This window comes from Vulpes vulpes, chromosome 1 (assembly GCF_048418805.1).
Source record: "Vulpes vulpes isolate BD-2025 chromosome 1, VulVul3, whole genome shotgun sequence".
NCBI lineage: Eukaryota > Metazoa > Chordata > Mammalia > Carnivora > Canidae > Vulpes > Vulpes vulpes.
In genome coordinates this window covers 32971399-33548114 of record NC_132780.1, presented here as the reverse complement: position 1 = coordinate 33548114, position 576716 = coordinate 32971399, and the positions used below count along the sequence as shown (strand labels likewise).

Genomic DNA, 576716 nt, shown 5'->3' with positions numbered 1-576716 from the left:
TTCAGCCCAGGGTGTGATCCTTATCGACCCGGGATCGAGTCCCACGTCGGGCTCCCTGCGTGGAGCCTGCTTCTCCCTCTGCCTGTGTCTCTGCCTCTCTCTCTGTGTGTCTCTGAGATTAATATGAATTTAAAAAAGAAACTATGACACAGTGCTGTAGTTTTCTGTCCTTATTTTTTTAGATTTTGCTTCTTTATTCATGAGAGACAGAGAGAGGCAGAGACACAGGCAGAGGGAGAAGCAGGCTCCCTGCAGAAGCAGGCTCCCTGCAGGGAGCCCGATGCGGGACTCGATCCCGAGACCCCAGGATCACGCCCTGAGCCAAAGGCAGACGCTCAACCACTGAGCCACACAGGTGTCCCCTGTCCTTATTTTGTACCTGAGAAGGAGGCCTAAACAGCTGAGTAACCTGCCCGAAGGTGCCTGCTAATAACTGACAAAACTGGGGGTTGATGTAAAAGTGCTTTGATTAGAACCTGAGCTTATATAAGCTCTAAGGGCTGCCTTTGCAGATCTCTATCTACCTGCGCCTACTCTGCAGATCTTGGAGGTACTCATCCTATGAGCCAATTCTAAGAACGAAAAAAGGGAGGGAAGTTAGGGCCGAAAATAGATCGATCTCTCCTGTTGGCTCTGTTTCTCAAGAGAACCCTTCTAATGTCTCCCCGAGCCCATCTTTTTTTTTTTTAAGATTTTATTTATTTATTCATGAGAGACAGGCAGAGACAGAGGCAGAGGCAAAGGGAGAAGCAGGCTCACGCAGGGAGCCCGAGGCGGGACTCGATCCCGGGGCGCCAGGACCACGCCCTGGGCTGAAGGCGGCGCTGAGCCGCTGAGCCACCCGGGGATCCCCTCCCCCAGCCCATCCTAAAACACTACAGAAAACCTCTCTCGGCCTGGAGGCCTCGGTAGACTCACAGCCCATTCATCATCCTGACGCGCTGTCGGGTTTCCTGGGCCCCGGCGCCTCGCTCTGCGGGGTGCTCCAGCCTTTCAGCAGCCAGGCTCTCCCTGCACGCGTGCCTCTGCTTGGGAAACGAGGGTGATGACGTGCAACGCACGCAAGCACGCACGCACGCGCACACGTCACGCGCACACGCACACGCACGTAGCGGCCGGCCCTCAAACAACCGAGGCCCGTGGCGGAGCCGGTGGCCCAGCGCCCCCGCCGCCTGCGTGGGAGGACCGGGAGGCACGTGTGGGGACACCGTTTGACGGCGGTTCTTGCCGCGGCCAACCACTGCGGAGCTACCTTGTACTCGCTCCCCGCGCACTTTGCGCCCAGCGCTTGGTGCTGCTGCTGCTACCCGAATGAAGGCTTCCCCCGGGGCCCCCTCCCCCGCTCCGTTCCTGCTGTTCCTGACGCAAAACCGTGGTTGACAGAACCAGGGAGGAAGCTCGGGGATGGGTGGGGCGGTGGGGAGCACAGCCGTGACTGGCAGAGCCTGAGCACGCTGCCCGGGGAGCAGCACCGCGTGGAGGACGCGGGCGGCTCGCAGCGGCCTGGAGGCGGGAGGCCGCGCACGTGCGAGGCGCCGCGGTTCGGTAAGTACCGCGTCTTGTGCTACGACCTGGTGTTGAGGTCTGCATTGCGCTGCAGGATCCGCCCTGTTTTCAGGTGCCTTCTCCAGATTTTTTTTGAGGGGCCTGGCTGGCTCAGTTGGTGGAGCGTGTGCCTCTTGATCTGGGGTCGTGAGTTCAAGCCCCACCGTGGGTATAGCGAATACTTAAAATCTTTAAAAAAAGAAAAAAGAAAGAAAAAAGGGGCACCTGGGTGGCTCAGTGGGTTAAGCGTCTCCTTTCCGCTCAGGTCCTGATCCCAGAATCCTGCATCTGGGCTCCCTGCTCAGCGGGGAGTCTGCTTCTCCTTCCCCCTCTGCCCCTCCCCCCTGCTCAGGCGCACTTGGTCACTCTCTGTCTAAATCAATCAAATCTTGAAACAAAAGAAAAAGAAAGAAACAGATCTTCAAAGTCACCCTTGCAGGCAAGTGGCTATGGCTGTGTGACACAGTGTAAAAAAGAGGGGAAGTAGAGAATTCCAGAACAATTTCCCTAACGCCCTACAGACATTTTGAATCAAATCAGGTACCAGTCATCTTGTGCCCTATTCTGGCCTCTGGAAAGCAGAGGAGGCCAGACAATGTGTATTGTGAACACTACCCTCCCTCCTGGCTGTGCCTTTCCTATTCTGGTATTCTTCTTCCTTCTTTCCTTATTTGCCTAGCGCCCCCCCCCCCCTTTTTTTTTCTTAATTATAACCCACATATGTTGCAGATGGCCGTAAATCCTTCCCAGAACAAAGACTATTAATGAAAAATGAGTGGGACAGGCACTAGTGGTCCATCGGGCATACTGGAGGAATGCACAGAGGGGAACAGAGGTCCTGCTGGGCTGCACCACTTAATGTACCCACAAAAAAAGGGCAGAGCGCCATGACAGCCCAGATCCTGATGCAAAGCCTCCTTTCTCCTCCTTAGCTTTGCAGAAAGGCTAATTCAGATAGCTAAGGGACACAAGCAAACTAAATCATCATATACAACCAGGGTATCTTTCTCCATCCAACAAAGGTGACTTTTATTTACCAAACACACAGATTTGAGTCCATGTCTTCACAACCGGTCAGAAATTCATGTCACTGCTCTAAGTGGCTTATGAATTCCAGCACCCAGGTTGATAGACACACAATCAAGGATATATTTCTAATACAACTCTGTTTTGAGTAAGCTGATTTCTAACTCAGCTTAAAGCTAAACACCTTTGTGGCAATTCAGATTATAAAAGACTCTTACAGGAACCAAGACTCTTCTCCTTTCCTAAATTCAGTCTATTTTTGATTCATACAAGCCTAAATTTCTAGGCTGTCTTGTTTAACTTCTAAACATATTTCAGCCTTTAAAGAGTGAATGAGGGAGTATAAATTGATGTAACTTTTCTAGGAAGCAATTTGGCAGTAAACATTAAGAGCCTTACGTTCCTTTATGGTTTTGCTCAGTAATTCCACTTCTGAGAAACAACCTGCAGATAAGGATTAAAATGTTGATCTTTGATGTACGGAAATGGATTATATGTGAAGGTGCATTTCATGTAAAAGAGGTAAAAAACTGGAAACAATCCAAATGACCTGAGATAGCAGAATTGTCTAGTTATGAAGTCATAGAATATACTATTCTGCAGTTCCTAGCAATGATGCATACTTGAGTTTTACTCCCTGTGGGAAATGTTCATAATAGAAAAAGTAGTGGTACCTGGGTACCTCGGTTGGTTGGGCGTCTGCCTTTGGCTCAGGTCATGATATCAGGGTCCTGGGATTGAGCCCTACAGCATGCCCTCTGCTCAGCAGGGAGTCTGCTTCTCCCTTTCCCTCTGCCCCTCCCCCTGTTCTCCCTCTCTTTTTCAAATGAATAAATAAAAAACATATTTTTTTTTTTAAGTAAAAAATGGGCACCTTGGTGACTCGGTTGAGCACCTGTCTATGGATTCTGGCTCAGGTTGTTATCTCAGGGTGTGGGATCAGCCCACGTGGGGCTCTGTGCTCAGCTAGAAGTCTGCTTGTCCCACTCCCCACCTCCCAGCCATGCTTGCCCTCTCTCTAATGAATAAAATCCTTAAAAAAAAAAAAAAAATAGAAAACAGAACTGCAAATACAGTACACCCCTAATTATAACACACACAGACATCCACAAATATGTATTCCAAGGAAATGCATTAAAAGTATCTGAAAGATGAGATGATTGGTAAGTTTCATTTTCTTTTCCACATGGGTCTCCCATTTTCATGTTCAGCAAGGAGTATGTTTCTCCAAGGAGTATGATCATTTCATGATCACTAATTGAAATAAAAGTTGCATTTAGGAATAGGAATTAGTGTAGAAATCTACCAGAAAGCAAATTATTGATTTCAATATCCTTTTTATTAAATTATAAAACTGTTGTCAATACACACACTTTTGGAAATACAGCTTTTCCAAGTATCTGCTTTTCTGGAGCACATGGTTTAAACAAAAATTTCTATACCAATTTCTTGGTCATCAAGCTATTTAGCACTGGTAGCTGAACTACCACATGTAGCTACTATATATACAGAGTTTATGGAAAATATTACAAAGACAAATGCCTTGAAAAGATGACACAGTGCAGAGAAAACCATAGTTATTAAGCTGGTATAAAACTTTAGTCAAAATAGTCTTAGTCCATTATGGCTTTGCATAAAGCTTCAAAGGAAGAATATTTAAGACACTTCTCATCAAAGGCACTTAGAGTTGTAATAAAATATTTCTTTGAATTTAGTTGGAGTCCAACAGCATTTTAATTCCTTTTTCACATTCCATCTCTCATTGAAACAGTCCTCAAAGGTAGATATTAATGAGGGAAAATAGTTATCACTTCTTAATATACATGTTAAAAATACGCAAACAGAATTAATACAAATTTTGGTCCACTGAAGCAGGTAACAGTATCAGACTGTAGTGTTTCTCTTAATTCTGAGCAAAAAGCCATCAACTCTCAAGACCCAGTTCCACAAACAGAGCCCTCAGTTTTTATTTGCATTGGCTGCCCCCGGGGCTCCCCTTGAGGAAATGGGAGTTCAGGTCCCACATCTCCGCAGTGCACTTTCCCTAGAAAGAACCATCGCATGCTCAGTGGGAGCGCTGCTCCGAGGTGGTGGCAGTGGGGAGACGGGACGCGCCGACTCACAGGCATCTATAATTCCGTGTCCCGGTACCGGGAAGGCTGGCTGTAATAGCCACGCTTCGAGTGTTCGGACAGCTGCTGGCGGTATTCTTCCTCTTCAGCATCACTGCCATAACTTCCTCTGGGATCCTGGTAGAGCCTGGAAGGGCCTTTCTGGGGCTCGGGTGGCCTGGAACTAATTAAGTCAGAGTGTTAAATGCCTCCCAAAGCTCATCCAGGGCTTCTGACTGCCCGCGGAAGGGCGGCCACATGCCCCAGACAAATCGCAGACCTCGGAGACACACGCCACACTCTGCTGGCAGGGCAGGGCTACCTTGGGCCCCGCTCCAGTTTCACTGTGGGGATTAACAGGTTAAGGCCATTGTCATGTGGGCAGTGAGTGAGGAAGTCAGCCCTGTGTTCCCTGACCTAAGAATTCCCCTGCTGGACTGAAGGTGCCTTCCCCATCCCTGAGTCTTTGGCTATAAGCTCACCCAGCAGAGTGACTTCTAGTTTCAGTCAACTAGGGACTACCTGGTTGGCTGTACCACTGCTCAATTGTTAAAGAAGAAATTTGCCTTTCGTGTTCTATTGCTGTAAAACTAGACTCTAGCTTCCAGTCAGCACAGCCAAAAGAAACTGTGACTTTTTCTGTTCTCGGAAGCAGGAAACAATCCAGTATAAAAACCTCAACAGGAAGACACTGCCATAATTCCTAATGCTTATATGGCATTTTAAATATGAAGCATCTTACCAACACTGGCCCATTGATCGTCACCTTCCCTTCAGACCACAGTTCAGCACAAGTGGCCTGACTTTGCTATGTGATGCAAAGGAATTAAGGAGCTTGGCTAAGAGCCAGAATATATTAGTGACAAAACAGTTAATGTCTAAGCCCCCAGGAATTCTGCTCATGTGCTCTCCCAATACAGTTTAATGTATCTGTGCTTCAGTGTGTTAAAAGGGTCTAATTTGAAATGTCAGTGATTAAGCTCTTGGTTTTAGCACACAAGCAAAATTACTATGAAATTTTGACTCTATAATCTTTACGATTAAATTTGAATAAGGGGGTAATTAGGTGGTGCAGCTGGTTAAGCATCCAACTCTTGGTTTCAGCTTAGGTCGTGATTTCAGGGTCATGGGATTGAGCCCTGTGCTGGGTACAGCACTCAGTGTGGAGTCTGCCTGAGATTCTCTCTGCCCCTCCTGCTTTTATTCTCTCTCTAAAATTAAAAAAAAAAAAAAAAACTAAAAGAAAAAAAATTTTTTTTGACTGGATAAGGTAAATGATTGGCCGGGGGGGCGGGGGGGGGGGGCGTGCGGGGTCTTCTTGTTACATTGATATGTAGGTGAAGAAATTTTTTTCTTAGGAGTCCTAGACAAGCCCTCTTTTTAGACCTAATACTGCTGAGCAGCCCTTACCTTATGTGCTGGGACAGGCCAGGGTCTGGCTTGTGTGTTTTGATTGGAACTGCATAGATGTCAGGATGCTTCTGAGCAATTTCAATCTGTGGTAATTAAGGGAAACAAAGAGGAACAAAAGGGAAAGAATGAATGATTGCTGTGTGGCTTGCTGGTTTCTTGCTGGTCCCATTTTCCAATCCAAACTATTTTAAGTAGAGGAGGAAAAATAGAAACAACTCTCTAGTTTTCATGGTTGTGTATGATTACCTAGTATTTCATGTCAAAATAGGTAAAATGTTTAAAAGCAATGAAAATCTGCCATATGCTATAGTAAGGACAAATACTATATGATTCCATTTAAATGGGGTTCCTAAGTAATCCAGTTCACAGAGACAGAAAGTAGTACGGTGATTACCAGGGCTTCAGTGAGGAGATATGACAAAGTCTCAGGATGGATGGTAGTGATGACTGCAGAACCCTGTGAATGTACTTAATGCCACTAACCACTTAAGAAATAGTTAAAATGGGGTGCTCGCTTCGGCAGCACATATACTAAAATTGGAACGATACAGAGAAGATTAGCATGGCCCCTGCGCAAGGATGACACGCAAATTCGTGAAGCGTTCCATATTTTTTAAAAAAAAGAAATAGTTAAAATGGGGAAAATTTGTTAAAATGGTAAATGTATATTTTACTGCCAAAACAAAACCGAAAAAGAAAAATGCTCAGAAGCACTGCTGCTGTTGTGACAGACTTAAATGAGGAAAACTCCCATATTCACTGGACAGGATATGATCAATGAGCCTTCATTTAAATTCTTGACTGTTAAAAGGTTAGATGTGCATATGGCACAAAAATTCAAACTGTATCGAAAACTACAATCTATGGGCCTTTCATTTTAGCACACAAGGTTTGCTTGTTTTCTTTTTTTTTTTCTTTTTTCTTTTTATTTTGCTTGTTTTCTATGGCAAATCTGGGAGCAAATTTAAATTCAGTTACCAAACGAATACAAAGGATGTTTTAATGAAAAATAACTTCTGAGAGGCACTGATTCTCTTGTCATACTTCCCCATTCCAGAACCTGATATAAAGTTCTAAGTATGAAAAGCAGAATCTTATTCACCTATATTTGTCAGACTTTCTTGATTATAAGAAAAAGGGACACAGTGATAGCTGATAATCTGGAAATGACATACACATAGCATGTGCCTGTGGTATCATTGCATGTGAACATCCTTTTCAGGTCTGTATGAAAAAAAGACTGCAAATCATTATATTAAATGAAACTTAACATTTTTACTGTTGACATGCTAAGGTAATCTAGTGGTTTAAAAATAATTACCCTTGCATTCTGTGCTTCTTGAAGCTCCTGCATTCTCTGTAATCTTGCCTTGTGATCCATCTTCTCAAATATTTTAACTTTGCCCAGGACAGACTTGGGAGCGCCTTCTTGCTCTTCACTGCCCTCTCCCACCTCCTCACTCTCTGGGGAAGGGACAGGAGTGGAGGGCTTCAGTATAGACCTTCCAAAGGAAGGTTTTGCTGCAACAGGAGGAGGACAGCCTCTGGTAGATGCCCCAGAAACTTCATTACCAGCAACGGCTGAGGGGTTTGACTTATAGTCATGGGATCTGGAGATGTCAAAGGATTCTTCTCTGTTCTGAGTTTTGGCCTGCAGAGAACAATGAACATATATTTACCTTGGGCTTTCGGTTTATTTTCAAATCTGTATTAGTGATTTAATACACTCCCATTTCCTGATCAGTTTCCAGAAGTGGTCAACAAATACCATTCTGACAAGGAATCAAATACTACAGGACAAACAGCCACTGGTTGGGCATCCTGAGCCCTACCCTGCTTCCTACAAAAAAGTACTAAGAACTCTAGGGAACCAAGAGGGTGTTGGGGAAGTGTTGGGGGCCTACAAGTTCAGAGGTAGTTCAGACCTACTTTTGTACTAGAGGATATTAAGATTAATACCTTGGAAAAAGACCTCAGAACAAGTCGGGGGTGTTCAAGATCAAAGAGTGGGATCCTGAGTTCACATACCAAGGGTGCATGCCCTAGCTCAGAGGGAAGGCCTCTGTCCAGCCATGAATGAGACTAGAGCAGGAAGGGCAGCATATAATGCCAATGGCCACTTTTCCTTCATACTTTGATCCTAGGTCTGGTTGTATATTTTCAGTGATATATTTTATGAGGTCCCTATTTCTGACAGTTCATACAACCAGTGATTGCTTTCTTCCTATCTAAGGTATTGAGCTAAATGGAGAAATCTTACTAGGTTATAAGGAAAAGCCTATACTTACAGATTTGGTTCATATGACATATACCATGTGTTCTTATATTGATTCTGTTCTGAGTAATGATTTAATTTAAAAATAAATTAAGCTGTCCTCATAATGAGAGGGATCATAAACAGTGGTGGTCATTGTTTTCTTTAGTCAATCATCAGTAGGGATTTTCTGGTATATCTAAATCAGATTGTGGGCAGAAAACTCTAACTGAAAAAGAAAAACAGATTCTGAGATCAATGTTTCTGGGCATTTAGTATTTGTCAAACTTTTATTCTTGCTACAAAAAAATTTTAATGAAAAATAAAATAATAAGTGAATGAATAAGTGAATAAATAAATACCAACAGTTCTAAACCTGTATGCTCTTCCTAAAACTGCCTTTCCTTCTTTTCACTCTTCCCTAATTTTAGGGTTCACCCAACAAACCAAAAGATGCGTTTTAATAACAAAGAAGTGAGCCAAAAACATAAATTCAACACCATTCATTGTGTGTGCTCTTCCTGGCTATGCAGGAAACTGGGTGTCTGCTTCCTCTTCCTCCCCATCATGGGCTTCCCAGCCACGTACCTTGGGCGGCTCTGGCTTGAATGCGGGGGGTGGACTACTGTCCCTAAGTTGATCTCTGCTAGCAGCCCTCCTCATCTGAGCTCGTGGCTCTGGGCTGGGCTTCCTTATGCTCTACAAAACATAAAGGTTCATTCACAAGAAGATCCCAGCAAAGAGAAGAGAACACTCATCTGCTTTGCTGGAGTTCTGCCAAGTTGCAAAAAGTTCAGAAGTTGAGGTTCATAACTTGTATAAATGGAGATACCCCAGTGCTTCTTTACTAAAAAGGCAGGTATGAGCAAATACCCATTGGCTAATGCTTTATACTTTTTTTAATTAGCTGCAGTCCATATTAATTAATAGTCTCTTCCTTTAAAATAATTCCTCCCCACACACAAAATCCTCCCAAAGTCTAAAATCTCTTTTGTTACTTACAGCTATTAATATTTTTAAGCATTAGCTCATCTACACCTGTAGACATGAGGGAGTTAATTTATTCTTTATAACTTGTCCACTAGTATATACTAATTTTTTGGCCTTGGTGGGTTTTATCTTCCCTTCACCTTATTTTTTTGGGGGGGTACTTTTATTTCATAAAGAATAAAATCATTCACCAAAATGAGCTGACTTGCTAAAGAGAAGTCCACAAGAATAACAACTATTCAAATATACGGATAACCTCATTTACACTGTTCCAGTGTTCTCTGAGGTACAACTAATAATTGGTCCTAACTTAGTGCCTGTTGACACAATCTCTAGGATCACAGAAGCTATTCACCAATGGATGCATAGTAATGACCAGATGTATATCTGATCATAAACTCAATTAAAAAATTGAAGTACAAGAGAGAAGGAAACTGATGGGGAAACACTCAGGAGTTCCAGCAAGATTAGAAAGGTTAAAGGGAGGATGGATAAGAAAAAGCAAGGATACCTAAAAGTACAGAGAGACCTAATCAAAGGTTACAAGTAAATACAACAAAATTGTATTTAAAAATAATGTTCCACTTGTAATTTGGACAGCTGGCACATAAAGCTGTTCAGTGTATCCATCATGCTCTAGATCATCAGTGTGATGAGTGCTGATCACTCAATCTCTCCCAGCACTTAGTTCCTGTCTGGCTTTCCCATGGACCACAAATGCTATCATATAGGCATTGACTTGGGATCATAAGCCCCCTAGAAGTCATCTGTTCCAACTCAGGAATACCTTCCAAAGCACCCTGAATAAACAGTTGTCCAGAAGAATTCAAGTGAAACACCAGAACGTCCTTTTCCTGCTCATGGCCTCACAGCCTGTGGTCTGCCTCGCCTCACCTCCTCATGCTGCACCGGCTCCGAGGAGCGGGTGATGGAAGACACCAGTGGCTCCTCAGCTGGCTCATCCAGCTCATTGTCAGTGTAGGCACCTCCTTCACCGTCGGTGTCTTCAAAGTCACTGATGAGGCGGCTGTCGCAACTCAGATAGTCTGCGCCCATGGCAGTTAAGTAGGACATGCGGTCTTCAGGGTCATCATCCATCCCTTCCATCTAGAGGAATTTGTTTCGGAGGGTCAGTGGGGTCGACTTGGCTCCTGGGAGTGGGGACTCAAGAAAATTCCCAAGGGCACAGCCAAGTGACTGAAACTTTGACATGCCCTAGAAAGGGAAGTCATCTTTATTTTCCTGAAATCACTTGGCTTGAGACGACTATTCATTTTTTGTGCAGGGATTCAAATTCGGAACCCTCCACCCTATCCTTACTACCATCCTGTATCCCACTACTGAGCCATGCTTCCTCAGATTATTGTGCTTCTCTTCCAGAATTTGGGCTCCTTTTCAGCTTTCTCTGCTAACACTTGTCCCCAGTAATAAATTCACGCTGCCTGGTGCCTGCACACCTCTCCACTCTTCCACAAAATTCTCAAATCCCCAAGGAAGGAAGCTATGTCCTGTTCAACCTATTCTCACAAAGGAGGCTATTACAGAACCTCAGCAGGCTGTAAGCACTTAGAAGATGCTAGACATCTTGACTACACATGCAGTTTCCAAAGGGCAAGACTAGGACTCAACAATCTAATTAGTAATTGAGTCACTTTCACAACAAAATCATCCTCTGACATCTCACAAACTAGTTCAGTTCAGATGGACTACAGAATACTAGCACCAAAGCCTCCTTAGAACCACAGGAACTTGTATGATCTCTTTGCTTCCTCCATTCAGTAGAACTGTGGGTAAACTACCTGCATGGATGAGAAGCTAGCCAATTTTAGAGGCCTACACAAGCTTCCAAGCACTCTCTTACCAACCTATTCAAATTCCTAGGACACATTTTCCTCCAATCTTCTAAACAAATGATTCCAACTCTGCTTGCTAGCTTTTCCTTTTTTAAAAAATTCATTTTTAATCATATTCTCCATGACTCTCATCCTCACCTCTCCCCTCCATGCTGACTTTCCTGTATCCTTAGTAAGCTGTGGAGCTCAGCACAAGATCTTGTAAGCTCTGATTAGTGTGCTTGGAATACAACACTAGTTACTACGTTAAAAGTAAAAGGGAAGTGAATGTAGGGTCACATACATCACATTCTACTTTTGTTTGAAAAGTCCCTTCATTTTATTTTTCAGAGAATTTATAAAATTTCCAACTTAATTAGCACATATGTTGAAATCACTTCAAATGGGCATAGTTTGACTACATTCACTACCCTCCTGAGAAAAGATTCAGAACACGGACTCTCACCTCATAGCAGAGTATCTATGCCACATACCTTTCCTTCAGAGACCCAAACTGCTTCTCCTTGCTGATGCTGAATTGTGTCCTTCAAGCTGCCAAACCAGCTATCATTGGCTGAATTTAGGTTGATAGTAGCTATAGAAATGTAAACAAAAGGTTTGCATCAATTTCCAGAGCAATGTTTATTAAAAATGCTACTTCAAATATAATTTTCCTCATTTCTGTCATATCTGAATTAATACTTTGGCAAATGCAAGAAAAAGTATGCACATATTTGAACAATAAATCCCTTTAGTTGCATGTAATTAAAACCCTTACCCATCTAGCAATTGGGAGTTTACATTACAGATGAATGTTATAAAGCTAAAAATGAATTACGTTCTTTTCAGAATGTCTACTTTTCAGAAAAGCTACCTTTAAAAAATATGTTTTTAACAACCATGTGTTTAGGAGCAAAGAAAACATATCTAAAACAAATATAAAAGTACTATATTTTAAAGATTGTTACATAGGCATGTATGTGAGAAATAAAAATATATACAAATTTACTGTTAGATATCTCAAAAAAATAGTAAAGGTAACATTTAAGTGTATATAACTTTGATGGACTTAAATATTTTAGAATATACATACAGATTAACCGATCTCTACAGATGTATATTCAAGGAATATAAATTTTCTATTCCAAACAAAATATACCTTAGATAGCAGTACTATGGATCGACCAAGCACTTTTCCGAATACCTTACACAGGTGAGCTCATTTCTTGTTTATTCAAACCTTTCATAGTAGGTATTGCCATTTTACAGAAGAGAAATTGAGAGACAGTAGTTAAGAGTAACTATCTGGTCTAAGATCTGACACGAAACAAGTGAAGAGTGAAGAAACCTAGATGCAAGCTCAGTTTGCTTTTAGAACCTATGGCCCTAGCCACCCACCGTACAACACAGTTCATCTAAAAATGAGTACAAAATAACCAAATAAAACATATGCAGTTGTCCTACAGCAGTATGTATTTATGGACCTAACAGAGATAAGCCGATCAAGCAAATTGCTCAGTTGGGCTTAAAATGATCAGACTGAAGGTAAATTAGGATTTTTTTTTTTAACTATGTCATAGCTTTTTATTTATTTATTTAAAAAATTTTTATTTATTCATGAGAGACACACACAGGCAGAGACACAGGCAGAGGGAGAAGCAGGCTCCTTGCAGGGAGCCCGATGTGGGACCCGATCCCAGGACTCTAGGATCACACCCTGAGCTGAAGGCAGGTGCCAAACTGCTGAGCCACCCAGGGATCCCCATGTCATAGCCTTTTATTAAAGGGTATGGCATTATGTGTAGCACCCAAAGGAAAACCAGGGCTTGTGGGTAAGAGTTGTTAGGCCCCCTGGTCTATCTGTCCTGAAGTCTGTGTAATTATGTAAGTGCGTGTGTATGTGTGGCCAAAAAAGAACCATTAAGCAATTTGTAAGCAACTGTGTTTCAAGTTTTCTTCCTAGTAATCTATGCCATTCTTCCATTTCATCTAACCTTGACCTTGGAAAATCCTGAATGAGCTTACAATTTCCTTCGTTATCAATTATTTATAGTATTAGAATAAACTGATACATTGAACAACTCAAGGAAAATTAACCTTGATTCCTTGGACTTTTGTATCTTTATCATGGTACTTTGCAAAGATTATTGTTCTCCTAGGTAAAATATGATGCCATGGTATTTAAATATGGAAATGAGATTGTATACCCTAGAAACAAAAAATAAATGGTTTGCAGGAAATGTATACTGTAAAGCTCTTTTTGAGCCTTATATTGGAGTTATTTGAGATGAATACAGTTTGTATCATGAGGAAGACCTAAAGTTAAAAGGGCCATTTATGAAATGGAGAGAATATGTTCGTTCATGCCTCCTGATAAAATGAAAAAGTCATAAGACCGATGATTAAATTTACATTGAATCAAGTATATTAAAAAAAAATCAGAGTAGTTCATTTCTTAAGCTTCCTATAAAGGTAACACAGACTAAGTTGCTCCATCCAACTCATGCCCTTGACCTCCTTTTAAGAAGTGGGTGGCACAACTGTGATATTGCCTTCCCTTGCAATCAAGTACCTTTGATTTACTGTTGGGTTTTGCTCATTAGGTTTTTACATATTCTTTGACTTTGAGCATTATTATACGCTATATATATCAGTTAATTCCTGTTGCTCCCAACCTCTGGACTAGGCCTATATCTCCTTGGACAGACTTAATGCATCTCTGAAACTCCAGACAATGAAATATATAAAGAATCTGCAGTTAACCTCTGTCTTAGCTGGAAATCCTGGAACTTTGAGGCCATCCATTCCCAGCCGTTGAACAAGTATGGTCATTACTCCCTCCCCAGCCAAGGAGGATGTTGGGAAGTGCCAAGTGCAACAGCAGATGGTGACATGTAAGGCTGGACAGGTGGGGAGAAACTGGAAATGACTGCTAAAAGATACTGGGTTTCTTTTTGGAATAATGAAAACATCCTAAAGTTGATTGTGGTGATGGCTGTACAGTTCTGAATATACTAAAACTCACTGAATTGTACACTTTAAATGGGTGAATTATAGGTTATGTAAATTAAATCTCAACCTATTCATGTGACAGGGACCCTCCTATAAATGAGCAACCATCAACCAAGGTATCTAACCAGAGACCTCCATCTTATTCCGCTGGTTACCAGTCTCTACATTCCCATGGGAAACCAAGAATTGGCTACTACAGTTTGGGTTCTTTCAGCTGGTACAAGTTTCACTTTTTCCCTCAAGCATTTTCAAAGACTGTATAATGACATGGAACTATTTTTTTTTTACATGTAATATTGAAAGGTAGTAAAATAGATATAAAGTAATATCACTAATAATAACAGTGGCCTTTGTTGAGTACTTGGAAAATTCTAGGACTGAACTGTAAAAATTTCACATTACTGAAACCTGGAGAAGCTAATAGAAGTGCTAGAATATCCTGTGGTACTTTAAAAATCCCACAATTTCACATTTATAAATGGTGGCCCTGCTGGGGTCTCTCAGTACAGTTCCATTTCATTGGTCTTCAAACCATGAAATGAGTGCTTCAGGAATTTCAAAAAAACATGTAATTCAAATATTGTTTGAAAAATAATTTTGTGACAAATACACATAAATGCATTCTATAATAAAATTTTTTAAACTGAGAAGGAAAGGTAGCTTAACATTTTAACTTACACTGAGAATTAACTTGCTTTGGGGCAGATCTCAGAATAAAGCTTCCCTTGTCATCTCCACTTAACTGAGGAGTACCTTGAGTTTGCGAGGGGAGTCATTTTAATATTGTCATTATTAAATATTCATCTGCCGCAAAAAGGACTTTCTCCTTACTGTGCATAAAGGGAAAAGAAGGATTTTTGAGCCTGGGGAGACCACCTACAACATTACCCTGGATTTGGATTTTGAATTACGGTGTTCATCAGAGAAGTTCTATTATTCCTACTTATTAATTCAAAAAAATGCCATAAACTTATTTTCCTTCCTGGTATCTCTTATCCTCAAATGAACCCCAACTTCAGCTCTGAGACATGCCCCTAGTCATTTAGTGGACTTAACCAGAGGTGGAGGGAGGGTGTGAGGTGGGATTTAATATCAGTCACAATCTTGCAGGTTTTGGTTAAATGGATGACTTACCTATTAAAGGGAGGAATTACACTGTATGACCCTTTCCAGCATTAAAAAATACATCTGTGTTCTATAGAATACTGGACACATAGTCCATTTCACCTGAGCTCAGCCATACACTAGATGTGTGACCTTGCAGAAGTTGCTGACCTTTCTTATGGGCTAATAAGCAGACATGAAAGGCTGTACCTCTATTAGCTACTGCTATAATAAAAATAGTAATTATTATTATTACCATAAGTAGTAGCAGTAGTAAAAACAACAGAGGAAATATATATGAATGTATCAAAAGCACAAGCTCTTAAGACTCTACATTCATAAAAACCCAGTTTATTATAGACCACTCTTTCCTATACATGTGGCTAAATTACCTGTCAGTTTCAGCATTTTACCATAGTGGTAAAAAGTGTGTTTCTTTACCAAGAAAAGCCAGTGACAATAAAACAAGAGTCTGATGTAGAGATATATTCATCAACTCCCTCCTTTCCCAATGTCAGATATGCTAAAAATGACACAGGTAACGGTGAGCAGCCCTGAACTCGAAAGAGCTCTCATTACCCTCAAGTATATTCTATCCACACAGTCCCTCCCACAAAACTGCATGACCAAAAACTTCATATAACCCTTTTAAACCTGAATTGTACCACATTCACAGAACTAGTGACATATGTAGGTACTGCATATATTCAGTTACTCAACACACTACATTCTTACATTATTTTACTTTTATAAGGAATAGATGTGGGTCTTCATTTCAGGAACTTAAAACTATTATGTAAAACTTAAAACATACACAAAGTAGAGAGAACATGAACTTCCTTGTCTACATATATTACCCAGCTTCCACAACTGTCAACTCTTGGCTAGTTTTCTCTATATCCGCCACCCACTCTCCTCACCAAAGATTATTTAAGCAAATGCTAGGCATATTAGGTCATCCATAAATATATATTAGGTCCATCCATTAATATTTTATTTAGCACAGAGTCCTATAAGATAAAGACTTTTTATTTAAAACATAATCACAGTATGATTTATTATCCTAAAAAGGAGTAATAAATCCTTAATATCATCCAATACACAGAGTGTTCAAGTTTCTATTTTGGGGACCTTTTTAAATAATGAAACCAAGTTCCTAGCACCCTGTTGGTGCACATATGCATGGTAAGTAGGGCACAATGATACAATCTATATAGAGATGTGGGTGCTAGATGGTGCACTGGGCTCAATCACTAGCTTGCAGTCCCACACAAAAATTTGAACCCGTCAAAATGACCAATTTTTGCATGTCATGGATCTTTATGATAATTTTCAGCCAAAATTAAATATATAAACACCATGAAACTAATATACTGATAGGATTCATTTGTCTTCAAGGAGTCATGAATAGGATTCCAGACCACTCTTCTTTGTTCAAATTATTTTCTTAATTCTTTCATTCTTCATTCTCTATTTCCCATTGTGGAGCAAGGACAATTTTAAATTTCACTTACCTGTAAAAAGATGTGCACACGTTTTCTTAAGCTTGTTGGCTTGATCATACAACTTCCGAGAACTTTTGTTGGATGTTGGATTCAACCTCTGTCTCATGGTTTTGACACCTTGTCTAGAGTCTGGGTTGAAAAAAATCACAATCGGGAACCACTGAGTATAATTCAACAGGTCCACAGCTTTAGGAGTCACATCCAATAGTGCATGCTTATCCTGTTAGAAATGGGCAAAAGTTATGTAAATGTATATATAAAGTCATACAGCAACAGAGTTTGTCTTACGGCTGCATCAGATAAAACTTATCAGTTTAAATCAAAAAGCAGAAAATGTTCTCCTCCACATTATGCCCACTGCTAAGAAAATGAATTAACATGCTATTTGGTACAGTGCTGAGAACTCTGAAAAAAACAGTACATCCCTGCGACTGAACATCAGCTGAATTCCACACAATGCAATAGTTTACATTTATGTTCAGTATTTATCATTAACATTTAATGATTATTAAAAATACAGATTTTGTTCCAAAAAGGATTGCAGCAAACTATGACCCAATTCTTTCTGACAACATGGCCTTTGGATGAATTTCCTCACCTGTTCAATAATTTGCCTCACAGTATTTAACCGGACCACCCCACTGGATTTCTCGGATCCTGCATCTTTTGGTTCCGTTTCTGTAAAAGCAAAAACAAAGGGCTAATTAATTTTTTTTATTAATTTTTTTTAGAAACTGGGACCAAAGACTTCATCCCAGCATCAGCAATGGTGAGACATCTGATGTCAGGAGCTGCCCTGAAGAGAGACCATGAGAAGGACCCATCACACCTCTTTAACTGAAGTCTAATCATGAGGGAGCAGGTAGTCCAACAACTGAAGATAAAGGGCTTGGACTCTGCAAGATATCAAGTCAGAAAAAAAAGAAAAAAGGAGAATCTAGAAAGACGTAAATAGACTATATACTAAATAGTATTACCCTATTAGTGTTAAATCTCTTGGCTGTGACTATGTAGTATAGGAGAAGAATGTCCTTGTGAAGAGATTTCATTGGTAAAAACAATTTCAAATGGTTCACAAGAAGTTTTTCAAGTGTGTAAGTGTCTATGTCTATGGCAGGGGATGTATATGGCAAACTTTTTTTTTTTTTTTTTTTATGGCAAACTTTTTGATCAGTGACAGTAACTACATATGAAAGGTATGTGGGTATTCATTATTTTTTCATTTTTCTTGTATGTTATTAGATATTTTTCAAAATAATAACTGGGAGAGAAAAGAATCATCAGCAGACTTACTAGCAGTTTGGAACAGGTCCGGTAACTCATTTGCCAACTTTTCCAAGGCTATATCTGCTATAGGGCCAAATAAGACCACAGGTCTCTTGAAACCAGCTGAAATGAGACAAGAAAGGCCACGTAAACACATTTCGTCAGCTACTAAGATAAGCAAAAATATTTTGGAGCACCTGGGTGATTCATTTGGTTAAGTGTCTGCCTTCAGCTCAGGTCATGATCCCAGGGTCCTGGGATCGAGTCCCGTATTGGGCTCCCTGCTTAACAGGGAGCCTTGCTTCTCCCTCTCCCTGCTACTCCCCCTGCTTGTGCTTGCTCTCATTCTCTCTCTCAAATAAAATCTTTTTTAAAAAAGTATTTTATAGGCTAGTGATAACATGATTAAATGAAAAAAATTATGTTCTCTCTCCCCCAGTTTAGATGTGCTCTTTTCTGAAGAATATGCCTTCACTCCCCTCCCCAGGATCAAATATAAACTTTGCTAGAAGTAACATATATAAACTTGCGAATGGTGGTATTAAAAAAAATAACTGAAGGACTCCTGAGTGGCTCAGTGATTGAGCATCTACCTTCGGCTCAGGTTGTGATTCCAGGGTCCTGGATCGAGTCCCACATCAGGTTCCTCATGGGGAGCCTGCTTCTCCCTCTGCCTGTGTCTCTGCTTCTCTGTGTGTGTGTCTCATGACTAAATAAATAAAAATCTTTAAAAAAAAAAAAAAATAACTGAAATTTGGAAATACACTTCCATGTAGGAGTTTGCATAACTCACTTTTTTGGAAGTCTTATTTCATGTTTGAATATGATTGCAACTCTATAGCCTGGCTTGGGTTTAAATGGTAAGTTTGAAACTGCTTATTACAGTCTGAAAATGAAGAAAAATAGGCTCAGAGCCCAGTCAGATCATTTCCTGGCCCCACTTGGCTTCCTCACCTTCTCGTAGCAAAACCCTTTCGTAAGCTGGGAACTTGGTGCTAACTGACACAGCAGCTGTTAGATCTTCCCGACTTTTCCTTAAGTTCTTCTTCATGCCAGATCTCTGGCCACGCATTCTCCAGAAATCTGCTCTGTCCCCAGCATTGTCTCTCTGGGCATTCTGAACACTGGCCATTTGTTCAGCTCTAAGAGAAGAAACCACAGGTAGTAAAAGCTTATTAGATAATGCACAAATGAAGTTAAAATGAACCAAAACCCATCAATGTTGCTTATGAACTTGGATTAGAGAAGATGCAGCTTGACAGTGAAGAGGTTTCAGAGTGGGAAATGTGGGGACTTTCTTTACCCAGTGAAAGCAGAGAAGGGCTGGGTGCACATAAAACCTACCAGAAATAGCTCAGTAACAAACACACTGAACTTGGCTACCCTGGTAGGCTGGTGTATAGTAAACATAACCCAAATTCCTGCCAAAGTACAATTATCTTTCTTATTTTCTCCAGTCAGCTACCCAACATGTTAACTGGGGTGCATAAGCCTCTCCCAAGGATGAGGGCCACACAGTGGAAAAGGGCAACCTGTTCCTGAGGATCGTGTTGACATGCTCCAGCCACTCTGGTATCTGCTCGTGTGCTATGCAAGGCAGCAGACACTCCAGAGGAAACGGTTTAAACACCAGCCAGGTGCAACAACGAACCACATGATACTAACTAAATACAGCAAATTAGGGGATCTCACAGTCCCAGGCCATACCTCATGAACCAGAAGCAGGTGATAGAAGAGGACATAAAGACAAATTATGAAATCATATGGGGCTTCCTCTTTGAGCAGGGAAGGGACTGTAATTGATTTGTAGGGAGAAGGCTTAAGAGAGATGTAGGAGAGTGTATGATCTCAGATACCTGCTTTTGTTGGGGATTAAGCCCTTCTCCAATTCGTTTCCAATCCTCACAGCCAGCCAGTGGCCCAGCTTGCCATCATACAGTGTATCTACAACTCGGAAGACCTCCCCCCTGCTGAAGGCCAGGCTCTGTGGAGTTTCCTTCTCACATTCAAAGTGGCTTCTTATAAAAAATGAGTCCCCTCTGCCACAAGCCAGGATGTCTCTATACACTGAAAAACAAAAGCATTCTTGTATGTTGCATTCTGCTTAGCTAGAGGTTTTTTTTCTTGAAGAGTTACCAGCTTCTCCTATCTCTGATCACCCTTTTTACTTCTTTTTATTTAGTAAACTCAGTGGACAGGCCCTATGGGAATCAGGACTCAAACAGGAAGAAGGACAAAAAACTAACTTCATGAGTCACTGTGATGGTTAATTTTATTTGTCAACTTGACTGGGCCATAGGGTGCATTTGGTCAAACATTATTGTGTGTGTAACTGAGGCTCTTATGGAAGGAAATTCACATTTAAATTAGTAGACTGAATAAAGCAGATGTGCTCCTTGAGTGGTGGGCCTCATCCAGTCAGTTGAAGGCTTGAATAAAACAGAAAGGTGAACCCTTCCAAGTAAGAAAAAAACAAACTCTTCCCTGCTTTAGAACTAGGACATCAGCTTTTTCCTGCCTTCAGACTCAAGTGGAAACATTACGTATTCCTGGGTTGTGAGCTTGCCAGCCTTCAAACTTTGACTACACTATTAGCTCTTTCAATTGTCAGGCCTCCAGACTTGGACTGGAACCAAGTTATTGGCTCTCCTAGGTTTCCAACTTGCCAAACTCACCCTGCAGTCCTTGGGACTTGCCAGCCTCCACAATCATGTGAGCCAATTCCTTATAATATACCTCTGTCTACACAAACACAGACACACACACACACACACCCCTATGGATTCCATTCCTTTAGAGAACCCTAATACACTTGCCAATCAACCTCCGAAGCAAACTGGGAAGATACTGTGAACCCCTATTTTACTGATGAGAACAATGAGGTCTGGAAGGGTGCAGCAACTTGTCAGACTGGTAAGCCTTAATGTGGAAGCTGCCCCAGAGACATGGCCCTTTGCATCTTTCATATGAAAAATCCAGTAAACTTCAGGCAGTACTTAAAGACAGATCACTATTCAGGGCAGCCCGGGTGGCTCAGCGGTTTAGTGCCGCCTTCAGCCCAGGGCCTGATCCTGGAGACCTGGGATCGAGTCCCGTGTCGGACTCCCTGCATGGAGCCTGCTTCTTCCTCTGCCTGTGTCTCTGCTTCTCTCTCTGTCTTTCATGAATAAATAAATAAAATCTTAAAAAAAAAAAAAAAATCACTATTCAGAAAAGCGATTTTATTCCAAATTGACACAACTGGTAAAATTATTTCAGTTGGTGCACAGAAAATATTTCTATAGAACATTAAATGGTACTCAAATTTTCTTCACATACCTGTGACCCAAAAATTGAGTGAAGATACACTTCAATTGTTTAATACCCAGACTTACCTATCCTGGTCCCAAATACCTCTCTCATCCTTGTCCCACTTCCCCCACTCCCCACATTAAACTAATGATCAGACTTGCTCACCATCAGCTCGGCTCTGAGCTAAAATGGTCACCATTTCACCTTTAGGGATTTCTAGCAGGTAGAGAACGGCATCTTCCCGAACTAGCCCTCTGAAATCCTGTGTGTTCACCTAATAGGAAGGAGAAAAACAAGACAAAAAAAAAAAAAAAAAAAAAAAAGTAAAGAAAAGAAAAGAAAAAAAACAAAAAGGAAAAAGTCATTTTTTAAAAAGATGCCACCTAAGTTTTTTATGTTTGTTTTCATCAGGGCCTGGATGTAAAAAAAAAAAAAAAAAAAGCCCTTAGTGTCTCAACTCAAGCCCTCCCAGTACCTGCTATGGGCCTGGGCTGTATGGGCATCACACATTCCTGTCTCCCCACACTGCCAACTGTCCCTTAGAAATATGCCATTCCATCAAGGATTTGTCACTGGATCAGATTAAAATTTCTTGTTATGCTAGTGTGTCTGTTTCTTGTTGAGTTTCCCATAGAAGTGGTCAGGGAGGTAATACACAATTATGAATCTTAACTATAATGCTATATAGGGAGTGGTGGACTCTTATGGTAAACAGGCATGCTGGCTCAGCTTAAGGTATTAAAAACACTTCAAAGTGATTTTAATAAAAGCCTGAAAATAAAAATCTAATTCCACCTTTCTCCTATAGCTTCTCTCACCTAAAAGGTTTTTAATATGTGTTTATGAAATTGAAGAGCATTACCCTTATAATGGCAGGCCATTAGCCTAATACATAGGCTTATATATTTACGCTTCTGGCACACTTATTTCTGGGAAGGAGCCACAACACTTATCCCCCAATGACCAAAGAGGGGACACAGTACATAGCTTTTGAAACGTAAGTCAGAAAGCAAGTAAAACTGAAATGTGGCACAAAGAAAAAGGCATTTTGGAATCTTTATTCAGTACCTTTAAGACCATTTTAAAACAGAATAGTTAAGTATGACATTTACTTAGGTAAATTATCATTAACTTTTCCCTTTGAAACAATATTTAGCATTTAAGATATCTGTCATTCCCATCTCTCTATCCCCCAATTAGGGATCATCACACTTTAGAATCTAATCCTTTCTTGTGCCATTTATATATATACACCTGTAGCTGTATATGGCCACATTTTCATATGCACTGTATATGCTTTTATTTAAGTAAGACAAGGCCATAGGGCTTTAGGGAAGACCTTGAGGGTCCCTCTGTCCATCCTATGGCCATGTGAGGCTAATCTTGCATCAAGCCAAAAATAAAACAGTGAAAATTAAATCACACATGGTAATTATGTTTAAAAACTTAGGCGTTTCTTTCTCTTTTCCATCCCATAAAGTTTCTGAAAGAGAAGTAAGAACCATACCAGATAAATAATATAATAAACAAAGAGACAGTCAAGCCAAGCATGAAAACGCACAGACTTCTGATATTCATAAGACCACAGCACACTAGTGTGTTTGTTCTATGTTAGGCTGCCACCTTTACAAAGGGAAGAGCCACACTTAACCCTCAACAGAAAAAGAATGATTAGTAAATGTAGAGAGAGTTCACCACATACATTCAATTTGGCCATGAAAAGGAACATCGAAACAAATTACTGTTAAAGAGGCCATGACAGCACTTTGATACTGGAAGGTTAGGCTCTACAGTCCTCTCCAAGAAATACCCTCTTTCATTATCTATTTAGTAGTCTATGGGGGCTAGCCGTGTCTGCTGTGATCCTGAAAAGGATTCGCTATCAGCTACAGCTTTTGATTGTACAGCAGCTTCTCTGCCCCAGTAGGCAAACTCAATCTTTTTTACTCCTTTGCAGAACTAAAGGTTCCTTTAACAAAATTTATTCACGCCCAAGAATGAGGACTATCTATTGTCTGACTTTCAGATGAGATTACTGGAAAACAAAACAAAACAAAACAAAACAAAAACAAGAAAAAACAGTTCCCACAGCTTTTTCCTTGTCTTTCACCAAGGTGATAACAGGAAACAAGACACTTTCTTACGTGTAAGCATTGCATACCATGACGTTTACCTATGGACATGACGCTCCCCATCTTTAACAACTTACAGAGAGGTGTGTTAAACCCATAGGTGAATTCACTGTTTTTTTCATGGAAATTCAGAAAAATCTCTCTTCCCCCAGCATACAAAAATATTTTATCCTTGAACCTTCATAAGCAAAGGCTTCCAAATTCCTGACTTCCTAATGGCTCCACTCTAGTTAAGAAATGTTTTTTTTTCCTTTGGCATCAGCTCAAGAGTAAATTGGTATGAGCTGGCACTCTGATGGGATTCTTATCAGTAGCACTTAGTAGTATTTCCTAGGATCATGTGCTACCACGAGGTTCACTCAGGTATACTTAGTCTTCCAGGACCCTGAGCAGAGCCAAAGAGGGTCTAGAATATCACTGTAAATCTTAGCAAAGCTCATGATCAAGGTTTGCCCTTCATCTGCTCCATAAATGAAATCTGAACTGCAATGAGGCCAAGAGCCAAAAAGGAAGAGGACTACCTATTTTTGTGCTCTGTTGCCTGCTTCCTTGGGAATTCAACTTTTTTCCTCCCCTCGCCTTTGAACCAAGATGCTTTTTTACCAGACCCTCTAGTGACTCATAAGAAATCCAAGTTTACAGAAGCAGAAATTCAGTGAAGACAACCCCCTAGGATTCTATATTTTTGTATAGTCACAAGGTACTTGACATTCTCAACGTTTGTAAGTCAGCGGACAATATATGTATCTCATGAAATGTCAAAGCTGAGTTGTTTATTTTTTTTTAAAGCCCGCAGATTATATAAACATATATAGTAACCTTAAAAGGATCAACATTTGATTAACCATTCTTGGACAATTTTAGATATAAACAACATATTAAGTGACAGCAACTTGTTATTTTCCAATGGGGAGAAAAACAGACATTGACCTTCCTGTCTTATGCCAGGAACTCTGTTAAATCCTTGTAGTGTTATCCATTCTACCTTCCCAGGGCCTCTACAAGGCAGGTATTCTCATCCCCACTGGAGAGATACAGAAACCTGAGTCTCAGGATTGAATGAGGCTCACAGAACTAATGAGAGGCTAGGACAGAATTTAAGTTTAAAGATCTAAGCCAGTATCCTCCTTTGTTCAAATACAGCACATGGTCTTAAAAGTGACAATCAGGCAGGGAATCAACAAAAAAACAAACATTAGCAAGATCTCTTGAGAGATCTTCCTCCCAGGCCTGAAGTTAGAATCTTAATTTTTTTGTTAAGCAAACTAATAAAAATCCCTGCAAGGGTCTTGAACACTATGAGCTTCCACTGACATAGGGATGTTTTGGGTTCAGAGCTGAGAAGACAGGGCCCATTCGAGGGAAAGAGACTTTATACTTGGCATCAACAAAGCTGCAACTGGTCTATTTTCACAAGCTGGACCACCTCCCCTTCCCTTACATAAGACCCCAGAAACCCCACTCTTTCCTAGTAACATGTAGAAACAGGGATGGGCTTTCCTACCTTCAGAATCTGGTCCCCCTCTTGAAGGCCTTCTTGTTCTGCCGAGGTACCCTCTTGAATACCAGCCACAAATATCCCAACGTCATTGCCACCAGCCAACCGGAGTCCCACGCTGTCTCCCTTCTTAAACCTCACCATTTTGGTATTGGGACTGCAATGAGTTCAGTTTTAGAAAAGAAATATGGGAGATTTTTCTTTGTAAAGGGGAACCAACATTAGCAGTGAAAGATTTTCTTGTATCTATAAAGAGATTTACATGTTACAAAGCTCCCATTTTTATCATTTTATCTTTTTGGGGATTGCGAGATCAGTAGGCCCACTTAACTGGTTACTAAGTAGAAATACAGATGTTTAAGTAAATTCATTTAAGATTAGAAAGCAAATAAAAGGCAAGGTTAGGCCATCTGACTCCCAGTTCAGGATTCTTCCAAAGGACAGCCCGGTGCCACCACAGCCTGGGGGGCTTGTCAAGGCCAGGTCCTACTCCAGGAGCTGCTGCTCTTGACCACCACCGAATCAGTGGTCCTCATTATCCAGAACAGAGCGGTGTGTCATTCCTCCTCTCTCTCCACACACTAGGAACATCAGGATACTGTGGCCCCTACAGAGGCCCTGTGGCTAAGCAATACTTCACCTCTCTAGGAGTTACTGATCTGGTAAACTCAAATACTCAGAACCACATTCTGGAAAAGTAGCCAGATGAGTATACAAGCATTCAAAGTTTACATCACAAAGTTCACCCAATTCCACATTTTACTTTCCTACAAGTTATTTCTCATAAACACCAGCAACAGAGGTTGGTTAGAGGTGGCTAATTATCTGCAAAATCACCATCTGTGGTTAAAAGAAAAAAAAAATTCTTCTGGATTTCAGTTAAGGAGACAGGTATGTGGAAGGACAAAAGAAAAGAGACTGAAATACATACCCATATATTGCTTCATCTTCAGGACTCGGGCGAAGAAAAGTTCTTGGGGCTGCTTTAGGTTGAGGAGCTATGGATTAAAAAAAAAAAAAGCCATCATTATCAACCTGGACTAACAGGAGTGAGTTTGTCTCTATAAAAAGCACAAAATCCACAAAAATTCAAGTCTGAACCTTATGTTACATATTAGCCATCACATCAAACAACAAAAATAAGTCTTTAAAGTGAAGTTTAATTCTGAGGCATTAGCAGATGCCAATGGTTTCTCAAAATAAGTGGGGTAAGAAATGAAACTTCCAATATGCAAGGTGCACAATCATATGCAAAAGATAATATTTTTATAACTTAAAAACCACATAAATCTTCTCCATCAATAAATATTTATGCATGTAAAATCATGATAGCTTTAGGGTGGTGGGGGCAGGGCTAAGAGATGGGTTGAGAGCAGAGGCAGGAGACAACAGGATTTCAGCTAATCAAATAAAACAGAATGTGACTGCGACAGGACTGGAAACAGATATATTTGGTCTCTGCCCCCGGTTCCTGATACAGAGCTCCTAAAGTCCCTATTAATTTCCAGAGTGACAGTGGTGCCAAGAGCTTCTTCAGCTCTTTGCTTCCAATTCCTGACAGAACTCCTATATCCCTTGGAATTTCACGGGTGGCAGAGAATCTTTTGTTCTAAAGAGGTAACTCCTAGATAGCCTTGGGTGGGGGCTGGTCACCAGAAAGAGCAAGCCATGATTAGAAACTTAGAACTTTCAGCCACCTCCCCATCATTTTGGAGGGAACAGGGGTTGAAGACTGAGGTAATAACTGGTCACACACATGACAGACTTCCATAAAACCCATAAACATACTATGGACTTTGGCGTGCCTCAGCGTTGTTGAACACATCGAGATACTGGGAAGGGTGGTACCTCTACAGAAGACATGACAGCTCTGCACCCCTTGCCCTTTACCCTGCTTCCATTTGGCCATTCTCCAGTTGTATCCTTTATAAGTAAAGGGCTTCCCTGAGTTCTGTGAGGCAATCTAGCAAATTCTCAAACCTGAGTGAGGAGGGGGTTGGTCAGAAGTTATGTATCACCTGGAACTAGTGAGTGGTGTGTGAAGTGGATACACCTTGCTGGACTGAGTCCTTAACCTGCAGGGTCTGCACTAACCCTGGGCAGTCAGCACCAGAACTGGATTGTCGGGACAACCAGCTACTGTCTGGAGAGTCTGAGAACTGGTAGGTGAGTAGGAAAAGAAACGCACACATTTGCTATCAGAAATGTTAAGAGCAGAACAAATTACTCAGGTTGGGATCAGGGAAGGGAAACACCAGGACCATAACTAATCAAATATTAACAAAATGTGACCAATCGGTGGTATATAGAAAGGGCTGTTTTTCTTTATGTTTGTTTGTTCCTTTCTTTCTTTTTAAAGACTAGTTTTTCTGTTGTTTTTAATTTAACTGAGAAAGAGAGCACAAACAGAGGGAGCAGCAGAAAGAGAGGGATAAGTTCACTCCTTGCTGAGCAAGGAGCCCGATGAAGGGCTCCATCCCTGGGCCCCAGGATCACGACCTGAACTGAAGGCAGCTACTTCACAGACTGAGCCACCCAGGCACCCCCTGTTTTTTCAATATTAAAAGAGAGAGAGACTGGAGTCCCTCTTCCATATGTAAGAATGATTTTTAAAAATTTCTCTCCATCTGGCCATCCTCTGGAATTACCAACCACATACTTTTGAACACATTTAAAAGGAGTCTCACCTGGTGGTTCCTCTTGGTATCTGGGTTCCTTGCTGTTCTCTGTGCCAACCACAGATGCAATATCCCCCATGGACTTAAAGGGAGTGGGTGTGGCGCCCATCCTGGACCATCTGTTCTGCATGTCCTCTCTTGAACTTAAGCACACATCACGTTAATGTCTCATAATGTAATAGATCCACAAATATGTATGTGTGTATGCTCAGTGTCGCGTGAGGGGAAGGATACATCATCTTACTTTGGCCTTTCCTTCAGTTTTTCATTTGAGGAATGATAATCATAGTCGGAATACTGCTGCCGTCTCTCCTCTGGAGAAAATGATCGGTTTGAATCTATTTCTGAGATATCTGGTTTCAAAAATAAGAAAAGACTTTTTATTAAAATATTTAAGACCTGTACCAGAAATGATACTGAGGTAAGGCAACATGGGAAATGGAAAAGAGACAGGCAATAACTGTGCTATTAGTCTAGCAGTCTTCCCTTGAAGAAAATCTGAACCTCTCAAAAGAAGGGCATTAATTAATAAAGAGAAAGCCAAATTCAGAATTTTACATACCCCTTACATTATACTTTCCTTCAAAGCTGCTACTAAGGAATCAAAATTCAATTACTGGATCATATATGTATACACTCATTTTTAACCACACAAAGCAGTGCTTCCCAAACTTTAATGTGCATATGAATCACCTGAGATCTTGTTAGAATATAGCTCTTCTGGGACAGAGCCTAAGACTCTGTGATTTTAGCAAGTTCCAGGATGCTCATGCAACTGGACCACACTTGGAATAGCAAGGAAGTAACCTATAAACACCTAGCACGTGGGGATTATTTCTTATGCTCTGTTTTCCTGCACTGCACTCACAGCAGTAACCAAATGATTACACTTTTGATATAATGGAAGCTAAACTAAGTCTTGAAATTTTACAAAGTAATTCTTTAAAAAAAAATCAATACATCTGTCTTCAAACTTGAGAACTTAATCTTTTCTAAACTCTTCTGCACGAAGGAAGTATTAGATGATTAATTAGGAAGTATCATGCCTACTTTTTTTTTAATGTATACGTTATACATGTATAATCACAATATTCAAGAAATGAACATTGCTTCCTAAGACAGAAGAGTGACACAGATTGCCAATCAATGAATACCACAAAATTCAGCCATTCTGACTGTTTCTTTACTATAGTGTCTACCTGTTTTAGCTATGATCTTCTCTTTGTTAGAAATATTATCTATTCGGATGCCTGGGTGGCTCAGTGGTTGAGCGCCTGTCTGCCTTCCACCCAGGGCGTGATCCTGGAGTCTGTGAATCGAGTCCCACATTGGGCTCCCTGCATGGAACCTGCTTCTCTCTCTGCCTGTGTCTCTGTCTCTCTCTCTGTCTCTCATGAATAAATGAATTTTAAAAATCTTAAAAAAAAAAAAAAAGAGAGAAATCTCTATCTTTTAAAAACATCTTAAAATATAAGAATGAGCAATTTACAAATGGATGCGGTTAGGTCTTTAAACCACTCATACATGTATTTTTTACTAATTTTACTGAAATTTGGTTTCAGTGGCCTAAATTAGAGTCCACTGGGGAGTTCATGAGGGCAACTGAATTTCATATTGGAAAACTATCTTCAACAGACACTTAAATAAGAAAATAACCACCATTTACTGGAATTAAAGTTTAAAAGAGAAGCTTTTGTTGGAAATATAACTTCCAACTAGATGGCTATGCTAAATTAGTTGACAATATGAAACCCAACAGCCTTCCATGCTTCCAGCTGAGCTCACAGCCTCCCCCTTCTTTACCTTCTATTTCAGAGTCGCTGTCATTTAATGATGGGATGTTGATGAGCGTTTGCTTGCTGTCTCTCAACACCACTAGTTGGAGTTTTCCTCTTGACTTTTCTATCAGTTTTCGAGCATCAGTTAAAGACATGTTCTCAGTTACAGTTCCATTTATCTGTGTTTACGGGGTAACGGTCATGTTACATGCAATACAGTAACTCACAGTGAAACAAAGTGTGTATTTTTCCCTTCTAAAAGCATAAGGGCTTTTGCTCAGCTATTCAAACAGACATGGGCTTTAGGATGACTGACTTACTCAAAATGAATTATCCTTTAAATTCAATATAACCCTGCATGACTGGACCCCAAATACAGGCTTGAGAGAGCTGTGGTATACTTATGTTACTCTGCTAATTTATTTAACTTCCAAGCTCAAGACATTGGTTTGGTTTACTAATGGAACATGTTTCCTGACTGGAGAGGTTTATAAAAACTATTAAACATTCAGCATTCATAAACTAACAACTCAAAATAAATAAATAAATAAATAAACTAACAACTCTCTGTCTCATCTTTTCTTAGTTTAGGGAATAGTAGCTTAAACTTTAAATAAGCAAAGAAGAATAAAGTATTCACTTTTAACTGATACTACACTATTATAAATCTCCATGTCTGTTTTCTGTGATAAAACTCTCACCCTGCTGGCCCCCCAGCTTTTTTTTCTTACTATTGACTCCCATCTCAACAAAGTTTCACTGTATCAGCACTCAAATGGGAAATTTGGACTAGAAAGCCAAACATGACTTCAGCTATTCTCTCTCCTGGTCCACCTACCTTAAGAATTATGTCTCCTTCGTGCAGGTTGCCATCTTTAGTTGCCAGACCCGTTCTGGTCATTTCCTTTATGAAGATCTGACTCCCAAGCCGGAGACCGTACTCTAGGGGACAAACACACGCACACACACATATATATATTTTATCCACTTGTAGTGAACACTTAGTCTGCTTTTTAGATCAATTTAAAAACCTACAAAAAATGGGGATCCCTGGGTGGCTCAGTGGTTTGGCGCCTGCCTTTGGCCCAGGCTGTGATCCTGGAGTCCCGGGATTGAATCTCGCATCGGTCTCCCTGCATGGAGCCTGCTTCTCCCTCTGCCTGTGTCTCTGCCTCTCAATCTCTCTCTCTCTCTCTCTCTGTCTATCATGAATGAATGAGTGAATGAATGAATGAGTGAATGAATGAATAGATAAATCTTTTTAAAAAATCTACGAAAAATCAATTTTGCCCGTGGGACATTCTGTAGGACAACTAGCCTGGACTCAATGAAAAAGTGACATGTAAAAAACAAGAGACAGAGGGACAGTTCAAGGTTAAAAGCGACATAAAAACCAAATGTGATGCATGAGCCTTCACTAAATTCTTGTTCCAGTATGAGAAGTGGGGGTGGGAGTGGATTACATTATTTCAAAGCAACTTCAAAATGAACCATACTACATTATATGGAAAGGGGTATTAATGTTAATTTTCTTAAGAACCAGTAATGGCATTATGGTTATGTGGGAGAATGTGCTTATCCTCTGGAGGTACCTGCTAAAATATTTAGGGGTAAAGGGCCACCCTTGCAACTTACTTTCAAGTGGTTCCAAAAAACCACTAAGAAATAAAAGTGTGGGAAAGGAAAAGAGGAGGAAAGAAAGGGGTAAAAAGGAGAAAGAAAACAAATGTCTCAAAATGTGAACAAATGGAGAAACTAGTTGAAGGCTAAAATGAGTATCTCCTCTAAAACTAACACTTTACATTGGGAACAACAACAACAAAAAACAATTCAGTACATCTCAGTAAATATGTTATGCTGACCGCCCTGTTTCCTACAGGAAGGCACTGCAAATAGTATTCCCTTTATGTGTAATGATTCAGACATGTGGGGTTTGGCATTGAAAAAGTTTCAGTGTGCAAAGAAACAGGGTCAGTAAGCCAGGCAAAGCAATATTTAACTAAAACCAACATATTCTGGTTTTATGAACATATGAACTTTGAATTGCTCTCAAAAGAAAATACACTGTATTTTACTAAATATGCATATTTAAAAGTATTTTACTACTATTCAGATTCCTCTGATTTTACTTAGTAAACTTGTAAAAATATCTAATTTAAGGATAAATTTTGGTCATTTTAGGAAGCTACCACAACCTAGAAAGTTTTAAAAGAGGCACATTCAAATTTTACTATTATTGTTCTGGACTCAAAATCTTGTAATTCCAAAACAATTTTTTACCATTTAGAAAAGTTATGAAGTAGACTTATTAAAGATATATTTTTATCCAAGTATAATTAATATACAATGTTATATTAGCTTAAGGTATACAGTATAATGCATTTTTTTTTTTAAGATTTTATTTGCAGGAGAGAGAGGGAAAGAGAGAGAGAATGAGCACAAGTCAGGGGAGGCAGAGGTAGATGCAGACTCCTTACTAAGCAGGGAGCCTGATGTGGGGCTCACACACAGGACCCTGGGATCATGACCTAAGCCAAAGGCATACACTTAGCTGACTGAGCCACCAGTGCCCCAGTGACACAACAATTTAAAGATTTTATCTTTATTTATTTGAGAGAGAGAGAGAGTGAGCAGGAGGGAGAGGGAGAGAGAATCTGAAGCAGACTGCGCTGAGCAGAGACCAACATGGAGCTCAATCTCACAACCATGAAAAATCATGACCTGGGCCAAAACCAAGAGTTGGAAGTTCAACCGAGTGAGCCACCCTGGTGCCCCTGATGCAACAATTTAATACATTACTCAGTGCTCATCACAATAAGTGATTCTCTTCACTTATTTCACCCATCCCCTCAGTCACCTCCCTTCTGGCAATCACCAGTTTGTTCTCTAAAATAAATTTCAAGTGCTTTAATAAGTGCTTTTAATAAGTTATCATCAGATCTTACCACAAATGAAAATGTTGAAGTCCACCCCTTCCCTTTTAGGAAGTTGACAGGAAAGAATAAGGAAGGGTAAGATAGTATCTTCTTTCATGGATGACAATTCCTTACTGGTTAAACAGCCTCACAGCCCAAAACAGAGGATGAGACAGCTTAAGTGATGATTTCTTTCTCATAAATCAACAATTCCTCTATCATCTTAAAAGCTGCAGTCTTGGGGATCCCTGGGTGGCTCAGCGGTTTAGCGCCTGCCTTCGACCCAGGGCATGATCCTGGAGTCCCGGGATTGAATCCCACATCAGGCTCCCTGCATGGAGCCTGCTTCTCCCTCTGCCTGTGTCTCTGCCTCTCTTTCTCTCTCTCTCTCTCTCTCTCTCTCTCTGTCTCTCATGAATAAAAAAAAAAAAAAAAGCTGCAGTCTTACTGAACAGTTGCAAATAGGCTGTTATTGGTATATTCTAGGCATCTCTCTCTCTTTTTTAAAAAGATTTTATTTATTTATTCATGAGAGACACAGAAAGAGAGGCAGAGACACAGGCAGAGGGAGGAGCGCAGGCTCCATGCAAGGAGCCTGATGTGGGACTCGATCCTAGGAATTCGGGATCATGCCCTGAGCCAAAGGCACGTGCTCAACCACTGAGCCACCCAGGCATCCCTATTTTAGGCATCTCTTAAATGGAGAAAAAACAATTTGACCAGTTTCTAAGACATTTACCAGCCAAGCTATCTGGTGCCCATGAAATGTAATAGCAGGCCATATAAGTGGATATTTTTCTTATGTCAGATATTGGTCTTGCCTACTGCTAGATTTCTTTAAAGATTAATTTCTAGGCAACCCTCACCAGTGATAACTAAATTATTATGTAATCCTAGCAAACAGTGGTAAAATATCTTTTTTAAAAATGGAACTTTTTTCTCCCCATGAATTCCAAGTTTAAGTAACAAAATGGCCCAGGAGGAGTAAAATGCTATCTTAGCAAAGGGACATAAGCACTTTTTATCCTTGATAGTATTACTAAGACCAGGGATGACTTGAGCAATCTTTTATGACAGATAAGATCTTTTCAAATTGTGGGTTACAACTCATTAATGAGTCCTGAAATTAATTTAGTAAGTTATAAACAGCATTTTAAATTTAATGTAATGGAATCTCTCAGAATGCATCACACAGAGTAAGTACTGTTCCATGAAAGACTTATGCAAGTTTTTGATATGGAGGTGTGCATCCATGATTGTTTGTAAGATGTGGGGCTTTCTGTGGTGGAAGGAGAGGAGAAGGGGAGAGGAGGGGAAAGGAGAGGAGGCAAGGAAGAGAAAGGGGAGGAGGAAAAGTATGAAAAGCACTGCTTTGGTAACTCAAAAACATGGGGTACAAGCCCTACAGAATGTGCATCAGGCCTCTCTGAAGGAGGTCTCATGCTGAGTCATTCTCAAAATTTCTCTATGTCCACATTTCAGTCTTGGAGCAGAGCTGTTTTTAAGTGTACAATTCTTGGGAGTTGATGAATTAATATGTCATTATCAGTGGTTATAAATAAAGTATAGAATCCTTAAACCTCCTAAAATGTACATTCCTTATAGATAGTGCAATTTCTTTTTCTCCTTTGTTTTCTGGAACTGGACTCTGCATAGCCCATTATTCATATTCCTGTGTATTGTAATGGGCACCTAGTTCTATAACAACTTTGTGTTCTACTAGAAGAAATAAAAACAAAACAAACCCTTTCCTCAGACAGGCCACTGAAATGCAAATTGCCAATGTAAAGGGCCAGAAGTTCCCTTTGCATTTTGGGGTGCTCTTCATCTCTTTTCCTCTTGGAAGGAGAATTAGAGAACAAAAGGAGACAAATGATATGTTACAAGTAATTTAAAAAGTCTTAACCAAGAACTGATGCAAGGAATATCTCCGTACCTACTCTAAAGCCCTGTTTACTCACCTACTTTTATCTACTTCTAGGAGATGGAGTTTGAGTTCTGGTTCTACCACTTACTTAACTGGCTTCAAGATGTGGGCAAGTCACTTCCCTTCTTGGAGTTTCAGATCCTCATTTAAATTACAGGTACTACTGGCTTCTCTAGCTGCCACATGAGGCTTTACTGAATTTTGGATGAAATGAAGGGTTTGCTGGGGCACTTGGGTGGCTCAGCGGTTGAGCGTCTTCCTTTGGCTCAGGTTGTGGTCCTGGGTTCCTGGGATTGAGTCCCACATGGGGCTTCTCACAGGAAGCCTAGTTCTCCCTCTGCCTATATCTCTGCCTCTTTCTGTATCTCTCATGAATAAATAAAGTCTTTAGAAAAAAATGAAGGGTATACAAGTGCTCCAAGGAATACAGTGTGGGACAGGGCAGCCTGGGCCAGGGTCCACCTCATCTGTGGGCATGCCAAAACCTCTCTGCACCATGGTCCCCCCAACTGTACAACGGGAATGAAGTCTCCTACCTACCACACGGGGTTCTGGTGAGGATTAAGAGAGTATTTATTCAGCACAGGCCTGGCATAGAGCAAAAACCCAAGATTAGCTGGAGTCCTGTCCTCTCTCATGGTTTCACCACATAAGCTGCACCAGCCTCACCAGGAGAGCTTGTTAACAAAAACACAGACTCCGAGGGCTCTTCCCAGTGTTTCTGATTCAGTGGGGCTGAGCTGGGGCCTGAAAATCTGCATTTACAGCAAGGTGGTGCTTATGCTGCTTTGAGAAACCCAGGCCTAAGAGTTTCAAGCCACATTTTTGCCGCCTGCCTCTGTCTTGATGACATGTCTTTGTGCAAGTTCATGAACTTTCTGTGCCTCACTTTCCTTATGTATGTAATGTAGATATAAGAAACTCCCACATGAGGTGGTTAGGAGGAAGCAATGAGCCAGTCAGTGCTTGGCACACATTAAGTGCCATGTAGGAGTTAGCTGTTGTAACTGTGCTTTTCTTCAAGGAGCATGCCTACCTTCATTTGCTTTGCTTTTCATCAGAAGGACCCCGATGGGCCTGTCCGAGTCAGGCTGGCCTGCATGGTCCGGCCGCCCCCTCAGCTCAGGGCTGGGGCTGCGGGAGTGCAAGTGCTCGCGGCTGCGGCTCCGGGACCCTGCGTGCCGGTCATCGGGCTGGGCCCTGCGGCCATACTCGGCCTCTGGGCTATAGGTGCGGTCATAGCCACGGTCGTAGCCACGGCCGTAGCCCCTGTCAGTGCTCACGCCGTGGCTGCGCTCTCCGGGCCGCCCGTAGTCATCGTCATGGTCCAGGCCCCGCTCCAGGCTCCGGCCCCGGCTGCGCTCTCGAGGCCGCCGGTAGTCATCGTCATGGTCCAAACCCCGCTCCAGGCTCCGGCCACGGCTGCGCTCGCGCTCCTGGCTCCATGCCCGCTCGTGGGGACGCCCCCTCTCCGGGCTGTCCTCCCAGCTGCGGCTGCGCCCACCGTGGCTGCTGCGCCGGCTCCTCTCGCTGTACCCGCTGCGGGCACTTCTGCCATCGAACTCATCCATCACCTCAAAAGCACGGTCATCCTCATCGACGGGTAGGCTGCCCTGGGGCGGGGCCAGCTGGACCTTCCGGGGCCTCTTGACCACCTGTCACCCAAACAAACACAGTGGGAATGCAGGGCAGTGACAATTAAATATAGACAATGCAGTGGTTAAGAGCCCAGCCCCAGTTCTCTTGTCAGTAAAACTCTGTCCCTGACAAGAGTTTCACTAAGCCTCCAGTCCCTTGGGTAAAAAAAAAAAAAAAAAAAAATCATAGAATCAAGTATAAGACAAGGAGTATAACTCAGTACCTCCAAAATCTGCTTCTACTCAGACTGTGAATAGCATCAAAGAACTTTAAATCACTAAGTTTTAAAAATCCAAAAATTGAGACATTTTACATTCAACTGCCTAGATTCATCTAAAAGTCAATGTCATGGGGGGGGGGGGGGCAGGGAGAAAGAAAGGCCCTTCTAGATTAAAAGGCACTGAAGAGATAAGGACCCAGTGTAGTGATTGAGCTCTAATTGGATGCTGGGTGGGGGAAGAAAAATCTTTCAAGATGTCTTGGGATTTGGACTGGATATTAGATGATACTTTAAAGTCACTATTAATTTCCTTAGATAGGATGACAGTGTTATAGTTATGTAGAAGAATGCCCTTATTGAGAAGATGCATGCTGAACTAAGTAGGATGGACACGGTCATTATCTGCGATTTTGTTTCAAATAGTTCACTAAATGTATGCTTTTGTATACATAGGAAAATCAAGTGAAGATGGTAGGATATTAACACTGAACAAGTTATATTAAGTGTTTATAGTTCAAATCTTTGAACTTTTTTTTTGTTTGAAAATTTCATAATATAAAGTTGGGGGAAAAAAAAAACCCACATACCCAGTACATCCCCCTAGCACTGCGCTTAAACATAATGTGCTCCAACTCTGGCTTCATGTGTCCCATTTGCCTGGCTGGAGTAGGTACTCTGTGCTGCGGGCTCAGGAGGCATCTGGCTCATAGCTGATTCTCAACCAGTGTTTGCTGAATGAATGAGTGAGCAAATAAATGAATGAATGCTACAGACTGCCAATATCTCCTAAGACAGTCTAGTTTATTAAGATATGGCAGATCTTGTTTGGGCCTTTACAAATGGGTTTTTGAGCTGAAATTTATTTTCTATATTAACGCCGTTTTACAAGTGTTTTCAGTCTAGTTAATTGTTTTAGGATTGTGTAGCCTGGTTCCTGAGATAAGAGAACTACTGAAAGTTAGGAGAAGGATAAGGAAAAGGCAGGAAGAGATTACTTACATCTTTACATCATCATCTTTACAATGTCACCCCAAAGTAGAGGAAACAAAAACTTAGCAGCCGCTAAATTATGTAATTCTGTCAAGTGCTTAGAAGCAAGTGGTAATTTTCTTCTTAGCATATAAACAAGATGCTATTGAGGCAAGCTGAAAGCAAACACAGAGCTTACAATGGCAGCGATCTTCCCACTTTTTCTCAGCTGCTGGACAGCAAATGAATGGAGCACATCCTCCATGGGGGTGCCGTTAACCATGACCACCCTGTCATTTTCTCTGCAAACAAAAAATAAAAATAAGACATGAAAAACTCCCATCTAGTCACTGTAAATCGTTTATTTAGGAACATGCAGAAGCAGCAAATTGACCCCAAATGCTTAAAAGGCTCGGTGTCTGACAACTCCTGAGGCCTAATCAGTCAACTCAATGTGAGTCCTTACTAGGAGGAAACCCACGAGCAGCTCTGTCTACTGGAAACCAGCGGGAATGACTCACACTCAAGGGTGCCTCCAGGAGGGACTCAGCAGTGGCAAGATCTAGGCACAAAAAGAACTTCTGCACCAAGCCCTCCCCTCCCTGAAGTGCATGGTGGGCTGCAGAAAGTCTACAAACAGGGACACCTGGGTGGCTCAGCAGTTGAGCGCCTGCCTTCGGCCCAGGGCATGATCCTGGAGTCCCAGGATTGGGTCCCACATCGGGCTCCCTGCATGGAGTCTGCTTCTCTCTCTGCCTAGGTATCTGCCTCTCTCTCTCTCGAATAAATAAATAAAATCTTAGAAAAGAAAAGAAAAGAAAAGAAAAGAAAAGAAAAGAAAAGAAAAGAAAAGAAAAGAAAAGGAAAGAAAAGGAAAGGAAAGGAAAGGAAAGGAAAGGAAAGGAAAGGAAAGGAAAGGAAAGGAAAGGAAAGGAAAGGAAAGGAAAGGAAAGGAAAGGAGAAAAGAAAAGAAAAGAAAAGAAAAGAAAAGAAAAGAAAAGAAAAGAAAAGAAAAGAAAAGAAAAGAAAAGAAAAGAAAAAAGAAAATAGCCCCCAGAGCAGGTTTAGATCCACCTGTGTTTTTAAGGGGAGGGGAAGAGATTAGTAGTTTGCCTCAGATTAATAAAGAAATTTTGAGGTCATTAAAAACCTTCTTAAATATCTCATCCCTAAAATTATTCTTTAATCCTACACTGCTCTCTGTATTAAAGATTGCTGACTTAGATATGACCATACAGACTTCAAAAGCCAACAGAACCTAAACTTTTGAGCTCTCTCTCTGGCCAAGGCAGCCATATAAGTAATTTTAGATTCTGCCCTAAGAAATGATCCTGAGGAAACTAACTCAGATAGGCATCTTTTAAAATGGCATCATCTCTTCAGACCAGAAGGCTGGCTGTGTTTTCATGTACTAAATTTTCCCAATTTCCACATTCCTCTTACAAATCAGATCATTAAACCAAAGTATCCTCATTAAATTTTTAATGAAATAAATAAATAAATAAATAAATAAATAAATAAATAAATAAATAAAATTTTTGATGAATATAAGGTAAAATAAATATAAAGTGTTGGAGGTAGACAGGAAAGCATGCTGATTTTGTACTCCACACTCAGCAATGATTCTTAAGCCTAGGAATGATAGTTGTGATAGTTATAACTATTTCCCTGTGTGGAAATGACTGCTCTCCTCCCTCCAAAGAATATTGGATATTTGGATATTTGGAAATTTCCAAATGTTTGGAGCTTATTAAAACATTGTATGTTACATTCTCAATTCTTACTTTAAAACTTTTCTTTTTTTTATGATTTTTAAAATTTAAATTCAATTAATTAACATATAGTGTATTATTAGTTTCACAGTAGAGATCAGTGATTCATCGGTCTTGTATAACGCCTAGTGCTCATGACATCACGTGCCCTCCTTAATGCCTGTCACCCAGTTACCCAGTCCCCCACCCCTTAAAACTCTTCAGTATATATAAAAGTTCTTTATTTTAAGTGCACACCCACTGCCCAAAGCACCCTGTCAAGAACCAACCAATGGGGCTGGCAGGGGCTGGGGCTAGGGCAAAAGACACTCACTGAAGCAGCCCATCAGCAGGCCCACCCGGTAGCACGTCAGAAATGACGATTGACGTTTCTCCATTTTCAAAGTGGGGGTTGTCTCTGCCTCCGGACACTGCAATTCCAAATCCTCTTTTGGAATCCTGTTCATTGGAGTGAAGAGAAAAATAAAAAAATAGAAATCCCTCCATAAGTGGCTTTCAGGATTTATCAAGCACTTGGTAAAATAAAGGTCAAACCAATAACGAGAGACAGCTCAGGAACAAAGGGCTTACAGATACAAATGAGAAACAAAATAAAGCACCATCATGGTTAGCTGACAGGTTTATAAAGGGAAATTCCTTATCTAAAAGAAACAGTCTTGTGAAAGCTGTAAAAGACTGACAGAACAGAGTTATCAGTAGAAGCTGGCAGGGGGTGGGAAATTACATCTTCTGTCCAAACAGGGATGTGCTATTCAAATCACTAGTCATACCTGTTCTCATAGTCTCACCTGAGCTGGAACAGCTTCAGTCACAACTGAATCTGTATAAAACACTATTTTTCAAGTATACCTTTAACTTTAAAGTTAGGTGAACTGGTGGTTTCATTTTAATATAGGGTGGGGGAAAAAAGTAAATGGATTTTAAAAATTTAAATATGAAGATAAACTTAGTTTTAAGACTTTGTGAGAAAGCAAAGCATTAAACTCCTTCCTACATGTGTATAAGACAGAAAATACAGATTAATTATATCATGATTGGTCTAGAAATGTAAAACAGTGAACCCAGAAAAAATACATACCCCTAATTCATTTCAGTGTGTATAGAAGCTAAGCTCCCAGAGCATTTAGCTAGCTCAATCGGTGGGGCATGTGACTCTTGATCTGGGGGTTGTGAGTTTGAGCCCCATGTTGGGTATAGGGATTACTTAAAAACAAAACCTTAAAAAGCTAAGCTCCTAAGGTTTCATCCAAATGATATGGCTATATGTGATTATAACTATAAATCAGGGTCTGCTTATGTAGAAGTGTACTCAGAGAATAAAATGAAGTCTCCTCCCACCCATGGAAGATTTCCCACATGGGACCCACTGTACCAACTGGAGACAAACAATTAGCAACATAATGCAGGCTAGACAATTATCCCTAATTATGTGGCTTTGGATGGGGCAGCACCATCACCTGGGTGGCTAGTTTATACAGAGGTAGCTCCATCCTCTAGACCTTAAACGTCTCTCACTTTTGCCACTTGGGAGCCACAACTCAAGGGGTATGTGAAATGCTGGTGGCAGGGTGCAGAGAAGAGTCAGAAGAGGACTAGAGTTGAAAACTAAGACCCTAGGGGGAAACCACTCACCAGGAGAAATCATGTTATGTGACTGCTCCAGAAGGTTTGGCACCTAAGCACTGCATCTGGGTTTTTTTCTACCAGGATTAATTTAATTCATTTATACAGGAACTAACTTTTACCAAAGTTAGGGTTTGAAAAGTTCACAGTTCTAAGGGTCAAAAGAAAACTCTCCTAAGGAACTTATAATCCTTCTAGGAACTTTACAGTCCAGAGCCTGGAGGGACTCAGAGCAGGACTAAGACCCCAGCGGAGCCCACAAAAGTCACAGAGATGCTGAGCAGGGCAGCTGATGGAATAAGGTCAGCCCAGCCACCCACAAGATGACATACAGACTCTGGGTGGCTGTGCTTGTTTCAAGCGGGTCTAACACCTATCACACCTACCTCAAACTCTGCTGTTAGAAGAATAAAAAGGAAGAGAGCTAACATTTACTAAGCAACCATTATGTGCTGGAGTCCATGTACTAGAAGCTATTTGTAGTACCTCATTTAATCAAGAAGAGCAGTACCTGTGAATGACTACATATTAAGTGAAATATATTCATAGCTTCTGTCAATCCCATGGGCAAAAGAGGAGGATTTTTAAAAATCTGATTAACTCAGCACCTCTTAATAGAATCATGAGTAGGACAAGGAATACAACCCATGTCTCCTGATTGTTAAACCAACATTTCAAAATTTAGTTTGGACTTAATATATTACAGTTACTATCATAAAAGTTGGGGGGCTCAGGTTAAACATCTGCCTCCAGCTCAGATCATGATCCCAGTGTCCTGAGATTGAGCCCCGCATCCTGGCATCAGTCTCCCTACTCAGCAGAGCGTCTCCTTCTCCCTCTTACTCTGCCTGATGCTCCCCCTGCTTCCTGCTTGTTCTATCAAATAAATAAAAATCTTAAAAAAAAAAAATTATAACAGTTTTAGTAGCTACCTCAACATCCTTAAATAGTATAGGTTATTTCATTTTCCCCTCCTTTTCTTTTTTCATAACCCATTCTATCTAGAGATAAGTAAATACATTGAATAACTTCTATACTTTTCTATTATACAAACCTCAACCAAAAAATATATTAGCATGCAAATCTTTGATAATATAATAACTACTGCCTGCTACAATGCATCATCCACTTTAAGGGAGGAAAAACCATGTTTGGGCAAAAATGACTAAGATTTATGACCTATAAACTCAAGGACAGGGGATACCTGGGTAGTTCAGCAGTTGAGGATCTGCCTTTGGCTCAGGGTATGATCCCGGGGCCCTGGCATCGAGTCCCACATCAGGCTCCTCGCAGGAAGCCTGCTTCTCCTCTCCCTTATGTCTCTGCCTCTCTCTGTGTCTCTCATGAATAAATAAACTCCAAAAAAAAAAAAAAAAGAAAAGAAAAGAAACAGGATTGCAGCAAGGATGAACTGCATAGCACTCACCTTTTGTAGGGTCACAGTGTACTGCTCCCATATCAGTTCTTCCATGCCTGGGGCCTATTTTAAAGCAACAAAACCAGTTGGATTAGAACCACAAACATTTCAGTGCTAGAAATAAAGCATTATAAAATTGAAAATGTCTCAAGAGAAAGTCCAGCTCACACATTCTACAAACCCTAAAAAGTTGGTATTTTTGAGGAACATTACATTACCTATTTTTAAACACCCCTTCAATCAAATGGCAGTCTTAACAATACTGGAAAATTAGTGAAATATGTAGTAATAGATACGTAAATGTTAAGTGTTGAGTTTTTTTTATCACCACTCCAAAACATCATTACAAAATCCCTCGAAAAAGAAATCTAAAGTTGTTTGTTTTAAGATTTATTTATTTATTTGTGAGAGTGAGCCAGCATATAGAGCAGGAGGGGAGAGGGAAAGAGAATCCCAAGCAGACTCTGCTGAGCATGGAGCCCAACTCGGGGCTCAGACTCATGACTTTGAGATCACAACCTGAGCCAAAACAAAGAGCTAGATGCTTAACCCACTATGCCACCTAGGTGCCCCAAAATCTAGAGTTTCAAAGAGGTATTTTTTATTCATTTTTTTAATCACCCCCCTTCCCCATCAAAGGTGATCTCTTAGGCAAGCTTGATGCCTTTTTATGTCTAAAGGAATCCTTGGCCTTCTCAGAGAGTGCCCAATTGGGTAGCCTCTTCTCCATCAGTACTGCTAGGCATGAAAGATGAAAATGCCTGCATAAATTGATGGAGGCTTCAGTTTCTGACAATATACCAAAACAGATGTCCAGAAAAGCCTGAAACTGGCAGCTAGCAATTTAAAAATACTAATAATTATACAGGCTGTCTTTGAAGAGAAATCCTTAAAGACTAGAAATACCAAGAAGGCTCAAAGCCAGAGAGATAAACCAGTACTGAAAACAAACAAACAAGAATCCATGTAGGGTGGAGATTAGATTGGATGGATATAGTAGGGGCAGAAGGAGATGGCAGGGACACATGCTTTGTTCATCCTCAACTCTGAATAGAGTGGAAATAACTAAAAATACCTCCCTGGACAATTCCTATCAACAGACCCATATTTACACAAGCCTGGGACTAAATTTATTACAGATCAAGCACACCTCCCCACAACACACTCAAAGTGGTTCTGCATGGTAGTGCCACACAGGTACACAGGGGCAAATGGAGATTCTCTCCCAGGTAAGTACCTGAAGAACAGGAGTTCACAATTTGAATGCACACACACAAAACAAGTCACCACTGTATGTTGGCAAATTGAACACCAATAAAAAATAAATGTATTATTTAAAACAAAACAAAACAAGTCACCATGAGTGAGAGTTCAAAGAAACAGAAAACTAGAGTCAAAGACTCAATCCTGGAAATATCAGTCACAGGCTCAGGGAAGTAGGTACAACATGAAGTTTATCATAAGAAATTAAAAGGAGAAACTGAAAGTATACTACTGAAAGAACAAAAGAACATCAAAAATGACCATGCAAATCTGGAAGAAAAAAAAAGCAAACAAAGCTTTTAGAAATAAAAATATGTCACTGAAATGGGATCAACAATGAAGTGAATCACATACTACACACAACTGAAGACAATAATTAATTGGAAGACAGATGTGAAGAAGTGACCCAGAATGCAGCAAAAAGCACTTAACAAGTGGGACATGCTAAAGATAAGACCAAGGAAGTCTTACAATGTAATGTGTCTGTGTCTAGTTAGATTTCCTGAAGGAGATGCTAAGAGGGTACCAGAGAAATACAATACTCAAAGAGATAACGGGTCTTACAGAATTGAAGATTTTTCAGGTTCAGGAAGCGCTGCATATCACAGGCAGGGTAAACAGGGGACGAGGAGAGACAGGGAGGAAAACACCTTTAAAAACGTGGTATTCAAAAATAATAATAATGAAAAATATAATATAAATAAATAAAAATAAATAAATACGTGGTATTCAGGAGCAGAGTTAAATTGCTAATTAATTTTAAACTTCACTGATTTAAAACTACATGTTAAATTTTCTGGGGGTAACCACTATAGGAATACTGATGGTACATAATTCCAACAATGGAGAGGAAAATAAAACAAAAACCAAAAGCCAATCCAAAGAAAGGCAAAAGGGGAAATTTAGAAAAAAACAGCACAAATATAACATATTCTAGGATACAAAATACAGAAAAGTTATCACAACAAATATAGGCAGGATAAATTAAAAACCCAGCTATGTTGTTTTTTTTTTTTTAAGACAGTGAGAGTGAGTGAGGTGGGGGACACAGAGGGACAGTGATAGAATCTGTGCCCAATGTGGGGCTCAATCCCATAACCCTGAGATCATGACCTGAACTAAAATCAAGAGTCAGATGCTTAATGGACTGAGCCACCCAGGTGCCCCCAGTATGTTTTTTAATAGAGAGTTTCTAAAACACAAGGACACAAAAATATAATTATATGAATAAAAGGCCTTACTATACTTATATACAAATTAAGATAATTAAAACAAAACTAGTTGTTTTACATTAGAATTTTTTCAAATCAAATTTGGCATTCCTACACTAATATTAATATGAGAGCGAGAAAAGAATCGGAAAATGTTCAGATGATGTGTGCCCCCCCCCCCCACTCCACCCCAGTTTAACAAACTCTCTGAACTGGGGGAAACACAGCTTAACACAAAAGGCTATTCTATCAACTGGTCTATTGGAACAGATCATTTGTTCCCTTTGGCAAAGGGGTTTGGTAGGAAGAAGCAATTTTGTTTTATACAGAAGGTAAACCAGCCTGGTCTTAAGTAGCTACTAACTGATGATTCGATGTGTGAGGAAGTCATGATCCTTTAGTTCACCCTCTGTATTCTCACTTTTAGGACATTTCCATGGCTAATACCATCTGGCTCCAAGAGATCAGAATTCATAGATCAAAAACTAGAACAGGGCCACCTGGGTAGCTCAGGATGTGATCCTGGGTCCAAGGACCAAGTCCCACATTGGGCTCCCTGTGAGGAGCCAGCTTCTCCTTCTATGTCTCTGCCTCTGTGTCTCTCATGAATAAATAAATAAAATCTTTAAAAAAAAAAAAACTAGAATTAAAAAAAAAATCACCTCGAGGGTTAAAAAGAAAATACAAATTGTCTGAGGAACAGGCAAGAACTAGGAGCCATGCTATCAGCACCCCTGGGACCAGGTGCTATGGGATAGGGGTGGGATGGATGGGATCAGCATCCCAAAAGGAGCGATGTTTAGGTTCAATGAAGGCACATCAAAGCAATTAAACAGGTAAACATTCTGGACGCCTGTGTGGCTCAGTGGTTGAGCCTTTGGCTCAGATTGTGATCCCTGATCCTGGGGCTCCTGGGATGAGTCCCGCATGAGGCTCCCCACAGGGAGCCTGCTTCTCCCTCTGCCTGTGTCTCTGCCTGCCTCTCTCTGTCTCTCACTCTCTCATGAATAAATAAAAAAATCTTAAAGAAAAAAGAGGTAAACATTCAAAAAGATAATTATCTAAATTATGTAAATCTCCCCATTTAGATTTGTTCACCAAGACCTCTGTTTTTCTTTTTTTTTTTTTTTTTAAATTTTTATTTATTTATGATAGTCACAGAGAGATAGAGAGAGAGGCAGAGACACAGGCAGAGGGAGAAGCAGGCTCCATGCACCGGGAGCCCGACGTGGGATTCGATCCCGGGTCTCCAGGATCACGCCCTGGGCCAAAGGCAGGCGCCAAACCGCTGCACCACCCAGGGATCCCAAGACCTCTGTTTTTCAATTGAGAGAAAATTAAACTGGATTTTCAGGTTAAGATTTTTCTATCTCGCTCACTCCCTTTTGTCCCTATCTCCTAGTACAGTAGTTGGTGCAGAGAAGAGGCACTCAAAAAGGTTTTCTTTTCAGTGAACCAAGGAGTGGATACACTGTCCATTCATCAGTTGTTAATACGATTAAGGCACTGACTTCCACTACTTACAAGTTTTCTTAAAATCTGCTACAGTCACTGGCCCTCTGATTCTCTGACAGCACCCCTGAGGTGATTAGGCTGGGAACTCAAGTGCCTATTCGGTCTGGTGTTATAGGTGTGCTTTATCACCATTCCTCTCTGGAATGCTGTGGTCTATGTCTAACATGTGCCAGTATAACACAAATTTTCCAAATTTTAAAACTACTTAAAAAAAGCTTTTGTAAAAGGAAACAGTAGGCAGAAACCTAGTTGATCAGAACTGATGATTTCTTTCCATTTCACAGAATACCTCCTAACTCTTTGGCCCCTTCAGGTTTCAATGTGGCTTTAACCAGCCACATACCAACTAGCATGCATGCTCCCCAAGTTCATCTTCTCAGTACTTGACTCTACCTTAAAGCTGGCAAATTTCAACAAAGTGAATTAATGTGGAAGTTGTGTAAAATAAATAGAGATGCCAGCTCTTTAAATATAGCAATATCCCTACACGTTAAGAAAAAACATCATGCAGCACCCTCTCCAAAATATTCATCTAAAAATCATCAGGAAAGAACTAACCAGTACCATGACAATCACCCCTAGAATTGGGGTGGGAGGAGTGGTGCTAAGGGGTGCTAAGGGGTGGGAGGGAGCACAGTGTCCAAAAAGGGTGTGATATTTGGGTTAAATGAATCAATAAAATGAAATGTACAGGCACTAAAAATAATTACTTAATTCTCATGATTACTGTATTTTTAATTAAAGAGAGAAAGAGCAAGTTGGTTTTATATTATTAGGTCTGTCTGCTCTTGGTGGAAGGAGTAGAAATAAAAATTGGCTATAAACTTTATATAAGCATATAAACAAGAGATGGGAAGAATACCAAAAAAAGGTTAAACCTCCTCAGGAGCTGTGATATGGCAGAGAATTGTTTTTATATAAGCACATTACTCTTTATTTTTAAAACAAAAATGTATTCTAAAACAGCAAATTCTCTTTTTAAAGTTTTGGATTTAGGGATCCCTGGGTGGCTCAGCGGTTTAGCGCCTGCCTTTGGCCCGGGGTGCAATCCTGGAGTCCCGGGATCGAGTCCCGCATCGGGCTCTGGGCATGAAGCCTGCTTCTCCCTCTGCCTGTGTCTCTGCCTCTCTCTCTCTCTCTGTCTATCATAAATAAATAAACTTAAAAATAATAATAAAATAAAATAAAATTTGTTATCATTTAGCCAATTGTGAGTGAGTTGCTACAAAACTTTATTTTTTAAATGTTGCCCAAGTAGAATGGCTTTTGAAATTCACTATTCTTCCATAATGCGATTATACTACCTAAGTATTCCCGAGCTATGCACAGGGGTAATTTAAATCAGATTTATCCAGAAAGAGAATTAAACCCCTATTCCTACCACTACCACCCCAATAGAATTGAATTAAATTTTTAATCAATCAAACCTTGCCAGGTGCCCAAAGATCTCCCCAACTTGTATGAACTGATCAGATTGTAAGTGGCTTCTTCTTTACCTAGGGTTAGTGGGTTGTGACATAAACTATTAACTACTTAAACATAATATTAAAAGAATATATTTCTGTTATAGTAGGTGATGAATTTTACTTTACTTTATTTTATTATTATTTTTTTTTTATTCAGAGGCGGGGAGAGAGAGAGGCAGGCAGAGAGGCAGAGACACAGGCAGAGGGAGAAGCAGGCTCCATGCAGGGAGCCCGATGCAGGACTCGATCCTGGGTCTCCAGGATCACACCCCAGGCTGCAGGAGGCGCTAAACTGCTGTGCCACCGGGGCTGCCCAGGTGATGAATTTTAAATCTTATTTTTTAAAGATGAGGAAACTGAAGTAAATACATTTTAATAGCTCTTTTGAAAGCTATTAAAATATATCATAACTGTGTAGCCTACAGCACTATGACTTTTTATGAAGGTCTCAGACCCTTCATTCACTCACTCCCTTATTCATTCATTCAGAAATACTAAGTACTCACTATGTGCCAAGCATGTGATTTACGACCCTTTTGATACATTGGCAAATAAAAATCACCAAAGCCCATGGAGTTTTTTACCAAATACAGTGTGCCCAAAAAGAAAATCACTGAGTGTCTTCTCTGCCTCATCAATATAAATACCTTTTGGGAAACAAAGAACTCCCCACACAGTCACACATTCCTCAGAACATCACCTCCCTGGGACAGTCTGCCAGCAAACAGCAGCTTAGCTGAGGGCTTCAGCTCATGCCTTTCAAACTGGGCCACTGGGCTTGGGCCCCACCCAACCTGGCAGGGCTGTGCAGAGATCCTAGAATTGCTATCAGTATTCAGACTCTGCATGAATGCCAACGGGCTGTTGCTTAGCTTTGAGGAGCTTTGCATACAGGGCCACAGAAAGAGCTCACATGTATTAGAGCCAAAGACACACATATTGCATGATGCAGTGATTTCTCTCCCGGGCTAGGAATGTATGAGTAAGTGACAAGGATACACACAAAGAGTATTCATAGCAGCAATATTCTCAACAGCCCAAACCTGGAAACAACCCAAATATCTATCAAGAACAGAATGGACAAATACATCATAATATATTATTCAAATGCAATATTATAATGTAATAAAAACAAATTAGAGCCACATGTACCACAACAGATGCTACTCAAACAGAATGTTGAGTGAAAAACATCCTAGAAGAATGTGCAAAGCCTGATACAATTTTTATATAGTTTAGAAAGCAAACCATGTTTCACAACAATGTGAACATGTTTACTATGCAGTAAAGAAACTAAGCTTTATGTTCTCTGGTGTTCTTTACTGCAATAAAGAAAGAGCCAGCAAAAGTAATTTTTTCTTTAGGGATGTTCTGTTTAGGATTATGTATGTGTATGTGTGTGGTAAATCTAGGAAAGAAAGGGGCACCTAGGTGGCTCAGCGGCTGAGCGTCTGCCTTTGGCTCAGGTCTTGATCCTGGGATAGAGTCCCCTGTCTGGCTCCCCCACAGGGGGCCTGCTTCTCCCTCCACCTCGTCTCTGCCTCTCTCTGTCTCTCATGAATAAATAAATAAAATCTTTAAAAAAAAAAAAAAAAAAAAGACTAGAAGGAAAAAAAAAGCAAGGTAATGAAAACCACAGACCTCAGGATGAAGTGAGCTGGGCAAGAGGCAGAGAGAGAAAGGACTTTGAATCCATCTTGGTGAGGCTCTATGCTATTTGTTTTATAAGTAGGCTTTATGATTTAGATTCATAATTTCTTTATGTGCACCAAACATTTCATTAAGTTCAAAAACGGGGGACATATAAGTGGATATCAAGGTGTACCTGATTCCTAAACAGGGACCTTATATCAAATTTTTTTAACCCCCGACTTTGCAAAATAAAAGAGCAAAATAAGTGTTACCACTTGACCTGAGGAGAGAAAGACAGGGTGGTGGCAATAACTTGAGAGATGCATAGAAGGCAGGTGAGGGAGAGACCGTTTAGCTGTGGGGGAGCAGTGGGGTGAAGAACTCCCCAGATTCCTTCCCCCCCCCCCCCCCACCCCAAGTCAACACCCCAAGCGCCAGGAAGGAGCATCTTCAGGGTACTTCACACCAATCCCTCAGCCCTTTTATTTTTCATGTAAATTGTTTTCATTATAACTCTTTTGATATTATAATGAGTCATTCCTAGACAACACAGAAAGTTAAAGGGAGCTAATCCTCTACCATAAATAAAAAACTGTTTAACAGTAAGGTATTTACATGAAGAATGAAGGGAAAGGGGCAAGGACAAATAGTTACTTGACCTGTCTTTTTAAAATACCCCCTAGTTGTTGTTTTCCCTTTGAAATACCTTGGCCAGGGATCCCTGGGTGGCGCAGCGGTTTGGCGCCTGCCTTTGGCCCAGGGCACGATCCTGGAGACCCAGGATCGAATCCCACGTCAGGCTCCCGGTGCATGGAGCCTGCTTCTCCCTCTGCCTATGTCTCTGCCTCTCTCTCTCTCTCTCTCTCTCTCTCTGTATGACTACATAAATAAATAATAAAAAAAAAAATTAAATACCTTGGCCAAACAGGTAAAATCCTCCATTTTGCATAAATATGTTAAAAACTAACAAGGATGCCTTGGTGGTTCAGGGGTTGAGCATCTGCCTAGGCTCAGGATCCTGGAATCCAAGACCAAATCCAAGATCGAGTACCATTATCGGGCTCCATGCAGGAAGCCTGCTTCTCCCTCTGCCTGTGTCTCTGGCCCCCCTCTCTCTCTATGTCTCTCATGAATAAATAAATAAAATATTTCAAAAAATAAAAATAAAAAATAAAACCAAAAAGAAAAATGTCTTCTAAAAAAAAACAACAACCAGAAGGCAGATAACCAAAAGTCTGCACTATCTCTACTCCCCCAACAGGCAACTTTTAGGCTTTTTGTCCACAGACTGCTAGTTCAGACAGATGGAGGCCATAGCTAAAGTTAAAGATTATTCAAACTCGGTCATAATGGAGCTGCCTGATAAAGAACCCCACCTAAAAAAGTAAACACTCATACATGTTACAGTAGTACTTACCGTTCAAACTTTAAGAGGAAAAAAAGAACATGTGAAAAACTGTTTCCTGTGATTTAGGAACCCAGATATTAGAATAAAGATGGCTATAGAATAAGGAAACAAAAAGTTTTACCACAAAATAAGAAATTTCCGAACACAAACAAACATCTTCCACGAGGCAGTATATTAAGTCATTCTCAGGAAGCAAAACAGCACTTGCAGACTCCCAACACATGGAAAACAGCAGCCTTTGATTCATAAGCCTCATAAGAGGCTATCAGTTTCACACATCTGCTAAAAATAAGCCAAGTATTTTTAAAACCCACCATTGACTACACGCTGCATGTCACAATTTGTTACTGAAAGCTGCCAGAAGCGCAAATAAATCCAAAGAGAAAGGAGTCACTATGAGAAAGCTTTTGCTCCCCAACCACTACCCGCAAAGAAAGGCTGGGAAAGAAAAGGGGGAGAGCCTGCAGGGGGACTCACATGGCCTTTCAATCTCCCCAACTTTTTAACAGCCTGGATCCACATCCTCTGGAGGACCTGAGCAGTCTTCATGGCCTCCGGAGATTAATCAGTAGGCCACTGCCTACACCCCAGGCTGCTCACCCATTGCCATCACTCCACGTGGTTACATAAGGCGGATACAATAGTGGCCCACATTCCCAGCAAATCCTGTTGTCATCTCTCACAGTGACACATCCATACAGCAGGGACGCTGGAACGCTTTGAAAAGCACCACTTGCGAGGAAAAAAAGAAAGCAGTCTGGATTTACACCACTTGAACGGTTTTCTTTCCCCTCCCTCTCTCCCATGCAAGGGAAGGAGAGGATCAGAGCAGATATTCTTGTCAGCCATATAGAGTGACTCAGAATCGAAGTAGAAATCATGAAGCAAATAGGACATTTTGGAGCAAAACTCTGGAAAGGAACATTTAGAGAAGTGTTTGTTTATACAGACCCTCCCATACACACACAAAAGGCACAAGCTGGCTGGAAATGAACTGGTGATGTTTCAGGTGAATGGAATTGCCAATGTTACACAGAAATTAAAGGCTTGAAGATAAGATGTTTCACATCCTTGGAGATAAGAGGTCTGTAGGCGAAAGGGAGCTTGAAGCCAACTGGGGGACAGAGTGCTCACTCAGCAAAGTTTTCTCTTCTCTCTAACCTTTCTGTAAATTTAGCAGATAAAAGAATAACAAAGAGTCGTACCATCTGTTTCTGTTTTTACCAGTGGTGGGGGTTGGGGGAGAGTGGAAAAGTACATTTTAGGTTTTTGAACGTCTAGAAAAGACTTTATGGGATGCCTGGGGTTTCACAGTTGGGTTTGGGATTTCAGAAGCATGGTCTTCAGGATCCAGTCCTCATTCTTGCTATGATATATGCTATGATATATGCTACACCAAGGGGTCAAAGTAAGCCGTTTGCAAATGTGGCGAGTGCACCATCCAAAGTGTTTGAGGTTAAGGTGTTTGATAAATATGGATCATGAGATGGAGACCATACAGGAAGCAACTTGAAGTAGAGGCAAGAACATAAGCTGTAAAGGCAGAAGATCTGGAGTGCAGTCTGTTCTGTCACTTAGCTTGGATACTGTGTCTCCTTCTTTATAAAATGGGGATAACAGCACCTACACCTCAGAGGGCCACTGTCAGTCTGAAATGAAATAACCTCTATAAAGGGCACATGCTGAAGAGGCACTCAGAAATGTTCATGTCTTGGGGTGCCTGGGTGGCTCAGTTGGTTAAGTGTCTGCCTTCAGCTTGGGTCATGATCCCAGGGTCTTGGATGGAGTCCTGCGTCGAGCCCTGTGTCGAGCCCGGCGTCGAGCCTGGCGTAGAGCCCGGCATCGGGCTCCCTGCTCAGTGGGGAATCTGTTTGTCCCTCCCCCTCCCTGCACTCTCTCTCAAATAAATTAAAAAAATAAAATCTTAAAAAAAAAAAAGTTCATCTCTTTCCGTTAAGTTCCTCATAAGCATTAGAACAGCAAAATAGGGTAAGAAAGTAGTAAAAGTTCGCTTCAAATCTTACAAAGAGAAAGGCAGGAAATACAACACCCAGGACTCAGCTGGGCTGTGCAGATGGAGGCAAGCTCCCTACACACCAGCCAGGCTCTTCCCCGAGCTCACGGGCTCCCTAGACTCCAGGAGCAGAGAAGCACAAGAACCTAGGCAAGGAGGGAAAGCACAAAGCAGATCCCTCTTGGACTCTGACAATCCTTCGGAAAATACTTGAGTTTCCCTCGTGAGGAAATAAATACTTCTTTCCCTCATTTATTTATGCATACTGCCCAGAAGTCAAAGGCATCCTACCCCTTAAGAATTTCAGATTCAGGGCAGCCCAGGTGGCTCAGCAGTTTAGTGCCGCCTTCAGCCCGGGGCATGATCCTGGAGACCAGAGACTGAGTCCCACGTCAGACTCCCTGCATGGAGCCTACTTCTCCCTCTGCCTGTGTCTCTGCCTCTCTCTCTCTCTCAAGAATAAATAAATAAAATCTTAAAAAAAAAAAAAAAAAGAATTTCAGATTTGTATACAGTGATTTCCAGAAGTCAGTTTTTGCCCTAATTCTTTTAATTGTGCTTTAAAAAAAATACATAACAAAATTACCATCTTGGGCAGACCCAGTGGCTCAGGGGTTTAGCACCGCCTTCAGCCCAGGGTGTGATCCTGGAGACCTGGCATCGAGTCCTATGTCAGGCTCCCAGCATGGAGCCTGCTTCTCTCTCTCTCTCTCTCTCTCTCTCTGTATCTCTAGTAAATAAATAAAAAAATCTTTAAAAAAAAATTGCAAAATTACCATCTTAATCATTTCTAAGTGTACAGTTCAGTACTAAGTACTCCACATTGTTGTGTTCGAGTCTCTAAGACTCATCTTGCAAACCAGAAACTCTACACCATAAACGACTCCCTGTTGCCCCCTCCTCCCACCCCTGGTAACTACCATCATACTTTCTGCTCCTATGAATCTGACTGTTCTAGATATTGCACATAAGTAAAAGTCTTACAAGTGTTTGTCTTTTTCTGTGGGACGTACTTCACTTACTGTAATGTTCTGTGTTCATTCTTGTAGCATACATCAGGATTTCCTTCCTTTTTAAGACCGAATAATATTCCATTGTCTGTGTATGCCAAATTCTGTATATCCAGTCATCCATAGATGGACACTTGGGTTACTCTCACCTCTTTGCTATGGTGAACAGTGCTGCTGTGGAACATGGGTTTGCACATACACTATCACCAATTCTTTACTCATTCACTCAGCAAATGTTTACTAAGTACAGCCTGCTAGACTCTGAGGATCAGATGTCAGTTAAAACATACAGCACTGGGGGCACCTGGCTGGCTTTGTTGGAAGAGCATGTGACTCTTGATCTCAGGGTCATGAGTTCGAGCCCCACGGTAGGCATTGAGATTACTGAATGAATGAATGAAGTGAATGAATAGATAAATATAAAGCATGGCACTTAGAGATACTGCACTGACTGCCCTCAGGAAGCTTGGCAAGAGCCAGCACCTGATGGGAGGGTGGGGGATTTCCCCTAAGCAAGTGACCCTGAGATGAAGTTTGAAAAATGAATGGTATAGGGGTGGGGGTGGGTTGTGCAGGATGCAAAGACTAGCACAGAGCAAAGACCCTAAGAAAGGGGGAACCTAGAAAGTAGCCATGGGAACCACTGCAGCCTCTCCCTAGCAGTTTTTATACCAGGGGCATCAAAAGGGCATTTTGTGGTAGAACAGCTGCCTCAATAAGATGATCTCCCGTTTAGCAATTTACCTCCCCCAAAGACTCCTAAACTCCATATTCATATATTCGAGAAACATCTCCTGAACAGCAGCCTGTGGACTGAAAGACAAATTACCTGAAGTCACTGCAAAAGGCAGTCACGGTCCAATAAGGAGGAGAGTACACAGTAACAACTCAGTACTACTGATGGCCATAGCAAAGGAAGATAAAGGCCCACTGTCCATGCTGATGGGAGATAAGCCAAGTCCTTCCCTCACAAGAAGGATTTTAATGGGAAAGAGTAATAAATAACATATATTATAATGGCAGGAGGATTAAGTGCCATGGGCTGTGACACTGGAAAGCACCAATCCTAAAAAAATCAGAACTGCTCTCCAAGGTGGGAGAACAGTAAGTGCAAATGCCCTGAGATGAGAAAGAATCTCATTGTGTTCAAGGAAGAAAAAAGACCATGTGGGGCTGGAGCAAGGTGAGTGATGAGGGAATGGCAGTTACAAAGAGCATACCGCTCAAGCACACCTTGAAACTGGTCTTATTTTAATGGTTGAGGATTTAGTAAAAATTCCAATCGCTGAGGACAATTTCAAAACATCTATCAAAGAAGTAAGCAGGAACTGCTTTTTCCCAGGAAAAGCAGAAAAGGAGGTCCAGTCTCTCTTCCTAAAATGAGTAATTTTTTTAAAAGATTTTATTTATTTGAGAAAGAGAATGAGTGATAAAGAGAGCACAGGCAAGGAAGGGGAGAGGGAGAGGGAGAAGCAGGCTCCCCACTGACCACGGAGCCCAGTACGGGGCTCGATCCCAGGACCCTGAGATCATGACCTGAACCGAAGGCAGATGCTTAACCAAATGTGCCACCCAGGTGCCCCCAAAATGAGTAATTTTAAAATTATAAACCAAGTCCTTGGCCTTGGGCCACTTGCCTGTGGTCTCTCAAAGTAAACCCTTCCTTAGAGCAGTAGACTCGTCTGCAGGAAACTAAATAAGTCTTTATGTGATTTTGGTTTACCAATAAATCATCCATAGCTTATTCCACAAGTATTTTCATTTTCCGATGGGATGATAACAAAGAGATCACCAGCTCCTTACCCTCCCCTTTATGGCTCCAGAAGGTAAGGTGTGCTCACAGCCACACCTTACAATATGTACGGTTAAGAAAAAAGTAACATACACAAATTTTAAGAGGGGTTCCTGATAGGTCATCAGAATTCACAGGATTAGATTCCAGGCCCACTGCTGAAAGGTACAAGTTACCAAGTTACCAGAGGTTTCTTCAACTCCATCACCCTTTATTTACCTAAGGGAAAACTTCAGTCTGCACTACAGTGAAGACAGAATTGGGAGACAATGAAGGTGTGCCTGGGAATCCTACTATTGTTTAAAAAGCAGGTCTGCTGAAATGCAAAGAGCAATGAAACTAGACTCCAAGAAGACACTTCCAGCCAAGATTCTGACCCTCCAACCCAATCATGACCTTGGGCACACACACAATACAGTTGCCACTTGATACAAATAAGAGTATCAACGTCTATTCCATAGGGTGAAAGGAAGCAAACTTCTATGGAAAGCACTCTGTAAAATCCAGGCCAACAAACCTCCAAGTGGGAGGCAGAGTCTTCATTAATATATCCCTGGAAATGTGGAAATGGCAGCCATCTGATTTTGAAGAGCTTTGTAGGCCATCACACACACCTGGGTCCGAGCTCAGCTCCCTACACATCCTACAAGCTCTGTGACCTTGAGCAGTTTACTTGGTGAGGCTCAGTTGCCTTACCTGTAAAATAAGGCTCACAACGTCTATTATAAATGCTGTAAGGACTGAATGAAGTTCTTCATATTTGTAAAAGCCTTGCTGAGTGCTCATCACACAAGTCTCAATAAAGGTACCCACCAAAAACACTGCAACAATAGTATAACGAGATCACTCCCAAATAAGAATTGCCTGCTTTCTGTCTCCCAGAAGAGCATAGTATAGTAGTTAAGAACACATCATGGAATCCAAGAGAATGGGAAGTATATGTCTACACAAAAACTTGTACACAAATGTTCACAGCAGTATCATTTATGATAGCAGAAAAGTGGAAAAAATTTGGATGACTGACAATCAATAAATGGGTAAACAAAATGTGGTCCATCCACGCAACGGACCATTATTTGGCCATAATAAGGAATGAAGTACTAGTATATGCTGTGACACTGATGAATCTTATAAACAGTTTAAGAAGCCAGATAGTTAAAAAAAAAAAAAAGGAAGAAGCCAGATAGTTGTAAAAAGACAAATACTGTGTATGATTCCATTTATGTAAAATGTCCAAAAGAGGCAAAATCAGAGGCCAAAAGTAGATCAGTGGTTGCTTAGGAGTAGGATTTTAGGGAGAAATGGGATGATTTAACTAATGGGTGTGTGAATTATTTTCTGTGGTGATAAAGATGTTCTATAATTGATGTGGTGGTTGCACAACTCTGTGAACATATGAAAAACTACTGAACTGTACACCTTCATTGTAATGTATATAAACTATATCTCAAAAAAAAAAAGCCTTTTTTTTCTTTAAGGGACACATCATGGATTGCATAATCAGAAAGTGGGGATTCTGGCCTCTGCTTCACCACTTAACTTAGGCAAATTACATTAATTTGTCCTTGCTTCGGTTTCCCCAACTGTTAACCTCTCTAGGGTTGTTAGGAGACTTTAATAAGACCATGCATGGGGATCCCTGGGTGGCGCAGCGGTTTAGCGCCTGCCTTTGGCCCAGGGCGCGATCCTGGAGACCCGGGATCGAATCCCACATCAGGCTCCCGGTGCATGGAGCCTGCTTCTCCCTCCGCCTGTGTCTCTGCCTCTCTCTCTCTCTCTGTGACTATCATAAATAAATAAAAAATTAAAAAAAAAATAATAATAAGACCATGCATGTAGAGAACTCGGGGTAGTGCCTGACATGTAGTAATTGTTCTATCATTTTTAGCTATCACCAATTAGACTCATCCTACAGAAAAGAAGACAGAAGTCAGAAGTAAAGTAACCTGTTCAAGTTCATATAAGTAAAAGGTGACAGAGGACACATCCTAACTCAGGTCAGTGCGGCTGCAAAGCCTGTATCCTTTCCACTGAAGAACACTGCCTCTTTCCCTGTACCTGGATAGAGTCTTTCAGAAACTACCTGTGATCACTTCCTGGCCTTTAAACCAAAAAACAAACAAACAAAAACACAAAACAAAACAAAACACAAAAAAATCCCCACCATGGTTGTTGGTGCTTGGACACCTCTGACAAGCTTGAGGGTCATTCCCAAGTAGTTGGTCTGCATTCAGTCAACCCAGCTCAGCAACTCTTCTGAGTGACTGCAGCCTAGTGACTTGAGAAGGAGAGGGTGCAGGAAGGGAACCAGGTCAGACTTTATTTCTGGCTCTTGCAATAGCCTGCTAAGTATAAGTTCCCTAGGGCTGCTCCTCTGTGAACACATGTGTGAATCAGGGGACCCAAAACATATCATCACTGACTGAACATTACAAAGCACCAAGACACTGTGCTAAGTATTTAATGGCTATTAACCGTTAACCCTTCCAAAAACCCAATTCCTCCTTTTTTTATTTATGAAAATATAAGGTGTGATGAGCCATGAAACAAAGAATTGATAAGCTGGACTTCATTAAGTTTACAAACTTCTGTGAGTGACAATGTCAAGAGAATAAAAAGACTAAATAAAAACTAGGAGAAAACACTTGCAAAGATGTCTAATAAAGAACTATTATCAGGACACCTACATGACTTAGTGGGTTAAACTTCTGCCTTTGTCTCAGGTCATGATCCTGGGGTCCTGGGATAGATATGTCCTGCATTGGGCTCCCTGCTCAGCGGGAAGCCTGCTGATCTCTCTACCCCTGCCCCTCCCCGCCATTCATTCTCCCCGCCCCCCATCAAATAAATTAAAAAGAAATAAAAACTATTATCAGACAAATATATACAAAAAAACTCCAAAAACTCAAAATAAGAAAACTACTTGGTTAAAAAAACAGGCCAAAGACCTTAATAGACACCCTACAAAGATTTACAGATGACAAATAAGCATATGAAAAGCTGTTTAGGGGCAGCCCGGGTGGCTCAGTGGTTTAGTGCTGCCTGCAGCCGAGGGTGTGATCCTAGAGACCCCGGATTGTGATCCTGGAGACCCCAGATCAAGTCCCATGTCGGGCTCCCTGCATGGAGCCTGTGTCTCTGCCTCACTCTGTGTGTGTGTGTGTGTGTGTGTGTGTGTGTGTGTGTGTGTGTGTGTATCTCATGAATAAATAAAATAAAAATTTTAAAAAAAAAGAAGAAAAGAAAAGATGTTTAACATCATATGTCACCAAGGATATGCAAATTAAAACAGAGATAGGACTACACATATTAGAAGGGCCAAAATCTGGAGTAAAGACACCACCAAATGTGGTGAGGATATGGAGCAGTAGGAGCTGGTGAGAATGCAAAATGGTATAGCCACTCTGGAAGAGAGTTTGGTGATTTCCTTAAAACCAAACATACTCGGGGTGCCTGGGTGGCTCAGTCGGTTGAGCATTTGCCTTTGGCTCAGGTCATGATCTCAGGGTCCTGGGGTCAAGCCTGGCTTCCTGTTCAATGGGGAGCCTGCTTCTCCCTCTGCCTCTTCCCATCCCTCCGGTTCATGCTCTCTCTCAAAAAAATAAAATCTTAAAAAATAAAAATTGGGGTTTTGAGTTTGAGCCCCATGTTGGTTGTAGAGATTACTTAAAATAAAATCTTTAACAAAACAAGAAAAAAACAAACAAAAACATACTCCTATCACACAATCTAGCAATCATGTTCCCTGGTATTTACCCAAAGAAGTTATAAACTTATGTCCAAACAAAAACAGATGTTTTTTTTTTTTATTTTTTTTTTATTTTTTTTTAAAACAGATGTTTATAGCACCTTTATTGAGAACTGCCAAAACTTAGAAGCAACCACAATGTCCTTCAGTAGGTGAATGGATGAATAAATGTGATGCATCTCAATGGAATATTATTTTGGGGGGATCCCTGGGTAGCTCAGTGGTTTAGCGCCTGTCTTCGGCCCAGGGTGTGATCCTGGAGTCCCAGGATTGAGTCCCAGGATCGAGTCCCACATTGGGCTCCCTGCGTGGAGCCTGCTTCTCCCTTGCCTGTGTCTCTGCCTCTCTCTCTCTCTCTGTGTCTCATGAATGAATAAATAAAATCTTTAAAAGATATATATATATAATTTTTAAAAATATATTTTAGTTATTTATCTGAGAGAGACTAAGAGAGATCACAAAGGCAGAGGAGAGGGAGCAGGAGACTTGCTACTGAGTGGGGAGCCCGATGTGGGGCTCAATCCCAGGATCCTGGGATCATGACCAGAGCTGAAGGCAGACGCTTAACCAACTGAGCCACCCAGGTGCCCAACAATGGAATATTTTGAGCACTAAAAAGAACTGAGCTTTCAAGCCATGAAAAGACATGGAAGAAACTTAATGCATATTCCTAAGTGAAAGCCAATCTGACAAGGCTACATCCCATTTGATTCAAACTATATGGCATTCTGGAAAAGGCAAAACTATGAAAATAATAAAATGATCAGTGGCTGTCAGGGTTAGAAGGAAGGGGAGAAAATAGGCAGAGCACAGAGGATTTTTTTGGGCAGTAAAAATACTCTGAATTATACCATAATGATGTATACACGTCATATACCTTTGTCCAAATCCACAGAAGGTACAACACCAACAGTGAATTGTAATGTAAACCATGGACTCTGGGTGGTAATGATGTGTCAGTGTTGGTTTATCAACGATAACAAACATACCACTCTGACGGGTAATACTTATGATGTAAGGCTTTACCCAGTGTAAAGGGTAGAGGGTATATGGGAAATCTCTGTACCTTCCACTCAATTTTACTGTGAATCTTAAACTGCTCTAAAAATTAACCTGAAATATTAAGGAACCTGCACATGGTTCCAAACTAATAGGTGGCTGGTCACAATCTGAGTCCAGATATGCATGAGTCCAATTTTAATAAGATATGAAGAGGGGGAAAAAAATCAGCTGATAATTACATTTAAGACCTCTATGTTCACATTTCTGATACAGTGAGCTATAAAGTATAATTTGTAATTTAAACAGACCATTCTTAATTATAATTACATAGAAACCATCAATAAGCCAAAAAGGAAGGTGCTAATTTGGCAACAGGGACACAGCCCTGTCTACTCTATGATTTTGAATCTGACTAAGCCCATACAGCATTAAAAAACAGCTTCACTTAAAAAAAAAAAAAACATACAAACTACCACCCCGTGACAAGTACCAAGATAAATAAAATTATAAACTGCTTTGTCAAAAGGCAGGTTAGAAAACCAGTCATTAGAGTGCTCAGCTAAATCCTGCTAGCAGGGTTGGCCCTAATGAAGCACAAAATAAACTGTCCCTCCTAGACCCTAGGCATCATCAGAGGATGGTTCACAGATGCTCCCACCAAATATCAGTATCCCTGGTTAATCCCCAGAAAGCCAGTAAGCCTGGAGTCTGAAGCCTCAAAGACAAGCCTTTTCTATCAGAATTGGGAAATAAACGCAGAATTTAAAGGACCTCATGTATAGATACTCTATTGCCGTATAGATACTATATTGCCAACACTTAGGAGTTCCTTGGAAATGCTGAATCCCAAAGCCCTACCTTGGACCTGTTGAAAAGAACACGTATTTTACCAAGAGCCCCTATGTGATTAAGGCACAAACTGAAGTTAGAGGCATTGGTCTGGGGCTATCTCCTATCTCCAACAGAACTCTGAGCTGTAACCGCAATGTTCTGTAGCTATACTGCCCAATATGGTAGCCACTAACCACATGTGGCTGTTGAGCATTTAAAATGCAGCTACTGCAATTAAGAAACTAAATGTTTAACTTAAATTTATAAATAGCCACATTTAGTTTATAATCTGTTAACCATATCCCTAGTAGTCATTTAAAGTTTCTATCTTTCTTTGGTTACTATAACTAATACTATGGCAAAATTGTAGTGCATGGAGCCTTTTCGATATTTTGTATTTCTAAATTGAACACCACCAACATTTCCAAACATCTTCATTATGTCCGAACCCATTATTCCAGCAATTCACAGTGCTGGATCAAGATGAGTCAAATGCCATGGTTTTTAAATGCCATTTTGAGGAGAAAAAAGAAAAAAAAAAATATTACTTATTTACAGTACTTGCTTTCATACTTTAAGGACCCTTTTGGTAATATTTAAAAATTTTCCTACAAGGGAAGTCTGGGTGCCTTAATCAGTCAAGTTTCCGACTCTTGGTTTCAGCTCAGGTCATGACCTGACAGTCGTGAGATGGAGCCCTGAATTGGGCTCTGTGCTGAGCATGGAGCCTGCTTAAGATTCTCTTTCTTCTGGGCAGCCCAGGTGGTGGCTCAGCGATTTAGTGCTGCCTTCAGTCCAGGGCGTGATCCTGGAGACCTGGGATCGAGTCCCAGTCAGGCTCCCTGCATGGAGCCTGCTTCTCCCTCTGCCTGTGTCTCTGCCTGTGTCTCTGCCTGTGTGTGTGTGTGTGTGTGTGTGATGAATAAATAAATAAAATCTTAAGAAAAAAAAAAATATTCAGGGATCCCTGGGTGGTTCAGCAGTTTAGCGCCTGCCTTTGGCCCAGGGTGCGATCCTGGAGACCCGGGATCGAGTCCCACGTCGGGTTCCCTGCATGGAGCCTGCTTCTCCCTCTGCCTGTGTCTCTGCCTCTCTCTCTGTGTGTCTATGAATAAATAAATAAAATCTTAAAAAAAAAAAAAAAAAGGGAAACAACAGAGAAAAACAAAGAATTCTCAGTTTCACCAGAATACACTCCATTAAGAGGAGGGGGCAGTAAAGACCAGAGACAGGAAGGGGAAAGGTGAGGTTTCCTGCATCCACCTCCCACACCAGGGCAAAGTGGGAGACCTAGCCAAGCTATTAAAAATACTGAAAATGCAAACCAGCAAGCCTTACTAATGACTTTGACTTAATAATAAAACACTGTAAATGTAACTGAATCAAATTATACAAAAAGAGCAGGCATCTAATGTTTTCTTCTTATGACAAAACTTATTAAATAAAAGGTTAAGATGTTTGAAACAGTCTTATTCCTAAACTTAGAAAAAGATCTCATTCTTTGGTCTAATATCTTGTATGTCATTATTCTATAACCTGAGGTAATCAGAGTCCATAAAATAGTGTGCAGATGCCCCCTCCCCTACTATGCACTGTCCTTTTATTAGTGACATGGGAAATTTCAGATACAGGTCAACATTTTTTAAAATTCTGAATTCAGCAATGTTGATCTTCTCTCAGAAGAATCCATCTTTGCCTAGTAACAGAAATTGTTGGTAGAAACCATACGCAATCTTAAAACATAAAAAGGCACCCAACATTTCCCTTCTGTGGAAAGGGCAGGTCAGGAAGGAAATCAGAACAGGCAATGGGTAGTAACAAACATAATCCACCAGGTGGCGCAAAAATGCAGAAATAAAAAGAATGTTCTTTCCCTTCAAATTTAAAATTTCAAAATAAATGCCATCTAGAGGAAATTAGAAATGAACTTTAATAATTACAATAAAATCATACCACTATAGCTTTTATAAGAGGCAAGACAAATTTGCAAATGGGGAGGACTAAAAGTAGAAAATAAACACTTTTACTTGTCATTCATTAACATAAAGCTTATTACAATTACATCATCACCCTACAAAGTTGCTAGCCTGGCTCTGGCTGTTGTGGGGATATTCAAAGGAATTTAAGCCATCTGGGAAGCAGAAGATAGCACTTTCTAATTATTAATCACTGGACCTAATTAGTACAGAGGAACATAATTTCCAGAAGACAGACCTACAGGAGTTAAAAGTTTCCGTGTAGCAGGTGGGATCCAATTGTTGGTTCATTACACACATTTTATCAAGCACCTCTTTCCTTCCAGCTCTGTACTGAGCACTTGAGATTAAACAATGATGATAACAAACACAGCCCTGCCTTCAGTGAGCTCTCAGGCACAGGAGGGTCAATGTAAATCATGGCAGAACTAAAATAAAGCTGACAAATGCTATGAAGGGAAAGCACACAAAGGTCTAGAACAGAAAGGACTGGCTTCTTCCAGAGATCAAGGAAGCCTTTCCTTCTTTGGGACCTCATGGAAGTAGGGTATGGAGCTCCCTGAGGAAGGCTGACCAACAGGCCACCACACTAGAGGCACAGAGAGGGTGGTGGCTGGGGGGACCTCCCCGAGACTCAGGAGCGATCTTGGTGTCATCTATGAGCAAGTCTGAGGCAGGTCAATGTCGCAGACAGATTTGTATTTTTATATATTTGAGTCTAAATTCCTTATCTTTACAGAGAGCCAGAAAAGAAATGTAAGCCTAGGTCGACAGCCCCAGATGGTTACTGGACACAAGAGGTGGGGAGGGGGTGGACAGAGGGGCCTGACACTGATTCCATGGGCATTTAATGGCTTCTCAGGGCAGCTGAAGCCAAGGGGTCCATCCAAGGCTCCAGCAAAAATCCCCCTTCTACTGTGAGGAAAAACTATAAAGTGAACTATAATTTCCAAGCCAGGTTCCAAAGACACAGTTGCAGTATTGTTACTGAGGAGTGGGCAAGAAACAGGGTCAGGGAAACACACAATAACACAACACACGAAGCTCTCTAGCTGTTCTGCTCTGTAAGTTTGTCACTAACCAGCTGGTCCATGAGCATCTTGGATGATAACACCCATCACTCAAGGGTTTTTGTCAAGATGGACTGAGAATTTTACATGGGAGCTTTTATAAACTCTGAAGTGCCACGTGAGAGGGGTGTTTCCTATGTTAAGTAAGTGGCACCCTAAACAAAAAAGTCAATGTGGTATAAATTGAGTAAGATTTTTAAAATAGCCTGTATTTTTCAAATGCAAAACAGACCTAACAACACAGGACATAGTCCCTCCCCACCCTCAAGGGATGCTTGTTTTTAGGATGTAGGAAGGCCTGGAATAGTAAAGAGAAAATGACAGTCAATTGGCTCAAGGGCTGGGGTATCAGCCACTGATGTCACCCCAAAGCTTTTCTAGATCTCCTAAGCTGGAGGAACATCAACTCCTTTTCTGCACTACATTTTTGTCAAGACTTTGAACCCATGACGTCATTTTATTATAATGTTGAAGGTTTCCCTGACAGAAAAGAATCAACCGCTTGGAACTGAAATAGTCAACAATGTAGAAACACAATCAACAGTGCTGTCCCGAGGCTGGAATCCAGGAAAATAAGAACATCCAAAACCCAGACAGAGGTGTTTCAAACTCCTACAGGGACATTTCAGTTTCATGGCCTTTCTACACCCTGCAAACAAAATGTATTTTAAAATATATTTTCTCCACAGTTTCCTGTGCTTATGTTACTGCTTAAGTTGGAGGGAGTCTACATTCAACTTCTCAACTGGTCCCTGTTATCTGTCACCTTCCTGGACTGAAACCAGAAAGCAATCGAACCCAGCCCCGTCTCTGTTTCGCTTTCCCACAGCCAAGAAGGACGTCAGACAAGAGTGTCCTCAAGAAGTGAGACTCTTCCACAAGTCAGTATCCTGCCATTCGCATTTCCAGATAGTAGAACGGGTCAGGTCGGGCAAGATACCCAAGCTTCCTGCTTCTGGGAGTTTTAAACCATGGCCCAGCAAATGTTCTCTTTAAAAGGCCACATAGTGGGATCCCTGGGTGGCGCAGCGGTTTAGCGCCTGCCTTTGGCCCAGGGCGCGATCCTAGAGACCCGGGATTGAATCCCACATCGGGCTCCCGGTGCATGGAGCCTGCTTCTCCCTCTGCCTGTGTCTCTGCCTCTCTCTCTTTCTCTCTGTGTGACTATCATAAATAAAAAAAATAAAAAAATAAATTTATAAAATGTACCCATTTAAAAAGGTAAGAACAATTATTTGCTAATAAGCAGGGAAAAATAAAAACAAAAAAACAACCAACCAAACAGGCGGTTGATTAGTCTAGTCTAAACTCATGCAAAAAAAAAAATAAAAAAAAATAAAAAAAAATAAACTCATGCAAAATTTAGTAATGGCCTACTGATGTGGCAGGTGTCTATTGACCAAGACACTGTCTTTACCTGGAAGTTGCTCACACCAGTACCGAAGGAAGTGCACACACTTCTTGATTTGTGCTTTTCCTTCACTTTGGTTTTCACTATAATCCTCAATAAACTTTAGAACTGCTCTTAGGATCCAGTCACTGTTTGGGGATAATCCTGTTCTGTTTGCTCGTTTACTTTTTTACTTTTTTTTGTTTTTTAAATAATAAGGAGTAAGTTCTGAGTGCGAACATAACCCAAAAGTTAGGTCAATTGAAAATGAACTACACTTGGTTTTGGTAGCAACAGAACTTACTGGTTATAATTTACCTAAGCTAAATTCTGAACTTGTTCACAATTTCCAATCACACACCACACAGGAAGCTGGCCTGAGATCAAAATCTTGCTTCAGATAATCCTCAAAGTAGATCATTAACTATATGTGTTAGTATTATCCACATTGGGCAAGACACTTTGTGAAGAACTGTGTTAGACAATGAGAAATAAAAACCTTGGTTCCTGATTTCAAGCCGGAATGTTCTCTGTGCACCCTCACAGAGAGATTAGGATATGGCACCCACAACACCAAATGGTGCTTTAAGAGTAATGTTTTAAAAAGAGAGATATAGGGATGCTGGGTGGCTCAGCAGTTGAGCGTCTGCCTTTGGCTCAGGGCATGATCCCGGAGTCCCAAGATGGAGTCTCACATCAGGCTCCCTGCATAGAGCCTGCTTCTCCTGTCTCTGCCTCTCTGTGTCTCTCATGAATAAGTAAATAAAATCTTTAAAAAAAAAAAAAAAAAAAGAGAGAGAGAGAGAGAGAAAGAGGGGTATAAACACTGGAAGTTTCCATTGTCCACCCTGAAGTTTGGTTCGACTTACAATCTGGTCAGAACTATATAGCCAGCATTTGTTGTGGCTGAGCCTAGGACCAAGAACCAACATTTATTTTTTTTTAAAGATTTTATTTATTCATGAAAGAGCCAGAGAGAGGCAGAGACATAGGCAGAGGGAGAAGCAGGCTCCACGCAGGGAATCCAATGTGGGACTCAATCCCAGGACCCCAGGATCACACCCAGAGCCAGTTAGATGCTCAACCACTGGGCCACCCAAGCATCCCTAAGAATCAACATTTCAAATAATGTCAGCTTTAACAGACTGCCCACGCATGCTCATCTAACTCATCAGTTCTGGGTCCTGGGGAAGACAGCTGTGTAGTGAGGAAGAGAAAAGGCACCCTTAACAGGATTCCAGGGGGAAACTGTAAAGAAACAATGTCTGTATTTGGAGCTTTCCCAGCTCTTTCTACCCTTAACAGGCACCCTTAACAGGATTCCAGGGGGAAACTGTAAAGAAACAATGTCTGTATTTGGAGCTTTCCCAGCTCTTTCTACCCCTTGGGCTGTTTGCTGTTTTCAACATCCTCCTATCCCAACCTGCCCAAGGGTGAACACATGGCACTCCATATCATCTGCTCCATCAACAAAATGCTCTAACTCCAAAATTCCAACTCTATCTTGATCCTCAATCAAAACTTTCACTATATCTATCATATGGTCTTGACTATATAATAAAAGAAGGCTTACTTTCCATTTCACACAAAAGTGTGAGTATCTGGTAGCCTAAACTTCTTGGGAGTTTGTTTTAAAAGATGTACTTTGATCCTCAGGCAACTTGTGATGGAATTCTGACCCTTTAAACAGCCAATTTCCCAAACACAGCAAGTCTAAGATGTTGATTCCACAACCCATGTGCTTTTTAGCCACAAGTTTTTCTTCACATTAACAACAATTGTGGGGGAGTTGGGCAGGGGGATGATTGGGGAGGGGTTGACGGGATAACAGTCATTTCTAACCAGAGGCTGTGTGGACCTGAAGAAAGACTCTCATGGACAAGACATATTCTTAGTATTTCTATAATAAATTGTGATTTAGCTAGTTGTTTATATAATCTACTTCCCCATAAATCTGAGTCTTACTCATCTTAGAGTCTTTGAGGTCCTATACAGTAATAAAGACAAATAAGTCATTGAAAAATGAAAATACCTCTTAAAAACATTAATATATTATTGTGGAGCACCTTGGTGGCTCAGTTGGTTAAGCATCCGACTCTTCATTCCAGCTCAGGTCATGATCTCAGGGTGGAAGGATCAAGCCCTGCATTGAGCCCAGTGTTGGGCTTGAGATTATTTCCCATCCTCTCCCTCAGCCTGCCTCCCCCCTTCACCCATACAGACGCTCTCTCTAAAATAATCATAATAATAACAACAATAATAATTTATATAATATTGCTACTAATTATTTCCTGGAGAGAAAAACTTGTATACACTTTCAGTGATAATGTTTAAATTCCTAAAAATCAACAGAGAGCCTTCTCCTATTATATCTTTGCCCATCTGATTCTGAAAAGCAAAGGCCAGTGGAGTTCGAAGAACCTACCAGTTACGAATTAGTCAGGTGGACCTTGGCTCAGAAGCCCTGCCTACCACACAAGCTGTGTGACATGGGGCAAATTACTTAACATTTCTGAGCCAGTTTCCTCACTCTATTAAATCCAGTTTTAACACCTACACCCAAGTGGTAGGCATTAGTCAGTGAGATCTGCACCAAGGGTCTAACACTCCATCTGTAAATGCCTCCTTCTTTCACTTCGCTACAGGAAAGTTAGAAGTCCCACAGTACAGAGTAAAACCCACAGCATCTCGCTCGGTGTCCTGGGCTTCCTCACGACTAGGCATTTTTCACAAACAGTGGGAGTTCTGCTGCACACCTGGCCACTGAGCAGGGTGAGCCTGCCCCCAGCACACCTAAGTGGTAGAAATCAAGGACACAGTCTCAGAGCTGCTCTACAAGCTTTACGAATGCATATTTTAGATTTGTTCCTCCAATGATGGAATGTTGCTGTTTCCACCAGTCTCCAAACTTTTTTGCTGGACTGGGAATATAGTAAGAAAAGGGAGAAAACACACACCCATGCAGATCCCACTTCAGTCCTTTGTGACTTACCTGCCCTTCGGTCTTCCTTTCACCTTCTTCCACTGCCTGAACAACTATGCTATGTCTGGACTAGGAAAGCAAAGATCTAAGACCTGCTCTCAAGAACTCATAACCATCCCCCAACACTGAAACTGACAGCCCTCCCAACACTCAGCTGAACACAGGCCCCCATGAAAACACCCTGCTCTTCTGAAAAGATAAACATATGCACCTTAGTTTAGATTAGATCTAATGGAGGACCTTTCCTGCAGTTCATCGTTTCCAAGCATTCATTCTGATTAAGCTCATCGCAATCAAAAAGCTTGTTACTTACTTTCTGTGAAGATCATGGACTATCCATGTAGCAGACTATACAAATAGAGCCAATTTAGCCAAGGTGAAACAGATGAAGGATAGACAGAAATGACAGCACCCCAGTTTCTACAGTACTTCACTGCATAAATCATTATCCCAAATATAAAGCCAAGAGAACAAGTCTGGTAACTGTCCGAAGTGATAGGTTACTGCAGTTTTTTCAGGACAGTTCACAGCTGGGATATAATCCAATCAGGTCAACATTTATATTTAATCATCCAGTCATACTCAAAGACCACTTAGAACAACAATGCAATTGTTACTTGAAACTTAAAAGTAAGCCCAATGAACTTTTTTACCCCATAGTGACGTGTGTGCTCTCCTTTGCTCCTGTTCTATTAATAGGTGAGATATTCTTTGAAGCAGTACATACTGGCTGCAAATATTTCATGGTAATAAATGGTAAAAGCATTGGCAATTTACGTTTTCTGAACAAAATAAATCATAAATACGATACTCAGAAATTTAGCAATGCCTGAACTAAATTTTTAACTCAGTTCTGTTTCTCCACATTTTATGGAAAAAGGCTCACAGAAAAGTTTATCTTTAAAAAGTACATGACTAAAATTCCTGAATGTCAGGATTGACGAGGGTGACATGTGATTGCAGCTGCCTTTCTTAATTCCCTAACTTTTGTGGAATATCAGCTCATTCCAGAACTTGACTCATTAAAAAAAAAATCTAAAGGCCACTGGCAAATAAAAATAAAGGCTGTACTTAACAAAATATACAAAGCACCACACGGCCCTTCCTGAAGCTGTAATACTACTAGCTGAAATATTTATAGATACCTTATATATATAGAAATATATAAATACATATATATTTAAATCATTTTTGTTGAAGGAGTGAATTAGGTCAGTGCCCTTAAGAAGCTCCCCATCAGCTCTCTTTTCCACTCTCCAAACAGTGAAACCCTTTGTCCATTGTATTAACCACTGTAAACTGTTTGGACATCCATTGTTAGCCCTGGCCGACTGGGTAAGTCTGGCTAAAAAGAGATAAAATGGGATTCTGTCAATATATTTCTAGCACAATAAAATTTAAGCAGCTTTGCAAAGAACCAGCTCACTCTAACTACTACACCAGTGGCTGAAATGAAGTTTCACTGGTCACGCTTATCTTGGCACTTAGAATATTTGCATTCCTATTGCTTCAGATTTTTCTGCAAAGAGCCTTCCGGAGTAGCACTAGAGATAGAAGCTTAAAATAAAATGTTAATCAATAAATCACTTGGTCAACTCACCTCAAAACAATAATAGTAAGGTCCCTAGGAAGTAAAAAATTGATTCAATTGATTCAAGATGTTTAAATGTCTCAAGAGCAATACAGTGTAGCCCACATTTCATAATAGAAGCTAGAAATAGGGCAGTCACTATTGTCCAGTGTTTTGGTAGTGTGCTGTAAGCATGAGATTCTAGGCAACAAATAGGATAAAAATGTAGTTTCTTTCCATTTCATTTGTCAAAAGACAAAGGCAGTTAAAGACCCAAAAAGGGAATATCCTTTTTAGCCTATCTATCAACAGGATTTTTTTTTTTAAGATTTTATTTATTTATCCATGACAGACAGAGAGAGAGGCAAAGACATAGGCAGAGGGAGAAGCAGGCTCCATGCAGGGAGCCCTATGCGGGACTCAATCATTGGACCCCGAGATCACGCCCCAAGCCAAAGGCAGACACTCAACCACTGAGCCACCCAGGTGTCCCTATCAACAAGATTTATACATCATCTTTTACTTTATTAAAAACTAACAAGTCAGAAAGAATTCAAAAAGAAAACACTCAAGTTTCATAAAGTATACATCAAAACAGCTGTTCTTAGAATTAAGTCACCTTTCAGTTTCTACATTAATTGGTAAGCTTGCAAATTATAATTTCTCAAGCTTATTCATAAAGAAAAGTACCTAGAATCACAGATTAGTTGCCAAAGAAGCTGAGGCCCTTCAGAGAAATAATTAATGTGACAGGTAGGTCTTAGAGCAGCATCCATCCTCCAGCAGGTGACTATAAAGTCAAAGGACAGATTCTGAATGTGTGTGACAGAAAGCGGTCTTAGGACTCCTTGGACATCATGTTCTTCTGTAATAATGAGAACGCTAATAAGTTACAACCACTGCCATTTAGGTTGCCAGTGCAACCCTCAGAGGCATCTATTCCATTTCTGGTTGGCTGGCACCCATCTTCCTGTACTCCCAGCAGCCAGAAACCCCCCAACCTTTGGCCAACACAGTGCACTTGTTTAAGATCTAGAAGGAGGCAGGAAAGCAGATGCCATTGTTTCCTTTTTTCCTATAGCAGCAGTCTCGGGGCAAAAGTAGATTTGCCAGACCTGAGCTCTGCAGCTGTCACTAAATTCCCTATCATTTCAGCCACCTCTGAGCTGCACAGGCTGAGAAGGTGGAAGAGGGTTTGCAAGGTCCTGGCTCTGGGCCACAGCAGCTTTCTGACTTTCTGGGGGGCAAGTACAAAAGCCAGTGGCATTTAATGCTCTTAACGTAGGCACTTAATGCTCTCCTCTAAATGCATTTCTCCTTAAAAGAACTAAAATGTTGTCTCTCCTCTTCACTGCCCCTTGACTAGTCAGGTACACAGAGCCTATTTCACAGCTGAGAAAAACTGAACATGAAAAAAGTAAACTGCCTGAGGTAGACCAAGCAAGTGGCAGGACAAAGGAATTCACACCCAGGTCTGCCTGACTTCAGAGTTACAGAATGAAAGTTAAACATATCCCCAGCATATGATCCAGCATTTCTACTCCTAGGAATTGAGATAAAAGAAATGAGTGCATAAGTCCACAAAGCAAAGTGTAGGTGGTTTCCCTAGCAGCTTTAATCATGATAGGAGAAAACACAAACAAACCTTGACAACGATGTAAATATCCATCAGAAGAAGAATGGATAAACAAACTGTGGTGAACTCACATAAATGGAATACTACTCGGCAACAAACAAGAACTACTGAATCACATAACAATATGGATGAATCTCATAGAAGTTATGTTGAGCAAAAGAAGCCAGACACAAAATGTTGACTTCATTTATATAGATTCTCTCCAAGTCAAGAAAACTATCCCATGGTGAGAGAAGTCAGAAGAGAGTTTCCCTCCAGGGTAAGGTAGTAACAGTCGGAAAAAGTGGCGAGAAGCTTCTAGAGTGATGGAAAGTCCTGTTTTTTTATCTAGGTGGTAATCACACAGGTGAATACATTCATGTAAGCATTCATCCAGCTCTGGAACCAGATAGTGGTATCTGCACGATACTGTGAATGTACTAAATGCCACTGAACTGTGTACTTTAAAATGGTTAAGCTGGTGGCTCTTATGTGCTTTACCACAACAAATTTATCAAGCTGTCCCCTTGAGATCTATGCATGTTACTGTATGTAAATTATACTTCAACAAAACACCAGGAAAACAACAATATTAAAAAAGCTTCATTATGAATAAACAAGGTTACAAGGATAGACCCTGGATACCACTGTTTCTATGGGAAAATTTTTCTGTTTTCCTGCACATTTTTTTAACCTCAGTTCTTTGGTAAATTCAATACACCTTTCCTGCCTCTTCCTGATTTGGGTAAAAACATCTTCAAACTGTGCACTTAAGCAGTATGAGAAATATTCCTCCCAGAACTTTAATTAAAATTCAAATTCAGGTCTGTTAGAAAGAAGGCCACCGGTATTCAAGATGAACCCCGTGCCTCTTCACTTCAGTGTGTTGCCGCTTGCCTGTTTTTAGACTCCAATAATAACACCAGTAGGAAAAGCACAAATGTTTCCAGTTCCCTTTCTGGAAAATCTCAATGAGTGTTGAAGATGCCACAAATCTCTCTCCCCTCTTAAAACTCATGCAGACACTAAACAGACCAGCCCAGGGTAGGCAAAGTGTTCTGCCTCAAGTTATGCTGAAAACCTCAGAAGTGCCTAAAGTGATGCCTAAACTCGAGCAACAGTGAGTGATTTTGTGTTATCTGGTGAACAACGAGAGCCTACAGCAGTAACCAGGTAGCTCATCTTCAGCGCATTTGTGAAGAACAAACCAGAATAGGCTCCCAACTCCAGGCCTGCCTTACCTTGCTCCTGCTAGAGGCAATGTGGCCCCTGTAAGAGAAGCCCACAGAAAAAGAAGGGGTAATTGGAGACTCCCAGTATGCAGCTCTTAATGGGAAGAGTGGAGGGGAAGAAGAAAGAAAAAGAATGATCCTCAAGAAGCAATGCAGGATAACTGCAGATATTGGCTTGGGCTGCAGAGCAAGGAAGAGAATACAGCACATGGTGTGGTGGTACATTATTTAAGCTGCAACTGAATAATAGATCTTTCTAGCACTTCATGAGCTAAACTACTGCCATTCTTGGGTTCTCAGTTCGTCCTTCAGAAAAATATCTTTCAGAGAAAATCCACTGGACCTTTTCTTAAAAGAAAAAAACAGAAAGAAAACAACACAAGTTTTTTAAGGAGCATGAAAGTACTTTAAGATAACAAGAACCATGAGAAATTATTTAGAATGTTCTCCAGGCTTCATACCCACTTAGAACCTTAAGCACTGGAGAAGACTTCAGAGACCTTTAAATACAACTACTCATTTCCCTATAAAGAAACTTAGATTTACACACCGTAGCCGAAGTCACCCAGCTCATTAGTACAGCTTATATACCACTAAAGAGAAGGTCCAGACGTATATAATCTACAGTTTTTTTCTTACTCACAGACCAGACAATCCATCCACTCACTATATAAATGTCAGGAATCCACTCTTCTGAGTTCCCACTGAGTCTTCAATTCTTACTGGTTTATGCAACAAAAGCCTTCCCCAGATCCAGTCAGTTCAGTGTGGCAAATTTGGTGGATATGTTTGGTGTCCTATAAGCTGCTGGGGTTACCCAGATGACTCAGACCAAGGAGGGGCTCAGGCAGACGGGAAGTGACTGGCATGGAGCAGACATGATAAGGGCTCTAATAAATACTGGCATGTGCACACCAGCCAATCACAGGCAAGAAGGAAATTGATTCAGCTGAGTGAAGAAGGGTAAGGGAGGAACCAGGCTTCTAAAAATGAGCTCCCAGGGACGTTCCTTCTAAACAAGTCATTCTTTTTCAAAAACAGAAATTGTTAATTTTACTAATAAATTCCCTAAAATAATTTCATTCTGCTTTTGCCAAATAATATTTGCAAGCAGTTTCTCATGGACTGAGAATGAGCTGGCTGCCTCTCAGAGCATACACTATCCTCCTTCCCACACAGACTTAGGGTCTCAGGTGTGCTTGACTGCATAAGGCAAAAAAGAACCTCACAACCTAGAACTTGGAACATTTCCTTTATTGCTGTGACAATAAATGGCTCTCAAAAAATAGTTCTCAAGGAGCCTTGGTGGCTTAGTAGGTTAAGTATCTGCCTTTGGGCTTGGGTCATGATCTCAGGGTCCTGGGATCAGCCCCCCGGTGGGCTCCCTGCTCAGTGGGGAGTCTGCTTCTCCCTCTCTCTATGCCTCTGCCCCACCCCCACACTCTCTTAAAAAAAAAGGTGGTTCTCAAGAAAGCCGTATCAGACCATACATCCTCCTCAGAGGAACAAACATCTTAGAAGCTACCGTCCTAAGAAAAGTTCATTTATGGGGATCCCTGGGTGGCTCAGCGGTTTAGCACCTGCCTTTGGCCCAGAGCGCGATCCTGGAGTCCCGGGATCGAGTCCTGCGTCGGGCTCCCGGCATGGAGCCTGCTTCTCCCTCTGCTTGTGTCTCTGCCTCTCTCTCTCTCTCTATGTCTATCATAAATAAATAAAAATAAATCCTTAAAAAAAGAAAAAAAGAAAAGTTCATTTATTCCTACTGATGATCAGAAAGCATATTTCCCCCTGTTCACCTTCAACTAGAATGACAAGAGTATCTGCAGTGTTCTCTCATCTCTACCAAAGCTTTTCTTTAATACAATGGCAAAGATATAACTGGACTTTAATCATTATCTGCTAATTACAGTCTAATAACTGTTACCTACCAGGAAGACTATCCTAATAACTGTCTCAAAATATATTATTTATATCCCCCTCCCAATGCCTCTGGCTTGTCACTAACTATAAATATATAACTATATATTTAGTCTCATAGAGAGTGTTTATCAGATGAGGCATACTGTAATTAAGGTTTCAAAAGATGATGCCACTTTTTTCTTGTGAACATAATGTATATATTCATGTAGCTGATTAAAATCTACAACAGAAAATAATAATCTCCCTATTAATTAATTAATTCTGAAGTCCATCTTTATATATGCATATAGGTAAAATTTAGAAAACATTTGTATTCAAGGACAGGACATGAGATCTTCGCCATGATTAATGGTTTCATTTAAATTTTTATTTTGGTCAGTCCAGCTTCTTAAGTACAAATATTTTATTCACAAAAGATTTTTTTTAAAGATTTTATTTATTCATGAGAGACACAGAGAGAGACAGAGACATAGGCAGAGAGAGAAGCAGGCTCCATGCAGGGAGCCAGATGCAGGACTCGATCCCAGGACCCCAAGATCATGCCTTGAGCCAAAGGCAGAAGCTCAACCAATGAGCCACCCAGGTGTCCCTCACAAAAGATTTCTGAAGTGTATGCTTTCACCACTCCTAACTCCTAACATTCCAACCACCCCCTAAATCTCTCTCTCTCTCTCTCTCTCTCTCTCTCTCACACACACACACACACACACACACGTGTGCAATGTTGGGAAAGGACAAACAGAAGCAAACTATAAGTCGTGAATATAATTAGGAAATATTAGTCTGAAAGTTAAAATAAACATTATCACAAACATGCATATTGCTTTGGTCTAAAAATAAAAATGTAAAAGATATGGGAGCACCCAGTTAGCTCAGGGGGTAGGCATCTAACTATTGATCTTGGGGTCGTGAGCTCGAGCCCCACCTTGTGAGATAGAGTTCGCTTAATAAAAAGAAAAAAGGGTAAGATGGATAAGTGATTAAGAAAGAATGCGTTATGTTTTTAAGATTAAAGACCTGATTTAACTGTAACTATCTGGCAGAGGCACTAAACAAATATCTGCGTAGATTTAAAATGACTAAAGTACAAGTTCCTAATTGAAAGCTAAGTAGTTCACGTAAAAGGTGTGTTTTGGTGACTGAAACAAAGTGTTTTCTATTCTGGTTTTATTTACCTACCATGACCATGAACTTCAATTGCTCATTTTTTTCTAGGTCAAGGCAGTGTTACTTTTTTTTTTTTTTTAGGATTACTTTTTTTTTAACCTCAAGACTTTCAATTCCTACTACCATCCTTGTTAGAGCCTACTTCACAGACCAACATAAGGTACGTTTCTAAAAAATTAAATCCATTTTGGGGTGCCTGGCTTGCTCAGTTGCTGAAGTGTGCAACTCTTGATCTCGGGGTTTTGAGGGGTTTCTTTTTTTAAGATTTTATTTATTTATTCATGAGAGACACAGAGAGAGAGAGGCAGACACGGGCAGAAGGAGAAGCAGGCTTCATGCAGGGAGCCTGACGTGGGACTTGATCCCAGGTCTCCAGAATCATGCCCCAGGCTGAAGTGGCACTAAACCACTGAGCCACCCAGGCTGCCCAGGGTTTTGAGTTTAAGACCCATGTTGGTTGTAGAGATAACTTAAACAATTAAACCTTTAAAAAATAAAAAATTAAATGCATTTACACATGAGGCTATTTGGTTCTCTGTTGCCTTTGGCATTGCTGGATCAGGAAAGCAAGTTGCGCTCCAGAGCACAGCAATGTCCCTGTTGCAGAGCCCAAGTATTTCCTCCATTTTCAGTCCATCCTATCTGTTGTCACACCAAGACTTCAAAATTGCAGAGTCGGGGGATCCCTGGGTGGCGCAGCGGTTTGGCACCTGCCTTTGGCCCAGGGCGCGATCCTGGAGATCCGGGATCGAGTCCTACGTCGGGCTCCCTGCATGGAGCCTGCTTCTCCCTCTGCCTGTGTCTCTGCCTCTCTCTCTCTCACTGTGTGCCTATCATAAATAAATAAAAATTTTTTTTAAAAATTGCAGAGTCGGGGCATCAGAGTGGCTCAGTGGTTGAGGGTCTGCCTTTGGCTCAGGTCGTGATCCCAGGGCCCTGAGATCCAGGTCCTCGGGCTCCCTGCAGGGAGCCTGCTTCTCCCTCTGCTGTGTTTCTGCCTTTCTCTGTGTGTCTCTCATGAATAAATAAATAAAATATTTTAAAAATAAAATAAATAAAATAAAATCTACAGAGTGGCTTGTGGGAAGCAGAGAAAGGAATAAGAATTAAGCAAGGTATCAAATTGCTTCACAAATACACTGTCTCCAATAAAAGATAAGACAGCTGGATAGACAAGAGCAAAGTATACATGTTAAGACGCAAAGTCTGTCAAATTCAACTTTACTGGCTTCTCAGGGCCATTCCTGAAGGTGTGGTCAAGACAGACACAGCCCTCTGTAACTAAAACATCACATTCATATTTTAAACAGTGTTACCAAGTCTCAAATTTCAAGGGCCACATTTACAGTTTTTGCCTTATTCTCATACCACTCATCCCCATAATTTATTATTCTTACATCAGACTTGTTTTACTTAATAGTTCTTGTACTTCACTCTAAGCAACCGAAATAAGTGAATTTGGTAGCCAGCTTTCTATTTTTTATCCTTGGAAGTACAATATTCATGCACAGTAACTGAAAAATAATGTGCCACCCCACCCATGAGTCTGTCTGTGTAGCACACTTTAGAAAACACTGTTTGGGGAAGAGCAAAAAAAAAAAGTGCCCAAAAAACACTGTTTGGGGCAGTGGCAGAAAAAAAAGCTTAATAACATATTAGGTATTTCTTCAATACAACAATCTTTAGTCTCTCTTCTGAGCTCACAGGTTATCAAGGCTGATGATGCTTTGTATAGAGTGGCTGGCTGGATGATAGAGGCTCTAGACCCCTTCAAAACAGAATGAAACTGTCACCGTCATAGGAAGGCTTCCCCAGGCCTGCCTGGGCTCTAGAAGTGAGAAGCCAAGTTAAGTGCCTTTCTTAACCAAGCTGAAAAAAATAACACTTTCCAACTCCAGGCTCTGCCTCGTGTGCAATAATGTAGGTGGTGTACGAGCTTAGCCAGCTGTATTTCCCAGGTACCCTTCAGACCTGGAACTAGCTATTGCCAGTACTTAATGTTACAACTGAATGCCTGAAAACATTTTTCCACTGCTGTTACATGACCTTTAAAAAATTTTTTTAATGGTAATACCACCTTAGACTCTCATAAATTTGGGAGCTACATGGGCTTCTGCTAACAAGAGTCATCATAAAAATTACTAAAAAAAAAAAAAAAAAAAAAAAAAAATTACTGAGGAGGTGAAGTAGGCCATAAATAGTTTTAGGGAAGACTTCTTTTTAAATCTTGAAAAGTTCACTTAACTCTAGAGTTTCTAACCCCCAAAATATGTGTTAAGTCTGACCTCTGAGTCTATGTTTTTGACTCCAACCCTTGGATTTAGGAGCAAGAAACTAACTCAGTAAAACACCTGAGATAATCATTCTGCGCCCCGCCAACCCTCCCCCTTCCACCTCACACATGTGCATCAATCACTCTCCTACATTACTACACCCCAAATCACCTTCAATGGTAAACACCTTTTAACACCAGGGCTGGCTAGTCCAAGGCCATCTGGCTACCAACTGTTGGCCACCTGATTACTGCTCAGAATCTAATCAATGAGGCATTTTATAGAGAGTCAGCTCTCAACCTAGATAAAGTAATCTGCAGCCACAGCTTCTTAATAGGATTTGCTTTAGGGATTAGGCAAGGAATTCCCTGATGGCTCATATTCTTGGTAAGAGTATGTTGAAAGTTTCAGCAGTGATTACTAACCCTTCCTCTTAACCTCACCCCTGCCACCCATACCTCCTGCCACTCCCAGACCCAATCTGCATGACTTTTTCAACTACAGAACACAGAACTAAAATGGCCCCGCCTGGTTTCAAGAACTCATCTGTCTCTTAATACCTTCAGAAGAGAAACCTTTCTAAACATAAGTCACTGCAGGGATTTTTACATCTCCCTTGAGTTCCCAGGCACTTTTGCAAAAGATAAATGGCTGGCTGTAACCTTTTGTCAATGTACAAAGAATTAGATCAAAAGTTAAACAAATGTAGGCAGAAGTCCTTGCAAATGGAATTCCCCAAGGGGGGGCGATGTTAAAATTCACTGGTTTTAGGCATTTCAGTGCCTCAAAAATAGTAATATTCCCTGTGTAGGGGGTGGGGTGAAATGTTTACAGGAAACCAGTTCACTTTTTCACAGGGAAAGTCAAGTCACTAATACATCAGGAATTTTAGGACCTTCCCCTCCATCCCAAGTTCTCTTACTGGCATTCAAGGCCTTTCAAGAGTGTGAAGAACTTTTTCTTTCCGTCGGCTCCTGCCTAGACACCTACCTGGTACCTCCTACCTGTACTTCTAGATCCTACCTCCCAGGACCCAGCATTGGGAGCTTTCAGTAGCTGTCTTGGTTCATATTACTAGCTACCATTTACCTAGCCCCCACGACATGCCCAGCACCCTGATGTCATTTCACGGAGTCTTCATTCAACCCTAGGAGGTGGGTGTGTTATTAGCTCCATCTTCTTTAACGGCTGACACTGTGAGGTATCTGTTCAAATGCAGTGGCTTTCTCCCTAAAAAGAACCCCTAATGGGAGCGCATGTAAGGCAGTCTGAATTTTTGCCTGAATTTCGGTACTGCAGACACCTCTGTATTGCACACCCCTGCCCCCTGGCCACAGGTATCCCAGCAGTCTGCAGTCTCAGTCTCAGTCTCAAATGTTCTGATCTAACCGACTCTTGATGGCAGAAACTGGGTCTTGCTCACCTTGTACTCCTCACAGAGACCATCATAGGTAGGTGCTTATTAGCAGGTGTGTGGTCATGAAAAAGTTGCAGCAGCCATTTTATGGAAAGAAATCCCCCCTTCATCAATCTCTGGTAGCAGCTCAGAAAAAGCTCAAGAAACACCACCCCAAAAGCCACTGTTGCTGGAGTGAAGCACACCTTCTCTCATCTCCCTGGAGAGGGGAAGCCACAGCATCCCATCCATATTTCTCATGGGAACTCATCATTCTCAATTATTTGCGTGCTTCCGCAACAAGACACTGTAACAGAGGCACACTCTTAAACGCTTGTATTGCCCACACTGAAGTGAACTTGTTCATGAAAATTTATTGAATAGTCAAATTTCATTCTTAGGCAGGATATTAACTGCCACAAATTCAATGACTCTTACTAACTCCTCACTTAAAACATCTCCTTCCCAGGTTGGGTGTAGATGTTCCCCCACCACCACCACCACCACCACCACCATCCCACACACACACACTGTCTCTCCAAGGAATGATTCTGACAAAGCAGGTCTGGTTCTCCCAAAATGATTGTCAGCAGGCACACCTGGCCACAGACCACCAAAACATCAAGTAAAGGGCCTCCTTCCCCCTCTGCTAGGATTCCCCAAGGCGAGGGAGGGTGTGTGGAATCACAGGGCAGTTTCTATGACGGGGTGAGACTCTGCTGGGAACTGCAGGGAAACCACAACCATTATTACTCAGCCTAGACAGCTGCCAGGGAAGCAGCGCTGCCTAAGAACTGAAGCTAAAATAGAGGTGGGAGGCTGTATTCCATTACTAAGCCCTGGAGTATTCACTCCCCCAGTTCATCCACATTTCAAGAATGTTTAAAACCCTGTAGTCAAAACCCTGATTATTTATAACTTAAACTACTGTGTAAAAGTGGAAACTTGACAAATAAAGACTTAAAGGGAATGGTGACAGGTAAGATAATACCAGAGAGGAAGCATTCATCACTCCCTTTTTGTGGCTTCTTCCAAAACCCCATCTCCAGTCCCTACTGAAAACAACTTGTATTACAGAAGTAGCTGATTCAAAGGGGAAATGAGTTTCCTGGTCTCCCAAGAGCTGTCAGTCTGTCTCATACACACATGCCTGTAACTTTGCATCAAGTAGTAGAATACGTGGTTTGAAGCAGAGAAGGAAAACACAAAGGCACGCAGCAGGCTGCACAACAGGCAGGACGAGATGCCTTCAAGGTAGCAGAGATCCAGGACAGAGTTCAGGGCAGGGTCCCCTACCGTCCCGGAGACTTCATCTGAAACCCAAGGGACTTCAGAGAGGAGAGAAAAGGATCCAGGGGCCCTGGAGGCCATGAGCCACGACCCGGTCGGGTGAAATCTACCCCCCCCCCCCCCGCCCTCGCCCCGCGTCCAGGTGGGGCAGCAGCAGCAACAGGAAGCCCACCACGCGCTCCCACGCTCATTCCCCGGGACCCGGGACCCGGGACCCGCGCCCCAGCCGCGCGGACTCGAGAGGGGACTTACACGGAGCCAGCCTGACAGCTCCCGCCGGGGTGGGAACCCGCGATCTCCTCGCACCGGCATCTCGGGCGCACGTCCCGCTCGGGCCCGCGCTCCGCCGCTCCGCCGCTCCGCTCCTCCGCGCCGCCGATCCGTCCTCGGACCCGACGCCGGGGCTGCGGGGCCGCGGGGCTGCCGGGCTGCGGGACGGCCCGGCCGCGGGGCCCACCCCTTTGTCCCGCCCCCCGCCTCCGCCTCTGCGCCGGCCGCGGGACCCGGGAAACTCTCAAATGGGCCGCTACCACCCCCGCGCGGCCGGGGGGAGGCGAGGGCCCGCCCAGGCCAATCCGCGGGGCCCCGGGCCGGCCGCCGCACCGGCGACTCCTAGCGGGGGGCGGGCGGGGGCGGCGGCGGCGGGGGCGGGGCCCCCGAGGTCGGAGCGCCCCGCGGCCCCCACGCCGTCCCCCCCCCCCGGGCGGCGCGATGGTTCGCTCCGCGGCGCGCACAGGCCGGCAGGTCCGGGTCCGGGCGCGCGGGCGGGGGGGGCGCAGGGAGCTCGCGGAGGGCGGCTGCGCGCGGGGCCGTCGGTCCCGGGCTCCCCTAGGAGCTCGCGTGCGCATCCGGCAGCGGCGCTGTCTGCGGAGGTTTGCGGCGCCCCTGCGGCTCTTCCGAAAGGGAGAGGAGGGGAAACCCCAAGTTCTGTGCGCTGCCTGGAGGCCTGCACGGCGTCGCGCCCCACGCCCCAGCCCGGCCTCCGAGGCTGCTGCAAGTTCGCCGTAAACAAACCGTGACTTCCGAGGAGCGTAAACTCCAGGTGTGTATCTCCTTGGCCCATTTCCAGCAACTCCAATAAAAAGATTCGAACGCCTCTCATCGCCCGCTTCCAGAGGGCGACCGGCAGGTCACACGTGCTAATGCAGCAGGATTTATTTAATTCAGCTCAGTACGGTTACTCCTTGCAGAGTTGTGTGTGCAAAGAACTGCACAAGAGAACTCCCCTTATTTTAGGGACACGGAAATGATTCCGAGACTCAAAACAGGTACGCGGACTAAAAATACAACTTTGGGTTTGAAACCTTAAGGGAACCAACCACGTAAGAGAGAAAAATCGCGGACCCCACCCTGCGCTTCCCTTAAAATTGCTTTCCCTTAAAGCAAAACTCGGCCTAGGCTCACAAGTAGAAGAAGGTAAAGGTGTAAAGGTCTGGCCTGACCCGCTGATGAGATGCAGATGCTGGGATGCTGGGCTCTCGCTCTCTCTCTCTCTCTGAAAAGTTGCTTCACTTCCTGCCTAATCAAAACAAGTTTGGCAGTTTATGTGGAAAAACAAGTCCAGCAGATGCCTCTCCGAAAGTGTTAGGCTTCTGGCCTCCTTTGGGGTAGCTAAGTGCATGCCTCTGGATAAAAAGCACTGTTGAGTAACATTTCCCACCCTGCCTCAAGTCTCCAGACCCTGGACGTTTAGGTTGTCTTCCGGATGTGAGGCATTTATCCTCCTGACCTAAGCACGATGTAAAAAATGTTTCCCAAATTAGGTAGTGCCAACATGACAATGATAGCCTTTGTGAACTGGTCGCACCTTAGTGATGTGAGCTTTCATTAGCATTTAAAAAAGAAGACAGGAATCTGGAATGTAGCACTCACATCCGATGAAGGATTTCCTTTTTCTCTCTAGAGATGCACTGTCCGATACAATAACTACATCCCACAGGTGGGTATTTAATACATTTTAAATTAACTAAAATGCAAAAAAATAAAAATAAAAATATATTAACTAAAACGCGAGGAAATTACAGTATCAGTTTCTTCATCATACTAGTCACATTTCCAGTGCTCAGTGGCCACACGCAGCTCATGGCTACCATACTAGACAGTGCAGATAAAGAATATTTCTACCATTGCAGAAAGTTCTATAGAACTACACTGCTCCAAATAATGAAATACTCTTATACTAGAAATACTATTCTTCTGACACAATGCCTGACACAGATTAACAATAAATAGTTGTTGAAAAAGATAACTCGATTAGTACACTAGCAGTGCTGGTAGAAGTTACAAACAAATACAACTTTTTTGGAAGAGCAATTAATAGTACATATTTTTCACATGTGGGTTGCACATTTGAACCCCACTCCTAGAATGTGTTTCTCCAAAGAACTTTTTTTTTTTTAAGATTTTTATTTATTTATTCATGAGAGACACGGAGACATAGGGAGAGGAGGAAGCAGGCTCCCTGCAGGGAGCCTGATATGGGACTCTATCCCAGGACCCGGGGATCAGGACCTAAGCCAAAGGCAGACTCTCAACCACTGATCCATCCAGGTGCCCTCCCCAAAGAACTTCTATCAAACAATTACTGAACCACTTGTATCAAGCCAGACCCTTTGATAAAAGACTTAGGCTCTCACATTGGGGAGCTCAGTCTATTACAGCAAACGCTCAGTAAAAAAAACTAAGTGCTGGGATTCCTGGAAAGCTCAGGGTACCTTGGGGGAGGGGTTCTTCACCCAGACTAGGGGAATGGGGTTTAGGGAAGGCTTTCCAAACATGAGGTTGCATACAGGAATGAATTTGTGAGACAAAAAGAGGGGGGAAATGTTTCCAGGTGAAGGGAATAAATACAAGTGGAGAAATAAGGAATGAAGAGACCACAGACTTGCCCTTCAGTGCCAGGAGGGGAGATTGCCCAGGCAGGCAGGGGCTGCCTTCTCCTGTGAACACAGCAGAAGTGGGATTAGATTGGCAAAGATGAATGTGCCAGGTGGGGGTGAGGGGAGGGGTGTCAGTAAGAATGACAAAACCAGCAAAAAAAATGCAATTTTTTGTGGGAAGGCAGGTGATAAATGACATGGCTATCAGGCAGTGTTAGACAAAAAGGAACCATTTCTAGAGAAATCAAGGGAGTGTAATCAGCAGCCTGGCTGACTGCCTGATTACAAATGACGTAAGGAAGAGGGAAGTGAGTCTAAGGTGACTCTCAGGTTTCTGGCTTAGCAGAGTAGATGACGGTATCTCTACCAGAGAATGCAGGAGTGGGAGCAGATCTTGGGAGGGGCTAGAGGAAAGATGGTGAGTTTAGTTAAGGACTGAGTTTCAAGGGCTATGGGTCATGCAGGTGGAGATGTTCAATTGTCTACTAGGCACTAGTCATTGATGAGTACTTGGGCAGCGAGCTCTCTGGGATGGAGGAAGAGATTTGAGAATTGTCAATGTATCAAGAAAGCCAAAGTCAGGGGAGGAAGTGAGACTATTCAGAGACACCATGTAGATTGAGGCAGCAGAGGATTAAAGATAGGACCCATCCAGCCTGTTTTCATAATAACCCTTATGTGACAGGCAAAAAAAAAAAAAAAGAAAAGGAAAGGAAAAAAAAAAAGATAGGACCCATCTCTGGAAATGCCAATATGTAGGGGGCAAGCTCAGATCCCCTGAGCAGAGACCAAAGAGGAACTGTCAGAAAGGGAAGAAAAACCTCTCTGGGGCAGCATCCACAAAGTCAAAGGAAGAATGAATTTCAGGCAGCGGAGAGTTGCCAACAACATGCACCAGCGAGGAGGTCAGTCAAGGTAAGAACAGGAGATGCTCACCAAGAAGACCAGTGCTCATCTTGGCCAGAGCTGTTTCCCTGGAAAGATGAGACTAGAGGCCAGACTTCCGTGGCTGACTGGTAGGTGAGGCACTTCATGCCAGGTTATAGTAACAAAGGATGGAAACTAACAATATCCAAAAATAGACAACTACTGAATTACAGCAGATCAACTGAATTGGCCTAGCAAGCTGTCATTTAAAGTTACAGGTCTATCCAGCAATGAGAATAATAATATAATAACCAATGAAAAAGAACACAAATTTTACCTACCCAATGATGGCAATGAAGAAATTATGAAAAAACATATGAATGAATTGGAAAGCAAATGGGAACATGATTTGGTGACAGGCTGGGGCTTCATGTATTTCTCTTTTCAAATCGTAGTTATTGTTTGTGCCATATTGTTTGTGTAATGGATAGGTTTTCAGTATTTTTCAGTATGCATTACAATGTACAAAATCTTCGTAACAAGTTGGTCAGAAGACCTCAAATTAATTGCGCTAAGCTAAATACTTTTCATCAGGGCAGCCCCGGTGGCACAGCGGTTGGGTGCCGCCTGCAGCCTGGGGTGTGATCTGGAGACCCGGGATCGAGTCCCGCGTCGGGCTCCCTGCATGGAGCCTGCTTCTCCCTCTGCCTGTGTCTCTGCCTCTCTCTCTCTGTGTCTGTGAGTAAATAAAATATTTAAAAATAAATAAATAAATACTTTTCATCAGATTTCCTCAAGAATGTTAAGATTTGGAGAGATATATATATATAAATACATACTCACATATAGACATACACACATACATATAGACAGACACGTATATGTGTATATGTACATATATATTTGCAGTATAGTTATAAAGTGTCATTAAATGGGAACAAAGGGATCTGACATTGAAAAGTTTACAGAAGGGGCACACCTGGGTGGCTCAGTCAGTTGAACATCTGCCTTTCGGTCAGGTCATGATCTCAGGGTCCTGGGACAGAGCCCCGAGTGGAGAACCTGCTTTTCCCTCTCCTCCCCACTCACATGCTCTCTCTCACTATCTCTGTTGCTATCTCTGAGTCTCTCGCAAAATATAGAAATAAAGTCTTAAAAAAAAAAAAAAGAGGGGAACCCGGGTGGCTCAGTGGTTGAGTGTCTGCCTTCGGCTCAGGTTGTGATCCCGGGGTCCTGGGATCGAGTCCCGCATCAGGCTCCCTGCATGGAGCCTGCTTCTCCCTCTGCTTGTGTCTCTGATTCTCTCTGTGTGTCTCTCATGAATAAATTAAATCTTTATTAAAAAAAAAAAAAAAAAAAAGCAAAATTTACAGGGTAACTGAGCAATGTAGTTGGCCGGTACATAGAATGGCTGACTGCAATCACAGAGACACTTTTCCACCACAAACATTTCCTGAACACCTCCCATGTACCCTGGGGCAGATACAAAAAAAACGACAAAGACGATATATACTGGGGAGGGGTGGAGTGGGTGGTGCTTGCTCACAGTGTGATGAAGACATAACCAAGTAACCAAAGATGGTAAGGCAGGAGACTTGCCCAAGTGGGGAATGATTAACATGCGGAGACCACGGTTAACACTCAGCCCGAGGGAGGGGCCCCTTTCAGGAGACAGGCCTGGCCTGCCCTCACCTCCCCTACGGTGGCTTCTTCTCTGCTGGCCTCTCCCACCCTTCTCAGTCCAAACAGGCATCCCAGAAGATGAGCATGTACAGTTAGAAGATTCTGTCCACAAGTACCCACCTGAACTAACATTCAGGAGAAAAGCATCGAAAGTTCTGTTCTGCCCTTCAGATATCTCCAAATCTTAACATTCTTAAGGAAATCTGATGAAAAGTATTTATTTATTTGTCTATTTATTTTTAAAGATTTTATTTATTTACTCACATCTTCACTTTTACTTACTTGGTATTACTCCTGCTTACTTTCATTTTTTTTTTAAAGATTTTATTTATTAATGAGAGATATATAGAGAGAGGCAGAGAAAGAAAAGCGGGCTTCATGCAGGGAGCCCAACGTGGGACTCAATCTTGGGACTCCAGGATCACGCCCTGGACCAAAGGCAGGTGCCAAACCGCTGAACCACCCAGGGATCCCTCCTGCTTACTTTCAAAGTGTGTTAAAGTACTCCTCTTTGGGGGGGGGGGGGGGGGGTAGGGGGTGACTAGCTACCCTAAGTATCCCAAATCCTTAGTTTCTAGTTAAAGCACTGAGACCTGTATATGAAACAGCTCCCAGTACCATATAATCCCATGTGACCCCCAAGCCCCCCAGAAAAACAGACTTCTCATTGAGATTCCTCATCCAGATCTATGATGGTCCTATAAATCCGATACAATGCAGCGAAGTTCACTTGAAGTGTAACAGTCATAGGTCTGTACACATTGCAGAGAAAGCAAATTATTTTTAAGCTAGCCTTCAGCACTTGAGAATTATGCAAAGGAACAGATGAGTGCATTTATAATCCACAAGAAAACCTCTCAGGTTCACCTCAGCCTTCTGGGCAACTCAAGACTCTTGCTTTACCTTTGGAAACACTGTGTTTCTAGTTCACCGACAAGCACTTTGCAGACTCCCTGGCTTCAGGATTGTTCCCATATCTCAGTATTATGCAGGAAGAGCAGAAAGCTGCCTCTAGTTTGCCACTTTACAAAACATCCAGATATCTACATGTTAGTGTCTCCAAGGACAATGCCAATTTTCACATAGCCATCCGTTCAGGGCACGGTAACTGAGGTGTTAACACTATTTATAGTGTTCCCTAGTTAAGACTGTTTTGTTCATTTTCTATTCCAGTGAGTTTTTTGGGGGGAGAAAAAAGATGCTCATTATAAAGCATTCGGAGCAGTTCAGAAAAGCACAAAGAAATGTAAAAATCATCTAAAATCCTAATAAACAGCTTCAATATAAGGTGAACATTCCAGACATATGCGCAAATACGGATAAAAGGCTAGCTACAAGAATACCCCAGGGACCGAAATAATTTAAACAAAAGTGAGATCTTATTACAGTGCTATTTTAATTTAAAAATAGTAAATAAGGGACGCCTGGGTGGCTCAGTGGTTGAGCGTCTTCCTTTGGCTCAGGTCATGATCCCGGAGTCCTGGAATCGAGTCCCGTTCGGGCTTCCCGCATGGAGCATGCTTCTCCCTCTGCCTGTGTCTCTGCCTCTCTCTCTCTGTGTCTCTCATGAATAAATAAATAAAATCTTTTAAAATAAATAAATAAAAAATATTAAATAAAATTCTGTTTGATATTGACAGAAAAAAATTGAACAAAAAAGTTCATGAACACAGGATATTTCTTCAACATGATAATTATCCCCAAAAGATCATCTAAAGAGTAAAGATTAACTTCTCCCTAAGAATCTTTGGTAGTGAATTTCCAAAGACATTTCTAAAACATTAAGAGATTCAGGGCACCTGGGTGGCTCAGTGGTTCAGGTCGTGATCCCGGGGTCCTGGGATCGAGCTCCCCATAGGAAGCCTGCTTCTCCCTCTGCCTGTGCCTCTGCCTCTCTCTCTCTCTGTCTCTCATGAATAAATGAATAAAATATTGAATAAATACATAAAACATTAAGAGATTAGTATTTTAATGTATTAAAAATTACATGTTTGGGGGCACCTGGCTGGCTCAGTCAGTTAAGTGTCCGATTCTTGATTTCGGCTCAGGTTATATCTCAGGGTCAAGATATCAAGCCCTGAGTCGGTCTCCATGCTTAGTGGGGAGTCTGCTTGAGATTCTCTCCCTCTCCCTCTGTTCCCCCACTCCCCACTCATATGCTCCCCCACAGGCTCGCTCTCTCTCAAATAAACGAACTTTTTTTTTAATTACATGTTTTAATTTTAGAAAGTTTCTCTTCCTCTAGGACTTGCCTCTTTGCTATCTCCCTCTATCCAACCTTGACTTTCCCAATCCATCCTCCCCAACAACCAGAGTGATCTTTTCATGAGGCAAATCAGATCTCCTAACTCTATCCTTTTAAGCCATCAAAATGTCACCAATCCAGACTTCTTGTCACAGCCTCTGTTACCGGCTAAATGTTTGTGTTTCCCCTAACCACCGCCCCCCACAAAGGGGTTGAAGTCCTAATCTGCTGGTAAGTGTTGGTATCTGGAGACGGGACTCTGGGAGAGAGATTTTTTTTTTTTAAGATTTTATTTATTTATCCATGAGAGACACAGAGAGAGAGAGGCAGAGACACAGGCAGAGGGAGAAGCAGAGGGAGAAGCAGGCTCCATGCAGGGAGCCCGATGTGGGACTCGATCCCGGGTCTCCAGGATCACACCCTGGGCCGAAGACAGCGCCAAACCGCTGAGCCACCCCGGCTGCCCGAGAGTCAGATTTAGATTAGGTCATAAGAGTTGAACCCTCATGATGAGATTTGTGGTCTTATACGAGAAAGAGAAAGAGAAAGGGGCATTGGGTGGCTCAATTGGTTGGGCATCTGACTCTTGGTTTTGGTTTACATGATGATCTCTGGGTGGTGGGATCAAGCCCCACATCTAGCTCCCCACTCAGTGGGGGGTCTGCATGAAGATTCTCTCCCTTTGCCCCTCCCCCTCCCTCTCTCTCAAATAAATAAATAAATCTTTAAAAGAAAAAAAAAAGAGTAAGAGCGAGATCTCTCTCCAGGCTCATGCTCCTAGGAAAGATCATGTGAGGACACGTGGAGAAGGCAGCTGCCAATAAGCCAGGAGGAGGGCCCCCACCAAAAGCCACATCTGTCAGCACCCTGATCTTCGTCTCTGTAGTCCCCAGAACTGTGAGAAACAAATGTCTGGTTGTTCAAACCACCTAGCCTATGGCATTTTGTCTTAGAGCACAAGCTGGGCTAAAAACAGCCTCCAAGTCGTACATGAATTGAACCTGCTGCCCTCTCCAAACTCAACTTCTCCTGCTCTCTTTCCAAGCTCACATCCTGGAGCCACACTGGCCTTTCTTTGTTGCTCCTGAGAGACCTCACCAAGCGCATTTCTGCTCTAGAGCCTTTGTTTGTGCTTCCTTGCCTACACCACAGAGCCAGCTTCTGCTTAGATTTCTCTTTCTATCTAAAGCAGGAAGCATCCCTTGAGGTGGCAACCAGGAAGTGATGGCCTCAGGAGAGAGTCAAGTTTAAGTGAAAGCTAGGACACCGAGTCCAGCTGAGCATTTTGCTTATCATGAGGCAGACGTTTCAGAGAGCAGAGTGCAGGGGTATGAAAAGGTAGGGGTGGTGGGTTGTGTGGTTGGGCTAAGGGAAGCTGAGAGAAGGAACATAGCTCAACACAGCAAAGGACCTTGTATCCACGGCTCTCTCTTTTTAACTTTATTATTATCATTACTATTGATAAGACGGCAGCAGGGATGTTGTTATTACTACAACGGAAAGATGTTGGCATGAGTGCCACAGTGAAAAAACATCACTGGGGGAGAAAGTTCTCAGTTCTCAGTGGATGGTGGCTTTCAGTTTACCCTCTCCTCTTTCCGCCATTGGCACAAATCCCAAACCCCAGCCTTTCCTCCCAATGTGAGAACCTGGCAATGTTTCTGGGCACGATGGGTTTAGCTGGCTACAAAACTGACAGAAGAATTGGCTCTGCACCTCAGAGTCAGCTGTGGGCCGGATGGATTATGTGTCTGAGGAGGCCCCGGCCTGGTGCTGGGGAGAGCGTGGGCTGACCTTGTGGTCCGGGCTCACAGGCAGGCTCCTAGGACGCCTACAGGGATGGTCTGAGTGCATCCAGGCTGGCAGGCAAGGTCAAGGCATACTCAGCCTGATGGGCAAGGGGTTGAGACAGGGCATAATCCAGCCCCCAGCCTGGAGATCCTAGAAGGACCTTTCGAAGCACAGTTTCCTCTAGACAGGCCCTGCCAGGAAGAGTGCTCTACACTGTGAAGGATCCTCCCCTCCTGGCAGGGTGCCCTAGGGCCTCAGAGGTGGGGTTTATTGAACTTCTGTTTACAATGCAGAGTATACAAAATCCACACTCTTTTCAGGGACAGATGCCACTTGTTAACCCTCTATTAAAAAACAGCACCAACAAGGGGCACCTTGGCTGGCTCAGTCAGTAGAGCAGGGGAGTGGCTCTTGATCTCGAGGACTCGAGTTCGTGCCTCAGGTTGGGTGTAGAGTTTACTTAAAAGTAAAATCTTGGAAAAAAAAAAAAAAAGTAAAATCTTGGGATGCCTGGGTGGCTCAGTAGTTGAGTGTCTGCCTTCGACTCAGGATGTGATCCCGCGGTTCAAGGATCAAGTCCCATATCGGGATCCCTGTGGGGAGCCTGCTTCTCCCTCTGCCTATGTCTCTGCCTCTCTCTATGTGTCTCTCATGAATAAATAAATAAAATATTTTTAAAAAATAAAATCTTTAGGGGGCAGGCCCAGTAGCACAGCGGTTTAGCGCCGCCTGCAGCCAGGGCCTGATCCTAGAGACCCGAAATCGAGTCCCATATTGGGTTCCCTGCATGGAGCCTGCTTCTCCCTCTGCCTGTGTCTCTGCCTCTCTCTCTCTCGCTCTGTATCTCTCATGAGTAAATAAAATAAAAATCTTAAAAAATAATAAAAATAAAAAAATAAAATCTTTAAAAGTAAACAAACAAAACCAGAAACCCTGATAAAGCAAAGACTGATTAAAAGCATATTATGTGTCAGAAATTTTTCAAACAGGATTTTAACTCATTTCATCTAAGTCCCCACAGAGCCCTCGCTCTATATTTGGTATATTTGGTATTATTGCCTTGCTTCAGTGATAAGGAAACTGTGCTTTGGAGGGGGGATCACAGCTATTGCCTGAGGTCCCCAATCCACTAGAAAGCAGAGGAGATTCCAGACACAGCTCTGTTGAATTGGAGCTCAGACTCATTAGTATTTCCCTGCCCCTGTGTTCACTGCCTCTACTGCAATGGATCAACTGCACAGAGTCAGAAGACAGGTGGGGTTTGGTTTCTACTGCTGTTTTCCTTATGGCTTCTTTTAACAGAACTCAGGAGGGCTTTGGTTGAACCAAATGTTAGGGAGTCATGTTAGTGAAGCTCTTTCTGAGCAGTATGAAAAAGGTAAATGCCATAGCTCTCTCTTCCAGCCATCCAAGATGCCAAAAGAAAAGAAGGCTAAAGGGAAGAAGGTGGCCCTGAACCCTACTGTCCTGAAGAAGCCATTAAAGTGTCAATCCTCTGTTTGAGAAAAAGTCCAAGTATTTTGGCCTCAGACAGGACAACCAATCCAAAAGGACATCACCCGCTTTGTCAGATGGCCCCACTACATCCAGCTGCAGCAGAAAAGGGCTATTCTGTATAAATGTCTAAAAGTGCCTCCCACAATTAACCAGTTCACGCAGGCCTTGGACCTCCAAACAGCTACATAGCTGCCTAAGCTGGCCCACAAATACAGACCAGAGACAAGGTGAGAGATGAAGCAGAGACTGTTGGCTGGGGCTGAGAAGAAAGCTGCCAGCCAAGGGGATGTCCCCACTAAGAGGTCGCCTGTCCTTCGAGCTGGAGTTAATACTGTCACTCCTTTAGTGGAAAACAAGAAGACTCAGCTGGTAGTGATCACACATGATGTAGATCCCACCGAGCTGGTTATCTTCCTGCCTGCCCTGCATCATAAGATGGGGGCTCCCTACTTACTGCATGGCTCTGGCATCTGGCTCACAGGAAGACCTGCACCACTGTTGTCTTCACACAGGTTAACTGGAAAGACAAAGGAGCTCTGGCTAAGCTGGTGGAAGCCATCAGGACCAATTACAACGACAGATATGGTAAGATCCACCGGGGACGCAACATCCCAGGTCCAGAGTTATCAGCTCACATTGCCAAGTTGGAAAAGGCAAAGGTTAAAGAACTGGTCACCAAACTGGGCTGAGTGTATGCTGTTGAATTCTCTGCACATAAAAGTCAGAAAAAGTTCTCTTTCCAGAAAAAAAGGAAATGCCACAAATGCCATCTGACTCCAGCTGTGGGCTAGCTAATGAGAATCCTTGATATAAATGTGATCTGATGTCTAACTGAACTCCGGAGCACCTTTTCCCTAAACCACTACTTTAAGAAAAAAACACTTTAATAGGTTAAAAATTGGACTAAGTAAAAACACTCTCATCTCACGTGCCAGGGAGGGAACCTGAGGTGACAGAGACCCAGGGGACTCTGGCAGGAGACATGGGTCCTCCAGGGAACCAGAGGGGCCTCTGGCACTGCGTGAATTGCTTTAAAAAATTATCACCAGAACCCTATAATCTGATTAATTCAGTATCCCTGATCAGCATAGATTAAAGTTGTTGAAGAGGCTCCTAGACTTTCAAAGAATCCTCAGACCTGAAAGGGCCCTTAGAAAAACATTGCAAGCAGATAGTTTTCCAGAGCGGTCATAAATTAGCGAAGGCTTTGTAAACAAAGGACACTGGGCCTGGGAAAGGCACTTCGAGGAGGTGCACAACCCAAGCTGAAGATGTGGCTGGCAACTCTTATGTTCCTATGGGACTTCTGCTAAATTTCTCTGATGACAAGAATTACCTGAGGCCCTCTCTGAGATGCTGGTTGGGGAGAGGTCTGAGAAGGGTCAGGGAGAGGATGTCTTGAGAACACACCTCCCTAAGTGAGGCTCATTACCAAGGAGGCCCGGGAAATTGTATGCTTCCTTCTTTATTTTCTTCTTTTTTAAAATATTTTATTTATTTTTTGAAAGAGAGAGAGAGCATAAGCAGGGGAAGCGTAGAGGGAAAGGGAAAAGCAAGCTCCCCACTGAGCAAGAAGCCCCATGCGGGGTCATGCTGGGCAGACGCTTAGCCTACTGAGTCACCCAGATGCCCCTTAGGGACATTTTTTCAGCTCTGACACAAGACAGAAAGATCACCATTTTGAAGGCAGGTTAAAACATTCAAAAGGTCAGAAAATAATTCTCTCCATTTGCACAATGTTGTCTTTGCTTTGCAAAAGAAAAGATCAGGTCCCATCATTCTCTTTCTTGTATTTATTTACATATATTTGCACATATACATATCATTTGTATTTAATTATTTTTATATACATGATAGTTGTTTATTTACCCAAACCATACAGGAGATCATAAAAAATTAACCAAAACACGGGGGTATCCCTGGGTGGCTCAGCGGTTTAGCACCTGCCTTCAGCCCAGGGCATGATCCTGGAGTCCCAAGATCGAGTCCCACATCGGGCTCCCTGCACGGTGCCTGCTTCTCCTCCGGCTTTTTGCTCTGCTTCTCCCTCTGCCTGTGTCTCTGCCTCTCTTTCTCTCTCTGTCTCTCATGAGTAAATAAATAAAAATCTTAAAAAAAAAAAAAAAAACACAGGGCACCTGAGTGGTTCAGTCATTAAGCATTAAGCGTCAGGCTCCTGATTTCAGCTCAGGTCATGATCTCAGCATGAGATTGAGCTCCACCTGAGCACAGAGGCTGCTTAAGATTCTCTCTCTCCCTCTCCTGGCTTGTGCATGCATGTGTGCACTCACATACTCTCTCTCAAAAAAATAAATTGGTAAAATACAATTAAATTGTCACCATCCAGAGTAAACTACTATTAGTAACTAGATGAGCATCCTTCCAGGTACTTCTATGCAGGTAAGCACGTAGATATCATATACAACTTTGCACACCTGGGGCCATACTAGGCATGCACTTTTGCGACCTTTATTTCTATGTGAGAATATTGCTTGACTTTTTTCATAGCAATATAGATCTATATCATCATGTTTCTAACTGCATGATATTCCATTTGTGTGAATATACTATAATTTGCTAAAAAAAAATACTTTTATTTAAAGTTCTTTTTTAAGAACTGGCATAGACGGGCACCTGGGTGGCTCAGTCAGTTAAGCAGCTGCCCTCAGCTCAGGTCATGATCTCTGGATCCTGAAATCCAGAGCCTCGTGTCTGGCTCCCCACTGAGCAGGCAGTCTGCTTCTCCCTCTCCCTCTGCCCCTCCCTCCCCACTCATGTGTGCGTGTGTACTCTCTCTCTGTCAAATAAGTAAAATCTTAAAAAAAAAAAAAAAACAACCTAGTATAGAGGCCAAGAAAAAAAATCAGATGGATGAAACTCCTAAGATTTATTTCACAAAGATGATGAGGAAGTAAGTTGCTTGTAAAACTCAAGCAGAATTTATAAGACGCGTAGAATGTAGATAGTAAGTTAGTAACCTGTAAGATATGTTAAACAGAATGAATGCACCACTTGCATGTTAAATATAGATGAAAAGATTTAAACAGATGAGTTAGGTGTTACTTAGAAAGGGATGGAAAGGGGCACGTGGGTAGCTGGATGGCTCAGTTGGTTAAGCATCTGAGTTCTATTCAGGTCATGATCCTAGAGTCTTGGGATGGAGCCCTACATCAGGCTCCCTGCTCAGGTCGGGAGTCTGCTTCTCCCTCTCCCTCTGCCCCTCCTCCTGCTCATGCTCTGTCTTATATAAATAAATAAAATCTTTTTAAAAAAGGGGGGATGGAAGGACAAAATAAATTTTGCATACTAATAATTTTTAATAAAACACTAGTAAATTTAATAGATACCTAGTTTATAATTGTATTTATTTACATATAATGTATATGTAATGTATGATATAAAATATTTTATAACTTACCATTTATATTGTTAAAAAGATTTCCCATTTAACAAAATATTAGTACTATATAATAAACTCTGGTTCATGTTCTCTCCAGATTGGCAGTTATATTACCACTAAATTGGCCACCCCATTGGTGACACTCCTTATGTCCAATTCTGGCCACTTAAAGTTATCATGGACTCATCCCATAATATGGGCTTAGAAAAAGCCAATTGAAGGTGAAAACTTAAAAACTTTTACTTCTGTGCACCTGGGAGCCCCTCTGCAGTCCTGTCTCCCCAGGCACTCCCCAGTCTGTCAGAATACTTACAGAGCTCACATCAGCAGCCAAACCTCCTCACACTGAATCTCATAGACTTACAGCAGTAGTGTTCACACTTTAGGGCATCAGAGACTCCTGGAGGGCTGGTTAAAGCAGATCTCTGGGTCTCACCCTTAAGAGTTTCTGCTTAGGTCAGTGTGAGTTGAGGCTCAGGAGTATGCCTATCATGTCTTTGTGTCTTCCTTCCTTCCTTCTTTCCTTCCTTCCTTCCTTCCTTCCGTCCTTCCTTCCTTCCTTCTTTTCCTTCCTTCCTTCCTTCCTTCCTTCCTTCCTTCCTTCCTTCCTTCCTTCCTTCCAGAAGGAGAGGGAGAGTGGGCAGGCTGGGCTGGGCAAGAAGGAGAGAGAGAATCTTAAGCAGGCTCCATGCCCAATGCAGAGAAGGACATGGGGTTTGATCTCATAACCCTAAGATTATGATCTGAGTCCAAACCAAGAGCCAGACACTTAACCAACTGGGCCACCCAGGTGCCCCGAGTATGCATTTCTATCAAGTTTCCAGCCAGGCCATACTTGGTTTCTCTGACTGATCTAGTTCTATCTACCATCTAGTTGCTAAAGTATTTTGATTCTTGTTCTAAATCTTGGGAAAGTACCTAGCTTTCTTGTCAAATTTGTTATGCTGAGCTAAAGCCATCAGAAGCACAAATTCAAGTTTAACATATTACGAAGATTCTACCAAAGTGTGTTGACAAGGGGAGGTGGGTGGGGGGATGGGATGACTGGGTGATGGGCACTGAGCAGGACACTTGACGAGATGAGCACTGGGTGTTATACTGTATGTTGGCAAATCGAACTCCAATAAAAAAAAATATATAACAAAATAAGGGATCCTTGGGTGGCTCAGCAGTTTAGCGCCTGCCTTTGGCCCAGGATGTGATCCTGGAGTCCCGGGATCAAGTCCCACATCGGGCTCCCTGCATGGAGCCTGCTTCTCCCTCTGCCTGTGTCTTTGCCTCTCTCTGTGTGTGCCTCTCATGAATAAATAAATAAAATCTTTTTAAAAATTGAACAAGAAAAAATATATGAAATAAAATTAAATTTTAAAAATGTGTTGACAGTTATTTTTGTTAACTAGACTTAAGCACTGAAATTGACTTTTTTGAATCTCAATAATTATATTTCAAATATCAATATCAAAAATTAGGAGTAATTATAATCAAATAATTATGCATATTATTAAAATCAATAATTTTAAAGATATCAATATAATTATGATTAAGTGAAGGAAATTCTGTCCAGGATGTTTTGTCTAATCTTGCTATACAACCATATTACTTCCAAACAAATCAAAATTTGGCTAAACTGGAAACTGCTGTCACCGACCACTCTGTTGATAAAAACGTGATGGGGGCACCTGAGTGGCTAAGGGGCTGAGCCTCTGGCTTAGGCTCAGGTCATGATCCCAAAGTCCTGGGATCGAGTCCTGCATCAGGCTCCCCACAGGGAGCCTGCTTCTCCCTCTGTCTATGTCTCTGCCTCTCTTTCTCTGTGAGATAAATGAATATGAATAGATAAAATCTTTTTTTTTTAAGTGATAAAAGACCAAAAAATAGAGCTCCAATGATGACACCCCTTCCAAACACAAGCTACTTGCAAATTCTCTATCTCAATCTTAGCAGGCTAATGCGAATCATAAAATAAGCTGTCTCTAGGTTTCCGCACACAGTCACAGCACCAGGCACCCAAATCAGGCAGCATGCATAGCAGCATAACTGCTGAGTATAATTAAGACCGAACTCCTAGCTGGGGAAGAGCACTGATCCATGTAGATTTTCTCAGGCAGTGCAGTGCTTAGCCTGTAGAGTACTTGGAACCATTACTGGACCGCAAGTGACTAGAATAGGTGAAGGAGGAAGTGTCAGAGAGATAAGCAGGTGGTGGTGAGGAAAAGGGATGGTAAGTACAGAGAATCCTTTTAAGCAACCTGGCTGTAAAAAGTAAGAGATAGGGATCTGGCTTGGAAAGTACCTAGTCATCTTCTTATTCCCAGGTTCTGGATTCTTTTAAACATGCAGGAGTATGATTAAATTTCTGTTTTAGAACCTAGCTTCAGGATTACTCATCTATGTGCTCTACTTAACAATGTCCAGACATCGCAAATTTCCAGAGATAAGCCAGATGGCCACCACTTTGTCTTGTTGATTTCACGAGTAAACCACGTGCTCTATATTTGCTTGGAAAACATGTCAGGCTATAGTTAATGCATTCAAAAGTTTGAATAAACCCTTCTTATTTTTTATTTTTCTTTCACTTAAGTGGTACACCAATTTGTCATGATGAAAGCTTGCTTGAATTGCTAAAATAACAAAGTCTTTGTAAATAAGTATTTGGAGTGATGGTCTTATATTTTAAATACTTAGGAAAATATGGAATTATTGTATGGATGCCAACAATACTATTTGTCTGAATCTTTATAGATAGACAGCCAAGGTGCTTGAATCCCTACATGCTAAAATAATTCCAAGTAAATATACTTGCATAAGTTTAAGGGCTAACAAACACATTATTTACATCTAGGCTGTTTGAGAAGGACATTAAGAGTAGAATAACTATACGAGATAAACTCTGTATTTATAGGTATTTAACATTTGTTTTAAAGATTTTATTTATTTATTTGAGAGAGAATGAGAGACCACAAGCAGGGGGAATGGCAGAGGGAGAAGGAGAAAGCTCCTTCCCCTCTGAGCAGGGAGCCCGACTCAGGGCTTGATTTCAGGACCCTGAACCATGACCTGAACTGAAGAAGTCAGACACTTAGCCACCCAGGCACCCCAGTATTTAACATCTTAACAGCAAAAATGGCACATTTTCTTAAAAAGACCTCATGAATTTTAAATATTTCATATGCTCTAATAACTTCCCATAGTCAAGCAGGTTAAGATATAAAACTGAAATGGAAGATTATCTTATCCAGAAACTCAGGAGCCAGAAACTGACAGGCTAGCAGCATGGCATCCTGGGTGCAGGCCACCGCGTTCCCAGGGAACCTTGAGGAAACATGGCAAAAACAAACACCAGAAGCCAGTGAAGCACTGGCTGACAGAGCACAGCTATGAAGTCAGACAGGCCTGTGTTTGAACAAGCCCCCGTTCTGCTACTTCTTAGGTTTAACCCATAACCATCAGCCAACTGTTCTTGACCTACGCAGCTGGCAAGTGTGACTTGAGCAGCTTCCCAAACCTCTCTGAGCCTCTGTTTCTTCATCTATGAAGTGATGGTATGTGTTCCCCACAACATTCACATGTTGAAGTCCTGTCCCTTGTTATCTCAGAATGTGATCTTATTTAAAGACAGGGTCTTTACAGAGTTAGTCAAGTTAAAGTGAGGTCTTCAGCATGGGCCCTAATCCAACATAATGGTGTCTTTATAAAAGGGGGAAATTTAGACACAAAGACAGACACACACACAGGCAAGACAGGCATCTACAAGTCAAGGAGTGATGCCCAGAACAGACCTTCCCCTCACAACCCTCAGAAGGAAACAGGTCTGCCCACAGCTGGACTTCACACTTCCAGCCTCCAGAACTGAGACAAGAAATTTCCATCATGGAAGCCAGCTGGTTTGAGGTACTTTGTTGTACGGCTCTAGGAAACCAACACATATCAGGAGTATAATTGGACCTGCACCTCGCAGGGTGGGACAATGCAGATAAAACACTCATCACTGTAGCAACTACATTAGAGTGAGAACTCAAATAAATAAAAAGCTTTCATCGTTGCCACTATAGCTTGATGCTTCACCTGTAATACTAGAATCACAGTGGGATTCTCACCACACACAAGAACTTTCCTCTAGCCTGGTGCAGCAGCTCCAGGGCCTACACTATACAGTCTCCACTCTGCAAGTTCCCTTCCCCACTTTGCTCATGTGGCCAGCATTTTTCATTCTCAGGTTGCTTCTCAAATATCACCTTCCCCAGGAGGCCCTCCTCACATAGTCACCACCTCAGGCCTTCTGCTCCCATCCACACAAGAGGTAGGTACAGCAGTGCACTGCTTCCACAGCAGTGCAGTTACTGATTCCAAATTAGACTCCCAGGCCCCCCAGGGATGAGCCTTTTATCCCTCTAAATTTCCCTTAGGTGTGCTGCTTGAGATGCTCATTAAATGTTTGAGGAAACAATCCCTTCACCACAGGTAAGGAAAGTGGCTACATATACCATCTATAAACAAGCCCAAGCTCTCAACTAGCTTTCTAGTTTAACGGTTCTCAAAAGTATGGTCTGGAAACTAAGTATGGCCTGGCTGGGAACTTGTTAGAAATGCATACTCCTGGGCCTTACCCCACACTGACTGAGGGGTGAGGCCCAGGGACCTGCTTGAATCAGTCCTCCAGGAGTTTCTGATGCCCTAAAGTATGAGCACTACTACTGTGGACCTATGCGATTCAGTGTGAGGAGGTCTGGCTGCTGGCATGAGCTCCCTAAGTGTTCTGACAGACTGGGGAGCCCCTGGGGAGACAGGATGACAGAGAGACTCTCAGGTGCACAGAAGTAAAAGTGTTTAAGTTTCCACCTTCAGCTGGCTTTCCTAAGCCTGTATTATGGGGTGAGTCCATGATAACTCTGAGATCCCTAAATCACCTAACAATGAGAAGCTATGTCTAAGAAGTGAAGCTCTGCTCAGATTCACATACTTCCAGAAGACTAATGATCAGAAACCTCAGGTCAAGAAACAGGAGGAGATACAGGAACCCTCCTCCACCCATGCTAGGTATTGGATGCTAACGGACCCTAACATTCTTGCGTGGACAGGACCTAAGAATCCTTAACTCCAGGCAGTCACCATCAATGGATCAGAACAAGCTCTTGATGGGGCAGCCCAGGTGGCTCAATGGTTTAGCGCCACCTTCGGCCCAGGGTGTGATCCTGGAGTCCCAGGATCGAGTCCCACATTGGGCTCCCTGCATGGAGCCTGCTTCTCCCTCTGCCTGTGTCTCTCCCTCCCTCTCTCTCTCTCTCTCTGTGTCTCTCATGAATAAATAAATAAAATCTTAAAAAAAAAAAAAAAAGGAACAAGCTCTTGAGAAACATCTACTACTATTCTGAGTTTAGGAGTTAAGTATCCAAGCTCTGTAGAGTTAGTATAACTCAGTATATACAGTCAGCTGTTACTAGAGGAATCTCACTGAAGTTGGGAGTCAGGGTCTGTGCAACCTTGGGAAAATCACTTAAAATCTGTGAATCTCAGAGTTTTTTATTTGTAAATAACACCTTTGCTTTCAGGGTTGTTTTGAGGTTAAACAATATGGGTAAAAGCACCTTGCCCAGTGCCTAGCAAATAAAAAGCTCTTAATAAATGCTTGCTGGATCTGAAACTAAGATGATGTGAGATGCTCTGGAAAAAATCCTTGCCAACCAAGTTCACCTGAGGCTAAGTCACCCCAGGAAACCAAGCTTAAGTTTTTACACAGTTAAGAGCTTTGGAGCAAGGCTCTGTCTTGGGCAAACTAACTGACATCAAAGGACCTGTGGTCAGTAGTACAGGGAGTCAGAACCAGAGAAGTGTTTATTAGAAGGGGCTTGTTTGAGTCACAAAGAGCCTTCCCCCCTCCTACAGACAATGAATGCCAGCACCATCCCCCTTTGCCACACCTCATACTGCTCCTCTAATTCATTTGACAAAATCAATAGATCCTACCCAGAAGTCTAGTTTCAGGAAAACTGCTGGACTCTTGGTAAGCATCTGTCTTCTTATGTTTGGAAACTTTAAGAGCTCCATAGAGAACATCTCAGCAAAAAGAACTCACTCCAAGCCCTGTCAGCTTAGTGGAAACCCAGGGCTTCCCCACAAGTGTCCCCATTTGGACAACTAGACTCCGAGAAAGAACTTGGCGTGTGCCTAGTTCTTGCTATATATACTTTAACTCATTTAGCGTCATATTGACCCTCTCTTTCACAGATGATGGATCTGAACTCAGAAACATTAAGGCATGTGCAGGAACACTGGGATTTGCTCTCTGCTACCCTGGCGTGTGCCATTCACACTCTATTAAACTCAAGCTCTGACAAAGAGCTAGAATCTACCCAGGCAGGGGTTTTAAGCTCAAATAGACAGGAATTATGAAACAAGCACATGAAAAAAAAAAATTCCAACCTCATTCCAGTGGACCACGTACTGGCCTATAATCAGGGGTTAAAGTATAACTAAGAGCAAATACATCCCAGCATCTGTCAAAATAAAATGTAATGCCTTGTAAATCTCATTTAATTCCTACTTAAAATTGAATCAGTAAATAGATAATACTCACTCTTAGTTCTTTCACTAAAAGCTTGTACATAATTAATCTTTGGAAGCCAGTGCAACCGATGTCTTTAATATTTTCAGCAAAGTGCTTACCACTGTTACATAATTCTGCTACCTCAAAGATAATGGAAAAAACAGGACTTGCTAGAATGACCTATAACCCCAGGCACTAAAATACCTTGCCAAGCATTTATTCTGAACCACAGGAGTTAGATTTATATGCTCTGGCCAGGAAGGAGCTCAAATTAATTCTCATCCAATCATGGCAAAGTTATACATGTCAATTCAGACCACAAATGCATGTATGATGTCTCTGCTCCTTGGTAAATACCATGTTACAAGGAAATTTTCTGATATTGAACAGTTCCTCTATCAGCAACATAGAAAAGGGTGCCCTTGACTACCTCTAAGATGCGAAATCAGTTACATCAAACTTTAGGTGGAGGAAAGCCAGTAACCAGGTTGATGAGAGAAAAAAGCAAGTACCTGGAAAAGCAGGCTGCCTGCCAGCACACGTCTGTGCTCTGTGGAATGCTCGTGCCAGGAGGTACAGCCGAAGGGCCAATCCCACTCGCAGGGAGACGATAATAACGTGGTACTCCGCACCCTGAAAAAGGCAGGGTGGTTAAAAATCCAACATACTTCCAGCACAGTGCACTGAAGTTCACATACTGTGTGATTCAGCCATTTATAACATGGCTTTTAATATATTTACAGAGTTAAGCAACCATCATCAAAATCCATTTTAGAGCATTCTCATTACTTCAAGAAAGAAATCATGGGCCACCTGGATGGTACCGTCAGCTAAGCCTCCGACTCTTGATTTTGGCTCGAGGGTCACGGAATGGCGCTCCACGTTGGGCTCCACGCTCAGTGGGAGTCTGCTTGAGATTCTTTCCCCCAACCCTGCACACTTCTCTTTCTTTCTCTCTCTCAAATAAATAAATATTTAAAATTTCAGGTGACAAGAATACTTAGCAGGTGGGAAAATATCTGGAGAAAACTTTTTAAATTACAATTAAATACGCTTAACATAAAATTTTCCATTTTAAAGTAAACAATAGCGGGCACCTGGACGGCTCAGTCAGTTAAGTGTCTGACTCTTGATTCAGCTCATGTCATGATCTCAGGGTCCTGGGATCAAGCCCTGCTTTGGGCTCAGTACTCAGCAGGGAGTTTGCTTGAGAGTCTCCCTTTCCCTCTGCCCCTCCTCCACTTGTGCATGTGCTCTCTCGCTCTCTCTCTCTCTCTCTCTCAAATAAATGGATAAATCTTTTTTAAAAAATAGAGAAAACAGGGTAGCCCGGGTGGCCTAGTGGTTTGGCGCTGCCTTCAGCCCAGGGAGTGATCCTGGAGACCTGGGATCGAGTCCCACGTTAGGCCCCCTGCATGGAGCCTGCTACTCCCTCTGCCTGTGTCTCTGCCTCTCTCTTCCCCTCTCTCTCTCTCTCACAAATAAATAAAATCTTAAAAAAATAAAAAATAAATAAACTGCACAAGGAGTTAAGCTCACTTCTGGGTGAGGCCTGGGCCCCAGGAGCTTCACACAGGGCAGTCATGTCCAGTGGGAGGAAGAATGTGGCTTCTCACCACTTCTGGGCATACTCTTCTGTTTGCTAGACAAAGTGATATTGTGGTATCTGTGCAAAACACTCCCTACACAATGAAATAGAAATAAGGGATAATGTCGATTTTATTTATACAGGCAGGGGACACATTTCCCTTCTCTTCCAAGCGTCAGCAGGAAATGTAGGCACTGGCTAAAGCAACGCCATCTGGACATCCTACAAAGCAAGCAACAGGATTACAGCCCAGCACAGGCATGGTTTCTATTATTACTTCCAAAGATAAATAAATGGCCAGCAAATCAAGATGGGCTTTCTTATGCTTTTGGCCTTACCATGAAATTTTTCTACAGGTATCAGCTCCAAAAAGTGCTTGTTTCTTGTATTGAAACAGGTTGCTTTTTAATTAAATCAGTCTTCCACATTTCTAAAACATCTTGGTTTTAACTTTCTTTGATAATATTCCCAAGGTTTTTGGAATATTTGGAACCACCAACAATAAACCATGTCTAAAATACACCAATATTGACTAGGGCTACTTTTAAATTGAGAAATAGCTTGAGAAAGAACTAAACTATATTCATATATAGAGAGTTTTCAATAGCATTAACAGATATGTAAAACTAATGTAAAGAAACATGAAAAACTTGACAAACTTTTAAAAGGGAAATCCAGGGCTGCCCGGGTGGCTCAGCGGTTTAGCACCACCTTTGGCCCAGAGTGTGATCCTGAAAACCCAGGATCGAGTCCCACGTTGGGCTCCCTGCATGGAGCCTGCTTCTCCCTCTGCCTGGGTCTCTGCCTCTCTCTCTGCCTCTCTGCCTCTCTCCCTCTCTCTCTCTCTCTCTGTCTCTCATGAATAAATAAATAAAATCTTTAAAATAAAAAATAAACAGTAGTTTATTTAAAAAGGGGGGGGGGGATCCCTGGGTGGCTCAGCGGTTTAGCGCCTGCCTTCAGCCCAGGGTATGATCCTAGAGTCCCAGGATCGAGTCCCACATCGGGCTCCCTGCATGGAGCCTGCTTCTCCCTCTGCCTGTATCTCTGCCTCTCTCTCTCTCTCTCTCTCTCTCATGAATAAATAAATAAAATCTTTTTTTTAAAAAAAGGAATAAAAGGGAAATCCATAGGTGGATCAGTATTTTTAAGTTTGAATGTCAATTCCTTTAAACATTTTTTGTGTGTGTGACTATACTGAAACTGAGTTAAGCACTGGCAAGTGTTTGCTGACCATCTATCATGTCTCAGGCATTGGGGTAAATGTGCACACGGAGAAGCCATTCATTTTTTTTTAAGATTTTATTAAAATGTACATGTGAATGAGAAATAAGACACCAAACTGCTCTGCAAGATTTAGAACTGATTAGTGAAATTAATCAGGAGGAGATAACCCCTGCTAGAATTCACAGAAGGGAGAGTTTGTTAAAAGCTTAATGAAGGATATTCCCATGTCCAAAGGAAGACTGTTAGGTGAAAAGGGAGTCAGCAAACAAAAGAATGAGAACCAGCAAAACAACATTTAGTCCATGTGTATTTAAAGAACTCAAAGTATTACAGATACAAGAAAGATCTCATTGTCCTGTGACATTGTGCTATTTCATCAGGTTTCAGGGAATGTCTCTTAAAAGAGAGAGAACGAGAAAGAGAGGAGGAAAGAGAGAGAGAGCACATTCAACTTTCTTTATTAAGAATCACTTTGGGGGGATCCCTGGGTGGCTCAGCGGTTTAGCGCCGCCTTCAGCCCAGGGTGTGATCCTGGAGACCCAGGATCGAGTCCCACATTGGGCTCCCTGCATGGAGCCTGCTTCTCACTCTGCCTGTGTCGCTGCCTCTCTCTCTCTCGTTAATAAATAAATAAAATCTTTTAAAAAAAATCACTTTGGAATGAATAGTTTGACTTCAATTTGGCTTGACTTGGGGAAATGAGGAGAAGCAGAGATGGTTTTACTTAGGTTACTTACTCATTCCAATGGCTAGAAAAGGTTATCTCCAAAAAGAAATTAATAATGTGGCAATCCATTTACACATCTGAATCCTGTGGGTCTGTTTAGGGAGAATCCCTTAAGGAATGATCTTGAGCCAGAAACCAAGAACATCCAGTTGCTGTCTGAGGGCCAAGCCCTCAATCATGGTGACTCAAATGGGTCTCGGTTTCACAGTTGTAAAAATCAAAGACCAAATTAGAATTAGGGAGTGATGAAGATATAGACACATGTTGCACCTCTCCAATTTTCCATATTAGTATGTCCCTAATCAATCACAATATTTCTTTTCTGATAAGCTCAGACTTGACCTGGGTACTCTCCCTCACTCAACACTCTCAGCAGCCCACACATCAACTGGCTTTGGTATGCCATAAGAAACCTGTCTGCTGTCTGTGACAAAAGGGCCTCCCAGCTCTTAACTTCCATCATTCTGGGACAAAAGTCCAAGCTACAGTATGCCCCATCTTTAGGGGCTACTTACAGAACCATATTTGGTCATTATGACATGTTTTCCATGGCCCTCACTAAACATTAACCCACATGGACTCTCCCAAGGTCACTATATACCCTTTGCCCTCTTGGCACATATATACGCTTTCTTTCCCTCTCAAGACAGAATAAAACAGTTAATAATGATGATGATGAGGTCTCGGGATTCCATTCGAAAGCATCCCTAAAATTTCTTAAAGAGATATCTAATGTATTTCTAATAAAAATTACCTTTTGCAGATTGGGAAAAAAATCTACTTAAATCAAATGTCTCAACAGCAGCACTCTTGACATTTTGGACTGGATAATTCTTTTGTCCATTTTAGGATGTTGGACAGCATCTCTGACTTCCACCCGCTAGATACCAGCAGCAACTCCCCAAGTTATTATAGCCAAAATTGTACCCAGATGTTGCCAAATGTCCCCCAGGGGGCAAATCTTGCCCCCTCCCTCCCTCCTTTGAAAACTTCTGACCTAAATGATTATAGTAATTCTCTTAGAGAAGTACAATTACGAATTATTTTCCCCCTTATTTTTTTTTTTTTGTATTTTTTAAATCTTGCTTAATGAATGTATATTGTTTATATGATAAAAATAATCTAATGACTTGGGACAGCTGGGTAGTTCAATTGGCTAAGTGTCCCACTGTTGATTTCAGCTCGGGTCATGATCTCAGTGTAGTGGGATGGAGCCCCACACTGGGCTCTGAGCTGGCCATGGAGGCTGCTTGGGATTCTCTCTCTCCCTGCCCCTCCCACTCGTGCTCAAGCCCTCTCTCTCTCCCACTCTCGCTCTCTAAATAAATAAACCTTTAAAAAAAAATAACTTGTGACTTTCTATTTTTTAAAAAGAAAGAGCATTAGCTATATAGATGCCTCTAGTTGGTCCTTGAGTGAGAACCGATATGTGGTTCATTCAATTTAAATACTCAGTTCAGGAGCAGCCCTGGTGGTGGCTCAGCGGTTTAGCGCCGCCTTCAGCCCAGGGTGCGATCCTGGAGACCCAAGATCGAGTCCCACATCGGGCTCCCTGCAGGAGCTTGCTTCTCGCTCTGCCTGTGTCTTTGCCTCTCTCTCTCTGTGTGTGTCTCTCATGAATAAATAAATAAAGTCTTTAAAAAAAAAAAATTAAGTTCAGGGGCTCAGTCGGTCAAGCGTCTAACTCTTGGTTTGGGTTTAGGTCGTGATCTCAAGGTCATGGGATCAAGCCCCATGCTGGGTTCCTGTTTGGTGGGGAGTCTGCTTGAGATTCTCTCTCTGTCTGCCCTTCCCCCATTCCCCCCCCCCCCATGCTCCTGAGCTCTCTCTCAAATAAATAAATAAATCTTTAAAAATTTTTAAAAATTGAGATGTCTGGGTGTCTCAGGAGTTGAGCATCTGCCTCTGGCTCAAGGCATGATCCTGGAGTCCCGGGATAGAGTCCCACATCAGGCTCCCTGCAGAAAGCCTGCTTCTCCCTCTGCCTATGTCTCTCCATCTCTGCCTGTATCTCTCTCTCTCTCTCTCTCTGTGTGTGTGTGTCTCATGAATAAATAAATAAAATCTTAAAAAAAAATTAAAATTAAGTTCAGTCCCTAAAAATACTATCTGCCACTTAACACCTTAAATTAAACTTCTCTTCAATGTGTAAAAGACACAAAAGGGACTTTAGAGAAGAAAATAGGGATCCAGGACTCTAACCATTCAGAATAAAACATCTAAACCTTTCTTCAGCATGGTTAATTAGTGGGGCATTAGAAAGAAACATAAAGCAAAATAACAAGTATTTATCCAAAACATTCCACATGTACACTTTAATCAGAACAATACTTGCATCGTAGGAAAAAAATAAGGCACACTGACTCATGAAGAACTGCTCTATGTATAGACCATGTAAAAAAGAAAAAGTCAAATCAGAAAATTAAAATATCCAAATGTAAAAAACACCCGTTACTTCATCTTCTTGGCTGCTAGACTAGAATTTTTCTTAGAGTTATTATTACCATGAATTGTATTACTATTTTAATTCTGCCTGTCAAGGCCCTATGTGCTAGGAAGAAACAAGTTCTCAGTGAAGAACTCCCCCACCTATTACCCTTAGGACAGGGATGACCCTTCCCCTCTGTCTAGAACCCCCCAAACACACACAAAGCATCTTCCACCCTCCTCTGCTTACCCGGGGTGCTGCCAGAGATTCACATGTCTTCTGCTCTCAGGAAGAAGCTCTCTTTTGTTAAGTGGGGTGATACCCACTGCGGCTTCCAGGATGGCCATGTACTTCTTGTACCTCATCTTGTCTCTCTCAGTAAAAGGTCATGTACATTTTGGGCACTGATCAGCTGAAGCAATTGAAGTAATCTTTGCGCTACCCAAAGCCCCAGTGCTTTTAGATGTTCTGTGTACCCCTAGCGTGTGGGGTGAGGGTGGTGGCAAGGCTGAGGCCAAGCCACAAATAAATTAAAAAAAAAAAAAAAGAAAAAGAAAAAGAAAAGGCTCATTCGGATTTCCCTGCAACGTCAGTATTATATAAGGCTAAAGAATTTTGAATAAAGCACTAATGAAAATGACTTGCAGGACAACCGTGGTTCTAAACACAGCAATCTAACATACACTCCCCAATTAATCCGCACATAAATCTTTGAGGCTGCTAATCCTTCAAGTACTAATGGCACAGGAGGTGATTTATTTCAAGGTCTGGAAATAATTGGTCCAAAAAGCCTGCATGCCTCTGGATGAACTAAAACCAGAAACTGATTTGCTCCTTCTACTTCTATCTGAAAAGCTGTGCTTTGACAAATAAGGAGTTCCAGTTGTCATTTTATAGCAAGGCATTTCTCAATGCTATAAACTGCCTGAAAAAAAATAAGTTAAAAAATTAAAAAAAAAAAAACTCCTTGCCTAAGTCAATAGCAAAGATTAATTAACTGAGACACAATTAAAAAAAATTTTGAGACACAATCCTGTTTGGGTTGGGTTTTTTTTTTCTTTTAAAATACTTGTATAATGCAACATAGGCAAGCTCCCATAGCACAAAAATATATCGTCTGGAGATGGTGAGACTACCAATTCCTTGTTGTTGTAAATGTCTCCCTTTAGCTTGGAGGACCTTTCTTGCCCTCTTTCTTTCTTTTTTTTTAAAGATTTTATTTATTTATTCACGAGAGACACACAGAGAGAGGCAGAGACACAGGCAGAGGGAGAAGCAGGCTCCCTGCAGGGAACCTGATGGGGGACTCGATCCCAGGACCCCAGGATCACAACCTGAGCTGAAGGCAGACGCTCAACCACTGAGCCACCAGGCACCCTAATTCTCTCTTTTCTCAATAGCAAGTTTCTTAATCTTTATCTTTTTTTTTTTTTAACCTGAATGACCTAAATCAGTGGTCTCCAAAGTGGGATGTACATGCCAAAAGTCCTTGGAGTATTGACAGAAAATGCTAAACCATCTATTTCCTATTCTCTCTCATCCATTAAAAATTTAACTTGAAAAAAAAAATTAACTTGAGTGTGTTTATACCCCGAGACTAACAATAAACCATATGTTAACTAACGTGAATTTAAATAAAAGCTAAAAAATAAAAATAATTTTAAATTTTTTAAATTTTTTTAAAGATTTTATTTATTTATTCATGAGAAAGGCAGAGACATAGGCAGAGGGAGAAGCAGGCTCCATGCAGGAAGGACTCTGGGATCAAGCCCTGAGTCAAAGGCAGACGCTCAACCGCTGAGCCACCCAGGCGTCCCTAAAAATTTTTTGATTTAAAAATAGATATGCCAGGGATCCCTGGGTGGCGCAGCGGTTTTGCGCCTGCCTTTGGCCCAGGGCGCGATCCTGGAGACCCGGGATCGAATCCCATGTCGGGCTCCCGGTGCATGGAGCCTGCTTCTCCCTCTGCCTATGTCTCTGCCTCTCTCTCTCTCTCTCTGTGTGACTATCATAAATAAATAAAAAAATTTTTTAAATAAAAAATAAATAAAAATAGATATGCCAGTTATAAATTACTATACTCATTAAAAAAATTACTATACTCATATATATTGCAGGGTGTGCTTAAAAATGTGATGGGGTGTCTGGGCAAACAAATTTGAAGGTCAGTGATTTAAATAACCCTTCGATCTTTTCAAGCCTCAATTTCCCATTTAGAAGACAAGAGGCCTGACCAGATGAATGCAGTCATATTTCAACAACAACGAAAGACTAAGAACTCCCACTTCACTTGGCCTGATTATACAATGAATATCATCTAACCACAGCAGAGTGGTGAAAACAAGGGGTAAACCACTTGGTCTCAGAATATTTCATTTCCATAGTATTCATGAATATTACTCCCACTGGTTGTTCCGTAAACAATTAGTACCAGTTAGTCACAGGAATTCTTTTATAGGCTGAACTTGGTTTGCTACAGCTGCCACCGCTGAAAAAAGCTACAATACAGCCTTCATTTAATCATACAGGAAGATGTAATTATACTTACACAACAGTCTTTGTTCTAACAAATTGTATTTCTAATGACGCGTGATAAAAATTACTATACAGCCCTCTCAAATAAGAGAGGAAGCCTGAGCTAGCAACAACAACAAAAAATCAAGTTAAACTCGTTATCCTTTGGCAGCTGTTTTACTTGGGTGAAAGCGACACAATACTTTATAAATGGCCTGTTTTAACGTTTCATTTTCTATAGGAATTTCGTATGCATTTAACACACATCTTAGGATGCCTGGGGAGCTCAGCAGTTGAGTGTCTGCCTTTGGCTCAGGGTGTGATCCCAGAGTCCTGCATCGGGCTCCGCATGGGGCTCCGCATGGAGCTCCCTGCATGGAACCTGCTTCTGCCTCGGCCTGTGTGTGTTTCTCTCTCACTGTGTCTCTCATGAATAAATAAAACCTGAAACAAACAAACAAACAAACACACACATACAACTTATGGAGTGATTCTTATCTATGATGACCTCATACAAAACTAAAATGGGGTCTTTGATGAGGAAAAGAACTCTGTCCTAGCAAATAATTAGGAAGATTTTGCTTTCTTCCATAAAGGGATTGTTCTGTTTTATAATGTATTTATCCATTTAAAAAACTGTCATCTTTGTGCGATCGCCTTCATAAGACAATGCAGGACAATAACATAGAAAACAAATATCTAGCCTAAATACCCCCGCTCAGATATGTACTTATATGACATTTTCTTTATAAGTCTAGAAACTCTTCAGAAATATGTATTTATTTAGTTAATTCCCTTCGAATTCTAGAAATTCTTTACAGCTGCAACTGTCTGATTTTATTTTTTTAAAGATTTTATTTACTTATTATGAGAGACAGAGAGAGAGAGAGAGAGGCAGAGACACAGAGGGAGAAGCAGGCTCCAAGCAGGGACCCCAGTGTGGGACTCGATCCTGGGACTCCAGGATCACGCCCTGAGCCGGAAGACAGACACTTAACCACTGGCCAGCCAGGTGTCCCCAACTATCTGATTTTTAAAATCACTTATCTGGGGGATCCCTGGGTGGCTCAGCGGTTTGGCGTCTGTCTTTGGCCCAGGACGTGAGCCTGGAGTTCCAGGATCGAGTCCCACATCGGGCTCCCTGCATGGAGCCTGCTTCTCCCTCTGCCTCTCTCTGTGTGTGTTTCTCATGAATAAATAAATAAAATCTTTTTAAAAAAATCACTTATCTGTTTTAAAAAAATGACTCTAGGTCTACATGATCCAAAAAAAAAGCTTCTGAGTCAGGATAAGATACTCAAGGATACTTTAGCCTACATGATTAAAATTGAACATAAATATTCACAGACCAGACTGGTGTTCCCTTTGAACTGATTATTTATACTTTACTTCTGCCGGAGGAAAACAGTGGACATCCTTCTTTCCTGGGTATTTTAACTGTTCTTGTGCTTTAGAAGTATAAAAATGGAAATGAACTAATGTCCTAAATGGGCTGTTTTATAGGGTGTGGTCTGCTTTTCAGGGAGCTGGAAAAAGCCCTAACTAAAAGTAGAAGAGTGCGGGAAACCGCTATTTTTTTTTTTTTAAGCTTTACTGCAAATAAACCATATGACTTTATGCATCCTGTTATATTATCTACCCACTTAATATCTTCATGTATGATATATTTTTACGTATTGGCTACTCAAGTGACCGATCAGAGTCACTGTAAGAAAAACAAGCTACACGATGTAAAACAATCACCAGAGTTCTTGAACGTTAGCTGTGGGTCTCCCAGATCCACCCGCCTCTGTCCAAACCCATCTGCTCTCTTCAGTCATCTTCAGAATAGACTCACTACTGGGTTTATTCAAACCATTCAAACTTCAACTAGATGCCACCAAATGCATCATTTTGATCCTATCCTTCCCAACCCAATACTTGTCTGAAATCACCCCCTGCCCAGCCCGCAGCCACCACCACGTCTTGCCTTTTTCTGTTTCTTGAATCCTTGTCCTGGTTCACCTGGCATGAGAGCTGGAAGCCATCCTCACCTGGCCCTGTGGTGCCCACTCATACCAGCCCCATGACACAGAGAGAGAGATGTGTTTACATGGGAAGACTGGATCTGAGTCCCACCTCTGCTGTTTAACACCAACAAGTGATCTCCAACAAGTTACTTGACCCTTCTGAGCCTGTTTTATCATCTGTAAAACTGGAATAAAACCACAACACAGGGGTGGTTTTAATAATTCATGAGGATGATGTATATGCCTTCAATGCCTGTCATCGCTTTCCTTCCTCCTTTCTTCCACCTCTGCCATCTGTCCTTTTTTCCACTCCCAAGACCTCTTCAAGAAACCTTTCCTCGGGATGACCAGGTGCCTCAGTGGCTTAGCACCGCCTTCAGCCCAGGGTGTGATCCTGGAGACCCGGGATCGAGTCCCACGTTGGGCTCCCTGTATGGAGCCTGCTTCTCCCTCTGCCTGTGTCTCTGCCTCCCTCTCTCTGTGTGTCTCTCATGAATAAATAAATAAAATCTTAAAAAAAAAAAAAAAAAAAAAACCTTTCCTCTCTTCTCTATAGGCTTACAAACTTCTGACCTGCCCATACACCCACAACTTCCTTTAGCACACAGTTGAAGAAGCAGAAAAGCCCAAGGTTGAATAGTTTTGTAGGAAAAAATAGAGACTGAAAAAAACAGGGTGGCTGAAGGGAACAAGGACCCAGGGGCTGGCGTGAGTGATGGAAACCCTGAAAAAGAGAACACTGGGTATTGCAGGCCCTGCTCAGGTGGTATCCACCAACCACAGGGGTTCTCCCTTAAAATAGTTCCCAGATTTTTAACCTCTGCTACTGAATAATTAATAGCCAACATTAATATCACTTAATTGTTCCTCCCAAATTATGTGCATACATAATAATTCATGGATTCCTCATTCCTAAGAAATAAAAAACTTTCCACCCCTCATGTGCAGGGAGATCGGCTCCCTGTTGCTTTTGGAAGAAACTGTGTTCGTGCTACATGTGTACTCTGAACCTAGAGCTGTAGGACTCTAGCACTTCTCTTGCTTAGGCACAGAAGAGCCAGAAGGCAATGCACAGAATTTAAAACACTGATGGGAGCTGGCTTCAGTCGAGAAGGGCTGAGCCATCACTTGGGTTAGGAGGATATTAGTCACTTCTGCTCTGCAATTTCAGGAAAGGGACAAAGTCTCTGGAACCTGTTGGGGACACCAGCTCTGAAGTGTTGAGCTATAACAGTCAGCTGCCAGCAGCTGGGAAGCGTAGTTCACACAATCCCACAGTCCCCCTGCTGACACACCCCTCTGTTCCTTAGCCTGAAGGGGGGCACCACACTGCCCAGGACTGAAATCCAGCTCCACCTCTAATGAGCTCTTATCCTGGTCAAGTCACTTAATGTCTCTTTGTCTCACTTTTTTTCATCTGTAAATGGGGTTAATAATAGCACTGATCTCATAATACTAAATCAGTCATTATGTGGAAAGTATTTAGCACATGTGCAGCATAGAGCATATACCATGTAAATGTGTTATTTTCTTTTCCTTGATAACTAATTACAGCTTCATTTTTTTCCAGAAAGCTCTCTTTGGTTGAACCCCACCACCCCCACATCCCCCAGACTGGGCTAGGTTACTCCTTCTTCTGCCCTCTCAAATACTTTCTGCTTCAATCTATCAAAACTGGAAACACAGTGAGTTTAAATTATGTGTTCAAGCACTTCCAGAGGATAGGGTGGGTCCTCTGGGCCATGGAAAGAGTTAATTAAAGGAAAGGAGTCCTGGCAGTTGAAGGTGTCGACTTCCACATGGATCCAGGCCTGACCCCTACCCTCTGCAGTAATGGCCTGCCTGGTTGTCAGAAACAGGTTTGATTCCAGGTAGAGCCCTGCTCAGGGATCAGTGTTGTGGCTGAGCTGGACACAGAGCCTCAGAGTGGAGCCCCATGGTGAGGAGCCTTATTCAGCCCTGAAACTATAATCCTGGTGAACCCAGAAGAGACTGTGGAGTTTAATCAAAAGAACCTGATTATGTGAGCCCCAGGCTCGCTCTCCTGGGATATCAGTGGGAGGAGGTGGCGTGAGCCGTGACAGATGCTGTATTAAGAGTTCACCTGGTTTCAGGCAGATTTTCTTATTCTGTCTGAATTAGTTTGCTAGGGCTGCCTTAACAACGTACTGCAGACTTAACTAACAGAAAACTTGCAACTTAATTATCTCATAGTTCTGAAGTCTGGAAGTGCAAGAACAAGGTGTTGGCAGGGCTGGTTCCTTCTGAGGGCCATGAGCAGCAGGGCTCTCTCCTTGGCTTATAGATGGCCCTCTCCATCCTGTGTCTTAACATCAATTTCCCTCTGTATGTGTCTGTGTCCAAACTTCTTCTTATAAGAACACTAGTCATATTGGATTAGGGCCCACCCTAATGATCTAATTTTAACTTGATTACCTCTGTAAAAACCCTATCTCCAAATGGGCCACATTCTGAAGTACTAGAACAGTACTTCATCCAGAAGAACAGAAATCCATCCCAACAGATGAACTTTAGGGGGTATTGGGGGAATACAATTCAACTCATAACACTGCCTGAAGTGACAAAAATGTAAAACTCTCATGAAGTTTTGCTTTGTGATGGAAAAAGACAGAAACCTAGAAGTACCTGATGGCCTGGACATGTCCAGCCTGGGATTTGGTCCAGCATAGGCTTCATAGCAAATCAACTAGTTAAAAAATCCTCCATGTTCAAGATGAGCCAATGCCTGATACTGTGAGAATGAGCTGGTCTCTGGTAGCAGAAGCTGAATCCATTAAAACAAGGATTCAAGAAGACTGCACTTAAAAGTATTCTGTACAGGGACACCTGGGTGGCTCAGTGGCTGAGCGTCTGCCTTCAGCTAGGGCGTGATCTCGGGGTTCCCAGGATCAAATCCCGCATCAGGTTCCCTGCATGGAGCCTGCTTCTCCCTCTGCCTGTGTCTCTGCCTCTCTCTCTCTCTGTGTTTCTCATGGATAAATAAATAAAATCTTTTTTAAAAAAGTATTATGTACAACTGAGAAAGACCAGTGATGTGCAGACAGCACTCTGCCCGTGTGTGGGGTCAGTGCAAGGGTCTGCTGGAACTCACTCATTCGAGATCAGCTTCTCTTGCAGGAAGAGAACAGGGTGGTAAGGTGGAATCAGGGGATGTAGTCTTTGTTCACAATAAGGCATGAAGATCGAGGAGGAAACTGACTCATTCTAAAATCAAGCATGTATCTCACCACCCACGATGGATAGAAAAATCAATCTACACCCACATTGTAGAAGAAGAGAACAGCAAAGCACACTTGACAGGTCACCCCAACAAAGCCAGATTGAGCAAGCCTGAATTGTAAGTGTGGTCCAGATCCCCCAGGAGAGGAAATGAAATGATGGGGCACTGTTGTGAAAAAAGAAATGGGGCTTAATGGGTTTATTACCCGTGGAGGCAGAGCCAGAGGAGGAAAGGTCTGAAGCAAATAACAAGATGAGCGGTGAATACAAAGAGCTGGAACTCTACAGAAAGAGATTCAAAGACCTTGAGAAGCTGGAGGGACCCTTTCGTCTCAGAACCAGATTCTGTCCCTTGGGAAAAGAGCTCATGATCCTCGGTTGAGAATAAGGGAGGCTGGACAAAAACTCACCCATTCAGGACGGGAAGCTGCAGACCTGAGACAAAGAATATCCAAAAGGGCAACAAAACTCCAGCCACACCAATACAGTGAGAAGGCAGCGTTACTGTCCCCCTTTTACAAGGAGGAAACTAAGGCTTAGGGTTGAGAAGACTGCCCTAGATCACAGAGCCCCCAAGTCGCAGGGTCAGTACTCTAGGCCAGGTCTGACTTGTCCCTACTCTGTTCTAGTGCCTTCTAGACTGGATCCTCCTGCATCCAATGATCTGAATGGAGCATCTGCCCCGTGGTCCCTGGATCCCTGGTGCTGCTTCCTCTGAGACAGGAGGGTCTCACCCTCCCCTCACACCCTCCTCCTGGCTACAGGCTTTCCTCTTCTCTCTCCTTCCTCTTTCCCAATCTGCTGTTTCCAGGGGATCCCAATGTGAGGTTTGTAGAAAGAAAACACCCTCTTCTCCTTCTCCTTTTCCGGTAGCTCCACCACCATCACCACCACCACCATGCTGGCTCCACTGTCCTTCTAATCCTCCTCTTAATGAGTTGGGTTTTCCCCTAAACATCTCAACCAGAAAACAGAAGACCTCCTGGGTTCACTGAGCTTCCATGTGCCCCCTAATAGTCAGGATCCTGAAACTCCACAAGATTCCTAAATCCTGGGCAGCCCAGGTGGCTCAGTAGTTTAGCACCACCTAAGGCCTAGGGCGTGGTCCTGGAGACCCGGGATCGAGTCCCACGTCAGGCTCCTTGCGCCGGTCTCTGTCTCTCTGTCTGTCTGTCTGTCTCTCTCTCTCTCTCTGTCTCTCATGAAAAAATAAATAAAATCTTTTTAAAAATTCAAAATCATTTCATTTAAAATTTTCCTATATTTTGATTTTTTTTTATTTTTTATTTTTTTAGTTTATTCATGAGAGACACACAGAGAAAGAGGCAGAGACACAGGCAGAGGGAGAAAGCAGGCTCCAAGCAGGAAGCCCAATGCAGGACTCAATCCCAAGACCCTGGAATTACGCTCTGAGCCAAAGGGACGCTCAACCACTGAGCCACCCAGGCATCCCAAGGGTGTTTTTACAGACCTGTCTCCCTGAGCATTCTATGATGGTCCAGAAGGTAGGTATGATATCCTACTCTATCTTTGTATCTCTTATACCTCTCCTTGCTCAGGAACCAGCACATGACAGATACCCAATACTGTTAGGTTTTACTTCCTCATTAAGAGGACAGCAAGGTATAATGATTAAGACCCTGAACTCTAGAACCAAACTGCCTGTGTTTGAATCACTTCACACTTGATTAGCCGAGTGGCCTTGGCAAGTCTTTTAAACTCTCTGGGCCTCAGTCTCCTCATCTGTAAAAGAGAATAATAATAGCACCCACCTGTTAAGATTGGGTGAGAATTAAATTTTACAAACATATGCAAAACTCTTAGGACCTGGACCAGATGAAGTGCTATCCAAGTACTAGCCAGAACCATTCTTTCCTCAGCAAATACTTATCGACTTAGGTTCTACGGAGTTCATAACAGCGAAGAGTATTGTCAGACCAGCAGAGTGAGCACCTTGGAGCCCAGGACTGGAGGGAGGCAGGCAGTAGAGTCTACGCCAACAAGCGTATGGAAGATGCTCTTCCCTCTGGCTAACACAGTCCTCCCCCTGCCCAGATGTCACTAAACCAGGATGTAGCAAACACATCCACCGTTCCAGTCACTGAGATAAGCATTCTACATGCATTACCTTGTTCGATTTTCACACCAGCTTAAGAAGTGGTTATAAAGTCTCCCTGTTTTCAGATGACACACAGGCACCATGTGACTAAGCAATTTGCCCCTGGCCATGCAGGTAATAAGTAGTGGAGGCGTGATTCCTACCCAGGTTGGTCTGATTATAAAATTCATGTCTTCTGACACCCACTAAGCCTGGGTAGGTGCCTTGGGGCCCTTGGTATGTCACCACCATAATGAAATGTAATTGCCACTTATTTGTCTCCCTCTAGAAGGTGGGTCTCACGAGAGCAGACTCTGCTCTGCTCACCATTCTATCCCTAGCACCTGGCATATTGCCTGGTAGAGTACGGGGATCAAGAGCATGTGTTTAAAAAAAAAAAAAAAAAGAGCATGTGTTAAGAATAAATAAGTGCATGGGAGAGCAACTCTTGATCTCAGAGTCATGAGTTGAACCCCACATTGGGAGTAGAGATTATTTCTTTTCTAAGATTTTATTTATTTATTTACTTATTAAGATTTTATTTATTTATTCATGAGAGACACAGAGGGAGAGAGAGAGAGAGAGGCAGAGACACAGGAAGACGGAGAAGCAGGCTCCATGCAGGGAGCTGGACGCAGGACTCAATCCTGCATCTCCAGGATCAGGCCCTGGGCTGAAGTGGCGCTAAAGCACTGAGCCACCCAGGCTGCCCTATTTATTTATTTTAGAGAGAAAATTGGGGGCAGAGGGGAGAATCTCAAGCAGACTCCCTGCTGAGTGAGGAGCTTGCTCTTACAACCCTGAGACCACAACCCCAGACAAAATCAAGAGTTGGATGCTCACCTGACTGAGCCACCCAGGCACCCCAGGACATTTTTTTTTTTAAGTTATAATGAAAAGAATGAATGAACAGGGCTTTCTTTTTTAATGTGTACTGCCACCCTTCTTTGTCCCTGCGGCGAAGGAATCCTAGCTGTCATCCTAAAATCAAGATCTGGGATGCCTGGGTGGCTCAGCGGTTGAGCGTCTGCCTTTGGCTCAGGTCATGATCCTGGGATCCAGGATTGAGTCCCGCATCAGGCTCCTTGCAGGGAGCCTGCTTCTCCCTTGGCCTGTGTCTCTCATGAATGAATGAATAAAATCTTTTAAAAATAAAATAAAGATTTGAGTACAAACCCCAAGTTCATTTCCACCCTCCTGTAATTTGGTCAGACAGAGCAAAGCTCCCATGGCACTGGACCCAAGCTGCATGGACAGACCTCTTCCTCAAGTGCAGGGCTCCTAGCACCATCCTCACCTTGCACCCATCAGTATGCAAAATAGTTTTAACACACTTTGAAAAGATGCTTATAAGATTGGCCCTTGGCTGGAGTCTGAAAACTTGATTTGGAGAAAATTCCCACCACTCCTAGAGCTGATAAGAGTGGCTCACTGCCCCTAAACTGTTTGCACAAACAATGTAATTTACCCTAATACCAGCTTCCCTTCTGGGAACCTGAACTTCTGGTACATGCTCTACAGGGAATGCTGACGTAGCCAAACCTAGACTTAGTTCCATGTGCCTTTTCCCTTTGCCAATTTTGCTCTGTGTCCATTACTGTAATGGATGCGTCACAGTACATGTACTAAGTCTTGTGAGTCCTCTTACAAATCACTGAAACTGGAGGTGGTCCTGGGGACTCCAAGACACCATCTCTGCAAAGGAGCCAAGTTGTAAAATGCTTCCTGTCCAATCCTGTCTGTGAAAGACAGGACTCACACACCCAGAGCCCACGGAACCAGGCAGGAACGTAAAGATGTGCAACTGGATGAGTGGGATCTGGAACAATAGATGAGTGTCAAATAGTCAGGGGCTAACTCAGCTCCTGGCCGACCATCAAGTGGCAGGCAGAGCCAACCAGCTAGTTCATAGCCACTGACAGTACATCCTCTCCTCTGCCAATGACAGGTACCGGCAAATGATAACACAGAACCCCCTGGGCAGGATTTGGCCTTCTTCCAAAACTCAAAAGAGAAATGCTCTGCATCCTCAGAAACAATGAAGACTCCTTTAAAATAAAATATAAAATAAAAGGGGATGTTTGTCTGGACTGCAAGAAACCAGCAGAAAAGGTGGAACACAGCTCAGCTTGAGAAGAGTAAATAGCGCTGGGTCACCACGTCCTTCTTGGGTTTCTCTTCTGCAGCAAAGCTGACCTTCATGACATGGACTGTCAGCACCCACGCTCTGAATCGGCTTATACCAAGTCACACTAAGGAGACTCGACAAGTGGTAGCACAGATCCTAAAGCTATTAAGCTGAGCAGCAAATACATGAAGGGAGGAAAAATAAAATTCAAGATCACTGCCTGCATAAAGGAGTCTTGCCTCTGGTTGACATAGCTCACCTTGGTTCTAGGCTGAGTCCGACTGGTAGTGACAGGCAAGAAGAGGGCGAGTGGTCAGTCATGACTCCAGGGCTATGGCTGAAGGACTAAAGGGGCCCCTGGTCTTATGAAGACAGTTCACACTGGACCCTGCAGTCCCCAAGCAGCATATCCCACACCCCAGTAATGTTGGGCTTCCCAAAAGGCGTAGAAAGGTCAGGACTGTAGAGCTACAGCACCCACTAGCCCACTAGCCGGTTACAGCCCGGTCCCTCCCACCTCTGCAACCAATGCCCCACACATGCCCTCACTCCCCTGTTTACATAGAGTTCATGGGCTCCAGCTGGCCTGGGTCTCCTCATAGCCTTCTGCCCCTTCTTCCCGTATCCCAGAGGCTTCTCTTCCTCCAGCATCCAGCCCCTACCCCATCCCTACATTTCAGTTCCCAGCACTTATGTCTGCCTCCCTCAGATGGTATCCACTTCCTAGGCCCCACCAAGCTCCTGTATGCACAGGGCACCCAGATGACCTCCAGCTCTGTCCCTTCCCCACTCTTGCTCCAGTCTGATGCCTCCAAATGCCTCCAGACCACTGGTTCTCAAAACACAAAGCCCCAGACCAGCAGCATCAGCATTGCCTGATGACTTGTTAGAGATGCAGATTCTCAAGCCCCACCCCAGGCCTACCTAATCCAAAGTTAAAAACTCAAATCTGGGGCTGCAGATCAGTGTTTTGACAAGCCCTCCAGGCAATTCAGATGCAGCTGACGTTTGAGAACCACCGCACTACACACTTCCACTTGCTTACCCAGTGGCTTTCTCAAACATTTCTCAAATGTTTCTAAATCCAGGTGAATTCCCTCTTTCTCTTACTGCTGCCTATATTTACCAGTAATACAAGATCAAAAGAGCACAACCCAAGTTCGATATGTAGGCCTCCAAAATACAAAAGGTATTTTTAAAATTCATAATTATTTTGTGACTGTAGAGCATGAAGGCAATTCTCCACATGACTACAGAGAAAAACACTGCCTTGCAGCTTGGGAAAGAAAAAACAAAATTAACTAAATCATGCAAAAATGTCTATCTGTGGGGCACCTGGGTGGCTCAGTGGTTGAATGTCTACCTTTGGCTCAGATTGTGATCCGGGGGTCCTGGGATCAAGTCCTACATTGGGCAGCCTCTTCTCCTTCTGCCTGTGTCTCTGCCTCTCTCTGTGTGTCTCTCATGAATAAATAAATAAAATCTTTAAAAAAAATTAAATCTGGGAATATACTAAAAACCAATGCATATAATTTTTTAATTTATTTTTAAATAAATCATTTAAAAAGTATATTTTAATAAGTAGAATGGACAAATATTAACCCACACAATATCAAACAATATTTTCATTCAAGTGTTTAAAATGTCCATCATTAGCACCAATGCATTTGTGCGTGTGTGTGTGTTTGACGTGCACACTTTTGGTGTATTACTAACATTTGAGAGGTGCATGATTCTTATTGTGCATTAAATCCGCAAATAGGATAATAGGTCCCTGCCTGCTTATCCCCCTTCATTTCAAAGAAACTATAATATTCATTAGTTCTTCACTCAAATCCTTTGGAACATCAGGTACCACATGCACGAAGCCCTATGGCAAATAAAAAGATGAGCCAAAACTGAAATAAATTTCAAAAAGAGCAAAAGGCTCAATTTACGTTTTCATTGTTCTAACCCATGGCAATTAGGGAATCTATTCAAAACTGATTTTCCTTTCTCTGTCTAGTTTACCTTTATTTTATTTATTTTAAGATTTTATTTATTCATGAGAGAGAGAGAGAGGCAGAGACACAGGCAGAGGGAGAAGCAGGCTCCATGCAGGGAGCCTGATGTGGGACTTGATCCCTCCCCTGACTCCAGGATCAGGCCCTGAGCTAAAGGCAGATGCTCAACCACTGAGTCACCCAGGCATCCCTAGTTTCCCTTTAAAAAAGAATAAAAGTAGGAATACCTGGGTGGCTCAGTGGTTGAGCATCTGCCTTCGACTCAGGGGGTGATCCTGGGATCTGGGGACCTGCACTGGGCTTCCAGCAGGGAGCCTGCTTCTTCCTCTGACTGTGTCTCTGCCTCTCTGTGTCTCTCATGAATAAATAAATAAAATCTTTAAAAAAAAAAAAAAAAGAAGAAAGAAAGAAAGAAAAGAAAAAAAGAAATGTCCTAAATAGGGAAAGAAAGAAAGAAAGAAAGAAAGAAAGAAAGAAAGAAAGAAAAGAAAAAAAGAAATGTCCTAAATAGGGAAAGAAAGAAAAGAAAGAAAGAAAGAAAGAAAGAAAGAAAGAAAGAAAGAAAGAAAGAAAGAAAGAAAAAAGAAATGTCCTAAGTAGGCAAATCTGTATCAGAAAGTAGATCCCGGCTGTTTAGCCTGGGGAAGGAAAGGGATTGGGAGATGCCAGCTAAGGGGTGGAAAGGGTTCATGGAGGAGTGGTATTCATTTTAGAATACCTGGCAATAAAAATGTCCTGAAATTGGGCAGCCCTGGTGGCGCAGCGATTTAGTGCCGCCTGCAGCCCCGGGGCGTGATCCTGGAGGTCCAGGATCGAGTCCCACGTCAGGATTCCTGCTTGGAGCTTGCTTCTCCCCCTGCCTGTGTCTTTGCCTCTCTCTCTCTGCGTGTGTCTCTATGAATAAATAAATAAATAAATCTTAAAAAAAAAAAAAGTCCTGAAATTGATTATGGTAATGGTTGCACAACTCTGGGAATAAAACCAATGCATTGCATACTTTAAATAGGTGAATTGTATGGCATGTGAATTATATCTCCATAAAATTATTATTTATTTTCTTGAGAAAAAGAGAGAGTTGGGGGTGAGGGGCAGATAGAGAGGGAGAGAGAGAATCTTTTTTTTTTTTTTTTTTTTTTGAGAGAAAGAATCTTAAACAGGCTCCACCCACAGTGCAGAGCCAGACACTGGGGCTGACCCTGAGATCATGACCTAAGCCAAAATCAAGCGGCAGACACTTAACCAACTGACCTACCCAGGAGTCCCAATAAAAGTATGTTTTTAATGGCCTAAAGCAAGAAAAGAATTACAGATTCAGTTATCTAAAAAGTATTAGATACCTCTAATATGTAGCTGCTTCTGTCTTTTTTGCATCACAAATTTCTCCCAAATGAAAATAAGAGATAGATTTCTACTCTCATTTTAAAATTCACAAGCACTTGGGATGCCTGGGTGTCTCAAAGGTTGAGCGTCTGCCTTTGGCTCAGGCATGATTCCGGGGTCCAGGGATTAAGTCCTGCATCGGGCTCCCTGTGAGGAGCCTGCTTCTCCCTCTGCCTGTGTCTCTGCCTCTCTCTGTGTGTGTCTCTCATGAATAAATAAATATCTTTTAAAAAAACTTTTTAATAAAATAAAATTCACAAGCACTTTTGCACATACAGTTCCTTAGAGTTCTTACTATTATCTCAAAGGGAGATATCATGCCCCTAATTTTATATTTCGGAATGTGCCACTCGGACTACATGAGGTTTATTAAACCCAGTTAGCTGTTGAGGGCAGATGTTCCTCCTGCACCTAAATCCTGCGCCCTTTTTTCCATACTCTTTAGCATCTAGGGGTGCCACATAGATACTGACTGGTCGATTTGCAGAGACGGTAAGGCTGACTCATCTCAGTAAGGAGAATGCATGCCCACGTCTTGATTTTTCCGGAAGCTGGACCAGCTACAATAATGCTACATTCAAGCCAAGTATAATCTGATTCATCACTCATCAGAGATCTTGTGGTCCCATGAAAAGAACCCTTTGCTTTTAAAAATCTTTGCTCTTTGGGAATTTATTTCAGTTTTGGTTCATCTTTTTATTTGCCTAAGGACCTAGTGCATGTAGTACCTGATGTTCCAAAAGATATTAATGAATTCATAGCTTCTTCATTTCGGCTATGTATTTCGGCTTTGAGGTGAAGGGGAATTTGTAGGCAGGGGCGATTCTACATGAAAGAGCAATGGAGAAGAACCATGGTCTAGAGTAGGAAGACCACCACTAGCTTCAGTTTTTTCATCTGTAAAATGAGGGGAAAAGAAATATTTCTCCCCAGATCATTATATAGATTTAATGAGAATGTATCTGAAAATACCTGATTTGCAATAGGCATGGACTCTAAATCGAGTAGTCTAATACCTTGATCTCTCCTATGGAGACCAGTAGGTTCTTCCAGACATTCAGGCTACTAAACCTCAGATCTTGAGAATGTTGACCAACATTACCCATTTTTACTAAACTCCCTAATGATTCTCCTGGCATCACTGAAAAAACGATTCACTGGACACGTTCTAAGGAATTTTTTTCTCATGTGTGGACTACAAAATAGCATTTGTTCACCAAATAAAACTCTGAACTATATTGCTATTTAAGAAGAAAACGCAGTGGAAGAAGGGAAACCTTTACTTACTGCAATTACAAGGAGACAAGAATCTGAATTTCTTCGAATACAACAATCTCCTCAAGAAGGAGAATTTATATCTAATCTTGCCCAGTTAAATTATTTTTCATTCAAAGGAAGCTGTAAGTTCCTTCCTACAAGTAGATAGCCTCGTTCCAATAAAAGCCAAAACACAGGAAAAGTATCTTAGTAAAAGAAAAAAGGATCTGGGAAGAATTTGAAGGATCTCCCACCACTCAGCTATTTAGTAAATCTTCCCAATATCCTTGATCACATATATATTCGAAACCACATTCTTTTCTCTCTCTTTTTTAAAGATTTTTTTTTAAATTTTATTTATGATAGTCAAAGAGAGAGAGAGAGAGGCAGAGACACAGGCAGAGGGAGAAGCAGGCTCCATGCACCGGGAGCCCGACATGGGATTCGATCCCGGGTCTCCAGGATCGCGCCCTGGGCCAAAGGCAGGCGCCAAACCGCTGCGCCACCCAGGGATCCCAAAGATTTTATTTTTAAGTAATGTCTACATGTGGGGCTCAAACTCATAACCCCAAGAGTAGTATGCTCTACCAACTGAGCCAGCCAGCCAGCCTGAAACCACATCATTGCTCCATAACAATGACTTTCTTAGCTCATGAATGAAAGCACTTTTATTAGTTTGCCAATTCATATTTGTGTTCTCACTTAAATGTATGTCTTCAAATTGCAAGCTGGACAATTTTAAGCAGATGCAGGTCAATGACTTTCATTATTATAAGACTTTCCTCAATTCTACAAACATTTTTACAACTAGAAATAATGTTGTTGGACCATTGGACTCATTTAACATGAAAGCAGAAAAAGGGGCACCTGGGTGGCTGTCAATTAAGCATCTGCCTTCAGCTCAGGTCCTGGGATTGAGCCCCACATCAGGCTTCCTGCTTGTCAGGCAGTCTCCATCTCCCTCTGCCCCTTCCTCTGAGCTCTCTCTCTCTCAAATAAATAAATAAAACCATTAAAAAAAAAAAGGGCAGAAACAAAATACATAGTTCGGGGTATTTGGGAAAATTATTTCAAATCTACTTTCTGAAGTTTTGCTGTGACCTTGTATTCCTGTATTTACCAAGCAGCAACTTTTTCCTTAAGGTTTATTCCAACTACTTTCAAAAAAGTACTTGAGTCACTGTTAAAAAAATAATAATAAACCCAGTATAAACAGGATACCTAAAATAAAGCTAGTTAAAGGAAGCGTAGAGATAAATGTCACCAAGCATCTAGATATTAATGTGCATCTAGTTAATCAGTGCTGTTTGAGCCTTGAGTAGCTTCATTCCTTTGCTGCCAAAACAGAAAGGAAACCCTCGTGGATTTCTGGTTGTCTCTATTAAAAGAAAGCATATGCACATTAAGTACCTGAAGCTACCATGCCATGGGCACAAAGACAGTGACCCAGAAATCTCTACATGTTTATACATATTCTGGGAACATGATTTTACTTTTACTTTACATTCCCATTCGACCTTTTCTCGACCCTACAAAAAAATACCATTTAGAGGATCCAGTAGTTCCAGGGCTGGAGAGAGAGGAGAATGGGGTATTGTTTAACAGGTAGAGTTTTTGGAACAATGAAAAAGTTCTGGAAATGGAGAGTAGTGATGGTTGCCTTGTCAGTGTACCTAATGGCACTGAACTCTACATGTAAAACTGTTAAAATGGTGAATTTCATGCTATGTATATTTTATAATAATAACAGTCAAGGAATAAAAGAATCCAGAAACAAAAAATTCACAGGTTAGTGTGCAAACCACATGTCCAAATCTCGTTGAGTAGCCTGACACTTAGCAGCTTAGGCGTGTTTTTCCTGCTTTGGCAAAATAAAGGCGTGTTTTTCCTGTTTTGGCAAAATTTTCATCAACTCCACTTCAAATGTAGGAGTTGATGAAAATGTATGGAAGTGAATTATAAATCCCTTCTCCACACTGGACAGTATGCTTCACCCCAAGATACCTTAGGTGGTGCTTTTCAAATGTTATTGCGCAAAAGATCCCCTGGGGATCTTGATTCGGCAGGTCTGGGCTCACTTTTAACAGGCCCCCAGGGGCGCCTGGCTGGCCTCAGTCAATTAAGCATCTCCTTGGGCTCAGGTCATGCAAGATTCCAGGGGAGGACTCCCTGCTCGGTGGAAAGTCTGCTTCTCCCTCTCCCTCTGCTGCTCCCCCTGCTTGTGCTCTCTCTCTCTCAAATAAATAAATAAAATATCAATAAAAAACAAAAACAGGCCCCCAGGTGAAGCAGCTAGTGCCTGGATCTCACCTGGACCCGCTGGGCCTCAGAGCACTTCGGAGTAAAAAGACTATCCCCCTATCAATCTAACCATCTAGAACCGCAGTCCCCTCACTAGGAAATGGGGAGGATTAGTCACACCTTTCAAGAGAATTAATTGAGGACGGAAATTAACCACCAACCACCGTTTGTAAAAATGCGCTGAGAAACTTCCACACAATGTCCGACGCCGACGCCGGGGGCTTCCCAAGTGTCCCCACCCACCCCTGGGACTAGGAAGGTCGATAAGGACGGGGACAGAGAGGCATTTTCGCAGAAAGCCTTCCCGCAAACTTCAAAAACAGTCCCGAGAATACCCTTCCCAAGCTCGAAGAATGCCTGGAATTCAGTGGCCTTTATCCAACATAAAGATCTCCAGCTCGGCTTCGCCTGCGTTCCCTATGGAAGAGCCCTGCAGCCTCGAATACGGACGACGCCCAGCCTGGTAACGGGAAGGCTCTGCGGCGCTGGGGGCCAGATCGAGGCTGCGCAGGTGGCTGTGGCCCGCGGGCCCCTTCGGGCTCTCGGCCGCGCGGGGTTCGCAAGCCCCGTAGCTGAGACCCGCCGGGGACCCGACCGGCCACCCCCACCTGCCTGCAACTCCCCAGCGCCTCCCTCGCCGCAGGGCACCAGCTCCTGCCCTCGCCACCGCTGCCAGCGCCGGCCGCGCCAACAGAAACCAGAGGCCCTTTTAAAGAGCTCAACAGAAAGTGAAAGAGCCCCCGTTCCTTGGGGGAGAAGGCGCCGGCCAGGTAGGAGAAGGACGGCGGCTCCCAAGGGCACCTGTAGCTGCCCCAGGTGCGTGCCCGAACCCACTTCCAGACGATCCCCCAAGAGACAGCCTGCGATGCGCTGCGGTCCCCCGCGGGGGGCTGCCAGGCAGAGAAGTCCGCCAAGCATCCCCAGGGAGGAAAGATACCAGAGCCCAACACAGGACACCCCGAAAGCACACGGAGATGGGGGCGGGGAGCTTCAACCCGCACGTCCTCTTGCTGCCCCCCGCCTCCGCCCCCGCCCGCGCGCAGACCCAGGCGCCAGCGCCCCGCCACACCCCGCACACCCTCGCTCGCAGGACCGGGAGCGGCGGGGGGCGTCCCGGCGACGGCTGAGCCCCGGCGGCCGCGGGGCGGGGGAGGGGAGGGGGAGGGGCGGGGGTACTCGCCTGCGGACGCGGCGCGAGGGCGGCTCCCGGGGGCGCGGGGGCGCGGGGGCGCGCTCGGACGCGGCGCGGCTGCTGGGCGGGTGCCCCTCGCGCGGCCCGCGCTGGTCGCTGGCGGCGCCTGGCCGGAGCCCGAGTGCGGGACGCTGCCCAGGGAATGGGCGGGCACCAGTGGCCTCGCTCGCTGCTCCTGTGTATTATTGTGGACTCAAGCTATTTCCTGTTTGGAGGTCTGGGAGAAAGGAAAAAAAAAAAAAAAAAAAAAAACAGGGTGGGGGCAGGGGGAGTGGGCGGCGGAGAGCCAGAGAGCCGCGGCCCGGACGGGAGGAGGGCGGGCGGCGGCTGTCACCTGCTCCCTCGAGACCCCAAGGGTGCCAGGTTCTAGTCTGGGGCAAGACACGCAGCTTATTGCAGCCTTACTTTGGGGTGTTGGCAGCGGCTGGGGGGGGGGCTCGCACGCGCCACCCAGCGGTGGGGCAAGGACCGTGGCCGCAGGGACCTCGGAGCCTCCAGCCGGGGCATCCAATCCGCGGCCGCTTCCCTGCTCCGGGGACCTGCCGCGGAGCTTGCTCTCCGCGCGGGGGCAGAGGGGATTCGACGTGCCGCCTTCCTGCCCGTCCTCGGCCCGGCTTCCCGACCCTCCAGGGCTGTGCGCTGGGGAGCACTTCGCTGCACTACCCCTCCAAGACCCCGGAGGGATGGTCGTGGGCCCTGACTGCAGGTGCTTGGCGCTGCTGGGATCTTGGTTTTTGCTTGGGGGTGGGTGGGATAAGAAGCGGGTTGGTGATTTTGGTGGCAAGTTAACTTCTATGATACGCTTCCGCGCCCCTCCCCCACGAACTTCACCCTTAGCCGGGATCACAGGGTCTGAGGCCCCAATCCGGAAATACCGGTTCCTCCCGCTGGGACAATAGGTGAGGGCGGGAGCCTTAACCCCAGGGCCTGCTTAGTCACCGCGGGAACCCCTGCTCGGCCGGGAAGGCAGCGGCGTCCTAGTGCGCAAGCCTGCAACTGGCCAGCAGGTGCGCCTTCCATGGAGTCACGTTAAAAATCCTGGGAAGGGAATAGGAAGTTATTGTTTAATGGGTGCAGAATTTCACTTTGGTATGATGACAAAGTTCTGGAGAGGGATAGTGGTGTGGGTTGCACAATAGTGTGAGTATACTTAATGCCACTGAACTGCATGCTTAAAAATGGTTAAAAAGGGAGCACCTGGGTGGCTCAGTGCTTAAGCGTCTGCCTTCGGTTCAAGTCATGGTCTCAGAGTCCTGGGATCCAGCCCCCACATCGGGCTTCCTGCTCAGCGGGCAGCCTGCTTCTTCCTCTGACCCCTACTCTCTTTCTCTTTATCAAATAAATAAGATCTTTTTTTTTAATGGTTAAAATGCCTAATTTCGTGTTATGTATATTTTACTGCACATGCAAAGAAAAACCTCCAAGAAAGTACATTGAAGACACCTTAGCATATGACTGCCAAACCCTCCTGCCTTCCTTCCCACCCAAACCTCTGCCAGAAGTAATGGAATGAATGACTGCTTCTAATAAAGCTCAAGTTCATTCAGTTTAGACTTCTGGGCTACCTATCAACAACTTATTTCAAAAAGTGAGTAGATTGAGCCTAGTAGACAGTACGATTTTTAAAAAGAGAACAGTAATTTCCCATGGAAGGGGAAAGTATGTCAGGTGAATTTAAAACAATTATTTAACTCCACACTCCTTAGGTATATACTCTAAGGATGGAAAACATGTTTTTTTTTAAATTTTATCTTATTTATTTGAGAGAGAGCGAGAGAGCATGCAAGAGCAGGGGGGAACGAGACACAGGCAGAGGGAGACGCAGGCTCCTTACAGGAAGCCCAATGCAAGACTCCATCCCATGACCCTGGGATCATGACCTGAGCTGAAGGCAGTTCACCAACTGAGTCACCCAGGTGCCCTGGAAAATGTTTAAAAAAAACTAAACAATGGGAAGCCTGGGTGGCTCAGCGGTTGGATGTCTGTCTGCCTTTGGCTCAGGGCATGATCCCAGAGTCCCAGGATCGAGTTCCACATCTGGCTCCTTGTGCAGAGCCTGCTTCTCCCTCTGCCTGTGTCTCTGCCTCTCTCTCTCAGTCTGTCATGAATAAATAAATAAAATCTTAAAAAATAAATAAATAAACTAAACTAAACTGCTTTTTGATAATAATAATAATAATAATAATGTCAGTAAGAAGAAATTATGTGAATGGCCTTAAGAATCAAGATTTTTTTTTTAAGATTTTATTTATTCATGAGACACAGAGAGAGAGAGAGAGAGAGAACGGCAGAGACCCAGGCAGAGGGAGAAGCAGGCCCCATGCAGGGAGCCCGATGCGGGACTCAGCCCCAGGACCCCAGGATCATGCCCTGAGCCAAAGGCAGATGCTCAACCACTGAGCCACCCAGGCGTCCTAGAATCAATATAAAACCAAAGCAGTTAAGCAATATTAAATTTGAGTTAGAATTATATAGAACTCATGGCATAACTTTTCTTAAAACATATATATATATTTCCAGGGTTGCATGAGTGGCTCAGTAGGTTAAGCATCAACTCTTGATTTAGGCTCAGGTCATGAGCTCAGGGTCATGAGATCCAGCCTCAGGTCATCCTCACACTCAGCATGGAGCTTGCTTAAGGTTCTGTCTCTCTTTCTCCCTCTGCCTCTCCCCTCATGCTCTCTTGCTCTCTCTTAAAAAAAAAAAAAAAGGGGGGGATCCCTGGGTGGCGCAGGGGTTTGGCGCCTGCCTTTGGCCCAGGGCGCGATCCTGGAGACCCGGGATCGAATCCCACATCGGGCTCCCGGTGCATGGAGCCTGCTTCTTCCTCCGCCTGTGTCTCTGCCTCTCTCTCTCTCTCTCTCTGTGACTATCATAAATAAATAAATAAATTTTTTTTTAAAAAGGCGTATTGTTTAAAAAAAAATCCAAGTGATGTGGGAATCATAGGCAGAAGAAAAATTATTAAATTTTCTTAACTACTTATAGCTCATTGACAAGTTCTTGAAATAGGCAGAATGACCTTCCTCTGGGAGTTCAGCTGCCTCATTGTTGACACTTTGCTATGACCAAAAGACAATATTAGGGCAGCCCAGGTGGCTCAGTGGTTTAGCTCCGTCTTCAGCCCAGGGCAGGATCCTGGAGACCCAGGGTTCGAGTCCCACATCAGACTCCCTGCATGGAGCCTGCTCTTCCCTCTGCCTGTGCCTCTGCCTTTCTCTCTCTCTCTCTCTCTCTCTCTCTCTCTCTCTCAAATAATTAATTAATTAATTAAATCTTTTTGTTTAAGATTTTATTTATTTATTCATGATAGACACAGAGAGAGAGAAAGGCAGAGGGAGAAGCAGGCTCTATGTAGGGAGCCTGACGTGGGACTTGATCCCGGGTCTCCAGGATCACGCCCTGGGCTGAAGGCGGTGCTAAACCGCTGAGCCACCCAGGCTGCCCAATAAATAAATCTTAAAAAAAAAAAAAAGGCAATCTTAGCCTGACCCTCCAGGATCCTGTGAGTCTACTCTAAACCTATAGAAATTCCTTTGGAAGCTCCCTTTTTCTCTACTTCCCCTCTCCCCCAAAGATACACGTTAAGAATCATCCTCCAAGCAGGATGCCTGGGTGGCTCAGTGGCTGAGCATCTGCCTTTGGCTCAGATTGTGATCCCAGGGCCCTAGGATTGAGTCCCACATTGGGCTCCTCACAGGGAGCCTGCTTCTCTGCCTCTCTCTGTGTGTCTCTGCCTCTCTCTGTGTGTCTCTCATGAATAAATAAATAAAATCTTAAAAAAGAAATCATCCTCCAAGCATATGGCTCACTGATATGCATCTGAAGGGTCTCATGACTGTATTTTTACTAACCAGTAATAAATTACCTTTCCTGGGCAGCCTGGGTGGCTCAGCAGTTTAGCGCTGCCTTCAGCCCAGGGTGTGATCCTGGGGCCCGGGGATCAAGTCCCACATTTGGCTCCCTGCGAGGAGCCAGCTTCTTCTTCTGCCTGTGTCTCTGCCTCTGTGTGTGTGTGTGTGTGTGTGTGTGTGTGTGTGTGTGTCTCATGAATAAATAAATAAAATCTTTAAAAAATAAAATAAAATAAATGACATTTTCTAACAATAGCCAGCCCCCTCAGGATCCTGGAAATCTTGTTTTCGAAATACCCAAGAGGCTTACATTATCCCTAACCCCGTCCCAACTTAAAGGTATATAATGGGTCACTGTTTATGACGAAATACAGCTCTTTTTGCCCATGGGTCTTATTCCTGTGCTTTAATAAAAATCACCTTTTTGCACCAAAGACATCTCAAGAATTTTTTCTTGGCCATTGGCTTTAAACCCTCCTGTTTTTCCTACATCATAAGGTCTATTTATTCAAAATGCTCACCTAACATTGACCAACCTGGTAGGAATAAGCATTCCGAGATTTCAGATTGTGGTCTCTCAATACTATATTTCCCTAAGAAGAACTGTATCTACTTGGAGAAGTGATTGATTTTCGATCACAGGCAAGAAATATTCAAAATATGCCTCGAATATCTTGTCAATTTAGGAAACAGGGAAGCTATCAAAAACTAAGGTTGACCTCAAATGCAATCTGGAGCTAACTTTTAGAAGCATCCACCAGCCAAACTGGAGTAAATTTTAAGGCTCAAGAAGAAAAATCACTGAAAATAAGGCTCATCTCCTTCCTCCCACCCCAGTGCTTCCCTGTCGTGCCATGATGGGGATGCCCATACATACACTGCCCTGAAGACTGGGTAAGTTAAGGTTTCATTGTCTAAGCTTCCACCAGTGAGGGATAAAAGCTAGTATGTGAATATTCCTTTCTTGTCTACAGCCATACCACCCTGAACACGCCCGATCTCATATGAATATTCCTTTCTTTTTCCCCACAAAATGAAATATCCTGAGACTCCGTATATATTGCTTCTCAGAAATCTAGTCACCCTCATCAAGCAATCAGGTGCCTGAAGCAGCAGCCTACTGAGTGAGTCTCCCTTCTATTGGCTTTCTCTGCTTCTGTCCCTCACTTTCTTTCTATAAGATCACTTTCCCCAATAAAGCCCCATAACTCAAGGCTCTGCTTCCTGGGAAATCCAGGCTAAGACAAGTACAAACCATGTCTCACGATAACTAAATAGTTGATGAAGAAACTCTTCCAGCCAACAAATGAGGATCGACAAAATTTGAATATCAGCATTTTCCAAAACCCTAATAAAAACAGTGGATCAAAGCAACAGTCATCAGTGGTCACTAACATTGTAGAAAAGATCACCAGACGTTATGTGCCATCTGCTGGAAATACACACCACCACAAATCACACACTCTGGCCAGAAAGAGCAAACCTGAGTCTGACCAAGGTTCTAGATCCAACTACCCATTTATAAGAATAACTAGAAGAAAGGAATATGTTGAACACCACTTGACAGGATACATCAACAAAATCCAGAATGTGGGAAACTCAAGAAGTCAAATGATCCAATTTCTTAACAGCCAGCAAGGCATTAGAGATGAAGGGGAAGAAACCTATAAATTAAAAGGCTTAAGTGACATTGAAGAAACACAACATGTATTTCTTTTTTGGGCCCCAGTGCAGAATAGCTAGACACTAAAAAAAGGTTAAGTTATTTGAGGGAAACTTGATATTCTCTAAGTCTTAATATGTTTTAATTATATGCCACTGATTTAATCTAGTATATGGGGTTGATGTTGCTATTACATGTGTTTGGGTGGCATATTATATATATACACACACACACTAAAATACATGTTTAATTTCTTTCTGTATCTGAACTGAAACAAATATTTCAAAGACTTGGATTTGGGATTTTCTTTGGATGTGTTCAGGTAGGAAGAAAGGGACTCTGGCTGGCATAGCTGGTAACTGACATTATCTCAGTTTTTACCACCCACTCTATTCATTCTGGGTACATGCTGTATGTATTCCTTTGTGCTTTCCTACAGTCTACAAAAGAGCATTTTCAGCAACTGCTAAGCATTTCCACTCTGAAGACTACACATTTCAAAATCTGCTCAGAGAAATAAAAAGAGAAGCCTCCATGGGCCCCAGGGGCAGTGGCATGAAAAATGGGGCAAGAACTCTGGGTTCTGACTTGGAGCTCAGCAGAGGTTCCCTCCCTGCCCTGGCCCCAAGGCAGCCCCATAGAAACCATCTTGCCTTTCTGGGAGACAAAGCCCTATTCTGCTGCCTCTCGGGACAGGGAGTTCTTGTGTTCTGCATCCTGTTGTTCTGAAACTGATCTGTGCTTCACCTGCAGGCTGGACTGACAGGATGGGGGAGAAGTCAAATCAGTCTGAAGTGGGGCACTTGCTTTGATAAGACAGGTGTTTTCATTACTGGCAACAGGTGCACCACAGAACCCAGAAAGAGCTTTGTTTCTTTTCCTTCTTTTTTTTTTTTTTTTTTTTTCATCAGGGATGCAGAGAGAGAGGCAGAGACACAGGCAGAGAGAGAAGCAGGCTCCATGCAGGGAGCCAAATGTGGGACTCAATCCTGGATCCCAGGATCACACCCTGGGCACCCAACCGCTGAGCCACCCAGGTGTCCCAAGAGCTTTGTTTCTAATCTTGACTTTGTTTCCTGCTGCCTGTGTATGTTTGACATTTTTTGTCCAGTTTTATTGTAAAATAATTGACTTATATCACTGTATAGACTTAAAGTGAACAGCAAGATTGTTTAATTTACATCTGTTGTGAAATGATTGCCACAATAGGATCAACTAACATCCATCACCCCATATAGATACAATACAAAGAGAAAAGGGAAGTGTCTGGCTGGCTTAGTTGGTGGAGGATGCATGAGTTCAAGCCCTATATGTGCTATAGAGTTAACTTAAAATTCAAAAAAAAATTTTTTTTAAGAGGAAAAGAAAAAAGAAAAAAAAGTATTCTCCTTGTGGGGAGAACTCTTAAAATTTACTCCCTTAACTTTCTTGTATATAACACGGTACTGTTAGCTATAGTCATCAGGACATCTCTTGTATTTATTTATAACTCAAATTTTGTACCTTTTGACCACCTGCTTCCAAGTCCCTCTTCCTGCACCTTGCCCCCCAGTCTTGCATTTAACTGCAGGGTTTTCACCCTTTGACCCAGCAATTCCATATCCAGGTATCTACCCCATCCTCACAAGTAAGGAAAGAATTATACTCAAGAATGCTTATTCCTGTGTACTAGAATGCCAAAAACTTAGAATTAAATGGCATTAAAAGAATGCAGTCCAGGGGGCTCAGTGGTTTGAGCCCCGCCTTCAGCCCAGGGCCTGATCCTGGAGACCCAGGATTGAGTCCCACATCAGGCTCCCTGCATGGAGCCCGCTTCTCCTTCTGCCTATGTCTCTGCCTCTGTGTGTGTGTGTGTGTGTGTGTGTGTGTGTGTCATGAATAAATAAATAAAAATCATAAATAAATAAATAAATAAATGCCATTAAAAGAATGGCTGTGTAAATAGTGCATAACTACATGTTTTATTATTCTATTTTGTAAGTCTATCCTTTATTTCCCCTTACACAACTTTATTATGTGATATTTGATACATATAAACAATGTACCATCTATATACCCTTGAAAGCATATAATAAAATGAATACATGAACACACAGTTAATCAATAGAACATTACCAGTGTTTTTGATGATGCCATGTGCTTTCAAGACCTAACCACACTCATCCATTTCAAGGGAATCACTATCCTAAATAATGAATTCATTAAGAAAACTTTTCTAGAGACTTTTGGGTGGCTCAGCAGTTGAGCGTCTGCCTTTGGCTCAGGATGTGATCCTGGAGTTCTGGGATCGAGTCCCTCATTGGGTTCCCTACATGGAGCCTGCTTCTCCCTCTGCCTGTGTCTCTGCCTCTCTCTCTCTCTCTTTGTCTCTCATGAATAAATAAATAAAATCTTAAAAAAAAAAAACTTTTTTAGATGTGTCTGGGTGGCACAGTCCGTTAAGCATCCAATTCTTGCTTTCGGCTCAGGTTAGGATCTCAGCATGGGGTCGACTTGAGACTCTCTCTCTCTCTCTCCCCTCTGCTCCCCCCACCACATGCACATGCTTTTTCTCTCTCTAAAATAAATAAATAAATATTTAAAGAACAATTTTCCCCCCAAACATCTACATCTTCCTAAGTAATATGTTGTTTGGATTTGCTTGTTTTGGGAGATTTATAAAAATCTAATCACACTTTTTATGTGGCCTGCAACTGACAATTTTTTTAGTATTTTATTTATTTATTCATAAAGACAGAGAGAGAGAGAGAGGCAGAGACACTGGCAGAGGGAGAAGCAGGCTCCATGCAGGGAGCCCGATGCAGGACTCGATCCCGGGTCTCCAGGATCACAATCCAGGCTGCAGGCAGCGCTAAACCGCTGCGCCACAGGGGCTGGCCTGCAACTAACAATTTTTACTACAAATTATATTTCTAGGATTTAATTGAGTTGTTGAATATAGCTGTATTTCATCCAATTTTCCTGCTGTATAATATTCCATTTCCATATTTGACTCCAAATTTTCCTTTGGAATCAAAAGATGTCCACTCTCTAGGCAGACAATTACTTTCTTGGTGATTTTTAGAGAAAAGATGTCAGATCATTGCAAGACCAGAATTTGTAGATGAGAATTGTTCTTCATTTCACCCACCAAGGAAAACACATATACCACCCTATGTCATTTGGGTTTTGCCTTCAAAGTATGTTTGATATTGCATAACTAACCAAAAAATGCATCAAGGTACAGCTCACTAAACTTTTTTTTTTACGATTTTATTTATTTATTCCTGAGAGACACAGAAAGAGAAGCAGAGACATAGGCAGAGGGAGAAGCAGGCTCTATGCAGGGAGCCCGATGTGGGACTCCATCCCGGTATGCTGGGAATCACACCCTGAGCCAAAGGAAGACACTCAACCGCTGATCCACTCAGGCATCCCTAAACTTCTTTATATTCACACCAATCACTCCCTAATTTCAAGAATGGATAGCTTTTTGCCCACATTCTTACATTACTAATTCTTCCTTCTATTCATAGAAATCTGCATCTTCTAGGTTAATCGGTTGGGTGGATTTTTTACTTTCCTTTGACTCTTTGGATTTATAAACATCTTTCCTTTGTAATTCTTAAGACCTGGGCCTTGATAAATCCTGCTTCTTTTTGTTTGCTTTTCATTTTACAACCATACAATTCTGTCATGGAATGAAATAACAGCCAACAAGAGTGGTAAGAATTGTTGAATCTAGTGGAGAGTATATGGGTGTTCACTGTACTAGTCTTTCCACTATTTTGTATTTTTGAAATTTTTCCTATGTAAAGGTAGGGAGGATAAATGATCGAATAAGCTGAATTCTGGATGTCTTTCTTGTCTGATTTGGGAGTCACATATTTTTATAGTATATCTACTGACTGATTTTGAGGAATGCTCTCTATCAGGTAAAAACAGGTAGTCTGTATGACTCAATATGCAAAGTTGTCCATGACACATTGCTAAGGAAGAAAGCAAGGTACAGAGCAATACATCTGGCATGAGCCTCTTTATGCAATTAATACACATATGTGTGTACATATATATACATTCAAAAGAATAGAAAAAGGGTTAGAAGGATGCTCATTATCTTCTGGCTAATTGAAAAGGTGATTTAGGGGAATAGGAAAATGTTAGAAAAGACAGTTCTGCTTTTTGGGGGTGCTGTTTTGAATTTAATTAAAAAGAAAGTAAGGGGCACCTGGGTGGCTCAGTTGATGAAGCATCTGCCTTTGGCTCAGGTCATGATCTGGGGTCCTGAGATTGAGCCCCACATCAGGCTCTGTGCTCAGTAGGGAGCCTGCTTGTCCCTCTCCCTCTGCCTGCTTCTCCCCCTGCTTATGCTCTCATGTACGTGCTCTCTCGCTTTCTCTCCCTGTCAAATAAAAAAATGAAATCTTAAAAAAGCAAGTAAAATTAAAGGGTGCCGGGGTGGCTCAGTCAGTTAAGTGTCTGCCTTCAGCTTAGGTCATGATCCTGGGGTCCTCGAATTAAGCACCACCACCCACCCACCCTCATTCCCACCCCGACCCATCAGGGGTTTATGCTTGGTGGGGGTTGGGGAGTCTGCTTCTACTTCTCCCTCTGCCCCTCACCACAGCCCCCACCCCAGGTCATGCACTCTCTCTCTCACACACACACACACACAAAAAAAAAATTAAGTCTTTTTAAAAAGGCAAAGTAAAATAAACACATGGGATGAACTAGAAGATGTGTCAGTATCTTCTGGCTGATAAAGTAATGATCCTAATGGGAAGGAAGATGTGTGTTTTGATGGGAATTTAGTGAGAGGTAGTGGTCATGGGGCCTGGTGCATAACTGCAGATTGAACAGGGCAGCTGCAGCTCTCATGCTGCAGGAACATGCTGGCCACAGTTGCACAGGTCACGTGGCTGCTGAGTGCTCCTCTAACACTCCTTATCCTGGCCTTGCCCCTAGTCACACCTGTCTGGCCTAAGAACAGGGTTGCTCCTGGGCCCTGGAGAAACCTCAGGTCCCTCCTCCATGGGGCAAGGGAGACAGCAGCTCCACCTTCTCCCCAAGCAGAGGCAGAAATGGGGCAGATAAATACCTCCCATGTAGCTACCCGTCAGAGTATTGAGAAGAAAGGCAAGAGGAGTAGCCAAAGGGATCCCTGGGTGGCGCAGCGGTTTGGCGCCTGCCTTTGGCCCAGGGCGCGATCCTGGAGACCCAGGATCGAATCCCACGTCAGGCTCCCGGTGCATGGAGCCTGCTTCTCCCTCTGCCTGTGTCTCTGCCTCTCTCTCGCTCTCTGTGTGACTATCATAAATGAATAAAAATTAAAAAAAAAATAAAAAAGAGGAGTAGCCAAAGATCATCCCTTCTCCATGCTCAGAAATCCCTGCATCAGTTATCTTGAGCCCCTTTAACACATGTTATAGTCCAGTCTGCTTTGGCATGATACTTTAAGTCCTTCCTAAACCTAAGATAGGTTCTGTGGCCAAAACTTTGGGAAGTTTTTCTAAGAAAACAGCAGTTTAAGTCATTGGCACACTGCCCGCTTTATGGCATTCAGTGATGGACTTTGATAAATGGCCCATAAAGAAATAATACTTTCTGTTGATCACTTTTTAACAGTCCAAAGATTACTATAGTTTTAGTGAAGTCTCTGGTGAATATTAGTTTTAAACACACATGAAAAGTATAGTTTTCCTGGAGCTGGGATTGCCTATGAATTTCCAGGGAGAAAGATGTCAATAGAAACATATGTGAATATAGAAATAAATTTCATTGAACAACTTTGTAGAAAACAAGAATATGAGTACTTGTAGGGTCTAATGTAAAAATCATCTTTTTTTATGTGATGCTCAAAATGTTCTAAACAACAAAAAGCTGTAAATAAAATTATAATATATAACTGCTATTTACATATGTAGGCCAATCATAGAAATTAAAGGTTAAGATACAACTGAATCGCACATGCGTTTTGATACATTGGGAAATAGTGGGAGTCTTAGGGACATGGCCAAAATCATGGGCTCACACTTTAATGAATACGTATTTGGCACACTATGCCTGGGATGCTACAGTGAGGTTATGTAAGCATGCTAATTGATTGAGGGCTTATCACACTGAAATCAATAGCAACAATTTAAAAACACAACACATGGGGATCCCTGGGTGGCTCAGCGGTTTAGCGCCTGCCTTTGGCCCAGGGTGCGATCCTGGAGTCCCGGAATCGAGTCCCGTGTCGGGCTCCCGGCATGGAGCCTGCTTCTCCCTCTGCCTGTGTCTCTGCCTCTCTCTCGCTCTCTCTCTCTCTCTCTGTCTGTCTATCATAAATAAATAAATCTTTAAAAATAAATAAATAAATAAAAACACAACACAAACTAGGGCAGGTGAGGGTGTGAAGAAACTGCTACATTGCCTTTGCCATTGTAAACTGCTCCCACACTTTCTGAAAGCACTTTCAAAAAGCATATCTAGACTCATAAAAACTATATTTTACCCTAGGCTCCTATGTTCAAATACAGAATAGACTATATGCACAGAACTTTTCAACAACACATTATTCATAAGAGCAAAAAATGGAAAGCAATGAAAATATCCAGTAATTATGGCATATTAAATAAACTAAGACATATCCATTGAAAGGTACATTATGTGGGCATATATATGTTAACTATGAAGAGTTTGTAGCAACATTTATTCAGTCAACAAATACTTATTGAACCAGCTTTACTATATCATGCTGAGCTCAGGCGATACAGTGACATACAATGACGCACAAAAAAAGGACGTTTTGCCCTAATGGAGCTTGTAGATAATACTTACAATGTAATATTCAGTGTAAATTAATATTACAGAATCCAAAATTCCCTACCATGATTACCACTATGCAAAGCTGAAACACAGGGGCAGAAGGACGGGAACAAGACACACCAAAATGTAAACTGTATTTGTCTTATTTGGGGTAGTGACACCACCGATAATTTCCCTCCCCATTTCAGCATTTTACAGATTGCATTTGGCATTTTTGTAATTTAAAATACTGTGGGATATATAAGAACATCAAGAAATACTATTAGTTGAGAGATGCAGAATAGTAAGTGGGACATACAGAATAGCTGTGGCTCTGCATTCTGATGAACAGGAATTGAAAACAATTGTGCCCAAAGGAAAAGTATGAAAAGCTGTAGGATCTGAGCTAACTCCTTTAATTTTTTAACAAGTGCATGTTAATGAGTTGGTTCAAGGCCTTGTAACAATGTGTGCTTCTGTAAAAGACTTGGACCAGTCGTCTCCTCTCCCTCCCCACCCCCCATCCCGCACCCTGCCTCTCTGCCAGTCCAAGAACTCTGGAGAATGGCCCCTGGTACAGGTGGAGAAAGAGCATGGGTTTGGGAGTCCCCAGACCTGGGCATCTGTCCCCATGTGTGCTCACTTTCTAGTTGTGTACTGAGGTAAGCTCCCTAGACCTACTTGAACCTGTTTTCTTTTCTTTTCTTTCTTTCTTTCAAGATTTTATTTATTTGAGAGAGAGAGAGAAGAGGGGCAGAGGGAGAAGTAGACTCTCCTGCTGAGCAGAGAGCTCGATATGGGTCTTGATCCCAGGACCCAGAGATCATGACCTGAGCAGGAATCAGAGGCTTAACCAACTGAGCCGCCCAGGTACCCGTTTCACCTTTTAAAACTGAGAATAATATTATTTGCCTCGTAGGTTGTTGTTAATGCTAGAAATTATATATATGCAGAGATAAAAACTCTAAGATAGTGTATTACAATTATGATCAGCTACAGAGAGTGGAATCTCAACCAAAGTGGCCAAACAAGATAGAGGTCTGTTTCATTGTTGTTGTTCTGTTTTTTACATCATAAATATCTGAAGGCAGACAGTCTCATTTTGGTACAGTAGCTCAGAGATTGAAACAGGGGACAAAGATTTTCTGGTCTTTCTGCCCTGCTGTGTTTGCCTATGTTTTGACCCTCATGGGTCTGAGGTGAGTCCTCCACCTTCAGTCATCTAGGGCATCATGTAGGCAAAAGCCCATGCCAGCTGAGTCTGCCAACAAGCTTTCCTGTAAGCTTTTCTGCTCACACTTTTCTGCTCACGTTAGTCAAAGCTCTAGGTGCCTGGGTGGCTCAGTTGGTTAAGCATCTGGCTTCAACTCAGGTCATTATCCGGGGGGTCCTGGGATAAGCCCCATGTTGGGTTCCCTACTCAGTGAGGAGCCTGCTTCTCTCTCTTCCTTTGCTGCTCCCCCCTGCTTGTGCTCTCTGTTAAATAAATAAATAAAATATTTTTAAAAAAATTAGTCAAAGTTGCTTCCTATGGCTATTCCTAATTACACATATATCCTACCAGGCTTACTGTAGCCTAGCATCTCCACTCTGCAGACAGGGGCTTATATCTGGCACAAAGATACAATAATATGTGTTGAGCTGAAACATTAAATTCGGTATAGGGAACCACACTCCTCATCAAAGTATGATTCCCTACAAAATAATAAATCAAAAGTAAAATAATAATTTTATGACTTGATATGACTAAATGCTCCTGTCCAGAAAATTCTGCGTGTTCCTTCTATACTGAATACTCACACTGAGGACAAAACAAAGCTACTCACCTGGCTCCCAAGCCATCCTATGAACCACATTATCCAGGTTGCTTTGCCTCACACTTGCCAGTTTGAAACCCAAGAGACAGAAACCAGAGGTAGTCCAATGTGTGGCCTGTTTGGAGAGCATGGTCCATGCTCTCTGTCCTGGATGGAACAGCCACAATTACACGTCAACTCTCCAGGAGAAATACATCCCAAATGCGGGTCTGGCAACTGTTAGGCAGCCATGTCTGTGAGAAATTGTATCAAGAGCCGAGGAGTCACTAAAATGAGGAGCTGGGTTAATTATCCTTACCTATGGTTCCCAAGACAACGGGCAACAACCCTCTTAGGATCCGGGGTAATAAGATCCTTTCAAATTCACTTGGGAGATATCGGTTGTCTGTGGCTTGCACCTGCCTGGATGGATATGATTCATAGGGTTTTGCCTTCTGCTGAGCCAGATGAAAGCACCCCGCAATGCATTGTAGTTCTTATTTGTCTATTTTCAGATCCCGCTAATCTGTGCTAAATAGCCCCCCAACAAAGGACCTCCTATTACAGACTTATCCACTTTGTGAGGAAGGAATTGATGCTGAGTAATTCATTCCTACCTAGATCCAGATTCTTGATTCATAGCATTATAGCCACTCATGAGATTGTATCAAGTGATGGCTTGCTTTTTGCAATCATACAGAGGAAGGTCATGCAGATCCATAATCCCTCAGCCTCAATTCTGAAATTTTAGAGTTTTGTCTCTGAAACCAAATTTTGGTGCTTAACAAAATTTTTAAAAGATTTTATTTATTTATTCATGAGAGACACAGAGAGATAGGCAGAGACATAGGCAGAGGAGAAGCAGCCTCCTTGCAGGGAACCTGATGCAGAACTCGATCCCAGGACCCAAGGATCACAATCTGAGCCAAAGGCAGATGCTTAACCACTGAGCCACCCAGGTTCCCCTGGTGCTAAGCAAATTTGGCAGCAAAATCTGACCTGAACTGATTTAAGTCTGTTTATGATCCGTATTTATTCTACTTAGTATAAGTAATCATACATTTCCCTGTGGATATATCCATGGGTTTAATTATGAAGTACTGCCCCAGACCGCTGGATGTATTTTGCAATGCTATGTAGTATATACTTGATAATCCTGAAGAGCTCTGCATTCCAAAACATTTGGCCCAAATATTTCAGATGAAGGATTATGGATAAGAAAAATAAACCTCCAGGAGATAAGCCATTATTGATGAGTTTTCAGCAGGTCATGGTGCACTTATTGCACCTTTATAAATTGTAGAGTCTCTGCTTTCCCGGCTTGGACATGTATTATTTAACCCTAACTATCATGTGCTTTCTGAGTCTTGTGGAAAATTTTGCAAACTCATACACACCTCAAAATTCTTACCTTATGAATTTTTAAAAGAGATTTTATTTATTTATTTATTTATTTATTTATTTATTTATTTATTTAATATATTTATTGATGAGAGACAGAGAAAGAGAGAGGCAGAGACACAGGCAGAGGGAAAATCAGGCTCCATGCAGGGAGCCCGATGTGGGACTCGATCCCGGGTCTCCAGGATCACTCGCTGGGCTGAAGGCGGCGCTAAACCGCGGAGCCATCTGGGCTGCCCTTACCTTATAAATTTGCACTGGCTCTGCCTATATTTACAAGGATTGCCCCTCCTCACATGAAAAACAACTCCATTTCCTTGTACTGCTTTTCATATCAATAAGAAAACAAGAGTCCACCTAGAGCAAATATGCTCATTTCTCTGCAAGTTTCCAGGGAAAGCAAATTAGAACAAGTCAAAGGAGAACATGTTCAGTTTTTAAGATGTATCCCACTAATTTGTGTGACTGTGGGGTAGGATTTGTTTTGTGACTTCCGCATGATATTATCATAGCGAGTTAATCTCAAATATCCAGATAAGTCAGAAATGATTTGGAATGAAGAGAAGCAGAATTTGCCACCCCAGAATATATCTCTTTGGCATATGGATTATTTTAGGATGATGATTTTTTTGAGAAACGTCAGGCAGGAAAGAAACCCTGAAAACCAAGTAGAAGTTACTTGGTTTTTTAAGAGCAATTTACATTTGTCTTCCTTTCTGCACCAAGAAGAGAAGGAGGTCTCTAAATCTCTAGAAATTCTTATAAATGAAGAAGACAAAGATTTTTTTTAAAAAAAATATTTTATTTATCTATTCATAGAAATGCAGAGAGAGAGAGAGAGAGAGAGAGAGAGAGGCAGAGACACAGGAGAAGCAGGCTCCATGCAGGGAACCTGACATGGGACTCAATCCAGGGTCTCCAGGATCACGCCCTGGGCTGCAGGCGGCGCTAAACCGCTGCGCCACCAGGGCTGCCTGACAAAGATTTTTTAAAGATTTTATTTATTTATTTATTCATGATAGACACACAGAGAGAGGCAAAGACACAGGCAGAGGGAGAAGCAGGCCCCCTGTGGGGAACCTGATGCAGAACTTGATCCCAGGACCTTAAGCCAAAGGCTTAAGCCAAAGGCAGATGCTCAACTACTGAGCCACCAGGTGTCCTGAAGACAAAGATTTAAATCTGCACAATAACCTTACCCTTGTTTACTGTGCTTTTCCTGGTGCCTCCTCCTCCTCAGCCCTTTCCCCCAACATCTTTTGTGTATAACTGGAGATTATTTAATGTCATGGCTTGGGCCATTTCAGAGCCCAGAAATGACCCACAATTATATGGTCAATTAATCTTTGACAAAGGAGACAAGAATATGCAATGGGGAAAAGACAGTCTATTCAACAAATGGTTTTGGGAAAACTGGACAGCTACATGCAAAAGAATGAAACTAGAACGCTTTCTTATACTATACAAAAATAAACTCAAAATGGGTACCTGGGTGGCTCAGTGGTTAAGCATCTGCCTTTGGCTCAGGTCATGATCCCATAGTTCCAGAATCAAGTCCGACATCGGGCTCCCTGCTCAATAGGGAATTTGCTTTTCCCTCTCCCTCAGCTCTTCCCCCCACTTGTACTCTCTCTCTCTCTCTCAAGAAAAAAAAAAAAAAAAAGTTTAAAAAATAAACTCAAAATGGATGAAAAATCTAATGTAAGACCTGAAGCCATAAAAATCCTAGCAGAGAGTACAGGCAATAATTTCTCTGACATGGGCTATAGCAACATTTTTCTAGCTATGTGTCCTGAAGCAAGGGAAACAATAAAAAATGAACTATTGGGACTATACCAAAACAAAAAGCTTCATACAATGAAGGATACAACCAACGAAACTAAAAGACAACCTCTGGGATGGGAAAAGATATTTGCAAATGATATGTCTGATAAAGAGTATCCAAAATATATAAAGAACTGATAGAACTCAACACCCGAAAAACAAATAATCCAATTTAAAAAAATGGACAAGGGGAGATCCCTGGGTGGCTCAGCAGTTTGGCGCCTGCCTTTGGCCCAGGGTGTGATCCTGGAGTCCCGGGATCCAGTCCCTTGTTGGGCTCCCTGCATGGAGCCTGCTTCTCTCTCTGCCTGTGTCTCTGCCTCTCTCTCTCTCTCTATGTCTATCATGAATAAAAAATAATAATAAAATAAATAAATTAATTTTAAAAAATTAAAAAATGGACAGAACACACGAACAGACATTTCTCCAAAGCAGACATACAGATAGTCAATAGACACATGAAAAGATGCTTATCATCACTCATCATCAGGAAAATGCAAATAAAAACCACAAGGAGATATCACCTCACACCTGCCAGAATGGCTAGAGTCAAAAACATAAGAAACAACAAGTGTTGGTGAGGATGTGGAGAAAAAGGAACTCTTGTGCACTGTTGGCGGAAATGCAAACTAGTGCAGCCACTTTGGAAAACAGTATGGAGGTTCCTCAAAAAATTAATTACCATATGATCCAGTAATGCCACCACTGACTACTTACCCAAAGGATATGAAAATATTAATTTGAAAAGATATATACACCCCTATGTTTATTTTAATATTATTTATTATAACCAAATGATGGAAGCAGCCCAAGTGTCCATCTATAGATGAATAAATAAAGAAGAGTGGGAAATATACATATATATATACACATATGCACATATACACATATATCTATGTATATAAGCTCTCTCTCTATATATATATATATAATGGAATATTACTCAGCCATAAGAAAGAATGAAATCTTGCTATTTGCAATAATAGGGATGCATCTAGAGCACCCCGGGTGGCTCACCGGTTTAGCACTGCCTTCAGCCCAGGGTGTGATCCTGGAGACCGGGGATTGAGTCCCACATGGGGCTCCTTTTATGGAGCCTGCTTCTCCCTCTGCCTGTGTCTCTGCCTCTCTCTCTCTCTCATGAATAAATAAATAAAATCTTTAAAAAAAATAGGGATGCATCTAGAGGGCATAATGCTAAGTAGATTAAGTCAGAGGCAGAAAAATACCATATGATTGATTTCACTCATATGTGGAATTTAAGAAACAAAAGAAACTAACAAAGAAAAAAAGAGACAAACTAAAAAACAGACTCTTAACTATAGAAAAGAAAGAAGAAAGTGGTGGTTGCCAGAGGGGAGGTAGATGGGGGATGGGTAAAATAGGTGATGGGGGAAAACAAACAAACATAGATCTGATCTTATCATTTCCATACCCCCAAATTCTCCTTGTTTAAAAGAAAAACAAACACTATTTTTTAAGAAGAGAAAAAACTAGTAAGTGCTAATTATAGAATGTTACATAGATCAATTCTGAGAAATAACATCGTAATTTCTCTGCATGCCAAAGTCTCATAAAAGACTTAATAAAGATATTAGGTCATAAGCAAAACTCTGCCACGAATAATAAAATTCCCTGAACTAGCTGTAGCTTTTTACTAACCATGGAGATTTAATAGATGACATGACATCTTCCTGTTTTTGATGCAGTGACTAATAAAGCCATATAGGTTTTTTTTAATTTTTAAAAAATTTATGCATTCATGAGAGACACAGAGGAGAGGCAGAGACACAGGCAGAGGGAGAGGCAGGCTCCATTCAGGGAGCCTGACGTGGGACTCGATCCCAGGATTCTAGGATCACACCCCGAGTCGAAGGCAGACACTCAACTGCTGAGCCACCCAGGTGTCCCAGCCATATAGTTTATAACCATGTCTTTTCCTTCCTCCAAATTCTTGCATGGAGCAAGAATACAGGAGCAGGAGCATACTCCAATCCCTTATCTACAGATTCATGGTCCCTAAATCTAGCCCCTTGTCCATCCCCTCTTCACTCATTCATTGCTCGCCAGGTTCCAGACTGCTTACTTTATCTGGATTCACATTCTTCCCACCTCTGCTCAAATCTCTCCCCTATCAGAAATGGCCCCATTTGTCCTTCCAGTTGACTCCTTGGCATGGAGTGCCTCCTCTCCTCTCCACTTGCTACAGTTTGTTCATCCTTCAAGGCCTTCTCCTCCAATCTTTCCCTAAATCAAAAACAATTGCCAATTTCCTTGAACTGACATGGTATGTTATATTAAGCCTCTCTTTGAATGCAATTTTGGGTTCTGGATCGAAGGCATTATGCTTCTGCCTTTCTTGCCGACCAGACTGTAGAGTATGAGAAGAGTGTGACAGTGCATACAATAGGTGCTCAAAGCAAGTTGGTCAGAACTGACTTCTTATTCTGGGTACCTCCAGGACATTATACTCTCCACATCTAGACCCTTTATTGAAGGTATTGTTTCTCAGCTTTAAGTGTGAGTGCTAGTGACTGTGCCATGCTAGAACACAATGGTGCCAAGTGTGACTTCACGGCAGCTGCCCATCAGCGGAGAGGAGATGGCCCTGTCTTTGTTTACCTAATTGAGCCCTTAGGTCTAGTGGAATTTCTGAGGGAGTTGGCAGGGCAGATGTTTACTGTGTGTCATCACCAGAAAAAAGGCGGCTTTCGATAAGTGAGTCCTGAAACTAAGGAAGGCAGAGTTTTGTTGGTATTTGCCTTTGTGTCATTGTGAAGGGAGAAATCAGTGCTGACCCATGGGAAACCCCACTGTCCAGTCCACGTCACACGGACGTCTGTCTCATTGAGAATCCTACTAATGCCCGTGGAAGATTAGGTGGATGGAAAGTGGAGACTCGCCTCAGTGTGCAAGCTGCATCTCATGCACAGCACTTGACTGATTTCTGGATTATGAAGGAGCAACTAAGAGAATAAACCTTTTTTAAAAAAAAAGTTAAAAGTTATTTGAGAATTATCATAGCAAAATAAAACAAAAACCAAACAAACCCGAAACCCGACAACCATCCCAAACAAATATACTTCTATTGCTCCAACTATTGCTGGGCTGTCTACAGTTGCTCTAGCAGAAAAGGGCAAAACCTGGAAGCTATTTTATTTATGCTTCGGATCTGGTGGGCTAAGCGCTGGGCTAGTGTATGATAAATCACTACTGATTTTCCATTATTGTGACGAATGCAATTTATTGTAAGGTTTCAAAATCCAGGTGAATAAATCCAAAGGGGGATGTTAAGCATTTGTACTTCTGTGATGGAGCGCTTAGAAAATTTAAGACCCAGGTGCCGGAGGTGGGTGGAGGGGCTCAGTCAGTTAAGCATCTGCCTTCAGCTCAGGTCATGATCCCGGGGTCTTGGGATGGAGCATAAATAAAGTAGCTTCCAGGTTTTGCCCTTTTCTGCTAGAGCAACTGTAGAGAAGTGCAAGAGGGTGAGTGAAATTTTCAGTAGATGGAGCACTGGCCTAGATGCCTCCCACTCCTAACCAGGCACCAAGCCCTGGACAGGCTGCCCAAATCCTCTTGCCCACTGCTTGCTTACGGCCATAGCATCTATTTAAAATGCACAACTACTAGGTAGACTATCCTTCAGGGCATATTGTACAGTAAAGAAGGAAAACAAAAAACCAAATCCGAGGGGCGCCTGAGCGTCCACCTTAGGCTCAGGTCGTGATCCTGGGTCCTGGGATCGAGTCCTGCATCGGGCTCCCCGCAGGGAGCCTGCTCTCCCTCTGCCTGTCTGTGTCTCTCATAAATAAATAAATAAAATCTTAAAAAAAAAAGGTGCAAAAAAAAAGGTGCAAAACAGTCTGTACAGTGTACCATTGACCCTTGCACAATGCAGGGGTGATGGGCGTCAACCCTTGCGCAGTTGAAAATCTGAGTACCACCGGTGATTCCCCCAAACTTGGCTACTAATACTCTGCTGTTGACTGGAAGCCTTACCAGTAACAGAAACAGTGGATTAACATGTATTTTGTATGTTGCATATGTTATACATTCTATTGGTACAATAAAGTGAGATAGACGAAAATGTTAGTAAGAAAATAATTTTTTTAAAGATTTTATTTATTTGTTCATGAGAGACACAGAGAGAGAGAGAAAGAGAGAGAGAGAGGCAGAGAGACATAGGCAGAGGGAGAAGCAGGCTCCATGTAGGGAGCCCGATATGGGACTCGGTGCCAGGACCCCAGGATCATGGCCTGAGCCGAAGGCAGATGCTTAACCACTGAGCCACCCAGGTGTCCCTAGTAAGAAAATCATAAGGAGGGGTAAGTATGTGGGGTGGGGAGGGGGGGGTGGCTCAGTGGTTAAGCATCTGCCTTCTGCTCAGGTCATGATCCCAGGGTCCTGGGATCAAGCCCTGCATGGAGCTCCCTGCTGTGGGGAAGTCTGCTTCCCTTTTCCCTCTATTCCTCCTCCCTGTTGTGTTTTTTTTCCTCTCTCTCTCACAAATAAATAAATAAAATTTAAAAAAAAAAAAAAGAAAAGAAAATCATTAGGAAGAGAAAATCCATGAAAGTACATTTACAGTATTGTGCTGTAAAAAACCCACCTGGGGCAGCCCAGGTGGCTCAGCAGTTTAGTGCTGCCTTCAACCCAGGGTGTGATCCTGGAGACCCAGGATCAGGTCCTGCATCAGGCTCCCTGCATGGAGCCTGCTTCTCCCTCTGCCTGTGTCTCTGCCTCTCTCTCTGTGTGTCTCTCATGAATAAATAAATAAAATCTTTAAAAAAAAAACCCACCTGTAAGTGGACCCCCACAGTTCAAAACTGTGTTGTTCAAGGGTCAACTGTACTACTCTTTATAATTTAAAAAGTATCATACATATGTCTCAATGAATATGAGGCAGTCTTGATTTACAATTTTCATTGATCAGAACTCTTCCCAATACATTTTATTTGTTTACTTTTCTGTTTGAGGGGAGAGAATGTGTTTGTTCACCTTGGTGTCCTAGCTCCTGGCTTGGACCAAGTGGGCAATCTATAAAGTCAGTTGAATAAATGAATCTTTGAATAAAGGCAAAAACACTGCTCTTAATAGCGTCCCCCTTCAGCATGTGTAGTGAGCCAGTTTGTTTGTTTTTTTAAGGTTTTATTTATTTATTCATGAGAGACACAGAGAGAGAGAGGCAGACACAGGCAGAGGGAGAAGCAGGCTCCATGCAGGGAGCCAGATGTGGGACTAGATCCCGGGTCTCCAGCATCAGGCCCTGGGCTGAAGGTGGCGCTAAACCGCTGAGCCACCTGGGCTGCCCCAGTATTTATTTTTTTAAACATAAACACAGATCCATCTGGTGTGTCATGTCCTACCTCTTTAAAGTTTTTTTTTAATCAGAAAGAGCCAGAGGCAAAAAAAAGTGATAAAACCACACACACACACACACACACACACACACAGAGGAAAAACATCTATTAGACCAAAACAAAACCAATTTACAAGCTCTGGCTCATCATCTTGATAGCTATGTGCACTAATCCTGTAATTTATGACTGAACACTATTATTTTCCTTCTCTGGGCATTAGGCAACTCAGGAAACCGTTCCAGAAAAATTTCAACACTGCTGACACTCTTGATTATTAATATTATTAATACTGTTTATTTTTTTTAATGGCCCATCTTCTAAGCCCATGTATCAGATCTTAGACAAGAATGTATTTATAGGGTTGCAGCCCCAAAGCAGCGCTGAATGCTTTCCACTGGGAATGTCCTGCCTTCCCAACAGTGACCTCACTTCCCAGAGCCCCTGGGAATCTCTCCTTCCTTTCAAGCTGCCCCAGGGACGCCTTTTTCTCTGCCATGGGGAGGGTGGGGTGTGAGGAAGGGATGGGGGAGAGACAGGGATGTTAGTAATGCCTCTAGAGTTCCAACTTCCTCCCTCCCTTCTCTGCCCCACCAACATCCCTCCACTAAAGGTGGCTCTGATTTTCCTAACAAGCCTGTTCATCATCTCTGTGGCCCCTGACTTCTCTCCTGCTCTACAGAGGAATTCCTCTGGGGAGTCGGGAGTTGGTCAAAGATTTCTGCTCTGCCCCTAGAGTTTGTCCAGTGGTTTGTATGGTGAGTGAATTCTCCTTGGGAGCCTGATGATTTTACCTTTATCTATGGCGTGTGCATTTTACCTCGGGCATGAGGTGGACCTGGCAAAATGTTCTTAAACACTGGTGAAAAATCCCAAGAAAAGGAAAAGCAGCCAGACCAGAGGCTGCAGTTTGTCGCTGAGTCACACAGTGGTCACAAACCACAAAGACTATCATCAGGATGATCAGGTCGGTTGTGAAAAGGAAACAGGCCCACTTATATCCCAGTGAGTGTCTGGAAGGATGTTCACCATGATGTTTTCATAGCTTCTTGCAATCTTTTTAACTTTCTGTTAGTTTTTTCTTTTCTTTTCTTTTGAATTTTTATTTATTTACTTTAGAGAAAGAGAGAGAAAGCACTTGAGCATGAGCAGGGGTAGGATCAGAGGGGTAGGGAAAGGCACAAGCCGACTGTGTGATGAGTGTGTGAAGCCAGACTCCAAGGTTGATTCCAAGACCCTAAGATCATGACTTGAGCCAAAACCAGGAGCTGGGAGCTTAATCTAATCGAGTGAGCCGTCCAGGTGCTCCTTGTTAGTTTTTTTTTTTTTTTTTCTAAAACCCCTGAAAGACCCCACCCTTTAGAGCTGGGATTTAAGGACAGTGAGCTTACCAAGGCAGGAAGCCCCTTCTGGAAGCAATGTCAGGGGAGCTAGACACTCCAGACACTGCCAAGTTGGAACAGGAGGTAGGATTCATTTTCTTGCTCCCTGCTTCTGCCTCCCAGAGTTGGGCACATACCTGGCTTAGGATAAAGTAGTCAGGTCCTTGTAAAGTTTCCATTATCTATGGATAGCTCCACCTGAGGACAGACCAATGTTCCCTCCTCCATCCCCTGTGCCTTTAGGTTTCAAGGGACTAGTACCAGATCTGGAAGCAGGTCTCAGCAGGTGATGCATAAAATTGAATCAAAGGGCCCTTAAAAGAAGGAAAAATGGGCCACATAGGAAGAAGGTATGCAATGACAGCATAGGGGATGCTGTCAGAGGCTCTTGGTGGTCTAGAATTGGTCTCATGTTAATTCTAGAAATTCAGAAAACCTAAGTGGGATTGTGGGATTACTATGAGGAAAGGATGGTGCAGTGGTTCCACAAAAAAAAAAACAAAAAAAAAACAAAAAAAAAAACCACACACAAAAACTCAGGACCCCTTTAGAGGCAGAACCCGGGCTTTTTAGGGCAGTGAAAATACTCTGTATGATGCTATTAAAAAGCAAAGTTCAGGGGATCCCTGGGTGGCGCAGCGGTTTGGCGCCTGCCTTCAGCCCAGGGCGTGATCCTGGAGACCCAGGATAGAATCCCACGTCGGGCTCCCTGCATGGAGCCTGCTTCTCCCTTCTGCCTGTGTCTCTGCCCCCCCCCCCCCCCCTCTGTGACTATCATAAATAAATAAAAATTAAAAAAAAAAAAGCAAAGTTCAACCGAGCATATTTGAAGATCTAATTGGCTTCATTAAGCATCGGGCGGCATCCCATATGGTAGCGGGGAGCTCCCAGGAGTTGTAGACATTGGAGGGTTTTTATAGTATAGGAAGGAGGGTAGGGCAAGAAAAAAAAAAAGGGACAGTTCCAGGCAAGGCCACTTTCCCCTGGAGGAGAAGTTGGGAGGGAGTGTCTTATCAGGCACCTGACCTCATCTTCCCCTGAGGAATGGGGAGGGCCCTTGTGGTAGATCACCTCACCCATGCAGAGCAGGATTCTTGACTGACCAGTTAAGACTGCAATTCTGGAAAAAGTTGAAACTACCATTACATTAGGTTATAACCGTGGTTGGTGATTTGGCCTGAGTGATGCCATATTGGGTCTGTGGTTTTCTCTTTAACAATAATATTGTAGGGGAGGAAGGCTTTCCCTCTGGTGTAATAGCTGGGTTTATGGGATAAACTGACAGCAGGTGGATTAACAGGAGAAAATGTATATAAACTTACTAATTGAGATTTGAGTTTATGTAAGATCTTCCTGGGGAAGAAGACAGGGGCTGTAGGTCCCTTAGGGGAAAGTAAATATTTATTAAAAATGATAGATGGGCTCTTGGGGTGCCTGGGTGGCTCGGTGGTTGAGCATCTATTTGCCTTGGGCCCAGGTCATGATTCCAGAGTCCTGGGATGGAGTCCCACATTGGGCTCCCCACAGGGAGCCTGCTTCTCCCCCTGCCTGTGTCTTTGCCTCTCTCTCTGTCTCTCATGAAAAATAAATTTAAAAAAAATTTTTTTGAAAAATAAAATCTTAAAAAAGAAAAAAAAAAAAGATGGGCCCTTAAGAAGAATAAATGGGAGATAGGTAGGATAGTGTGTGACAATGTCTGTCTGGGTGTCCTGTCAACATCTAGTCTCCTCTCCTAAGGTAAAGGTCAAACCTCCAGGATGATGAAATTCCTAGGGAGGGGATTTATGACAAGGGAGTTTCTTTTGCCTATGAAAGGAGGCAGATAAGGGGAGGTCAGAGAAAGTCTCTCCCTGTGCTTTCTGTTTTTCGAGTGCCTTCTGATCAAAATAGTATGCTGCAGCCGCATATTTTGAATTGTCCTCACCTCTTTCACTGTAATAATGGGTATGTGTCATTATGCATTTGTCTGAAACCATAGAAGGCATAACAGCAAGACTGAACTCTAAGGTAAACCATCTGTCAATGATTACCACCTGTCAGTGTCGGTCCATCCATCTTAATAAATGAACCACCCTGGTGCGGATTTGATAACAGGGGAGCCTGTCCATGAGCTGGGAGTAGGGGAGGCAAAGGGCATATGGGAAAACCCCTGTACTTTCTGCTCAGTTTTGCTGTGAACCTAAAACTGCTCTAAAAATAGTCTTTAAAAAAAAGCTATAGAGAACTCCACAGAGCTTTTGTTTGTGCGTAATCAGAGAGCAAGAGCTCCTGTCCCCTTCAAGGGTCCTTCTAGTTAAACTAAGAAGCAAATTGGGGGTGCCTGGGTGGCTTAGGGAAGCATCTGCCTTCAGCTCAGGTCCTGATCTCAGGGTCCTGGGATGGAGACCCACACTGGGCTCCCTGCTCGGCGAGGAGTCTGCTTTCCCCTCTCCCTCTGCCCCCTTCCTGCTCATACTATCTCTCAGTCTCTCCCTCTATCTCAGATAAAGAGATAAAGTCTTAAGGGAAAAAAAAAAGCAAACTGACAAGAGATAGGTGAACAGGAGACAATCAAATGTACTGGATATGTACAGGGACTCCATACAGACATGGAGATTACTTTGAAGAACCCCCCGCCCCTGAGTAGGACCAGCCCTAATCCAGAGGCAGCCCATCCCTGCGCCTTCCTGGAATTTAAGCAACAAAAAATATTCTGGTTGTCCGAGATAAGAAAACCATTCCCCCCCCACGCCCTGACTGAAATGTCCCTGAACAGGTTCATGTTGAGAAATCAATAACCTGGATGCTATGCTACTCCCCCGGTTTCTTTGCCTTTTTTTTGTTTGTTTGTTTGTTTGTTTGTTTGTTTTTTTGGTTTTTTGGTTTCTTTGCCTTTAAGCGGTCTTTTTGCCTTTAAAAGATGCCTGTAATTGCTAATCAGGGCTCTCTGACACCTCGGAGGTGGAGAGCCCGTTTGCGCAAACGTCCAATAAACCCTCTTGCTTGGTGCATCTGCCTGTCTGGAGTCTGAGTCTCTGCGGCTTCCACCGGTACACGTTGGCACCCGTGAGCCAGAGTCCAACAACTTTTTTTTTTTTTTTTTTAAGATTTTATTTATTTAGGGACGCCTGGGTGGTTCAGTGGTTGAGCACCTGCCTTCTGCCCAGGGTGTGATCCTGAGGTCCCGGGATCGAGTCCCACATCGGGCTCCCCGCACTGGGCCTGCTTCTCCGTCTGCCTGTGTCTCTGCCTCTCTCAATCTGTGTGTCTCTCATGTATAAATAAATAAAATCTTTATTAAAAAAAAGAGGCGGGGTCACCTGGGTGGCTCAGAGGTTCAGCGTCTGCCATCAACTGAGGTCGTGATCCGGGGTCCTGGGATCGAGTCCTACATCGGGCTCCCTGCGTGGAGACTGCTTCTCCCTCTGCCTATGTCTCTGTCTCTCATGAATAAATAAATAAAATCTTATAAAAAGAAAGAATGGCATTATTTTGTTGTTTTGTAAATCTCTAATGTTTGGCTTAAGTGAAAGGTACCAGAATGTACCACTTCAAAATATGCCTTTTTGGGGTATGAATTATTCTGGACTCAAGGCCAGGGAGAATCAGCCCTAAACAGGAAAAACTCTACAAACTAGATACTGTTTTCCTTTTGTAAAGGAGAATTTACATTTATTTTTATTTTTTATTTTTTGTAATTTACATTTCTAAAGGATGTTTCCAACTGTAAAAATACCTCCCTCCCCCTTACCCGGAAGATCTAAGGACTCTTATTGGTGGAGAGAACCTAAATTAAATCTGCATTACAAAGTTTACTAAACAAGTCTGTTTACCATATTTCTCAAGGTCACCGTTCTAAAACTTGCCTATCCTGACTAGAAGGCCAAAAACCTTTTGCCTTTTTTAACCCAAGATGGTACAGAAGCCCAAATTCCAACTACCCCTTTGGATTATTCATCCCTGGGTTCTCCCTTGTGTTCATGTGTTAATGCACATGTTAATAAACTTCCATTTGTCTTTCTTGTTAGTTTTTTTTTTTGTTAGTCTCTCTCTCTCTTTTATTTATTTATTTATTTATTTATTTATTTATTTATGATAGTCACAGAGAGAGAGAGGCAGAGACACAGGCGGAGGGAGAAGCAGGCTCCATGCACCGGGAGCCCGATGTGGGATTCGATCCCGGGTCTCCAGGATCGCGCCCTGGGCCAAAGGCAGGCGCCAAACCGCTGCGCCACCCAGGGATCCCTCTCTCTCTCTTTTTTAAAGATTTTATTTATTCATGAGAGACCGAGAGAGGCAGAGACACAGGCTGAGGGAGAAGGATGCTCCCTGCAGGGAGCCGGATGTAGGACTTGATCCCAGAACCCAGGGATAATGACCTGAGCCAAAGGCAGATACTCAACCACTGAGCCACCCAGGCGCCCCTCCTCTTAAAAGATTTTATTTTTAAGTAATCTATCTCTACACGTGGGGTTCAAACTTACAGCACCGAGATCAAGAGCCAGGTACTCCTGTCTTTTGTCAGTCTAATTGACAGGGCCCCAACTTGACGACCTAAGATGACTCCAGGAAAAGGATTTTTTCTCCTTCCCTACACCCCTCACTGACACCCCCACCCACCCCCACCAACCATTTTTTTTTTTTTAGGATTTTATTTATTTATTCACGAGAAACACAGGGAGAGAGAGAGAAGCAGAGGGAGAAGCAGGCTCCATGCAAGAAGCCCGATGTGGTTCTCCATCGGGGGACTCCAGGATCGCACCCTGGGCTGAAGGCAGGTGCTAAACCGCTGAGCCACCCAGGGATCCCCCCACCAAACATTTTTCTATAAAATTTAAATTTCTTATTATCACTTTTAGAACTACATTTATTTGGGCTACCCTGGGAAACCCATAATCATCACACATTCATTTAATATTTATGTGGACCAAAAAAAAAAATATTTATGTGGACCTTTCTGTGTGCAAGGAATTGTGTTCAGTGCTGGCACTACAGCAGTAAATTGGGGGTACCCGGTTCTGTCCTCATGGAGGGTATAATCCAGCAGAGGCGGCATGTTCTAGACTAGTTAATTCCTGTTGCCATCAGTGCTGGGAAAAAATACTGTGCGCTGAGAGATCATGGGACAATCAGGGGGTCCAGGGTGATGCAGTTTTGTAATGTTGTTGAGGTTTGGTGGAGCAAGGTCTGGAGCCGATGACAAAGAATTTTTTTTATTTTATTTTATTTAAGAATTCTTTTTAAAAAATATTTATTTATTCATGAGACACACACCTAGAGAGGCAGAGACCTAGGCAGAGATAGAGGCAGGCTCCCTGCAGGGAGCCCAACATGGTACTGGATCCCGAAACCCCGGGATCACACTCTGGGCCGAAGGCAGATACTCAACTACTGAGCCATCCAGGTGTCCCCAAGAAAGAATTCTTGAGACATCTTTGCTGCAAAGGAGTGGTTTTATTAAAGCACAGGGGGCAGGACCTGTGGGCAGGAAGAGCTGTTGCCCTGGGCTCATGAGAGGTGGTTGATTATATACTTAGGAGCTGGGGGAGGTTAAAAAAAAAAGAAAGTTTCAAAAGAATTTTGTATGCTAAAGAGGACCTACAAGATACTGGAGGCCTTTTCACTGTCAAGTGAAGGTGGTTTTTTCCCCTCCAGTAAAGCATTATCGTTAAGACAGTTGGGAATTTCCTTCTGGAAGTTAGGTTATTAATAAGAATGCTTTTTATCTTGTAAATCACTAAGACATTTTGTAAACTGAGGAAGACTCGGGTCTATAGGACTATAATCTCTATAAATTAACTGTTTGTTTTTCCTTTCCCTTAGCTTTAGGGCAGCCAGGAGTGCCTGAGGAATGTCACATGTGTCCCACCTGTGGAAGGAGAGGTCATTCATGGTGATGTCAGCTTGTGATGTGTCCTCAGTTAGCCTTCTGTTCCCTCATCACAGGTAGAGAGGCCCCATTGAAGGAAGGATCAACAAGGCTGAGCCAAGAACATTTTTCAGGCACAACAAATGCCCTGAGCAGAAAAGTGGGGAATAAAGGACCAGTGTGGGTTCAAAGCTGGCCAAGTCTCAGAGTCAGGAGAAGCAACCCCTTTAGGGAGCTGGGGATTTGGAACTGTCATAGCTGACATGCTGAGTGAGGGGAGGAAAATGCATCTTACAAAGGTAGGGGATCCCACTTACACTTTTGAAAGCTCACTCTGGGTGTGGCATGGAAGATGGGCTGAGAGAAAGGGAGGGAGGTAGAAGCAAGAAATCTCCTATAATAATGCAGGTGAGAAATGATGAGAACCTGATTGTGAGTAGGCACGAAGTATAGTTCTGGAGAGGTCCGGAGCCCAGGGCCAAGAAAGAATCCTTGAGACATCTTTGGTGCAAAAAGGTGATTTTATTGAAGCAGGGAGACAGGACCCCTGGGGAGAAAGCAGGGCTGCGCTGGGGTCATGAAGAATGGATGACTTATATACTCTGGGCTTGGGGGAGGTTAGGACCAAGGGAGGTGTCTCAAGGGACTTTCATATGCTAAAGAGGACCCTCAGGGTACTGGAGGCCTTGCTATTATCAAACTAAGGTTGTTTTTCCCCTCTAGCAAAGCATTAGCCATAAGATAGTTGGACCGTCCTGGAGGAAGGTCACACAAATCCCACCCAGGAGGCGGGGGAGCTGGTCGGGTGTCTGCTAGTGCTTTGTTCTCAGCTTGCCTTTTGCTCCCTCATCAGGTAGAAGGGGGGCAGATTTAAGGAATGTTTGGTGAAACATTTGAAGAGACTTGCTTATGGGCTGGCCAGATGAATTCCAGCACAATCAAGTGGATATGCTCTAAACATTTTGCACAGCTCTAGGTGGCACCATTCACATCACACTGTGATTATTGTCATCTCTGTGAATAGAGATGCCTAGATTTATGCAGTGCACAGCTTGGACAGCCTCACATGGCAACTTTGATTTTAAATTCATGTAATTCTATTACTTTTGAGCCTTGGAGATTTTTAAAGTTTACTTTCTCTTCTGGTTTTATTTAAGCCATTTTCTTTTCTTTCTTTTTCTTTCTTTCTTTCTTTCTTTCTTTCTTTCTTTCTTTCTTTCTTTCTTTCTTTCTTAATCAGTTAGCATTGAAGGGAGTAAAAGTAACTAGGGAATGGCATTGTCTTATTTTTCCAAATAATCTAGCCACCTTTTCCACTTAACATGGCAGAAATAAGGCTAAAAACTTTGAAGTTAAGATATGGCACTACTAATGCTCCCACAAATCACAGAAACAGAAGTGAAAAGTAGGGGCCTGCCTTGCACTGGTATTTATTTATACCTGGACTGAACCTCAAGAGGCCTGACTTGTGAGAGTAGAGGAAAGTCTTTGGGAGCCAATTTTCCTGCTGCTTGCAGGTGCTTTATTCCACAGTTTAATAAATCATCAATAAACAGCTCAATAAATATGTCGTGGTTTTATTGACTTAAGCCCTTTAGTTCTGTTTTATTATCTTTATAAGAATAGAAACAGTCTATTTCTTTTTTTTTGTTCCTTGGAAATTTGTAACCTTTTACCAACCTGGCCCTTTATTTCCCCCTAAACCTGGCAACCACTTTTCTACTGTTTTGACTTGAAAACAATGTTGATTGATCGATTGATTGATTGATTTACAGATTTCACATGTAAGTACCATGCAGTATTTGTTATCCTCTGTCTCATTTATTTCATTTAGCATGATGGCTTCCAGGATCATCCTTGTTGTAAATGACAGAATTTTCCTGTTTTTTTAAAGGCTAAATAATATTTCATTTTGTATGTGTGTCTGTATGATGAGTATATGTTTACACACATACACACACACATCCATATATACCACATTTTCTTTGTCCATTCCTCTATCAGCAGACACTTAGGTTGTTTCTATAACTTGGTCATTAGGAGTGATGTAATGAACATGGGATGCAGATGTTTCTTTGAGATAATGGATTTGTTTCCTTTGGATCTATACCCATAAATGGATCTATGGATCCTATGGTAGTTCTATTTTTCATTTCTTGAGGAGCCTCCACAGTGGTGGCACTAATTTACATTCCCACTGGCAGTACACAAGGGTTCCTTTCTCTCCATATCCTCCTGGACACTTGTTATCCTTTGTCTTTTTTTTTTTTTTTTTAAGATTTTATTTATTTATTCACAAGAAACACACACACACACACACACACACAGAGGGAGAGGGAGAGAGAGAGAGGCAGAGACACAGGCAGAGGGAGAAGCAGGTTCCCTGCAGGGGGCCTGATGTGGGACTTGATCCCAGGACCCCAGGATCACAACCTGAGCCAAAGGCAGACACTCAACCGCTGAGCCACCCAGGCATCCCTCCCTTTGCCCATTTTTTTTTAATTTTTTTAAATTTTATTTATTTATGATAGTCACACAGAGAGAGAGAGGCAGAGACACAGGCAGAGGGAGAAGCAGGCTCCATGCCCCGGGAGCCCGATGTGGGATTCGATCCCGGGTCTCCAGGATCGTGCCCTGGGCCAAAGACAGGCGCTAAACCGCTGTGCCACCCAGGGATCCCGCTTTGCCCATTTTTAATTGGGTTGTTTATTTTTTGCTATTGAAATTTATAAGTTTCTTGTGTATTTTGGTTATTAACCCCTTATCAGATATGTGGTTTGCAAATATTTCCTTCTATTCTCCAATAGAAGGAAATATTTAATTTCATTTTGTTGATGGTTTCCTTTGCTGTGCAAAAGTGTTTTTATTGTGATGTAGTTCCACTTGTTTACTTTTGCTTTTGTTGCCTTTACTTTTGGTGCCAAAACTGATGTCCAGGAGATAACCTCTGTATTTTTTTTTCTGGCAATTTTATAATTTCAGGTCTTAGGTTCAAGCTTTTAATCCATTTTGGGTTGATTTTTGGTTTTGGTGTAAATAGGGGTCCAACTTCACTCTTTTGCATGTGGTTGTCTAGTTTTTCCCCATCATTTATTAAGAGATATCCTTTTCCTATTGTATATTCTTAGCTCCTTTGCTGTAAATTAATTGGCTATATATGTATGAGTTTATTTCTGAGCTCTCTCAATTCTGTTTTTTTTTTTTAATTTTTTTTTTTAAATTTGTATTTATTTATTCATTTATGATAGTCACAGAGAGAGAGGCAGAGACACAGGCGGAGGGAGAAGCAGGCTCCATGCACCGGGAGCCTGATGTGGGATTCGATCCCGGGTCTCCAGGATCGCGCCCTGGGCCAAAGGCAGGCGCCAAACCGCTGCGCCACCCAGGGATCCCTCAATTCTGTGTTTGTTTTATGCCAGTACTATGCTGTTTGATTACTATAATTTTACAGCATAGTTTGAACTTATCAAGTGTGATACCTCCTGTTTTGTTCTTTTTTTTTTTAAGATTTTACTTATTTATTCATGAGAGACACACACAGAGAGAGGCAGAGACACAGGCAGAGGGAGAAGCAGGCTCCATGCAGGGAGCCCGTCGTGGGACTCGATGCCGGGTCTCCAGGATCACACCTTGGGCTGCAGACAGCGCCAAACCGCTGAGCCCCCCGGGCTGCCCTGTTTTGTTCTTTCTTAAGAATGCTTTGCCTGTTTGGGGTCTTTTGTGGCTCTATTAAAAATCTTAGGATTGTTTGTTCTGTTTCTGAGAAAAATTGCATTGAAATTTTGATAGGGATCTCACTGAATCTGTAGATCACTTTGTGTAGTTTGGACATTTTAACAATATTAATTCTTCTAATAGTTCTGTTTATATCTTCTTTAATTTCTTTAGTCAATGTCTTCTGGTTTTCAGTGTACAGATCTTCCATTTTTGGTTAAATATATTCCTAAGTAATTAAGGAATATATATATATTCCTTAAATATATATATAAATATATATATATTTATTTATTTTTATATTTTTTTAAGATTTTGTTTATTTGGGCAGCCCAGGTGGCTCAGTGGTTTAGCACCGCCTTCAGCCCAGGGTATGATCCTGGAGTCCCAGGATTGAGTCCCACGTCTGGCTCCCTGCACAGAGGCTGCTTCTCCCTCTGCCTGTGTCTCTGCCTCTCTCTCTCTGTGTCTGTCATGGATAAATAAAATCTTAAAAAAAAATGATTTATTTATCCATGACAGACACAGAGAGAAAGGGGCAGAGACACAGGCAGAAGGAGAAGATGCTCCTTATTAGAAGCCCAATGTGGGACTTGATCCCAAGACCTGGAATCAGGACCTGAGCCAAAGGCAGATGGTCAACCTCTGAGCCACCCAAGCGCCCCAAGTATTTAATCCTTTTGAGACTTCTGTAAATGGGACTGTTTTCTTGATTTGTCTTTCTGATACTTCATTGTTGGTATATGAAAATGCAACTGATTTTTGTACATTGATTTTGTATTCTGCAGGTTTACCAACACTATTTACGAGCTGTAACGGGTTTTTGTTGGAGTCTTTAAGGTTTTCATGTCATTTGCAAATAGTGACAGCTTTACTTCTTCCTTTCCCTTTTGGATGACTGAAGATAAATATATGCCAAGACTTCAACTGAACATGACCTAAAATTACTTTAATCTTAGAGTATACCTTGGAGGTGTGAAGCCAGCTTTCCTTGGCAGCCTTGCCTAGCCAATCCCGGCAAACTTTTCACATTTATGAACATGGGTCTTTCTTTAGAGGTAGCAATGGGGTTTATTAGAATATGGGGACAGGGGCAGCCTGGGTGGCTCGGCGGTTTAGTGCCACCTTCAGCCCAGGGTGTGATCCTGGAGTCCCGGGATCGAGTCCCACGACGGGCTCCCTGCATGGAGCCTGCTTCTCCCTCTGCCTGTGTCTCTGCCTCTCTCTCTCTCTGTGTCTCTCATGAATAAATAAATAAATAATCTTTTTTTTTTTTTTTTTTTTTTTAAGAAAAAGAATATGGGGGTAGGTATAGCTTAAGAAACACACTGTGAATTTACTGGTTAATACAAACTATCAAACTTAAAGTTGGCCAAATTATTTTCAGAACTATGAAGAAGACTGAATAAAATATAAACACTGGAGGTGGCAGGAAAAATTGTTCTGGGAAATCAGGATCTGTCACAAGACAACCAAGAGGAGCATTTGGAGTAAGTTTGCAGCTGAATAGAAAATGTTGCAAGTAATATTTTGGGGGAAAACTCCCAAATGTGAATATGAAATTGTGCTGTGCATGTGCTAATATTTGTCATGTACCTTTGCACAAGTGCTTTGCACATGGGCCCAGGAGCCATAGGTTAGATACCACCGTTTTACAGGTAAGAGAAGTGAGGCTAGTATCAGCAAATAAGTCGGTAGCAGAGTTTGGAGACATTTTAAAAATCCTGATTTAAAAAAAAATTTTAAATCTCAGGTTCTCTTTCACACACCCCAGTGCTTCTCTGTATCCTCAGAGTGAAGTAAATTAGTCCTTCTGGGTAGTTATATTTTCCAGTGGCCAGGGATCTATTCACTCAGGAAGCTAAACATAGTAGAAAGCTTTCTGAAATTATACTGTGTATTTTCTCGCCTCCTTTAACATTTAATACCGAACATTTTCAACGTTTTCCTGGAAACTCATCATTAATGTGGGTGATACCATAAATGTGATGATGCCCCTAGGTCTGGGGTGTGGGAGGCTCCTGGACCCACACTGTTGTGCTTTTCCAGTTTGCTAATCAGAGAATGATTTTCATTCCTCCCTTGGTGACTGTTCTTGTGGTCCTAGTTATTCTACTGTCTTAAGTGGGTATCTCCCAGGGCCGTAGAAAGGAAATAATTAAACCAGTTAGCATTGTATATAAAGTAAAAGTAGGCCTGAAAAGATGGTCCATAAGGGAAGCATTAAGAGCACAGATCCCCTAAGGTACGTTCTCGTCCTACAGAGACTGATTTTTTATGTTGTGTCCCAGATAGGTGAGTGCATCATTAGCTGAGTTCCAAGGAAGCAAGATAGTGAAACTTTCATTAGAAGAGATAGACACACATACATGCAGTTTTATTTTCTCACTGGTACTGACTTAACATACTTTAAAAAGTTCCACCCACACTAAAAAATAATTTTATTTTTGAAAAAAGGAAATTTTTTTTTTCTAAGAAAGGAAATATTTTAAATACCCATTTAGTGTTTGTTTCTATTGTTCTATTGTTAAGAGGTTTTTTCCATAATGCAATGTGCTTTTTGTTCACGGGTTGCAAAAGCGTTTGCTACACATTTGCATAGACTTGTCACTAATAAATCTTTCTTTAGTAGCAACAGAACCGTACAGGAACATAACTCTGGAGGGGTTAGCTGAGCCATGGTTTCTTCTTGTGTAAGATGCAAGTCTGTAGAGTTTAAAATGAGGTCTCAGGGTGTGGCAGGCTTAGTCCATTTGGGCTACTAGAACACAATACCATAGACTGGATAGCTTAGAAACAACAGAAATTTATTTCCCATAGTTCTGCAGGCTGGGAAGCCCAAGATCAAGGCCCCATCACCTTCCATGTCTCATGTGGTGGGAGGGGTGAGGAGCTCCCTGGGGTCTCTTATATGGGGGCACTAATTCCCTTCATGAGGCTCTGTGCTCATGACCTAATCCCGCCCCCCTTTGGGGGTCCCAAAGGTCCCACCTCTTAACTCCATCACACCAAGGTTGGGGGGGGGGGGCAGTTAGGATTCAACATAGGAATTTGGGAGGGACACAGACCACAACACTAGCTCAGCAAGGTAAAGACACCATAAGATAGGTATCATTTGAACATGAATTCAGCTGACATTCAAGTAGAACAATACCAATGACCATACGCTTCTGCTGTAGCTTAAGGAAATAATTCATTGTCATCCCTCATGTATCAGGAGGAATTAAGACCAGCCTGTTAAATTGGCCTGACAAGACCACTGAGTGTCTGGACTGGGAATTATCAACTATATTCTATGAAGTTCCACCTCTCATTTACCACGTGGGGGAAACAGGTCCAGGGAGCTTGTGACACTCACCCAGAGATAGGCAATGGAGATGCTGCATCTCTGCGTAGACTTGTCACTGAGAAATCCTTCTTCAGTAAGAAAAGGTTAAACTGAGCTAAGTGAAGGACCAGGGCTCTTTTCATTAACACGAATATCTTTTCATCTATATGGTCTTTCACAATTTGCAAAGCACCTCCTCAGCCCAGCCATCTAGTTTATTATACTTATATCCACTAGCTTGTGAAGATGGCCCTTCCCCCTTCTTGCCTTTGGGAGATTTTCTGCACTCTCAGACCTTTGTTGGAGCAGCTGATTCTATGCGGGCCTTTCACTTAAACACACAGACACACAGAACACACACATACCCCTGAAATGAAACATGCATGTATGGCCCTATACACGTGTCTGTGGAAGAAACAGCTTTGCGTCCCCGAGTCTCCCATGCAGGCTGCACCTTAGCAGACACGAAGTGTAAACAGAGAATGATCTTTAGTTTGAGAATTCCTGAATGTCACTGACACTTTCCTACTAATGGGCTTAGGAATGTTGACATTTTCAAGAGGCGTGGCAACATTTATAGGCAACTCTTTAATGAGTCTTTGGGGACTGAAGAGGGAGGTCGGGCCAGCCGCTCTTCACATGGTTTTAGGCAGTTAAATCCTTTAAAGTAGGAATAGTGAAATCAAGTCATTTTTCCTTCTTATTTTTCTTTGTTGTAAGGTTATATATAAATGTATGCATATATGGGCATGAGAAAAGAAGAGATATCCTGGGAAGAAAGAAACCAGACAACAAATCCTAAAAACAAAAAACAAAACAAAAAAACCACAAAGACCCCCTCCCCCTCAAAACTATGGAAATTAAAAATCTGAATTTGGGGGACAGTGGGAGGCAACACACTCTTTTCACAGAGCCGTCACATGCCACAACTGTCCTCAAAAGCAGGAATGGAAAAAAACCAGATACTCAGCTGCAGGATGAAGCTGGGGTCTTGGCTTTTTAGCTTTTAAGGTCTTTGGAACAAAGCTGGGCCTCAAGTGCCTTTTCCAGAATAGGCCAGAGAAGATAAGTCCAGTTTGATTTTGAAGGCTTTAGTTAGCTCTGTGGCCAGTAGCTCATGGAGGGATACACCATCATGGGAGTACACCCAGTTCTTCCCAGTCCAGTCGTAGCGCTTGGGCCCACTGCAAGACACAATAAATACATAGAAGGTCCATGAGAACAGCCCTTTGGAGGAAATGCTGCCATCCAGACACAGACTGGAAGAAAGCTCCAGAAAGTCCATTTCACAAAGCATCCATTTGACTTCTAGTCTCAGGGTCTTTCTATTTAAAAATAAATATACAATTTATCCCCTGCAACAATTCAACAGAACAATTCTTAAGACCTGAAAACATCTGAACCCTATCGATGAGTCTCTGTAAATCACATCCTGATCTTTTGCTTTTCCTAACTCACATATGATACCTCCTAGGTCAGAGCAGTGGTTTTTATGTTTGTTTGTTTTAAGATTTATTTATTTACTCATGAGAAACACAGAGAGAGAGAGGCAGAGACACAGGCAGAGGGAGAAGCAGGCTCCCTGCGGGGAGCCCAATGTGGGACTCGATCCCAGTACCCTGGGGTCACGACCTGAGCCAAAGGCAGATGCCCAACCACTGAGCCATCCGGGTACCCCCAGAGCAATGTTTTAAAATTATAGCCATTAGTGTACCACTGACAAACTGTCCCTTATCTATATTATTGTTATTATGATTTTAGTACATTTATAACATGTGTAACCACTACCTCTATCTACCAAAACACTCCTGCACCTCACCCTCTCCTCTCCCCAGCTCCTGGCGATCACCTATACTATTATATACACACACAATATACATATAATATATATAATATAGACATATGTGTAAAATATATATACACGTATATAATATATACATATATATATGGTATTATGGTGTTTTATTTATTTATTTATTTATTTATGATAGTCACAGAGAGAGAGAGAGAGGCAGAGACACAGGCGGAGGGAGAAGCAGGCTCCATGCACCGGGAGCCTGATATGGGATTCGATCCCGGGTCTCCAGGATCGCGCCCTGGGCCAAAGGCAGGCGCCAAACCACTGCGCCACCCAGGGATCCCGGTATTATGGTGTTTTTGTTCTTTTTTTTTTTTTAAGAGAGAGCATGAATGAGGCAAGGGAAGGGGCAGAAGGAGAAGGAGAAGTAGGCTCCCTTTTGAGCAGGGAGTCCAATCCAAGACCCTGAGATCATGGCCTGAACTGAAGACAGACACTTAACTGACTGAGCCACCCAGGCAACTCTCAAAAATATTTTTTTTTAATTTTTATTTATTTATGATAGTCACAGAGAGAGAGAGAGAGAGAAAGGCAGAGACACAGGCAGAGGGAGAAGCAGGCTCCATGCACCGGGAGCCCGACGTGGGATTTTATTTATTTTTTTTATAAGATTTTATTTATTTATTCATGAGAGACATGGAGAGAGAGAGGCAGAGACACAGGCAGAGGGAGAAGTAGGCTCCATGCAAGGAGCCTGATGTGGGACTTGATCCCAGGACTCCAGGATTACTCCCTGGGCCAAAGGCAGATGCTCAACCACTGAGCCACCAGGCGTTCCCCCCAAAATATATTTTAAATCCATGAAACTGAGAGTTTCTCCACCTCAAGCTGGTCCAATGAACAACAGTGTATATCCATTCTTGCTGGGAAGAGTTATTTGTGTGGACCTGGATGTAGTAGGGTTTTGACATGTCTGGTCATTCCAGATGTACACAACAGTGCCCATTAATTCTGCCTCTACTCAGACTAGTGGAGGGGTAGGCATGCCAGCAGACAGTGACGATGCACAGGCATGCCTTGATGGAGATGGAGCAGGGAGCCCTGGGAGCTCACAAGAAGGGGCGCCTGGTCCACCTGCATTCTCAGGGAGAGATTTCCCAAAGTCAAGACTGTAAGGAGTTTACCAGGGAAGAGGGAGACTTAGAAGGGAAGCATCTTGGCGGACTATACAAATGCATCAAAGATTTCTGTATTATCAACCAAATGCTTGGGTTTGACCATGTTCATAATCGTGGAGATAATAGGGACAAACCCAAAGGACTAGGGCCTTTGTTTAATACACACGACCGGTCAAATACAAATGATCCAGGCCATAGAGAAAGAACTGATAGTCCGGACCAAATCCAGAGAACATTCCTTGGGCCTTGGACTCAGATTTGCTGCCGAAATGCCAGGGAGAGGGTGAGAAACTTGCAGGTCCCTCCACTGCTCCCAACAAGGTGTCCACCCAGACCTCTGCTTTATCCCACCCTACAACCTCCTCAGGATGGCAGGCTAGCTGGGAGAGACCACTGTTTCCACAGGACCTGAAAAGCTGTCATTTAAAACAAAACAAAATAAAACAAAACCACCACCCAAAATATCAGAAATGCATTCCCATTTAAGATTATTTTGGACATAAAAAGTTGAGTGGAAAAATAATTCTTTTTTCTTAAGGAACACAGTATCTGTGATAGTAAATGGCTGCTTGACAGAATTTCTTTCCATATTTCCACTTTGAATTACAGATCAAACAAGCCTGGGGTAGGATCATATTGCTGGCAGGTGTGTCCAAACATGGTACAGACTTTTTTGGCCTCCAGATACAACACAGAGGGAATTCCTTTTGTGGAGCCATACAGATGGTTCCTGTGCCCTGCCCATATTTAAATAGCCACCAATCCCAAAGGTGACAGCTGGGTTTGAACACATCCACTCAGTTTCTCATATGGTTCCTCCAGACGTGAAGGGTAAGAATGTACAGTCCTCATGCATGGTTCTGGTTAAGATTGGGACAACTGTTTGAGGCCAAAGAGAACAGGCTAATTGTCTCACGTAGGATAAAACACCCAATTTCAAGTTAACTGGGTCTAAAAAGCAATATAGGGAGAAGTGGGTGGCTCAGTGGTTGAGCGTCTGCCTTTGGCTCAGGTTGTGATCCCGGGGTCCTGGGATCAAGTCCCACATCAGGCTCCCTGTAGGGAGTCTGCTTCTCTATGTCTCTGTCTCTCATAAATAAATAAATTTTAAAAATACTTTGAAAAATGAAAAAAATAGGGCAGCCCGGATGGCTCAGCGGTTTAGCGCCACCTTCAGTCCAGGGCGTGATCCTGGAGACCTGGGATTGAGTCCCATGTGAGTCCCATGTTGGGCTCCCTACATGGAGCCTGCTTCCCCCTCTGCCTGTGTCTGCCTCTCTCTGTCTCTATGAATAAATAAATAAAGTCTTAAGGGGATCCCTGGGTGGCGCAGAGGTTTGGCACCTGCCTTTGGCCCAGGGCGCGATACTGGAGACCCGGGATCGAACCCCACATCGGGCTCCCATGGAGCCTGCTTCTTCCTCTTCCTATGTCTCTGCCTCTCTCTCTCTCTCTTTCTCTGTGACTATCATAAATAAATAAAAATAAAAATAAAAAAGATTTAAAAAAATAAATAAAGTCTTAAGAAAAAAATGAAAAAATAAAAAGCAATGTAATCTATAAGGGCCTTGCTAGAAATGAGTGATTTCTGGAATTGTTTGTTGAATTATAACATGCTTCCTAGATGAGACTAGGGCAAAGAAGGCATAACACCTTATTTATTTTGAACAAATAATTACATACCATGGCATGATAAAGAGTATGATGTTAACTGCCTAAAAAATGATATGAATGTTGGGACAGGAGAAGAGTTATAATTTTTTTTTTTTTAGATTTATTTATTTGAGAGAGAAAGAGAGAGCCAGGGGAGGAACAGAGGGAGGAGAGAGAGATCTCAAGCAGACTCCCTGATATGGGCGGAGCCTACTCAGGGCTCGATCCCACTCCCAAGATCATGACCTGAGCCCAAATCAGTAGTCGGATGCTTAACTGACTGAGCCACCCAGGTGCCCATATAATTTTTTTTTTAATGCAAATACCATTGGGCTGTCAAAGAATTACATGCTGGTTATGTTTGGACCTTTCCCAAAGCACAGTCAGTATGTTGCTTTTGGAAGTGCTAATGACCCAGGAAGGCTGGTCTGCCCTTATAACCACCCAGATAGATGCAGACGGACAGGAACCCTCTCTCCCTGCACACTCCCAGGCCTTGAGCTGCAGCGCAGGCGGCCTCCAACATAGTCTTTTCTTCCACTACACTGAAAGCACATTGATGGAAAAGGCAGGAGGGATTCAATGCCCTAGAGTCCCAGCTTAAGACACCCTCCCACCTCCACGGAGGGAATGCAACCAACCTTTGGCAAGATGCTCAAAACAAGCTAAAGGTCAAACTTTAACCTGCTTTGAAGGCAAAGTGCAGCTCATTCTGAGGCTGCAGCATCAAAAGTGGCTTTTGTATTTTTAAAGATTTTATTTATTTATTTATTCATGAGAGAGAGAGAGAGGCAGAGATATAGGCAGAGGGAGAAGCAGGCTCCCTGTGGGGAGCCCAATGCGGAACTCGATTCCAGAACCCCGGGATCATGCCCTGAGCCAAAGGCAGACACTCAACCGCTGAGCCACCCAGGTGTCCCCAAAAGTGGCTTTTTAAAAAGGCAGGGCAATGACTTGATACAAACTATCCAGGGCAGGTTCTGAAAAGTGATAAACTTTTTGTTTCAGATCTTGCCAATATCTCAATATCTGCTTATAGCAACCAGATCACTGGCTGACCGAAGTTACAGAAGAAGAGTTAACTGTCCTGCGAGGATGGGGTGAGCAGGAAGCATCAGGAGAGGTGCGCTCACAGACACCCAGCCCCGAGGCCACTCTCCTCTTAGAGAGTCCACAACACCACACCTCACAGGAGCTGAACAACGGGTGCCGATGTCCCTGGACGTACCTGGATGGTGAAGATAACCAGATTTGCTTGTTTGGGGTCTGCTTGTTGATCACGTAGGTTCCTAGATCTCCACCCAGTTTAACTGTTAAAACACCACTCTGGCGGACCAGGTGGCAAAAGCAGGAGGAAAATAAAACAAAGCAAAGTTACCACTTTGTCACAATTGCTTCATATCTCGACACCCAGGCAAGTACACAACACACCCGTGAAGACGCGTCTTTCGTGTTCAGGAGGAGCAGATCATGCCAGAAGCACACTGCTTTCGGTCAGACTCTGATTAATCAGGCTAACTCGGAGGGGAGGCCGTTGTGCTCTCCCGCATCCCCCGGGGACTCCCAGTGTTCCTGTCTCGAGGTGAGGAAGCAGCAGAGGCTTGCCTGAGGAGGAGCCTCCACATCCTGCCTGCTGCCTTAGTCCCCTCAAATCCGGAACACACAAAAGGATGCTAAAAAATGCAGACACCAACTCTACCTGGGTACCACGTCAGCCCGAACGTGGGACAGCACAAGTTCATTGCCCAAACAAGGAAAACAGGCAAAGTCTAGGGAAGGAGTCAAACCACCTGCTTTGCTGGTCTTAGAAGAGCCATAGCACCAGCTCTGCTGGTAGAAGGCCGCCACTCCAGACAGTTTTTGTTTTCAGACCCTTCCCACGCATCTCACAAGCTGCTCTCAAGGGCTTTATGTTTCCCTCAGGAGCCCTGAATTCTTTAAAAGACTGGTTGGTCCATCTTTGCTCAATAAATGCTCATTTAAATTTGAAAACACTCTTTAAACAAAGGAGCCCTTTACTCTTAAGGTCTGAGGTTTCTTTAGAATGCTCAGAATATTACAGAAGCAGCCACACTGCCCAGTCCCTTTATTGGAGCTGGTGTGCAAAAGGCAGCCCCTGGCTGTTCCTCACCCCGGGCATAGCCCATGGAGACACACGGCCGCTTTTCTGTGGGCTTCTAAGCCCCTTTCCAATCAAGAGGCCCTGAACATTTCTTAGAACACTTTGTGTTTGGTTTGTGTGATAATAATAACATATAATATATATGATATATATAATGTAACTGACAGGCAAGGGAGGACTCAACTGGGTTACACTTTTTTTAAAAGAGATGTTATTTGAGAGAAAGAATAAAAGAGAAAGAGAAAGAGCACGAGGGGAACGGTAGAGGGAGAAGGAGAAGCAGGTTCCCCAAGGCCAACACAGGACCCTGGAATCACAACCTGAGCTGAAGGCAGATGCCCAACCGACTGAGTCACTCAAGTGCCCTTGAATTATACTTTTAACAACATTTTTTTCTGATGAAAAATGAAACAAAGAGGAATAATACAGACATCAGAAATATAAAGAGTATAAATAAAATGAAATCAATAAAAATATTAACCAATACTGTCCAGTACCTACTTTGTGCCAAGCGCTGTATCTGACACTTTGTGTAAGATTGTATTCCCTGTGACCATAACTATCAGAGGTGGGAATCCTTATCCCAGCTTTACAGATGAGGGAAACAGGGACAGAGTAATAAGGAATACTTAGTAACCAGCAGAGCAAATCTTAAATCCAGATCTGTTTGGGTCTAAAAGAAGCTGATGTTGCCATAACGTGAAGAGCTCTCTTGATCCCATTAACCAACGATACAAGCTGTTCCCTCTCAGCTATCAGCTTCCGGTTTTTATTTCTATTTATCTATCTATCTATTTATTTAAATTTTATTTATTTATTAGAGACACGGGGTGGGGACAGGGAGAGGCAGAGACACAGGCAGAGGGAGAAGCAGGCTCCATGCAGAGTCCAACATGGGACTTGATCCTGGGTTTCCATGATCAGACCCTGGGCTGAAGGCGGCACTAAACTGCTGAGCCACCCGGGCTGCCCCAGCTTTCAGTTTTTTTTTTTTTTTTAATATTTTATTTATTTATTTATTCATGATAGACATAGAGAGAGAGAGAAAGAGAGGCAGAGGCACAGGCAGAGGGAGAAGCAGGCTCCACGCCAGGAGCTCGAAGTGGGATTTGATCCTGGGCCAAAGGCAGGTGCTAAACTGCCGAGCCACCCAGGGATCCCCCAGCTTCCAGTTTTTAAATGCATTTCTGAAAAGGACTAGGATCACAGTGTACATAAGTTTGCTTTTTATTTTTATTTTTAAAGTTTAATTTTTTTAGTAATCTCTACATCCAGGGTGGGACTCAAACTCATGACCTGGAGATCAGAAATCACATGCTCCATTCACTGAGCCAGCTAGTCACCCTATTAAGTTTGCGGAAAAAAATTTTTCTTGAAACCCACCTTTTCTATTTTGGTAGGACTACCACCTTTCATTTACTTAAAAGTGTCTTGAGGCACCTGGGGCACTCAGTCGGTTAAGAGTCTGACTTTTTTTGTTGTTGTTGTTTTCAAGATTTATTTATTAATTTATTCATGAGAGACAGAGAGAGAGGGGCATAGACAGGCAGAGGGAGAATCAGGCTCCCCGCAGGGAGCCTGATGTGGGACTGGATCCCAGGACCCCAGGATCACGACCTGAGCCGAAGGCAGATGCTCAACCGCATCTGGTGTTCCAAGAGTCTGACTCTTGAATTCATCTCAAGTCATGATCTCAAGGTGGTGGGATAGAGCCTGCTTGCAATTCTCTCTGCCCCTTTTCCTCTGCCCTTCTGCCTGCTTAAAAAAAAGAAAAGAAAAAGTATCTTAAAATTGCATAATTCAACAGTTTTTAGTATTCCACAAAGTGTTTTCACAAAGTGTGCAAATACCACTAATTCTCAACTATTTCCACCACCCCAAAGAGAAACCCCACACCCTTCATCAGCCACTCCCCATTCCTTCCTCCCCCAAATACATACTTTCATAGCTTATTTTTCCATGAGGCAGCAGGCTCAGGGGATCGAGACAGAATTGTTTGCAGTTTGACCTATTTGTGGTCCTTGGATGCTCCACCAGGCCTTGCCCCCCACATTGGGGAGGTGAGGGTGTAGTGGAGAGCACAGAGGGCCACTCTGAGTCTCATCAACCCTGCGGCCTTCCTTGGGACAACATCGAGTCCAGAGACTCAGGGCAGGGATGGAGGGGCGCAGGCGCTCAGGGGTTGTGTGCGCTCCTGCTCACTGTCACCCCTTAGAACAGACCAAACCAGGGATGGCACATCCAACTGCTAAAAGCCAAAATCAACTCTTTCCAACTCAAAATCTTCTGGAATGATTCCAGGGGTCTGGCCTCTCATTCACAAAGAGCTTATTAATAAAGCAGCCGTGAGGTTTCTCCTAGCTATGCAGACCTCAAGCGGTCTCCTCCACCCGGCTCCTTCTCTTCAGCACCCCTCCCCACCCAAGACCATGACCCCAGCTGAGGCACCCCTGGCACGGTCAGCCTGACACCCGGCAGCTGGGACCAGGGCCTGTGCGTGGCCCCCACGGGCCCTCGGCCTTCCTCCCCACACCTGCATCTGAGCGGCCTGCTTGTTGGCCGGACGCCTGCCCCCGCCCCTCCACAACTAGGCACCTTGAGAGCAGATTTGTCTTTATCATCCAAGCACCTTCAGTGTCCAGCACATTGGTTCTTAGTGCAGAATACTGGACGGATGCAAAAATATATTTGTGGAGGAAAGAACAGTGACCAGGGATGCTGATAAACGTGCGAAGTTAAGGGTGCTGTTACACAAGGCAGAAAGTCTCAATCCTCAGCCAACCACCCTGCTGTTCATTGCGTGTCATTATTTTTTCCCCTGGAGCCAGAGGCACTTTCCAGAGGAAACTAGCAAGTGGAGGAAGGAGGGGAAGGAAATTAGCTGCCTACTGGTTCACCAGGAGTTCTTGATCCTTTTGGAACTGTCTGTAAGTGGCCCAGATGAAGAGGGCCTTTTGTTCATTAGTATTATTCCATAAGGGGCACTCAGATTATTTTGGGCTTGTGGGCAGACTTGAATGCAGAGGAGAGTGGGGACGTGGGGGAGAGTCAAAATACTTAGCAGCTTCTGGTGGGGGTCACTAATCAATCACAATAGCCCCCCATCTGCAGCTGGTGGAGGCTTATTCCCACCAGTCAACATCAGCCCTACACACATGGGAGCAAAAGGAGGCATTTCTGTTGTCACTAGCTCATTGTGTGGAAATAGACACATAGGAGATGGCAGTGTTGATGTGGGCAATTTCAGGTATATGTGGCTTCCCACACTTCAAAAAAAGATACCCCTCTTAAGGAATAAGAATAATGAATGCAAGTCACTTTTAAAGTTCAATCCTAATGTAAATCCCGTGAAGTAGAGGGGTGTCACCCACTTCACCGCTGAAGAACCTGCCACTCACAGAAGTTAAGATAATTCACTTAGGGGCTCTTGGAAAGAAAATACAAATCCAGGATGGAGAGCTAGATGCTTTGTCTCCATACCCAGAAGAAATGCTGCCTCTGAGCAAGTGTCGGTAAGCTGGCACCCACCCAGAGACGGTCTCCAGGGGTCTGCAAGCTGCCCTGCCCTGAAGCTGAGATTGTACTCACAGGTATATGGGTACGTTTTTCTTGGGAGAAGGTCCAGGAAAGGTCAAGAAACCTCTGCTGTATGGCAGTGATATGCCAACCGGTATTTTTAAGCAGAAACAGGGGCTAAAGAGTAAAGAGTAAAGAACATGACACCAAACAAATTCTCATTAAAATGTCAAAGAGCCCAGGGCTCCACCAGGGGGAAGAAGAAAGGTGGCTTGGAAGTAACCCCTCCGACAGCATGGTACTTCTTACAGCCCTGGTCAGATTTTGCTGGTCAAGTGCAGCAGACTTATGGATGCCTAGTGACAGGAGGTGCATTCTGCTGTGGTGGGCAGTCCCCTCTAATGGCAGGGCCAGTGGGGAGTGAGGCCTAGACCCAGACACCCACACCCCAGATGATCTACTCCACTGACAAGAAAACAAAACAGCCAAGGAGCTGCTCACATTTCTCACTCCACAGGGAGCAAACAGAACAAATGTGCTCTCAGGTCTCTCTGGATTACTGCTTTCATTTGTCTACTTTGCCAGGAGCAAGTTGCTAAAACTTCTATGATGTTGCGTGGCATCAGGGAAAGTATGTTTCCTGCACGTGGGCCCATTTCATTAGTGAATGGAATCAACATTAAGTCTCTATCATGTACTTGGCAATGGTTCAGGCATTGGGATACCAAGAATGGACAGTGTCTTGGCTGCCAAGGAACTCAGTCTCACCATGGGAGCTGATATGTAAGTAGAGACAACACAGAGTGATCCATGCTCTACAGAGTCATCTTCAGGGTGCAGGGCAAGGGAATAAGCGTGGTATCTGCCTGGAGCATCTAGGAGGACTTCCCAGAGGAGACAATGCCCAACTGGACCCTGAGGACAGGGAAAGATTACACCCCAACAGAGCTCAAATAAGAGTGATACGGGTATTCTACTGCCTATAATGTAGTTTCAATAGATTTATATGTGAAATATATGTCGGCTAATACCTGAGAGACTCAAATCAGGAGTTCACACCCCAGGGTAGATAGCATTTCAAAGTTCTCAGTCAGAAGTCTCAACAAAAGAGCCAGCTACTGTATACTTTAGTTTCTATGTGTGTACTAGAGAATTTCCTAATTAGTAAATGATTTGTTAGAAATAATTTTTCCCTGGTGAGGAGAACGATACTTAGATATATGTACTGGCTAGAAAAACACAGGTGTCTCTTCCCTTTGCAGGAATGGGTTACAGAATCTGGAAAGCCCAGCAGCTGGGTCCCTCTTCAGAGAGATACTCTGCAGGTAGGATTCAGGTAGGGTCCTGTGACCCACCACTGGGTAGGGTCTTTTTTTTTTTTTTTTTTTTTTAAGATTTATTTATTTGTTAGAGAGAGAGAACAGCCGGAGGGGGAGCAGAGACAGAGGGAGAAGCAGACTCCCCGCTGAGCACAGGGCTTGACACTGCTGCTCACTCCCAGGACCCTGAGCTCATGACCTGAGTTGAAATCAAGAGTCAGCCACTCAACCAACTGAACCACCCAGGCGCCCCTGAGCAGGAGCCTTTGCTCCTTGATTCGGGGAGGTACACAGAATCCAGCTGTTAGAACACTAGCACATTCACTACTAATGAAACATTCATGCAAAATACTTGAGTCACTAAGTATTCTCACTAATCTTAGAAGAATGGGCGGTGTGACTGCTTTTGTGGTATGTTAATGAATGTTTGCATGTATGGCCGAGTTTAGCCAGAGACCGGGTTTCCCTAGAAGTACAGCCAGCCCCTGGTAGGGAGGTTGGGGGAGAAGAGCCCTGTAACCGCCTCCAGCTCCCTCATCCCACAGTCAACCTGGGGAAGCCAGTCAGTAATGGTCTCCCAGCAGCTTGCCTTCCAAGGCTGTCTGTGTAAGCACTTACAGCACCGTGCCTGGGCGATGCTCACCACAGTCACCTAATCCACCTGGAAGGCAGCCAGTCCTTATTTGCCCCATCGCCTGAATTTGACCTCCAAGTCCCTCACTGTCCTTGCCACTAGGCTGGAAATCCTCCAGATTCTGCTCCCTGCTCCATCGGAGGGAGTCCCTTCTCTGCCCAAGGGCTTCCCCAGTAATAATATCCCACACTGTTCCTATCACGTTAGCCCGACAGCTGGTTGTCCAAAATAATTCCACTTCATAACATTTCTGACTATTAATTAATTGCTCTCGAGAGGATTAACCTCGGTGCGGATTTTCTCCTGCCAGAAAAGGAGCCCTCCCTGCAGCTGGAACAGCATACTAAAGGCAAGGGTGCACCCCGACTCGGGGCTGCCACCCGGTGGCCAGTCGATATAGAGCAGCACTCCCTTGGCTTCAGGGATCCGTCTGCCGCCACCTGCGTTTAGGATCATCCGAGGAGTGATTATAAAAACTAAAAAACCTCCCCTGCCCTGCCTGGGCCATATTCTCAGACCAACTAAATAAAAATTATCTAGGGGTGGGACCCAGGGTGTATGTTAAAATCCCAGGCGAGCTTTTAGAAAATATGCTTCCTGAGAAGACCCTGACCTGCCAAATCAGAACCCCCCAGAAGAGGAACCCCTGTCTGTGTGCTCTGAGCACACCCGGTAGGAGAAGGAGTGGCCTAGTTCAGAGCTGCCCATGCCTGCAAGAGAGTCCTCTTGCTAGACAAACACATGCCTGGTCCCTCCCTGATTTATCTTCACAGGTACCAAGAGGGAGTTTGAGAACCGGTATTTTTAAGCAGAAACAGGGGCTCATAGAGGCTGTGACTTGCCCAAGGTCACAGGGCGAGAACATAAAACTCCAGTCTCTTGGTCCTATCCGTAACTGCCTGCTGCTGGATGCGTAACTCCACTGGAGGGGGAATTCTTTGTTTTATAAGCTAGAATTCTTAGGGAAGAAACAGACATAAGAAAATAAGTAGAGAGGTACCCCAAACGAGACATCATAGTCTTCCAATGTGTAAGGTTTGTCTGCAAGGTCTTCAAAGAACTCTGCTAAGGAGTCCAGTGTCGTCTCTGCCAGTCGTTCATAAGTGGTCTCATCCAGAGAGCTGCAGGGAAAACACGAAAACCGCCCAAAACACACATTTACCAAACTCCTCCCGTTTATTAATGTCAAAACCCACACATTTATTTTTTTTATTTTTTTAGAAATTTTTTTTTATTTTTTTTATTTATTTATGATAGCCACAGAGAGAGAGAGAGAGAGAGAGAGAGAGGCAGAGACACAGGCAGAGGGAGAAGCAGGCTCCATGCACCGGGAGCCTGATGTGGGATTCGATCCTGGGTCTCCAGGATCGCGCCCTGGGCCAAAGGCAGGCGCCAAACCGCTGCGCCACCCAGGGATCCCAACCCACACATTTATTTATTTACTTAATTTATTTTTAATAAGCTCTATGCCCAGTGTGGGGCTTAAACTCACGACCCCAAGATCAAGAGTCGCATGATTCACTGACTGAACCAGCCAGGTACTCCAACACATCCAGTTTTTACTTAAATTTAAAAAAAATTCAAGGAAAATAGCTACCATGCACACAGACATTTTAATCAGCATGAAAGAATTTTACAGAAGAATCCCTTTCTTTTCAAGTAAGCAGCCCGCATGCACAGTCAACTACAAATAAGTCTCTTCTGTATCCATCTGGAATTTTGTATTCTTTTTAATACAGAAATTGAAGCACCTTACAGTTTTTATTTAATGTACCCTGGAAATTGTTCCATATTAGTACATACAGACTTTCATGGTATTTTATTTTATATGATTTATTCAACCTGACTTCTTCAGCTGGACATTATGCTTATTTCCATTGCTTGTGTTTTTATTATTAAAATTTATGTTGGGCCAACAACAATGTGGGAGAAAATGTTTGCATTACATGTATCTGAAAAGGGACTTATTTCCAGAATACATAAAGAACTACAAGTCAATAGGAAAAAGAAAACCCAATAGAAAAATGGGTAAAATACTAAAACAGATATCATTTCAAATGAGATATCCAGGGACACCTGGGTGGCTCAGTCAGTTAAGTGTCTGCCGTCGGCTCAGGTCATGATCCCAGAATGCTGGGATCAAGCCCCAAGTCAGGCTCCCTGTTCAGTGGGGAGTCTCCTTTCCCTCTGCCCCTCCCCCCAATTTGTGCTCTCTATCTCTCAAAAAAAAAAAAAAAAAAAGAAAAAAGAAAAGAAAAGAAAAGAAAAGAAAAGAAAAAGATATCTAAATGGCCAGTGAACACATGACAAGGGGTATAACTTTGTTAATCTTCAGGATAACACACATTAAAAAATCACAATGAGGGGCACCTTTGGCTTAGGGCGTGATCCAGGGGTCCTGGGATGGAGTCCCATATCTGGCTCCCTGTGAGGAGCCTGATTCTCCTTCTGCCTATGTCTCTGCCTGTCTCTCTGTGTCTCTCACGAATAAATGAATAAAATTAAAAAAAATTCATAATGAGATACCACCAGAATGATTAAAAAGAGATAGACAATATCTGAAAGAGACAGATAATATCAAGAGTTGCAGGAAGTGAAGAACCCCTCTCCATCAGGTGTGTGTTTGTGTGTGTATGTGTGTGTGCGCGTGTGTGTGTATAAGTCAAAGAAGCTACTCCATAAAGAGGACCTCATGTCACCTGGAAATCTTGGCCTTTGAGGTGGATGAGGGACCATCTGGGCCTGTGGTGGCAGCCTTGGGGTTAGAGGCCAATGTGTGTGTGAGTCTATGTGTGGGAGGAGGGGCCATCGGCGGTGGGGAGCAGACTGTAGCAGTGCTGGGGAGCTTTGCACCAAACCCACCATATCCTTCCAGGGCACCCAAGAGGCTAGATTCCCGGCATCCCCTGCAGTTAGCTGGGGTTCTATGACCAAATTCTTCCCACTAAAATCTGAGTGAGGGACAAGTGCCACTTTCAGGACTTCCATGCTCCGGTCCCTTTCTGTGGATTGTAACCTGGGTAGGGTCACCCGGCTCCTAGGTGCAGACAACAGTAAGGTACTGACAAGTGATAGGAGGTTGGAAGGACCCTGGCTGCCTAACTCACTGCATAGAGGCATGCCCACCCTGGACTGTTTGACCATGAGGACACGAACCACTCCCAGACTGAGCCATTACAGTTCTGGGTCTCCTCGTTATAGAGCCTTTGCCTACTCTAACTGCTAAGTCACCAGAGAGAATAATAATAGAACTCTGGAAACAAGCTAAATGTCCAGCAATAGGGGATAGGTTAAATGAACTGTGGTGCATCCATAACTTTTAATAATATTTCATTAAAAATAATTTAGTAGAAGGGCACCCGCATGGCTTGGTTGGTTAAGTATCTGACTCCTGATTTCAGCTCAGGTGTTGATCTCAGGGTTGTGATTTCAACCCCATGTTGGGCTTCACACTGGGGGTGGAGCTACCTAAAAAAAATAATAAAACAATGTGGTAGGTAGTTGGTGATATGGAAAGATGCTTATGAGTGCTGCTGCTAAGGGAGAAAACAGGTTTGGGTGCGATGGGCTTTTTTTTTTAAACTGGTAAGAGAAAAGAAAAAAATATTTTATATTACTTATTTTTATTTTTAATTTTTATTTCTTAAAGATTTTATTTATTTATACATGAGAGACACACACAGAGAGAGGCAGAGACATAGGCAGAGGGAGAAGCAGGCTCCATGCAGGGAGCCTGATGCAGGATTCAATCCTAGGAACCCGGGATCACACTATTAAAGGCAGATGCTCAGCCACTAAGCCACTCAGGTGTCCCAGAAAAGGAAAAAAATTAAAAAGATAATAGAAGTATGAGCAGCAATGCACACATTATGTATTGAGGGAGAGAAGGAGGGAGGAGGGGGAAGGGCTCTCTGATGTGGAAAGTGCTTTATCTTACCCAGGGCTGCTCACAGTTCCCGCTGTCCTCATATTCATCAAACAGACACTCTGCTTTTTGACATTCACAAGCTGATTGAGGTGGTGAAGGCTCAAACTCTAAAAGCCAAAGTTGAGAAGAACATTATCATTTTTCAGTGTATTACAGTCTGTGAAGAATATTATCATTTTTCAGTGTATTACAGTCTGTGAACGCAAGGTTTAGATTTCACTACTTGTGCATTTGAGAATAAACCAGGCTAAATCCCCCCCCCCCCCCCCCCAGTACTTCTGGAATGTTTTTACCTTGTAATGCATTACCTGGAGTTTGCTCTGGCTCTCTCCAAGCCTGTGCTGTCCAGTGTAATAGCCTAGAGCTACAGGCTACTATTTAAGTTTAAATTTATTGACATGAAATTTAAGAAGTTCTTTCCTGTCACCTCCCACTAAAATTTGAGTGAGGGGGCAAGTGCCACTTCCAGGACTTCTATGTTCTAGAAGGCCATGTTTCAAGTGTCCTGTGGCCTCCTGTGGCTAGTGGCATGTAGGACGCAGTCACCATCACAGGAAGCTCCATGGGCAGCACTGCTCCAGGCTGTTCGAGTTATGTAGTGATCAGCACAAGCAAGGCCAGGGAGCATCAGCAAAGCTCCCGGGATCTGACTAATAGAAGCAACAACATCGGCATGTCTGCCGATGTCCAAAAGAGAGGATCGGACTGCAGATGGACAGGTCTCATTAACATGATCTGCAGGAGATAATGAATGTGACCTGTTGATTTCTTCCAATACATAACTGCTGAGCATCCAGGCACTCGTCTCTGGGGCCAGCAGCCCTATGGACCAGCTGGTGAGACAGATGCCATAACCAGAGGATGGTGACAAACACCAAGGGGACCCTGGCTGAGGGATCTGCCCCAGCGTGGGAGAGGACAGAGCCTGTAAAAGGAGAGAAAAGTGGTTCATAAGAGTGGAGGTGGCAGGGGAGAGGATGGAGAGATGGCCACAGGGCCTTGTGATGGCACTCAGCTGGACATCAACCTGGGAAGGCATCCGAGAGCTTGAGGTGGTTGGTGGTAAGATTTACCTTTCTGAAGGTCACTTTGGAGCAGGGCTCAGAGGCTGTATTCTTGAGCTATCTGTGCCCTTGGCAAGCTGAGGAAGGAGAAGGCCAAGGGCAAGGGGCTGAGAAATGAGCAGAAAAGGGAGAAATGGGAGGGGGGTACAGAGCACAGAGGCTGTGATTTTATTTTATATATATTTATTTAAAATATGTTGCTTTTTTCTTAATTTTATTTATTTATTCATGAGAGACACAGAGAGAAAGAGAGGCAGAGACACAAGCAGAGAGAGAAGCAGGCTCCATGCAGGGAGCCTGACGTGGGACCCGATCCCGGGTCTCCAGGATCACACCCTGGGCTGAAGTTAGCGCTAAACCGCTAAGCCACCGGGCTGCCCCGCAATAGTTTGTTCTATAAGGTCACCATGAACACAAGGTTAGCGAGATGCTCCTATGGCAGATACAGGCTTAGCTTCCTGCCGGCTTCAGGCTCATGTGACCAGCTGACCCATACATAACCTTGTTTGCATGCGTTTTTGTTTAAAGACCCCTGGTTTGATACATATTGTTGAATCACAAGCACCATGTTCGGGTCCATTTCAAATAGTGAAATCAGGGGCGCCTGGCTGGCTCAGTCGGTGAAGCATCTGCCTTTGGCTGGGTTTGTGGTCTCAGGGTCCTGGGATCCAGCCCCAGTCAGGCTCCCTGCTCGGCGAGGAGCCTGCTTCTCCCACTCCTCTGCTGTGTTCTCTCTCTCTCTCTTTAATAAATTAAATAAAATCTTAAAACAAAAATAAAAACGAATAGTGAAATAACCAACAAAAACCACAAAAATGCAAACAATGTGCCACTACGTAGGTGGTGAAAAGGACACTTGATGACAGTGTGGGCACTGAGGTAAGAAGGCAGAGTGTCATCTTGTTTGACCTCAGTGGGAACAGGCAAGTGTGGGGCCAGTCTAAGTTTTTGCTGCTCTCTGCATGCCCCAGAGTGACCACAAAATCCACCCTAGGTATTGATTTTTGGAGTTACAGATAAATTTTACTGAGCAGGTGAATTCAGAAGTACAGGATCCGTGAAACACAAGGATAGACCATATTTGTATTTTACGGATGAGAAAACTGAGCAAAGTCACACAAGCACACAGATACAAAGTGGAGGAGCCAGGATTTGAACCCACACCATCTGGCTCCAGGGTCTGGGCCACAGTGGAAAGAATCACACAGCTGGGAATCGTACAGGATTGTGGACATGTAAGGGAAGTTCGAGAACTGGGAGCTCAGAGTTTCCCTTTTCTCCAGGAGCCTGGCCTCTCAAATCCTAGCTGTCGCAGTGTGACACCTTTGCTTCAGCCTTTTCCCATTTCATTTTTGGTTTTGACTTTGATATCTTGGATGGCTGTTTGTTTGTTTGTTTGTTTAAATTTAATTTATTCATAAGAAACCCACAGAGAGAGAGAGAGGGGTAGAGACACAAGCAGAGGGAGAAGCAGGCTCTGCGGAGAGCCCGATGTGGGACTTGATCCCGGGACTCCAGGATCACGCCCTGGGCCAAAGGCAGGGGCTAAACCACTGAGCCACCCAGGGATTCCCTATTTGTCTGTTTCTAATCATCAAAGGAACTGCTGCCGAAGACTCTTTGCTGGTCTCTTACTGGTTCTTCCCAAGCTCACATGCCCTGGGGACCTGCTTAACCTTTCAGAACCCCTGAAGGCAGGGATCACAGTACCTGCCATATGGACTGGTGATGAGCATTAGTCAGGAGGAGACGAATACCCTAAATACAGGGCTGGAGGGTGGTCAGTCAGTTTCGGTGTTGGAGCATGTCAACAAAGGTGTAGAGAGGCAGAAGGTCAGAGGCAAAATCCAGCCCCTGCCCACGGGAGAAGCTGCCCCACTCTGCTAGTGGGCGACAGATGGGATTCACAGTGGGGAGGGCTGTATTATGAGTGCTCCCCCTGAAGCCACCCAGCAGCCACCCCTCCTGCTTCCAAGCCACCCGGGGCCCTTGGATGATCATTCTGTGATGGGTTTGCCCAGCTTGAGTCTTCAGGGTTCAACCAGTCTGGGGGCTCAGTACCGGGCTGGCTCATGGGAGGCATCTGAGGAAATATGAGATGGTTCTAGGCCTACCCTCTCAGGCCCCAGCCTTGGAACTGCATGACTCAACTGAGGTCCACCCTGGGGAGGCCTGGCCTGGGTGGCCAACAGGGAGGCCAGCCCTGACCCCAAAAGGGGTCGCCTCGGCAAAGCACAACGCTGGAAGTCAGTTCTCACCCGCTTCCAGGGGGGATGAACCAGTACAACCACTCTCAGCATCAAATGAGTTGAGTATTTCCTGGTCCCTTGCCTGGCAATGCCATTCTGAGGATTCAGCCACAAAGGGCCTTTGTCCACGCCCAGGAAGGCCCCACAGCAGCACCACCGTGAGAGCAGCACCGTGGGCAAATCACATGGATGTCACCAGGACACTGGATAGAGTATGATGTGCTCACCCAATGGGATACTATCCAGCAGAGAGAATGAGTTAAGTGACAACACTGTGTCAGTATCAATGAACGTCAAAAACAATGCTGAACACAAGGAAAAAGTCACAGCAGAATAAATGCAGCATGTTTTTTTTTTTTTGCATCACAGTGCATGGTTTACGGAGACATATATCGGGGTGCAACTCTAAGGAAAGGAGGGGAATGCCTGACAAGTCAGGAGAGCAGATTCCTCTCAGGGAGGCCCGGTCGTAATGAGGAGAGCCCCAGAGCCTTCCGAGGAACAACTAATATTCGGTCTCTTAATCTAGTGGTGAGAATGTGGCAGTTATTAATCTTTAAGCAGGACACATATTTTACATACACATATTTATGTATAAATTCATGTACATTGTCTGTGGAAGACAATAAAAATGAATTTAAAGTGAATTAGGTCATAACCTGCTTGCCAGGCCTGAGGCCAAAAGACCATGTGTCATAGTGATGATCTTGTTCCTCTACAAAAATTCACAGGTGTCTGCAAACATTCCGAGGTGTGCAGACATGGCTGCAGCAGCGGCTCATGGAGTTATGTAACAGATGGCAACATGTGGCAATCTCTCCTTGGAGCTGCCTCCAGTGCACCAGGGAAAGTGTTTGAGGATCAGTGCCTGACGGAACCAGATGCCTCCCTGGGCCACAGAGTCGCACACTTAGTAGGAAAGCATTTCTGTAGATTCTGGGTTCTACTGAGAACCCAGAATGTTGAGATGATAATATTTTGAAAAACTAGATTATATAAATGTAGTGTTGGAATCTTTTTTTAAAACTAACCTCTAGGCCCAACATGGGGCTTGAACTCATGACCCTGGGATGGAGAGTCATATGCTCTATCAACTGAGCCAGCCAGGTGTCCCACTGTGGTATCGAAATTAATTTCAACTGCTTTTTTATATTCTGTCAATGTAATGTAGCTACTAGAAAATTTAGAATTACACACGCAGCTCCCATTCTATTTCTTTTGGACGGTGCTGTAGAAGTAGGATAGGGAGTAGAGAAAATAAGGATGGGGAAGAGGCCCACCCACTGAACTCAGGTCCTGGTGAGTTCTGGCGCGCAGAGACGTTAGGAGTCAGCCTGAGGACAGTTCAGGCCTTAAAACAAATTAAACAAGGTGATCCCAGTTGCCATCGTCATCCACCCAACTCCGCAAGTATTGGAGATGTGTAAGCAAACTTGTGTTACAGACAAGCTCAACAAACTCAATTAATTTACATGGTAGAGGAGGCCCAGTGGGGTGATTCAGGTTGTTTACTACCTCCCAACCTCCCAAGACTCCTAATCCCAATGTGTGTCCAGTGCCCACCCCCCTGCGTGGCAGCTCTAAGCTGGGCATGCTTCTGAGTCAACAGCCCTCAACAGCCACTAGGTACCATCCAAGAGACCATGCCATATCTTGTCACTGTCCTAAGTTAAAAGCTGCTGCCAATCCATGGCCCACAGGGGTCGAAGTGCAAGCCAGGGCAGCTCCAGGTGGGAACAGCACAGAACAGCCCAGGAGAAGGGTAATAAATGTCTGTGTTCTGCACTGGGACATCGTGGAACCAGCATGGTCACGACTGCCTATTTTTCTGGAGAAGCTGCAAGATCCAGTATCAAAGGTCCCAACTTTGAGTGTTGGCAACCAATTCTAACTTTTCTTCACACACGGTCAAATAACAGGGCAGTGGGAAGTTTAAGTCTAAAGTCCCAATTCCAGAGCTCCACAGGCAATTTGGGTTGGACTTCACCTGCCTTCCTCACCACGCAGGGTCCACCCAGCCACTCAGCTACTGTCCACCTGCCTACCCGGCCCAGGCAGGTCCCCCTTTTAGGATGCTGCTCTCTTGCCACCTCCAAGCCGGGTTACACATCGCGTCCACCCCGCTGTGAGTCTTCCTCAGTCCACAGCCACTCCTTGGGCTTCCTCCTCTCAGGTCTCGGGATTGCCTGGGTCAGACGCTTCACTGCATCCCCCAGGGAAGGAAAGAGAATGAACTCCCAGAGTTGAAGACTTTATTATCAGGTTCAGCCAACTGGATCCTCACCCCAGCTCGGCAGGATGAGCGTTCCTCATCCTTTCATCTCTAGACAGAAAAGGAAGCCAGGCCTCTGGGAGGGGAGGTCCCCGGGGTCGCAGAGCTCTGCAGAACCCAGCCAGGCCGAGGAACCCAGGCCGGGTCCTATTCCGAAAGCTTTGCTGCGCTACCTACCGCGCTACCTACTGCGCTCCAGGGCCTTGGTAGTTCCACCTGGCTCCAAGGAAGCTTTTCGTTCATAAAAGCACATTCTTGAACACGTTGCTCTAGAGTTATAAACACACACTACTATACACTGCTTCGTTGGTATGTGTGCTGTTTCAGTCTATTTATATGCACTTACGCAGACACTAGGATCATCTGCCATACACGTGTGGTGCAGTACCCAGTACAGTATATAGTATCACTTAAACCTTGGTTCTGGCAGAGGGAGGCGGCGAGCTGGGCGACCACCACGGACCCCCGAGAGCGGGTCTCCGGCCACCTTCCCTCCGCACCCCGCACCCCGCGGAGAGGGCAGCGCGCTCCACTGCCGCCCCGCCGCCCGCAGAGCGCGTCCCCGCGGGCAGAGCGCATGCCCGGCCGGCAGAGCGCGTCCCCGCCCGCAGAGCGCGTCCCCGCCCGCAGAGCGCGTCTCCCACAGGCAGAGCGCATGCCCGGCCGGCAGAGCGCGTCCCCGGCCGCAGAGCGCGTCTCCCACGGGCAGAGCGCATGCCCGACCGGCAGAGCGCGTCCCCGGCCGCAGAGCGCATGCCCGGCTGGCACAGCGCGTCCTCCGCAGGCAGAGCGCATGCCCGGCCGGCAGAGCGCGTCCCTGGCCGCAGAGCGCATGCCCGGCCGGCAGAGCGCGCCCCCGCCCGCAGAGCGCGTCCCCGGCCCGCGGCGCCGCCGGAGCCCCGTGAGCGCGCGTGCCCGCAGCGTCCCAGCGTGCGCGGCCTCCTCCGCCGGCCTGCGGCCCGGTCGGCTGCGCGGCGCGGTACTCACGGCGTGGCTGGGCCCGCGGGCCGCTCCTGTCCCGACGCGCAGCCCCGGGCCGCCGTGGAGCGGGGCGGCCCTCGTGGGCCCCCGGGTCCCCGCGCCGGCCGCGGCTGAGCCCGGGGGTGCCGAGCGGGGCAGGAGGCCGGTGGCGGCGCGGCGCCCGAGCGTCCACATGCTCCTCGCGGTCTGCGGCCGCTCCGCCCTCCGGCTCCGGGGACGCCGCGGCGACACCTGCTGGCAACGGGCGGCAGGCGGCGCGGTGGGGCTCGGCGCTCTCGCGGGCTGCGGGCTGCGGGACGGGGCCCGGGGTGGACCCGGGAAGCGCTTCCCCGCCTTGCACGGTCTGTGTATTTGACGCACAGGGAGAGCGCGCTGCGTGCAAAGCACAGGGCTTGCCCCCGGCAACTCGTGAAGGCGTAACCACGGCCCTCGGTCCTCGGAGCCTTGGGCCTGGCGACCCACGGCTGCAGGGTTCTAGCCAGGAAGGGTTGGCGAGCTGCAGCCTTGCTGGGGCCTGGACGCGGTGCAGGCCTCGAACCCGCTTGGCTGTGCGAGGTTGGAGCCGTTAGGACCTGCAGACTGCAGAGGGATTGCCGGGTTTGCGCCCCGGGCTCTGTACTTGGCAGCTGTGTGACCAGTGGGCGGGTTAATTCACTTCTCCGTGCCTCATCTGGAAAACGTGGTTTATAAAAAGTTTCTTCTTCTTAGGTTTTTTTTTTATTAGATTTTATTTATTCATGATAGACGTAGAGAGGCAGAGACACAGGCAGAGGGGGAACCAGGCTCCATGCCAGGAGCACAGGTGGGACTTGATCCCGGGACCCCAGGATCGTACCCTGGGCCAAAGGCAGGTGTTAAACCGATGAGCCACCCAGGGATCCCCTTCTTAGGGTTGTTTTAAGGATAAAGTGAGTTAATCTATGTAAAGTGTTTTTTTTTTTTAGACTCTGCTAAATGCTCGCTATTAAGTTGTTAATACATTTTAAGTAAAAGACAGTTTTACTTAGGTTGTAAGGAATTGCAAAGGAATGCAAATTGTGAACGTTTCTTTTATATTTTTATTTATTTTTAAAGATTTGTTTATTCATGAGAGAGGAGAGAGAGGGAGAGAGAGGCAGAGACCTAGGCAGAGGGAGAAGTGGGGAGCCATATGTGGGGCTCAATCCTGAGATTCCTGGACCACACCTTGAGCTGAAGGCAGATGCTCAACCATTGAGCTACCCAGGCGTCCCTTTATTTATTTGACAGAGAAGCCACGGAGAAGCAGGTGGAGTGGCAGGAAGAGGCAGAGGGAGAGGGGGAAGCAGGCTCTCTCTGAGCAGGGAGCCCCATGTGAGATTTGATCCCAGGACCCTGGGCCTGTGACCTGAGCAGAAAGCAGACACTTAACCGATTGAGCCACCCTGGGACTCCTTCATATTTAAAAAAAAAAAATATTTATTTATTTATTCATGGGAGACACACACACACACACACACAGAGAGAGAGAGAGAGGCAGAGACACAGGCAGAGGGAGAAGCAGGCTCCATGCAGGGAGCCCGATGCGGGACTCGATCCCGGGTCTCCAGGACTATGCCCTGGGCCAAAGGCAGGCACCAAACCGCTGAGCCATCCAGAGATCCCCACTCCTTCATATTTTATATAGGCTTGAGAAAATAGCACGTGCATATGAGAGAATATAATTTTTATGGGGAAGGTAGTGGGCAGAGGAAATGGTGTCAAGTTTTTCTAAAGCCACCTTGGTACTTTGTGAATAGAGGAGGTAAGACACAGATACAGATGTGTGGGGCACTAAATGACAAGTGTCAAGAACACAAATTATCAGATATCAGCACCAAGTGGGAAAGTATATACAACTAAGGGTGGGGACAATCAAGGGAGTCCTCACGGAGGAGGTGGCATTTGCACAGGGCTTTGCAAAAATAGGGTAGAGGAGGTGGGACCTAATTGGCTGTCAGAGAGGTAGTCCCGGGGCATTCTTTTGGATGAAAAGCATTCTCTTGCCTTCAGTTAACTCTAAGTCATTTATTGAGCACCTGTTATGTATATGCTGGGCATGTAGAAGCCACTTCCCCCTGTAAATTATCTGGAGATACATTTGATAGTTGAAACTAAGTGGGAATGGGGGACGTGTGTGCTACTGGCATCTAGTGGGGAGAGCCCAGAAATGCTGTGCAATAGACAGGATGGTCCCCTGCAACACAGAATTATCCAGTACAGAATGGTAATGGTGCCAGGGCTGAGAAGTGCTCACAGAGGCCTCACCAGTAAGCCCTCACTAGAGGCAAAGGGAAGTGTTTTGGTTGCCAGCCACAGCTCCAGACCCTGCCACACTAATAGTGAGGCTTTTCTCACAGCCTCAGAACTTTATTATATACTTGGGGAGTTGCACTATTATTAACCAGCATGCTTAGCATGTTCTGGCATAGGGAAGGCCCTGGCACCTGCTCCCAAAGTTTGCTCCCTGCAAAGTGGATATCACTGCCCCGTCTTTTCAGTCAAGGAAGCAGGCTCAGAGTAGCAGAGCAAAGAACACGAAGGCCTCACAAGAATCTGTGCTTCTCAGTCAGACTGGGAAAGACATATCATATGATTTCACTCATATGTGGAATCTAAACAAAGAAATAAAATTCAGTGAATAAACAAAACTGAGAATCAGATCTGTAAACACAGAGATCAAACTGATGGTTGTCAGAGGGGCAGCTGGGGGATGGAGGTGGAGAGATGGGCAAATGGGTGAAGGGGGGTGGGAGATGGGCCTCTAGTTATGTGCTGAATGAGTCATGGAATGAAAGACAGTGGGGAATGCAGTCAGTGGTACTGTAATGGTGATTTGTGGGGACAGGTGGCAGCTACACTGTGACACAGCATGATGTTTGGACTCTTGCATTCGCTACGTTGTACACCTGGAACTAATGTAACATTGTCAACTACGCTCAAAAAAAAAAATGGCTCTGGACTTTGGAGGTGATCAAAGGGAATCATGCACACATAGAAGCTTGGGCACTGTGACTTGTGCAGAGATGTTGAAGGGCCCTGTAGGCCCCCAGAGCCTTTCCCCCCTCTCTATTTCTTCAGCCCAAGGGCAGGTGGAGGGTAGTGTTGTGTAGACAATCCCAACGCCTATGTACGTGGTGGTGGGAGAGAATTCCCCTAGAGCTCACATTCTCGGCTTTTAGAGGACTTTGATGGGACTTATTCTAGGGCAGTGATTCTCAAGATGTTTGGACCAGCAGCTTTAGCAGCACCTGGGAACCTGTTAGGAGAGCAAATTCTGGGGCACCTGTCTGACTTGGTTGGGCATCTGCCTTCAGCCCATGTCATAGTCCTGGGGTCCTGTGATGGAGCCCTGCCTCAGGCTCTCTGCTCAGCAGGGAGCTGGTTTCCCCTCTCCTTCTGCTTCTGCTCCCGTGCTTGTACTCTTGCTCTGTCTCTCTGTCAAATAAGTAAATAAAATCTGTATTTAAAAAAGAAAAAGAAAAGCAAATTCTCAGGCTCTGTCCACACCTACTGGATCAGAAACTCCAGCAGCAGGGCCCAGGAGTCTGTGGTTTAACAAGTCCTCCAGGGAAATTGGATGCTTCCAGAAGTGTGAGAACCACTATAGTAGGGTATGTCATGGATGAAATTGTGAATTTAGCCAAAGTCACCAGAATGATCTATTTTTTTAAAGATGATATCTGCTAGAAAAGCAGATTTATTTTATTTTATTATTTTTTTAAAGATTTATTTATTTATTTATTTATTTATTTATTTATTTATTTATTTTAGACACACACAGAGAGAGAGGCAGAGACACAGGCAGAGGGAGAAGCAGGCTCCATGACGGGAGCCTGATGCAGGACTCGATCCTGGGACCCCAGGATCACACCCTAGGCCAAAGGCAGGTGCCAAACCGCTGAGCCACCCAGGGATCCCCGCAGATTTTATTTTAAAAAATTATTTATATTTATTTTTATATTTTGAAAGATTTTATTTTTTCATGAGAGACACACAGAGAGAGGCAGAGACATAGGCAGAGGGAGAAGCACGTTCCATGCAGGGAGCCTGATGTGGGACTTGATCCCAGGACCCCTGGATCACAACCTGAGCCAAATGCAGAAGCTCAACCACTGAGCCACCCACGTGTCCCCCAAATTATTTATTTTTAATTGAAGTATAGTTGACCTACAATATTATGTTAATTTAATTTCAGGTGTACAATATAGTGATTCAACAATTCTATACATGACACTATCCTCACCATGATAAGCGTAGTTGCCATCTGTCATCATACATTATTACAATATTACCGACCATATTCCCTATGCTGTACTTTTCATCCCCATGACTTATTTATTTTATAAATAAAGTGGAAAATAAGTGGAAGTTTGTACCTATTTTTTATTTTATAAATAAAGTGGAAAATAAGTGGAAGTTTGTACCTCTTAATCCCCTTCACCTATTTTGCTCATCCCCCATCCACCCCTCCTCTGGCAACTACCAGTTTGTTCTGGGTATTGATCAATCTGGCTTTTTGCTTGTGTACTTGTTTTGTTTCTTAGATTCCACATATAAGTGAAATAATATGGTATTTGTCCTCTTCTGTCTGACTTATTTCACTTTAGCATAATGTCACCTGAGTCTGTCCATGTTGTTGCAAATGGCAAGATTTTTCTTTTCTTTTTTTTTTTTTTTTATGACAGTAACATTTTGTTTTGTATATATGCCACATCCGTATTCATTCATATTCCCAAGGATATTTAGGTTGCTTCCATATCTTGGCTATTAGAAATAATATAATGAACATGAGGGTGTTTTCCTTTTCTTCAGGTAAATGCCCAGAAGGGGGATTATTGGATCATATAGCACTTCTAATTTTTCTTTTTTTTAAGACTTTTTTTTTTTTAAGATTTCATTTATTTATCCATGGGAGACATAGAGAGAGGCAGAGACACAGGCAGAAGGAGAAGCAGGCTCCATGCAGGGAGCCTGATGTGGGACACGATCCCGGGTCTCCAGGATCACACCCTGGGCTGAAGGTGGCACTAAGCCGCTGAGCACCTGGGCTGCCCTTTTTTAAGACTTTGTAAAAATATTTTATTTATTTATTTATTTATAATAATTTTTTATAATAATTTTTAAAAAGATTTTATTTATTAATTATGAATCTTTTTTAAAAAAGATTTTATTTATGACACACACACACAGAGGCAGAGACACAGGTGTTGGACCCTGGCTCACGGGTGCCAACGTGTCCCGGTGGACGCCCCAGAGACTCAGACCCCAGACAGGCAGATGCAATTAGCAAGAGGGTTTATTGGACGTTTGCGCAAACGGGCTCTCCGCCTCACAGGTGGCAGAGCGCCCCGATTAGCAGGCATCTTTTAAAGGCAAAAAACCGCGGGAGTAGCATAGCATTCGGGTTATGACATGATTGATTTCTTTGAAGGTCAACACGACCATGTTCAGGGACTTTTCCAGTCAGGGCGAGGGGGGGGGATAGTTTTCTTATCTCGGAAAAACAGAATGTTTTTGTTGCTTGAATTCATGGGAGGCGCCTGGATGGGCTGCCTCAGAGTCAGGCCTGGTCCCACTCACGGGGGCGGGGGTGTGAGGTTTCTTCACAGGTAGAGGGAGAAGCAGGCTCTGCTCAAGGAGCCTGACATGGGACTCGATCCCGGGTCTCCAGGATTACACCCTGGGCTGAAGGTGGCGCTAAACCACTGAGCTACCCAGGCTGCCTTATTTTAAAGATTTTATTTATTTATTCATGAGAGACAGGGAGAGAGGCAGAGACATAGGCAGAGGGAGACACAGGTTCCCTGCGGGGACCGAAATATGGGACTCGATTCCAGGACCCCAGAATCACACCTTGAGCAGAAGGCAGATGCTCAACTGCTGAGCCACCCAGGCATCCCATCATATATTGTATTATGTAATATACTACATGATGTAGTATACATATAGATACATTATATATAACTATATAATCACCACAATATAATGATTAATTAGCATTAATTATATGTATAATCAGTAGGCTGTAATTATTTATAACTATATATGTATTTCTTGGAGAAAGAGATCTGACCTCTGTTTCCCCCTTCAGACTCATCCTGTAAAAAAGCATTGCCATGTGCCCTGTTGCCACAGTGACTAGTCCTTCACCTTGCCCTGCCCCTTTGTGCCCTGGGCCTTTGCTCTTACTGTTCCTCCTGAAACACTCTTCCTCCAGCTGATCACAAAGCTGGGAGTGCTTCTCATCCGCAGGCTTCCATCTCCATGTGTCCTCCCAAAACAGCCCTTTTCTGACCACTGTACCTAAAGGAGACCTCTCCTTCCATCCCATTTCCCTCCGACACTTGTATCCACTGATTTTCTCAGCAGTGATGAAGGGTAGTTGGAAGGCAGGCAGGCAGGCCGGGACCTGGGGCCCCCTGCCCTAAGAGGAAACCACCCTTAAAAGGATTTTGTACCACCCTGGAAGTGACGTAAGAATGAGTTAGGGGCAGATGGGGCTAGGCAGGGAAAGATAAGGGAAAGGCCCCAGAGTCAGGCTCCTATCCATCCCAAAGAAACAGAGATAAGACAGTAAAAAGAGAAAAAATATACCTGGCTCCCTAGGTATATTTAGGGAGTAACCCCCCCCCCCCCCCTTAATAGCTACTAAAAAATCCCAAATGTAGAGAAATGTTACTGAGGAGATATTAACCAGAGAGAAGGGAACACCTTGTTTGTGCTCATGATATTTACAAAGAAACATCTTATTTGTTACAAGTCCACCATGTTTGTTCTAAATATAGACATGATACTTATGAATCCACCCTGATATTGATAAGAAATTTACCAAGTTCCCTGGGCAGATTAAAAGACAGACCATCAAAGTCCTCAGTGGCAACCCTGTTGGGACCTCTCTCCCTTTTGAGAGCTTTCTCTGTATTTCTGCCTAATAAATTTCTATCACTTTGCTTACTCTGTCATCCGCAAGATTCATGCAAGATTCACTCATTCTTTGACTCCGTGAGACAAGAACCAAGTTCTTCCGTATCAGGAGCCCTCCACCCTTTCCCATGTGATAGGTGACAAAAACCTAATTGGATGACAGGCACAGGGGAGGGTTGATCAAATTAAAACAGTGCACTGGCAAGCCCATCAAAACCTCTAGACTTAGAAACTCTGATGGGAACCCTCTTGGGTCCCTCCCTCCTCAGGAGCTTTGTACTATCCCTTTGCTATTGCCCAGTAAGCCTTGCTTTGCTGCCCACCACTCTGTGGTCTTCATCCTTCCAAGTAGCGTGACCAAGAACCAAGAGCACTGCCAGAGGAAAGAGTCTTGTAACAAGAGCACATCTCCCAAGTGGCGAATGCATTGTTCGTGTGTGTGTGTGTGTGTGTGTGTTACTTGCTAACCAAACGTCTGCCTCACTAGAACATAAGCTCCGCATCTGTTCTGTTCACCACCCCAGCGCTGGGTAAGTAGTAGGTACTCAGTAACTGTTGGCCAGATGAAGGAGTGGATGAATAACCCTGCTTGGTGACCTGCTAGATAAGCTTTACCTGTAGAACAGAGACAGGAGGGGTACCCGCCACACAGTGTGGTGTGAATTAAATGAAATAGTGCACAAACTTGGGGTAATGGTACTTAGCTCATTGTAAGATTTCAACAGTTACTATTCCCATTCTCTTGTCACTGAGTCCTAGGCTCACCTTTTTTTTTTTTTTTTTTTTTTTTTGAGGGAGGGGGATTTATAAAGCTTGCTTAATATCAATGAATTTTTTTTTCCAGAATTAGGATTTGTGAAAGAATAAACAGTACAGAGTTCTTCCTTATGGACAAAAGCTCCCTGGAACATTAAAGATCCAGCCACACCCACCTCATACAAAACACTATGAAAAAGCAGAATCAACCATTTATTAATTCTTAGCTTTTTCCCATCTTGGAGCATGCAAAAGCAAGATTGTCTTTCTTGACAATATGTATGTATCTATGTTTTTTAAAGTTTATTTTTTATTGTAACTCACATCTGAGTCTTTAAACAACTATGAAGGAGAAAGGTGGATAGACCACTGACAATGCTTGTTTCTTCTTGGCCACAGGAACAAAGGCAGAGTTCAGACTGGGCCTCTGAGGGTAAGGCTCCTGACCCAAACCGACCCCCCCGCACTGAGGTCCTAATCACAAAAATTAAGCTGTTTTGGTAACAGGTTCCTAGACAGTCTCGTGACCTATTTCCAGGGACTGCATGGCTTTGTCATGCTCATCACTGCGGTGGAGAGGAAATCACCAGAATGAACATTCTCTCTTTGGAGAGACTTCATGGTTTCCAGGCAGAGCATCATTGTGTCTCCACTTCATTTCCCTCCGGGCTTTGTGGCCAGTGCGACTCAGCCTTTTGGCACACTTTCAGTACCAGCGCCTCTCTGTGATTTCAACCTTGCCCTCGGAGTTGGGCTCTTTCAACTGGAGCAGGACCTTGAACTCCCATTGGAACCCCTAGAGGAGGGTTCTGCTTGGTCCGAAAATTTTTTCCAGCAGATGGGCCTCCAGAGGAAGCACAGACGGCTTCAGAAAGTACTTAAACCTACACCAGTACTGTTGAGTGTGCATAAGGAGCCAATTCCTGGAATAAGAATACTCCTTGCTGGCTCCTGGGCTGTGTGATCGGTGCTGGGTCTTCATCATGAAGGGCACCATTGCTGACTGGGAAGGAATCTGCAGGAAGAGGTTGGCTCAACTCTTGACCTGCTGGAGGCAACCTTGGTCTAGTCATTGAACCTCCTGGGCTGTCAGAGTTTACTCCATCAAGTATTTACTGAGTGCATGCACACAGTTCTAATGCTGGAGAAATGGTCATGAACTATTAAAACTCCTTGCTTTCATGGATTATATTCTTTTTTAAAAATTATTTATTTGAGACAGACCATGAATGGGGGTGGGAGAGAGGAAGAAGCAGATTCCCCCGAGCAGGGAGCCCTATGCAGGGCTCTATACCAGGACCCTGGGATCATGACCCAAGCCAAAGGCAGATGCTGAACCAGCTGAGCCACCCAGGTGTCCCTGGAACTTATATTCTGAGATCTCCAATGGTCTAGATATTTTCTCTTAGATCCTGTGTCATGCAAGAGCTGGAATGATCTGGCTGAGTTTTGAGCAGATGAAGAACGAGGATGGCCTAGCCTAAGGACTTGGGACGGGATGGGGAGTCCTTGGCTTAATTTCACTCGGTTCTAGCAGGTTTCTAAAATCATTTGGCAGATTTCCTTGAACTGTCCTTGAGAGTTTGCTTGATATGGTACCACATCTGATGGTGTGCCTGCAGCTCTTCTCTCTGAGAGCACATCAGAATTTGAGGAGTTGGGACGCCTGGGTGGCTCAGCCGTTGAGCGTCTGCCTTTGTCTCAGAGCATGATCCTGGAGCCCTGGGATCCAGTCCCACATCAGGCTCCCTGCAGGGAGCCTACTTCTCTCTCTCTGCCTGTGTCTCTCTGACTTTCTCTCTCTCTCTCCATATCTCTCATGAATAAATAAATAAATTCTTTTTAAAAAAAAAAAAGGAATTTGAGAGTTAGAGGACTGCCAGAGGAACCCAGGCCTCCTGCCTTCTGGTTCAATGCTTTTGCTCTACAAACTCAAACAAATGGGGTTTACCTGCTTTCGGGAATTCAATTCCAGGAAGGGGTCTGATTGGCTCTGCTGAGATCCCTCCCTTGTAGCAATCACTGTTGCTGAAGCCATGCGGTGAGCTGGTCGGTCAGGTCAGGGGTCCAGGGCTTATTAGGGGACCAAGTAGGTGGGAAAGTTTGCCAGGGAGCCAAGAAAAGAGTGGTACCTTATTCCACAGGAGATGATAAAAACTTGTCCTCAACTTCTCACTCACCCCCCACCCCTTTTTAATGATTACATGTTTTTAAACAACCAGGACAATGCGCAGATATTCTGAATGATCCATTCATTTTGTCTGGTACATGGGGCCACAGACTTTCACCACCTTGTATTACATAGACCAACCTGCTGCTTTTCCATAAGGACCAGCATTTTATTTTATTTTTTTAAGATTTTATTTATTCATGAGAGACACACAGAGAGAGGCAGAGACATAGGCAGAGGGAGAAGCAGGCTCCCCGATGCAGGACTGGATGCCAGGACTCCGGGATCATGATCTGAGCCAAAGGCAGATGCTCCACCACTGAGCCACCCAGGTGTCCCTCACTCAGCCTTGACTGGCCTTGGGCTTCAGCTCTGCGCTCTGACTCAGAGCCTCACATTTAACTTACTGCCAGGAGCTGACTTCAGCTCTGGGGAAAAGCAAGTCCCTTGTATTTACTTGGATTGATTGATAAGAGAAATTGCCCAGGATGTTCCTCTGACAGTTGCCAAGGGCAAATTTTTCTCTAATGAGGGATGAGAAATAGCAGTATGTCTCAGGAGACTGATTATAGCACCAGAATCAGAATCCTAGCTCTGGAATGCAATTTGATACATGACTTTGGAGCTTAAAAGAGATTAACTTCATAAGATATTCAACAAATTAATTGATCCATCATTCCAAAATATTTTTGACAATAAATATGAAACCTGTAAATTAGTTAAAGAATGTGCTAATTATTGAAACTTTCAGTAGCCAGAAAAAAAGGAGGTTTGGATTTATAATGCTAAGAGAGGCTTCCTGCAGGGTCCCTTGGGGCCATGTGTGATTATATTTGATCCCTGAGCTGACGGATGAAGAAAGCTTCTGGCAGAGTCTTCTCACTGTACAAAAAACTCATAATTGAGACTGATTGAGAGGACCAGAGAAGCATGTGACATATCTGAAGTATCACTTTAGAGGGTCATTCTTGGGATAGTAATTTGGACGTTGACTCTTATGCCGAGGGTGGTCATTTTAGCCCTCTGCATTTTTAGCACACTGATGTAAGGAGGACCCAAGTCCAGTCTGACAGATAGGGCTCAAATATTATCTAGTGATTTCTGGTAAATAATAAAGCCTCAGAAATGTTTGGTGGATTTGACTGAAAAAGGGCCTACTTTTTCAGGTTAGAAAATGTAGTGTTCAGGGGCACCTGGGTGGCTCAGGGTGTGATCCAGGGGTCCTGAGATCCAGTCCCATGGTAGGCTCCCCGCAGGGAGCCTGCTTCTCTCTCTGCCTGCGTCTCTGACTCTCTGTGTGTGTGTGTGTGTTTTTAAGATTTTATTTTTTTATTCATGAAAGACACAGAGAGAGAGAGACAGAGAGGGGATTTACCCCAAAGATACAAATGCAATGAAATGCCCTGACACCTGCACCCTGATGTTTCTAGCAGCAATGTCCACAATAGCCAAACTGTGGAAGGAGGCTCGGTGTCCATCGAAAGATGAATGGATAAAGAAGCTGTGGTCTATGTATACAATGGAATATTACTCAGCCATTAGAAACGACAATACCCACCATTTGCTTCAACGTGGATGGAACTGGAGGGTATTATGCTGAGTGAAATACATCAATTGGAGAAGGACAAACATTATATGGTCTCATTCATTTGGGGAATATAAAAAATAGTGACAGGGAATAAAGGGGAAAGGAGAAAAAAATGAGTGGGAAATATCAGTGAGGGAGACAGAACATGAGAGACTCCTAACTCTGGGAAACGAACTAGGGGTGCGGGAAGGGGAGGTGGGCGGGGGGTGGGGGCGACTGGGTGACAGGCACTGAGCGGGGCACTTGATGGGATGAGCACTGGGTGTTATTCTATATGTTGGCAAATTGAAAACCAATAAAAAATAAATTTACAAAAAAATAAAAAAGTGTCATTCTTGTTGAATTAGCGTTAATATACCAATAGCCCTCAAGGAAGCAGAGTGATGCAGTAGGAACATGTGGATTTTGTGGACTGAGATGTATTGCAAAGCAAATACATTAACATAATTCTCATACGATATATACATATATATATATATATATATATATTGAGCATGTGTCAAAGATTAATTAATTAGAGAGGTGTTATGGATGAAATTGTGCTCCTCCAAAATTTGTATGTTGCCCTCCTAACCTCTTATACTTCAGAATGTGATGGTATTTGGAGGTAGAGCTTTCCGAGAGGTAATTAAGATAAAATGAGGTCATAAAGGTGGGGTCCTAATCCAATATAACTGGTTTCTTTATAAGATGAGGAAGAACTATCATGGGTGCAGAAACACAGAGGAAAGAGCAGGTGAAGAGGTGGTACGAGAGTGGCCATTTGCAAACCAGGAAGAGAGGCCTCAGGAAACCACCTGACATCCCATGCCAAGGCCTTGATCTTGGGCTTCCAGCCTCCAGAACAGTGAGATACATTTCTGTTGTGTTGGCCACCTATTGTGTGTCTTTAAAAAAAAAGTATTTATTTATTTATTTATTTATTTATTTATTTATTTATTTGAGAGAGAGACAGTGAGCATGACCTGGGTGGGGGGAGGGGCAGTGGGAGAGGGAGAAGTAGGCTCCCCACTGAGCAGGGAGCCCCCACAAGGGGCTCCATCTCAGGACCCTGGGATCATGATGCTTAACCAACTGAGTCATCCAGGTGCCCCTAAATAAATAAAATATTAGAAAAAAGGAAGCATGTTCCTACACCTGAGGCCCCCAAGGGCAGAAAACACCCCTGGGACATGGTTGGCAGAGCACAGAGTGTGCCTGAGGGGACTGCAGGATCACTGAGAGGCTGGGTCCCTACTGCTGACCTAGGCGCCCCCTGTCACCCCCCGGGCAGGACAGGAGTGGGTGGTCTTGACAATCATTAGGGGAAAAGGAGGGGGTTACCCTTTCTTTACTCTTGGCCATCCGGCCATGCCAGCTCCCACCCACCCATGGCCGTTGTCACCCCACTCCACTGCTTTCTGAGGGACCTAGGGCCCTCCTCGAGCTCGTCTCAGCTTTAAGCAACCAGGGGAGCCTGAATGTGCGTACAGGGTCAGAACTTCCAGATGGAAGTCACTGGCATCTTTGTGGCTGTCCTTCTACTTCTGTTTTTCAGAGGTGAACTTGTTGATGAACTGATTAATTTATATGTGTAATGTTAAAATATTTTATGCTGAGGTAGGAGTTGAGGGGAAAGGGGGTTTTCTGGTCCCAGCCCCCTCTCTGAAGGAGACAAGGGGGGTTACTTAGGACACTAGCCCAGATCCCTCCAGGGGACACCACTGCCCAGCAGGTGGCACCCCTGCCTAGGCCCTGGGACTCCTGGAAGGGGTTATACTGAGGTTTTTTCTTTCTTTTCAGCTGTTAAATTTGTGGGTGTTTATTTATTTATTTATTTGAGAGAGACGGAGTGCATGAGCCAGGAGGAGGGGCAGAGGGAGAGAGAATATCTTAAGCAGACTCCACCCTCCTTGTGGGGTCAGACCTGGGCTCCATCCCACAACCCTGACATCATGACCTGAGCCAAAACCAAGAGTTGGTTGCTCAACCGAAGGAACCACCCAGGTGCTCTGGTGGTGGTTTATTTTTAACGGTGGGGGGGCGGCTAGGAGCTGGTTCAGTCTAAGGTGGGGACTACTGCTCCCAATTCCCTGCTTGTAAAATGCAATTAAGAGACAGCCTGGCCTGTTGGCTCAGGCCAGGACCTCACTGGAGAAAGCGAAAGGAGACTGCCTCCGGATAATGAAGAGTTGCATCAGAGTTTTTTTTTTTTTTTTTTTTTAAGATTTTACTTATTTATTCATGAAAGAGAGAGACAGAGAGACACAGGCAGAGGGAGAAGCAGGCTCCATGCAGGGAGCACGATGTGGGACTCAGTCCCCAGTCTCCAGAATCAGGCTCTGGGCTGAAGGCGGCGCTAAACCACTGAGCCACCCGAGCTGCCCTGCATCAGAGTTTTTGCTGGCATTTTTCCCACAGGTTCCTCAGCTCCCCATTCATTCCAGCAATGCTCTGCTTGCCTGAGTGAAAGCCTTGTGAACTAATGGCAACTATTACTTACGTGAGGCTCCTTGAACTACTAGTGAGCTAATCTGTGAGGATTGTGACTTGCCAGTAATGCTCAGCGCTGTGCAGTGTAGCAGGGCAGCTCTGGGGGTGGGGGTGTAAGGGCAGGGGTAGGGCAACCCACTCCAGCCCCACCTGCCACATCTGCTGACCCTGAGCAAGAAGATCCTTAATCTCCCTGGGTTTCAGTTTCCTCATAAACAAAATGGGGGATGAAAATGCTGCCCTGTGAGAGTCAAGTGCAAGAATATTTTTTGAAAAGATTTAATTTGAGAGAGAGAGAGAGAGAGAGAGAGAGAGAGAGCACAAGCAGAGGGAGAGGAAGGGGGAGCTGGGCAGGGAGCCTGACATGGGGCTTGATTCCAGGACCCCGAGATCATGACCTGAGCTGAAGGCAGAAGCTTCACTGAGCCACCCAGGCACCCCAAGATCCCACTTTTTGATGAGAATCTCCAATTCTTCTATGTCACTCATGCACTCTCTTCCAGTTCCGTGTTTGCCTCATTCATCCCTGCAACTATCCATCTACCCATCCATCCGTCATTATTTACTGCACTGTGGTTGCTGATGATGTAGTGATGACCCAGACTGATAACAAACACATTTCTCATGCAGCTCATGCAGTAGATGATGTTTTTCATGTTGTACTGCAGGTTGCTAGAACTTATTAATCTTGCATAATTGAAACCATATCCCTTGGGCAGCCCTGGTGGCGCAGCAGTTTAGCGCCGCCTGCAGCCTAGGGCGTGATCCTGGAGACCGGGGATCGAGTCCCACATCGGGCTCCCTGCATGGTGCCTGTTTCTCCCTCTGCCTGTGTCTCTGCCTCTCTCTCTAGCTGTGTCTCTATGGATAAATAAATTTTAAAAAACCTTTAAAAAAAAAAAAGAAACCACATCCCCATTGAATAGCAACTCCCATTTTAGCCCTCCCCCAGCTTCTGGCAGCCACTATTTTATTTCCTATTTCCATGAGTTTGATTATTTTAGATACTTCACACACGTGGAATCTTGCACTGTGACTGATTTGTTTCACTTAGCATAATGCCATCTGGGTTCATCCATGTTGTCACATATGGCAGGATCTCTATCCTTGTGAAGGCTGAACAATAGCCCATTGTTTCTATATACTACATTATCTTTGTCCACTTATTTGTTGATGGATAGTTAGGTTGTTTTCATATCTTGGCAACTGTGGAGTACAGGAATCTCTTTAAGATGCTGATTTCAAAAATTTTAAAAGATTTTATTTTATTTTATTTTATTTTATTTTATTTTATTTATTTATTTTAAAGACTTTGAGATGCCTGGTGGCTCAGTGGATGAGCATCTGCCTTTGGCTCAGGGCATGATCTTGGAGTCCCGGGATCGAGTCCCACGTTGGGCTCCCTGTATGGAGCCTGCTTCTCCCTCTGCCTGTGTCTCTGTCCCCCCTGCTCATGAATAAATAAATAAAAACAAAAGAAAACTTAAAAAATTTATTTATTTATTCATGAGAGACACAGAAGGAGAGAGAGGCAGAGACACAGGAAGAGGGAGAAGCAGGCTCCATGCAGGGATCCCAACATGGGACTCGATCCTGAGTCCCCAGGATCATACCCCGGGCTGAAGGCGGTGCTAAACCACTAAGTCACTGGGGCTGCCCAAAGATTTTATTTTATTTTTTAAAGTAATCTCTGCACCCAATGTGGGGCTCAAACAACCCCAAGATCAAGAGTCGCATGCTCTACCGACAGAGCTATCCAGGGACCCCTCAATTTTTCTTTTTGATATTCATTCAGAAGGGGAATTGCTGGATCATGTGGAAATTCTACTTTTAATTTTTTGAGGAACCTCTATACTGTTTTTCATAGAGACTGAATCAGTTTACATTCTCACCAACAGTGTATAAAGGCTTCCTTTTCTCTTTATTTTCACCAACTCTTATCTTTCAGTTTTTTGATAATAGCCCTCCTAACAGGTGTGAGGTGATATTTAATAGTCTTAGTTTGCATTTTTCCAATTAGTGATGTTGGGCATCTTTTCATATATCTGTTAGCCATTTGTATATCTTCTTTGAAGAAATGTCTATTCACATCCTCTATTTCTTAATTGAGTTACTTGGGTTTTGTTTGTTTGTTTGTTTAAATATTTTATTTTTAAGTAATCTCTACATCCAATGCTAGGCTCAAACTCACAACCCAGAGATCAAGAGTCTGCATGCTCTTCCAACTGAGCCAGCCAAGTGCTCTGTTTGTTTGCTTTGCTTTTGTTTTTGTTTTGTTTTGTTTTTTGCTATTGAGTTGTAGGAGTTTCTCAATAGTTGAGGTATTAACCCCTTAGCAGACGTATGGTTTGCAATATCTTCTCCCATTCTATGGGTTGCCTTTTCACTCTGTTGATGGTTTCCTTTGCTGTGCAGAAGCTTTTTAGTGTGATGTAGTCCTATTTATTTATTTTTGCTTTTGTTGCTTATGCTATTTGGTGTCATATGCAAGAATTATCCAGGCAACTGTCATAAAGTTTTTCTCCAATGTTTCTTCTAGGAGTTTCAGTTTTAGATCTTAATGTTTAAGTCTTTAATCCATTTTGAGTTGATTTTTGGGAAGGGAGAAAGAATTTAAAAGTATCAACAAATGCCACATAATGCTCTAATAGGGTAATTATAGGATGCTGTAAGAGCACATGGGAGTGTCCCCCCCTATCTGCCCCCCTCCCAGGGTTGGTGAGGGCATGAGTCCTTAAGGCCTGACTCATGAGGAGTTGGCCAGACAGGGGAGGGCAGAGTATAGCAGGCTGAGAAGAGAGTATGTACAGACCCAGAGGCCAAATGAGGAAAGTACCAATGCTGGGCAGATTTTGGGGGGTGGATTCTCAAATAGAATCAAAACTTGGCTGTTTTGCCTGCTTCTCCCTCTGCCTGTGTCTCTGCCTCTCTCTCTCTCTCTCTGTCTCTCATGAATAAATAAATAATATCTTAAAAAAAAACTTGGCTGTATTGGACCCCACCTGCCTTTGGAGCAAATCTGCAATCCACCTCTGAAGTTACAATCTTTCCTTTCCTATTCAGGTGTTAGGTAGGCACTTCTATACCCCACAGGATGGGTTTGGCTCCAGCTCCCTTATAATTTGTATTCCTTATAATGGATACAAATTTCCTCAAACTACTTACACTTCCTTATTTCTCCTGTTCCTTCTCTGGAGCCATGGTGAACCCTATTTTTCTTATTTTATTTTATTTATTATTATTTTTTAAATATATATTTTTAAGGATTTTATTTATTTATTCATGAGAGACACACAGAGAGAGGCAGAGACACAGGCAGAGGGAGAAGCAGCCTCCATTTCAGGGAGCCTGATGTGGGGCTCGTTCCCCGGTATCCAGGATCACGCCCTGGGCTGAAGGCAGGGGCTCAGCCGCTGAGCCACCCAGGCGTCCCTATTTTTCTTATTTTAAATGTAGCTTTCTTTTGTTTTAGAGAGCTAATTACCAAGATAATTTGTGGTGGGATCTGTACCTAGCTCTTTGCTCTGTAGGCTGTGAAGTGTCTTGGTGGTGCTCCCACTAGGGAAACATAAATGCTGGAGGGGCCAGGAAGGTTCCAGAATGGGCGGTAGCCCTTTGGAATGCATGGTCCTCCTGCACTGCCTTTCCGCATCTGCTTCTGCTGGAGACACAGGGATAAGCACTGTTTGGCTTCTGTTAACACTGATACAAGAACACCCACAGCACAAGCAGGACGATAAACAGCAACGTCATTGGCCCTGTGCTGTGGTGACAATGGGGAAGGTGGGGAGGACGGAGGAGTGCTGAGAAAATGCTTATAAGGTGTGGCTACAACTCCTCGCAGTTGAATAGCGTCCTGTGGGAATGCAGGCCTGCCACGGACAGATATTCCAACAGAAGACTGAAATCTGGATGGTTTGGGGTACATGTAACTGACTAATTTTTAATTCTTAGAAAAAATTAAGTTTAAATATACTGTACAGGCCATGGTGATACAGATTAAACAAAAGATATTTATGGGCTTATTCAGAGGTCTTAACCTTGGCTGCACATTAGAATCACCTGGGGAGTTTTTTTTTTTTTTTTTTTAAGATTCTTATTTATTTGAAAGAGCTTGTGCATGAGAGAGCATCAGGGTGGGGGGAGGACAGAGGGAGCAGGAGAAGCAGGCACCCGCTGAACAGGGAGCCCCACTGGGGCTTGATCCCAGGATCCTGGGATCATGACCTGAGCCAAAAAGGCAGATGCTTAACTGAGCCACCCAGGTGCCCCTACCTCTGGCCAATTAAATCAGAATCTTGGGGGGCGGGATGAGTCATCATTTTTTTTAATGTCCCAGGTGATTCCAATGTACAGTTAAGGCTGAGAACCACAGGGTTTGATGTGTCTGTGGGCTTTCTCACATGTGACCCCTGATTTATATGGCAGATGCTAGGGTGAATGCTTTGTACCACCTGGGGCCTTTTCTAGCGTTAGTTGGCAGGTGTGCTACATCACCAGCTATCAAGTGCCCTGGATGGGACCTCTGCAGGAAAACATGAAGTGCTCATCTGTTCTCTTTCTCTTGAGGGCCCCATCTCTTTGTCATGAGATGTACTGACTGTTACCGTGATGGTAGAAGAGGTTTTGTTTTACCTTAAATGGTTGCAAAAGCTTTTTTCATGGTGCACACGTTTTGATCTAGCATCTTGTCCTGGGCTGTCTCTTACTTGTCCTCTTAGCTCCACTGTATGGATGTTATAATGACCAGGCATCATGCACATGCAGTCACTTTGCAACTATGCAAACAAGGCCCAGTCGATAGGTATACATGAGGAATTACCTTCAAGGTCTGGAAAAGACGGGATATAGCAAGCCTCATCAACCATGGTGGGCAAGTGGCAGCGTCTGATATGCCTTCCCCCTTCCTCAAATAGTGGTGTTTCCTGCAGTCCCATCATTGACTCTGTTGTCTTAGATCACATACTTTGGCCGTACTCATACCTCTTGAGTCTTTGCCACCAATTCTATTCTCTGCTGAGTTCCAATTTTGTTTTTCCAACAGTCTATTAGATATTTCCACCTGAATGCTCTATAGGAAATATGGACTTAATGTGAACAATCCTGAAACAATAATGTTTTTTTTTTTTAAGATTTTATTTATTCATGAGAGACACACAGAGAGAGAGAGGCAGAGGGAGGAGCAGGCTCCGTGCAGGGAACATGATGTGGGACTTGAGGGACTCCAGGATCACACCCTGGGCTGAAGGCAGACGCCAAACCGCTGAGCCACCCAGGGATCCCCCAACAATAATGTTTCAATAAATTTGTTACTCTCAACCTCCATGAGTTTTTTTTTTTTTTTAAAGGAATTTACTGGAAGGACACATAAAGGAAGAATTGAAAAACCGGTGCAAAGAAGGACAGGTGCCAAAGAAACTTGCTTAACAGCCCCAGAGGCATGTGGACAGCCTTTTAAGATGCTGTCTTTGGCTGACTTATTTGCAAATGCTTCCAGCCCCCATGTGTTTCTGCTCCAGATTCAAATTTCTTTTCTTTTTAATGAAGATATAATTCACACACCATAGCATTCACACTTTTATTATTATTATTTTTAAGGATTTGATTTTTATTTGAGAGAGAGTGAGCCGGATGGAGGGGCAGAGGAAGAAGCAGTCACCCTGCTGAGCAGGGACTCTGAAATGGGGCTCGATCCCAAGATCCTGAGATCATGACCTGAGTTGAAGGCAGACCCTTAACCTACTGAGCCACTCAGGTGCCCCTCCCGATTCAAATTTCTGTGAGAGATAAACTGATTGGCCTGTCTTGGGTCATGTGCCCACCCTTGACTTGACTCAGGGGATGGAGTCTGTGATTGGAAAGCCCATCAAAATCAGATAAGGGGGTGGGATCAGTCCCTCAGAGTGCTGTTACCAGGAGAAAGCAGAGAGCTTCCAAAATGGGGAGGGGCATGTTTTATAAAAATTGTCCCCCCCCAAAAAATTGTCCCCATTGTGTTGTTTTAAACATTATACGAGTTACACATAAGTAAATGCACTTCTAAAAAACCAAATAAGGAAGAATAGAGAATAACATCTTCTTCATCCTGCTCTCATCCTCAGAGGTAAGTCCTACCAATTTATGGTCTGTTTTTATAGGTCTTTTTTCTGCTTTTAGATGTATATGTAAATATGTATGTAAAATATGTATATATACATTAATAGAGCTTCTCCTTTTCATATTAATATGACTTATTGCCTTCATGTACCTTAGTTTTTTCCCATTTCAAACTCATAGTTGCACCTCATTTTTATTTTAGTAAGTTAAGTAATTCTGGCCAACACTAATTTAAGCAGTTCAGAAGTTTGTAAAATGAAAAGTGAAAATTTCCCTCCCTCCAATCGACATTTCCCTACACTTCTAGTGCTTTTATTCCCTAGAGATAAGCACTGTTAACATTTTCTTATCAGAAGGAACGCTTTTAGGTAAACAAGTGGGGCTAACTCCAGGACTGTTTACTTTCCGTATCCTGATATTACAATGCTGATTATCATGTGTGTCAACCCATTTGTATAAATGTAACAAAATCAGTGGTACCAAGGGATGGATGGTCACCAAGATTTTTAAGAAATGTAGTACTTTATTATTTTTTTTAAAGAGAGTGCATGCCTGGGCGAGGGTCGGAGCTGGGGGGGCGGTATGTGTGGAGGAGGGGCAGAGGGAGACAATCCCAAGCAGATTCCCTGCTTCACATGGAGCTCACCTGGGGGCTCCATCTCACAACCCAGAGATCATGACCTGAGCTGAAATCAAGAGTCGGATGCTTAACTGACTGAGCCACCCAGGTGCCCCGAGAAATGTAGTACTTTATAAGTAACTGTCCATAAACTCTCTCTCCACCTTCTAAACTTCCTGACTCCCATAATAGAATTTTCCATCTTTCATATAACAGAGGCCATGCCAGTTTATTTTTTTATTTTTATTCATGAGTGACACAGAAAGGCAGAGACACAGGCAGAGGGAGAACCAGGCTCCATGCAGGGAGCCCGACGTGGGACTTGATCCCAGGTCTCCAGGATTATGCCCTGAGCTGAAGGCAGATGCTCAACCACTGAGCCACCCAGGCGTCCCTGCCAGTTTTTAAGTCAACATTTTATAGATATTCTTGCTGCTTATACATCTGACATAGAAGCCTGGTGTTCAAAGCTGTTCTACACTATCTCGCTCCTAGGAGGCAAATAAACTGGAAGCTGGCTTGTCAAAATCCAGTTATGATGAGCATTTCTTTCTGGACCAGAACATGCAATATTACATAAATAATTCCTGTGGAGATAGACACGTGCATTTCTTGTTTGAATTCTGGGGACATTCTTTCCATTGTTCTCATAAAACATTTTACAGATGGAGACAAAGAATCGAATGATACAAGCCTTCTTGTACTGTTAGCCATTTGGAAACAGCTATATAATTGGTCAAAAGGGGAATCAGCTGGTGTGACTGCCAGGGGAGGATTTTCAGGGAGAGGAGGAACTATCTTGATGGCCTTCTAATGAGCAGACAGGAAGTGAGAGGCTGGCTCTCAGCTGCTAATTGTGCTCTATAGCCAACCTCCCAGCAGGATGTTGTGAACTCACCAGTCCCGCCACTCTAATCTTTTCCAATCAGCAGAAAGGGCTTATGTGGATGCAAAGGGAATCTCCATGCCCTTGGTCATGCTAGGGACTCTCCTGCTTCTCTAGAAGAAGAAAAGCAGAACAGAAAGGAGAGAGAAGTAGAGTATAATTACTCTGCACTAATTCTGGGACAGCTAAATACTGATGTCCTGACCTCTTATTCTGGAGATGTTTCTGGGATGCAGCCTGTGCTCTGTCTAGAACCTGTGCTTTTTCACTTGAACTGCAGTGACTAAGGTCTTATGAATTCTTGGGATGGCACATGACTGCTTCACATGAACTGTTCTACATGGGACTTAGGTTTAGAGGGTAATTTAACAGTGATTGCTCTTTGTGTATCTGTTCTATTGAGTAATCTAGAGCTAAATCAGAAATGGGTAGAATTTCTGGTTTAGGGATGCCTGGGTAGCTCAGTGGTTGAGTGTCTGTCTTCAGCTCAGGGTGTGATCCTGGGTCTGAGAATCAAGTCCCGCATCGGGCTTCCTGCATGGAGCCTGCTTCTCCCTCTGCCTATGTCTCTGCCTCTCTCTCTGTGTCTCTCATGAATAAATAAAAATCTTAAAAAAAAAAAAAAATCCTTGTTTTGGGGTAACTGAGTGATGGGCACTGAGGGGTGAACTTGGCAGGATGAGCACTGGGTGTTATGTGATATGTTGGCAAATTGAACTCTGATAAAAAAATTAAAAATTAAAAATATATTTCTGGTTTACTGTGATGAAAGTGGAAAATAATCTAAGATCATTCTATGGAGAAGCCTTAGAATTCCCATCTTTCAGGGACGTGCCTTGAGCTAAAACACAGAGGGACAATTGCCCCTCCTCCTTGCCATGTTGTGTTCTTCTTGAGGGAATATGGGTTTCCCTTTTCTAAATGTTGGGCTTGTTATCTCTTAGTAGATCTTTCCTCCTTCCTTTTTCCCCTCCAATCTGATCCTCTCTGAGTATATAGCTAATCCCCTCTTAATCACTTAACGTGAGACCATAAACTCAAAATTAGGCTTGGCACACAGTAGATAATTGCTTAGTTAATTTTTGCTGAATTATAAAAAAAAAAATGCTTATAGTAGAAACCTACTTGGAGTCGAGCAAGAATTCCTCACCATTTTGTCTCCAGCCTGTATGGCCGGGGGAATGGGTGTTGTATTCCCTTGCAATAGCTAGAAGTGATGTAGCCATGGTGAGTAAACAAAACTTTGGATATGCAGAACTGTCAAACTAAAAGGACAAGATGAAGAGAAAGTGGGAAGAAAAATGTGTATGGCTGTAGCTAGGTGTTTGTGATACAGGACAATTTGTTGTGGGGAATCAAGTGGTTCAGTCTCTGTTCCAATATGGTGACCTGAGGGAGTAAGGAAAAGCGAATCACACCCTCTGCCTTCCCATACATTCCTGTTTTTTTTTTTCCCTTAGTAATTGATAGAACACATAGAAAATCATTAAGAATACAGAAGACCTGAACAATACTATAAATAACAAGGCTAGTTGACATTTATAGAACACTCAATACACATTCTTCTTGAGAGCATATGGGATGTCTACAAGGTAGACTATATTAGGCCATAAAAACAGGTGCCAACAAATTTAAAAGGATTTAAGTCTTAAAAAGTATATTTTCTGATCACAATGGGATTAAAAGGGAACTCAAGAACAGGAAAACTATTTTTCTTTTAAGTGTTCCATTTAGTGAATTCTGAAAACTGTATACAATTGCGTAACCAACATCACAAAGAGCATTTGTATCACTACAGGAAATTTCCTCGTGCTCCTTTTGTAGTGAATCCCCTTGCTTCAGTCCCTGTCAGCCACTAATCTAATTTCGTCCAGGAACAGGAAAATTCTCAGTTATTAAATATTTGCAAACTACATAAAATACTTTTAAATGGCCCACGGAGGCTCAGCGGTTTGGTGCTGCCTTCTGTCCCAGGGTTTGTGGTTTGTGTGTGTGTGTGTGTGTGTGTGTGTGTGTGTGTGTGAGAGAGAGAGAGAGAGAGAGAGAGCGAGCGAGCGCGAGATCCTGGAGACTTGGGATCGAGTCCCACGTTGGGCTCCCTGCATGGAGCCTGCTTCTCCCTCTGCCTGTGTCTCTGGCCCTCTCTGTGTGTCTCTCGTTAATTTAAAAAAAAAAAAACCCATGGATCAAAGAAGAAATTTTAAGGGAACTCAGAGGGTATTTTGAACAAAAAGAAAATGAAAGCGTAACCTACCAAACTTTGTGGGATGCTGCAAAAATACTTAGGACACTTATTTAAATGTGTGTACTTGAAGTTTTTTTCTCAACTTTTTTTTTTTTTTTTTAAGATTTTATTTTTTTTAAGTAGTGTCTATACATGTTGGGCTCAAACTCCCAACACTGAGACTGAGAGTTGCATGTTCTACCAACTTGAGCCAGCCAGTTTTTGGTACAACTTTTGGTTTGGTACAGCCAAACAGTACCCCTAGTTTTCTCAGCTTTAAAGTCCCAGTTTCTGGTAATAAGGATGTCTTTATACTTCTTAGTATGTAGGAAGGATATTTTTCACACGGGAGATTAGTTTCCTACCTTGGGGTGGACAGAGGAGTGTCTTCTGAGTGTCTTCCTATGGGTTATTTCTTAAGTAGCTTTTATTTAAAATAATCAGTATGCTAAACTGGCACATTTTGCTGCAGCCTGCTCTTGGACTCTATGCGTTCATCTTGGAACTGTTTTTGTTGTGTCCCAAAGATTTTGGAATATTGTCTCCATTTTCATTCATATCAAAGTATTTTTTAAATTTTCTCCTTGATTTCTTAGGTTAACACTGATATATTGTTCAGTGACATACACGAACCTCCACGTGTTTGTGTTTTACAGTTTTGTTTTCTTTTGTAACTCGTTTCCAGTTTTTACACTCTTTGGTTGAGAAGATGTTTGATAGGATCTCAATCTTAAATGTATTGAGACTTGTTTTATGACCTAAGGTGATTTATTCTGGACATTGTTCCATGTGTACTTAAAGGAATGTATATTGTGCTTCTTTTAGATGAAATGTTCTGTGTGTATTTGTGAAGTCCATCTGGGCTCATGTGTTATTCAAAGCCACTGTTTCCTTATTGGTTTTCTGTCTCTATGATCTATCCTTTCCTGTAAGCGGGATGTTAAATTTGCCTACTATTCTCACATTACTGCCATTTTCTCCCTTTATGTCTATTAATATTTGCTTTATATATTTAAGTGCTCCTATGTTGGGTACATAGATATTTAACGTCATTATATTCTCTTGTTGGATTGACCCTTTTATCATTATATAATTCCCCCTTTATTTTTTTTAAAGATTTTATTTATTTAGTCATGAGAGACACAGAGAGAAAGAGAGAGGCAGAGACACAGGCAGAGGGAGAAGCAGGCTCCATGTAGGGAGCCTGACATGGGACTTGATCCTGGGTCTCCAGGATCATGCCCTGAAGGTGGCGCTAAACTGCTGAGCCACCTGGGCTGCCCTATAATTCCCCCTTTAAAAAAATTTAATATTTTTAACTTGTTATTTATTTGAAAGAGAGTGAGAGAGCATGAGCAGAGGGGAGAGGGAGAAGCAGGCTCCTTGCTGAGCAGGGAACCCAACGCAAAGCTCCATCTCAGGACTTTGGGACCAGGACTGAGCTGAAGGCAGATGCCTAACTGGCTGAGCCACCCCGGCACCCTGTAATTTCTTCTTCTTCTTTTTTTCTTAAAGATTTATTTATTTATTCATGAGAGACAGAGAGAGGCAGAGGGAGAAGCAGACAGGCTCCCTGCAGGAGCGTGACGTGGGACTCAATCCTGGAACTCCAGGATGCCCTGAGCCAAAGGCAGAAGGCAGACGCTCACCTGCTGCTGTTTCACTTTATTTCCTACACTGTACCTTTTATCCCTCTGACTTTATCATTTCATAATGGGAAGCCTGTATCTCCCACTCTTCTTCACCCATTTTGCTCACCCCCCCCCCAGCCTCCTCTCTAGCAATAATCAATTTGTTCTCTGTATTTATGGGTCGGCTTCTGCTTTTTGTTTGTTCACTCATTTGTTTTGTGTTTTAGATTTCACATAAGTGAAATCCTACAGTATTTATCTTTCTCTGACTTACTTCACTTAACATAAACTTTTGACATTTTAATTACTGTGCTGTGGTATGGACTCCTTAGATTAATATTGTTTGGAATTCTTTGTGCTTCCTGAAATTGGATGTTTATTTCCTTCTGAGGGTTAGGGAAATTTTCAGTAATGATTTCTTCAAATACGTTTTCTGCTTCTTTCACTCTCTCTTGTCCTTCTGGGACTTCTATAATTTGAATGTTTGCTTCTTGGTATCCAGCTGATTTGTTAGGCTATTCTAATTTTTTAAAACTTATTTTTCTTTTTGCTGTCCATAACCCTGTTTTCTAGATTTCTGATCTATTCTGCATCTGCTAATCCACTGATTTCCTTTGGTGTATTTTTCATTTCAGTTATTGTATTCTTCAACTCTGATTGGTCTGTCCTTATATTTTCTCTTTGTTGAAATTCTCCCTGAATTCTTTAACTCTTCTCTCCAATCTGATGAATATCTAAATGATCATTACTTTAAACTCTTTATTAGACATATTGCTTGTTTCCTTCTTTTAAAAAAAATTTATTTCTGTTTCATTTAGTTCTTTTGCTGAGTTTTTTTTTTCTTGTTCTTTAATTTGGGGCATATTCCCCTAACTCCCCATTTTGCTCGACTTTCTGTGTTTCTGTGAATTAGATCGAACTGTTACTTCTTCTAGACTTAAAGGAATGGTTTTGTGTATGGTCATCCCCCTGTGTGAACTGTGTCTGGTTACTTTGGCTGGCTGGACCTGTGGGTCACAGGGCACTTCCTGTTGGGCTGCCCTGCTGGGAGGGCGGAGCTGAAGTGGGTGCTGACTGGGATGGTCCTAAGGCTCTCCATGCAGAGGATGCCTTGGCTGAGCAACTGAAGTGTGTGCAAGCAGGGGTTCCTAGGGCTCTCTGTCCAGAGAAAACCGTGGCAGAACAGTAGAAGCCGAAGCGAGTGTAAGCTATGTAATGCCCTTCTTTGTCTCTTGTTACAACCTTTGTAAGTCTATTTTGTCTGATAAAAGTTCTGCTACCCAAATATCTTCTTCATTTCCATTTGTATGGAATTATCTTTTTCTATCCTTTTTCTTTCAGCCTATATGAGTATTTAAGCCTGAAGAGTGTATCTTGTAGACAGCATCTGGATGGGTCTTGTTTTTTATCCCTTTAGTCACTGTATTACCTCTGATTGGAACATTTTGTCCATTCACACTTAAAGTAATTATTGATAGGTATATACATACCTATTGCGATTTTGTTCATTGTTCTCTGGTAGTTTTTTTTTTTTTTTTTAAGATTTTGAGAGAGCAAGAGCATGAGAACATGAGCTGGGGGAGGGGAAGAGGGAGTGGGAGAAGCAGACTTCCTACTGAGCAGGGGGCCCAATGCCGGACTCCATTTCAGGACCTTGGGATCATGACCTGAGCTGAAGGCAGATGCTTAACAGACAGAACCACCCACATGCCCCTGTTTTCTGGTAGTTTTGTGGTTCTTCTCTGTTCCTTTCTTGTTTTCTTCCCTTGTGGATTTGATGTCTTGCTTCTTCTCTTTGAAGTAAGCTCTGTGTTCAGTGTGGGGCTTGAGCTCACAACCCCAAGATTGAGAGTTGCATGCTCTACCAACTGAACCAGCCAGGAGCCTTTGATGTCTTTAGTGTTTCACTTGGATTCTTTTGCCTTTATTTTTTGTGTACCCAACAATAGATTTTTTGATTTGTGGTTGCCATTGTTGTAAAAAACAAACACTAGGTATATGGCAGCCTATTTTACATTGTTGGTCTCTTACAGTTGAACACGTTTTAAAAGTACTATATATATATTTTTTGAATTTATTTAGGTAATCTCTACACCCAATGTGGAGCCTTGAACTCATGACCCTGAGATCAAGAGTCACATGCTCTTCAGACTGAGCCAGCCAGACGCCCCTAAAAGCACTATATTTTTATTGTGCATACACTTGATTTTACTAGTTTTTTCGTAAGGCTGTTTTAGAGGTGATGGGCTACTTTAACTTTTGTCTAGGAAAATTTATCTCTAACAATTCTGAATGATAACCTTGCGAGGTATAATATTATTGGTTGTAGGTTTTCTCCTTTCAACACTAGTTTAATATCATGTCCTTCTCTTCTGGCCTGCAAAATTTCTGCTGAAAAATCAGCTGATAGTTTTTGGGTGTTCCATTGTATGTAGCTAGTAGCTTTCTTCTTGCTGGTTTTATTATTCTTGATTTTATATTTTTGCTACTCCAAGTATTTTGTGTATTCATGTGGACCTATTTGGATTTATCTTAGGGCTCTCTGTAGTTCCTGTACCTAGATGTTTCCTTCCCCAGGTTAGAAAATTTTTCAGCCATTATTTCTTTATTTATTTTATTTATTTATTTTTATTTATGATAGTCACACACACACACAGAGAGAGAGAGAGAGAGAGAGAGAGAGAGGCGGAGACACAGGCAGAGGGAGAAGCAGGCTCCATGCACCGGGAGCCCGACGTGGGATTCGATCCCGGGTCTCCAGGATCGCGCCCTGGGCCAAAGGCAGGCGCTAAACCGCTGCGCCACCCAGGGATCCCGCCATTTTTTCTTTAAATACATTTTCTGCCCCCTTTTTTCTCTCTTCTCCTGGAACCACCAAAATGTGGAAGTTAGTATGTTTAATGTTGCCCCAGCAGTCGTTTAACCTATTTTCCCTTAAAACATTTTTCTTGGCAGCCCGGATGGCTTAGCAGTTTAGTGCCTGCCTTTGGCCCAGGGCCTAATCCTGGAGACCTGGGATCGAGTCCCACGTTGGGCTCCCTGCATGGAGCCTGCTTCTCCCTCTGCCTGTGTCTCTGCCTCTCTCTCCCTCTGTCTCTCATGAATAAATAAATGAAATCTTAAGGAAAAAAAACATTTTTCTTTTCTCTTTGTGTTCATTTTAGAGGATTTCCACTACTATCTCCCATGTCCCTGATCTGTCCATCTGTATCCTCTAATATGTTGTTGATATTCTTTACTGTATTTTTCAGCTTTTTTTTTTTTTTTTTTTGGAAGGGGTGCCTCAGTGGCTCAGTCAGTTGAGTGTCTGACTCTTGATCTTAGCTCAGGTCTTGATCTCAGGGTTATGGGCTCAAGCCCCACATTGGTCTCCACACTGGGTGTGAAGCCTACTTAAAAAAAATTTTTTTTTTTTTTGAGTGTAATTGTTATTCAGTGTTAACTTAGTTTTAGGTGTACAACTTAATGATTTGACAGTTCCTTACATTATGCAATTCTCACCACAATAAGTATAGTTGATTGGCTCTTATTTTTATATTGTTTAATTTTAAAGTTTTATTTATTTTTTAAGATTTTAAAACGTTGTTTAAGTAATCTCTGCACCCAACTTGTGCTTGAACTTTGAACTCTCTGAGATCCAGAGTCATGTGCGCTATGGACCGAGCCAGCCAGGTGCCTCTATCGTTTAATTTTTAAAATAATTTCTATCTTTTTGTTGAACTCAGCTCATCCACTCTTCTCCCAAGTTTGGTGGGTACTTTTATGATCATTACCTTGAAATTTTTATCAGGTATATTGCTTATCACCATCTTGAGTAGTTCTTCTGCTAAGGTTTAGTCTTATTCTTTCATTTGCAACATATTCCACTGTCTTCATTTTGCATGATGTGTTACTTTCTATGCTAGGTATTATGTAGGTAGATATATCATCCAGTCTTGACAGTAGTGGCCTTATATAGAAGGCATCCTCTGGAGTCTAAAAATCACTTCCAGTCACTTGAATCAGGCACTCTGTGTGTGCTACATGCACCCTCCTTTTGTGACTAGGCTGTGCCTACTATGAGTGTACTGGGGAATGGAGTTAGCACTGGGTGAGGCTGTCTGGGAGTCCCACTTGTGACTATTGCAGACATATAGGTGGCAACCTGGTTCATCCCCTCCCCAGGGAAGGAGTCCCATTGGAGGGTCGCCAGTCTAGCTGAGGCCTCCAGCCATGTATGCTAGGCTGTGAGCTTCTTTGGAGGGGTATCTGCTAGGGTAAGTGTGTTGGGTGGGGCAGATAGATGAGGAACACCAGTGCAGAGCAAAGATGCTAGAAAGGTAGATGGAAAATGTCAGAACTGGCATCCACCAGTGTCAAGACAACGTGGCTAAAGGAGCACAAGAAAGATGACACTGGCAGCACTTCCACTTCAGAGAAAGTTCATATAGATCTCTACCTCTCCAGCACATGCCCCCAAATTAGTCATTACATTGCCCACGTGTATGGCCCAGGTGCTTTCGAACTGCTGTGTCTGTACTGAGTGATAGTGTGCTGTCCCTTTTTTTAAAAAAATGTATTTATTCATGAGAGAAACAGAGAGAGGCAGAGGAAGAAGCAGGCTCCATGTAGGGAGCCTGATGCGGGACTCGATCCCGGGTCTCCAGGATCATGCCCTGGGCTGAAGGCAGCGCTAAACCTCTGAGCCACCAGAGCTGCCCATGTGCTGTCCCTTTAAGAGTGTAGTCTCAATTTCCTACAGCTTTTCAGCTCTCCCAGAGCTAGGCTCTGCTGATTTTCAAAGCTAGATGTTATGGGGTTTTATGTGCCCAGTGTGGATCCTCACAGTGGGTGATGCCTTGTATGGGCTTGGATCCCTCACCCCTCAGGGAGGACCTCTAGGCCTATGAGAGTCCTCCTGCTTGTGGGTTGCCCTGTGGGCTTTTGGTTCCCAATAAGAACATGTCTCTTCCCATCCTACCCTTTCTCAGTATGGCTTTTCCTTTGTATTTTTAGCTGTGGAAAAGCTGTTCTGCTATTCGTCAGGTTGATCTCAGAGACTGTTTCTCGGTATGTAGTTGCAGCCCTGGTGTGTCCGTGGGAGAAAGTGCACTCAGGATCTTCCTACTTTGCCACATACATTTCACTCAATGTTCTTTGATTTATTGCTCTCTTACAGTGTTTTCAGAGTAGAGATATTTTAGCTCTGTGGTTAAATTTATCCCTAGGTATTTTATATTTTGATGCTATTGTAAATGGGATCATTTTCTTTTCAGAATAATTTTTTAAAAGAGAGAGAGAGAGAGAGACAGACAGACAGACAGATAGACAGACATAGACAGAGGGAGAAGCAGGCTCCATGTCGGGAGCCTGATATGGGACTTGATCCTGGGTCTCCAGGATCACACCCTGAGCCAAAGGCAGACACTCAACAGCTGAGCCACCCAGGCTCTCCAGAATAATTTGTTGTTACTGCATAGAAATGCTACTGATTTTCATGTTTTTATTTTGTATCCTTCAGCTTTATTAAGTTCATTCATTAGATATAATAATTTTTGGTAGAGTACTTAGGATTTTCTCTATATAAAATTTTGTTATCTGCAAATATATGCTTTTACCTCTTCCTTTCCAATTCTGATGTCTTTCTTTTTCTTAACCTGATTGCTCTGGTTAGGACTTCCAGTACTAGGTTGATTAGGAATGGCGAGAGTGGACACCTTTTCTGTGTGTGTGTGTGTGTGTGTGTGTGTGTGTGTGTGTTTAGATTTTATTTATTTGACAGAGAGCACACAAGCAGTGGGAGAGGCAGAGGGAGAAGGAGAAGCTGACTCTCCGCTGAGCAGGGAGCCCAATGTGGGAGCTCGATCCTAGGACCCTGGGATCATTATCTGAGCCAAAGGCAGATACTTAACTGAGTGAGCCACCCAGGCACCCCCCTTTTATTGTGTTCTTGATCTTAGAAGCATAACTTTCAACCCTTCATTATTGAATATGATGTTAGCTGTAGGCTTGTCATACATGGCTTTTATTATGTTGAGGTACATTCCTTCTGTTATCTAAATTAAGAAATTTTTAGCATGAAAGTATGTAGAATTTTGTCACATGCATTTTCAGCATCTATTTAAATGATCATATGATTTCCTTTCATTCTATTAATATGATCTATAACATTGATTTTTATATATGTTGAACATCCTTATATTCCAGAGAAAATCCAGCTTGATCATGGTGAATGAACCTTTTAATGAACTGCTGAATTCAGTTTGCCATCATTTTCTTGAGAATTTTCATAACTGTATTCATCAGGGATATTGACCTGTAGTTTACTTTTCTGGTAGGGTGATTTCATGACTTTGGTATCAGAGTGATGCTGATCTTAAAAAAAAAAATTTTTTTTTTTTGAAATATTCCCTTTTTTAAAATTTTATTTTATTTTTTGGTTCATGGAAGAGTTGGGGTATTGGCATTATTCCTCTTGAAATGATTGGTAAAATTCACCAGTGAATCCATCTGGTCCTAGTACTTCTTTGGAAGACTTTTGATTAATGATTGACTCTCCTTACTAATGCTTTGTCTGTTTAGCTTTTCTACTTCTTCTGGATTAAATTTTGGTATGTTGTGGATATAATGTCCTTGGGAAAGTCCTTATCTTTTCATTTCTGAAGGACAGCTCTTCTGGGGATAGAATTCTTTTTTTTTTTCTTTAAATATTTTGAATTAATTATCCCATTCTCTCCTGGCCTTAAGGTTTTTGTGTTTGTTTTGTTTTTGGTTGTTTTTTGTTGTTGTTTTTGTTTTATTTTTAGAAATTCATTCATGGTCTTATGGGTATTCCCTGTCATGTAACTTCTTTTTTTTCTCTTGATGGCTTTCAAAATTCTTTCCTTGTTTTGTCTTCTGACAATTTAATTACAAGTGTTGGTGTAGCCCTATTTGAGTTCAACATCTTTGGGGTTATTTGGATCTCAGGGATCTAGATGTCCTTTCTCTCACCAGGTTTGGGAAGTTTTCAGTCATTATTTATAATTTTTTCAGAAAGTACACTTACTTTCTGTCTCTTTTTTTCTTCTTTTTGAAATTCTTAAAATCACAGATTTTTTTTTTTTTATTGTCTCTTCAGTCCCTAGGCTTTTTTCTTTACCCTTTACTGTTTTTGTTTTGTTTTGTTTTTTTACTTTTTTTCTTTGGACTACATGCTTTTAAATTTTTTCTTAAAAGATTTTTAAAAAAAATATCTTATTTATTTATGATAGGCAGAGACACAGGCAGAGGGGAAAAGGAGGCTCCACACAGGAGCCTGACGTGGGACTTAACCCTGGGACTCCAAGATCGCGCCCGGCCGAAGGCAGGCGCCAAACCACTGAGCCACTCAGGGATCCCCAAAAGATTTTTATTTTAATTATTTTTAAAGATTTATTTATCTGAGAGAGAGTGAGCACATGTACGTGCATGTGCATGCAGGCAGGAGACGCAGAGGGAGGGAGAGAAAGAGAGAGAAAGAGTCTTAAGCAGACACCATGCTGAGCATGGAGCCTGATGTGGGGCTCTATTTCAGACCCTGGGATCATGACCTGAGCCAAAACCAATAGTCAGACACTTAACTGTGCCAAAAAGATTTTGTTTTTAGGTAATCTCTACACCCAATATGGGACTTGAATTTACAACCCAGAAGTCATGAAACACATGTTCTACCAACTGAGCCAGACAGGTGCCCCTGGACTACATACTATAAAATGTCCTGTCTTCTAGGTGATGGTTTCTTTCTTCTGAATGGTGGAATCTGCTTTTGAAGTGCTTGATTTAATTCTTCAATTCATTCATTGTCTTTTTCATTTTCTGGTTTGCTAGTGGTGTGTGTGTGTGTTTGATGGTATCTCTTGTTGAATTTCCAATTTTGTTCACGCATTGTTTTCCTATTAAAAGTTCTGGTAGTGGGATCCCTGGGTGGCGCAGCGGTTTGGCGCCTGCCTTTGGCCCAGGGCGCGATCCTGGAGACCGGGGATCGAATCCCACGTAGGGCTCCCGGTGCATGGAGCCTGCTTCTCCCTCTGCCTGTGTCTCTGCCTCTCTCTCTCTCTCTCTCTGTGTGACTATCATAAATAAATAAAAATTAAAAAAAAAAAAAAGTTCTGGTAGTTCATTAAAGTTCTGGAGATTTTTTTTTTTTTTTATGAAAGAGAATGTTTTTATTTTTTTTTTTTAAAGATTTATTTATTTATTTATGACAGGCAGAGAGAGAGAGAGGGAGATAGAGGCAGAGTAGCAGGCTCCGTGCCGGGAGCCCGACGTGGGACTTGATCCCAGGACTCCAGGATCGTGCCCTGGGCCAAAGGCAGGCGCTAATCCGCTGAGCCACCCAGGGATTCCCAAGTTCTGGAGAATTATTCAAAATTCTTTTTCTGATAGTTCATAGTTGTCTATTTCTTTAGGGTCAGAGCTTAATTAGTTTCTTTTCGTGGTTTTATGTTTACTTGATACTTATTTATTTTTTATTTATTTATTTTATTTTATTTTATTTTATTTTATTTTTTATTAATTTTTATTGGTGTTCAATTTACCAACATACAGAAAAACACCCAGTGCTCATCCCGTCAAGTGTCCACCTCAGTGCCCGTCACCCATTCCCCTCCAACACCCGCCCTCCTCCCCTTCCACCACCCCTAGTTCGTTTCCCCGAGTTAGGAGTCTTTATGTTCCGTCTCCCTTCCTGATATTTCCCAACATTTCTTTTCCCTTCCTTTATACTTATTTATTTTTAATTAATTTAGTTTTGGGCTCCTTGATTCCTTACCTTGGTATTTGTGCATTTGAATAAGCAGTCTCTTTAAGACTGTACATGTTCACTCTGGAAAGACTTCACTGTTCAGCTGAGTTTGAGTGTAGATATGTCTGTCTATAACATCTTTGGGCAGGTGGGGCCTGCTATCAGGGTCTATCTTTGGGCAAGGCCACTGCCTGAGCTCTAAGGGGATGCCACCAGCTGAGAACTGTTGGGTAGGACTGCTGGCTTTGTTTCCTGCCCAAGCAAGGCTGTAGGATGAACCCTACAGTTGTCTGGGTTCTCTGGTCATACTTACTAGGACTGGTTATCATATTCAACAGCAGGTGGGGCTATGAATTAACGTCCTTATCCTGGCGGGGCAGCAGGGTCTGCATGGCTTATTGGTTGGAGACCCAAATAAGGCAAGACTGTGTACTGAATTCCATGGCCGTACAAGGGCACTGGTTTTGTTCTGCAGACAGGGAAAGCCATGGGCTGTGCTTTCTCTTCAAGTGTCACTGTAAGCAGGTCTGCTGCATGGGCCACACAGCTTCCCATGTGCTCTGATTAGGTTCTCTGATCAGGAAAGCTGAAGGCTGTATTCAGCAATGGGCAGGGTTATGGGTTAGTTTCCCTTTCTGAGAAAAGTGGGATAAATACCTTCAAGGTTCTAAGGCTCTTGGTTTGTGGTTTTGACTAAAGCTAACCCAGACCCCAAGATCCCTGGCCGTATAGAATTACTGGCTTTCCTCTGCAGACTATAATTTCTTCCTGACACATTCTGGGCTTCAACCTTACTAGGCTCTGCAGCTCCCAGGTGTACTTGCCAACCTTTTTGGTCAGGCGGACCTGGGAGCTATACTTAGCAATGGACAAGTATTTGGCTCAGCTTCCCTGAATGGTCAGAGACAGACCAATCTCTAGGCCTGGGAAAACGCTTTGAGGACCCAAATCAGGCAGACTTGCCCCCTACTGAGTTCTTTGAACTGACAGCATCACCATCTTGATTCTGTAGATGAGCATAACTCCTGGTTGGGACTACCTGAGTACCACAGGTAGGAACTCGATCTGCCAAGATCCAAGTGCTGGTTGTTGCAAGCTTCTCCCTCTTTCTCCATCACAATCAGATTGCCAGTGGTCAAGTTCTGCAGATATCCCTGCAATTTTTGTGGAGTGATACTGAAGTTGGGGCTCCCAAGAAGTGATCCATAACTCTGGGGGAGCTGTAAGTCCACCCTGAGCTTTCTTTTTCCCACTGGAGGGACTGTAGGCTTAGGGGACATCTCTTGGCATGCTGCTGTGCTGGCCTGGGGGAGGGGCAATACAGTCAGCAGGTAGGTAACCTCTTACCCTTCGAATGTGGTCTTTCTTGGTCCCTAAGAGTGCTTCAGCTTGACTCTCATATTCTGCGGCTGTCTCAGTGATGTCTTGCGTAGTTAGTTCTCCTTGTGAGGGGGAGAGGAGTCAGAGATGCACTTTTCACCAATCTTGGTGACCCGACTCTCCAAAATCTTTCTAATTTCTTATATGCATTCATTGCTGCACACTTCTCTGTTAAAACAGCTTTTGCATCATCCCATAGGTTTTGATATGTTGTGTTTCTATTTTCATTTGTTTTGAGGTGTTTATTTCCTTTTTAATTTCTTCTTAGACTCATTGGTTATGCAAGTGTGTTTGCATAAAAAGATAGTTGGTGTGATTTTGGTCTTAAACTGGCAGGAACTTGTTTGTGTACTATTATATGATCTCTCCTGGCGACTGTTCCATGTGTATTTGAGAAGAATATATATTCTGCTGTAACTTTCATCCTGTGACTTGGTCATTCCATAACTGGAAGCTTGTACCTCTTGTTCTCTTTCACCCATTTTTCTCATCCCTCCTTTTCCCTCTGGCAACCACCAGTTCTCAGTTTTTATGGGTCTGCTTCTTTTTGTTTGTTGACTGGTGTTTTTTTTTTTTTTTTAACCTTTCACATTTAAGTGAAATCATATGGCATTTGTCTTTGATTTACTTTACTTAACATAATACCCTATAGGTCCATCCATGTTGTTGCAAATGGCAAGATCTCATTTTTTTCTCATGGCTGAGTAATATTCCATGATATATAATATACAATATTCCATTATATGTATAATATTTGTTTACCTTTCCTTTATCCATTTATCAGATACTTAGGTTGCTTCCATATTTTGACTATTATAAATAATGCTGTAACAAACAGTGGTGTTTATATCTTTTCAAATTGTTTTTCATTCTCTTTGGGTAAATATCGAATGGTGGTATTCATATTGGTATTCATATTCATACTGGTATTCATATTTTTTAACTTCTTGACAAACTTCTATAGTGATTTCCAACAGTGAATGTACCAATTTACATTCTTACAGTGAAGTGGGTTCCTTTTTCTCCAAATCCTCACCAACGCATGTTACTTCTTGTCTTTTTGCTTCTAAGCATTCTGACAACTGTTAAATGATAGCTCACTGTGGTTTTGATCTGCATTTCCATGATGATTAGTGATGTTGAGCATATTTTCTTTTTTCTTTTCTTTTCTTTCTTTTTTTTTTTTTTTTAAGATTTTACTTATTTATTCATGAGAAACACACATACATAGGCAGAGGAAGAAGCAGGCTTCACGCAGGGAGCCCGAGTGGGACTCGATCCCCGGTCCCCAGGATCACGCCCTGGGCGGAAGGCGGTGCTAAACCGCTGAGCCACCCGGGCTGCCCCTGAGCATATTTTCATGTGCTGATTGGCTACCTGTATGTAGGTCTTTGGAAAATGTTTATTTGGAAAAATATCTACTCAGATCTGCCCATTTTTAAATCAGATTTTTTTTTTTTTTGGTGTTGAGTTGCATAAGTTCTTTATATATTTTGGATATTAACTCCTTAACAGATGTGTCATTTGCAAATATCTTCTCTGGTTCAGTAGGTAGCTTTTTTGTTTTATAGATGTCTTCCTTCGCTATACAGAAGCTTCTTATTTTGATGTAGTCCCTGTGGTTTATTTTTGCTTTTGTTGTCCTTGTCTAGGACATCCATCTAGAAAAATGTCTGAAGGATTACTGCCTATGTTTTCATTTAGCAGTTTTATGGTTTCAGGTCTCACTTTGAGGTCTTTGATCGATTTTGAGTTTATTTTTGTGTAGAGTGGAGGAAAGTGATTCATTTTAATTGTTTTACGTGGAACTCTCTAGTTTTCCCAACAGCACTGATTGAAGAGATTATTTCCCCAATGTATATTTTATTTTTTAAAAGATTATTTATTTATTTATTTATTTATTTATTTATTTATTTATTTATTTATTTATTTATTTATTTCAGACATAGAGGCAGAGACACAGGAGGAGGGAGAAGCAGGCTCCATGCCGGGATCCTGACGTGGGACTCGATCCCGAGTCTCCAGAATTAGTGCTTTTGAGAACAAATGTACTCCTTAATCCCTATCACCTGTTTCACCCTTCCCTCCATGCACCTCCCCTCTAGTAACCATCAGTTTTATCTCTATAGTTAAGAATCTGTTTCTCGGTTTGTCTAATTTTTTCCCCACCCTTTGCTTGTTTCTTACATTCTACACATGAGTGAAATCATATGGATGGTATTTGTTTTTCTCTGACTTTTATCACAGTTCTGTGCTCTCTATCTAGCTCCATCCATGTCATTGCGAATAGCAAGATTTCATTTTATATGGCTTAATAATATTTGTGTGTGTGTGTACATGCACATAAATACATGCCACATCTTTATTCATCAATCAATGGACATTTGGGCTGCTTCTATATCTTGGCTATTGTATATAATGCTGCTATAAACATAGGGGTGCATCTATTCTTTGGAATTGGTATTTTTGTATTTGGGTAAATACCCAGTAGTGTGATTGGTGGATCATAGGGTGGTTTTATTTTTAACTTTTTGAGGAACTTCCATACTATTCTCCATAGTGGCTGCATCAGTTTGCATTCCCACCAACAGTGCAAGAGGGTTCCTTTTTCTCCACATCCTTGCCAACACCTACTGTTTTTTGTATTTGTTTTAGTCATTCTGACAGATGTGAGGTGATATCTCATTGTAGGTTTATAGTTGTTTTGTTTTTTGTTTTTGTTTTTTTAATTTTTATTTATTTATGATAGTCACAGAGAGAGAGAGAGAGAGAGAGAGAGAGAGAGAGAGAGAGAGAGAGAGGCAGAGACACAGACACAGGCAGAGGGAGAAGCAGGCTCCATGCACTGGGAGCCCAACGTGGGATTCGATCCCGGGTCTCCAGGATCACGCCCCCGGCCAAAGGCAGGCGCTAAACCGCTGCGCCACCCAGGGATCCCCTTGTTTTTGTTTTTAAGAGAGAGACAAAAAATCTTGAGCAGGCTCCATGTGGGGCTTGATCTCATGACCCTGAGATCATGAGGCAAAATCAAGAGTCAGACACTTAACAACTGAGCCATCTAGGTGCCCCTACTTATTGTAGTTTTGATTTGCATTTCCCTAATAAGTAATGATGAGCATTTTTTCATGTGTGTGTTGCCATCTGTATGCCTTCTTTGGAGAAATGTCTATTCATGTCTTCTGCCCATTTTTTAATTGGATTATTTGTGTTTTGGGTGTTGTATAAGTTTGTGATATATTTTGGATACTAACCCTTGATCAGATATATCATTTGCAAATATCTTTTCCCATTCTGTAGGTTGCCTTTTAGCTTTGTTGATTGTTTCCTTTGCTGTGCAGAAGTTTTTCTTTTTCTATAGTCCCAATAGTTTATTTTTGCTTTTGTACCTCAGTGGACCAATCTAGAAAAAAGTTGTTATAACCAAATGTCAGAGAAATTACTGCCAGTGTTCTCTTCTAGGGCTTTTTTTTTTTTTTTTTTTTTTTTTATGGTTTCAGGTCTCACATTTAGGTCTTTTATCCATTTTGAATTTATTTTTGTATATGGTTTAAAAGAGTGGTCTAGTTTCATTCCTCTGCATGTTCCTATCCAGTTTTCCCAACACGATTTGTTGAAGAGACTGTCCCTTTTTTAGTTTGGATATTCTTTCCTACTTTGTCAAGGATTAATTGACCATATAATTGTGGGTTTATTTCTGCATCTTCTGTTCTATTTGTCTGTTTTTATACCAGTACCATACTGTTTTGATGACTATGGCTTCGTCATAACTTGTTGAAGTCTGTAATTGTGATGCTTCCAGCATAGGTTTCCTTTTTCAAGATTGCTTGAAATTGGGTATTCCTGGTTTTTTGGTTCCATAAGAATTTTAAAATTGTTCTAGTTCTGTGAGAAATGTTGGTATTTCGATAGGGATTGCATTAAATATATAGATTACTTTGTGTAGTCTAGACATTTAACAATATTTGTTTTTCTGGCCCGTGAATATGGAATGTTTTTCTCTCTCTTTCTTTTTTTTTTTTTAAGATTTTATTTATTTATTCATGAGAGACACAGAGAGAGAGAGGCAGAGGGAGAAGCAGGCTCCCTGCAGGTCTCCAGGATCAGGCCCTGGGCTAAAGGCGGTGCTATACCGCTGAGCCACCCGGGCTGCCCAGTTTTTCTCTTTCTTTACATCATCTCTAATTTCTTTCATCAGTATTTTATAGTTTTCAGAGTACAGGTCTTTTACTTCTTTGGCTATGTTTATTCCTAAGTATTTTATTATTTATGGTGTAATTGTAAATGGGATTGTTTTCTTAATTTATCTTTCTGCTGCTTCATTATAGGTGTATAGAAATGCAACAGATTTCTGTACATTGATATTGTATCCTGTGACCTTACTAAATTCATTTATCAGTCATAGCAGTTTTTTGGTGGAGCTTTCTGTGTTTTCTTTTTTTTTAATTTTTTAAAAAAATTTATTCATGATAGAGAGGGAGGCAGAGACACAGGAGGAGGGAGAAGCAGGCTCCATGCAGGGAGCCGGATGCAGGACTCGATCCTGGGTGTCCAGGATCACATCCTGGGCCGAAGGCAGCGCTAAACCGCTTAGCCACCAGGGCTGCCCTTCTTATGTTTGTTATTAGCTGTTTTATGTATTTAGGTGCTCCCATGTTGGATGCATAAAATATTCACAATTGTTATATCTTCTTGTTGGATTGTCCCCTTCATGATTATATAATGTCCTTCTTTGTCTCTTATTACAGTCTTTGTTTTAAAGTCCATTTTGTCTGATGTAAGTATTGCTACTCTAGCTTTCTTTCAACATTCACTTGCATGATAAATATTTCTCCATTCCCCTCACTTTCAATCTGCAGGTGTCTTTAGGTCTAAAGTGTCTCTTGTAGGCTGCATGTATAGATGGGTCTTTTTTTTTTTTTTTAATTTTAAAAAATTTTAAGTACTCCCTACAACCCAGCATGGGGCTCAAGCTCACAACCCCCAAATCAAGAGTTGTACACTCTACTGACTGAGCCTCCAGGGACACCTGGGTCTTTTTATTTTAGTCTATCCTGTCACCCTATGTTGTTTGATTGGAACATTCAGTCCATTTCTTTTCAAAGTAATTACTGATACATACTTATTGGCATTTTATTACTTGTTTTGTGGTTGTTACTGAAGATTTTCTCTGATCTTTTGTTGTTTTCCTCTCATGGTTTGCTGATTTTCTTCAGTGATATATTTGGATTTCTTTCCCTTTGTTCTTTGTGGTTACCATTACATTTGTATATAAGATCTTCTACATAGAGCAGCCTGTATTAAGTTGATGGTTGTTTAAATTTGAACCAGTTCTTTATTCCTCTTCTCCTGATGTTTTAGGTAAATGGTGTCATATTTTACATTTTATTTTGTGAGTACCTTGACTGATTTTTTTTTTTTTTTTTTGGTAAACAAAAATACTTATTTTCACTGCTTTTGTGTTTCATATTTATATACTGTTATTTTGGCCTTTCTACTCAGAGTCTCCTTAAAGATTTCTTGCAGGGCTAGTTTGGTGGTCATGAATTCCTTCAGTTTCTGTTTATCTGGGAAACTCTTTATCTCTCCTGCATAATGGCCTTGCTATATAAAGTATTCTTGGCTGCAAATTTTTCCCATTGAGCACTTTGAATATATCATGCCAATCCCTTCTGTCTTGGAAAGTTTCTGCTGAAAAATCCCCAGATAGCTTTAGAGGGCTTCCTTTACATGCAACAGTCTTTTGTTTTGCTGCTTTTAAGATTTTTTTCTTTTCTTTTCTTTTTAAAAAATATTTTATTTATTCATGAGAGACACAGAGAGAGGCAGAGACACAGGCAGAGGGAGAAGCAGGCTTCCTGCGGGGAGCCCTATGTGGGACTCGATCCCAGGACCCTGGGATCATGCCCTGGGCCAAAAGCAGATGCTCAATCACGGAGCCACCCAGGTGTCCCAAGACTTTTTTTCTTTAGTACTGTATTGACCATTTTCATTACAATATGTCTTGGTGTGGATTTACTTTTGTAGATTTTGTTGGGAGGGGGTTCTCTGTACCCCCTGGATCTGGATATCTGTTTCCTTCCCTAGATTAGAGAAGTTTTCAAGTATTACCTCCTCAAATTTTCCACTGCCTTTTTCTCTCTCTCCTTCTGGTACTCCTATAATACAGATATTACCACATTTGATGGAGTCACTGAGTTCTCTAAGTGGATTTTGTTTTGCCTAATTCTTTTTTTCCCCTCTTCCGTTCAGCTTGATTACTTTCTGTTACTCTGTTTCTTCTAGGATATTTGTTCCTCTGCTTCTTCCAGCCTGCTGTTCATTCCATCAAGCGTGTTTCTCATTTCATTACTTGACACTTTATCTCTGCTATGTTATTCCTTATCTCTGTGTTAATGGTCTCACTGATATCTTCCACTCTTTTTCTCAAGTCTAGTGAGTATCCTTATGATCCACTGCTTTAAGTCTCCATCAGGCATGTGACTTCTGTTTTGCCTAGATCTCTGGCTGTGGCCTTGTCCTGTTCTTTCATTTGAGAAAAATTCTTCTGTCTTTTCATTTTGTCTGTCTCTGCACCTGTTCCTGTGTGTTTGGAAAGTCAACTACATCTCCTGTTCCTGAGGAAGATGGACTTAGGAAGAAGAGTTCCTATAGTGGCCTGCAGTGTAGCGTCCCCCCTTCCCCAGAGCCCCGTTACCATGGTGCTTCGAGGAATGTCTCTAACGTGTGCAGCCTGAGCTCTGCTCATGTGCCCTGGCTGCTTTATCCTTCAGGCCAGTCATCTGCAGAAGCCTCTTTGCCTGTTGTGGGCAGTGTTTGGTCCCTGGCCTGAATGTGGAGCATTTTAACCAGGTGTGCTCTGGTCTATTTGTGAAACGAGACCTACCACTACTGCTGTAGAACCAAGGCCTTGCAAAAGTCTCTGGTCAAGAGATGTGGGGAGAGTGGAGGTTGGGGGCTCATCTTCTGGGGGAGGGGGCCCACTCCATGCTGGGACTGAGGCAATTAAGACTGGCATGGGTGGTTCCACTGGAGCGCAGGGGCAGGGCTCAGTATAGTCAAGTGAGGTAAGAGCATGTTGGTGCTGATGCTGAGGGGTAAGGGAGTGAAACGGTGCCTGCCGGCCATTTCATGCTCTGAGATGAGTGACCAGTCTCCCCACCCTGTGCCTCTGCTGTGCTTCAGGTCACTGTTCCATGCTATATGTCTGTGGGTTGTTGGCTTGCCTTCTCTTCAAAAGCGGTGCAGTGACCTCTGGACTGTATCCCACCTAAGCCCACTGACCTTTAAACTCCCAGCTTTAAGTTCCTTTGGTTACAAGAATTCCTGTAAAATTCAGGCCCTCCCACTTTCCAAGCCACTTGCTATGGGCATTTGTTTTCCCTGTGTGCTCATCTGTCTCTCACCCTTCTTTGCAGCCACGGCTCCCTCCTCACCACAGCAGCCGTGAGCTGTTTCTCTCTGAAGCCACATCTCCGCACTTCTTTCCTCCTCTGATGGGGCCTCCTCTTGTGGAGTTTGTTCTGTCAGTCTTCAGGTTGATTTCTGGGGCATTTAGGATGAAATGATAGTTATCTAGCTGTATTTGTAGGGCAAGGTGAGCCCATGGTCCTACTTTGCTATCATCTTCCAGAAGCTTCCAGGGTATGTTTAATTTCAAAATAAACTGAAATTTTTTGTTCAGAGTGGCTGTAGCATTATGCATTCCTACCAGCAAAATATGAGAGTTAGAATTACATTACATTCTTATCAGCACTTGTCAATGTCAATTAAGAAAAATTTAGCTATTTTAATATATGTGTAGTCGAGTGTCATTATAATTTTAATTTGCATTTCCCTAATGACTAATGATGTTGAGCATCTTGGGCTTATTTGCCATCCATATATTTGCTTTGAAATCTCTATTTAAATTTTTTGACCATTTCTTTTTTCAGTTGTAATACACTTTTCTGGGGAATAAGGCTAGATTTACAGAAAATTTGCAAAGATAGTTTCTGTATACTCTTGACTTAGTTTCTCTGAATGTTAATGTCCTATGTAACTATGGTTCATTTGTCCAAACTAAGAGATTAACCTTCATACAACATTGTTAATTAAATTCCAAACTTTATTCAGATTTCACCAGTTTTTCAAATGTCCTCCTTTCCCCCCCCCCCCCCAACTCTAGGATCAGTTCCAGGATACGAAGGGTTAAAATTTTATGTCCTTATTTTATAAATTCTTGGGTAACTTCACTTTCTTGGAGAGTCTCTAACCTTGAGGGGTTTTTAGATCTCCATTGTTGTCATTTTGGGATTTCCCTTTACCTTCATCCTGGGGATTCTTTTCACCTTCCTCTTGGGTTGGATCTCTTATTTTCTAGCTCCTATGTCTGTCTTTCTCGTGGCTTTCTCTTTCTTGGTTTACGCTCTCATTCTGGCTAAAACACACCTTTTTGGAGCTTCTGGATAAAGGGCAGATGAAAACTATTTTTGTATAGATTATTCTACTCTTACATATAAGTATTTTTTCAGGATGTGGTTGTTAATTTTATTCATCAACTTGCTTAGGGTAATGTGCCCAGTTACTTAATAAACACTGATGTAGGTATTGCTGAGAAATATTTTGTGGATGTGGTTAAGGGTCCATAATTAGTTGACTTTAAGTAAAGATTACTCTTGATAACATGGGTGAGCTTCATCCAGTCAAGTGATGGCCTTTGAGGAAAAACTGATGTTTTCTAGCAAAGAAGAAATTCTGCCTCAAAACTCTGTCGACTTCTGCCTTAGTATCCAGCCTGCTAACTTGCCATTTGAATTTCAGATTGGCCTTCTCCCGCAGTCGCATGAGTCAGTTTCTTAAATCTATTAGCTACGTCTATGTCTCTCCTATTTCTCTGGGGGATCCTAAATAATACACAGGGTGTAGAATTAGAAATTAGAAATAGATTCTCTCAGAATTTTGAAGGCTTTATTAGTTTCTGACTTCCATCATGCTGTTGAGGACTTTGATTCAGTTCTGCCCCTTGAGCTTTATGTAAAATTAATTTTACTTTATGAAAGCCTATGGAATCTCATGATCATCCCTGGTGATTTGAAATTGCATGGTTAGGTTCCTTTTTGTCCATTTTTCTGGGAACTCAGAGTCCCTTTTAATCTGGAAATGCATATTTTTTAGTTCTGGGAAATTTTCTTACATGGTTTGAAGCTTTTTTTCCCTCCCTGGTCTCTCCTATTGAGTATATGATCTGGTGAAATGGTCTTCATTTTTTTAAAAATTCTTTTTCTTCTTTTAAAAATAATTTGGCTATTTCTTTAACCTTATCTTTTAACCACTTTCTTAGTCCCTAATTGTTGCCAACATGCTTTTACTTCTCATGCTTTTGCTTTCCATATTCTCTTATGCTTTCTGAATGTTCATTTTTGTAATTGCTTACTGATCTTATTTCATGGATGCCATATAATTTGTAACCTGTAAAGTTATAATGGTAATTTCTGTCTTGAATTTTTAAAAATATTTTATTGTTGTGTAGTGTCTACACCCAACACGGACCCTGAACTCACAACCCGGAGACCAAGAGTCGCATGCTCCACTGACTAGGCCAGCCAGGCGCCTCCAAGTTTGCTTCTTATAGTTCCATTTCTCCCAGTCCCCTATCTTCTCTTGGTGTATCTGTCTCGGAGAATTTCCTGAGAAATTTTGTGATCCTTGGTTGGCTTCTCATGAAGAGTGGGGACTAAATGCTACTAGCGCTGGTGGTAGGGGAAAGCTTACAGCTGAAATTCATTGTAGGGTGCCCTGGGTGAGTCAATTACTGGGGAATCTCCAGTGTTTTCATCTTTAAACTTTCTCCCTTGGTAAGGTAACTATATTTTAGTGATCTAAAAAGCAACAGTTTTGAGAATAAAAGAATGTACTGTTGTTAGGCCTGAGTGTAGGCATAAACTCTAAGACTCTCCTAGGTGAATTAGAGGATGGTCATCTACTTCCTGATAATATTTGTGAAAAATTCTTTCATGTCTGGTATAGGTGCTAGAAGCCAAATTTGTCTGCAGGTAGAAGCTGTGTGGAGGAAGGGGTCTAGAAGGTCTCCTCATTCATTATATCCTTAAATTGGAATCTATCCAAATGCTCATCAGCAGTAGAGCAGAAAACTATGGAATATTTATGCAATGGAATACTACTCAGCAGTGAAAAAGAATGAGCTTTTACTACACACAGTGAAATGAATAAATCTTATGTAGTGTTGAACAATAACAAAAAGCTAGATAAAGAGTATGTACTATAGGATTCCATTTATACGAAGTACAAGAACTGGCAAAACTAATCCGTGATGACAGAAATCATAATAAGTTACTCGTAGGGCACTGATGGAGAGGCATCAATCCCACTAGGGTACATAAAAAAGTCTACTGGTAGATTTAAAATTGGAAAGAGAAAGAGTGGGATTCCAGCTAGGTAGACCCCTGTGGTGAGAGTATTTGTTAGCATCTATGAATACTCGGGCAAGAGTGGCAAAGAATCCTCAGTAGTCTATTTCGTAAGAATTCCCTGTTGAAATTCCAACCCAGGACAGATTGTCAGCACCAACTATATGGGCAAAATTACTACTTACACTGAGTAACCCTGGTTCTAGGTTACATTTACAAAAGTTAATACCATGTTTGCTTATAAGAATCTGCTTGTTTGAACTTGAAGTATTTTACACTGAGCATCTTAATCAGGAATGTCTTTCTGTGGTCTTGGACATATTACTTTCTAATGATTTTCTTTCCTCATTATATGATTAGGCAGCCTTTTAAGCCTTTGCTGTTTGAGACACTAATGAGATTGTGTAGATTTAAGCAGTAACTGGCTAAATATTCACTGCCCCTTTCTGCTGAGTTAATTCCTTGGTGAGAAGTATACTTCCCACTCCTCTGACATCTATCCTGTCAATGTCATTTGCTTTGGCTGGTGAAACGTGAGCAGAAGTTCTGTAAGCCACATCTAGGCAGAAGATTTAAGAGTTCACATTGCCAGTTTCCACTATCATTTTTTTTTTCCTGCTATACAAAAGGCATGTCCTAGACAAGGGTTGCTCTGGATTCCCTATGCAGAGATTTGGGGATTGTTTGTTACCACAGCATAACATAGCGAAAGCTGACTAATACGCCAGGATATTTAGGAAAGTCTCTCAAGTTGAGTAGAATCTGCTACTGCATCTTCTTAGGGTACAGAGAATTTTCTCTCCATCTCTCATGAGAGTCAGTTTATTTAAGATCCCTGAATATCTAAAAATGGAGAAGTATCAAGGTTCTCTTTAATTAATCAAAGAAACATAAAGACCATTAATTGTGGAATTAATGTACTACCGCAATTGAGAACAAAATATTTTATTTCTCTCAATAAAACTATAGTTTACAATAGTATTTACTAAATAAATTATATAATTTCTCTTTTACAAGCAATAAACTAAATCACAAATATTTCAAAGACAATGTATGTACACGACATAAGGCCTTTTATAAATAGCTTTGCTTTTCTCAATTCACTAGTAAACAGTGAAAAAATCTTTATAGAAGCTAGTTTTCTATAAAGTATATGCAGACCTATTACACTGATCTTTATATGAAACCAATTTAAACTTTTAAAGACATGGGCTATGATTATAATTTTGCAAAAAAAGAGCAGAATTTATACTTTACCATTTTTAATGGATAAATTTTTAAAAAATAAGCAGATTACATATGTTGCTTATGTATAATCATTGGATGCATGCAAAACGAAATAATGCAAATGTCAATAGGAAAATAGCATTTCCAAGTCCAAAATGGTGATTGGCAATGGTATAGAAAGCAGCTTAAATATAGCTCATGCAGTTCTTCACAGTTGAGCAAGCAACAGCAAATGATAGAATAGTGTGGTATTTTTCCCATCACATCTGCTGATCAGCCTATGGGCCACGGCTCCCCTGACACCTTGCAAACTCCTAAGTCCAGTTGATTATTACTCTGTGTGCAGTGGGAGTCAGCCAAGTTCCTCTGGGTAATTCTGAAGTGGAGAAACTTCTTATCCACAACTGTATTCATGTTTCATGGTCACCATTTTCACTCACTGGGGAGAGAGGGGAAAAAAAGAAAGAAAGCAGCCGTAAGACTAAGTTTTGGCATTGATTTATAACTGCTCCTCACGAATGGGAACACAGATTCATTACTTCTCCTGATGCCTTGTACCTGGGAAATGTGTACATAGAAGTGGGTGGTGCATCAGGCTTGGGGTTCCTCTGCCATGATTAGCATAGCACTGGCTTCTCTAGTGGACCTACAGCCCGTAATTACACCAAGGTGTATCGAGTTCCTCCACCATCACAGCGCTGCACTAGGGCTCAGAAGGAAGCAGTGCTGGCTGAGGCACACTCCTGACCTCAAGGGCACAGGGCTTTGGGCATGTGCTGTGGCGTAGCAGGCCTGAAGTCAATCAGAACCACCTGAACATCACCTTGAACTTATGAATGTTGTGTTCATTTTCAAACACTATCCTTGTGACAGGGGAGTAAAAAATATATCCAGCCAATATACATTTTTTAAAGATTTTAGAGAGATCACAAGAGCATGAGAGGGAGAAGGAGAGAGAATTCCAATTACACTCCGCACTGAGTTCGGAGCCAGATGTGGGGCTCGATCCCCGGACCCTGAGATGACTACCTAAGCTAAAACCAAGAATTGGATGCTCAATCGACTGAGCCACCCAGGCTGCCACTGCAAATATAAATGTATATATTTATTTACTTATAATCTCTACACTTAACGTGGGGCTTGAACTCATGACCCCGAGATTGAGTCGCCTGCTTTTCTGACTAAGCCAGCCAGGTGCCCCTGTCCAGCAAATATTTAACCTAAAATGGTAACCATTTAAGGTTAGAGACCGCTAATTCAATTTGTGACCAAACTACATATGGGGAAGGCAGTACGGTGTTCAGTTTTAGAGACAGACACAATGGACTAAATATTGATTTCCTAATTATTCCAGCTAGAGGATGTTAGGCAAATTTCTTAACTTTCTTTATACCTTGTTTTATCTGTAAAATGGGAGTGATGAATCCTACTTTATAGGGCAGTTTTAAGAGATAAACTTTGGGGTAATACAGTGTGTGTATATATGTGAGTGTAGGTATACACACATACACTACATACACAAACTATATATGCATCATTTTGTGCCAGGCAGGTGAAAGTGTCCTTACAATAATAGTTGGGAAGGTTGGAGTTGGAATCATAGAGATTGTGTGGCCCAACACACTCATTTGGAGGCTGAAAAAGTGAATTAAAAAGTTTGAGATGATTGAAAATTATTAAGAGACTATGTCAAAGATTCTATTTAAACATGAGTATTTGGGCAGCCTGGGTGGCTCAGTGGTTTAGCACCGCCTTCAGCCCAGGGCCTGATCCTGGAGACCTGGGATCGAGTCCCACGTCGGGCTCCCTGCAGGAAGCCTGCTTCTCCCTCTGCCTGTGTCTCTGCCTCTCTCTGTGTGTGTCTCTCATGAATAAATAAATAAAATCTTAAAAATAAAAATGAGTATTTTATCATATAATTTAAGCTTAATGAGAGTTGTAATTTTTATTAGTTTCCACTTTGTTTCTTATTAATCTAAGGAAGCTTTGCCTGCTTAAATGTACAACTTCTCAAACTGCCACTCAAATCACCTTTCAGAAATAGCTCAAGTGTTCGGTGTCCTGAGCTGTAGCAGCGGACAAAGCAGAAGCTGCTCACGTTCTCAGGACAGATGTCTGCAAAGTGGACTTGATTTAGGCTCAGTCTGATAACTCTGTGTGGTGCATATCAATCAGAGACATAAAATCCACATAAAGTGATATGGTTCTATTGATCAGCTTTATGAATCCTGCTTGCTTTTTTGTTTTTTAAAGATTTTATTTTAGGGACACCTGGGTGTCTCAGTGGTTGAGCATCTGCCTTCGGCTCAGGGCGTGATCCCAGGGTCCTGGGATCGAGTCCCACATTGGGCTCCCTGCAGGGAGCCTGCTTCTCCCCTCTGCCTGTGTCTCTGCCTCTCTGTGTCACTCATAAATAAATAAATAAAATATTTAAAAAATATTTTAGAGAGAAAGTGTGAGCATGGAGTGGGGGTGCCGAGGGAGAGGGGGAGAAGAGAGACTTAAGCAGTCTGTGCCAAGTGCAGAGCTCCATGTGCGGCTCAGTCTCATAACCCTGAGATCACAACTTGAGCTGAAACCAAGAGTCAGATACTCAACCGACTGTACCACCCAGGCGGCCTGAATCCTGCTTTCTTAAAAACCAAAACTGAAAGGTGATAGTTCTGTTCTGTTGTCTAGATCACAGGTGGAGGTCTGTGTCTGGGTTCAAATGCTAAACTTGGACAAGACCATGACCCAAGTAGACCCATGCCTGAGGTGACCCACCAGCTTTGGGGTCCAAACCCAAGACCCCATGAAAATGGCTGGAAACCTGGGTGTTTTGGTCTAGAAGAGAAGAGATCTAGAGATGGGGCATAAAAGTTGTCTTCCAATATCTGAAGGCCGGCTATGGGGAAGGAAGAGTTGGGTTTAGTCCTAGGACGTGCGTCCTCAACAATTATGGCACAGATGGCCATGATTCTGGGGGTGGGGGTTAGAATATCAGAGTGTGTTTAGTGAGAAGAGCAGCAAAAGCTTCACCCCTCCTAGTCTTTTTCCATCAGGCACCTTGAGCCACATGTTCTACCCCAGGCACATGAGTCCAGTTTCTTATCTGCTGAGACCAATGGGTGACATTAAATGGCTCTAAGACAAGAACTGGAACATATACATGAAAGTCAGTTCATCTGCAACCTGAAAGTGTTTGCTTGCTTGCCTCCTTCCTCCTTCTCCCCGCCCCCTTTATTTGATTTTACTTATTTATTTATTAGAGACAGAGAGGCAGAGACATAGGCAGAGGGAGAAGCAGGCTCCCCGCAGAGAGCCCGATGTGGGACTTGATCCCAGGACCCCGGGATCACACCCTGAGCCACCCAGGCACCCCGTGGAAGTGTTTTCCAACCAGAGTAAAGAAAGTAGTCAGGGAAGGACGGGTGGTTGCTGTCCTTGAGGGCTGAAGCTGACCAGCTTCTGGATGGAGCTGAGGCAGGAGACCCAGCATCCAGAACATGTACCGCATATGGTGGCCAGTTGAGGGGACTTGGGCAGTCATGGTGGGCTGTGTCGTGTCCATTTCAACCACAGGACTTTAATAAATGAAAAATTTATTGAAAAATTTATATCCCCAAATAACTCAGAATATTGTAAATACTCTCTATATAAATTATCACAAAAAAAGTAACATTTGGGTGTTACTCAAGATTGGTTAAATTTATAATTTGGTAAAAAAAACCAAAGGAGGCTTTATATAATAAAACATACCCTCATTAGTATTAAAAATAATGAATCATTTCAATATCTGGTCATAAAAAATCTTTTATATTCATACTTTGTAACTTTTTTTAAAAACTGAGGATGTTGTAGAAGTTTCTATAAACTTATATTAACACCCACTCTCACCTCCAGGGTACAGGAATGTCTAAGTAGGGTAAGAACTGCCAACACTCTATCCATGTTATAATGTAATCCTGGGATGACATGACTGGTTACATGAAAGTGTCTGTTTTGTGCTAATTTATAACTATGATAAAATGAGGTGGCCTGACAGGTCTTTAAGTCTGTGTGGAATCTGAACGCACAGTGTCTCCCTGCCTGGCCGCACTGAGAAGTCTGCAGAAAGCAATTTTATTATCCCCTTATTTAGTAGAAGGCTTGCTATAATTTTCCTTCAAATTATAACCCTCAAGTACTGTATCACCCATCACCCGAGAGACCAAAGCACCAGCCGACTCTCCTTCAGGAAACTGCTAAGCCCTTGAACCGATTCTTCACAATGTGGCACGCATGCAAGTCCCTCCAACTCCCAACACCAAGATGGACTTCACGGTATTACTGCCCCCAAAGAGTAGCAACTTTTGAGGTGACCTGGGATTCAATCACCCTGGCCTTGTAGCTTTAGAAGCAGAAATGGGAACTGGTGCTTTGGCAAGAGAACTCGGCCAGATCTCAGGGAAGGGAGGCCGGAGGGTCGTCTGAGCTGTCGCCATCCAAACTGCTGTGTGTAGGCGTGCACACGGTCATCTGTCACGCCAATGCCAGGGTGTCTGCCTGGGCATGTGGTGCTTTGAAAATACACGATATTTTATTTTTAAAATTTTATTCATGAGAGACACATAGAGGGGCAGAGACACAGGAAGAGGGAGAAGCAGACCCCCTGCAGGGAGCCCAATGCAGGACTCGATCCCAGGACCCCGGGGATCACACCCTGGGCCGAAGGCAGGTGCTCAACCGCTGAGCCACCCAGGTGCCCCAATAAATGATACTTTAAATTCTGAAATCTGAAGGTACAGGTGTGATAGTAGCTGGTATGAAAAGTAAAAGACTATTTAGGTACAGACAGCTCCCAACTTAGGATAGTTTCACTTAGGATTTTTCGACTTTTGATGGTGTGAAAGTGGTAAGCATTCCATAGAAGCTCTACTTCAAATTTTGATCTTTCCTTGGGTCAGCACTATGTGGTCTGATCCTCTCTTAGGATGCTGGGGAGTGGCAGGAAGCCACCTTCCGGTTAGCCTCGTGATCATGGTACATGTAAAACCTACAGCTGTTCTGCTTTTCACTTTTAGTACAAATTTTAATAGTATTTGTCCTACTTCTGTGAAAAATGCTGTTGGTGTTTTGATAGGGATTGCACTGAACTTTGTAGATTGCTTTGGGTAGTAAGTATGAACATTTTAGCAATATTTTTCCAATCCATGAGCATGGACTGTATTTCCATTTGTGTCATCTTCAATTTCTCTTATCAATGTTATATAGTTTGCAGAGTACAGGTCTTTTACTCCTTAAATTTATTCCTAGGTATTTTATCAATTGTGCAATTGTGCAATTATAAATAGTTATTTTCTTAATTTCTCTTTGTGCTTTGTTATTAGTGTCTAGAAACTCAATTGATTTCTGTGTTAATTTTGTGTCCTGCAACTTCACTGACATCACTTATTAGTTCTCATAGTCTTTTTGGTGGAATCTTTAGTGTTTTCTGTGTATAGTATCATCTGCAAATAGTGACAGTTTTATTTATTTCTTAACAATTTGGATGCCTTTAATTTCTTGTCTGATTGCTGTGGCTACAATCTCCAGTACCACGCTGAATAAAACTGGCCAGAGTGGACTTCCTTGTCCTTTGCTAATGTTAGAGGAAAAGCTCTTGGTTTTTCACTGTCGAGTAGGATGCTGGCTGTGGGTTTCTCCTATATGGCTTTTATTCTGTTGAGGTATGTTCCCTCTAAAATGAATTTTTAATTAAGAATAATGTTGAATTTTGTGAAATGCTTTTTTTCTGCATCTACTGAGATATGATTTTTATCCTTTGTTAATGTGGTGGATCATGTTGATTTTATAAATCAAACCATCCTTGTATTCCAGGAATAAATCCCACCTGATCATGGTGAATGATCCTTGGATGTGGTTTGTTAATATTTTGTTGAAGATATTTACATGTATGTTAATCACAGATAATGGCCTATAGTTTTCTTTTTTTGTAGTATCTTTCTCGTTTTGTTATCAGGGTAATGCTGGCCATGTAGAATGTATTTAAAAGCTTTCCTTCCTTGTCGTTTTTTTTTGGAATAGTTTGAGGAGAGTAAGTATTACCTTTTCTTTAAATGTTTGGTAAATTTGCCTATGAAGCCATCTGATCCTGCATTTTTGTTTATTTTTTTTTAATTTGGTTTCATTGCTGGTAATCAGTCTGTTCAGATTTTCTACTACTTTCCTGATTCAGTTTTGCGAGATTGTTTCTAAAAATCTCTTCATTTCTTCCAGGTTATCCATTTTGTTGGCATATAATTTTTCATCAATTTTATCTTCTCAAAGAACCAGCTCTTGGATTCATCTTTTCTTTTGTGTTTTTAGTCTCTCATTTATTTCTGCTTTGTTCATTTTTTTCTTCCTTCTAACCCTGGGCTTGGTTTGTTCTTTTTTTCTAGTTCCTTTAAGTATAAGGTTAGATTAGTTTTTTTAAAACATTTTTATTTTTTTCTTATGAAAGGTTTGTATCAGTATAAATTTTCCTCTTAAAAATGCTTTAGCTGTGTCCCAAAGATTTTGGACTGTTGTTTAGTTTCTTTTGTTTCCATGTATTTTTCTGATTTCTTTGTTGACCCATTGGTTATTTAGTAGCATGGTGTTTAGCCTCCATGTTTGTTTTTTTTTCCCCATTTCTTCCCCTTTTGATTCATAACTACTTTCATCTTATTGGAAAAGATGCATGATATGATTTCAGTCTTTTTATTATTTTATTTTTATTTTTTTAAGATTTTACTTATTTATTCGAGAGAGGCAGAGGCACAGGCAGAGAGAGAAGCAGGCTCCATGCAGGGAGCCTGATGTGGGACTCAATCCCAGGTCTCCAGGATCAGGCCCTGGGCTGAAGGTGGTGCTGAGCCACGCCGGCTGCCCGATTTCAGTCTTTTTAAATTTATTGAGACTGATTTTGTGGCCTACCATGTGATATGTCCTGGAGAATGTTCCATGTGCATTTGAAAAGAATGTGTATTCAGTTGGTTTTATGTGGAAAGTTGCACATATATATTAGGTCCATCTGGTCTAGTATGTGTGGTTTTTTAAAAAGATTTCATTTATTTGAGAGAGAGAGAGAGAGCAAGCAAGTGTGTGCACGAGCAAGCATGAACCAGGGGAGGGAAAAGGAAATTCCTCACTGAGCAGGGAGCTTAATGCAGGCTCAACATGCAGCTCGATCTCAGGACCCTGAGATCATGACCTGAGCTAAAGGCAGATACTTAATGGACTGAGCCATCCAGGAGCCCCAAAGTCTAATGTGTTGTTTAAAGACACTGTTTTCACACTGATTTTCTGCCTGGGTAATCTATCCATTGATATAAGGGGGGGGGTGTTAAAGTCCCCTACTATTAATGTATTACTGTAATTTCTTCTATATGTTAATATTTGCTTTATATACCTAGGTATTCCAATGTTGGGTGCATAGATACTTATAATTGTTACATTATTTTGTCAGATTAATCCCTTCATATATATATATATTTTTTTTTTGTTTTGTTTGTTTTTGAGGGAGCATGTGTGAGCATGGGGAGGGGCAGAAGGAGAGAAGGAATCCAAGCAGACTCCCCACTGAGTGCAGAGTCCGATGTGGGACTCGATTTCACCACCCTGAGATCATGACCTAAGCTGAAATCAAGAGTCCAATGCTCAACTGACTGAGCCACCCAGGTGTCCCTAAAGTCTTTCTTTTTAAAGTCTATTTTCTTTAAGTATTGCTATCTTAGCTCTCCCCCACCCCACACTTGCATCTGCATGGAACATAATTTTCCCATCCCTTTGCTTTCAGTCTACCTGTATCTTTAGGTCTGAAGTGAGTGTTCTGTCGGCAGTATCTAGATGGGTCTTGATTCTTCATGCATTCTGCTAGATCATGTTTTTTGATTAAATCATCTAAATGCTCCAGAGTAATTATTGATAGGTATGTACTTACTGTTATTTTAAGTGTCTTAACTTACATTTTAAAAACGTATTTAGTCAATAAAATTTTGTAAGAGTTGGAATGTGGTGGCCCCATTCCAGGCAGAGCTTCATAACTGTCAGGTTGGTCAATATGAACATTACTCAATAAGTGGTCCATGAAGTCCCCAAGTTCTGTGAGCCCTTGGGGTGATATTCTTTTTTAACTACATCTACCTTAGGTATAGGCCAGGGGCCCCATGGAGGTAGGATCTTTCCCTGCATGGTATTCAAATGCATCTTCATTTTGGTTTCAGATTGAAATTCTCATCTACTATTCCTTAGAGGAAGGCATTGATTTTTTTTTTTTCTTTCCAGGTTAACATAGATAACAATCTTTCCCTATTCCCTTTTTCTACACTAAGCCCCCATTTCTATCAGCAATTTCTGAATTCTGTTTACCTCAGCCCTGCTCTGTTTCCTTTTATTTCATTCATTCATTCATTCATTCATTAGACACACACACACACACACACACACACACACACACACACACACACACAGGTAGAGACACAGAGGGAGAAGCAGGCTCAATGCAGGGAGCCTGATGCAGAACTCAATCCCGGGACTCCAGGATTATGCCCTGGGCTTAAGGCAGGCGCTAAACCACTGAGCCACCCAGGGATCCCCTCCTTTTTATTATTTATTCTCCTCCTTCTGGCTGATGGTCCTTCTGTAGCCATGAGAGGATGGCAACTAGTCCTGCCTCATTGTACTCATTGTAGCCCAAACACACAGCATCACTACATACATACCATAAAGGTTTCACAATGCCTCATCCTAACCCCATCTCCTTGACTCTGGAGTCCTCTCCATCTCTCAATCTGGGTTCACCAGATTGATTTCTCAGAACTCTGAATTTCAAACACAAAACAGCCACAGTAGGACTCTGGGGGAGCTTTGAGTCTTTTTTCTTTTTTCTTTTTTTTTTAGCTAAGGCTCTATATTTACATTTTACTGTATTCCTATCTACCTCATGCTGGGAGTTACATCACAAGGCACAATCACTTGAAGATCGATTGGAGGGGGGATTTTTCTTAGACTAGTAGCTGCAGGAATACAAAAGCTCACCATTTTCTTGGAAGTGAAATGAGTGTTTGGGCTACTGCTACAGAAATGAGGACACAGCACATGAATAGGTCAAATCACACACTGCTATGGCATTTCATAGATAGAAGGAACCTTAGAGAAGCTAGGATCCAAACTGCCTACCTTGACACTTAGGGAAAAAAAAATAGAGGTGAAAAACCAGGACTGTAGGTGTTTAACCAAGAACCTGTGAGGCAGTGTGTGAATCTGGAATGTCCTTGAAGTGTATATCGAGTTTGGATGAGAACTACCATGTTGTGCCCAATCTGGGTGTTGAAATCTGAGGTTGTTGGCAGCCCAGGGAGTGCCAGGCCTCCTGCCAACCATTACATGCCCTATCAAAGAGTTCCATACCAACCAGCAGATAGATGACAGGCATACTTTGGAGATATTGTGGATTGGTTCCAGATTACCACAATGAGGTGAATATGCAAACAGTCAGATGAATCTTCTGGTTTTGCATGCCTATAAAAGTTATGTTTACACTAAGTGTGTTAAGTGTGCAACAGGACTATGTCTAAAGAACAATGAACATACCTTAACTAAAAAATATGCAATTGATGGGATGCCTGGGTGGCTCAGTGGTTTAGTGCCTGTTTCTCCCTCTGCCTGTGTCTCTGTCTCTCTCTCTCTGTCTCTCTCATGAATCAATAAATAGCATCTTAAAATATATTAAAAAAAATACATGATTGCTAAGAAAGTGCCAACCATCCATCATCTTAACTTTCAGCGAATTATAATCTCTTTGCTGGTGGAGGGTCTTGCCTTGATGTTGATGGCTGCTGACTGATCAGGCTGGCTGTGGCAATTTATTAAAACAGGACAACAATGAAGTTTGTTGCACTGATAGGCTCTTCCTTTCACGAATCATTTCTCTGTAGGATGTGGTGCTGTTGGAGAGCATTTTAACCACAGTAGAACTTCTTTGAAAATTGTAGTCAATCCTCCCAAACCCTGCTGCTGCTCTGTCAACTAAGTTTGTGTAATAGTTTAAATTCTTTGCTGTCATCTCAACAATCTTCACAGCATCTTTGCCAGGAATAGAGTCCGTCTCAAGAAATCATTTTCTTTTTTTATCTACAAGAAACAACTCTTCATCTGCTCAGGTTATGAGATTGCAGCAATTTGGTCTCATCTTCAGGCTCTACTTCTAGAGTTCTTGCTCTTCCCACCACATCTGCAATTACATCCTCCACTGAAGTCTTGAATCTCTCAAAGTCATCCATAAGGATTGGAATCCATTTCTTCCAAATGCCTATTCATGTTGATATTTTGACCTCTTTCCATGAATCATGAATGTTCTTTATGGCATTTAGGAGAGTAAATTGTTTCTAGAACATTTTCAACTTACTCTGCCCAGATCCATCAGAGGAATCACTATGTATGGCAGCTATAGCCTTAAGAAATGTATTTCTTAAGACTTGAAAGTCAACATGACTCCTTGATCCATGGGATCCAGAATGGATATTTTGTTAGCAGGCATGAAAACATTAATGTCCTTGTATATCTCCATCAGAGCTGTTGGGTGACTGGGTGCATTGTCAGTGAGCATTACTATTTTGAAAGGAATATTGTTTTCTGAGCAGTAGGTCTCAACAGTGGGCTTGACATACTCAGTAAACCAAACTGGAAGCAGATGTGCTGTCATCTAGGTTTTGTTCCATCTGTAGAGCACAGGAGGAGAAGGACTGGCTAATTCTTAGGGGCTCTAGGATTTTTAGAGCACCAGCTTCAACTTAAGTCACATTAGCCCCTAATAAGAGGGTCAGCCTGTCCTTTGAAGCTTTCAAGGCAAGACTGACTTCTTCAGCTAGGTAAGTCCTAGATGGTATCTTCTTCTGATATAAGACTGTTTTGTCTACAGTGATAATCTGTTGTTTTGTGTAGCTGCCTTTGTTAACCTCAACTAGATCTTCTGGATAACTTGTTGCAGCTCCTCCATTAGCACTTGCTGTTTCACCTTGCACTTTAATGTCACGGAGACAGTAAACCTCACTAACCAACCCCTGCTAGCTTCAGACTTTTTTAAAAAAAATTTTATTTATTTATTCATGAGAGACAGAGAGAGGCAGAGACACACAGGGAGAAGCAGGCTCCATGCAGGGAGCCTGATGTGGGCCTCGATCCCAGGTCTCCAGGATCATGCCCTGGGCTGAAGGCAGGTGTTTAACCACTGAGCCACCCAGGTGTCCCAGCTTCAGACTTTTCTTTGGCAGCTTCCTTACCTCTCAGACTTCACCGATTTGAGGAGAGTTAGGGCCTTGCTTTGGATTAGGTTTTGGCTTAAAGGACTGTTATGGCTGGCTTGGTCTTCTATCCAGACCACTAGAACGTTCTTCCTATGAGCAGCAATAAGGCTGTTTCACTTATCTTTCTTCAAGAGCTTTTCCTCTGCATTCACAACTTGGTTAACTGTTGGGTGCAGAGTTCTAGCTTTTGGTCCATCTCTATTTCCAAAACACTTTTGTCATTAAGCTTAATCCTTTCTAGCTTTTGATTTAAAGTGAGAGACACAGGACTCTTCCTTTCTCTTGAACACTTAGAGGCCACTCTAGGGTTACTGACTGGCCTAATTTCAATAGTGTTGTGTGCCAGGGAATAGGGAGGCCTGAGGAGAGAGATGGGGAAACAGCTGCACAGTGGGGCAATCAGAACACAGGTTTGGTGAGTTGGCTGTCTTACGTGTGTGGCTTGTAGCTCCCCAAACTACCAGAGATCACTAAAACAAAATAAAGTCTGAAATGTTGTAAAAGTTAACCAGAAAGTGATACACAGACACAGAGTGAGCAAATGCTGTTGGAAAAATGGTGCCAAAGGACCAGATCAGTGCAGAGTTGCCACCAACCTTGAATTTGTAAAATATACAATGAAAAGAGATATGCCAATCCTGGTGAGAAGAGACTCATGAACAGAGCTGGCACTGTGGGTGTCTCATGGGAATGAATTAAAGATTACGGCCTCTCATTTTTTTAAACTATTAGTGCAGCAGTGATGTTTTAACACAGTTCCCTGCTGTCTTAATTTGTTTTCCAAAAGCCCAAGAGAAGCCCGAGGGCGTCCATGATGTACACGGGCTGACAATTCTACAGTGGACTTTCCAGTCAGTGAGTGACTTCTGATTGTAAACCCAAAATCAACTCTGACCCCTGCTTATGCCTCAGTTGGAAAATGCTGGGGGTGGGAATAATATCTCCATTTGAAAAAGAGCACTGCCTTTGGATGATACCGCTGGATTCTTTTCTACCTAGGTAAAAGGAAAGCTGAGAGGCCAGAGGCCCCTGGTTTGTTCCTGAGGGTAGGAAATAAAAACTATACCCCCAGAGACTTTCTGTCTCAGCACTTCTCTTGGTACCATTTTTCTTTACAAAAAAGACAGTGAAGGCATTATGGGTTGAATTGCATCTCTCCAAAACTGCTATGTTGAAGTCCTAATCCCCATGACCCCAGAATGTGACACTCTTTGGAGGTAGGGTGTTTACAGAGATAATTAGGTTAAAGTAAGCCCTAATCCAATATTATTGATGCCTTTGCCAAAAAAGCAATCTGGACATACACACAGACACGGGGAAAAGCCCATGTGAAGACACAGGAAGAGGTCAGCCATCTATGAGCCAAGGTGAGGGGCCTGGAACACCTCCTTCCCCCTGGCCCTCAGAAAGAACCCACCCTGCCAACACCTTGATCTTTGACTTCTGGCCTCCAGAACTGTGAGGCAATACATCTCCACGGTTTAAGCTACCTAGCTGGTGGTACTTTGTTGTGACAGCCTAGGTAACTAATATAGTACCCATTACTGGGATTTAGAGTGTTTTTTTTTTTTAAAGTTAAAATCTCTATTTAATTTTAAAAATACTTAATCATATTCCTTACTGGGGGTTACTTGCCAATGTACAGCCACCTAGGAGTTGAGAGGCCATTAAGGGATGATCTGTCAAAGATTCAAAGTGAAGAAAAGTATTTGTCCACCTCGTAGTTGTTGATACTTTAAGGTTGCCACTCACACAGTAAAAAGAGCATTTTCTATGTGGAATCCCCAAACTGCCAAGGGGCCTTTCAAAGAGGCTCAAGTAGGATTGGCCTTGACAGTTGAGGAGGGAATGGTCGAGTCCTGGCAAAGACAAGCACCTGCATTTTTGCACCTGCTTGTAACGAGCGCCTCCGGTCCGACTTGAAAGGTGGCAGGTGCCGGGCCTGGCCGAGGGAGCTGCCCTTGACACCTGAAGGATGTGGCCCTGCCGCATGTGCACGCACAGCATTCAGAGCGTGATACAGTCCATGGAGTGGAAACAGTCCACTGAAGGGCACTCGCTCCTAACTCGGTCTCAGTTCAAGGACTTATCCCCTGTCGGCAGCGGTGCCTTTCTGCCAGTAGGTGGCAGTAGCATTCGCTGAAAGCAGGAACACAGTCAAAAACCCAGTTCATGCAAGTGCTTGCAGCAGGAGCCTCCTGGGGTTCACCTTAGCTCTGCTTCCCATCACACAAGAAGGGAGGACACACAGAGGCACAGAGGAGAGGGCCACGTGGAGACACAGGCAGAGATCAGTGCTGCAAGTCAAAGAATGCCAAGGAACACACAGCCACCAGAAGCTGGATGCAGAAAGGAAGGATTCCCTCCTAGTGCCTTCAGATGGGGCAGGGCCCTGCCTCGCCTGGATCCTGGACTTCTGGCCTCCACAACTGTGACACAATACATTTCTGTCTGTTTCAGTCTAGATCCGGGGACTTGGCTTTAGGGCAGCCCTAGGACACTAAGGCAGGTAGAGAAAAAGCAAAGGAAGCCAAGCCCTGAGATCTCCACTCCTGTGTCCTCCTCATACCATCTACCACACTCGGGGGGAGGGGGGGCTTACTTTATTTTTTTATCAAGTGTCTAGTACTTACAACCTACCACATTTTCCTATTCCTTCTCAGATCCCACAAGAGGCAACAGTATGGCTGAAGACAGCCCTGTTAACCAACGTCCATGGGTAGGATTTAAACTCGCTTTCCTTAAACTTCCCATTTGCTCCTAATGCAGCTCATGCTGAATTTACGATCTGTTTCCTGCAGGCTCAGTGCCTGGTGGCCTCCAAGGTCACGTCTTTAGAGACTGTAGTTCCTCAGATGCTCTTTTCCCAAGAGTTGGAAAGGCTCAGGAGACTAGTAAATATTGGCTCCCGGTGACAAAGAAGAATATGCAAACTGAGAGCCAGAGAGAAGAGATAGGGAGATTCTGGAGGGAGAAGGGAGGTGGTGGGAAGCCAGGGCCAGGGGGCAAAGGTGGAGAAATGATGCCATCCCCACCCTCCATCATGCAGTAGGAGCCTCAGGCAAGCTCAACTGCAGAACTGACCTTGAAGCCTGTGAGACCAAGAGCTGCTATAAAGCTAGGACCCAACAGAAAAAAAAAAATCTGCTACTCTAGTCCTGCTGTCACTCAATTGCTAATTCTGTGCTAATTTAATGGAGAGGCCAGTAGGCCTAGCTCCAATTCCCTTAGCTAATCCTTAAACAGTACTTTAACACCATTGGAAAAAAAAATCCTATGGGTGACCTCCTATCGCAGATGGGTTGCCTTCTTAATTTGAAAGCCTGTGGTATGGGAATCCTTTGTCGGTGCCGTGGGTCCAGGTGCTGGGATCCATATTTCCCACCCATCCACATGTCTTAGGACAGTGGTCAGTGACTTAAAAGGGCCAAGCATTTCTGGAGATAAACAAAGGGTCCTATTTTGCTCTGCTGAAATGTCTCCATTTCTTACCAATGTGGTCATGTGGCAGAAGGAAACCACATTCTGGTTGCCTTACAAGCCAAAGACAGTGGCTTGCTTTTCCTCCTCCTTCTCCTCCTCCGCTCACACTAAAATCTACCACAACCCAAGCAGCCTCTTTGGCTCTCTGCTGAGAAGCAACAGAATCGCCCCTGTTTCAAATCAGCAGCCCCACCAGCAGCCAATCTGGCTCAAATAGGAGTGATTAAAGAACCCGGATACTCTGCATACAAGTCTTTAAGCTCTATGCCACTAGAGTCAAATCCACAAATGCAGTTTCTCCTGGCAGAAAGTTCCGGTGGGTTTTCTAAGACCCCCATGACCTAATTTAAAGTGTTTTTCTTCTTTTTTCTCAGGCTTTTCTTCTACATAATGCCATGATAAGCTGTTAATTCAATCATTTTCACTTCTCTGCCACCCTTCGTCCTGTGATCAAAGAATATTAGCCACCCTAAAGACACATTAAATAATCAAGCTGTCCACCAGCTACACATCAAAGCATTAATCTCCAATAGAGGCATGGCTTAAGGAGTGGCTTAACTGTTTCTTCTTTGCCCACAGCTATTTTTGTACTCCAACAGCTGTCTTGCAGAGACACCTATCTGGATGAAAGTACCTATTAGTGAGAGGCGTTAATAGGGAAAGTGTAAAAAAGAAGAGAGTATATAAATTTGAGAGTAAAAGGAAGTCATTGTTGGTGGCAGCCACCTTTCAAACTTCTGTGTTATGAGACAAGCAATCCCATTATCCCCTACTTACCCATCTGTTCCCAACTAGTCATCCCCATAACATTTCTCAGCTGCATTTTGGTGGTGGCTCCTCTTACCCTTAATACAAAATTGCATTCTACGTCAGGCAGAGAAGCTGCCTTAACAAGTAGGATAGTAGTGACAGTGACAGCTTCAGTGCCATAGACTATCTGAGATTGTTCACAAAGTGGAATCTAGCTCTATTATGCAGACTGTATTATGAAGGCTCAATAGAGCCTGCACATCTCTCTTGTATTCTTTTAAATACCCCAATCTGTGCCATCAACTCCAAATTCAAAACACATGTCTGGTCACTGGATAAAAATAATCTTCAGAAACACCGCCCCTCGAATTGAGTATGGGCAAATGAATCAGGCTGAAAGGCTCTGGAGTGAAGGTGAATGGCCTTTTCAGAGCAGTGCAGGGTGACAGCTAGGAACACGGAACCCAAACCCAATGCTTTCTTTAGTCAGGGTGATGGAACAGTTAGCTGCCTTTTAAGGTAAACTATGCTTTCGATTTCATGTCAAATCACGGCAGAAAGCAGGACAGCCAGCCTAATTGATACACACATAATGTGGGTGGATCCTGAAAACGAAATAGATGTTATCTGGTGTGCATACATTATTTGGTTTAAATCCTCTATATTTTTAAAGGGATAGAGGCAGTATTATATGTTAGTATATAAATAACAGCACTGGGGGATGAGACTTATATCTACTGATAGAGAAATACTGTATCTTAAAGGAGAAGAAACATTACGAGAGAAACCAGACTATGTCTGGTTACAACTCTGAACATAATGTTCCCGCAGAAGCCTCTGATTGCCCTTCATGTGAGGATTTTGTTGTTGCTTTTAAATATTTTATTTATTTGAGAGTGAGAAAGAGTACGCAAGAAGGGTGATAGGCAGAGGGAGAAGCAGACTCCCCACTGAGCAAGAAGCCCGATATGGGGCTCAATCCCAGGACCCTGAGATCATGACCTCAGCCAAAGACAGATGCTTAACCAACTGAGCCACCCAGGCATCCCTAAAGAAGATTCTAATTAGGTCCAGAGGAAGGTGAGCCAAGGTTTTCCCTTCTCCTGCTTATCTTTTCCATTCAGTCTTTCACAGTGTAGAGGCAAATGGAAATAGTGAAGAAAGGGCAACGAGCCATGTCCTTTCAGAACTGGAGGAGTGTGCAACATACAAAATAAAAATCTCCAGCGTGAAAACACATCCTGGAATTACAAATTCATGGTGCAGAACTTTCTAGATGTATTGCCAAAAAATTTAAGTTTAAATACCGTGAAGGTTTAGGACAGAGGATGTGATGACACAGCAAAATTTGGGAAAACAACTCTAGTTACTCTGGTAAAACTTTCTAATTGTAAGTCTTTATAATTTAGAGTAAGCCACAGCAGGCCAGAACTGGAAGGGGTCTTAGAGGTGATTTAATGATCTATTTTACAGATGAGAAAAGAGAGGCCTTGAATGGGTGATCAATTTAAGGTCAGTGGTTAATGAGAGGCAGAGATCTCCACAGAACCCCTGTGCCTATTTCTGTGTAATTAACTTATGTCCCATTTTGTTCTGCAGCAGGAGAAGGGGGCTAAGTTAAAGCACTAGAACAAGTGGAAGGGAGACCATTTCTGAGGATCTATCAAGTCTTCGTTGATATGAAGGTGTCTTTTCATTCCCCTGGCCTCTCTTGGGCATACGGTGTTGGTACAAGGAGTGCCCTATCACAACAGACTAACGTGGAAACAAGTGCCTTCTGTTAAGTCAGATACTAGGGACTTTAAAGATATAAAATAATGCTCCTCTTCTCAATTTCCTTTTGTCAGGAAAATACTTTGATAGAAATTTATTTTAATTATTTTGAATGAATTAATGATATTGAATTGAGTAAATATTAAAATTTCTAATTTCTAAAATAAATAATTGATAACTGTAACCTACATACACAAACTCTGTGGGATCCTCAATACTTTTGAAGAGGTACCAGCATCAAAAGATTTAAGAACTGTTGTACTAGAATATCAAGAACTAGAGCCTTAAAAACACTGTCCTCCCTCTTTCTTGTCCTCTCACCTTCATAAGGAACAGGACTCCAGCAACGTGGTTGGCAGACCTGTATGTATAACCAGTGCCAAATCCATGGGGACGGGTGCTTCCTTCATGGGTTGGGTTTAGGGAGAAGAGCAAATGGAGCTGGATTTGAATTTCCAGCTGCCATTTATCAGCTCTGAGAACTGGAAGGGAGCTTCTGTTTCCTTATGTGTGTGAATGGAGACCAACAGAACACCTACCTTCCTGGAGCTGCTCGTGTCAGAAAAGCCCCAGGACAGTGGCTGGCGGCACATGGTATGTGCTCAGTTGGGCCGTTTATTACTGTTCAAAATCCTGTGCTCCAAACTGTTCCCCTTACAGCATTCTTGAATTTTCACATTCCATATTGAAATGTGAAAAGAACTCATGTTTATTCACCCAAATTTGTCTCTGTATCCTTTCCTCTGTATTTTCTTTGCATGTTCTCTTATCTGATTTTTGGGCCACTCATTGGACTTCTCGGAGTCTAATTTCTGTATTGCAAAGGCAGTGTAATTCCTCATCAGGGCAGTGTAGCTCAGTAATTAAGAGTGGGCTTGGGGCTAGGCTCCACTGGTCTGAATCCCAGCTCTGATCAGCTACTCGTTGCATAACTTGGGGCCAGTTGATAATCTCCATGTGCTTCCATTTCTTTTCTGTAAAATGGAGCTCCGTCTGCTTCATAGTGGGTTGTGGGGGATTAAATGGCTTAAGACAAAGTATTTAGGACATTTCCAGGCTTGTAGGAAGCACTAAAAAATGTTAAATAGCTTATCGTGAGTAGCTACAAAATAAGATTAGACCAGATCAGCTTTTCTCCAAGCTTGGTGAGAATTTCTACTGCCTTGTTACCTTCTCTGCTGCTTGGCCTCCCAGGCTTCTGAAGCACAACCAGCCCTGTGCTGGGAGGGCAAGGGGATGAGCCAGCAGCGGGGTGACCATCACTACTGCTCCCTTGAGTTCTAAACTCCCAGATGCCTTCATTTCTAACTGGTGCTCAAGTGCTCTCCACTACCAACAGTTAACACTGTGGCTTTTCCCTATGGCTTCTGGAGGCAAGCATTAACCTTTTTCTCAAAAGTTTTGTTTTTCATTGTCCAAGAAAGGCACAGAAGCACAATAAAATTAGACGGTAGTAAAAGCACATAAGCAGTTTTCTTGTAAATGAAATTGAAAACATCAAGGAGGAGCAATTAAAATGACTAATGAGACAAGCTTTCCAGGAAAGGAATAAGGGGAACAGATAAAGGACTGGCCTCAGCAGAGCCATTTAACTACCTCGTGATCTCCTATTCCACTTGGGAGTAACACGTGCCCCCGGTTGGTGCAAATCTGGCTTTTTAAAGATACATACAAGGAGCATGAACTCTTAGCTCATGAAAATAAGATTTCACTTGGTTCTCACACTTCACCTGGGACCAGGAAATTACTGTATTTTTTTTTTCTATTTATTTCCCTATCATCTTGGTGATACAGAGGAAACCACTCGTCTGTAAGGATTCTAAAATACACCATGACTTGTTTTAAAAAGTGGGGGCAGTGTGAGGAGTGTTGCCCAGTGGAAAAAAAATTATTAGTGCTACAACCAGGATAGTCAGAGGTTATTTAAAAAAAAAATAAAAAAGTCCTTCCACAATGGTTGTTGTGGAGACGGGGCTTTTGTTTTATATAAGGGGTCATGGAAAGCGTATCTGAGATGTTTGGGCTGAGACTGAAGGAAGTGAGGGAGCAAGCTTGGGACAGCTAAGAAAGTGCATTTGGACAGTAATGGCAAAAGCAAAGGTCCTCAGGCAGAGACATGCTTAGTTATGGGAGGAATGCCAAGGCCAGTATGACTGGTAGACAGGGGCAGAGAAAGGAGGACAGAGAGGTGGAATAGATCAGACCATGCAGGGCGTTGAGGACGTTGGATCTTACTCTGGGAGAAGTGGGAAGACACTGGAGGGTGCTGGGATAATGAGTAGCATTTTCGGTGACGGAGGTCCTGCAGAGTATACTCGAGGATATAGGGCCAGGCTGGGGCATATGGAGAAGGGTAAAATGAGGGAGTGGGGGTGTGTGTGGCTCAAGGCACATACCAAGTGGAGCCGCTTCCCAACATGGAGCTTGCACACATGTGCTCAGCAAAACTTGAAAGAGTGGAAGACTTGAAATCCACATGTTGTCCCTTCTATGTGATTTTGTGCAGGTATACAGGGATGTGGAGAATGTGTGTGGGATGTGTTTTGTAGGGAAAACACCCCTTCTCTTTATAGTTTAGTCCACCATACTTTTCTAAACCTCATCAAATAATTCACTTAAGCCACTGCTGACAAGTTGGCACTAAAGGGTGTTCACAGACGTGATCACTCGATCCTCTAAGTGGCCTGGTGAGGTAAGCATGACTCCCCTCCTTTGGCAAATAAGGACACACAAGAGAGGTTCTTGCCTGGGTCATGCAGCTGGCTGGTGACAACTGACAGAGAAGGGCCAAGATTCTCTAGTGCTGACTGAAGGTTCTAAACCACAGCCCAGTTCTGTACCTCTCAGCTACCAGTTTACCGAGGCAGTAATGCAGGATTCAAGAAGATTAATGCACAAGGGGGATACAGTGGAGTCAAGACATTAACATGGAGGAGCCACACCTTGCCTTGTGATCCAGGGATCTGGTCTCTTATCACATAGGGTCACTGAGCTTCTTACCCTCCATATTCTCTCATGGAATGTTCTATATGAACTACATGAAAGCATGGCTTGTGACAAGACACACTGTTGGTAGAAGGGGTGGAGTGCCATTGTTTTGTTTAAAACCCAAGTATGCCTGGGTTTACACAGAACCTGTTCTTGTGTAAGCCGTGGCCTGCATCCATCTGTAAATCAGAAGGGAAGGGGAAGAAATTACAAGTACTTACTAAATAGACATCAAGCACGGAGGCATTATCATCCTGCATTTCCAGAGCATTTGGCTCAGAAGTCAAGTAGATGGTCCCCTCTTCCAAGGTAAATGTTGAACTGGAAGGTAACCCTTTACTGGAAAAAGAAAGAAGGATAATGAGCATGTGGCTTCCAGAGCAAAATCCGTGGATCCCTCCAAAGTTGTGGCTAACGAGGTGGAGTCTGGGAAAGCTTTTTGGGATAAAAAAAATGATTTAAAAAAAAATGATTTTCAGAATTCAAAGGCAATATGGTCCTACCTGGAGAGACGCTCCCTGAGTTTAAATAATTTGGTCAGTTTATTTTCTGTTTACTGCCCTGCATGGGACACTTGTTTGTATTTCTAAGAAGTGATTTGTGGGGTCCCCGGCCTCATGAGGGTGGACAGCTGTAATCTAGAGGCCCCACCGACCAGCTTGGACTTCGAATAGATTGTTCCTGCTGCTTAGGTTCTCCACTTTACTCCGGCTCTGCTGGTTTATAAAGATAACCTTGTGCCCGATCAGTATTGATTTCTTTGTACTGTTCTCTTTTCCTTTTTGGCATGAAAGGTCCACTTATAACCTTGATTTTCAAACCTAAATGCACATCAGAATCCCTCAGAGGGTTGGTTAAAACCCACTTTCCTAGGCCCTACACCCTCACATGTGATGCAGTTGATCTGCAACAGAGCCTGTTGGTTCTCATTGTTAATAAGCTCCAAGGCCTACACTCTGAGTAACAAGGAATTGTGTGGACCCCGAGCACCGTATCACAGGCTTGTGAGGATAGACTAGGTGTCCTTTTGGTAACAGTCAGGACAAGCACCACCAAAGGAATGCAGGTAGACAGTCGTGCCGGAGAGTCCTTAAGAGGGGAAACCACCTTGTCTGGTCACGATACAAGAACCAGTGTCGACTGTTGAAGTAATTGGTCCATTCTGATAGTACTGAGGTTGGGAATCCATCTAGGGGCTCAGGGATGCACAGGTTTCCCCCCAGTGGAATCAAGGTTATATCTTTAACCTTGGGAAATTTTCCAGGGGAAGGTTTTGCAGAAACGTGACATCCGCCAATAGTGGTGGGAGAATGGGTGCCTCAAGAGCTGTGAGAGGGGGCCTGGCCATCAGCCAGGTGGAGCCAACCTGGTAAGGCTGGGAGCAGGAGCGTAGAAAACTGCTCCCTCTCTCACCCCTGCAGGGCCCAGCTCATCCCTTGTGAGGAGTCTGGTCTGAAGCCATTCTCTGAGCTTCTTGTTGGAGTTTGCTGCCCAGGAGACTGGTGAGGGCACTGTAACCCACTGCCCTTCCCTAGGCTACACAAACCTCTCTTTCCATACATATGAACCCATTAGTTGAAGCTCTGTGACATAGAAATCCTGACCTTTTCAATATTAAAGAAAGTATCACCAGAATTGAATGAATCTTAAAAAATCACGTTCATTTGTATTTTTCCTGATCATAAAAGATAATGAAAAAGTTACAAAAATACTAGGCAAGTAAGAAGAAGGGGTGGAAGGAGTCTCCTGGGGGCCTCTTGGCTGGGTCTATGGGAGAACATGGAAATGAAGGGGTACTGAGTACAGAGCCCCTGTACTCTGTCTGCCTTAATGGGCTTTCTCTTACATTCCGGACACAGAAAAGAAAAAAAAAAAATCCTCTTAGTTTTCAAAACCCTAAGCAGGGTTACACAGTGTGGGACACAATCTGTTCTGATGGACTTGAAAGAGCAAGGGGAGCGTGGCCTCTGTCGAGCTGCTGAATGTATACTCTAAACCTTTACAGATTCCTTGGTTTAGTAAACTATCCGCTTTCAAGGGAAGCTGCTCTGAGAAGCACCGTGTGGTAATGATATTGCTCAAGTTCTTTTCTGGGTCAAAAGTAATGATGTAGTGATGGGCTTTAATTGGCCTTTGCTTTTTCAACTGCTACAATGTCACCCACGAAAGATGAATTACTTATCTCCTTAAACATCAGAGCTAGAAACAAGGTGGTCAGGAAATACATAGGTGTGGTATGACTCTGATTTTTATTCCTGTTTTTTTTTTGTTCCTATTTTATTTTTATATAATTTTAAATAATAACTAGTGGCTTCTGGGTTATTTTACGATCATAGAATTTATTTGAAGTTCAAAACTAAGCTTCTCCCTTTTTGAGTTTTCAGGTGTGATATTTAAGATTAAGGGTATATAACCCAGAATATTCTGGAAGTGATTTTTCTTTTAGTTAGTTCTCTGCCCAAAGTGGAGCTTGAATTCATGATCCCAAGATCAAGAGTTGCATACTGTACTGCTCGATCCAGCCAGGCACCCTGGAAGTAATTTTTCTTAATACATTTTTATTTTTTAATAGTGCAAAATACAGCTTAAAGTCATCTTCCTTTTTTTGCCATCCTATTGTATCCAGAGTCACTCCCCTAGAAGTAAACCCATTGAGTATTTTTCAGTTTAATATTAATCTTTTACTTTTGGTAACTATGAGTAAGCTACCAGCAAAGTTTAGAAAAAATTTAGGGTATTCTTTGGGATTTAACAGGTACATTTATTATTTTAGCTAAAAAATACTATGATTACAGAAAACCAGAAATACCAGATTTCCTCAGTCTTAGTTAAATTTGATAAAAATCAACTTTATTTGTACTGTTTTCACACATATTAGAATATATAGCATATTAGCTAAATAGAATATTAGCATAATCTGAGCATCAGTTGGGGGATGAAAATGAGGCTCATAGGGACTTATTTATGTGTTCTTTATATAACCTGCATATAATTATAAAAGGGCAAATCACCCAGTTAAAAAGTAAAGGATCTGAACAGACATTCCTCCAAAGAAGAACAAATGGCCAATAAGTGTATGAAAAGATGCTAAACATCAATCATGAGGAGAACGCAAGTAAAAACTATGTGAGCTGCCCCTTCACACCCACTGAGCTGGCTATAATAAAGACAGGCGACAGCAAGAGCTGGAGAGGATGCAAAGAAACTGAAGCCATCCCACGCTGCTGCTGAGACTGTACAGAAAGTTGCAGCAGCTTTGGGAAACCACACAACCCAGCAATTCTACTCCTGGATGTAGCTTTGAGAAAAAGGAAGACAGGTGCCCACACCAAAACTTGCAATACAAATGCTCCCAGTCACATTCTTTGGAATAGTCCCAAAGTGTCAGTAACCCAAATGCCCACCAGTTGATGAACATTAAATAATTCCCACAATGGAATATTACTTGGCAATAAGAAATAATGAAGTACTGATATGTGCAACAACAGGGGTGAATCTAGAGAGGCAGATGAGTGGTCGCCAAGGGTGGGGTGAGGGGGGGAATAGGGGAATGACTGCTATTGGGTGTGGAGTTTCTGGGATATTGAAAACATTCTAAAACTCTTCTAGTAATACACAAAACTGTGTTCCTTTAGATGGAGAAATTTTATAGTAAGTGAAATGTCTTAAGTGAAGAGCTTCACAAGGCACCTAAGGATCATGATTTTAAAATTGATTGCTCAGTGGACAGTACTAGAAATATCAAATCTGATGGAATAGTTTAGGTCACATCAGTTTTAGAGCTGTTTTGAGTAAATTCCTGATTAATAAGGCAGTTACTCAAAAACATTTTTTCCTTAGAGGAAAAAAAAAATCTAGTTGACCTGGCAACATGAAAGAACTGGGCTCTGAGATTTCACGCTGTGGGGTGAAGAGACCATGCGTGCAGGTCCGTGGAAGCCTGAGGAACCCTCTACAACATTTCAGGACTAACTGATGTGGTGCAGCACCCAGGTACTGGAAGCTCCATCCAGGGCACCCAGCATTCTCTGGCCTCTTCTCTTTACATCATCTCTGACCGACCCCTCCAGTTTTTGTCACCCCAATGCCTCTAACTTCACAGCTGAGGGAACTGAGGACCAGGCAGGGAGATGCAGGTACTTGGCCAGGGTCACAATGCAATTGAGTAGAGTTTAGGATCTGAACTTTGTTTTCCAATTAAACACTTTTTCTAGGGCTAGCTCTGCTGAAATTTTAGAAATTTGCCCTTGTTGTCGAAACTGCAGTAGCATAGGTAGACGTGCCTAGGAGCTTGAAAATAATCCTGGGATCCAGCAAAAACAAAGGCAATTTATGGTGTTGGATATGACCCCACAGATCTTTGCTTGAGGAGAGTAAAGATGTCCAGGAAGGTTTGGGGAAAAGCAAAATATGCTTTATAAATAAACAATTTTTCTTCCTTAAAAAGTTAAAAATAGAATTACCCTGTGAGCCAACAATTCCATTTCTGGGTATGTACCCCCAAAGAACTAAGAACAGAGTCTGAGATATTTGTTTACCCAGTATTATGGGCTAAATGGTGTGTCTCCTCTAAACCCCCATTTATACTTTGAAGTCCTATCCCCCAGTACTTCACAATGTGTGTCTATTTGGAGATGAGGTAATTAAGGTTAAATAAGATCATTAGTCTCTGATCCAGTATGACTGGTGCCCTTCAAAGAGGAGATTAGGGAGGGGCACCTGGGTGGCTCAGTTGGTTGAGTATCTGACTCTTGGTTTCAGCTCAGGTCATGATCTCAGGGTCCTGAGATTGATCCCTGCGTTGGGCTCTGTGCTCGGCATGGAGTCTGATTGATCCTCTCTCTCTGCTCCTCCCTCTCTTATAAATAAATAAAATCTTAAAAAGTTTAGGACACAGGCATGCACAGTGCATGAAGACAGAGGGGAAATGACAGCCATCGACCAGCCAAGGAGAGAGGCCTCCTGAGAGACCAACCCTGTTGCCACCTTGATCTTGGACTTCTAGGCCTCAGAACCATGAGAAAATAAACTTTTCTTGCTCAGGCCACTTGGTCTATGGTATTTTGTTATGGCAGTCCTAGCAAATGAATACACCCATGTTCACAGCACCATTATTCACAGGAGCCAACAGGTGGAAGCAACCCAATTGCCCACTGATGAATGAATGGACAAACAAAATTGATACATACACATAATGCAATATTATTCCCTCTTCAAAAGGAAGCAAATTCTGACATAGTATAATGTCCTACAGATTCATCCATTAACATGAGTGAAATAAAGCAGTTACTAAAAGACAAATACTATGGGGACACCTGGGTGGTTCAGTGGTTGGGTGTCTGCCTTCAGCCCAGGGCATGATCCTGGGGTCCCCTGATCAAGTCCCGCATCAGGCCCCCCGCATGGAGCCTGCTTCTCCCTCTGCCTGTGTCTCTCATGAATAAATAAAAAAAATCTTAATTCGCCTTCATTTAAAAAAAAGAAATACTGTGTAATTCCACCTTAATGAGGTACCTAGAGTAGTCAAATGCAGAGGCAGAAAGGGGAATGGTGGTGGATGGGGGCGGGGAATGAGGAGCCGTTTCATGAGGACAGAGTTTCAATTCTGCCAGAGGAAAAGAGTTCTGGGGGTGGGTTGCACAATAACGGGAGTGTACGTAACACTATTGAACTGAATGCTTAAAAGTGGTTAAGATGGGAAGTTTTATGTCATGCGTGTGTTACCACAATAAAAAGAGGATAATATTTAACAAGAATACTTAAGCTTCCAACATTTTAATTACTAAAATGACAGATGAAAGAATTCTAAATCCTCAGGCGCGTATACGGTGAAGTCCCAGTAAGTGCACTCAGGATAACCTGACATTAATACCTCTTGGCGGGGACTGAAAGCTACAGACCAATCCAGGAACCTGTCTTGATGTTTGCCGTGCTCCTTACTCAGTGCGTGCCGAGTGAGATCAGAGAACAGAACTGGCAGGTCCCTCCCCTAAAAGAGAATGCACTTTAGGAAAACAGATACCCGAGCGGACAGAGCATGAACTTTGGAATTCGATGATTTAGTTTTGAATTCTGGCTCTTCTTAGCTCGGTGTGATACTGGCTAAGTTTCTTAACCCTCCCGAGCTCTCGTTTCCTATATATAAAAGGAGAAAAACACCAAACATGCAGGAGTGATGAGGGTAATGAATGTACAACACACACACCCATTTATGAATCTTGTGGTCGAGGCACTAGGATGTAGCAGGTTCAAATCAGCATCTCCGCCTCCTGTAGTTTACACAGTATCAAGGCAGACAGACCATGGGATAAATTCTTAAAACATAGAGAGACACGAGTGAGTGAGTGGTGTGGATCATCTGTAAACAGCAAACTCATCCTTGCTCCGCCAGTGGAGTCAGGCAGGAGCCAGACATCAGGGGACACGTGTAGGTCCCCTGTACTCCATGGGGCACCCTCCGGCACTCTGAAGTGTCCCACTGCAGTGCACCCCCACCCCCCCGACAGCTCTCTGCAAAGATCACATGCCAACTGCCTCTGGATGGTCAGCTACCGGTTGCACAACTTTTTTTTTTTTTTCCAGTCACTTGCTTTTGCAAGTCCTGCAGGTTTGTTTTGGGCTTCTGCTGAAACTGATAATGAAAATTATTCATTTTTCACATCCTGTGATGTTTTTAGCGAGGAGATGAGGAAAGGTTCTCACACCATGGAGGATAAAGCGGTCTCTTTCCTAATCAAGAAGCGCCTCACATAGAACATAAAGTATTTGTGATTAAGAGCCTATGTGTATGTGAATGTCCATTGCTACTTAAAAAAATTAATGAAATGTAAATGTTAAAGGAATAGGGAGATAATGCAAGAATAAACCATCCAACCCAACTAAATGCATCCATAGCCTGCAGCAAATTCCTCCTTCCTTGAAGATGCCTCAAATAGTAAAGGTTGGTTCTAAAAAGGAATTTCACTTAAATGTCTGAGCCACTGATCAATTTCACATTTGTCTTCCCTTCTGACGTTGGCGGATATTCTTGTTATTTAGCCCTAATTTCTTCCTGTACCGTGGGTTTCTTGGGCGCACGACTATTTGGAATCAATTTCTAATTTGATAGTTTTCCAGATTGCTTTTTAGGGGGTCACTATAAGTGGGAGCATCTCTCTTGGGAGCAATGCCCTCACAACCCAACGGTTGTCAGAGGGCCTGCCATTCCTTAGCCTTGCAGCTTGGGAAGATCCATTTCTAGAAGCAATGTTACGTGACTAGGTTTAAGAGCCTGGCTGCCTGCCTGGGCTCTGCACCATCAACTTTTGCCACGATTCCCTCAATTCAGACTGTCTGAGGGCTAATTGAGCCTAATTTGCAACAAGGCTTTCAGGAAACTGTTAATCCACCCAGTCGTGTTCTTCCCTTGTACAATCAGAGGAGCTGCCAATACTTTGCAGCTGCTCTGGGCTCTGCACACATGGCAAGCTTGTCCTAGGTAAGAGCTGTTCGGGAGGGGGCATTTCAGATCCCTTGCAGTGCTCCCCCGGGGGAGCAGACGTTAATGATTCCCCAATGACACAGAGGCCTTTCTGTCACTTATAAAAACGTTCCTTTCCGTTAGTAACACCATTAGTTTGGCTTTATTGGAGAGCATTAGCCTGGCTGGACTGCTGAAAAGTCATCGATGGTTTTATGGCCTGGAACACTCTGATTTCTGTTTGCAGACCTAATGAATGTTTTAGAGCTAATTCCAAGGGAACATTTGCTCAGGGGACATATGGTACGCTCCACAGTTCTTGTCTTTAAAAGTTATCCTCTCATTGTCTGGATGTTCTTTTATCAAAGTAATAAAAATATATCATATGATGCAACTGACTTATGATGAAAAGCAACAACCTCCTGACCCCCGAGCCCCACTCCAGGGGCAGCTTCTTTAGAGATCTCTCTCTCTTTCTCTCTCTTTTTAAGCATTTCTGGTGGTTCCTTTCATACCTTTTGATGAATCAGGGGATAAAAGGTATTCTCAACCTAAAAGCATCATTTATTGATTCCATCAGAGGGCGTGAACCTCTCCTACACCACACTTCTCCCCAGCATTTGCTATTTATGTTTAGTTTGTAACTGAATAGTACACCTAACCTTTTTTTATTTCATCTACTAGATATCTTTATTTTCCTGTACTACTTTCTTTGTCCCCCTGCTTTCCTCTCTCACTTTGCATTAGATACACTTAACCCTTTTTTTTAAAATCTCTACTTTGTCATGGCTGTTAATATTTATATTCTATCTTGTAGCTACAACCACATTTTTCCTGCCTTGTCCATGGATTGATTCTAAAATTAGAAAACTGATGCACAGAATTTATGACTATGTAAATATTGTTAATGCCTGGCCAACAGGGAGTGAGCATTCTGTTTCCCTCTCTGGATTCAAAGCCATGGTTGCTGGGCCACTCAAAGAAAAATGTTCCCAATGAGATTAAGTGGAATCTTTTTTTTTTTTTTTTTTTTTAGTTTTTTGCTTAAATTCACCATGTGTTAGGCTGCTTTGTGTTAGGGGTTTTTTTGCCCTTTAGAAATGGACTGCCATGGGGTTTAAACCCAGAGAGTGTGTAGACTGAGGGTGGAGGAGGCCTAAACATGAGCCCTGTCCTCTGATTATTAGTGACTAGTCTGGGCAAGTCTTGACCCCGAGCTCCTGCTTCCTCCTCTAGAAATAGGAATGACAGGTCCTGCCCTGCCCATCTAGGGCCATCAAGAGACCCAAGTCAGATAACGCACATGACAGTGAATGCCGACAGAGTCATGCTTGTCTGTACCATGACTTTTACCTCTGGGACTCTTGCCTCTTTTGCGGTGGGGGTGGGGCTTGGATCACATCTGCTTGCACAGACAGGTTTATCGTAACATTTCACAAAGAATTCCTTTTCCGCTATTTTAAGTTCAGCTACCAGAATGTTACCTGATAAGAAAAGCGGATGGGATAACTCTCCCTGTAGACAAAACCCACCAGGGCAGCCTAGTCTCTCTCAAAGGCTGCAAGTACTTGTTGAGCCCTAGAGATGCAGGCTCATTCCAGCATGGCTCAGACACATGTGATGGTCAAGTCAACACCATGTGCCTCTCCCAGGAGGGCTCAGATCTGGCTGCAGTGGTGGGAGGGCTGAGGCAGCTACAGGGTGTGAAACTCTGGAGTTTGGGGCTCCTACTTGCAACCCCAATAGCATCTGCATGCAACAAAGCTCACACTTATGCCAGGATGGGGAGCTCAGGGGCTGAGTGCACAGGCAAGTGTGCTGGATGCCCCAGGGGAGCCCCAGTGAAGTGGGAAGCCCTGGGCCATGGTCACTGCCTGACTGCTCCACCACCTACCTTCCTAACCTGCCCTGCCACACGGGGTGGGGGCTTTCAGAGGGATCTGCTGCTCTCTTTCTGCCTTGTGGCCATTTCTGCTGCTGTCTTGTGCTTTCCACCTTCTGCTAGTTTTACACGAGGAGGCGGCCGGTTCCTCCTGGAGGCAGGTAGAGTGGCAGTCCCTCTCCTGGAAATCAGTGGATGGCTGCCCCGGGGGTCTGGTGCTGGCCTGGAGCTTGACGCTCTCCCCCCATAAGTGAACGCCCGAGACATAAAGCCCATGGCAGACACAGCACACAGAGCAGCACTCTGACCCGGCAGGTCAAGACAGAAGCCAACACTGTGCTGCTGGGGGCAGGCATGGTGGGAACAGGAAGCTGAGGTGATGGCTCCCAGAGCAGGGCCAGCTGAGCTCCCAGCACCAGCAAAAGGAGCTGCACAGAAGAATGGGGGGAATGAGTGTGTGTGTGTGTTGGGGGGGAGGGGGCTCTGGGGAGAAGCCTCTTCTGCAAAGGAACCCTCCTTCAAGGTCAGGGGCCTTTCCCACCACACATCTCTAGGAGGTTTATTTTCCTTTCCAACACCTTCCCACACACACGCTTAAAGCTAGCAGTTGCTGTTGAGAGTGATGTTTGTACTGTGATGACTGTACTGCACACATGATTTCATCAAATCAGGAATGATAACCCTGTTAGGTTGGGTCTCTTGCTATCTGTTTGTAATGTGGGGACTAAGGCTAACTCAGCGAACCACCGGGAGTAAATGGTGGCACCTGGACTTAACCCAGGCTGACAACTGGAGCCATGGCCTATACACATTGCCTCCAAATATCCAACTACTGCAGACAATGAGCTCTTTGCTGCATTTCTAAGATCCTCTCCACAACAATGGTTCAATTATGAAAGAAAAGAGATCTATGGATCCATCTCGCAGGGACCAGTCTATTACTCTATGTAAGTCTTGATTGTCTGACTTAAGTGGAGCAGCAGATATAGAAACTGAAGAACAGCCAGAGGAACTCTGATACCCTGTGCACAAAAATTAATTTGAGATGAATCACAGACAACACGGGAAAGCTAAAACTGTTCAGCTTCTGGAAGAAAAGAAAGGAGAAGGTGTCCATGACCTCAGGGGTCCTGACCAGCAAGGGGCAGAAGAGAGCTTTCTTGTGTTACGGGAATATTCTTTATCGTGATCTGGGTGATGCGTGTACACATCAGTCAAAATTTGTGGAACTACACATTTGAGATTTGTGGATGTGACTGTAAATTATATTTCAATAATGAACTACCAGCATCAAAAATAGTATCTACTTTTTTACTCAGTAAACTATGTCATTCGTCCAAATGTATACTGAGTGCCTTGTCTGTTGTAGGTACTTGTACCTACTGTTTGTAGGTACAAGCAAAACATAAGTTGGTAAATCGTTCATGCATTGCTGGGTCATTGACTTAAAGTCTTTGAAAAATGTAGGAGAAATATAAATGCTACAAAGAAGCAAATAAGTATATATATCATTACAATATAATATTAAAAAAATAAAAAACCTTGACAAAATAATTTCTCTTAGACACACAGCACTCAATCACACTTAGGATCTCTTGGAAAACATGTCTTCTGTCCATATTGGCAGACCTTAGTATCAGAATTAATTCTCTTCCCAGAGTGCTTATCCATGGAGTTGAGAGAGAATATATTTAAGTAGGTCCCAGAGGTAAGGCTCAGGGGGATAAAACAAATTCTAATACAAGCACCCCACAAAACAGCCCCAGCTGGGTGGCATGTGCTGAAAGCCAAGGTGACTGTACTCTTAAGCTATAGCAAAGCATCACAAAGGCAATGGGAACTTGGGGTCTTGTCAATCCCAGCAGACCCATGGCCTCCACAGCTGGGAGCAGCAGTACGGTATGTGCTTTGGATACTGTATGTGGAAGAATGAGCTGGAACAAGAGGCAGGGTGGCTGACTTCTGGTACCAACTCAGGTGCACTGTTGGGACGCACAGGGGCTAAGGAGCTGGGTGAGCCATTTCACTTCTCTGGGCTCCAGCTTCCTCCCTGTAAACATCAGAGCTTTGCTTTTGATGAAGTCCTTCCAGCTTCCAAAAGCTTGGATTCTTTCAGAAGCTTGGATATGCCTTTTGCTGTGTAAGCTGACAGGACCCAAAAGGGTTTAAGAGAAAATGACCAGGAGATAACTCCTCTCCAACCTCAGCACAATACACTGCCCCTCAGTGATCTCCCTCCCACAGACAGTGGTCAGCAGCCGGATGCTCGGCTACTTCGTGACCTTACTTGCTATAAGAATTGGGAAAAAAAAATCCAGAAAAGCAAAGCTTTTTTCAGAGGGATGGTGTTAGAGGTTGAATTGTGTTGAACTCCAGACCCCCAGTACCTCTCAACAGGGCCCTACTTGGGAATAGGGTCACTTCAGATGACTTTGCACCACAGCAGGGTGGGCTCTCATCCCGTGTGACTGAGGTCCCGGGGTGCACCTGGGGAACAGCACGTGGGGGTGAAGGCACAGATGGGGGTGATGCTTCTATAAGCTGAGGAATGCCAAAGACCGCAAACCACCAAGCAACAATATAGATTCTCCCTCACAGGCTTGGGAAGGTGGCAACATGAGCAACATGGTGGGCTCCTGGCCTCCAGACGTGGGGGAGACAAGAGGCTTCTGTGTCGGCCACATGAATGTGTGGTACTTTGGGACAGCAATCCTAGCAAACCTGTGCGGGGAGCTATTGGTGCTCCTACGAAAACCTTGCTTTGGCCAATGGGCTGGCTCGCTCGTGCTCACTCTCCCCCACCTTAGCCCATAACACCAGTCACCTCACCCCAGCATTCAGGAAATTAGTATTCTGTGGACCTGAAAGAAGTACCATTCCTATTCTTTGCTGAATACTACATGTTAAATTTATTTTTATTTTTTAAAGATTTTATTTATTTATCAATGGGAGACAGAGAGAGAGAGAGAGAGGCAGAGACACAGGCAGAGGGAGAAGCAGGCTAAACGCAGGGAGCCCGATGCAGGACTCGATCTGGGGACCCCAGGACCACACCCTGGGCTAAAGGCAGGTGCTAAACCGCTGACCCACCCAGGGATCCCCTGAATACTACATTTTTTTTAAAAAAGAACTTTATTGTCTTTTTAAGATTTTATTTATTCATGAGAGACACACAGAGGCAGAGACACAGACAGAGGGAGAAGCGGGCTCCCTGTGGGGAGTCTGATGTGGGACTTGATCTAAAGACCCTGGGATCATGCCCTGAGCTCAAGGCAGATGCTCAACCTCTGAACCACCTAGGCGTCCCTGAACACTACATTTCTAACTTGAAAAAGTAAGGCCCCTTTTCAGTCAAACCCAAAAGGCATTCATTGAGGCTTTATTATTTACCAAAAATCATTAGATAATATTTGAGCCCTATCTTTCAGGCTGGACTTGGGTCCTCCTTACACCAGAATGCTAAAAATGCAGAGGGCTTAAATGACCACCGTCAGCAGAAGCGTGGCATCATTTAGTCAATGTCCAAATTACTATCAAGTCTGCGGAAGCTGGTGGAAAAAAATAATATGAGAACAGATTACAAGGCAGCTTTGCTTTCACAGATGTATATTATAATTCTAACTGTTCAGGGCGATCAGAAACCCATAAGCAGAATTGATTTTCAGTGTGGCTGGTGGCTTCAAGGAGGTTCAGAATGACAAGAAGTTTCTTATACATGGTGAGGCCAATGCCAAACTAATTATAAGCTCTGATCTGAATAATCGGAAGATGTCACATAAACTACTCGTCTCTGCCAGACAGGTCAACACCCTGTCCTGAGTCATTAAAAACAGAAGCAGGAAAAAAAAAAAACCAGAAGCAGTTTAGGGGGAGTTAAATTGAAAAGAATGCCAGTGGGGAAAGAATGGGAGGTGCCTGGCTGGGATGCTCTGGGAAGTTTATAGCACTGGCATCTCTGAGAAGAACAAATAGGACTTATTTTGGTTTTCAAATCATGACTTGGCTTTAATCTCAGATAGTGACCTTTTTGTCCAAGACCCTTCCTATGATTTAAAGAACAAATTAGGTGCTTTAAAAACAAGGTCAGCTTACCCACTTGCTTAAACAGTGATTCTCAAGCTTTAATGTACAATTAGGATTGCCAACAGACCCAGGGAATGACTTTCTTAAAATAATAATAATAAAAAAAAGATTATTTCAGGGCAAGGGAGAGAGAGAGAGAGAGAGAGAGAGAGAGCGAGCAGACCTCCTGCTTGGCAAGAAGCTCAGTGCAGGGCTTGATCCCAGGACCCTGAGACCATGACCTGAGTTAAAGGCAGATACTTAACCAACTGAACCACCTAGGGGCCCTGGGAGTGACGTTTTGAACAACTTGTTTCTGAAGCAGGTGGTTCTAGAATATACCTCAAGAAATACTAGCTTACAGACACTGAAAGAAAAATACTGCATGGTCTCACTTCTTTGTGGAGTATCAAAAAGTCAGATACACAGAAATAGAATGGTGGTTACCAGGGCAGGGGGATGGGATGTGTTGGTCAAAGAATACAAAGTTGCAGTTATGTGGGATGAGTAAGTCTAGAGATCAAGGATATAGCATGATGACCTCAGTTGATACTACCCTAGTATATACTGGCCATTTGCTCACTACACACACACACACACACACACACACGCACACACACACACAGGTACAACTTTCCTGCTATAAGATAAACAAGTCCTGAGGATGTAACGTATGGTGACTCTAGTTAACAATACTGCATTATATAACAACCCCTCCTCCCCAAAACCAAACCAACCAGTCGAAAACAAAGAGACACAAAACACAGTTTCTATCTTCAAGAGTCCATATCTAGTGAAGGAAACATACAAGCTAACATGTAGTAAGAAGAACCAAGCTCCTGGTCTCAAACAAATAAAATTACCATGTGAGGATGGATAATTTAGCTAGCTTGATCACAGTAATCATTTTACTGTGTAAGTCTATCAAATCAGATTATAGATCTTAAAGATATAATATTTATTAAATATATATTATAAAAGTAAGAGTTTTATAGGAGGATACTTTGTAATCACACATGCAAAGTAGGAACAGGAAGTAGGATATTAAGTTCCAAATATATTTAGCATGATAAAACTTCAGTGAGTTGCATATGTACTATTTCCCATATAATTTATCTTAAAATATTTTATTTATTTATTCATGAGAGACACAGAGAGAGAGGTAGAGACATAGGCAGAGGGAGGCAGGCTCCCTGCGGGGAGCCCGATGTGGGACTCGATCCCAGGACCCTGGGATCACGCCCTGAGCTCAACCACTGAGCTACCCATGTAACTTTCTTGAAAATAGTACTCTGCAGAAATCTGTCATAGGCATTATTCAAAACTAAAGTATTTGGCTGAGATAAAGAAATACGAAAATCTAAAAACAAGAAAAGAAGAAATATTGGCTTAGAAGGATGATAAGGGTTGATGTGCAGCCCAGAAGTGGTGTGGTGTGTTCCTGTGAATGGCTGGGGACCAGAACAATCCAGTTTGGATAGTGTAGCAATGAATTCGGGCGAAGATGCTGGTCACCCCAAAAGCCCTGTCTGTGTCTTCGAGGTTCAGTGCAGGCTGTGCTCCGCAGCTGGTGTGGAGAGTGCCTGGAAGGGCTGGCAGTGTGCCTCTGTAGGCAGGCCCTGCCTGGGGTCTAGGAGCCATGAATACTGGGGTCAGACACATAGCCATGCACCATGCATCGCACATGATAAATTCCAGCTTCCAGAAAATGCATGCCCAAGTCAACTAAGAAGTGATTCGGCGCTTTGTTAAGACACCACAAAATACGCTACCTGTTATTTTACCCTGTTCATACAACCTGCCTTTTCATTACACATTCATGCGGCTAGCAGTCTGTCAATACTAATATTCATGTTTCCAAGCTCCTGCTGAAATTATACCCTTCCCTATTTATTCTACCTACACCCAAGAAGTCTAAATTACTCATTTTTGGAGTCTGATTTAAACTCAACTGATTTTGGGGCACCTGGGTGGCTCAGCAGTTGAGCATCTGCCTTCGGCTCAGGGCGTGATCCTGGGATCCAGGATCAAGTCCTGCAATGGACTCCCCGCGGGGAGCCTGCTTCTCCCTCTGCCTGTGTCTCTGCCTCTCTCTGTGTGTCCCTCATGAGTAAATAATAAATCTTAAAAAAAAAAAAAACTCAACTGACTTTGGACATTGCCCACCTTTCGTATGTATGTCTAAATTCTGTTTACATGGAACTTCTCAATGGCAATTCATAAGAATGCTCTCAAAGTATGTGTCACTCCGAGTCCTTGAGAGCATTTCCTTGTGTAACACATGTCAAAATTTCAATTATTTGTCAATGACATGAACTACGTCTGTTCTGAATGGGAAAAGAGTTTTCAAATACTGGAAGACTATTTCCTTGATGTTTTGTGTTATCCACAATGTGATGGCTATAGCTATTGAACCCTTTCAAGTTAAAAAAATTGACAATCAACAGAACTGTACATCTAGCCCTGACTTCAGTGCTTGACACCTGCTGTGGAAGAGGGGCTCCTACTTCAATCTACCAATGTGACGTCCCTGAATGAGAAGCTGGTAAGGAGTGCACAGTAGCACACCAGACATAGGCTTTCTACTACACAGGTACTGTACATCCATGTACCCTCCAGAGCAAATAACAGATATGGAGTAAAGTAACTATGAAGGGATGACTGTTGAGGACTACCTTTATTTTTATTTCAGATTTTTTAAAAAAAGATTTTATTTATTTATTTGAGGGAGAGAGAGAGCAAGACCAAGTGCACAAGCAGTGGGGAGGAGCAGACTCCCCACTAAGCAGCAAGCCCAATGCAGGACTCGATCCCAGGACCCCAGGATCATGACCTGAGCCGAAGGCAGATGCTTAACTGACTGAGCCACCCAGGTGCCCTGAGGACTACCTTTAAAAAATATAACTCATGTAACTATAAGTTTCTGTCATTTAATTTCCAGTAATGGCTGTGTTTAACAATTGGCTCACAAAATCTGACAGTTGACTTTGATGAGTCAGAAGGAGCAGGCTCCAGCACACCACTTCACAAAGGCAAGGAAAATATTAGGAGCAATTTTTTGTATAAAAAATTTTGTATAGGGGATCCCTGGGTGGCTCAGCAGTTTAGCGCCTGCCTTTGGCCCAGGGCACGATCCTGGAGTCCCGGGATCGAGTCCCACGTCGGGCTCCCGGCATGGAGCCTGCTTCTCCCTCCTCCTGTGTCTCTGCCTCTCTTTCTCTATGTCTATCATAAAATAAATAAATCTTTAAAAAAAATTTGTACAAAATTGCTGCTTCCATCACGATCACTCTTGTTTCTGGTAAAATGTTACTCGTCAGTGAACCATAGAGCCTGGTGGGACCTCAGAGTAAGTCCAAGAGGCACTCAAATTCTGATGTCCACATGTAATTTCTTAATCGACACACATTAAAAATACAACTATGTGGGTATTTAGGCTCTGAAGGGATAGAGCCCACTGTTTTCAGCTCCAAAAGGTGACTACTAAGAAAGAGTGTATACTTTTGTGTATGGAAGATAATATATATTAAGGAAATTAAATCCACAACTTTTGGATGAATGTCTTGGTATTAATGCCCTACTTTGTCTTACCAAAGCTTTCCCTCGCATTGTGGGAAAGATGATCTCAGACAATCCTCTCTGTGCAATATTGCTTATGTAGGACAATTTCCCACTAATTGCCAGGGAAAACCAAACACCCACTGGAATCATTAAAGCCGAGGCCAGTCCTGTTACGAGCACATAATGAATAAGCATCTAAAAGACTTGGCATGGTGCCCTGCCTTGACAACCTATAATTAACCCTAGCTATAATTCTAGATGGCACAGAGTTTCAATAAAAAACAATTTAAGGAAGAACAAATGATCCTTTAAACAGTTTTAAATTTTCACCAGTCAATGATTTTAGAAAGTCAACATCACCTCTTACAATGTCTGAGATCAACGGAAAGGTTACCAGGTCCAGACTTGAAGGACCTTGGATTCTGACCTTGATTCTGCTGCTATCCATCTACATTTAAGTGATGTTGAGTCAATAATGTCACCACTAAGCACCTTAGTTTCATAATTTGTAAGGTAAAGGTGTTGGGCTAGATAATTGCCAGTTTTAATTAATTAATTAATTAATTAATTATTAAAAGAGTGACAGAGAGAGTGTGTGTGAGAGCGGGGAGGGAAGGGCAGAGAGAGAGAGAGAAAGAGAATCCCAATCAGGTTTCACACTCAGCGCGAATCCTGACACTGGGCTCGATCTCATGACTCTCAGATTATGATCTTGAGCTGATACAAGAGTTGGATGCTTAACCCACTTAGTCACCCTGGAACCCCAATGGACAGTTTTTATTTTTTAAAAATGAGGATATCAAGCTATATCATTAAGAGAATTCTGTGTCCCATAATGAATTAAAAACTCAACAAATATATCCTGAATATTATTCTCTTGAGTAGCCACAAAGAGTTTCTTACGGTTTTCTTTTTGTTCTTTTGAACAAACACTGGGATTCCTCTAGTTTCCAAATGTATACCTGACCTTCTTTCAAATGTGTATTATCAGCCTTCCTTACTGCAGTTTGTTTACTTGAGAGAACTAAGGCTCTTTCTTCCGGGAGATCATAAAGCAATTCCCAGAAAGGGTTAGGGTGGGAGGTGGAGAATGTGCTCGGGTATAGAAGATATCTTATAATGTTGATGTGTTAGTTAAATAGGGTGTGGTGGTCCCAGCCCCTGGGCTGGCGGGTGCTCTTCTTCTACAGTCTGGTAATACAGCTCTTATAAATGGCTAACTTTTATTTTAAAATTCTGAGTCTGGGGGCACCTGGGTGGCTCAGTGGTTCAGACCTCTGGCTCAGGTCATGATCTCTGGGATCAAGTCCCGCATCAGGCTCCTCGCAGGGAGCCTGCTTCTCCCTCTGGCTGTGTCTCTGCTTCTCCCTGTGTGTCTCTCATGAATAAATAAATAAAATCTTAAAAAAAAAGTCTTTTTTTTTTAAACACTGTTCAATGAAACAATTCTATAGTTTTAAGCACGCTGTGCCTAAGATCAAACAACAATAATAACCACCACTTCTAATAATAGTATTAACTGCCCCTGACTGAGGCACCAAGCCTGGCATTCTACATACTATCTCATTTGTGATTTACCAACCCATCGAGGTACGTATTACCATCACAGTTTCAGGAAGCAAATGAGGTCCCAAGAAGCAGAAAGATGCAGGTTTGGCAGGCTGGTAAGTGTAAAAACTTAATAACACTGCCTGCCACTGCCAGTAAAACCCCCAGCATGACCCAGGTTAAGACTGATGCTGGTCTTAGCTTTGAATGGAGAAGAGAGCAGTGGACAGCTTGGAGAGATGCACTGCCTGGTGCTCTCACCATTACCACGTCTCATGGACACAAGCTGGAAGCTGGGAGAGGATGTCCATTAGGAAGTGGCCAAAGTGATACTTCGCCAAGCAAAGCTTTAAATACATGCAAAAAAGAATTCAGTGTAGTAAGGACTGTCCAACACAGTAACCCAGTAACGATTTCCATGCTAAGATAAAAACTTTAACAGCAAAATGTACTAAAATATCATTCGTCCAAAAAGGATGCAAAATGGCTGTAGATGTCATGTCTATTTCACAACCATTGGAAATACAATTTTTATTAAGCAGTTATTAATAATTTTTATTAAGCAGTAGTTGAGAACAAGCTCTCAACTACTATTTAACATGATCTGCATTGAAACATCAAACAATTCTGTGATAATGCCAAGCCCTGGCTAGGATGTGATACAACCAGAATCCATATATAGCTGGGGGCAGTGTAAACAGAAAACTCTATGATCACACACACACACCTGATAACCCAGTAATTTCACTTCTAGGTATGTACCCCATAGAAATGTATTCATATGACATTGAGGTCATATATGAGAATGTCCTCAGAAGCTTTATAGAGTAGCCCTAACACAGAAACAACTCACACGTCCATCATCAAAAAAATGGATAAACAAATACTGGTATACTTCAGAATGGTTCCTATTCAGCAGTGAGAATAAATCCAGCCACACAAACACCATCAATGAAACACGGACATAATATTGAGCAGAGAAGCTAGACACAAGAGAGTATATACTGTACGATTCTGTTTACATAATGTTCACAACCAGGCAACACTAACACACAGTCTTAGACGTCAGGATGGCAGTGACATTCGGAAAGGAGGCAGGGGTTAGGACTTACAAAGGGCCCTGAATGGGCTTCCGAGAAAAACAACAATAAAACACAATTCTCTGAGACAGGATTATTATTCCCACTTGATAGATGAGGAAAGGTTATGGGAACACATCTAAGGTAATGCTTCTTTTTATATAAGTGGCTTTAGCCACCATTCTAGGCCAGATCTGAGTCTTCTCATTCCCTTCCCCACACTAGTGATATTATACATGGTTTCTTCTTGGTCACCCAGCACTTCTTTCCTCTGTTGGTAAGAGCAGCCCACTCAGCACTTGGGGAACTAGGCTTTGCTTGTCGCACATGATCCTGCTGGGAATGCACTCTGCAGCAGGTCACCCTATGAGGGTGAGCTTTTCACCCAACCTGCGCTCACTGGACTCTCTCAAGGAAAGGAATGTGGGGAGTGTGACAAATGATGGATGAAAAGTATAGGAGCTCGGTAATAACACCAGCTGCAGCCAAATGTGAAGCTGTCCATGAGCCTGAGATCCTTTGGAATCAAGCTGAGTGAGAGTGAGGATGTAGCAGAGTCCCTACACTGCAGCATGAGGGCCTAGGGTGACGGGAGCAGTTCCAGAAATTCTGCCCAAGGAATGAATCCTCTGGGCTGCCGTGTTTCATATTCTTTCCTTGGCTTAGCAATTGAGCCCTTTCTTTGTGAACTACTGGTATTTTCCAAGTGATCTCCCCTGCAATGCCAGTTTCTCTTGCTTGCAAGCAAAAAGCCCTATCTGATACCTATTATTTCTACAGAATGTTACAAGTTCTACAGTAATCGAGGAGACAGCCTTATTTTCCTACCTCAATGCAATGTACCCATTATTACCACCTAAAAGAAGGAAGTTGATAGAAAACTCAAAGGGAGCGTCAAGGAATGATAGCATCGCTTAGGAGAGATAACTGGGCATTAGGACCCCAAGAAATGGACCACTTACAACATGTGGGGAAGTGGTTTATTTCTACACTATACTTGATTCATCCAAAAGTTGGACCAACATGTTTACCTAGGGCTAGTCATGCAAATGAAACCTAATCAAACAGTTTACATGTTCACAGGAAATGTCATATGTCCTCAGGAAGAGATGGGCTGATTGTTTATTAAGATATAAAAATCATTACTGTACACAGAACCAATTTCAGAGAAACCATATGCCTTCCGGCTTTGACTTTCATCTCCTTGAGGGTGGAAAAGACTGGCATAGATGTAAAAAGAGCACAGTAATGATGATGACAAGTGTTGCCAAGTGAGCTATGAGTTAAGGTTCGTACACCAGCAGTGTCTGGGGCATGGTCTGACATGTATTTTTCCTCAAAAGACAAAGAGCCTGGTTTTCTACATTTGGGACATAAAAAAATTATAGGTGTTTGTATGTCCAATATGGACAGCTAAATATAAGCAGGAAAGTTTTCCTTACCGCTTGGTATCTTTCACAGCATGAAAAACTTCTTTGGGGCAGCCCGAGTGGCTCAGTAGTTTAGTGCCGCCTTCAGCCCAGGGCGCGATCCCGGAGACCTGGGATCAAGTCCCACATCGGGCTCCCTGCATGGAGCCTGCTTCTCCCTCTGCCTGTGTCTCTGCCTCTGTGTGTGTGTGTGTGTGTGTGTGTGTGTCTCATGAATAAATAAATAAAATCTTAAAAAAAAAAAAACCTTCTTTGATTCAACGCCAAATTCTGGAGACTGGAAGTCTGAGCTATTAGAGCCAAAGTTATCCACATCTAGCCTTATATGGATTGAGGTTCCGTGGCGGGTTAAAATACAATCTGCATAATACATTAATCACAGTTAAGCCTAGCTGCAAAAAAAGGGCCCACACTATTAGATTACTGAATTGTCTTTGTGATAAAACTGGTATAGTTAAGTCTGCCTTATTTTAAGAAAAGTCTCAAGAAGTAGTTTTCAAATATAATCCCTCAAAATCACATTAGAACGAAGTGCTCCTATAATGCATGATTATGGTGTCAGTTTTGGTGATGTCACTTTGAGGGAGAAAGCACTAACTCTTTTTTTTTTTTTTTAAACTAAACTTCATACTACATTGGGATTTTGTAAGTTTTCCCAAATGTTCTTTTTCTGTTCCAGGGTCCCATCAGGATATCACATTACATTCAGTTGTATCTCCTTGAGTTCCTCCAGATTGTGATGGTTTCTTAGACCTCTCTTGTTTTTGAAGATCTTGATACTTTGGAGGAGTACTTCAAAGGTACATTGTAGAATGTCCCATGATTTGGGTTTGAGTGATGTTTATTTAAAGATTTTAAAAATTGTTTGAGAGAGAAAGAGAGAGAGAGAGAGAGAGAGAGAGAGAATGAACAGGGGGAGGGGCAGAGGGAGAAGCAGACCTCCGCTGAGCAGGGAGCCTGAATGGGCCTCGATCTCAGGACTCTGAGATCATGACCTGAGCCAAAGGCAGACAGATGCTTAATAACTGACAGAGCCACCCACATGCCCCTGAGTGGATGTTTCTCATGGTTAGACAGGATTTATAGGTTTTGGGGCAGAAGATCACAGAGGTAAAGTCCATTCTCATCACATCATGTAAGAGTACATACTATTACTGTGACTTAAACTGAGGATATTAACCTTGGTGGCCTGGCCAAGATGGTGTTTATCAGGTTTCTACACAGTAAGGTTACCCCTAGCTCTCTTTCTATGCTACACTCTTTGGATACAAATCACTAAGCGCAGCCCATACTTAAGGTAGGAAGAGGTATGCTTTACCTCTTTGAGGGCACAGTAGCTACATAAGTAATTTGGAATTCTTCTGCATTTGTGATTTATCTCCTCTCCATTTATTCATTCAGCCATACATTAATATCAGCATGGACTCATATTTCTTCACTGGGTTATAATTCAATGTTATGTTATTTGATTGCTCAAACCATCCCAGTTTTAGCCATTGAGAGTTCTTTCAGTTGGGTCCTCTGCCCTCTGACATATCCCCATTGTTTTTTTTAATTTTTATTTATTTATGATAGGCACACAGTGAGAGAGAGAGAGAGGCAGAGACACAGGCAGAGGGAGAAGCAGGCTCCATGCACCGGGAGCCTGATGTGGGATTCGATCCTGGGTGTCCAGGATCGCGCCCTGGGCCAAAGGCAGGCGCTAAACCGCTGCGCCACCCAGGGATCCCCATATCCCCATTGTTTTGCTTTTTGTACACTAATTCCTCTTTCTTTTTAGTGGAGAAGGATAGATATCCATCTTTTTTTGGTTTGGATGGATTATGTATAGAACTACTGAGGAACTAGGTTGGATCTTTCAATCCTTAGTAAATATGGCACTCTGGAATCATTTTACAGTTGATCCAAAAATTTAAGAGTAATCTCATTTACTTCATCATTCATGTGTTGGACAAACTTTGTATATTTCCTATGTGCCAGGGATTCAGAAACAGATTCGTTTTTAAAAACCATCCCTAGTCTGTGATTGGTATTAATTCAGGCTGAAAGGCCATGTCTCTTAAAACTAGATTGTGCATCCGAGGTGGCAGTGGTGATGTAAACTCTAGTGCTTTTCCAGGGACACTCTCTGCTCCCTTGTACTTCACTTTGAATTTTCAAATGAAATCACAGCTTCAGAGTCACTGGTTGGGACCAGCTTTCCAACTGGAGGTCCAGGGGTAATGAAGGCAGAATGCAAAATTATTCCTCCTTGGGGATGCAGGAGAGTTCTAGGTATCCTCTGATCCTGCTAGTTGTACCCAGTGGCTTTTTGTGGTATGTCTACAAAAATGTTTGCAGGACTATCTTATTAAAAGGTGGATATGTGAGTATATGCTATATTTTAGGCACTGACTGGACAGTCATCACATACATTTTTCCTGTTTTATCCTCACAACTAATCTTGTGAGGTAGATGTCATTACTCTTTTGTTACAGGTGAGGCAATAGAGGCCCGGGAAGTAAAGTCATGTAGCTGGTGGCTGGCAGAAGAGCTTTCTAATTCAAGAGCCTTGATGTCAGCTTACCTGTTCAGACTGGAAAGATGGCTCTATAATCTTACAGATTCCTTGGAGGAAGTACACTGTGCCAAGTGTGGGCAGTGGTGCAAAGGCTCAGATCTATTTAAGGCCTACACACCTGCTGGTTGGTTTTGCTCTGTTCGTAATGAAGGGAAGAGAGGGGTTATATCTGTGTAAGAGGCTTCCTTCTCTTCCCCTGGGGTTCTGTATTTGTTGTCATCAAACACTCCTTTCTTGGGAGTTACCTTAAGAGAAACCCAGAATGGCAGGGTTACAAGGACGCTGAGAGGCATTTTAGCTAAAAACCCATGTGATGCTGCTATGCCCTTGATAGCACTTCTCCTAGGTGGTTGTTCAGCTCCAGTGAGGCTTACATTTTCAGAAGGAGTGTATTTCTTCTTTAATCTCACCATTAAACTCTTCCTTCTAGAGAACAATCATCTCTTTATAACTTCTAGGTTTTTTTTTTTTTTTTTTGTAGGCATGGATTTTTGACTCCTCCCTTGGAGGAAGAGCTCTTAGCCTGTCTTCTTGTGCCAGATTCATCAGTTTCCAGGATGGCATGGGAGGCGGGTCAGCTCTGGGTCAGGTCCTGCTTATTCCATGGCAGATCCTGGGGAGCACAGACACAGCACCTTTGCACCCTTCACGGAGGTGCCCATTTATTCAGAGCTCAGCACAAGGACACACACCCCTCTTCTGAGATTGTGAAGGTGGGACTCTTGATTGTGATGAATAAACGTTAGCTCTTTACCTCTCTGAAGGTCTTCTCTCAATGGCATCAGACCATCCTCCCATAAACCCTTAAGAGACTTTTCAGTCCATGGTGTCCATATAAAATGCCTCTATGGGTCAGGGTGGAATCACATGCATTTATTTCTAAGCATCTATCAGATGCAAAGTTCAAAATGAGCAAGTCGAAGAAGCCTTGGACAAGGGTAACTCTAAAGGCTGTCTCCAAGAAGAATGATGACTTACTGGCACAAAAGAAGGAAGTTTAAAGGCTGCCACTGGGAAGAAAACGGCTATTGATTTCATTTTTTCCTGGTATGAAAAGTAGGTGCTCAGGCACACTGAGCCCAAAAACAAGGTATAGGAGAAAGAAGTAGTTCTACTGACTGCCAGGAGCTGAGAACCAGAGGAGAGATTTGTATTTAAGGTCTCTTTCCCTTGGGGATCTGATCTCAAGTTTTATTTATTTGGCTCGAAAAATGTTAGCCCCTGAAAGCTACTGTTGCAGCAGGAAGAAAGTACGTGAAAATTACTGTCACCAAACACTGCATGCCCACAGTGGGATGCACACGGTCTCAGGAACTACCGTCTCAAGGGTAAAAGCAGCATGATTTAACTCCAGGATATATGGGGAATGCAGAGTTTCAGGTGAAGATGATAGAATGAAGGTCTCAAACTACTATTTCAGTAAAGAGCTCTTAGAAGGGGAAGTGGAGCCCCTGAATAGCTGAACCAAAGTCAACTATTATTGTAAGAAACACCAAAAGGGTCTGCACCCCCCACCCCCACCTGCCTTGGAAATGGTCACGGGGCTGGCTTCACGGATACGTGACCTGTAGATGCCTTTTGCTTGCTTCAATGCTAATGCTATCTTGAAACTGTTAATTTTTGAACAAGGGGCCCCACATTTTAGTTTTGTATGGGATCCTGCAAATTATGTAGCCAGTCCCAGATGGCTGTAACATTTGGGAAAGGTCAGGTGATTATGCATAATAATCTAAATCAAATATAAGTTCCTTTTATCAATGCAGTGAAATGAGGGTTCTTTTTAAGAGTAAAATGAAGGGTGGCATTTTAGGTTAGAAACAGAATCATAAGGTTTTAGAGACTGTGGTAATCTTAGGGATCATGGTTATTTACAAGCAGAATTTGGCCCAAGGTTGAATTCTATTGAAATGTTTATAGTTGGAGGTGGAGGTAATTTAGGATTTTCTCGAAGGTAACAATACATATGACATAATTGTGCTGTTGATTAATTCTCCCTCTCTTAGTTATTTGCTTGATGAGTATGTAAGAAATGATAACTGGATGCCAGGTACAATTCTAGAAATGCAAAGTGGAATTAAATCAGCTCCCAGCTTTAAGGTCAAATATCACAGGATGGTAAGGTTTGCCACTGTGCTCCCCATCATTTGAATACTCAGATTTAGTCTAGATAGGCTGCATGACTCCCTTCAAATGAAAGAACCACATGAGGTGAGTATTTAAGGCAAGTATTAAACATCCAAAAAAAAAAAAAGTATTAAACATCCAATTTCACCTATGCAAAATGAACAGTACAGTTTATGTGATCTTTATGAGGCGGTAGGAATTTAAAAACCTGAGCCACTTGCTAAGGTAAAGAAAGGCTTCATGACTGGAGCAGAAGGTACTTTCATCTATTTCCGTTAAATCAGCTCAGCATAAGCCTTATGGTTCCGAATGTACTTACCTAGCTCTCTGAATTCAGAGACGACTGATTTTTCTATTTGCATATGAAAACTAATATATTCTCCTTTGGTCACAGAGAAATATCTGCAAATCTTTTTTTTTTTTAAGATTTTATTTATTTATTGAGACAGAGAGAGAGAGAGAGAGAGAGAGAGAGGCAGAGACACAGGCAGAGGGAGAAGCAGGCTCCATGCAGGGAACCTGACGTGGGACTCAATCCCTGATCTCTAGGATCACATCCTGGGCTGCAGGCAGCACTAAACCGCTGCGCCATCGGGGCTGCCCATCTGCAAATCTTTGAACTGTGCGTAAAACAGGAGTATTTTTGTCCAGAAGCAAATGTTTATTCAATGCTTTATTATTATTATTTTTGCAAATCAGAATTTTAAATGAATAAGTAATTTCAGTCATCTATATTATAGCCCTGGATAACTGGAGAAGGCAAAATGTGTATTTGTGTTCAGGTAAAGATGACGTGAACAGATGCTTTCACCTTTGCTTCCTACCCCAAAACTCATAAAATTGAGGAAAAAGCTTGAAACCAATCTCATTCACAGAACCTTAAAAAAATCTCAGGAATTAGAGGCACCAAGTATCTCTGAAAATGTATCTATGTGCATGTATGTGTGAAGTTAGTGAGGATAAGTATGTTTGTTTTCAAGTCTGATTAAAAAGCAGGCACATCAACTCCTCTCTACCGTGGGGCAACTGCACTTTCTCAATCCTGGCAATCAATCAATCAATCAATCAATCAATCAGTCAATAAATAAGAGAGAGAGAGAGAGATTGTCTACAGTGTTTAGAACAGAGCAGACGGTCTTTGAACTGGAGACCACCAGGTGCTAAGGAATCATAGTGGAAACAAGCAGAGATTTGGTAGGCGTCAGCCTGCTGGATTTCTTTCTTTATTTATTTTTAAATATTTATTTATTTATTTATGATAGACATAGAAAGAGAGAGAGAGGCAGAGACACAGGAGGAGGGAGAAGCAGGCTCCATGCCAGGAGCCTGATGCGGGACTCGATCCTGGGACTCCAGGACTGCACCCTGGGCCAAAGGCAGGCGCTAAAACCGCTGAGCCACCCAGGGATCCCCAGCCTGCTGGATTTAAAGGCAGCTTTCTTCCCTCCCTCCCACAATGGGGCAGCCAGCCAGCCAGCCTCAGGCGATAGAGTCTTGCCTGGGGGATCTAATCAACTCAAGAAGAAAGTCAAAGATATTGATATCAGAGGTTCCTCCAACAAAATAGCTCAGTCAGATCAGCCTACAGTGGAACCTACAAATGACCAGCTTCAGCCACACATTTTGGGCTTTTAAAACATCTTGGTACTGTCCCACTTTGTCTGAAATGGTTTTACTGAGGTATTATACACACATCACACAACTGGTCCATTTAAACTGTGGGTTTTAATATGTTTAGAGTTGTGCAACTATCCCCATGACCAACTTTAGACGATTTCATCACCTCTGAAAGAAAATCTTTCTCGTGAGCAAGCGCCCTCCATCCCCCCAGCTCCTCCAGTACTCAGTACCCACTAAGTCATTTTCCATCTCTACAGAGTAGAGCAGACAAGGGTTACCAGATATCTGAGAAAAGTCACTACATAAAAGAGATGGAAAATACAGAAAGCAGCTCACTGGCAGGAAAATGAAATTATGCAGGAGGATGAAAATACCCAAATGCCCACATCCTGATCATCATTTGTATCCTCAGAGAAGTTACTACCACTGTGAAATGATACAATATGCTATCTACAAAAGAAATCATAAAGACAAGAAAGAGGTCTCAGAAAGTAAAAAATATAACTGCAGAAATGACTCAATAAAATGGTGATATGTAGGGGGGCTCAGTCAGTTAAGTGTTCAGATGATTCTTGGTTTCAGCTCAGGTCATGATCTTAGGGTCATGAGATGGAGCTCAGTGTCAGGCTCAGTGTCAGGCTCTCAGTGGGGAGTCTGGTTAGGACTCCCTCCGTCTCTGTCTGCCCTTCCCTCCACTTGCATGTACACATACTCTCTAAAATAAATAAATAAAATCTTTAAAAAAAAAGAGGGTGCTATGAAAATTTGAGGAAATCTCACAAACACACAAAATAGAGCAAAGAGACAAAGGGCTAAAGACAGAGAAAAACAATGGAAACATGGAAGGCCAGTCTGGCAGCTAAAAATTTCAAACAAGGAGACACAGAAAGAGAGAGAACAGGGAATAAAAAGACAAGGAAATAATCAAGAAAATGTCCTAGATCTATAAACAAAAGACAATAAGGAAAAACAAAAGAAAAAGTATTTCCTAAATGTGAAGGATATAAGCAAACTGAAAAGTTCCATTGAGTATAACTTACAATGGATGAAAATAAGACCTACTGCAACACACCTTATCAGGAAAAACAGAGGATTCTTTTAAACTTTCAGGAAAAGAGGACAAATAGGTCACATGCAAGGGATTAGGAAGCAGAATGGCTTTGAACTTCTCAACATCAACCCAGGGAGCTTAAAGACAAGGGAAGAATACCTTTAAAAACCTAAAGGAAAGGGACGCCTGGGTGGCTCAGTGGTTGAGCGTCTGCCTTTGGCTCAGGTCGTGACCCCGGGGTTCTGGGATCGAGTCCCACATCAGGCTCCATGTGGGGAGCCTGCTTCTCCCTCTATGTTTCTGCCTCTCTCTGTGTGTCTCTCATGAATAAATAAATAAATAAATAAAATCTTAAAAAAAAAAAAACCTAAAGGAAAACTATTTCCAAAATAAAATTTGATACCCTGCTAAGCTATCAGTCATAAGGGAGTTTAGTATAAAGACGTTTTCAGACATGCAAGATCTCAAAAAATTCATTTCCCATGAGTCCTTTTCTCAAAAAGATACTGGAGGATGTGCTCCATAAAAGGAAGGGAACAAACCAAGAAGAGGAAGACATAAGGACTAGGAGCAGGGGAGCCAGTACCCACAACAAAGGGAACTCCCAGAGCAAAGGTGAAGGGAGCTCTCAGGATAGCTGTGTGCCAGGCACAGTGAGTAGACTGGGCCAGATCAGAAGGCTCTGGGGAGACAGTCTTCAGGGGTAGGCACGGATGCAGTGTCTAATGTCTGAACCAGTCAGAGATGGTGACAGGTTTGAGATTCAACTGGCGAGAAGTACACAGACAGTTTAGTTGGCAAGGCGGAACAGGACATCATTCATTTGGGGGAAAAATACTAAGAAAAGTAATGACACTTCAAAAGAGGACACAGATGTGAATAGTGTTTATGATGTAATCAGGTCAGTATCAGTCTAATCAAAATTATGATGCATCTTTACTAGGAGGCTAGGGGGACGAGAATGGTGTGGAGGTGGGAGGTGATGAAAGGGAGCTGTATCATCCTCTTCCAAAGTGAGAACAAAACAACAAAACAGTCTTCTTCCAAGGTGAGAACAAAACAACCGTGAAGCAGCATTTTGTTTAGAGTGATGAGAGAAGTTCCCCCAAAAATCAAATTAAAAAGTGAAAATGATTGCCTTAGATAGGAGGAAATGAAGATGGCGGAGAATGGGTTAGTGGTTTTCACAACAGTCCTTGAAGAACTATCTGACACTAAAGTATATCTCTGATAAAATTAAAACCTGGCGGGGGTGGGGGGCGCCTGGGTGGGTCAGTCGGTTAGGCGTGTGCTTTGGGCTCAGGTCATGATCCAGGGTCCTGGGATTGAGTCCCGTGTTGGGCTTCCAGCTCAGCAGGGAACCTGCTTCTCCCTCTCCCTCTGCCCCTGCTTGTGCACATGCTGTCAAATAAATAAAATCTTGAAAAAAAAACGAAAGTGGCATTTATACTATGATTACAATCATACAATGAACCATACATATCTGAAAAGAGCTTGAGTGGGGTTGGCAGAGGCATGAACAACTGTACCAGGTAGTGGAATTAAGAATAACTGCCTTCGGGATGCCTGAGTGGCTCAATCAGTTAAGTGTCTGACTCTTGGTTTCAGCTCAGCCCAGAGTCTGCCTGAGATTCTCTTTCCCTCTGCCCCTCCCCATGCCTTGTGCTCTCTCCCTCCTTCTCCCTAAATAAATCTTAAAAAAAAAATAACTGTCTTGTTTTCTGAACCCCTTATACTATAAGGTTCTTACATAACTTTCATAATCAGAAAACAATTTCACAAATCAGAAAGAGTTCCTTATCACAGACCAAAAATTGATTCAGAATTTTTTCCGTTTTTCAAATCCAAGATTTTTCAAGTTATGAAGGAGAGATGCTAGGCGACTGGACTTCTTACTCTTTTTTTCTTCTAAGTCAATACTGCAAATATTATGAACCAACCATATAAAAATGATCAAGTAAGCAAAAGTTTTGTTTCTCACCTCAGTGCCGGGAATCTCTTATAGAAGGAGCAAAACTCTGCTTTGTCAATTCTGAGGAATAAAAAAAAATACCTCCAAATATCAACAGTTAATACTTGAATCAAGTATTGAATAAAGAAAAGGTGATCCTTTAAGATTTGTGGTGTGACACGATGGTATCATGATGACTTTATCTTTTTTTTTAAAAAAAGATTTTATTTATTTACTTATTTGTAAGAGACACACAGAGAGAATCAGAGACATAGGCAGAGGGAGAAGCAGGCTCTCTGAAGGGAGCCTTATGTGGGACTTGATCCCAGGACCCTGGTCACGCCCTGAGCCAAAGGCAGATGCTCAACCACTGAGCTACCCAGGCATCCGTCATGACGACTTTCATTTCAGCATTTAAGAAATGAAAGAAAATGAATTCTGTTGCCCATTTTTTGGGATATGTCACATGACATTCCAAAGAGTCATCAGATTTGAAGAATAATTAAAAATATTAATGCAAATGTAATCCATAATGAAAAAATTAGTCAACTGAACAGGAAAAAAATGTTAAAAAAATCATACCTAGTTCTGTAACTCAAAGCTACCAAATCACAAATGCTGCTCTGCTGTCTTGGAATAAAAATATTGAGAAACCTTATATTTCTTGGACTAAGATCTGCACAAACCTTTCTCTTCTCTGTAGAAGAAACTCACTTCCACAGAGGCTTTTAGTTTTCAAACTCACTTCCACAGAGGCTTTTAGTTTTGGGGGTAAATGATCCTGTGGGTGGTATTTTAGTGAAACAGTTTAAGTGAGAAGCAGAATATTTGTTTCATTAAAAAAAAAATCCTGGCGTTTTTCTTACAGGCTGTGTTTGTCAGAATCACTGTTATCTGCACAATTGCCATACCTCCTTATTTTTGCTAACAGAACCCCAAATTTTGAGTTTAGGTAGTAGGTGGAGATCAGTAGTCTGGGGGCAGGTAGGCGTCTTTGCAGGAGAGGGGGTCATGTGGTGCCCTTCTGGCCATGAGCATTAGAGGATCCTGCCGTGTCGCAGCTGGGCAACTCCTTCCCAGACCCTCAACTTGCTGGATAAAAGATCTGAGCATCTGAAGGGGAGAACTCTTTTTTTTCTTTCCTCTTTCTGCTGGAGTGAGGACATGATGTCTGAGCTATGGCAGCCACTCTGTAACCATGGGGCAACAAATTATGACAAGGAAAAACAAAAAGTGGAGGATGGCAGAGTAGAAGGAGAGCACATATCTTTATTATATTTTAAACCAGTGCCACCCAATGTTTTTTCTGTGTCTTGACACTCAGAGGACGTGCTAATTGTTGCATTGTCCTCTGGGAATACTGGAGGAGACTGCTGGCACCTGAGGTGAAGAACGCTAAGGGCTTCAGCTGCCCCAGGTTACCATCACCATCCTGAAGACTTAGGGGATAAATATCTCTGCACACCTTTTTGTGGCTCACGTGTGGGCTTCCCCATATATGTTGGAAAGTTCTAGCTTAAGCTATGCTTACCAACAGGTTTTCTGTTACTTAGGCTGAAAGCATTTCTAATACCAGGCTCACTTCCGCTTCTCATTGCAAAGTGATGAGATGTCATAAGCTATTATACATTTTCTAGCAACATATAAATATGCAAGAAACACGGATCTAAGCCTGAATTGTATATGATTCCTAGGACTCGACAATTTGCTGTTGCGTTCTTTTTTTTTGTTAGTTATGGGGGCCATTTCCTAATTAACTAAGGTCACATTTCATGAGATCTCAAAATAGGAATGCTGTCAAATGATGAATATATTCATAATGGTTGAAGAATTTAGAGGAAAATTTTTAGGAGAAAAATTTTTAGAGGAAAATAATTTTATTAGTATCTAAAAGTTCATGTTAGGGGCCAAGTTATTATGTTTTTGATTTGAGTGCACAATGGCCTTGACAATAATTGACTTCTTTTAATAACTATTTTCTTAAATATTTTATTTTTAAGCAATCTCTACATCCAACATGGGGCTTGAACTCAATCCCACGATTAAGAATCGCATGCCCTACTGACTGAGCCAGCCAGTCGCCCTACTAATTGACTTTTCAATGTCCCTGTCATGTATGTTTCTAGTCCCTTTCACTAACTCCATCGGCGTCTACCTGATACAGTTGACAGATGCACTGAATAAAATGATATCTATAAAGTGCATGGCCGACTCCATGGCACAGAATAGACATTCACAATGTGCTCTCTGGATTGTGATCTTTAACACAAGCTGTAAAAATTGTGAATTAATAAATACCCGTAACTCTTCAGCTTTCCAAAAAAGTCTTCTAAAATGAAAGAGTAAGAGATTTTCTAAATATTATTCAGTAAGTGCTCTAAAAATATAAAGCTCTCACCCTTCCCCAGAATTCAGGTAATTATTTCACTCTGAGGCTGGTGCTCAGGTGACTCACCTTCTCGTCTTGGCAAAGAGGTGCTGAGCTCTGCTTGCGTCTGAGAGTTGTGTGTTCTTTAACAAAAATCTCCTGCGCCCTAGCTCTCCGGACATCACACTGAGAGCGCTTTCATGGGAGCCCATTGTGTACTGACAGCTGTTTTTATGTCACTGAAACAAGGACATGAATTTTCAATCTGCCTCAACCCCAGGGTGACACACGGGATGGAGTGACCAATGAGAGCCAGCTGAGAAACTCCGCTGTCACAGAGTGTCAGGTGACAAGCTCAATGTACCTGCCTGCGCTTGGAAAGTTCAAGGTACTCATTCCTGGTATGAACATGGCTAGAAATATGCGATCAACACACTTTCTCGGAATCAGCCTTTCTAATAAAATAGCATTTCTCTTTTTGAGCACCCTTCTTAGTTCAACCATGCTGAAGCACCCCAAATGGTGCATTGGGGAAATGAAGATACATTTTCTGAGTGTTTATTATACCAAAGAAATGAGCAGTGCTATGGGGGGGGGGGGGGGCGGTGGGATGGGCGGTGGGTTGCAGAGACAGAGGGAGAAGCAGACTCTCCACTGAGCAGGGAGCCTGCTTCTCCCTCTGCCTATGTCTTGTCTCTCTCTCTCTCTCTGTGTCTCTCATGAATATATAAAATCTTAAAAAAAAACACCTGAATGTGAAGCCACCTGTGAGGAAGCAAAGAGACACATAACCGGGCAGATACAATGCCCCATTGGGGCAAAAGATTAGAAGACCTTTTACTCCCCTCCTCTGATGAAGTTATAGAACAGAGGCTATCTAGACCCAAGGATACCAATGGCAGAGAAAGAGAGCAATGAAATGAATGTGTGCCTATTAGATGCTGAGACACCCAGTCCTCTTCCCTGCCCCAGGTCCCAGCAGGCTGACAGCTAGGCCTTTCCCTTCCGAGCAAGAAACTGGAAGATCTTCCACTGGGGAAGATGACCAGGTCCACAGCAAAGACTGGCAAATACTAATATCGGTGTCACTCTTGGAGAGTCCAGGCAGATTATAAAGCTGGGTTAATGCGCCTGGTTCAGACGTTTAAGCTTCCAGGCAACTCTGCATTCTCCCATTCAAACTCATGGTTGAGCAACAAGCAAGGATTTGTGGAAATCTGAGGAAGACCTCTGACATGAAGGATATGGACCAGAACAGAAGGCAGCACCCCATATGAAACTTGAGGACAAAAAAGGAGAAAAGACAAAAATCAGAGCAAAACCCCAAAATCCCACAGTTCTGAGAGCCTCACAGAGAAAAGAAATTACAAGTGTGAAATAAGGAAAGATGGCTACAAAAGGCAACCTCAGCGAACAAAGAAGAATTCTTAGAGAACACGATAGCAGAAAGGAGAATCTCAGTGGGAGGATTAGGAGAAAAACGGAGGAACTCTCTCTGACCATAGGACAGGAAAATAAATAGGTAGAAAATGAAGAAAGAAAAGAAAGAAAACAGGAGGACAAATCCAGGAGATCCTATATGCATAAAAGGAGCTTCAAAAATAAGAAAATAGAGGGAAGGAAATGTAAAAAGAATATTTCCCCAAACTCAAAAGCATGAGTTTGCAGATTAAAAAGTCCCTCTGGGGGCATCTGGGTGACTCAATTTGTTAAGTGCCTTCAGCTCAGGTCATGATCTCAGGTTCCTGCGATTGAGTCCCACTTTGGGCTCCCTGCTCAGTCGGGAGTCTGCTTCTCCCTCTCCCTCAGCTCGTCCCTCTCCCTCTGCCCCTGCCCTTGCTTGTGCTTTCTCTCTGTCTCTGTCAAATAAGTAATATTTAAAAAAAAAAAAAGTCTCTCTGAGTAGTCAACATGATGGCTGAAAACAGACCTCTCCCAACGCATATGATCATAAAATATCAAGACAAAAGGGGGAACTGAAGAGATTGTAAGCTCCTAGGGAAAAACATAGGCCACATACAGATGATCAGGAATCAGAACTGCACTGGATTTCTCAACAGCAACTGGAAACTAGAAGACAATGGAGCAAAGCCTTTACAATTTGAAAACAGAAATTTACAATATAGAGTTCTAGATCTGCTAACCTATCAAGTGTCAGGGTTAGAATAAAGACTTGCTTAACCGGGGATCCCTGGGTGGCTCAGTGGCTTGGCGCCTGCCTTTGGCCCAGGGTGCGAACCTGGAGCTCCAGGATCGAGTCCCGCGTCGGGCTCCTGGCATGGAGCCTGCTTCTCCCTCTGCCTGTGTCTCTGCCTCTCTCTCTCTCTCTCTCTGTCTATCATAAATAAATAAATCTTTAAAAAACAAACAACAACAACAACAAAAAGACTTGCTTAACCATGTGGGGCCTGGAACACTCTCCCTCATAAATCCTTTCCTTAGAAAGATACTGGAGGATGTGCTCTCCCCAAATGAGGTGGTTAGCAAAAAAAAAAAAAAAAAAAAGAAAAAAAAAAAAGGAAAATGTAGGTAGGATATGAGAAATAGGGGATCTGATATAGACAAGAGGTGGTTAGGATCCCCAGAATGGGGAAATGAAAGATTCCAACATAACATATGTGCCTCAGGCCCTACAGGGCAATTAGTCCAGACTGGAGAAGGTTAAGAAGGCTTTTGGGGGAAACTTCTATAAGACAAGGAAATTAACAGAACCTGATGCAACTGAATAGTTGGAAAAGCAATTAAGACAAATGGTACAGCGTCTGGGCTTCCATTAAGGACAAATACATGGAAAGCTAAGCAAACAGAAGAATGAGGTGGTGTTTATTACAAGGAAAACAAAGAGTCATACAGAGAAGGAAAGCAAACAGTATTCACACAGTCCTACTAGAACATTCAAGATAGATCAAAGCCCAAGCATGACGTAACTATACTGGAAATGGGAGTGGGGCATGGGGTGGGAAGTGTGTGTGTATGTGGTGGGAAAAAATATTAGCGTGCTATGTAGAGATATGGAATTAAGTGCCGAAGGAATCAGCTAAAAGAGGTGAAGGTGGTTGCATCTAGGGATGGGAAGGTGTAAAGGGAGGTGTATTAGGACTTCCTCTTTTTCCTAAGAAACTTTATCCAACTCTTTGTTCAACTTGGCGCATGGAATTTTGACACAAAACAATTAAAAATAAAAGGGCTGGATGACGCGGTGCCAAATGGACCCCGAGGTCCCCCAAACTCTTTCTGGGTGCGTTTTGCTGCTACAACTGTTGAAGCTCCGGGAGAGTGGGCAGGGAAAAGGTACACGTTGGCTTGGCCTTGGCACTCCTGTCTTCTCTTCTGTCACAGCTCAGGGATGACAAAAGGAATGAACAGTCACGGCAGTGAGAGTTATTAGGGCACCGACCCAGATGTGCTTGTGTATAAATAAAAGATAAAACAACTCTTCTCAGAGGAAGTGCTTCAATACACAGAAGTACTCTTCCATGGTGCTGAGGAACAATAGAAGAGAAGGCGGAGAAATCCTAGCCGAGCCCGCCAAGAGGCTGTCAGGATGACATTTCCATTTCAGCCAGGGCCTGTGTTGAAAAAACAAGTCTGGCCCTTCATAAGTTCAAGTCTGGCTCTAAGTAAGTTCTTCTGTGACCCTCCACATGCTAATTTTTAATATGGCTGGCCAAAAAATAATGAGGCCCTTTACATCATTATAGATTTCATCTTTATTACTTTATCCTTGAAAGCAGGCTATTAAATAATTACATTTTAGGTTAATGTTATTCTGACTTGAGATTTTATCACTGCCTCCTAATTCCCTCATTATTACAATTACCTAATCCCCACCCCCTCCCACGCCCACAACTACAATGAGCTAAGAGGGCTGGCTGGGTAGATGCATTTAGCGCACTCGTGGGGGGCGGGGCCTGTCAGTTTCTCTGAAATTAGCAAGTGCTCAGGAGCCAGTTTGGGGCTGTGGACTTCCAGGTGGAACTGTTCCATCGAAGACACCCAAGTCATCTAAATTACAGGGAGACAGAGCCGGCTATTGTGAGTGGAATCCCACAGATCACAGAGGATTGGTCAAAGGACCCGCTCCTCATCTTGCCTTGGCAGAAATTATATTTGTTACACTTTGTGTAGATTTCAGGTATATAGGAGAAGAAATTAAACATGGGATTCTGGCAGAACCTGGCACCAGAGGACCCATGGGTAGGGGAGGGACGGCTCAGAAGGCAAATGTGAATGCAGAGGGGGAACCTCAAAGACAGACCATGGTAGCTGAAGGCAGCTAAGAGGTGTGGACAAGTCTGTGTGCTGCCCTGTGTGTGGCCACTTGGGCAGGAGGGATCGAGGGTGACAGACCAATGTGCACAAAGACTGGCTTCATCAGAGCAGAAGTGGAGTGTGATGGGGACAAATCAGATGGCTGGAGAGGGCTATTTCCAGGGGCTGAGAAGGACCAAAATGAACTCTAGGCAGAGTGAGAGAGTCAGGAAGCCCATAGGATCTTAAAGAGAATGACTTTGCTTGGCTGCCGAGTCAAAGATCACTGTAGACTGAGGGAAGTCAAGAGCAGGTGCTGAGCAGAATAAGTTTGGTCTATGGTCAGAGGGGATGAGCTAGGCAGCAGGTTTGCAGAGGCTGGAGAATTCTCCAGAGGTATTACTGAATAGCTTTGAGGCAAGAGAGCTATGCTTAAGCTATGTCCAGGGAGGTTGGAGGTGGGAGCAAGAAACTGAGGTCCTGTTCCACTGTAATCGGAAAACCCCCTCATTATTGGTATGGTTTTGCATTTTAGGAATTTGTTAGGTTCTCTTAATTCCTTGAATAAGCCTATCTGTGTTTCTGATGAACCACAAAGCAAAGAAATTGCTTTATTCCTTGGGGAAGATGGAGGCAGAGGGGTATCTCCAAAGAACTTTTTTTCTTAAATTCGAGTGTGCATAAGAATTTCAGGTTGGAAGCAAAGCTTCAATGCACCACTAGGTTGCAAGCCGATAATAAATAAATAAATAAATAAATAAATAAATAAATAAATAATTTATTTATTCATGAGAGACACAGAGAGAGAGGCAGAGACATAGGCAGAGGGAGAAGCAGATAGCTTGTGGGGAGCCTGATGTGTGACTTGATCCCAGGACCCCGGGATTACGACCTGACCCGAAGGCAGATGCTCAACCACTGAGCCACCCAGGTGTTCTGCATAAGAATTTCTTGAAGAGCATGCTGAAGCCTAGATGTAGAGAATGGTCACACATGGACAGGTATCCCTCTAGAGGTTTCATGCAGGAGGGCATGGGCCTGGGAAGGTCACAGAGATGCCTCTACCACTGGCAAATCATTCTCCCAGAGATGTAGCACGAGTGGCTGAAGTCAAGAGAAACAGAGATGTTGTTTTTTGGTGTCAGAATTAAGAGGCAGAAAATGGATAAAAGGTAAGTTAGGATATTCACTGGTTGGCCAACATTCTGCCACTTTTTTTTCAATATGACTTGTCCATAAATTGGATCCATGAAAAATCTTTATGCACAAAAGGCACCTAGAAATATTACCATGTACCACTTCATCAAAAAATGTATTAGCCATAAAAAAATGAAATCCAACATGGATGGACCTTGAGGGTATTATGTCAAAGTGATGAAATAAAGTCAGAAACACAAATACTGGATGATCTCATTTGTGTGTGGAATCTAAACAGAAACAAAATGAACTCGGGGTTATGAGGTTATGATCCCGATGTCCTGGGATTGAGCCCTTCATTGGGCTCCCTGCTCGGCGAGGAACCTGCTTTTCCCTCTCCCTCTACTTGTGCTCCACCTGCTTCTGCTCTCTCATGCTCTCTCTGTGTCAAATAAATAAAATCTTAAAAAAAAAAACAACAAAAGAAAACGAACCCACAAAACTCAAGCAGAGAATACAATGGTGGTTGCTGGGAGGAGTGGAGTTGAGGGGTGGGTGAAATGGGTGACTGAGGTGGAGAGGTTATAAAATGAGTAAGTCACACGAGGGGGAATGTAATGTTACATCATGTTCACAGCATGTCAATAATACTGCGGTGTAAACATGAAAGTTGCCAACAGAGTAAATCTTAAAAAGTCCTCACCACACAAAAATATTGGGGGGTACCTTTGTATGGAAAGGGATGGTACCTCAACTTACCGTGGTGACTGTTTTGCAACATGCATAATCATCAAATCATTAGGTTGTACATTTGCAATAAAAAAAAATGCTACCTGTGAATTACACCTGAGTAAAAAAGAAAAAAACAACAAAAAACTAAATACTCAGCACTTTCCCTTTACTTTTTTAAGATTTTATTTATTTGAGAGAGAGTGTGTGCATGAGCAGCGGGAAGGGGCAAAAGGAAAGGTAGAGAGAGAGAATCTCCAGCAGATTTCTCACTGAGTATGTGGGGCTCTATCCCAAGATCCTGAGACCATGACCTGAGCTGAAACCAAGAGTCAGACACTCAACCGACTGAGCCATGCAGGCACCCAGCATGTCTCCTCTTTAGACTGTGATCTCCTGGGGGAGAGGAATCACATCTGCCCCTAGCACAATGTCTGGCATGTTTGGGGCTCAACAAGTATTTGTCGAATTTATGAATAAATGAATAAAAGATGGAGGGAAAAAATGTGTTCTCTGAATTAATGCTGAATCCTAAATTATTCCTCATAAAATGTCAGATATTTGAGAAATTCACTTCAATTTCCTGCCCATGCCAAAATCTACGTAGAATCATTTGAAAAGCTAATCACTTCAGAAGCAATTCTACAATTTGTCAAAAGGGGAAAAAAAAGGCATCTAGTAAAATCCAGGTGCAGATTATGTGATGTAAATCCTTTTTTTTTTTTCTTTGCTGGGTTTGGGGCAAAGGGGGGGAAGCTAAACCAACAGGCGTATTATGAAGCTTCTATCAAGCTCCAATTTTCTCTGCAGGTGCTTCAGTCACAACTGGGAAGGGATGTGACACCACTCTTAGGTTCACCTGTCATCCCAGCAGGCCTGAAATGGTCCTAATTCCCAAAAAAGAGATCTTCTCTTGGGAGGCTGGGTAATGAGGCAGATTTTTTGCTTCAGGATCCTGAGGAGTATTCTTCTTCCCCAAACATGTATCATCATTTGCTTGGTGACCTAGTTTCCTGATACTGGGGAGAGGTTGACTAAATCCTTTTCTTCATTTTTTTTTTAAAAAGGTAGTGACACCATATCCACCAGCCCCTCATGCGTGTCTGCTCTGGATCGAGTTATATTCAGTTGATGAGACGGGGCAGATGGGGTATTGTTGGCAATAAAATAAAAAGGCTTTCTGGGGATCCCTGGGTGGCGCAGTGGTTTGGCGCTTGCCTTTGGCCCAGGGCGCGATCCTGGAGACCCGGGATCGAATCCCACATCAGGCTCCCGGTGCATGGAGCCTGCTTCTCCCTCTGCCTATGTCTCTGCCTCTCTCTCTCTCTCTCTCTCTCTCTCTCTGTGACTATCATAAATAAATAAATAAATAAAAAATGTTGAAGGAACTCAACATTTAAAAAAAAAAAAAAAAAAAAAGGCTTTCTGCCTCCAAAATGTATCTGCTGCTCTGTCAGAGGGGGTCTCACCCAGACTCCCCAGGCTTACTAACCTCCTTGGGGAATTCTTGAGTTGAAGAACCTTTTTATCTATCCCATGTGCCTGCAATTCGTGGAGACGTTTTCTAGGCATGTTTGTAACCAGCATCCACTCCAGTGCAGTACCAGGGAAAATGTTACTGACCATCTGACAGACTTGTGGGTAAATACTAGAGTCTCCAATTATACAGATAATTTTAAAAATTTATTTTTTTTCACATTCACAAGCTACTCATTCTACTATTATTTTGGCACAGTAATAAAGTGGCTCTGTGATTCCTTCTACTGTGTAGAGTCTACATCCACTCCCATTCCAGCACGCACACTCCACCTTTGTCAAGTTTTGATCTCAGCAATCCCTTTTTTTTTTAAAGAGGTCTTGCCTCTTTCTTGTTTTTGCCCTATGTATTTTGGCTGTTATTTACAACCTGTTTCACCTTACCTTGCGATGCTGAGATCGAGTCAGCACACTACATCCCTCAGGCTGCTCTGGCCAGAGAGGAGGGGGTACGAGGGGAGAAGCCTTTGGTCCACCTCTCTCTCATTTTTTTTCTTTCTTCTTTCTGAGGGTAGTGTCTCTGAAGGCAGCTGTGTCTCTGCTGCTGGCCCAGCAATTTAGGTGATGTCCTCCTCTGATGTCCCTTCTCATAAGGTGCCAGCAGGTCCTCAGGTGGGGCCTCCTTCACGAGTCTAGGTTCCATAAGGTGGCAGGGCGAATGCCCAGAGCTGCTGCCCACAGTCATTTACCTGGGTTTCTAGAGCATTGCCTTTTTACGTGTCCAGCTTCAGTTGGTAACGAATTCTCTTTACTAAATTCTGTTTGAAATTCCAAGTGTGTTTTCCGTTTCCTTGACTGGATGTTCACTAATAAAACACTCCAGGATGGCGTTTTGAAAAAAACAATGAAGTCCTGCCCCTTATGGTGGAACTTATGGGAAGCTGCAAGGTGTTGAGTATGGAATTGCTGGATTATTTTAACAAATACTTTGATGGTGCTTGCTAGGTACCAGTGCTTCCCCATTACTTTCTCAACTAATCTTTGTAACAACCGTTTGGAGAAGCAGTAAAACAATCCACATTTCAGGGACGCCTGGGTGGCTCAGTGGTTGAGCGTCTGCCTTCAGGTCAGGTTGTGATCCCTGAGCCCCGGGATGGAGTCCCACATTGGGGTTCCAGCAGGGAGCCTGCTTGCCTAACAACATTAGAGAGCTAGAAGGGGTGCCCTCACTGGTGGTTTATAATGAGCATGCAAGACAAAGGCCTGGCTGGAGATAATGAATGGTGGTGGTAATGGTCTGTCTGCAAGGTAGAAGTAACCAGACTAAGGACCATAGAAGCACAAAGAGTCTGGAGGAGTCAGATTCAATATCCAGCACCCACGGGAGGGCTCGGAATGATATCCTGCATCAGCAGGCAGCTGCCATGTGCACAGCAGATGCCAGAGGCAGATGCTGTCCCTCCCTTGAGGTTATGAGTAAGGATCTGGAATTACTAGAAAGTTCTGGCCACCCACCTCCGTTCCCCCTCATCTTGTAAGTAACAAATGTCCTTTCTTAACCTTATCTTGTCCACAGAAGATATAGGATTGTCTAAATCAAGCAGAAATGTATTTAACAAAAGTCTCTCCTCTATAGTCATGTAAAGATGTGGTGTCTACTTGAACGGCTGGAAATAAAAACTTGAGGAAGGAGCTATTTCAGGTTGCTTGTGGATTTCAGTCAGTATGTCATATTTTTAGTGTTTGAACACTGGGGCTCTAACATCTTGAGAAGCAAAAATCCTCACTTACAATCACATGGAGAAAGAAAAGGCAAAATGGATGAGGGAGAGTAGACCTCATTGTGGGTGTCACCAAATTTCCATGAAAAGCATCATCGTCTCAAGGGCACGTGATCTGAAACGGGACAGCATGGGTGAGGGTGGCTGGTGCCTCGTGCTCAGTATCCATGCTGTGCATGGAAACCATGGCTCCACTTGGCTGCCACTTGACCTTGGGAAAATGACTTGATGTTGTGAACATGCCTCATCTATAAACTGGAGATAATAAACATGATGACAACCTTACAGGGTGGCTGGGAGAATGAAATCACTTTGATGCATGTAAAGAACTTAACATGGAACCTTAGTAAGGCCCAAGAATTAGCTATTATTATAGTTAGTAATATTATCAGATGGTTTTGATGGTTTGAAGTACAAACACTGCTATGATAAAAGAGTTCCCATAGCCATGATGTTCTTTTATAAAAAGAGATTATTTATTTATTTGAGAAGGAGGGGAGGGGCAGAAGGAGAAGGAGAGAGAGAATTTCAAGCAGACTCCATGCAGAGCACAGAGCCCGATGTGGGGCTTGATCCCATGATCCTGAGATCATGACCTGAGCTGAAACCAAGAGTTGGATGCTCAACAGAATGCATCACCAAGGCACCCTGCCATGATGTTCTGAATAAGCAACCTTAGCCAATGACTTAGAACAAACGTCATGGGCAGGCATTCATATGAACCCACCACTTTGTCTAACAGAAATACTTTAGTTATTAAGCAGCAAAAAATTCGCTCAGTTATGAGCCATAATTCATGTTAGGAAAACCGGGTCCATCAATCTTCCTGCACAGCGCACACAGCAAGGACAAGACAGAAGGACAAGAGGCTGTCAGTGAAAGGATGCTAACAGTGGAGAGAATGTGAGGCTTGCGCCCCAGAGCGCTGTGTTCCAGTTAAATCCTACTGGTGCACCGTGTGACCTTGTGGCAGCGTGTCACAGAATGCACGTGTCTTTGTGTTTCCCTTTCCTTGTCTCTTAGACAAGTCTGTAAGGTAACCGGTCGTTCCACCTCGGCTCCACCCCTCTCCTGGGTTTATGAGACTCTAACAGCAGGAAGAAAAGTACACAAAACAACAGTCAGATCTCCTGGGTCAGCCTCTGAGATCTATGACGCTGGACTCATCACTCCAGGAGACTTTGCCAGCTATCTCTCTACATGCAAATGACCAGCAGTGTCTCCTCTGATACAATGGCCTTTCTTAGAACACTCCAAATGCCCCCAGGGTGAGCCAGCTATTTGCAACAGTCACCAGTAAAACATGAGACCGGCAAGGGCAGCAATGAAGGTAAAGGCAAGTTTGACAGGGAAGCTCTACGTAAGTTGGGATGCAGTAGGATTCTCGATACTTATGCATGATCAGAGCACCAGCTTTGTGACCAACGGTGCAGGAAATCATGAGGGAAATTAATATTCATGAGTGTAGTGGATTTCTGCTTTAGATTCTTCTTAATTTTGAGAAAAAACACACTTGCCATTGCATTTCTTAGAGCTCAATGTATGCCTTCTCTAAAAGAACAGAGCTCTTACAGGGAAAGAAGAATTCAAGGATCAAAAACTCAGAATTTAAATTGTACCATCTGATTGGGAAGGACAGACCCACAACACATTTTCTCCACTCCTACGAGCTGCGTGCTCTAACACTGATCTGCACAGTGGAAGTTCACGAAAACAGGTATCCCTGGTCATCAGGTTAAAAATATACTTTATTTTTTAAAGGATTTTATGTATTTATTTGAGAGAGAGAAAGAAGGAGAAGGGGAAGAGGCAGAGGCAGAGGGAAAAGCAGACCCCTCTGCTGAGCAGGAAGCCCAATGTGGGGCTTGATCCCAGAACCCTGAGATCATGACCTGAGCCAAAGACAGATGCTCAACCATCTGAGCCCCTCAGGCGCCCCAATATACACTTTAAAAATGCTATTTTTTGCTTCTTACTCAATTTTTGGAATATACTAAAAAAATTAAAAAGAACAGATTGCTATCAGAGTTTTTGCAGTGACAAAGAATAATCCCTCAAAAAGGTGAATAATTCAGAGACAGTTTTCCCACTGCAATATATAATTTAGGTATGGAGACATCCCAGCACTAACTGACACCTTTCAGAGTGAAGGATTTTAAAAAGACTGACAGAATGACGACCGCTAGTGGAAGCATTTATGGCTTATTTAAGGGCAGGGATGTAGAGCTTAGAGTTGGAATGGAAAAAACAGGCCACCCGCCTTAACAGAACAAAGATTCATAGACAGAAAAACCTAACATGTGAATTATAACATCAATATTCAACTCATTCTCTTTCCAGGCTATTTGGATTAGGTTTTAAAACATAGTAGGCTGGAAGAGATTTAGAATAATGTTTGTTTATCATCTCCAGAGACTTCACATAGGTCTAGGAAGGCTCTAAAGGGAAAAAAAATGATGGAAAGTATGACAATTTTTTTTTCAGTTTGCTGGTAAGGCTTCCCTGTAGAACAACTAGGGTTGGGCATGGTGGGGCAGGTAGGGATACTGATTCCCAGGAGTTCACAGGCTATTAATTTCTTTTGAGCACCTCTGTGCCTTTTTAGCACCTTTTCCTTATGATTGCCCTAAGGCACTGGGTAAGATCAGAGGCACGTCTTTGGCTTCTCTTCTATCTCCAGGCTAAAATCAGAAATGTCCAGGGGGGCAGGTAGGCAACATCTCAGGTGAACAAAGCAGAAGGTGGTGACTCAAAGGGCCTGTGCTTCTCTCCTCCAGCTGGTAAATGCTAAGTGGGGCCCAAAGTAGTGATTTTTCAAAAGGACCTGGGTATTTTAGTGAAACTGCTTGATTTTTAAATTATAGCTTATTTAAAAAACATTCTGGGGTTGGGACACCTGGGTGGCTCAGAGGTTGAGCGCTTGCCTTCTTGGCTCAGGGCGTGATCCTGCGGTCCTGGGATTGAGTCCTGCATCGGGCTCCCAGTAGGGAGCCTGCTTTTCCTTCTGCCTCTGTCTCTGCCTCTCTCTCTCTCTGTGTCTCTCATGAATAAATAAATAAAATATTAAAAGCAAAACAAAACATTTTGGGGTCACCAAAATGCTTTTTGTTGGCTTGTGGTTCATTGGCAGGGCACCCACTTGATTGTGGCCAAGGCAGCAGGGCTGCTGGTGGCCAGTTTGGTGGTGTCATCCAGGGGTGATTTCCTGATGTCCAGTCCAGAGTCTTTTCATGGACTCTGTAAGCATCTAATTCCCTGTATTAAATCCCTTTCTTCCTAAGACAGAGCAGTTTCTTGTTCCTGTAACCAATCCCCGACCGGCAGCTGTGACATTCAAATTACAACTTGGAGATATAATGCCAAGGAAGATTTGCTTTAGATGATTCACTTCAAAAAAAGAAAGGGAAAAATACCGCAGATAACACTAATGTTTTTCCCATCCAAACATATATGATAACTACTATCATCATGAATAAAAGTACCAAGAATTATGCCACAGCCTGGGAGCATGCAGTGCCCACACTGGCCAGGAAGGAGGCAGTTCCAGATGGTGAGGGACCTCATGAATACCCCAAAATTGAGCACTTCTGGCTGAGAGACTGAATATTGACCCACAACCACTATCATTAAAAAAAACCCAAAAAGCCCAAACCAAGCAAAAAATCCTTTTATTCCGGTGTTGAAAATTCTAGTAAATAATTTAACAGCATATCCAATTGTGCGCCCTGGATAATGAGAACAGTAGCAAACAGTAGGAAACCACCATGGCTTCACAAAGAATTGTTTTCGACCTTGTAAGAAACTTCCTATGACTTTCCAGCCATTTTTCCAGCCGCTATTTATATTGGAGAACAAAACAACGGTGCTTAGCTCTACCACAGAAACAAGAAAGCTGTTGCTTGACTAATTTACATAACAAATTTGAATATTTAAGGTACACATTAATGTAAGGGATAGGTCACTTTAAATTCGACTCACCCAAGGAAGCTAACCAAATTTCTCTTACGGTTCAGATGAGCGGAATAATTTATAATGGAGCCTTATCTGGTGACCCTTCCAGCAGAGCTATCTAAGCAAAGCTCCATGAAGATCCATGGCTCACCCTGCCATCTGTTTCACTTCTCCAGGCCAAGGCTGGCTACCTCCTCTGCTACGCCCACCCCCACTATGTCTCTAGCAGAGAAGGAAGAGAATGGCAACAGAAAACGATTTCTCCAGAAGCCCCAATGACCACACGTTAACTTGCCAAAAGAACAAGCTAGAATCTATAAACATATATGTTACAAATGAGTCTACCATCTTGAGTCCTCTTTCTACAAGTGAGCCAGGCTGCATCCCTAGGGGTAGAAGATGACTTACGGTGTAAGAAGCACTTTGCCTACACAAATGTGATCTTGATTCTCAAGAGTTGGATTTTTAACAAGAGCTAGTCCATAATTTAATAGATAATTATCAAGAACATATATAGTAGACCCTGCCTGGCAAGTGGGGCTAGTTACAGAACTGCACATATGGAAAGAGAAAAAAGTCAAACAGCTAAGCCCACAGACAACATTGTGGTCCTTTTGTAAAGATATCATCTTCTATTATTAAAATCAACATTTGACAGTGTTTTGTTTAAAAAGCACACATATCTAATAATACATTCTCCATTTAAGAAATTACAGTAGTCCTCATCCAACGCTCAAATCTTAAATCATTACATGTGTGAGAGTCACTGGATTAGCTGCCTATGGCTGCTGTAAGAAAGGATCATGAACTGACTGGCTGAAAATCACACAACTTATTATCTTGCAGCTCTGGTGGTCAGAGTCCTAAAGTTCAAGGTGTTGGAAGAGCTGGCTTCCTCTGTGAAGGCTCCAAGGGAGCATCTGTTTCCTTGCCTTTTCTGGCTTCTAGAGGCTGCCTGCACTTCTCGGCTCACCACCCTGTCCTCCACCTTCAATGCCAGGCATGTGGCACCTTCCAAGGTATCTCTTTGCCCTCTCCTTCTGAAATCACTTCTTTTTGTCTGACCCTAATCTTCTGTCTTCCTCTGACCAAGACCCTGTGCATAATCAGATTTTACTGCTTGAGGACAGACTGGCATACCGTTAAGAATTTTTAGGAAGGACACATTTAATGTAAACACTTCTTAGCTTCCCTGTGGGTTTGAATTTGGTGTGACTCCGTGCTCTATGAAGGAACATAAGGATAAAGTTATCTACTGCCTGAGTATTAAAAAAACTATATATATATATATTTTTAGACCCTGTGATTTCATTGAGACAACCTAAAAAAATTCAAGACACTTTTCCCATCTCAGGATCTTTAATTTAATCACATTGGCAAAGTCTCTCTTGCTATATGAGGTGACACTGTCATGGGTTCCAGGGATTAGGACAAGGGACAACTTTGAGGGACCATCTGCCTACCACAGTTACTAAGGTCATTCAAATAAAAAGAGAATATTCAAAGGTATTTATAGTTATCTGCAATATTAACCAAGAGTACTTGCTTAAAAAAAATCCATTCCTAAGAAATTATTAAAAGAAATAGATGAAAGGTCTTCTTCCCTAGAACTAAGTATATAATTTCTATAGGACATAATGATTAACTGTGGAGAAAAATAATGAGGGTTTTCCCCTGGATGTGCTTGCTTCTTGCCACAGTAAAAATCAAGCATGTTCCCTCTTTCTCTTACTTATAGGGCAGGTGATAGTCCCATCTTGGTTGCCAGGGACAGCATATTCTAATTCAGAGATACTTGTCTAGCTGTGATGCTGATGTAATAGCCAGATTGGTAATATGATCATGCTAAGTCTCACCTGTTTGAATAGAGCGCAGTCCTGTCATGTGGACAATGTTCATCGACATATAAGGAAGAAGACGAAATGGTGGTTGCCAAGGAAGCAGCTTCAAACAGTGATGGGGTGCTAGGCACCAGGTCTGGCCTGTGTCGGGATCCCAGTGCTGGGTAACAGAAGCACAACACATACTCGTGAATCTCTGCAAAAAATGGTGCTCTAATATGTGTAATAATTTAAATTGACTCCAAAGCATTCATTTTACATTATCAGGTTGCAAATTAAATTATGAATTCACTTCACTCTTCCGAACTGCCGCAGACATGTAAAATAGCTTCTTGCAAACAGGTTAACCAGAAAGGAAATGGCATTAATTTACAAAATGGCTTATGGAAATGACATTATGAATGTTCTTTTAAAACCTAATAAAGTGATTTACTGTTTCAAAAGATGATATAAAATGCTTGTAGGAGCTTAAGGAGATAATTCGACAGAGATTAACAAGATGATTGGCAAATGTAGAGACACACAGGGAACCTGCTTTCCCTCCCTAGGATATGCGTGTATCTATCATTCTCAATTTAGATCTAAGTGCTCAGACTTTTTAACAGCCAGGGAACAAATGCTTCCTAGACTAACAGCCAGCTATCTCTTAACCCCTTTTGTGCCCATACACATCTTTGAGCATCATCCACGGCTCTTCTTGGACTCATATTTTAAGAGCCAAGGCTGCCTTTTTAAAAATGAAAAAACTGGGATGCCTGGGCGGCTCAGTAGTTGAGCCTCTGCCTTCAGCTCAGGGCGTGATCCTGGGGTCCCAGGATCGAGTCCTGCATCAGGCTCCCTGCATGGAGCCTGCATCTCCCTCTGCCTGTGTCTCTGCCTCTCTTTCTCTCTCTCTCTCTCTCTCTGTGTCTCTCATGAATAAATAAATAAAATCTAAAAAAAAAATTTAAAAAAATGAAAAAACTCCCATTTCCTTTATAAAATGTAGGTGCTTGTGAAAGTGTTTACGCAGGGAAGCAGAATAGTCAAGGCTGAACAGGGACCCACGCCTACTCTCTCTGTGTCTGGTGGATTCTTTCTTTCTTTTTTATTAGGAGATCATTTTAAATCATCCCAAACTCAAACTGTGGACAAGCTGGTATCCCTTATTGCCCAGCCTGTCAGAGACAGTGTTTTAATGACAGATCTAGTCACCAAGAACAGAGTTGCTTTAAAAATACACATGCAAGAAGCACCTGGGTGGCTCAGTGGTTGAGCATCTGCCTTCGGCTCAGGTCATGATCGTAGGGTCCTAGAATCAAATCCTGCATTGGGCTCCCTGCAGGGAGCCTGCTTCTCCCTCTGCCTATGTCTCTGCCTCTCTGATAATAAATAAATCTTAAAAAAATACACTTGCAAATCCCCAGTGATAGAACACTGTGGATATAATAGTTGTGGATGAGTCCTGTCCTTCAACTTCTGTAGCTGGGCTCAAACTAATTTTTTTTTTAACCTAGGGAGATATTTGATTTTTAAATTTTTATGAAGATATAATTAACATATAACATCATATTAATTCTAGGTGTCCAACATGACAATTTCAAACACATACCGATTGTGAGATGATCATCACAGTTCAGGGAACATCCATCACCACATAGTTACAATGTTTTTTTTCTTGCAATGAGAATTTTTAGCAACTACTCTCTTAGCAACTTTCAAATATACAGTAGACTGCTGTTAACTAGGGATGCCTGGGTGGCTCAGCAGTTAAGCATCTGCCTTTGGTTCAGGGTGTGATCCTGGAGTCCTGGGATGGAGTCCCACAATTGGCTCCTCGCAGGGATCCTGCTTCTCCCTCTGCCTGTGTCTGTCTTTCTCTGGGTCTCTCATGAATAAATAAATAAAATCTTAAAAAAAAAGACTGCTGTTAAAGTCACCATGCTGGACTGTGGATTTCTTTAATCATTCCCCTAAACGAAACTAAGACAGATGATAATGAATACAATGTAACTTCAAGGCACTTCTAGTATTCCTTTACAGGCTCAAAATTATGTATTTTTAGGAAGTGTATGAATGGAAAACGGTCCTAATGGGCACTATGACATGAGTATGAGGTTTTGGATTTGGGGTTTGAAGAGGTGTAGATGGAGGGGTGGAATGCGGCATAGAGGGAAAGGGTAAGGACAGAAGGGCTGGACTCTGGACCAGGAGACTGGACACACTTTCAAATGTGTGAGAGGGTGCAGTTCTGCCTTCGATTCAGGTCAAAATAAAGAATTGCCATGATGAATAACAGATGGTAATCATATAAAAACATAAGTCACAAAAGTGCTCTACATGCAAAAATTAGAAAGGCTTCAATGTAATATGACAGCTGGCCAGTGATCTGTAATATACTTGATCCCACCTTCTAATTAAATACAAAGGAAAATATTGAAATGTTATCAATAATACTGAAAAGTGCATCTGAAAAATAACCTCCCATCAGAGTCTAATAAATTGCTAGTCAACATAAGGCAGATGGAGCTAAATTAGAAAGGCTCATGCAGACTCTAGTCTTGACTTCATAAACCAGAGGCTACCTGAGTGATACAATACAGAGATACATGATCTGTCCAGGGACTTGGGCCAGACACTGAGGAGCTGACCCCCAATCTTTTAGGAATAGCTCTTTGAAACAGAGAGCTGTCTCCTCAAGCTCCTATATCCTTCGTTTTTTTTGAAAAACAAAAAACAAAAAACAAAAAACAAAAAACCTAGCATGGTAGACAGAACTCTAGGATGATCCCCAGTGACCTGAACACTTGGTCATCTCCCTTTGAGTGTGGGTGGAGCCAGTGACTAGGACAAGACTTCTGTGATTACTGTATCTTACACAGCAAAAGAAATTTTGCAGATGTAATTAATATTACTAGTTAGTTAACTGTGAGTTGGTCAAAGAGAATACAAGGGGAGCGGCTGGCCTAGTCAACTGAGGCTTTTGAAATCTGTGTCTGGAGGTCAGAGATCTGAAGTGGGAGAAGGACTGACTGGTAAGAAAGTCTGGAAGACGCAGCAGGCTGCCTGGTAAGGAATGTGGATGGTCTCAGGGGGCTGGACGTAGTGCACAGCTATCAGAGAGGAAGGCATGGGGCCCTCCACCCTACAACCACAAGGAAGTGAGTTCTGCAACCCCGTGATGACCTTGGAGGAGGCTTCTTCTCCAGCACCTTCAGATGAGAACGCAGCCCAGCTGACGCCTCGACCCCAGTTTCTGAGACCTGATGAGCCGTGCCCAGAGAACTCAGGTGAGCCTTGCCAGATTTCTGACTTACACACGGTGGACTACTAAATGGAAGTTCTACTAAGCTTCTGACATTCTGGTAATTTGTTACAGGACAACAGAAAATGGATACAATCCAGAGACATGGATGATGACACAGAAGAGAGGATTAAAAACTAGAGGGGAATTAGGGGAATTTGGTGATGATGTGGTACCCTATGTAAAGGGAAGCCCCCAAGTACACAGGATTCTAAGAAGGCTGAACCTTGTAGCAAACTTTGTACATATAGAGAGCTGTCCAGATAAGCTCATTTTATAATAGTATGTTAACATTTTCAAAGAATATGCTCAGTAGTTTTTCTTTGACCTTCAGATGCTTTTCTGGGTGAAGTACCTTTAAAAATGAAGCAATGGGTGGAATAAGTCATCTGTGAAAAAAAGTACAATATGTGCCCTACTTCCCATGTCTGCAGACTTTCTGGATGTTATGTAGTGTTTATATTAATAGCCTTTCCCTCCCCACAGATGAATGACTGGACTTGCTGCTTTAACTCCAGAAGTTATATGGTGCATATGACCTGTAAGTTTAACTAATACTGTTTAACAATCAGTTAATCCTATTTTCCAGACTACAGACACCTTGCAGTTTTATAGGTGCTCTGAGAAGACCAGGCAGTGTGGTAGGGGAGATGCTGGTACAAGGGCAGCTTAGGGCAAGGGGCAGAAACGGCAGCCATCAGCCCCGAGAAAGGAGCAAGTCATTAACTCTTTTGTCAGAATCACTGAATCTGGGTCTGAGCTGGTTTCTTGGAAGATGAGAAAGAAACTAACCCAACGTGGTACACGTGGATAAGCTCTGCAGAAGGGAACACGAAGAACACCTGACTCTAATGACTCTGGGGGAAAGGAAAGCTCCAGAAGAAATCTAATCTAATCAAAGTAGAAGAAATTTTCAGGAAATGTTGGGATTCCCAAAAGAATATACTGATTAAAAAAAAAAAAAACCGTCTAAAATGTCACTTCCTCTCCTAGGATTAGAAGAGGAAAAAAAAAAAAACCCTCATGACCAACTTGACAGACAAGGAAAAGTATGTGATAAAATTCAACACTTATTCTTGATAAAAAAAACTTTTAGCAAACCAGAAATAAAAAGGAACTTCCTTGACCTGATTACAGTTATCAAATACAGTAAACTTCTTTCTCAACAGTGAAACACGAGAGGCATTCCCTTTAAAATCAGGACACGGCAAGATTGCCTGCAATCACCACTTCCATTCATCATTGTTCTAGGAGTCCTTGCTGGCAGGTAAGGAAGAGAGGAAAAAGAAGAGAGGTCTACACTGTAGCAAGAAACAGCCAGAAAACCCAGACCTTAAAAAGACACTATTTGAAGGATGCCTGGGTGGCTCAGCAGTTGAGCGTCTGCCTTTGGCTCAGGTCGTGATCCTGGGGTCTTGGGATCGAGTCCCACATCGGGCACCCAGCGGGGGGGGTGGGGTCTGCTTCTCCCTCTGCCTGTGTCTCTGCCTCTCTTTCTCTGTGTTTCTCATGAATAAATAAATAAAATCTTTTAAAAAACCCACTATTGAAAGGATAGAAAATACATGTCTGTGTCTCTCTCTATCCATCTGAGAACAAATCTAACAAAAGGGAGATGTATATGACAAGCAAAAGGAAAGTTATAAAACTTTTATTAAATTCATTAAAGACCTAAATAGATGGATAATTATTACATTGTGTATATATGTATGTGTATATACATATATATATAATGCGTATGTGCATTTAAAACATACACACACACACTGTACACATAATAAGAACAAAGTCTATAGTAAAAATACAAAAGCGTACAGATTTGTTACCTCCTGATAGTGGGGTTAGGGTTCTTTATTTCTAAATATCTTAATACATCTTCCAGCTTTTTTTTTTATTATCAGCCAGATGTATTATTTATGCATTTAAAAATTTGTACTATGTCATACTGTAAATATCCCTTTGAAGATAAGTTAATAGATTTTATTTCTTTATTTTATTTTTAAAAGATTTTATTTATTCATGAGAGACATTGAGAGAGAGTCAGAGATATAAGCAGAGAGAGAAGCAGGCTCCTCACAGGGAGTCTGATGTGGAGCTCGATCCCAGCACCCTGGGATCATGCCCTGAGCCAAAGGCAGGTACTCAATCACTGAGCCACCCAGGTGCCCCTCTTTTATCTTTTTTTAAAGTCAGTTCTGTGCCCAAAGTGGGGCTTGAACTCACGAGTCTGAGAGCAAGAGCAGCACGCTGTACTGACTGACCAGCCAGGCGCCCCCGTATACCTTGTTTCTTAGAGCAGGTGTGTTCTAATTGTTCTACTCTGAGTCTATATCACCCATAGAAGCAAAATCAGAAGGACTTTTTCTTCTTTTCTCTTTTTAAAAAAGTTACATGTCTTTACCTTCTTCGTCAAGGCTGCTGAAACTCTGCCCCTCAGTCAGCAAGTCACGCTTCTCATCCTTCCATTCCTGGCTAATTGAAGACACGATCTCTTGAGAGGTTGCCTTCAGGGCAGCGATGGAGTTGCAACGCTTTTTAGAAGGTGAGGCCTTCAAGGCTAGACAGGAAGGAAAAAGCAGAGACAAAGACACTTACTGTTAAACCACATTAATTTTTTTTATTCAATTAAGACTTTTTCTTATTAACATAGTTGTCATTATTTGAGCAGAAAGGAAGGCACTTTGTTTTATATATGTGAGGAAAGGGAGACGAAACTGTTTGTTTTGGCAATTTCAGTCGTCCACAATGACTTTGACTTCAATGAGAAGATCCTAGAATGCACGTGAACTGGAATACGCATCCAGAGTTTGAAGTCAAGTCTCACCCACCCGAGGTGAAATTCAAACGTTCTATTGCTGAAGGACACTATTTTGGCCACCAAGCAATGTTTTTCTAGGGCTGGGAGGAGGTTGGATGGGTTGGTAAATGCAGATGGTAAAGCAAGGAGAATTCTCATGACCCTGGTTTTATTAACTTGGGGACTGGGAATTTCTAAACATGCCAATGTTTAATCTGAATCTTATACTCATGAAGCCCAATTTAGCCAAAGTCACTTCTGGTTGCTTTTTGCTTTTAAAGTGACTTTCCACTGAAATTTCCTGCCCTCTGGATCCTTTCTAGGTCACAGCTATGCCAGATGTATAATGTATCATTCAGGCCTGACCTTTGTCCCAACAGCATTCTACAACCTTGGCAGTGCGCTGGGGACCTGGACCATGGCAAATGGACCTCATCGTCAATCCTGCTTGCCAAAGGCTGTGCCTTTACCAATGATGCGTCTGTGGAAGGGGCTCTGGCAGCAGCCAGACTGTCCCTATTCCTATGCAGTCCCTGCTGCAATACTTCTTGGCTTAACACCGTCAGAGAATTTCCTTGGAGGGGAAGGAGTGAGGGAGTCGAGGCTTGTTTGTGCTCTCCCTGAACTTGTTTTTGGCAGTCTCTCTCTGCCTTTGAAGGTGTGCACACTGGGGCCACCTGAGAGCTGATGCACTAGAGTAATCGTGTCTGGCCTTGGGAAGCTCAGAGCTTAGATTGCCAAGCTCATCTGGGGCCTCCCCGCAGGTAGCTTGCAAGAGCTCAATTGGACAAGGACTCTGGGACATACAAGCAGGGAAAGAAGAGTGGGCAATCTCTCCACTCAAAGAGAAGGGAAAGTGTATGTGTCCTGTGAGCAGTCTTACTACCATAGTAATATCATCATCATCATAACTAACATCTGGAGAGGGCTTTAGGTTTTGGAGGCCAACATTCAACCACCATGTGGCTATCTGGGGGACATGGGCCACCCTTCTATAGGTCTAGAAACTGAGACTGGGAAAGTTTTGACCTGCTTGAGGTCACAGAGCTAGAACTCATGAAACCCCAGCCATCCTTCTAGAGGATTCCACCTTCCTGGCTGATGAGAGGGGGAGAAGAGATAAAATCAGAACTGTTTTTTGATGGGAAAGCATTGTGAATGTTTAAAAATCTATCAAAATGGATTTTTTAAAAAGATTTTATTTATTTATTCATAGAGACACAGAGAGAGAGAGAGAGAGAGGCAGAGACACAGACAGAGGGAGAAGCAGGCTCCATGCAGGGAGCCTGATGTGGGACTTGATCCCGGGTCTCCAGGATCACACCCCGGGCTGCAGGCGGTGCTAAACTGCTGAGCCACCAGGGCTGCCCCCAAAATGGATTTTAATGGAAAGTAAATGGACTAAATAAGTCATATTTTCCTTAACTCCTAATCCTATCAAAACAGTGGTGACACCTGCTTTCCAGGCTTCTGCTTCAACATTGTTTGCTTTTATCTTATTTTTATCTTTTTTTAAAGATTTTATTTATTCATGAGACAGAGAGAGGCAGAGACACATGCAGAGGAAGAAGCAGGCTCCCTGCGGGGAGCCCGATGTGGGACTCCATCCCAGGGCCCCAGGATCACGCCCTGAGCCAAAGACAGACGCTCGACCATTGAGTCATCCAGGTGCCCCTCTATCTGCTTTTATAAACTCTCACCCTTTGTCTTCCAATATAGTATTTTAAAACTTTTAAGTCAGAGGATTTCAAATATGGCTCGGGGACTACTAAAGGCCCCTGAGACCCTTTAGAAGGTCTGCAACGTTAAAACTATTTTCAAGGGTGCCTGGCTGGATCCAACTGGTACAGCAAGTGAGGCTCTTGATCTTGGGGTTGTGAGTTCAAGCCCCATGTTGGGGATAGAGCTTACTTTAAAAAAACTGTAAAAAAACTATTTTCATAATATCAAGACATAATTTGCCTTTCTCACTCTTAAGAGTTTTTAGATGCCACATGTCCTCTTGCCATAGACTGAATTCAGGAGCAGATGTGAGAATCTAGATGTCTTCTATGAACCAGCGTTGGGGATTGGAAAAAATGTAAAACGATGCCACTTTCTCACTAAATTATTTGTTTTGGAAAAGTATTACTTGTCACAATTACTTTTTATGTGAATTTTTAACTTTTTGTTGAAAATGGCTTTTTTTAACATGCATATGTTTTTAAAGTTACTACTTTGTGAGAATTAATGAATATTTAACATTTTCCTCATTGTTAAATTCTAATATGGGAAATATTGCTAGAGAAACACCCCAAATGCCTGCAAGCCTTTTGAGGTCCTCAACCATTATAAAGAGTTAAAGTGGCCGTGAGACCAAAAGTTTGGAGCACCATACAGATCTTCGGTCAATGCGGATTTTCTAAATTGAGAAACAGCTAGGATGAAAAGAATGTTGGCAGTGGCAGGGAAACGTGAACCAGGGGAAGATACTCCAAGAACTGGGTGTCCTTGTGGTTCACAGTAGAGGAAAGGCCAAGAGCTATTAAAAGAAATAGCTCTTTGTTCGGTATCTGCCTCACACAGGAGGAGGAGCAAGGAGGACCAAAATCGAACCCCTGCCAGGGCCACATGGCACCTCAATGGTGAATCTTCCTTAAAGGAATTATCTGACACTCACTCCTGGGATGAGGATTCAATTTTGCAAAAACTGAAGGCCACAGGGACTTCTCTTGATTGGATAACCTCAAAAAATGGTTTGGGTTGCTGGTTACTTTCTTTCATGATGCAGAAACTTCTGGATTTGTTTTTGACTAAACAGTGTCTGGCGATAAGGATTCTGTGTCCATTTTCAGCCCTACATTCTGCCATTTACCTGCCTCTGTATTTTACTGCTTTTTAGCACACCTAGCTGCTATTCCTAGAACCTACCATGTCTATTCCTACCCCTGGGCCTTTGCACATGCTATTTTTGTGACTTCAGATGTCCTTCTTGCTCCTGTTCCTAATGAATGCTAGCTTTTATTTTTTAGGACTTACTTTATTCTCACTCTGAAGCTCTCTTGTGGAAGAATTGGTCTTATTTCTCTCTGTGTACTTACAGTAGTGTATATAAAAACTCTATTAACAACTGCTTCATTAGATTATAAATCTGTTACATGTTCTCATCATTGACCCAAAAATTACTGAGGGAGGAACTAATTAATTAAAAAAATCTTCCTATATTATTCATGCTTAGTATAGTGATCTATACATTACAGGTATACAGTATACATTACAGGTGCTCAACTGTTGGTTGAATGAATGCATTATTTTCTGAAAATCTTACAGCAGTTGATTTTTACCACATGAACGTACTGTTCCTTTCAGGAAGCTAAGTTTCAGTGCTTTAGATACATTATCTGGGTAGAGAATTTCAGTGAGGTTTCAACATTATGATGACTAATATTTCTAGAAAAAATTATACGATTTTGCAGACATTATTACATTGCCAGTATGACTCAATTCTGGGGTGAAATGTAAGGATTTAGTAAGACTTAAAAAGGTAATTTGAAAGAAGAAACTTGAAGACTTGGGACTGTTTTCTTGGGGGTAGAAGCAGGGAGGAAAAGTTTTGACCTACACAGAAAGTATGCTTTTAAGCATTAAGAGCTTTAAAATATATAAGGGAAGGGAGAAGAAATGTGTGGGAAATATCAGAAAGGGAGACAGAACATAAAGACTCCTAACTCTGGGAAACGAACTACGGGTGATGGAAGGGGAGGAGGGCGGGGGGTGGGGGTGAATGGGTGATGGGCACTAAGGGGGGCACTTGACGGGATGAGCACTGGGTGTTATTCTGTATGTTGGTAAATTGAACACCAATAAAAAATAAATTTATTATTAAAAAATAAAATAAAATCACAGTTGATAAAACATCTTAAAGTTATATATTTTTTTCAGTTTTTAGAATAAAAAATTATTATTGAAGTATAACTTACATACAATGTTACATTAGTTTCAGGTGTATAACATATTAGACAATTCCATATGTTACTCAGTGCTCACCACAGGAAGTGTAATCACCACCTGTCACTACATGTTATTATTGACTATATTCCCTGTGCTGTGCTTTTCATCTCCATGACTTACTTTATATCTTACAATTTGTACCTCTTAATCCCCATTATCTGTTTCACTCATCCCCCCACCTATGTCCCCTCTGGCAAACAGCAGTTTGTTCTCTGAATTTTAGGGTCTGTTTGTTCATTTGTTTTGAGATTCTACATATAAAGTGAAATTATATGGTATTTATCTTATTTCACTTAGCATAATATCCTCTAGGTCCATTCATGTTATGGCAGATGGCAAGATTCCATCTTTTTAATAGCTGAATAATGTTCCACTGTATACAAACACCACATCTTTTTTATGCATTCATCTATAGATGGACACTTGGCTACTTGGCTGCTTGTATGTCTTGGCTATTGTAAACAATTCTCCAGTAAACAGAGGTGCAAGTATCTTTCTGAGTGAGTGTTTTCATTTTCTTTGGGTAAATACCCAGTAGTGGAACTACTGGATCATATGGTATTTCCATTTTCAATATTTTGAGGAACTGTTTTACACAGTGGCTGCACCAGTTTGGATTCCACCAACATTGCATGAGGGCTCCCTTTTCTCCACATCCTTGCCAACATTTGTTATTTTTTTGTCTTTTTGATGCTAGCCATTCTGACTGATATGAGGGGATATCTCATGACAGTTTGATTTGCATTTCCCTGATGATTAGTAATGCTGAGCATCTTTTCATATGTCTGCGGGCCATTTACATGCCTTCTTTAGAAAAATGTCCATTCAGGTCCTCTGCCCATTTTTTAATCAGATTTTCTTATGTGTGTATTGAGTTGTAGAAGTTCTTTATATTTTGGATATAACTCCTTATCAGATGTATCATTTGCAAGCATCTTCTTCCATTTAGTAAGTTTCCTTTGCTGTGTAAAAACTTTTTATTTTGGTGTAGTTCCAGGAGTTTATTTTTGCTTTGTTTCCCTTGCCTGAGGAGAAACATCCATAAATATTTTACCTAGGGTGATATCCAAGATAGTACTGCCTATATTTTCTTCCAGGAGTTTTATGAGTTCAGGTGTCACATTTGAGCTTTTAGTCCATTTTGAGTTTATTTTTGTGTATAGTGTAAGAAAGTGACCCAGTTTCCTTTGGGTATAGCTGTCCAGTTTTCCCAACACTACTTGTTGAATAGACCATCTTTCCCCCATTGTATATTCTTGCCTTCTTTGTCATAGATTAATTGATCATACAAGTGTGGGCTTATTTCTCGTCTCAATCCTGTTCTATTGATCTATGTCTATTTTTGTGATGGTACTATCTTGTTTTGATTACTATAGCTTTGTAGTATATCTTGAAATATGGGATAGTGATATCTCTAGCTTTGTTCTTCTTTTTCAAGAGTGTTTTAGCTATCTGGGGTCTTTTGTGGTTTCATACAAATTTTAGGATTAGCTCTTTTAGTTCTGTGAAATTACTGTTGGTATAATGAGAGGGATGGCATTAAAGCTGTAGATTGTTTTGGGTAGAATGAACATTTTAACATCGGTTCTTGCAATCCATGAGCATGGAATATCTTACTATTTATTTGTGTCATCTTTAATTTCTTTCACTAATGTTTTATAGTTTTCAGAGTACAGGTACTTTACCTCCTAAGTTTATTATCTAGGCTATTTTATTATATTTGGGGTAAGTGTAATTGGCACTTGGTAATTGGTGATTTAAAATATTTTTAAATTTCTCTTTCTGCTACTTCATTATTATTGTATAGAAATGCAGTGAATTTCTGTGTCTTAATTTTGTATCCTGTGACTTTAATGAATTCATCAATCAGTTCTAGGAGCTTTTTTGTGTAATCTTTGGGGCTTTCTACATATAATAGTATAATGTCATCTGCCAGTAGTGAATGTCTGATGTCTTCCTTGCCAATTTGGATGCCTTTAATTTCTTTTTCTTGTTTGACTGCTGTGGCTATGACTTCCAGCATGACACTGAATAAAAATGGTGAGAATGGACATTTTTGTCTTGTTCCTGATCTTAGAGGAAAAGCTCTCATTTTTCACCATTGACTATAAGGTTAGCTGTGGGCTTTTAAAATATGACCTTTATTGTGTTGAGGTATGTCCCCTTTTTTTTTTTTTTTTTTTTTTTTTTTTTTTTTTTTGAGGTATGTCCCCTTTAACCCTACTTTGTGGAAAGTTTCTATTACGAATGAATGTTGTACTTTATCCAATGCTTTTTCTGCATCTATTGAGATGATCATATGAATTTTATTCTTTATCCATATATATGTATGAATAAATCTATGTAAAAAATTTTATTTATTGAGTGTGTGTGTGTTTGTGTGTGTGTTTGAGCATGTGAATAGGGAGGAGCAGAAAGGGAGGGAAAGGAGAGGGAGAGAATCCCAAGCAGACTCTGTGCTGAGCATGGAGTTGAGCATGGAGTCTGCTATAGGACCAGATCTCATGATCCTGAGATCATGACCTGAGTTGAAGCCAAGAGTCAGATGCTCAACCAACTGAGGCACCTAGGTGTCTCCTAAATGGACCTTTAATATGATTTTTATTGTATATATTATTCCATTAAATTGTACCATAATATATTTAACCAGTATAATACAGGGTTGGACTTTTAGGCAGTTTCTAATTTTTTCCACCACAAAATAGGACTCTTATGATTATGGTCTCAAATACCCAATGGGATACTTAACTCTAATTACTAAGTCATCACAGATTTGGGGAGATAAATAGTCCAAACCCTGCTAATAAATATCTTGCAAAGATACACACAATAAGATCAGTGAGTAAGTGCTACAAGTTACAAAAATTCCTAAGAATCTTACCTTGAATTTTCTTGAAAACTCTGGAATTCATAAACTTTAGAAATCTGTCAGCATAAAAGCTTGGTCGATGAACTGAAACAGTGTCCTGAAAATACAAATCAAGTGTCACAGGTTTACCTTTCACTTCATTTCAAGCTAAAAGAAAGATCTACCCATTTGGTTCTCTGTTAGCCAATGTCCTTAACCAGAAGGCATGGATGTTGGCAGCCGGAAAAGAGCAACACCCTGTGACCTGTGGTGCCTGGGAATCAGGCTGGGGAAGCAGGCATAAGACAGTATGAGCAAAGATCCTAGATATTCATGATAGAAGAGACTATGAAGAGTGGCATGGGACAGCTAACCATGCTTTTTAGAAAGCAAAACGGCTGATCCTCATTCCACTGGCTGCCATGTGGGGCTTTTAAATGCTTTTTACATACAGGCAACCAGTGTTTCTAGTGTCATCTAAAATGAAGGATAACGCTTTCAGTCGGAGACAAAAATTAGGGACATAAACAAGCAAAAGAACACTAACGTAAGAGTGAAAAAAGTGTGGTTTTGCCTCATAGTAATCAGGTGCACAGACACAGAAGATTCCTTGGGGACAAGGCTGACTGATGAGCTCCGTTATGCTGAATTCTCTACTAATTAGATAGAATTGAACTGAATTGAATTGTTAACTCAATTCTCTCGTGCTTGGCAGGAGTCTTCAAGACTGAAGGGGCATTTTATTACAAACCCAGGAAAGGAGATGGAGGAAGAAGCTAATTCTACATGTTTATTCAGTGATCACGTATTTATTGTTTAAGATAACATTTCTAGAAATAGTAAACGTTCCATTTTGATGCTAAGATTGTGGACTTTAATAAAAAAAAGTTCTGAAATTTCACTTTTATTATTTTTTAAAAATTGTATTTATTTGACAGAGAAAGAGAGAGGGAGGGAGGGAGAGAACAAGAGTGAGCCTGAGCATAAGCTGGGGGAGCAGCAGGCAGAGGGAGAAGCAGGCAGAGGGAGAAGCAGGCTCCCCACTGAGCTGGATGTGGGACTCGATTCCAGGATCCTGGGATCACAGCTTGAGCTGAAGGCAGACACTTAACTGACTGAGCCACCCAGGGGCCCTGAAAATTTAAGTTTAGATGGTATAAACCGTCTGCTCTGAGTTTGGAAGAAGCAGCCCACATTGGACCAAAGGTCTGGAGACCTGGTTCTGGTGTTAGTTCTAACTTTAATAAGCAGTGTGATCCAGGAAGAAGACAGTGTCATGGTGTCTCCATCTTTTTTTTTTTTTTTCATCTGTGAAATAGGGTGTTACGGGAGGCATAGGTAATTCTATCATCAGCATGTTATGAAGGACGCTGTATAGAGGAAGCCTCTTTGGCCAAGGTATAAAGGTCCTCTAGACCATCAGGGGTGCTGTAGATATGGTGGGAATCTCCTGCTGGTTTGACATGCAGCTCCTGTCTGAAGTGGACACGTACAATAAGCATAGTAGTTTAGAAATATAGTGCAAGACGAGTAAGACTCAGATCTTGCTTTCCCTGAGAAGTTGGACCGTGTTTCTCTTTGATATGAAGAAACATCATTTAAATAAGAGGCATGCTAGCAGACAAACAAAAATGAATTTACTGCTTACCATCCCACAAATAAATGGTTTGTACAGAGATGCTCTTAAAAAAAAAAAATCCCACCAAAAATGGAAGGTGTGTTTTAACTAGACAAAGGTAGGGGCCTCTGAGCAGCATCTGATCGGTTAAGAACTGGGTCATTCACATCAGAAATCTTAGCCTGGTAACAAGGAATTAGAGTTGTCTCGGAAACAGGAGGGGAAGGGTGTTCACTGTCTCTCTTCTATGCTGAACATATTATGCAGGCTCTACTTTTGTCAGCTGGAAGGGGAAAAAAAAATGAACCCGCCATCTTGGCCTTGAAATAGAAGGAATCTTTGATCTGAATAATAAGCCTACATTTAATTCTTAGAAACAAATTTGTGGACCTGTTGTTTACAAGTGCATTCTGACAAAGCCCATTCCTTAGCCTGTGGACAAAATGCAGATCTTTCGTGCTGAAAGGTTATTACCAGTCTTCCACAGAACTGAGGAAGTGGGTGTTCTTTCCAATAAAGGAAAAAGAATGATATCTATAATTTATCTTCTTTCAGAGGAAAGCCTCTGCTAATATCTTTTAAAAAATGTGTGAGCACATCTTTGCCCGATATATTCTTTGAAAGTGTCACTTCGGGTTATTAACTGAGGGAGGCCGAGGCCAGTAAATGTTCTGTCAGCAGCAAAAAGTTCAAATCTAACATCGGGAGAGGAGCGAGCATGTGTGTACGTGTTTTGAAAGAGAGTAGGGAGGGGGAGGGGAGGCTATTGCTTGATCATTGTTTTCCTTTGTTATGTAATTCTGGGTCCAACAGACATCTTCACGCCAGTCTAGTCTCAGTTGTGTATGCATCCACAACAACTCGTAAGTTTTCACTTGTGATGTCTTTATTGTGTTGAACACTAAAGTGCATTGTTTTATTTAATCCCTATGTCAGCCCTTTGGGGCAGGTCCTGGGTGCTATCACTCTGTCTCTGGTACAGATGGGAAACCAGGCCAAGAGAGGCCAGATCACAAGTAATGTGTCTAGATCACGTCGTTAGCAGAGTGGTGAAGGCAGGGTTCAATTCAAATCCAGGGCCGTGGACCACTCAAGTCAGGTTCAGACCACCCCACTGTTCGGTCTTGCGAGAAACTCATTTCACCTGTCCTCCTGATTCTCCCAGCACCTACGCAAAGAGTATCCCCCTTTTTCTTAGCATCCTCTCCTCTTATAAGTGGGTCCTTCAGATTTCACACAGATATAATGTCATCGTTTTGTCTGCTGACATGACTTTCTAGATACACCCTGAACTCTCAGAAATCACAAAAATAGATCGTTTAACAAGGAACAGGGGAATCACATACCCCATCATAGACAAGGGCTTTCCAGGAATGTTCTAGCTTCTTCATTAACCTAAATGTAAATAGATAGAAAAATAAAAATGAAAATGCAAAATCACTCCCATATGATGGAATTTCAGAATCTTTTGTGGATTAATTTTTGAAATCATGAAAGGCTGCTTCCTCAAATTTCTTACCTATAGGACTGCAGAATGTCAATAATGCCCATAAATAAAAGTAATTTCTCTCCCTTATGGCTTTTAGCTGGAATGCCTCCCATTCTGTTGATAGAGCAAGAGAGAAAATATTTTACAATGTATTATAATGGGAAGTTAAAAATTGTATCTGATAAATATACTATAAATAAAAACGGACAACTTTAAGAATTCTGGCCCCCCCCCCTTTTTTTTTTTGCCTCGGGTAAAGTCTTCCTGGGAATCCAAAATGATATACTTCCCACACAGGAGAATGAAACCATAGCTGTCAACTCAGGACAGCTGGATGGGAAGAATCCAAACAAAAAATTATTCCTATTTTAAAACCACAAGCAAGAATTTTTCAAGTATTTTGAAATACTGCTTTTTAAAAAATGCAACACTTTTATCTGTTTACTGTGAGGTTATATGTATTTTTAAAAGAACCCATTCCTATAATGCAAAGGACCACTATTCGCATTTGGTACACCTTTCCAGCGCAAATATGTGTGTATATGTATTTACTAGTCCATAAAAGCAATTATTTAAGTTAGCATGTTTTAGAACTTGAAGTTTTCATTTGCTAAATGATGTACTTTTCCTCATATTCAATGCTAATGTGTTTTTTAATGGCTGTGTAATAGTTCACCATACTGATATAGAATAATTTATTTAATCGATTATTGGACATTTAGATGGATTTACTGGCAAGGAGTTTTTAAAAGTTTGATATGTATGGATTTCCTTTATAAAAGTGAAATATGCCTGTGATTTAGTCATTGTCAGAGACTCCTAGAAGGCAATCACTTATGGCCAACGAAAATGAGGCCTTTCGTTCAGTCTCCTGTACAGCTGGTAAATGCACGTGACAGTTAACCGTTTCAATAATTTTCTTTGGTTGTAATTATTTCTCTTAGTCAATATGTACTTTATATATGCAAACTAATCATACAGTTACTGAGCACATCTGGCTGAGGCAAGGGATCACATCTGCCAGGGTGTAGGACCTAGAACAACAGAATCTTCTTATGCAGATAAGAAGCTCTGAATTGTGAATGTAATTCCTGTCACGTGTTTGCTTAAATACATGTTTATTCAGATTCAAAGTATATTCTTCCTGTTGTGGTCGACGTTTTGCATATGGAGTAAATGGGGGTAAAAACATTTTCAGCCATTGTTCAGAAATGGAGCCATTTGAAAAAAGAAACCATGTGGGTGAAAGAATGGTAGTAACTCGAAGAACTGCCACTCATCTAGTTATCTGCAGATGAATAGAAATGAAGGCTGCTTAATCCATTTTAGCATCAGGTAGGAATCTGTTCTCAAAGAGCCACCATGAAGGGAACATGATTGCATTTCATTATCCATTCATGTGGGCTGCCATCACCAGGAGGAGGGTGGGCATGTGGGTGGCCACACTTACGTGTCCGGGTTCTCTGTGATGATCCCATCTCCAGATTTCCCTGGACCCTGGATGGATTCCATTGCTGTGGAATAGAGGACCTTCTGCATCCCAGACCGCTTAGCATCAGGCACATTTTGTGAATTCTCCTCTTCTTTCTCTTTGAGGGTATGGTCTAAGATGTGGATTCCCAGCAAAAGGCTATAGTCCATGATTTTGAAGCTTTCCAGCACCTGATTGAGAAAAAGAACCAGAAGGTCGGTCAACTGGAGCAGCTCAATGTCTCATCTGCACAGAATCAGAAAGCTCTAGATGTGCAGACGCACAGCTCCTGAGTCCCTCCCAGGGGATGGCTGGTAGAGGAGAAATCAAAATAAAAACATTTGGGTTATTATCAGGTCATATTCAGTAAGGATTATCACAAAGGCTCCAGGATGATATTTTTATGCAAATCTAAAGCAAGCACATCTTTTCTTAACCCTCCATGAACGTTTCACTCATAACATTTATTGAACACTTCCCACATGCCAGGCTCTAAGTAGGTCACTCAGATTCACAACCCTCACAACTCTTCGACTGAGGTACTATTATTGTCTCTATTTTACAGATGAACAAACTGAAACAGAGGGAGATAAAGTACTTTGCTCAATGTCATTATAAGTGGCATTGTTGGGATGTGAACCCGGGCAGTCAACCCCAGAGGCCAGGCTCGTAGACAGAAGAGCACAGACAGCAACAACTATGCACTTGTAACCTCCTCAGCATGAGTCGTCAGCCCAGAATGTTTCTGTCTGGATTCCGTTCTCCAAGTCTTAACCTTGCTGGAGTTCAGGGGTCTCCTTTGGAAAGCTTGTCTTTCAGAGTTGCCATTCGGTTCCCTGTATGAGTGTTTCTAAGAAGTTATGATCTCAACAGACAACGGGACTTAATGCTTAGTTACCCACTCAGCGAACAGTGGGGAAGAGAAGGAATTAAAAGTAGCCGGTTGCAGCCAGAGGAAGGAGGGAGAGATGCTCTGACAGGAAAACAGCAGGAGAGGAAGTCAAGGGGGAGAAGCGGTCAACAAGGCTTCCCGAAGTGTGGCTTCGGGGGAGGAGGAGTACTCAGGAGTGCATGAAAATGGGGTGTCATCCTCTACAATAAAGTTCTTCTCTCCAACAGATTTTCTAATGCCTGGCATTTCTCACACAAAGCTGCTTGGGAAATCAAAACAGCCCGGTAATTAAGATGAGTCTGCAATGGCAGAACAGTTGTCTCTGAATCAACATGATAATCTGTCACCATACCCTAGTTAGGAAATGTCTCTGAGGAGCAGAGTCTATAGATAATTGTTTAACCAGGGACTGAATACCCAGAATTCCTTAGGCTTCTCATTCTCTGAGCCCAACTGCTTGCTTATTTATTTGTCTTTAAAATTTTTTTAAGATTTTATTTATTTATTCATGAGAGAGTCACAGAGAGAGAGGCACAGACATAGGCAGAGGGAGAAGTAGGCTCCTTGTGGGGAGCCTGATGCGGACTTGATCCCAGGACTCTGGATCATGACCTGAGCCAAAGGCAGACGTTCAACCACTGAGCCACCCAGGTGTCTCTGTCTTTAAATTTTTAAAATTTAAATTCAATTTAATTAGTAGTGTATTATTACTTTCAGGGGAGTCCAACTGCTTTTTTTTTTTTTTTAAGATTTTATTTATTTATTCATGAGAGATACAAAGAGAGAAGGAGAGACACAGGCAGAGGGAGAAGCAGGATCCCTGTCGGGAGCCAGATGTGGGATTCGATCCCAGGACCCGGGATCATGACCTCAGCAGAAGGCAGATGCTCAACTGAGACACCCAGGTGTCCCTCACTGCTTTTTGATCACATATTTATGATATAGCAAACAGAGATTGGGTCTGAAGGTTCACATACCTGTGACTGCCACTTGATGGATACTGTCTGATGGGGGGAAGGGGTTGTGAACTATGGCCTAGGTGGCCTTCCAGAAATATGGTCATCCCTGGGTCTCATGCATCTTTGCCATCAGTGAGGACAAATGGAAGGGGACTGCCCATGAGTATCAATTACTCAGTATCAATTGGTCATCTTTCAGTTTACTAAATTAATTACTTGGAGAAAAGAGGCAAGCAGAAGCTGAGAGTAGAATCTGATTACTTGAGAGGATTAGGCCATGGAACTTTCTAACCCAAGAGATCAGAAAGAGGCCCGATAGCAATGTGGACCCAGCTTCCCGAGGCTAAGAAGAAGTGGAGGCAAGACTGAAGTAACAGGGAAGTCTGGCAGGAGAAGCTCCACACCACTGACCCAACACGGGCATCAGACCCACTGGCTGGTTCTCCAGGGAGGTTTGTCAGTGCCTTAGCCTTCTATGAAGCCACAAGGTCCCATGGGAAACAAGCCAGTTTTGCCTCACGGTTGCCAAGGACCCCGACCTCTTCAGGAGAAACACTGACAGACACTGGACATGCTTTGCAGGTAGACAAAAGAGTAGAAGGGCCTTGGCCTTTGTAATTCCCATCCATCCTGCAAGGGTAGCTTGGGAACAGTGGCTGCTCAGATGGCATCATGAACCCTGCACCGTGATCATCACCTGAGATGCCAGTTTTCCGAGCTCGTGCATCCCGTCTTTTTGTAATTAAAAAAAAAAAGATTTTATTTATTCTATAAGAGACAGAGAGGTAGAGACACAGGCAGAGGGAGACGCAGGCTCCCTGCAGGGAGCCCCGTGGGGGACTCGATTCCAGGACCCTGGGATCACGACCTGAGCCAAAGGCAGACACTTAATTGACTGAGACACCCAGGCATTCCCCCTTCTTAAAGATGCTCTGGGGTCATGACATAAAGGATAAAGAGCAAGGACTCTGTAACCTAGGCAGGATTCATCACCTCCCTGTGCCCATTTCCTCCTCTGCAGAGGGCTGACAATTACATTATATAGTGCATAGGGTGCTTATAAAAATTCAGCATGGCAATGCAGATCTAGTGCCTGGAAAAATTCTCGAGAAAATGCTCAACTCCTTGCTAGCCATCCTCATCCTAATTATAAGTCATGGTGACTCATCGCTCACACTAGCGCGAGAGAGGCTACAGAAGTCGTCTTGAAGTAAACACCCTTGAAGTCATACTTCTGACAACAAAATGCACAAAAAGCCAGAAAAATATGACTGCATTTTCAGCCTGTTTACCAGCACCCTTTTGGGTCCCTTTAAAAGTTTTGGGTTGAGTGTCAACAGGAAAAGGTCAGTTGGCAGCATCACAGTTCTGGTGGATGGGGTATAAAATGAGAGCCTCAAGATCTGGGCAAACAGTCCCATGTTCAATGAGCAAAAAACCCACAGCCTCATGCCCTGCACAGCTCAGTAGTCCCCTCAAAGCAGTAAATTGGCTTCAAAAGAGAATTCTAACCAGACCTGGTGACAATGCTGTGCATGTTCCTACCAGACATCCAAGGTGGTTTAAAGCGAGATGTGGGGAAAAAATGGAAAGGTCCTCCTGACAAAATCACCTTTCCTTCTTTCTCTTTTGCAAAAAAGCATCCACAAGTGAGTTGTGCTTGTTAAAAAGCTTTCTCCATGAAAAATTTTTCCTTATATTTTCAATGCCCTATTCAAGCTGAACCGCTGGGTTTGTACTTACAGTCTCTTCTCTTGGCTAAGGAGAGGCCAGAGAGAACACGTGTATTTTATAAGCGATACAAAGTCGGGCTGGGTCCAATTTTAACTCCCGATGCTATCCTGATACTTTCAGTGGCCAAATATTTGTCCTGGCTTATTTAGAAAAGCAAGCCTCAAGAGAGAATCGATGATGAAAAAGCTACACATACATTTTTAAAAGAGGATCATTTTCTCTGTACTCGTCAACTGGATTGTCAGAGTCCCTGAAGGATCCTGAGTTGTCTTTAGGAGGCCAGGCTCCTACTTTCAGAGTGAAAAGCTTAAAAAAGATAAATTCTTTTCCCACTGTGTGGGAAGCTGACCATGACAGTCAGATTTTGGGTTAGGTAAAGTCAGTATCCATAAAAAAATGTTAAAGAAAAAGAAACATATAAGCATATATTTTGAGTCAAATTCAAAAACTTCCGTAATGAAAAACTCTGGGAACAGATTCTAATCACGTGCTCTGTAGATCTGCATCAATTAGGAACAAAATAGTTGTTATTCATATCCTCCTGGTTCCTTAATTAAAGGAATCAACTATATCTGCCAAAATCTTAGCACGTGTGAGGCTTGAGAGTGTGCAACATTCTGCAACATGACAGACACCCATCAATCTAGTCTGTCACTTAGGCATGAAAACATTTTCTTCCAGAATGTTTGCCTGACCTGGCTGTTGCTGATGGATTCTGTTGCTGTGTGTTTGCCATGCAAAATGGAGGTCACAATGCAAATACGCGCTTTTCCATTTAGCTCAGGCCACATTTTACTTTCCCACTTTTAAGTTTTTTTTTTTTTTTTTTAAGATTTTACTTATTTATTCATGAGAGACACAGAGACAAAAGGCAGAGGGAGAAGCAGACTCCGTGCGGGGAGCCCGATGTAGGACTTGATCCTGGACCGGGGATCATGACCTGAGTCAAAGGTCGATGCTCAACCACTGAGCCACGCAGGTCCCCTACTTCCCCACTTGTAAAAAGAAGAAAGCAGGAATGATTCACAGACACATGTAAGATTGACAGCAAGGTGGCATGCCCCAATTGTATTGTAGCATTTATTGTCAAAGCCAGATTTCTTTTTCCCCCTTCCCTCTCAAGGATGATTTTAAGACAGTAATAATACTGGAAGATAGTTTAAGAAAAAAAAGGCAACGTTGGAGCATCTGGTACGTTATCCTGAGGACATGATCAAAACTATTCTTGAGAAAAGAATCTTCTTCAATTTTTTTTTTAAGTTTTTGTTTGTTTATTTGAGAGAGAGAGCGAGCGAGCAAGAGTGAGCACAAGCAGGGGAGGGGGTGGTGGTGTGGAGGGAGGGGCCAAGGGAGAGGGAGAAGCAGACTCCCAGCTGAGCAGGGAGCCCGACATAGGGCTCCATTCCAGGACCTAGGGATCATGACCCAAGCCCAAGACAGACCCTTAACCTTCTGAGCCAGCCAGGCACCTTGTTTTTGTTTTGTTTTGTTTTTCCCGCTAGGTTCTTTTGGCCGGTGATATGTTGGGAATGCTCTTATTCACATGGTTTCTATACACCTGGTGACCCAATGTGGGAAATATATGACAGGCAGTGCTGTCCTCTCTCATGGTCACAGGTCACCAAGAGTGCCTGGTCCCCCTCCCCTCTTCCTTTTCTTCCACCCTCTGTGTCATACACTCACTGCACCTGGTTTTCTGCCCCGAGGAACAGGAGCAGCTGTGCGGTGGCTGAGGCTCTGCGCTCTGGGGCCAGGTGGTCTGGTTTGACACCTATGTGTCCCTGGGTAAAGTACAGAGCTGTTCTGGACCTTGTTCTCTCATCTGTAAACCAGAGCTAATGGGAACTCTGACCCTGCAGGGTTATCATGCAGACTGTGTTAATCCACATCAAGTCTTAGCATTCAATAAATGCTGCCTACTACTGTTACTGTCACTCCGTCACCTGTAGACTCATCCCTGCTGACTGCACCCCCTGGAATCCCCGCTGCCTTCAGCCCTTGTTCCCTGTCTTCCTATTTGTCTTTCCCTGCCTTTCCTTTGGTGAACATCTTTGCTCTCTCTCAACATTTTCCCCTCCCTACTTTTCAGCAATGACATTCCTTTATTCTTTTTGTGGGAGGAAACAACTGAGCATCTGGTCTGTCCCAGGCACCATGGAAGTTGCTAGAATTTCAGGGGCAAGTAGAATAGACAATATCATCCTCAAAATTATACAAGCCTCAACTACAGATTGGAATAAGGCTCAGAAGCAGAAAGTCAGGGTGCTGTGCAGAAACTTCACACAAGAGGTACCTATTTTTGACAGAGAAGTATTTCTATAGTCTGGATAAAAGATAGCACTTAGAGGCTTCATACAAATTTTAGTATTATTTGTTCCAGTTTGTGACCTGCATAGCAAAATCCATCTTGAAAAAGAAGAACAAAGCTGGAAGTATCATAATTCCAGATTTCAAGATATACTACAAAGGTATAGTAATCAAAACAGGATGGTACTGGCATGAAAATAGATAGATCAATGGATACAACAGAGCCCAGTATAAACCCACCCTTATGTGGTCAATTCATCTATGACAAGGGAAACAAGAATTTACAATGGGGGAAAAGACAGTCTCTTCAATAAACTCAAAATGTATCAAAGACCTAGACATGAGACTGGAAACCATAAAAATCCTAAAGAAAGCACAGGTAGTAATCTCTCTAACATCTTCCACACCAACATTTTTCTAGGTATGTCTCCTAAGGCAAGAGGAGCAAAAGCAAGATTCAACTACTGGGACTGCATCAAAATAAAAAGCTTTTGGGGATGCCTGGGTGGCTCAGTGGTTGAGCCTCTGTTTGCAGCTTGGGTCATGGTCCTGGGATCCAGTCATGTAATGGGGTCTCTGTAGGGAGCCTGCTTCTCCCTCTGCCTATGTCTCTGCCTCTCTCTCTGTGTGTCTCTCATGAATAAATAAGATCCTAAAAAAATAAAAATAAAAACTTTTGCACAGCAAGGGAAACCATCAACAAAACAAAGAAGCAACCTACTGAATGGGAGAAGATGTTTACAAGTGACATATCCACTAAGGGGTTAGTATCCAAAATATAGGAACTTTTACCACACCAAAAAAAACACACAAAATTCTAACCAAAAAAGTGGCCAGAGAATCTGAATAGACCATTTTCCAAAGAAGATATACAATCAACAGACACATGAAAATATGCTCATCATCAGGGAAATGCAAATCAAAACCACAATGAGGTATCATCTCACACCTGTCAGAATGGCTACAGCAAAAAAGACAAGAAATAACAAGTATTTGGGGAGGATGTGGAGAAAAGCAAACCCTCTTGCATTGTTGGTGGGAATGTAAACTGGTGTAGCCACTGAGGACAAAAGTTCCTCAAATAGAAATACCTTATGATCCAATAATTCCACTACTGGGTATTTACCAAAAGGAAATGAAAACACTAATTTAAAGAGATATATGGATTCCTATGTTTATTGCAGCATTATTTGTAATAGCCAAGATGTGGAAGCAACTCAAGTGTCCATCAAGAGATGAAGGGATAAGAAAGAGGCATACACATACATACCAAGTAGAATATTATGCAGCCATAATAAAGGATGAGATCATGCCATTTGCAAAAACACAGATGGACCTAGCAAGTATTATGCTAAAATGAATTAAATCAGAGAAAGATACCATATGGTCTCATTCATATGTGGAATCTAAAAAAAAAAAAGAATAAACAAACAAAAGAGAACTAATGGCTGCTGAAGGGCTGAGGGGATGGGCAAAATGGGTGACAGGGAATGGGAGATAGAGGCTCCCAGTTAAGAGAATGACCAAGTCATGGGGATAAAAGGCACAGCATAGGGAAGAGAGTTAACGGTTTGTGATAGTGCTGCATGGGGACACATGGTAGCTCTGCTTGTGGTGAACATGACAGGATGTTTAAACCCATCTAATCACTAGGTTGTACACCTGAAACTAATTTAACATTGTGTGCCAACTATACTCAAATATTTAAAAAAAGAGAGATGATACTTGAACGTGGATGGCAGTGGGAGGGAGAAGTGGAAAAAAAACATGTGAGCATCCTTTAGTGAGTAGATTCCAGCTATTATCTCTCTACAGACTGTTCCTAAAATTTTTTCTTTAGGTGAACTCATTCCTCAGCTCCAGCCCCGTTGTACTTCCAATGGGCTTCTGAACATTCCTAAATTCTATGCAACTGTCATGCTGTAACCCTAAACATTTATTTTCCTCCAAAGCAGTTCTTTTCCATTTTTTTTAAAAAAGATTGTAATTATTTATTCATGAGAGGCATAGAGAGAGAGAGAGAGAGAGAGAGAGAGAGAGAGAGGCAGAGATGCAGGGAGAGGGAGAAGCAGGCTCCATGCAGGGAGCCCGATGTGGGACTCGATCCTGGGTCTCCAGGGTCACGCCCTGGGCCGAAGGCAGGCGCTAAACCGCAGAGCCACCCGGGCTGCCCCTTTTCCCTTTTTTAAAATGCGAAATCAGTCTGATGTGGATTTCAGACTTCCTGACTCCTTTTCCTTCTATTAAGCTGCTTAATCCTGCAGCTTCTATAATTGGAACATTCTTTCGTGCTAATGCTTTAATTTCCACTTCTCTTTTTCCCACCTTCCCATATATTCTGGATTCCCTTGCTTGACCAGGTTACGTCACGCCCCTAGCTCAAAGCCTTCAGCCTCTCAGCACTGCTCAGGTGACACTGAGCAAAGGTCTTTGCTACTGTGGCTTCAGACAAGATCTGCCGGTTACTTAACATCTGTCTAAAGACACCTTCCAGGCTGTATATCCCTTAGTTACCTGTAAATGTGTCCCAAAAGTAACTGTCTTTTAAAATCTTTTTAGTTTTTCAAAGCTTATCTCAACTCTTCATGAAAACTATACTCATGATCTGCATAAAACATTGAAAATACATCTCCCCTCTGAAAATTGAGGCACAGGATCAGCGTCCCTCTATGGAGTAGGACTGGGTTGTGTCTGTATTTTTCCTATCATACACACCAGAATGTTCTGTGTACCAAAGGCTTGTTACGCTTTGTGTTCCCTGCTGTGCACTCTGATCATAGCAGAAATGTGCATTTTTTTATATTGCTGTCCATGTGCGCAAGCAAATGAAAACCAAAATATTCAGCAGCAAAGAATGTAGAGTGCTACATCTTCTATCTCAAATATAAGAACTCAATGCTGCATTTCAAGATCATAATGCTTGTGAAAAATCTTCAGCACTCAAAGAATTTACTGTGATTACATGCTCTGTATCATCAGAAGAATAAAGATAATAGTGTTTTCAAGCCTACCCACACCAGAGGTATTTATAAAAACCATGTCAAGGGCAAAAAATCAAGCTGTTCTTTACAGACTTTTTATTTACTGATTAGTAGGCACACAACTAAATGGTAGATACAGGGTAAGCTTATTTTGCTATAAACTAGGTTGAACTTAGAGTCTAGTGAGAATGTAACTTTTTTTAGGATGCCTTTGCAAAGAGAGGGTGTCAAAGGTGAGGTCACCTTCAAGGACTATTAAGTCATCTAAGAGCACTTGGCGTTGGCTCTAAGATGGATGCTCTGTTCTGAAACATAGCTCAGGGCCTGCTTAGCTTTCCTGCCTCTGTCTCTCCACATTTCCAATCTGTAAGGGATGTGAAGTTAAGCTGGTATGAGATTGAGAAAGGATAATACTGGATAAGTCCAAAAGACCTTCTGAAAAACAGCCACATTTAAAAATTGGCACCCAGCACCAAAAGATATTAAGGGTGGCAAAGACAATGCAACTCGGGATGCCTGGGTGGCTCAGTGGTTGAGCATCTGCCGTTGGCTCAGGTCATAATCTCAGGGTCATGGGATTGAGCCCCACATTGGGCTCCCCACGGGGACCCTGCTTCTCCCTCTGCCTGTGTCTCTGCCTCTCTCTGTGTCTCTCATGAATAGATAAATCTTAAAAAAAAAAAAAATCCCTGAGTTTTTTCTGCTGGCCTATAGTGTAGTCCTTGAGTGATAAAATGACAGGCAAAAACAGTTGTGTTAATTCAACAACAAAAGACAATTCAATCCTGATGCCTTTATGCAGGGAGACATTCCTGGACACATGGGTAAAATGAATCCAAGGGTCTGTCTCTCCACCCAAAGTAGGCTCCTTAGTGTATATATAGCTCCTGAATTACCTGTATGTACAAGTCAGTTAAAGCTGAATACTGCCTTTTAAATTTAATTTAATTTCCTCAATAAAGCTCGGAGTGTTCCTTGCTAACATAATAAAAAGAAAAAATAGACTGTGACAAGCCATACAATTTTGGCTGGTAAAGCAGACGGAAATAAATATTCAATTCTTAGCCTGGTTATGGCAATAATGTGTTTTTCACTGTGTCTAATGCAGTGATTTAGAATGCTGGACTGTGCTGGATTAACCTGTGCCACCACTTTTTGTGCTCACTCAAAAAGTTTGCAGTAATCAAAGTGTATCTTACAGGCATTAGAAATAGCCATCTACTACTTCAGCAGATTATATGTGACTATACATATGTAATTATATATATATGTACAGTCGTATATATATACACACATCAACTTCTATATTGGGGGAGTTTTGGATTTTTTCTTATACTTTTTTTTAAATAAATATTTTATTTATTTGAGAGAGGGGGGGGTGGAGAGAGAGAGAGCACAAGCAGGGGAAGTAGCAGAGGGAGAGGGAAGAAGCAGGCTCCCTGCCTAGCAGGGAGCCTGATGTATGGCTCGATCCCAGGACCCCGAGATCATGACCTGAGCTGAAGGCAGATGCTTAAACCATTGAGCCACCCAGGCGCCCCACTTTATAGATAACTTTGTTTCTACCAATAAAGATTTCTTAATAAATGATTTTGTAAGCACATTTAAAAGTAATGTATTCAGGTGCCTGGGTGGCTCAGTCAGTTAAGCGTCTGCTCATTAACTAAGTTAACGAGCCCGGGGCAAGTGTATCTTGTCTCCATGTGTCACCAAGTGATGGAAACTCTAGCATCTCCAATAGGGTTTACCCAAAAACATGGAGTAGTAAAAGAGAGCCAGTTTACACCAGACAGGCATGACAGAGAGTTCAGCTTTGAGTAAGAATATTTAAATTGAGAGGTGACTAAACTAGAAAAGATGGGAATATTTTTAATTTATAAGCCAATATTTGGGGAGGTGGAATCTAGTGAACAAGATTAGTAGAAAATTAAGAAACTCTATTTTCCCCACACATCTGAATGTAGACAAGGGAATCTGCTACCTTGAATCATGGCTTTTGCTGTTCCTTGAAAATTAGGTTCTTGCTATTTTCTCCCCCTGAAATTTCTCATAATCTAGAAAGAAGATGGGTAGCTCTTTCAGAAAGAGGACTAAGGATGTCTAATCTCCACCTCCCAAGGACGCACATTGTCTGAAGCCAGATTAGCAGGTGCTTGAGAGCTCAGCCAGTGTGGTGTTTGGCACCACACAGCCAGTGTGGCACTATGTGTTTTTGGAACAGCTGGAGCTGGCTGAAGGTAGACAAAGGGGCAGTTTATGAATGAGGTTTTCTTGTGGAGAAATGAAGCGAGGAAGTTAACAAGACATGGACTCTAGGCAGGCTCACATTCAGGTCGGACAAGGATATTTTACATAAAAATCAGGTTTTCACTTCCCTGCATCACTAAGAGCTATGGACAACTGACACATCCAGTGGACAACTTACCCCTTTTTAAATGCTTTCTCTGTGTGTGTGTGTGTGCATGTGTGTGTTTAGAAAAGTGCACAGATGTGCCCCTTTTAAACAAAAAGTTGAAATGTAATACATAAATTCATTAATAACAGATTGTTCTTGGCCATCTTACTCTCCCAGGCTGAAATTTCCCTGGGGTGAACTTGCTACCTCACCATACAGAAGGGCAAAATTTCAAGGGAGAGAAAGTGAGGAGAGAAGAGTTATACTTGCCTGATCAAAGCACTACATTTAAAAATGTCTTTGAAGGAAGAACACTGGTGACATCAAAGGAATATTGACTTGCAGGAGCCCGATAAAGAGTGTTGACTGATACAAGGATGAAGAGCTATTTATGTGAACCAAAGCCTCTCATCTCAGAAGCCAGTGTGTGCTGATCTTTTCGGGAAGAACTAGAACTAGTACGTGGCCCAGGAAGTACCTTGCCTTTCACAGGACGGTCCCGCAGACCCCTTTCCTGCAGCAGCATGGAGACTCAGCACTGGATGTCAAATGAATAAAATAAAGCCCTGTTAAAATCAAACGGGTTTTCCCCTTCAAAAGTGTTTCCAGTTGCCGGAGTTGAAAGCTTCTGGGAGGAAGACAAGATCACGTTTGACAGGTGCACAGCAAGCTGGGAAACCTGCCACAGATTGTTCTGAATAGTTTCCTAAACTTTGTAACATTTTCCCAGAGCCAGGAAACTCTCAAACTCTCAAACTCTGCAACTCAGTTTGTCACCAGATTCCAGAAGTTTCTTTCTCTCTCTCTTTTTAAAGATTTTATTTATTCATGAGAGACATAGAGTGGCAGAGACACAGGCAGAGGGAGAAGCAGGGGGGAGAAGCAGGCTCCCTGCGGGGAGCCCAACGTGGGACTTGATCCCAGGACCCCAGGATCATGACATGAGCCAAAGGCAGACGCTCAGCCACCGAGCCACCCAGATACCCTAGAAGTTTCTCCCAGGCTTTAGAGCCTCAACTCCCTTTCATAAGCTACTAGGGTTTGCTGTCCTGTCTCCTTTGGTTTGGGTGTTGACAAGACTGCTCTATTTTACAGGATCATCCATGTGACTGACACACCGGCATCTACAACTGGATCCCCACTGGCCAAACTCACAGCCTTTCCAGAGCCATCTTCAAAGGCAGAGCTGCCACCATCATACCCTCCTGAGGCCACTTCCCCTTCCTGCTGCAGCTCTCTTCTCTGGTTTCCCAGGACTCCCAGTGGGGAGGAGATAGCCCTTAGGGGACACTTCCTTCTTTCTTCTGCCTCCCCTCAGATATTTTGTAAATCCTTCTGTTTGGGAACCTCCACAGATCTTACCTCTAGATTTCTGGTCAACCACAAAATCAAAGGCAGGTTGGTTCTTTTCACACGGAAGCAGAAAACCCTAATACATCAGACATAGCATCATTCCATTTCATAAGCTCAAGGACTTCAGCTTCCATTAAGTTCAACTGTTGTACATTTCTATGTGTGACAAGCTACTTAAAATGAAAGCTGGTTAGACACAGAACAACCACCACACCTCAGGGAATACTTGAGTTGTCTAACTTTAGGTGATCTTTTAGGAGGAAAAGGAAGAGGAGTTTGCTCAGGGCCAAGGAAGACATTTTCAGCCATCCACTTCCATTCTCTTTGTAGAAATTTTCACAATGTTCCATTTGGTTTGAAGTGAGGGTTAAAACAAATGCTGGTTTGATAATCCTGTCACCTCTGTGGTTGATGAGAATTCTTGAAAGCCGCTCACATAGGAGCCAAGAGCACATCTCGGGCCTCATCACCCTCCCACAACATGTGAAAAACAATCTTTGAAAAACAGTCAACTCCACCATGACCATCACATTTCTCAGAACATAGTTTTGCTTTTAAGTTGATAGTATTTCACACGTACGCCAGTTGGTAACAGTTGGGAAGTGTTAATGGGCTTGTTTACACTTTTCATTAAACTTTTAAAATTAAGTGTTTGAGTTACTGATTTTATTTTGTGTTCCTCAGTCATTGGTACTGTTTTCCTCTCTCTTGCCTCATCCAAATCCAGTTCTCTACTTTGATAAAATCCTTTCTCCTATAGTACCTTCTCTACCAGCTCCTACTCAGAGTGGGAAAACCAGTCACTGGGCACTTTCAGCCCATTTTGTTTGAATCCGTATTGGTACTTAATGTTTTCATTCCAGCAGATGTTTTTTATCTAGACTACAGAGAACACACTGGTAGGGGAGCCTGCATTTGTAGTCAGAGACACCTGACCCAACATGTGAGCTCTGGGGACCTGGGAGTTGTCACCTGTCCCGAGTCTCTGCTTCTTTATCTTGGAAAGGAAATCATGCCACTCACATCACAGGGCCATTCTGAGGATTGATGAATGCCCACCTGTAATGTCAAGCACTGTTCTGGCTCAGAGCAAGTCCACAATAAATGTCAACTGAACCAACATACAGACACAATGAACCTTGAGAATGTGTCTTTACTGTCCAGGAAATCACGTGATAAGTATCGTACTGTGTATGTCTAGTTTGTGATTATATATTATGTATGAAGTGTTCTAAATGCTAAGCTACTTTGGTATTTACAGGTTCTATCTAAGATGGAACCCTGCCTCCACCAGAAACTGGAAAGTCTGGTTTTGCAAAGTACTGAGAGTTACTTGTCTGGCTCAACTTGAAGTATCCCCGAGTTGGTAGAAGGTCAAGAACACAGAAAAATATTTTGACTTCTGTAGCCTCCCTGAAACTCTCTTGTCCTGACACATTGTCCCTTCTCTTCCTGCTTGCCATCACCCACCTGCACCAGTGCTGAACGGCAGCCACCAGCAAGTGCCTAGACAAACGTCAGCCCCCTTGCAGGATTGATGAACAGCTGAGTCACAGGCTTAAACAGGGACACCAGGCACCACTACACTGTTATTTCTAGAACTTTCCCTAAAGACTAACGTTGACCTAAGTGCTACAGTTCCTATTCTCCTGGGGAGTGGATTTTAGTAGGCTCACAAGGTTAAATGTTAACCACATACCTGAGTAATTACAAAATAATTTAGAAATATCAATGGCTATAATGTAGACTTAGATGAAGTCCTATGAGCATTCAAAGTCTCCTAGAAAGGCTTAGGACTAGAAACACATGGCCAATTCCTGTACCTTAGGCCTCTCCTTCAGAACCCCTATCGATTGCATTAAGTCCTATGAACACATGATCAGTCATTCGACTTAACTCTTTTTTTTTTTTAAAGATTTATTTATTTATTTATGATAGAGATAGACACACAGAGAGAGAGAGAGGCAGAGACACAGGAAGAGGGAGAAGCAGGCTCCATGCTGGGAGCCCGATGTGGGAATCGATCCAGGGACTCCAGGATCATGCCCTGGGCCAAAGGCAAGCGCTAAACCGCTGAGCCACTCAGGGATCCCTCGACTTAACTCTTAAGTTTTTCTGTTTCATTTGTCACCGAAATCCTATATTTCCCCCAAATCCTTCCCTATTGGGTATATCTTTTGCTTCACTGGAACATATACTCAAGTCATTTTTATTTTTTATTTTTTAAAGATTTTATTTATTTATTCATGATAGAGAGAGAGAGAGAGAGAGAGAGAGAGAGGCAGAGACACAGGCAGAGAGAGAAGCAGCTCCATGCCGGGAGCCCGACGCGGGACTCGATCCCGGGACTCCAGAATCACGCCCTGGGCCAAGGGCAGGCGCTAAACCGCTGAGCCACCCAGGGATCCCCTCAAGTCATTTTTAAACAAGAGACTTAAATACACATCTGTCAGAAGAGCTAAAACAAAAAATTCCAATGACAGCAAAAGCCAGTGAGGATGAAAAGAAATTAGATCACTCAACCTGCTGTTGGTGGGAATGTAAAGTTGTACAGCCACTCTGGAAAAGAGTATGGCAGCTCCTTACGAGACCGAATTTCTACCAAAGAAATGCATTATGCTTATATAAAAACTTGCAGGCAAATGTTCATAGCCTTATTTGTAACAGTGAAACACTAGAGAAAAGCCACATGTTTTCCAGCAGATGAACAGTTCGACAGTGGCATATCTGTACCACAATATCTCATGCAGCAATAATAAGGGGCAAGTACTGATGTGTTCATTCACTTGGATGGACCGCAAGTGCATCATGCAGAGTGAAGAAAGCCAATCTCAGAACAAAGCCTGTCTCACTTCATTTATATGGCATTCTTTTTTTAAAAAAAGATTTTATTTATTTATTCATGAGAGACACAGAGAGAGGCAGAGACATAGGCAGAGGGAATAGCAGGCTCCTTTTGTGGTGTCTGATGTGGGACTCAATCCTAGGACTCTGCGATCACGACCTAGCTCAACCACTGAGCCACCCAGATGCCCCTATATGGCATTCTTGACATGACAAAATTAAAGAGAAAGAATGCAGACTGGTGATTGCGAGGCTTTGGGGAAGAGCTGGGAGGGGGCAGGTGGCTCTGGTTATATATAAAAGAGTAGCATGAGGGATCTTTATGAAGCAAACTGCTCCATACTTGATGGTGGTAGTGAAGTCAATCTCTATACGTAAAGAACTGCATAAAACCACAGACATGTATGCCCACGCAGAGACACAAATGAGTGCGTATGAAATTGGCAAAATCTGGAAAAGGTCAGTGGACAGTAACAATGTCAGTCTCCTGATTTTGATATTATGCTGAGGTCATACAAGATGTAACCACTGTGGAAACTTGGTGAAGATAAAAGATCTCTCTGTATTATTTTTACCAACTACATGTGAATGTCTAATTATCTCAAAATAAGAACTTTTGTCAGAGGATTTCTAAGTAGACAACTTTTTCAAAGTCCTTGAGAACGTGATAATGTCTTTTTCAAACAAGGAAATCTACTTGGTTAGGCAGAGACATCTATGTCCAAAATTATTTCTCTCAGACTAGAGTGTGGAAGGGACCATTCTACTATTTCCCAGGAACCTTTATGATTCTTTCCAGCTCAAACAATCTTTGATTCTAGGAGCTGGTTTTATTTATGTGTTTGCCGACTTTGACTTTGCTGTTTATATTGCCATGGTATCAAAATAATAGTAAGCATACAGAGTGCAAGTCGTAATCTGAAACAATGGAGCAAATGAAATATACCATGGGATTAGAGTGTTTGTAAAACAATTTGAAAGACAGTGAGTTTATCTATGCCTTTTTTGGGTAAGTAATCTTTCTCTCTCCCTCTCTCTCTTTTTTTTAAGATTTATTGTATTTTTAGAGAGTGCACACACACAAGTGAGGGGAGGGGCAGAAGGAGAGGAGAGAGTGAATTCCAAGCAGACTCCCTGTTGAGCGTGTAGCCCTACATGAGGCTTGATCCCAGGACCCTGAGATTATGACCTGAGCTGAAACCAAGAGTTGGAGGCTTAACAGACTGTGTCACCCAGGTGCCCCAGCAAGTAATCTTTCAAGGTAAAGATACAGAGATGTGGAGTCGATATTCCTGCACTTAACAGAAATGCGATCTGAAGCACTGTTTCCTCTTTAATGGTAACTGGGAATGATCACTTATATGCAACCAGTATAAAAAAGAAAGAATACAACTGTCTCAACTAAGTGCAAGAAATTAATGTTGAACAAAATTATAGCTAAGGGGTAAGCAGTAGCCAGAATGCTAAATTAAGTAGTACAGAAAATCATCTACTTGGTGCCCCATACAAGCATGCCCAGAGCTGAGAAGAATCTGATCTACACGTTTAGAGCTTGCTGTACATAGTCAGAAAGACCCCACTCTGCACATTAAAAAGTCTCAGTATTCTTACGACTGGTTTCATTAAATTCTGAGAACCTATTAATATTTATGGTGACAGACATTTGTGGAAAAAAGAAAATTCGTTCCACACTATTTAAAAATTAATAACTGCTGTGCAACAAAAAAAAATGATAATAAATGTAAAATAAGTCATTTGGGTCTTTAATTACCAGGACTGTGCCTGGTAGGACTCCCACTTGAAGGAATAAGAAATATTTGGATTATAAACACAAGTTCTCACTAATCTACTTTACCGCGATGTCATTTCCCCAGAGTTATCAATAAATATTGTAAGATGTAATAATTTATCAAATTAGTTAAGTGATTGGGGACCTTTTAAATTTTTCACAGGTAAGTTATATCAGAGAAGAAATAATTATAGTAAATTAAAAATGAATATCAAAATAGCTCCTAACCATTCTTCCAAAATTAATGCATAAATTTCAATTCAAAAGTTTTTTTTTTTTTACATAATCTTGTAATATGTACTGAGTATATACAATAAGCCAGGTACTGTACTCGGCAGGGAAGTATAAGGAAGGAGCTTTGGCCTTTGAGATATTTACAGATTTAGCTAGGGAGACAACACAAATGTCGAAAGGAGACACAGGTCAGTATTAAGTCAAGTCAAGTCTAATGACTTCTACAGTACTGCTTCTATGGGAAAACAACTGAAAGATAAATATACTTTCATTACACAAATGGCTTAACATGGGGACAATCGGTACTGTTTTTCAAAATAATCCCGAGTGATTCAAAACGGAGATCATCTGCTTTATTATGTTCTCAATGCCAATCTGGCAGGCAAAGGCAGTGAAAGCAGATACTTCCTCCAAAACAGGCAGAACTCAGAAATCAGCTAGATACACAGAAGTTCCCAAGATAGATTTTTTCTTGGAGATACAATCTAAACGTGTCTCTCTTTGTCATCAGATGGTTTATGGTGCTTATTCCTTGGTTCAAATACATATTACAATAAACATTTACTAAGCACCAGGCAATGCAGATACAGTGACAGATGAATGTTGGATTCTCAAATTCAAGGACCCGCATGTGAATAAATAAAAGAGCATGCTAAATCCCACAAAGGAGGTAAAGCCAGGGCGTGTGGGGAGCCACAGCATGATGGTCCCAGAGGGATGTGATGCCGGGTGGTTCCCAGAGGAGCAGGTGAGGGCAAGGTGAAGAAGAGAGGGGAAGAACAGCCCAGCAGAGCAAGCCATGCAGGAAAAGGCCGTAGTCCGGGTGCCTGGGTGGCTCAGCAGTTGAGCATCTGTCTTTGGCTCAGGGCGTGATCCCTGAGTTCTGGGATTGAGTCCTGCATAGGGGTCCCCACAGGGAGCCTGCTTCTCCCTCTGCCTCTGTCTCTGCCTCCCTTCTCTGTGTGTCTCATGAATAAACGAATAAAATCTTAAAAAAAAAAAAAAGGCCAAAATCTTCACAGGCTGGGCTTAGGAGCTTGGAAAGGCTGGAGAAAGAAGATGCTCTGGACAGAGGCAAGAGAAGGCTGAAAAAGAAGCTGGAGGAGCATCTGGAGAAGGTAGCAGGGGCCACAGCAGGAAAGATCTTAGTGTCCCAAGCTAGGAAGAGTGGGCTTGGTTCACAGGCAGTGGGGAGTCTCACTTAGAGGATCTTAAGGACCTGGCGGTCTTCTGATCAGAGGATCACTTTGGTGGAAGCCTTGGGCATAGGTTGGAAGACAATGATATTAAAGATGAGTAAAGAGATTATTGCAGAACCTCCAGTAATGAATCATCAGGGTCTTAATAAAGGCAGTGGCTGTGCATATGGAGCAGAGCAGAACTCTGATCCGAGGGTTACTTAGGTGGCTGACTGGATGGGGCATGGTAGCTTCCAGAGGATAAAGAATTGCCTCTCAGCTTGTCTGTCACATGGGGATGGTCTGAATAAATCCTCCTTCCTGTTTTTGACAGCAACAAGTAACCAATGAAGTCCTGGCAGGACTCTGATCACGGCTCTTACCCTGGGTCAAGGTCACTTACGGGTGTTAGAAGGCTGCCACGGCAGGCAGAGAGTGAGGCCCAGGAAGCGGAAATGCTTCCAGAAAGGGGACCCTGTTATTTACTTGTTCCCAGACACTGCCAACAGGGAACAGCATCGTGGAGACCGGGGAGAGGCCAGGGTCTGGGTCCCTGCTTTTGGAAAGAGCCTTTGTTTGAATTGTATGGGAAGTAGGCTCAGCAGGTTTGAAAGATAAAGTACGTTCCGTTTTCCAGGAGAGTTGCAAGCGGCTACGCTGCTCTGTGGGGGAGTTGGCCCAGGATGGACCATCCCAGGGGGCAGGCTTCTAGATAGACCAGGGCCCAAGCTCAGGCTGGGGAAGTCGGGGAAAGCAGAGTGAGGCTGCCCCAGGGATCCTGGGAGATAATGGCTCACAGATCAGGCCATTTTGGACACAAGAGTCCAGAAGCAGCAGCTCTGTCAGGGACTGAGGGAAGCAGACTGTTGGGAGCTCGGTGGAATGTCCACCAGCCACACTGGGTCAATGAGCCATGCAGCTGTCTTCCTGCCAGGGAACTGGGATCCTGCAGTCTGAGAAGTCAAGCCCCCAAAATGAAAGAAGTGGAATGGGCAGGAAGCAAGAGGTCAGGAGGCTTATCAGAACTGCCTGGGAACAGAAACATGCCTCTACCGCTTTGCCTGCCTGAAGAACTCTTCTTCAAAACCAAGCCATGATGTCACCCACTCTGATGTGCATACAGTCTTAGAATATTATTATTATTTTTTTAAATTTTTATTTATTTATGATAGTCACAGAGAGAGAGAGAGAGAGAGAGAGAGAGAGAGAGGCAGAGACACAGGGAGAGGGAGAAGCAGGCTCCATGCACCGGGAGCCCGACGTGGGATTCGATCCCGGGTCTCCAGGATCGCGCCCTGGGCCAAAGGCAGGCGCCAAACTGCTGCGCCACCCAGGGATCCCCCAGCCTTAGAATATTATCATGGCACTTGACACACTGTATGACAACTGATTACACACAGAGGTCATTCACCCCATGTTAGCAGACAGAAGGCCCGCAGCACATGTCCGATAAGTGAATGAAAGGATGTATCCTAAAACAGGCCTAGTTCACCTTTCTGTGGCCAGGCTGCTGACAGGGTCAGGCGGTTCCCACTGACTGGTGTGGGTCTAGAGTCTGAGCAGTACCACCTCACTGAGACAGAGGACTGAGAGCCACAAGGGTCCTGGTGCTTCGGCACTGGTGCCAGCCCGGGGGTGACCCCACATCCTCCCTGCATCTCGACCTCGGCCTGCACTAAAGCACGGTTCTACAAAGTGAGGGAGACATCAGGCCAAGAGATGCTTCCAGTAAGGGCAACCACATGTCCTGTTCTAGGCATCCAGGGTGCTGGCTCTTTAGAGGATGCTCTGGGGAGAGAGAGTGGATCGCTGCCTGACTGTAGGATGGGGCCCCGCACCTGAGATGAGGTGGATGGGGGTGTAATGAGTTCCAGGGGATACAGGAATTGTGGGGTGGATGGGCATTTTTCCAGGGAGACAGTTCGCAGCTCTCATCAGTTTTGCAAAGAGTCCCATGACTGTGAAACACGAAGAACCACCATTCTGAAAATGTGCCTGAGTTCCTCAAGGCAGCTCTGCTTAGAGAACTAGCTGCTGACTACAGATCACAAAGGCCTTGGTCATGGTCAAGGGATTTGGGCTCCCTCCCACCCCAATGAGGCATTTATGTGCTCCCACACCACCCTGAGAAAAGCCTATTTAAAGATGAATGTTGTGCGTAATTTAAAGAAATTTCATGGTCTGTATTTGGGTCAAGATCAAATGCAGCGAGTCAGAGGGAGTTAGCTTTAGGACCTCAGTACTGACCTTCCTTAAAAGAAGTCTTCCAAAAAAAAAAAGAAAAAAAAGAAAAAATCTCCAGGGTCTCATTCCTGACGAAGAGTACATGTTTGACCTTGTTCCATCAATATGGGACTCAGGAAACACTAATAAACAGACAAATCTGGTGCTATAGCTCTTTTACATTTGACTGCCCCCACCATTTTTTTTTCTGGCACCAGAGCCTGTGTTTTTAAAAGACAGAAAAAAATAAAAAAATGACTTTCCATATTAAAGATGCAAGCAGCGCGCGTGCGCGCGCGCACACACACACACACACACACACACACACACAAAGAGAAACCAAATCTAAAACTGGACTGGCTTGTACTAAACTCTGGGGAATCAAGAGTCACTTTTCACCCACATCCTGTAAGGGCAGAAAAAAGCACAGGAAAAGGTTTCTACTAAAATGCGTGTGTGTTTTGTTTTTTCTTTTTTAAAGAAAAACATGAATCATTCATATCCACCCAGATATCTGAATAGCACAGCTGGACATTTTTTTTTTGTTTGCTTCGTTCCCACTGTTCTTCCCCTGACTTCTGAAAAGATAATTTTAAAAGAAAAAAAAAAATCCTTACAGTGAACCTTTACATTGCAATTGTTAAGAGCACGTACTTTGGACCCAAACAGGTCTGAGCTTTGCCACTGACTTGCTAATAAGTAATGCTGGGCAGGTTCCTTCACCTCTTTAAGAGCCTCATTATCCCCCAATTTAAAATGCGAATATGAACAACACATACTTCAGATGGGTGCTGAGAAAATTAAATGAAATGTACATTAAAAAAAATATATCAGGCTTGCCTGGCATGTGAGATATTAGGAATAGGAGCTGTGAAATAACATCTCTATCAATGCAACAAACCATGCCAATGACACACTTAGTGCATTCTCATGCACACCATAACATGTAGAAAGAAAAGACCCATAAAAAGAACTGTGTTTCGCATCAAGGGTTTGTACCTCCTTCTCATCTACACCAATGCAGGTCAGCTGTCCCAGCCTACTAAGGTCCAGAAAGCCACAGTACGTGCTAAAAGCCACATGCCTCATACTTCCCAGGAACCAGATCCTAACCACCCTGACCAGGTTGGGGCTCAACGTCAGTGAATCTCCACTATGTCCAGCTTAGCTGGGAACTAGATGGTTCTCCCAAGTGCACCTGGGCCACAAAATGCTATTTCTGAGAATTTGTTCATCACATAATCAGCGTTCTTCAGAAGCCATAGAGCTCCATTTTCATCTTTCTCTCCAAGGGAACTTTTATCTACTTTCTGTAAACTCACCGTATTGGAAAAATCTTTCCCAGGTTCTGGGTCTTATTATTTGAATACTAAGAATTGCAGGCTGGGGTTGGAGGGGGGGTGTCTAGGAATTCCTCCTAACTTGGGACAGCCACTCTGGCTAAGTTTGCATATATTATGGCCTTTGCTTTGTCAAGCTCCGATCTGATCTCCCAAAATAGTTTAGGCAAATGTACTGCTTGCCTCTTGCTTCTGCTACCACACTGAGTATCTGGGGATCTTCTTATCAATTCTTTCAACTTCTCTCCCTTGGCTGGAATCTTAACTTGTGAAAAGGTTTGTATATGGCTTTTCTAGCTAATCACTGCATTAAACCTAAACCTTTCTTTTCCCTCCACTTTAACCACAGGAGAGGATGAGAAGAAAAAAAAACCCAAATTCTTGTTTCATTTGACCAAAGAAAGCAGACTTAGTTTTTTTAGTAAAATCCACGGGTATCCCAGATAGTTCCCTTATCATCCACCAATTCCTTCAACATTAAGGAAGCTCGGATGGGTTCCAGGACTGTCAACGATGGGATTCCACATGTCCATTCTGGACATTCCTTCTCGAGGTTACAATATCACAGATGCCTTTCCAAAGGCAATGACAGTAATGCCATTTCCTTACCCGGCAGTCTCTCTGAAGTGTTTTCATGAGCGCGTTGTATGTTTCTGTGTCAAAGTATAACCCTTCGTGCATGTCTTGCAGGAAATCTAAGTCCTTAAACGTGGGGTTGGATTTTTCTCTCTCCTTTCGGGATGCTCTTCGCTTATAAGTGGAGCCTTTCAGGTCATAAGTGAAGTGCATTCTCATGGAGCGCGGTAAGACATTGTTCATTACCACAATCCTGATATTAATGCCCCCTGATTGCATACAATACAGTCCATAAAATTTTGGCAAAAGGGTCCTTGGATTCTGGTTTAAATTCTAAAAAAGAGAAAAAGGAAACAAACCTGTTAATTCTCCTATTTTCACAAAATAATAGTGTTAAATATGTGTTTTCATCTAATATGATAATTAAAAATGAAGTGTGATTATCTTTATTCATGGCCATTACTAAAGTATCACTCTTTTGGATCTGGTTCTTAAGTTGGCTCATTGGAATAGCACTTTCATTGTTCTAAACCCACAGCACTAAAAGTTGCTGAACTGAAAACAGAGAGTCCCAAGTAAGATTCAACTAACCAGGCAAAGAATTGATTAGTGCCATGCGAGACTCTGATCTAAGGGGACTGCAAAGAAAATTAACTGCTGGGGTGAAAGAGATGAGCATTTAAAATTTTTATAGCCTCTGAAAAAGTGTCTTCCAAAATGGGCAGACCAATTTACAATCACACTTTGTAAGATCATGTATTTCTTGTCACCCTTCATCCGTGATGTGTAGTATCGGGCTTTAAGATCTTTGTTAGCATGACTTGTTTAAAAAAAAAAAAAAAAGGAAACTCATTTTTTAAAAAATCGGAGTACCACTGATTATTAGAGAAATGTCACATTTTGCATGTATTTTTAGCCATTTCAGAGATAATTCTGTGTTATTATCCTCTGTGTTAATATCCTCTTAAAGAAAAACCCTTGTTTTTCTGTAGGCTTTTGTTATTGTTGGAATTCTCGATATCCTCTGGATATTTGTCATTTTCCTATTCTCTGTGGGGTATTTTTTTTTTTCAGTATGTTGTCCTTTTGAATATACAAATAAAAAATACATGCCTATCTTTGTTTCAATTTAAAGCAGGAGAGAAGTTAAAAAGTTTGCTGGAGGTAAGTAAGCCTTTAACATTATGAAAAGTTTCTCTACTTTCCACTATCCTCCCAATTTCTGGCTTTTACTACTGTTCCCACTTTTTATCATTCTAGAAGTATTCTATCGGCTTACATTAATTTTGTGACTGGTGTTTTTTCTGTTATACAGATGTTTTTGCCTTTTGATGTAGTCACATTTATGTCCTTTCTGTGCTTTTTGCTTCCTGTTTAGCAAAGCTTCCTATACCCCCAAGGTTATCAATTTCTTCCATTTTTCTTCAAAGTTTTTAACAGTTTTGGTCATTACTTCATATGGAATTATTTTTTGTGTGTGAAAGATCTGAAATACGGTATTGTCTGAATTCACTTATTTGTCTAGCACTGTACTAATTCTTTAATATATTAATATCTTTGTTTTTTAAAATGATTTTATTTATTCATGAGAGACACACAGAGAGAGGCAGAGACACAAGCAGAGGGAGAAACAGGCTCCATGTGGGGAGCCCGATGAGGGACTCCATCCTAGGACCCCAGGATCACGACCTGAGCTGAAGGCAGATGCTCAACCACTGAGCCACCCAGGGGCCTCTATATTAATATCTTAAATATTAGTATACGTTTATAGATTTTTGGTATATGTTACAGCAGGCTCACCATTTTAATTCTTTATCAAAAATGTTTTGTCTAATTCTACAACTGTTTGTTTTTTTAAACGCTCTTAAAATGATACTTGTTTTCACTTTCTTTTGTTTGTTTTGTTTTCACTTTCAAATGAATCCATTCAGGGAAAAATCCTACCAGGCATTTATTTTATTTATTTTTTAAACACAGACTTAGTTCACATTAATTTTCTCCTATAAAGTATGTGGTGGCTACAGCAGCCTGGTCCTCTTTACAGACTCTGGTGTGGGTTGTGACAAGATGGTTAGTGAATTCCTGAGAGGGAAATTTGGTGAACAGTCTGTTTCCTGAGGTAAGGGGGAGACAGCTGTAGGTCTTGGGAATGGCGTCCAAAGTGGCCTTGGCAAAGCTGCCCAGGGTGGCAGTGTGGTCCCTGGCCGAGGGGGAGCAGTTGCCAATGCATCAACATAGTCTACAAAAACCTCATCCTTCAGAAATGTCCGCAGGAAAAAGCCAATGATCTCAGATTCCTTCATGGGTAGGGAGAAGAAATAGATCTCCTCCAGGACTTGATCTTCATGTTCTTCAACAGATGGCCCAGCTCGGTGATGGGGATCCACTCCTTGTCCTCGCAGGACCAGTGTCATCTGACATTTAGTATTTTCTTGGAGAAGAAGCCCTAATAGCATTTTGATTATAGTTAGATCAGATTTATGAAACGATTTGGGAGAACTGGCATCTTTATAATACTGAGTTCAGGAACAATGTGTGTCTCATTATTTCAGAACTTATTTTATGTCCTTCAACAACAATTTGTAGTTTCTTTCGTATTGTTCTCATATATTTGTTTTTATAGACTCAAGTATTTTAGAGTTCTTATTACAAAAATTCTCTTGGGGTTATTGCTCACACATTATTGTACTTCCTTTGTTTTTTTTTTTTTAAGATTTTATTTATTTAATCATGAGAGACACACAGAGAGAAAGAGGCAGGGACGTAGGCAGAGGGAGAAGCAAGCTCCATGCAGGGAGCCTGATGTGGGACTCGATCCCAGGACTCCAGGATTACGCCCTGGGCCGAAGGCAGTGCTAAACCGGTGAGCCACCCGGCCTGCCCTATTGTACTTCCTATAACTTGCATTCCCTAACAGAATGATAGTAAGTCTTCATTCATTTGTATCTTTATTCTTTTAATAATGTTCAGTGTAAGTTATTGTCATCGCAAATAGGATCTCATTTTCTCCCTTCTATTCTCCTACTCTAGATGATCTACATAATGGAATACCAGGGATCATGTAGATGCATCTCATATCCTGCAAATCTGCTGGACTGTCATTACCTCTAGAAGCTGTTGGTTAATTTTCTTAAAGTTTTGCTCATTTTTAATTGTATCATTCACAAGAGAAGAGTGTTTTACTTTGCTATTTCTTTTTGTACTCAAAAAGTTATTGGTAGAAATTCTTACAAATACATCAAAAAGGACCACTGATTGAGGGGCATCCTTATCTTTTTCTATTATTTCCAACAAAAGGGCTCTTGTTCTCCATGAGGTATTTTGCAATTCTTGGAGACTCATAAATAAATGCATAATATGTGTGTGTGTTCATGTATTTATTTATGTTAAAACTTCCCTGCCAATTGAAAGAATTTTAAGCAGGAGAAGATGTTGACTTTGAATGCCTTTGTTTCTACTCAACATTTATTTGGATTACCACACCATGTTCATATTTTTTCTTTTTGACTGGATAAATCATATTATTTGTTATACTAGCTTACATGATTGGGATAAACCACTTGTTCAGCTAAGTTTTAAAATTTCATTTAATTTTAATTTCAAATTAATAGCTGCATATAGCTAATGACTACCATATTGGACCATGCAGTTCTAGAACAAGAGACTAATCTATCTAAGCTTAGAACTATACACATTTAAGATTTACTCATTTAGCAGATTAGTAAAGTGCAATGACAGTTTGATGTCAATTTTACATTATTTAAAAATGTGTGTATGAATAGAATACATCAGAAGGGACATACAATGAAATTAGTAATATGTATCTTTGGGCAAAGAATTTTATTTGGCTGCATTTTTCTTTGTTTTCTGGGTGTTCTGTTTTCCAACCATAAAGTAGACAACATGCTCTAAAAAATATTTCCCAGTTTTGTTCAGGATCAAACCTCGTAAATCTGTGCATGCTATCCACTGAGATTTTTATTTAGATTCCTGATCCCTATATTTATATGTGTGACTAATCTCCAGCAGATTTTGGAATTAAATAATATTTTTACAGCTGTGTTTCACATATAGCTTAGCACTCAATGAATGCTAAGAATTCATATCATGACTATGTACCGGGTGCATAAGAGCCTGGTAATGCACTGCTTCCTTTATCTTACACCTCATATTCTTTCTTTGTTACAACAGCTATTTAAGAAAGGTATTTCTCTGCTTTTAAAGATTGGTCAGACTAAAGCTCAGAGGTTATATTGCTTACTTATGGTCACACAGTTTGCTGATGGCTGAGCTGGGATTTGAATCCAGAACTGTGTGAGTGAAACATGCTCTACTAACAGTCCTACCTTATGTTGTAAAATCTATTCAACAACGGTCATGGTATAATCCAAATGCAAAACAAAGCTCACCTAAGAGAAAGAAACATGCTGCAGGGTCACTGTAAAAAAGCATAGGGGCAAAAAACTTACGGAAAGTAATTAAATCTCAAGCAGGAGTTTCAGTTATGGATGGTTACTTACCATGTAATAGCCTGGCAGTAGCTTCTGAAGGAATTCAGCTTCTTTATGCTGAACGGTTTTGATGATAAATTCATCATCACTAGTCACAAAAAACAAGGATCCACTGGCTCCAGGGTTAGACAGCTCTATTAGAGGTTCACTGCAGATGGAATACTACAAGAGTAAATAAATTAACAATTAAAAATACACTACTAGGTATTTATCCAAAGGATACAAACATAGTGATTCGAAGGGGCACCTGCACCCCACTGTTTATGACAGCCATGTCCACAGCAGCCAAACTATGAAAAGAGCCTGGATGTCCATCAACAGATGAGTAGATAAAGAAGATGTGGTGGATATTTATATATAAAATGGAATACTACCCAGCCATCAAAAAGAATAAAATCTTGCCATCTGCAACAATGTGGATGGAACTAGAGGGTATGATGCAAAGTGAAATAAGTCAATCAGAGAGAGACAAATACCCTATGATTTATTTCACTCATATGTGGAATTTAAGAAACAAAACAGATGAATATAGAGGAAGGAAAAAATAAAGTAAGATGAAGATGGAGAGGGAGGCAAACCATAAGAGATGCTGAACTCTAAGAAACAAACTGAAGGTTGCTGGAGGGGAGGTGGGTGGTGGGGATTGGGTGACTGGGTGATATGTGACTGATGAATCACTGAATTCTACCCTGAAATAAATGCGCTATATGTTAAACTGAATTTTAAATAAAAAAATTTTTAAAGATAAAAAAATACATTTACTGTACATGATGCTTGCAAGGAGGAAAAACACAGGATTACACATTTTGATCATTCTGAAACAGGACGTTCTCTGCCATGAGCTTTCAATGGAGGGTTCACGTATACTAAGAGGGCCCTTTGAGATTTCTAAGAATTTAATCAATCCTTTTAACCTAATATTTTATGAGAAACAGAAATGCCTTCCCCTTCCATCACCCTCCCTCCCATGTCATATGACAGAACCAATCATCACATCTGTTCAATGAAATAATGCAAACACTGCTGTGATCTATGGCGCTCTGTTTCCAGCAAGTGCCCCTAACATAACAACTGAAGGTATGACTCACACTGTGTATTTGTCAGGTCAACACCAATACCTATTGTCTTCTCACTATTTACTTTCCCATAAGATGTCATCTGCGCATGGTTTCAATCAGGAGATGACTCTTAACAGCTGTAGCTCCAGCTCAGATCACTTTCAAAGGCTCCAGACATGTACGCCTGACTTTTAAATAGATATCTCTATCTGGTTACATCACAAGCACTTCACGTGTAACAAGTTCAGAATCAAATTCATTTCAGGGCTATGGTCAGCCCATATGATGCTTTTGCAGTAACTAGAAAGAGTTACTCTTTCTTCTGGCAGATGTAGCTCTGGGTCAGATACAAGGCTGATGAGATGAAGGGCTGGATTCCAGTCTCTACTTCAGCTTAGCCAGGTATTCTTGGGCAGTGCACACCCTGCACAACCATACATGGTGACTCTAGATCACCTGCTTCCCATCAATCTCTATCTTCTTCCTCTTTTCCCTATCTTAGAGAATGGAAACATTATTTCTTTTGTTCCCAAACCAGAAACTCGGGCATCACCCTTGATGCCTCCCATTTCCTCACCTTTCACATCCAGACTATTGTTATATCTACTCCCTTCATGCCATCTCTTTTGCTCATATGCTAAGTTCACTGATTTCATGTCATGCCTTCATTACTATGGAAGACTCCACCTTGCTTCAACTATCCACTCTTGACTTATCTCGTGCATTTTCCACCAGGAAACAGAAGATCGATCTTTTCTTTTTTCTCTTTCCTTCTTTTCAAGATTTTATTTATTCATTTGACAGGGAGAGAGAGAGAAAGAGAGAGAGAGGAGAGCGTACACAACTGCACATGAGCTAAGGAGAGAGAGAAGCAGACTCCCTGCTGAGCAGGGAGCCCAATGTGGGGCTCGATCCCATGACCCTGGGATTATGACTTGAGCTGAAGGCAGATGCTTAACCAATTGCCACCCAGGTGCCCCTGGAGATCTTTCTAAAACACCAATCTGATCATATCCTCCAATGCCTTCACATCTTTCAGTGGTTTCTACCATCTGGTTAGAAGATTAACACCCAGATTTCCTACCAGAGCCATCAAGGCCATGAGTGGCCCAGCCCTGCTCTCCAGCCTTCTCCTTCATCACTTCCTCCCTTAATATCGAGCTCTACTCACAGAAAGCTACTTCCCCTTTTCTCAAATGTGTGAGACTCTCAGTGCCTGGGATTCTACATTTTCCTCTACTGAAAACCACCTCTCTTCCGGCTTCATCAGGCTGGCTACACCTCATTCATGTATGCATTTAACACTGAGAAAACTTCTCTTGAGCATCTGTAATGTTCCAGGTACTCATGAAAGCTTGGACCCTAGCAGGAGAAAACAGGCAGGAAATAAATTGTACACCGGACCGTGATGAGTGCTATGGAGACGATGGGGCATGGAAAGGGGCTGGAGTGCCAGCAGTGCCTGAGGGCTGGTTTGTGATGAATTTTCAGTAGTGCTGGTCACTGGAAACCACGCTGGGAAGGGGGCATCTGAGCAGAGGCCTGTGGCTGGCTGGGGGAGGAGAGAGCAGATGCGATGGTCTTGAGGCCTGGGGAGTTCAAGGCATGGCCAGGGGACCAGTGGCTGGAGCAGAGTGAGTCAGCAGAGCTGAGAGAATGAAGCCAAAAGAGCAGGTGCATAGGGCAGCACAGGCCACTGCAGGGCTGTGACTTTTTCTCTAAGGGAGATGAAAGCTGGAGGGAGATCTGGAGTGGAGGACAGCTCCCGTCTGCTATGCCAAGTAGCCACCGTTGCACAGTGGGGAAGTTGCTCTGTGACTTTGGCTTTCAGTGTCTGCTGGGCAGCACTTACTCCGGAAAACTGGTCCCGTGAGTCTAGATCATCTGCTTCCTGGCAATGGATGTTCTCATCAGGGAACCTCCGATGCTGGCTTCTTATTCCAAGTCCCCATCAGACTGCAGAACTCGGTGAGGGCACAGACTACCTGTATCTTACGCCGTGGTACCCTGCACGATCTGTGCCTTGTACACTGTAGGCTTTAAACAATGTTTTGTCTCACAAGTGGCTGCATGCTACCACCAAGTGAAGAAGGGCTATCAATCTCCCCGAAAATGCCCCAGACCCAGCAGCAAAGTCAGTTTTGGGTTATGGAGCTCTGTGTTTATCAACTAACAACCCCCTTTTCTAACTAGAGAAACACTGAGAACATAGCAAAAGGTCAGGACCCAGGGTGTGTGATCAGATCAGCCTCGGCGAGTGGCTAAAGCAGGCATGTAAAGAATTATATTCCGAAGGTGGAAGCATCCAAGACATCCCCCCCAAGGCTTTTTTTAGCTGGGGTTCTGAAAAGTTAAGTCTCCAGCACCGAAAAATATGAAAGGAGGGGAGTAGGAAGTGGGGGGAAAGAGGAAGGAGAAGGGAGAAAGTGGGAGAGAAACAACAAAAAGGCAGTTTCCAGATGTCGACTTTAAATTATCTTGCTTTGGCAGCACACGGATCAGGGAATCAGAATGCTCTGAGCAAAGAAAGAAGCAACTGTGTGCCGCCTTTCTCAAAGTCATGGCAACTTCCGTCTTCCACTTCTCTTTCCTGCTGGCTCGCCTCTCAATGAGCAGCGTCAGAGCCTCAGCCGTTGTGGGTGACTTAGAGGTTAGGAAGCAAAACAAACACTGCCCCACGGCCGCAAACAGGATGCGTGAGAGCCCGCGGAAGCAGACAGTGCCTTCTCTGCTGTGCGTGCAGGATCTGGGTGGAAAGCTCATCAGTGGGATGGGCACAGGCCTTGGAATCACCTTTTTTTGTGGTTTTTCAAAGGCTTATTTATTTATTTGAGAGAGAGAGAGAGAGAGAGAGAAATAGGGGGTGAGGGGCAGAGGGAGAATATTCAGCAGACTCCACGCTGAGCACAGAGCCGGAGGTGGGGCTCGATCCCAGGACCCTAAGATCATGCCCTGAGCTGAGATCAAGAGTCTGACACCTAACCCACTGTACTACCTAGGCACCTCTGGAACCACCCTTTTTTTTTTTTTTTTTTTTTTTAAAAAAAAAAAAAAGCATGCCTCTACCAGTGGCCACTTATGTGAGTGACCTGGATTAAGTACCTGGGCATTCCAGAGCCCAAGGAGCCTCATCTCTAAAACAAAGCTAATAACAGCTCCATGAAAGCAGCTGGAAGTTTCTAAAGTGGATGCTTTCAAAACCTCTGGCAATGGGTGACCACTTAGCGACTGCTGTTCCTCGTCCTCTCTGTGTGACCGTATGTAGGGGAGTGGGGCAGACAGCGTGCAGTACACACCTTTACACCTTTCAGGTGAGGAAGAGCTGGCTGTGCCTTGGGACGTACTGAGGGGTTCAGCCCAACTCCAGCGACCAGAGGGCTCCCCAAAGACACACTCGGACGTTGTTAGTGAGTCAAGAAAAAAAGCCACGTCTTTTGTATATTTAGGAATTTGAGACACCAGAAAATAAAGGTGTTGACACCCTAAGGTCTTATGAAGAGGGAAGGCAGGCCCCGCTCAGGCTCTTGTGGAATCCTGATTCTTTCTATTATGGGCTTTGAATTCCTGGCACAGAACCTTCTTACGGATAGGAGTCAATGTTGTGAAAGTCCAACAACAACACAGAATGCAGAAATTAGAGGCTGCAAATAGAGAAATTAGGGGGTGATTCAGGAAGAGCTGTCTAGAGAAAACTGGATTCAGACCTGAACATCTGCTTCCAATTAAAGTCTCAAATTCTTCTATAAGCAGTGACATTATATGGGAAGTATTTCATTGGTTACTTGTCAAAGCGTCCTATATAAATTTATAAATGAACGTGCATGGAAAAAAATTGTTTTGACACTTCTTAATAACCCGGTGCGGGGAGGGTCACTGCTGGCAGAGCACCAGTGTGCTGCCAACTGGCGCTACGATACCGACCAGGAACACTATCGTTATTACCTGTAATTCTGTGGTTTTGCACCCTAGAACTTTGTTGCCATGCTCTGTGCTAAGCGACCTTCTCTGAGAAGTTGCTGTGGATGAGCAAATAAAGAGGCAAGATGGGAACATCTGAATTAGCCTCAATCAACAAAGCCCCCCATGTACACTTGCGTCTTGTGCACCTTCCTGGGGGCCCTGCCTTCCGCATAAGCTGCTGCAATGCGTTCGTTCTCTCCCTTCCATTTCCTGCAGGGCCTCCCCACAACCCCCACTGGAAAGGCCCCCAAGTACAACTCAGCTGGGCCCTGCCAAGGCAAATGAACAACGTAAACTTTCTCGGTACCCTGGAGATCATTCTTCCTGCCATTTCTTCCCCTTGATAGTGTGAAATAGTCACCCCTGTTCTCTCTTGGGGGCTGTGAGTCTAGAAGGATGTCCTATGAATCACCCTGGATTCTGGAGCACTTGGGCACCTGGGGCAGAAGGAAGTCAAACCAAAGGCTTGCTGCCCAAGCAGAGATGGGCAAAAATGCTCTGGGTCCCTTGGCCTTCCCTTGGGAGGCATTTATTTTGGAACAAATAAGGAAGGAGGTGCAGTCATGCCACTGTGCTGCGCATACACAAGCGCCTCACAATCCAAATTATGCATGTTCCAACATGAAATTTGCAATCGGCATGCGGGTGGTGAATCTTAATGGTACTGAGAACATAAACAGAATAATTCAGGCTAAAATCCAGACACAAGAGCACAAGACTAAGTAGAAATGCACACATACCACAGGGATCCAATATTAAACCTCTCTGTGGAGTCACCAATCACTATATAATGTTACCCTCTCCCCCCTTTTAGATCCGTAGATCTTCACAGATTTGGGTTTGATGAGCCCCATTCAGACAGATGCCAGGATGGATGTACTCTTCGCTTTGAATGGTCCTTTTTTTCCTTCACACAGTTTATTTTAATTTATATATATATATATATATATATTTTAAGGGAGGTCTTACTTGATTCTCCTGTGATTTGGGCTTAACTCTCCCAGAAAATGCTTTGTTAGGGGTGTTTGGCTCCTTGGGCTTAGATGCTTCAGAATGGATCATCACAGCTCATAGTCTGATGGCTGAGGGCGTGTTATGCTGAGATCACATTTAATGAGCAGTCTGAGGCACAGTGGCCAGGAAGTCAGCTGGTGAACAGAATAACACACAGGGGGACAGCTGGGGGGATCCCTGTTCTGGTCTGTGATGGGCTCTGCACTCATCAATGTGGATAACCTTGGGTACCTCTCTGACCCCAGCTTTAGGCTGCTCATCTACAATGAATGGTTGGGCTAGAAAGTCAGGGTTTTACCTAATTCTGGGAAGCATGTCATGTCAGGTAAAAAACACTTTCCTCATCTGCCACACTTCACATCACTGGCTGGGGTCTTCACATTGAGTGGTATGGAGATGAACTTCCACTTCTGGGCTGGGGGTGTCCCCAGTGGGTGTCTCAGATGCAGGGTGTGGAGGTGGCAGTAACCACTGGGGACCTGGCAGCCATGTTCAGCTACAGGGCCTTTTTCTGTTTCTTGTAGATCCCAGACACGGGGCCAGTTATAGGGAAATGGAAAATGAAATCAAACAAAAGCACTCTGACCTACCTGGTCCTATCTTTTTCTCCCTATGTCCCCCACTAAGTTTTTATTATGGAAAATTTCAAAACTACATAAAAGTAAACAGAATTGTGTGATTAACATCCATATGCCTCTCTTCCAGCTTCAACAATGATCAACTTCCAGCCAACGTTGTTTCTGCTACAACTCTGCCTGCTTCCCTCAGATTCTTTCCAGGCAAATCCCAGACATCAACTCATTTCACTCATAGATACTTTGGCGTGTGTTTCAAAAAGACAATGACTCCCATTGAACCATAATACCATCAGGCCACCAAAAATCAAATTCCTCAACATAATCAAATATGTAATTGCTCTTTAAATTTAACCAATTTCCTATAATTAAAAAAAAAAAAAACACTTGTATAATCTGGCTCTGTCTTTCTAACTTCCTGACCCAAACCTTCCCCTCCTGCCATGTTGGTCCATCCATCCAAAGTGCTTCTAAACATGTAATGCATTTGCATCTGTGGTCCCATAGTCCTAAAACCAATCTTCTCCCCTGAATATGCTTCCCTTCTTTTCCACCTCATCAAATCGCTTCTAATTTTTCAGTCACAGTGAAACCATTTCACATCCATAAGAAGCCCCCCTCATCCTCTGTGTAACAGAGAGAGATCCCCTCCCTTCTTCAAAATCCTTGGGCATTTACTGTTGTACTGTAGTCTCTTTATTTACTGCCTGGTAGAGCTGGTGATTCTCCCACACAAACAAATCATCATTCTAAGTTCTCTGAGTGTCATGACTTACAATTTTCGAGCCTCCCTCTGATTAGTAGCCAAGTATTTTTGTTACAGTAAGTGTCCAAAGTACCTCATCAATTAACTTACCTTTTGCCAGCTACATGAAGGAAGACTTTTGCTCTGAAAAGCCATCACCTTAGTCCCCTGTGCTCCTTTGTAAATACTCTAATCTCATGACGGAAGTAACTCTTGCCAATTTAAACTCTCATTAGGAGACTGTATAAGCTGTGTGTGTGGTTGATCAGGAAAAGGCCTTCCCCCAAGAAAGCAATTTTGTGAGACAGAATGAGTGCAAGAGTGGGCTTCTCAGCCTGCAGCTCAATGATCACAGGAGGGTGAAGGGTGAAGGGCAGACAGGAAGACGTGTCATCACACTAACTGGATCTGTGCTATGAAGTACAAGTATATGGCATCTTAGTGGCTAAAAACAGCTCAAGGAAATTCAGTAGCAGAATCCACTAATTTCTAATGTGTGGCAGGAGATCAGAGCACAGTATGGTTTTCAATAAAGTATCAAGACCCCACTGAGTTCCCCAAGCACATTTCCCAAATGACAGTGATGCTCAATGATCACAGAATGGTTAGAAACCAAAGAATTTTCTCTAGTACATTTCCACACCCACCCACGTCCCCTCCCCCAGATGTGCAGCTTTGTGTACTGGAGAAGCAGGTGAGGGTAGGTTGGAAGTGCTGGGTAGAGACACCCGACATCTCAGAGGGGCATAAGGCAGAAAGCTACCTGAAGGTACATCCTAGGGCAGCAAGATGCCAGGAGTTTACTACTCAGTTCCCACTGCTCTGTGCAGACTTGTTAACGTGCTTTGAGGAACCAGTATCATCTCATCGGGCAGAAGTCATAGGAGTTTCTCAGGGCCCAACTAAAGAAGTTAGGGGGGCAGTGAGGGATGGGGAAAGTAGGTATGGGGATTAAGATATATACCTGTTGTGATGAGCATCAAGTGATGTATTAAACTGCTCATTCACTATATTGTACCCCTAAAACTCACAGAACACTATGTTAACTGGAGTTTAAAAAAAACTTAAAAAAAAAAAAAGAGAAGAGGTTCCACACATGGGTTTTCATCAGCACAGAATAGAATCAGCTTTGAATTTTATCATGTACATCTTAACCTAAATTATAAAATGCAGTTTAAATACTCTTTGTTCCAAGTGATAAATGTTGCCATATTTCCTCTGCAAAGCTTTATTCCAGGATCTGGCTTGAGTCTTATTAAGATCATTCAGAATGGGGGGAACAATAAATATTTGATGGCATCCTTCCTACAGCTTCTTGAAAACCAATTTTGAAGAGCCCCAGGGTGTTAACAGTGATCAAATTACGAAATAAACCATTTTCCTCTTGAAACAAAAAGGAAGTTCCTGGCTCCCTGAACAGGAATAAGGTAACAATCTGAGGTCACATCAGACTACCTCACAAAAGGCTGTTGTGTTCGTCCTGCCACGTGCCAGAAAGATGGAGAGAAAAGACAATTCCAAGGATAAAATAGGCCCTTGCACCAAATGAAAAGACATTTAAAGAGAGCTTGCATCAGGAGATGTTGAGAACAAAACTCCCTAGCATCTAGGAAAAGGCATTCAAGCTGTAGGTCAAGGTGAAACTGGCCGTAGGCCAAGGCAGGTTTGAGACAAATGGTATAAATAAGGCAATTAAAATAGGAAGGCTTTCAAATAGAATCCAATCAGCAAAATTCACAGGAGTATTTAGAACTAATTATAATATATCTGTTGGAATAATGATCTAGAGTAGCAACCAATCCCACAATTATTTAAATATCAATTACCATAGCAGATTTTGTAGCTATCAGTAAATGCAGCAGAGCCTAATCACATTTTCTGAAGCTAAATTTATCATCATTATGAAACTTGGACCTTTTACTATGCTCCAGAGCTTTATAAAATAAGAGACACAAGCCACTTGTCACTGTTGCTATGAGACAAATGTTTATATCACACGTTTCTGGAGAAGGAAGGAAAATTTACAGGTTCTTACCAAGTAATCATCAGGCTTGATACCAAAAAGTTCTCTGAAATATCGGAATGCTAGTGGAGCATACGTCTTAAATCTGAAGTCTGGGTAATGATGTGCTGGGGTCAGATTGCTCCCTTCACTGCAGTTAAAAAAAAAAAAAAAACAGCAAGAGAGAGAGAGAGAGATAGAGAGAGAGAGAGAACATTATTAGCAAAGACAATTTAGACTTCAAATACTAGCTCTATGGGTCCTGAGCCAATTTCCCTGCTAGGAAAACATACCCCAATTGTGGGTCTCTCTGAGCTCATGTCACAAAGGGCAATGGCCATCAGGTAAAACCAGATGCTAACTCAGAGGGGGCCACTCCAAGCAGGCATTCCCTACCAATCACATTCCCTACCAATCACAGTGGGTCTCCAGCCTGAAAACTCTTCATCATCCATCTGTGCCTGTGATTTTCCATCTTTCCCAGTGAACTCACAGTTGTAATACTTTAGATACAAGATCCAGGGCTTAGTGCATGGAATAATTTGAAAAATGCATATTCTTTTTGGCCACGAATATTGGCTAAACATTTCAAAGTGGAAGTGAAATAATTTTAAAAATATGTCACTAGCAAAATCATCAAACCAGAAAGAGAGGAGTCCTGAATCTGAACTCTTTCTTACATCCATATTTATAGGAAAAGAGACCTTAAATATTTTAGGGATTTTAAAATTGTATTTCCATTCCCAGATACATCATTATCTTTTTCTCTCCCTCTCCCGGGTTCATCTTTAAAAATTTTTGTGCAATATTGATGACACATGAAAAGTATGAAGAAATAAACCAGTGACTACTCATGGAGCCAAAATGCTGCTTATGAAATAAAATATTATCTATTTAGTTGAATTGCCTTCTCTACTTTTTATTGATCATAAAACCCTCTTTCTCCTTAGAGGCGTCCTCTAGCCTGAATTTTGATGTTTATTCTTCATTTTATTCTGACTACAACTGTAATACATTTCACATGACATCCGACAAGCCACCTAATTTATCTGTACTTAAAGTTTTCATTGTGAAAAGAACAATGCAGTAGATGCATACAATTTTATAGAGAGGCTCAAGTTCTCTTTTTGCCACATTTTAAATGGGACATTAAGACTCTGTAACTTTGTCTTGGTCTGATTTTTGTGGATACAAATAACACCGTGCAAATTAAAAGGCTTTTAGCATACAACAAACACTTGGAATCTACTACAGTTGAAGTTTTTTCAAGGCAGTTGGATTTTTGTATCACTACCTGACACATCATTGACAATAAGCATTTTTTAATTGAAAGGATGGGTTTTTAAGATAATGCTACAACAGTATAGTTGATTCTTACATGAAGCTTAGGCTCAAGTCAAGAAGTAAGGTAAAAAAAAAATCACTGGTATTTCTCTCTATATCACAATGGAATATTACTCAGCCATAAAAAGAGTGAAATCTTGCCATTTGCAACAACATGAATAGATCTAGACAGTATAATGCTAAGTGACATAAGTCAGAGAAAGACAAATACCATATGATTTCACCTATATGTGGAATTAACAACAACAACAACAACGACAAAAAAAAAAAAAAAAAAAAACCCAGAAGAGACAAACCAAGAAACAGACTCTTAACTATAGGGAACAAACAGATGGTGACCAGAAGGGAGGTGATGGTGGTGGGCAATGAGTGAAACAGGTGATGGGGATTAAGGGTACACTTATGATGAGCATTAAGTAATGTATAGAATTACTGAATCGCTACACTGAACACCTGAAATCAATATAACACTGTATGTTAATTACATCAGAATTTTAAAAATCATTTGATTAATTTAAAAAATCACCATAATAAAAAAATCACTCTTGAGAACCATTTAGAAGGTTGTCTATTCAATATATCTACTGTAGCCAGTTCTTCCTCCTGCATGGTCACAGATGACTGCTTCTTCTGGTGACTCCCAGAGGAAGTAGTTGGCTTGTGCTGTTAGGGACCAGCAGCAGATAATACATCTTATCTTTAGAGAGGAAGCTTGCCCTTTAGGGGAGTGGCCCAGGAACTGGGTCTGCCTGGGATGAGAGCAGTCACCTCTTATTGTGTCAGCTTAATGTGTAGAATGGCCCTGAATCACTTGCTTATTTGAATCGTTCCCATTTCCCTAAGCAAGTATAGTTGAATATTCATAATATGTATGCACTGCCCAGGCATTACATCTGAACATTCCCTTATTCTCTATTTTGAGACTGTTAGGGGACATGTATTCTGTTATAGGTCCTCTGGGATTGTCAAAAGGAATAATTCTGGAGCTCATCAGATATGCAGTAGCTTGAAAATGTGGGCTATGCAGAAATAAGGGGTAAAAATCAACAAGGCTCAAAGTGGCCTCTGACATCCTTCCTCACTGTTGCAAGCCAAGTAAAAGTCAGCACGATGCCTAGGGTTTGAAGTGAGCTGCTTTCCAAGGGCTAAGAGTGTTGCCAATTTCTTATTTCTTCCACTCTCTTCTCCCTTTTCTACTTCCCGCGATCAAAGTAACTAATTCCTTACAGTGCATTACATTACCTTCAACGTTCAAAGAATAAAACCCAATGGTCTACATCTTTGGAGTTTTTCTTAAGAAAGAAGATTTAAAAAAATATTTGAGAGAGAGAGAGAGAGTGCATGGGAAGAGGGGGAGAGGCAGAGGGACCAGGTGAGGGAGGGTCTCAAGCAGACTCCTTGCTAAGAGTGGAGCCCAGCATGGGGCTTGATCTCACAACCCTGAGATCACGACCTGAGCCAAAACCAAGAGTCAGACACTTAACCGACTAAGCCACCCAGGCGTCCCTGAAATTTTGTTTTTGTCTTTTTTTTTTTTTTTAAGATTTTATTTATTTATTCCTGAGAGACAGAGACACAAGTAGAGGGAGAAGCAGGCTCCCTCCCTGTGGGGAGTCCCATGCGGGACTTGATCCCAAGACCCTGGGATTACGCCCTGAGCCAAAGGCAGATGCTCAACCACTGAGTCACTCAGGTGCTCCCAGTATTTTTTTTTTTAATGGCTTATTCTTATGCATTTGAGGGCCCAAGACTCTATTAGTAAAGATAGAGTATTTATTATTATTTTCATTTGTGGTTACTCTGAGCTTCTTGGGCTGCTCACCTTTCCCTGAAACCATCAACTAAGACACTTTCCCTTGGATTCACATCCCCCTGACTACTTGGTTCACTCAGTCACGGTGCAAAAAGGATAGTGTGATGTTTTCCTGGAGAGCAGACAGCCACATACGCACACAGGATGTATCTGGGATGAGAAAGGGCACATTTACTTCTGTAGGTATCTACACTGACAGCTGGTGGAAAAATCTGCCAAATCATTAAGAATGAAAAAATAATCTAGCTAGGTTGGGATCACAATGAGATACAGACACTGGGTCAATTGCCTGTATGGGACAGTTAATAACATACATTTTCATAAATGGAGAAAATGGAAAGGGAGTAGACATGATACTCATCATAGGCATTACACAGAGTAAAAATTTCTTCATGGCATCATTAACATACATGAACTAATAATTATTTACTGACTTTACACAATCTTGAATCTCTCTATTTGCCCGGATGGAAGGGAACATTCCCAAGTAGTGAGTCATAACATATCACCACTCTTTGTTTCTTTCCTAGTAGATTTTATCTTAGGACTTTTTACTTTCCTTTGATTAACAGAAGACCAGCTTGCATTCTCTTAAATTATGCTGAATAGCCAGGGTGGTGGTGGTGGTGATGATGCTCTGACTCCTTATAGTCAAGAGAGGCCTGGGTCCAAGTTTCACCTCTGCCATTTACAAGCTGTGTTTCCTGAGCCCTGGTACAATGTCAAAGTGAACAGAAATGTGAGTGGCCATGTGCCTAGAATGTGGGGAACCCTCATATGTTTGGATGATCAAGGCTGTATGATGATGGCAAACAGCCCAGACTTGAATACTTCACATGGAGGAGGAGTTGACCAGGTAGTATTTAAAAAAGAAGAAGAAAAAAAAAAAGCAATAAAAGAAAATGACAAAATGGGAAAATATTTGCAACTCGTATCACAGACAAAGGGCTGATCACCTAATATAAAGAGCTCTCGGGATCCCTGGGTGGCGCAGCGGTTTAGCGCCTGCCTTTGGCCCAGGGCGCGATCCTGGAGACCCGGGATCGAATCCCACATCGGGCTCCCGGTGCATGAAGCCTGCTTCTCCCTCTGCCTATGTCTCTGCCTCTCTCTCTCTCTCTGTGTGACTATCATAAATAAATAAAAAAATAAATAAAAAAAAAATAAAAAATAAAGAGCTCTCATATACAGCAAAGTCGAAGACCAAAAAGTTAATTTAAAAAAAAAAAAAACAATAGCAGCCAAAGATATGATCAGGCGCTTCACAGAAATGGATGTATACATAAATGAAACATATGAAAAGATGCTCAAGCTCATTTATAACATAAAAATGCAAATTAAATGTCACTGAGACTATACTACCTAGGAGATTGGCAAAAATCCAAAATTTTGGTAAAGCTCAGGGGAATTTGGTGCCCTGGAGCATTATTGGTGGGAAGTAAGGTGGTATCTTTTTATGGAGGACATCTTCACAACTTCTGTCAAAATTACAAATGTACGTAACTCTATGACTAGGCAAATGCATGCCTGTAATTTATAAACTAGCCTATGTACAAAGCAACATATGTGTACTGGGTTATTCATTCTAGCATTATTTGTAAGGACAGGTTGGAAGCAAACTGGCTCTGTCTCTGAAGAGGTAGGTCAGATTATTTATGGTTCAGGCACACATTGGAATACTATCTAGCTACTAAAAAAAAATGAGGAGGTTTATTACACAGTGACATGGAAGGTCTCTAGGATAAATTAAGTGAAAGAAGCAGGAGGTCAAATACTGTGTATAGCATCCACCACTTATATACAAAAAGAAAATAAATTTGGTGGGGTATGGATATGACTAAAAAATCCTTGAAGGATTAACAGACCACTAGCAACAGTGTTCACTGGAGTTGGACACTGGGTAAAAGGCAGAAGGATGAAAGGGACTTTTTACAGTGTTTCTTTGAAAAAGCCGTATAAGAATAAACCCTTTTATATGTATTACCATTCACAGTATATTTTTTAAAGGTCTTGGGTTAAAAGCTTTAACCTTATACATACACCCCAGCAGAACAGTTTGCTTCTCTGTGTTAAGGTGCTCCAGTGAGTAACAAATGCCAGCTGGACGTGAATGAAGTTTTACTAAAGGAAATGGGATTAATGGGTACCGGAGTTTGCCCAGAGTTACAGTGCATGACAGCAGGACCAAATGGCAGGTGCAGAACAGCTCCGCCAGTAGATAGCAACCAGGGTTTTTAGAGGCCACGGACTGGCAATCTGCTGGCTGTGGGTGTGGGTGTAGGTGCTGGCCTGCAGAATCCAGCACAGGGGCCCCTTGGCTCATGTATGACATGCTTAGCTAAAATGCAGATAAACACAGCTGCCATGAACATCAGTCCACTGGCCAGTGGAAGAGTCCCACCAGAAGCCCCTGCAGGCTCTCCTCGCTGGAGCCTGGTGGTACCCATCAGGAGACCATGCCCAGCATCTACACATACTCTGCAAAAATGACCTCTTCACAACTCAAGTTTTATATTATGCCCCTTCAATGCATTTATGTAGTGTCTGAGGGGAAAATAAAGTTCTCCTGTCTTGGCATAAAATCGAGGTTTTGGAAATTTTGGCTGTGAGGTTCTGAGCCATGGTTCCAGATGTTCAGATCCTGTAAAGCTGGTCAAATTTCAATAACAAAAATTTGGAGGCCAACATGGGATTTCCAACTTTATCTCGTTAAGTAAGCAATTAAGCAAATTACCTAGACAATTAAGCAATTCAAAGTACTAGACTTATCAAATTATAAGGGAAAGTGTACGTTAACTCCATAAAGGAAAGGAAAACCTTTGGATAAAGAACAGTTTATTTTGCCCCTTTTCTCTTGATTCACCAGAAAGCAGTTTGATCACGGACCAATTTCTGGCATTCTGATATTCACCTCTTCTGAGGAGAGTTCTACTGTTAAGGCCAAAGTCATGGCTCATCTTAAATTTAAAAATATGTGTTTCTTGATGACAACAGATGTTTAGAATAAGACACTGTTGAAGCTTTCAGGAAGCATTAGCCATCACCTGGCATTTGCCATTTTAGTAGATAAAAAAATCAAAATCCAAGAAGAGAAAGTAAGGCCTAAGCTGGTCAGGAACAAATAAAATTGGGAGATTAGATTCACACGAGACCAGCGGAAGTCCAAAGTAGACAGGAATGCCTTAACTTAAACTTGACGTTCCTAGGCTAGTCTTCCTTTTCAGGATTCGGTTACAGGCTTCAGGGTACCCCCTGCCCACACACACCAGCTCTTCTCTAGGAGGACCTCCCACTGGAGGGTCAGGTGGGCGGAATTCTACTTACAGAAGCTTGGTTAGCCACATGAGCATTCCCATTTGTATGGACTGTGAACACCTTAGCTTTGGGTTTCACAGCCTGATAACCTAGCGCTATTTGGGGTGCTGCTGGGAGGAGAGATTTGGTGCTAAGTAGTAAGGTGAAACTATTTTAGCATTTCCAGCACACATAAGGGGTTCAGTTTGGGAGCCGAGAGCCAGAGCTTTGATGATTTCAAGGCAGCACTTTATATTTGGTGAATTCATTGATTTCAAACTGTATCTGTCAATAGTGGGTTTGGAACCTGTTGGCAAAAGGAGTTGGCCAGCAACTCCTGGGTGATTAGTGAGGGTGAGAAGTCTCATGACCTGCCGTCTGTAAGCTAGAGGCCCAGAAAAGCTGGTAGTGTAATTCCAGCTCAAATGTAAAGGTCTTCGAACCAGGGGAACCAATGGTGTTAAGTTCTGGTCTGAGTCAGAAGGCCCAAGAGCCAGGAGTGCTAGTGTCTGAAGGCAGGAGAAGATGTCTGTCCATCTCAAGCAGGGAGCAAATTTGCTCTTCCTCTACCTTTTGGTTCCATTAAGGCCCTCAACAGATAAAATCATGCCCACAACAAATCGCTGAGGTACTCTTGAGTCAATGTACTGATTTGAATGCAAATTTCCTCTGGAGAAATCATCACAGACACACTCAGAAATAATGTTTTATCAGTTATCAGGCATCCCTTAGGCCAGTCATATTGAAATATAAAATTAGCCATCATAGCAAGCATGACGACAAGAAGCAGGGTAAGTGGAGGGTGCTTTGTCTAAATGTACCAACGGTGCAAACTTTGAGCAGCAATACAGTGGGACAAGGGACTCTATAGTCCAGTAACAAATTAATGGTGGCACCTACTCTTCAAATTGGACCTTTGTAAGTCAGGGTCTGTAGAAGCTGACTTAAGTGTTATTAATTTCCTCTGCCATTTCAGGCAAGTGGAGTCCCTTATGACTCTTGATTTAACCAGTGAAATTTCAATCGGTCCCCTCTTTCTTGCCAAATTAGTGCTCCTGAATGGGAAAAGAAAGCAAAACAAAGCCAAAGACACACTCCTTGCTGGTGTCACCCTCCTGCCGAGCACTTCGGGCACACAGAGAGACATGTGCTATCTCGTGCAATGCAAGGCCGCACCATCTTTTGAGGCCAGCTGGCTGACAGCCAGTCTTTAAAAATCAGTAGATGAAAGCAGCTTAAAGTTCAAAATCAAATAATGTATTGTGGGCTGTCATTGACCGGGAACACATGATATCAATGACTGTCTAAATGCCAAACCTCCCAAGTAGTTGGTACCACCCTGGGAAGTCGTGTTTTGAAGGCAATTTTAGATAAGTTAAAATGTTATGTAATATTCAATACATGCACTAAACCTTTTATTTTGAACTAAAGGAAGAGGCATGTACCTTTTATTAATAGGAAATCCGTTTCTCCCCATCCCCACTACTTAAATGTTGAACAAATATTTAGAGAGCTTTGAATTGAAGGGACATCATACTCTTTGACTTGTCCAGCACTGGCCACAAATCCTCTTTAAAGCAGGGAGGACTATTCTAGCAGTCTTGTGTGTTGTCCACATCTACTTATATAAGGCCTGGGACAGAATATCTGTACAACTGGGGTTGTCAATCTTTCTAGAATCTCTGTTGCAACTACTTAGAGCTCTACTCAGCTCCAGACAACATGTAAATGAATGGATATGGCTGTGTTCCAATTAAACTTTATTAACAAAATGGGACAGGGAGGCATATTTATCCTAGAGGCTGTACTATGCTGACCCATGGTATATAAAGATAGGTTCTCAGATGAGTTAACATCAACATTACTTGAAATGCAGGTAGTTCGCTAATCTATCAAAACCATAATATCTAGCACTGAAATCTGACAATGCTCATATGAACCATTGACCAGTATGTTTGCTTGCCATTTAGAAAAATGTTTCACCCTGACAATAGTTCTGAGTAATTTTCTGCTCAATGACAGTATCCCTTGGCCATTCACATAAATTCCAAAGAGTGCAGACATCAAACCTATGGGCAATTTGTGTTCTGCAATGATCCTTATGTCAAACTGAACTCCATTTTATAAATGAAGAGATTTTTTTTTAAGTGAAGAGATTAAAATGTAGAAGACTTTTAGGAATTCTTTAGGTAGATGATTATTCTTGAATATGGAAAGTTATAAACATTTTTAGTGCCAGCTTTCAAGCTGTATTTTCTCTTACAGGGAAGACAGTGATGGGGTCTCCAAAAGCGGAGAAGAAAGTATTACAGCTGCTTATTGAGGGCTTGCAGAGACAGCTTTAGGTTGATAATTTTGAGGTCAAAGCTGGATACTTTTTCTCATTCAAAAAAGTAGGAATCCTGTTACTGTGCTTTCTTGCCACAGTGTAAGGGAATGCAAAACTCTGGAGACAGCCACCCTGAGTTCAAATCCTGCCTTTACCATTTATTGGTTGTAAAGCCATTTACTGTCTCAGGGCCTTATCTACTTCCTATGTAAAATAGATATTTTTGTTTTTTGGTAAAGATGAAAGGTAAAAACAATAATTTAATATCATGTTATATAAATATTATATCAATAAAACCATGGGTGGCTCATAGTAGGTACTCCTAAGTTTTGCCACCTGAGGTTCATGTTTACAAGGCAAAACATTATGAAACATCCTTTTTCTTCTTCACTTATACATTAAAATTTATAACTAAGTTTCCGATCACAGCAGAGAATCTAGGGTCAAAAGATTAAGATATGGGCAAAGTCCTCTTACTCCTCTACTTTGATTTTGGAAGATCATGCAATTAGATCGTTGAAAGGGATTTTACATCATCCTTCAAATCTCAAGTCCAGAGGCTTTTCCATCTACAAAATGAAATCATCTGTAGAACAAATATGTATTATCTAAAAATAACGTTGAGCTACTTTAACATAAATGAATGAATGAATGAATGAATGAATAAATAAATAAATAAATAAATAAATAATGCATTTTGTTGCCAAGGGAAACAGATCCTGGAGCTTCACAATGGTAGTGAATTAGAACATCTCAAGGTACCCTAAGCAATTAGTTTTCTTCATGACCCAGATAGATTCAGTGCATGTTAGAGCCATCAGACACTTCAGAATGCTTAGTTGCTCACAACCAGGGACAGTCCTGCTGCTGCCCCCCTACCCCCCCCGCCCATCTCCAGGCAGGTATAGAAGTACGGGCGGATGGGGAGGGTATTTTATCTAGCAGCTTTATTGTGGTATAACTGACATATAATAAGGTACAGTCTGTTAATTTTCATAGGTGTCTATATCCATGAAACCATCACCATGATCAAGATATTGAATTTACTCATCACTTTGCGGGAGCATTTTGATTGTGAGGGTAATAAGGAGATATTACTGGCATGGCCTTGGGGGGTGACAAAATTCCTGAAGTGTGCAGTCTTACACAAAGAATTGTCTTATCAAAAATAGCCATTGAGAAATGCTGGCTCCAATCGCTTTGTTAAACGAATGAAGAAACAGCCTAGATAAGGAAACTGAGGCAAGGCCCATATATGTTTCTTCTGTCCTTATGTAAATATACCCAGAGTACATCTGTTATTTAAACAAACAATACAGTGTTTGCTAAAAGGAATTCTTGTCTGAATCAAATGCTTCATGTCATATTGACATTTAAAAGCTATACATATTTCAGGTTCACCTGGGTGGCTCAGTCGGTTGAGTGTCTGCCTTTGGCTAGTGATTTTAGGGTTGTGGGACTGAGTCACTGGGCTCCCTGCTTGGTGTTAGTCTGCCCACCCCCCCAACACTGTGCTCTCTCTCTCTCTCTCAAATAAAAAAAATTAAACAGAATCTTCAAAAAAAATAAATAAAAGCTATATATGCTTTAAAATGATATATTTTAAATGTGACAGAGTTCCTCTAAGTAGGGTCGGTTAGCTAGGTATTCCTCTCCACCCAGTTATGTGTCTGCCATGCAGGGACTGGTGTTGTTACCCTGGCACAGAGAGTAGAGGTCAAAGACACAAATACTGGGTATGGACAATGCTGGCTTTCCTACTCCCGAGGAAAAAGGTGAAAAAAGACCTCATTGTGTCTTAATTATAAGATATAACATGCTTATAATAAATCATCCATGAACAAAAGGATTGATGGCACCATGAAAGTACCTATAGTACATATGAAGACCTACTTATGTGCTCCATATTGTAAAATATCTCACAGAGTATCATGTATAATTTAGTTGCTAGATAAAATTTTAGGTATTAATTTATAAAGTCATTTGGGGTTTTATTAGTTGCACAAAGCACCTAACAACTCCAAGAATGAAATTTGGTTATCTATCAGAAAGATTATCACTGTAACATGGGAAGTAATGTGCCAGGTCAGTGGTTCTCAAACAATTATGCGCTCAGAATCACCTGGAGGGGATTGTTCAACAGATGCTCCGTCTCACCTCCAGAGCTGCTGATTCAGTTGATCTGGGGTGGAGTCCAAGAATATGCATTTTTAAACAAGTTCCAGGTGATGCTGAGGCTGCAGGTCTGGGGGGTGCATGCTTGGCCATGCTTTCCCAGGAGCCCATCCATACTTGGCTCTATTGATTGGACACTACAGGTAGAAGAGACCAGGGGGATGGTGCATGCTCTTTATCCACCCATCTGCCACTGTAACTGCTCTCAGTGGCCTGAACTCACTGCCAGTCACCCTACCACAGAAGACCTCGATTTCTCTGGTTCTTTGTAGCTAAATTAAAAAGTCAGAATAAAAGATTCAGATAAACCTGTGACTTCCTGACTTTCTAGAGAAAAAAAAATGTAGTTAATATATACTTTCTGGGAATGATAAACAGACTGCAAAAACAAACACACAGGGGCACATGGGTGGCTCAGTTGGTTAAGCATCTGACTTCGGCTCAGGTCATGATGTTAGGGTCCTGGGATCGAGCCCAGGCTCCCTGCTCACTGTGGAATCTGTTTCTCCTTCTGCCCCTCCCCCACCCCCTGATCACTTGATTGCACCTCTTTTGCTCTCTTGCTCAAATAAATAAAATCTTAAAAAAATAAATAAAAACAAACACAGGACAATTTCCAACTATGGAAAGATGAACAGTGTCATGAGAAAACAGGATTATATCTTAGGTTTGAGCTGTCTGTCTCCTGTATGGAAACTTCTTCTGGACCCTAGAGAAGCAAATTTTAAAAGTTCTGATAGGGCAGCCCGGGTGGCTCAGCGGTTTAGCGCCACCTTCAGTCCAGGGCGTGATCCTGGAGACGGGGGATCAAATCCCATGTCAGGCTCCCTGCATGGAGCCTGCTTCTCCCTTTGCCTGTGTCTCTGCCTCTCTCTCTCTCTCTCTCTCTCTCTCTGTCTCTATGAACAAATAAAATAAAATAAAATAAAATAAAAGTTCTGATAGATCAACTGTATTCTTCAGCCAAACTAGGCTGTCTGGGTTCATCACCTAATGGTTTGATTTCCAGACAGTTGACACCTGGACATGGAGATATATGTAACTATCATTTCCCTGAAGATTAAGAAAACAATAATAAGGCCATGCAGGTCCTGAGGGTCAAGGGTCACCCCAGCCATTCTCACCCGAGCCCAGGAATAACTATTAACAAAAGTGGCTTATTTGGCAGAGAAATACTTATTTTAAAATATATGTCTTCTAAGTCAATCCTAATAGCCCCAAAGATTAATTAATTGCCCTAAGCCCCCAAATCAAGTAGCTGTATTTTTATTTTCTAGATCCTTTTCTTTGAAAATCCCTGTCAGTAGTGGTGACAAATCCAATTTAACAATGATTACTTCTTCTCAGCCTAGCACTAGGTTTTAAGAATTTTAATTTATTTACTTTATTTTGGTAAAGACAGTAAAACATAGGGCTTGCCATTTAAACTATGTGTAAGTGTACAGTTCTGTGTGATTGAGGCCATTCACGCTGTTGTGCAACCAAAGCCACCATCCATCTCAGATTTATTTGTTGAATAAATAAACGTACTCACTGCCCACCAAAAAAAAATATGATAAAGCTGATGGTGGCACGTATGGTTAACTGGGGTGTGCTTGCAAATATGGTGTCAGGGTAGCAGGAGTCTCATAAGGTCTCTGGAGGAAAGCTAAGTCAAAGTCATCATGAATGAAGACCTACATGACTGAGCTCAGAATATGAAGCTCAGTCGTGAGCCTCCAGCCCATCTTTGAAATTGGAGGAAGCAACAACCTGGAACCAGTTGCTTCTAAAATGCCTTCTTTTGCTAAACCCATGCAGACATTACTCTGTGAGTACTGCACTCTTTCCCACTGAATTTCAAAACCTGTCTTCACACAGTCTTCTAGGCATTACATAAACTACAAGTAGCCCACAGGACAGAACCTACTTCCTCTCTCCATATAAAAAATGCAAGCCATTGAGGCAACATAAAGTGACAATCATTTGCACTGCTTCTAGGCCTGCTAAAGGTCCAGCGTGAACATGTTTGCATGCACTGGTAGGAAAGTCTTCAATGTGGAGATGCCACCAGGCAGGTTCTTTTGCACAGAAATCCTCACCCAGAGATGTTCTTACCTGGGCAGGAACACGCTTTCCACCACATAAAAGTCTTGCATGAGGACATCTCTATCTGGCTTGGAAGTGAGATTCCCCACTGTGTATCCTATTCCCAGCTGAATAGCACCTTTGATAGCAGATGATGCAGTCTGCAAAGAAAACAAAGGTCAGGGTTAACCTCCATGGTCAAGGTCTCCTTCAAAGTTCCAAGCAGCAAGTGAGGTCAGATGTTTTTTCTTGTTCCAAGGCAAAGAGGAAGCTGGGTTTGGAGAGATGATAGGATGCTTCTTTTGATGGTGAGTCTATTCTGAACATTAAGGACCCTCCTTGATATGGAATTTTTTAATGATAATCTTTCCTACAAATATTTCTAAGGTCAAGTTATAGTCCCAAATCTCCACCTTTCTTTTAGTAAGAACTCAGAAATTTGGTAGGATACTTTCATTATGTAGCATTATTATTTCTATCAAAAGAGAAAGGCTACAGCCACATTTTTTAAAAATCTGAAGTTCTAGAACATACCTATGGGTGAGGAAGAGTATTTTTATCTTCAGAAGAAATGAGAGAACAAAAAATAACCTGAATTTGGATAAAGTTTAATTTGGAAATTGCTTACTGGTTTCATTTGCCATGGATCAATCAGCAAAATTTCCTACATTGATCTGTGATAAAACCCATAGAACTGGAATACCAATACTTCCAACTGACTACTTTCCCAGGATCATTCCATAATTCAATTCACACAATATTAGGGAATGATGATGCACCTACACACGTGTATACATATGTATACATGCATGCGTGTGAGTGTGTACACAGTTTTAACCAACACAACAGGAGAAAAAGCAGAATAACACCATTTAGGAAAATTAGAAGACAGTCTTCTTGATGTTTGTAAAAGTGCGGCCATTTCAGAAGTCAACTTTTGGGGACTTAGTCCTATGCTAGCGATGGTTTGTTTGGAGGTGGGGTGGAAAGGCTGCAGATTAGCTTGTTCTATGTGTCCTTTGTTTGTGATCACAGAACAGCATCCAGACAGGTTTAAGAGGTCTGAGAGTTTTATGCAGAAATAATTTTGAGCCTTTAAGAATGGATTAGCTCCATAATTAAGGAAATCTGAGGATCAAGGATCAAATTTGAGGCCACGATTAATCAGTGTACAGCTCAGCCACTTCCACCCACACAGCTGGTAACAACCCTTCTCCCTGTGGAGTCATCATTTGGTGGCTTGCTCACCCCATTGCAAATGTGACATCATCCCTAGTCTGACGGCAACTCCCTACTCTCCTCTGTACAGGAGGCAGAAAAATGGCCCGCATGCCTCTTTACTTAAGATCCCAGGGCAGCAGGATGGCAAAAGACTTAGAACTCAAAGCCCCCAGTGCAACTAGTGCTCCGAAAACAAAAAGGTTGCTATTTTAATTCTCCACTCTGAGCTCTGCAATGCCACCAGTTGGCATCAGTGACCTTTTGTACCCAGAGCTCTGACTTCTGAAGGCTGAAATGGATTTCATTTTAACCTCGCATAAAAATTCAAAAGGCATCCCTTCTATCCATTACTCAGAGCTGTATGGCACAAGGTATGACATCAGCATTTTCCAGAGGACCCGACACCCCGAAGAGTTCTGTTCCAGACCTATCAACATGGTCATGTGCTCTCAAAGTGCCTGTCTCTCTCTGTCCCCTACCCCTGACGGCTTTCTGGAACTATCTGTAGTTCTAACTTAATTCAGTCATCTAGCGCTCCTTGGGCTGGAACACCTGTCACACAGATGTAGTACTCAATTCTTTGTTGACTACCCTCCTCCCTGACCCCCAGCAACAAAAGGTGATCGAATAGTAGGAGTCTCTATCTGGTATTTTCAAACTTTAGAAAGCAGGAGAATCTCTGCAATACTTATTAAAACAGACCAAAGGCAAAACCATGGAGACAGTAAAAAGAGCAGTGGTTGCCAGGGGTTAGGGGAGAGGTGGCCAGGGGTTGGGAGATGAGGGTGGAGTACAGAGGGTGTTCAGGGCAGGGAAAATACTCTGTATGACACTGTACTGGTGGCTACAGGTCATTATACATTTGTCTAAACCCATAGAAACCCATCATCAAGCGTGAATCATAATGGAAACCATGGACTTTGGCTGACTATGATGTGTCAATGCAGGTTCATCAATTGTAGCAAATGCACTGTGTTCTAGTGGGGGATGGTGACAGTGGGGATGCTCTGCATGTGTAGGGGCAGAGAGTACATGGAAAATCTCTGCACTTTCTCAATATTTCTGTTACCCTACAACGACTCTAAAAAATGTCCTTAAACAAAAAAGTCAATGGGCATTGCCAACCAAAACCAAAACCAAGAACAGATGGATGGGTTGCATTTCTAGGCTTTCTGATTCTGGAGGTCTAGGGGGAGGCTCAAGGATTGGCTCTTGCTGTAAGAAGCACTGGAAAAATCTTCCTATGGCAGAAGATTAAATTTTGAGTTCCCCAAAGAATAACATTGTGGAAGGAGTCCTACTGACGTCTGTTTATGTTAAACCCCCAAGCAGACTTGTGATCCTATTACCTTCTTTTTAGCTTCTTAAAATTCAAGAGCTCTGATGGGAGAATGTAGCAATTATAATACACGTTAAATTTTTTGGATCAACTCTTTGTGTCAGACACTAGATATACAACCATCACACAATCACAATCCAGCATAATCATAGCACCTACTTACAGAGCATTTGCTACGTGGCAGGCGTTGCTCTAAGTGCTTTTGATTATTCGAACTCTTTGATCCTCACAATGACCCTATGAAGTAGGTATTATTACTATTTCCATTTTACTAACTCAGAAAGGTTTAGTAACGTACACTAGGTCACACAGCTAGGGAAGATGTGGGACTAGGACTCATACCTGGGGAGTCTGGCTCCAGAGTCCAAGTTATAAGCCACTATATACCACAGCCTATAACATCTAAATCTCTGAATGCATAGGATCCTTTCAAGGACCCTGAGAAGTAGCAACAATTGCACCCATTTTACAGGTGGGGATTTAAGGCACTACAAGGTTAAGGGACTTGCTCCAGCCACGTTGCTAGCATGTGGTAGAGTCTTGCTGCAAAGCCCACGCTGCTTCCACATCTGTTTTTTCGTTTGTTTTTTTTCCCAAAATGAGCCCAGAATCCAAGTCAGAAGTTGCCTTTAAAGTCTAGCCGTTTGACCTCAGCAAAGGAAGTAGCTCTGTGGGAGCCATTCCTTTTGATAAAATAGGGATAAAATATGTTATTTGCTTCCAGTCCTACCCAGCCATGAGTAAGCCTAGGAAAAACTGTAAACCACTTGGTAAACCAGTATAAATACTGGTTAATGTCATTTAACGTTAAATGTTTATGTTAATATCACTACCTATAATGTGGGGAGGTATAAACATAAGGAGGTATTTTGCTGCTGAGGGAGGGATCACGCTTTGAGGTTTCCTCCTTTCCATCTCCCTGTAAAATTAAGTGCTTTAGCCCTGATGCATTTGTGTAGAATTAAAAAGCATTTTGCCTACTTTGTGGAAATTTCTGATGGCATTCACAGAGGCATGTGGTTTCTTGAGTCACCAGCAGTAAAGGCCTCACCATGGGGCCTGGTGATGGGCAGTGCTGTCGCATTTTCTAACACAGCCACTCTTGAGCAAGATGTGCTTTAAAACTGTAAAACTGAAGGCACCAGGGTGGCTCAGTGGTTGAGCATCTGCCTTCAGTTCTGGACATGATCCCAGGGTCCTGGGATTGAGTTCCACATCGGGCTCCCTGTGAGGAGCCTGCTTCTCCCTCTGCCTGTGTCTCTGCCTCTCTCTCTATGTCTCTCATAAATAAAATCTTTTAAAAAACCCTGTAAAATTGAAATGCTACCTGGAGTGTCTATGGTTGGCAGAAGAGTAAACCATGATGATGATGAAGAATCTTCTGTGTGTAGTACCAGTGGTTGGTCTTCTAGAATCAGCAATTCTTTCCCTGCAAACTGTGAACCACAAGCCCTTCTTCCTTCCTTGGGGATACCCTCCAACAGATCAGCGAACCAGTAACAAGTGGACGGCTCACACATACTCAGCCTCTCCAGTTTGCCTGGCAAGACTCTACGTACGTTTTAACAGAGCTGGGACATTACCATTTTCCTGTCAAACTCCAACAGGGACCTTTGACTCCTTTAAAACATATAGTTCAAGATTTCAGAACACAGTGAAACAGTCTATTTTTAGGTCAGTACTTTGCATGGGCTAAGTGGCAGCAACATGTTGCCTGGATACTAGTAAAACCTCTACAGCATTTCATACTCAGAGAGAGAACCAGAGAACATCACAGAAGCAAACCACCAACACTTACTTTCATAACTCCTCTTTCCTAACCCAAACTCGCACAGGGATGATGGTAATAAGAGGAAGATGAAGGTCAGCTTGCATTTGTGTAACAGATCCTATGTTTCAAAGACCTCTATCTTTTAATGATCGTATTTGATCCTCATAATTTTTACGTAGGTAGGGAGGGTTTACAAAGCCCATAGGGGCACCTGAGAGGCTCAGTCGGTTAAGCATCCAACTCTTGGTTTCGGCTCATTTCATGATCTCAGGGTCCCGAGATCAAGTCCTATGTTAGGCTCCCTGCTCAGCGGGGGATCTGCTTGTCCCTCTCTCTCTGCCCCTCCCCCTAATGCTTGTTCTCTCTCTCTTTCTCGAATAAATATTAAGTCTTTTAAGAAATTTTTAAAAAATAAAGCTCATTTTATAATAAAGGACTGCAGCTCTGGGAGATTAACTGAATCTAAATCCCTTGGCAGTGCATGGTAGAGCCAGGGGTGAAACTGTGATCACCAAGGCCCCTGGTTCAGTGCTCCACCCTCGACATTATTGTACAGGCCTGAATTTTTCTGCTGGAGACAGATCTGACTGAAGCCAAAAAGTACTGGTACAATGAGTTAATCATGGTGACAGCAACAACACGACTAAACATCTGTGGAAACCTACTATTACGGGAGCAGTGATCCTGACAACAGTAAGATTTAAATGAAGTGACATGGGTTACAGGAAACTGCTTTCTTCAGCACATTGTCTATGAAATTGGATCACTTAATATGCCATCTGATATCACTGGCCTGAAAAGGAAGTATGAAAACATTTCATGTCAACAGCATTTTCCCCTCCAAGGTGTTCTGATGAACTAATTATGGGATTGCAGCCATTATAGATGATGCCACAGTGATTTTTATCAGAAGTACAGATCTCATTGTGTCACCACCTAGCTTGAAACCCTCTAATGGGTTCCTGGTGTCCTCACTGCAGGATTAAGCCCAAACCCTTTAGCTTTACATGGAAGCCCATCTGATAGCATTACTCCTTCCTGACATCCATGGATTCTTGCATCCAAATTAAAAAGAGATTCCCCACCCCTCCAACACCCCCCCACCATGCACACATATACTCACACACTCATAAAAACACACCCACACCCACACTCTATCCTTTGAGCAAGCTGACCTTATAGGTCCATGAATACCTAACAACTGCCTATGACATTTCCTGCTTGTGTGCATTTTTCCCAAGGAGAGGGCCCGATGTACTTTCTTTTTTTCAGAATGTCTGTTTTTTCCAAAACCACACACAGATCTAGGAAGTCTAGTTCTAAATTACAAATGTTCACTGCCAAGGTGCCTTAGACTAGGCCATAAACACCTTGCTCAGTAATACCTTTTCATAGCAAGAGGAGGCAGCTCGCGTCTAACAGGAAGAAGCCCACTCTCAGGTATAGGGTAACCCCCAGCCCAGCCCCATCGGAACCTATACTCAAGAATGGAGACATAGGCTTCTTTGTCCCATGATAGAAATAAGAGAAAAGACAGAGGGACAGATTGCATAGAATGGGTCATAGGACTACAGAAATGGGCAAGTCTGGGGGTGAACAACCTAAGGCCTGCTGAAAGAGAGTGGGGCCACCTCTTGCCTTCAGGTTGTTCAAACCATGTCTCCAGTCCCTCCCCTCCTTATGTCAACTTTCTATTGCTGCAGTAGCAAATAGCATCCAGGAGAATCTCCCCATCCACAGATCACTAACTGGATCACATCTGCGAAGTCCTTTTTCCATGTAAGGTAACATATATAAAAGACTAGGGATTGGGGCAGAGCCAACCATGAGGGCCCCATAATTCTGCAGATCGTTTTTCTCTACTTCAGGACTGACTCTAGCATTTTCTCTGGGATTTCCTCAGGCAAAGAGAAGAGCTCCCTTCAGGACTCCATTTGGTCAGATGCCCTTCTTTCACTTAACAAAGATCTGTGGATTTTCTGTGAGCCAGGCATCGGGGAAAGAAGGACATGGTTCTTGCTCTTGTGGGAGCTTCTGGTCTAGTGGGTGAATGAGATGTCAAGCAAAGACCCTCAGACATAATGACAACAGCAGTCCGGGACATAAACAAGAGGGTGAAGTGACTAAGGCCCAATGGGTAGAGGTCCATTCTGGAAAGGTGGAGTTAGGAGAGGTGGCCCCGAGGAACAGTACACAGGGAGAAACCTAGAAGGTAAGAAGGGCCAGTCTGCAGGCTGTCTGGAGGCCCCACATGTGCTAGAGGCTCTTCTATGAACGGGGATACAGAAGTGGTCTGGCCAGAGTCCTGGCCCACCAGGAACTGTGAGTCCCATGAGGAGGTCGGGGGAACAGATTTCCAGGTAGAGACGAGCAGTTCAGGGACCCAAAAACAGACCATCGGGGGTCAACTGCAGTGGGCCACAGGGAAGTTGCCAGAACCGGAGGCCGGAAAGACATAGTGCTCCACCCTCCACAGTGCTCCAGATCCAGGGCTTATAGGCCATGCAAAGGGTTTTTGTGTTTTGATAAGGAAACAGCATCCTAATTTGAAAAGGATCATTCTGGCTGCTGGGAGGAAGGAAAGTTAGCAGGCTGTTGTAGTGGTTCCCACAGATGAGAAGATGGACAGAAGACATGAATGTGAGAGAGATTTTGGAAGGAGTTAGGGCTTGCTGTGAACTAGAAATGAGGGCAAGCAAAGTACCAACAAATCCTGGTGTTTTTCTGGATAAGTTGAGAGGATGGAAGTTCCTCGACTAAGGTAGGAGACTGAGGAGGAACACATTTTGGAGGGAAGATCAAACGTTCCATTTGAGATGCCAATGAGACATCTAGTTAGAGACATAAAGATACAAGTCTGGAGTTTTGAATAGAGGTTTGGGCTGAAAATTTGAATCTGAGTGTTTCTGGCATATAAAGGGTATTGAAAACCAAGGAGTTGGGTGAGTAACACAAGGAGACGGCGGATAGTTCTAGAAGGGCCCTGGACATGATGAAACATTGAGGGACCAGAAGGAGAATCATTAGCGATGACAGAGGAGTGACTGCAGGAGTGGGAAGAAAATCAGGAAAACATGGCTTTATAGAAACTGAGAAAAGAGAACCTGAAGAAAGGAGTGACCAGAATCTCAACCAAGCGGCTGTTTCATTTGGGAATGTGAATGTTACAACTTGCTGGGGTAGCAAAAGCTATGGGTTAAATTCCCTATTCTTTCTCTCTTGTATCATTGATTCATAAGTAAGTCCAAGTATGGATCTTGAATACGTGACAAAATTCATCGATAAACTCCAGTCAAATCCTGTCATCATTTAAACCATATTTTTTAAATGTGCTTTTAACTTCAAAAAAATAAAATGGTAGTTTACAAAGGCAGGATGCAAAATACATACAATAAAATCTGAAAAAGAAAACTTCACAACCGTATTTATACACATCCACAGAGGAAAATAGGTCAGGAAAGAAATATTTCAAACTGTATGATTATTTGTGGGTGGTGGAACAGTAGGTGATCTGTACTTTCAAGTCTTATACTTCTTGAATTTCCCAAATGTTCTGTTATATGTAGGAAAAGAAATGTCCTTCAACCAAGGTACTGCTACTATATCAATTCATTTTGAGGGATGAATATACACATATGTACATGTATATACATGTTTGGGATTTGCTTATTTTTAATTTTAAATTTTTAAAGATTTTATTTATTTATTCTTGAAAGATACAGAGAAAGAGGCAGAGACACAGGCAGAGGGAGAAGCAGGCTCCCTGCGATGAGCCTGATATGGGACTTGATCCCGGGATCCTGGGATCCCGGAATAAGGACCTGAGCTGAAGGCAAATGGTTTGCTCAGTTTTTGCCTTTTGCTCAGTTTTTAAATCTCACTCTCTTTCAGGTCAAGGTCCCACTGCTAGAAATCTATGTAATAGCTACACCCTCGTGAAATGTAATTATCAACTTTGTCTCCCATTGCTTTTCTAAACTTATTCTGGGGTTAGATCTTCTTTCTCTTGCCCTAGGATAAAATTTAGGGCAGGTCTATGACTCTTCAGGTGACTCCCAGAATTAAAGGCCCTCTGCTCATCTCCAGTTATAGATTGTTAAAAATGTATTTGGGAAGTCTAGCAATAAAAACCAATGGGACACCTCCACAGTAATGTATGGGAAGTTTGAGAGTGATGCCAGTGTTTACTCCCTTCTTTGTTCCTATGAGGAATCTAATGTGGAGAGGTACATCCTGAAAGTTAGAGCTCCTTTCTTATAGGCCTCTCCAGATAACTCCTATTTTGGGTTCTAGAAACTGTACCACTCTCTTAACCTCTCAGGCCTAAGGGAGGCAACGAGGTATGTACTAGTCTCAAGATACCTTGCTGTTCCCTGTAGTTTCCTTATATTCTCCCCATACCCTTGCCAACAGTGTCCTCTGTAAAGTCTCCTCAAATCACTCAATCTGAATGTGTCATCCATTCACTGTCCAGACCCTCTAGGGAAAGATCCACATACAGTCCACCAGCAAAGATCAGTTACACTGCCTCACCGGGACTCGAGGAGAGCTGGCTTCTTCTCTTTTAGAAGGGCTAGCTCTCCTCTGGAAGAGGGAACACAGATTCCAGTGGACGGCTTGCTGTCCTAGCCACACCACAGGTCCTACAACCTTAACTAAAACCTAGGCGTGTCTCCATGCCTTCAGTGTCATCCTTCTCCATTCTCCTTTTGGCTTCCCACCTACGCCCTAGGTCCACTTCCATTCTGATTCTCTCCATGCAATCTTTGATCATTGAGCAGCTAGACATCTTGTCTCCCTTCTCCCAGTAGGTGTGGTTTCACAAATGACTTTTGTGGTATTCTGTTACTGTCATAGTTGGAAACTACTTTTCTTATATAATTTCTGCAGCGTTCTACATTTTTGAAAATCAGAATGCTGGAGATAATGAGTAAGAATAATTATGTTCCTACCCTGTGCCTGCGCAGAGCCTCACAACAAGGTCATTGTGACATACTGGGCACTAAACAACCTTGTAAGATGCCCAAGACAGACTCGCTTTATGTTTAATTTTCTTTTATCACTAAGCAGTCTTTTAACAAAATCCCTGTGTATCCACTTGTTGGAAGGAAGGTTTGAGTCTCTAAATGTGATGGAAAAGGTAGAACAAAGGTAAAGTGTTTCATGGTTTCTTTTAAATGATCTCTACCTTATTTATATGATTGGCAGTGGAATTCTCTCATTGGAATGGAAAAGCATATTAAGCAAATGCTTCTCATTAACAGAAAAACACCATACTCTTTAGGTATTCAGCAGTGGTAAATTATACACTCTTAATTGCCCTTAAAGGAGATATACCATCAAGTGCAGATGAAATTTTTGATTTAGGATAGAACAGCATCATGAATGCTGCCATATTATCCTTTCAAAATATTACCGCATACACCGAGATATTCATCATCAGTGGGGAACAGTATAATAACCTTAACACTATATACACTAGGGAAGAAAGTTTCATTTGTTTGTACATTGAAATAAAAATATTATTGGGGCACATGGGTGGCTCTGTCAGTTAAGCAGCTAGCTCTTCGTCTCAACTCAAGTCATGATCTCAGGGTCCTGAGATCCAGCCCCACATCAAGCTCAGTGCTCAGCAGGGAGTCCGCTTGAGATTCCTTCTCCCCCTTGCTTTGCCCCTCCCCTTGCTTGTGTGCTCTCTAAAATAAATTAAAATATTATTTATTTGATACAAGTTTAGATTCAAAAGGTAAAAATAAAAAGGGATTAATTTTTCATCTGTCTAGAATCAACGAAAACCAAGTTTCACCTCGTCTTAAGAGTATTGTTTCCCATAAGGGAGTTGTTGATTTTAAAGGTAAAATATATTAGTGCTAAGCACTGCTTTGGGGAGGGGACACCACAATGCCAATGGCAGATGATGCTAGTTGTCTGCAGTACCTATTTGCCCTTCTTATTGAGCAGCTATTCTCAACAAGGGTTGATTTTGTCCCACATGGGACACCTGGCAGTGTCTGGAGATAATTCTGGTTGTCATAAATGGGGGAGGGGGTGTGCCATTGACATCTTTTGGACAGAGCCCCGGGATGCTGCTAACATACAATGCGCAGCAAAGCCCCCTCAACAAAGAATTATTGAGCCCCAGACACCAATAGTGCCAATGTTAAGAAACTCTATTAGATAGTAATAGAAATTTTAATTGGGTATTTTGCCTGCTTCTCTTGCCATCAACTGTTGTCAGGTGACTAATTGCAGACCAATGTGTTGTGAGAGGAAATGATGTGTTCAACTCCCAGGTCACACTGTTATCAGGACAGAGTGTGTCCTCTGCAGATGTGATGGCTGGAGATGAAGCAGCCCTCCCTGATCCAATCTGGAAGCTGCCCACAGATGATGGGAGCAGAACAAGATAGAAACCTGTACCCCTGATGACTCTGCAGAGGAAGTAAATCATCTCCATCCTGTCGTGCATGAGAAAAACAAACTTCAACTCCGTGTAAGCCACAGGCATTCCGGTTCTGAGTTTTATACATAATTGAACCTGTATTCCAAGTGCTGGTAACCTGTGAACACAGGAGCAGACGTTCTTTACCTGAAATATGATAGACCCAAAAAGGTCTCAAACTGAAAGAGGAATGCCTACACAGACAGCACTGCTCAATTAAAAAACAAAACAAAACAAAAAAACAACAAAAACAAAAACAAAAAACAACCCCACAATGTAACCCATGCTCATTGAGAACAAGTCCAATAACTTAACCACAGAAAGTAGGACAGGGAGCCTGTGACTCTGAGACTGAGTGGCCATCACGGCCAAAGACCTAGCTAGCTCCAATCATCGGGGTGTGGGTGTGCAGGTGGTGAGTGGCAGGTGTTTGCAGAGCTACAAACACCCGCTCAGGGTGGATAGTAAATCCATGGGTGGCTCCTACCTGCAGTCAAGGGTGGTCTTGGAGCACCTTGGAGGAACTCAGAACCCAAGCCCAGGACAACAGAGAGAAAGAGCAGAGAGAAGACCATGGATGCCCAAAGCATGACCACTCAGCTCCTTCTACCACATCCTGCCCACCACCTCTAATGGATACCTTGGTAGTAAATGTCTTTTCTGCATTTCTCGAAAAGAAAAAAGGGGAAGTAAAATGTGAACACAATCTTCAGAGCTAACTATTATCACTTCTTTTATGTGTGTCTTTCTATACTTTTTTCTTTACACATCAAAAATACATGTGCACATAGGTATATTAAAGAATAAAAATGGCTCTTACTGAATAGTTCTACTGGAGTTTTTAAAAAAGATTTTATTTAAGAGAGAGAGAGTGTGAACACGAACAGGGGGAGAGGCAGAGGGAGAAGCAGGCTCCCCGCTGAGCAGGGAACCCAATGTGGGACTCGATCCCAGGACCCCAGGATCATGAACTGAGCTGAAGGCAGACACTCAATGGACTGAGCCTCCCAGCTGCCCCTGCAGTTTGTCTTTTTTTTTTTTCTACACTATATCCTAACATGTCTATCTACACAAATTCTCATTATTTTTCATGGTTACAGAGTGTTTCATAGTTTGTATGCAACACAACTGTTTTATATCTATTCCTTGACTGATGGCCATTAGGGTTCCTGTTCTCTTTTTTAATAGCAAATAATGCTACAATGAACACCCTTGCTTGTATATTCTTGCCCATTTATCTACTGGGTATTTCTGCAGCATAGATGCTTAGAACGCTGAGGGAAAAGATATGTACATTTATACTTTTGGTAGGTACTCCCAAAATGCATTCTAAGACATTTTGTCAATACTGTCAGCAACAGCGTAGAAGAACGTGCTTGTCATCAAGCCCTCACCAACACCACTACCATTAATACTGTTATTTTGTGCTCCTCTTGCTGGTTGGGTTCCCATTTTCCTGATCACCTATAAGGGACACCTCTTTTGTGTGTTTGCTGTATTATCTGCTTTTAAATTAATAATTTTCATTTCTTTATGGTTACACACTAGTAGCCATGCTCAATTATTTTATATCAATTAAAGCTCAACTGCATTTACAAAATAATGCCACTAGAAACTCTGAAGCAGTAAAATTCTATGTCTGCTCTCAGGAATTTTTTTTTTAATTTTTGAAATTATAAGCTTTCACAGTGTAGAAAGGGTAGCTATTCTTATCTAAGAAATGGTTCTTCTTTCTTTTTACTATAATACACATTTGCACTTCTCTAGTTGTTAAGATTTGAAATAGTACCTTAGAAGAATTCTAAGATATATCAGATTCACATTTTTTTTTTTTTTTTGCAAATAGAAATGTGTTCCATAATTGGCTCATTGGGATGAGGGGCTCTTTTGGGGGAAACACATAACAGCAGCCTGGGAATGAGGGGAGATTGAGAAACACACCTGGGGAGAGATACAGAGAAGTTGTAAAGACACTTCTCTACCTGTCCCTTTAGAGCCTTACACTGTATGGTTAAAAAAGATCTTGTGGGTGGCCTCCTTTGTAGTAGGAAGTGATCAGCCATCTGTAGCTGGAGTTACTGCACATGGTAGCAATCTCCTGCCCTACCTCTACCTTCATTTCTTTCTGGGGAAAGCTGAATGAATGGAGCACACTGGGATCATTTCATTATTCTGCTGGTACTGACATTTCTGGAGTGCCTACTGTGATCTAGATGTTGTACTGAGTGCATGAGAGGTGTTTTCACCTTGATATGCATTATCTTCACAACACTATACGAGAAGTAAAACTGTTACTTCTGATTTACCTATAATGAAACTGGCTCAGACAGAGAAGCAAGGGGCGCCTGGGTGGCTCAGTCAGTTAAGTGGCCAACTCTCGATTTCAGCTCAGGTTATGATCTCAGGGTTGTGAGATCAAGCCCCGTTTTGGGCTCCACCCTCAGTGAGAGGTCTGCTTAAGATTCTCTCTCTCCCTCTGCCCCTCCCCACGTCCCCCATTTGCACTTGGGTGCTTGGTCTTTCTCTAAAATAAATACAAGAAATCTTAAAAAGAAAAAGATAGAGAAACTTACCCAAAGCTACATAGTGAGGAAGTGACAAAGCTGGCCCTTATATGCAAGTCCATGTTCCCAACTATCATATTCAACATCATGACGGGACACAGAAATACAGAGATGTCAGCTTTGCCAGTTGATTTAGCACTGGCCCAGCTAAATTCTATGGCTAGTCTAACGACCATAGAATTAACCTGGCTGTGTGGACCTATTTCCAGGCCCAAACCAGGCCAGCTGCTATTCTTTTTATTTATATTCTCCATTGACCAGCAAATCCATGGTTTGCCCAGAGGTGTGGAGGTGGGGCAGGGCCAAGCCTCACCCTTAGAGTGTACCAGGAGGCATTTTCACAGAACTCTGTCAGGTCAGGTGCAGGGAAACACGGGCACAAGTTTGAGAGGCATCCAGTTGGTGCCAAAATAGAAAGGTTTCAATGCAATGTTAGCATTTTAAATCTTTACAAAAGGAATGAGAATCTAGGCTCGTCTAGTGGCTCTACATAGCACAGGTGCATGACAACAACCGAGTCCTTCCCACCAAAGGAAACCCTTCAGCAATGTCACTGTCTCCACCATCCTTGATGGCCTTATATTAGTCCCACCTATTAGAGAGGCCACTAACCTCTAGCCTTGCCCCAGGTCTCCTGCCCTGCAAAAGCTCTTGCTGCATATGAAGACAGATGAACGGACAGACAGACAGACACACACACACACACACACACACACACACAGAGCTGCTGTTGTTTTAGGAATTAGATAATTAAAACTCCTTAAAGGGGGCAAAGACTTCTAGGACAACTTACTATACTTCTGCAAACACCAGCAGCAAGTAAGATCTTATTGTTCTTCTATTACCTACACCAAGACATCTCCAACCTTTCCTCTTCATTCCACCAACTGACCTCTTCAGTTATGAAAAGAAGAACGTATTTAGCTAAGGAGGAGAAATAACCCAGTGCCTTGTGCTCTGATAGTGTTGGCAGGTCCATTGGTTACTATTCTGCATTCAATTAATTCAGGATGTATATTTTTTGGCTTCATAAAACAGGAGGCCATCCATTTACTCAAATAAAAAGAAGAAAGCCAGAAATGAAACTTCTTTCTGGGGCAGAGATCCCTGGATTTATTTTTTCCATTTGTGCTTAGATTTGTATGAGTCACCTCAATTGATTAAGTAAGTATCTTGATCTGTAACAAAACATAGATAAAATGAGGAATACAATACAGGACATAGAAGCAGGCCAGAAGGAAGGAAAACTAGCTTTATTTCTCCATTCAAGTTTCTCTCACTTCAATTTTTCTTCTTCTTAGTTTAATTTTTAAGATAGACTCTGTAAGTGGGCCAGAGAGAATTTTATATCTATCTCATAGATATCTTATAATAGACAATCTCATAATTTATATATAACATATACCCTACATGTGTTATAAGAATAAATAACATCATGAAAAAATATTGACACGTGTGTATACATATTTGTATAGGAATAAATAAGATTTATGTAACAGGCAAAGCTCAGGGATCTAAGATTTGAAAGGAAGAAAAGGAGGGAAGGATATGATTGTTACATGTGACAGAACCCTACAGACAACAAAAACAACTTTTATAAACCAAAACTACAATGATTTTTATAGACTGACAATGAAAAGCATTGTTTCCTATCAATGTGCTGCTTGCCAATCTTTAACTGCTTTTTTTCCATGCAGGTCCTAAACCCTTCTTACAGTCTTGAACCAGCAGGTGGAAGGCCCAAGGGATGAGGGATGATGGTAAGAGGATTTTTTTTAATGGTCTCTCTCTAAATTCCTATGATCAAGCTGTCTTCTCTAAGTGGGAAGTGAAGCCATCCCTCCCTTCACAACTTAATTATTTGAAATGATCATAATAGTAATTGTTAACTTATTACTACCTGCTTGGTAGTTCTGCCTATATTTCTGGAAAGCCATAAAAAACAACACCAGGGACGCCTGGGTGGCTCAGCGGTTGAGTGTCTGCCACCAACCAGCTTCTTGACCAATGGCAGAAAGGGACAAGAAAAAAAACATTCATAGACAAAGACTCTTGCCCTCATTTCAGAAGGCCCGCCATATTAATTTGCAAACATGGACAGACATTTGGTATCAGGAAGGAGGTAGAAAAATCTAAGTTTGGGGCCCCTTCTGCTGTCAGGGGGCTGTGAGAAACCTACTTTGAGAAAGCTCCAGGACATCGCTGGGTCTCATTTCCTTCCCCTATAAATGAAGGCGTTTGACTAGAAGATTGCCAAGATTTCTTCTACACATAAAATTCTGAAAGTCTGGGATGCCTGGGTGGCTCAGTGGTTGAGTGTCTGCCTTCAGCTCAGGTCGTGGTCCTGGCATCGAGTCACACATTGGGCTCCCTGAAGAGCACTTGCTTCTCCCTCTGCCTGTGTCTTTGCCTCTCTGTGTCTCTCATAAACAAATAAAATTTAAAAATCAAAATTAAATAATATTCTAAAAGTCAAACTTTCTTTTTTTTTTTTTTAAAGTCAAACTTTCTAATTTATCTTCCCGTATACATGGTCACCAAGCAGAAGTCACTCGCTTTGTAAAGTTTAACCTATTTCATTCCAACATTATATTCCTGTTTGTTTTTTTTTTTCCAGTTACAGCTGTTCCATTAAAAAATACACCAGGAAGTAACTGCATTTTGCCTACTTTGGATAACAACTCTCAGAGTAAGACTGATACTGAGAAAGGAGAAGAGCATAGTCATTTCTCATAAGGGAAGCAAGAGGAAGCAATCTTTTCTTCACCCATGTGCAATTTCCAGAAGTGCCAGCTGGGTAGCAGCCAAGGGCTGCTTATTTCTGCCTGGTCCTTTTCTCTTAAACTTTGAGAGAGCATTATTATATAAGTTCATTTTGATGTTGCCTAAGGCCAAAGAGTTGGTTGCAGAGCTATCAACTGATAAACACCTAGTTCAGGATTCTTCCCACCAGAGCTCACCACCAGACTCTGACCCTTTTCTAGACTGTCAGAAGATGTGACTGTTCTTGGCCAGTGTCTTTCAACCTCTGGACTTGACTCCAACAAATGAGTCTTCCAGAGGCCTGGCCTAAAAGGATCCATGATGGCCCTAGCAAATAAATGGCCTGCGGGATAGCACAAGTAGAAGTGCCTAACCCGCAGTCTATTGCTCAATGGAGGGGTGCTTCCTTCCCCCTTCCCTAGTAACAGTTAGAGGAAACTGTGGTGGGTTCTGTTGTCCTGACCCCACACTCTCCAATGACATAAGTGTGTCTACCAACTAACTGTATGCCTTGCTCAGTGCTCAACTTGGTGCTGGCTGAATGATGGAGCAGATGACATTGGATGGGTAGAGCATCTCAACACTAAGATTCTATGAGGCTCTGGATGCATCACTCCTGAGGTAAGGGGTACGCCTTAGGCCCTACAGTAGCCAACTTTCAGGATACACATAACCAAGCAATTCTCTATCTAGAAATTTCTGTACTGTGTTCTCTTACATGTTCTTTGAGTCTCTGTACAAAAGGCCTGGCTGATTTTCGACCTTGTCTCTACCTGTTTTCTGACCCACACCTCTACCCTTTGCTCTTTCAGGCCCACTCTGATAGGATCTGTTCCTGGGCCCCAGCACTCCACCTCTCTCCCAGCACTAGCATCTGTCAGTGCTTGGCTTTAGGCTACTGGAGGATTGATTAGAAACAGTCTGGCTTGTGAAACGGACGTACCTGGTACAATAAGTATATGGCTTGGGGGAAAAAATCTCTTCAGTCTGCCTGAGTAAATGAACAGTCTGTCCCAAGAGGCAACATCTCACTGTGAATTGAAGTGAGAGAAAGCAGTCCCAGTCTCTTCCATCGACCACCACCAAGCTGGGCGGCCAGACACGCAGGTGGTCCCGCCGCCACGCACCACAGCTGCTCATACTTACAGGTTTCTGTGGCGAAGGGGTGTTATTTTCATCGGAGGGAAACCATCTGCCATCAGCCCTACAACATGAGCATTATTGGAAATACCTATGTCTCTAGCCCATGATTTAATTTGTTTGGAATTTAACCACCTGGCAATAGGGAAAAACCCCAAACAATATGGAAATTTTCATTCAAAGATTCAAAAAGGAACAAGGAAATACTAATCATCCTTAACACACTTAGTCCCTAAGTAGAACACAGTACACAGGCAGGGCTCTGGCAGCCCCTAGTCATTTCTTTTTTTTTTTAGGGTCCCCTCTTCAAGTATTTGTTGCCATAATGGTCTTTGCCACGATCTGATCACATTGAGGTCTACTTCCTCACCTGCCATTGGGTTCCCTGACTGGCCTGTTTTGGTAAAGAATGGATGCATACCTTAGTCTTGACTTTCTTAACCATCTTCTGTAATTCTGTGTTTGGTTATACAAACTATATGGTGACCCCAAACGAAAACAGTACCTCTAAATCCTCAACCACAGAATTCATAGATGTCAAAGGTAGAGGGAAGCTGATTTTTAAATTCCCATCATCAAGAATAGAAGCCTGAGATAGTGAAAGGGGCACTTCTGCCACTGTTGGGCAAAATGATCCCCTTACCCAAGTAGACTACAGAAATTTCTCTAGGCCACATACTCTTCTGATACATTTATTCCACAAGCAAAGCCATTTCTAAATCAACTCCCTACAAAGATGTCTAAACCCAAGTTTCAGATAAGTCATAGATTCCCTTAGGCCAGAATTTCTCAACCTTGGCACCATTGATATTTTATTTTATTTATTTAGAAAGATTTTATTTGAGAGAGAGAGAGGTGGGGTGGGAGAGAGGGGCAGAGGGAGAAGAAGGCCCCCCACTGAGTAGGGAGCTCAACATGGGACTCCATCCGAGGACCCCGGGATCATGACCTGAGCTGAAGGCAGATGCTTAACTGACTGAGCATCCAGGTACCCTGCCACTGACACTGTAGACTGGGTAATTCTTTGCTGTGTATGTGCGAGGCTGTCCTGTGCACTATATGATGCCCAGCAGCATCCCTGGCCTCTATCCCTAGATGCCAGCAGCATCACTTCCTCCAAATTCATAATCAAAAGTATGTCCACACATACTTGCTCCCTACATGCTCTGAATGGAGGAGAGTAAAAATTAGCCCTGGTTAAAAAACCACAACTTCATCGAAGTACAAAACCATCATAATATAAGCCAACATAAATCAGCATTTTCTTTATGGTGAATATACGTTGCTGCTTATGTTGTCTATGCTATTTGTGTCCATGGAATGCTGTGTATTTTAGGTTTATCAAGAACTGTGTCTTAAAACTTCACAGTTGTTTTAACTCACATTTTGTTTCATCAAGCCAAATGTAAAACACTAGTACTGAAGTGATTTAAAATGAAAAAAAAACAAGGGGTGCCTGAGTGGCTCAGTCGGTTAGGCATCTGACTCTTGATTTTGGCTCAGGTCATGGTCTCAGGGTGGCGAAATCGAGTCTTGTGTCAGGCTCCATGCTCAGCACAGAGTCTGCTTGTTCCTCTCCATCTGGTCCTCCTATTCGTGCACGCACGCTCTCTCTCTCAAATAAATAAAATTTAAAAAATGTAAAACAAAAAATCCAATGATGGATCCTGGTCCTTAAAAAAAAAAAGGCAGCTGGCATCATGCATCATGTGTGTACAAACAAGCCTACCCACCTCCTCAGCCTTCCGCACAGGCATGCACACGTATTCACAAACCCAGGGGCTGCTGTTCCCACAGCAGATGACACTGATTCTCAAGGGCAAACCACACAAGGAATGTTTGAGCCATCTGTGCCTGAGAAATGCCCAAGTGAAAATTGATACAAAGGGCATCTCTGGGGCAAGTGGCTTGGTCTGGTCACCCTGAGCAGCTGTCAAAGACACTGCAAAAAAAGTGCAAAGTATGGAGAAGGGCTGAGGACCCAGATACTTGCACCCAGAGCTCCAGCTCTGCTTCTTGCACTCAGCACACTCTTGGCCAACAACTCAAGTATTTGCGCTTCTATTTCCTTATATGTTAATGAACAGTTTTCTCAGAGGCATTTCCAACTCTCACAGTCTAAGTTTCTAAGAATATAATGCAGACAAATGTCACTTCCACCCACCCCACAATCCTTCTCTTTTCTAAATTAATCATTTCTGCTATTTCCACCTTGAGTGATGGTGATGATTTTCATTTCAACAGTAACTGCAAAACTGCAGAGGATATCCACTTGACTTTCAAGAAAACGGATGAATCCTGTCATCGGAGGTGATGATCTTACTCCAATTTTCTGCCCAAGATTAAATCTCTGAGGATAGCTAATGTTCCATTTTCAAAGAAATATTAAAAAGATCCATTCAAGTTTATCCAAACTCCATGCTGGAAAAATACCAGTCCCATGGTACATATGAAGTCACCAGCATATTTCTAGCCCTTGATCCCAATCTAGACATCCCTTGACTCTATACCCCATGTAGAGATTTTTCCATCTATCATTTCCCTTTTCTGGACATGCTTCATAAACATGACCTGCTTCTGTAAACACCAAAGAAATAATAGGGCAAATGGTACTGTGGGAGATACATAATACAGGCAAGGAAGGAGACTACCTCTGGCAGTGAGCTCAGAACTGGATTTTAAAAACTGTGTTCAAAGAAGGACAAACAGTGTATGTTCTCATTCATTTGGGGAATATAAATAATAGTGAAAGGGAATATAAAGGAAGGGAGAAGAAATGTGTGGGAAATATCAGGAAATATCAGGAAGACAGAACATAAAGACTCCTAACTCTGGGAAACGAACTAGGGGTGGTGGAAGGGGTGGGGGGGAATGGGTGACGGGCACTGAGGGGGGACACTTGACGGGATAAGATAAGCACTGGGTGTTATTCTGTATGTTGGTAAATTGAACACCAATAAAAATTAATTTATTAAAAAAAAACAAAAACAAAGACTGACTGGTTCATGTTATAGTAGGACCATGAGCCATCCTTGCTTCTCAATCATGAGGAAAGCACCAGAAGCCCTGTTTCATGCTTCCACCTTGTAAAACAATCTCTTATCTATGTAAGTTTATCACAGGGAGATTTAGGTCTTAGAGGTGTGTTTATTACACTTATTGATTCAAAGGAGGGGTTAAATAGAACAGGAGGGGAAAGGGAGGAGAAAGAGGAGGAGGTCGAGGAAATCCAGATGTGAGACTGTCTCTCTTCTCCACACCTCAGGAGCTCAATCAGTGTCTGTTCAGAGTCTCAGATTGACAGTACGTGCTACAGGGATGACAAAGTGCTCTAGGTGCACAGAGGAGGACACGGTTAAATTCTACTGTAGGACACAGAACGATGGACTCCAAATATGGTCACGTCCTAACCCCTAAAACTTGTGAAGCCTAAAAGAGTACGTTACCTTAGAAGGCACAATATTACAAGGTTGTAGGTGCAATTAAGGTTGCTAATCAGCTTGAGACAGGGAGATTGTCCTGCATTACCCGGATGGGCCCAATATAGTAACATGAGTCCTTAAAAGTGAAAAAAGAAGAGGTAAAAAAGGGGGGTGAATGAGATACAGTGTGAAAAGATATAACTAACTGCTCCTTGGTAGCTTGGAAATTGAGAAAAGGGCCATGGGCCAAGGAATCTAAGTGGCTCCCAGAAGCTGGGAAAGGCAAGGAAGTAGACCATCCCCTAGAGCTTCCAGAAAGGAATGCAGCCCCTTTGGCATCATGATTTCAGCTTGGTTGAGACATGTATTGGATGTCTATCTTACAGAACTGTAAGATAATAAATTGTGTTGTTTTAGGCCACGAAGATTGCAGTAATTTGTTACAGCAGCAGGAGGAAACAAATACACACATAAATTTTAAAACACCCAAATGCTTTTAGGTCCTGTCTACACAAAGCAGCCCAACCCTTTCACTCTTTGCTGCACTAATCCCAAAGGAAAGAATCTATCTATAAATAAGATGTTCTACTGGGACTTGTCAGGAGTGGCCCAGACTACACTATTGTGCTTTATTACTGCTATTGTTTTAAATACTTTGAGAGAAAGAGAGAGAGATAGAGAGAATGAGAACTCAAGTAGGGAGAGTGGCAGGCTATTCATAAATAAGATGTTCTGGACTGGGACCCATCCAGAGTGGTTTGGACAAAACCAGTTTTGTCATTGTTTGTTAAAAATTTTATTTATTTACTTGACAGAGAGAGAGGGAGAAAGAGCATGCAAGCAGGGGAAGCAGCAGATGGAGAGGGAGAAGCAGGCTTCCCACTGAACAGAGAGCCCCGACTCAGGACTTGATCCCAGGACCCTGGAATCATGACCAAAGCTGAAGGAAGATACTTAACTGACTGAACCACCAAAGTGCCCCTTATTGTTGTTTTTAAGGCAAAGGTCACACATACCTCCTCCAGACAGCTTGTGAAAAGCATTAACTCTTGGGATAATTTCCACACAGATTACTCTGGTATGGGGGAAAGGCCAGCAGGCCTATTGGAAGAAATTCTAAACACTGCACCAAATTATAAGCAAACTACAAATACTCTATCCATAGACTGATACCAAATCCAAATTAAATAATATTTTAAGAGAAACACAGTTTTACTACTTTCAAGTACTGAGAGTATCTCAAAAGCTGTTTCCACTGATTGCCTTTCCATGGTCTGTTAAATCAATTATATACAGAAGTCAACACTCAATTAAGATTTTAAAGAACTATTTTTTTTTAAAGATTTTATTTATTCATTCATGAGAGAGAGAAAGAGAGAGAGAGAGAGAGAGAGAGAGGCAGAGACAGAAACAGGCTCCACGCAGGGATCCTGATATGGGACTCGATCCCGGAACTCTAGGATCATGCCCTGGGCCAAAGGCAGGCACTAAACCGCTGAACCACCCAGGGATCCGAAGATTTTAAAGAACTCTTAATAAAACCAGAGTCAGAAAGAAACTTTCTCAATATGGAAAACAGTTCTTGAGTTAAATGACAACACTATACTATTTCCAATAGTACCTCCCAAATGAATATGGCCAAGAAAGTTTTACTTAAATAGCTATTAATAACCCATGTGTGCCACAAATTATACTCTGGAGACAGTACAATAGCCATTTGTCTTTTAAAATCGTGGACAGTCCTGTTATCACTAAGATTCTTTGATACTATTTTGGAAAATCACACTAGTAAAATAAGTCAAGAAAACTAAATACAAAATATTGGTTAGAAGGAGAAAAATAATTTACAGATGATATGATTGCCACCTATCATACCCAAGAATCAATCATGGACCTAGGGGAATAGTTTAAAAATAAAGTTGGCAGTTTATAAAACAAACTCACATAAGTCAAGAACTCACACATTCCCAGCTAGGAAATGTAATGAAAAAAAAAAAATCTTATTTGTAATAGAGGGGGAAAAAAAACACCCCATAACAATAAGAACAAGAAGAAAATCCCACATAAATTACTTAGGAAATTTTTTAATAAAAAATAGGTACAAAGTCTCAGAAGACTATAAGTTACTGAGGAGCATAAAAGACAATAAATATACCATAAAAGACAATAAATATACCGACATTTAACTCTTGGAAGGGAAGACTTAACAGTTAAAGATGCTACTTCTCTCTAAAATCACTAATAAATTTAAACCAATTTCAACAAAGATCGCAATAGCAATCTTTTTAGAAGCAACAATCTTATAATTCCAAAGCTTAACTAGAGGAATTAACGTAAATATAAATTTTTGAAAATTAAGAATTCTTTGGGAAGTCTTACATTATGAATATTATAATTTAAACAAAGCATTTCCAGCATAAAATTTAAAAATGAGGGCGAAGACAAAAGCCTTTAGGGAAATATTAACAAATCCAACTTCATAAAAGCCTGGATCAAAAAAAAAAAAAAAAAAGAGAGAGAGAGAGCAAAATTAAAGACTAATTTAAAACCAGAAAAACATAAAATTAAAAAACAACAACAAAAAAAACGGGCAGCCGGGTGGCTCAGCAGTTTAGTGCCGCCTTCAGCCCAGGGCGTGTCCTGAGATCGAGTCCTGATCCAGCTCCCTGCATGGAGCCTGCTTCTCCCTCTGCCTGTGTCTCTGCCTCTCTCTCTCTGTGTCTCTCATGAATAAATAAAAATTTAAAAAAACATTTGCAATAAAAATGCAAGCCCTTAATATGTAAGTAGCTCTTATAAATGAATGCAAATTGAGGCATTTTCATCTAGCTAGCAGAGATTCTTAGAATGAATAGAGCTCAGTGTCAGAACCTGGGAAAACATGCACTTTCTTAAACCAGCTGGAGGCAGTGTAAATTGAAAACTTTTTGAAAGGCAAGTCAGTAACAGTGCTAAAAAGTCCAGGTCCTGTATAACATGATTCTGTGAGGTCACAGACCAATCCCTTGTATTCAAGGCTATAGCTGTGTTGCCTAATATGCATAGGTACTCAGGTTTATCTACTGAGTGAGAACATGTGGTGGGCAAACAGATATTCTAAGGCCAAAGATGCTGTTTGAGGCCACTGGGTACCCAATGATCTCTGGTCCAGGTGACTCTGGGGAGGATGAGTTTGGAAGGGCGTGGATGGTTATAACTGTTTCCTATTCAAGAGTAGGCTGCCAGTTTAAATTCTTCCTTCACAAGGATGGAACCCTATGGATAAAGGGCTGTGGCCTGGTACCCTAGATTCAGCCAGACTCTGCCCTGTGCACCAAGAGATTCTGAGCACCGTGGCTGCCCCTCTGATAGGCACAGCTACTTCTGCTCTGTGGAGCCATCTGGCTTCCAGCAAGACACCCTTTTCCTTGGCTAGGTCAATCAAGAGCTATATCATGCTAGGTAGCTTCTTCTCACCCTTCAGGAAACTCATCTGAAATAATTCAGGACTTCCATTTTCCTAAAAAACCCAAATTTAAAAATTAGCAATATATGTGTCAATGGAAGTATCCAATATGCTAATAAAACTTGCTTAAAAATAAATGTATGAACAAAAAGTATGGAGGTCAGCATCAAAGCAGGCCAATTTGGCATACCTCAAAGTCCAAAAGGAAATAGAAACTTACTGTTTTTATTACATGGAATACTTCCCTTGGAAAACAGGATTTTGCTTATCAAAGCAGAACCTCAGAAGACTCCATCCTTTCTGATTTTGTTCACAAATGAAACTTCAATGCTTCAAAGGCTCTTTTGTATTTACAACTTTAAGACACCCCTAATTTACAATATCAGTTATATCTAAATTAAGTGTTCCATCAGACATCAGGGGATGAAATGGTGGAACAGATCTGAGTTTATCATAATTAAGTTAAAAATAAAAAAAAAATTCTTAGGGGACGACTGTGCCACTTGTGGTTTGTTTTCTGAGATTTTCTTTAAAACACATGCAACACAAAGTTGGACATGCCCTGCCCACCCCCAACTTCCCCATCCTGTAGTCTTGAGTGACACAAGCTCACCCCATTTTACTGCATTCTACAGCCTTGGAGAGAATATTTCATTTCCCCCTGGGGAATTCTACTGGCCTAGGAACAGCAGCTACAACACACAAAGGCAAAGAAAGATGAAGAGAAAGGACTCTTAGAGCTTAAAATCAGTTTCGTAAAAATAAACCAGACACTGAGAGATGGTAAAGCTACAAGACTTTTTACTTAAATAAAATGGAAATCAAGGAAAACATTTTTCCTTGTTTTCCAAGGAAACTTCCTTGTTTTCCATAGGATACTTTTTTTTTTGAGGTGTCTTTAATGACCAAAAGTTAGATTTCCTTTGGCCACAGAGTCCTACTGCTCTTTCTAAATAACTTATCACCTCAATACCCAACAGCAAGGACTGCCATCCACAGAGACCAGGGTCCCAAGCCATTTGGAATTCCAAGGTGAACAATGTGGCAGCATGTGAAGGTGAAGTAAAATCTGTTCCTTCACGAAGTATTGAGTTCCACCTGGTTGGCCAAGTACTTGTTCTTGTGGGGCTTACATTCCATGGGGATCTAGCGACAACAGTGCCAATTTAATATCTGTACAGCCAACTATGGTCTTCCGAGTGCCTTTTCATCCATCATCAGATTCACTAGTCAAACCATACTGTGGCATTGCTCTGCTCAGACATTACCTGTCCTGCATGGGCTCTGCTCATAAAACAGCAGAGCCAGCCTGGCAGCCCAGCCAGGCTCCCTGTCTCAGCTCTGCGCTAGTGAGGGATGAAGGCAAAGCAGGATGGCCGGGGCTCTCATCACCACCGCCTGCCTCTGGGTCCGGACTGCAGCTTTAAAGTCTACTTCATGAGGTTGTAGCTGCTCTGAAAACTGCCAGGCTTTTACTCCCTCTCCTTCCCTTTGAAATAGCAAACCTGAAAAATCATTGGTCCTGCGTCTTTCACGTTACACAGAAAAAGATGTTTGGTTTGCTACTGTGTTCGAGAAATGGGCTGCCAACCCCTCCTAAATTCTGATTCTCCCTGACAGTAACTGGCACCCACCTAGGGGCAGCCTTTAACTTAGGAGGGCAGCCCTCCTAAATCCTGATTCTCCCTGACAGTAACTGGCACCCACCAAGGGGCACCCTTTAACTGAAAGAATGGAACCTTTAAGTGATGGAGTTGGGAAGAGACGGCCAACGGCCTTTTAAAATTCACTGCTGAAACTCTTCCATACAATCAGAGCGGCTGATTGTAAGGCGTCTGCACACCATAGACAAGGGGACTTAAGGATGCCAAAAGATTAATAGCCAACTTTTAAAGAGTCATGCAGTGACCGGAGAGAGACATAATCGCTCTCATCTCTGACACATAAAAAGCCAAAAGAACTGAACTGGGCTCTTTCAAAGTGTTCTTTCTCTGATCCGAATATCCAAAGTGCAAATTCCACCCCTTTCTCCCAGCCCCCCCTTCTTCCCTCCAGCATATCTCACCTCTAATTGCAGATCTGGAGCTGTAGGCTCAAGAATATATCTCTCTGGGACGACTATGACAATTTTAGAATTAAGAAGAAAAAAAGGGATACATCTCTTGAACGTTTGGTGCCAGGCACTGTATGGGACCCTACGGATGTCAAGATGATTGGGCAAAGCCCCTGCTCTCTAGCTACTCAAGATGCAGTTGGCAGGATATAACTGCAAGCTATTATTACAACACAAAGTCATTCATAACAGGTCAAGTGCAGGGTGCTGAGGGAGGTCTGGGAACATGTAACCAACAATCAGTGCCTAGGAGCGTGTGGATGGGCGATGACAGAGCTGTTTCTGGAATGAAGACCTTCTAGAATGATCAGCATGGACCTAAAGGAACAGGGATGCACGTATTCAGTGTGGCAGGAGTTAGGTGTGTGAATAGCAGAAGATGCGAGAAGACAAGCCCACTGTGGACAGACTCTTTATGGATGCCTATGCGGTGCTTCAGAGTATGGATTTTCTCTGTGGGTAATGGAAGGCTGATGGAAGACTACGTGTATGGGAATGAGTCAGCCAGCTTTGTTTATTTCAAGAACATAACTCTATGAAGGAGAGTCTTAAGAGGTTGTATCAAAATGTAAATGTTTCCCAGTCCTGGGGCCTCTCCTCCATCTAACTCACCAGTTTCTCGGGAATCCACAGCTCAACAAATAGCAGGGTAACCTTGAGTTCCAAATCCACCTTTCTCACTATCAACTAGAAACTCCCCTTCGATGGCTCAAAATGTCTTGGAACTGACATGTCCAAATTGGAAGACATGATTTTCCTTCCTAAACCCTTCCTTATACCACTCCTCTCCATCTTGATCAATGGCCACAACATCCACCCAGGTGCTTGGGTTAGATTCCGGGGATCATCAAACATTCGGTTCATGCCCTCGCTCCCATATGCAACCACAAGCAGTCCAGCCTACTATATCTCTCAGCTCAGGCCACCACCTATTTTTCTAACTCAGGATTTCTCAATTTAGCACTAGATAGTTGGGGCCAGATAGTTCTTTGTGGCGGAGCCCTATCCTGCACATTGCACAATGTGTAGCAGCATCCCTGGGCTCTGATCTTCTACATGCTGGCCCCACCTGCCCCTGATCCCCCACAAGCTGTGACGGCACTGCCTTGCGTTCCCTGGGACATAATGTGGGGCTCAGGTGAGAGCCACTGCTCTCACTGTCCTACTTCTGCTTCTTTGCTCAGGATCCTCCATCACGCTGGCCTCTCCCTCAATTCCCTGAACCCATGAAGCTCCTTCCTGCTTCCAAGACTTGGCAAATGCTGTTGTCTCTGCCAAGGAAATTCTTACTTCTACTCTTCTGTTGGCTGGCTCCTTCTTGCACTTGCAATCCCAGTCCCCAAGTCACTTAAAGAGGCTTCCCGAAATCCTTCATCTAAAAGATAGCAACCCCTGCTCTTATTTTCTTCACAGCATTTTTTAAATGGAAGGATTATTGACATATAACATTTACGTGAGTTTCAGATGTACAATGTAATGATTCGATATTTGTAAATACTGTAAAGTGACAATAAGTCTAGTTGCCATCAGGCACCATGTAGAGCTACAAATTTTTTTTTCTCATGATAAGGACTACCAAAATTAACTCTTAGGAACTTCCAAATATACAATACAATATTATAGTCAATATAGTAATATATTTTGCATATGCAATACTTATTATATAATATTATAAAATAATATAGTTGTAACTACCATGCCATACATTATATTCCTGTAACTTATAACTCCCAAGTTTGTACTATGGATCCCCTTCACTCATTTTGACCACCCCAACTCTCCTCTCCCCTCTGGCAACCACCAATCTGTTCTCTGTATCCATGAGTTCTGTTTTGTTTGTTTTGAGATTCCATGTGTAGTGAAATCATACACTATTTGTTTTTGTCTGACTTATTTCACTTAGCATAATACCCTTAAGATCATCCATGTTGTCACAAATGGCAAGATTTCATTCTGTTTTATGGATGAGTGTATTCCATTGTGTGTGTGTGTGTGTGTGTGTGTGTGTGTGTGTGTGTGTGTATGTGTCTGTGTATCACATCTTTTTTATATACAATGGACATTTAGGCTGTCTGCATATCTTGGCTATTTTAAGCAGTGCTACAACGAACATGGGGGTATATATATCTTTTTGAATAAGTATTTTTGTTTTCTTCAGATAAATAACCGGAAGCTAGATCATACAGTAGCTCTATTTTTCAATTTTTAAAGAACTTTCATAACTGTTTTCCACAGTGGGCTGCACCAATTTACATTTCTACCAACAGTGCACAAGGGTTCCATTTTCTCCACATCCTCACTAATGTTTGTTATTTCTTCTCTTTTTGATAAGCATCATTCCAACAGGTGTGAGGTGTGGGTTTGATTTGCATTTTCCTGATGATGAGTGACATGAAGCATTTTTTCAGGTGGTTGGCTATCTCCCACCTTCTTTGGAAAAATGGCAATTCAGATTGTCTGCCTATTTTGTAGTCATCTTGCTTTCTTTTGTCATTGAGTCACATGGGTTTTTATATATTTTGGATATTAACTCCTTATTGGCCATATCATTTGTAAATATCTTCTCCCATTCAGTAGGCAGCCTTTTCATTTTGATGGTGGTTTCCTTCACTGTGCAGAAGCTTTCTGGTTTGATGTAATCCTATTTGTTTATTTTTGCTTATGCTGCTCTTGCCTTTGGAGTCAGGTTCAAAAAATCACCAGCCAGACCAATGTCAAGGAGCTTAGTGTCTTTATTTTATTCAAGGAGTTTTACGGCTTACATTCAAGTGTGCAATTCATTTTAAGTTAATGTTTGCACATGGTATAAGAAAGTGATCCAGTTTCATTTTTTGGCATGTGACTCTCCAGTGTTCCCAGCACCGGTGACTGAAGAGGCTTTCCTTTCCCCATTGTATATTCTTGCTTCCTCTGTCATAAGTTGATTTACCATATATGTGTGGGTTTCTTTCACAGGACTTTAAAAGTTAGTAATTGTTTTATTATGTTTCCTTCTTCTGGTTTGTCTGTACCATAACAATGAAAGCATTCTTAGGGCAGGGACCACATTTGTCCTGGAGTCTGCTCTCCCCTCAAGGCCCAGCATGGTGTCAAGCTAAGTAAGTATTTGTCAGCTGGATAAATGAATGAATGCACGGACATACAATCAAATGCACATCTTATATCCCAGATACTAACCACATCCTTAAAAAAATGACAAAGTCAGAGCATGAAAAAGTAGCTTGGGAGAATTAGGATGTCACCCGGACAGCCTATACGTCAGCTAGGGGCTCGATAACCTAAAGCTCCCTGATCCATCATGCACAGGATACAGAAGCACATCTTGGATGAGTAAAAAGCACTCCCATCAAAGTAAGCATGGGTGATGATCTCACTGAGAAAACAAGCACAGCCAGACCTAATGAACAGTTAAAAAGTTTCCTTATAACCGAACCCACTTCGTGTCTCTGGGTGTCTGGACATACGTATGTATTGGGGGTTAAACAGAAAAGATAAGAGCGGAGCGAGAATCTCAATTTTATAGTCCTCAGAGACCACAGCTATCTTCTTTTGCTTCTCTCCTTGATGATGATGCACTGAAATGTCTCACGGACAGCTTCTGCGCAAAGGGCTGGTCTTATCTGCCTTGTGTGGTACAATAAAAGCCACAGACACAGGATCTGCAGACAGCGAACTTGCCAGAAAATACAGGTGTACCATCTGGAGAAACTTGACTCCCACACAGGAAAATAACTTTCAAAGTATTCACCCTCCAACCCAATGCTTTCTTTATCAGATCTTTTGAGCTATTGAGCAGATTATTAGTGAGTTATTACTCCTCCTGTGACAGCCTGCAGAACAGTGACGTCTGAAGCGTGTTCTTCTCCTAATATGACAGTTCAAAATATATCACCCCCTCCAAGTGGATGTCAATTTTTAGTTCTGGGCTCAAGAATGATTTTTTGAAATCATCACTTTGTCATTTTATTTCCAGAGTTCCACACAATGCCCAAGGATCAGATCGTTTTTCATTTCAAAATTAATATGTAGTTTCTAGAAACAGTTCTTTTGAGGGTACAGCGCAGATTCTATATTCAGTGGAGAAACACACTCTGGACAAGGCAAGGTGGCTTCTGAACCACTGAATGGAGGAAAGCACGTTTGAAAATTATTCAGTTTTGGGATCCCTGGGTGGCGCAGCGGTTTGGCGCCTGCCTTTGGCCCAGGGCGCGATCCTGGAGACCCGGGATCAAATCCCACATCAGGCTCCCTGTGCATGGAGCCTGCTTCTCCCTCCGCCTGTGTCTCTGCCTCTCTCTCTCTCTCTCTGTGACTATCATAAATAAATAAAAATAAAAAAAAAAAATAAATAAATAAATTGAAAATTATTCAGTTTTATTTTGGCCCAATTCCAAAGGTGGCTAGTTTCATTTATACCACTGGCCTCCACCATTCTAGTGGATAATTGAGAATGTTTCATTTTAATGTCATAGATGCCACAGGCTTCAGAAAATACTGCAGTGGTTTGGGTCTGACACACCCCAGGGAGAGATAGTTGGGGTTCAAATCTCAGCCTTACTCTGCCACTTACTTGGGTGCCCTGGAACAGCTAACTGAACCTCTTTGTACCTCAGTTTTTCATCTATAAAATAGCAACAAGGTTGTTATCTGATTAAATGAGTTAAGAATTCTTAAGTGCTCAGATAGATGTCTGGCATATGCTAAGCACTCAATAAATGTTGCTCTTATTATTAACAAAGCTTTTAAAATTGCTTCCAATTGAAAATAACTATGCTTTTCTTTGCTGAATTAACAGGTTTCTGGCTAGAACAGCTTGAGTTCAATAAATTAGATTCTCCTAGTGACCAATGATTCTAACCCCATAAAACAGTAAAAATTATGAATAAGCACAAGGCATATATTTTATTAGTGTTTGTGCAGTAGACAGAAGACTAGAACCTAACTTATGTTGCTGGTCTTCTTTTCTGGAATCCACAATAAAGAATTCTAGAAGTTTTCTTTTCTATGTTCTTAAGCAATTTCTAAGAAACAACTTTAAAAATCTCTGTTAAGTATCCAGGCAAGGGAAATGGGATGGAAGCGATAAAAATGCACAAGCTGGGGTCCTTGGCTGGCTCAGTCAGGGGAGCATGTGACTCTTGATCTCAGGGTTGTGAGTTCAAGCCCCATGTTGGGTGGAGAGACTATTTACAAATAAAATCTTAAAAAAAAAAATGGACAAGCCATAGGCCTTAGGTCAAGAGGCCTGAGGTCCAGATCAGAATTCTGTTGTCCAAACTGTGGAAAGAAGTGTGCAGGTCATCTGGGGATATTAAGCCTTTAAATTTTAAAGCAAAAGCTACATTGTGCTGAGAGCAGGAGCTCCAGCTCAGCTGGCCCAGCGTGCTACGGAAAACACCAGCCTGCACACCTGCCATGCGCACTAAACCCAACAATGGCGTGGTGGCTGTTGCCCTGAAGAAAGTTGTGCAGCAAGTTTAGGGTGTTCTGGGGACACCAATGCAATGTTTATTAGGATCAGGGACACACACACACACACACAAACAAGAGATGGAAATTCCATAGTTAATCAGAATGCAGTACTGCGGCAAACCCGGGTGGCTTAACACATAGACATTCCCTCCAATGTGAAGGTCAAAATAGGTCACTTAGAAATGAACAATGCCAGGGAACACCTTGATAGGATGGTTTGGCTTCTCCTCCTACTTGAAGCTGCCTGCTGTTTCTGCTTAATTACCTGAAATGTAGCTGGGAAGTCATAAAAGCAGATCTGTAATCACTTGCTTTAGGACTTAGGAAGAACACAGCAACACAGGTGATACCCTACAGACGCTGCAGGGTTTGGAGGGAAGATCTGCACAGGTGGGTGGATGGTAATGGCATATAATTCCACATGCTTCTAAATCTAATGGGATTATTGAAAAATTTCCCTTCCCTGAGAATGATGTAGCTCATCTGCTTGCGGCTCAATTAAAAAACACAAACACACATACATAATGGCAGTCCACCATCAGGAAGGAGCACATCTTTCTCTTATTCTGAAACCACGGCTGTATGGAATGCCACAGAGTCCTGCTCCAGCATGCACTGTCTGTTCTCCCTGCCCAGGCCAGGTGGAACCAGCACCAGGATGCTACTGGACCAGTCTCCTCATGAGCCCAGCAACCAGGATGCTAACTGACCAGTCTCCTCATCAGCCCAGCACTGGGGGAGGCAATCACACCAGCTGCCTTGCTTGGTACTAAGAGAACTAATCTGATTGGAAATTAGAGGCTGAGGGATCTTGCTTTTTCTAATAAAGATAGTGATTTCACACACTGGTATTTTGCTTTTTCCAGGATGTGTCTGATTCTCACTCCACAGTGAGGCACTCCGGATTCGTATTAATGACATTTCATCAATGAGAAAAATGAAGATTCAGATCAATTAGAGAAAAATGCCTAAGATTTTACAATTAATACCTAGAAGAGCGAGACTCACATCTACCCTCTTCTTAAAAGGATAGTTTGGTTTGGGCAAGGTTTTTCAGCCCTGCTGCTACTAACATTTCAGTAATTCTCTGTCATGGGCACTGTCCTATGTGTTATAGGTGTTATAGTATGGCTGGGCTCTACCTCCTAGATGCCAGTAGCACCAGTGCAGCAACTGTGACCATCAAAAATGTCTCCAGACAGACATCACCAAATTTCCCTGGGAGGGCGCGGGGGGAAGGGGAGTGGTTGAAAACCTTTGGGTTAGAATGTTTTGGATGAAGGTGACTAGGAATAACAATCAGAATGCCCAAGGATCACTTTTCCTAGGGACCCCTGTGGTTGCTGTTCATGAGAACTGCTGCCCAATGCACAGAAAAACACGTCTCTGGTTGAGCTGTAGAGTGGAGCTCTACCAGGGCACAAAGCAAGTATCTGGTTTTATGGAGGTGATGGCCCTCTAGCTTGTGAAGGGAAGGACAAGCAGTCGGGGCATGGGACACATGGCAGCCCCTACTCCCATTTTAAAATGTTATTTATTCAATTTCTGAACAGGTAAGACATTCATGTGGTTCAAAATTAAGCAGATCTACAGGTATATATATACAGACAAGTTTTCCCCAACTCAAAATTTCCACCACTCAGTTCTCCCTGGAGGCAACCAATGTTACCAGTACCTGTATGTGTTCCCAGAAATATTTCATAAAAGAGCTTGTATTTAAATAAATGCTCCCACTTAGATCAAAGTATCTCTGAGTTGTTACCTTACTTATGTTTAAAAGATCATAAAAGTCATCTTTTCTTGGCATGATGGGCTGGCATTCTTCCCTCTTAACCTCATCACTGCCTACTTCCCTGATAGGCAAACTGGCTGGACACTGAAATTCATTGACATCTAAGGATGGGAAAAACCACGGAACCCGGATCAAGGACACTGGGTCCTAGTCTGTCATTCTGAGTGCTGCCATCAAGCATGCTGGTCATGGTGGAAAATAGGTAGAGAGAGTGACGGTTGGGCTACTGATGCCAAAAGTAGGCACTCCTTCCCCACCCTTGGGCAGCCTGCAGTAGTCATCAAAACCAGAATCCCCAGCAGGTTGGGGGCGCTACTGTGGGCCACCCCAGGATGGAAGGAGAAGTAGAAGGTGGAATGCTCATCTGGGGTGGTATCTTGAGAGAGGAAGAAATGCCAATGGTGGCAGTAACAAGTACCTGGGGCAGTCTGTGCCAGCTGACTGGGAAACGATGATCAATTCCAATGAACAAGTCACCAAACTGGGACATCATATGGCCAGAGGTTTTAATCATCTCCCTGACAGAGAACAGCTAGAATCACTGGGAGAAGTCAATCACTCTGACGTCTCTTTGTGTTGTAAGAGTGGGGAAGGGGTGGGCAATTTCTTCACATAAAAAACACGGAAAACTGAGATCTCCAACATCAGTATTTTCCCGGGGATGAGAACTTTCTTAAAGTGAACTGATTTCCTGCCTTCAGTGTCCTTCTAAGTTTCTCACCTTATAAAAAAAAGTCTTCCTCAAATTTCTGTTTTTCTATCAGTGGTAGCACATTTCTAGTAGTTCTTCTGGAAGCTTTCAGGTCAACCTTCATTGTGATTTGTACTATTATTTCTTCATGTCATTCATCTCCCAACCAACGTCTTGGTACCTCACTGCCTGGAAACGCACTGCCCAACATGGTAGCCATTAGCTACGTGTGCTTACCTACATTGAAATTTAACTACAATTAAAAATTCATTCTTCAGACAAACTGGACACAGATCCCAAAGCTCAACAGCCCCATGCAGCTTGATGCTAGTGTCTCAGCGCAGATTACAGGACATTTTCAACATTTCAGAAAGTTTTAAGGCAAACTCCATAAACTAGCTCTAGAGGCTGTCACTTAGAGCCAGGCCATCCCCCCAAACTTGCTTGTACTTTCCCTAAACACTGACACTTTGTCCAGGCCAGGCTCTCCTGTCCCTCTACCAAATCACATTCAGCTCTGACTCTCTGTGCTCACAAATGAGTAGGTAAATCAATCCGCAGTCACTGAAGGAGTGGGATTTTCCAACGTGCTAGAAAGCAATGAGGCATTTATAAAATTTGTTTCCCAGCAAAATGCTCTTGCTAATGAACAAGTTCAAAAAAAGGCCTTTTCCTCAGAAGACTGGAATAAGCTTTGGGCTCGTCAGCACTTGCTAAAGGATTATGTGAAATGCCACTTGGTTTGGCACGTAATACCATTTTGAGTCATTATTTAATTTTTTCATGTAGATCTTTTAGTTTTTGGTTTTTTTTTTTTTCCTCTTGAATTAACTGTTAAGGTCACAGAGGGCAGGGGACCAGGTCTTGTATGCATTTCTTTTGTATCCGCCTTTCTTCCCACCTCACATCTTTACATAAACAGGGCAAAGGTTGCAGGCTGGCCATCGTGTAAAGGTCAAATGTGATCAGTAGTTTGTTGCTTTACCCAGAGAGGAGTTCTGAAAAATTTTCCATCAGTTTGCCAACCTTTAAAAATTGGGAGGTGTTGCATCAGAGCACACATTTTAGTTTCTTGAAAATCAGTATGTCTGGCAACCCCGGGGGAGCACTCATTCATGGGCTCTATTAGATGGTGTCAAGTGCCACCTCCCCCTTTAAAAAAAGACACTTTCTCCTGTTTATCACTTTCTCCCCCCAATAGTTCACTCCTCTGTTACCTGCTTGGCTGCTGTAGGTTTTTGTGTTTACAACTCTTTCGGAAGACACTCCATAAATGAACTGGAAATGGAAATACTACACTCTGTAAACACACCCAGGCAGCCTTTAATGCTTGTCTGAATGGGCAACCTGTTTGTTTTAAGCAGGTCAAGTCAAAATTCTTATTTCAGCTATTAGCCTCACCCACTGATGTTAGCTATTCTTTGGTTTATCAAGAACTGATAATGAATTAGGAAAATGGGCAACTGAAATAACAAGGAGCAGTCAGCTGCGATAATCATGCAGGTAATCAAGACTCAGAGGACGGCACTGTTCCATGAACACTGAGTGTTCCCTAAACACATGGAAATCCCAGCACTCGTGATGCTGAGTGGTGCTGGCAGCTGTCCAATAAATCTGGGGCTTGATAGAGGAAGCCCAAGCCTCCTTGTTAACTCTAACCCATCATGATTTCTCCTTCATTGAATCCTTTATTATAAACTACCAGGTTCTAAAGTGGTTTTCAGGTCTTGTCCCTCCCACTCAACCCTGAGTTCCTTATAAACTCTTTTGATACCCTTCTCCTGTCCAGCAGATTAGGTCAGGGGGTTCTTAACCTGGATTGACTTCTGTCAGAGGCAAAAACCCGATGGGCTGTCAAAGCTCCACATTAAAACGGTGTGTTCCTCATGGTCAGGTCTTTAGGATGGGGAAAGAAAGGTAATTTCCAAGTATTTGTAAAAGGGACAATACCTTTTTTTTTTTTTTTAAAGATTTTATTTATTTATTCATGAGAGACACAGAGAGAGAGGTAGAGACATAGCCAGAGGGAGAAGCAGGGTCCCTGCAGGGAGCCCGATGCGGGACTTGATCTTGGGACCCTGGGATCATGCCCTGAGCTAAAGACAAATGCTCAACTGCTGAGCCACCCAGGTATCCCAAAAGGGACAATATTTAATGAAATGTACAGTGGCCTTGATGACACTCAGCTAGTCTGCTAATTACCTTCCCAGTTGTTTGTCATTTGCACATTGGCGTAGCACAAATTTCATGTCTTCATTAAGGTCAAGGGTAAAAAATATTAAGCTGGACAGGGTCAACTCAAGCAACTCAGAGTTGGCTGAGACAAGGCAACAAGGAAGCAAAACTACCATTCATTGGAAATGTTAGTCCAACCAGGTATAAGCCCAGTAGTCGTAATATCCAGGCAATATTTCTCTACCTTGTCTGAAAGGATACCATGAGAATGTTCCTGGCACCATTAAATCAAGATTCATTAAACTTGAGAATCCTCCTTATCTGAGAGTAATTTAATGACTCTCTCGTAATAGAAAATGTAGTTAATTTGACATCAATTATACCTTGATGAACCTCTGCAGGTTTGTAGAAGACGTGTGTTTCCTCTCTAAATGTACATAAGCCATATATTGACTAGCCCATGCTCAAATTATGTGGAGGAGCAGTCCCACATCCCGTTTCCAGAATGTACTTTCTCCTGATTGCTGAAAAGAGGGATGATATTTGTTTCTCTCCTGCTTCTCACTAAAGCCTTCCACTGTCCGGATTTTTCAAAGCTCATACTCGGTGTTTCTCTATCCTAACTTTAATTTTTTTCACTTGAGAAATGGTTCATCTGGGCCTAGAGACAGACACATTTCCAACAGCTAGTGAGACTCTTATCACCTCTGGTAACTCCACTATTAACACCTCCAGTTTGAAGATCTCTTTGCTTCACGGCAAAGACTTAAATTGAGTAGTTCAGCTGAGCTGTTACCTGTGTAAAAACCACACTTTCTCTGCATAGTCACTACTTCTTCCTCTGCGTATCAACACCCTATTTATTGAGGGTGATAGACTCAGGCATTATATTGTCTTTTTGGTGCATTTCTCAGAAAAGCTAAAGACCTCTTTCCTCCACTGCTTATCTTCCTCTTAAAATCAGAGATCATCCAAAGATTCCACTGCCACTACACGTTAAAAAAAAGAAAATTGGGGGATCCCTGGGTGGCGCAGCGGTTTGGCGCCTGCCTTTGGCCCACGGCGCGATCCTGGAGACCGGGGATCGAATCCCACGTCGGGCTCCCGGTGCATGGAGCCTGCTTCTCCCTCTGCCTGTGTCTCTGCCTCTCTCTCTCTCTCTCTATCATGAATAAATAAATAAAATCTTTAAAAAAAAAAAAGAAAAGAAAATTGTTGGCCTTTTTCTGTCAAGTTTCCTGTATCTTCTCTTATTTTTTGGAATCATTTATAATCCTCATATCTGATTTTTAGTTCGTATCACCCTACCAACACCGCTGAGTCAAATATGCTATTAGAGGCATTAATGAATCAGAGATATCCTATTATTGAAAACTTCCTTTACCAATTTGTGAACAAGACAAACTTAGCAGACTCTAAGATCTCCTGGTCGCATTCCTCGTGTTACTTCTGCATCACGGAAGAACTCCTGTGGGTCAGAGGCCAGCCAAGAACCACAGCACATCCAGACGGTGACTGAGAAAACCACCCGAAATGGATCTCAAACAGGGATAGGCTGGCAACTTGATCATCTCTCTGCCAGTTCTCATGCTTGACTCAATTTACAAGGAGTCTTGGGTAAGTGAGATGGGATTTGGTTTTCTACCTGTGTCTACAAATAAGTTAACAGTGTACCATTGCCTTTGGCCAGATTCACAAATTTTATATGATATAACCAGACACTTTTGAGCTCTTGAATCTTCCCCCTACAGCAGTTCCCTGGTTACAGTTCTATGTTCAACTGAGTAGGAAAGCCAGAAGGAAAGATCAGAAAAAAGGCATATCTGCCCACATGAAAACAGAATTGGAAATATCATGTTAATTCCATGACCCAAACATGTGGTTGGATCAGACGGTTCATGTACTTTATGACAAAACTTAATGCTAGCGATCCATGAAAGAATAAAAGGCAAATGGAAAAATTAAGATAGATTAAACCTTCAATACACAAACCTCCTACTCCCAAAAGGGAAGGAGGGCAAGGACTTTTAGAAGGAAAATGTACAGTCAATTTAAAAGGCAGGAGCAGTGGTGCCTGAGAACATATACTCCCCCAGTAATGTGTCTGAACGTTGCTTCCTTGCCAGGAGCCATGAATTTATCAAAGTCAAAGAGTTGCAAGGTAAGATACACTGGAAAGACTGGAAGGGGATTTTTGTTGCAACGACCTGAAGACATGGAAACTGAGAGGCTTAGAATGGAATGGGACAGAATTTCATGTTATATATTTTTTTCCCAAAATACAAAGATAAAAAAATGTATAAAATTTTGGTGGGAAATAGCAAGTCAATTAAAAGATTAACATACTGGGGGTGCCTGAGTGGCTCAGTCGATTAAGCGTCTGCCTTCAGCTCAGGTCATGATCCCAGAGTCCTAGGACTGAGCTCCACCTTGGGCTCCCTGCTCAGTAAGGAGCCTGCTACTCCCTCTCCCCATGCCCCTCTCCCTCTGCTGGTGCTCTTGCTCTCTCTCTCAAATAAATAAAATCTTAAAAAGAAAAAAGATTCAAATGCATACACAGAAGGGTCTTCTTAGGAATTAGAAGGGTCTTCAAATAACTCCCTTCTGTCAATGTTCTATAGCACAGTAACTGTAGTAGGGAGAAAAATGCCCCCCACCCATTCATCCCTGCAAAGGTGTCCATGTCCTAATCATTGCAACTCATGAATCTGTTATATGGCAAGGAGGAGTTAAGGATGCAAAAGAAATTAAGGTTGCTAACCAGCTGATTTTAAAACAAAGAGATTATTCTGGATTTTCTAGGAGGGCTCAAAGTCATCACAAGTGCCCTTTAAAGTGTCAGAGAGTTACAGCCTGAGAGAGATTCAGCTGATCTTTGCTGGCTTTGAAGTTGGAAGGGAATCATGGCAGTCTGGAGAATTTGGACAAGATAAGGGGACAGACTCTTTCCTAGAGCCTTCAGGAAGGCATGAAGTCTTGTAGACATCCGGATGCTGGCCCAGGGAGACCCGTGTCAGTCTTGTGACTACAGGATCATACATCTGTGTTGTCTGAACCCCTGAATGTGCAGTCACTTGTGAGAGCAACAAGAAGCTAAGACAGTAACTTACATACAACTGCTCTAGAGGAAGAAAAGGCCTAGGGTAGATTAATATTCCAAGCAATGAAAATGTTCCTCTTTCTGGGCTAAAGAAAGAAAATGAAACAGTCACTCACCTTTTTATAAGTTTTTTCTTCATTCTGTTTTCCAGGTGTGGCATCTCCATTTTCAGCAGCAGACGACATCTACAAGAGGAAAATGGGCCTATTTGAGTTCACAATACTACTGTGAAATACTATAGGCTAATAATATCGTTAACTGGAGAATCCAATTTGGTTAATGATGTTTTTGTTGTAATTGCTTTTGTTTCCAAGAAAGGAAGAGAATTCTTAGAATCTAAGGAAAAAAAAAAAAAAGAATCTGTGTCTCCCAATCTCTCTGAAATCAATCTTGATCTCTAATTCATTTTGATAGCATACTTCACTGGCTCCATATGCTCTCAGAATGGTGGTATGGAAATGGTGGACCTGGTCTAAACCCAGATCATGTGTACAAGTTTCTTTCTACAAAGTCTTAAGAAAAACTTTCTTCTGATTAAAGATACTTCCTGTAAAAGTATCTGGAAAGTACCAAAAAATAAAAATCAGAACAAAAAAAGTACTCAATTCTACTGCCCTCGGGTAACTCTACTCTCACATTTGGGCATATTTGTTTCCACCTTTTGTTCCATGAACTTCTGTACTAAAAATATTAGGATACTGTCTGTACCCAGCAGTTTTCAGTGAACATTTATGTAATATGGATTTTCCCATTTGATTATAAACATTCATTGTAAGAATAGTGATTTTTGTCTAGTTGCCAGAGACACCATTGTGTGAACACAACTGTGTGTTAATACATCATTTAATAATGTTAATGGTACAGGATAGGGAGGTGGTCCAAGGGATTCACTTCTCCAAATGATACAACAGTAATTACTTGGGGCTTCTATTTTTGTCCAATGTCAACACTTAGATTCCTAGAGCTACAAGGTCATTAAAAAGCATTTTAGTAAATTTCTCTTTAGGAATATACCCATTTATGCTATTATCAATGAGTGGGAGCTCATTTTGTTACACGTTTAGCAGTGACTATTATTTTAATTATCATTGTTAATTTCCTAGGTGAAAGAAATCATCTCTTGATATTAATGTGCACTCCTGAAAATTATCAGTGAAGGTTAACATGGTTGGCATATCCTTTTTTAGCTCTCTGTATTTCTTCTGAGTTTTCTATTACTGTGTCCATTTATCTACGGGGCTCTTAGAGTTTTAGTTATTGATTTCTACCTATTATGGTTATTGTTACTAGTGTTTTGCTTATTGATTTTTATGTGTCAAGGTATTAATCTGTCCGCAAGCACATTATTCATGTTCTATGCTGCTTTCATTTTATAATTATGATATAGAGTTCTACATTTTTCACACTCAACATTATTCTCTTTGTGACTTCTTCCAATGTTTTTAGAGCAAATATATATACTTTTTAATCATTAGGATGTATCAGAGCAAACACATTCCTTTCACTTTTTAATGCTAAGATTTTTGTGTTTAACTTTTAATTCATCCGAATTTTTAAAGCCAGTTGGCTTATATGGTAAACAAGGATAACTCCATAATCAGGGAACCATGACACATAAGGGTTTTATCTTTAAAAAAAATATTTATTTTTGAGAGAGTGAAAGAGAGAGAGACAGCATAAGCAGAGGGAGAGGGAGAATCTCAAGCAGACTCCGTGTGGAGCCCCATGCAGATCTCGATCCCACAACCCCAAGATCATGACCTGAGCAGAAACCAAGAGTCAGAGACCCAACTGACTGAGCCATCCAAGTGCCCCAGGTTCTTATCTTAAGTAGCATGAAGAGCATCCTATACACCAAGGAGGGGTAACATTTCTGACCTTCTTATAAGCCTCTGAAGCACGTTTTTTTTTTTTTTAATTGAGGTATAAATGACATGTTATATTAGTTTCAGGTGTACAACATTGTGATTTGACAAGTCTATACATTAGGCTGTGCTCACAAGTGCAACCACCATCTATCATCACATAACACTGTCACAATAGCAATGACTCTATTCCCTATGCTGTGTCTTTTATATAATGACTTACTCCATCATGGAAGCCTAGAACTTCCTCCTCCCCTTCATCCATTTTACCCATTCCCCAACCCTTCCCCTCTGGCAACCAGCAGTTTGTTCTCTGTATTCATGGGTCGGCTTCTGCTTTTATTTATTCATCTGTTTTTTTAGATTCCCCATATAGGTGGTATCATTTGGTGTTTGTCTTTCTCTGACTTATTTCACTGAGCAAAATGCCCTCTAGGTCCATCCATGGTGTCACAAATGGCAAGATCTCATCCTTTCTTATGGCTGACTAATAATAGTTCATTGTATCTATCACATCTACTTTATCCAATCATCTATTGATGAAGACTTAGGTTGTTGAAGCACATTTTAAATTTGGGGCTTTTAATAAATACAATGTGTGTTAAAGCTAAGAATTTGCTAGCCATTTGGGGGTGCCTGGGTGCCTCAGTTGGTTAAGCATCTGACTCTAGGTTTTGGCTTAGGTCATGATCTCAGGGTCATGAGATGGGCTGAGCCCTGAGTTGGGCTCTGAGCTGGGCATAGTATCTGCTTAAGATTCTCTCTCAACCTCTCTCTCTGCCCCTCCCCGACTGCTCACATGTGTGTGCCTATACTCACTCTCTCTCTCTCTCAAAAAAAAAAAAAGAAATAAACCCATAGAATTTGCCAGCCATTTCTCTGCAATGGAACTAAATGGCTGACTTTAATTTGACAGGACTAAAAACCATTGAAGAAAATTAAAGAATGGATCATGGCAACCTTACCAGACCTATTACTCCCACCCATTAAAGCATTCCTTTAGATAAATTTACATTTCCATTTGTGTCCAAGTAACTAATTGGACTATAATCTCTCTACTATAATATAGACAGATGTTTCACACACTATAGTTTCCCACATGGTACCTAGTTAATACATTTAAAAAATAACTGATTTTCTAGTTTCTTCCTAACATTTTGGTAAGGTTTGAATAATATATTGGAATTATAAAATCTGAGTGGTTTAATAATAACAGGCTCAGTATAAAAAAAACAAACCAAAGCCCTGATTGTGCCCCTGCAAAAGCTCAAATTACATCATTACTTTAAGAATATATAGGTTATTTGGGGCACTGGGTGGTTCAGTCAGTTAAGTATCTGACTCTCGATTTCGGCTCAGGTCATGATCTTAGGATCCTGGGATTGAGCCCTGTGTTGGCCTCTGTGCTAGGCATTGAGACTGCTTGAGGATTCTCTCTCTCTCTCCCCCTCTCTCTCTCCCCGTTCCTCTCCTTGCTCTCTCTCTAAAATAAATAATAAATCTTATTTTAAAAGAATATATAGATATTTATCTGATATTGGATCCCTGAATAGGCAAAGATTTCAATAAGCATGAAAGTTAGAGAAGTAATACAAAAATTTAATTGATTTGACTACTCACAGCTCTCAATGTCTCAATGTCAAAATAGATCATGAACAAATTAAAAGGCAAGTGACAAGGTGGAAATACTGGCAATGAATGTGACAGAAGTTAATGACTCTAAAACATGAAAGCTTATTTAAACTGTGTGGAGCCTGTCACCTAGTCAAGGACATCGCTCCTCCAGGTCTCTCCTTTCTCGCGTCAGCTTTAATTGTTTACTCTATTTCATTCCCATGGGAGCTCCGCCATTTCTTCCATCCTCACAAATAGAAGACTTTTCTTGATTCCACTTCCCCCTCACTTCCTTATTCCTCCTTGTGGCAAAGCTCCTTGAAAAAGATGTTGCTCCTCTCAAGCCCTGATTCCTCTTCACATATTCTCTTTAATGCACTTTAATCGGGGATTTGCTCTCATGACTACCCTGAGAACGACCTCCTCAAGATCACCAATGACCTTCATGTTGCCAATGGCTAATTCTAAGCCCCCATTCTGCCTATCAGATTATCTCCCATGACCGATTTTCTTCACTTGGCTTCTAGAGTGCCATACTCTTTTGTTTGTTACTGCCACCCACTCTGTACCTCCTTGGTCACTTCTCAGTCTCTTTAGATGGTTCCTCTTTCTTTCTCTATGACCTCTTAATGCTGGACTGTCCAAGAATGATTGCTTGGTTCTTGTCTCTATCCATACTTGCTTTGGAATCTCCAAATACCATCTAGATCTCTCTTCTGAGCTCCAGATTTGCATATTAAATGGTCATTTTGGTATTTCCACTTGGATACCTAACAGACACCTCAAATTTTGCAAATCTAAAACCCTTTTCCCTCCCAAATTTCCTTCACTTGGACCTTCCTCATCTCAGTTCATGGTATCTTCCACTTCTTGCTTCCCAGGCCCTAAATTTCAGTCTTCCTTCTCTTATACCACGGTCAACATGCCAGCAAAGCCTTTGAAAAATGTCCAGAATCCAGTCACCTGTCACCACTCCTGCTTTGTGTTCCTGGGCAGAGCCCTTATCTTTTCGCACATGTGTTACATCTTCGTGGCCTCCCAACAGGGCTTGCTGATGCCTCCCTTGTGCGCCTACAATCTATGCTCAGCCAGAGTGATCCATCTTTAAACCTAATCAGATCATGTCACTTTGCCCTTAAGTGGTTTCCCATTTCACCCAGAGTAAAAGCCAAAGTCCTTACAACAGCTGATGTGGCCCTGTATGATTTATCCATCTTCCTCCCATTCCTCCTCTACCTTGGCACCTCCAAACTCCCCCAACCCCTTCCCCCTGCTTCAGACACTCACTGTTTCTCAAACACACAGGAATGCTGCTACATTAAGGCTTTTTGCTTCAGCTATTCCCACTGCCTGAACAATCTTCCCCAGACACCTGCTTATCTCCTTCAGGCCTTTGCTCAAATGTCAACTTCTATCTGATGCTTTGCTTGACGATCCTATTTTAAAACTACAACCTATTTGGCACCTCCCTGCCCTCATACTCCTGATTCCCCTTGACTCTCCTTAATCTATCTTTCTTCCCCCCCCCCTCCCTCCTTCCTTTCCTTCCTTCCTTTTTTGCCCATAGCACTCATCAGTGTCCAACACACTATAGAGTTTCCTTAGTTATCACAGTGGGTTTTTGTTTGCCTCAGTCTGTCTCCTCCTGAAGAATTTAAACTCCACAGAGGCAGGGACTCTAGTTTTGTTTTGTTCACTGATAGACCTCAAACACTTATACTACATCTGGCACATAGTAAGTTCTTAGTAAATATATGTAGAATGAATGGGTAAACAACACCCCATTAGATCAATACAGGCAGCATCTGATTCCATCTACTTGGGTATTTTGTGCTTGGGAAGACAGCTGATCCCCCAAAGGAAGGTGATAAAAAACAATGTAAGGACTAACAGCATCAATTACATTATATGCTGGATTCTTTGGAAGGTTCCAGTGGCGTGGCAACTGTAGATAGTTGGCATGGAATAAATGGCCATGTCATTAACTCCTTATAACTTCCTTCATAAGTGAAAAAGACTTTTAGACTGTACATGTTTCAATAGAAATAATCTCCATGGAGGATTTAAACCTTTCTTTTAAAATGTAAAATATGGGGACCCCTGGGTGGCTCAGAGGTTGAGTATCTGCCTTCGGCTCAGGGCCGGATCTCAAGGCCCCAGCAGTGGAGTCCTGCATCCGGCTTCTCGTGGGGAGCCTGCCTCCTCCTCTGCCTATCTTTCTGCCTCTCTCTGTGTGTCTCTCATGAATAAATACAAATCTTTAAAAAAATAAATAAAATGTAAAATACGCCACGTTTTCATTTTCCTGACATAACCAGCTCTCAAAACTCTCTGCAAACTAATTCAGAATTAAGGTGAGTTTCGAAATACACAAGGAAGGCTCCTTGATTTTTTTTTTAATCAAATATAAAACCATTATTTTTCAGTCATTTGAAAATTTAAAAGTAATTTTTAAATTTAAAAAAGTAATATTTATTTTCTTCCCTAAGTAAAAGCAGGTATTTCATTTGAAAAAAAAATTATCAAGGATCTCTGGGTGGCTCAGTGGTTTTGCGCCTGCCTTTGGTCCAGGGCGCGATCCTGGAGTCCTGGGATCGAGTCCCGCATCAGGCTCCCAACATGGAGCCTGCTTCTCCCTCTGCCTGTGTCTCTGCCTCTCTATGTCTATCATGAATAAATAAATAAATAAAATCTTTAAAAAAAATTATCACCTTTTATCCAACTACCCCAAAATAATAATTATTAATATTTGACTTTCTACTATTTGATCTTTTTCAAATGTGTGTTTTCTTTATTTTGAACAAAACTGGGATCATACATTATACAAATTTGTCTTTGCCCTTTTCACTTTATCTCATAAACATTTTCTGCATCACTAAATATTAGAGAAAATGTCTAATGTCTAAATAATTCTATCATAAAAATGCATCAGAGTTTGATATGTATTAATGGACATTCAGGATATTTCCTATTTTTCTGTTACAAGTAAAACTGTACTCTGTGTTCTTATAGTTCCAACAGCAAGTCAACAGCTGCCAGAGATTCTTAGAATAATGTCTACTGGGTAAAATACACCTACTTTAGAACTCTACCAGCAGCAAGTGTTTTCATTTAAAATCAAAACACTTGGCCAATTCTGGGCAAAAATATTATTTTGCACTTGTATGATTCATGGTAAGGACAGACATCTCTGTCTTGTTTCTTTGGTTCTTTGTATCTCTTTGGTGAATTATCTGTATGAAGTTCAAGCCCACTTCTCTAATAGGGTACATTCGTGTCTCCAACCTAGTATGTGCTAGTGATAGTAAGAGTTGCATTTTCTTTAACCTTCAACTGTGTACTAGAAGCAGCAGAATGAAGACTTTCTTAGCGAATGCCATGCCAGTCATTTTACTTGTAAGACTTGGCAGCTTTGAAAACCAAACAACTTCAAGAGCAACTCTAAAGAGTGTTTGGAAAAACCACATTAGGAAGGGGTTAGCTAACTAGCACGAATGCTGGACATACGATGAGATTTGTGTGTGTGTGTGTGTGTGTGTGTGTGTGTGTGTGTGTTTACTTTGTAGGGTACCCCTGAATGGACAGTAGGGAAGAGGAGAGAAAGAGGTAAACTTCTATCCTTTAAAAAACAGTTCCCTTTAAGCAGCACAAAACAGACAATAATGATAAAGGGACACCACGGAATGTTGCCTGAATTCAAAGGTATTTCTTAGGACGATGTTTCACAAAGGTCACATGGACTTATTCATCAGGATGTCTGTGCAGGGGAGGCAAATGAGATGCTGGGCAATGTTTTGGTAAACTGCAAATGGCTATTGAAAATGGACACAGTGGTAGTAATTACAATTTGTTCTTAAACGTGCTATGTTCCTGTACTAGTTAATAGTTAAGGTACATCGTTTATAACTATGGGAGTCGAGATAAGTAGTTTTAAAAAAGATTATATATAATTATATGTATTTCTACATGTGCATGCAAGGAAGGAGGAAAGAAATTCACAGGACTACTAGTGATTATCTAGGGATGATGAGGTTATGAATGCTTTGGGTTTTCTTTTTCTTTTTTTAAGATTTTATCTATTTATTCATGAGAGGCAGAGAGAGAGAGAGAGAGAGAGAGAGAGAGAGAGAGAGAGAGAGATAGGCAGAGGGAGAAGCAGACTCCATGCAGGGAGCCTGACGTGGGACTCAATACTGGGCTTCCAGGATCACACCCTGGGCTGCAGACGGCACTAAACCACTCAGTCACCCGGCCTGCCGTGGGTTTTCATTTTAAAATTTTGCTATATCCTCCAAGGATTTTGCAAAGAGTACTCTACATTTAACAATAAGGAAAACACTAATGCTATTTAAAAACTGAACTGCATGCAGTAATCAATAGCAGAAACCAAATCTTCTGGGTTCTATTCTGCCCCCTGAGGCATGTTGACATTCAGAAAATTTCCTGTTTCTATTTGTCATTTGTTCTAAATTTGATAATGACAAAGTTAAAGGTTGTGAACTAGAAGATGATTTAGAATATTTGTAAGTAAATATAAATGAGGTAAGCACTCTATTGTGAGTCTATTGGAATTAATTAAAAACATAGACTATATTTCCTTACCTTTGTGAATGAAATGGCAAGTCATCTGCAGTCGGTCATGGTGGGGGACCTATTCATTGTTGAAAATGTTTTCCTTCCCAAGTTTCTGTTAAAATAGAAATGACTGGTTATTATTTATCCACTTCTCTACCTCAGCTCCCAACAAAGATCAGAGCTGCCTACAGAGATAATACAATGCAATCAGTTTAAGCCAAAATAAAGGAAAGACTTAATGTTAAAAATGGAACTAGAAAAGTATTAGAAGAAAATATAGGGGAACACCTGTATAATTTCAGGTTGGTTGTCTCTTTCCAAGTCAGACAGTAAATCCATAACATAAATCCATAAAGGAACATGAACAGATTTGACCCTGTAAAAATTAAAAATGTCTACAGCACAAGACACCATAAACAAAACCAAAAAAGAATGAGAGTTTGCAACTCATATGACAGGGTTATTGTCTAATATACTAGGAGATGAAACAAACTGATTATAAAAGAAGACAGACAAGCCACACAGTTTAAAAATAAGGACATGAACTGGAAATATATGTCACTGATAAACCTGTGAGAAGGGTAAGCCCCATTAGTGGTAAGGGAACAGGAATTAAAAGGACTGAGAAGCTATTATCTGCCCATGAGGTTGGCAAACATTTCAAAGATGGTGGACATCCAGGCCTGATAAGTATGTCAATAAGCAGGTAGGCTTCCTGCACTGTTGGATTGACACTTCAACCTTTTTATAGAAAGGAATGTAGTAATGGTCCTTCAAATAGTTAACTTACTTAACAAGTCTGGTCCAGAGAAATACAAGTACCACAACTTTAAAGATGTTTGAATAAGGGTGTTTATTCCTGCTTGGGGTATGATACCATGATTATAGTTCTATCATATTCTCCTATATTTCTTTTTGGTTTTTGCCCTAAATTTTCCATAACAACACTGGCCAGTATATAATGCATGTAGTACAGTGTTCCTGTGAAATGTACGCTTTATTTTTTAGAAGTACCTTTTCTTCTCCTATTTAATAATTTAGTTTGGTTCCACTGTGGTTGATGTACACCACTTCTGTTTTCCTTTTATTTGCACATACTTGGCATATCCTTGCTCATTTCTTTAACTTTTCTGGTTGTCATTTTGTTTTGTCTGTGTTCCTTACAAATAGCTTAAAACCAGGGTTTTCTTTTGTTTTTGCCAATTTAAGAGTCTGTCGTTGGAAAGGGGATTTCAACAAATTCACATCTATTGTGTTATGATTATATCTGGTTTGCTCTCATTATATTTATTTACTTGTAACTACAATTTATTGTTATTTAGTTTTACCCATTTCTTCTGTGCTGGATTAACCAAATCATAATTCCATTTTTTTTCCTCCTAGCAATGAAAACATTTCATTCCATGTATATCTGTTTAGTTATCATTCTATTTTTAAATCATTAAGAAAATCTGTGTTCCTATGGCTGCCTCTGTGAAGAACCACCTCACCCAGGCAATGGTGTCCCCGAGGCTGCCCACATCCCATGACTGAATTACGGAGCAGCCCAACCCCAAGTTGGGCTGGCTTCATGGGTCTTGCATGGGAGCCTGGCTTCTACCTCTGCCTGCCCAACTGTGCTCCCTACCTCCTCCATTCATAGGTTGTACTCATCGCCACATGTGTGCCTTGAGACAGCGGAAATTTATTCTCTCACGTTTCTGGAAGCTTCAAGTCCAAAGTGAAGGTGTCAGCAGGGCCATACCCCCCAGAGGCTCTGAGTAAAATCTTTCCCAGCCTCTTCCTGCCTCTGGTGGCAGCCATTGACCCTGAGTGTTCCTTGCCTTGTGGTTGCATGGGTCTGTCCTCAGACAGTGTCCTCCCCGTGTGTCTCTGCCTTCACAAAGCATTTTCCTCTTCTCATAAGGACATCAGTCACATTGTGTGAGGACCACCCTCATGACATCATCTCAACTTGGTGACAAAGGCTCCTTTTTCAAAAAAGGTCACATTCACAGGTACCAGGGGTTAGGACTTTAACATGCTTTTTTTGCAGGACACAATTCAACTCATAACACAGGTATGGACTTCTAATGAGTATCCTGGACCCCAAACTGTTTCATTGCCTGTTTCTAGAGAAACCAATCTACAACATCTCTTCTCTCTTCCTCATCCACAGGGGGTATTTCAGAGTATTTTAACTTTCTCACTGACTGCTTTTCTCTTTGAACCACTAAACATCTCCTCTTAGCCCACAAGGCTCTTCCGTCTGAAGAAATCTTAAGTGAAAATTTATAGCTCGTAGTCACATTCTCATCATTTCCTTAGACTTGATCAAAGTTTTACAAGGTTCATTGATCATCACCGTTTCTCTGGCTCTTCATCCTCTACTGTAACACCTTTTTTGGATTCAACTTTATTTGGCTGGAATGCTTCTTAATTTCCTCAGCAGTGGGACACTGATGGCCCACTCTGAGTCACTCCATGTCCAGAAATGTCGCTTTCTTTTGGCCTCATATATGGCTAGATCTCTTGGTTGGTTACAGGATTCTTAACTCAGTCCTCTTTCCTTCAACTTTCTATATATATGGTACTGCTCTGTTCTTGCTTCCTGGCTCACAGGTGAGTAATGTCATGCTAGTCTGATGCCCCTCTCTTGCTCACTTAATTGGTTTTCTCTGTCTAGAAACCTATGCAATCTTTCTCTCTCTCTCAACAGAAGTATAATTAACATGCAGTGTTATATTATATTAGTTTCAGTGTTATATTAGTTTCACATAATGATTCAACAATTCGTTGTATTTCTCAGTGCTCATCAAGATAAGTATACTCTTAATCCCCGTATCTATTTCACTCCATAGCCTCCCCTCTTCACCTTCCCTCTAGTAACCACCAGTTTGTTCTCTATATTTAAGGGTCTACTTTTTTATCTTTTTATTTTTTTTCATTTGTTTTGTTTCTTGAATTCCAAATACAAATGGAATCACAGGGCAATTGTCTTTGTCTGATGTATTTCACTTAGTATTATATCCTCTAGGTTCATCCACGTTGTTGCAGATGACAAGATCTCATTAATTTTTATGGCTAAGTAATACTCCATTGTATAAAGAAACCATATCTTTTTGATCTACTCATCTATCAGTGGATACCTGGATTGACTCCGTATCTTGACAATTGCAAATAGCGCTGCAATAAACATAGGACTATTTGAAAAATATTTGAAAAATACCTTTTCAAATTGGTGTTTTTATTTTCTTTGGGTAAATATCCAAAAGCAGGATGACTAAATCATATGGTAATTCTTTTTAAAATTTTTTGAAGAATCTCCACAGTGGCTACACCAGTTTGCATTCCCACCAAGAGTGTACGAGGGTTCCTTTTTTTCCCACATCCTCACCAAACACTTGTTATTTCTTGTGCTTTGGATTTTAGCCATTCTGACAGGTGTGAGGTGATACCTCATTGTGGTTTTGATTTGCATTTCCTTGATGATGAGTGACGTTGAACATCTTTTCACGTGTCGGCCATCTGGATGTCTTTTTTGGAGAGATGTCTATTCAGGTGCTCTGCCCATTTTAAAATTGGATTATTTGGGGTTTTTCTGTGTTGAGTTGTATAAGTTTTTTTTGTTAATATATTTTGGATATTAACCCTTTAGTGTACATATCATTTGCAAATATCTTCTCCCATTCAGGAGGTTACCTATCTATCTATCTATCTATCTATTTATTTAATTATTTATTTATTTTTTTATGATAGGCACACAGTGAGAGAGAGAGAGAGAGAGAGAGAGAGAGAGGCAGAGACATAGGCAGAGGGAGAAGCAGGCTCCATGCACCGGGAGCCCGATGTGGGATTCGATCCCGGGTCTCCAGGATCGTGCCCTGGGCCAAAGGCAGGCGCTAAACCACTGCGCCACCCAGGGATCCCTACCTTTTTATTTTGTTGATGGTTTGCCTTGCTTTGCAAAAGGTTTTTATTTTGGTGCAGTCCCAACAGTTTTTCTTTTTTTTTTTTTCCTTGCCTGTTTAGAAAAATGTTTCTATGGGTGGCATCTAAGAAATTACTGCTTGTATTTTCTTCTAGGAGTTTTATGGTTTCGGGTCTCACATTTAGGTCTTTAACTCATTTTGACTTTCTGCGTATAAAGAAGTGGTCCAGTTTCATTTTTTGGTATGTAGCTGTCCAGTTTTCCCAGTGCCATTTGTTGAAGGGGCTGTCTTTTCCCCATTATATATTCTTGTCTCCTTTGTTGTAGATTAATTGACCTAATAAATGAAGATTTATTTCTAGGCTCGCTACTCTGTTCCATTAATCTATGTGTCTATTTTTATACCAGTACCATCTTGTTTTGATTACTATGGCTTTGTAGATCTTAAAGTCTGGGATTGTGATACCTCCAGCTATGTTCTTCTTTCTGAGGGCTGCTTTGGCAATTTGAGGTCTTTCACAGTTCCATACAAATTTTAGGATTTGTTGTAGTTCTGTGAGAAACGTTGGTACTTTGATAGGGATTGCATTAAATCTGTAGATAGCTTCGGTAGTTTGGACATTTTAACAACATTGATTCCTCCAAGCCATGAGCACAGAATAGGTTTTCATTTGTTTGTGTTGACTTTAATTTTTTTCACCAATGTTTTATAGTTTCCAGAATACAGGTATTTCATCTTTTTGCTTAAGTTAATGCCTAGGTATTTTATTATTTGTGATGCAACTGTAAATGGAATTGTACTCTTAATTTGAGAGTTTCCTCTTTTAACACAGAGTTCAAAAATTCCATAAGGATAGATGTGTCTTTTTTCACTAATCCTGCCAAGGGAAACTGACAAGAAGCTATTACATTGAGATCTAATGACTTGACTTAAACCATGAATAATATTTAGGCTATCTAAATGAGGAATGAATGGACTGCATATCCTTCAGGCAATCCTCCATGAAAATTATTTCTCATAACCAACCTTTTGATAAGAATTGGACAGTGAAGCACTCAAAGTTATAGTCTCTGGCAAGAGCCTGGAATGCAGAAATTCTAGTGGCCAAGTAAGGGCATAATCATAAGGCTCAGGTCTCCTTAGGAAATGTGTTAACATGTAATCTGATACAGACTCCCAGCAAGAACTTATTTTCTTAAATTATTTCTGACATTAAACAGAGCCAACACAGTGTCATATGATTAGAATGTTGAGACACCAGCTCAGATAACCATGATACATACCAAGCAATGAAAAATTTTTTGACTATTTAATTGCTTATCTATCCTTTCTGATATTTAGTATCTGGATTCTGTTAGCTTCAGAAATATATAATTTACATGATTTCATAGCTTTCTACATTTCTGTGCTTTCACTTAATTTGAGGGAAGGAGAGACACTATCATTTGTTGAGCAACAACTATGTGTGAGAAGCTGCCCCATATATGATCTCATTTCACACTGCAAATAATCCCTTAGCATGCTCCAATTTAGCCTGTGCTATTGACACGTATACCTGACTGTCCTATAACACCCATAGAAGGTATTCATTTTTAATTTTGCCAACTCAGGCTCTTGCTGTGATCCTGGAATGTAGAAGTGAAGTCCTTAGTGGCTGCACGAACACAGTGACTCCCTCGCCAAGCACCTCCACTTTAGCCTGGCCCCATTGTTTCCTGTACCAGTGGTGGGCACTGCAACCATCCAGGAAGCCTTCTGAAAATTAAGATTCTTGGTCCACACACCACAACAACGAAATCACTACCTCTGTGTGGTGGGTCTGGGGAATCAATACTTTCAGCATGCTTCATAGGCTTAGGATCATCTTAATCACCTTAACTAGGAAAGGCAATAAAGATGTTTTACTACTTCAAAAGAGCTGTCAGGGTCCAGTAGGGAAAATGGAAACCATTCCGGGTGTGTTAAGAGAGGGAACTTAGGGGAGCCTGGGTGGTGTAGTCGGTTAAGCATCCAACTCTTGGTTTAAGCTCAGATCGTGATCTCATGGTTGGGGGACTGAGCCCTATGTCGGGTTCTGCCTTCAGCGTGGAGTCTGCTTGAGATTCTCTCTCTCCCTCGGGCCCTCACACTCACGCTCTCTTTCTCTCTGAAGTAAATAAATTAATTTAAAAACGAGAGAGAGGGAACTTAATACATGGAATTAGTTATAAACTTGACAGGTGAGCCGAAAAGCTAGGCAAAAATGGCGATGAGATGCAGAGATTCACATCAGCAGGAAGCCACTAGGGCTTTAAAGGCTAGAGACACACTGACAGAAAGGGGTGTTAACAAACCTCAAAGGCTGGAGGTCATCTGTTGGGACCAGAACACTGTGGTGAAGGCTGACTGTAGACACTAGAGCCACAGAAGGAGAGGCACATTGGGAGGCATGGGGAAGACAGAGTCACTTATGGAGACACCCCCCTCCCCCAAAGGCAGAAGATGGGGATAAACATCCTGGATTCCCCTTACCCCCTGTACCCACCAATCCCTGTCTATGGCTCCCACGGACCAGCCCACTGAAAACCATCTGATGTGAGGAGCCTGGAAATGCATCCCACAAGGGATGACTGTCTTGTGACACTGAAAAGAAGAACGACGTATGCCTTTGAAGACACACAGGCTGATGACAGGCCACAGAGTAACATATAAAACATAAAATGAAAGGGGGAAAGCAGGTATGAGCTAATGATAATGCATAAGAAACATAACATGATTCTCAAAGGAAATGTGGATTGGGAGGTAGGCCAGGAGCTGGTACAACCATTTCTATTTTTATGACTCCCGGGATCTGCAGAGAGCTTAAATAGAAGATGGCTACAAAGTAGCCAGGCTCTTCGGTGGCCTCTTCATCAAGTGTGGGAGTGAGGCGGTGACTTGGGACAATGTGCCTGGGGTCAAGTCAAGAGGTGGCAGGGCTGAGATCTGATCCGGAGTTGTCTGACTTCAAATCTGTGCTCTCCACAATAACGCACTCTCTCTCCTAGTTATCCAACAATCAGAAGACTGTCTAATAAATGGCACACTTCATTTTTCAATTTGTAAATGCAATCAAAACGTTAGCCAACAATATTTATTTACATAATTCTTTTCTGTAAAACTTGTTCTACATCAGTGAGTCTCAACCTAGAGGGCATTTCTGAATTTGCAAGGTGGTAGGGAAGTTTTTGAAAACTCTAGAGTTTCTAAAACTTTTAGATCTGTGACACCTGGAGGCCATATTGGAGTTAGTGGTGACACTTCAACCTCCAGCTAGGGCCAGAGAAGTCCATATTTTTAATTTGTCACAGATCATGTCTGCTTTCTAATAAGCAAGGCCAAATGAGCAAGGGGAAAACAGCTAATTATCTAATTACCCAACTACATAGGCCAACCTGTAGACAGATGCAAGAGGTGAGGGGCATTACCCACAAGTCCTTACTGGTCTTCTCATAAAAACAGACACTTCATTAAATACTGATGAAGCTAAGCTACAAGGAAGAATGGGCAGGACAGGAGAATAGGCCTCTGAAGGTTTAGGGTTTATGTCCATGTCTGCTGTTAACTCTCTGGGACCTTGGGCTCCTATTTATGTCTCTTCTGCCATGAATTCTGCTGATTGCATTAGACAGTGCCAGTGGTTTGGTGCCACTGCCATTTCTTGGGTAGAGCCTCATCTCAGATCCTCCTTGGAATGAAGAGAAGACTCATTAATTATTTGCTCATTATGAGTGCAACCTGCCCTATGGGAATAGATCTTCCACAAGATAGCCATATTCAAATGTTTTCTTGCCATTCAGACTACATATGGTAACGCTATCTAGAACATTTCCCAATAGGGAAAGCAATTAAAAAATATTTGGGGCCTTCGTCATGCCTGCATGTCAATGTTCGTCATTTTTGTTTAAATTATGCTCTTCTAAGTTCATATTCATTACCTGCCAGCAAATTAATTCATGCAATCTCTCTTTATTTTCTTTCTTTCTTTCTTTCTTTCTTTCTTTCTTTCTCATTCATTCATTCATTCATTCATTCGATTCACTAATTGAACATTACATATGTCAGGCAGTGAATGCGGCCTTGAAGCCATAAAGACAAAGATCCTAGTCTTCAAAGAAGTCACATTAGCAGGAGAGACAGACATGGGGACAGCTACAGTATAACGTGGTATGTGTTCTACTTTGGGTTCTCCAAGGAGAAACTATGCAAATCAGCCTACAGGGAGCCTGGAAAGCTCCATTTCTGCAGAATACCGAAAATGGACTTAGAGCAGCACTCCTGGGACACAAGGTTGAGAAGCACAAAGTGAGCAAGATACCAGGCTCCACAGCAGCTTGCTTAGAGAAAGACCCAGCGGCATGAAGGAACATATTTAACATAGTTTCGAGGGTGTGCATAAGATGTTGAATTTATGTGTGTGTTTTTTTTTTTTTAAGGAATTTACCCAGAAGCAGCCCAAAGGTTAGAATGTTACTTAAAGGTTTACAAACAGATTTTCAGATCACTTATTCTACCTATGATCATAAGTCCCTGTTCAATTCTTCGCCTGAATAAAAACACACTTGTGAAAGTTTATATATATTCATGAAAACCTCAAAAGCCATTCTTAGGAAAATGTCAGCCTTGTAAACAACTCTGTTGGGGAGGAGAATATGGCAGTCCTTCCAGGGCATTAAGCGGTTTGATACTTTTTTAATGTGATTTTGGCAATAAATAGCAACAATAACCATCAAGTAGGAAAAATCAAGCCTTAAAAATGGGATGGAGTATTTTTCCAAGGTTTAAATGTTATTTAACACACATATAAAATTAAATATTCAATATAAGTATAAACAAAAATACATCAAACTGAAAACAATCCTTGATGGAGTTTGAAGAGTAGAAATGCCTGTATTTTCCAGACCAGAAGAAACTTGTTATACTAAGAAATCATAGGGCCAGATTTATTTCCTTTAGAGTATCTGCAGAAACTGTTGAAGAAATACAGCCAATCTGAACGTGAAGTGGATGCACAAGGGAAGGAGGTCACTTACACACACGTTGTGTTCAGACACAAGGTATGTTGCTCATCTGTAGGCTCTAATGCTATAGAAACAGAACCGTGGGGCTCTTGGACTCAACATAAAGTTCCCCTATCCTTTCTGATGAATATAATTTAAATGAGGCTTCATTTCATGTATCTAATATTTATATAACCAAGGCACTGCCAAAACCAATTCCCAACCACAGCACCTGCTCCCTAGGAATCAAAATGGAGACCAATCAAAACAAATTGCGGGGCTCTTATATTCTCTCATGAAACACATTCACTCTCAGAATGGATCTCACAAAGGGAATAAACAGAATAGCTATAAATGGCAATGACAAAAGGCTCAGCATAAAATGAAACACTCATAATGTGTGTTTTCAACAAAGGTGGTGCTCAAAGAATTCATAAGCCTTTTCAAACCAAGTCCTCTCTGCAAACAGTAGACAGAAGGAAGCAGCCCATGAAAACAACTTTGTGCAATGCATGGCTCTCGGACTGGTGCAACTCACAGCCTTTCAAGAAAACACCATTACTGCACACTTTCCTCCTGCTCCAATTTTCAATTTAAATACACAAAGACATGGAATGGGTGGGTAGGTGTATTTGGTGGTGGTGTTGGAGGGTCAGGAGTCATGACACCTGGGCTTCCCTTTGGCATGTGAGAAAAGAATGTGTGAAGATTTGCCAACACTGTTACTTTACCATCTTGTCCCAGAGACATCTGGAATAATCACTAAAGATCTCACACAGCTGGATTTGTTGCCCGTCTATAATGCTTAAATGTCTGCTTCCCCACTTTTTGCTACACATTTGGTATGAGGCCAACTTTGCGATACTGTATTTTTACCATACTGCAAATTTTCTCATTTTTAAAAATTTACCAGATTATGCTTTCTGTCCACATTTTATTTCTGAACTATTCCCATCTTCCTCCTCCCCAAGATTACATGCCAGGAATTATTTAATTGTTACAATAGCAAGAACAGTGCAAACCCCATGCAAATATAAAGCCAGTTATAACTGGTAGACAATGTTTGGATTCAGAAGTAAAGAACCAAAATCTATTTGGTTTTGCTCTTAGAGCAGTTTGCAAAGCATTTCTGGATCTGTTTCATCTTCTATTGAGAAAGCCAAAGAAACAGATCTCCTGTATGCCCCAAATGCAAAGGACAGCTGGTGGCTTACCCGAAAGAACTTCCTCTGCACCAGGTGCTGGGGGCGGCGGGGGCGGGGGGGGTTGTGTGTCTGTGGGGAGTCTGGAAGAACATAGAAGGGTGTAAGCAGGATTGTGGTTGAGCGCATGAAGAATGCTGCTGAAGGCAGAAAGACGTCCAGCAGAGGAAAAATTCTATCCAAAGATATTCTATAGTTCCGGGCTTAATGAACCTGACCATCAAGAAGTCATGAGAGCATTTTCCAACGAGGCACAGATGTAAATCCACAGAGACAGGGAAAACATGAGTAATGAGATGACCACGTCTGACATGCTCCTCACCCAGGAGGGTACTCATCCACTCGGACATTTATTCCAGCATTATTCTTGTATATACCACTTTGGGGGCACATAATGAGTATGATGGTCTCTGTTGTCAAGGCACTTAGAAGAGAAGCCAAAACACAGGCACACAGAATAATGAGAAAGTCTTTAACAGGATTAGGAGTTAATTCCTTTTACTTGGCTTTGCTTCTAACAAGTATTCAATTATCACAGTCAGAGGGCTCATCTGGAATGTTCTAAAAAATGCAATAAAGAATTAAAAAGAGGGGAAAAAACCCCCCAAGGCCAAGAGATCATAAATCAGCTATTAATCACTAGTTATTAAATTTCCCAAGTGTTTGCTATGTGCCTGGTTGTGTTTAAGACACACTGAGCAGAGAGATGCTTTTGATGGACCTGTAGAACCAAGGGTAAGAGGCATCGTTCAGACGACAGGGAGGTGACACAGGTCAAGGTAAGAGGTTGGGGACACGAGTGCAAAAGGAGACGGCTCGTGACAGAGGAAGATGACGCTGACTAAACAGAGGGGAGTTGAAGTGGAGATGGTGATCAATCCCCGGGCTGCGCGGCCTTGGGAGCCGACCATGGGTATGACAAATTACGGAGCATCTGCTCAAGGCTTTTGAGTAGGAGGCCACAGAGATTTTCAAAAGTGTTATTACCAGATGAGATGACATGGGGAGGGAGGGCCAGAAGGAAGGCACGCACCTGGCAGCTGCTGTGGGCATCCCGGTGACAGGAACCTAGAAGGTAAAGGTGGAGCTGGAGTCTGTGGGAGGAGCCCTGCGTGGCAATGACAAGGAAAACGTTGCCAGAACCTGGGCACCAACAGGTCTGGAAGCCCAACATGGCCAAGGTTTCAAGCTTCCCTACCTACAGAAGATCACGGCACTTCTCAGAGGGGCTGCCCCTCTGCCCTGGTGCCACCCTCGCCACCCCCATCCCAGCTGCCCAGGGAACAGGGGAGGGAAGGCACAGATTACCACCATGGAGAACTTTGTACGACGTGGAGACCCAGTGGGTCAAGCGGTGTTGGCTGTGGCCTCGCCAGGTCAGGTCTGACCTGCACCAGCCAAAGTCACGACAGAGTAAAACCAAGTACAGGCAATTCAACCAGATTGTAGTCAGACACAAAGACTAGGGAGACAGACAGACAGACAGACAGACAGAGATGGTACTACTGCCTCACGGCTGTCCAGCCCTGTGAGTCCTGCCGTGTTCCCCAGCTAGCAGCTGGGTTCTGGAAGGCCCCGGTATCTACCTCCCACATCCCACTTGAGCTCCCTGCAGGGGTTCTAACCTGAAGACGACAATCAAGGCACTCTCCGTAGGCTGCGACAGGCTTAGCTGAGGTCATGGGCCCGGCCTCCACCTGTCACCCTCTCCGAGGAGCCACACACCGTTGGGACAGATGGTGACGGCGTGGTGGTCACGGGAACGGGCTCTGAGTCACCCTGTCCAGCTCTGACAGCTGTACGGTGCCCATGAGTCACTTAATCTGGGTGCCTTAGTTCCCTCCTCTGAGCAATGGGAAGCACCACAGGGCCTTTCTCCCGGGGCAGGTGTGAGGGGTGATGCATCTATAAAGCCCTTTTGGTGACCTTGGCATGGAATACCCGCTCCAAAAACTCAGTGTCATCATCCTCACCATCAACCACCCTCACCAGGTCAGGGTGAGATCCTGTCACTGCCCTGCCTGCCTCCTGAGTTCCTGCTCAGGCCGCTCTTCTGCTGGCCTCCTTGCCTCCCTCCTTCAGGGCAGAGAGCCTCTGCACGTACACACACACACACACACACACACACACACACACACGGCTCCCTGCACCTCACAAGGCCCTCTCAGGTCTCAAGAGAGCATACCTCTGCCTAGGCCCACACTCTGTTCACCCAGAAGGGGCCTCTCTGTGAACCCAGGTATCGGTCAAGTGTCTTCCCGTCTTGGAGGACTTCCTGATTCTTTTCATTCTAGAATACAGTGCCTCCCATGCTGGGCCTTGCTAACCCTCCGCCAACCACTTACACTCTGGGGTTTCTGGGGCCCCAGGCCGCATTTGTCCTCAGTCCCATCCATGATGATTATTAAAGCTAATCTGTACGGAGCGTGTCTTGTGCCAAGCACACGTGTTAAGTGCTGCCTGAGTTCACCCATTCGAGTCGCCCAACACTTCCTGGAAACAGGTTTCTGTTATTATCCACATTTTTCCAGCCAAGGGGGCAGAAGCACAGAGATGTTACATAACATGCCCAGGCTCACACAGCGAGTGAGTAGCAGAACCAGGATTGCAAGCACACAGGCTGCTCACTTCCAAAGCCCGGCTCCTAACCACTTCCATTTATCTCCTTACACCCCCTCCTTGCCATCTTGGCAGCTCGCCTCCTGCTTCCCAGAGGGACGACAGGTCCCTCCACTGGCTGCCTTTCCTACCCGTGAATTCCGGAGCACAGGTGACCCCAGCCTTCTGTCTGTTGCATAGCCACAGTGTGTCTCAGGTTTCTTCTAGCATGCCCCTGCCTGGAACCCCCATTCTCCATCATCCCAGAGTTCACCTTGGCTTTCACCTTGGGGGCAGGAGCATGCTCAATCTCTCCTGGGACCCTCCACGTCCTGCCCCTGGCCACAGCCTTGTCTCACTCCCCTACACTTGGGGTCGAATCTTCTAGAGACAGGTGCGCACTGCCTGCCTTCATTTCTAGAGGCAGAAGTGATCTTTCATGATCTTCGTGGACATCTCCAAAGCCTTGACCTGACAGTGTCCTATATACAGTGTCCCTGAAATGTCTGTGGAGTGACCGATGACCAGACCTCCTTCACTGAGGGCCCCTATTCTCTTGGCTCCCTTGGCTTGGCCAACACTACCAGCCACTTACCCTAAGTCCCTTTCCCGACGTTCTTTACTAACATAGCCCGGATTCTGTTTGGGGAGGCAATGTGCCAAGTTAGAGAAACAAGAGAAACTTGTATTCCCAGATGTTCTGGAAATGAGAGGTTGGGGGATGGTGATGTCCTGGGACATCTGTGAAAGAGGCAGACATAGTAGGCTTGGGCATTTCTGGCACCTGTCATTTGCCCTTTGCCCTTCTGTCCATGATGGCAGCCCTGAGAGCGAGCATGAGCACGGATTCCACTTTTCCTGGCTTCCCCTACCTGCCCAAATGGATGTCTATCTCTTTGGCAGGCTCCCTATTAATGATTCATGATCTACAGGGTGTTCTGTATTTTTTCTTCTCATTCCTTCTGAATAATCTCATCCATTCCCAGCGGCTTCAAATGCAACCAACCTATGATGACTCCCAACTAACACTGGATCCCAGATAACCTTCTTGAGCTCCAGATCTGTATTAATTTTCAGTTGTTTGCAGGGGCCCTACAGCATCTTATGGGCTCCATAAATCCCATAAGCTCCAGCTGCAATTTCTCATATCCTGCCTCACTGGGAGAATGCTACTGTCTTCCACCTGGTGATCCAAGCCCCAAATCAACGGGCCATCCCAGTCCTCCTTAACACCCCCCCCCCATCCTAGTCCATCAATCAAGTTCTCTAATCTCCTCAATGGTTATCTTTGGTTCTGATCCTTTCTTGGCATTTTCCCTGCTACCATCTTAATGGAGACCCCAGGGTTCCTTGCACAGATCACTGCCTCAGCCTCATTAGTCAGCCTGGCTGAGGCACAATATGGCTACAGGGACCCTTTCTATGATGCAAATCTGTCTATGCCACGCTCCTTCTTTAAAATGCTGCAGTGGCTTCCCTACTGCTTCGGGGCAGAACTCAAAGTCTTTGGCAGAGCACATGACCTCTCCTGACGGGGTCTCTCATACATCTCTCCCCACTGCCACCCCCATCCCCCACAGTTGCGGCCATATGGGATGACTTCAGGTGGCCCATATGGGATGACTTCTGGTGGCCAGATGCCTGCCTTTGCATTCACTGTGGTGCCTGACACGCCACTGGCCCTCTCCCTGGCCAGGTGTTCCTCATCCTCAAGATGTAGCTCAAGCACCACTTCCTTCTACAAGCCCACCCCAACCCTCCCAAATCAGGGTTCACTGTTTCTCTTCCATGCTCCTGGGGTGCCCTGAGCCTGCCCCTATCATGACACTGACTCACCAAACTGCCATCACCATCCATTGCTTTCAGGGCAATCACCTCGCCCTATTTACGTGTAAATCCCAAAACATAGCACAGTGCATGGCACACGGACAGACTCGAAAGTTGAATGAACGTGTCTATGAGTCTGTCCACTACGCTTCTTAGACCCGCCAGCTGGAGGGCAGACAGGATGTCTTATCATTGGTCCTGACACGTTAAGTCAATGCTTAATAAATGTTTTCTTCCTCTCCCTTTGAGCACTGGATGATAAATCAATGTTCAGGTTGTTGTTGTTTTTGTTTTTGTTTTTTTTTTTAGAATGATAGAATAAGATGAAAAACAAGGATAGTGATCAACTTGGCATCCCAAATACTTCATACTTCAAGGAGGTATCTTGCTTTTCTCTTTTTGCTTTCTGCCCTTCTCTTCTTGTGTTAGATCCACTTCACACAAGATCTTCTTAGTTTCTTTAAAGTGGATTCTCCTTTGGAATAATTTTCAAAACATGATCCTAAGTACAGCTCACATCTACCGTAGAAATATTGGATTGACCCACAAAATCACAAAGAATGTAAAAGTGGCCAACGGTCTCCCCACCCAGAGAGGCCCACCATTCACCTCTTGGAGCATCTTCTTCTCATCTGTTTTTTGTGATGCCCACTTGCTGACTGCTCTCTACCTCCTCACTGCCTCTAGAATGGCACAACATATTAAGAGCTCTAATACTCTGGGACAAACATCATTCATTCCATCAGAATTTAATATGGCATGAGTCACAAGGCAAAATATGAAGACCCTGTACAGCAGCTACTCTGAGTAGGAGAGACTTCGAGCTGAGATTGGGCTTCTCTTAGAGTAAGGTGCCTTCATCTGCAAACCTCACCTGGGTGTGCCCACGGCACTCTGGTCTGCAAAAAACAACCTTACTTTTAAGGGAAGACATAATTCAAGACTTTTGCTTATCTGTCCGCTCTGGGAAAGACTTCTTGGTAAGTGGTACATTCAGTTCAAGGGAGTGATTCTTAATCTTATTATTAAACTATTTCAATTCCTATCGTTTTGAAAGTGGGGCGGGGGGGGGGGGGCAAAATACCAAATCTTCAGCTTTAGGATATTTCAAATCTCACCTGGCAGGATGCCTCAAGGTTCACTGTTGCACTGATGCCTCAAAACAAAAGATACCCTCTTTTTTCAGTATCCAGGAACAGGATAAACCCCAAGTTCAGCCCAACTAAAAGAGATCCAGGAAGGATGGAGCAATGTTGTGATTATCAGCAATCCAACAGGAAAAATATGTGCCTTTTCCCTAGTGTGAATACGGCTAAATATCCCTGGAATTCCAGGCACCCTCCTGCCTGGGCTGGCTGTTTCCCCTTGGAGAGCTGCACTTGGAGGATTTTCATCAAAATACACAGGGCTATGTGTTGGCTCAAGAAAAGCACCTGCCCGCCCCCTGCCCCCCCTTTTGCCAAACACAATTTCAATTCACCTTATTGAAAGTCAGACAGAAGGATCTGGGATAAAGTGATGGCTGGGCCTACCTATGGATCCATCTATCTATGTGGTGGCCACATGTGTTGAACGAGACAGGCCTGTGAGCACCAGGGATGGGCATGGACACTTGGGACTTGGATCAACAGCTTCCTGTTTGGGACATGGGTGGAGGGACAAGGAGATACAGGTATGGAGACAATCACTCAAAACATTCTGGCACTTGGAATGCTTACAGCTTATGCATCTCATGAACCTGACAGTAATGAAGTGCTTGGGCCTGAGCTGCCCACATTTTCTACCCTGCCAGGACCCTGGAAAGTATAGGACATTTTCATTTGAATGACAACAAAGCACCCCTTCTGACTTAGCAGAAGCCCACCTCTGTCAAAAATGAGAAAAACATCTCCCCTGGGCAGATTCAGCCAAGAGAAAGGACCCTTTGCACCAGCACATTCCAGGCTTAGCAGCTGTTGTGGGCTACAAAGTACTTTCGTTTGCTCTTCAGTTTGCACCTTTGTAGAACCACACATAGTGGGTGTAGAGCCCTACTCTCAGTACAGGTTGCAGCCCCAGGCAGCTGATCAGGATGGGCCTTGAACACTAGGGTAGCCAGTAAGGAGGAGCAGTGGAGCTCAGCAGGCTCCGGGATGTCCAGTCACCCTGATTCATCACAAGTCAGATAAGCCAGGGAGGACTGGATTATTCCCTCAGAAACACAGAGGTGCTTGTTCAGGGCCTGGGCCAGGTGCTGGAAGGGAGGCAGGGCTCAATGTCCAACACAGGCAGTCTAAGGAGAGGCCTGTCCCACATGTGCAGGGGCTGGGCCTGCACCTGGTGTGCTGTGAGGTTCCTGTTCATTTACCAGTAAGCTGGGCACCTGCTGCCCACAGGTACCTCCACCCTCACCAGCATCACCACTTTAAATTCCTCTGATGTGAAAAGGGTGGGCTTTAGATTTGGAATTTTCAGGCTCCTTGGCATCTTGGGCCAGAAAGGACTAACCCCTGACCCCTGCCCTGCCACCACCTTCTCTTCTCCACTGTGGTCCTGTCCCACATTTGAAGGGCCCATGTGCACATGTGTAGACAACCCTGCTCCCCATCCTTCAGACCCTGGAGCGTTGTCACTGGGGCATGGCTGTTGTCCCTCAGGAGACCTGGGAAAGAGGCCCTCAGAGTGGGCTCAGCATCATTAGTGCAGAGAATTCTGGAATGTGGGGTCCTGGTTCCCTGGAGCACGGCAGAGAAAGGATCACATGGGCTTCAGCTGGGCACATCTCTGGGCTTCTCAGACTTGCTGTGGAGAAGAGGCACAGCCAGACAAAGGCCAGAGAGAGAAGCCCTTCCAAGTACAAGACCACCGGTAGGTGTTCCAAGGAAGCGCTGCCCTTGAGTACTGCCTGGAGCTGTACTGCTTGAGAACAAGGTCCAACCGGCAGTCAAAAAACAGTATAATCTGTGCTTGGAAAGGGTGGGTACAGGTTCCTCAGAGGAGCACACGGAAGGGGCATGGAGCCTGGACTCTGGGAAGGCTCCTCTGAGGAGGTGGTACCTACCCCTTAGGGTTGTTTTGTAAATGATGCCTCGCAGACAGCAAGGGAGAAAAAGTTGGAAGTGTTCCAGGGCACAGGAGCACCATTTGCAAAGGCATGGAGGGGAGACAACATGGTGTCTTCCAGAAATAATTGTCATCGGGCAAATCTAGGGATACCAGCAGGAATCTGGAAGGTTCTGCAGGAAAGGTCTTGTGTGTCATGCTAAGGCCTCTGGAATAATAGAAGAGTCACCAAAGAGGACTTCATTCTTTTTCACAACTGGCACGTGCCCTCAACTGAATCAAAGAACAGGATATGTACTATGTAGATAGAGAGCTTCAGTATTATTGATTATGCTCCAAATGCTTCTTTAAAATCTATTAAAGCAACATATTGATGGGAAGTGTGGTCATCTCAAATATAGTTTTAGCTAGAGCCCGGACCTTTCTTTAGCTTTGCACGTACACATCTAGTGGGCAGCTCCCTTTGGGTTTCTCAGAAGCATGTTAGACATAACGTGCCCTCAGCAGAACCCAAATGCTCTCCTCTTGACCTCCTCATCTCATTCAACAGCCCCTTTTTACTCAAGGCAGAAGACCAGGAGTCATCTTGGATTTCTCTCTCATCCCCCGCCTGCCCACTGCCCTCCTCCAAGTCCTGCTGCTTTCTGAGAACCACCTCTCCTCTCCATCCTCATGGCTATCCTTCAGCCCCAATAACAGCACCTTTGGCCCGGACTCATATGATAGCCTCCTCCCGGTCTCCCTGCCCTCCTTCCCCGCAAGGCGAGAATGATCATACAAGAAAATCCATTTGGATCAGTCCCTTGTATAAAATCCTTTAATGCCTTTCTCACTGTATTTGAAATAAAATTCAAACTCCTCATCTTGGCCTATAAGACCTTGTAAGAGCAGCTGCCTACTTGCTTTCCGTCCTCAGCTCATGCTGTCTTTTCCCGTCCCCTATCCCAGGCAGGTGCTTCTCTACCATTTAAATTCTCCACCCCTGGTGTATTTCCTTCCCAATCTTTATTGTAATTGGCAATGATTTCATTATCTGGATGTGCCTTTCTTGCGGGCTGGGGGCGGCGGTCTACCTCCCTTCTCTATAATATAAACTCCATGAAGCCAGGGAATTAACATGTCTATTAGTAACTAGAGATAAAACTGTTAATGAAAGCTCAAGGTCAGGCCCACAGTAGGTGTGCAAGAAATATTTACCCAGTGAACATTACAACCATATCAGAAATTCACCCCACTTATTAATCTCCAGACTTTTTGTTAATTGGGCTTCTCGAATCTAAAAAAAAAAAAAAAAAAAAATCCTTGCTTATAAAACAAGCTCAAAATTAATAAAGGAATCATTATACTTGGAAGAAGTTTAATTCAAATCTGGACTCCAAAAGATTATTTGCTTCAAGTATTCGCATTGTTTAGTATGTGAAATTCCATAGAGAAATAAAAAAATTATGATGGATGCAAATTCATTTATTAAAAAAAATTATGGCTAAAACATAACAGTACTACATGCCTGCTTTAATGTGGAAAATATTTAAATAAGATCATTATGGTTCTCTTACAACATATCTATTTACTCTAAACCTCTGATTCATTTCCACTGTGAATCTATTTTTTTCAAATCTCAGAATGTACAGCCCAAGGCTTTTCCAATGCTGAGACCAACTGATGTACATGGTATTTTGAAGTATTAAGAGCACAAAAAAATTTAGTCAATAATTTAAACTACAGATTCTTTGTGTAGTCTATCTTTCTCTTTGCGAACAGCCATAATTCTAAGCTATTAAATCCAAGGCAGGAAAAAAAGTATGTCACTGGGATAGGAAGTAGTGACATGAACATATTATTAAGCCATGTCTATTTCATTTACTTTTTTAAGGATAAAATGATTTAATAATTTTGTAAAAAGGAATAAACAAATAATCAGGTTTTTAAAAAGTCAGATACAGGAAAATGAGAAAACATTATTTTTAGTAAAGAAAATTTAAAACCTTAACTCAAGAACTGTTTTACATGAGGATTACAATTCTTGTTTGCTGGAAATTCCCAGAATAAAACTGTCTTTTGCAGAATCCATGACACTTTTCGTGGACCTCCTGTCTTTTGTTATACCTCTTCACTTACCAATCTGGTAATGAGTTGCTTCTTTTAAAAACACCTTTGTTTCTCCCTTCCTCTGAACTCCGGTACCATTTTGGAAATATGACTATTAAATATCACAAAAAAAAGTACTACAAAGCACTGTTGGGTTTTTATCTGTATGTATGTGGATCCCATCTAGATAGCTTAAGGCCTTGCTCATCCCTCTTTGTAACTCCAGTCCCTAGCCCAGTGCCAGCTAGCTACATCGTAGGTATTCGTCAGACATTTATTGCAAAATGAACGATCAAGTCATCTCTATTATTCCTTTTCCTAAGACTTAGAAGTTTGGTGACCATATTTTATAATCCTAATACTGACAAACATGATGTAATAAGGATTTTTGTCATCTCTTGGTGCATGAAACAGAACTATGCTAGTTTTAATGTCAAGATTTCTGAGACTTTCAATGGGCAGCTGGAGGTAAAATTTGCTATCACGAATAACTTGGAAAATTGGGATCTCAAGTTGCTAGAGGTATGAAAGATGGAAACAGTGGTGATCTTAAGTCTGTGGGGGCAGATATCTATCTAACTGGTCTCCTCCTTCATCACCTGCCCTCCATCCCTCACGTTTCAGTCTTTCTTCCACTGAAATAGCAAACTGTAACAACCTACCTACTGGTGACCCTACTAACTCTCAATTAAAGATCATTCTAGTTAAGGAGATAAAAACCTCAGGGCAACATTTTCCTGGTGACATTTCATAACTCTCTAGTTTGGATTGAATGAGGAAAAAGCTGTTGCAGATTTATAAAAAAAAAAAAAATCTGAAAAACACAATATTTCCAGGGAACTATACTTTTTTCCCCCAGTCACACAAAGGGGCTCCAAATATTACTACTAAATAAATCACTCAAAATGGACTTGGAAAAGAATGTTTTAAAAGTGGACAAAATTTAATTGAAATGAACATATCTGCTATTTAATATTGGCATGTCCAAGAAAACTCTGGGGGGGGGTGGTCTTTGAGTTTCAAAAGTTGTTCTGACATACATCAAAACACTTAACTGAGAAGAAACTGGAAACGTTCTAAAGAGCCAAAAATAGTTGGTTAACTATAACACAGTACAGCCACAGAGGGTAAAATGATGCAGAAGTATATTTAAAATATTCACTGTATATTACATGAAAAACAGTAGTTTATGGAGCTGACTCTACAGTATAGTGCCATTTTGGGATGAAAGTTATATACACAAATTCTATCACAGGCAAAGCCCAGGATGATATACATGGGAGTATAAACAGTGGCATCTCAGTGTACTTTTTTTGCTTGTTAGAATTTTCTAAAGTTTCTCTGCTTTATCACCAGGAAGAGAGAGAGAGAGAGAAAGTGTGTGTGTGTGTGTGTGTGTGTGTGTGTGTGTGTGTGTGTATTTTAGCCCATTTGGCTATTTCCTCTCATCTTTTTTCACATTATTAAAATACCTGGCTTATGATAGTTTACTTAAAAGTCATCTAAGCTCCTCTCCTAATTATACAGCATTTGATAGACTGTGTGAAAAAGCAGCTTTCTGTATTCTGGGCTGTGAAATGTCAAGAAGAGGAAGAAACTCAGCAATTTTCATGAGTGTTAGGAAAACTAAAAGGAAAACTTACTGACTTCCTATACCATAAAATTTGTAACATCACTTCCGTAGACTGTGCACTGTAAGAGTCTGAGTCTAGAAGGTTTCCTAAAACCTAACGCACCCACTGATGGGCAGCAACGAAATACACTATGACACGCAGAACATATTTCCATAAGCATGCATCCCCCTACCCCGACCACCATTTCCCAAACACCAACTATTGTCAGTAATAAACACTGAGTTTTCCATAGTTAAAAAATGGTATTAGGAAAGCTACCTAAGTCAGTATCCCTTTCTTCCAGGAAATGTGCCATAGAGACAGGTGCTTAGTTCATATATTACATATATTTTTCAGATTCCCGTTTATTTAGGTCACCAGTTTCCTGGTCAATAATTTTGCATGCCTTGTCCCCTCTAATTTTTACTACTTTTGAGGTAGGAGTTATACCCATTTAACAGGTGAAAAGACCAAGACACTCAAAGATTAAGACTTTGGCCTAAAATCACAGAACTGGGAAGTGGAAAGGCTACGTCTGAAATGCAGTTTTTACCAGTCTGTGGAGGCTGTGCTTTTTAACCATTATGGTAACACTACCTCCCCAGCCCACCCCTAAACACACACCATCAACAACAAAATAAGGGCTAAAGGCAGTAGGCAGGACAGTGATTGAGAGGAAACCCACACTACCTAGAGCCAGGAGAAGCAGAGGAGGCTCCATGGAATGAGCAGGACTTGATTGGAGTCTTGGAAGACAGAAATGCAGTATCAGGAGAGAGCAGATCCCAGAGCAGGCAACGTTCTCTCCTGGGTACAGATCTGGCTTAGATGTCCGAGTCCTCTTCTAGAAAGGATTGGGACAGGCTGCCCAACCCACAAGAATGAGCTTGACAATATTTTATAATTAGAATGAAATTTGAGCAATTCAACGCAAAGAAGGCATTCTTTCTTCCTTATCATTACTGGTGCCCTCCTCTCCCACCGTTCGACAATAATTTTGAAAAGGAATACGAAAAAAAATAATCGGTCCCTAAATAAAACTCTAAGAGGACAATGAACTACTTAAAAAAAAATTCACAGCACTCACTGAAGAGGAAAATGTCTCTGGGTTAAGAAACTGGGCCAAACGTACAGAAGTAATTGTGTCACGGGTGTGGAACTAAATTTCAATTTATAAGTGGAAAAAAGCCATCAAAAATAGATGACAAGGGAATAAAATGAATCAGACGAATTCATGAAGAAGTGAATCAGTAAGCCTTTAGCTTTTATAGTTTACTCACGTTTGGAGTAAAAACATTTACTTATAGATTTTCCCCCTTACAATAATGCAAACAAAAAAACAAAAAGGAAAGAAAATTTTATTTTGCCCTGTTTTTCTTGCCCAGACTATAATCACATATATGTAAAAAGATGTTTCTTGGGAAATGCTTATAAACAATTGATCAGTAGGGACGATGACCCTACCTGGGTTCTTCTGTATCCTCAATGATCTGAAATAACTGACTCTCTTTCTTCAGCCAGGGGGTGGACTCCACTCTGGGGCTGTGGCACTCTGATAGGGTTTCCAGCCCAGCGCTCCACAACAAGGACTCTCACCAAGGTGGCCTGTAACACCTGTGTTACTAAGTCAGCGCTCAGTGATCTGTCCTCATTTTACTAGTCAGATTAGGTGCGACTGACACACCTGGTCACTCTGTCTCCTTCCACACAGTCTCTGGGCCACCATATTTTCTTGGTTTTCCTACCTCGTTGGCTGCCCCTTCTCAGTGTCCTCTTACTGTGACAGAGTGCCCCACGGTTCAGTTCTTATCCTATTCTTGACACTCATTCATGTGACCCTTAGTGATTTCAAATGTTCTCCTGATTCTACAAACCATCCAGTTATTGGTAGATGATTCTCAAGAATGTATTTCCAGTCCAGCCCCTCTCCTGAACTCCAGACTCATATCTAACTGCTCACTTGACATCTCCACTTGAATGTCTAATTAGGATCGTTCACTTAAACATCTAAAACTGAGCTACTAGTGCCCCTAACTCCACAACCCCAAGCCAAAAACAAAAATCTGACCACACTCATAAATTTCTGCATCTCGGGTGATGGTGGCTCCACTGTGCCAGTTGCTCAGATCCCCAGACCTTGCAATTATCCATTTCTCTCTCTCATGACCATCTTAAATCTGTTGGCTCTACCTTCAAAATATAGAATGTAACCACTTTTTTCCACCTCCACTGCTATCACTTACACCCAAACCACCACCATCTCTTACTTGGATTGCAGGTGGTGGCCCCCTTGCTTCTATACCTGCCCCTTAAAATCTACTATCATCTTTGAAAAAGTGGTCCAACCATCCAACCAACCATCCATCCCTCCATCTATTTATTAAGACTTTATTTATTTATTTGAGATGGAGAGAGAGAAGGAGGAACAGAGGGAGAAGCAGGCTCCCCACTGAGGAGGGAGCCCAACACAGGACCTGATCTCAGGATCCTGGGATCATGACCTGAGCTGAAGGCAGACACTCAACCAAATGAGCCACTCAGGTGCCTCAAGAATGTTCCTTTTAAAACTTATAATGATCATGCCACTTCTAGGCTCAAAGCACTGCAATGGCTCTCCATCTCTCATAATCAAAGCCAATATCCTTCCATGGTACACGAGACCCTATGATATCTTCACCTGCAACAATCCCTCCTCTGCCCACCTCTCTCAGCCCCTCTGACTACCTTACCCTTCAGTAATTCTGCTCCAGCCACTCTGACCTCCTCATTGTTCCTCACTCTACATGTTATGTAATTATTTATTATATTTGTGGTCATCCTTCCCAGTACTCTGTTAGAATGCAAGCACAACGTGTGCTCTACAAGGGCATGAGTCTTTGTCTACTGATGTGCCTTAAGAGACTAGCCAGTATGAAGTGCATATAATAGATGCTCAAGTCAAAATTGCTCAAAAAGTGAATTTCTAGTCTCTTCACACGCTCAGTCACATGACTGGATTCCTTTCTCTTAAAAATAGCCTGTGCCAATTTTTCACCCATTTATCCATTACTCATCTATTCCATGTAAACTCTAGCAGTTAGAATGTGCTCTGCACAGATATTAGGGGCAGAAGTAAAAGGCTGAGCCTTTGCTTAAGCACATGGCAAAGAGACAAGAAACCATACAAATATAAGCTGGTAACACACTTAATAGAAGGAAGCACTGGGTTTTAACAGGATCAGAGGAAAGTCATCTAACTGGCTAGGGCTGGAGAGGCAGGGGCCATCAAGAAAGGCTTTCCAGAACATGTACCTCTTGGGTTAAGTTTTGAAGGAGTTAATGAAAGAAGGCTGGTAGAGACTGTAGAAAAAGGAGAGGTGAAGAGCCATTCTCAGCAGAGGACACAGCTTATCAAAACACAGCATATGGGAGCATGAAGCCCTGAGGAACCTCAGGTAGCTCATTAGAGTCCTAGAATTCCCAGGACATGTGGAGGGGGAAAAATCTGGTAGGAAGTAGTGTGGTAAAATGGAGCCCTAACAAAGACCCTACAGATAGGTTTAGAATTTTAATTCAGAGTTAGAAACTTAGTATAAATTGGTACGGTAAAGAGCTCCAAGACTTCTAATGCTTGACCCCAAGTAACCTGACAAGGATCATTATTATCATTTACTATCTTTTCAGAAGACTCAAAAGAAGAGAACATTAAAAGAAAGATGCTCAAAGAAATTCATAAACATATCTTGATTTAACTCCAAGTCCCAAAAGAACTGGAAGAAAGAGTACACAAAGGTCCACGAAGAAATGAGCATCAACGTCACGGTTTAGTCAACAAGGAGCTCCCAAGAGTCCAAGAGAAGGCTCCCACACCAAAAGAAATACCCAATTTCTCACTTGCCATTCCCTCCTCAACATCTCATATTTTTCCTTTCAGAAGATACCAACACTCACTAGCTACGGTAATCCTCCTGGCATTGCAAGAGTAAAATTGTTCTTTCTCTTTCAAGTAAGGGGGAGGGACTGCCTGAATCACAGGAATGGTTACTTCAACCAACCACTTGACTTTCCGAGGGGACAAAAGATCTTTCTCAATTGTCTTCTTTCACAACATGCCTTGCTAGCCAAGCCCTAGATGTTAGTTTGGCTCGGAAGACCACTGTAGGCAATTGGAAAAAAACCAGAACTACCCCTGGCATCGATACAGAACTGAACTTCCATGGGACAATAAAAGCAACAGGCTTTCTGTTTTCCAGTTGCAGTCATACTGCCTTAGAACCTGTTACTGATTTTCACATCTCCCTACATACTTATTCTAGAAGTTCAAAAAAGAGAAGTAGCTTTCAGGCACAAAGAGATCCTAGACACATACCCATTTCTCTTTTAGGATAGCACTTGGAATCAGGAGAAAAGGAGAGGAAATCTAAAATGGAAAGAAAGCTCAATTATGACTCCAAGTACACAGATCAAGGCTCATAAAGTAGGTCAGGTGTGTGTGCACGTGAATGCGTGTACGTTTGTGTACCTCAGATTGCATGTGCATGACACTTGAGTATTTGATGTTATCTCTTTAACCTCTCTCTGTTATGAAATCATTTTCACAAGCTACACAACTAAAAGTCACCTTTGAAGTGATTTTTAAATACCTGCTGAACTTTGAAAATGATAACTAACACTTTGGAACAAATTGCACTTTTGATGGTTTGTTTCAAATGTCTAACGTAGGAACATGACACCATGAAACTTGAAGTCTAAGCACAAATTCTAAAATGTACTCAAAGCAAAGTTTTCCTCTTTTGGTCCTTTCATTCAACAGTGAAGTCATTTTCTAGGAGGTAAAGTTAAAAAATAATAGTTTCTCAGAGATTGCTCAATTGTTCTGAATTTAAATCTCTGCCCTCTGGGGAGATGAGTAGAAAAAGAAGACAAGCTTGTTATTAGGCAATAAAAGGGTTTGGATCCTTCTTTAAATCCTGCTGTTACTTTCCCTCTAAAAAAAAGATACATTTTTCCCCATTCAGTATAGGTTGCCTTGTCGGTTGATAGTCTCCTTCTGGGTGCAAAAGCTTTTTATTTTGGTATAGTTAATACCAAAATTTTTTAATTTTTGTTTTTGTTTCCCATGCCTGAGGAGACAGAGAAAATTGTTTCTACAGCTGATGTTGAACAGATTACTGCCTATGGTCTTTTATGGTTTGCAAATGATGTATCTGAGAAGGGGTTAATATCCAAAATATATAAAGAACTTACACAGCTCAACACCAAAATAACATATAATCTGATTTTAAAATGGGCAAGGACCTGAATAGACATTTTCCCAAAGCAGACATACAAATGGACAATAGACACATGAAAAGATATTCAACATCACCAGAATAATGGAAACCAAAATCACAATGAGGCATCACCTTAACACCTGTCAGAGTGGTTAGAATCAAAAAGACAAGAAATAGTGTTGGCGAAGATGTGGAGAAAAAGGAACCCTCATGTAATCTTGGTGGGAATGTAAATTGGTACGATCACTATGGAAAGCAGTATGGAGGCTCCTCAAAAATTTACAATTAGAATTATAACCCAGTAATTCCACCACTGGGTATTTACCCAAAGAAAACAAAAACACTAATTTGAAAGGATATATGCACCGCTGTTTATTGCAGTATTGTTTACAAAAACCAGATATGGAAACAGCCCAAATATCTATCAATAGAAGAATGGATAAAGAAGACATGGTATGTATAATGGAATAGTACTCAGCTGCAAAAAAGAATAAGATCTTGCATCTGCAATGACATGGATGAGGGCATAATACTAAGTAAAACAAGTCAGAGAAAAATACCACATGATTTCACTCATATGTGGAATTTAAGAAACAAAACACACAAGAAACAGAAGAAAAAAAAAAAAGCTCTTAAATACAGAGAACTGGTGGTTGCCAGAAGGGGGTGGGTGGGGTGATGAGTGAACTGGGTGATAGGGATTAAGAGTACACTTATTTTTTTTTTTAAAGATTTTATTTATCTGACAGAGAGAGAGCACACAAGTAGGCAGAGTAGTAGACAGAGGGAGAGGGAGACGCAGGCTCCCTGCTGAGCAGGATCCTAGGATCATGACCTGAGCTGAAGGCAGATGCTTAACCAACTGAACCACCCAGGCTCCCCAAAAGTACACTTATCTTGATGAGCACTGAGTAATGTACAGAATTGTTGAATCATACTGTACACCTGAAACTACTTTAACTCTATATTAATTATACTTCAATTAAAAAGGAAAAAATACGATACATTTTAAACTTACAGGGCTTCTTTGGGGGGGGGTCAAAATAGTCTTGCTTTTGTTTCCCTTGGAATGACAATCTAAGGGCAATCAAGGATACTGTATAACTGGAATATAACAAATCATATACATATACTTTTAAGAAAATAGTCTAAAATTTGTATTTTGGTATTTATTTCAAATAGCAAATCAGTTTGAAAATATGTAAACCACAATTTATTTCTATACCAATTTAATTTTTCCTACTACTAAAGAAAACAATTCTTCTGAGAGCTTCCTTTAATATGTCTAAAATCATCCTTTTAAATAAACATCATTTGATTCAACATGTAAGTGGCAACAAGAGCAGGCTGGAAAATAGACTTTATTTCAAATAAGGAAAAAGTCTGTTCATAAGAAAACGACAAAAAGACCTAAATTCAAAAGGAAATAAAAAAGGAATAGAGACTTGAGAAAGTATACTTGGTTTTCTCATGTTAAATGGAAATAATCACAGCACCTACCCCACAAAACTGTCCTGAGAATTAAATGAACTCATATGTACAAAGCACTGGAAATAGTGTCTAGGTGTTCAATTTAGTGCTCAAAAAATATTAGTGCTAATTATTACTAATTATTGTTACTGGCAATGGGTCATGTTATCAGGCCATCTTTTGCTTTCCCACTGGGGAAGGCAAGCAGTCTTGAAGGGATCAAATCTTTTAAAAATCTTGGCTACAAAGGATGATAGTCCTATTTCGCAGGGGAAAAACAGTGAAAAAACTGCTCCAGATTTCTCAAAGCCAGCAGCAAAGAGAAGGTAATTACAGAGGGTCAGTGTTTCCAATTTGTGAAGGAAGAGTTATCACCTAAGAGAGAGAGGGAGATAAGGCTTGTTCTGCATTTTCCAGAGAGACAGCCTTGAATTTAACAATGGAAGTTACAGATGAACATGTCAGCTGAAAGAAAGACCCTCCGAAGTGGAAAACACTGACCTCATAAAAGGACAGGCTGCCCTGAAGGGTAGACAGCATACTGTCACTGAGCGTCAACGCAGGAGTTTCCACCAGCCAAGGGGGATCAAGAAAGGCTTCCTTAGCCAGTCCCCAGCTAGATGACAATCATGACAACCTCCCGGGTGATGACAGCTGACATTTCTACGGAAACTGCCTGGCACTGCTGGACTTTACGTATACTGACCCACGTAATCCTCTCCGCCGCTGGGTTCCACAGCATGTGCTCCTAACTACTACAATACTCTGCCTACCACCCACTTTTAGAAACTTGAGCAAGTTACTTATTTAACCTCTCTCTGCCTCCACTCCCTCATTTGTAAAATGAGAATAATAGCATTTATCTCTCAGATGATAGTGATGAAGACTAAGTGAAATTGTTTAGTACCTAGAACGGTGCCTGACACATAACAAGTATTTTATATATAACTTTTTTTTTTTTTTTTTAAATAGAAAGGTCATTTCAACTTTTAAGACAATTTTCTACATGAATGGCAAGTTAGGGCAGGCATAAAGAACTGTGCTGGCTACAGGGAGCAATCTAATTTTTTTTAATCATATAAGCGGAACTCAAGGCTTGCTGATTGAGGATTGATTCTCTAACAAAATCAAATTAGCCATGAAAAATATGGGCAAAACTGAAGCAGGAGTTCTGCATGAGATTCAATTCTCTGTATACTTTGTCACGGCTGATTTTAAGGCCTTGAGAAAGGGGGCCTCGTCCATCACTCACCGCTAACTTGTTACCATCCTCAAGGCCTTGGCCAGTAATTCAGCCACATTTTTAGCAGAATCTTTAATTGCTCCATACACTGGACTCAACCTAGATGTGCTTAACCAATTCTTTTTTTTAAACTTTATTTATTTATTCATGAGAGACAGAGAGAGAGAAAGAGAGGCAGAGACACAGGCAGAGGGAGAAGCAGGCTCCCCACAGGGAGCCCAATGTGGAACTCGATCCCAGGACCCTGGGATCACGACCTGAGCCGAACCCAGACGCTCAACCTCTGAGCCACCCAGGTGCTCCTGGCTTGACCAATTCTTAAACCAAGGTCAATCCAAACCACTTCTTTTGTATCTGTCATCCAACTGCAACCTCACATCCAATGTGGCCTAGTAAACCTGCCTTTTGACCTTGAGTCACTGCTTTACAATTTTCATAAGGCAACATTAACTCTTTCTTTTGCTCAAGCTTTTAAATCTACTCCCGTCCACACTCAAATATCCTAGACTACTCAATAATTGAAAAAATAGGAGTAGTCAGAAACAAATCCTTTCCACTTTATATATACCTTCCTCCACACCCATCAACTCCTGCAACAGCAAATCAATTTAACATGTACTGATATCTTTGTTTGGGTCTTTTCACTCTTTCTGTTTTCAAAGAAAAAAAAATGCCTCCGGACCTCCTTTCCCAGGCTCTTTTTTTTTTTTTTTAAGATTTATTTATTCATGAGAGACACGTGGAGAGAGGCAGAAGAAGAAGCAGGCTCCACTGGGGAGCCTGATGGAGAACTTGATCCCAGGACCCCGGGCCATGACCTGAGCCAAAGGCAGACACTCAACCACTGAGCCACCCAGGTATCCCCTGACTCTTTCTTCTATACGCTGATGCTACCCTGGAAATGTAGTTTACATCACCTTCCTTGGTTTGTTGTTCTGGCAAGGATTCCCATCTTCCACCTCTCTCTTGGACCTTCAAACTTTTTGTACTCCTCTATAAATGTGACCGTAAGAAAAAAAAAATCTTAGTCCTGTTTCCCTCATAAGCCTGGTCAACTTTCCCCATCTTACTGCCAAATATTTAAGAGTGGTCTCTTCTATAGGTGTATGACCAGCTGAACTAACCTAATAAACCTGAATTACTGGAAGGCATCCTGATACAGGTTATTCTTGATTACAATCAATCTTTTAAGTACACTTAGAGGTTCTGACGTCCAGCAGTCGCAGATTTGGTGACCATTATTTTTTTCCATTTTCATAGTGTTTATAACAGACAAAATAAAGGAAAATATGCCACAGAGGTTTGTTATATAGAACAGACTGTACTTTAACTAAATGTTGATATGTGCACTGGGACTTTCAGCAGAGTTTATAGCTTATCAATACTCATATCTTACAAATGTTTTTTGAAGGATAGTTCTCACGTGACCTAAGCCCTTACAGTCTACAAAGTAATGACTAAGTTTATGAACAATAATATGACAACGTAAATGGTCTACATAAACTCTTAGAGCCTCATCTGATTTAAAATTTACCACCTATATAGAAAAATAAGCTTATGGATGTGAAGGTTTCCCTGTACCTTCAGAGAAAATGATCTGGTAAGAGGATCTAATATGGGAGAGAAGATGATGTATTTAATGAGAAGGAAGCAAGCCAGTGAGGGTGGGGTGCAGAAAACAAGAAGGAGGGGCAAGGGTCAGATCCCCCAGGGCCTCCTGGGCCAGAATTAGTGTTCTGGTATACCACAAACATAACAGGAAGCAAATGAAAAGCCTTAAGCTGGGCGATGGAAGATCAGATATGCAATTTTAAGAGGATTACTTTAGCTGCTGTATGGAGAATGAATGGACAAGCCTACCAGAGACAGTGTGAGAGGGAGAGGTGGGAATTACGCTAGAAGTCTCGGAGGGAAATGAATGGTAGCCTGGGTTGGGGTGGCAACAGAGATGAAAACAAAGTAATAGATTCTGGAAGAGAAAATCACTAAGACTTGGAGAAGATTCGGAGGAAAGAAAAGGAAGAGAGATGTCAAGGGCGTGGTGGTTCCTGAATTTATATACATATATACATGAAAATGAGGGGTAAAACATCTTATACAGTATATCTTGAATTAACAGAAATTAGCAACGGGAAGGGAAGATGAATTTTACATAGTAAAAGGCAGACTTGCATTTTTTACTATATAGGTATCTGCATTGTTTAAATACTTTTATAATCAGCAGGTATACATTCTTTCATAGTTAAATTAACATGCAATAAAAAAGAAACAAAGCACTTGCCTGGCTGAAAAGGACAGGAATGGCATTTTAGGGGAAAAGAACAATCCATCCAAAGGCACAAACACATGAAAGTACATGGCATATTTAAAGAATATCAAGTAGTCTAGTGTTTGCAGAGTAAGAAGGAAGGATGTGTGTCGGGGTAGGATGAGCAGAGCTGTGAAGCTGTTTTACAATATGCCCAGTTCACGAAGGACAGTATTATATGCCAGGTTACAGAAAGCATTCCCTACACCGTGGGAAATGAGGATGCACATCGAGTTTTCAAGCGGGAGGGGGGAAAAATCAAGTTTATATTTCAGAAAGATCACTTTAGAGGTGGGGTGAAGACCAGGCCAGAGGGAAGGTGGGAAATCACTTAGGCTGGAACCTAAGCTGAATCAGAGGCAACAGAAGCAGTGAAGGGGAGAGATCTCAGGTTCACTTCAGTAGACAGGACTGAGTGATCACGCTGGATGTGACAGGGGAAAAAGGGAAAGTCAAAAACGCTTTCTATGGTTTCTCGTTTAGAAAATCAGCGAGCACATCAATTTAGGTAACTCAAGAACAGGTTCGATGAAAAGATACTAACTTTTGTTTTGGAGATGCTGAGGTTACAGTACGTCTGGAAGCAGATCAAGGTACCCAACAGGAAGTTGGACATACAGGTTTGAACTGGAGGAACAAGGTCAGGACTGGCACACATGAACTATTACCCAGAACAGAGAATTTTAAGCCTGTGGACACAATCTTACCCTCAACATAGTTTCATTGAACTCTTAAGGCAACTTTCAAAAGTTGACTAGTTCCATTTATTCTCGTAGTTGTAAAAAAATTCCACATAATTGTTAAAGTCTCTGTAGGCAGTTACTTAAAGAAAGCCGGAGCTTTTTGTCTTGGTCTCTTTTATTTCTTCCCCTTTTTTCGTCTGCCATTCTTTCTAACTATCTAGTAAAGGAAGATATAGGAAGGTATAATATAAAAACATTTGTTATTAAATATTTTCATATTTTGTCTTGGTTGTAAAAGGCAAAGAAAAGAACATTTCACAATTCTACCTTTAACAAAATCTAAGTTAAATAACGATTTACCTATGTGACTCTCCACTGATTTTTTTTTTCTCTTGCAAGTCACTGACCCTTAATCAACTGGCATCCCCAAGGCAGTCAAATCCAGCTGTGGCTTTAACTACACAGGTTCCTGCAACAATTCCACAGTTCTGTTGTTGCTCACTGTCGGAAATCCAAGTCACACTGTACCTCTGTCTAACCGATGATGCCCTAGTTTGGTGGGAGGTGGAGAGGAAGGACCTGTTGGCAAGGAAACAGCCGCTTCCTTCCTGAGCCAGGGAAAACCAGGAAGGTAACAGATGGGCAGAGCAGAAAAGCAGCCAAAAGTTGCTCTGGCTCCTTGTTGGCAGGGATTTTCACTGAGGCACAATTGGATATTTTAAAGCATATCAATGATTGAGAGATTTTTATCTGCCTGGGTGCTCTGGTGAAGTTCAACAGGGCTTCCCACATTCTCTACATCTGAGAAACTTTTAAGTTTGCAGTGGTACAAAGGACCTGGTCTCAGCCTATGTACAGTGGGCTAAGACTGCAAGGCACTGTCCCATGTCCCTTCAGGATTATACCCAAGAGAATGCACTTTCTGGTTTAGAAAAAATTTTTAAACTTTTCTGTAGTTATATTGGCATGACTTATTAGAATTACTATTAAAATTTCATTAGAAAATGCGTTTGTTTACTTTTATATAGTTAATTTAAAAAGACTTGTTGCAAACTTTTATATTTTGTTTTTATCATTCCCCCCTCGCAGCCACTTGTGTACCCAGAAAATTAAATATCCGAGGATTCCTGGGTAAAATAGACAACCACTGGATCACTATGTTATAACTAACATATTTTTTTTAAAACCGCTGTAAGTAACTAGGTTATCCTCCATCAAATAGAAATTAGCAACCACTGGAAAAATAACATTAAAAATTAGTGTGGGCATGAAATATGGAATTTTAAAACATCAGTTTACTATACTGATTAATTCAACATTTATATTTGCATCAGAACTTAATAATCCCATAAATAAATAGAGCTCTCGATTATTTTAAAAAAATCAAGGGATAACATATGTATTTAAACATATTAGCAGCATAAAGACGTATGCTTCAACACACTTATTGGAAAACGTCTGAAAATATCACTACACTGAATTCAAGGGCACCCGCAGGAACCTGACATAAAAGTTCTCTAGAGTAACAACATCTCAGGAAATTCAAAAAAAAAAAAAAAAAAAAAAAAGGAAAGGGTCGAATAGGAAATAGCCTCAAATTAATTGACAAAGTTCAGTGCTTGCTCCAACTTGATTTTTCTCTCCATTGCAAAAAAAAAAAACAAAAACAGAAAACAACGAGTCTCGGGATGGGAGGGTGAATCACTTAGATGAAAGTTCATCTACTGGAATAAATGGAGAGGCCGCTTGGGCAGGCGACACAGGAGAGTCGGTGGTAGTGCTGACTTTCGCTGGTGAGTTACAAGAAGATCCGGCGCTGCTGCTGTTTCCGTCAAGGGTATCAGATACACACACGCCAGGATCTGACAGCTGTGCAACGTCAGAAGAAAGCATGTTGGTGATGCCCTGGAAAAATCTCTTTGGCTGATACTCAGTTTCCATTTCACATTTTCTTTTCAGTGGTCCAAGAACACTTGGTCTAATGCAATTGATGGGACTCTGGCTTCTCCGGGTGGTAAACCGAGTCGTTGGGCTGGGAATAGGGCTCGGAGGCAATCCATTGCTACTCACAAAACTTTGCAAGGATGGTGAAAAGCACTGCTTCCCGATCCCCCGGGTGGGTGACGGCGCTGGTGACACCGGAATGAAATCGATGCGCTTCGGGGAGGCGGACTTCTCGGCGTCGTTGTCACTCAGGCTGAAACTTTCCTCCCAGGAGTGGCTTATCTGCATGGCGTTCTGCACCTCGCGCTCGTGGACGGTCTCTCGGTTGATGAGGTCCATGCCCTCCTCCTGCTTGATCTGGTGCAAGCGGCTGCTGTGCATGCGGACCGGGGAGGCCGGCAGCAGCAGGCCGTGGCGGTTCGGGAACGTCGTGCTGTTCCGCCGGGCGCTCGGCGCCTCGGCCTGGAACACCGGCGAAGTGTCACTGAGGCCGTGGATCAGGGGGGCGCTGTTAGACCTCCGGAGGCCCCCGCCCGCGCCGCTGCCGCCGCCCTCCGCCGGGCTCCCGCCAGCACCCGGAGGCAACTCCAGGTCTAGCTCCATCTTCTCCTGAGCCATGTCGGGGGCAGGGAGGCGGGGGCGGCGCTCAGAGACCCGGGATTCCCATTCCCCGCGGTCCAGGGCCAGGGCCGCCACCGCCGCCGCCGCCGCCGCCAATCTGTCAGCGGGCTCGTCCTCTTGCGCATGCGTGCCCCTCCGCGCAGGCGCCGTGAGATTTCTCTCCCCGCGGCGCCGGCTTAATGCGTCATAGCCCGAGGGGGAGGGGCGCCGAGCGGCCCAGCGGCGGCTGTTGAGCCCTTTTCTTCCGCAATTAGCTACTACTACCGAGCCGCAGGCTCGCGGCGACGCGGCTTCCGAAGGTTACCGTAGTCCCCGGAGTCTGGGTGTAGCAAAGCAGAGCTCTGAAAGAGAGGCTGGTGGCGATGTGGGGCCGTACGAAGGGGAGCGCAGCTTGGCCTAAGCAGGGAGGGCTTCCCGGAGGAAGGGGCCGTCTCCTGACCTCCGGAGGACACGGAACGGGTGCGGGCTGCGGGGCGTCCAGGAAGGGGAAGGGGAAGCGTGGTGGCCGGCGGGAGCCGGGGGGCGGGGGGGGCTGGCCTGCCGGAGGTGGAGGTGGTGGCCCGGGCGGCCAGAGGCGGGCCCTGATCCTAAGAACAATGAAAGCTGGGGGGGGGGGGGGGGGGGGGGTCAAGGAAAGGGTGTTACCCCCGCAGCGAAGCCTGCAGGCTGCTGTCTGCAGAGAATGGGGTCGTTGGGAGAGGAGAAGCAGTCCTGGAAGCAGGGGTGGGGGGTGAGGGGGGGGCTGTTGAGGCCCGGGAGTGAAAGCCAGCCTGTCCCTGGATCCCTCTTAATTTAGTCCCGTTTCCAGCACGAGCATGTGTGCTCCAAGATCATCTTCATTCCCCACGAGGGTTTAAACGAAGGCAAAAGTTAAGAGGGCTTCACGCTCTAAAAACACAACACTCAGCTTAGGTAATTAACATAAATTTTGGTATCTCATGAAAATCACGGTTTGGGGTTTTTTTGTTTGTTTGTTTTGTTTCTGCATGCCTACTATGCACTAAGCACTGGTAGGAAGGAGGCCCTAATAGGAGGGCATTTCATTTCTACTGCAAGGAAAGAGAGAGATGAATAAAGCAAGCTGTTTTCAGATCGTGGTAAACCTTAGAAAAGGGGGGGGGGGAAGGATGGGGTGATAGAGCACTACTGATAGAAAGGGGGGGGCGGGCCATTAGAAAGGACGGAGATCTAAATTCCAGATGCAAGTCACGCTGACATCTGGGGGATGCATACTCTAAGCACAGAAGACAGCACGTGCTAATAAAGCCCTAGACAGATGTCAGTTTGGTGAGCTGGCGCCAAGAGAAGAAAGGGCAGCTGAAGCCCAAGGTGGGTGGGGGAGAGTGGTTGTGAGGGCGCAGAAGAGTCTGGATCTCTCATCCCAAGTACAATGAAAAGCCACTGGGGAGTTTAAAGCAGGAGAGTGGTGTTATTTGGTTTAGGTTTTAAAGATCGCTTGGGCTGGGTGGGAATTAGGCTGAAAGTAGGCAAGGGTGGGAGCAGAGAGGCCGATTAGGAACCGACCGCTGAGGCGCAGGCAGAGGACCCGGCTAGGGATGTAGCCGCGGTGACAAGGAGAAGTAGAACCAACAGGACAGGCCTCAGATGGGTTGGATTTAGATGATGAAATGAACAGGCCATTCAAAGGCAACTCCTAGGTTTCCTGCTTCTGCTGGATACACAGCATGGTCATTTACGGAGATAGGGATGGAGTGGGTTTCAACAGGTGGGAATTAAGACTTCTCTCTTGGGCTATGTGAGTTGCAGGTGGCTATCAGACAGCCATGTGGCTGTCTGAACCGAAAGAAAGCTTAGTGATTTTTGTTCATTCTTCTCTTTTTGCAGCTGAAGGAAAAAAAGTGACGTTCAGCATCACACAGCTTTTTTAGTAGTGCGAACCAGTACTAGGATCCAGGTTCCTAGTCTATGCCTCTTTTTCCACTGTTATCTCAGAATAGCTTTTCATTTGAATTCCCTGTGAAGTACAGGTCTTAATGATATAATAAATGTTGATTAGTCATGCTTATAATTATATAGAAACTGATTTAAGCTTGCCAGGTGTCAGACACTATTTAAAGGGCTTCACGTGTAGTACCTTATTACTTACCTCCTCACAACAGCCCTTTCAAGGAGGTATTATTGTCCTCATTTTGCAGGGGAAACCGATGCAGAAATTAAGCAATGTCCCCAGGATGAGAGTAAAGGGCAGAATCTGAGCGTTCTGGCTCCAGAGAGCCTGGGCACCATGTTGCCTCCTAAAAGTGCAATGATGTTTTAGAATTGGGAGAAGCCACTTCCAGATTCTTAGCTTTGCAAAGGCAACAGTACTTGAGGCAGGATTTAAAGGATAGGTAGGATTTTTATGGAGCGATGGTCTTTTTCATAGAGATGCGGCAGCATGACAAAATAGTGAATTTGCTAATACGTGATGTGATGTACATGGAGAAGAACAATAATGGGGAAAAACTTGGAAATGGAAGTGGGAGTGAGAGAACCAGGGCTCTGAATGCCAGCCAAAAGGACCCAAATTTAACATCTGAGGCAACAGGAAACCGTGGAAACTTTCCGACAAGAGGAATGACGCTATGAGAACTATACTTTAGGACCTGCCAGACAGCTCAATGATGGAGTGAAGTCGAAGAATGGAAGGGGGAAGAACCAACACCCACGACTTGCCAGGCACTTTAAACACTCCACAGTCCCACTGCATCCTCATTGCAATCCTACAAATTAGATATTGTTATGCTCATTCTATAGCAGGACAACTGAGGTTAAAAAATGGCAAAAGGAGGGCATCTGGGTGATGCAGTTGGTTAAGCATCCGAATCTTGGTTTTGGCTCAGGTTGTCATCTCAGGGTCATGAGACTGAGCCCTGCATACTCAGTGTGGAGTCTACTTAAGACTCTCCCTCTCCCTGTGCCCCTTTCCCTGTGCTCACTCTTGCTCACTCTCCAAAATAAATCTTTTTAAAAAAATTTGCAAAAGGCCCTACAGCTACATGGAAGAACAAAGACCTGAGCCAATCTGAATTAAGGTCCTACTTCAAAACCTGCATTGTTTTTGCTGCCTTTCCCACAGATTAGAGAAGGAGAATCTGATGGCTAAACTGCGAGACAAAAGGAAGGTCTAAGCTCAAGTTGGGAATGGCAGGGAGCAGCAGAAAAAGGAGATGGATTTGAGAGACAGGAAGGTAACGACAGCACCCGACTCCTTGCATTTATAGAGGATGAAGAGAGAGGTGTCACAAATGACAAATTCAAGCATGAGTGGCTGAAAGAATGGTACCTTATTAAATAAAAACAGGAGAGAGATGAGGAAGAGCCTTCAGAAGTAAATTAATATAGGATAAATAGAAAAAAGCATTAATTATGGAACTTTTTAATAGTCACAGCATAATGCTAATTTTTGTATTATTAAATTATTACTCGTGGCTCAAAGGTGCCAATATTGTTCATCCACGTCTGGATAAGAACAATTATCTTTGGGGCAGCCCTGGTGGGACAGCAGTTTAGCGCCGCCTGCAGCCCAGGGCGTGATCCTGGAGACCGGGGATCGAGTCCCACATTGGGCTTCCTGCAGGGAGCCTGCTTCTCCCCCTGCCTGTGTCTCTGCCTCTCTCTCTCTCTCTCTCTCTCTCAATAAATAAATCTTAAAAAAAAAAAAAAAGAACAATAATCTTTATTAAAAGCACAAAGATGGTGAAAAGTCCACAAAATCAGACATCCGTGCCTTTTGGTTCTTTCCTGAACACACCTATTAGCTGTCTTTACTCATTTCCTTGTTTCTACCCCTGTCTCTGTAAGTCAGTTCTCCAACCAGTGTTGAAGGTAATCCTAAAGGGAAGACCTGAATAGAACCTTTCAGGGGAATTCCCACTCAGAGAAAAAAGTCAGTGTCATTACAGCAGTCATTAGAGCCCTATGGGATCCGGGTCCCTACTGTCCCTCTGACCCCATGTCCAGACACTGTTCCCCTCACTGCCTTCCCTCCAACTTCAAAGGCCCTTTTACTATCCTTAGCCCACTAGACATGCTCCCTCCTCCACTTGGCTTCCTCTTCTTCCAGTGGACATCCACATGTTCCATCCCTTCAGGTCTTTACACAAATGTCATTGACTAAGAAGCTTTCCCCAACTTTCCCTTATAAAAACCAACAGCAGTTCATGACATCAAACGTACACTCACTCCCATACCCCTTACACTGCCTATATTTTCCTCTAGAGCACCAAATGACATATGTATATAGAGTTTTCTTGCCTCTTATCCTTGTCAAGAAGGTCAGCTCCACAAGAACAAGGCCTTTGCTTTGTTTCCTGCTATATGCCTAATACCTAAACCAGAGCCTAGGACGTAGGACTCAGTAAGTAGTTGAATCACTGTGCAGATAAATGATTGATGACTGAATGGACTAGCACAGCTTTGTCCAGAAGGGAAGAAAACCCTGTTATCCAGCTTAACAGGCTTTTCTCCACTGATTCTAAGTACTTTGACAAATCCTTTTCTCTTATCGATATTATTATTAAAGTGCCCTCCCGACCACACAGGTCGATCACTTGAATGAACCGTTATATGAACTATGAAACCAAAGGCCTAAGTTTCCACTCCTTTTCAACCATATGCTGATACACTCTTGATAGAATTAAAATGCTCAGTGCTGAAGATTCTAAGCAGTGTTTAATATATTTAGTTACTGCTTCCTCTCAAAGGAATAAAGGATAAATGAGAGAAAACAGCAGCCATAAAATGCAATTCAGCCTGTTACAAATGAATAATGCCAGAGGCAGGATTCAGGAGATTGTCCCTGAGTCAATTCATCCTTCTGGTTTCACTCTGGGTATGAATTAAATACCACATTTAGACAGTTGATATTCATGCTCACTCCTGAGTCATAAAGGCAGATACCCACTCAAAAGTTAAGCTTTATTGTGATTAATATTACATTTTCTTAAGCTAACAAATAGTTTCCTTTTAATTCCTAGGGGCAGTTTTTCCATTATTAAACTCCCAAGCATATGGCAAGGCAAACATTTACCTCTGAATCCATCCATATTGAATGACTGTGAAATAAAAATGTGTGTCAGTCCATCCCTTAGATGGACTGACAAGTATCTCAACATCCCATAGTAACAAGCATCACCAACCTAGAATAAAAATATTGCAGAGGAAAAGTGGACTTTCGTAATATAGGAACTTAGTGGTATCAACTAGTTCAATCACTTAGGGAAAGTGTTTCGCAGTACCTACAAGAAGAAAATACATGTATGTTCTATGGTTGAGCAAACACACTGCTGGGTATATACCTGAGAGAAATGCATGCTTGTATCTACTAAAAGACATGTCCCAAGAATGCTCCTTGCACTATTTGTAATAGCCCCTAATTGGGAACAACCCAAATATCCATAAACAGTTGAATGGGTGAATAAATTATATAATGGCATTATTTATTCAACATCAACGAGTTACAGGATAATATTTCAAGAAAGAAATCAAACACAAAAGAGTAGATACCCTGTGTCTTCATTTTTATGATATTCGACAACAGTCCAAATCAATCTATGGTGGTAGAAGTCAAAATATTGGTTACCTTTGGGACAAATGACTGGGGTGGGGGGTGGGCACAAGGAAATAAATATCTCCTAATCTGGGTGTTAGTTACCCAGGTATACACACATGTGAAAATTCACTAAACTATTTGAAATTTATACACCATATCATTTAAGGAGCTAGACTTCAAAATGTTATCAATACAGAAAGAGACGATGGGAATTTGAAATATAAACGGAAGACAGGAGAGAGTAAGAATACTTCAACTGAAAGGGAGATATTTTGTTCAAACACTAATCATGAGTCTAAACTGGAATGCTGAGCTTCCAAATCTCTCCGACACACAACAATATCAGTGGGAGAACAGCTAGCTGGCCTTGCCAGTCCAAAGAATGGACACAGAAACACACACACACACTCCTCAAGCTACATTTCCCTGGGGCCGTAAACACCCAACAGACTCCAGCAACCTCCTGTAAGCACTGGATACTGGTCTTAGGCTGCTTATAGATCACCAACAGAACCACCAGCTCTCCTTAGTCCTATCCCCAAAGTGCCCTCAAAATCAAGTTATTTCTAAGAAGACACAAAGGAGGAAACGAAGCTCATTTCAGAGCCTTTGACTTTCTCAACTGTGTATCTGCTAAAAGTCAGCTCCGACATATCCTCCCAGCATCATTCATGAGATGGAACAGTTAAAGTAAACTGAGTCCAGGGATCCCTGGGTGGCGCAGCGGTTTGGCGCCTGCCTTTGGCCCAGGGCGTGATCCTGGAGACCCGGGATCGAATCCCACGTCGGGCTCCCGGTGCATGGAGCCTGCTTCTCCCTCTGCCTGTGTCTCTGCCTGTCTCTCTCTCTCTGTGTGTGACTATCATTAAAAAAAAAAAAAAAAAAAAAAAAAAAACATTTAAAAAAAAGTAAACTGAGTCCAGGAACTCGGCAGGGGTTGTTATCACATATGGGAAGAATGAGAACTGTGCTTAAAGACATGAAGTTATTTAATTATCTTAATGAAAGAAAAACAGAAGATGATATCAGAAACTTATCAGCCATTTGCTCTCCAATTATTGAGAGCCCACTAAGTATAGGTCCTCTCTAAGGTATTTGCTCTCAAGGATCTTTTGACCAATCCTTAAAGCTTTAAAGCAACAGCAAAGATTAGAAAATCAGAGCAGAAGTTTATTCTGGGACTTCTGACCCTCCATTGATCTTTTCTTCATGGCCGCTGAAAGCCATCAGCCCACTCACACGGAGCCACACTCATCATACAGACAAGGGCCCAAAGGTAGAAAGGGCCTCAAAGCTCCACCAGAAGAAGCTCACAGCCTAGGCCTTCAGCAAAATTCAAGTCAACAAATAAATGTGAATTGTAGTTACTCTGTTCAATTTACTCAAAGAGGGAGTATCCCAGGGAAGATATTAAAAAGAGCCATTCAGCCCCTACTCTCTACTGCCTTACACCTTTCCATAGAAGAGAAAAATGAGTTGGTATCATTTGTTCCTCACTGGTTTTATATATTTCTGGCAGTGTTCCTTTGTTTTTGATACCTTCACTTTGGCATCGAACTTTTCCTAGGCCATAAACCAAGGCAATCACTGATACCCTTTTCTATGGCTATATACTGCTCTCTCCCTGCCTGCCATCTTGATCCATCCAGCAAGAAGGAAAAAAATAACTCAAGGTTTTATGGATAATGTATAAAGTTAACTCTAAAACATGCAAAGGCTACAAATCTAGTTGGATTTACATATTTGGGCTTTCCAGTTGGGTGTCTCAGAAACCTCTATGAGGGCTCAACAAATTAGTACACAGCACGATCACAGCAAAAAAATAAATAAAGGTGTCAGACCCAGACTGACATACTTCTATCATACTTCTAGCTTTGTGACCTTGGACTAGTCTGTCAATCTCTGGGCTTCATTTAGATCCTTTATGAAGTGGGGACACAACCTCTTTACGAGGATCAAATGGCATGATGTCCATACGAGGCCTTACAAACAGTAAAAGCCCCTGTACCAATAGCTCCCTCTGTATTAAAAACTTCAGTGCCACAATCACAAAGTGATCTTCCCCCCTTTTCTACCCCTCTCACCAGAAGGCTTCCTTGTTTTCTTACTTTTAGTTTGATTCTGTGGAAGAAAATTCTTTCTTCATCTTCTTCCCCAAGACCAGAGTAATTTTTAGAGACATGATACATGTTCTGTCATTTAAAAAAGTATGAGTGAAAAGGTTCACATGCGGCTAACAGTGTCTGACGTGGAGAAATAATAAACTTCCTTTCTAAGAATTTTACTGAATCTGAGAAGAGATGGACCCCACACGGGTGGAAAGGCTGTCAGTAAGTAAAAATGTGGCTGGATCAGTGAATATTATTCCCTACAGCAAGCCATTTGTTCATCCCCAAAGACAGCAGCTACCCTCCCTGGTGGCGCTGAACTTTCAATTGGGACTAATCCCAGGGGCTTATTCTTATTTATTCATTTTAAACCCTGTTTTGAATTACTGCTGTCATGTTGCTTGTACTTCCTGGCATATAATAAACTGCACAGGGACACATATTTGGCTATTCCTGACAAACAAGTTGAACACAGCCTCTTTCAGACAAAGTAAGCAGAGTAGGGGGGGGGGGGCGGAGCTGGAGAAAGATTCAAGAAGTTTCAATAGTCACTGTTCCCTCAAAATGTGTCTTTCCCTCCAGGTAGCTGACACCTGTCAGGATGTTCTGAAGAGTGGGTCAAATGTTCCAAAGGAATTGGAAGCCAAATTTAGACTGGTAAGGAACATGCCTAAGGGAAATTTTTTTTGGTTCAGAGGGTAGCCACTGCACAGCTAAGAGTCTCTTACCCTCTCTGACACTCAAAGGTAGCATGGTTTAATACTGAGAGGAGAGCAGTTCATGATTTGTTCTGCTCTTTTTACCCACTGTCCTTCAAGCTAAATAGGACAAGTAAATGCAACACAAAGAGCAAATATTAAGGGTGGGGGTGCTCTAATTCCTTCTGTATTGCACCTGCTCATTTCTAAAGTGAACATAAGTATAGTTCCATTTGTTAATATGAAGCATATTTTTACCATTCATGTAGTTTAGCCATCTGAAAGTTCCTACTCATTAGAAAGTGATGCCGATTTTTCTTTTTCCCTCTCCTTTTGAAAACCAAAAGTCTTCAACCTTGACAATTAAGACGCTTTCCACCAATCCACCAATGCTTTCATCACTCCTGTCATCATATAATTGTGGCTTATATTGAGTGAAGACATGTGTGCCAAGGACCCCTGTAAGTACTGTGTATCAACTTGTTCAGTCCCCACACCAACTCTAGGATTATTGTCCTCATTTTAGAGAGGTTAAGTTGCCTGAGGTGGCATAACCAGGTAAGTGACAAAGAAACTGGAGCCCAGAGGTGAGCTCTTCATCACCTCACCTACTACCCCTTGGATTCCTCACAACTGCCACATTCATGGTGCTCCAGGTTATCTTCCAAGAATGTCAGTGGGCTGGACACATAATCATTCTGCTCATCAGAAAGACAGAAAAGGCCTCCATATAACTGCATGGGCTTACAAATACCAGTGAGGTTACAAAATCAGGCAATTAACCAATGCCCCATTGTCCCAAAGTGGACAAGAAAACCAATGCAAAGAGTTAGAATTGCAGAATGTCTGATCAGAAGGCAGCTTTAGAAATGATCCCACTAGGGGTGCCTGGGTGGCTCAGTTAAATGAGGGTCCAACTCTTGATTTTGGCTCAGGTCCTGATCTCAGAGTCGTGAGATCAAGCCCCATGTCGGGCTCTGCATGGACCATGGAGTCTGCTTGAGGTTCTCTCTCTCCCTCTGTCCCTCCCCCTGCACACTTGCTCTCTCTCAAATCAATCAATCTTTGTGGGAAACAAAAGAAATGACCCACACTAAACTTGACCAGCCAGTACACTGAGGTTCAGAGATTTCTTTGAGTTCAATGATTCCTTTGAGTTCAAAAGGACATCCAGGACAGAGGCAGGATACTTTATTAAATTTGTACAGATTGCTCTGTGATGTTTGCTCCATGGGTTCTGCTTTCACTTCAAACTCCTTCTCTAAGCAACAACATCCACGTCCATGGTTTTAACTATGCCCCATGTGTTGATGTCTCTCACATTTCTATCCCTAGATACAGCTGACCTATCTTGAGACTGGAATCTGTAGCCACCTATGAGGCACTGCTACTTGATGTTCCGCCTGATGTTCCTTCAACCTTGTCAATGAACAAACTCACCTTTCCCTCCCTCAAATCCACTCTCCCTGAAAACGAACGACACAACAATCTCCCCAGACAACCAAGTCCAAACTCAACATATTCTAGATCACCCCTCTCCTTCCTCTTATCACTGTATGTCCTTAACATCTGGTGCCCTTCCCTTCTGCCTTTGTTACTAAAGCACTGGGCCCCGTCCCCTGCTCCTTGACAACTGCCCTAATGCCAATGAGCCTTGACCAGTTAGAATGACTCCAATCCTACCCACTTTGCATAAATGCTGCCAGAGTGAATTTTCTGAAATCATCTCATCAAAGTACATACACCCCCTTCCTCTTGCTCAAATTCTTTTCATTAATGCTTCTGCAGGGCAAGAGGGCAGGCAGGCAAACTGTGGAGAGAAAGGCAAAGGAAAGAGGGAGGAGAGGGCTAACCCTGGCATCTCCCCAAATTTCTCTAAAGCTTTACTCCCTTTAAGTGAGAACTGCTATAACATAGTATTTAAGAACCTGACCTCTGAAGTCAGAGAGCTTGGGTTTACATCTTGACTGTACCTTACAAATGCATGACCTTGGGGATTAAGTTACGTACCCTCCTTGAGCCTCTGTTTTCTTACCTAAAAAAATGAGAATAAGAGTCGCTCTGTCAACTGATGGTTGTGAACGTTAATTGAGGTAATACATGTGAAGCTCTTAGAATACAGCCACACACAAACGAGACTTCTCAAAAGAGAGCCTGGAACCACAACCAATACATCTTATTTAACTAGATTGTGGTCTCTCTTCTCTTTCTGGGGCACCAACCACCTAGCCAGGAACTCATCCAGTATTTACTGAGCACGAGAACTGTATGCAGTTCAATCTGAAGACAGAACACACTGCTAGCAAAGCTTCTCTGCCAGAACCCTGAGATTGCCAATTGCTTTCCACAAAACACTTCCTCCGAGCCGGTTATGATCAAGGTTCCGTAGAGGGTATTATAAAGATGAAAAAGACCCCAGGGAAGGTGAGAGTCCAGGAAGGGGGGGGGGGGGAAGCTGCAAATTATTAACTATAATATAGGCTAGATCTTGGGTCCTTAGCCTGCAGTGAGCACCAGAATCATCCATGGAATTTTGAAAACAAATGCAACAGAGCCCCAGTCTTGAGAATCCTATTCAATGGGGCCTGGGACAGGGTAGTCTAATTTTTATTAAAAAAAAAAAAAAGTACTAATAGATTTGAAGATGAGGGGATTGCTTTCAGCTAGCTGAGAGGAAGATCAGTCTATGAGGAAACTTGGGGGAAAGTCTGCTTGAACTTGCTTAACTTGGGAGCATGAGAAGCCACCTTACAATTGTACCAGTTGAGTAAGATCTTTGAGAATTTTTGTTTTTCTATTCCCTGGATTCCTTCCTTTCCCTGTTTTGACCCAGAGAGGTGAGCAGCGCAGGGAGATGGTCAAAGGCAGGAGAGAGAACCCCACCCTCCTCAGGAGCTGAGCAGCAGACCCCCACCCCCCAAGGGAGGGGAGTGGCTGATGTGAAGGTGCAGCCTTTGCCCACTGCAAGACACCCAACATCTGACATTCCAGCTGCAGTGACTTAAAGTGACAGGAGGACATTTTATTGCCTAAGAGTGAGCAGAAAGCTTCCTGAGTTTTACACTCAGAAGAGTAGACCTTTCCCCATTGAATAAATTTACAGGGAGAGGCAAAAATAAAGAGTTCTTCTCACAAATGCCACTTGTTACACATAGGACATCTGACACCTATCACACGTGGCAGAAATGCTCAAGAATATAATAAGGATTGTGGAGGGATTTTCTTGTGTCTGGGAGACACCTGGTGACCTTGGCGAGAGGACTCAGGTAGAGCCAGAGAGAGAGAGAGAGAGAGAGTGCAGAAAAAAAAAAGATCAGATGGAAGGAGCAAGGCCTGGGGGAGGTAGTAACAGACAGGGTGGGGGGCAGACACATAGAGTAAGCTTTGGAAAACTTGGCTGATTCAGACTGAGAGAACATTTTTCAAGTTCTGACTGGGTACCCGGTGCTTTCATGTAGACAATGAAGAAAACAAGCAACAAAATGTCACCAGTGACAGGTCATGGGCAGGGTCTTAAGGATGGGACTTTCTTAAACTTCTTTTTTTCTCCTCCTGAGAAAAGATGAGTAGCAAGAAAGATGTAGATGGTACAAAAAAAGATACTTGAGATGAAAAGCCCTGAAGTGGATGAAGAGGTGGAATTGAGGGCACCAGAAATATTTTTTTAAGCCTAAAAAAATAACCTTTAGGTTTAGATCAGCCCCGATCTGCGGAAATTACATCCTTCTTCATAAAAGAGGAGCCAAGGTTTCAGAGTGCTACTTACATTTAACTGGCTCCATGACTGACAACATAAAAACTTCCACCTTTCTTCAGAAAAAAAAAAAAAAATGTAGGCAAAATGCAATTAATGCTCTTGCTTCTAGAATACTTCACTGATCCCGACACAGAACATACGCTGGAAAAAGCTCCACAACATAAGTGGCGGTGAAAGCCTGTCCCATTTTTCCCACTTAATTTGCTTTAGGAATGTGTAAAATCTAAAGGCTCAATTAATCTAATGATGTGTCAAAGAAGAGAAAGATCACCCTGGCCAAAAAGGAATTCTGCACATGTTGCAGAGCCCAGAAGGAAGAATGTTGAAGAAGAGGTGGATGATGGCCAGTTCCCTGCAAAGATGAACCCTCCAACTGGTATTTTAAATAAAAACAATTTTTTAAGTTTTAAAACTATGATGGGGGACTTAGGGATTACTGGGTGCATAAAATAAATATTTTGTAATTTGTTTAAATGTTTCTTCCATCACACTAACCAACACAATGACAAGTCAGCTCCTAGAGACATTGCTTTACCACTTAAGAACCTAGTTGGTCCCGTATCTCTCTTTAGTGTATTACCAACACCAGGAGACCCAACTGAAATGCTTCCAAGGGCAGGCACATAGATGGAGTGATAGCACTAAGATAAAGAGCATTGCCCTCAGCAGACTGGAGAGCCCTCGCACATCTAAAGGGGAGAGGCAGCCACTGCTCTGTTCCCGCTAATGCTGTTTCTGCTGAGAAGGGTGGCATTCGGTGCTGGGACCTCGAGAGAGGTTGAAAAATCCAGAACTCTAAGAATGTGAATTCTCACACTGTACAGATGTTCAATTTCTTAAAGATTAAAGAGTTAATGCTTTTTAACAGTTATCAAAAAAAAATTAAATACTAACACTAATACTGATCAAAAGGTAGAAAGGCTGACCTTAGGCTTGGCCCTTGTGACCCAGGAATGTCATTCCTCTTACTCTTTTCATAACATCCTTTGTCATTTTTTTTGATGCTCAACCCATCTCTGGCCACATGCTCTCTAGGAGAGGACAACAGTCATGTCTTCCAGGTGGAAGAATGCCCTGCAGTGCTTGGCAGGGGCCGGGTATGTGGCACTGCCTATGAATGATGGTGGGCGATACCCTGAAACCTGTCCTAGTGGATAATGTATGCATCCACTTTTTCCTTTTTTCTTCCCACTGCTCTCCCCACTAGCACCAGTTAGAACTAGCCACCCAGCCTACTGACCTCTCTTGTTGTTCGTAATCATTTTTCAGTTGATTCTCTACTTTCCAAGTGTGCACTTCAAATACCTACATATAACAGGAGGTTTGCCAACTTCCACTCCAATGTTTATATATATATATATATATTTTTTTTTTTTTTTCTTATCTTCTGGCTGGTACTTTCTAGTTAGTTTTATAATTTCAGCAAAAGTGAGCATTCTTTTTTTTTTAATTTTTTTTTAATTTTTATTTATTTATGATAGTCACACAGAGAGAGAGAGAGAGGCACAGAGACACAGGCAGAGGGAGAAGCAGGCTCCATGCACTGGGAGCCTGATGTGGGATTCGATCCCGGGTCTCCAGGATCGCGCCCTGGGCCAAAGGCAGGCGCCAAACCGCTGCGCCACCCAGGGATCCCAAAAGTGAGCATTCTTACCACACATCAGATTTAAATGGGAATGCTTCTTGTGTTTCACAAAATATGATGCTGGTTTGGCATAAGACTATGTATTTAAAATAAAGCAAAAAAAAAAAGTAACAAATTCTACTACTTCTAATTGCACCAAGTTTTTTTTTTTTCTTTTAAATCAGGAATGTGTATTCCTTTTGTTATTGTTGTTACCATAAACGATTTATTCTTCTAAAAGTTAAGTTTGGGGTAGCCCCAGTGGCCCAGCGGTTTAGCGCTGCCTTCAGCCCAGGGCGATCCTGGAGACCCGGGATCGAGTCCCACCGTCAGGCTCCCTGCATGGAGCCTGCTTCTCCTTCTGCCTGTGCCTCTCTCTGTCTCTCATGAATAAATAAATAAATAATTTTTTAAAAAAAGTTAAGTTTGGCAAAATTTACATGAAATAAAATTCACTCTTTTAAAGAGTATAGTTCAAGGAGTTTCGACAAATGTGTACAGTCATGTAACCACTGCCACAATCAACGTATCACGAGATGTTGAATTTTAGCAAAGCATTTTTGGCATTAAGATGAGCACATGGATTTTTCTTTTTTTGACGTAATGTGGAGCCAAGCTCACATTCCTGTTATGTACCACTAGCTCTAGTATTTATTTAATGTACTGCTAAATTCTATTTGGTGGTATTTTATTGCAGTGTTTTACATCAATATTCATAAGCAAGACTGATCTCCAGTATATGTGAGTGTACATATGCACATGTGCACACACACCTTTGCAAAGTTCTGGTTATAAAGATCATTTTTACATCTTAAACTTGGAAGTTTGACTTTTTGTGGTATACTTAGAAAATGTTGAAACTATAATGTGAACACTCATCCAGGTTTACATAGGACAATCTGGTTTACACCAAAGTTCCCAATTAAAGCCCCATTTTAACAAATTATAATTTCACCCTTGTTAATAATATCCTTAAATGCTGGAAGAATTTACTCAGGCCATCTGGAGCTTACACTTTGAATTTTGAGAGCACTTTTTTTTTTTTTAAAGATTTTATTCATTTATTCATGAGAGACAGAGACACTGGAGGGGGTGGGGGAAGCAGGCTCCCCATCGGGAGCCTGATGTGGTACTTGATCCCAGGACCTGGGGATCACAACCTGAGCTGAACGCAGATGCTCAATCATTGAGCCACCCAGGTGCCCTGAGAGCACTTTTCGATAACCTTTTCATTTCTTACATGGTTACTGACTTAGGATCTCTCTGCTGGGAGCCACTTTGATAAAATAAATTTTTCTAGAAATACCATATACTTCGTGTATCTCCACAGAATTTCACATAGTATCTTACAGAATTTTTTGATAATTTTTCTTTGTCTCTAATTTTGTTGATTTTTACTTTCTCTAGTAATCAAAGAGGTATTTGTTCATTGTAACAGAATTGAAAAAATAAAGACACACAGGAAAAGTTGAAAGTTACCCATGATCCCATCACCCAGAAATAATTACTAGTGAAATTATCATGTAAAATACTCCAGACTTTTATTTGTCTACATTCCTACCCTCCTACCTACCTACAATGTTTATTAGCCTTTTTTATATGATGTATACATCTCTTCTATATCAATAAATACAGATTTACATCTTCAATTCCAATGGCTATGAAGCATCCTTATACCCTGACTTCCTTAAATTCCTGACAATAGGGGATAGGTAGATAGGTTAATTTTTTTTCAACTGTTAACAACACTGTGTTGATTTAACATCTTTGTATACTCATCCAATTATACATGTTGAACTGCTAGTCAAAGATATATTTTTAAAAACTTTTTCTTGTAAAAAAGTTTCTACTTACATAAAAAATAAGCAAAGAACAAAACTGAGCCAAGAATAAAGGTTTCCTGCAATCTACTGTCCAGCGATAGCTTCTGTTTATTTTGTCAGATGCATCCACAAAGTCTAACGAACACGCTTTATCTTTAACCATAAATGAGACCAAATTACATCCACTGGTTTGTAATTTACTACATATGCCATCTTTTCCTGCAGAGCATCATTCCATACAGCTCTAAGGCATCCCATGGATAAAAGAACCATAATTTCATTTTCTACTGATGGAAACTGGAAAAGTTTGTAATTTTTGCTTTTACAAACAATGCTACAAAGAATAGCAGTGCTTTATTTTTTTCCACTATTGTTCAATTATTTCCTTACACTAAATTCCCAGAGGTGGAAATGCAATATAGGAAGATATATACTTCAAGGCTGATGAAGACACTGCCCTAAAGAAAATGTACATCAATTGACATTCCCAACAGAATCGGCGTGCTTATTCTCCCCCCATCCACTCTAACCTTCGTATTATCACTCTTCTCAAACTCAGGCTTAGGTAACAAAATGTAGCACTTTTTTTGGCATTTAAAAAAATTACTAACCAATTGGACATTTTCTTTCATGTGCTCTTTGGTCCTTCACAGTAACTTAAGAAATCACTTTATATTATCTGATATCTATCTATAAGTGAAACAGCCACAGTAAATTATATTGATTTCTTAAAATCATAGGTCCTGCTTTAGTGGAGAATTAAAACAGTAAGAAGAAAAACATGCCTTGCATTTTAACAGCTCTGATACTGTTGCTGGAATTTTACTTTTAGTTTATTCCAAATAAGGGAGAACCACCATTTTCTCTATGCTGTATTAACATAAATATGTACCTGAACATTTTTGCTAGAGCATAGAAGTCATTATAGCACAAGCCCACACCGAAATTTTCAGCAGTATAAGCATTTTAATAAACATTTCATTATAATACATTTTTATCTCTAACAGCTCCACAGAACAGGCCTCTAAAATAATACTGGAGGCAAGTTCTTGTTTCATCAAAACGTCAACATCTGTAATGTCTGAAACATTAAAAATTATGAGTACAGTCTTTCTCAGAGTTTTCATTTTTATTTTTTTCCAGAGTTTTCAGTTTTAAAGAAGCACCCATTATGAACAATTGTGACTGATTTCCTTTGGAGCAAGAACATTTACTTTTTTTTTTTTAACAGTTAAGAACAAATGACCTGCAAGTGAATTCAAGATAATGAGCAGTGACTGTAGCATTCCATCAAAGCATTTTTGTTTCAGTGTTTAAAAATGATATTCAGAATACATATTCCATAAGGCAGTGAATTTACATGGGCTTTCTCCATTTTTTTTTAAACCCGGTTTTGTTTAAAAATGCACACAAATGTGTAAAATGCTTCCATGTTTTTAATAACTATTAAAGAAACCAGCATAATTACAGTTTGAAACATAAGATCAATTTTTTTGGATACACTGATATTTATGATTAAGAGATCACATAACAGAGGTGAGGGCAAGAAAAGGTTTACTTCATCAAGTGTCACTAGAATAATTCTGTCTTAACATTATTACTTTCTGTTTGGATAAAGTATTACTTAATCAGCCTGACCTTGCGATCAAGGCCTGGTGGAATGTATAGAGTAACACTATAGCTTAAAAGACAGGATGAAAATCCAGTAAAAGAAATATTTTTATATTCCTTTTTAAAAAAGATTTATTTATTTATTCATGAGAGATAGAGAGAGAGAGAGAGAGAGAGAGAGGCAGAGACAAGCAGAGGGAGAAGCAGGCTCCTCGCAGGAGCCTCATGTGGGACTCAATACCGAATCCCGGGATCAAGACCCGAGCCTAAGGTAGACACTCAACCACGGAGCCACCCAAGTGTCCCTATTTTTATGTTCCTAAAGCATTCAGTAAAATATCTTAAAATATTTCTAAAGTCCTGCAACAGTACTGTGATAAGAGAATGTTTATTCTGATACAAATACTACAACTTTAAGACACAAGTGTTATCCTACCTATTCATTCATTATACCAGAGGTTCCCAAACATCATGGATTTCACAATTTAGGGGAAGAGATGACCAGAAAAATGAATTAGGGGACTATGAGGACACTAAGAAATGGAAAGCCATTCTACACATCATTAGTAGCACTGTAAATTCAGCTTCCATGGACGATGGACTCAAATGAATACATATTCCCAGAAATAACCCACCACCTGATTCCTGCATGAAATGAGAAAATGACCATTATTAAAACTGTCTATTGTTGAGATTAAGTACACCCCAAATCTCATCAAAGAGCAGCCAACCTTAAAAAGAATCAAGAGAACTGGAAAACTATGACATCTTCTACAAGTAGACTGAAGCAAAGGTAAAGAAAAAAAAAAAAAGCAAGGGGATGAGTATGTCCACAAAAGGGGATATGTACCAAAGGATAGAAAAGATAAGTGTCTCCAGCATCTCCAGAGAAGATGGTGCCCTGAACCAAATGCTCTGAGAATCCTTATCTGTCCAACAGACATATAGTTTGTGACCAAGACGGATCCACTGGGTTGGCATCATCTGCTGAAACCAGCCTTTTCAGCATTCATCTCCATTTGTTCTGACTCTCATCCTCACTTACAGACCATGTGATGTTAACCCAGGAGCTCAAGCAAGTTTACCAATTCATGGGAAGAAAATACAGCACTTCGCTGACATACTCATCACAGCATGCCAAGTGTTTTCCATTCTGCCAGTAAATTGATAAGGTGGCCTTTTTCATCACATCTGATGATTTTGGGTGGTATGAATCAATTCACCAGGGTCTAATTAGCCTTACAGAATGACAACACTGAGTTTATGAATCTACAAAGCTGTGAATCATGTTTACTTTTTAAAAAAAAAAAAAAACCTTCAATAATTTCCTCATGCCAGCACTATGATGTTGAAATTGCTTAGCCCTGCAGACCTTGCCTACTTTTTTAACCTCATGTGACATGATTGTCATCACCTTCATCAACAGTTGACATCTGTTAAGTGCTTTTTTTTTTCCTATGGAAGCCCCTTCCTAATAAGCATTTCACTTACAGTATATTTCATTTAACACTCACAAAACCCCCAAAGGTGGCTAACATTATATTCTTCGTTTTACTAAATGAGGAACTAACTAAAGGCACAGAAAGGCTAAATGCTTTGCCTCATCATGTTCCTACATGAATCTCACACTTTAGTCATACTGAAATATTTGCAGGTCTTGCAAATGCCATATGCTTCTGCACACCACTGATGTGGCCCAGAAACTGTCCAGCTTTTTCTTATCTGACCACCTCCTAGTCATTCTTCAAGACTCAGTTGAGGTAGGACCTCCTCTGCAAAACCTTTCCAAATACCCTAACTTTTCCAGAAAAAGTCAGATACTACCATGTAGATGCCCCCATACATGTAATGTTGAAAATTGAGAGTCTCAATGTAAATCTGTTCCTCACTAGGCTATGGACTCCCTCACTGACAATGTCCTTCATGGGCAATGTCAAGGTCATTTCAGAAGGCCTACAAGTCTTTCACTGCACAACTCCAGGGGGTGCCATTCACGGAGACTACAGAGTGACACAAATGGGGAATCCTGCAACTGTACAGTATGGCAGCTCCAAGGACAGTAATTCCACTGCCTTCCAAAAAATAAGGCACAGAGGATGCACTCATAAGCGTTTCTGAGTGAGTGGCCCAGACAGAGGTTATAATACATATGAAATGGAGCTTAACCACTGAGATCTCCCAACAGGTTATTACCCTCCAAACCAACATTTCAGAGGGCAAAATCTAAATAACACTGCCGACCTAAAGATAAGTGCTACTTTTGTTACTCAGTACTAGGACACTCAAAAATCTCTGCCTTACCTTCTCTATATCAGCTTCTCATCCATTTTTTTCTAAATGCTAATGGTGAATTCAGATTTCCTTCGGAGCCTTTGATAATGGCATAATTCATCTGGAAATGAATGTAACATTTTCACCAGAGATGCAAATAATTATAGTGAGAGGCAGATATAAAGATCTACCCAAAAGAATGGACTGAAATGCAAATTAATACAGTCCAATTTTTTTCTCTCTTAATGAGCACGTTCACAGGGACATTATGATTCTGTATTCAGGAGAACAACATCGCACAACTTTTGACCACCTGCTCAGCAGAGAGAAAATCTGCATGCTGAACTCTGGCAAACATTTATGGCTCTTCTGTTGAGAGGTAAAGAAGAGAAGATAAACTTAGGTAATGCATCCCTATTCTCTTGAGAAGGACACAGCCTCTCTCTCATTCCATGGCTGGGAACATGGTCCCAAATAAGAGAAACTTCAACACCTAATTAGCTTTTACAAACAGGTGGAGATTGAGGTAGGCTTCACTGAAGAGCAAGAAATATTTTAGTCATTTGAGGTCACTGCTTAGCCTGAATTCTTCCAGTTGATTCCTGCCTTCTGTTATCTGACTGCTCCCCATCTCAGACAAGGAAAAGGGAGCAGAGAAACAAAAATGACTAGCTCTAAAAGTACTAGCAAAAACTATGAAATGTCAGGGATTGGCAACGTGGTAGGCAGAAAAATGGTCCCCCCAAAAGGGTCACGTCCTAATCCCCAGAATCTGTGACTATGCTGTGACCATATGGGTGTCACAGGATGAGGGGATTAAGGATGCAGGTGAAATTAAGGTTGCTAATCAGTTGACCTTAAAGTAGGATTATCTTGGATTATCTGGTGGGCCCAATGTAATCGGAGGGGTTCTGCAAATGCAAAAGGGAGGCAGGAAAGCTCATGTCTGAATGACAGGATGGGAGAAAGACTCTGCTAGCTATTGCTGGCTTTGAAGATGGAAAGAGGCCATCAGCCAAGGAATGCTGCTGGCCTCTTGAATCTCAAAAAGGCAAAATGACAGATTCTCCCCCAGAGCCTCCAGAAAAAAAAGGTAGCCCTGCTGACACTTCATGTTAGCCTCCTGAGCCCAATTTTAGGCTTCTGGCTCTCGGAACTATAAAGATAAATTTGTATTGTTTTAAACCACTAAATCTGTGGGAATTTGTTAAGCACAATAGGAAACAAATATAGGCAATTTCATGAAAAAGAGATATATTAGTTCTATAATTTCTACAGCATGTGAACATTTATTCCCCCAAAGGAGAGCCAAGAGCTCCTGTGGATACCATACCTGATGTGGCTATTCCCTTCTCTATCCTCATACCTAAGCTATGTATCATGAAACATAACACTTAACAGCTATTTATTTTACAGAAATGGTCTGAAACACCTTCAAACTAGTGTGGCATTTTGAGGCTTTCTACATCCAAGATTCATAATATTTAATGAGCATCAAAGGGAACTCTGTGAAGAACATATGTATGGTCCATTCCCTACAACTAATTTATAAATGAAGATTTTGAGGCCAACAGTACTATATTCTAGGTCACACAGCTAATCACAGAGCCAACAGGAGTCCTCTCTTTCTCAAGCCAGATCTCTTCCAATTCCCTATGCTACTAATAACTAGGATTAAGTGCTACGCATAAAACTAAAATGGCTCTTGAAATATACATATAATGGAGGTGAATTTTTAATTGGATTTAATTTTAACTTAAAAAGGTATTAAAACTCTGCTTGTTTCTGACACAGGGAAACTTCTACATATGTTTGGAACATCTGGGAATGTGAGTCTACTTTTTCAACTGAAAGCTTATGAAATCTAAATCAAGATCCAGTATTTCTGATGAAAATCCAGTGTCTGAATAAGTGTAAAATACACACTAGATTTAGAAGATTTAGCCTGAAGAAAAAATATAAGATGTATCATTAAATTTTCATGGGACTGTTGAAATAATATTTTTGATAGAGTAGGTAAAATGTGACTACTATAAAATTTAAAATGACGTAAGTGCCTCTCACTGTATTTCTAGCAGACAGTGCTGTTCTAAAAGAATAGACTGAGACTTGTGTATTTTAACCTGAAATTCTAGAAAATGGAAACACAGGCAAAAAATATATTCCCTTGACATAAAGAAATTATAGAGGGAACGTGTGGCAGAAGTCTCTATGTATACATCATCAGAATCTCCAAACTTTATAAAAATATCCAAGATAAAAGAAATTTTTTTCTAATTTTATTTTTAATTATTGGAATACCAAGATGACTGGAAGAAAACAATGTTATAAAATTACTCTTCTTAAAACTTCCCTTGTTTGTTGGTTGGCTCTTAATTTACAGATGACCTTGTGAAACCACCATAAAGTAAGAACAAATACGTAGACTGCAGAGCAGCCATTATACATTTTTAGAAATCTATTTCTTCCACAAATGTGTCACGCTGACAAAATGAGAATACCAGCAATTCACAAATTCTTCGCATTAAATTTCTAATTCAGGCTCTCCCACCACCCCCTTTTTTTGGCTTTGGTAATGGATCAGCTATAAGTTTTTAGAACTAATATTATACCACAGCAGGAGATATGCTGATCTGTCAAACAGGGTTCTTAAAAAATATTTATGTACAATATCACGTGGCCAAAGACCCTTAAAAAAAATCCCTGCAATCTGGCCTTAAGAGTCAGACACCTCTTTCTCCAAGCTATTCTTTCTGCACAACAGGGGAGAGTCTACACTGGTAATATCGCCATGTGTGTCAGATGCCTGATCAAAGGTGTCCAAGCAAAATCTACACCGTGGCTCAGAAGCCACCCGGTTGCTCAGAAAAAAGGAGTATTTTGTTCAGGTGACCCTAAGCCTCCCAGAGGTCATGCAGGATAATCTCAGCTTTGCTTCTCAGGCTCTCTGAGGACACCTGGCTCAGTCATTGTCTCAGGACGGTGGTGGACTGTGCAGAGGTCATGCCCTGGGATGACTCCTCAGGACGCTGGCCATCTGTAAGGCTGCATGGATCATTACTCACCCCAGATTCCCACAGCCCAACCATCCTGTTTGTTTACTCGTTTATTTTAAAATTTTATTTATTTATTTATTCATGAGAGACACAGAGAAAGGCAGAGACAGAGGCAGAGGGAGAAGCAGGCTCCCTGTGGGGAGCCCGATGTGGGACTCGAACTCGGGATCCAGGGATCACGCCCTGAGACGAAGGCAGTTGGTCAACCACTGAGCCACCCAGGTGCCCCTTGTTTTCTTGATTAAACGCTCTACATGGAAAAACAAGCAAGGAAAAACACATGTGATTACAACCTCTAGATGAAAGGACCTGTATTTACAGTATGATAGCAATTACACAGACGAAGGAAAAACTATTGTAAATGCCAACAATGCTTATCTCTCTTAGTAGGATTAAATTCCTTACGCTTTTCAATATTTTTCACATTTTTCAGGGAGAAACTTGAATTACTTATACAGGCCATTTTTCCTTTTTTGTGTTTTTGTGTGTTTAAAAATAAAAAGGGTCCATATTACTAACGTACTTGAATATATTTTGAATTAGCATGCTCCTTTGACATCAGCATATAGTACATTTTGCAAACTGCTGGTGACATCATTAAACAGATGTATACTCCCGAAAGTGCTTTCAAAAGTCTCACTACAAATCCAAAAAATAAGATCTGTATGAAAACCAAAAATAGTATCTTTAGGAAAGCAGTCTCTAAAGACCCCATAAAACTAACATTTGTGTTTTTTTAAATTTGTTTCTTTGAAGTAGGAGTGAAACTCATCTGTTGAATGACACTGTGCTTATAAGGTCTTAATAATCCTTCATAAAAAATGAAGGCTTTATGTTACATGAATTTTTGACCTGCTTTTTTTTTTTTTAAGATTTCATTTATTTATTCATAAGACACACAGGGAGGCAGAGACACAGGCAGAGGGAGAAGCAGGCTCCCTGTAGGGAGCCTGATGTGGGATTCGATTCCAGGACCCCGGGATCACACCCTGAGCCAAAGGCAGATGCTTAACCACTAAGCTACCCAGGAGCCCTTGACCTGCCCTTCTAATTTGAGTAGAAGATACTCCAAATTATGTCTTACAGATTTTTAACAGTTCAGAAGTGCATAGAGTACAAGTACAAATCACTTAGAATCTAAAATAAAAGGTATTTACTTATAAGACTGATATGTCGCCATTTAGTCACAGAACTCCAGGCAAATATAGTTACCATTTCCAGAGTTTAACTGTTATACATCGAAAGGCCACACACCAATAACTTATTAACTGTACCTTATTTGGAGAATAAAGAGCCCAGAATTGCCAAGGTACTGTATGTAGGAGGAAAACCACAAATCATGTGTGATGGCAAAACACTAGTGATATTCCCTTTCAAGTCAGAAACTAGACAAGCATGCCTCCTATCGCCTCTGTTATCTAAATATTTTTCTACAAGTATCAGCCAAAGTAGTACAAAATTATAAATAATGGAAACTAGAACATACAATTAACATTATTTGGAAATAAGATAATCAACCCACTTAAATCCAGTAGTATCACCAGAAGAAAAAAATCACAGCCAAAACATAAAAAATCAATAGTTTCCTTAATTTGTAGAAATAACCAGCTAGAAATATAATGGGAGCAAAATTCACATTTATAAAGGGAAAAAAGATACCAAACAGGAAGACATTTAAAAAGAAGTATAGAGAACCAGCTAAAGAAACCCATGTAACTTTACTGTGGGAAACAAATGAAGAACTATGGAAGATCACAATTTCCCCAAATTAATTCAGAGATGTAATCCAGAGGTGCCTGGGTGGCTCAGTAGTTGAGCATCTGCCTTCGGTTTGGGTCGTAATCCCAGGGTCCTGGGATCTAGTTCTGCATCTGGCTCCCCATAGGGAGCCTGCTTCTCCCTCTGCCTGTGTCTCTGGCTCTCTCTGGCTCTCAAGGATAAGTAAAATCTTTTTAAAAATGTAATTCAGTTACAATTACTACTTCATTGGAAGTTTTCTTTCTGGTAAGATTACTCTAAATTTCCTTTAGAAGACTGTCAAGAATACTCAGTAAATTGGGAGCAAAGAGGATGAGAAACTAGAAATTGCACTACTAGATATATTGCCAGAATGTGTTCTAAAGCTACAGGAACTAAAACTTGTTCTGTTTTTATTTTTTTTATTTTTATTTTTAAATTTTTATTTATTTATGATAGTCACACAGAGAGAGAGAGAGAGGCAGAGACATAGGCAGAGGGAGAAGCAGGCTCCATGCATTGGGAGCCTGACGTGGGATTCGATCCCGGGTCTCCAGGATCACACCCTGGGCCAAAGGCAGGCGCCAAACCGCTGTGCCACCCAGGGAACCCAAACTTGCTCTGTTTTTAGCAGTTAAGTGTTTAAGATTAGTCTAGAATTCAGCACATAATTAATACAACATTTCAAACAAATACAAACAAGATGAATTATTAAAATCAGGTTGGTCAACTGGCTACTCATTTTGCAAAGGATAAAGTTTGGTCCCCATTTCTCACCTGACCCAGAAATAAATTTCAGATACAGTAAAATTTAAGTGCGAAAAACGAAACCACCAAAGTACTAGAAGAAAATTACAGTAATATTTATATAATAATGGGGTGGAAAAGACCTAAGCATGACAGAAGCCAAACTCCCACAGAAAAATGTTAATCAAATTGACAGCATAAAATGTAAATCTTTGAGACAAGTAAAGCTACTAAAGACCAAACCAAAAGGCAAATTATTTGCAACATATGGCAGAAAGGGAGTTTACAATCTTAACCGATAAAGAGTTCTAGAGAATTAAAAATTCTGCTTTCAAAAACAGGCAAGTGACATAAGACAATTTGAGGGTAAAAATTCACACAAATGGCAAAAAATCTTCAAACATACCTAAAATCAAATATATGCACATGAATCCATGATACATTGTTTCTGATACCAATGTGCCAATAATTTTATAAAGTGAAAATGTCAAATGTTTTCAAATAAGCAGGGAACTGGCCAATCCCACTGCTGGTCTAAATCTAGATAAATATTAGTTTTCCAGAGAAAAATTTGGCTATATACATTAAAAAACACTATCATTTCATGAGCCCCCGCTGATCCAGTAATTGCATTTCCAGGAATTTATCCCACAGAAATGACCGGAGATGTTTAAAGCATATTTATAGTACTTTTAACAGTTAATGATTAAAATACGTTTCTAAAACTAGTAATCTGTACATATGCTAGGTTTATTAAAAATGTTACAGAAAACTAGTTAGTGACAGAAGTATATACATGCCATCTCAAGTTTTTTTAAAAAAATATTTTAACTTATATTTTATATATTTATAAATATTTTATATTTATATAAATATTTAAATTTTAGAGATATTTATAAATTTTTAAATATTTATATAACATATAACATATATTATATATGTAACATATATATAAATATTTTTAAGTAAACTCTAAACCCAACGTGGGGATTGAATTCACAATCCCAAGATCAAGTCCCATACTCCATCAACTAAGCCAGCCCGGTGCCACCCATCTTGTTTTTAAGAAGTAGATTCTAAAGCAGTTTGTTCCTTATGATTCTTTAAGAAGATTTGCAAGTGGATGCAAATGAGAAGACTGAAGGATATATACCAAAATTATTAAAATTAGTTATTCTGAATTGTGAGACTGATTTTTACCTTCTTATGTACATTTTCTAAATTTTCTACGTGAGTGATGTAGTACTTTTCTACTAATAAGTTTATAGTTTTTAGGCAAAACAGATTTATGGCCGATTTTCCTGGGAGAAGACTTAATGAAGAGATAAGTGGAACCAGCAGATTGGAAGCTTCATTATGGCATTACATTAACCATTATGCTCAGACGCTGGATTTTATTTTTATTGAATCTTTACTGCCTATATTTTCTCCTGCTACCTGCTCTCCTTGGGTAGTTTCTGTTTTTTAAAAATTGTTTTTTTCCTTTGTTTTCACTAAAACAAAATAAAACAAAACCAAAAAACCTACCTTGTTTACTTTGGACACCATTGGTATCCTCATTTTTATGGTCCCTTGTTCAAGATCCTGCTTCTTACAATGCCCCTTTCAAACCTTCTAGTGTCAACCAATCATACTTTGTTATACTGAGAACCTAAAGGATAGTAGAATCCTTGTCCAAACTCCAGATCTGACCCTTTCCCACTCTTTCCATGGCCATGTTCATTCCTTCTGTATCCTTTCTCAACCATGGTCATAAAAACAGTAGGAGGAATAGTTCGGATTTATACCCAGAACCTGCAATACCCCCTCACCTTTAAACCAGCTCAGAACCAACTCACCAGTTGATCACTGAGTAAGCAGGGGGAATCAAAAAGAGCCTCAGAAGGACACCTAGTCCAATCTCTGGCCCCTACACAAAGTACTACTCCTCCCAGTTGATAGGTGAGCTAGCAGAAACTCCGAGAGCCAGCTGAAACACATGGTGGTGAAACAGTAGCAAAAAAAGAGGAAGGGAACATGGGTCTTATGGTCCTAGAAAGAGGATTTTTTACAAACATCAGGTTGCCAGAATCTTGAGAGAGAGAGAGAGAAAGAGAGAGGAGAAAAAAAAGGAAACCAAATCATATCCCAATGGCAATGATAGAATGAATTACCTACAGATGTTTTCATAAACATGAAGTTAAGACACCACACCCGGGAGCAGAGGGATTGCAAATTGGTGCTGCCACTTTGGAAAACAGTATGGAAGTTCTTCAAAATATTAAAAATAATTGCAGTAAGATTTAGCAATTCTACCTCTGGGAATATACCTGAAGGTATATGAATGAAAACAGTATGTCCAAGAGGCATCTGCACCCCATGTTCACAGCAACATTATTTACAACAGCCAAGTGTGGAAACAATCTAAGTGTCCATCAACGAATCAGTGGACAAAGATGCAGTACACACACACACACACACACACACACACACACACACACACACACTTCCATTCTGCCATAAAAAGAAGAAATTCTGCCATTTAAGATAATACAGGTGGACCTTGAGGCATTATACTAAGTGCAGTCAAATACTGTATGATCTCATTTATATGTGGAATCTAGAAAGAGAAAAACCAAAATCACAGAAAAAGAGATCTGATCTGTGCTTACCAGAGGTGGGATATGGGGGAAGAACTGGATGCAGGTGGTCCAATGGTACACACACTTCTTGATACAAGATAAATACTGGGGAGGTAATGCAACACGTGATGACTATAGCTAACACTGCCATATGGTATATTTGAAAGTTGTTAAGAGAGTATTTACTAAGTATTACAAGAAAAAGACCATTTCTTTTTGGAAAAGCCAATTTTTTTTCTTTTGTCTGTATCTGTATGAGATGATGAATATTAACCAAACTTATTGCTGTAATCATTTCACGATATACATAAGTTAAATAATTACACTGCACACCTTAAACTTGTACAAGCTGCTGTATGTCAACTGGATCTTAAGACTAGGGCAGAAAAACACAATACCCTGGTCTGGCCACTAACTATATGAGTGACCCAACCTCCCTGGGTCCAGGTTACTCAACTTAGAGCAAGCTGAACTTCAAGATCACTAAGATGGCACAGCTCAACTCCACTTCCACTAAAACGTTACATTCTCAAGTTGCAGCAACACAGAAAAAAAAAAAACATACATTCAATTCAATCCCCATTTATTGAGCAGCTACTACGGGTGAGATACTATGATGGATACTGTGGGGATGCAGCTTTGGCTTCTAGCTATATAACCAGTACAGCAGGACTGAATTTTATAAACAAGCAAATAGGCACCACACATTGCATATCTGAAACATTAAACTTTTAATACATTTATAAAGCTAAAGAGAAGTTAGTCCATATGGACTGCCCTATTTTTTTTATTATTTAAAGATTTTATTTTGGGGATCCCTGGGTGGCGCAGCAGTTTGGCGCCTGCCTTTGGCCCAGGGCGTGATCCTGGAGACCCGGGATCGAATCCCACGTCGGGCTCCCGGTGCATGGAGCCTGCTCCTCCCTCTGCCTATGTCTCTGCCTCTTCTCTCTCTCTGTGTGACTATCATAAATAAATAAAAATTTTTTAAAAAATAAAGATTTTATTTTATTTGAGAGAGAGAGAGAGAGAGCGCGCGCGCAAGAGAGGGATAGTGGAAGAGAATCCTCAGGCAGACTCCCAACTGAGCGCAGAGCCAGACGTGGGGCTTGATCCCACAACCCTGAGATCATGACTGGAGTTGAAACCAAAAATGGGATGCTTAACTAACTGAGCCACCTAGGTGCCACCTAGGCCCTATTCTTTAGCAACTGTTTTCAAGAGTAGACAAGGAGATGGGGGATCTGGGCTTTAGTTCTTGCACTGTCAGAAATGCATTTTTATTAATTTTTAAAATATTTTATTTATTTAGCTATTGAGAGAGAGAGAGAGAGAGAGAGAGCGCACATGAGTGGGGAGGGAGCAGAGGGAGAGAGAGAGGCAATCTCAAGCAGACTCTGCACTGAGCACAGAGACCTATTCAGGGCTTGATCCCATAACCTTGAGATCACAACCTGAGTGGAATCAAGAGTTAGATGCTCAACTGACTGAGCCACCCAGGCGTCCCTCAGAAATTCATTTTTTTAAAAACTGATTAAGGTGAAATTTACATAACATAAAACCAATCATTTTAAAGTGAATAATTCAGTGGCACTTAGTACCTTCACAGTGTGGTGGTCACCACCTCCATGACCTCTAGGGTTTTTGTTTGTTTGTTTTGGCAGTGCAGCAGTCCATCCGAGGTATGTTCTGTTCCTGGTCCTGATTATTTCCCAATCAAATCTTTGAGTCCCTGAGGACCACCAAAGTCATTCAGCATCACTAGGCAACTAGTTCTACTCCATCATCTAATAAATACCTCTCCAAGCATCTACCAGTGAGGTGAATAGCCATACTATTACCCACAAAAGTCAATCAAAGGAACCATCCAGGGTAACTAATTCATCACATTTTTAATAGTTGGACTTTTATTACCTGAATTATATACTGCCTCTACTCAATTCAATCTCCCTTTATGAAAGTTTGCACAGAGTATTCAGTATGTCCAGACAACAGGCTCACAAGAAGCCAGCTCACAGGCTCTCTACGTAGATTCACCTTTTGCAAACGGGATTTATTAAAGCAATGTTTGCACATACCTAAAGCAGACAATTACAATTACCATGAATACGTATATACAACGTTAGAAATTTTCTACACTGCAATCGGAAAATTGAACTACCAGTATTTCTGAGGATTTACTATACTCCAGACACAAATCTAAGTGCTTTGATGCGTTATTTCATTTAATCTTTACAAAGGTCATAAGGAGGGTGGGGCTTGGAGACATTAAGTGACTTGCTCGAAGTCATCCACTATATACGTAGAGAGCCAGAATTAAAAAGATAATCTATTTGACGTAAGTAACAGTGCTCTGAGGTGCTAGGCACACTCTTTCCCCAAGACTGCACTGACAGTAATTATCCCTGAACCATTCCCATGAAGAATTCCCACGGCAGTTGGGATAAACCAAAGCCACAGGGCTTAACCCTCAGAGACACTCCCAGACAATACCATGGAGAAGGAGCAGAGGTTTAGGGCTCTCGAGAGACTCAGGTATTCCAATCGTACATCATAAGCAGAGATGCATTAGCAAACAATGGTTTCAATCCACAAAGGCATTTTCATCCATCCCTATGAAAATATTAAAAAGTGTTCCCACCCTATTCAAGATTGCATCTTGTCCCCAGTGCCAATCCAGCGCTCCCAATCTTCCCCACCCTAGGCTACTTCTTTGCCTAAGTTCTTACCACTCTCCAATACGCTATACCATTTACTTACTCATCATGCATATTATTATTATTCTGGGCTAGAATGCAAGCTCATTGAGAACAGGGAATCTTTGTTTTATTCACTGCCATGCCTGCAGTGCTTAGACACACAATGGCTCAAACCACAGTTGGAGCACATTCCTCTTCCTTACAAAAGTAGATGATGGTGTCTATTCAGAACGCTTTCTAACATTTCACCAAAAACTGCTAAACGCTGCTAAATATTTCACACATGTGAATAGAGACATTGACACATCTATAAGTGAATTCTGCAGCTACGTCACCGAGGAGAAAGCTGTAATTACAGAATAATAGAACGATCACTGACAGATGGAAGGGGGTTTTCTTGTTATTACAGCTCATCGAGGGGATTATATGAAGAGTTCAGTGAGTTAGCACGGCTGACAGGCAGTCCAAGCATGCAAGCCGAGCCATGATTCCTCAATTTTTAGGCACAGTGTTGGGAAGCAGTGGGGCGGAAAGGGCGAGTAACGAAAGAAGGGTGTTTAATTTCAAATACTGAGTTTTATCATACAAGGTAGGATATGGAAAAGGTTCTAAAACCCCATTATTTCTATAATGGAACTACAAAAAAGGATGTGATAAATTAGTACAGTAGAACATGGGTTAATGATGGTTTTCATGTATTCAACACTTTCCTAGGTACGAGGCACTATTTTGAGGTCTTTGTGTATATTATATGGTGTGAATATCTTCACAACCACCCTGTGATGTAGGGACTATTATTATTTCAGAGATAATGAGACTGAGGCTCAGAGGTTGTTCAATGTACTTGGGAACACAGAGCCTTGCAGTGATATTGCTGGGATCAAACCTAGGTTAGTGGTTCTCAGCAGAGCGTTATTTTGTTCCCTAGGTGATATCTGGCAATGTCTAGAGACTTTTATTTTTTGTTATCACAACTGGAGGGAAGGTGCTACTGGCATCTAGTTGGGTAGGCATGCTTCAAAACATCCTACAGTACAAAGGACAGCCTCCACAACAAAGAAGTATCTGGCCCAGGATGTCAACCATGATGAGGCTGAGATGTAGCTCTAGAGCTATAACTTCTAATTGCTGTATGCAAAGTTTGAGAAACACCATCTTTGACCCAAGGACAGAAGGAAGGATACCTAAGTACAACATGCCAGTTAAATATAGCTATAAGTAAGCTGATAAAAGAAGTACATTTTTTAAAGATTTTATTTATTTATTTTTGAGAGACAGAGAGAGACAGAGAGAGACAGGCAGAAACATAGGCAGAGGGAGAATCAGGCTCCATGCAGGGAGCCCGACATGGGACTCGATCCCAGCTCTCCAGGATCATGCCCTGGGCGAAGGCAGGCACCAAACCCGTGAGCCACCCAGGGATCCCCAAGAAGTACATTTGTTTCCTGAGAATACTGCAACACATCACAGCACATTTGGTGGGGTCAAACTACACAAATGTATTCCTTCATACCTCTGGACTCCAGAAATCCAAAACCAGTAATACTGGGCTGAAATCAAAGTGTCAGCTGGGCCATACTCCCTCCGAGGGGTAGAGCTCTATAGGAGAATCCATCCCTTGCTTCTTTCAGTTTCTGGTTGCTTCCAGCACTGACACTCCTTGGCTGGTGGCCGCATCATTTCACTCTCTACTTCCATCTTCACATGACCTTTTCCTCTTTGTGTCTATGTACCATCTGTGCTATCTGTGTCTCTATGTGTAATCTCCCCTGCCTCTCATATTAGGAACATTGTGATGCTATGTAGGGCCCATATGGATAACCCAGGAGAATCTGCTTGTCTCAAAATCCTTCAATGAGTCACCTCTGCAAAGACTCTTTTATTCAAATAAGGTAACACAGGATCCAAGGATTAGGACACAGATATTTTTGGAGAGCGATTTTTCAGCTCACCACAGGCAGATAACATCACTTCCATGTACCCAAGAGGGAATTTCAAGTCATGTGCCAAGGACAAATGGCTAACAAGTGGTGGAGGCAGGATCTGAACCCAGCCGTGTTCACCTAGAAGCCCATTCTCTCTGTATCACATCACCTACAAAAGCTGAAGAACAGGTCTTAAACCAGCAGGTCCCAACCTCTGAGTCGGGACCAATGTGAGGAAACTAAAAATCCGCATGTGTTTTAAGCACTGCCAGAAGTTTCTGGAAAGCACAAATCTCCATGCTGTGAGAGTCTTGTGAATATTTGCATCCATTTATTTTCTTGACATAATCTCATGAACATTTCTTGTCCCCAAGGAGGTTATCTTATTATCTGAAGAATTACTTATAGCCCTTGAATAAAATGGCCTATGTAACATAATATATAAGTAATATGCAACAGATTACAGCTTTAACTGCACACGAATTTTTCGGATTTGTACATTATGGACCAAAGTTCCAAGCGTACTGAGAAAGGAAGGTATTGCCAAGGAAGAGAAGGATATGGTAGGTCTATGGGTGGGGTCAGGGCCAGACTTTTCAAAACCCCAGGAATTTCTGACATTAAAAATACTGAGTATGCAGCCATAAAAAGAAAGGAAATACTGACACCTGCTACCACATGGATAAGCCTTGACAACATAAGCTAAGCAAAAGAAGCCTGACACCAAAGGACACATATTGTGTGATTCCATTTCTATGAAATATCCAGAGCAGTTAAATCCATAGAAACAAAAAGCAGATTAGTTGCCTAGGGCTACGGGGAGTAGGTACCAGGGAGTGAGTATTTAGTGACAGGTGGTTTCATTTTGGGGAGATGGAAATGCTTCCGAACTAGATGGTGGTGGTTGCCTCTCTTTTTTCACTTTGAAACGGTGAATCTGAAGTCATGTGAATTTCACCTCAATAAAAATAAGAATAAATAAATGGAGGCCTCCATGCTAAGCCAACTCCAGAGTGGACAACCCACTGTTTGACAATGTAATAATATTAAATCATATTCTGGTTTGCACCCTAGAGTAGTAGTTACCTGGCCGAGAAACCAGGATTTATTTTTATTTATTTATTTTTAATTTCAAAAATTTATTTCATTTTAGGATTTATTTCATTCAACCCTGGTTCTCTACTCGTTGGACTTTGACAAAGGAGGCTTCAAGAACTGGAATCTAAACATGCCAAATTCCCTTTATAATTTTTGTTACTCAACTACGAAATACTTGCTGTTAAAAAAAAAGAAGTTACCATCAGGCCAACATTTACAGTCAAGTGATACCCTGAGTGAAAATTTCAGGGATCCCTGGGTGGCTCTGCAGTTTAGCGTCTGCTTTCGGCTCAGGGCCTGATCCTGGAGTCCCGGAATCGAGTTCCACATCGGCCTCCCTGCACGGAGTCTACTTCTCCCTCTGTGTCTCTCATGAATAAGTAAAAACAAATCTTTCAAAAAAAAAAAAACAAAACTTCATCTCCCGCTCTCCTAAAATAAGTAGCCAGTTGCATTTTCCTATAAAAGAGCCCAATGAGCTAATAAAACCAAAGTGCTCAGTTAACTCTGGAGCACGTTTCAAACGTGAGGCATCACTCTTAATATAAAGTGATAACCATCAGGAAGCCAGCATAAAGTGCTCTGTTGCATGGTGTACTGTGAAGACACAGTAATAATCGATAACCAATGAGAGTGGTGGTCTATTACTGTATAATCAACACATGGTAATTACATAACCAACTGTCAACAGCTGCAGTTTCGATTTGATAATAACTAGATAGGACACACCAGAAGAATGTGCACATAAGAGATAAGGTTCTCCCCTCCTGAAGCAAGGCTCTGTGTATGTTGGGGAGGCTGGACTGCCCCGATGGTCTTGCAGGGAGTAAGTCACACTTGTCAAAGGAAGAATGTTAGGTTCCTGGGACTTGAGGCTGGGGTAAGGACGGTCTGTCAAGTGACGGGGGCAAAAAGGAGAGCTAAGGCAACCGCTGAGCCTAGTTCAAGCCCAACACCTTCCTTCAAAATCCAGCCTCTACTTCTCCCCTGGGAAGGAAGATCTTCTCATCGGGGCTGAAATTCCAGCTGTGTAGGCCAAGGACTGCAATGCACTGCTTGCTTAGCTGCTGCATCTGCAAGAAAAATGCTCTTGCTCTGCACCATGCAAGATGGGTTCTGGGCTTTTCATTACAAACCAAGGCAGAGCTGCTGTGGCCTCTACACAATTCGGAAGCAGCGCATCAGGCCAGAGTCCTGCTCTGAGGCCAGAGAACAGCTGTGACAACAGGGACAGCAGGGGAGACTGAAAAGGACAAGCTTGCCCTGGCAGCACTGAGCTCTGGGCCATGCTTGCCATTAACTCCTTCAGGGAGCCCGCACCTAACTACTTCTCCTTGCGTGCTTATCTGTAAAATGGTGTGATGGTCCCACTGCGCTGGTCTCAAAAACAAAGATCATGCTGGAAGATGGTGAGGATGGATGAAAGTGAAGGGGATGGGTAATGATGACCAGAAAAGTATACAGTGGAAGTGAAGGCTCCTATCCACACTGCCTAAACTGTGCTGAGTGTCCCATGCAACCATGCCCCCAGACGCTGAGAGTTAACATGAAAGAAGAGACATGTTTGGGAAATCAGAGCTTAAAAAAAGCTGATTTTTTTTTAGGGTTCATTTATTCATGAGAGACACAGAAAGAGACAGAGACACTGACAGAGGGAGAAGCAGGCTCCCTCCAGGGAGCCTGATGTGGGACTTGATCCCAGGACCCTGGGATCATGCCCTGTGCTAAAGGCAGATGCTCAACCACTGAGCCACCCAGGTGTCCCCAAAGCTGACTTTTTAATTCATGCCTTTATTAATTTATTCAACAAACACTGGGAGGGTACCAATAAGGTATGCATTGCTGAATATAGCAGACATGGACTTTTCCGCCATGGGGCTTACAACTGAATGGGACAGAAGATACTTAATAGTTTGTCTGATTTGTATTTTGAAAAGATATCTTCTTTAATATGTGCTATGAAGGAAATAAAGAGGAGAGGATGCAGTGGCAGAGACTTAAGGGGTAATCTACTTCGGTGGGGAAGAGGTAAGAAAGTCTTTTCTGGGGCAGCAACATTTAAGAATCCCGAAGGCTCAGGGGGAGCCAACATGGCAAAGAAGCCACAAGTTGCTGGCAGCGAGCTTCCAGCAGGGAGAGAAAGTGTGAGCACAGGCCCTGCAGCAGGAAGGTCAGGTGAGGAAGAGGTGACAGCAAAGCGGGCTGGAGGCCTGGAAGCCTTTTTTATGCTGTGTAGCTTGTGAACCTCCCAGAGTAGGGCAGAGGATAAGCACTGCTTCCCAAAAAAGTATTCTAGGATGTTAATATGGACGTTGTCAACTAAGCCACTAAGATAAGATTAGATATCTGATTCCAAGACGAAGTGCCAGGCCTAGATACAGCTCCTCAAAGAACATAGCTCAAAACCAAGTGCACTGATCTTGACCTCACCCACAGTGAAAATGCAAATGCATGAGGCTTCTGGTGGCTAAAAGGAGGGATGATTAAATCAAGTCATCTGCAATCTGGCCCTAGAAGGGAGGATTAGGGAAGAGGTGGGAGTCCCTGCCTTCCCCTCTCCAGCCCAGTGAGGAGTTTCAGGGGAACTAGATGGAGAACTGGAGATTCCTATGATATGGGAGACACCACCTTGCTGGTGTCTGCCTGAGAAATCTAAAGCTGGAGGTGGCTGGCTGGATGCTGAGGGACAAGCCAGAGTATGCAACACCTACACTGGGATTACCTGCAATTCCCCCAAGTTTGTGGAGACAAAGGTTGCGTGAGTGGGAGACAAAGGCTGCCATGGCCCAGACATGGATCATGCCAAGAGCATATGTATGGGGCTCTATCTGGCTCTGCCAACCAAGGGCCAAGTGGACAGCAGTGGAACCCAGCAGACAGGAGAACAAATGGACCAATGGGCTTTCCAGAGACTACGAAAGGAGTAGCAACAAGACTAGAGAAAGAGTATACAGTAGCCAAACCAAGGTGACTGCAGGTAAGAGGGCCCCAGACACAGGGTGAGCAGATCTCTCTGAAGAACCCATGAAAGGGCTCCCTAAGAGCAAGATCCAATTCTAAAAACCCACAACACAAAAACAGCTCTACTTTGATCCTGCCTGCCAATAAAAATGTTCCTAGGCTCCATCCTGTCCTTCCCACCCCTCCTTAACCCAGAAGCAACAGCTACTGAGCAAGCAAGAGAGAGGATGTTCAGCCACAGACCCTCCTCCCTGTAAGAGCGTTGGGGGGGGGGGGGGGCAGTTATAAATGTAAATGAAGTTGGGAGCTTCAAATATTACATGGTACTAGACATTTTAAGTATTTGGCAAATTAAAATGAGACTCTTTGTAATATAAGAGCAATCAGAAGAGTAACATGATAGGTTTTCATCCAGAAACAAGGAAAATGCCTGCTGGCCAAATAACTCTTCATGGGAGAGTAGGTGATGAGCTCAGGTTGTGTTCTGGTAGCATCCTAGGAAGTCTATTTGTCTGAGGCAGATGACACATAAAACTTCCTCATGGTAGCACATTTCATGGAAAATACATTCTGTAAAAATGAGGTCCATCATACCTGGGCTGGAACACTGACACCACCACGGTTCCCAGGTTCACCTCCATCCCTCATCGAGCCAAGCAGAGCCTTCAGCATCTGTAGTAACCGAGGCTATTGACCTCCTGCCCACACCAGACATTCTCATCCCCTGTACCCTTCCCTCCTCTTCTAGAAACACAAACGTGGTGGTTCGGGAAGGGATCCCCACCAGGATCCACCACCATGCTCAGCTCTGATCCTCCTGAACCAGGCCCCAACAGAGTTCCCAATTTCAAGTCTCATGAATGTTGTCCTCAGGTGTCATCCTAATAGGATTCCTTCCATGGGGATCCAGCTGAGAAGCCCTCAACTCACACCTAGCAGGGAACCCCAGGACACCAAGCACAAGATGAGGCCTAAGTCCCTGCATTCATGCCCCCTTTGCCTTATCATGAAAAGCACATCTTAGAGTGCAGAGCAGTCAAACCCAAGACAGAACTCCTCCTCGGTCAACTGGCACTGTGGTAGAGCCAATGTGCAAAAGTCAACAACTGTGGCAGTGTTATATTTCTGTGGGTTTTTGCCAATCAACGCATACTGGCTGAGTCTTTACGTTATTGGAAATAATGCTCACCAACATCTCTACCAGGAGAAAACAGATTTTTCTTCACATCTAAGACTTACTCTTATGAGCACACATTTAAAGCCTAGATCGTTCTAAAAGATGTTTCTGGGCCTCTGTCTACTAAGGTTTTAAGTTCCCCAAAGGCAAGGGACTATCTCATCTACTTCTGTGTTCCCTGCAGCCCGGCATGGAATCTGGTATATGAGGGTTCAAAAGTCCCATGGCTAGTAAGTAAATGAACAAATGAATGGATATCCTGGCTCATGTTTTAAGCTAGATTCATGTGAATACTGTAGTATATTGTTTATTTTTAAAAGAGAGGCCTGCTATTATTCATCATTGTTGACTACACCATTCTATTCCCTTCAGATGATTAATAGTATGTTTTTTAAAATCTTCTAACTGAATACTTCGGTGTCATTTTATATAAAGGTTTTTTTCCTTAGGCTATTCTTTGATAGTCTGAGACCATGTCAATGGTCAGAAAGATTGAAAAGCTCCATTGTGCCACGTGACTCCACGTACAAGAATCAATGTTTCAAGTCTCTCAAAGCAAGTAACATAGATATGTTTAAAAGAACTTTCAGGGCAGCCTGGGTGGCTCAGTGGTTTAGCGCTGCCTTCAGCCCAGGGCGTGATCCTTGAGTCCCGGGATCAGGTCCCACATCGGGCTCCCTGCATGGGGCCTGCTTCTCCCTCTGCCTGTGTCTCTGCCTCTCTCTCTCTCTCTCTCTCTCTCTCTCTCTCTGTGTGTGTGTGTGTGTGTGTGTGTGTGTCTCATGAATAAATAAAATCTTTAAAAAATAAAAAAAATAAAAGAACTTTCACCTCTCTTGTGGAAGGACCTTTGGGGAAGGCAGGGTAGCTAGCACAGGGTTGGGAGGCATCAGGCACCAAAGAAGAGAGGTCACAAGATTTGGAGCTGGACAGGTCTGCAGTCATGTGTTGGCTCTGCTGGGCTTCTTCATCTGTAAAATGGAGGGGATGATGCCTATCTCAAACAATCACTGTGAGGAGGACCAGGGAACATGTGGAGGCTCTGAGCAAAGGACCTGCCACATAAGGGTGGCAGTTTCACTCAACAGTACTTTTCTTACTGTTGTCTACACATAAAACAAGTGACATACACCTACCTGCATATATAAGGACGAGTTCATATACGGGTGGTTCAACAACTCAAAAGGAGTGAAGATCCACGGGCTCAGCTCTTTGGAACTTGGAATGCCTCTTCCCATAGAAACAATGCTACAAATCACAGAATTTTAGAACTGGAAGGAGCCTCTTAGGGCATCTGTGAAAGTTCCCACTCAATGGACTATTTCCTACTATAGACACTGCCTGGCGTACACAAGCCAGCCAAAACCATATAACCCGTAACATTGCTGAAACACTACATGCAAACAAAAAACAGAAAGTGATTTTAAAATAGTCACCATTCATCTTCACAAGTCCTTTTAACCTGAACTAGATGATCTTCCAGCTTTGAAATTCACTAATGTAGGAAATGGGGAGACATACATTTCTGACTTCTTATAACCTACCCTGCCCTTCCTCACACCCAGCAACTGCCACAAAACACTTCCAGTTACTACACGATAAGAGCTTTATCTGCAGCATGAGCAAAATGCCACAGGCCCACGGAGAACGGGGAGATACATGGGGGATGGGAGGAGGGGTCAGAGGCAGCAAGAGGCCAGGTGGTACAGGGTAGAAAAAGGCGAGGCTTGATTATCCAGTTTCCCTCTATCAACCCTTCGCCCAGCATCAGCCCTGCTGAACCTGGCTGTGCACAAACAAAATTATCTGTGAAAGTCATGTGAGACACTGCTGGATCACGAGCACTGTCACCACCACTCGGACCCCTGGCTATGTCCACCTGCATCCCTTTGCAGTGGACAGCAAGAAGGCACAAGGTGCCCTGGGGTCTTCCTAACGCTTATTCTTTGGAATGGCAAAGGCTGGCTATTTGTACTCACACAGGATGTTCACAAGCCAAGGGTGTTTAGCTTGGAGAGTGCCTATAATGTGGTCTCCAATTTGGAAAATTCAAAAGAAACTGCAGAATGACCCAGGCAATCTAGTTGTACATAAAAGCTCACAGCACTGCTTAGACAACATGAGATAATATTTGTGGTATGACAGTAAAAGGAACAAAAATCACTTTATGCAAATGTACATACGGTATGATCCCACATCCCTGTGATGTGCATGGACACACGATGTTTTACCCATTCTTACATATATATCTGGCTTTTTAAAGAAGTTTTTATTTATTGATTTGAGGGAAAGAGAGACAGAGCACAAGATGGTGGGGGAGGGTGTGCAGAGAGGGAGAGAGAGAAGCAGACTGCTTGCTGAGCAAGGAGCCCAACATGGGGCTCTATCCCAGGACCCTGAGATCATAACCTGAGGCAAAATCAGACACTCAATCGACTGAGCCACCCAGGTGCCCCTCTTACATATGTCTGTTTAGGATAAAGACTGGAAGAAGATACTTTAACATATGAATAAAGATTTTGTCTGTGTGATGGAAATACAGGCTATAAAATTTTTTCTTTGTAAGTCTGGTGAAATGGGCAAGTAATTGTAATAATGAGAGGTGAAATGGAATTTAGGAATACTGATTAGATACTGTAAAGATACTGTCTTTAGAAATGGCCTAATTTCATATTTTTCCTAGTTCCTCCCAATTACGTAGGTAAAACACCTCTGGACCCTCGGATGACTTCCAAACCTAAAGGCTTACAACTAGTAGACAAATTAGCCAAACCATGGCTTGAACTCAGACCTGGCAACATTTATGTCCTGTGCCACTCCTGTGATATCACAGTGTCCTAGAGTCAGGACAAACGAACTTCACAAGGAAATACTCCATAAGGAAAGAGCAAGTCTTACTGCGCACACCTACACTTCTTACTAAATAAATATTTGCCTGTCATTATATCATAGTTTTATGACATGCAAAAAAGTCCGTTGCTAAAGGAGCTCCAGTGACTTTGTCACAGCTACTGAACCTGCGTCCAGGTTACAAAGTTTTACACCTACATTGCACAGAAGCCCAACTCCAGAGATTGTCAGGGTGAAACTTGCCTGGGTGGCTCAGTGGTTAAATGTCTGCCTTTGGCTTGGGTTGCGATCCCAGGGTCCTGAGATTGAGTCCCGCCTTCGGCTCCCCAGAGGGAGCCTGCTTCTCCCTCTGCCTGTGTGTCTGCCTCTCTCTTTCTCTCTGTGTCTCTTATGAATAAATAAAATCTTAAAAAAAAAAAAAAGAAGGGATCTCCATCCGTAAGCTAGGCATCTCTGTGGCTAAAGAGAAGAAATGGGCTATTCTGTCTTCTACTGTTGCTATCTCCACACATTAACAGCCATTTAACTTCCATTCCATGGCATCATGCTAGATGAGAGCTATTTAACATTTACCCAGCCCCAAAACATGTATACAAAGTAGACAGACTGCCAACCGTCCTTAGAAGCACAAAAGCATAAAGGCTTTAAGTATTGCCCTATTTGTAAACATGGAACCTGTTAGGGGGAAAAAAAGCCATCATCTCAATCTGACAAAAGGATCAGTTCCAAAATCTCTCACTTCTTAAGGAAGGAAATTCAGACATTTGATGCATACAGGTGTACGGAGCAGCCTTCGGCCACACAGGAGTGGCTTCCTGTTTCACTCTGCTTATCTCAGGCTGGCTGGGCTTGAAGAGCTTTCTAGGCAAGGGGTGAGGAGGCGGCCTCCAAGGACACAGGAGCAGGGAGGGACTGGCCACAGGTGGCAAGTTAAAGACGGTTTTTTAAGATAAGCACAGAGACTCCCCTGGATCACAGCCACAAGCAGGGAGCTCATTTCCCGCCCCTGTGCTAACATGGAGCATAATACACGAAACCAAGATATACTTAGAGCAGGTGGACAGAGAGCGAGCAGGAGCCTGGACAATGCATCCGTCGCCCTGCCACCCGGGCTCAGCAGTAAATTAGCTGAGACTTAGAACCTGAAGTTAGCTGCAAAGCCCGGAGCGTGCATAGGCAGGGCAGGGCTGGGAGTGCCTGAGAGAAGCTGCGAAAATGCAAAACTGCTGACCCCAGGAAGAACTCAAGGCAGATGAAGCCCAAAGGAGAAATTTAGGCAAGAGCTGGCTGACAAGTACAGCAACCAGAGATCCTCAGATGGTACAACAGTCCTCCCACCAAAACGATTTTGGGATTGAGGGAAGCCGTAGGAGGCGGCTGAAAAGTACAGGTTTACACGTAAGTAAGTGTGGAATTCCACGATATTTTAAGGGTTTCAGGGAAGAAGGTAATGTGCTAAAGTGGCCTCTCTCCTTGGCTTTTTCAGTCAAAAGTTGCCCAAGATGAAACAAGAACCATATCCACGCAGCCTTCCATCACAGACCTCAACTCTGAGAATTTAATCTAAGTAAATAAGATGAGGGGCGCCTGGGTGGCTCAGATGGTTGACTGTCTCTCTTCAGCTCAGGTCACCATCCTGGGGTCCTGAGATCGAGTCCTGCCTTGGGCTCCCTGCTCAGCACGGGAACCAGCTTCTCCCTCTCTCTCTTCCTCTCCCATCTGCTCATGCTTGCTCTCTCATTCTCTCTTAAATAAATAAATAAAATCTTAAAAAAAAAAAAAAAGTAAATAAGACCCAAGAAGCAAAACACTAGGTTGTATGAAGTTGTACATTATGTTCCATAAAAGCAAAAACACAAATACTAGATCCTGTCTGATGACTAACAATAGGGAAAAATTTGACAAGGGTAAGTTAAGGCACGTGAAATATGCTCAGCCCTTTTCGAATGGATAACATGAAGATATAAATAGGGAAAATAAAATGTGAAGTTTAAAGTTCAAAATTAAGTGTTCACTCTGGATACAACTAGATTAAAATGGCGGTGCCTGGGATAGAGCTGAGGAAGAGTCCGTGATCAAGAGCCAATGTTGACCAGGATGGTCCAGGGTAGCGTAATGGAGGACGCAGGGGCTGAGAGCAAGGCCCCCTTGGGTAAAACCAGGGAGAACTTTCTGGACTGGTCATAAAGAGGCTCCATCTCATTCTGAAATCCGAAGGAGTGGGCTGGAACCGTAAGCAAGAACAGATGTTGGTCTTGGTTGGCTGATCACAGGGGGCTCAAGTGCAGGGCTTAATTAACCTTGGATTAAAGGGAAAATAAGTGGTCTAAGAGGACCCTGAAGGGAGCAGTTCTGAAAAAAACCTGCAGATTAAAAGAAATTCACCAAGGGCGTGAAATGGTGTGTTTAACCCAGAAAAATCTAGAAGGCTCTATTTCATCTAGAAATGTGGCCAACTAACTGAGGAGCAGGAGGACGAACTTGTAAGTGCCTGATGAGAACATGAGAGTGGGCAATGGGGCAGTGATTAACTCCATGACTTTCTGTCCCCAACTTTCAGATAAGAAAACTCACACCCAGAACAGCGATGCCAACTGCTTGCCTAGGATGACAACCAGTTAGCTCATGGCAGTGCCAGAGGTATCACCCAGATCTTTTCCTTTCATTTTAGCAATTTTTACATTATTCCATGCTCTCACGTCGACCATATGTAGCACCTGGCATTCTCCCACCATACAGGAATTAAACCTGAAATAACTATTCTCACTAGATAAATATTATTGCTTTTATTTTTAACTGGGGGAAAGCAACCTTAGTTTTTAAACATTCTCATTTTTTTCTGTTAAACGTATGGTTTGGGCTCATTTTCATAGCTGGCAAATATTTACTTCATCGCGTGAATATTTATTCTATAAGTTTGGCTAGCCCATGGAACTTGGTATCATCAACCACATAAAATATAGGATTTTTAAAGATTTCCATCTAAATCCTATGGGACTGTCTTATATGGAGACCAGACTAAAACCTGAAGCCTTGCCACTGGGAACTTCTTTCCAAGCTGTCACTCAATCATGAACTGCACTATAGCACATGAAAAGACTCAGCTGTGAATGTCCTGGATTGTTCTACCATCCTCCAACTGCTATTATGTGCATAAGGAGACATGTGAGAGGTCATTGTCGAATGCTTCTAGGTCTCTAGCTCTCTCTTCCTCTACCAATCTAGGACGCTTATCTAAAAAGGCAATGTGATGAATGGGTGACTAGACATTAGGAAATTTATGCTGGTTTCTAGGGATTGATGCAATTTCTTCTATGGGTTTTAAATCACTTACATGATGGGAATTTGGAATTTTTGCAAGGGAACATTGCATATACTCAAGTGTCAGGAGTTCAACTCTTTCAAAGGTTGAACAGAACAACATTTGTATGTGTCTGGTCTTCTGGAACCTCTCTCCCTCTCCAAGATTTATTCAATGGTCATTGGCAGTGCCTCAAAGGTGGTATCTGCTAATTCCTTCAACACCCTTAGATAGGGCCAAACATGTCCTAGAGATGTGAACTCCTTCAAGTTACATACATGTTCTTTCCTTGTCTTCTACATCCCTCTTAATCCTTTTTCATTTTTTTAAGAGACTCTTTTTTTTTTTTTTTTTTTTTATGATAGTCAGAGAGAGAGAGAGGCAGAGACACAGGCAGATGGAGAAGCAGGCTCCATGCACCAGGAGCCCGACGAGGGATTCGATCCCGGGTCTCCAGGATCACGCCCTGGGCCAAAGGCAGGCACCAAACCGCTGCGCCACCCAGGGATCCCAATCCTTTCTCATTTTTTAAAAAAGATTTTATTTATTTATTCACAAGACATGGAGAGACAGAGGCAGAGGAAGAAACAGGCTCCCTGTGGGGAGCCCAATGTGGGACTTGATCTCAGGACCCCGGGTTCACAACCTGGGCCAAAGGCAGGCACTCAACCACAGAGCCACCTAGATGCCCAAATATCTTTTCATTTTGAAGATCATTGTACTCTTTGCTGGAGAACTGAAAGGAAAATAGTTCTGTAAATGTCACATATTAATGTCAGTCTTATGCTCTTATGCAATAGTCTGTCTCTGTCTCCATTCTTCTGGTTCCAGAAACAGCTGAAAAGCAAAACAAACTAAAACACTACTTTCAAAATACAAAGAACATACCACGCACTGTACACACTCAACCATGCACATGCCATGCACCAAAAAGGTTCCTGGCCAGTAAAGAAATGAATGCAACCATGAAATATCACCTTGAAGCAAACCATGAAAACATACCTTTAAAAAGCAGGCTGGTGAATCTGTAGGAAATGGACATACCCAATGGACTTATGATAACGTAACTGTGTTACGGGCAAGTACATAATTTGTTTTGCCCTTTGGAAACCAGGAAATCTCCAGCTAAATGCTTATCTTAAGGGACACATTCTGAAATAAACCTGAAATACAAAAAGGTTCACGTATATAAATACGTCTTTGGGGAATATCATAATAGCTTCAAATTGGATACAATTTAAATATCCGATGATGGGAATCATTAGAGGAATCATAAAACACCAACTGTGGTAGGCCAAATAATGCCCCCTCCCAAAGATGTCCATGTCCTAATACCCAGAACCTTCAAATATGCTGCTTTACGTGGTAAAAGGAACGTCATAGACATGGTTAAGGATTTTGAGATGGGGAGATTATCCTGGGCCTAATGTGTTCAAGGTCTATGTAAGAGAAAGCGCAGGAAGGACTCAGCTGGAGAAATGACACACAACAGAAGGAGAGATTAGAGACTGTGGGATGAGATTTGAGGTTGCCATGCTACTGGCTTTAAAGACAGGGGACGAGTCCTATGTCAAAGTACATAGAAGCTCTAGAAGCTGGAAAAGATAAGCAAACATTCTTTCCTAGAGCCTTCAGAAGGGACACAGCCCTGCCAGTATCTAAATTGTAGGAATTCTGACTTCCAGAAATGTAAGATAATAAATTTGTGTCCTTTTAAGCCACTAAATTTATGGTAAATGTTTAGAGCAGCAATGGGGAATTGATACACTACTAGGAAACCACTATAGATGATAAAAACAGAAGACTATAGAGCAACAGGAGAATACAAACATGTGTAGATGGAAAAATAGTATGAACAATTACTACTCTACAAAATATACATATAAATAGATCAAGATGCATAGAAACAGATGAAAATATATCAATAGATTAAAACACCTTGTAACTGGTCCCCCTGCTTCTGACCTCAAGCTCCTTGCACCCAGAGCAGCCCAAGGGGTTCTTTTCAAATATGAAATCAGATTACCTTACTCCTCTGCTCAAAACCCTACAAAACCCTTTTTCCTGTCATCTCAAAGAAAAAGCTGAAGTCTCAAAAAGGATTTACAAAGCCCAGGTCCAGGGCAGTGCACGGCTCCGGGGAGAGGCACTCACATGTACTGTATGTGACTGGCATCCCCACAAGCATGCTGTACCCCCCTCCATCCAGGCATGTGCCTGCTCCTACTCACTCCATCTCTCTGGCCTTCCCATCTGCTGCTCTGTCTTGCTGACTCCACTTTGGCCTCACTGGCCAACTTGCTATTCCTGGAACATAGTAAGCACCCTCCTTCACACTTTCTACACTCAATGTCCCCTCTGCCTGAAGTACCATAACCAGGGTAGGTCTCCTGGAATAAAGGGCACAGTCATCTCATGTATTTGCTCTCCAAATACGTAGTTACATTATCTGTACATAGGCATGTCTATTTCCCTACAACCTCACCTTTTATCACTTCAAGGTACATCTGTCACAAAGTGACATTTCAGTTTTGTATTAACTTCCAGGTTGAACCTTTTGTGAGTATGCATGTATTACTAAAAATAACATACCACATATGCTACATACTTAGACACCTTTCTGGTGTCTATGTGTATAAGTGTATAGTGTGTGGGGGATGTCATCTGTATTTTGCAGCCTCTTTACCTCGCTTCCAGTCTCTGCTCAAATGTCACCACCTTATGAACCAGGCTCTCCTTGACTGATTTTTATTTTTTTAATTTTAAAAAAATTTAAATCTTAAGATTTTATTTGAGAGAGAAAGCAAGAGAGAAAGAGAAAGCATGCACAAGTGGGGGTGGGGGAGAGGAAGAGGGAGAAGCAGGCTTCCTGCTGAGTGAGGAGCCTGATGTAGGACTCCATCCCAGGACCTCAGGATCCTGAGCAGAAGGCAGATGCTTAACAGACTGAGCCACCCACGTGACCTTTGATCACTTTATCTTAAATAACAATCCCAGCCCCTCACCTCCAAACTCCCCAATCCCCTCATACTGCTTTATTTTTCTCTATAGCATGCATTACCATCTGTCATTCTAAAAAATACCTAGTTGCCACCCATCTCCCCAAACTAGAATGAAAACTCCTTAAGAACTCAGACATTGCAGGTTGGCTTACTGATGCATTTCCAGAGCCTAAGTGAGTTCACACAGTGAGTGTTCCATAAATATTCAAAAGACGTAACTGGTTTAAAGGTAAACTGTATCAGTTCCATTAAGTGTTGCCGCTATGCTGTTTTCACAAACCAGCAGCTAATTTTTGGTGATGCTCTTGATGGAAACTGTCCATTCAGTCAGGAAGGAGTCTTCTGCGCATGCCTTTTTAAAATCAAGTCAATCACTGAATGTCCTCCGAAGCCACACTGGTTCCTTCAGATGTGGTCTCCCATCTCTGCCATCAAGTTTCATACTATTTGTGCAATAAGAGTCCCGCTTTCCAGAAACTCTCAGGCCTTTTGGGTCACATATCCCTTAAAAGCCATGAGATCCAATGTATTTCCATTGAATGTTTTAAGCTCTGCCCTCCTAAAGCTCTAGTTGCATGTCATATGACCAGAGTTTTTTCCCCTATTTATAAATTCCAAGAGATCCAAGACAGGAAATACACCAGATGAGCCAGGAGCGTTTGTAGTGTCAGGAAGTAAGGAGGTGTGAAACCAGGCAAACAAAACTCTACAGGGACAGGGGGTATGAAGGGATACAGGAATGAATGGAAAGAGGAAACAATGAAAGAAGCCAAAGCTAGATGAATCTGAGCAAGAAAGTCAAGCAATATTGGATTATAACTCCAATATGTATAACACAAAAGGGTCCACAGTGACATAAATGATTGAATAAACAAATGGGGGAAGAAGAGACGAATCTCCCATGTAGAAGAATTCTACATAATTCTGTGGTTTTTTTAAGATCTTAGGTAATCTCTACACCTAATGTGGGGCTTGAAGTCTGAACCCTGAGATCAAGAGTCATATGCTCCACCAACTGAGCCAGCCAGGTGCCCCAGACTTCCACATAATTCTTATAGATACTCCTCCTTCAAGGGAGAGGACCATAACTCCTCACTTTTTAAGTGTGGGCTGCACACAGTGACTTCCTTCCAAAGAGTGCAGTCTGGAAAGGGGGAGGAGAGAAAGGGTAACTCTACAGTGAAGACATCCGACAAACATTGCTTCACCCATCAAGATCAACGTCAGCAATGATGTCATATTAACAGCATATGTAATCTTGATACAGTGTGATAAGAATGGCACAGTATTTCCCTGAAACACATTACCCCAATCTAATCACGAGAAAACATCCAACAAACCCCAGCTGAGGGACTCTCTATAACACACCCGACACTAATTCTCAGAACTGTCAAGGTCATCAATAACAAAGAAAACCTGGGAAACTGACACCATTATTAGAAACCTAGGGAGGCATGAGAAATAAATGTAATGTGGTATCCCAGATGGGATCCTGGAACAAAGAAGGGTAGTAGGGAAAAACAGCAAATGTGAATTAAGTATGGACTTCAGTCAATAATAATGTATAGATGTTGGTTCAGGAGTAGGGATGAAAGATAATGATAAAGGAAAATGGGCGTTTGCCACTCTGTACTATATTCTTGAGAATTCTCTAAATCTAAGAAATTTAGAATCTAAGATTCTAAAATGTTTGTTAAAAATAATTCCAAACAGATCATCAACACTCTCTTCAAAGGTTCCAGCAACTTCCCTATGATATAGTAATTCTTCCTGAGTGGTCAGCAATAAGTCCAATACTTCCTCGGTTGTATCCTGTGAAGTGACCCAAAAGAGCCAAAAGGTATTGGACTTAATTTTTTTTTTAAGATTTTATTTATTTATTTATCCATGAGAAACAGAGAGAGAGAGAGGCAGAGACACAGGCAGAGGGAGAAGCAGGCTCCATGCAGGGAGCCCGACATGAGACTCGATCCTGGGTCTCCAGGATCAGACCTTGGGCTGAAGGCAGGGCTAAACCGCTGAGCCACCCGGGCTGCCCTGGACTTAATTTTTAGACCACTCAGTCACCCACCAGAAGCTGAGACAGTCCTCTCCTGTTGCTTCTTCCAGGTATGCGGTTGTGTCAACTAAGTACAGGCTTAGCCTCCGGCTGGTTAGTAGAAGGTTCCTACAACAATCGAACTAATGTGCCTTCCCTGCTTCCCCTTTTAACCTCACCAGATGCTCTGTAGAATGGCTTCTCCATCAGATTACAGCTCGTAGATAAGTATCTTCTTCCTTGTTTATCAATGTTTCTTCACTTGCCTTCCATCAACTACACAGACATTCCCATTCCTTTGTCTCAGGGCATTTGAACCAAGCCATAGAAGATATGCTGGGTGTCGCTCTTAGACTTTGCTTCTGTTGTCCTTTCCTCCCATCTAGAACATCTCCCCATTCTCTTGTTTATTCTAAGCAGCAGTAATCCTGTGTGCCTCCCACACAGGAGTGATCTTTCCCCTCCTCCAAACTCTCAGAAACCCCATCTTATTTTGCATTCCTAGCCCTGCTGGTTATGTTTCATGAGCTTATCTCCCCAACTTCACTCTAATGGGATGAACTCATCTACTGTTCTATATAACCTTTGTACACTGATGATTCTAACTGTCCATTAAACATCAGCAAATATTTGAGTACCTCCCACAGAAGCTTCCCATAGCATCCCATCTTACAACAACTCAATGAGGTAGGCACATAATTACCCCCATCTTATAGCTGAGAACACTGAAGAATAAAGCAGTTGAGCGGCTCTCCCGAGGTCACATGGAAGGGACAGAGACAGAATATGAACCGAAATTCACACTCTTAATCACCACAGCACATCCCACAGCCTCCTTACCAGTTAAATGATCCCTTATAGAGTCTAGGTATTTTAATAAGTGGTGATGTCAGAAGGAAAATTAAAAATACTTGGTCTAAGGGCCTCCAAACTGACTGAGAAAGTTTTTATTCAATTGTTTCCCCCAAAACCTAAACATCACACTGCATTTGCATACAGCATAGACAACAGGACTCAAGGAAGACAGAGTTTTATAAAAATTTCTTTAGCAAGCACTGCAGTTAGCCATCATTTTTCACACGTGGACCAGTTAGAAGGACTGATGGACACAGGCAGAACAAATGGAGAAAAAGAAAATAGGCAAGTGTGTACAGTTTAAAGATTGTGATGCCAGGGTAGTGGGCAGGGGCAAGGCATCGTGCCAGAAGAGTAACCAGCACCCAGTCCCATCCTGTGTAAGTGCATACAACATGTAGCAAAGTTCTCTTCAGCCATCTGCTTCTCATTTCCCACTGGTAATTTTGTGGTTGGATGATCAGCTTCTTAGATGATTTCTAAAAATAAGCTGGCACCAATTTAATTACACAAGTACACGAGTATTTACAGTCACTTTGTGGCCTACACCTAAATTAAACACCTTTCCTTTCTATTACAAGGAAGAAGGCACTGACCTCCCCAGCAGGTGCAAAGCATCAAAACTGGTGCAAGGCTCCAATTTCTTCAACATCATCACCAGCAGCATCAACAGACGCTGGGCATAAAGAACACCTGCACCCCTGTGCCAGCAATTGCTTGTAAAGTCTGCTCCACACAACCAAGAGTGACCAAGGGCTTGGCCAAAGGGGCAGGCAAATGTCTCTACTTCGCTGTGTTCTTGACGTCTCTATCCATGCCAACTGCTATTTAACTCTGAACTCTCTCAGAGCCTTCCAACCTCTGTTAGATGTGTTGATGCTTATCTTTAGACCCCCCACTCTCTTCTGTCTACCAGACCCAATTGCCTGGTTTAGCTCTCAGACTTGAAACCAGTACCTCCTAAGGAGGTGGCCATCGTTCTGAGTTTCTGAAGGAATATGAATGAAAAATGAGACATAGCCATGCTGTCAGTCACCAAGCAGACTGAAGGGAATATGCCAGTAGAGCCTAAGTTAGAAACGGTAGGGAATGAGTCTCCTTTGAATCCCAAATACGACAAAACCCAAATGATTAGCTGCAGACACCCCTGAACAGCACTGTCCAACACATACACAAAAGTGATCCACCTAATTCAATCAGCATGATTTTGGAGTAAAGAGCAATGCTGTGGACAAAGTTTTATTTACTATAAAATGAACAAGAGACCCTTTTTCCTTCAAGGAACTTACAATCCAGCAGGGCAGATAAGACACTCCTGCAAATAACTGAAATACACACTGAGGAGTGGTAAGTCCTAAGAGAAATATAAATAAAACGTTATCTCCTCCACCTCCACTATTTATTCCAGTGTCATGGGAAAGATTTCAAGAGCTTCTAGAAGCAACTCTCCCTTGGACGGGTTCACAGAAGCTGTGGTGGAAGCAGAAGGGCCCTGGAAGTGGAGGATGAGCTGGAAGTTGCTGGAAAACAGCTCGCTCCTTTCCTAGTCTCCTTGAATCTGCGTTATAAAAAGGGTTGCAATCTGGTTATTACAAAATACTTCCTGAAATACTGCGAAGAGGCCATTTTCAAAAGCAAAGAGCATAATTCTAACACGTTGACACTTTTTGAAGCATGGCTCTCTCAGGGAGCAATTTCACAGCATGTGTAAGCCCTTTGCACCAGCCCATCTTCAGATCTGGAGAGAACCAGCAGCAGTCCTGCAACCTCCAAGGCTGACTCTGGGGCCCCAACTCAGGCTGGCTTCAACCCCCACCATGCTCAGCATTATTGCCACCATTCTTCCAACTGCATTATCTTCTCCTAATTAAGTGCCTGGCTCCCCTAATCTATTGTAATTCCTTGAGGGCAAAGCCCACTCATTCCTTTTGCAATTCCCTCGCCACCCCACTCTAAATGTTAACCCCTTTGCCCTCAGCACCTTACAGAAAGCTTATGATCTGCTAGAGAGACCCCTGGGTGGCTCAGAGGTTGAACATCTGCCTTTGGCTCAGGTCATGATCCTGGGGTCCTAGGATCGAGTCCTGTATCAGGATCCCCGTGGGGAGCCTGCTTCTCCCTCTGCCTATGTCTCTGCCTCTCTCTGTCTTTCAGAGATCCATATATAAATATGGATCTGTTCTAAAAGCACAGGAAAAGTGAAACGAAGTAGTATTCACCCAGTTCCTATTACCCATATTCCTTTATTTCAGCTCATCCTCTCCATAACCCATTGAAGTATCAACATTAGCCTCATTTTAGAGACTGTTCTTTACTGGGAAGACAAAGGAGTTGGCTCATCTTGGATCCCTGTCCATTGTCCACAATGCAATGTCAGGTATGTCTCTCCTCACTTCCCCCTGCAAAACGGACACATTCCATCCAGGCATGAGAAGTATCAGAAATCCTGCAGGTGGAACTGATACTCATGAACTGATGCTGAACTGAAACACTGCAACTTTCAGACATCAAGAGGTAGTCTAGAACAGCCTCAAAGATTCTAAAGCAGCACTCAAACTTAACACATGACCCTTGAAACTGAATTATCACACATATTTAAAAGGGTCCATAGACTTGGGCTAAAGGTAACCTTCCTTAACAGTGATGGCCATAGAGGTAATATCTGTTCACCTGTTAATGATTGAAGGATAAATAAGGAGGGGTAGCCTCTAAGACTGTAAAGGGAGTGGCCAGGTTTCAACGCCTCTTAGCAATAGTTCCCATGAACAAAGGAGATATACTGGAGCAACATTGTAAATTCCAGATAATTAGGAAATCCACGATCCCTTTCTTGTTTCCATTCTAGCCAATCTGTATTTATACTTTGTGTATATATAAAATGGGTAGGACCCATTTTAAGCACCCACTAAAATCCTTGGAATTTATTGTCAGTTCCAATACACCTGATGTGACAGGCTCAAGAGTTTTATTTCTCAACAGAGTCCAGGTCAAATTCCATTCCAATGACTCACTGTGGGCTTCCTGAAATTCTCCACTTTCCTCAAGTTTAGTTGTGTATCACTGCACTTAGGAGTGCGATATTGGTTAAAAATTGAGAAATTTGGGGGTGCCTGGGTGGTTCAGTGCTTGAGCATCTGTCTTTGGCTCAGGGCATCATCCCGGGGTCCTGGGATCGAGTCCCACATCAGGCTCCCCACAGGGAGCCTGCTTCTCCCTCTGCCTATGTCTCTGCCCCTCTCTGTGTCTCTCATGAATAAATAAAATCTTCAAAAAAAATTGAGAAATATGTTTATGTATAGAATTTTAAAATGTAATTGGGTATGGCTTATTATAATAGATCTGAAACCTTCCTTTAAGAAATTTTTAAATTCATAAATAAATTTAATCTGCTGATATGGGTTACATTAGGAATTGATACTAGTCCCAACTAGTCTTGTAGGATATTTCATCAATTGTCTTATACTCCCCTTTATGGAAAGCAGAGAAAAGATGGTCCCTGGAGTTCTAGTTCCTCGCTGTTGGTACCAGGTGCTCCAAATCCTATTGACCCCACATATTATTTTCTCCATCTTATGACACCCTACGAATTATATCCTCATAGTCCTCAGATTGTATTCACATGCAACCAAATACACACAATAAAACAGTAAACAAAATCATCAAAGCAAATTGTATGATAGTGTTCTATGCTTTCTCATGCTTATCAGTGTACCTGATTATACACCATCTTTTACAGTATTATATTCTTTTTTGTAGCTATTTTCCATAGGCTTTGCCATAGTATATTATCTGTAAATAATAGTGTATTGTTATGAGCTATTAGTTCATCTAATCCTTTCCCCAAATGTTAGATAACAAAGTTATTTGTAGTCTTTAATGATTAAAAGTAATATTGTTCTAACAAGATTTGTTTTTCCTACTTTTTTCTCCTGCCAAAAGAAATTACTGAATCAAAGGGTACATTCATTTTAATGGCTTTTGTTAAATAATTTTGGCGCCCCTTCAGGAAATATGTACTAATTTGAATGCTACAATCATGTGCAATTATTTCCAATTCTACACAGCCACACCAAGATTGTAACTTACTATTTTAATTATTTTTTTAGATCTCAGTTTACCTCATGTTGTATTTCTTTATTATCATGTTTGGTTCTTTTTGCACACATTGGTCTCTCTCACATATGAAAACAGTAATATTTAACCTGTAGCAATTTATCCCAAATAAAGACTAGTTGTAACATAAGTCTATCTGTGCCTTATATATTATGGACACTAACTCTGTGTGAGAGTGTGTGTGTAGATATATTTTCCCTATTTCATGGGTATCTTAAAAATCTTAATTTTATTGGTTCTAACAATTTTTTTAAAGATTTTATTTATTTATGATAGACACAGAGAGAGAGAGACAGAGACAGAGAGACAGAGACACAGGAGGAGGGAGAAGCAGGCTCCATGCCAGGAGCCTGACGTGGGACTTGATCCCGGGACTCTAGGATTGCGCCCTGGGCCAAAGGCAGGCGCTAAACCACTGAGCCACCCAGGGATCCCCCGAAAATAATTTTTATAAACAATTGAATATGTTAAGATTTTATCTTCCTTTTATGATTTGGAAGATAAATTAGGCTGGAGATTTTAATATCTCCCAGAAATAAGCCAAAATATACTTTGTTCCAGTTGAGAGAAATTAAGGATTTACTCTTTCTCTTCAAAAACATTTAAAAAATCAGAAACGAAATAGATGCTACTACTGATAACAGAAATACAAGAGATCCAAAGAGACTATGAAACACAATTTTATGCTGACAAACTAGACAACCTAAAAAATTAAACTACAAGCCAATATTATTGATGAACACAGATGCAAAAATCTTCAAAAGATATTAGCAAACCCATTTCAACAATACATTAAGAAGATTATATGCCATGATCAAGTGGGATTCATTCCAGAGATACAAGGATGGTTCAACACCCAGAAATCAGTCACTGTGATATACCACATAAACAAAATGAAAGATAAAAATATAATCATCTTAATAGATGCAGAAATCAGAAAAAGCATTTGACAAAACTGAGCATCCATTTATGATAAAAACTTTCAAAGTGGGTTTAGAGGGAATATACCTCCATATCATAAAGGCCATATATAACAAGCCCACCAACTAACATCATACTCAACAATGAAAAGCTGAAAGATTTTCCTCTAAGATCAGGAACAAACAAGGATACAGACTCCCACCACTTTTATTCTACATAGTATTGGAAGCTGTAACCACAGCAAGTTGGAAGGAAAAAGAAACAAAAGATATTCAAACTGGAAATCAAGAAGTAAAGCTGTCGCTCTTGCAGGTAACATAGGATGATATAAAGAAAACTCTGAAGACGCCATCAAAAAACCATTAGAGCTAACAAATGGATTAAACTGCAATATACAAAGTCAATACACAAAATCAAGATGCAATTTATGTATACTTATTTTGAACTATAAGAAAGAGATTAAGAAAACAATCCCATTTATAATTGTATATAAAAAAAAACCCACCTAGGAATAAATGTAACCAAGGGGAAGAGCAGCATAGAGTGCCCAGAAATAAACCCAGGCATACAGGCATATATGGTCAATGAATTTACAACAAAGGATCCAAGAATATACAGGAAAGAAAGGAGAGTATGCTCAATAAATGGTGCTGGGAAAACTGGACCGCTATATGCAGAAGAATGAAACTGGAGCCCTATCTTAGATTATACACAAAAATTAACTCAAAATGGATTAAATACTTGAATGTAAGGCCTAAAACCATAAAACTCCCAGGAGTAAACAAAGGCAGTAAGCTCCTTGATACACATCTTGGCAATGATTTTTCTTTTAGATTTATTTATTCATGAGAGACAGAGAGAAAGAGGCAGAGACACAGGCAGAGGGAGAAGAAGGCTCCTTGCAGGGTGCCTGATGTGGACTCGATTCCAGGACCCCAGGATCACACCCTGAGCCAAAAGCAGATGCTCAAGCACTAAGCTACCCAGGTACCCCTTGGCAATAATTTTTTGGATTTGACACCAAAAGCAACAGAAGCAAAAACAAACAAGTGGGGCCACCTCAAGCTGAAAAGCTTCTCCACAGTACTGGAAACTATCAACAAAATAAAAAGGAAGCCTATTAAATGGGAGAGGTATTTGCAAATCATATATCAAATAAGGGGTTGACAATAAAAATATATGAAGAACTACACAACCCAACAGCAATAATAACAATAATCCAGTTAAAAAATGGACAGAATATCTGAAGGACATTTTTCCAGACATAGCCAATAGATATATGGAAAGACACTCAACATCACGCATCATCATGGAAAGGCAAATCATGAGCTATATCCCCTCACACCCATCCAAATGGCCAGTATTAAAAGGCAAGAAGTAGGGGCACCTGGGTGGCTCAGTGGTTGAATGTCTACTCTCCGTTCAGGTTATGGTCCTGGGGTCCTGGGACTGAGTCCCGCACTGGGCTTCCTGCAGGGAGCTAGCCTTTTTCTTTGCCTATGTCTCTGCCTCTCTCATGAATATATAAGTAAAATCTTTTTTTTTTTTTTTTTAAAGGCAAGAAGTAACAAAGGTTGGTGAGGATGTGGAGAAAAGGGAACCCTCCAGCACTGGTGGTAGGAATATAAATTGGCACAATTACTACTGAAAACGGTATGGCGTTTTCTCAAAAAATTAAAAACAGAACTACTATATGATCCAGCAATTCCACTTCTGAACATTTATTTGAAGAAAACAAAAATACTAATTCAAACAGGTGTTTGCACCTCCACGTTCACTGTAGCATTATTTACAATACCCGAGATATGGAAGCAACCTCAGCATCTATGAAGGAATGAATGAATGGATAAAGAAACCAAGATACACACAGACACTGGAATATTATTCAGCCACAGAAAAGAATGCAATGTTGCCATGTGTGACAACATGGGTGAACGCTGAGGGCATTGTGCCAAGTGAAGTCAGACAAAGACAAACACCATACGATTTCATTTGTATGTGAAATCTAAAAAATCCAAACCAAAATAGATGCATAAATACATAGAACTGATGGTTGTCAGAGAGGAAGGGGGTGTGAATAGGCAAAGTAAATGAAGGGGATCAAGAGGTATAAACTTCCAGTTATAAACCAAATAAGTCAGGGGGATATAAAGTAGAGCATAAGGAATACAGTCAATAATATTGTCACAACTCCGTATGGTATCAGATGGTACCTAGACTCATCATGGAGATCGTTTTGTAATGTATCCAAATGTCGAATCCCTAGGTTATACACCTAAAACTAATACAATATTGTATGCCAACTATACTTCAATAAAAATAAGTAAATAAAAAATAGAGCAAGGCAAAGCAAAGAAATGATTCAGCATTAATGAATACTGATTACAGATAGGAAGTATGTTAATTGAGTGTGCTGTAAGTTGGTTGCTAAGGTAATATCTCTTTTCTTTAATAATAAATTTATTTTTTTATTGGTGTTCAATTTGCCAACATACAGAATAACACCCAGTGCTCATCCCGTCAAGTGGCCCCCCTCAGTGCCCATCACCCCTTCACCCCCACCCCCCGCCCACCTCCCCTTCCACCACCCCTAGTTCGCTTCCCAGAGTTAGGAGTCTTTATGTTCTGTCTTCCTTCCTGATATTTCCCACACATTTCTTCTCCCTTCCCTTCTATTCCCTTTCACTATTATTTATATTCCCCAAATGAATGAGACCATATAACGTTTGTCCTTCTCCGATTGACTTATTTCACTCAGCATAATACCCTCCAGTTCAATCCTCGTCAAAGTAAATGGTGGGTATTTGTCATTTCTAATGGCTGAGTAATATTCCATTGTATACATAAACCACATCTTCTTTATCCATTTGTCTTTCGATGGACACCGAGGCTCCTTCCACAGTTTGGCTACTGTGGACATTGCTGCTAGAAACATTGGGGTGCAGGTGTCACGGCGTTTCATTGCATCTGAATCTTTGGGGTAAATCCCCAACAGTGCAATTGCTGGGTCATAGGGCAGGTCTATTTTTAACTCTTTGAGGAACCTCCACACAGTTTTCCAGAGTGGCTGCACCAGTTCACATTCCCACCAACAGTGTAACAGGGTTCCCTTTTCTCTGCATCCTCTCCAACATTTGTGGTTTCCTGTCTTGTTAATTTTCCCCATTCTCACTGGTGTGAGGTGGTATCTCATTGTGGTTTTGATTTGTATTTCGCTAAGGTAATATCTCAATTGGAATAAAATCATCACCACAGAGACTGCCAACTGTATGTGATAAGGACCAGAGGTGCAGTGGGCTCTTTCCTGTTGTGGAGCAAAAATACGAAACATTGAAATGCTGGGAAGTACTAGAGAAGGGAAGTTTAAAGTCTTTCCTTCAACCAAGGCTAATTCCTTTTTAGCAAGAGGGTATTTGCACTTGAGCTTGGACACAAAAGCTCTCTCTTCTGTGGACCTTACTAGATGCAAGATGCAGGAGGGACACCTTGGGCACTTCTCTGTGACAAGTGGGCATCTTCTGAGAGGAAGGAACTCATTTCTGGAGATTTCAAAGAAAAGCCAAGGTTTACTTGCATAGCTGAGCTTTGGAGAAAGGTGAGAGTTGATGCCTATGGTTTATATTTCTTTACATTTTGTTCTATACTTTCAGCACATTAAATGCCGAAGAAAGTTTGGGGCAAAACTGATTATCCCATTCTAGCAAATATTCAGTACATTGAGGTACCAGCTTCCCCTCCCCTTCCTCTCCTAGCACCAGCTTCCCCTCCCCCTTGACTCTATTTTCATATACAATTTGGTCAGCCACCTCAAATTCCTTTTGAAATGAGATACATATAAATAAATAAAATCTGGAAGGTATTGTAATGCTAACAGGTAAACAGTTTTTAAAGGAAATTAAATTAGAATGAAGTAAGTGGAAATATATTCTCTATTTATGGGTTAGAATACTCATTATCATTAATATGGCAATGCTTCCCAAACTGATCTACAGGTTCATTGCAGTCCCCGTCAAAACCCCTGGTGGCCCCTTTGCAGAAATGGACAACATGCTTTTAAATTTCATATGGAAATTCAAGGGACTCAGAAGAACCAAAATAATCTTGGAAAAGAATATAGTTGGGAGACTCACATTTTCCAACTTAAAATTTATGACAGGGATCCCTGGGTGGCGCAGCGGTTTGGCGCCTGCCTTTGGCCCAGGGCGCGATCCTGGAGACCCGGGATCGAATCCCACGTCGGGCTCCCGGTGCATGGAGCCTGCTTCTCCCTCTGCCTGTGTCTCTGCCTCTCTCTCTCTCTCTGTGTGACTATCATAAATGAACAAAAATTTTAAAAAAATAAATAAATAAATAAAATTTATGACAAAGTTACAGTAAATACAGTTGGTACTTGCATTAATAAGTGACATACAGATCAATGGAACAGAAAGTCCAGAAATAAACCCATATATTTATGGTGCATCGATTTTGGACAAAGGTGCCAAGACAACTCAATGGGGGAAAGAATAGTCTTTTCAACAAAAATTAATGGGACAAATGGATATCTACATGTGAAAGAATGAAGCTGGACCCCTACTCCATACCGTGTACAAAAATTAATTCAAAGCAGACCAAAGAGCAACATCTAAGAGCTAAAACCATAGAACAATTAGAAGAAAATACAGACATAAATCTTTGTGACCTTGTATTTGACAAAGATTTCTTAGGTATGACACCAAAAACACAAGCAACCAAAGAAAAAGCAAATTAGACTAATTGCAACTAAAAACTTGAAGGCTTCAAAGGACGTCATGAAAAAGTAAAAAAGGCAATATAAAGAAAGAATATTTTTGCAAATCACATATCTGATAAAGGACATATCTAGAATATCTAAAGAACTATTAAAAATTCATAATATAAAGACCCAATTAAAAATAGGCAAAGGATCTGAACTGAATAGACACTTCACTAAAGAAGATCTATAAAGATATATAAAGAAGTCTGATAAGCAGGAAAATGCAAATTAAAACCACAGATCGATGAGATTACCCCTCACACCCACTGGGATGGTCATAATAAAAAAGAGGTAATACGTATTGGTGAGGATGCAAAAAGAATGGCTGCTAAATTCTTTTATTTCATTGAAAAAAAATGTATTTGGATATCCAGTATTTCCATTTATGCAAATATTTTAAATTCAAGTTAAACCTTTCCTTCAAAATTTCTTACTTCTCCTTAAGGACCCCACACACCTGAGTATATCCTTGCAATTACAGCCAAGAAACACAATTTTTTAATGGTGTTTAAGCACATGTACTTTACTCAACATAGGAAGTAATCAGTACCAGTACCATGAATTATCATCTCTATGTAGCCACACTGAACTAGTGTCCCAGCCAATAAATCACCTTCTTTAAAAAAGATTAATTTGAGAGAGAGAAAACACACACTCAAGCAAGAATACTGGCAGAGAGAATCTCAAGTGGACTCCATGAGGAGCGTGGAGCCCAACATGGGGCTAGATTCCACAACTCTGAGATCATGACCTGAGCCAAAATCAAGAGTCAGACACTTAACCAACTGAGACACCCAGATGCCCCCCAATAAATCACTTTTAAGGAAGGCACATGGTAGTGTGGTGCAGGCCAAAATTTTCCCTTGTCCACAGAGGACCGGACTTCCCAGCAGTTTCACTCATTCATTCAAACTTGTACTGTCCAGCAAAACACCATCAGTTTGGAAAGATATTGCCTCTTCATGAGCTACAATGCAGAACATTCTCACTGATATCCTCTTCCTTTTCTCAACCCGCTAAGGGCTTCCCATCACACCAAAATTAAAACCCAAAGTCACTATCAGATTTATAAGACTTGCCATGGCCCCAAATTCTCCCCTCCAGTCCCTTAGCTCTGGCCATACTGGTTTCCATGTAGTACCTCGGGGCTTTGCATTTTCTATTCCTTCTGCCTGGAATGCTTTTCTCCAAGTCTGTATAGTGTGCCCATCCATTTCATGTAGAACGATGTTTGCTAGGGACTGAATGTTTGTGCCCTTCCCCCAAAATTTAAAGGTTGAAATTCTAACTAATGTGATGGTATTACGTGGTAGGACCTTGGGGCAACTGGGTGGTTCAGTGGCTGAGAGTCTGCCTTTGGTTCAGGTCATGATCCCGGGAGGTCCTGAGGTTGAGTCCCACATCGGGTGAGGCTCCCCGCAGGGAGCCTGTTTCTCCCTCTGCCTATGTCTCTGCCTCTCTCTCTGGGTGTTTCATGAATAAATAAATAAAATCTTAAAAAAAAAAAAAAAGGCTAGGACCTTTAGGTAATAAGGCCATGAGGGTGGAGCTCTGGTGAATGCGATTAGTGCCCTTATAAGAGGGTGGAGGGCTGCTACCTCTCTCTCTCTAACATGTGAGGATACAATGAGAAGATGGCCACCTACAAACTAGAAAGTGGCCTTCTCAGCAGACACTGCATCTGCCAGCACCCCATCTTGGACTTCCACAACTATAAGCGATAATGTTTGCTATTTAGGCCACTCAGCCAGTGGTCCACTTGTTATAGCAGCCCCCAGCTAAGACATTGCTCATATGTATTTCCCTCACGGAGAACTTTCCTGCCCTCCCTTGGAGAAGAACATGCCCTTACTACTGCTTCCAACACTACACCCCTTCTCCTGTTCTATTTTTTTCCCCACAGCACTTTGTATTAAGTTTACACATACAAATATCTCATATTACATGTATATTAAATACACTAATATACCTATTAAATTTGTATATTAAATTATATACCATATGTAAATTACAAATTATACACTGGCCTCGCTCACTAAAAAGGAATAATCCTAATATCTAGAACTGTGTTAGCAGGCACAGAAATATCTGGTGAATTATGAATGAACTAAACTTAGAAACTGCTTCAGAAGACAGCCTCAGAGAATAAGTCATTTTAAGATCAAGGATCATGCATTGCAGGGAGCCCGATGCAGGACTCGATCCCAAGACCCCAGGATCACTCCCCAAGCCCAAGGAGACACTCAAATTCTGAGCCACCCAAGTGTCCCAAGGATCACGCATTCTATGCACATACGGTATCATATCCATTGTCCTCCATGACATATAATATGGTGTGGTACATATAATATGGTGTGGTGGCCAATAGAGGAGGTTCTGGAGCTCGACCACCTGGCTCTGAAATCTGGCTGTGTAGATTTGACTACTGTGTTTAAAATCCCTGTGTCATAGTTTCTTCATTTATTTTTTAAAATTCTTTTAAGATTTTATCTATTTGAGAGAGATGAGCCTGCATGCATATGAGGAGGGGGGAGGGGCAGAGGGAGTGAAAGCAGCAGATTCCCCATTGAGCAGAGAGCCCAACACCAATATACCCGTGATTTATCAAAGACAAGCATGTGCAAGGTAATGTATCAAATGATAACAGAAAACTTCAGGAGAATGACCCCATCTTGATTTCCCTATTGCTGCTTCTATTCTTCCAAGAAAACCAATCTCCAAATTTTCTGTTTTGGTTTCCTGGTGGTCATCTCTGTAACCTGATAACATGCTTAAATTTCTTATTCTTGACTCATCACAGGGATTTTCCTCCTAACATTTTAATTCTTCTGTTCATTACCTTCTTATTGTAAGTAGTCTTCATTTGTGTTTCTACCCTTTTTTTTCTTGGTTAAAGCCAAACTGCCTTTCTTCATAGACAACATGTTTGCCTATATATATATATAAAAAAAATATGCATGTCACCAAAAAGTCACTAAAATTAATACATGAGTTCAGTGCCTTACCTAAGAACATATAAGTATGGCAAATAAACACACTAGTAGATGCTCAACATCATTAGCCATTAAGGAAATATGATTCAAAAGCACACTGAGTTCCAACTCTGCCCCTATTAGAGTATCAAAAATGCAAAAGACTGAGCATGCCAAGTGTTGATGAAGATATGAAGCAACTGGAATGCTCCCATACCACAGGTGGGAAGGCAAGATGGTGCAACAACTCTGGAATTCCACCAACTTTTTTTTTTTTTTAAGATTTACTTATTTATTTGAAGTGGGGAGAGGCAGAGGAAGAGAGCATGGAGCCCAATGAGGGGCTGGATCCCACGACCCTGAGATCATAACCTGTGCCGAAACCAAGAGCTGGATGCTTAACCGACTGAGCCACCCAGATGCCCCTCCACCAACTTTTAACATAATCATATCCTACTCCTCCATGTTAGGAGATGAGGACATTACCACATGCACTCTCTCCTCTCTCTGCTTTGACATCATCCCAGCTTCTGTCAGTCATGCTCTTACTCTGGTGACTTTGCTACCATTTGCCATCTAGCCTGCATACATAACCAAGTCCACCAGGCTTACTTAGGCCACAATCTGACTCTAAGGGCAGAAAACCAAGAAAGTGCACCTGTCTTATTATGATTATGCCATTATGCCAACTGCCAGGCTAAGTAAGGAATTAAAATTTCAGTCTCTGACCCAAAGTCATGACTAGAGATCCCCAGTCATAACTCCTATTCCAACAATATTAAACTGCATGAGTTCCCTTCAGTTTTGGTCTGGTATCACTCACATCAGTAACTCTAGCCAATCCCCCTGCTATCTGATATAGGTCAATAGACTATAAATTTTGCTATCATTAAGTTTTTATTTCATTTCTCATTTAAGGAATTGGGTCCAATTAGCCTCAAACCACCTTAAAGATTCCACACATATTCAAAGTGCCTTCTGGAGGACTTCTAGGATCTTCTATTCCACCTAAATAGGCATTAACTGAAATGCTGACCACCTTTGTAAGTGAGGCATGGTGTTAGGTGCTCTGTAAGGTATGACAATGACAGCCATACACCATACAATCTGAACTGAGTAAGCAAGGAACTTGCTTCATACATTGAACACATATCCTTCTTTGGAGTTTGTCATATGAATTATCTGTTGCCTACCAGCATTCTGTTTCTTTAAGAAGTAAATATGAGTTTTGCCTTCTTCAACAAACCTCCATATCCAACACTCGTCTCTTTTTATTTTTATTTTTTTAATTTTTATTTGTGATAGTCACTGAGAGAGAGAGAGAGGCAGAGACAGAAGCAGGCTCCATGCACCGGGAGCCCGATGTGGGATTCAATCCCGGGTCTCCAGGATCGCGCCCTGGGCCAAAGGCAGGCGCCTAACTGCTGCGCCACCCAGGGATCCCCCTCTTTTTATTTTTTAAAGATTTATTTATTTGTTCATTCATTTATTCATCAGAGACACAGGCAGAAGGAGAAGCAGGCTTCCTGAAAGGAGCCCGATGTGGGACTCCATCCCAGGACTCGGGATCAGACCCGAGCTGAAGGCAGACGCTCAACCACTGAGCCACTCAGGTGCCTCATCATCTCTTTTTAAAGATAAAGGTTTGTTGCTCTCCTCACCCACGTTGAGGATGTGTTTCAATTCTGGAACTTGGATCAGACTTTAGCCAAGCGTCCCACTTCTCACCCTTGGCCCCTGGGAATAAGGAAGGAGAATTCTTTTATGGGAACGCAAGCACACCAGATGCTACACCCTCTGCTTCAGATCTGCTTACCCATAGGCTATAAATGTGGCTGTCCGGAGCCTGACCTGTAATTCTTACGAAATAATGTGCATGAGGCTTTTGTTCTAAGAACCTCAAAGGCCTTCATTTCATTTGGCCTCACAACACGCCTTTGAATTAGCCAGGAGCCAGTGTATCGATTCTCATTCAACAGATGGGAGGGAGGGTGAGAATGTCACAAAAGAGGTCAAGCCACTTGACCAAAGGTCACCCAAATGTCAAGAGAAGGGCAGGATGAACCAGAATCTCTGCTTCTCAGACCAGAGCTTGCTGCATCCAGATTCAGCCTGTGCAAATGTATGCAAAATGTTGTCGAAAAACACAGGAAGCATGACCCAGTGAAATCAGGAGATAAACTCTACTTGAACTACGAAATACTAGGTGCAGGGGAGAGGCCAAAAGATACCTTCCCTTCCTCTTGAAGTTTCAAATAGTGAGAATAACAAATTACAAGAGTTCTGCACTGGTTTTGTGGACCATTTTATAAATTAAATTTCTTTTTTTTTTTTCAGGGAGAAATAGAACATTTCAGCTACATACACATTATAAGCAGGCCCCTTTCAAGGTAGCTCAGGGTACACAAATTGATATAAATCCTTATAGAACTTTGAGTTACTTGCCTTTCTACTTCATTCTTCTAAAGGAGAATAAAGGTCAAGAACAAGCAGTGGGAGTGGCTAGTCCGTAGAAGACACTGGAGCCATCAGACTGGGTGGGAAACCCAAAGCAAGAGAAGACACGGTCCCTGCTGTCAGGGCTCCAAGTCTGCTTGGAAAGATAAGCTGAGAACAAATGTGAAGTCAGCCTATAGGGAAAGTTCTTGAAGATTCAGAAAAGCAAGACAGCCAGAGGGAATGTACGCCTGAGAAATCACTTCAGGCCAACTGAGTATGGGAATTAGTGGGGTCAAAGCAGCTTTCCCCAACAGTGAGACATATGTAGAGTCATGAAAATCTGATGCCATTTCCTTAAACAGAGAAGAAAATGTAAGATTCAATAAGAACAAATGTAATAAGCCAAGGTATACAGAAATAAATTGCAAAGGAAGAGGAGGGAATGAGGCTGGTTCTCAGACATTTTCTTTTGTCTATTAACCCTTCTTGTAAAGTCTCATTTCATCCCATGGCTTTAGACACTGGTGAGACATCGTAACCCTGTCTCTAACTGGGGCTCTCTCCTTACAGCCACACTTGTATAGCTTCCTTGTAGGCCCTCTGCCTGGGTGTTCTACTCAATCTCAGTGACCTCCACTCCCATCACCTGAATCACTGCCCACAGCCAAGGACCATCATGGCCAGTATTTCCATTATAGACCTCTCTCCTGACAGCCACCCTCCACCTTGACATCCCACAGGTATCTCAAATACATGTTCAATACTAGGTTCATTATCACAGCCCTCCTGCCACAGCCTCCACATAGATGCAGCCTCTTCTCAGTATTCTGTTGACCATCACTCCATCTCTGCAGTCATTCAAGCCAAAAGCCAGAGAGAACCATCTTCCACTACTCCTGTTCCCTCAAAATTCACACACAAGTGGTTGCCCAGTCCTGTAAATTCTCCCTCCTAAATGTCCAATCTGTTCACTCTGCCCCATCCTCACTACCTTAATCAGGTCCTCATCTCTCCTGTAACTAACCACCCCCACCCCCTCATCCCCATCTCTAATCCCTTCCCCACGCTCATCTCTCAAACTATAGCCCAATGTTGCTGATATACCGTAAAACAGGAGCTCAACACCCATCCATGAAAATCTAGTAGTTGTTGCCTTATTGCTTTATAAGAGAAAAGTTCATGCTCCTTAGCAAGTCAAACAAGATGTCCATGGTCTGGCCCCAGCAACCCCCTGGAGCCCTTCCTCCTTCCACCTGCACCTACCCTACCCATCATGTGATCACACAGCTCCAAAATGCACTGCAAACCTTCATGACTTCATGTCTTCTTCTGTGCTGTGCCTGGTACAGAATACACATTTAAGAAATGGACCTGGTGTCACATTATACTTCTACAAGGACAACTGTGACAAGAATGACAATGAATGGTCTGCGAGGGTCAGGCTATGGATGGTTTTGTGGACCAAACCAAAGCATCAAGATTTCAGGCACAGTAAAGCATCTAAGCATCTGGGGGCCTGATGGTGACAAAATTATAATCTTTGACAGCAGGCATTGTGAATGATTAAAGGCAGGGGTAAGTATGGAAGCCACTTGGGAAGCTGTTACAGTAAGCCAGGTAAGAGGCATTCGTATAGGAAATATAAATGAGAACAGATAAGAACATGTTTAAGTCCTCAGGACTTGAAAGCTACACAGAAACAAGGATGGGCATAATAAAAATCTGCTAAAATTCTGAAAGGAGGCAAAAAGAATGAGGGTACCTTTGATGCAAATTGAGTATTTGCAAAGGGAGACATTCAGTTTATTAAAAGGTACCAACTCAATTATATTTAATATGATCTATAATGCCAACCTAGAATATACTCTATGATCTCTCATACAATCTATAATAATGTAAGAATCATGGATGTACTTTTCACAGAAATTAGAGCTGGGATCCCAAGAGCAGATGAGTGGCCAAGACCAAGTGAGGCATGAGGTACTCAAATGCTCTGAAAGCTACAGGCCAAGAAACGAGGGATGCAAAAAAGAAAAAAGAAAAAAAAAAACGGAGGAAAATCTCGCTTTGAACAAAGCTGCTGGTTGGGAAAAGAACACGGAGCAATGGAAAGGCTAGAGGCTAGAATGCTGACATTATAAAAAGGAAGGTTAGCTGGGAAGTTTTGAAGGAAAGACTGTTCTGGCTTAAGAAAATCATGTATTTGTCCATCCAACTAATGTTAATTGAGAACCCTCTTTGCACTGGACAACCTCATAGGTGCTAGGAATACAGTGGTGGCCAGAACACAGTCCCTCCACCTGGGGAAACCACTTTCTAGGGAAGGAGGCAAAGAAGAAATCAGTAAAAATGTAACCATCGAGGCTGTTAATCATCAGCTCTGAAGCTGAGAGGTGTACCTATAGGCCACTTGACACTCCGTTCTAAAATGTTTCTAGAAGTCATCTCATTTACAAGGAAAGTGACTTTTTCTCATATAAAGCTTGCACAAAATGAAATGATGCATCATGTTTATGTTTATAAACTGCCACTTTGAAGAGGGAGTTTCTGAGAAATTGCAAAACTAAATAATGGAGCCCAACTGTACATGAACCTTAAATGCTGAATTTCCATTGTTTTCTACAAACATAAATAAAAGCCATGTTTCTCTCTTACCCCTTAGCATGAGAGACTTCCCACTTACTCCATTTCCTGCAAACCGCTACTGCTCTGTCTGCATCATGTGTCTTGGAAAAAATAGTAAAAGGACATCATTTAAAAACAGCTCCCTAAAGCAACAATGCTTGATTTTTTGTTTCCAAGTAATGCATTCACAAGCCTAAGAACAGTGTGGCTCACATCACTCCTTAAAAAGGTTACATTTCCTGGGGATCCCTGGGTGGCACAGCGGTTTGGCGCCTGCCTTTGGCCCAGGGCACAATCCTGGAGACCCGGGATCAAATCCCACGCCGGGCTCCCGGTGCATAGAGCCTGCTTCTCCCTCTGCCTATGTCTTTGCCTCTCTCTCTCTCTCTCTCTCTCTCTGTGACTATCATAAATTAAAAAAAATTTTTAGAAAAAGGTTACATTTCTCAAAACAAATAAAGTTAAATTTCCCATATTCACCTTACTTGTTTCATTGCAGGAATTAAAGTGCATTTTCTAATGGAAGATAGACATCGGGAAACTTGGGGGAACTTTTAATGCCATTTCTCCAATGGGAAGAGAAAATATGTTTGGCCACCTCCCACCTCCAAAGGCATCAAACATTAAAAACCAAACTGTCACCAACACACTCATAAATTACAATTCTATTTAAATTAAATGAAACAGTCTGTGAAAGTGTGCTTTATGCCATAATGCAGTAAACACATATTTTATAAAAAGAAAAAAGAAATCGTGACTATCCCAGGCTAAAAAGGTAGCAATTTATTTATCTGAACCACCTCGAAACATGACATAAGAAAAATATTTTCTTTATTGGCCAATAAACGGAGTGAATGAGAAATGACTAAAGCTTGCTTGCTTTACACACAGAACTCTTAAGGCCCTCCCTGAAAAACTTTTTTTTAAATACCAATTTCAATGCATAATATGAATTTATTTGGGAAACAATTTAGACAGCTACTAGGGTGTTATCTGGTCCCCAAGATCACAACAGCTTCTCAATAGCAAACAATGAATGAAGGAGCTACCACTGCTGAAAGTCACAGAAATAGGGCTAACAGAAAAAAAAAAAAAAATCAAGAGAAGACAAATGCAATTTTCAAAGTCAGTAAAGAGGGGCCAGTTGGTACAGGGGTAAAGAGTTTTGCATCCCTGAGTAGACCCAAAAGCTATCAGTTTCTTAGAGCATAAAAGACACATTCTGTTCTATATAATCTTTCCAAGAATTGGGTGGGGAAGGGTGTGACAACTTTTAGGGAACTTTTCTACGCAAAAGCAGCTTTAATAAATGATGACTCTTAAAGAAGCAAACCCTTAGCAATCAGGCAATTTACTCCAGAAGTAAAATAGCCTGCCCCAAAAGTTCTGAGTAGCCAGGAGTCCCTGAGTGCAAGCCCTTTGCATTTTGGGCTTGAACAGCCAATGCAAATGGGCAACCTCCAGGTCTCAGTGAATTTCAGGCAGGAAAAAAAAAAAGGCGAATTGCTCTTAACATTTTTTTTTTAAAGATTTTGTTTATTTATTTATTTGAGATAGAGAGTGAGCAAGCATAAGCGAGGAATGAGGGGCAGAGGGAGCAGACTTTCTGCTGAGCAGGGAGCCCAACTTGGGGCTCAATCCAAGGACCCCGGGATCATGACCTGGGCCAAAGGCAGACACTCAACCCACAGAGCCAACTAGGTGCCCCCTAACATAGTTTTAAAGTAGAGTTCATTTTTTCTCATAATATTTAGATTCTTGCTAAAATAAGTGAGTATGAACTTTAGGGTGAGCATATGAAAAAAACATAGACATACCCCAGTTTAAAGGATGTGTTTCGCCACTGTAAATTATTTATCCCTACAGGGCTGCCTCCTTATTACAATTCCCCCAACTCTGGGCTGGATCACATGCTTACTCTGAAAGTTTTACCATGATTTCTTTTTTTTTTTTTTAATATTTTATTTATTTATTCATGAGAGACACAGAGAGAGAGAGAGGCAGAGACACAGGCAGAGGGAGAAGCAGGCTCCATGCAGGGAGCCCAATGTGGGACTCGATCCTGGGTCTCCAGGATCACGCCCTGAGCTGAAGGCCGATGCTCAACCACTGAGCCACCCAGGTATCCCTTTACCATGATTTTTTGACAGAAATGAAAATACAGCAGAGGGGGAGGGTTTTAAGGGATCGTCCAATTCACAGCCCTCTATGCACCCAGAGGAGAAGAAAAAGCCCTGGCTGAGGAGTCATGGTCAGCTGGCCAATAAATGCAGGTCTCTGGTCTGAGTTCCTACATAGGCAGCACGGGAGCAGTGGACAGATAAGATATGTGCTTTCCAAATCGTGCAGGTCCCGGACCCTCCCATGGGGAGCATAATCAATTTGGTGGATCATGACCAGTGTTTGCTAGAGGCTGTAACTGGGAAGGAACTTATCTGAAAATACCAAAGCGCATCTCAATGTAGTATAGTGAAAGTATTCTTTCGTGCAACTTTTCTTTTGAATCATTTATTTGTAGGTCTCTGTGTACTGGCTTTCTCTGTGTACAGAATGTATTTCTTAAATAGGACACTGAGTTGTGCAATGCCCTGAATGCTTAAGCTCCCCAACATTCATAACTGGAAATCCTAACCCCCAATGCAATGGTATTAAGAGGTGGGGCCTTTGGAAAGAGATGAGATATTGACAGCAGGACCCTTATGAACAGGATTAGTGGCCTTAGAAAAAAGGGACCTCGGAGGGCCTCCTCATCCTCCTTCCACCATGTGGGGATACCATGAGAAGTCAGCAGTCTGGAGCCAGCAAAGGGCCTCCATGAAAACCTGAGGGTGCTGGTGCCCTGACCCCAGACTGCAGCCTCCAGGACTGTTAGAAATATACTGCTGTTGCTTAGAAGCCATCCAGTCTATGGTACTTTGTTACAGCAGGCTGAAGGAAGGCCGACTGATACTTCTCCTTTACTTACAGCTCAAATGTGACTGAGTATCTGAAAAGGCCATGTACAAAAAAGACTGGTTTGGAAGAGCAGGTCCTCAGAGGCCATGCTGTTCACAAGGCCACCAGCCTTGAAAGCCGCAGGGGCCAGGGTACATCTGCTTCCATGAGGGCTTGGATGCATGTGGGTGGGAAGGATCTGGCCAGCAGGGTCTAGGGTCCTCTCCGGCCACCTCCACTGCCCCTGGCTGCAGGTGACAGATGAGGGGAGGGCCAGAGGGGACTCAGGATCCCGGACAGGCTGTGGCTAGAATCCAGCAGAGGATTGAGAAGCTAGATTAGGAAGCAATCAGTAGAAGTAATGAGAGGCAGACAGACGGGGGGATGTTCAGAAAGCAAAAAGCAACAGAAATGCAGGATGGATGAGATGCCGTGGGCTCAAGGATGATCCCTGAGTTTCTGTCTCATGTGGCCTGGTGGTTAGCGGTGCCCACCACAGAGCAAGGGAACCCTGCAAGAGGACCAGGTATGCAGAGGAAAAAAACCATCTTCTGATCTTAGACATGTCAATTGTGAGTTGCCTCTGAATACCCAAGTACAAGCACAATGGCAATAATACAATCTAGAGCTCACAGAGGCCCAGGTCAGAGAAACAAAGTTTAGATTCACTTATGTCTTCCCTTCTAAATCTCTTCTTCCCAAACTACATTTCGTGGTACAAAGACATGAAGCAGTGAAAAGAATGTGGGTTTTAAAATCAGAAAAACCATGACTAGAATCTCAGGCACCACCTCTTATAGGCTGCGTTCATGAGCATGTTAGAATCTGAACAGGTTTCCATTTCCTCTACTGTCAGGAGCATGGTGAAGATAAATGAACAGCACTTCCGAAGTGCCTGGAATGTAGTAAGTTCTCGACCAAGTCAAGCCAGACCACATTTAGACCTTTGTACATACCCCACAGCTCCTGGTAGGGTCCTAGCCAAGCGGTCCATCAGTATCTAGCAGGTTGAACTGACCTGAAATACTCTGAAAACTGCCAGGACACCACGGTCTCCTCTGCCTAGACAACCATCAGCTCATAAAATCATTCCTGTACTCGGTATCCTGTGGGAGCAACACCCAAACAGAAGTTATGCAAAGAGTCTTACCCTTCATCACCTACGCACCCAGGTCTACCTCAGTCCTGGGAGGACCTATCGCTTAGCAGGACCATGACCATCAAGAGCTTTGGTGGATCACCTCAAGTCCGAGATACCCAATCCAATCAATGAGTTTGTTCTCTTATGATCCATAAGGCTTTGAGAGAAGCCAGGACTGGTTTTATTTCTCCCTTAGAATTTCTGGAGAAGCAGGAAGATGGCACCCTTCCCACACACCCGGGAATCACCTGGAAATGCTGAGTGTTTCCAGAGGTTTATACTTCGAGCAACAGAATCAACACTTCCTGCCAATATTGAGGTGACAGGAGTATCATCTAGAGACCAACACTCAGATTAGTGAACTCCCCTGAATCTGATTCAGCTGGCCTAGGGTACTGGATGCGTAGTTTAACAAGTTCTCAGGTGATGCTGTTCAGGGGCCACACCTGAGAACCACTGTCCTGGCCTCCTCCCTGGGGTCGGGCTAGTGATGTAGCCTACACTTAAAGAAAAGTCAGCTGAGACAAGGAACTTTCTACCTGAAGCATCCTACAATGTCACCACAACCTGTCTTTAATTATGAACTAGAAATGTTTATAACTTAGGTCATTTTAGGTCCCATTTTAACAGTTGTGGAATGTTCTGCTTCATGCTTGATAAGTTCTACTTATTAGTTTGCTACTACTCATTTTTGAATAAACAAAAAGGAATGGCTCTCCAAATAGAGACTGCTTCATACTCATGACACAATCTATTCACCTAAGCAAGCACTGTTTCCTCCTCCTGCAGGACTCGGATGTCATTCTCACAGAGCTACCAAAACTAGCCTAAAAGAACTATTTTTTTAAATATATATTTTATTTATTTATTCATGAGAGACACGGAGAGAGAGGCAGGGACATAGACAGAGGGAGAAGTATAACCCCCACAAGAAGCCTGATGCAGGACTTGATCCCAGGACGCCGGGATCATGCCTTGAGCTTGAAGGCAGATGCTCAACCACTGAGCCACCCAGGTGCCCCCAGAAGAACTGTCTTCATAGCTGAACCTGTTTGACTCGAGTGAAACAACGGTGGCCCAGTTTGTCTTGACAGGATGGAGGGGATTCATTCATTCATTCCAACATTTACGGGGCACCTACTATGTGCCAAACGCTTGAAAAACAGTGTGAAAGAACCATGACCTCTGCCCTCAAGGAATTTCTAGAGCTGAATGTGAGTTGGGAGAGGGGTGACAGAAAAACAAGGGAAATACATACAGGTATAAGTATCCACTGTGTTAAGTACGGAAAACATATGAAGAAGATTCCCTTCAGGTTAGATGATCAGAGAAGGCCAAGGTCCCCAGAGGAGGCGACATTTAAACTGATTAACTTAGGGAAGCTTAAAGTCCATTCTTGTCTGTGTACTCGAGGTAAACTCACTACTAAGCCACTCCAGGTGCTTTAAAAATATGTTTATCTGAAACTTACAAATAATAAAAGGCATGACATTTTATATTCAGATTATTATTTCTGTTAAGAAGAAATTTTTAAAAAATAATTTGTAGGCATGTTAAAAGAAGGTTGGAAGTCTGGTGAATGAACCCTATTTATGGTGAGAGATGAAGGACCATTAACGAGTATTAAAACTACTGGTGTTTCTGGGACACCTCGGTGGCTCAGTGGTTGAGCATCTTCCTTTGGCTCAGGTTGTGATCCTGGGGTCCCAGGATCGAGTCTTGCATCGGGTTCCCTGTATAGAGCCTGCTTCTCCCTCTGCCTGTGTCTCTGCCTCTCTCTCTGTGTCTCTCATGAATAAATAAATAAAATCTTTAAAAACAAAAAAATACTGGTGTTTCTAAACTGGTCTGAAAAATAATAAAATCATTAGAATAATTACAAAATGTCCCAGAGTTTTGAAGAGTGCTATTTGTTTGAATGCATAAATTGCTCAGTACACATTTATTAAATCCCTACCATGTGCCAGGCTTAGAGCTAAGTTCCAAGAATATAAAGATAAATAAAACAGGATGCCTAACCTTTCCCGTTGGCAAATATTAGCTAACCACCTATGTTTACTGCTCCCTCAAGTGGGTCACAGCATTGTTTTTTTGTTTTGTTTTGTTTTGTTTTCTAAAAAAGCTTTTACTTATATGAGGAGAGAGAGAGAGTGAGGACCAGCAGGGGGGAGGGGCAGAGGGAGAAGCAGACTTGCCACTGAGCAGGGGCCGGATGCAGGACTGGATCCCAGGACCCTGAGATCATAACCTGAGCTGAAGGCAAATGCTTAGCCTACTGAGCCACCCAGGGACACTCACAGCATTGGTTTTTTTTGTTTGTTTGTTTTGGTTTTTTTTTTTTTTTTTTTTTTTTTTGCTGCTCTTGTTTCCTTACTTGATCAACAAATGTTATGACCAAAGATCCAGAGATCAGGATTTGTGGGTGTGGTTGAAAAAGGAAAAGAAAGAAGAAAGTCTGTATTAGATGTTGAAAACCCACTACCCAATATATTGACCCTACTGGATCACTTGTGCCAGTCTATCAAGCTAAGAAATAGATTTTTCTGGCTCTAACTATATCCGCCTCCTAAACCCCTTTGCTCAGCATCCCAGGATGCCAAGGCTTAAGTACCACCTCTTTCTTACAAAATTTTTTTTTTACAGTTCTGTCTTTCATCCCATGACTTTAGTTCCAATTCAAGGTAATTACACTTTCCAGGCTTCAGGTACTTGCAAGTCCAACTGAAGAACCACTTGAAAAATACACACACCCGGATTTAGTGGAGCAATACGTCCACTCAATGCTTTACAGTTCATCACAATTTTACAAGTGACTTTCTAAAACCCTTAGAGAAAACAAGTCTCAAGAACTCACACACCCAAGAACTCCCCAAAACATACTGCACATCTGCTGTTTATGCAGTCCCACTAACAACACAGAGGACTTTCTATAGGAGGAACACACACTTCAGGCAGTTGCCCATTCAAGGACAGGTTTTAACTTAAAAATAATGCCCAGGCACTCACCACTGAGTAAACATGGAACCATGTCCTAATTATTACCCATATTTGAAATCCACATTACCCAAGAGTAACCCAGTCTGAGTAGGGTTCTTGTGTTTTCCCCTACCACCATCTCCTTGATATATCTCTGGTGAAACTAGAGAGAAATAGATACAATTGAGAATGGAAACCACAAAATTGAGCCTGGTTTCTCCATCCTCATCTTTTATATAGGAACAGAACCTGGCTGAACAAAGTACTTCATCAATGGCAGCCAGCTGTTTACACTATTTCAAAAATTTCATCATGTTTAGAGGGTTTTTTTTTTTTTTGTAAGAAAAATATTAAAACAGAAGGCTAGGTTTGCTCCTTCTCTGACTCGCCTGGCATTTAGCATAGCCATAAAGAAGTCCACAAATGAACAGATGAGCTACATAATGTACAATTCTAACTGGGCAGTTTCTTAAAGAAAAGAGTCCTTCCAACTCCAGTTAATATATTCCATACAAAGAACACATTCCTGCAACAAATACATTTAGGACTTGATGTTTTACAGTGTAGCTAATGAAGGTTCTAGCCATAGTAAAAAAAAAAAAAATGTATTTTTTTCCAGGATACCAAATGTTCTGACTCACCATTTAACTAAAGTACAAGCAAAATGAAAATGCAAATGAAATTTATACATATTTATGACTTTACCGGATGTATGGCAATGCCACCTTTGGCTTCTGGCTTTATTTACCAGGAAAAGAACCTTGGAAAACCACCATACATTTGTATTTCTATTCAAATGGTTCCCTTTCTCCACACACTGGTTGGAACAAAGTATTAATTCTGAGTCTGGTGATATATGTAAGTCAAAATAATCAAAGTGGATAGAGGAAAACAGGAATTTTCCCTTTAATGGTACCTGCCTGGATAAGAAAATGCAAAAATATAAATACTAACTCATTTAAAATTATGATGCTTCACTAATACTTATCAGTAAACAGGAGTTTTCCGTTAACCTCTATGATTACTAAAAGTCAAAATGTACCTTCACCATGAGCTCCGGGCACAACCTTCTTAGGAATTCCACATTAGCCCCGCTCGTCCTGCGAAACTTCTGTGTGACCCTGAGCAACCCAATTCACCTCTCGATGCCTCAGCTGTGTTACCCATAAAAGGGGCAGGTCTCTGAACTATTCCATATTTAATGTCTTTATCTCAAAGACATACTTTAACCCCAATGGCTGGATCTGTTAATAATATTTAAGAACCATTATAATTTTTCATCATCCCTCTTCTGAAAATAAAAACATAACTTTTGTGTCTATGGGAAGGAGGGATGGAAAGAGGACCCTTAATGGGGAACAGAAACTAGGTCGGTTTCGTTAATTAGGTTTCCTCTCTGAAACCACCAGCCAGTATTAGCAGTTGCTTGAAATTCATTCAAGGCGGGGGGTGGGGGGGGGGGGAAGCGGTTGGTTTCTCCATCTCAAGACTCTTTCCTAAAAGGGCACAAGTTAATTTCTAGGAATGTTACTGTCTACATGGAGAAAAACTCTTCTTTATATGATGCGTTCAGGAAGGCGTGCAACAACAGGCATCTGTACCTGCCAGATTCAGGAGGGGCACCTCTTGTAGGTAAATCACCTTATGGGTGAGCAGGTGCTGGGAATTTACATGATGAGATGCTTTGTTTTACAGCCTGTGTTTTCCTTAAGAGTGACTTCATTCATCTCCTTCCTTCAACAGCAATTTATTGAGTATTACTATTTACAAACTCCAAATCTAAAAAAAAAAAAAAAAAAATTAAAGGTATGAGTTGGCTGGGATATTTAAGTGAATCTTGACGTGTATTTTGGGGTAGATCAGCCCATCAGGAGATTTCCAAGTCAAATAATAACGCTGAACAATACAAATGCTAAGCTAAAGTGCTCTGCAAATGTTTTCCCTTCACTACGGGGGAGGGGGGGGCATTGACTAGGGGAAGGGGGAATAAATTACAAGTGGAATAGATAATCGGTTAAACAGAATGCTGAAACCTGAAAGTGGAAGATAATTGATTATGAGTCTCTTGTTTTATATATGGGCCACCTGAGGCTCAAAGTTGATATGATGTGGCCCGGGGGTCATCCAGTCAAACAGGGTGCCAGAACTAGAACTCCCGCCACCAGCAGGCATGCTTAACAGTCCCTAGGGTGTTGCAAGACCCAGCACATCTCCTCATTGCCATCAGAAGCAAGACAACAGCATAATCTGCAAAGCCATGGACTGGACGTCAAGAGCTCTGAGTTCCAGTCTTGTAACCTCCACTAGCTTAGACAGGATACCAAGGAAAACTCTCATCCCTGTCTAAACCTCAGTTTGCTCGTCTGTGAAATGAGAACAGTGATCCACAGTGAGACACAGCAGACCACAATAAATGCAGAAACAGTGTGGCCATTGTGAAACCTTCCACAAGTACAAAACAGCACTGGGCGGTGATGGGGGGTTGGTGGGGGTATTTCAGAGAAGCTGCCTGCTGACTCTAATTCCAGCCACTTACTACCCTGACAAGTCCCTGAATCTGGGAGCCGCGTGTTCCTCCTCTGAGTATGTGGTTAATAATCTTTGCCCTGCCTCCCTCGGAAATGGTCAGAATTTAACGAGAGCGTTGAAAAGCATTCACAAATAACAAGGCATTGATTCAAGTGCAAGGTATTATTATGAGATCCCTCTAGTCTCCTTAATTTGGGCAAAAATATAGTGTGGTTTTACCATTCAGTCCTTAACAGTTTTCTTTCTCAACTGAGATGCTATTATTATTCAAGAGTCTCAGATTTCACAGCTTTCTCCTGGGTGCTGCTGTCTCCACTCCCATCATTGTACCTGGAATGCACCATTCCCCTCAGCTCAGAGTCCATGCATGATGCTTACTCAACGTGCCACTGGCATGGACTTGGCTGAGAAAGATTTTTTTTTTCCCAGGGCCTCCTTTCAGCTGGAAATGCTCTGACTAAAGCTTCCATGAGCACTATTTTACTTCATCACATTAGAGGGGTAATGAAACCAACGCTCGGGCTTTTCTCCAACAACTGCAGAACACTTCAGCCTTTCCACAGAACAACAGAAAAGTCTGGATGGATGATTTTCACCCGAAGGGCAAGAGAGGTTCCCCCAAAGCCACGCTCAAGAGTGCAAATGGGGAGATGGCTTATTATTTTTTTTTTCTTTGCAGGAGACTAACATATCCTCAGGCCCAACCAAGCAAGGGTCATTCGCCTTAAAGCCAGGGCCTCTGGGAGGCTGAAAAGGTCCTGCAAAGACTGGGGAGGGGATGGGTGGGCATTTGGGGTCTGCAGCACTCTGCCTTTCAAAAAGCATCCGAGTAGCTAGCATTTTCTTGTTAAGAGCCCAGATTTCGGTAGATCAGATGAAAGAATTCATCAGCCTATCCAAACAACTTCTCCGGAACAGGTTCCTGCCCAGCCACGCCGGGCGGGCACCAGGGACAAGTGAGCTTGGGGGATGAGGAACACAACAGGCTCATCTGCATAGACGAGAGATAAGCAGACATTTGTTGTCCTCTGTTGGGGCGACTCCTGGCTCCGGCCTGGCGAGTGGAACCCCGGCATTCTCGGGCCCCTTGCCCCCGCCCCCGCCGCCGAAGCGTCACGCTGACCCGGCTCGGGGAGAGAACCAGGGGAAACGCAGGAGTCGGCTGCTGCATTTGGGCTGGAACCACAGCGCACCTGTGCAATCCGGCTTCGGCGCCAGAAACCACCAGAACGCCGACCCGCCAGCCCCTCTCGAGCTCCCAGGGGCGCTCGCAAGTTCGCCTCGGTTTATTGCCGGGGGAGGGTGGTGGGAGAGCTCTCCCTCCCGCAGCTGCAAAACTCAGCTGGCTCCCCTGGAAAGGGGAGGGAGCTCCCGCCCCAGTGACCCAGGGGGCCCCGGGGGTCGCCGCGGCCGCGGCGGGGGCGGGGGCTGGGGGTGCTCCGGCCCCCGCGGGATGGAGGTCCCACTTGGGTGGCCACACGCGACCCCCCGCCCGGCCCCAGCACCCACGCGGACGGAGCGCGAGGGTGGGGGGACGTCCGGGGCTCCCCAGGACGCGGAGCCCCCGAGCCCCAGCGGGGTGGGGGGGAGGGTCCCGGAGGAGGGGCCGGGGACGCGCAGGAAACTTACCTCACCCGGGCAGCATTCGGGCGCCTCCGCCGTCGAGACCAGTTGCGCCACAGTCTGCAAGTTCCCGGGATGTAGTTGCCTCCCCGCGGCGCCGGGAGCTCGGTGCCGGCGAGGCGGGAGGGGTCGGGGCGGCGGGCGGCGGGCGGCGGGCGGCGGGCGGGGGCGGGGCGGCGCGGCGGGGGAGCCGGCAGGTGCCGGGCCGGAGCCGCGGGGCCAAACTCGCCCGGGACGCGCCTCGGCGGGGGCGCGCGGCTGCGAGTGTGCAATGCGCGCGCCGCGGCGAGTGTGTGTGTGCGCGCGCGTGTCCCCGCTTTCCCCTTCCCTCCCCGCCAGTCCTCCGGCCGCAGCGAACGGCGGCCGGAGCCCGGGGCCGGAGGAGCAGCGGCGCCCCCCGGCTGGGGCTGGGGCTGGGGCTGGGGCTGGGGCAGGGGCAGGGTCCCCGGCTGGGTCCCCGCGCCGTGCGCGCCGGAGTCGGAGCGAGGCGCGGAGGGAGCAGTCTGCACGGCGGCGGGCGCGGCGCGGGGAGGCTGCAGGCCCCGCCCGCCCGCCGCCCAGGCTCTTCCCCTTTTCTCTCCACCCCCTTGCTCCATCCCCGCACGCCCTGCAGGGAAGCCAGACCGGTTTGCAGCAGCGGCGGCGGCGGCGGCGGCGGCGGGGTCCGCCGCAGTCGGTGCCTCGGGCCGCGGCGCTCCGTCCCGCCGCCGGGCGCCTAGCGCGGGGAGCCGGAGCCGGAGCCGGGGCTGGGGCGGGTTCTCCACGGTTCCAGGGCTAGCCGGGGCCTCGCGGCGCTTCCAAAGTCCTGCGGCCCCGCTGCGCAGAGCGGTGCTTGGGGTAGGGCATCCTCCCTCCCCCGGGCCCCTGGACTCTGCAGCGCCTGGTCGCCTGCCCGCTGGACTCTGCTTGCCGCGAAGCCCGCATTTAAGGACAGGGGCCCCGCCACTAGGAGGGACAGCTAGGCTGCCCGGCGGCGCTGTGCCCCCCTGTGATGACAGCGGGAGTTCCCAGGAAGTAAGTCCTCCCCAACAGGTAGGGTAGGTTGGCGAGGGGATCGCGGGGGACAGAGCAGGCTGGAGGGACGTCGGGGGGTCCAGAGCGAATGGGGGGTGACGGGAGAGGGAGCCAAATCCCGGCGGCGCCCAGTGGGCGCGGGGGCGATCTCACTAGATGCTGGGGGAGAGGAGCGAGAAAGGAGGCAGGTCGAAGGGCTCCCTTGGAAAAGTGCTGTCTAGCAAGCGATCGCTGAATTTACTTAGTAGGAACCGAAAAGGTTCCTCTCCCAGATGAATGGAATCAAGTGGCATTTTTCACCCTCATTTCCTTCTTTATCCTTGTTTAAAAAAATAAAAAAATAAAAAAAAAGCAAACCCCCTGATGCAAAGCGTGGTATACATTGTGCTGGAGGAAGAGCAGCGCTTGATGGTCCTTACTCTCAGATATCCCTGGCCTGGAGAGTCACGGTGAGTTTCTGATTGAAAGGATACTCCCTAAGTTCTCAGCAAAGGAACCCCTCTTTTTGGTTTTGAAATATTTATGTACCTCCCACCCCCCACCTTGGCTAAGCTTGTTATGGTTTACTAACCACTGGGAACCAAGTACAGTCATTCCTTGGTAATGCAAATATCTGTTATTTCTTGGACTGTTTTTCCAGCCTACTTCTTCTAGATGTGTCTGGCCATTACTGGGAGTTTTAGGGTATCGTGTTTTTAGAACCCTGTGACTTCGTTCTGGTTTTATCTTGGCATCCTAGACTCTTCAAAGCTCAGAACAGGAACACACATCTAGTCCAGCTTCCCTTTACAGAAGAGAGAACTAAGATCCAAAGACATTAAGTGGCCCAAGAGCCAGAACACAGGTTCCTTGACTCCCAATTCCTGAATAATAACAGAAACACGGGACTAACAAAGTACAATTTGGGGTAGATAGAGAGGGTGGCAGAGAAAGAACAGATCCAAGAACCCTTCATCTGCCTGCAGTGCATCGCTTTGTAGGGGGCAGCACTGCACCACTGTAAATAGGCTGGCTGAGATCTGGGAATGCTGATCCCAGTCTCCCCTTCTCTGCTCCTCACCCCTCTGGTCCATCTGAAATCCAGGGAGTGGAAAACAAATCTGCTTCCCAGAGAGGTAAGTGTAAATGCAAAGCCAATTTTCAATATTTCCTGGCAATGCAGGGGAAGCAAAAACAGGTAAAAGCAAACTTAAAGTGGATGGGGTGAAGGGGGTGTCTCACACACGTTACATACAGATGCATGCATACATGGGTACACACAGCCCTCCTTTCTCATAAAGAGACTGATGGACTCCCATCTGTAAAGCACAAGGCGCCAACAGCCTTAGGTTTCCAGAGGCAATTCACAAAGCAGACTGCCCACTGGCTAGTTAGAGAGCTAACTCATATGAAACAGGATTCTAAGGAACTCTACCAAGAGCCTTAAGAAGATCATTTCTGTGAATTAATTCCTGGAACAAGGGTCCACACAGTTATTGGTCCTGTATGAGACCTGTTATTTCTTCCCAATTCTGTCTCTACGTATACATCAACAGGAATTTGGGAAAGTCACCCTCTAATGGAAATAAAAGATCAATATTGCTAGCGATAGTCACTTGGCAGAAAATTTGGACACATTTAAAAATTAGAAAGTGCAGGTCTCATATGTAAGTGATGAATCACTGAATTCTCCTGAAATCAGTGTTGTACTATATGTCAACTAAAAATGTCAATAAAAATAAAAAGTAGAAATTAGAGGAAGTGCTCATCTAATTGTTTTACTTAATTTCAAATGTGATCTCTCTGATTCTATATTTCATTTATTTATTTTTAAAGATTTTATATATTTATGAGAGACAGAGAGAGAGAGGCAGAGGGAGAAGCAGGCTCCAGGCAGGGACCCCAATGTGGGTCTCGATCCCAGGACTCCAGGATCACACCCTGGGCCGAAGGCAGGTGCTAAACTACTAAGCCACCCAGGCGTCCCTGATTCTAGATTTTAATCCAAAATCTTAATAATGCTATTTATACTCCCCTATGACAAAGATGTATAGATTGCTTATAGTAGATTTGATAGCATTAATGGCCCTGATTAGTGACCACCCTTTATCCAGGTCTTTTGTCTCTAATTTTGTATTCCCCTCCCACCTATATCCACCTATATGATTAACTTTGGCCAGTGGAATGTCAGTAGACCTTTTTTTTTTTTTTTTGAGAGAGAGAGGTTGCTTGAGCACAAACACAGGCAAGGGTCAGAGGGAGAAGCAAACTCTTTGCTGAGCAGGAAGCCTGATTGGGGGCTGGATCCCAGGACCCTGGGATCATGACCGAAACCAAAGGCAACCACCCAACTAAGCACCGAGGAACCCCTCAGTAGACTTGATGTAAATGAAGACTTGAAAAAATGTTGTGCGACATACCTATTAGAATTTCCAAAATCCAGGGATGCCTGGGTGGCTCAGTGGTTGAGTGTCTGTCTGCCTTTGGCCCAGGGGGTGATCCTGGAGTCCCAGGATCAAGTCCCACATCCGGCTGCCTGCATGGAGCCTGCTTCTCCCTCTGCCTGTGTCTCTGCCTCTCTCTCTCTCTCTCTCTCATAAATAAATAAATAAATAAATAAATAAATAAATAAATAAATAAATAAATAAATAAATAAATAAAATCTTAAAAAAAAGAAAAAAAGAATTTCCAAAATCCAGAACACTGACAATACCACATACTGGTGAGGATGTAAAGCAACAGGAACTCTCATTGCTGGTGGGAAAGCAAAACAGTACAGCTACTTTGAAATACAATTGACTATTTCCTACAAAATGAAACATGACCTCTCTCCTTAGGATCCAGCAATGATGTTCCTTGACATTTACCAAAAGGAACTGGAAACGTAGTTCCATACAAAAACCTTATACACAGAGTTTTTAGCAGCTTTATTCATGATTTGGACAAAATTTGGAAATAACCAATGTGTTCTTTAGTAGGTGAACCGGGACGTCCAGACGGAATGTTATTCAATGGAAAAAAGAAATAAGCTCTCAAGGTCTGAGGAGACCTAGAGGAAACTTAAATGCATATGGCTGAGTGAAAGATGCCAGTCTGCAAAGGCTACATATTGATTCCAAGTATACGGCATTCTAGAAAAGGCAAAACTATGGAAACAGTAGAAAGATCAGTGGTTGCCAGGGGTTGGGGGTGGGGAGGTTTGAATTGGTAGAGCATGGAGGACTTGCAGGGCAGTGAAACTACTCTGTATGTTATTACAGTGGTAGGTACTTGTCATTACACATCTGTCCCAAAGCATAAAATGTACAACACCAATTTCTAATGTAAATTATGGTTTTTGGCTTATAATGATGTGTCAAAATAGGTCCACTAATTGTAGCAAGAGTACCACTCTGGTGGAGGATGTTGATAAGTGGGGGAGGCTATGCATGTGGGGGACAGGGAGGATAAGGGAAATCTCCATATCTTCCCCTCCATCTTCTTGTGAATCTAAAACCGTTCTTAAAAAAGTTTATTTTTTTTTTAAAGTTTGTGCACTTTGCTTTTGTTCTTAGAATTCTACCAAGGAGGACAAGCCCACTAAAGGATGAAAAATCCTGAGGGTACCCTCAGTGGCTCAGTTGGTCAAGGGCCCGACTCGTGATTTTGGCTTAGGTCGTGATTTCAGGGTCTTGAGATTAAGCTCCGCATTGGGTTCCACACTCAGCAAGCAGTCTGCTTGAGATTCTCTCCCTCTCCCTCTCCCTCTGCCCCTCCTCCCATTCTCTCTCTCTCTCAAATAAATAATTAAATCTTAAAAAAAGAAATAAAACAAAAAACAAAGATGAAAGATCCTGTACTACAGAGATGAGTTATCACAGCTGAGGCCATCCCTGAGCAGCAAGCCCTGAGGAGCCTGCAGAGGCACAAGCAGGTCCAAATGAGATTGGCCAGGCTTGGTCCAAATCCGCAGAACCACCCCCAACTCACATTCGTGAGAAATAATGCAGGGTGGCTGTTTGAAGCCAAGCTTCCATCCTCCATTGCCATATAACAAAGCACCTCAAAACCAATCACCAGGGACCCCCTGGGTGGCTCAGCGGTTTAGAGCCTGTCTTCAGCCCAGGGCATGATCCTGGAGTCCTGGGATCAAGTCCCACATCGGGATCCCTGCATGGAGCCTGCTTCTCCCTCTGCCTGTGTCTCTGCCTCTCGCTGTGTGTGTCTCTCATGAACTTAAAAAAAAAAAAATCTTAAAAAAAAAAACAATAAAAAAAAAACAACCACCATTTACTATTTCTCATGATTCTATGAGTCAGCTGGGCATTGGCTGGTGTCACTCCCTTGGCTGCAGTCAGCTAGCTGCATTGGCAGCTGGGCTGAATTGGAAGGTCCAAGAAGGCCCCACTCACACATCAGGCACTTCCATCTGCCTCCACATGGTCTCTCTCTTCCCACATGCCTAGCCTGGGCTTCTGTAGCATGTAGTCTACTGAGGGAGGTGGGGGGGGCCAGGCTTCTTACCTGGCAGCTGGCTTCCAAGAGGAAGGGACTGGAAATTTAGGACTGAGCTTGGAAGTTCTAGAATGCTACTTCTGCTTCATTCTATTGATTAGTCACAAGACCAACCAGATTCAAGCTCTACATTTTTATTTGGGGGGCAGTATGTATGAAGAGGAGTAAAGGGGCTCTCCTGCCAGCTAAGTTTTAGGGTGGTTGTTATACCACATCAGATGCATTCTTCTAAGCTATGGGACTTTGGGCTAGTTGCAAATCATTTTTGGACCTTTCCATGAATTGAAGGAGTTTGTGTTTCTCTAGGTGGCTAATGTATATTTGACTTTTTCTTAGTGACATCTCAAGGGAAAATGATCCAGAAAGGAGTTGCCAAAGGGAATCTGTGAAGCACCAGTCAGCCATGGCTGTGTCTAGCAGTTCATCCGCCATTAATTCCTCAACTTGGAAAAATCCTTCAGGAATCCACGTGAAAGGTATGCATGGCCTCCATGGACAGCAGACAGTAGAAAAGCAGAGAGGCTTCATTCTTCACAACCTCTGAAAGATCGTCTTACATCACCATGCCTTCTCTTTCTAGAAACTTCATTTCTAAGCAGATGAAAGAGGCCAAATGCTTAGCTGATTCCCCTGTACAGCCTGAGGTGTTCATTTCAGAGGACCAGTTGACCGTGGGGTTAACTCTGTTCTCTAATTTTGAGTTTGCTCTAAAGGCTAGCAAAGGCTTGAACACCCCACCCCCAATTCCCTTCCTTCTTCTCTGATACCATCTTCCCTTTCCTCTAGCTTTTGCTCTCTTTTCCTCTTGCATCTCTGCTGCCTTAATCCCATCCATCTCCTGTTCCTCCTTCCTCTCGGGCTTGAGAAGAACATTAACTACAAGTCCTGCTTTCTCATCGTGACCCTGTCCCTACAACAGTGAGGTCTGCATCATCTCTCAGATTGAGATTCCTGTTCTGTATTATGGCAGTGTCAGACAGGAGGCTCAGAAAGGTCACTTGTAAGGCTAACAGTCTCTGATCATTAGACACTTGCACTGGGGTAGAGAAGCTGAGTAAATGATAGGTTTTGTGGTTTTTCTTGGTGGAGTCATTTCCTCTTTCAAAACCACTCAGGGCTCTGCATGTAACACCTCCTTATTTTTGTATCATGTTTTATATTTCACAGATATTATCACCTATGTCCCTCTGTGACATTGCAGGACATCCAGTGTCAAGGCATACAGCAGGGTGAATATTCAGGACTCAGAACCCTGAGTAGAAAGTACATATGTATCTCAAGCAATTCGCATTGCCTTCATATTTTTTCTGTAACTTTTTTTTTAGTTAGAATATTTGCCATTCTACCAGCTGCAAGCCCGATTTAACTCATTATTCTTTGCCTTGAGGTTGGCATCCTCCTAGCTCTCCTCAAGACTAGCTGATGTTTGCATTCTTCCCAGAGAAACGTGATGGAAAGGGGAGGCCCAGTGTTAGCAGGCATACAGGGCTGACCCTAAAAACACCAGGTCACTCAACTAAGAAATATGAAAAAGAGCCAAGAAATATTTCCCTAACAAATTCATACCAAAATATAAAATCATATGCATTGAGATTGTAATCATGCAAAAAATACATTCACATGAATCACTCCTAAAAGAGACCAATTACAAATTAAGGTTTTGTGCTAGGGTGAGATAATCCTAAGATTAAAAAATTTTTTTGATGTTTCATTGCTTTTACATTTAAAAAAAATGCATGTGCCATTAAAACTCCAGTCGAACTCCCACCAGCCTATAGGATCTCTTTTCTGTGGAGCTCAGTTACTCCTTTTCTCTTTGCCATCTTTTTCTTATTACAAACAGTCTCGTGTACCTTTTCTAGGTGAATTTTCACTTTGTCCAGAAGTTATAAAAAATAATATAACTGTGTTTGATTTGAAGGATGACCAGGAAATCTGAGAATATCAGGAGGGAGGGGGGGAAAGAAGGTAAAAGAGAAATGAAAGAGCAGCAGAGACTCAAGCTGCATTTCAGAAAGCAGCATAAAGGCAGGTAAAATGTGTACACACATTTGGTACATCAAGTCTGAGCTTAGATATTATGGAAACTGAAATCCAAGTCTTCTTAAGACAATAAGAAACCTTCTTTTGGTTGGAGGGGCTGGTTCAAAACCTTGAAGTAGGGAAAAGAGGCTGAAATACACCAGCAGAGTTACTCAAAACTTCTCAAAATCTATTGCAATGATTAATCCTGAGAAATGGTATGTCACAAAAGTCACAAAATCCAGCTGTGGAACCAAGAATGAAACCCAGGGCTGCCATCTCATTCCATTCTCAAACAAATGTAGGGGCTTCCTGATTTGGAACCATTTGGGCAGAACCTGCCTGGCGTAGCCTCATCTCTTGGTGATTTTTGAATCTGAAAGCTTTGCTAGCAAAATGGAACTCTTCTTCTGATGTCTCTTTAGAGACACTGTCCACAAGCTGTCCCAGCAACCTGGAATATTTTGCTGGGATGAGGGATAGGAAAAGGCAATGTATTAATGAGGGTATGAAAACTGCTGTAAGATACAGTTAATGTGGATTAGTACAATAAAGGTCCATTTCTTGTTCATGCCTCTGTTCAACATGGTTTGGTGGTAGGGTTGGTTTCATGTAGTCAGTCATTCAGGGCCCCTGGGTCTTTCCATCTTGTGGCACCTTTATGTTCAACAAGTGGCTTCCCAGATCCCTGCTGTACTAGAAGAGAGACCAAAGGATTTAAGATGCCTGTGATACACATCACATCCACCCACATTCCACTGGCCAGAATCTGGTCCATGGTCCCATCTACCAGCAAGAAGATGGAAAAATATGTTTAAGTGCTGTGCTGGGGAAGACGGGGACAATACTACATCGTCTCCCCAGTGTGCTGAAATAAAGACAAATCATTCATCTTAAGCTTATTCTCACACAGCCATGACTGGAAACTTAGGGAGGGAGAGTCTCTAGCAGTCAGATTTATTCTTCTATGCTTATATGTTGGTATTTTCCCTGAGTGTTTAGATTGGAAGCAGCCTACTGTATGCGTTTTTTGGATGGTATTGCTGTCTTGGCAGTGTTTGTGGATATAGATGGGAACATAAAGAGTCAACAGCCTGCATTGTTACAGAGAATTGAACACTTGAAGTAAGTGTAAAAGTGTCTTCTGGAGCGCTTGCCATGAGCAGAGTACTATTGATTCCATTATCAGGGGAGAAAATGGAATCTGCAATCAGCTTCTGAAGCTGCTACAACTGGAAACTCTGGAGCCTTTGGGAAGAAAAAAAAGTGAAAAGAAACATAGCTGTATCTGCAGTCAGCCTGTCCTGATGGCACAGGTGATTTCAGGGGAAAGAGGATGGGGCAAGCAAGAGGAATGTAGTTCTTTCCAGCACAAGTATCCCTTAAGGAAAAATACGAGGGTTCATAGTACTGTGAGGATTTATAAGGAGTTTAAATTAAAAAGCAAAGCCATGCCATGAAGATACAAGTTAGAAAATTTTGGACAGCTGCCCAGCCTCCTCAGGCTGTCCTTCTCATGTGAAGTAGGGAGGGAGCATCAGATTGCAGCCAAGGACCAAGCTACATCCTCCCCAAGTTCTGCTGGGTTTGTAGTTTCCATAGGTTGGGGGATAGTGTGTGTATTTGGGTGACTTAATACCTTTCCCTTAACTTTAAAGTAATGAGTATAAGAAGTCCTCTCTAATGAGCATTCTGCACACCAAGAAATATAGAGGCATTTTCTTCTAGAGACTTTCAGAAGTCATGGTTAAAGAAGTTTACTTAGGGATGCCTGGGTGGCTCAGTGGTTGAGCGTCTGCCTCCAGCTCAGAGTGTGATCCCAGGGACTTAGGATTGAGTCCGCATTGGGCTCCCCGCAGGGAACCTGCTTCTCCCTCTGCCTGTATCTCTGCTTCTCTCTCTGTGTCTCTCATGAATAGATAAATAAAATATTTTTTTAAAAAAGAAGTTTACTTAATCTATAAGGGCTCATTTATTATATCATGATTAGAATAAAAGGCATGATTTGAACTTGCACATACGCTACAACTTCATAAAAGTACAGAAAGTCAAGAAAAATATCCTGGAGGAAAATCTGCTAAAATGTTAGCTATTGTTGCGGCCTTCAGGTTAATATTGTGTATACTTAAAAAAAATATATTGTGCTACTTTTTTCAAATCAGAAGAAGATAAAGGACGGGGGAAATATTAATATTTGACAATGACAAAAAGTTATGTATGGTTTCAAACCCAGAGTCTACCCTCTCCAACATTTACTATTTGCTCACTGTGCTTTAAAACATTTTATACTGTATTTTTAGGCTAAAATAACATGTGCACAAGGCAAAGCATCTGCATAGACATTTTTTCCGAAGAAGTTATACAAGTGACTAGTAAGCACATGAAAAGATACTCAACATTATTCGCCATTAAGACGATGTAAATCAAACACACACACACACACACACACACACACACACAAACCCACAATGAGCTACTACTTCATACCCACCAGGATGGCTAGAGTTAGAAAACATAATAACAAGTGTTGAGAAGGATTTGGGGGACCTGGAACCCATCTACCTTGCTGGTAGCAATATAAAAGGTCACAAAGTTTGGGAAAAAAAGTCTGACAGTTCCTCAAAAGGTTAAACACAGAGTTGCAATAGAACCCAGCAATTTTACTGTTAGGTATTTATCTAAGAGAAATGAACATCCACATGAAAGCTTGTACCTGAATTCTCATAGGAGCCATATTCAAAAGAGTGAAAAAGTGAAAACACTCCAAATCTCCGTCAACTGACAGATGGATCAACAAAACGTAATACATTCATGTAATAGAATATTATTCAGCAGTAAAAGGAATGAAGTACCGATGTGTGCTACGACAATGATGAGCCTTGTCTTGAACACATTATGTGAACTTAAAAAACCAGATACAAAAGGCTGTGCTGTTTGATTCCATTTATAGGAAATGTTTGGAAGGGGCAAGTCTATAAAGAAAGAAAATAGGGCAGCCTGGGTGGCTCAGCGGTTTAGCACCCACTTTGGCCCAGGGCGTGATCCTGGAGGCCCGGGATCGAGTCCCACGTTGGGCTCCCTGCATGGAGCCTGCTTCTCCCTCTGCCTATGTCTCTACCTCTCTTTCTCTCTCTCTGTTTCTCATGAATAAATAAATAAATCTTTAAAAAAAAAAAAGAAAAAGAAAAAAAAAGGAAATAAAATAGGTTAGTGGTTGCCTGGGGCTGGAGAGAAGTGGACTTGGTAGGGAAATGGGGAATTGCTAATGGATGCTAGAATTTAGGGGAGGAGGATGAAAATGTTCTGAAATTGATAGCAATGACAGGTGTCAAACTCTATGATTATCCTGAACACCAAAGAATTGTTCATTTTAAATGGGTCCTTTGGTATATAAGTTCATCTCAATCAAGCTTTTTGAAAAAAACAAACAAAAGGGGGAAAATGACACATTTAAAAATATTAAAGCAATTATAAGAGGCTAGTGCAACTGAGGAAGTAAATTTTAAATTTTATTTAATTGTACTTAAATAGCCACATGTGACTCCTGGATTGGACTGCACAGCTCTGAATAATCCCCGTTACAGAATTTAATTCACTGCTCATCTTTCACAAGGATATATATGCTCCATCATGAAATTCGCTTTGACTGTGATGATCATCGCTGTATCCCCAGCACCTAGCATGGGGCCTGGTACACAGTAAGATCTCAGCATGGCAGCTCTCATCATCTTCAGCATCATCTTGTCCATCTTGGTTTCCCACAGTTCAGCCCAGCACACGCTACAGATGCTCAGTAACTGCTGCTAATTGAGTTAATTGATTTCTAGGCTCACGAGCCAGCCAGTTAGCTGTTCCTGGAGAATGTGCAACCAAAAGGAGTTGCATTCGTGTCTTTCTGATGCATTTCTCTGTGTGCAGGATAGAGGTTAAAAGCATCTGCTTGGATTCAAACCCTGGCATCATGAGCTCTGGAATGGAAACTTTCTGTGCCTCAGTTCATTCCTCCATAATGTGGGGCCATGAATTAATAGCCCTGCCTTGTTTAGTTGTTGTAAGGATCACACATATTGAGGTTTACAACTTTATAGGAAATATAGAGAACAGAGGGCTCTTTTAAGTCACATCATGAGGATTCAATTGGCAAAACCCAGACTGTAGCCAACTCTAGTTGGGAAACAGAGGCAGCCATCCTACAGTCATTAGAGAGCAAATGTAAGGCCCAAGACAATATTCTGGGACTGGCGATCTGGCTACAAAGGAGGGTTGAAAGAAAAAAATATCTGGCATCATGACTGTTTACAAGAAGGGGCAGGCTCTCAGGTAGGAAGAAATTCTGGCCAACTGCTTCTATGTAGCAACCAATAATGCATGCTCTGCAGACTCTGGTAAAGCCCCACTTGCAGCTGCCTTCAACTTTCCATGGATTGAAGAGCAAGCAGAGTGTTAGCAAAGAGGGTCCTCAACCTTCAGACTGTCTGTAGGATGTTGGCGAGTCAGGCACAGATGTGTCAGGGAACGGTCTCTATCCCTCCTTGAGTAGCAGCTTTAACAAAAGCTGGCCTTTACTCAAAGAGACATGAGACCATGAAAGTAGGGAGTAGAATGGGGAGGGAATAGAAGAGCCAGAGAAACTTGCCTGGTTCTGCTGCTCCCAAGAGTCCCTTGGAGCTCCCCACGAAGACAGTCCTGGGGTCACCCTGCCCCATCTTCCTGGGATGTATCATTCTTAGGCTTTCCTGCTCGTTTGCCAGTGTGGCATCCTGAATTGTGGCTGATTATGTTTCAAAGTTGTGTTTTCAAAGAAATTTCGAGTCCTTTTTATTTTTATAAAATTAGGCAAAAATGTCATTCAGAGAACTATCAAAACACTACCACCTTATCAAAATCCAGACTCTCTCCACTCCTATCCATCTGCTCCATCATCACCCTTACCACAGGAACCGTTTGATTGGTCTCCTTGCTTTGGCTCTTGCCTTCTTCAAATCCGTTTGCCAAACATGGTGCTGTGTGATCCTGAAAGCCACAAATATCAGGTCTTGTCACTCTGCTACTCAAAATCTTCTGAAGGCTTTCTGAAATCTTAGAATAAAAGTGAAACCCTTTCCTGTGGACTTCAAAAACTTGCATGGTCTGATCACAAGATACGCAGCTGTGGTGTCACTGCAGACAACTCTGCCTCTCGCTTCCCAAAATTCTAGCCAGACTTGTCTTCTGCTTTCTGGTTCACAAACGTGCTATTTTGTCCTCAGGGAATTTAAACTTCTTGTTCTCTCTACTGGAAGGCTCCTAAACTGGATCTTCCCCAGGCTGTCAACTTGCATTCAGGGACACCTTGACCCCTCTGTCATCTCCAAGAGAACTTTCCTGATCGTTTTACTGAAAGATCTATAGTAACTACTTTCCCTCTAGAGTGCCTGCACACATGCACACGCATGCACATAAATTTTGCTCAATGTAGTAATATGTATGAGGTAAAGTGCTTTTGACAGCACATTATAAATCTTCAGTGTTGTCAGGAGTGATTCTTTCCCCCTTACGCCACATATTATCTAAATTTCTCCTATATTAATGCATTTACTTGTCTGTGGTTGGCCTACCCCTCCTCAGTCTCCGCTCCTTAAGAACAGGGACTGTGATTGTTTTGTTCATTGATATAGCTCTAGCACCCAGAAGAAAGCCTATCACACAGTAGGTGCTCAATAATCATCATCCAAAGGATGACTTAACTGTAGGAAAACATACATACATATGACAAAGGGAAAGAAAAGACTACCAATAACACGGAGTATCAAGATATTCTTGGGAGACTTTTTTTCCCCTTGCTTTTCAGATATTCTAAATTTTTTGCAAAGACATGCATTCTTTTTAATCACTAAAAAGGAGTTAATTTGCAAAAAGACTTCATGTTGGTGTGCCATATGAAGCATCAGTCAATCCATTTATGCAGGCATGTGGCAGGTTGCATTCTTTGGGTCTGTGTATAAAACCACTTACGAAATCAGAAGTCATCTGACTTTTGTCAGGAAGAAGCCTCAGCACCATGTGCCTTAGTGTGTGAACACAGAGGCAGGCCCTGGTGAAAGCCCCCTAGGAGGTCTGACAAGTCTCATTCCATCAGTGGCTGTGTGCCATGTGACCAGCCACCTGCTTCTTTATCTCTAGCTCCTTAAGTCAGGAGTTCTGTTTGGCTACAGACCTTGACACTGTGGAGGTCAGCCAAGGTCAGGGCTCCCTTAAGAATGACTCACACTGCTCTGTGTTCTCTGCTGGGCATAGGCTAGAGCATGGTAAACACTGTGATTTTCCAGGCTTGGCTCCCAGGAGGTAAGGCTCATTCCCTGAAACACTGATCCATTTAAAAAAAAAAAAAAATCCCCAAAGCAGCCACCAAAATCAGATTTGGCATTTAGGGGGAAAAAAGAAGCTTCTAACTCTCTGATCCTATCCAGCATGATTCTAACTCAAACCCGACTACCCAATGTGATTGTGCTTTTTAGGCTTGTCTGAAGAAGGGCAATAATTCTGATTTAAAAAAAAATTGTTGTGAAAGATTGTAAACATACATACAAGTATTAACAGTAATACAATAAACAATTGGAATAGCGGGGTCAAACTTAATAAGATTTTTACATGCCTTACTTGGTTTGGAGTCTCTTGCCTTAAAAAACAATCCCAGATATAATATACCTGGTCCCCAATTCCATTCCTTTCCCCACCCAGTGGCAATCAGAATCAAAAATAGCTGTTTATCATTGCTCCACAGGGTTTTATACACCCATGTATCCATCAACTTTGTCTACTTGTTTCCTTGTTTTAAGCTTTTATGTAAAGGTTACCTGTACCTCACATATTATGTTGCGACGTTTTGTTGTCATTGTTTAGCATTCTATTCATAAGATTTGTCTTTGTTGATATATGTGATGGTTACTTTCATGTGTCACCTTGGCTAGGCTACAATTCCTAGTTAATCAGTGAAACACTAGTCTAGGTGTTGCTCCGTGGATATTTTATAGATGTGATTAAAGTCCATAATCAGTTGTCTTTCAGTAAAGGAGATTACCCTAGATAATTTGGATGGACCTGATGCAATCAGTTCCTCACTCTGAGATCACTACCGGAGCTGACATCAAGAGTTGGACACTTAACCAACTGAGCCGCCCAGGTTCCCCTGAAGCTTCTCTGAAGAGAAGAAGTTCTGTCTGTGGACAGGAGCTTGAATTCATTCATGCATGGCAGTTCCAGTCTGCCTTTCCGGATGACCTACCCTATGGATTTCAGCCTTGCATAGCCAGGTCCACAGTCACGTGAACCAGTTTCTTGCAATAAACTTTTTATTATATGTCTCCCACTGGTTCCCCCTGGTTCTGTTTGTCTGAGTGAACCCTGGCTGATACAATACATCTACCTCTGATTCATCTCTTCGCATTGCTGTATGTTAGCAAACTTTTTTTATAAAAGCCAGTCAATAATTTAGGCTTTGGGGCATACAGTCTTTACTGCAACTGCTTCACAATGCCATCGTAGTATGAAAGTGGCCATAGACAATACATTAAGAAATGGGGGTGGCTGGGTTCCTATAAAGGTTTATTTACACACACAGGCATTGGGCTGGATTTGACCCAAGGGCTATAGTTTGCTAATTCCTGCAATATGATGTTGCCACTCTTTTTAAAAATGTTTTAAAGATTTATTTATTTATTCATGAGAGACACACAAAGAAAGAGGCAGAGACACAGGCAGAGGGAGAAGCAGGCTCCACGCTGGGAGCCCGATGAGAGACTTGATCCTGGAATCCTGGGATCACACCCTGAGCTGAAGGCAGATGGTCAACCACTGAGCCACCCAGGTATCCCTGATGTTGCTATTGTGCAAGCAAACCACAATTTATATATTCTCCTGTTGGATATTTCTCTACATTTCCCCCCATTCCTACCCAATGCTGTAGCTAACATACTTGTACACCTTTCTTGCATACAAGTTCAAGTGTTTATCTCAATCTGTTTAAGAGAAGAAATGATGAGTCCTGGGGGTATATGAATCTTCAACCTAATTGTGCCAAATTGCAAGCTATAGACATTGTTCTAATCCATACTCCTACCAATATTTGCCTCGTCTTCCATACCATTTTGAGTTTTCATACTTACATTTACAATCTGATTAATATAAAATTGTCTTTCATTGTAGTTTTAATTTATATTTCTGTAACAAGTAATGGTGAGAAGTATCTTTTCATGTGACTATTCTCCATCTGTATATCCTCTTTTTTAAATAGCAATTATTTTGGGGATGCCTGGGTAGCTCAGTGGTTGAGTGTCTGCCTTTGGCTCAGGTTATAATCCTGGGGTCCTGGGATCGAGTCTCGCATCAGGCTCCTTCCTCTCAGGGCACCTGCTTCTCCCTCTGCCTATGTCTCTGCCTCTCTCTCTCTGTGTGTCTCTCATGAATAAATAAATAAAATCTTTTAAAAAAAGCAATTATTTTTTCCAAATTAAAAAATATTTAATTGAAATATAGGTGACATACAATGTCATGTTAGGTTCAGGTGTACCACATAGTGATTTGACAATTATATCCATTATAAAATGTTCACAACGGTGTGGTTACCATGTGTTGCAATACATATATACTCTTTGATGAAGTAATCTGTTCAAATCACTTGGCTATTTTAAAAATTGGGTTTTATTTTCTTATTGAATTTTATGAGCTCTTTACATACCAGGGATATAAGTCCTGTGTTGAATATATGATTTGCAAATGTTTTCTCCCAGTCTATAGATTGCCTTCTCATTCTCTGGAGTATCTTTTGTGGAGCAGAAATTTTAGTTTTTTTAAAAGATTTTATTTATTTATTTGAGAGAGAGAGGGAGTGAGAGAGAGCCAGAACACAAGTGGGGTGGGGGCAAAAGGAGAAGTAAACTCTCTGCTGAGCAGGGAGCCTAACTCAGGGATCCCCCAGAAGTTTTTAATTGGTGATATTCAAATTCATCAGTTTGTTCTTTTGTGGTTCGTGTTTCTGGTGATATAGCTAAGAAATCTTCATAGAACCCAAAGTCATGAGGATTTTTTTCATTTGTTATCTTCTACAAGTTTTATGTTTTTTAGGTTTATAGTTAGGCCTATGATATATTTTTAATTAATTTTCATATATAATGTAGGATATGGGTTAAAGTTCACTTGTTTATATATGGATATCCAGTTGAAGCACTGTTTATTGAAGAGGCTATCTTCCTCTGTTGCCTTACCATCTTTGTCAAAAATCAGTTGATCAGAGGCACCTGGGTGGCTCAGTTGAGCATCTGTCTTCGGCTCAGGTTCTGATCCCAGGATCCTGGGATAGAGCCCCATGTGGAGCTCCCTGCTGAGGGGGGAGTCTGCTTCTCCCTCTCTCTCTCCCCCCTGCTCGTGCTCTCTCTCTTTATCTCTCTCTCTCTTAAATAAATAAATAAATAAATAAATAAATAAATAAATAAGAAAAATCAGTTAATCAATAATGTAGGGTCAGTCTGGGCACTGTGCTCTGTTTCTCTCATCTATAATGTCTATTCTTTTGCCAATACCACAGTGTCTTGATTACTGGCTCTTTCTATTGAATCTGGTGGCACTACTCCTCAAATTTGTTCCTCCTTTTCAGAATCAAATCGACTGTTCTATTCCTTTGCCTTCTCATATCATTTTTAGATTCAGTTTCTTGGCATCTATAAGAACATCCTGCCGAAATTTTGTTAAGAATTGTGTTGAATGTGTAGATCAACTTAGGGAGAACTGATATTTTAACAACGAACAGGGTATGTGTCTTTTAATCCATTTAGCTCTATATTTCTTTTGTCAGTATTTTCCAGTTTGCATTACACAGATCCTGCATATATATTTTTAGATTTATAACTAAATACTTTTTTGAGGGGTGTAGTTTGTAAGTGGTACTTTTTTTTTAAGTTGCCTTCCGATTATTCATTGCTGGTGTATAGAAATACAATTGATTTTTGTATATTGACCTTGAATTCTGCAACCTTGCTAAACCCATTAGTTCTAAAAGTTTTTCCTTTGCCAATTTATATATTGGTTTTGGGTTTTTAAAATTGATTTGCAAGAGCAATTTATATGTTCTGTATATTCATTCATTGGACAAATACTTTTACTGAGTGCCTGCTATGTGTCAGGTATGATCTTAGCATACTAATCTTGAGTCAATTTTGTTTGTTGCAACATTCTTTGGGAAGCAGTTATTCATCTCAGTTATAGAGACACTTATAGAATACCTGTCCACTAATTTACTTATTCAAAAAATGTATTGAGTACCTACTGTATGCTAGACAATAGCTTAGTTAATGGAGATACAGAAGAAATGATAATGACAAAAACTAGAGGTCCCTCCACAAATGAAGGAGAAAGCAAATAAAAAGTAAATTCATAATATAATTACAAGTAATGAAAATGCTTTGGAGAAAGTACATCAAGATAATAGGGCAGAGGCAGAGGGGACCAGTGGGAAGACAGAGAAAGGTGCTCTTAAATACGGTGGTGGTGGCAGACCTCTGCCAGTAGACGGTGTGTAAGCTGAGTGACAAGAACAGGCTGAGGCAAGGGCCCTCCAGGAAGAGTCAACAGCAAGTGCAAAGGTCCTGGGCAAAAATGAGCTTCATATGACTGAAGGACCAGAGAGGGGCTGGGTTGTCTGGAGTGTATTGAGCAAGGGACAGTGGTATGAGAAGAGCCTAGAGAGGCGGAGAGGGGCCAGAGATAGGCAGTGGCCATGACAAAGGGGGCAACACTTGATTCTCAGTCCCTGGGAAATAGCAGAGCATGGGCTAAGCATCTCTGATACAAAGATGAATAAGACCAAGCCCTGCCCTCAGGAGCCCATGATCTTGTGGGAGAGACAAACACATGAATAAATGCACAACAGTGTGAAAAGCACAGGAGAGGTATGGAGGTAGGAAGCAAGAGTGATCCTTTATTTCTAGTCTGAAAGACAGAATTTCTACAGCCTCCTCTTTAAACCCTGAAGTCTAAAATTCCCCTTAAAAATAACATATACCAATATATGGCACTGCTTCATTTTCAAATTGTAAAGATCCCTTCTCCATGGCCCCCGTTGCACCTGCTGCTTTTCCCCACCTTTCTCCCATAGAGCCTACATTTACTTGCCTCTGTCTCACCAGTCACTAAGGTCCACGAGGGCAGTAGCTGAGCCCTCCTCCCCACTATCCGTATCCCATTTGACAGATGAGCAAACTGATGATCAGAGAGAACAAGTGACCTGCCCTCTGAAGCACAGCTATGGTGGTAGATAGAGCAGAATGTTAGATGCTGGGGGCTCTTCCTTTTCCTAGGTTAGGGGTTTTCTCTTTACACCCCCGCATCCCATGGTGACTTGTAGGAGGAACATGTCACAGAACACAGGTGTCAAAATAGTGGGCTTGGGGATCCCTGGGTGGCTCAGTGGTTAAGTGCCTGCCTTCGGCCCAGGTCGTGATCCTGGAGACCTGGGATTGAATCCCACATCAGGCTCCTTGCATGGAGCCTGCTTCTCCCTCTCCTGTGTCTCTGCCCCTCTCTCTCTCTCTCTCTCTTTCTCTCTGTTTCTCATGAATAAATAAAATCTTAAAAAAATGGTGGGCTTGCTGATATGTCTTCTAAATACTGAAATATCACCAGAATATTAGAATGCACTCAAATTTTTAAATTGTAAAATGTATTATGCATCCAGAAGAGTATAAAATGGTATAGTTTGAAGGAGTACCTTGGTGGCTCAGTCAGTTGAGCATCTGCCTTCAGCTCAGGTCATGGTCCTGCTTCTCCCCCTCCCTCTAACCGCCCCCCTCCACTTGTGTGCTATTTCTCTCTCTCAAATACAAAAATAAAATCTTTTTTTTAGATTTTATTTATTTATTCATTTTTTACATATATTTTTTAAATTGGAGTTCAATTTGCCAACATATAGCATAACACCCAGTGCTCATCCCATCAAGTGCCCCACCCCCAGCACCACCTCACACCAGTGAGAATGAGGAAAATTAACAAGGCAGGAAACAACAAATGTTGGAGAGGATGTGGAGAAAGGGGAACCCTCTTACACTGTTGGTGGGAATGTGAACTGGTGCAGCCACTCTGGAAAACTGTGTGGAGGTTCCTCAAAGAGTTAAAAATAGACCTGCCCTACGACCCAGCAATTGCACTGCTGGGGATTTACCCCAAAGATACAGATGCAGTGAAACGCCGGGACACCTGCACCCCGATGTTTATAGCAGCAATGTCCACAATAGCCAAACTGTGGAAGGAGCCTCGGTGTCCACCGAAAGATGAATGGATAAAGAAGCTGTGGTCTATGTATACAATGGAATATTACTCAGCCATTAGAAATGACAAATACCCACCATTTGCTTCGACGTGGATGGAACTGGAGGGTATTATGCTGAGTGAAATACATCAATCGGAGAAGGACAAACATTATATGGTCTCATTCATTTGGGGAATATAAAAAATAGTGAAAGGAAATAAAGGGTAAAGGAGAAAAAATGAGTGGGAAATATTAGAAAGGGAGACAGAACATGAGAGACTCCTAACTCTGGGAAACAAACAAGGGGTGGTGGAAAGGGAGGTGGGCGGGGGGTGGGGGTGACTGGGTGATGGGCAAAAATAAAATCTTCTAAAAAAATTGTACAGTTTGAAAACCAGTAAAGCCTGGGTGGCTCAGTGGTTGAGTGTCTGCCTTTGGCTCAAGATGTGATCCCGGGGTCTTGGGATCGAGTCCTGCATTGGGATCCCCGCAGGGAGCCTGTTTTTCCTCTGCCTATGTCTCTACCTCTTTCTCTGTGTCTCTCAGGAATAAAGAAAGAAAATCTTTAAAAAAAAAAAAAAAAGGAAATAGATCTTTAGCAGAATTTTAGAAACCTCCTGTGTATCCCTCCATAATCATATCCCCTCCCTCCCACCTTGGCATAAACATTTACCTTACTTTGGGTTAACCAGCCCCTTGCTGTTCTTTACCGATTTCACACTTTTACGTATGTATCTAAACAAAATATGTTTTAGTTTTAAAATGCTGAGTAGCAAGCAGAAGTCTAGCTGTGTCAAGGACTGGGCAATCTCACTTCTCTGAAAGTCTGGAAAAGGGTCCGCTCTGGAGTCCTAGAGACAGAGTCCATGGGCAGGTTCCCTGGGCGTGCATGGAAGTGACTACAGGGGAAGGCAGTGCACAAGGTCATATCTGAGTCATGGGGACAAAGTGGGAGAAAAAGAATTAACACAGGCCTGTAACTCACTCCTTCCCTGCTGGGAGTGCCTCCACCAGACCTCCCTATAATCCCAGCAATGACATCTAGAGGGAGAAAGATATGGGGCAGGTCTACATTTAAAATACTTTCAATAGGAATTACCTGTTTACTTTACATTGAGTGATGTAAGTAAATGTGGAATTTTTGGATTAAGAGGCATGGCTGACACCAGGGTGTCTCAGTGGGTTAAGCATCTGTCTTCCTTCAGCTCAGATCATGATCCCAGGATCCTGAGATTGAGCCTCACATCAAGCTCCCTGCTCAGTGGGGGTCTGCTTCTTTCTCTCCCTCTGTTGCTCCTCTGCTTGTGCTCTCTTACTCTTTCTCTCTCTGTCAAATAAATAAATACAATCTTTAAAAAAAGTGAGGGGGCATGGTTGGCTGGGCAATGGGGGTTGTCAGGTAAGCTTTCCCTATCTATATATAATAAATTATAAAACCAAGAGGCTTCAAACAGATGCAGCTGCCTTTGAGTGCAGTCCCATACGTGGTTTAAACCTCATCTGTTGATCAGATATCAGAATGTGTTCTAACGCAGGAGAAGGGACACCTTTTGGCAACTGGTGGTTTTAGGACTTTCTGGGGGGAAAATATTCTGTTTGTGCCTATAGCTTGCTTGTATCCTTGAGTCATTACTAAAACTTGGTGTTAAGTGTGATCTAGGATTCTCATAGTCCCACTTGACAAATGGACATTTTGTGCAAATTCAACCCAGATCACCACAGGCAGGGTATCTGGCAGTGTTGTAGAATGGCCCAGACACTAATTGTCTACTGAAATGTGGTCAAAGACTGGGATCTCTAATATCTTCTGAATTCACCATGGATTCCCCTAACTCTCACGAACAGGGTAAACCATGATGAGATGCCACCTCACAACCATTAGGATGGCTCCTGTCAGAAAGCCAGGAAATGAAAAGCATTGACAAGGCTGTGGAGAAGTTGAAACCCTTGCTCGTTGTTGGTGGGGATGCAAATTGGTGCAGCTGCTGTGGAAAACAGTATGAGGGTTCGTCAAAAAATTAAAAACAAAAATATCACATGATCCAGCTGTTCCAATCTGGCTACTTAGCCAAAGGAAATGCAATTAGGACCTGGAAGAGATATCTCCACTCCTATGTTTATTGCACTAATCACAAGAGCCAAGATATGGAAGGAACCTAAGTGCCTGTAAAGAGATGACTGGATAAAGAAGACATCACACACACACACACACACACACACACACACACACAATGGAATGTTAGTCAGCCATGAGAAAGAAGGACATCCTGCCTTTTGCAATAACATGGATGGGCCTCAGGGGCATTACGGTAAGTGAAATAAGTCAGACAAAGAAAGATAAGTAGGTGGTGTCACTTGTGTGTGAATCTGGAGAAGCTAAACTCCTAGAAATCTGGACTAGAGCAGGGGTTGTTAGGGGCTGACGGCAGAGGGGGGGTTGTTGGTCAAAGGGTTCAAATGCTCAGTTACAGGATGAATAAGTTCTGGGGACCTAAAATACAGCACACTGATTGTACTCAATAATATTGTATTTTGTACTTGAAAATTGCTAGGAGAGTAGACCTTCAATATTCTCACCACAAAAAAAAAAAAAAAAAGAAATGGTATTATGTGATGTGATGCAGGTGTGAGCCAACATCGTGTAGTAATCATTCTGCATTCTGATACATATACATGTATCAGATCAGTACCTTTTATAGTTCAAACTTACATGATGTCATGTGTCAACTGTATCTCACTCTATCATGGGAGAGAAATAGCATTACCTTAGGATCCAACGCCCCCACTTCTAGGCATATATTCCGTAGAATTGAAAGCAGGTCTCAGAGAGATATTTGGGTGCCTGTGTTCCCAGCAGCATTGTTCACCATGCTGAGTGGTGAAAGCAACTTTAGCATTCATCAGTGAGTGATTGAGGAAACAAATGTGTTTATATACAGTAGAATATTACTCAGCTTTTAAGAAAGAAGGAAGATTGTAACACACAGAATGGTTGACCCCTAAAGACATTATATTCAGTGAAATAATACAGTCATAAAAGACAAATATCGTAGGGATGCCTTGTGGCTCCATTGGTTGAGAGTCTGACTCTTGATTTGGGCTCAGGTCATGATCTCAGGGTCATTAGATCGAGCCCCGGGTCAGGCTTCCCACTCAGCATGGAGTCTGCTTGGATATTCTCTCCCTTTGCCTCTCCCCTCTGCTACCCCGCTCATGCATGCTCTCTCTCTCTCTCTCTCTCTCTCTCTCTCTCAGATAGATGAATAAATACAAATATTGTATAATTCCACTTTTATGAGGTATGTTGTCAAATTCATAGAGATGGAAAGTAGAAGGTTGGCTCCAGGGGCTGGGGAGGAGGGATGGGAAGTTGTTGAATGGGCATAGAGTTTCAGTTTTGCAAAATGAAAACAGCTTTTGAGATTGGTTGCTCAGCACTGTGAGTGGACATAACACCTACTAAACTGTACACTTAAAGATAGTTAAATTTTTAATAATTAAATAGGTAAACCTCATGGGTGTTTCATCACAATTGAAAGAAAAAGAACTGGGCAAAGCAGATCACACATCACATCTGTGGGGGGTGTGTGTGTGATGGATGTCCCTGCTGATCCAGGGGGCAGGGTGTGGAGGGGAGACAGGCCAAGCGCAGACAAGGTAGGCCAGTTTCACCTAGACATGTCGCCTTTAGTTAAAGACCAGACAGGGGCAGTGAGCGTCATGCTAATGACACTGTTCTCTTCCTGTCACAATGCTCTGTCTGCACTGGCTGCCCCTGCCTCTGCTGCAGAGCTGTCTCCCTGAGCTCCCCCTCTGCCATGTTCGGGGGGGCACTTTCCCTTCTTTGCTCTGTTGGACCTTCTGTTTTCTGCATCTCACTTTTTTCTGTACTTCTCTGGTGTCCTCCCTCTTTTGGTGGGGACATGCGTGGAAAGCAAATTTCTTGAGATCATGTATTCCAGGAAGCATTTTTTTTAAAGCATCTTTTTCTAAAAGAAAGATTTTATTTATTTATTTGACAGAGAGAGCAAGAGAGCACGAGCAGGGGTAGAAGCAGGCTCCTCGCTGAGCAGGGAGCCTGACTCAGGGCTCAATCCCAGGACGCTGGGATCATGACCTGAGCTGAAGGCAGACACTAAACCGACTGAGCCCTCCAGGCACCCCCAGAAAGCATCTTTCGTCTACCCTCATACACAAAGATATTTTGGCTGAGAGTGTGATCTCAGTGCACATTTCTTCCAGAATTTTGTAGGTATGGCTGCATATCTTCTTGATTCCAGCATTGCTATCAAGAGTCTCAACTTGTTCTGACTGCTGCTTCCCTGTGGCTGACCCATCATCTTTCCTCCCTGGATGCTTTTGAGGTTCTAAGTTTGTCTCCAGTGTCCCTGGAAACTGACAATGATGTGCAATGGTGTGGGTTTGTTCTCACTTGTTCTGTGAGTCCTTTGATCTGGCAACCCATCCTTTTTGGGTCTGGAAATGTTTTTTTTAAATAATTATTACAATTTTTTAAAAGATTTTATTTATTTATTAATGATAGACACACAGAGAGACAGAGAGACAGAGACACAGGCAGAGGGAGAAGCAGGCTCCATGCAGGGAGCCCGACGTGGGACTCGATCCCAGGACTCCAGGATCACGCCCTGGGCTGAAGGCAGGCGCTTAAACCACTGAGCCACTGCATTATTTCATCAATGAACCCATCTCCCCCACCCCCGTGTATCTTCTACCACAAAGTCCCCTATCACATAGGTGTTGAATATTCTGGACTGTTCCTCTATTATCTTTCTCTCTTTGTCATTTTGCTTTACTCTCTGGAAGATTTTCTCAGCTTTATCTTCTAATCCCTCCTTCAAATTATCTTCATTTCCACTGTTAAAAGCTTTTTTTTTTTTTCAAAAGCTCTTTTTGTTTTCTAGATTTCCCTTTATTAGGGATGCATTATCTCCTATCTCTGTGGATATTTATTATAGTTTACGGAGATAAACTTTTCTTCTCCCTGAATAGCCTGTGTTTTCCCTGTTACGTTTTTATTTGTTCAGCTGATTGTTGGAGGCTTTCCTAAGCTGTCTGGTAATCTTGGCTATTTGCTCATTATGAGGAATAGGGGAGCTAAAATGCTGACCAGAATCTCCGAGGGCATGGGTACAGGGCTTGATAACTCTGAGCATCCCTCCAGGGCTGTCTAGCTAGGCTCTCTGGGGAGACTGATGCTAGTATTTTAGAGTCACTCCCCCTGGGCTGGCCAGACTCCCCCTCAAGAAGTGGTTCAAATCTCCTACCCATAGGGTAGATGGCCTACAATGTTCTGGAAGACCAGTGGGAGAAGAGGGCTTGAGGTCTCAAGTACTCACTGCACATCCTGACACTTAATTTCCCTGTTATTGGCATGGTTCCCAATTTCCATTTTAAAGAAAAAAGGAGTTCATTTACTGGATGAGTTACAAATTTTTCTCCACAAAAAGGCAACACATGCAGAATCACTTCTGTAGAGCTCCAGGGGTACTGAGATAGAGAACAGAGAGGGCTTCCCGCTTACATTGCTTGCTGGTAGACCCCTTTCCTGGACCACCTCCCTGCAACTTCATTCATAAGCTTAGTAATCCATTGGGAGAGGTTTCCTATTTGACTAAGATCTTTAGTTTTTATAAACTGTAAGTGCATTTCTTAGGTTCATAAAGCCTTACACCTATTTGCTTATTGTGAGCAGGTGTAGTGCAGGGATCATGATGTGGATTATCTGCTATCTCCCACATGGAATATTCTTTCCCACTGTAACTCTGGGCTCCAAAACACAGCTTTATTAGGAAGGAGCTGAAAAATAACAAAAGCTAACCTGAGTGTATGCCGAGTCACTAACCATGAAAGTATCTTCAGTAATGAGAAGCTTCCAGTAGCCCCTTTGGTAAATAGGATGGAAAATCCTTGTTTTCAATCAAGACTCGTATTTTGGGCCTCACAAATGTCACCTGGTCTTGAAATATAAGAGGGTGGAGGAAGAAGAAAAGAGTGTTCTAGACGGGGGAAAAAATTTCCAAGTAATTTGGCTTATTTAGAGGAATGGCAAGGAAGCCGGAAGGTCTAAAGGATAAGAGTGTGTTTGTGCGCTGCAGTGGAGGGTAAGCAGGGATTGGCAAGATATGAGGGACACAACCCAGCCAGAAGATGACCAGCTGGCAACAAGAGGGGGCAGGGCGAAACCCCATTTGCGTGATTTAGAAGATGGATGAGAGCCAAAGGCACCAAGTGAGGAGCCTGGGATGATGATAATAAAAATAGCAACCAAATTACCAATGGCAATTAGCATAGCAGATGCTTCAATACATCATCTCCAATCTTCATCCAGCCTCCCAGAGAGGCATCATCATCCCCGCACTACAGATGCAGAAGCAGAGGGTCCCAGAAACCCAGAGTGGCAAGGTCTGGCTGCCTTTAGAGTCAAGCTGACTTCCATTACACCAAGCTGTGTCCCAATTCATGCCAGGTCTGTTCCCTCATTCAGCCATTCAGGCCACTAGTACCAACTAACTGCTAAGCTAGATGCTGAAAATAACAAGAATGTTCGTCCCTATGTGTCAGAGAACCCTGCATTCTTTTAAAAAATTATTAATTTGAGTTATTAATTTTTGAGTATGGTTGAAACACAATGTTACATTAATTTCAGGTGTACAGCCTAGTGATTCAACAAGTTTAGATGTTACACGATGCTCCCCACAAGCGTAACTACCATCTGCCTCCATGCATTGCTATTACAATATCCTTGACTGTATTCCCTATGCTGTACCTTCTGTTCCTGGACTTGTTCACTCCATAACTGGAAGCCTACATTTCCCACTTCCCTAAACCCATTTTTTTCCATCTTCCCACCTCCCTCCCCCCTGGCAACCATCAGTTTGCGCTCTGTGTTTACAGGCCTGATCCTGCTTTTTTTTTTTTTTTTAAGACTTTATTTATTCATGAGAGACACACAGAGAGAGGCAGAGACATAGGCAGAGGGAGAAGCAGGCTCCCTGCAGGGGGCCTCATCCAGGACTCGATCCCAGGATGTCAGGATCATGACCTGAGCTGAAGGCAGATTCTCAACCACTGAGCCACCCAGGTGCCCCTGATTCTGCTTATTGTTTGCTTTTTTGTTTTGTTTGTTTTAGATTCCATGTATGAGTGAAGTCATTTGGTCTTTGCCTTTTTCAGTCTGACTTATTTCACTTACCATAATACCCTCTAGATCCATCCATGTTGTTGCAAATGGCATAATCTCACCCTTTTTTTATGACTGTGTAGAATCCTGTGTGCACGTGTGTGTGTGTGTGTGTGTGTGTGTGTGTGTGTGTGACATTTTCCTTTTCCATTTGTCTATAGATAGACTCAGGTTGCTTCCATCTTTTGGTTATTGTAAATAATGCTGCAATACACGTAAAGGTGCATATATCCTTTGAAATTAGTGTTTTCATTTTCTTTGGGTAGAAATCAAACAGTGGAATTTTTTTTCTTTTTTTTTAATAATAAATGTATTTTTTATTCGTGTTCAATTTGCCAACATACAGAATAACACCCAGTGCTCATCCCGTCAAGTGCCCCCATCAGTGCCCGTCACCCATTCACCCCCACCCCCGCCCTCCTCCCCTTCCACCACCCCTAGTTCGTTTCCCAGAGTTAGGAGTCTTTATGTTCTGTCTCCCTTTCTGATATTTCCCACACATTTCTTCTCCCTTCCCTTATATTCCCTTTCACTATTATTTATATTCCCCAAATGAATGAGAACATACACTGTTTGTCCTTCTCCGATTGACTTACTTCACTCAGCATAATACCCTCCAGTTCCATCCACGTTGAAGCAAATGGTGGGTATTTGTCATTTCTAATGGCTGAGTAATATTCCATTGTATACATAAACCACAGCTTCTTTATCCATTCATCTTTCGATGGACACCGAGGCTCCTTCCACAGTTTGGCTATTGTGGTCATTGCTGCTAGAAACATCGGGGTGCAGTGTCCCGGCGTTTCAGTGGAATTATTGAATCACGTGGTAATTCTATCTTTAATTTTTTGAGGAACCTCCATAGTATTTTCCACAGTGGCTGCACCAATTTATATTCCCACCAACAGTATATAAGGATTCCCTTCTCTTCATACCCTCATCAGTATTTGTTCTTTCTTGCCCTGATTTTAGCCATTTTGAGAGGTGTAAGGTGATATCTCATTGTGCTTTTGATTTGCAATTGCTTGATGATGAGTGATGTTGAGCATCTTCTCACATGTGTGTTGCCTAACTGTGTGTCTTTGGAACAATGTCCAAATGAGTGGACATAACACCTACTAAACTGTACACTTAAAGATAGTTAAATTTTTAATAATTAAATAGGTAAAAAAAATTAAATAGGTTTATGTCCTCAGCCCATTTTTATATTAGATTACTTGTTTTGTTTTGGTGTTGTGTAAGTTCTTTATATATTTTGGATATTAACCCCTTATCAGATATATCATTTGCAGGGACGTCTGGGTGGCTCAGTGGTTGAGCATCTGCCTTTGGCTCAGGGCATGATCCCAGCGTCCTGGGATCAAGTCCTGCATCGAGCTCCCTGTAGGGAGCCTGCTTCTCCCTTTGCCTATGTCTCTGCCTCTCTCTGTGTGTCTCTCATGAATAAATAAAGAAAATCTTTTTTAAGAAAGATATATTACTTGCAAATATCTTTTCCCATTCAGTAGGTTGCCTTTTTGTTTTGTTGATGGTTTCCATCATTGTGCAGAAGCTTTTCATTTTGTTGTAGCCTCAATAATTTAATTTTACCTTTGTTTCCCTCAGCTTAGAAGACATATCTAGAAAAATGTTGCTGTAGTGATGTCAGAGAAATAACTGCCTGTTTTGTTTTCTAGGAGTTTTATGGTTTCAGTCTCATGTTTAGGTCTTTAATCCACTTTGAGTTTATTTTTGTGTATGGTGTTAGAAAATGGTCCAGTTTTCTCAGCACCATTTGTTGGAGAAACCACCTTTTCCCCATTGCATATTCTTGCCTCCTTTGTCATAGATTAATTGACCATAGGTATAGGTTTATTTCTGAGCTCTCTATTCTCTTCCATTGAACTGTCTATTTTTTGTGCCAATACCATACTGTTTCTTTTACTACATCTCTGTAGTGTATCTTGAAATCTGGAATTGTGATACTTTCATCTGTGTTTTGTTGTTGCTGCTGCTGCTGCTGTTGTTGTTGTTGTTGTTGTTGAAGACTGTTTTGGCTATTCAAGGTCTTTTGTGGTTCCACACATATTTTAGGATTATTTGTTCTAGTTATGTGAAAATTGCTGCTGGTATTTTTATAGGGATTGCATTGAATCTGTAGATTGCTCTAGGTAATATAGACAGTTTAACAACATTAATTCTTCCAATTCATGAGCGTGGTATATATATCTTTGCACTTGTTTGTGTCATCCTCAATTGCTTTCATCAATATTTTACAGTTTTAGAATATAAGGCTTTTATGTTTTTGCTTAAGTTTATTCCTAGGTATTTTATTCTTTTTGGTGTAATTGTAAATGGAACCATTTTCTAAAATTTCTCTTTGTGCTGCCTTGTTATTAATGTAGCAATGCTATTGATGTCTGGGTATTAATTTTATATCCTGAAAACTTACTCATTTATTACTTCTTATGGTTTTGTGATGGAGTCTTAAAGATTTTCTATATATAATATGTCATCTGCAAATAATGACAGTTTAATTTCTTCTTTACTATTATGGATGCCTCTAATTTCTTTTTCTGGTCTCATTACTGTGGGTAGTACTTCCAGTACTATGTTGAATAAAAGTGGCGAGAGTGGACTTCCTTGTCTTGTTCTTAATCTCAGAGGAAAAGCTTTCAGGTTTTTCCATTGAGTAAAATGTTCTCTGTGCATTTTCCATATGTGGTCTTTATTATGGTGAGATATGTTCCCTCTAAACCCATTTTGTTGAGAATTTTTATCATGAATGAATGCTGAATTTTGTCAAATGCTCTTCTGCATCTACTGAGATGATTATATGATTTTTATCCTTCATTTTGTTGATGTGGTGTATCACATTGATTGATTTGCAAATATTGAAACACCCTCGCATCCCTGGAATAAATTCTACTTGATTATGGTGAATGATTCTTTTAATGTTTTGCAGAATGTGGTTTGCTAACATTTTGTTGAGGATTTTTACCTCCATGTTCATCAGGGATATTGACCTTTAGTTCTCTCTCTCTCTCTCTCTCTCTCTCTCTCTTTGTGGGTCTTTGTCTGATTTTGGTATCATCCATACTGGCTGGATGAAATCTTCCATACAATTTATTTGGAAGCTTTTCTTCTTCTTCTAATTTTTGGAATAGTTTGAGGAAAATAAGTATTAACTCTTCTTTAAATGTTTGGTAAAATTCACTTGTGAAGTCATCCAGTCCTGGACTTCTATTTTTTAGTAGTTTTTTGATTACTGATTCAGTTTCATTAATAGTAATCAGTTTGTTCAGATTTTCTACTTCTCCCCGACTCATTTTTGGAAGACAGTATGCTTCTAGGAATTTATCCATTTCTTCTAGGTTGTCCATTTTGTTGGCATATAAGTTTTTGTAGTACTCTATTAAAATGTTTTGTATTTCTGTGGTGTCAGTTATTACTTCTCTCTTATTTCTGATTTTATTTGGGTTCTTTCTCTTTTTACCTTGATGAGTCTGGCTAGAGAATCCTATATTCCTTTTTTTTTTTTTTTTTTTTAAGATTTAAGATTCTATATTTGAGAGAGAGGGGGAGAGAGAGAGAGAGAAAAAAAAGAGAGAGCATGAGTGGGGTGAGGGACAGAGAGAGAGGGAGAAGCAGCCTACCCCCTGAGCAGGGAGCCTGACACAGGGCTCCATCCCAGGACCCTGGGATCTTGACCTGAGCAGAAGGCAGATGCTTAATGGACTGATCCACCTAGGAGCTCCTAGAGAATCCTGAATTCCTTGGAAATCCATTTACTTTCCCCAAATCTTGTTTATAAGACTGCTAGTATCCCCTCAGTTCTTTGATGCTCCTTTTGAATGTGAATTTATCTTATATGGGTTAACAGAGGCCCAGTCTTCCTGACTTAAACATCACTTCACCAGTGAGATCAAGTAAGCTCTCCTTCACAGCTAATGGAATCTGTGACCCAAGCCTGTCAAGAGCAGGAGTAAGCATCTCCCCAACATAGGTATAAACTGTTCCATGGTTCCAAAGGAGTGCTTAGTGCCCTTACCTGCTATTTAGATTCATAACTACGTGTGCCAATGTGGGAAATGCCAAGAAAGAATCTTGTCCCCTATAATGGCAGCCTGCATCATTTTGCCCGGGTCCTGGGTGAAACTTCTTTAACATTAAGAAGTTAAACTGGACACATCAGCCCCATTCCTTCTTTTTTTTTAAAAAAAAAAAAAAAAAAGATTTTTAAAGTTTATTCATGGGGGGGTGGGGGTGGGCAGAGACACAGGCAGAGGGAGAAGCAGGCTCCATGCAGGGAGCCCAATGTGGGACTCAATCCCGGGATTCCAGGATCAGGCCCTGGGCTGAAGGCGGCGGTAAACTGCTGAGCCACCCAGCTGGATGAGCCATCCAGCCACTTTTTCTTGAATTTCTAAGCAGGCTTTTACATGTGGGTTATTATCACTTCCTAGAATGCTTTCCCCTCATTCTTTTCAGGCTATCTCCTTCTTACCTGTAAGCCCCATGCTCAGCCCTTTCTTTCCATCACAGCACTTATTACCGATTAAGATAATTTTGGTTTATTTTTCTGTTTATTTGTTAAATTGACGTCCTTGCATTACTGTGAACTCCATGAAAGCATGGGGGGTATTTGCCTTGAGTGCTACTGTATGCCCTGTACTCTGCAGAGAGCCAGGCAAAGACAGTTGTTCAATACATAGATGATGGATAAAGGAGAGTAAAAATTACACAGGTTCACAATGCGTAGCCTATCATTGAATTGGAATTTCTTAAAATCTTAAAATTTCTAGGTGGAGGATGTTTTATCCTACCTTCTATTAGACCCTCATTCAGTAGGATAATTTTTAATTATAAGAATTCTGTGACATCATGCTCACTGATTTTCTCATGAGCAAGTATCCCCTACTGATAATTTTTAAAATATATGATAGGTTAAATGGTACCAATGAACCATATTGGGGAATTTCTTCTAAATTTCTGAATTACCAAAAATGTGAACCAAAAAATCACATGACTCTCTCCCCATCACTTATATAATTGCCCTATCAAAGATTTAATCCTTGTAGGTGTTTTAGCTCTTGATTTAACAAATAATAAGTGTTTGTTAGAAAACTGAACTATGTACAGCCTGATTCCTGAAATGGAAAATTAAAGTACTGCAGCTACAGTATCATCATTTTGCTTTGCTTCTGGGATACAAACTATTTATGCAAATTAGTTTAAATCTGAAGCTTCAAAGATTGGAAGCTGGACTCAACAAAACAGAATGCTGACAAATAATTTTCATAAGATTTGGAATTTGGAGACATTGCTCCAGTACAGTACATCATCAGGCACCTAATGTTCATGACATTGCTAAGTAACAGGTGACTTTATTCTTTAATTTATTCTGCTATGATTCTCTTCTTGCTCCTCTATTTCATGTTGCTCAGCCTTCTTCTCTGGGACCTTCACCTCTAGCTACTGCTTCAGTGTCAATGTACCCCAGAGCTCTGCCTTCAACCCCCGTCTTGACCTGTACTGTCTCCATTTGGTCACTCAATTTCCTGGCTTCAGTTCCTACCTAGATGGTGACAGGTCCAAATCTTCATCTTTAGCCTAGGGGTGTTCCCCCAGGACTCCACATTCATATTCCCAACAGTCCGTTAAATAAGCCCTTCTGAATGTGAGGCAAGAAACTCAGATTCAACATTTACAAAATCAAACCCTAACCTCTTAAAAAAATTCCTGTTTTTCCTTCTCTGAAAGGCACCACCACTCAGGCAGGAAACCCCCTCTGAAAGCCACCACCCAGTTGCTCAGGCCAGAAGCCTGGGAATCATCCTGGAGTTACCCATTTCTTTACCTTTATATACTATTGTAATCCAAATGCTTTCAATTTTACTTGCTAAGTATTTTTTGGACTTGATTCCTCCATTCTATGTTCTTTTTGGTTCATGCCCTCATAGAATTAGGGTGGCGTTGTTCTAAGCACATTGTATTAATATCTGTTTAATCTTGGGATCCCTGAGTGGCGCAGCGGTTTGGCGCCTGCCTTTGGCCCAGGGCGCGATCCTGGAGACCCGGGATCGAATCCCACGTCGGGCTCCCGGTGCATGGAGCCTGCTTCTCCCTCTGCCTGTGTCTCTGCCTCTCTCTCTCTCTGTGACTATCATAAATAAATAAAAAAAATTAAAAAAAAATATCTGTTTAATCTTGATGGGTATCTCATTGGTGTTATTACAAGCCCAATTTTCAATTGAAGACACTGAGGCACAGAGAAGTTGAGTAACTTGAAGCAACATCCCAATAGAGCCTGGATGTGAAGGCAGGGGTCTTCCGGTGTAACCACTAGGATATGGTGCTTCCATAATCTCTAGCCTGCAACACTGCAATAGTGTCCTAACTAGTCTTGCTGCTGTTTCTTCTGCTTCTAAAAATCTCCATAGAACTATCCATATGATCCCTCAATAATACAAATTGGATTAAACTTGTTTAAAATTGTTCAATGATTCCCAATCTCCTGGAAGTCAAAGTCTGAATTTCTTGGCACAATGGACATTTCCCTTCACAATTTTGCCCAGCTGAGCCCTCCACCTTTCATCCCCAGAATTTGGTCAAACACCTAAGGTTGGGACTGATCTTTCCCCCTGTAACTTACTCATACCCGAACTTTCATCATCCTAGTAAATACCAACCCAGTCTTCAAGATTCAAATATCACCTCTTCCTTATTTTGGTCTCTGAAAAATAAGGTGTTTCTTTGACTTTCTATATCACCTGTATTAATAACAAACATCTCATTGCAATATAATTAGTTGTTATTAGCCATGTCTCTAACCTGGACTGTGAAATACTTGCAGGAGAGATAATGCCATAGGCAACTTTACAACCTAGATATCCTTGATGCTCTGTGACATTTCTGACACATAGTGGATGCTCATCACACACTTAGCTATGGTTTGAGGGATAAGGAATTTGGACCTGAGAGTATGGAAAGTGATTCCTCAAATAGTAGAGTAGAATTTGTCAAGGGAATTTTATATTAATAATTTCTAGACATTTCCAACTATTAAGTCCAATCACCCATCTATTACTTGATTCTCTTTTACCAAACTCACTCATTTAGTGGACATTTCTTGATGCCTATTATGGGCCAGTACCGTGCTAAGATGTAAGCAACATAAAGAAGAACAAAGCACAATGTCTATTTCTGATAAGATCAAGGGGCTTAGTCTAAGTGTGGGGGAATCCAGTAAGAACAGGCAGTCCCTCTGCAGGATGGCAGGAACTGTGGGACAGGAAGACACAGCGGGTGGTGAGAACACAGAGAAGAGGCAGCAAACCCAGTGTGATGAGTGAAAGAAAGTTTCTCAGAGGTGGTGAGTCCTCCAAGTAAAGAAGACTAGAGCACCTACATTTTCAGAGAACAAAGAAAGCACTGACTTTTCTCAGTTCCAAAATACATTGATTTTGCCAAATAGATTAGCAAGAGATGGAAGACAAAGTGTGTCGCTGGCCACGCTAAGGCACTTTGGTCTTATCCTAAAAGTTGTGGGGAACTGTGAAACATTTCAGACCAAGCAATAATATAACTGACATGTGTCTTTAGAAAAACATCACCTGGCAGTGGGAAGCGGGGAGACAAGAAGTAGTTCAGTACTTTAGGCAACAGATAATGAAATTTTGGCTGAAGGTTCCACAGTAGAGAATGGGCAGTAGGCAGATATGTGATAAAGTACAGGCATTGGGGTGGGGAGTATGATCAACACAGCCTGGTGACTGAACATGGAGAATGAGATAAACAGGAGGGAGGAATAAAGAGTGACTTCCAGCTCCATGGGATGACAGAGCCATTCACGGAGATACAAAGTACAAGAGGAAGACCAAACTGGTTGGAGGGACAGTGAGTTCACATTTGGAAATGTTTGAGATTGTGGTGCTAGCATTGCATCTAAGAGTAGATACTCCATTTAATCTATTCCAAGTTCAAAGGGGAAAGTTTTGAGTTGGTGACAAAGCATGAAAAGTTAGCAACATATGAATGTTAAGGAAGAGGAGGGAAGAACTAAGGGACAGACCCCTAAGGAATATCCACACAAGACATAAGAAGAAATGCTAGTGAAGTGACCATACAAATGCCCAGATGTCCATATTCACAGAAAAGAAGGCACAAAGCCACAGTGTTCTTAGATACATAGGTACTGGTGATAACCTTTAGGGAGGGAGGGTATGCTAAGGCCACTAAAGAGCAGGAGTGCTGTGTATGAGCTATACATCCACCAGCAGACCCAAGGCTTCTCAATGAATGGTTTTAATGAATGAATAACATGATTTTTAAAAAATCTCCTATATAAAGTCAAGGATATTAAATGTAGTCAAGGGATAGTATGAATGCACATATGAATAGCAATCATTATCCCTTGCATCAAACTGTTTTGAATATTTTCCTCAATGTGCTAGTATTTATATATTTAATTTCATCTAGATTTTGGCATGTATATTTCCAGATTCTCATTTTGGGGAACACTGCTATACTCCATAAAACTCATTAATAATGTACAAGTCCAAGCATTTCAATTGTCCTGGAATTTCATTATATTTCCTAAAAGAGAGAGAATATACAAGCAAGAGAATTTAAGCCTTTTCTAAAGACTTACTTTGCAGTTTTCTGCAGCTATTCTTTGGTCTTCATGGCTGGGGAATGTTTATCTATGTATTTATGTAATATGCAGTCCCACAGTATCCAAGCACCTGGAAAATCTAATTAGCTTGGTCTTGATTGACTGTGTGCAGGATAATGCCATAGTCCTCAGTCTGTTCTTCGTCTCCTACAGTGTGCTCACTGATATGAAAATGAAGACACAGTAAGAGTTTCCATGAACAGCTGCCCAACGGGCTTCTTATGGTATCTTGTCCGCACAGAATAATTGCCCATAAATAAGGAGATCTCTCCACCAATCAGGGGCTGGGAAGTAGACTGCACCCGAGGAGAAATCACAGCAGCAGGTTTTATGACTATAACCCAGTTACACCATTAGAGGCAGATCATTTTTCAGCCCTTGCTGGGGTGAGCCCACCAGCAAACCTCATTGCCTAGTTAGAGACTACAGCAAAAGCACCAGAAAGAGGAAATTTGAGGCATGTTTTATTTTGTTTTCTTATCATTTAGCAAAACGCTGCCACCACTTTTGGCACTGGCTTGGAACGTTTATAAAATCTATCCTACAAAAAATGGCCTAAAGTGCCATTTGTACAAGTTGGGAGAATTTGATTGAGACAGTGACTCATGTACCTGAACAGAGGTAGGTTTACCACGAAGCTGACAAAGCTTAAGCTTTCTGGCCCCTTGCTAGAAAAGACCTCTTCCAAGGTCCTGTATTCATAATGTTGTGGTTATCAGTTTGCATTCTGTACCTAGAATAGGGCTCCAAGAGTTTTATAAGCTTTAGGTCCTGTGAAATCTGGATCTGCCCCTGGGCTTGGGCCAAAAGTTGGTTCTTGCGGCCAAGCCCACTTGTTGTCTAGACTGCCCATCTAGTGACTATATTTTCCAGCCTCGTTAGAAGCCAGGAGAGGCTGGAAAATATAGTCACTAGATGGGCAGTGAGACAAGAGTACATCAAAATCCTAGAGGAGAACACAGGCAACACCCTTTTTGAACTCGGCCACAGTAACTTCTTGCAAGATACATCCACAAAGGCAAAAGAAACAAAAGCAAAAATGAACTATTGGGACTTCATCAAGATAAGAAGCTTTTGCACAGCAAAGGATACAGTCAAAAAAACTAAAAGACAACCTACAGAATGGGAGAGGATATTTGCAAACGACATATCAGATAAAGGGCTAGTTTCCAAAATCTATAAAGAACTTATTAAACTCAACACCAAAGAAACAAACAATCCAATCATGAAATGGGCAAAAGACATGAAGAGAAATCTCACAGAGGAAGACATGGACATGGCCAACATGCACATGAGAAAATGCTCTGCATCACTTGCCATCAGGGAAATACAAATCAAAACCACAATGAGATACCACCTCACACCAGTGAGAATGGGGAAAATTAACAAGGCAGGAAACAACAAATGTTGGAGAGGATGCAGAGAAAAGGGAACCCTCTTACACTGTTGGTGGGAATGTGAACTGGTGCAGCCACTCTGGAAAACTGTGTGGAGGTTCCTCAAAGAGTTAAAAATAGACCTGCCCTACGACCCAGCAATTGCACTGTTGGGGATTTACCCCAAAGATTCAGATGCAACGAAACGTCGGGACACCTGCACCCCGATGTTTCTATCAGCAATGGCCACAATAGCCAAACTGTGGAAGGAGCCTCGGTGTCCATCGAAAGATGAATGGATAAAGAAGATGTGGTCTATGTATACAATGGAATATTACTCAGCCATTAGAAACGACAAATACCCACCATTTGCTTCAACGTGGATGGAACTGGAGGGTATTATGCTGAGTGAAATAAGTCAATCGGAGAAGGACAAGCAGTGTATGTTCTCATTCATTTGGGGAATATAAATAATAGTGAAAGGGAATATAAAGGAAGGGAGAAGAAATGTTGGGAAATATCAGGAAGGGAGACAGAACATAAAGACTCCAAACTCGGGGAAACGAACTAGGGGTGGTGGAAGGGGGGAGGAGGGCGGGTGTTGGAGGGGAATGGGTGACGGGCACTGAGGTGGACACTTGACGGGATGAGCACTGGGTGTTTTTCTGTATGTTGGTAAATTGAACACCAATAAAAATTAATTTAAAAAAAAAAAAAAAAGAAGCCAGGAGAGGGCCATGGGACTAGGATTTTGTCAGTGGGATGTGAACAGAAATAATATGAGTAACTGCTGGGTTTTCCCTTTTCTAAGGATGCATACTCTCCTTTTTGTCATTCCCCTCTTTCTGCTGGCTGGAAAAAGACATTAAGAGGAGCAGCCATCTTGGGACCCAAAGAAGGAAGCCACATGTTAATGGTAGCAGGTAAGGATAGACCACTTACTTCTGGACCATTACTTGGAAGAGATATAAAATCATATTTATTGAAGCCTCTGAACTTTTGAGGTCTCTTTGTTGCAGCAGCTTAGCCTGTACCCCTTCACTGCCAACAGGCCCCACTGGGTCAGGACTCATTTCCAAGGCAATATGAAACAGAGTTGGCACAATAAACCTGAGTCAAAGCCTTTGAGGGTACTTGTAGAGTCAGAAGACAATACAAATACAAGTGGCCAGGCATGGACTCACAATTAAGAGAGGGCTCAGAGTCAAGAACCTGGTAGACACAGGATAAGAATGAGAGGCAAGTTAGGGAGGTCCTGGAGAATTGCCTCTTGGTGTCCATGGCTTGAAACTGGGGCTTAGGGAGGTCAGAGAGAGGAATCTGTGTGAGCAAAGTTAGGCAATCAGGCTTTGTACCACTTGGCCCCCATCCACCAGCCTCAGCTGATAGAACCAAAGATGAGAAACTGATCCTAAGCCATAATTTATAGGCTCGCTGGTAGTCCTGCAATGGTTCTTCACACGGATGTGTTTTAATCTTAGCAGGACTAACTATCCTAATCACACTCTCATATGGAGTGTAACGGAAAGACCTATAAAGGGTTAGCAGTTGGCAGTGGGAGTAGAAGCCAAAGACACTTAGGAAGAAGGTAGTAAGAAAACGGTAAGACAAAGCCACCCCTCTTAGGTTCCCTGACCTTTGGAAAGAGGATCAGAACTACTACCGTATCCCGTACTTTGCTAGTTCTTCATGAGATTGTCTGCTTTGCAGCTCTGAGAAGATATCTTGCCATCCTTACCTCCCTGTGTAACCTTCCAATAAGCCCCTTTAACTGAAATAAACTAACTGATTTAAAGGTACAAAGCTGAGATAGCCAGAAAAACCTGCATTGTATTGCCTGTGGATTTTCAATTTTGATCTCAATCTGGATTCACTAGCTTCATGACAGAGCTACCAAATAAGAGTAAAAATAAAACCAGAGTCATTTTCTTTTGGTCACAAGACATGATATTGAAGTTGGAAAAGTCTCCATCCCCTTCTTCTTCTTTTTTTTTTTTTTTTATCCATCCCCTTCTTCGTGATTTATCCAGATGAACCCCACAGCAGAATGACACTGGGTCATTGTTTGTGTTCACTGCAGATATAAATTTGCAATAGTTTGTGTGTATTTAGTCTCACTGCTGGAAGAGCTGATGGAACGTTTCATGCTATTCTGGCTCCCTCTCGAGAACATCAGCTCTGTTGGAGGGAGGGGGAGAGGTTTACACGGTGTTCCGAAGATGGCTACTTTAAGAAGCTATTTTCCTGAAAAGGAAAGATGATCGCCTCAGTAACACCTGGCAGGCGTCTATGAAGCTCACAGTCATTTTACTTTATCTGATTTGTCTCTTTGGAGAGAAAAATGAGTGAGCCGAAGAAGCATTCTTTCAATTTCAGAAAATGAGGTCCTCTAGCATTCCTGCCTTATCTATCACTTTTCTTCTGGCCTCATTCTCATCTTCTGCTCAATCAGCCTGTTCAACATCCTTGTTTGTGCTCTGGGGCTATGTGCTTTGGTGTCATGATCTCTGTGTCTGAACATCCATCCTCTGTCAGCCAAGACTCAGCTTCACTGCAGGTCCTATTAGAGTTGAAAGGGAGTGGTGCAGTGGATACTCTTTCTTTGGCTGCTAGAAAATGCTGGCATGTACCACCACATTGCCCCCACAAGACATCTGCAGAGGTAACATGTTCCCAGCCAGGCGTTAAGTGCCTGGAGCAGGGGTCAGCAGACTTTGACCTGGTGGAGAAAATCTAACCTAATGCCTATTTTTGTAAGTCATGTTTTGTTGGAATACAGCCATACCTACTTGTTTCCATTTATGAATGCTCTTGTGGTTCAAAAGCAGAGTTGCGTGGTTGTTTGCAAAGCCTAAATTATGTACTCTCTGGTCTTTTCAACAAGTGTGCTGATCCCTGACAGAGAGGAAAGGGATCATGCCCAATCTAGCATCCAGCACAGTGGAAACACCCAGGAAATTCTTTTTTTTTTTTTATTTTTTTTTTAATTTTTATTTATTTATGATAGTCACAGAGAGATAGAGAGAGAGGCAGAGACACAGGCAGAGGGAGAAGCAGGCTCCATGCACCGGGAGCCCGACGTGGGATTCGATCCCGGGTCTCCAGGATTGCGCCCTGGGCCAAAGGCAGGCGCCAAACCGCTGCGCCACCCAGGGATCCCCACCCAGGAAATTCTTACAGAAGGAAGGATGGAAGGAGGCACAAAGGAGCTACAGTGAATTGCCCTCAAATCACATTTTGCATAATGAGATGTGAGGAAGAATGGGATTCAAATCAGAATATACTCAGGATTGGCAATCTCAGGTAAAGAGCCTGGCAATAAAGGGATGAGATAAAAGGGGTTATTCTAGTTACTATTGCTGGGTTACAAACTATCCCCAAACCTAATGGCTTAAAATAACTATTTTATTGTATCTCACAATTTTATGGGTGGAAATTTGGACAGGGTTTGGCTAGGTGATCCTTCTGTTCCAGGTAGCATCAATAGAGGTCACTCTGGGTACGAGGCCTGGCAGTTGGGCTGGTTGGAAGGGGCCAACTCAGTGTTACTACTTGCCTGGTACCTTGGTGGGAGTGATCATAAGCCTGGGCTCAGCTGTGGTTGTCCACCAGAGCATCTACATGTGGGCTTTCCTGCACAGCAACCTCAGTGTGGTCAGGCTTCTTATGTGGTAGCTCAGGCCTCTGAGAGCAGGTGTTCTAGTGAATAAGCAAAATGCTGCATTATCTTTTATGACCACAGATGTCACATAATGACACTTCCACCCTATTCTATTGGTTGAAGTGGTCACAAGCCTGCCCAGATTCCATGAAAGGGGACATAGACCCCACTTCTCAATGGAAAGAGTGTCAAAGAATTTGCAGCTATGACTTAAAACCAGCCTGGGAGGGGAGAGGATGGAGTAGCTGGGGGCAGGTAACCAACATTTACTAAAGGCTTTCCACAGTCATTTCACCACAACCTTGTGAGAAAGGTATTATTATTTTCATTTGACAGTTAAAAAGCCCCTCCAAGACTAAATGATTTATAATTAACTTGCACAAAATCACTGAGCTATAGAATTGGGATTTCAACCCAGATTCATCTAATTCCAACTCTGGAACTTTTTCCATTATACCATGATGTCCATCATAAGAAGTAAAGGAGAGTTGATGATGGCAGTCAAGACAATGGTGAGGTTAAAGGGGGGGAAAACCCATGGTCACTGTTAACAGAAGGGGCCTGAGTGTCCTCCTCAGGAGATAAAACCCGTAACGATACTCCTGCAACCCCCGTCCCAGAGGTGCCAGATGTCCCTATCTCTTCTCCAATTCCTGATCAGCTATGCCAGGCAGTCTCTGCCTAAGGTCACACACCTTTGATAGTTAAAGAGGGTGATGTTGATGGAACACATCTCCTGTGTAATAGCCAACTCTCACATCGCTGTCTTCAGTGACAGCTTCTCACAAAGGCAGCTATAGGCCACCTCCACTTTGATGTTCCCCCTCCCACACACTTTCTTTTTTTTTTTAAGATTTTATTTATTTATTTATTTATTTATTTATTTATTTATTCATTCATTCATGAAAGACAGAGAGAGAGAGAGAGAGAGAGGAGGACACAGGCAGAGGGAGAAGCAGGCTCCATGCCAGGAGCCCAACATGGGACTCGATCCCGGGACTCCAGGATCACGCCCTGGGCCAAAGACAGGCGCTAAACCACTGAGCCACCCAGGGATCCCCTCCCACACATTTTCTTAGAGCAAGCTTCCACCCCTCCTGCCCTCCTCAGATCCCATACCAGCAAGGAAGACTTCCAGTTTCCAACTCTGCCTGTCAAGACCTTGGAAGCCACTACTCTGTTACTTTGTCCAACAAGTAAACCAATGAACAGATTGAAAAATCCACAACTATTCTTGGATCCTTGGAAGACACAGGGCAAACTGCTGCCCCCAGGGCTGGAGACACAAGGGTGTAGAGGGAGTCATGGTTTTCCAAAGCTGAGACTCACCCATGGACAATGCCACAGAAACTGGTGCTGGGGAGGAGAACCTGAACTGTCATTGGAGTTGCTGCAGGTTCACTGTGGACAAACCTGAGATTCAAAAACTCCAGAGGGGCCCTGCTTGGGGTCTCCACAATATTGTGAAATCGACCTCTAGGAGCTCAAATAGGTTCCCACAGTAAATATTGAGAAAAATCCCCCTGGGTTTTCAGCAGGAGGCAGTGAAAAGGAGTAATTTTGAAATAAACCAGAGCACTCTGGCGTGTCCTCAGGAGCCAGACCCGCCAGGGTATTACCAAAGCCTAACTCATCTAAGGGGGAAATACCCAACTCCAGGCCAGTCTAGCCATTCTGTCCCATGTAAAAGAGCAAAAAACTTCATGAGGTTCACAGTCCAGAGGCCCAGGTTCACTGAAAGACTGAGACCTAATCACAGGTCTGTAGAATGCTTCCCCTCCCCGACACTCAACACCACATTATGAAATGCCTATTTACAACAGCAGTTCCTTTTACCTGGTACATCATGTCTGGCTATCAAGAAAAAATTACAAGGCATACTGAAAGGCAAAACAAAACAAAACAAAACAAAAAACAACCCCCCCCCCCCCCCGCCCAATATCAAGAGACAGAGCAAGCATCAGAATCAGACATGGCAGGGTTGTTGGAAATTCCAGACCAGCAAATCCTTACTATTTCCCTTCTTCTTCTGATGGTGAGAAGATGGCATAGCATGATAGGTGAGCACCTGGGCTTTGGTACCGTGCTGCCTGAGTTTGAGTCATTTGGCTTTTTCCTTAGTTATTTGATTTTAGGCACATTATTTTTATCTCAGTGAGTGTTAGCTTTCTCAACTGTAAGATGGCAACAATAATAGTATCTTCTTATAGTGCTTTTAGGAGAATTGAGTGAATTGAATTAAAGTGCTTAGAATAGCACTTGGCACATAAGAGGCATGCAACAAATGATAACTCTCACTATGTCCAATCAATCTCAAGTTCTGGTAGTTTTTTTTTTATTATTATTCAAGGCCCTTTCTGTTACCACCATCACCAACTTAGCCTGGGTCCTAATGACCTTATCCTTATATAACTGTTATCACTTCAAAACAAAGGATGATTGTGTTCTCATTTCTATATTCTGAACATAGCTAGCTGAGAACCTGCACCATTTACTGACTGTACATACTGCACAGCACTAAGCATTTTAGAGACATCATCTATTACCTTTATGATACCTGTCTAAGCTATTATCCCCCTTTTACAGATGGAAATATTAGACTCAGAGAAGTAACTTACACAAGGTCACACATCTGGTAAGTGGCAGAGTCAAGTGATGCTTTATTACACCATACTTTACTCTTTATTACAGCATGAGACTTTGACATTCATCATGTCATCTCCCTGCTTCAGTAAATAAATGAACAAACAAACCAATCACTCAGAGGAAAAGAGCTAGAAACCTTTCAAAGTGTTTTCTATTATATATAGGGCTTATTTTTTATTTATTATTTTATTTTTAAAAATATTTTATTTATTTATTCATGAGAGACACAGAGAAAGGCAGAGACACAGGCAGAAGGAGAAGCAGTCTTCCTGCAGGGAGCCTGATGCGGGACTTGATCCCAGGACCCCAGGATCATGACGTGAGCCAAAGGCAGACGCTCAACCACTGAGCCACCCAGGTGTCCCCAAGATTTCTTTTAACCTAACATTTAAACACATGATAATTTAGCCCCTAAATAATTTTCAATCTAAGTTTTGGTACTTAGCCCAAATCCTCTATTATAGGCTAATCCTATTCACTACCTCACCACAGACCACAACCAATTTCCATTCCAAATATTTGTGACAATTATCCAAATGGAACGTCAGCTTCACATCCATTTAGCCAAATTGTATCCACCATTCAGATCATACGTCATGCATGTGGTCAGCTTAACTGTCTAGAACCCCAGAAGTGTCTGAGATTTTTGCCTTACTTGAAAGCTAACAATTCCGCTAGCTACAGTTTCATGGATATGTCAGGAGACATAGAACTCTTGGGTCAGAGACAAAGGATAGTTCTTTTACTCATAACAATAGTAGCAGCTAGAATATAAACCTTTTTGTTCTAGTTCCTCAAGTGTCAATATCCTTAGGGCAATGTGAAGAGGACCAGGTGACACCTGCATGCACAGTAGAAGAACACAGAGGTTAAGAAACATGAATCATTTATAATGGACAGTAAACATGCCTCCCTTTTATTCTCTTATCTTCCAACATTGTAAGCAAATCTACACTTTGCTTCAGAGAGACGTTGTCTCTCTGCCAATGCTGCTCACTCTACAAATAACCTTGAAGAGATAGTCCTGTACAAAGGTAGTGAATGTGTCTTCTCACAAGATGTGCAGAAGCATGAGTCTCATGGAGAACAGTCTCTCAACACTGATAGCCTAGTCTACATTGGTTTGACCCTCCTCTTCAGCTCTAATGTGGTAATTCCCTAGGCTGAGTAATGTGCAAAGCTCTTCTGAAAGGACGAAGTCTCATAGACTTCCCAGGGTTCACTTGAGCACTTTCACTGTCACATTAAGTACAAGTAAACTAGGCATAGTCTCATTGTGTCCATAGCTCTTACACACTAGACAAAGGTGGAAAAATGTGCAAGTTGAATGTAAACCAAAATAAGAAAGCCAATCAATTTTCTATTTGTAATATTAAATTAACAATATAGAAATTACTGTTTGGCTAAAACTAAATTGTTGAGGTAGGCTTTAGTAGCAAAAAGACAACCAACTTTCAGTTCTACCCCCCAGGCCCCAGGGAGGGGAGAAGGGTTAGAGGTTGAATCAATTACTAATGGCCTGATTTAATCAAGCATGCCTATGTAATGAGGCCTCCTCAAAAACCCAAGAGAATGCAGTTCTAAGAGCTTCCAGGTTGGTGAATGCATCTACACTTTGGGAGGGTGGTGCTTCCCAGTTCCATGGGGACAGATGTGCCTGGGTTTGGGACCCTTCCAAACCTTGCCCTAAGTATCCCTTTATCTGGTGGTTCTTCTGTATCCTTTATAATGTTCTTACAATAAACTGGTAAACACACAAAAAAGTCCAGATCTACATTAATCTGGCTCTTGATTTCTGTTTCAGCAATACCAATGTGAATAATGCCTATTTGCAAAGTTTTTTTGCATAAAATCATATTAATAACAATGTTTTGTTTCATTAATTGAGGGTAATAATATATTTAATCAAAATTAAAAGGCAATTGCAATATTGCATTTCTTTATAAACTCTAAAAAGTTATCATACTCACTTATAATTTGTTAGCTCTACCTGAATTACCAAAATCTGGACCAAATGCATTTCTCTAATTATTGGTGGCATCAATAGAGGAAAATAATGTCTCAAGTATTTTTACCCAGCAGAGGCCAAAAACAAATTTCTGGTTTTATTAAAGAGTTAACTACCAGAGTGTTGACAGAATCTGGTAAATATGAGAAATAGAATGTTTTAAAAACAATTTGATCTCAAGTCAAGTTTTCTTTATATCACAACCTCTATGATTTCAACCTAGGATGTTCAAACTCCTGTGAAACCTTCACTCGCACAGAGGAGTCACATGTCCTCCTCTGCTGATTCCTTAGCTCCAAAACCTCACTTACATTTTACACCTACTGGCAGCAATCACAATAGTACATTATTGCAAATCCTCAGTATTGTCATGACGGCCAACTTAAATCTCAATTAATGAAATAACAGAGGAACTAAAGTCTTATCCTGGAGAAAGGTTTCCAATGACAAATTATGACCACCCAGGACTTTGACATGAGGACAGTGGCAGACACAGCACTATAACTGACCCACCTAACAGTGGCCAGACACTAAAAGTCAATAAAATTCAAATTCTCTAACTCGAGGGAATCGCTTAGCAATTACATACCCACAAATGACATATTATGTAGAACGTACTTAAATCATTTACTGGGTTATCATATTAAGAAAAAAATAATATCTAAATATCCTTATTGAGCACTGAGAACCAAGAATCTGTCC

The 576716-nt window shown here is 42.3% G+C and overlaps 4 protein-coding genes, 2 long non-coding RNA genes, 1 other non-coding gene and 1 pseudogene across 32 annotated transcripts; 4 read left to right on the top strand and 4 right to left on the bottom strand.

The window, feature by feature from the left end:
• Positions 1-3891: 3891 nt before the first annotated feature.
• TJP2 (tight junction protein 2) lies at positions 3892-127888 on the bottom strand. Of its 25 annotated transcripts, none has more exons than XM_072762193.1 (25): positions 127677-127783; positions 102109-102229; positions 41926-41979; positions 39190-39314; positions 37304-37406; positions 35314-35932; positions 30274-30377; positions 29461-29614; positions 27902-28010; positions 27667-27800; positions 25911-25977; positions 24986-25136; positions 21515-21623; positions 19915-20125; positions 19013-19200; positions 18086-18181; positions 17391-17470; positions 16802-17012; positions 11666-11766; positions 10234-10446; positions 8938-9048; positions 7668-7746; positions 7417-7559; positions 6093-6178; positions 3892-4866 (listed from the first exon to the last, which is right to left on the bottom strand). In XM_072762193.1, the coding sequence occupies exons 3-25, from the start codon at positions 41968-41970 to the stop codon at positions 4701-4703; spliced, it is 3405 nt and encodes a 1134-aa protein (XP_072618294.1). In that variant the 5' UTR covers positions 41971-41979; positions 102109-102229; positions 127677-127783; the 3' UTR covers positions 3892-4700. The 25 variants fall into 25 exon arrangements, with proteins under 25 accessions (XP_072618294.1, XP_072618202.1, XP_072618252.1 ...); XM_072762101.1 differs by lacking the exon at positions 127677-127783 and adding an exon at positions 107816-108031; XM_072762151.1 differs by having other exon boundaries at positions 7417-7746; positions 127677-127790.
• Positions 6603-6709, top strand: LOC112922167 (U6 spliceosomal RNA). Its single transcript, XR_003235401.2, has one exon. It is a non-coding gene; the product is annotated as a U6 spliceosomal RNA (small nuclear RNA).
• On the top strand, positions 91444-92405 carry LOC112912818 (large ribosomal subunit protein eL8 pseudogene; annotated as a pseudogene).
• A 36196-nt stretch (positions 127889-164084) lies between the features above and the next one.
• On the bottom strand, positions 164085-187558 carry FXN (frataxin). The gene is made up of 5 exons (XM_072762300.1): positions 187347-187558; positions 180784-180881; positions 177847-177967; positions 170484-170581; positions 164085-165810 (listed from the first exon to the last, which is right to left on the bottom strand). Exons 1-5 carry the CDS (start codon positions 187512-187514, stop codon positions 165660-165662), a joined length of 636 nt encoding a protein of 211 aa, XP_072618401.1. The 5' UTR covers positions 187515-187558; the 3' UTR covers positions 164085-165659.
• Positions 187559-195107: 7549 nt separating this feature from the next.
• On the top strand, positions 195108-196209 carry LOC112922123 (uncharacterized). The gene is made up of 2 exons (XR_003235388.2): positions 195108-195299; positions 195420-196209. It is a non-coding gene; the product is annotated as an uncharacterized lncRNA (long non-coding RNA).
• A 37955-nt stretch (positions 196210-234164) lies between these two features.
• PIP5K1B (phosphatidylinositol-4-phosphate 5-kinase type 1 beta) lies at positions 234165-530909 on the bottom strand. Of its 2 annotated transcripts, none has more exons than XM_026001576.2 (15): positions 530687-530909; positions 417328-417412; positions 409363-409431; positions 369827-369957; positions 356808-356925; positions 347430-347582; positions 342943-343242; positions 320084-320295; positions 318664-318747; positions 318491-318539; positions 315560-315644; positions 308293-308448; positions 302624-302768; positions 254969-255086; positions 234165-234901 (listed from the first exon to the last, which is right to left on the bottom strand). In XM_026001576.2, exons 3-15 carry the CDS (start codon positions 409429-409431, stop codon positions 234899-234901), a joined length of 1623 nt encoding a protein of 540 aa, XP_025857361.1. In that variant the 5' UTR covers positions 417328-417412; positions 530687-530909; the 3' UTR covers positions 234165-234898. The 2 variants fall into 2 exon arrangements, with proteins under 2 accessions (XP_025857361.1, XP_072618367.1); XM_072762266.1 differs by lacking the exon at positions 530687-530909 and adding an exon at positions 510798-510975.
• On the bottom strand, positions 447263-452248 carry PABIR1 (PP2A Aalpha (PPP2R1A) and B55A (PPP2R2A) interacting phosphatase regulator 1). The gene has a single exon (XM_072762290.1). The coding sequence runs from the start codon at positions 452115-452117 to the stop codon at positions 451257-451259; it is 861 nt and encodes a 286-aa protein (XP_072618391.1). The 5' UTR covers positions 452118-452248; the 3' UTR covers positions 447263-451256.
• Positions 452352-455787, top strand: LOC140599419 (uncharacterized). The gene is made up of 3 exons (XR_012002306.1): positions 452352-452579; positions 452929-453032; positions 453966-455787. It is a non-coding gene; the product is annotated as an uncharacterized lncRNA (long non-coding RNA).
• Positions 530910-576716: the final 45807 nt, after the last annotated feature.

Coding starts and splice junctions, on each gene's coding strand:
- TJP2 (XM_026001569.2), bottom strand. CDS start 107,931: ATGAGGTACAAGAAGTACATGGCCATCCTGGAAGCCGCAGTGGGTATC. Junction 41,980..102,108: donor CAGGCAGCCTGCTTTTCCAG/GTACTTGCTTTT, acceptor GCTTTAAAATAG/GCCCCAGGCATGGAAGAACT. Junction 20,126..21,514: donor AGCTCAGAGCCGAGCTGATG/GTGAGCAAGTCT, acceptor TTTGTTTTTCAG/TGTATAGAGACATCCTGGCT.
- FXN (XM_072762300.1), bottom strand. CDS start 187,514: ATGTGGACGCTCGGGCGCCGCGCCGCCACCGGCCTCCTGCCCCGCTCG. Junction 177,968..180,783: donor GGAACTGTGAGCAGCCCTGG/GTAAGATAAAGC, acceptor TTTTCCCTGCAG/CTCTCTGGATGAGACCACTT. Junction 170,582..177,846: donor ACTATGATGTCTCGTTTGGG/GTACCTCTCTAC, acceptor CTGGTCCGCCAG/AGTGGTGTTTTAACAGTTAA.
- PIP5K1B (XM_026001576.2), bottom strand. CDS start 409,431: ATGTCGTCTGCTGCTGAAAATGGAGATGCCACACCTGGAAAACAGAAT. Junction 356,926..369,826: donor GAAAGCGTGTTCCTGCCCAG/GTAAGAACATCT, acceptor TTTTAACTGCAG/TGAAGGGAGCAATCTGACCC. Junction 343,243..347,429: donor TACTGCCAGGCTATTACATG/GTAAGTAACCAT, acceptor TCTCTTTTTTAG/AATTTAAACCAGAATCCAAG.
- PABIR1 (XM_072762290.1), bottom strand. CDS start 452,117: ATGGCTCAGGAGAAGATGGAGCTAGACCTGGAGTTGCCTCCGGGTGCT.